We start from the raw sequence: 531,725 nt of genomic DNA on the forward strand, positions 1-531,725 counted from the left end.
TAAATGCATAGTTTTATTTATTCGGGTTTATTACACAGTATACTGTTCGGCTGGAAAACATCAGCATACTGTACAGCACAATATTACTGTATCCATCGAAATCCCCCCATTAGCCGTTTTCTTTTCTGAGGAAAAACAAAATGAAAAGTTTTAATGTACAGTAATGGTCAGCCCCCTAAAGAAGTACCCAGCCTGCCCCACCAAAATAATACGGCAACAATACAGTACTCACCATACTGTATTACTGAATGTCCCATTCAGCTTGCGCCGGCGCCGGGCCACTGCCACTGCCAGTCCAGCTTTCATCATCACCCACGTCGATAGTTTGCAGAGGGACTAGCCCACCTGTAGTCAGCAGCGGGAAATCGCTTAGGTACATGCAAGCTTCATCAAAACTGGCTGCGAAATCCATCTCAGGGTTGTCACCGACGGCGGGACCATGATGATAAGCTGATGCTGGTGCTGGTTCTGGTTCTGGCGCAATGCTTGGCAGGGACTGTCGCTTCTTATTTGGTTTTAACACGACCCTTCGCCTTTTGCCGCCTCCATTATCATAGATACGGGAAAAACCCTGTGGCACACACCAATACCCTCCAACAAATTGGGGCTCAATACGGTGAAAACAGGGGTCACTACATAACCTTTTCCTTATTGCCCGCTTCCACAAATGAGGAGTTGGCGAAAATCTGTAAAAGTCATAGTTTTCGATAAAATACTGATACATTTGAACAACTGTTGCCATCTTATCCTCTGTTGCATTAATAGCGGCCCATATCAAATAAGCATAACTTCTGTCAGGTTTTTGGAACACGGGCTGCATTTGAACACTCATGTCTCTGTAGAATAGTGTAAGCGAAAATGGTCTTTGTCTTTATTTAATACAGTATGTAAAGCCTAAATTGATACATTTTTTGCAACATCTTCCTTCAGTCTCAAGGACAAGTTACAATAGCATACTGTACTGGGATAAAGTATTTTTTTTTAAACGAAACAACTTGCAAAGCCCACACATTACTTAAGTCATGAGTTTATGCCATCTGGTGGACAAGCAAAACATTGCAGCCTAATAAATTCTTCACATTATCATTTAACAGATCAGGCCCCCGTCAGCCAGGCATGAACCGTGGCTGGGAAGGCAAACGCAATGCAGCATGCAAGAGGTGAGCAGCGGCGGATTCCAGGTATCTGCCAGGTACAAACCGGGCATTTGCTCGAATAAAGTGTGTCGGTGCAGTACGTAGACCTTTTCTCTCCGGAGTCCATCCAGCCAGACGCATGCAGGGTCTTATGGGAGGGGCTTCCCATGGTCGGCGAGGGTGGAAGGGAGAGGGTTGAGTTATCTTTGACTCTGGCCGAGCTCTCTGAAGCCCTCAGTCTCATGTCCCGCGGAAAAACGCCAGGGCTAGACGGGCTGACTGTGGAGTTCTTCCGAGTTTTCTGGGAGATGCTTGGACCTAATTTCACGAGGTCCTGGCCGAAGCCCTGGAGACCGGTGAGATGCCCCTTTCGTGTCGGCGGGCAATACTATCTGTGCTGCCGAAGAAGGGGGATCTCCGCCAGATCTCTAACTGGAGACCGGTCTAACTGCTAAGCACGGACTATAAGATCGTAGCCAAAGCGCTCTCGCTGAGGCTCAAGTCAGTGCTGGCAGAGGTGATTCACCCCGACCAGTCCTATACTGTCCCGGGCCGGAGTATTCATGACAACATTTTTCTGGTCCGGGACCTGCTACATCACGCGCAGAGGACTGGTCTGTCACTCGCCCTCCTGTCCCTAGATCAGGAGAAGGCGTTTGACAGGGTGGATCACCGTTACCTCATGCAGACCCTGGGGGAGTTTGGCTTCGGCCCACAGTTTGTGAGCTTTCTCCAGATGCTTTACGCCTCTGCAGAGTGTCTGTTGAAGATCAGTTGGTCCCTGACGGCACCTTTTGTGTTTGGTCGGGGAGTACGTGAAGGGTGCCCCCTGTCTGGGCAACCGTACGCGCTGGCCATTGAGCCCTTCCTCTGCCTACTGAGGAGGAGGCTCACCGGGCTGGTGCTGCGGGAGCCCGACATGCGGGTAGTCCTGTCGGCTTATGCTGATGACGTGCTCCTCGTGGCCCAGGACCTAGATGATCTAGAGCGGGCGCAAGCGTGCCAAGAGGTCTACACCGCGGCCTCTTCTGCTCAGATCAACTGGTCCGGCATTTTGGTGGGTCCCTTACAGGTGGACTCTTTGCCCCCCACATTTCGTAATGTCTCGTGGGAGAGCGATACTCTCAAATATCTGGGAGTCTACCTGTCTGCTGCGGAGAACCCGGCCCCAGAAAACTTCAGTGATCTTGAGGAATGAGTCATTGCTCGTCTGGGGTCTTGGGTGTATCTGTCGAGAATGCTTTCCCTCAGGGGAAGAACCCTGGTGATCAACCAGCTGGTGGCCAGTCAGCTATGGCACCGGCTGATAGCCATGGGTCCGACCCCCGAATTTATCAACAAGATCCAGAGGAGATTGATGGATTTTCTCTGGATGGGGAAGCATTGGGTCTCTGTGGGAGTTGCGTGCCTTCCTTTGGAGGAGGGTGGACAGGGAGTGATGTGTGTCAGCTCCCAGTTACACACTTTCCGCCTCCAATACCTGCAGAGATACCTATTCGCAGATCCGTCTCCGCAGTGGTGCCAGCTGGCAACCAGTTTCTTTCGCCAGCTGCGCAATATGAGGTATGACCGGCAACTGTTTATCATCAGGCCCGAGGGTCTAGGTAGAGACCTCTCGGAACTGCCGGCATACTACCGGGACTTACTTAAGGCCTGGAAACTGGTCTCCGCGACCAGGAAGGAACAGGCGGTGGGGGTTGGTTTCTTCGCCGAGCCCCTGCTGTATAATCCGGCAGTGGGGGCTCGGATGTTGGATTCCCCCTCTGTTTGCCGCCGGCTAATCCTGGCGCAGGTGACCAGAGTCGGGATCTCCTGGACTTTGAGTGGCGAGACTGGGTTAGGGCAGAGGTGCTCACGCCCCGTATGGGTCTGCGTACTGCCCGCGTCCCTCATCGTTTGATCCGGGAGATTAAAGATGCCACCCACCCCGACTCACGCACCTTCATTGAGGGGGTATTGCAACCTATCAACTTCATCTCTCCGGATCTTTGCGTGGAACCAAAGCCACGGCAACCCCCCCGGGCTCCTCTCTCCCCCAACCTCAGCAGGTTGGGGGATATGTCCCCGGCATATTTCCGTGGCATGCCGAGGAAAGTCCTGTATTCTCTAGTGCTCCATATAGTGCACTACCTCGCCCTTGTCACCTGCCCTGATACTATCTGGAGGCGGGTATTTCCTGCGAACGAGGGCGAGAGACCCCGGTGGAAGGAACTCTATTCAGGTTTGGTTCCCCTTCCCGCCGGGGATTTGAGTTGGAGGGTCCTCCACGGTGCACAGAACACAGGAGAGTACTTGGCACACTTCACGGACTCCCCCGCCGCCTCTCCCTTTTGTGGCGAGCGGGAGTCCGTATATCACATTTATTTGAGTTGTGCCAGACTGCAGCCGCTCTTTTCCTTCTTGAAGAGCCTTCTCCTGCAGTTCTGGCTACACTTCTCCTCTCATCTTTTTATTTTTGGGTACCCAGTGTCCCGGAACGATAAGCCTAGGGATCTCCTGGTCAACCTGCTCCTGGCATTGGCTAAGGTAGCCATTTGTAAAACCAGGAAGCAGGTTTTGGAGGGGGGGGGGGTCGCAACAAACATCGTGGCCATGTTCCGGGTGCTGGTGCACTCCCGTATTCGGGCAGAGTACTCGTACGCCGAGTCTACTGGGACAGTTTCAGAGTTTGCCTCCCAGTGAGCGTTAGGCGGGGTGCTCTGCTTTGTATCCCCCATCAAGGGTTCTTTAGAGCTAACCCTTCTGCTTTAAGTGCACTTCAACAGTGCACTTGTTGGTCTTCTTTTGAATATTTGTTTGACTGGTTTTTCTTTGTTCTACTTGGCAACAAGTGGAATTGCTGTTCAACTGAATTGGCCGGCTTTGCCGGCCAATCAGTTTTAAACCAGATCAAAATAGACTTACTTCTCTCTCTACTCCTCCCCTCTCTGTCATTGGTGCACCTTCCTTTATAATCCCCGTCTGTCCACCTCTTCCTTGCTCTGCATAGTTCCTGTTTCCCTGTGTGTACCTGTCCTATGCTGTGCTCCCTCTGTGCTCCTGTGAATACCTGCTCCTGTGTTACTTTGGATTTCCCTGGCTTTGACCCTGCTCTCCCTGGACTACTCTGCTCTCTGGTAACCCCTTGAACCCTGCTACGCATACGACTTCGCTGACCTCTGGCTTCCTAGGACCTGGCTTGCTCTCTGACGACTCTACCCTCTGGACCCCCCGAACATTGGCAAACAGACACGACTATTCTCACGGACACTCCCCAAGCATTGCAAGTATATACTAACAACTCTTCCAACAGGCCCAGCAACGCTATACCACACTCCGGGCTTGCTCCCACTGCTGTGGGTGTGTGGTATCATACCGTTCCAACCTCAGTAGTGGGGTCTAGCTTGGTCTGCGGGCATACAGGCATGACATGTCTCTGCCCAATCATCGGTATCCCACAGTAACTAATTCCCGTGAGGACAAGAGTACAGTGAGAGCTGGGGAAACCACTCACCTTCAAAACAAGATTACGAAGTTTGAGCCACCTCAGAAAGCACTAGCCAAACCTGCAACCACCCAACAGGCAACAAACAGAGGTAGGAGTGCAGAATCAAAGCCAGGAGAATCCTTAGCTGAGGAAGCTGAACTGGTGACTACATTGAATGGGAAAAGTGCAGGAAGACAGCTTCAAGAACTGAGGGCTCTGGTGGCTGTTCTTGGGTTCTCTTGTGATACCATGAAATGGACATTTGGTGGAGTACATGGGAAAGATGGCGAGAGAAAGTGATTTGCATAAACGCTTTGCGACTGTCACCATACAGTCTGCCTACTAAAAGAGGAGCGCCCGAAACAGGGGTAAGCTCATGACCACGTGGTTAGTAGAAATACTGTACTTGGAAAAAGTTCTCCTTAAGTGACTGAGGACTGCTGATCTCAAGCACTTTCTGGAGGAGACACTACTAAACTGGAGGTAGGGCTCCAATCCCAGCGGGACTGAAGATTCTCCTCCTCCATCCACTCTCATTCAAGTCACTGAGATATCTCGAATGAGAGTGGAAGGATGGGCTTTGGCCGTGGCAAGCCCGAGCTTCCCACAAACAGGGGAGGTATGTAACAGGGGACTTATCCCTGTTCAGAAATGTGCCTCTAATCCAGCAGTGTGGTAGTTAACTGCTGGTAGACAATTAACCAAAACCATCTGGCTGATTACAGATGTCAAAAAATCCTGCCTCGAGGCGCATGCGCGACGGCTGGCTGAATGGACGTGTGAGCCGATAGCTGCGTTCACAGCCGGCACTAAAATAAATAAATAAAGCACTAGAAAACTACGGGCGCCCACCGAGCAAGCTCCCACAAGCTGCTAAAATTGCGAGGACGTTGAGGGCAACGCATTCTAAATGAACCTCCACGGTCTTAACTGACTATTTTGCCAAAGGTGATGCAGCGCGCGCCAAAAGCCACGAGGGGCCTATTCAAAGCGGCTCGTACACTCTGAGGTGCCTGGAGGAAGGAGGGAGCTTTCTAACTAAATTAGGGCTCCAAGATAAAGTCCCCAAAGAAGCAGCTGGAGGGAGAACAGCCCTGGACCCAGCCTGGAAGGAGGCTGGGAAAGCAGATAAGAACAGACAGCCCCACAGTCCAAAATGAAGAAAAGCTGCAAAATCTTATCTATTAGCTTACCTTTCAAAGTTTTCGTTATCACCATTGGAGCACTACAGTTGTGAGCCCTGGAAGGGACCGGTTGTTCCATGTTGAAAATTTGCCCCACGCTACCTCTTGAGCCCAGCAGCACTCCTCTATGACTGGCGGCCATCTTGATTCAGCTCCGACTGGACACGAGGCCAGGGAAGGAGCCAGATGACGTCGACGGACCTCGCGAGAGGACCCAGCGGGAAGTGCCCAAGGACCTCCAAGATGGCGGCGGTAATGGCCAGAAGAGGCGGAGCCACACTTGCAATCCAGAAGTGCTGCGAGACGCCGAAACTGAAAAGACTTTAGCGGGCAGCCAGGAAGGCGGGGGGGATGGGGAAGAGAGAGGTAGGAAGCGGGAGGGAGGGTAGATGAAGAGAGGAGGTTTGAGGTCGGGGGAGTATAAGAGGGATGCTGAGAAGGAGGGAAAGAAATAGAGAGGGGGGTGCAGGAGGAGAAGGGGGAGAGAGGAAGGGAGAGGGCAGAGGCGAGACAGGAAGAGGGGGGGAAAGGTTGTCGGAGCTATGATGAGGGGGGGGCTCCTCGCGGGAGCAAGGCTAACAAGGGGCATAGACGAGAGGGAGAGGTGCCGTAGATAGGCACTCTCAGGCAAAATAGTTGAATAAAATATAGGGCTTCAGGGGACGAGACTAGAGGGTAGAAGATATCTGTTAGGGTCCAATGGAGTTTAAAGAGGTTTTCAGGAGAAAAAGAGGTAGGGGGCAGGACTAGTTAATCAGGTTGCTGGGGGTTCTTAATTAGCAGTTGCACTAGTGATATAGGAGTTTACACTGGACTAAAACAAATGTAAACAACATTAATGTTATTCAGATGCCGGCTGGGACTGAGGTCTAGCCGTCGCCGTGTGTCTGTGGACTCGGGCCAGGGCATGTGCCCAGGACCTCAAGAAAGTCCTTGGGAGAGGGTGGAGCAGAGCAGCCCTGATAGAGGGAGGAGGGCTGACGGGGGCTCTGCTTGATTCCACCAACCCAAAGGCAACGGGGGGGCAGTGGTCACGGACCACAGACGCCTCTCCTACTTTGTTTTTTATGTTCTTTTTGTCTTTTTTCCCTTATGTGTCCTATGTTCCTTGTGTATCTTCCCCAACCCATCCCTCATCCTGCCTAGGTGGTGCATCGCTGAAGCTAGGCAAACCGCTGTGCACTGCAGAGGTACAGGGTCTCTCCGGTGAGCGCCGGACATTCAAATTCAAGACACACTGAACGAGAGGTGAGACTACACACACACCATGACTTTAACCTTTATTTCACATAACGCCAAAGGGCTGAACTGTCCCCATAAAAGGAAGGTAGCAATCACTGACTACAAGAGAAAGGGGGCTGACATTGTGCACCACCAGCTTTCCTAAATACTTCGATACACAGTTTAAACAAGTCTATCTAGCTTCTGCAAAGGAGAAAAAACGTGGAGTGGCAATACTGATACACAATAGAGTGGGGCTGGTGGTGGATGAGGTGAAAACAGACAAAGAGGGCAGGTTTCTTTTGCTTACGGGGTCCATCAATCAGCAATCGATAACGATTGTCGCAATATATGCCCCTAATGGACAGGACTCGGCCTTCTTCACAACATCATTCGCTACCATCTGAAAATACACCAAAGGAGCCCTGATAGTAGGAGGTGACTTCAACACAGTGTTGAATGCAACCCTAGACAGATCAGGTTCCCACGAGCCTCGAACGACGCTTTGACCCACGGCTCTGGAACAAGGGCTAAAGGACTTGCAGTTGGTCGAAGTCTGGAGGGAGCTACACCCACTAGACTAAAATTACACCTTTTATTCACACCCACATGACTCATTCAGCAGAATCGATTACTTCTTTGTCTCTAGTAGACTGGTTCCAAAGATCGCCCAATCTGGGATCCACGATATTTCGTGGTCAGATCACGCACCCATTGAGCTAAGGTGCACACAGATAGGATTGGACAGGCCAGGAGAAAATTGGAAACTGAACGAATCCCTCTTAAAGATCCCCGAATTGCAGGAGAAGATTGGGGAGGAAATCAATTTTTTTTTAGAGAGAATAAAGGAAGCGTTCACTCCCACGTAACCCTCTGGGAAGCGCATAAAGCAACACTATGAGGGATATTGATTAGTTTAGCGGCCAAAAAAAAAAAGAGAGAGCAATGCGAAAATCATTAAAGAACAATCAGAACTAAAGAACTTATTGGAGCAACATAAGAGTTCCCCAAACTCAATCACCCGCCAACGAATAGGGGACACCCAGACTAGATTGAACCTACTTCTTTCCTCCCAGGCCGAGAAATCGTTAAGTTGGTCAAAGAGAAGATTCTTTGAAAAAGCAAATAAACCAGATACCCTGCTGGCAACAATGATTAATGCCAAAACAAATAACTATAATATACAGGCCTTGCGTCTGGAATCAGGGGTGACTTCGGCTAACCCTAAAAATATTGTAGGGGAGTTTAAGACCTTTTATGAAAGATTGTACGATGGGGGAAAAGTGACCCGATCTGCAGGAATGGATGAAACGCTAAAAGATTTCTTAAAGGGCTCGAATCTACCGAGTCTGAGCGAGACAGATAGAGAGGTAATGGGCAGTGACTTCACAACGGAGGAAATAACTGAGGTTATCAAAAACCTAAAACCCTCTAACGCCCCAGGTACCGACGGTTACTCGAATCTTTACTATAAGAAATTTAGGAAACAGTTGACCCCATATCTCCTCTGTATATTTAACCAAGTCCTAGGAGGTACCCCCTTCCCCCAACACATGCTCCAAGCGTCCATCTCGGTAATACACAAACAGGGAAAAGACCCCCAGGACTGTAGAAGCTACAGACCAATATCCCAGATTAATTCAGACATAAAAATCTATGCTAAACTTCTGGCCAATAGATTGGGTCTCATCCTACCCAGACTGGTGCACCCAGATCAAGTCGGGTTTATCCTGGGTCGACAGTCATCAGATAACACCCGGCGAATCATTGATCTGATAGAAATAGCCAATTCAAGATCAATACCATTTATGGCGCTCAGTCTGGATGCAGAAAAAGCGTACGATAGGATAGATTAGCCATACCTAGAGGCCACGCTTGGAGCGTTTGGGATGGGAGAAAAACTGACAAAGGCAATATTTGCTCTATATTCGGCTCCGTCGGCTAGGGTTACCCACCAGGAATTCGCTTCAGATACCTTCCAAATTAAGAGCGGAACAAGACAGGGATGCCCGCTCTCCCCCCTCCTCTTTGCACTGTGTATGGAACCATTGGCTGCTCAGATACGCGATAGCAAAGACATCACGGGTATTGACATTGGAAGCCAGTCGTAAAGTGGCACTGTATGCGGATGATGTTTTCCTGACAATATCTAAACCCCTTACCTCTCTACCAAACTTATTGACTTGTTGGGGAGATTCAATAGGATCTCCAGATTCAAAATAAATCAGTCTAAGTCAGACGCTCTAAATATAAATCTTCCCAAACACTTAGAGAAATTGATCGCCATAAATTTCAACTTCAATTGGCAACAGAAACATATTAAATATCTAGGCATCAATGTCGCTAAGTCATACAATACGCTGTATCAGGCAAACTATCCCAAATTGTTGCAAACTCTGAGAGGGGACATTAAGAGATGGGCCAACCTCAAAATTCCGTGGATTGGAAAGATCCATTGTGTTAAAATGAACCTGCTCCCACGCCTACTGTATCTCTACCAAACCCTCCCGGTGCCAATAGGATTGAAGGATTTCCTCTCGCTTCAATCGTTGAGAGATAAATTTATCTGCGGAGGTAAGAAGGCGAGGGTGGGTAAACAGATCATGTGTAAACAGACGGGAGCAGGAGGGCTAGCGGTACCTTGTTTATTGTCTTACTACAAAGTGGTGCAATTATGCCAAATTGTGCAATGGCACACTAACCCAGACTCAAAAAGATGGGCGCCTTAGAAAAGGATCTATGCTCCCCTATGGAACTGGAACATCTGATTTGGCTTCCCAAAAAGGCGTGGTTAGGCGCCAAACTGCCGCTATCCTCAATGACCAACTCGCTCTCAGTATGGGAGGCCACCAGGCTCAAATGCACACTGACCCACAAGTCTTCAGGCATGACCCCACTATGGGACAACCCACTATTTGCTCCGGGCCGGACCAGCGCTGACTTCACTATCTGGAAACATAAAAATATTAATAGGCTAGTAGATCTGGAGGGTAGGCGAGGCATACAAACATTCGATCTACTTAAATCCAGCAAAAACATCCCCAATGCCGAGGTTTTTTAGATACCTCCAGATCAGAGCATTCTATCAGGCATCACAGCCCCATACCCCATTGACGAATTTTGAAAAGCTCTGTCGATCAGGGACATCCACCAAGGGACTTACATCGCAGATGTACAAGGAGGTAACCGGTTCTAGTGCGACAGTGACAGACAAAACAGGATACATGACTAGATGGGAACATGACAGGGGAGATACTAGAATTAGAGGAGTGGACAAAGATTGTGACGGCGACATCTAAAAGCTCCATGTGCACGACCTTAAGGGAGAATGCATATAAAGTTATGATAAGATGGTACCAATCCCCCACGAAATTGGCTACATTTCTGCCCAGTTACTCCCCATTGTGCCCAAGACAATGTGGACAGCAGGCAGAGTTGTTGCACATGCTGTGGTCTTGCCCCAAGATCACCCTGGTCTGGGTTTTAATTAAAGATTGGCTGAATAGGATCCTAGGCAAGCCAATCCCATTGGAGCCATGGCTGTTCCTTTTGAACAGGCCGCATAAAGGTCTCTCCAAGGGAGAAAATAAACTAGTGGCGCACTTTGCGATGGCAGTACGGGGGGAGATCGCAGCACGCTGGAAACAGAATGAAATCCCACTAATTGCTAAGATTCGGAATCGAATTTGGCCGGTTTGCCAGATGGAGAAATTGACAAGTCTGGTCAATGACACTGGCATAAATTTTCTAAAAGTCTGGTTACCATGGTTGGCCCAGACAGACATACCAGGGGTAGAAAGGGCCACGATTTGGTATTAATAGAGGCAAGCGCGTTATCCCGTGAAGACGTTCAACGAGGGCATGTCGGACTGTAGGGACAAACCAGATACACTCAGACAGAGTCAGAGAGACTCGAATATGGGTCACGGATGACGCAAGGCGAGCACTCGGTTTCTTCAGATGCAGAGAGCCAGCGGGCGCAATGTTATATGCGGAACCACGGTAGGAGGACCGCCCCCCATTACACCTCCCCCTACCCCCTCTCTACCCCGGGAGTTGTGTGTTTGTCTGTCTGTTTGTCTGCCCCGTTTGTCTATAGTGTAAAGTACCTACACATGACGGATGTTTCTCAATAAGAGGTGGTTTTTATGTTTCATATGTATACTATGTCTGTAAGCCATGTAAGAAACTAATAAAAAATTTAAGTTGAAAAAAAAAAGCCTGCCTCAGAGACAGGAAGGGAGATTTTCCTCAGTGCACAAGGGTGCTGACAAGAGGAAAGAGGTCTTGACCAGAAAGGCTCTGCTGAAATCAAGACACCTAAAGACCTATAACCCTGGACACAGGGGACCCAGGAACCTACCAAAGACTGACATGAAGGGCTACCTGCTTTAAGGTATCTTTTGAGACTTTGGGGAATACGGTGGTAATGGGATTATCCCTCCAGCCCTGGAGAAAGGGACTGGGGAAGTAGGTTAGCCCTTAAACAGGTCTAGGCATTTGTTGTTTTCATATGTTTTGCTGTGTTAAAAGGGACAGGCGCAATAAAGCCTTATTTTAATTTCACCTTAAAAACGGTCTCCATTGCATAACTCTGCACACATCTCTTACAGGGACAAGCACCCAAATTTTTCTACTTGCAAGTGGAGTGCCAGCTGCTTCTTTGGATTATTGTATATATATACACTGGCGACACACTTTATTCGAGCTCGGCTAGTCCCACGAATTCGGGTATACCCGGGTGTATTGAGGTTTGTGACTGTTTTCTGCCCGAGTGCATTGGGTTATTTTCCAGGCAGGGATTGAAGCATTTTATTCCCGCTGGCTGCAATACTGCACAGTATATATATATATACTGCATTACAATTCATGAATTTATGCCATCTGGTAGACACGCGAAGCATTGCAGCCTATTAAATCCTAATCATTATCATTTAACAGATCAGCCACCCGTCAGCCAGGCATGAACCCAGGCTGGGAAGGCAAATGCAACGGGGCTTGTCAGAGGTGAGGAGCGGCGCATTCCAGGTATCTGCCAGGTACATACTGGGTATTTGCTCGAATAAAGTGTGTTGGTGCAGTATATATATATATATATATATATATATATATATATATATATATATATATATACACAGAGTTAGGTCCGGAAATAATTGGACACTAACACAATTTTCATAATTTTGGCTCTGTACGCCACCACAATGGATTTGAAATGAAATAACGATATTCAATAGAAGCACAGACTTTCTGCTTTAATTCAAGGGGTTGAACAAAAATATAGTATGAAACGTTTAGGAATTGCAACCATTTTCATACACAGTCCCCTTATTTCAGGGGCTCAAATGTAATTGGACAAATTAACACAATCATAAATCAAATGTTTGATGCTTGAAGTCTGGAACGCATGGACATCACCAAACGCTGGGTTTCCTCCTTTGTGATGCTTTGCCAGGCCTTTACTGCAGCTGTCTTCAGTTGTTGTTTGTTCGTGGGTCTTTTTGCCTTAAGTTTTGTCTTCAGCAAGTGAAATGCATGCTCGATCGGGTTGAGATCAGGTGATTGACTCGGTCATTGCAGAATATTCCACTTCTTTGCCTTAAAAAACTCCTGGGTTGCTTTCGCAGTATGTTTTGGGTCATTGTCCATCTGTAAAGTGAAGCGCCGTCAAAACAACTTCGCTGAATTTGGCTGAATATGAGCAGACAATATATCTCTATACACGTCAGAATTCATCCGGCTGCTTCTGTCTTCTGTCACATCATCAATAAACACTAGTGACCCAGTGCCATTGTAAGCCATGCATGCCCATGCCATCACACGGCCTCCACCGTGTTTAACAGATGATGTGGTATGCTTCGGATCATGAGCCGTTCCAAGCCTTCTCCATACTTTTTTCTTCCCATCATTCTGGTACAGGTTGATCTTAGTTTCATCTGTCCAAAAATGCTGTTCCAGAACTGGTCTGGCTTTTTTAGATATTGTTTGGCAAAGTTTAATCTGGCCTTTCTCTGATATATGGGACGTTGGTCTGTACTATTTATTTATGGTGCCGCTGGCATTAGGTACTAGTCCCCTAACCCTATTAGGGCTTCGTTATGCTATATGCTTACATTGAAGGAGTTTATCCTAAACCTCAGTTTATTATGCCAAACAGGACTTGTTTTTTCTGATGCACTGGCTTTCTACACAATCTAGACTGCACTTTAAGCCCATATTCATTATTTAACTGTAATTTTAATTTATTTTGGTACACAGCCGAAATAAATAAACTTGTATCAGTGTCCAATTATTTCCGGATTTAACTGTATATATATATATATATATATATATATATATATATATATATATATATATATATATATATATATATATATATATATATACATATATATATATATATAAATGTAAATACAACTGTATGCTCATCTGCATGTCTTAGGCAGGTCTGCAACCCCGCCTTTCCCCATTATCACCCAGGTTCGGCAGGGAGAGATGGAGCACTACAGGAAAAAACTGCTAGAGAGTGTGTTCCCAATAAAAAGGTTTATTGGATCAGAGCATAGTACACAAAAAATGAGCCCTAGGGCCCCCACCAACGCGTTTCGAGCTTCCGCTCTTTCTCAAGGTGCATACCCTTTGGCGAATCCCCTTACCTGATATAGGTTCATTTTCCCGCCTTTCCTCACCACTAACCCGTCGCTTAGCCGCGTCACGAAGAGTGCGCCATGTTGCCATGACGCCCCACGAGTCGCGCCCGTCGCGCTGGGTAAATTGGTGACGTCAGCGCGTCTACGAACCGAAACAACAACTTTATTAATATCATGTAACAAACAATAATAAAAAAACTTAAAATAACTTTATTGAATACTTCTGATGTGAACAGTATACATTGTCTTCGTTCTCAACGAAGTGTATACCTGGAAAAAATGTTAAAAACAACCATAATGAAAATGTAAAAAAAAAAATTAATATTTAAAAAAAATCCTAATTAGTTAATGATGTTTATTCTTAGGATACCTATATGTGACTCATGAAATTGATTTCAGATAAACACAAACATAGAACTAGACATAGAGCAGGCATGCATGTAACTATGAGATTATCAACTTAGATTGTTTGCAAAGAATTACTAATGAGCTCTTTCCCCCATAACCTGCTTAATCCATCTAGCTGTGAAATAGAAGTCACATATTCAGAATTCCCTGTGATCCATGTATATGTAGAATCACCAGATGTTTGAACCGTAATGTTTTATATTATTATCCAATACTTTATTTGATTACACATTATTTTATGTTTTATATTCATTTTAGTATTGGATAAGATGTTAATTGATGTTGATTAAACAGTGTTTTCTTTGGACTAGATCTACCAACATTACAAAAAGTGCCATGCAATGATTAAATTGAATAATTATGACAATTCATTAAAGAAATGGATTTAGATCCCACTCTGAATTTAAACCAAACGGAATTCTCGTGGCACTCTTTGTAATGTTGGTAGATCTAGTCCAAAGAAAACACTGTTTAATCAACATCAATTAACATCTTATCCAATACTAAAATTAATATAAAACATAAAATAATGTGTAATCAAATAAAGTATTGGATAATAATATAAAACATTACGGTTCAAACATCTGGTGATTCTACATATACATGGATCACAGGGAATTCTGAATATGTGACTTCTATTTCACAGCTAGATGGATTAAGCAGGTTATGGGGGAAAGAGCTCATTAGTAATTCTTTGCAAACAATCTAAGTTGATAATCTCATAGTTACATGCATGCCTGCTCTATGTCTAGTTCTATGTTTGTGTTTATCTGAAATCAATTTCATGAGTCACATATAGGTATCCTAAGAATAAACATCATTAACTAATTAGGATTTTTTTTAAATATTCATTTTTTTTTTTTTTTAATTTTCATTATGGTTGTTTTTAACATTTTTTCCAGGTATACACTTCGTTGAGAACGAAGACAATGTATACTGTTCACATCAGAAGTATTCAATAAAGTTATTTTAAGTTTTTTTATTATTGTTTGTTACATGATATTAATAAAGTTGTTGTTTCGGTTCGTAGACGCGCTGACGTCACCACTTTACCCAGCACGACGGGCGCGACTCGTGGGGCGTCATGGCAACATGGCGCGCTCTTCGTGACGCGGCTAAGCGACGGGTTAGTGGTGAGGAAAGGTGGGAAGATGAACCTATATCAGGTAAGGGGATTCGCCAGAGGGTATGCTCCATGAGAAAGAGCGGAAGCTCGAAACGCGTTGGTGGGGGCCCTAGGGCTCATTTTTTGTGTACTATGCTCTGATCCAATAAACCTTTTTATTGGGAACACACTCTCTAGCAGTTTTTTCCTGTAGTGCTCCATCTCTCCCTGCCGAACCTGTGGATATTCTGGAGAACAGGCCGCACACATCCATGGAAGAAAAGACCCACAGAAGACCCATCCACAAACAGTGAGGGATTTGCTTTTTTTACACCTTAGAAATCCTATTCAATGTATGAGACTGGACACAAGCAAGTGTGAGTATTCATCAATCAAGAGATGTTGCTCTTCCAGTTTATTGATGCAATGGAAATGGTGTGACATGAATAGAGGGTTCATTTAAGCGTGGGACACTTCAAGGATATGGAATTATGTTCTAACATGTAAATTACCCAGCAAGTGGTCAGGTCTGTGCTAGAGCACCATACAGTGTTGTTTACTCCCATTATCACCCAGCATACAGCACTTCCACTGCAGCAAGGGATTCTGGGAAATGACATGCAAATGAGCACACAGTGCCACTTTTTGCTTCAAAAACCATTTTTAACATGGTTCCCTATAGGCTTAAGCTTGCTGCATGGTCACAGCTTTGAGCACAGCCAGGGTTAAGGTGTATACCCAGAAAACCACCCACAGACAGCTGTTTCGACCTTAATGGGTCTCATCAGTGTGGGGTTGATTAATTGGGTATGCAAAGAAGCTAAAGGATAGGCAGTATATATATACATATATATATATATATATATATTTTTTTTTTATTTTTTTTGCATGATGAAGCCACTGCACAAATGAATGGGTGAAGTGTGGGTATCGGGCTAGAGTGGCTTAACCTCTTAATTACCTTTGCGGTTATTAACCGATAAGGTTATTAAGGGGTTAATTGATATCAGAATCTATTTGCAATGTATTGGCTATGTATTTTGTTGGCAACAGAGGAGAGAGGGAATTTGCTGGTGATGGGGCTTAATATTGATGAGGTTAGTAGAACTTTATTTGTTTAATTATGCTAGTTAATGTGTTTAATAATGGACAAATAATCTATTATCCATATCTGGATAATAGTTATTTTGCCCATTACTGTACTGTATGTGTGTTTGGGGGGGGGGGGTGGTATTTATGTATTTAAATGTATAGGACAGGTTTATTTTTTTTACAAACAGGGTTGGTTCCTTAGGTCTGCGGGGACCTCTGGAGACCACTTGAGGTCTCCTCGGACTTCACACGGGTACAAAGCTGACGTGTCCACAGGGGACACCTGTGGGGAAGAACCGGTGGCCCCTCATATGCTGTGGGGGCACTGCGGACCTGTAGGGACCACCCGAGGGCCCTCATACCTCTGTGGGAACCACCCGAGGACCCTCAGACACCTGTGGGCCTACCCATGGAGACCTCATTTGGGGCCCATGGTGACCCACGGAGACCACCTGGAAGACCACGGCACCTGCCAGGGACCACCCGTAGGCCTCCAGACCCTGTTTGAAACCTTTTGCTGGGCCACTGTGAGGCTTATGGACACCCGGCAGGGCCACTGGGGAGTCCCGTGGGCCTGGGGTATTAACCTTGTGTGTAAAATAATAATTCATGTATTTATGGGGGGGCACAGGGGGTGGTTTATTTATTTTTATTCAATATAGTCATGTTTATTGTGGTTAATGGGGGTTGGGGGTGGGGGGGGTATTGTCCCCAAGCCAAGTTGGGTAGGCCTCCCTGTGGGTAGTGAGTGGTTAGGCCTCACAGGTGGGGGTGTAGTGGGGGAGGGTGTATAGGCCTCCCGAGTGGTGGGTGAGGGTGGGTAAACCCCTTAATGACTATAGCGGTTAATGACCGCTAAGGTGATTAAGGGGTTAGGAGACATTACATTGGCTTTTGTTATTCTTGTTTATGTTTTGCAGCATTTGAGGGGGGCATGGATGGTGATGAAGATCAGGATGGCCTTCATCGTGGCAGCCGAACATGGGTGAGTGCTATATGTATGTATTTATTGTATTTATTGTGCTTTATGTATTTTAAATGGGCAAATCCACTATTATCTATATGTGGATAATAGTAATTTTGCACATTACTATACTGTATGTGTTAGGGGGGGGGCGTATTTATGTTAAAGTATTTATGTATTTTAAAATTTTTGGGGGGGCACAGAATTGGTACTGCAGGCCTGCGGGGAACACCCGAGGGCCACCGCCGGCCTATAGTATCATTGCTGTGCATATACTGTATGTATTGTATGTTAGGGGGCTATAGTGGTTATTAGTGTTATATATATATTTTTATTGTGGGGCTGTTGTGTGTGTATTTTTTTATTGTGGGTAGCGGGGGTGGGCTAAGTGGGTATTAGCCCCGACGGTGGGTGTTTAGAGCTTGCGGGTGGGTAGCGAGAGGGCTTAACCCCTTCATGACCGTAGCGGTAATGAAGGGGTTAAGTCCACCCGCAACCCCCCCGCAAGCCCTAAACAGCCACCAAGGGCCAAATACCCCTTCACCCAACCCGCTACCCACAATAAACCTGGCACGGCTGGTTAACCCCTTCATTACCTTAGCGGTTAGCCGCAAAGGTAATGAAGTGGTCTGTAAATGCATTTTTCATGCCTCGGATGCATGCCGGGGGGCTCCGGTGCTGTTATTAATGGGTATCATCTCCGGAGACCCCCGGCATCAATCCCAGGCAGGAAAAAGGCCTGATTTTTTCTAAGTGTCGACCTTGCCGATGCTTCTCCACCACCAACTTGCCAAGTTTAGTTGGCGGGCCGGATTGCCGTGAAAATCTCAATTCTAGAGTGCCGATCAGCAGCGAAAAGCTGATCGGGGCTACTAGATTGAGCGGGTTTCAAAAAGTGCCGATAAGTGCCGAAAAGTGGCTTATCGGCAGCCGGCTGCCGAAAAGTTTTTTTGGCAATAAAAAATGCCGATTTTTGGAGCTTATCGGCACTTGTTGAATCGGAGAGGCAATATTGGTGAGAAAATACGAAAAATGGCTTTTCGGCGCTTAGTGCATGAGACCCAAAGTTCCTTTTCACTAAAACCTTTGTAGCTCCTAGTGTAACCACTCCTGTTTCTCAGACATTTGAAATCCCTGCCTTTGACTCTAGACCTTTTTCTTTAGAGCCCCCCACAGCATTTGGCTCTCCTTTGGCTGTTTCTCAATCTACCACTTCAGAGATCAGCCTTTCTGTCTCTGATTCCTTTCCAAGTTTTCAGTTCCCTGTTACTGCATCCCAGGATTTTCCAGCAGTCCCTGAGTTAATTTGTGAAAATTCCAAAGCCCCTGATGTAAAAGATAGAAATGTCCCAGAGAAACTCCAAGATGAGACCGTTGCTGCCAGAATTGTGCACATATAATGATCTACCATATGGCCATGAAAATAAATCAATAAAAGCACTCCCGTTCAGTCTCCCAATGTGTAGTACATGAAGTGAATAAACTGATAATGCTGTGTACCTGTAACACCCCTCCAGTACGGGGCTAGAGTGTGGTAAGGATGAAGTATGAATTCGGTGCAGCCGTGTCCCAAGCCAGGGAACTATATGCGGTCTTAAGACACCCTGCTCCTCCGCCACTGCCCTCACAAAACCGGCGTCACATACAGCAATAAACCCCACGGCGGGGGTAGAAGGAGTACTCACTATCTTGACACGCCGCGTCTCAGCTCCGGAGCTCCAAAGCTGATCCACCAGCTGACGTCAGGCTCCACTGATCCAGAAATGCTTAAATGCGTGCTCCAGCCGAGGTATATACAACAGGAAAAAAGGGGTTTTCAGGCGGTTCACTGCAAACCGCAGGGGCATAAAAAGTGGATATCCTCACGCAATTGCTAAAAGGTTGTTTATTGAGTGCATTGGCACAGTAAAATACACTGCTACATGGAAACTCTGACGCGTTTCGTCAGCGAGCAGGGACTTTTTCAAAGTCGCGGACGAAACGCGTCAGAGTTTCCATGTAGCAGTGTATTTTACTGTGCCAATGCACTCAATAAACAACCTTTTAGCAATTGCGTGAGGATATCCACTTTTTATGCCCCTGCGGTTTGCAGTGAACCGCCTGAAAACCCCTTTTTTCCCCTGATGTAAAAGCATGTTTTCCTTCCTCTGACTCTCCTGCAGTATGTGATTTGCCTGTTACTAATACTAAAACTCCTGCTGTAAGAGGTCCCCGCATGGTTAAATGCACCTAGCTTTGTTTCTTTCATGACTAGTACCCCTGTTGCTGGGCCCCATGCAGTATTGGATAGATCTTTCTCTGTTTCTAAGGTTCTTGCCATGAAAATCCCCACAGGTTCTGTTATGCCTATTGTTGATCCTCTGACTCCCACTTCAGAGACCAGCGCAACTTTCTTTGATTCTGTTGAAGTACCTAGTCTAGCCTAGTCTAGCCATTGTTGTTTCATAAATACCCACTTCAGAGGCAAGCGTAACTTTCTCTGATTCTAGTGAAGCATCTAGTCTGGTCCCTGTTGTTTCTGAAATACCTACTTCAGAGACATTTATATCTTCCCCAGACCCCTGTGCTGTACCTAATGTGACCACTGCTATTTCTCTGACATCCAGTTTAGGAACAAACATGGCTATTCTGCAGCTCCTGTAGTAACCAAGGATGACTTTAATTCTCTCACTGCAAAGAATAGTTTGTTTCCTATTCCCCACACAGTACAGCATGCAAACTCTGAATCTGGCATTCCCACTCCTCAGACAATACTGTCCCTCACTGACTCTTCCACAGTATTTGAGGTATCCGCTACAGATTGCATGACTGCTGTCGCAAACCCAGGGTTACCTCCCTGGGAGGTTTCTGTACTATCTAAAGTATTTACTGTTTCAAAGGACCCTTTATTCAAAACAGGTATTCTGTACTGTCTCCCCTACAGTATCGCATGAAGCTTCTGAGTCTGGGACTTCCACTCCTAAGTCACGTTCGTGTTGTCCTGATTCTTCCTCAGTGCTAGAAGTACCCAGTTCTAACTCCAAGACTTCTGTTTCTAAGTCAGGTTTACCGCTCACCGTGCCTCCTGCTATACCAGATAAAATATGTTTTGTCACCTTTCAAGCAGATTCTATAACCACAGGTTCCTGATTTGCTCTCTGAACTCCTTGTTGTCATCGTCAAAAACTGAAATACCCCCATGGAACGTCCTTGTCTTGCCTGAAGTGCCTGTCCCTGCTTCTTGTGCTCCCACTGTGGGCAAAGGCATGCTTCTCTCTGCTACATCCGACCAGCAATCAGTGTTTCTTGTCTTGTACTCTGGGACTATTGCTGGAGATTTTGCACCCAGCTTGTGCCCTTCTGACAGTCCTTTTCTGAACTCCCCTGTTTTCCCACAGCTCTGGATTTCCACATTTTTTTGTGAAGTTTTCTGTATCTTGAGATGTACAGTACCACTGTTCTCACTTTCTAATATGGTACTCGCTAATGAATTGCTGGACCACGGATCTACTACCTGCCTAAGACAATTCAGAAATAATTCTATGTCACCCAGGCCTCTGTGGGATCCTATCTCTGCTCGCCCGGAGGTCTCGCGTGAAGGGGGGGGGGGTGTAATGTGAGGAATCCGCTCCTGGGTTTTGCTGGAACCCATCCTTCCGGAGCTTGGCAGGTTCCAGACAAACTTTCCCCTGCTTCTGCAATCACCTGCCTCTTGCTGCTCCTGTGCAACTCTGGTCTGATTGGCCTCCTGTGCTTTTTAGATACTGCCCCGCCCTCAGGAAGTTGCTGGACATAGACTTTGCAATCCTTGTTGCAAGCTACTGTGCTTGTCACAGACTCCCCGTGTTTAGCCTGCTTGGCTTTCTAGCCTGTGTTTCCCCCGTCTGACCTCCTGCTTCCAAGGCCTTCCTGCTCGGTAGACCTGCTGCTACTTCTGGTTCCTGGCCGTCTCGTCTCCGCCGCGCTGAAGCGGTTGCTGATGTCCCCAGTGTTTCCTGTGCGTGTCTGCACCCCTGGTTCCTGTGGCCTTCACCCTTCTCTGTTCCTGTTCCCTCCTTCCAGAAACCCTGCCACGCTGAAGCGGCTTCACTGAACTTTTCCTGCCTTCCCGTGCTGAAGCGTTGGATTCCCAGCACTGTGGCTTCTGGTTCCTGCTTCCTCCAAGTGGATATTGTTCCTGTGCTGAAGTCCCTGTACTGAAGTTTCTTGTTCCTGTGACTCCCGTCTTTTCCCTGTCGCGCTGCAGCACCTTCTCTGAAGCGTGTCAGCTGAAGTGGCTTCACTCCAAGTTCTTGCCTTCGACGCTGAAGCAGCTTCACCCAAGATTGCCTAATGATGACCTCAGCTCGTGACCATCGCTCCTATGCTGCCTGCCCTGACCCTGGCTTGTCTCCTGATTATCCTGCATTCTCCAAACCTGACCTGGCTATGTTTGACAGTATGTCCAGCTGCACAAACACGAGCCCCGCTGAGGTGGGTTTAAGCCAGACCCCTGGCTTTGTTTGACTATGGACTGGGCAACCCTGAACCGGCTTCGTGGTCTGAGGTCGGTGTTTTCATATTCGCACCTCAGCCCCGCAGCCCGGTCCCGGTTTGTGGCGAGCACGATCGTGACACAAAGATAGACAGAATTGTCCTTATAGTCCTGAACAACTTTCTTAAATTTTAGTTTTTTTAAAATGGACTAAGTCACTTTTAAATTTCTGCAATTTCTCTTTTAACTCATCCAGAAGTTTAACAGTTATGTCACTCTGATGGGTTTGCTCAATAATGATCTCTATTTTCAAGATGTCATGTCCAGTCTTAGAAAGTTGAACACCTACTTCCTCAATCACTAGTACAATGAGATCCAATGAGGCTTTGTTGAGAATCCTATACCAATTCTCACAAAATTGACTATTGTCAATCCCAATAGTAGGATGATTTCTAATTCGAAATCCTCTATGGATGAGCCTTTGTTTATAATACTTTGTGAGAGTATTTCCATGTGAGTATAATTCGATTTCTTTTCTTTTTCACTTCTCAAGATCTTTAATATGTTCAGTAGGTCGATCAGGACCAAATGCCTCCTCAGGCGTGGATTTAAACAGAATATGATTTATTTCTTCCTCATTTAAGGTCTTCACTTCTGCTTTATTCAAAAGACCTATAGACAAATTGGCAAGCCCTTCCATATAGGAACAAAAAAAGCCTAATCCCCCGAACCAGTAAAGCAACAAACAACCAAAAAGACCGGAGGATAAAAATACCTCCACAAATGTTTTATAAAAACATAGTTATCCAACAATGTCCTAAAGACAAAAATGTGTAGAGAAAATACAAATATTCTCTACAACTCTAACTGTAAACCCTAAGGTTTTATATAGGGTGCTAGCATAAAGGCAGGAAAGTTACAATGCATAAAGGATATAATGCTGCACACCATGAAAAAGCTAATATACTTGCAGTTACCGGTGCACCTGGTCCAGGGGGTACCTGTCTGAGAAAACTCCAAGAACTATATAAAATAGATGTTCCAGGGCACAACGGTTTTGTCAATAAAGAGAATTTATTCAATCATAAACACAACGTTTCAACCAGCTGTGTGGTCTTTGTCAAGTGAAAATAGAATACTCATGATTACAAAATGTCCACTATATGTAGTCCCAAAACCAGGTGAAAATACTTAAAATCTGTCCTTTCCAAGTTCCTGTCTGTGCGCATGCTTCCATCCGAATGACGTCATCACGTCGCGTTATCGGTCCTAATTGGCCCGTCTGTCCTGGGTACTTGAGGCAATCAGATTGGGGATTTAGTTTCCACGTCCTGATTGGCTCAAGTACCATGTGGCGGCCTTTGGATGACGTCACATCCCTTCTCCCCCAAGCCTCTGTCACATGGTATACTACAGCCAATCAGAGATGGGATTTAGTTTCCACGCTCTGATTGGCTCCAGTACCATTTGACAGTGGCCATCTTGCTTTTGATGACATCATCTTAAAGGGAAATGAAGCACAGCCATTCTGATTGGTTGGCTTCATTTCCTTTACATGAAGTCACCAAAAAAAAAAAAAACACAGCAATCACATTGTTTTCACTGCCCAATCAGGGCACTGGGAACCATTTGATGGAAAGGTGACGTCATAGGTCTATAAAAGTGGGGGTGTGTGAAGGGGATACTGTCCTCAAGGGCGGGTGGGTACGCCTCCCTGGTGGGTAGTGGGTGACGTTATATCCTTTCCCAACCTCAGCACCGTGGTCCCGCCTTGTTTGTGGTGAGCACTACCTGACATTATGCTCAGCCCAACAAACATGGACCCTGCTGAGGTGGAGCGTACTTTGACTTCACACACTAATCTCTTCACCAGGCTAGAAACTTATCTGGAACAAAATGATAGGCGGATGGATTTGCTTCAGCAGAGCCTTCATTCCCTTACCGTTCAAGCCCAGGCTTCCAGTCTAGGACCTTCGCCAATGGCCTCAGATCCCTCCGCAGCTGTCTTCGCATTCCCTCCGTCTGCAATGGAACCCCGAATCCCGACCCCCAAACGCTATGCTGGGGACCCTCAAGGATGTAGGGGCATCCTTAATCAGTGTTTCATTCAATTTCAACTCTCACCCTCTCGTTTTGTCTCCTCAAGCTCTAAGGTCGCTTAAATCGTGGCTCTTCTCTCCAACGAGGCGCTGGCCTGGGCCTCCCCCATTTGGGAACAACAGTCTCCCATCACACAGGACATCGACCTCTTCGCCCGTGAGTTCCGAAGGGTCTCTGACACACCTGGACGGCAATTAATGGCAGCTTCCTCTCTCTTCCACATAACCCAGGCAGATCGTCCAGTCGCCTGGTACGCTGTGGAGTTTCGCACCATTGCAGCTGAGACGGGGTGGAACAATGAAGCACTATCTTCGGCATTTTTGCAGGGTCTGTCGGAGCCCCTAAAGGATGAGCTTGCGGCGCAGGAACGTCCTACAGACCTAGAGGATTTGATCGCCCTATGTATCCGGGTGGACCAGCGTCTGCAGGAGTGGAAGACTGAGCGTTCTCGCCTCCGCCTAACGGGTTTCAAGGTCTCCCGTTCCACTGTTCATTTCCCCAGCACCTCCGTCTTTGGACGTCCTGGAACCAATGCAATTGGGAGGGAATAAGCTCTCCTCTGCCGAAAAACAACGCCCGCGCAGTGCTGGTCTCTGTATGTACTGCGGCAATTCCGGTCACTTGGTGCTCCAGTGCCCCCACAAGCCGGGAAACGCCAAATGCCAATGAGATCCCGGGGAGTCTCGTTGGGAACACTGCTCCTCTCCCCCATCATCAAGGATGTCATTCCCACCAGGATCCTGCTGCCAGTGACGTTGTGTGGAGAGGGGTTCCATACTCAAGCACTGGCATTCGTGGAATCTGGCTCCGCAGGCAATTTCGTTGATCAAGCCTTTGCAGAACAGAACAAGATTCCACTTACTTGCAAGAGGATTCCAGTGGGCCTGGAGGCCATTGATGGTTGACCACTCCAGCCGGCCTTCATCACGCTGCAGACGGTGCCTCATCAACTGCAGTTCGTCGGGGTTCATACGAAGACCATTACCCTCGCTGTCATTCACACTCCTTCCGTCAAGCTGATCCTGGGTCTTCCTTGGCTCCAACTCCATAATCCTCACATCGACTGGACCAACCGGGAACCTATCCAGTGGAGTGCTCAATGTGCCAAGACCTGTACCAGGCTGCCCCAGAGGGTAGGAGGTTTGTGTACCATGCCAGAGGGGGTCAACTCCTTGCCCTTAGTTTATTTGAAATTCCACGATGTCTTCGACAAGGCACGATCCGAGGTCCTACCTCCGCACCAACCCTTTGACTGTCCTATCGACCTGCTGCCCGGCGCAGTCCTTTCCAGGGGTTAATCTTATCCACTTTTTCTTCCAGAGACTAAAGCCATGAACAATTACATTGCGGAGAATTTGGAGAGGGGTTTCATCAGAAAATCTTCTTCCCCAGTCAGAGCGGGCTTCTTTTTTGTAAAGAAGAAGGATGGGTCTCTTCGCCCATGCATCGATTACCGGGCCTTGAATAAAATCATGAGCAAAAAACGCTACCCGCTGCCTTTGATTTCGGAGCTCTTTGACCGCCTTCAAGGAGCAACCATTTTTTCTAAATTGGACTTACGGGGCACTTACAATTTGGTAAGGATACGCAAGGGGGATGAGTGGAAGACTGCGTTTAACACCCATGATGGCCATTACGAATACCTGGTCATGCCGTTTGGCTTGTGCAACGCGCCAACAGTCTTTCAGGACTTCGTCGATAACATTTTCCGGGACATTCTTAACAAATTTCTCATCGTTTACTTAGACAACATCCTAATCTTTTCTAAATCCTCCCAAGAGCACATTAAACACGTTCAGCAGGTACTGTTACGCCTCCAGGAGAACTATCTCTTTGCGAAATTGGAGAAGTGCTAATTCCATCTGACGTCCGTGGCGTTCCTGGGATACATTATCTCTGACTCCGGGTTCACTATGGATCCAGCAAAACTAAAGGCCATTTTTGACTGGCCTTTCCGACCACCCTTAAAGCCGTGCAACGTTTTCTAGGTTTTGCAAACTACTACCGTCGCTTCATTCGCAATTTTTCAACCACGGTATCTTCCATCACTGCTCTAACAAAAAAAGGTGCAGAGCCCTCATCGTGGCCCGGAACCGCCATTCAAGCATTCAATCTTCTCAAGAAGGCTTTTGTGTCCGCCCCTATCCTCACCCACCCAGATCCTAAACTCCCGTTTACCCTGGAAGTGGATGCCTCTGACGTCGGGGCTGGCACAATTTTGTCCCAAAGGACTTCGCCCTTAGCCAGATTACACCCTTGTGCCTTCTTTTCAAAGAAATTCTCTTCCGCAGAACGGAATTATGATGTTGGAAATCGGGAACTCTTGGCAATCAAGTTGGCATTAGAGGAATGGAGACACCTCTTAGAAGGCACGGAATCCCCCATAACCATCCTCACTGACCATAAAAAATCTGCTCTACTTAGAAGGGGCACGTCGACTGAGCGCCCGACATGCCCGCTGGGCGTTATTCTTCTCCCGGTTCAATTATTTCATCTCCATCGTTCCAGGCTCCAAAAACCTGAAGGCAGATGCCCTGTCACGACAGTTCCTTGCAGAGGATAGATCTGAAGAGCGGCTAGAGACGATAATTCCTTCCAAATTTATCGTATCCGCCAACTCCTTTGACGTCATGGATAAGATCCGATCCGAGCAATCACAGACTCCTATGGGTCTCAAGGTCCCGGAGGGAAGACTCTACACCACACCGCAACATCGAAAGAGAGTCCTCGAGTGGTGCCATTCCTCTAAATCGGCAGGACACCCAGGGATGCGGAAAACTAATGACCTCATCCAACGAACCTTCTGGTGGCCAGGGATGTCTAAAGATGTGGAGGAGTTTGTGAAGGCGTGTGGCACATGTGCTCGCAACAAAGTACCCCGGGTCAAACCTGCAAGTCTTCTTCTTCAATTAACCATCCCAGATCGGCCTCGGAACCATATTTCTATGAATTTTATCGTAGATCTTCCAACTTCCAAATGGATGAATACTATTCTTGTTGTCATTGATTGCTTTTCCAAGCAGACACACCTTGTTCCCTTGAGGGGTCTTCCAAATTCCCCAGGTCATTGGCAAGTAGGACCTCAGCATCTAACCCGGGCAATACCCCCACCTCCCTCATGCCATTTCCGTCACCCCAATCCAAAAAGACCCAAGCAACCTGGATGGACTGTGGTCCTCCATCGGGCATGGTCACTTGCATCCCGGTGCCCGGGAGCAAATCCTCTGGCCCCACCATATCAGGGCGTACCAGAGTAACGGTGGCACCGGAGTCCAACAAGCCATTCGCCTGTCGGTCCTTGATGGTCTCCTTCCTCAGATGCTTCTGCCAGACATTGTTGTGTTGCAACCCGAATGGCGCAACCTGATGTCCTCCTATCTCCGCTGCTGGTTCCGAAGTGGCAAGTGCAGGTTCTCCTGTGGACGTCCCTCTGTGGGTTGATTCCACGGCTGTGCTTGGCTGTGCACACGGGCGACCGGCCTCGCAGCTGGTGATCATTACCCCTGATAGATTCCCCCAGACCGGTCCCGGTCCGGACAGTCTGGCCTGAGATGACAGACCTTGTTGCAGGTAAAACACAATCTCTCATGTCTACACTCTGCAGCTTTGGGTGTGTTACCTTTTGCTGCAGGCTTGTGGGTCCACTGAGGGGTGGTTTTGGCTCCCTTGGCTGGGCTGGCCACATCTTTGGGAGCCGCTCTCTTTGTCATCAGAGCCCCGATGGCCACATACTCATCCGCCATCCTCGCAGCATCCACATGGGTTTTTGGTTTGTGTTCAAAGACCCATGCCTTCACATCCGAGGGGAGCTGCTGCAGCAGTTGCTCCTTAAACATCAAGTCCAGTAGTGTATGGAACTTGGTGATCCCGTAACCCTCCACCCACTGGGTCCCATGCAGTGCCATGCAGGCACCATAATCCACATAGGATTCCCAGGGGTATCTTTCCCCAGTCCAGAATTTGCCCCGGTATGCTTCTGGGGTGAGGGCGTACTGGGTGAGCAACATACACTTGATATGACCTTAGTCATCGCCATCCACGCACTGCACAGTCCGCTTGGCTTTACCGGACAACAATGGACGCAGTCGCAGCACCATTCCCATTGTGGGAGCTTGTACCGGAGACACTGCATTTAAAAGTCATTTAGAAAGGCATCTATCTCCTCCATGCCATCCACAAACTTGCTGAAGCTGTGGTGGTCCACCCAGGGAATATCCTGTTGCTCGTTGACAAGGTGAAAGTGGGGGGCTTTTCCATGCACTGTGGCAAGCATCTGGATATGCTCCACTGCTGTAGCCCTTTCTCCCCATGCAGCCAGGAGAACTTTGAACCAAGGGGCGGCACATCTCGCAGCCACTGCGATGACCTCCTCTGCACCAACTGGCGCCAAGGCTTCAATATTCAGGTGGTCACCCACTCCCTCCTCATGTCCTTGCTGCTCCGGACCTGGATTAACCTCCTGCACTCCGGGCTTATTGGTGTCCACTTTAACTGCAGCTAAGGGGCCAGGCCCCTCCATTTGAGCCAGTCTGGCTTCATGACTTTCCAAGTCCTCCTCCAGTTGCACCTTTGACTAACCGTCTGTCGGTAGTCAATAGCCTGCATATCGCTCCACGACTCGAGTGTGGTCCCAGGATCGGAACCGTCCAGATCGGTGACTCATGATTAGACTGCTAGCCCAGGTATATGGGCAAAGGGAAACGTGTTCTATCTCATGCTCTTGTGAAGCGTGTGTAAATTGCTACTTGCCTGGTGAGCTCATAATCTATGGGTTTTCCAACTATGATACAGAATCCCGCAAGAGACTATACCATAGGCTCATTCTGCATCCCACCGCTACCACCAGTAAATATAAGCCTGTCACGGTAGACCAGGTCTTACCAACACATTAATTCCGGGATTCTGGATTAAGCACAACAAGGAGGGCAACATAAATTGTAATTTATTTCCTTTTAAGACAAACACACAATACTTCACAATTACAGTCAATAAACAGTTACTGGGATGGGGAAACTAAATCAAATGTCCAAAGAACGAAACAAAGTCTCTGGACACCCCTGCATGCATGCAAGTGGGTGCGCGATGTGAGCCATGCGACAGTCCTGGGCTAGGGGCGCAACTTGCAACCTCTATATCTCCGCCGACAGGAAAGATTTCGTAGTCCTTACAGGATTAGTTTGGGAATCCTTAGCTCAAACGAATTCTGGAAGAGGGGCACAATCCTTGGTTACGATTTTGTTAACCCCTCACACTCCGGACCCGCTGACGCTAAAACTTGGACGTTTCTTGGTTGATCTTAGATTAATTTTATGTGAATCTGACTGGGATTGCACTGCAGGCATCTTTATAGGGTTAAGGGTCCTATTCCTAACATACACACCCAATCCTCTCGTGGAAACAACTTTTCCCACCTATCCCAGACTTGCCAGGAGTTCATAGAACGGGTAGAAGTTGCTTCCTGGCCTGTTAAGAGCATGTGTTAACCTAACACGTGAGCTACTTAGCATACCGGGCCCAACCTCTTACATGGCAACATTAAGTCTGGGGTTTGGGAATAATCGGGCCACCATAACACCTAGGGTCTCTGAGGCTTTTCCACTCCGGAATTCTCTAGACACTGGGGCACCAACTTAGCAGGGTGCCCTTTGAAGTTCAGTGATGAAAAATCCCTCAGCTCATTCATCCATAACATATAGGCATGTTAATGGATTCATTGCCGGACCGGCAGGAAAGGGGTCCCTGCCTTTGCATTTAAAACACCATTGGAATACAGTTTATTTATAAATGTATGTTCTGTATGTGTAACAATTATAAAACTCATATGTATCTTCGTGGTTTCTTTTTACCTAGCTTCACTCCAAAAATTAGAGTGCTAGCTCTTTCCTAGCTCAAGTTATCCACTTAATTGAAGTGGTCTATGATGTGGGTTGCGGTTTGACCTATAATCGGTCTGGGTATCAAGCCGGCATACAATGTATCCGTGCAGGCTTTGATAGGTAACTGCAGAAGCGCGCCACCAATTCACCTTTAGTGGATAACAAGATGGCAGGATACCATGTATCAAGAAGGCACAAGCTATACCGCAGACCAGTTATTCAATTGACTTTGTGGTTTCAACGTCTGTGGTCTGGAAACTGATACCAATCTTTAATGCAGCTACTTACTCGCAGGCACACTTCTTCAATTTAGCGCTTGGCACAGCACTAGAAGCTCCCCCTTGTGTCACAAATACAGTTAGCACATTTCTCATTAATTTAACTGCAGCTAGCTTCTGAGCTGCAAAACAGGAACAATAAAGTAGTCTAGGGGAAAACCTGGTATTATGGTGAAAATACATTTTAACCCCTTCTGTCCAAACACGGTTTAGGGTTAACCAGCGGGGCATAATACCTTTATTATTGGCCTGGTTAACCCTTTCACTGCCACAGTGATGACGTACTGCTGCGCCAGCCTTTATTTTAAAACTTCTCGGGGGCATAGCAGTTGCATCTTCTGAATTCCACGCGCAATAAATTGGACATCCCCGCATTCATGCCGCATTCTCGTCGCCCAGCACCCGGGGTGATCCGCGGTTGATCTGTTTAATTGTAGTGGTTCAGATTTAATTGGGAGCAATTCTTCGCGTGTCCTCCAGGTGGCAAATATTCATGAATTGTAATGAATTCTAATGTTTATACTACATGAGCTACAGTACAGTAATGTGTCGACTTGAAGGTGTTTTAAAAAAAACCCACAGTGGTCCATTGTGAATTGACCTTGGTACTGAAGAAGTTACTGTATCAATTTAGGCGTTTCATAATAAAAACTCAATGCACAGTGTCTTTTTTACATTACAGTATTGGTTTTATACTGAAGAAAATGCGAGGGTTAGGGAGTGATCACAAAACCACACCAATTGAAAAAAGTAATAAGTGAATAATTATGGTAATCAAAAATGTGGTTGCAAACTGTGAACTGAAAAGTGAATCAGAAAAAAGGGGGGGGAAGGAGAACACAAAATGGATGTGTCTCCTAAAAGAATTCACTATACTGCACTCCTACATTATCTAAAATTTAACTTTTAATAGATTTACATAAAACATATGTTACCAAAACGCCGTGTATTATGAATTAAAAATAAATTAAATTAACAGTACAAAGCATCCGTGTCAATAAATGTACGTTGGAATAGTCTCAAGCAACTTATTGTAGTTGAGATTACAAGACAGAGGATGCTAATAGTCAGGGTATAAACCCCTCTGAGGCACCTATGAGACCGGGCAGATACAGTATATATAAATGTAACCTACTCAGTGAGTGATTGTATAGTAGAGATTCAGCAGTTCTGCTTAAACATGTAAACCACAGGGCACTTAAGGATAATAGTTAATGGTATATTACCATCCAGTGGATATAATAGTGCAGCTGATAGTGTGGTAATGGAGGAGAATGATTCACAGCATAGTGAAGCTAGTGCTCACAGCATTTTGGTCAATGAATCACTGTACAACACACTCCAAATTATCATGTCATATAAAAGCAGGAAAGCTAGCTCACTGACTGTTGGTAAAAATATCCAATATTAGGTCTACATAGATAGAGCCAGGAGACTACAGAGCACTACATAAAAACAGCTCCAAGTAGGAGACTGACAACATTGCGCGTCCAACGCGCGTTTCCCTCCAGCAAAAGAGCTTCCTCAGGGACAAATTACCTGTTTGTCCCTGAGGAAGCTCCTTTGCTGGAGGGAAACGCGCGTTGGACGCGCAATGTTGTCAGTCTCCTACTTGGAGCTGTTTTTATGTAGTGCTCTGTAGTCTCCTGGCTCTATCTATGTAGACCTAATATTGGATATTTTTACCAACAGTCAGTGAGCTAGCTTTCCTGCTTTTATATGACATGATAATTTGGAGTGTGTTGTACAGTGATTCACTGACCAAAATGCTGTGAGCACTAGCTTCACTATGCTGTGAATCATTCTCCTCCATTACCACACTATCAGCTGCACTATTATATCCACTGGATGGTAATATACCATTAACTATTATCCTTAAGTGCCCTGTGGTTTACATGTTTAAGCAGAACTGCTGAATCTCTACTATACAATCACTCACTGAGTAGGTTACATTTATATATATTTACCCGGTCTCATAGGAGCCTCAGAGGGGTTTATACCCTGACTATTAGCATCCTCTGTCTTGTAATCTCAACTACAATAAGTTGCTTGAGACTATTCCAGCGTACATTTATTGACACGGATGCTTGGTACTGTTAATTTAATTTATTTTTAATTCACAATACACGGCGTTTTGGTAACATATGTTTTATGTAAATCTATTAAAAGTTAAATTTTAGATAATGTAGGAGTGCAGTATAGTGAATTCTTTTAGGAGACACATCCATTTTGTGTTCTCCTTCCCCCCCTTTTTTTGGTTTTATACTGTTCTGAAAAGAGTACACCACCGCAGTACGTGTGCAAAAAGCCAGACATAACAAACGCTTATTTAATATGGTCCGCAATTAATGCAGCAGATGATAAGATGGCCACAGTTGGTCAAATTTATCAATATTTTATCGAAAATTATGACTTTTACAAATTTTCACCAGATGCTCGTGTGTGCAAGCGTGCAATAAGGAAAAGTTATGTATCGATCCGTGTTTTTTTCATATTGCTCCTGCACACGGAGTTACAGGAGGGTATTGGTGTGTGGTGCCAGATTTTTCCAGTATCTTTGATCATGGGGACTTCAAAAGGCAAAAGGTCAGGTTAAAACCAACTAAGATTCGTCAGTCCCAGGCCTGCAATGGAACATTGACTGCGCCGGCGCCAGCACCGGCTTACAATAACGGTCTGACCATCAGTGAAAATCTGGTGACCGGCAACCCTTGCTATCTGTACCCGCCAGGATACCTGCAGCCTGAGCAAGATTTCACGTACAGATACCAGCAAGCTTGCATGTACCAAGAAGATTTCCAGCTTCATCAGCTCTCAACTACAGGTGTAGCAGGCCCGATGTCACCTGTCAACTACGTGTATAATGAAGAATACAGGACTGGCAGTGGCTCGGCGCCAAACGATTAACAAAGTCTACAATGAAGGTAAATACAGTATACAGTAATTTACAACAGTAACTGCATGGATTACACTACTGTACCTGTATTACAGTACTGTACGTGTATTACAGTACTTAAAATACAGTACCTGCAGTTCAAGCTGCCGTATTTTATTCTTTTTTTAAAATATCAATACATTATGCACACAGACAAGCGATTAGTTACTGCAGATCGGTTCGTTGTACTGTAATCAATCGCTTTGCTTATGGTTATTTAGTTCTATTATTTTAGTCACAATTCGAGGAAATGTAGTCCAGCAATATCATTGGCTGAGCAGCTTCTATAGTAGATAATGAACAATTGGTGGACAGCTAGGCGCATGCGTGTACTGTACAGTATGTCTCATTGGAACCTTGTTGAAACGCATATGCGTGTCATCACATTTAGGCGCATGTGTGTGTTTGAACAAGAGACTCTGTGGCCTTCCTGAGGTGACTGACTGATTTTAACAAACCATTATGTGAAATGTTATACAGTACTTACTGTATGTTTTTGAAACACTGACATTTTTTTAAAAGGTTGCACAATGAAACAATGAAACAATTGAAAAAAAATATTCAACTTTGGTTTATTTTTTTGGAGTTAAAACATTATGTTATAAATTTTGAACAATAGAATAATCTATCAGCAGCAATAACGGAAAAATATAACATACTGTACCAGTAATCATTTTATTTTTCCTCAGAAAAGAAATTTTGTCATCAAGCAAACGGCAAATGGAGGGATTTCGTTGGATAATATCGCTTTTTGTAACGATGCTTGCGCATTAATGAATCTGATATAAAAATACAAGTAATGGAGGCAACAATTTAGTGACAGTGCCATTTTTGTTGATTAGGATAGAATAACTGTGGGCTTTATAGAAAACCTTAAACAGTATGCTGCTGTTTTCATATACAATACTTTTTTTATATTCTGTATACTGTAAGAACCCCAAAAATAAATATTATAATCTTTTATTCTATACAGCAGGGCTGCACAACATATGGCCCAGGGGCCGCATGCGGCCCGCATGGCCTCTCTGTGTGGCCCGTAGTGACTCCGGCCGGGCGCCAGTTAATTAATTAAATAAATTTTAATTTTTTTTTTTTTTAAAGTTTAAAAAAATGGCGGCGATTCATCCCCCTCCCAACCTCTGTAGCTGACATGTGAGGGGGGGTGGGCTGCTGACATGTGAGGGGGGTGGGCTGCTGACATGTGAGGGGGGTGGGCTGCTTACATGTGAGGGGGGGTGGGCTGCTGACATGTGAGGGGGGTGGGCTGCTGACATGTGAGGGGGGGTGGGCTGCTGACATGTGAGGGGGGGTGGGCTGCTGACATGTGAGGGGGGGTGGGCTGCTGACATGTGAGGGGGGTGGGCTGCTGACATGTGAGGGGGGGGCTGCTGACATGTAAGGTGCAGGGGGGGAGTGAAGTGAGGTGCAGGGGGGGTATGATGTGAGTTGCAGGGGGGGAGAGAGTGTCATATTGAGGAGAGGGGGAAAGAGTGTCATATTGAGAGGAGGGGGAGAGAGTGTCATTTAGGGGAGGGGGAGAGTGCCATATTGAAGAGAGGGAGAGAGAGAGTGTCATATTGAGGAGAGAGAGTGTCATATTGAGGGGAGGGGGAGAGAGTGTTATATTGAGGGGAGGGGGAGAGTGTGTTATATTGAGGGGAGGGGGAGAGTGTGTCATATTGAGGGGAGGGGGAGAGTGTCATATTGAGTGGAGGGGGAGAGAGTGTCATATTGAGGGGAGGGGGAGAGTGTCATTGAGGTGAGGGGGAGAGGGTGTGATTTAGGGGAGGGGGACAGAGTGTTATATTGAGGGAAGAGAGACATGGGGGGGATGCTGACATGGGATGCTGACTTGGGGGGGGCTTCTGACATGGAATGGGCTGGGGGGATGTGGAGGGGGTATTGTGTTTTTGATGTGGAGGGTGGTATTGTGTGGGTGAGGGGGAGAGATGGGGGTATGAGAGATAGATGGGGAGTATCATAAAGGTTGATAGTGAGGGGTTCTGGGGGAGATGAGGATGATGATGATGGAGAGGTGCTGGAGGAGAGATGATGATGATGATGATGATGATGATGATGATGATGATGATGATGATGATGATGATGATTTTTTTTCCTTGGAGCAGTTCGGCCCTTCTCACTTTACGAGTTGGGCAGGCCTGCTATACAGTATGTATTTATTCTACAGTATACAGTATATGTATTCTATATGTATTGTTTTAATAGTTTTGATTTAATGCGCATGCATATATGTCTCATGGAACCTTGTTGAAACGCATATGCGTCATCACATTTATGCGCATGCGTGTATGTGAACAAGAGACACAACACATTTCCCCCCCGAGCTATTCATTAAAATTCTTGAAGGCTGATAAGCCCTTACTGTGTTTACTAACTAATCCTGCACACACTTCGAAAGTAGCAGTTCCCCACCCCCCCACCTGCCTCGCATGCAAAGTCTTACTAACAAGACAACGGAAATGCAACTGCTTATCAACACCCCACCCCGAGAGCCATTCATGAAAATTCTTGAAGCCTTCTTGAGGGACTGACTGATTTTAACCAACCATTACTGACTATATGTTTTAGAAACACTGTATTTTCTTATAAAAGGTGACACAATTAAACAATTTAAAAGAATCAACTTTTTTTTTTTGAGTAAAAACATTTTTTATAACTTTTGAACAGACGAACAATCAAGCAGCGAAGTTAATACCCACCAGTCTGTCCTTTCAGGGACGAGCCCTTGCATGCCTCAAAATGCCATATATGCAGTCTCTCACGATTCTCATTAAATGATCATAAATTTTAAAATAGCGCTGCACTTCCTCCACAATTGTTCTCCTTAAATTTCCAGGCAGAGCCTTTTTTATTCAATTCCTTTCGTAAGTCACGTTGTGGGTCCACCCATAGTACACCTCATAACTGACGTGTTGTTTGAAGATGGACGGGGCATATCTCTGAGCTAGACGAGCACTTGCAACCTTGTATTTCTCCCTGACTTGCTGGGGCAAGTCGCGCAACTGATGTCGGGCACTGTTTCAATGTAAGCGGGTGTGGGTGTGATTCTGAGAGCGGGGGATCTTCTGGGAGCGGGTGTGCTTCTGGCAGCGGGCGAGGGTAGGTGTTCTGGGCGAATGCTTTCCTCCTGTCGTAGTCGCCTTATCATGTATACGTGTTTCACCTTTCCTGGGGTGCTGGGACCGGGAGATTTCTAGGCTGTAAGTTTCAGGGTGGGTTTGCAGATAAAGTCTTTACAGAATGAGTCTATGTATCAGGGTTCCAGAGTTATAGGATACCCCAGGAGTTGGATCCAGGAATCGAGTGAGATTCTTGAATGCAGCCAAGCACATTGCTTCGGGCAAACTCTGACTCTGAAAACGTTCTTACGGTTTACCGCCAGGATTCCTGCGGCAGCATCTTCCAGACATGGTAAACGGACATGAAGGGGTTAATGTATACCTGCAATCATACAGGGGGTCCCTAGTATAAGGAGAGGTGCCCAGATACATGCCTAGGTACCCTGAACCTGTTATAGGGGTTCAGGGGTTTCTCCAGCTATGTGATAAAGCTGAGAGTGAGTTCTTGTGTGAAAAAGTTTAAAAGTTATTTCTAAAGTGTGCCAAGAATGAGGCTAGTGAGTGTAGGCAATATATACTCTCACTCCATCCCTGACACCAGAACAGGGACTTAGATATTTTATCACACAGAAGACAGGACACAGTATATTTTATTAAAGAGTTATATTTAATAGGTATATGTACTTATAACCTGTAAATGAACTGTGGGATTTCCAAGTCATGGCTTCTGAGAGACCAGATGGCTACTAAGCTTGGTGTCTATGGGTCTGTGCGGAGTCTTGACTTGAAAGCCTCAGGGATGCCAAGGTGTTAGAACAGGAGGGGTACTGCAGTTCTGCTTGTGTACCCACATCCTGGGCTAACACATGGCTATCCGGCCACCATTTGCCAGAGCCCAGACTCTGTGGAGCCTGGACAGCGGGTGGGCTCAGTATGCAAAAAGGCAGAGGTGCCAGGTTGGTGCATGCCCCTTTGCAGAATTAGAAACGGTACCCACCCGGCTTTACAAAACCGGAAAATCGATGATTGGATGGCAGGGAAATTCCTACGCTCTGATAGGCTGTTGAGGTTTGTGAATGGGACGCGGAAACCCATAAGATACCTTGCAGCCAATGGGGAGCGCAGATTCCAAGTGCCAAACCAACAGCGGCAAATTCAAAGATGCTCTGTGCTGAATAGACACGAGTCATCTTCACAGATTTTGACTCAAGAATTCTTCTAAGTCCCACTTCTGAAGAAAGTAGCGGTCGCGTCTGGCATTGCATGCCGAAATCAGTTCTAGGACTTCCGTGAGTACCTACCGGTCATTGGAAAGGGCTCCTACAAATGTCATTTTTGTGAATTTCGTTTAAAGGGCAATTTATTCGTTAGCCCCATTCCCAGTAAGTGTGTTACCCGTGCAAATTGTGTTACAATGTGTGTATGTCTTTTCCTGAAATAAATTACAATTTATTTTACTTCCTTGCTTTGCCCAAGCAATGATCCTGGTATAAAAGGTGTTAATAAACCTGGTCTCCCAAATTCACAAATTTCAACCTATGTCTCCTCTCTATATTTCATTAATTGGCATATGACCCTGTAGACGAACGTTCACAGAGGTACACAATTGGAGTCATTATATTGTGAAATTATAATAGGCTTTATTGTGCCTTTTCCTTTTCATCAGGAAATTATCCAAACACAGGGGGGGGGAACAAAGCTTCCATTCACTTGGGAGTATTTCTAGTGAAATCCTTGCAATTAGTTCACATCTCCATTAGTTAAGCATTTCTCCCATCCCAAACACATAGCATGAAAATAAGCAGATATAAGCAGTCTCTTAATAATGAAAGTCTTATCTGTTTATCAGCTGTAGAGTAAGCTTCTCTGCTCTCCTGGAACCGCACCCGTGCGTGCACAGAAAAATATCAGCATCCAGGTTTAGAAGTCTTATTGGGTGTCTTGAAATCAGCTCTGCTGTGTGGCAGGCAGAACTCAAGACATTGTGGTGTCTTCAAAGGTCAGCTCTCAGTCAGAGCTAACGAGTCAGTCACTTCCTGTCTCAAAGGCAGGCTTTTTGTAAACAATCTAATCAGGCAGGTGGTGTTTAGTAATTAACTACCACACTGCTAGATTAAAGGAACATTACTGAACAGGGATAAGTCCCCTGTTACATACCTCCCCTGTTTGTGGGAAGCTCTGGCTTACCACGGCCAAAGCCCATCCTTCCACTCTCATTCTAGATATCTCTGTGACTTGAATGAGAGTGGATGGAGGAAGAGAACCCTCTGTCCCGCTGGGATTGGAGCCCTTTCTCCAGTTTATTTTTGTCTCCTCCCGAAGATGCTTGAGATCAGCACTCCTCAGTCGCTCGAGGAGGACTTTTTCCACGTAAGGTCTTTTTATCGCGTGCGCTGTCTTGAGATTTCTGTTGCCTCGGGCACTCCTCTTTTTGTAGACAAAGTGTATGGCAACAGTTGTAGAGCAGTTAGGACTAGCCCTTAGAGTTTTCTGCTCTTGAAGTGGTCTTTCTGCAGCTTCTCCACACCATGGAGTCGCCAGTTCAGCTTCTTCAGCTAAGGATTCTTCTGGCTTTGATTCTGCACTCCTACCTCTGTTTGTTGCCTGTTGGGCAGCTGTAGGTTTGGCTAGTGCTTTCTTTGGTGGCTCAAACTTCGTAATTTTGTTTTGAAGTTGCGTGGAGTCCCCAACTCTCACTGTACCCTTATCCTTACGGGCATTAGTTACTGTGGGATACTGGTGCTTGGGCAGAGCCAATACCTTTTTCCGTATTGGAGGACTCTGTATCAGAGTCTCCTTCATATTCTGGAGCTCTGTAATTTTTGTCGTCAAGGTTGCCGCTGCGTCTGTTTTCTCCTTGGTGTACTGACTCAAGGGAATGGAACAGTCTCTCTGTCTCTCCAGCTCTTGCTCCAGTTTCTGAACCTTCTCACGCTCCCTCTCATACAGAGTCACCTGGTATCGAAGCTCCGCTTCCAACGATGCTCTGAAGACATGCTGCGAGGCCTTTAGCTCCTCATACTGCTCTGTGGGGACGTACTGGGTATTCAAACGTTCCTGCAGCGTTTGTACCTCTTTAGCAGCCTGCAGTTTTTCTTCCTGTAGCGTTTGCTGCTTCTCCTCAGCATACTGGAGGTGTGTACGCAGACCTTGCAGTTGGTTCTGCAGTCGGTGCTCTGCGTCAAACTTTTCCTTGACTTCTTCTGTTAACTGAAAATTTTCTTCTTTCAGTTTTAAGTTTTCTCTTTTTAATCTTGAACTTTCTCCTTTTTCAGTCTCTGTATTCTTCACGGCTTCTTTGCAGTCCTCCTTCCATTTACGCACATCTGCTTTGAGAATGACAATCTCCTGGCGTGAGACTTCCTTCTCTAGGTTGAGGTTCTGAAGCTCCTTCTGAGAGACTTTGAGAACTGTACCAAGATTACCAATAGTTTCTTTAGCAATATCCAGCTCCTCAGTGAGACTGTGTAGTTCCTTTCTGGAAACTTCCAGGTCTGTGCGGCAGCTGTTGGTCTCATGATGTGAGGCATCAAGCTCTATACGAAGAGTGTGAACCTCTTGCTGGAAGACTGTCATCTGCTTCAGTGCCTCCTCATACTTCCGCTTTAGCGTAGCCACCATTTTATCAGATTGGCTCTGCTTTTCATCCATGGCGGAGATAGTAGCCTTTGCAGTATCTAGCTCAGTCTTGAGATCCTCCAATTCAGTCTTGGCCGCAGAGTAAATTGCGAGCACAGTATTCTGTAGCTCAGCATTATTTTTTCTCTCTCTTCCTAATTCTTCACAGAGCAGATCACAGTCATGCCTGGCAATTTTCTGGGCGTCTTCAGGGCTGGTCAAGGGATCGTCACTCACTGGTTCCGGCTCCGCTTCCCTGGGATGACTAGCTGAGGGTTCCTCACTGTTGGCACCGGACAGACACTTCTTTGGGGTACACGACTTCTGCCTTGGGCCCTCTGGATATTCGGTTAACCGTGGGACGAATTCTCCATTTTCTCTAGGCTGCAGGGCAACTCGGTCCCCCTTTCCCTCCACAGGATCTGCGGACGTGTCTGTTCCTTCCACGGTAAGTGAAGAACTGCTTCTCTTTTTCTTTTTCCGCCTTTTTGATTTGGATGACACCGTCCCTTCAGGGATATTGGGGTCTCCATCTTCATTTGAAATTTTAGCAGCTTCATTATATACGCCAGGCTTTTCTTGCAGTTGCTTTAGCTGACAGAAATATTGGGTGATCTGCTGCTCCTGCTCTGTCTCCTGTTGATCATATTCGTCATCAAAGGGAGCGGTCTTTTCTGTTTGTGCCGAGTTCAGGCACCCCCACCATTCTTGGGGTGTTTTGAGGGTGTGACTCGGTTCGGGTTCCCCGTAAGAGATGTCTTCCTCTTTATTGGACTGGAAGGGCCACTCTTCCGTGGGGTAGGATTCATTACAGGAACGCTGCATCTTGTCCTCCATTTTTAGGCTATCAGGTATAATTTTCTTCCTAACCTCAGGAGGCGCTATTGCAGCTGTTGCCACTGTATTTGCTAGAACCCCCAATTGTGGTAGTCCTACAGATGGGCATATTTTGCTTGTAGAGGTCGTAGCTCTCACAGGCATCTCTGTAGACTTTTCTTTCTTGGATAATTTTTTTCAATATCAGCAGTGCTGTGCATGCATTTTCTTTTATCAGGTATACAAGTTGTGCAGTTGCTAGGTAAAAAAGTCTATTTGCTTTACACCATTTTCTTGCAGGGTGCAATCTCCCCGCTTCAGCAACAGAATTTGGTTTTCAGTAATTTTCAGTCTCATCTTTGGGTATCTGTTTTTGCTCCCAAGATATATATAGGCAGATTTTTTTTTACTTGCAGAAAAAAAAACATTCTTTGCAGTGGACTATTTCTTTCATTCCCGGCAGGGTGACTCAACATTCAGCAATTGGTTTTGAAAAAACCTTTTACACAGTTCAGAAATCACTTTTTCCCCCTATAGGGCAATTTTACACTCAGCATTGGTTTGCTAAAATTTCCCCTGCTTCAGCACAGTCTTGTATCAATTTTCACACTTTTCTGCATATACTCCATTCACAGCTGGTAGTCGTATGCGGTGTGGCAACCTTTATCTGCAAAATCAGTACCACTCGTGGGTCATCATCTGTATTCACTGCTTCAGCGAAACTTTTGAAAACAACAAACACTTATCCCTTTCCAAGGGCTGACTCACTTCTTGAACCCTGACTATAGCTGAAAGGCAAAGACCCCTATTTCAATGACCATATTACACTTTGTGATAGGCAAAATAAGGTTTAGCTACTTCAGCAGTCTCTTCTGGGTTTTTGTAAGTTTTCAGTGGTGTGTATCCCTTTAATTCCGATCTCTGCAGCATGAGGTTTTTTTTTTTTTTCTCAGACTGTTTGTAGGCAAAAAGCATAAAAAAAAATTTCACATAAAAATCTCTGGTCCTTTTTAACTACAAAGACACCTCTTATCCCACTTCTGACACCAAATGTAGACGGACGTTCACAGAGGTACACAATTGGAGTCGTTATAATGTGAAATTATAATAGGCTTTATTGTGCCTTTTCCTTTTCATCAGGAAATTATCCAAACACAGGGGGGGGGAACAAAGCTTCCATTCACTTGGGAGTATTTCTAGTGAAATCCTTGCAATTAGTTCACATCTCCATTAGTTAAGCATTTCTCCCATCCCAAACACATAGCATGAAAATAATAGTAGAGGAGATCCAAGGATTCCAGCGGTGCACAGCTCGTAGAAATGGGAGACCAGCAGGGTGTTGTTTAAAAATACATTTTTATTAGGACAACATGGTATGGGGGACACGCTCTGACGCGTTTCGGACTAGCACAGTCCTTGATCATAGAGCTCTATGATCAAGGACTATGCTAGTCCGAAACGCGTCAGAGCGTGTCCCCCATACCATGTTGTCCTAATAAAAATTTATTTTTAAACAACACCCTGCTGGTCTCCCATTTCTACGAGCTGTGCACCGCTGGAATCCTTGGATCTCCTCTACTACCATTTGTACACTGAGCGTGGATGCACGCACCCAGGGAAGCAGTCCTATGTGAGTATTGCATGTCTCTTTGAGACTTGATGACCAGTAACAGTGCAAGCAGCAAAAGGGTCATGTATGGCGCAATCCTACAAACTAACGGTATGTTAACCCTTACTTATTTGTTCCAATGATAACGTCATTGTGGATGTATTTATCAAGCACTGGGTCCAATATCTTACTATGCAAAAAGGCTGACTTCCCATAAGTTCATGGACTTTATTATATGTTCTAGTTCTGACTTAGATTGAGCACTGTATTTGGGACTCATGCCCCATAACTACATAGCATGAAAATAAGCAGATATAAGCAGTCTCTTAATAATGAAAGTCTTATCTGTTTATCAGCTGTAGAGTAAGCTTCTCTGCTCTCCTGGAACCGCACCCATGCGTGCACAGAAAAATATCAGCATCCAGGTTTAGAAGTCTTATTGGGTGTCTTGCAATCAGCACTGCTGTGTGGCTGGCAGAACTCAAGACATTGTGGTGTCTCCAAAGGTCAGCTCTCAGTCAGAGCTAAGGATTCAGTCACTTCCTGTCTCAAAGGCAGGCTTTTTGTAAACAATCTAATCAGGCATGTGGTGTTAAGTAATTAACTACAACACTGCTAGATTAAAGGAACATTACTGAACAGGGATAAGTCCCCTGTTACAGACCCCCACACAATATAACTTATAAAAATATATCTGTAGCATTGTATATCAGTGTATTGTATTCTCAGGGGATGTCTTGATTAGCACACAATATTTACACAGTCAGTTTTGGTATTAGGGGTTTTCCTCAAACTATTTTTAGTTTTTTTTTGTGTCTTAGATACTGCTTAATAAATGTTATCATTTTGAATACGCTTGAGTGCTTTTTTAGGCATCTGTTTGTTTCTTGTTACCATATATTTTTTGCCTTAAAGCACCATCATAGAATTATTTTTCCTGACTATAGCATCTATTATACTTATCAGTCTGCTTCAGGAATTCTGCTTATGTGCATATATATATATATATATATATATATATATATATATATATATATATATATATATATTTGCCAAGCACTCTTTTTCGATCATGGGTTAGGTGACCTCCTGATTCAAGAGCTTCCTTCTCAAATGCACCAACGTAGGCTCGATTCCATCCTCGCTCACATGTCTTAGAACCACACCGGTGCCTAGGTAAAGGCATCAGTTTGGATTAGTAATCGTTTGTTCTAATCGGTGGCCGCCAGGACAGGACCACTGTCTAGGGAAGCATTTAGAGGCTGGAAAATTGTCTAATATTTGAGAACCAGGTCACAGATAGGGAAGGCCTTTTCTGAGTCATGTGCAACAGGGGTTTGTTGAGGGCTCTATACAAAGGGACAACTCTCAGTTATTAGCCCCAGAGGATAGCCTCTACTTTGGCTGGTTTGAGTTTAAGTTGCCCTATGCCCACCCAGTGCCATAGGTATAGGAACTCGGTCATGCTTAGCTGGCATTTAGTGGGCTTGAGGGTAATACCAGCCTCCATGATCTGGTCTATCACCACAGCCGCATACCCCGCGTACTGTTCCCAGGTCTTGCTAAAGACCCCAGTTAATCCAGATTCTATCTGCATACCCCTGCATTCCTTCCAGTAACTTAATTCCCAGGTGATGGAAAGTGGCCAAGTGGATATTAATCTAGGATGGTAGGAGGTACAGTAGGTGCGATGCTGTTTAATGCTGAACTAAACCCAGAGACATTCAAGCAGTTCTGAAATGAACTGTTTTCCCTGATCAGTTAGGATTTCGCTCGGGAAACCTACCCAAGCAAAGATATTTGTTATGAGCCTCAATCGAAGAGAGGGCTTTGGCCTCGGGGTACCTTGTAGCACTACTGTGAGGATATACATTTTCCTTGAGCGAATAAATATCACAAGGGGCCTCACTATATTCACGGCCACTCTCTGGAATGGTTCTCTGATAATTGGTTGTAGCCTCAGTGGTGCTTAATTGCCATGCCTGCCTTCTCATTGGCAAGTGTAACCGGCATGGTGAAAGGTTTCCACTGCTTGTGCCATTCCATGCCAGTAAAACAATTGTCTCAGATGTGCTTTCATACAAGTCACCCCCTAAAGTCCTGCTAATGGATCTTGTGGGCAACATCTGAAAGCTGAACCGTGTATGCCTCTGGAATAAATAGCCGGTGGGTGCCTGTCAAGGGTCTGTCAGGAGAATTAGGAGTCTGTACCCTCACAGGAGCCAATCAGTCCCAGGCTCATAGGCAGGCTTGGCAATGTGCTAGTCCAGGCCTGCACAACATACAGCCCGCGATGGCCCCCCTTCACCCCCCTTCCCTGGTAAGAAAAGAAGGTGTGCGCGGCCGCAGCTGTGCGCAAACTGGGGGGGCGCAGGCTGCGTGCGGGGAAGCCTGGGGGCGGGAAAAGCTGTGCACGGGCGGCCAGAAGCTCACAAGCTCCCTGCTGCTGTCTCTGTGAGATCTCTGCCTCCAGCGGGGGTATGGCCTTACCTGCACACACACAGCCCCTCCTCCTGTGCCAGTACTCAGCCACACATGGGGGACTGCAGCAGGCTTATAGTGAAAGTAAGTGAGCAGGCTTAAGAGAGTGAGAGAGTGGGGAGGGGAAGAGAGTGTCATATTGAGGGGAGGGGGAGAGTGTCATATGGAGGGGAGGGGAGAGTGTGTCATATTGACGGGAGGGGGAAAGAGTGTCATACTGAGGGGAGGGGAGAGTGTGTCATATTGAGGGGAGGGGGAGAGAGCGTCATATTGAGGGGAGGGGGAGAGAGTGTTATATTGAGGGGAGGGGGAGAGAGTGTCATATTGAGGGGAGGGGGAGAGAGTGTCATATTGAAGGGAGGGGGAGAGAGTGTCATATTGAGGGGAGGGGGAGAGAGTGTCAAATTGAGGGGAGGGGGAGAGAGTGTCATATTGAGGTGAGGGGGAGAGTGTGTCATATTGAGGGGAGGGGGAGAGAGTGTCATATTGAGGGGAGGGGCAGAGAGTGTCATATTGAGGGGAGGGGGAGAGTGTCATATTGAGGGGAGGGGGAGAGAGTGTCATATTGAGGGGAGGGGGAGAGAGTGTCATATTGAGGGGAGGGGGAGAGAGTGTCATATTGAGGGGGGAGAGAGTGTCATATTGAGGGGAGGGTAGGGGGAGAGAGTATCATTTAGGGGAGTGCTAGAGTGTCATATTGAGGGGAGGGGGAGAGAGTGTCATATTGAGGGAAGAGAGACATGGGGGGCTGCTGACATGGGATGCTGACTTTGGGGGGGGGGGTGCTAAAATGGGATTCTGACTTTGGGGGGATGCGAACTTGGGGGGGGTGATGACTTGGGGGGGCTGCTGACATGGGAGGGGCTGGGGGGATGTGGAGGTATTGTGTGTTTGATGTGGAGGGGGGTATTGTGTGTTTGATGTGGAGGGGGGTATTGTGTGGGTGGGGGGAGAGATGGGGGTATGAGAGATAGATGGGGAGTATCGTAAAAGTTGATAGTGAGGGGTTCTGGGGGAGATATGAGGATGATGATGATGATGAGAGGTGCTGGAGGAGAGATGATGATGATGATGATGATGATGATGATGATGATGATGATGATGATGATTTTACCCATGCAGCCCCAAAAAAAATTCCTTGGAGCAGTTCGGCCCTTCTCACTTTACGAGTTGGGCCGGCCTGGATACCCACTAAGTTCTCGTCAAACTGCTGGGCCTCCCTGAAAGCACGACTCTGCTCTACGACTTTGTCCATAGTCACAATGTCAGTGTTGGGGTGGTGGGGGGGTCTGTCAGGTTGAGCTCTCCACTGATTAGCTCTTTGGTCTCCACCACTACGTTGGGCTAGGGTGCATCAGGAACTTGGGGGGGGGGGGCAGTAGAACCTCCTAGCTGGTGACTGCTTGAGTTTGGTTTTGGTAACCAGGGCAGCATTATTACTAATGAGCCCATAGGTCATTGGCCAGGACAACATCTTTAGAGAGGTCCTTCATCACTCCCACGTCCCAGTAGCCTCCGCTGGATCCCCAATCTAGAAAGCCATGGTCCAAAGGGATCTTAATCCAGGCTCTATCCACTAGAACACAACAATGTACTAAGGGTAAAAGGGGACGATAGACAGCACTCTGACAGTGTTAAATTTATGCAATTGCAGGGTGCACGGAACAAAAGGGGACACTTATTCCCCTGTATAGTATTAACAAATCTACGTAAGTACCAGCACTCACTGTCTAATAGCTAAATGATGAAAACAGTTGTAATGCAGAATAAACATTTAATAATAAAACAAACCAGAAATAAATCAAATGTGTTTGCAGAAACCAGTATCACAAATGGACATGTCACAAAGTGAGGGGTGGGGGGGGTGGGGGGGGAAGGAAAAGGGGAAAAAACATGAAACACAAGGAATATACACAAAAAACGGAGAACGGAAAGTATGCTAGGGGGGGGCGACGTTTCGAGGGACTACCTCTTCATCTGGCCCATTCCCCCTGGTCCAAAAGGTCCCAGAGGTACTTCCCTAAGCCTCCCTTCCACTATAACTGGTCAAATCAGACACCCCTGAAAATAGATAGCAAACATACAGTGTAGGCTAAATACAGCTAAACAGCTAATAGCAGGGCGGCAAGAATCCACTAAAGTCAATGCCAGTAGTTCAAGTACCACAAGAAACTGTGGGCAATGTTACAGTAAAGGCTGGACACAGCTTGCAAGAAAGCAGCTTGCAAAGAAGCACCAGGAGTCCACAACAGTCTATGAAAGGTAAATGGGAATAGCAAATGAAGACAGTAATCAAACCCTCTGTGGCTCGGGTCCTTGTGCTCGTGTGCATTTGTGATACTGGTTTATGCAAACACATTTGATTTATTTCTGGTTTGTTTTATTATTAAATGTTTATTCTGCATTAAAACTATTTTCATCATTTAGCTATTAGACTGTGAGTGCTGGTACTTACGTAGATTTGTTACAACAATGTACTGGTTTGGCAAAAGATGATCAAGTTGAACCAAGCCGTGGTGCACAAGGGTTATTGTCCATCAAGCCAGCCACTGGTGGGGTCTCAATGGTCAACATGCTGACCAGGATGATTGGGGTCATCTGGTAACTCTCCTGCCAGATTGATTGCACCTGATTGATTGATGGCATCTCTACCATCACTGGGAGATGAGTCCCCTGACAAATCGGACTGCCTCACTCCACTCCATTCTTGGTGGTCCACTTACACAAATGATTGGTTGGGGTGTTGGAGACTTTGTCCCATACCATGGTTCAGAGGTTGTGTCAGCACCAGGCAGTCAGCATGCATATGCCTATCCAACCACAATGCGCTCTTGCTGCAACTCAGTCGTCGGGGATGGATGAAGCTGGGCACACTGGGGTTCAAACCAGACATTGGGATGGGGTTTCTCTAGTGGGCAGTAGCCATGCATGCTGGAGCTCAGGACACCTGGTAGGTTATTATGGCGGAGACACGGGTGATTCACCACTAAATCATCTATTTCGGCGGCATTCTGCAGGGTCGCAGGCTTGCGATCCAAGGCACTCTCCTGTACCTCAGGGATACATTTAAGCAAGAATTGCTCTTTTAGAATTATTTTTTCAGTTATTTAATGGTAGCTGCCTCGCTGCCAGCTACCCACCGCTTCAGGTAACCCTCAACCTTGAGACAAACTCCACATGTGTATCCTGGGGACACCACTGTTTGCTCCTGGAATGGTAACCAATAGGACTCTAGGGTGATACAGTAACTGGCTGGCCTGTTTCATGACCTCGTAGTCCCCAGCTTATCCATGTCAATTTCTCAGTAGAACTCAGCAGTTTTTCTATAGAACTGCGGGGACAGGAATTTTACCCAGCTTTTGGGAAACTGATGCAGATGACACATTTTCTAAGGTGACGTCAGGTATCCGTGTATGTCCTCCTTGCCCTTATTAAATTTGGGAAAACTGTTGTGGCTTAGTCATTGTCTAACTACAGAATACTGACTTTCCAATGAGGGGTGGCAAAGAGGAAACCATCCCTGGTCGGTAACCATGTTCATGACCATCATCCGCTTTTATGGGGAGGAATTGGGCCTGAACATATGCTGGAAGGAGTATGCAGGCTCACTTTCTGAGCTGGGCGACCTTATTGTGGGCCAAGGGGGCAATGCTAGAGCCAAGAGGCCAATTGATCCTTCCTCCATATGCTCTTTGGCAACTCAATCTTGTCCCACAGTAGATCATAGAAGATGTCACCCTAAATAAACCTTCTATGGGAATGCTGACTACGTGACACCGAGATGCTATCTCTTCCTTGGTCCAGCCTCTATATTGACCAATCATCTTCTGCTGCTACTCTGTCAGCTAAACTAACTTGGCGGGAAAGGATCATTGCCCGTACCAATCACTGTGCCTCTGTAACTCTGAGTTCTTGTAACGAGCGCTCACCACAAACAGGATGGGACCACAAGGCTGAGGTGGGGATGTTTGAATACACCGACCAACAACCATGCAACCCGCGTCCGGATTGCAGAGTCGTAGTCGTGTAGCTGGGTCAGGGTAGAAGAGGTTAGAAAAGTCGTGATTCTCGCCGTGGTCTAGGATAATAGAAATCGGATGGTCATTGTGCATAGCCGGGGGGCAGGAGTAGAGAGGTCAGAATGGTTGTTGTGCGTAGCCGAGGTCCAGGGGTCAGAGAAGTCAGAGGCCGGGATACAAGCTGAGGTCAAAAGGTTTGCGAAGCCTAAGAACCGTTGTACGGCCTTGAGGGTCGTAGGACGAGGCCAATCCAAAACTGCTTTCACTTTGGCTGGATCCATGGCAAGACCAGTATCGGGGATGATGAAACCCTGAAAGGATGTCATAGTCTGATGAAAGTGACACTTCTCCAATTTCGCGAATAAGTGATTCTCCCATAGTCGTTGGAGTACCTGTTTGAAATGACCAGGGTGTCCACGTGCGGTTTTGGAGAAGATTAGAATGTTATCTAGATAGACAATGATGTATTGGTGCAGGAGATCCCTGAAAACCTAATTGACAAAGCCCTGGAATACCGTGGGGGCATTACAAAGATCAAAAGGCATGACTAGGTATTCGTAATGTCCGTCGTGGGTTTTAAACGCTGCTTTCCACTCATCCCCCTTTCGGATTCTTACAAGATTGTAGGCTCCTCGTAAGTTCAGTTTAGTCCAGTTTAGTAAAAATGGTGGAACCCTGTAGTCTGTCAAAGAGTTCGGTGATGAGAGGTAAGGGGAGCGGTTCTTGATTGTGATTTTATTAAGTCCCTGATAATCAATACATGGTCTGAGTGAACCATACTTTTTCTTTACAAAAAAGAAACCCACACCTGTTGGGGGTGAAGTCTTCTTTGATGAAGCTCCTTTGCAGGTTCTCTTGAATGTAGTCTTTCATGGCCTTGCTCTCTGGAGATGACAGTGGGTAAGAACATCCTCGCTGGGGCACTGAACCGGGCAGGTCGATGGGTCAGTCAAATGTCCAGTGGGGTGGAAGCTCCTCGGATTGAGCCTTGTTGAATACGTCCTGAAATGCGGAGTAGATTTGAGGTACTGAAACCCCACATAGGCCTTTGGATGGCACAGAGCAGTTCTGTAGGCAGTATGAACTCCATTGAAAAGGCTGCTCTTCTGTCCAGTCTATCCGAGGGTTATGTAGCTGAAGCCATTAGAGTCCCAGGATGACATTGACGGTAGGAGAGTAAATTACATCAAATTGGATCCTTATGAACCTCTGCTGTCTGCAACTGGAAAGGAACAGTTTGAAGACAAATAAAGGCGGGTTGAAAGGATCAACCGTCGATCGCCTCTAGCCATACCGGGTGACTTTTATGTGTCAAAGAGATTTTGTTTCTTTCTGCGAACCCCTAGTCCAGAGTTGTGGCCTTGAAGGTGAAACTTTTGTCACCGGTTATGGTGTCACCGGTTAGGGTGATAGGTATCAAAAGCATTGTCGGCATCTTGGTAGGAGAAGTAGATAATGTTCCCAGTGTGATCCTCCCAGCTCTTGCTGGGATCTTGGCGTTTCCTGACTTCTGGGGGCAAGCAATTAACTGGTGTCCAACATTACCGCAATAAAGGCAGCGTCCAGCATTACGTCTGTGTTGTTTCTCACCAGCCGATAGCTTGTTGCCTCCGAGCTGCATGGGTTCTTCCAGATCTGGAAGAGGGGAGTCAAGGGCATCTGTGTAGTGGCTGTGGAGGAACTGCATACCTTGCTTGCTTCGATTTCTCTCGCCCTTCTTTCCTGTAATCTTAAGTCCACTTGAATGCATAAGCCAATGAGCTCCTCCAGTTCCGTGTGGCGTTCCTGCGCAGCAAGTTCGTCCTTTAGGCACTCGGACAGACCTTGCCAGAATGCTGCCGCCAATGCCTCATCATTCCAGCTGGTTTCAGTGGCTATGGTCTTAAATTCGACTGCGTACTGGGCCACGGATGTCTGCCTTGGAAAATATGGAAGAGAGATGAGGCAGCGGTTACCTTGCGCCCGGGCATGTCGAAAACTCTGTGGAAATCTTGGTGAAGCAGGCTATGTCGCACGTGAGGTCCGGACTTTGATCCCAGATGGTTGAAGCCCACCCCAAGGCATCATTAACTAGCAGGGCCCCGATATAGGCCACCTTAGATCGCTGGGTTAGAAAACGCGATGGCATCAATTCATACTGAATAGAACACTGGTTAAGAAACACGCAACAACCAAGAGGATCACAGCAATAGTGGTTGGGTTTAGAGACTCGAGGTTTGGAGGCTCCATTCATTGGAATGGTTGTGGAAGCAGACACCGCTGAGGGCAGGGTCCACAGAGGCACGTTTAGCCTGGTCAGTCATAGCTTGTACTGTAAGTAGAAGTTGCTCCATTCGCCGACTATTCTGGTCAAGCTGTTTCTCTATTCGGTATAACATGTCAGAGTGTATGTGCAGAACCCGAGCCACCTCAGCGGGGTCCATGTTTGTGGGGCTGAACATACTGTAACTAGTGCTCACCACAAACAGGACGGACCACAAGGCTGAGGTGGGGATGTTTGAATACACTGACCAACAACCATGCAACCCCGTCCAGATTGCAGAGTCGTAGTCGTGTAGCTGGGTCAGGGTAGGAGAGGTCACAATAGTCATGATCTAGGATAGGAGAAATCGGATGGTCGCTGTGCATAGCCGGTGTCCAGGAGTAGAGAGGTCAGAATGGTCGTTGTGCATAGCCGAGGTCCAGGGGTCAGAGAAGGCAGAGGTCCGGGTACAAGCTGAGGCCAAGGGTACAAGATATGAAGGCAGAATGCACAGAACAACAGCAGGGCAGCAGGACACTTGTGGCAAGCACTTCATAACATAAACACAAGTTTATGCTCAGCCAATTTGCTTAGGGGCTGGCTGAGCATATAAAGAACAGAGAGCCAAAGGAAAGGCTGCAGGCAGTGAGTCATCACACATAGACTGTGTACTGATAGGCAGGAGTGGGGTGTATCCAGCTGTGGAGTAATTAATGTTGTTAGCATTAACCCCTCAAGTGTTTCTGATCATGCGACACTGACGTGTAGTGGAGACAAGAACGTCCACCATTGCGTCACGGGATGCAGCGCGGGGGCGGAGCCTAGGTCTGGTCCCGGCGGGGGTACTGCGGCATACGCATGAGGGACATCACCCAATGCATCATGGGACGCATCATGGGGGCGGGACCGAGGTCCAATCCTCACAGTTCTGATGATGTCTCGAAGTTTCTATATTCTCATTGTTGAAACATTTGCAATTATTTCAGCCCCAAGAATAGCGCTCCTACTACTACAATCAGAAATAAATCTGTCCTGATTGAGTTGACCAGACTGCCTTGGGATTGTAATTACCAGGCATATGACATAAGTTAATAAACGTGAGTTTATTTGGCTGAAGCCAACAGTAGGCTACACGCACAAGAATAGGACAATATCCCACAATATAGTTACTTACGTGGGACTCCTATCTTGCTACAGATGCAGGGGCCTTTATTTCAAGGCATCACAGCACCATTTTCGTGTGCGCTGCTGTACTCCACGTGGCCAATCGCCCCAGGCACGCGTGCTTATCGCGGTTACTTTGTTTGAATTTTATGGATTGTGTGCAATTAAATGCAATGAGTGAATTGTAATGTGTACAGTAGTGAGCTACTGTGTCAATTTCAGGTGTTTAAAAGCCAGAACACTAAAATGCCATTTTATGCACTCACCTGCACTCGCGTCTTAAGGCGGTATGGTTGAAAATAATACCGTGCCATCACATGGGTATTCCATATTAAGTGCAGGGTGCTGCTGAAGCCATCTTAACCTAGATGCCAGCCCCAAAGTCTGTGAATTCATAGTTACCAGTAACAAAGGGAGAGTTCTCTGTGTTCAAAAAGTGCAGAGATGGTGTCTAATCATTGAGACCAGCCTGCAACTACTGTGGAGCTTGGATCAACATAAGCTTGCATACAGTAGTTTCTCAGCCTCTATTCAGACACATTATGACAGGGTGCTGACAAATCAGCGGTGTCACTTTAACTGCTCAGCCAATCCTGAGTGAGGGATCATCTTGAACAGGCCAATACAGAGAAAAGGGTGGAGCTGTGTGCCAAAGTGACACCTGTGCACCGAGTGAGGCGGGGGAGGTCTGGAAATGGTAAGCAGGGTGTCTCTTGAGCTCAATAATATGCATCTCTGTTCTGAGACCCCATGTTTCCCACCTACCATACACTATTAAAAAAAATCAATAAATTAAAGACATGGTAAAACAGAATGTAAGGTAAACCAAACCACACACTGCAATACTGATCCGTCTTCCCCCTCTGTCACGATGGACACCAACTTTACCAACACATTTATATTTCTGGGTACTCGATTGAACAGAACAAGTTACAAAATAAATTGTGATTTATTTCCTTAATAGACAATACACGACATCTGCAGAATACACTTAAAACAACACTTCCTGGGATAAGGGAACTAAATAAATTGTCCTTTGCCTGCAAGCACAAGAAATAAAATCTTGATTTAAAGGTCCCGTGGCCAGATCGCAAGTTGCCGATCTAATAACTCAGCCACTTCAAAATGGCAGATGAGTCTGTGCACAGAAAAAAATGGTACCAGGCGCTTCTAGTACAGTGATAATGACAAGTGTCTACAATTGTGATTCACCCAAACATAAGTGAAATAAATCTAAAAAATTAGTGACAATACCTATCACCAAAATGTGAATAGATTGTGACTATAGTGAACAAATAAAATGTAATGCAGCAGCTCTTCACCCTTGAACTGGACTGTCCAGGTTAGAAATGCAAAGCGTTGTCTTCCAGGTAAGGGGAGCGCTGCACGTCTCAGATGTGATATGTGGAGAAGTGAGAAAAATATAATGGTGCAGATAATAAAGTCAAAGTGTTTCCAAAACAATAATATGTCAGTCTCACTCACATATTTCTTCTGTAAATAGAGGGCATATCAGAAACTCAACTCTCTCTGATAGGAACCCTTTACAAAGAGCCTCAGGCCGATAGCTGTATGTGGATGATGAATCTTGGATGGTAAGCTGTGTATGTGGTAATATCCTATTAAATCCCTCCCAGGGATTGGGATAAGAAAGAAAGAACTTGGGACCAAATTTGACCAAATGTATTCAATGCAGTATAAGGAGAGCAGTTAAACTCACATTTTCAATGAAAAAAACAGGCATTGGAGAGAACCGCCGAACATAGAAGGACCCCGTCGGTACACAGCTTCTTAGCGTCTCACTCGTGTCTCACGCTCTGAGTGCCGCATGCGTCACTTCTGTGGCAGCGTCACAGGTGAGGGTGGAAGTGCAGTCTGCCTCTGGAATCACTTCGGTTTGCCAGTCCTTCAGTCCTCCCATTCTCCAGCAAATCTAAACTCTACGCGTTTCACTGGTGCTTCGTCAGGAGTTGCCATAGAGTGCAAGGGACCACCGGGTTAGATGAGGTATGGAGGGGGAAGAGACAGCTACTGGTACCCCGGGAGTATAGACAGCAGTTGTTGCGGGTATTTCACTAGTGGGGCATCAGGGGGATCAATTACTTGATCCCTTCTTGCCAGCTAACGTGGGAACATTGTTAGATCATGCCCCCCAGTTAGTTGGCATATGCGTACTTCTGACTCTTGGGGTCTCATTTCTTTAGCACCACACAAAAGTCAGGGCGCCTACAAGTCTACCAGACTTGGATCTGGTCAGGAAACCCTTTGTCTGTAAGTGTGAATTACAGCACTTACCGACCACTCAAGCCCTGCGTTTCTCCGCCCTAATGTATACAGCCAGAGTGGCTGAGCCTTTGATTAGGGGGTCTGTTGTAGACAATGGGTCGCCCCCCTGAGCATTTACATTAAACAGAGCCAGTAACTTTCGCGGGCTTTTATCCCCGCTTTGAAATACTGTACAGTTCTTAATACATATATATATTAAACTAATCCGTTCGGCTGGGCCGAGCGAGCCGAAACTTGATAGACCCTCATGCCGGAGGGGACTCTCCATGGTGGCCAAGTTTCAGCTTGCTGCGACCCACCAGACCGGAGATACAAAATTACAGTTTAAAAGCCCTTTTGGAACATGAGGCTTTTTTCCACCAAGCAAGTCAATGGCAGAAACCCAAACTTTGCAATTACCCTGACTCCGTTCTGTTGCCCCGAGAGGGTCGCTATTTGCCATGCAATCCTGCCGGAACTAGGACTATATGGTGGCTGAATCTCAGCCATCTAGGTTGAACAGAACCGGAGTTATGGGTTCTAGGTTTCTGCTCATTCTGACTTAGCCGTTTTCACTCGCGGCTTTTACCTCCGCCATTAGAGTCAATGGTGCGACCCTCGTGGCGAGCGCGACCCTTTACTGGGGTCATTAACTCTCGGACCCGGTGGTGGTCAAATGTGGGGGTTCCTAGGGTCCAGGGGCAAAAATTTTTTTATTCCGGGGTGCCCTAGAACCTAAGTTTCACACGTCAATTGACTTTGAACTTGACCTAGTGTGATCAAAGCTCTTTTTCAGATATTGTATCCGCTTTTGCGGTCTGTGGTTTGGATGGCTGCCAACCCATTCCTGGAGGTCGCTTCGAGGAATCCCCATTGAAAGGAGTGACTCGATTAACTTACAATGGGGAACCGCCGCTCCTCCTCTTGGGCGCCACCTGCAGGTCTTTTCTGAGAACGGGCCCAAATCGCCGGAATCCCCATAGGATCGTATAGAGCTGCAACGGCGGCCTATGGGGAACTGCAAAAAGGCAGGAAAATTGAACAAAGGGCTATAATCACTTCCTAACTATTAACCCTTCTCCTCCTGAACGGATCCCAGTGTGAATGTTGGTGTAGACACTGGAATGGGGAAAATACATTGTTACAGGGGAATACACATTTGGGTGCTGAAGCAGGGTAAAAACACATTACTGGACCACAGTCCAGTTAACCCCTTGCCTCCCAGGTGAGGTCAGGGGGTGGCCATTTGGGTGCAACCCCCTCTCCCTCTACACCCACACGCTGCCACCAGTTATTTAAAAGCCTGTCACGATGGACACCAACTTTACCAACACATTTATATAAAGTGTGATTTATTTCCTTAATAGACAAACACACGACATCTGCAGAATACATTTAAAACAACACTACCTGGGATAAGGGAATGAAATAAATTGTCCTTTGCCTGCAAGCGCAAGAAATAAAATCTTGATTTAAAGGTCCCGTGGCCAGATCGCAAGTTGCCGATCTAATAACTCATCAATAGTAGCTTGTCCGGGATGGGAAGGGAGCGAAGATAGCAGGGATACACCATGAAAAATAAAAAATAAATGCATACAATAGTGTAATAAGTTCTTTTCAATCTGGATAAAACATGTATGTCTTGGCTCTATAGCAATGCCTACTTACAGCAGGTCAAAAGGTAAAAAGCATTGATCTACACAGCAGGTAGAAAGGTGTCAGGATCTTCAGGAACAACAGCCCAGGTTTACAGCATAAGAAATCAGCACCTCAGCTCAGACGTCAGTAGATGTGAGTGGATCAGAGACATGCAAAAGAAAGGCAGACCATAGTGTCGATCGTGCATGAAATTTATATAAACAAACAACAAATTTTAGGAATTGTACTCACATTGTGTACATAATCATAGTTCACATAAGGCTTTACTTGAGGCAAATGGAGTGCTGGTTCAGTGTGGAGCAGCTCACCGGGGATCTTCTCCTTAGACTCACAACAGACCGGGTGGGAGATGGCGTCTGACGTCACATCCGCTGTTGGGGTGATGGCATCCGGTCTTGGAGGCAAACGGTGGGGGAACTCAGCAACTCTGAAGCCTTCAGTAGAAAGAGCAGCTGCAGCAATGAAAGTGGCTCTACGCGTTTCGTCGTACTAGACAACTTCCTCAGGAGCAATGAATAATTCTCAAATGAGTTGTGGGTTTATATATACTAAACAATTGAACAAATAAGCAATTAACCAATTTAATATAACAATTATATAATTGAAAATTTAAAAGATACACTGGTTCTCCAATAAATAGGTACATAACTCAGTGTTCAACAAACGGCGCAGTGTTAATACAAATAGGCATTTAAAACAACATCTAAGTAAATAAAATATCTAAGTAAATAAAATTCAGGATCTAATCATGATAATATTCTAGGTATTTATAGGGAGCCATAACTAATTGGTTCTTATGTACTCACAGAGCAAAAACGAGGGAGAGAGAGGGGAGAAGAATATAAGAGTGAATTAGTAACATATTAGTAACATATTAAGATTGATTAAAATATACACTTATATGTATCAAAAGTAATAAAAATATAAATATACATAAAATATATATAAATATAAACGAAATTCGCCCCCAGCTATGCAAACCTATTCATGGGTTTTTGGGAGGACCAAAACATCTGGCCCAATGGCATGCTGGGGGAGGGTGTTGTCCTATGGCGGCGCTACATTGACGACATTATATTAATTTGGCAGGGTGACCAAACAGACCTAGACGACTATATAGCAGGTCTGAATAACAATACCATGAATTTACAATTCACCTCGACTTCAAGTAAGTCTTCGATCAATTATTTAGATCTGGTGATATATATTGAAGAGGGTCTTCTTAAAACCAAATCGTTTTTTAAAAATGTAGACAGCAACAATTATATTTTGCGTTCAAGTTGCCATCATCACCAGTGGATGGATAATGTCCCCTATAGCCAATTTAGAAGAATGCGTAGGAATTGCACGGAAGAAACTGTATTTGAAGAACAGTGCAAAAATTTGGAGTCACGCTTTAAACAAAAGAACTATAAGAAAGAAATTTTAGACACTGCGTTCAATAAAGCGAAAAACCTGGATAGAAAAGATTTATTGGAACCTAAAAAAGAAATAACACCATTAGTAAAAAACAATGTATTTGACACAGCTTTTCTGACAACTTACAATAAAGATGCCAGCAATATTGGTAAAATTATTCGAAAACATTGGCATGTTTTAAAGAGTGACCCAATTTTAAATAGCACACTCCCAGAGAACCCAAAAATAATTTTTAAAAAAGCACAAAATCTGAAGAGTATTGTCGCTCCAAGTGCCCTAAAAAAGATAGAAACAACAAATAAAGGATGGCTTCAGAATCTGGAGGGCTTCTTTGGTTGCACAATGTGCAAGGCATGTGAACATAAACAGACAGACAAAAAGAACTTTATGTGTAATGTAACCAAAGAACACTTTAAAATAAAGCAATATATGAATTGTTATAGTGACTATGTCATATACCTATTAGAATGCCCCTGTGGACTACAATACGTGGGAAAAACTAAAAGAGCCATCAGAACACGTATTGTAGAACACCTCAGCAATATTAGGAGAAGCATACTAACGCATACAGTAGTGTGTCCAAACATTTTGCTAAGTACCACAATTCCAATACTAAAGGACTAAAATTCACTGCCATTGAGCATGTGCGACAACACTGGAGGGGTCGCAGCAGAGATGTAGATCTGAGCAGACGTGAGATGTATTGGATACACAAATTAAAAACATTAATGCCAAATGGGCTTAATGCAGAATTTGAGATTATCCCATTTCTTATCTAATGCACGGTCTGCTCGGGCCCCTTATCTCTGTATATCCTTTCTGCGACCTCTCCCACTGACATTAGCTATATGTCAGGTGCCTTTTATTATCAATATTGGGTCACTTACTAAATGAACAAAGGTTTTTTTATATTTATATATATTTTATGTATATTTATATTTTTATTACTTTTGATACATATAAGTGTATATTTTAATCAATCTTAATATGTTACTAATATGTTACTAATTCACTCTTATATTCTTCTCCCCTCTCTCTCCCTCGTTTTTGCTCTGTGAGTACATAAGAACCAATTAGTTATGGCTCCCTATAAATACCTAGAATATTATCATGATTAGATCCTGAATTTTATTTACTTAGATATTTTATTTACTTAGATGTTGTTTTAAATGCCTATTTGTATTATCACTGCGCCGTTTTTTGAACACTGAGTTATGTACCTATTTATTGGAGAACCAGTGTATCTTTTAAATTTTCAATTATATAATTGTTATATTAAATTGGTTAATTGCTTATTTGTTCAATTGTTTAGTATATATAAACCCACAACTCATTTGAGAATTATTCATTGCTCCTGAGGAAGTTGTCTAGTACGACGAAACGCGTAGAGCCACTTTCATTGCTGCAGCTGCTCTTTCTACTGAAGGCTTCAGAGTTGCTGAGTTCCCCCACCGTTTGCCTCCAAGACCGGATGCCGTCACCCCAACAGCGGATCTGACGTCAGACGCCATCTCCCACCCGGTCTGTTGTGAGTCTAAGGAGAAGATCCCCGGTGAGCTGCTCCACACTGAACCAGCACTCCATTTGCCTCAAGTAAAGCCTTATGTGAACTATGATTATGTACACAATGTGAGTACAATTCCTAAAATTTGTTGTTTGTTTATATAAATTTCATGCACGATCGACACTATGGTCTGCCTTTCTTTTGCATGTTTCTGATCCACTCACATCTACTGACGTCTGAGCTGAGGTGCTGATTTCTTATGCTGTAAACCTGGGCTGTTGTTCCTGAAGATCCTGACACCTTTCTACCTGCTGTGTAGATCAATGCTTTTTACCTTTTGACCTGCTGTAAGTAGGCATTGCTATAGAGCCAAGACATACATGTTTTATCCAGATTGAAAAGAACTTATTACACTGGCGACACACTTTATTCGAGCTTGGCTAGTCCCACGAATTCGGGTATACCCGGGTGTATTGAGGTTTGTGACTGTTTTCTGCCCGAGTACATTGAGTTATTTTCCAAGCAGGGATTGAAGCATTTTATTCCCGCTGGCTGCAATACTGCACAGTATATATATATAAACTGCATTACAATTCATGAATTTATGCCATCTGGTAGACACGCGAAGCATTGCAGCCTATTAAATCCTAATCATTATCATTTAACAGATCAGCCGCCCATCAGCCAGGCATGAACCCAGGCTGGGAAGGCAAATGCAACGGGGCTTGTCAGAGGTTAGGAGTGGCGCATTCCAGGTATCTGCCAGGTACATACCGGGTATTTGCTCGAATAAAGTGTGTCGGTGCAGTACACTATTGTATGCATTTATTTTTTATTTTTCATGGTGTATCCCTGCTATCTTCGCTCCCTTCCCATCCCGGACAAGCTACTATTGAAAGGAATCTGTACACATTCCTGGAAGGTTGAGAATTTGATCAGTGATCACCTTGACACATTTTATTTAGAATTTTAATTTTGTGCACTATTTTATCACAGATTGGGTGTGGTTAGCGCCGGTAACAAATTACTTTAAGTTCACTTCGATCTAATAACTCAGCCACCTCAAAGAATTTCGTAGAGATTCGTTAAAATTCGTTCAAGAGTCACCAGGGCTAACGAATTCCGAAGTTTGGGGCAAATCCTTAGTTACGTTGTTATTAACCCCTTCTCTCCGGGACAGGTTGCCGCTGTGCTTGAACAAAGTCTTATGCATTCAGATCATGGATCAAGAATCACGATCAAACCTGGGGATACCTCGGGAGCCGCAGTTATAGACTGGCCAAGGCTATCTTTAACATGTGGACCCAATCCCTTCGAGGGAACAATTTAACCCACCAATGGCCGTGTTGCCCACAGTTCATAAGACCGGGCAAAAAGGCTTTCCGGTGTGCAAAGCACATGAGTCATTTTGACCCCCATGACACTCAGCATACCTGGGATACACCCATACCTTGGCGCCTCTGAGTCTGAGATTTGGCCAAAAGGTGTCAATGGCCCGGTATCTGTTATACATCCGAATGCCGGCCTTGTATACATTGTGGATCTCTGGGCCTTTTCATCCCTGACACTTCGTTAGACTGGGGGTTGGCAACTCAGTGAGACCACTTTGAAGTGCAGGCATGAAAATACTCCCAGCTCATTCACCCATATCATATCTGTATGTCCAAGGAATTCTTTCCCGGGCTTACAGAACAGACAATGCCTTTACATTTTAAATCTACAGTTTTTACACACTTTATTAAACATCATATTCTGCTTGTGCTACAACGGTAATTTCTATATGTAGGGGCAAGTAGTGTTTAATCATACTTGCACCCCAAAAATCAGGGTGCGGGGTGCTCTCGTTCCCAGGTTAGCCTTTGTAATTGAAAAGCCCGGCCAGAGGAAGCAAAGTTCCCGCACTTCTCATGTCAATTGACCCGCTTCCCACGGCAATAGACTTTCTGCCTTTCAAGTTACAAAGTTAACGAGGGACGGATACATTTTATCAGTAAAACACTTGAGATTCTAACCGCAACCATTATTCAATTAACTTGTGGTTACGGGTCAAACCGATAGTAATGGATACCCATCTCACAGACGGCCCTTTAAACTTTTGCCAAGCGTCTTCAATCAGCGCTAGCGTTGGGCGCTCACTACGCCCCCTTGTGTCTGTGAAAGGGTATAACAGGCAATGCATTTTTCTTTTAGCACAGCAGGCAGGGAATGGCCTGCAAATGGGGGGTAAAAAAGCTGGGACAGGGCAAACACAGCAATGCATGGCAAATAAGTTTAACCCCTTCATTCCCAATGCGAGGCGGGATGACCAGCGGGGTATAACACCTTTACTCAGACATGATCACCTCCATCCTCGCCCCACCCTCCTACTTCAATAAAGCACTCACTTGCCAGGTGTAGATGTAATTCAAGTAATTCAGAATATATTTTGTCTGTTAGGATCCCTTTTGACTTGTCAGATGATGCAGAATATGCTTTGTAAGGAAATTATGAAATCTGCTGATTTGTAGAAAAGATAGGAACTCGGGAATTATTTAATGGACACGGGATGGTACAAAAAACATATTCAAGGCTAAAGCTCTGTGCCCAGAATTTTGTATAGATAACTGATGAATGACAATATGTTGCTAAAAAATGACAGCCAGCTCCACCAATTGCTGATGTACAAATGTATACTCTGTTCTAACTACTGTAGGTGCAGGAAACAGGGAAGATCCCTGTAAATCCTCTAACAAATACAAAACATATATGTCACCTGCACTCATATGGAAAAAATGTAACAAGACATGATAATGAATTAATATGTTTACTACTCATGAGTAGAAACAATACAAGACTAAACTACATTAAAAACAAAAAATGACATGGAAAACAGGTATCTCCCGGATATTTATTTCCTAACAATAACTAACTGATAAACACAAGGTTGAAAAATCAATTGGCAATATGCCAAAAAATAAGTCCATTATAATGAATTGGTGGGGTACATATCAAAAACGTTTTTTGCATGAAACAATCATATAAGGCATCAAGAAAATAAGCAAAAAAAGACAGTCAGAAAGGGGAGCCTCATAAGTAGAAAAAATACATAAAGATAAAAATGACAATATGTTGTCCTGTGTAAGGATCCGGGAGTCACGCCGCTCTCAGCGTGCTCCCCACTCACCTGCAGCTCCGCCAGGTCCTCCCGCGGCACACAGGCAGCCTTCCTACAAGACGCCGATCGCAGCTCCACGTGGGCGCGCGCGCGCACGCCAATGCTCCTCTTCAAGGGTTGGTCCTGCGGGTATGCCCGGTCACGCGCCCGCAAGCGTTGCTACACGGAGGCACGGCCACACGGAGGCACACCAGCCCCTTAAAGGCACAGTACCTCAAACTATTGCTGCTACTAAATACAACCTTACTACTGGGCTTTATTGCTCCTCCCCTGGGACTCATGCTGGACCTATCCCTGCCGTAGCCTGGCCCTTCCACACACCCCCACCTTGCTGCACTGCCATTGGGTCCTCTCTCCCATATATACCCTACAGTTTCACTAACTCGTCGGCTGAGCATAGAACCAGTTGTTCTCATCACTCTCTGCCTCCCTAGTCCTGTCTTGTCCTGTCTTGTTTTGCAGTCTTCCTCGTGTACCGAATCGGCTTCCTCTACGACTATCCGCACCTCTGGCATCCCGAACTCATATCCTATCCCACCTCAGCACAGCGGTCCCGCCTCGTTTGTGGTGAGCTCGTCCTGACATTATGCTCAGCCCAACAAACATGGACCCCGCTGAGGTGGAGCGTACTTTAAATTCCCACACTAGAGACTTATCTGGAACAACATGATAGGCAGATGGATATGTTTCAGCAGAGCCTTCATTCCCTTACCGTTCAAGCCCGAGCTTCCAGTCGGGGACTTTCACCCATGGCTCCCACAGCCTCCGCAACAGCCTTTCCAGCACCTCCGTTTTCTTTGGAACCCCGTATTCCTGCTCCCAAATGCTATGCTGGGGATCCCCAAGGATGTAGGGGTTTCCTTAATCAATGTTTCATCCAATTCCGACTCTCGCCCTCTCGTTTTGTCTCTTCCAATTCTAAGGTCGGCTATATCGTGGCTCTTCTCACCGACGAGGCGCTGGCCTGGGCTTCTCCCATCTGGGAACAACAAGGGCCCATCACGCAGGACATCGACCTTTTCGCCCATGAGTTCCGAAGAGTCTTCGACACCCCTGCACGGCAATTAACGGCAGCTTCTTCTCTCCACCACATAACCCAGGCAGATCGTTCCGTCGCCCGGTACGCTGTGGAGTTCCGCACCCTTGCTGCTGAGACGGGATGGAACAATGAAGCACTATCTTCGGCCTTTTGGCAAGGCCTGTCAGAACCCCTAAAGGATGAGCTCACGGCGCGGGAACGTCCCACTGACCTAGAGGATTTGATCGGTCTGTGCACTCGGGTGGACCAGCGTCTGCAGGAGCGGAGGACTGAACGTTCTCGCTACCGTCAACGGGTTTCAAGGCCTCTTGCCCCATCGTTCGTGCCTCCAACACCTCCATCCTGGGACGTCCCGGAACCAATGCAGTGTGGAGGTAATAAGCTGTCTTCTGCCGAGAAACAACGCCGGCGCAATGCCGGTCTCTGCATGTACTGTTGCAATTCCGGTCACTTAGAACTCCAGTGTCCTCACAAGCCGGGAAACGCCAACTCCCAATGAGATCCCGGAGTGTCTCGTTGGAAATACTGTCTCTCTCTCCCATCATCAAAGACGTCCTTCCAACCAGGATACTGTTGCCAGTAACCCTGTCTGGAGAGGGGTTTCATACGCAAGCACGGGCATTCATAGACTCCGGTTCCGCAGGCAATTTCATCGATAAAAACTTTACTTGACGGAATAATATTCAACTTATCAGTAAGAGGACGCCAGTGGGTCTGGAGGCCATTGACGGTCGACCCCTACAGCCGGCATTCATCACGCTACAGACGGTGCCTCTCCTACTGCAGTTCGTTGACATTCATACGGAGATCATTACCCTCGATGTTATCCACACTCCCTCCGTTGAGTTGATTTTGGGTCTTCCTTGGCTCCAAGTCCATAATCCTCGCATCGACTGGACAGATCAGGAACCCATCCAGTGGGGGGCTCCATGTGCCAAGACCTGTACTAAGATATTCCAGAGGGTTGGTGGGTTGTGTACCCTGCCAGAGAAGGTCGACTCCTTGCCTTCTGTGTATTTGGAACTCCGCGATGTGTTCGACAAAGCACGGTCCGAGGTTCTACCTCTGCACCGATCTTTCGACTGCCCGATTGACCTGCTGCCCGGTGCAGCTCTTCCCAGGGGACGATCCTACCCCCTCTCTCACCCAGAGACTAAAGCCATGAACACTTACATTGCAGAGAATTTAGAGAGGGGTTTCATCCAAAAATCTTCCTCCCCAGTCGGAGCAGGCTTCTTTTTCGTAAAAAAGGACGGTTCTCTTCGTCCATGCATCGATTACCGGGGTTTGAATAACATCACGCGCAAGAACCGCTACCCGCTGCCCTTGATATCGGAACTCTTAGACCGCCTTCAGGGAGCTGCTATTTTCTCTAAACTGGATCTAAGAGGCGCCTACAATCTAGTAAGGATACGTGAGGGGGACGAGTAGAAGACTGCTTTTAACACCCATGACGGCCACTATGAATACCTGGTCATGCCGTTTGGTCTGTGCAACGCACCAGCAGTCTTTCAGGATTTTGTCAATGAGATTTTCCGGGACATTCTTAACAAATTCCTCATCGTCTACTTAGACGACATCCTAATCTTTTCTAAATCCACCCAAGAACACATCAAACACGTCCAACAGGTGCTGTTACGTCTCCGGGTGAACCATCTCTTTGCGAAATTGGAGAAATGCCAGTTCCATCTGACGTCTGTGGCCTTTCTGGGACACATTATCTCTGATTCCGGCTTCAATATGGAGCCAGAGAAACTTAAGGCCATTTTGGACTGGGCCCGTCCGACCACCCTCAAAGCCGTGCAACGCTTTCTAGGTTTTGCAAACTATTACCGGCGCTTCATTCGCAATTTTTCTTCTACGGTATCGCCCATCATTGCGCTAACCAAGAAAGGTGCAGATACCTCATCATGGTCCTAAACCGCCATACGGGCATTTAATCTTCTAAAAAAGGCTTTTGTGTCTGCCCCTATCCTCACCCACCCAGACCCTAAACTTCCATTTACTCTGGAAGTGGATGCCTCTGACATCGGGGCTGGTGCTGTCCTGTCCCAAAGGACTTCTCCCTTAGCCAGGTTACACCCATGTGCCTTCTTTTCAAATAAATTCTCTTCCGCAGAACGGAATTACGATGTCGGTAACCGGGAGCTCTTGGCAATCAAGTTGGCATTAGAAGAATGGAGACACCTCTTAGAAGGTACGGAGACACCCATAACCATACGCATAGACCATAAGGACCTTCTCTACTTAGAAGGGGCACGTCATTTGAGCGCTCGACAAGCCCACTGGGCACTATTCTTTTCACGATTCAATTACCTCATCTCCTTCATTCCTGGCTCCAAAAACTTGAAGGCGGATGCCCTGTCTCGACAGTTCCTTGCAGAGGATAGGTCTGAAGAGCAGCTAGAGACAATAATTCCCTCTAAACTTATTGTGTCCGATAACTCCTTTGATATCATGGACAAGATTCGATCCGAGCAATCACGGGTTCCGATGGGGTTCAAGGTTCCGGAGGGAAGAATCTACACGGCACCCCAACATCGCAAGAGAGTCCTCAAGTGGTGCCATTCCTCTAAATAGGCAGGACATCCAGGGATACGGAAAACCAACGACCTTGTCCAGCGTACCTTCTGGTGGCCAGAGAGGGCTAAGGATGTGGAGGAGTTTTTAAAAGCGTGTGGCACATGCGCTCGCAACAAAGTACCCCGGGTCAGACCAGCAGGTCTTCTCCTTCCTTTACCCATTCCAGACCGGCCTTGGAACCATATTTCTATGGATTTCATCGTAGAACTCCCAACCTCCAAAGGGATGAATACTATTCTTGTGGTCATTGATCGGTTTTCCAAACAGACGCACCTTGTTCCCTTGAGGGGTCTTCCGAATTCCTCCAGGCTTGCGGATGTTTTCGTCCAGGAAATTTTTCGTCTTCATGGAGTCCCCTCAACCATCGTTTCTGATCGAGGGTCCCAATTCGTGTCAAGATTTTGGCGAGCCTTTTCTCGAAAATTGGGTATTTCACTGCAATTCTCCTCTGGATACCACCCACAGACCAATGGGCAGACGGAGAGGGCCAACCCAAACCTGGAACAATACCTTCGATGTTTTATAACCGATACACAGGATGACTGGGTGGATCTGCTTCCTTGGGCCGAGTTTGCTCTTAAATCCCTTCGCAATGATTCCACTCAAGAATCTCCCTTCTTTATAAATTGTGGCTTTCATTCTTCCCGTTTACCCTTCTCCCCTCTATCCTCAGGAGTACCAGCGGTTGACAAGCGCATCTCCCGGCTGAAAGACTTATGGAGGAGGATTCAGGAGAACTTAAAGGTGGCCACAGGGAGACAGATAAACCTTGTACACCTTGATAAAGAGCGCACGCTCGAAACATGTCGGTGGGGGCCTGAGGGCTCTATTTTTTCTGTCAACCATGCTCTGACCATAATAAACCTCTCATTTTGGGAAACACTCTCTAGCATTTTTTTGTAGCTGTGCTCCAATTCTCCTTCTGGATATCTGCCCTTGCTGTGGAGTACCGGATGCACGCACCTAGGAAGGTTAATCCCTGGAGGACCACCTGCCTTAAGTGAGTTTATTTACTCTATATACACCGTTTTTTTCCCATTCAATGATTTGGCTGGACACTAGCTAGTGTGAGTATTTACCAATTGGGGTTATACTCTTCCGGTTTATTGATACCTGGTGGAAATAGGTGTTTATGCTATAGGTGGTCACCATTTATATGTGGGATACTCCAAGGACAAACACTATGTTATACATTATAATTGAAGTTGCTGAGTCTACGTTTTAAGAGCACCACACAGTCTGGTTTTCCAAAGGGAGACAGAAACTCCAGGCAGACCGCCTTCGACGCCAGGTCCCGGAGTTCGCTCCAGGAGACAGGGTCTGGCTCTGTTCCAGGAATATACGACTAAAGGTTCCTACCATGAAGCTAGCACCCAAGTTCCTCGGTCCCTTTCCCATGGTCAGGAGGATTAATCCTGTGGCTTATCGCCTGCGCCTTCCACCCTCGAGGAAGATTCCTTCAGTCTTCCATGTATCTTTGCTTAAACCAGCATTTCAGAGTCCTCGCTTTTCTAAGACCACTTCTCCTCCACTTCCTCTTCTGATCCAAGTTCAACAGGAGTACGAGGTCCAGTCTATCCTGGATTCTAGGATTTCCAGAGGAGGAGTACAATACCTGGTCCACTGGAGGGGGTTCGGACCAGAGGAACGTTCATGGATTCCCCACCGGGATCCCCATGCACCTCGACTCGTCAGGCTTTCCATCGTAGGAATCCCTCCAAGTCATGTCATGGACGCCCGGAGGTCGCCCCTGAAGGGGGGGGTACTGTAAGGATCTGGGAGTCACGCCGCTCTCGGCGTGCTCCCCACTCACCTGCAGCTCTGCCGGGTCCTCCCGCGGCACACAGGCAGCCTTCCTACAAGACGCCGATCGCAGCTCCCCGTGGGCGCGCGCGCGCACGCCAATGCTCCTCTTCAAGGGTTGGTCCTGCAGGTTTGCCCGGTCACGCGCCCGCAAGCGCTGCTACACGGAGGCGCGGCCACACGGAGGCATACCAGCCCCTTAAAGGCACAGTACCTCAAACTATTGCTGCTACTAAATACAGCCTTACTACTGGGCTTTATTGCTCCTCCCCTGGAACTTATGCTGGACTTATCATTGCCGTAGCCTGGCCCTTCCACACACCCCCACCTTGCTGCACTGCCATTGGGTCCTCTCTCCCATATATACCCTACAGTTTCACTAACTCGTCGGCTGAGCATAGAACCAGTTGTTCTCATCACTCTCTGCCTCCCTAGTCCTGTCTTGTCCTGTCTTGTTTTGCAGTCTTCCTCGTGTACCGAACCGGCTTCCTCTACGACTATCCGCACCTCTGGCATCCCGAACTTGGCACATGGCAATACGACTCTTCGCACCTCTGGCACCCCGAACCCGGCAAACGGTAAACGATTACGTCCCTCTCTCTAACCCCGGACTTGGCGAACAGCACCCTCTACCATCCGTACCTCTCCTGTCCCGACTCGGACTCCCAGACCACTCTACTCTCAAGACGTGCCCTCGTGGCTGTGGGTGGCGTTATATCCTATCCCACCTCAGCACCGCGATCCCGCCTCGTTTGTGGTGAGCTCGTCCTGACATCCTGTTAATATTGCACTTTATGGGGGCTATGCACTAAGCTCAATGGCTTTGCGTTCTGATTTGGCCAAAAAGCAGGTTCGTTAAAAAGTGAAGCCGGGGACGCGATGCACTAAGGCCTTGAGACCATTTTTTAACGTACCTGCTCAAAATAGCTCAAAACAGCCACAACGTACGTGATGCTTTTTTCCCCCCTGCTAGCGTTCTGAACCTTTCCGTTCGCTAGATGATAGAAAAAATAGCTGCATGTAACATTTGCATGGAGATTTGCTATCTCCATGCAAGACTGTTACAGGCGATCGTACACTAAATAAAAACATCCGCTATCCGCTATGGTAATGAAGCTGCATTAATATATTTTTATTAATAGTGTGTGGGAGCAGGGGGTCCCCTGAACTGAACCACATTGATTTCTGCCTCAGAGACCCCCTGCTTCCCGAGTTACAGGCCCCGGTATGGGGCATCGGGTGCCAGTGCAGCCGCCATCTTTATAGCGTCCAAGACGCGACGTGGGCTCTATAAAGATGGCGTATGCAATGGCACCGATGCCCCAAACCTTGGCCTGTAACTGGGGAAGCAGGGGGTCTCTGAGGCAGAAATCAATGCGGTTCAGCTCAGGGGACCCCCTGCTCCCACACACTATTAATAAAAATATATTAATGCAGCTTCATTACCTTAGCGGATAGCCGCTAAGGCAATGAAGGGGTTAAGGCACATTAGCATTTTTATTGGGGACAATTGCCCCAATAAACAACACACATCCCCCCCGCCCCCTAACACATACAGTACTGTAATGGGCAAAATTACTATTATTCACATATGGATAATAATGCATTTGCCCATTTTAAATACATTTAAATTACAATAAATACAGTCAAAACATTTAACACTTACGTTTTACAGGCACCCACGATGAAGGCTGTCTTCATCCTCATCTTCATTCTGCCCATGCCCCTCCGGTGCTGCAAAACATGCACAACAATCACAATAGCCAATGTAATGTCCCCTAACCCCTTAATTAAGGGGTTAACCCACCCTCACCCACCACTCAGGAGGCCTACATACCCTCCCACTCTAACCCCCCACCACGTGAGGCCTAACCACCCTCACCCACTACCCACAAGGGAGGCCTACACACATACCCTTGGGGCCAATACACCCCCCCCCCCAACACATACAGTACAATAATGTGCCAAATAACTATTATCCAGATATGGATAATATATTATTTGCCCATTATGAAACACATAAAACATGCATAAATCAAAAAATTAATTTTTAATCTTAAAATCACCACATTGTATGTTACAATAAATCCAGCATCTATTGCAAATATAAGCCAACAAATCAGCAGCTCCACAAATGTATATGAAATGTCACACAATTGCATAGTGTGTACATGATGCAATGAATCTGTGCATCATGTAACACTATGCAAAATATATGTAACAATAAAATACACTATGAACAATGTCCCCTAACCACCAATGCCATCCTGAAAATCAATTAGAAACTAACCAACAACAATACAATTAGCAACAATCAATTAATCCATTTCCTCAAACAATTAAAATACAACTCAAATCAATTATACAATTCCCTATTCAATTGCTAAAGCCAAACCATTGTCAAAATAATTCTAATTTAAAGTAACCATCATCATTTTAATGTTACTACCATAAAGAAGCCATCACCTAAATACAAATTACATTATTCACAACAATGTCAAAATAAAGATGCTAAATACATTATCCATACATGAAAAGAACCTAAACATGAGCCAAACAATCAATTATTATCCCTGTATGTATATCCATACAGATAGATAAACATAACATACAGGGGCAATAATACAGCATAAAATACAAAGCATTTACATACAATACACCCATTCAGTGTCCGTGAATGTATTTATATACATATGTACATTAACGTGCATTAAATGGGACTGAAAAAATAAAATACATGAATGAAAAATCTTAAAAACCTGTAAAAGTAAAAATAATAAACTTTTCTTTTATTTACTCACCATTAGATGCCCACTCACTGAAATCCAAGCGACCCAGAAGCACAGGAACCAATCCACAGGTAAGCCATAAAATAAAAAACCATAACAAATCCACGTCTGTCTTCTTTCTTCTTTGGGGTCTTCTGGGGTCTTCTTCCGTCTTCTTCCATCTTCTTACGCCACGCCCCTCTTCTCTTCTTAGGAGGGGAGATGTTCCCTCCTCGGCGACTATCTTCAAAATGAGGCGACATAGGCTTTTATAGGCCTACATTTTATAGGGAAACATTTGACCAAAATGTGACGTCATAGGCCTATATACATATTTTATGTATATATGGATAGACATGCAGGGATAATAATTGATTGGTTTGCTAATGTTTATGTTTTTTTCATGTATGGCTAGTTTATTTATCAGCTTTATTTTGTCATTGTTGTGAATAATGTAATTTGTATGTAGTTAAAGGTTAATTGTAATGGCTTCTTTATGGTACTTACATTAGAATGATGGTGGTTACTTGAAATTAGAATTGTTTTGGCAATGGTTTGGCTTTAGGAATTGAATAGGGAATTGTATAATTGATTTGTATTGTATTGTAATTGTTTGAGGAAATTGATTAATTGATTGATGCTAATTGTATTGATGTTGCTTAGTTTATAATTGATTTTCATGATGGCATTGCTGGTTAGGGGACATTGTTAATATTGTATTTTATTGTTACATATATTTTGCATAGTGTTATATGATTCACAGATTAATTGCATCATGTACACACTCAATGCAATTGTGTGACATTTCATAGACATTTGAATAGCTGCAGTTTGGTTTTTTTATATTTGCAATGGCTGCTGGATTTATTTTACATCCACTGTGGTGATTTTTAAGATTAAAAATGCATGTTTTGATTTATGCATGTTTTATGTGTTTAATAATGGGCAAATAATCTATTATCCATATCTGGATAATAGTTATTTGACACATTATTGTACTGTAGGTGTTGGGGGGGGGATGTATTTATAGGTCCGGTTTATTTATTTTACATTCAGGGTTGATTCCTTGGTTCTGCGTGAGACCTCTGGAGACCACCTGCGGTATCCTCGGGTATCTCATGGGTATCAGGCTGGTGGTTCCACGGGTGACACCTGCGGGGAAGAACCGGTGGTCCCACATCCGTGGGGGCACCGCGGACCCGTTGTGAGCACTTGTGAGTTCCCCAGACCCCCGTGAGAACCACCCGAGGCCCCGCAGACACCTTTGGGTCTGACCCAGGGCTCCCAGACATCCGCGGGCCTACCGTGGAGACCCAATTGTGTCCCACGGTGACCAAGGAGACCACCTGGGGGCCATGGCGCTTGGCGGGACCCACCAACAGGCCTCCAGAACCTGTGTGAAACAAGTTGCTGGTACCCTGTAGGTCCGTCAGGTGACCCGCCAGCCTGCCGGGGACTCGTCTGGGGCTGGGGTATGAACCCTGTATGTAAAAGGATAAATCATGTATTTATGGGGGGGCACAGGGGGTGGGTAATGTATTTAATAAATATAATGATGTTTATTGTGGGGCTTTATATTGTTTTTATTGTGGGTACTGGGGGTGGGGGGAGGGGGTATTGGCCCCAAGGGTATGTGGGTTGGCCTCCCTTGTGGTGAGGGTGGTTAGGCCTCACGGGGTGGAGGGTTAGTGTAGGAGGGTATGTAGGCCTCCCGAGTGGTGGGTGAGGGTGGGTTAACCCCTTAATGACTGTAGCGGTTAATAACCGCTATGGTGATTAAGGGGTTAGGGGACATTACATTGGCTATTGTAATGGTTGTGCATGTTTTGCAGCACCGTAGGGGCATGGGAAGAATGAAGATGAGGATGAAGACGGCCTTCATCGTGGGTGCCTGTAAAAGGTAAGTGTAATATGTTTTGACTGTATTTATTGAATGTTATATGTATTTAAAATGGCCAAATGCATTGTTATCCATATGTGGATAATAGTAATTTTGGCCATTACTGTATAGTATGTGTTAGGGGGGTTTATTTAGTTATAATTCTTGTTTATTATTTTTGGAGGTGCAACATTGGTACCGCAGGCCCGCGGGTACCCCGGGACTCCCGCGTGGACCCTGGGACTGCCGCGGGGACCCTCGGATTCCCTCAGGGACCCCCGCACTCCTGCGGGGACACCCGCAGGGTCAGCCGGGGACACCTGCGCGACCCCCGGGCTCCGTCGGGACCCCCGCGGGGTCAGCCGGGGACACCCGCCGGCCTGCTGTATGGGTTTTGCGCATGCAAAAATAAAAAACAAGAATTTTTTCTAAGTCCAGATTTCTTTGCGTCTACTCTGACCTGGCATGTTCTGATCAACGCAACTTTCACGTTTGCTAAGGTTGCGTTGCTTATTGCATCCCGCTTAAGGGCAGAATTTCACGCAAACGGTTGCGATCGAGCAAAGTTCCTGAAAAAAGTCATTTTTAGACCGCAAAGTGCCTGTTTGTGTTGCTTAGTGCATCGGGTTGAGCCAAAAATTACGATCGAAGAGCACTTTGCGGTCTAATAGTGACTTATTGGAGCTTAGTGCATAGCCCCCTATCACTTTTTCTTATTATTTCATACAAACACTGAACATAGAGCTTGGCTGCTAGCAAGGAGGTTTCTTTGTTAGGTTTTGCATAGAACCATTTTGTCAAACTAACGATTTACCATCCAGAAACAAATGCGTATTAGCTTGCATGCCTATATTTGCTGTTACCTGATTATCTGAATGGTTATTACTTTGCCTCTATGAATATAGATAAGTAACTGCTAAGAGCCAGAATGTCTGGTGCTTTATTTCTACTGAAAGGATACACAATGATCTAAATACAAAGAAAAGGATCTTTCTTCTTCAATATTCTTTCCAATGCTGTGGGGCTCCCGGTACTTCCCCACAGTTGTCCCCCGTGGGTCCGCAGCCTGGTACCGTGGGCGTCCGGGGAGTCCTCAGGTGGCCCTCCATAGGTTCCCGCAGACCTAAACCAAACTGTATCTAAAAAAAATAAACCTGTCCTATACATTTAAATAAATACCCCCCCCCCCAACACATACAGTATAGTAATGTGCAAAATAACTATTATCCAGATATGGATAATAGATTATTTGCCCATTATTAAACACATAAAACAGCATCAATAAAGTAAATAAATAGAGTTCAACTTACCCCCTGGCAATGTGATGGCCGTCCGTTCATCAAAAGGCCTCCGTTGGCAAAAAAATGCATTGCAAATACTTTCAAATGCCAGCTAACCCCTTAATCACCTTAGCGGTTAATAACCATGAAAGTAATTAAGGGGTTTACCCACCCTGCACCGATACCAATCCTTCACCCATTCATTTGTACAGTGGGTATTTTATATATATATATATATATATATATATATATATATATATATATATATAAACAAAACACAAAAAGCGCAAGCTCCATAGCGCATAACTGTGTACAAATGAGGATAAATTTATTAAGAGAAGTGTCCCTAGGAGATACACTTACAAAAAGTTAAAATAACATATACATTGGAGAGAATCTGTATGGAGCGTCATCTACAGGAGTGGGGGAGAGGGATTTTCGTCCGTGATACTGAGCACCTGGTTTGGCTGCTTCTGACTCCTTCTGATTCGGTACATAAATTGAAGAGTTCTGTTAACTGTTTATCTACCTACGTTGTATACCTTCTCTCCTGTTCATGTAACATCTAATATGTAGCTCGCACCAAAAGAGCACTGTGTGTCAGATTCCTTGAGCACAGGCGTGCTATTATCAAGGGGGTTCTGGCACACAGTGTTCCTAGGCACTTCTCTCAGATTCATTCTAAAAACCCAAATGAACTTAAAATTATGGGTATTGAGACTATACCTGATACTAAACTAGGTGGTGATAGATTCAAAGCACTTTGTGTCAGGGAATCCTTTTGGATATATTCCCTGTCTACAAGCACTCCTAAATCCTTCTCCATCAAGAATTCCCCCAATATATATCCATTTAATTTGTAAGTCGCCTTTTTATTCTTGCATCCCAAATGCATAACTTTACATTTATCTGTATTAAACCTCATCTGCCATTTACCTGCCCACGTTTCCAGTCTCTCCAAACCCTTCTGAAGAGAAATTACATCCTGCTCTGATTCTATTACCTTACACAATTTAGTATCATCAGCAAAGATGGAGACTTTGCTCTCGATCCCAACCTCAAGGTCATTAATAAACAAGTTAAAAAGCAGGGGTCCCAGTACCGATCCCTGAGGTACTCCACTCACGACTTTAGACTGAAAAAGTTCCATTTATGACAACCCTCTGTTGTCTGTCCTTTAACCAGTTTTTAATCCAGGTGCATATATTATTACTGAGTCCAATTTTATTTATTTTGTACACCAACCTCTTGTATGAAACCGTATCAAAAGCCTTTGCAAAATCTAAGTAGACCACATCAACTGCATTACCCTGGTCTGAATTCCTACTTACCTCCTCAAAGAAACAAATAAGGTTATTTTGGCATGATCTATCCTTCATAAATCCATGCTGACTATTACTAATAATTTGTTTTACATTGGGTATTCCTGAATATTATCCCGTATTAAACCTTCAAGTAGTTTCCCCACTTTTGATGTCAGGCTTACACGTCTATAATTCCCCGGTTGTGATCTAGCTCCCTTTTTAAATATAGGCACCACACATGCTTTATGCCAATCTTGTGTACTGAGCTTGTGGAAATGGAGTCCTTGAATTTTAAATATAATGGTTTGATTATTACTGAGCTTAACTCCTTGAGAATTCTTGGATGTATGCCATCAGGGCCAGGTGCTTTTTTACTTTAACTTTTTCAAGTCGCTTATGAACTTCTCCCTCAGTTAACCAATTGTTCATTAATATGGAGGTTGTGGCTTCCTCCTGCAGCACTACCATTGAACTTGATTCTTCCCTGGTAAACACAGAGGCAAAGAATTTGTTTAATAGATTAGTTAGATTTTGTATGATGGTGCTTACTTTGAGGTAGAATTTTTTTAACAATGGTTTGGTTTTAGGAATTGAATAGTGATTTGTGTTATTGATTTGGATTGGATTGTAATTGATTTTTGATTAGATTAATTGATTGATGGTAAATATTTTTATATTTACTTGCTTAGTTTTTGTATCTTGTTGGTAATTGTTTATTTTATTTTTAACATTGATTTGGCATAGTGTTACATGATGCACAGATTAATTGCATCATGTACACACTAAAATGCAATTGTTTGATTGCCATTTAGTATATATTTATTTGTGTAGGTGCTGTTTTTCTGGTAGATGAGAGATAATTTAATTTGCAATGTGCTGCTGGTTTAATATTCTAATGCAATGTGCTGGTTTGGAGATTGAGATTTCATGTTTTTATTTATGCATGTTTGAGTAATCCTTAACCATTTATTTGTATATTGGTTATATATATATAATTGGTTATATATATATAATACCCACTGTACAAATGAATGGGTGAAAGGTTGGTATCGGGGCAGGGTGGGTTAACCCCTTAATTACGTTCGCGGTTATTAGCCGCTACGGTGATTAAGGGGTTAACTGGCATTTGAAAGTATTTGCAATGTATTTTTTTGCTAATGGAGGCCGTTTGATGACCGGACGGCAATCACATTGCCAGGGGTAAGTTGAACTCTATTTATTTACTTTATTGATGCTGTTTTATGTGTTTAATAATGGGCAAATAATCTATTATTCATATCTGGATAATAGTTATTTTGCACGTTACTGTACTGTATGTGTTTGGGGTTGGTGGTATATATTTAAATGTAAAGGACAGGTTTCTTGTTTTTAAATATAGGGTTGGTTCCTTAGGACCTCTGGAGACCACCTGAGGACTCCCCGGACACCCATAGGTACAAGGCTGCAGACCCATGTGGGACACCTGCGGGGAAGAACCGGGGGCCCCACAGCTGTGGGGCTCCATGGACCCGTAGGGACCACCCGAGGGCCCCAGATCCCCATAGGAACCACCCAAGGATCTCAGACACCTGTGGGGCTGACCCGGGGACACCCAGACACCTGTGGGCACACCCATGGAGACCCCATTTGGGGCCTTCGGTGACCCTCGGGGACCACCTGGATGCCCACGGCGTCTAGCGGGGAGCACCCATAGGCCTCCAGACCCTGGAGTACAGGTCCACTGTGGGGCCTGTGGACACCCGCCAGGACCACTGGGGACTCCCGTGGGCCTGGGTTATTAAGCCAGTATGTAAAATAATAAATCATGTATTTATGGGGGTCACAGGGGTGGGTTATGTATTGTTTATTAAATATAGTCATGTTTGTTGTGGGTAGCGGGGGTGGGGGAACGGGGTATTGTCCCCAAGCCAGGGTGAGTAGGCCTCCCGGTGGGTAGTGGGTGAGGGTGGTTAGGCCTCACGGGGTGGGTAGTGGGGGAGGGTGTTTAGGCTTCCCGAGTGGTGGGTGAAAGTGGGTTAACACCTTAATGACTATAGCGGTTAATGACCGCTAAGTTGATTAAGGGTTAGGGGACATTACATTGGCTCTTTTTATTCTTTTGTATGTTTTGTAGCACCCGAGGGGACATGGGCAGGTTGAGGATGAAGACGGCCTTCATCGTGGGTGCCTGGAAAAGGTAAGTGCACTACGTATTTACTGTATTTATTGTGATTAATGTATTTTAAATGGGCAAATGCATTATTATCATATGTGGATAATAGTAATTTTGCCCATTACTGTATTGTATGTGTTAGGGGGTGGGGGGGGGGGGATGATGTGTGTTGTATATTGCAATGTTTATTGGGGGCAATTGTCCCCAATAAACATGCTATTGTGCCTTAACCCCTTCATTGCCTTAGCGGATAGCCACTACGTTATGAAGCTGCTTTAATGTATTTTTATTAATAGTGTGCAGGGGGTCTCTTGAGCTGAACTGCATCGATTTCTGGCTCAGGGACCCCCTCCTTCATGAGTTACAGGCCCCGGTATGGGGCATCGGTGCCAGTGTCGCCGCCATCTTTATAGCATCCACGTCGCGTCTTGGACGCTATAAAGATGGCGGCGACACTGGCATCCGATGCCCCATAATGGGGCCGGTAACTCTGGAAGCAGGGGGTCTCTGAGCTAGAAATCAATGTGGTTCAGCTCAGGGGACCCCCTGCTCCCGCACACTATTATTAAAATGTACATTAATGCAGCTTCATTACCATAGCGGCAATCCGCTACGGTAATTAACTTGGGTGTCAGTCAGGGTGTCAGTCAGTCACCCACCCAAGTGTCAGTCACCCACCCAAGTCAGTCACACACACAAGAGTCAGTCACCCACCCAAGAGTCAGTCACACACCCACCCCATCACCCACTCTCTATCTGTCACCCACTCTCTCTCTGTCTCTCTCTTTCACCCACACTCTCTCTGTCTAATGTTAACTGCCATATACCTACACCGAAATAACCTATACTGCTTTCTTCCAGATCTGACTCTCAAGTTTCACACAGGAGATATCGGAATCCCCCCTAACCCAGAAAGACAGGTAGGGAACACCCCAGGCCCATACTGAATCTGCCCCAGGCCTTTTGTCACACAGGATGTAGCATTGGGAATCTTTGTATTTTGTTGAAAATATTAAAGTAAACAGATTGCATTGTAATGTTTTTTTTCTGTATTAACAATAGCAAGAAAACAGTTAAGTAAAGTTGCGAGCTTAAATTTTTTTTCATAGTAGGTGCGCTATTGGTTGATGGGGGGGCGGGGAGGGCTGGTCCTTCATTTGTCCTGGGTCATACAAGCAATGGGGGAGCGTGGGATTAGAAAAACATTTAAGAATAAAAAACAATAAAATACAATAAAATTATTGTGGTTATAACAATATTGCTGGGGGTTGGTGAAAATATTAAAAACACTTACACGGCCATGTGCAAGTAAACACGATGGTGTGGTTTCTTTAAGCAATTCCAGTCACTCCCAACAACAGGTAATGGTGGTATAGAGGGTTTAGAAATAAATATATAAATATATCTGTACTCACACGGCCGTGTGTGAGTCTTTGCAGGAAATTGGTAACTTTGGGGTTAAATTAACCCATCTGTATCTCCCCCCAGTGTAGACTTTTCTGTGTTTGTAACCAACGTGAGATTCTAACTTCAGTCTTGGGCATCAGATGGGGACTCTCCCCAGTGGTGATGGTAGGGGGGGGAGTGGGTGGAGAAAGTGAGGCACGTTGTCAGTGGGGTTTAAAACACATTTATTAATTTTAAAAGAAATGGGTACAACAAGGCTCACATACATACATAATGGTTGGACCCCTGGCCTCCTCGTGCAGTCCAGGATACAGTTTCAGCAGCCGTTTTCGCCAATCACGCGTCCGTGATGCAGGAGGAAAAAAAAAAAAAAAAAAAAACTTTTTTCTCCTTGCTGGCAATGGCTGCCTGGTTGATCTGGCTACGGGAGCCACGTTGGGCCAAATTCAGCAGGAACTTTAGAGCTACGCGTTTCGCCGAGTCATCGGCTTCCTCAGGCTCATATCATATGAGCCTGAGGAAGACGATGACTCGGCGAAACGCGTAGCTCTAAAGTTCCTGCTGAATTTGGCCCAACGTGGCTCCCGTAGCCAGATCAACCAGGCAGCCATTGCCAGCAAGGAGAAAAAAGTTTTTTTTCCTCCTGCATCACGGACGCGTGATTGGCGAAAACGGCTGCTGAAACTGTATCCTGGACTGCACGAGGAGGCCAGGGGTCCAACCATTATGTATGTATGTGAGCCTTGTTGTACCCATTTCTTTTACAATTAATAAATGTGTTTTAAACCCCACTGACAACGTGCCTCACTTTCTCCACCCACTCCCCCCCCTACCATCACCACTGGGGAGAGTCCCCATCTGATGCCCAAGACTGAAGTTATAATCTCACGTTGGTTACAAACACAGAAAAGTCTACACTGGGGGGAGATACAGATGGGTTAATTTAACCCCAAAGTTACCAATTTCCTGCAAAGACTCACACACGGCCGTGTGAGTACAGATATATTTATATATTTATTTCTAAACCCTCTATACCACCATTACCTGTTGTTGGGAGTGACTGGAATTGCTTAAAGAAACCACACCATCGTGTTTACTTGCACATGGCCGTGTAAGTGTATTTAATATTTTCACCAACCCCCAGCAATATTGTTATAACCACAATAATTTTATTGTATTTTATTGTTTTTTATTCTTAAATGTTTTTCTAATCCCACGCTCCCCCATTGCTTGTATGTCTCTATATTTTTTAAAGGGTTCCGGATTAACCCTTCCCTGGGGTTGCAGCAGAGGGGAACTCCATGCTGGCTCAAAGCATCTGTCATAGAGCCGTGGTTTAACTTACTGCCACATTGTAAGCACACCTCATATATTAAGCTTAAGGTAAGCGCCAGGTTTTTTTCCTATTTGTCCTGGGTCCCATGATTTCTGTTTGCGGCCCTGAGGACATGTTATATAATAATTCATAATACAACATTAAATTACTAAATTGAATATAGCAAAGCTGGTGAAATAGATTAGAGAAAAATAAGAATACACAGATTAAAATTAGAAAACTACAGCCACGGCCGCTTTTATTTTAACACATCTCGGTTATTTTCCGGTGATTTTTTCAGAATGCCACGCGCTTGACCGCGTTCATCCCACATTCATGCCGTATTCATGCCGCATTCATGTCGGCCGTCATCCGCGCTTGATCTGTTTAATGATAATGGTTCGGATTTAATTGGGTGCAATTCTTCGCGTATCCACCAGGTTTTAGGATAGAGCAATGGTGCTCAAAGTGCTGTGTGTGTGCTTCTGAAGGGAGGGAGAACACTGGGTATTAAGGTATCATTTAGTTATATACTCAGTCCATAATAATGGGGGGGGCACCAGAAAGCCCTGAAGGTTGGGGAAGTTGTTCTAGGACACCCTCCTTCACCTCATTGGGATAGCCCCTTATGAGTACTCACTGTCTTGTTCACCTCCAGAGTCTCCCTTCCAATGCGTGCTGCTGTACATAGTAAATTCCAGAGATGTAGGTGTGTAGCGCACAGCATCCAAACGAGAGCAGGTCTGGCGAAAACTTTCTTTATTGGCAAGGCATAAAATAGAGGGACGCAGCCCTTCAACGCGTTTCGTGCAAAGCACTTTGTCAAGCCAGGTGACAGATATTCATGAATTGTAATGAATTCTAATGTGTACACTACAGTATATGTGCTTCAGTAATGTGTCATCTTGCAGGTGTTTAAAAAATACCACAGTAGTCCATTGTGAATTGACCTTGGTACTGAAGAAGTTACAATACTGTATCAATTTAGGCGTTTCATATTAAAAAATCAATGCACAGTGTCTGATGTTCTATTGTCCAGAGAGTTCCGAGATGAGTGCACTGCCTCAGTACGTTTGGAAAAAGCCTGACATAACTTACGCTTATTTAATATGGTCCGCAATTAATGCAGCAGATGATAAGATGGCCACAGTTGGTCAAATGTATCAATATTTTATCGAAAATTATGACTTTTACAAATTTTCACCAGATGCTCATGTGTGGAAGCGTGCAATAAGGAAAAAGTTATGTATCGATCCATGTATTTTTCGTATTGATCCTGCACCCAGAGTTAGAGCAGGGTATTGGCGTGTTGCCCCAGATTTTTCCAATATCTTTGATCATGGAGACTTCAAAAGGCAAAAGGTCATGGTAAAACCAACTAAGAATCGTCAGTCCCAGGCAAGCAATAAGCCAGCGCCAGCGCCAGCACTGGCTTCTAATAACGGTCCGACCGTCAGTGAAAACCTGATGACCGGCAACCCTTGCTGTCTGTCCGCACCTGGATACCTGCAGCCTGAGCAGGATTTCACATATAGATAACAGCAAGCTTGCATGTACCAAAAAGATTTCCAGCTTCATCAGCTGTTAACTACAGGTGTAGCAGGTTTGTGAGAGGTGTCGATAAGAAGTTGAAATCCTTGAGTCTTGTGTGTGTGCGGGAGGGAGGGGGGGAAAGCTGTATGAAGGATTACCTGTTGTTCAAAGACATATTTTCAACAGGTCAGGATAATGTTTTGATCCCCACAAACCCAAATAAAAATCACAGCACTATGCCACCCACCTCATAAAGAACGTGCATGACTAGTGTAGAATTAAAAAGCAACAGTACAGATTGATTCTCAGAATATCCAGAAGTGTTATGCAATCCCATGTCGATAACCGAAAAAAATAGATATTTGTAAAACGTGATTCTCATAATATCCAGAATTGCTATGAAAGCCCATGTCGATAACTAAAAAAAAATATATATGTAAAACTTGACTCTCAGAATATCAAGAATTGTTATGCAGGCACATGTCGAGAAACGAAAAATAAATGACAATGACTTGAATTTCTGATTGAATGGGAAGTTTTACACGCATGATTAGGAATGTAAGGCCACGCTCAAGAAGATTCAAGCCAGAAAGCCATCCATTACAAATTAATGGTGTGGGAGAGGTGTAGATAAGAAGTTTAAATCCTTGAGCCTTGTGTGTGCGGGGGCAAGGGGGAGAGCGCTGTATGATGGATTATCAGTTCAAATAAATATTTTCAAAACATTATCATAATGTTTAATGCGCCGAAATGTGATACTGTAACACGCCTATGCGTTTCAACAATGTTCAAATGAGACATACAGTACAGTAGTATACAGTACACGCATGAGCATTAAATAAACAGTATGAAAAGCAGTAAAAGTATTGATTACTAAATAATACATATACTGTAGAAATGTGATCATTTTATATTCGAAGAAGACGCAACGTTATATTTTTGTAATACTGTATAAATCTTTACATTTACAATTACTGCGCGCGCACACACAGACTTGCAGAAAATGTACGGCTGTACTGTAGGTTGAATTGCTATTAGACTTTTAAGACAACAGCTCGCGATCGCCCACCTGAGTTTTTAGACGGTATTGCAGTATTGCAGACAGCGCTAAAAAATCAGAGCGCTAACATATCGCAAACCGCTCCGGAAAAAAAGAAAACAGACCGTGTCTGGCCGCGGTTATCAGATCGGCGCGGCTACGGCCGCCTTAGGATAAAGGCGGCCGCAGCTGTATCACCCAAGTAAATAACATACTATCAAATTAATGTTTGTATTTATGTAAATATAAGAGAGAAAGGGAAAAAACGTTAACAATATGCATACTCTATTTGATATGTTCAGAGAGGGTCTGATGTCTAACTTAAGCAGAAAATGCCCCAATATCAATTCCAATATTGAAACCATCTGGATTCAAAGTTTTTTATTTAAATATCCAGAATGTTTCTTTCTGTTCAAGTTTTATTTTTTAAACTCCTCTTCTCCAGTCTAACTCTACTTGTTCTAATACTCTATATATGAGTATCGCAGGATTCCTCTGATTTAACCAATGAAAGTGTTTGGGTACATTGTTAGTCAACAGTTTTTTTAGTATTGCCTACTGTACATGTGTACAGGCCTAGAAGTTCTGCCGACATACTAGAGTCTACACAGACCTTTCAGCACATACTGAACAGTATGTAACTCATTTTATAATTGATCAATTGTTCGGTTTTGACACGTCCACCTGTTTTAATGATTTCAAACTTGTTTTTTCTTTAGAGCCAAATGTATGAACTTTACGTGTTAAACATGTATGAAAACCTTGAGGGTTTTTTAGCCAGTTTTCCCTATTAACCTTTTTTAGTCCCAAATGCCAGTTTTTCCTTGCAGTTAGAGGCTTTTTTTTAATTAATTGACACGTGGATGATCTGGGATAGCCTTATTGAGCATATGCCAATGTCTATTGAGCGTATTGTGTGATTAAAGCAGTTTGGAAATCTTTTCTCATCAGTTGTTTTTGTTTGGGGACTAATAATGTTTCCCTACTTAGGGCCTCATGCAGTAAACAGCGATAAGCCACTTATCGACAGTTTATCGCCAAAAAAGCCTACTGCTACTCAGTAAACCCAGATAAGTCGGCAATAAGAGAGCACGGTGAGAAGCCACTTATCGCCAGCTTGTCAAACTCGTGCTATTCTAGTAGCCCCGATTAGCTTATCATGGCTAAGTGCCGCTCTAGAATTGCTATTTCGCCTCCAAATCATCTCACCAGGAAAAGTTGGCAAGAAGGTGGTGAGAATCTGTCGATAAGCGGCGAGATGGCACTTAGAAAAAAAAATGCCTTTTTCCTGCATTGGATTGATGCCGGGAGACTACGGAGCTGATATCCATTAATATCAGCACCGGGGACCCACGGCATCAATCGGATGCAAAAAAAATGCATTTACAGGCAACTTCATTACCTAGCGGCTAACCGTCACATGGTCAAATGGTCAACTACAACCAATCAGATTGGGAATATAGTTCTCACAATCTGATTGGCTGAAGTACCATGTGACGGAAGGGAAAGGGAAAGGGAAAGGAAGCATAGACATTCTGATTGGCTAGCTTCACTCCCTTTACATGACGTCACATAAAAATAAAAAATAAAAAAAAGCACGTTTTCACAGCCAATCAGATGGCGTGGGAACCATATGTCAATCAAATGTGACGTCATAGGCCTTTAAAAGCCTGTGCAGATTCATTTGATGGCAAGAAGCCAAGGAGGAAGGACCTCCGCCACAATTGGATTACAATGTGTTACTGATGAATATGAAGATGGATGAAGATACAGCTACAGATGAAGAAGAAGAAGATACAGAAGAAGAAGATAGAAGATAGAAGATCCAAAATGGATTAGAATGAACAGATGAAGACAAAGAAAGAAGAAAAACACTTTGTTTTTTTTTGCCTGTGGGCCGTTGCTATTTGGGATTGTGGATTGGCTCGAGAGTTTGCGGAGTCCATGGGAATCAGAGGGTGAAGACATCTAAAGTTAAGGAAAAAAATTGAATGTATGTTATTTTTATTTTACAGGTTTTTTCACTGTATTTTTTTTGGTATTGGATTTTTTTTTTATCACACTCATTGCTAATATATTTATGTATAGCACCTTTAGAGATATACTGTACATACATACAGTAAGAAGCAATGGTTGTTTTGCCAAAAGGTTGCTTTTACTGTATGTGTTTTATATGTATTGTGCCTCGTTTTTTTTCAATTTCGATGTTATGTATTTTGCGTTTTCATGTTGTATTATGGCATTTTTGTGGTGTTTTTAAATGTTTATTTCTGGGTTCCTTAATGTTTGCATTTCAATAGTGGTTTCTTTTTGGTCTTTTGATTTTCAATTATGTTGTTTATTTGGAGATTTATTTTATTTATTGATAGTTTGGTTTGGTGTTGGAATAGTTAATACTGGTGTTAATTTGTTATTTGATTAATTGATTGGTTGTAATTTTGTTGTGTTTATTTGTGTTTATTTGGTGATTGTTTGGAATGCATTGGATATTGTTGGTGATTGATTTTTTGGTAGGTTGATCATTGACTGGCATAGTGTTAAATCATGCCCATATTTGGGTTAGGGGTGGGGGTAGTTGCCTGGGGAGGGTGTTAAGCCTCCTGGGTGTGCAGAGGGGGAGGGTGGGTTAACCCCTTCATTACTATAGTGGTTATTAACCGCTATGGTGATTAAGGGGTTAGGGGCCATTAGATTGTATTTTTGTATGTATTCTTTCTGGCAATGGAGGACATGGCTCTGCAGTATGCTGATGAGGATGTCCTTCATGATGCCAGGGGTAAGTAGAACGGTTTTTATTTACTTTATTTATGCTCCCTGGCTAATGTTTTCTTTAATAATGGGCAACTGAGCTATTATCCACATCTCGATAATAGTTATTTTGCCCATTACTGTACTGTGTGATGTGATTGTGGGGGAGGGGAGGTGTATTTATTGAAATGTATGCCATCTTTATTTTACTAAAGGGTTGGTACTTTACTCCAGTGGGGACACACAGGGACCACCCAAGGACCATCAGACGCCCACAGGGACCACCCAAGGACCCCCAGACACCCATGGGAACCACCCGATGGCCCCCAGAATCCCATGGGAACCAGCCGAGGGCCCCTAGACACATGTGGGGATAACCTGGGGACCCCCAGACACCTACAGGGACCACCTGGACATCCCTTGTGGGGCCCCTGGACACCTGCAGGGACCACCTGGAGGCTATCGGGCACTTATTGGGACCACCAGAGGGCCCTCAGACACCCGTGGGGACCACATAATGACCCCCAGGACCCCAGGGAACCATCTGGGGGCCCACAGACACCCATGGGGCCCACGTGAGGACCCCTGGATACCCGTGGGGACCGTCCGGAACACCCTCCAGCCTATGTTATCAATCCTGTGTTAAAATAAATAAATAATGGTTTTATGTGGGGGCACAGGAGGTAGGTTGTGTATTGGTGGTTATTACATATTTTAATTTTATTACTAGTGTATTGTGGCAGGGAGTATCCGGAGCAGAACCACATTGATTTCAGGTCCGGGGAACCCCTGCTTCCCGAGATACAGGCCCCGTTATGGGGTGCCGATATCTCCTATGTATGTTAATGTCCCACGTCACATGACCAGGACATTTAAATGCATAGCAGATACTGGAACCCCATAACGGGGCCTGTATCTCAGGAAGAAGGGGTCCCCAGACCTGATATCAATGCGATTCTGCTCCGGAGACCCCCTGCTACAATATGCTAGTAATAAAATATTAAAAAATGACGGCAGAGATTTGTGCAGAGAGTGGCATCTCTATCTCTCTGCAGCAGATAGAACTCGCCGGTGAGCCCTTTAAAGAAGGGTGATCTTCACATTGCCATTTTTGCAAATGTTGCTATCACTAGTATTCAGGGATTTCTGCATACCATGATATCAACGCTGTCAAAAATGGCGATTTATAAACCCTGTCAAAAAATTCTATCAGAATTTACTGCATGAGGCCCTTAAAGTCTTAATCTTTGACAATGCTTACCTATAACACCTACCTTGTAATCACACTCTATAAATCTCTTTCTCAGCACTTCTGCTTGTTTTTCATACAGTTTGTCAAGTGGCAGCTTTAGCAGAAATACTGCCCTAGTGGCTAGAACAGCAGAGCAGGTAAAGAAAATGAAGTTGGGGTCACAAGCAGGGATCAAAGTAGTTGGGATCATGAGCATAAATCTGCGGCATGCAGCAAGATGCGTAGTCAGTGTCATGAGTAGAGAGCTTGTAACAGCAGCAGGAGCAAGGAAAGTAACTGGAACTGGAAAAGGAACAGGTAAAAAGCAATATAAATATGTAAGAAAGGGAAGGAAAGTTGAGCTTTATATAGGGCCTGGCTGAAGAATGGACAGGTACGATAAGGAGAAGCTGGCTTCAGACAGTCTAAAGGAACTGGCAGACACGTAGAAGACCAGTCCTGGGGCCAATAGGGAGAACTGCCAGATGGGAGCAGGAACAAGCAGGCCCTGTCAGGCATGTCCATGACATTACTCTCCCCTCTTAGGGGATGTCCTACGGATGATGTTTTGCAGGTTACTTCTTATGGAAAACAGACTTTAAGCGAAACTGTCTCTGACAGGTCGCAGACTTGCAGCGAGAGCATGTCAGACGGGTAGCAGACTTGAAATGACATTGACTTCTAGATAGCAGAATTTGAGCTAAATCATTTCTTTCGGATTGCAGACTTGGATTAAGTCTGTTGGTTACAGGTAGAAGACTTGAAGTGAGACCATTTCTTAGGCCTGGGACCCCCTGCGCCCGGTGGCGCGGGCAGCTGCACGAGCTTTCCCCACCAGCAGGGGAATCCTCCCGAGCCGGTCCCGGTCCCCCCTCATGGCACAGCTCACTACACGCTGTGACGCGTCAGCCGCTAGGGGATTCAAGAGAATTGTAATTCCTAGTGTTGATGCGTCACATGGTGTGGCTGTGAGCCAATGAGGAGGGGAGGCTTCGGGAGGAGGGGAGGCTTCGGGGAGCGGGGAGGAGAGTGTGGAGGGAAAGCAGCGTGAGTGCCTGTCTGTGCCTGTGTGTGTGCCTGTGTGCGTGTGTGTGTGTGTGTGTGTGTGTGTGTGTGTGTGTGTGTGTGTGTGTGTGTGTGTGTGTGTGTGTGTGTGTGTGTGTGTGTGTGCGCCTGTCTGTGTTTGTGTATGTGTGTGCCTGCCTGTGTGTGTGTGTGTGCATGAGTGTGTGTGTGTGAGTGCATGAGTGTCAGCGTGTGAGTTAGTCTCCTGCTGCAGCTGGATACAGTGTCCCTCTCCCAGTGCTGTCTGTACAAGCCCAGCCGATCACACACCTAGGGCAGCCCGCAGCAGCTCCCTGCTGCAGCCCGAGCCCGTGGAGGGGAGGGGGGTAGCGGGTCCCTCCGCTTAAACCACGCCCCCTGCTTAAACCACGCCCCCCTCCCTCCCACTCCAGCCCCGGCTCCCGCTCCCTACAGACCGCATATCGTGGTCTTTGTCTGTCAACGCCCCGCCTGTCTGCAGTGCTGGCGCGCTGATGGAGGGAGCGGGGCCTTAGCCTTACAAGTAGCAGACTTGAAGCAATTTCTGATAAGTTAATTGCTCAATGGAAACTTCTCAGACAAAAGGTAATTGTTCACTAAATCTTAATATGAAGAATGGTTGAGAAGAGTTGAGCTGTTGGTTGTATCCTGATTCTTAGGAGATAAAAGACAGCTGGCCATGAGTAGTGTCCCATTAAGTTTTGAAACTACAGTATTATAGGAAGAATCAGATGACATAACAGGCATTGTTCACTCCGTGGCCAAGACTTGCAGATCAGCCAATTGTAAACACATAGATACTGTACCAGTTCATGATGAGTCTGAATACTTGACATGCATAGAGACAGCAATGATGGAGACGAAGGCACCAGCTTTATAAGCCCGTCGGAAGGCCAATAGCTGGATGCAAATCTCTTCATAGGAGTTTCTGAGAACCATGCGGTCATGATAATATCATGACATATTGTATTTTAATCAATCTGCTTCTTCAGCAGTTAATGTGGTTACCGTTTGTCTTACAATACAATATATTGGGTTTATGACAGGCCAAGACCCTACCTGGGTCGATGCTGATATACAAAGAGGGCTTAAACGGGGGTGGGGCTATTACTAAAAGTGAAATATATGTTGTTTAGAGGGCAATAAATGATAGCCAGAAACAATGCTGCCAGTCTCAAAGGAAATTACAATTCATGAGATACCCCTTGTGCATCACAGAGGGGCGTGACACACAGGTCACGCCTTAGTTTGAGGACGTTATTAAAAAGAGAACATCATGTGACGTCATCTACTTCGCATAATAGGAGGTAATGAGTTATATTTGATTGACATGTATACAGAGTGCATGCAGAATAAAAATTTTGGTGCTTTCCTACATAGTGGTAAATTGAATTAAAGTACAGTAGTGGGTTTCATAGGATAAACTACATGATCCGTTACAAACAAAATCAGACTAGTCCATTTACTTTGCTCCACCTCAATCAGATTTATTTGCACCCGCTTAGAAAAGACAGGGATAACACAGTGAAAAGAGAAGTCCAATCCATTTTAAGCAGGAAAAAAAAGTATCAAGCAACACTGATTGCTGCTTTAAAAAGAATGGGGTGCCAGGTTTACATTTTTTTTTACCATGGAGTCTGTCTTTCAAATTTGAGAACTGTTAAAAAGGTATAAAATATAAAGCAGCATATCTTTTTTTTATGATATGTAATTTGAATCCTCATAGCAAATTCTCATTTCCCACAAGACAAATTAAAAAATATTACATTCTCTATTCTAAAGGACGTTTCCTTAGAACATTAACAATGAGAATATGTGTATTTATATGTATACATATTCTATACAGCAATTACACATATACCTTCTTATGCATCTATAGAATAGCAAGGAACCTCCTAATCAATATGGGGGAAAAAAATCATTGTTAATGTATGGTTAACTTAATTTACTTGAATGGAACATAATGCATTGTTTTCTCTGTGGTAATGGCTCCTTGTCATATTAAATTCTGTATTAAACTTCAGCTTATTGTGGTTTCTATTAAAACAGCTTATTATTCCTTGCATAAAATTATTCTTGGGATGTAAAGAATTCTGATGAACTCTTCATTATGGTAAGGGAATCGTTGTTGGATAGTTCCACTTTATTTTTACTTATTCAGCAAGGGCATTGCATAAAACCTGGCACAGCGCCATAAAACTGGTCATAGTTCATCCAAATAAAGATAAGTCAGATAACTTAACTGTTTCTAAATCAAAAAATTGTGTATAATAAAAAGAAACAGAAACGAAATTTGAGTCTACCACCAGAGTCTGTAAGCATTTCCAACCCCGAGTCTTTTGTATCCAATCTGATGTCATAAGTAAAATGATTCTGGTACTTCAGGAATGAATTGGAATGGAATTTCCTTGCAGCGGTATAGAGCACAGCAACCTTCCACACAAAGATCAAAGCTCTGTGAGAAGGAACCTCTACCAGCAATTACTATTCCAGGGAAGGAATTTCATTTTCTGTAATTAACACAAACAGTACCCTCCTAACATAAATATAACTCACTTGATTCATACAGTTAAATATTGAGCAATAGTTCATCATATTAAAGAGATCATAATATATCTGCTCAAATGAGAATCTCACTACGGGAATGAAAAATATTGATGGTCAGAATTTTGTTGTACATTTAATTTGTTTTAAGGAATAATCTTCAGCCTTCTTTGTTCATTTGTTTCTTGTGGTGTTGCATGTGTGAAGAGAGAGTTAAAAAAAACATATCTAGCCACAAAACAACCACCTCATTAATGCGACAATGATAATAGAAATAAAAACATTTACTATATACTGTACATGTTTTATTCACTTGCGTCAAGTCAACCAATTACAGATGGATGGTTAAGAAAGCAGTTCAATTCAAAGCATGCTTTATCTTTCCCTACATTTAACAAATCATGGATGAATACTGTAGTTAAGGAACCAGTTACATTCAAAACATCCTTTATCTTTCCTATTAAACTGCTAAGGCTCTCTGAATTATTGTTTCCTGAGGTCACTAATTGTCTTTCGCAGGTTATCATAAAGGTTATCACTTTAAATGTACATTCTAAACCCCTTTATTTATAAAGTTGAATGTGTCTTATATTACAGTATGCACATTTCTTTAACATCTAATCGATGCTCTATTACATAACAAAAATATTACACATCTAACTGCATTGCTCAAACAAGCTTTTAAATGAGTTAGCTGTTCTGGCTTAACTATTTTATTACATAATACTGCATTGCCAAGTCCTCTTGGTTAGAAAGGAAGACATGCTACCAAAAGTTAAAATTAAATCTTTTAGTTCTATTTATCTGGATTCAGGATTTTATGAAAAAAACTTATTCTTGCTTCTCGTAAAAAATGCTTAGTGGTTTATATTTGATGTAGATGATGATAATTGCTTCAAGCATGCCTCTTTAAACCTCTCACATTCTGGAGCTACATTGATACCTTCCACGTCTGCTATATTGTTTATTTAAAATCTTAACATATTCCTCCCATTTGAAGAATTTCCTGTTATAGGAACATTCTACATGTAAGAATATTTTCATCTGGTTATGCAGTTGTTTTCATATATGAAAACCACAATATGCAACTTTGTAAACATACTCCACTTTGAAAAGTGCAGTCCCAAGTAGCACCATTCAACATACTGAAATTGTAGTACATTGAAAGCCCTCAGCAATGAAACACATTATTTACTATTGTTTTTGTTTTTTTCATAACTCGATAGTTTTATTAGATGGGCAATTTTAGGAATGGAAGACCTAACAGTGAAAAGAGAACGTCACTTAATTACAAAATATACAAATCCAAACAGCGCATGTTAGCTCTTATTAAAAACTCATACCAACTGAGGACAAAACGCAAATTTTAAAAAAATCAGATTTGCTGTTAAAAAGGCTGAGATGGTACGTTTTTACAAAACCCCTTTTGTGACCACTTATTCAGCAAGTTTACTGTACAGTATATCAACATTTATTTTTAAAAAACAGAAAGTTTAAAATGAAGTACATAACTAGTTTAAAAAACAAACAACATTTTATTTTTGTATTCATTTTTTGATAGTCTACATGGCAATGCATACTACTGTAAATCTTATAACTCAACAGTGATGTGCCAATAATGACCTATAAATGCTTTAGGAATTATTGATGGAACAATTGTCTGTACCATAGCCTCTTTGAATAAAGTTACAGTTACACATTATACAGTATGAATATTTGAAGCCCCTGGTTAACAACTGATACTGAAATAAGTGTAGCCATGGTCACCCTCTGGGCATCCTGCCTTCCCCTGTACCTTCAGGTGCGTGGCGGCGGTAGCGTGGCATCTGCTGGTGGGGGAGAGAGCTGCAGCGGGTGGTGGTGGCGATGGGATCACTGGAGGCTCTGGCGGCTCCCTTTGCAGGGTGCTGCCATGATGGATGTGCGCGTGTATGCGTGAGATGCTGTGCATGCGCGGGATAGGCGCGCAAGGCAGCCAATAGAAGAACAGGGCTGCGGGGACTACAAACCCCATAATGCACAGGGACCAGGCACCAGGTGTTACGCTATAGCCAATAGAGCTGCTCCATTCTCCAGCACAGAATTGGATACATTTTTGCATGCTGGAACCATGAGGCAGTCGGAGCAGGGACACAGAGAGGCGAGGGTGTATGTGAGCAGGAGACTGTGACCCCTGTACTAGGCCAAACTACCCACAGTAGGCCCCAGCTAGGCCCCGACACCCCAGTAAGTTTGTGGCTGGTACAGGGACAGGCCCTTAGACAGGGACAATGCCCCATTAGCTTATCAGTATCATGGAGTATATGAGTAGCACTGTGTCTAATACTATACACGATACATAAAGCTTGGCCCCCTGCAGACACACTTACCAGAATGCCCTCCCACTGTCTCTGTACATCCTCCCTACCAATTAGATTGTAAGCTCTTCGGAGCAGGGACTCCTCTTCCACAATGTTACTTTTATGTCTGATGCACTTATTCCCATGATCTGTTATTTGTATTATTTTTTATTTATGATTGTCAAGTGTATTACTACTGTGAAGCGCTATGTACATTAATGGCGCAATATAAATAAAGACATACAAACATGGACACAGCTGCGACACTAAGCAGCATTGGCAGCCTGTGGTCTGGGACCATACCATCCCTGCATCATAGAAACTATCTTCGTGTGGGACACTCCAGCCGGATACCACCCCACGCAGAGGAAGACTCATCACAGAGGCGGACTCCATTATTGAATTAGCGGATCCTATCTGTTATCTGTCGGCGGGCCTGGGTGCTGGAGCACTCAGCAGGTATCTACTACACTAAGTGCACCAACCATTTGTCAGGACGAGCTCACCACAAACGAGGCGGGACCACGGTGCTGAGGTGGGATAGGATATAACGCCACCCACAGCCACGAGGGCACGTCTTGAGAGTAGAGTGCTCTGGGAGTCCGGGTCGGGGCAGGAGAGGTACGGATGGTAGAGGGTGCTGTTTGCCAAGTCCGGGGTTATAGAGAAGGACGTAATCGTTTACCATTTGCCGGGTTCGGGGTGCCAGAGGTGCGGAGAGTCGTATTGCCGTATGCCAAGTTCGGGATGCCAGAGGTGCGGGTAGTCGTAGAGGAAGCCGGTTCGGTACACGAGGAAGACTGCAAAACAAGACAGGACAAGACAGGACTAGGGAGGCAGAGAGTGACGAGAACAACTGGTTCTATGCTCAGCTGACGAGTTAATGAAGCTGTAGGGTATAAATAGGCCAGAGGTTCCAATGGCAGAGTAGCAAGGTGGGGGTGTGTGAAAGGACCAGGCTGAGACAGGGATAGGTCTAGATGAGTTCCTGGAGGAGGGGCTATAGATCCTAGAAGAACTGGTATATTGGATTGCAGCATTGGAAATAGGTACTGTGCCTTTAAGAGGCTGGTGCGCCTCCGTTTGGCCGCGCCTCCGTGTGGCTGCGCCTGTGGATGCGTGAGCGGGCACATGCCCAGAACCGACGGCAGAAGAAGGGGACTGACGTGCGCGCGCGCACAGGGGAAACGGAGCTCGGCGTCCTGGAGGAGGGATCCGTGCGAGCCGCGGGAAGCCCTGGCAGGGATGCAGGTGAGTGGGGAGCACGCCGAGAGCGGCGTGACTCCCGGGTCCTTACACCATTACACCTATACTAGTGGGCAGCACTGTCTCACACATTGGGTTTGGGTGTGGGACTCTTGGGACATGGTGTTGGGAACACGGTGGGGGGTTACGGCCGTGCGAGGCTTGGTGGGTAGCTGTACCTGATTTGCATTTACTATTACCATTATGATATGTGTCTCCAGTAAAGGTTATTGTTATTTTATACAGTTTGTGTGGTCACTAGTATTATTGGTTCCTGTGAGGGGCTCCTCCCACTACGTTGGATCCCTCTCAGGTGGAGGCACTGCATTGAGGCTATTGTTATATCACCCCAGGCTCCCCGTGGCGGAGGCTTAGGCCCTCTGTGAGCCAACAGGTAGTGGCAGCACCAGTAGCCTTCTTGTTTAAGGGGAAACAGGGCTACATACGTATTTCAATGCTGGCTACATAATTGTTAATGGACTATTGTAAGTTCTAGTTTAATTTCTATTCCAGTTGTACTGAATCTAGAAACCTGGAGACCTCTCAAAAAGTAAACACTAAGAGGGGAATATATGAGGCTCCGATTACAGGTTTTAGAGTTTGATAGGCGTTGACTGCGATTCAAGTCTGGGGAAGTTAACGCAGATCGAGCTCAAAACCCATTTTTAAGCTTCATGAATCCCTTGCCCCCCCTTAAAGGCCATTTTATTTGCAGTACTATGCCATTAGATACCTTACTGCACTGTAAGACACATTGCAGCCAATTTACTTAAATAGGCCCTAAAATGTCATATGGAGTAGCAAAGATTTGTTAATCTGGCCCTAAATGTGTCCAAACTTTTTCTATAATACAGTATTTATATAAAATACTATACACATACAGCTAAATTTAGTAAACCACACAAGTAGTTTTGTTTAGGCTACTAGAAGATACAATGAATCTAATATTCTTGACAAAGTTAGAGTATCAAGGTAGAGGTGGGTAGACTCAAGGAAATGTGAGAAAATACTGCATGTGGAACTGACAAGTTGGGCAAACAGGCATTTTATTGAAGAGAATGGATGGATATGATAACATAATTTACTAGAATTAAGAGAAGGAAGTATGTTTAGGGTATACAGAAGATTTGAAAATGATAGGCATGGACAATGATATGAGATCAAAAAGCTGGATGATTTGCATATATAATTAAATGTATATTTTGCGGATAGTATACAAAGTACTATACAAAAGAGACAATATGATACAGAGAAAAAAAATACAATACAATACAAACCAATAAAGTCCAAATCCGTTTCCTGGACAGTACATGCAAAATAATTATTTGAAATCCCCATTTGTGGCTCAGTTATATGAATTTAAAATAACCAAAGGGTAAGTTTAACAAATCATCCCGCAGAGTGTGTTTATTTCTAATCCGTGCATAAGTGATCCTTCTAATGCACAGCAAAGTGGGTACTATACCTATAGGGTTACCTCCTCATCAGTCTCACTCTTGCATATGCTTAGCGTGCTTCTCTCCCCTCCCCCCGCCCCCCATTCGTGCTATTTTGCAGAAACCTGGTATGAATTAGCTATGTCACTGAACCAGAACCCTGACTGGCAGCACCCATCTGACATTAGCAGAAGCTACCTGCATAAGAGTTTTAGGGGGGGCAGCACCCTATGTCTAGGGCACCTAAAAACTTGGGCAGATCTACCTGCTGCTGTGTCCCCAGTAGCGCTTCTAGGGGTTTACCCCCAATATCAAGAGGAGTCAGATCCCTGGAGTACACACCACCAGACCCTGATGATGCCTCTCTCACCCTTCCCATCTTAGGCTCTGTTACCCCAATCACTTTAGTTTTCTTGTAACCGTTCTTTGGGGTTTTATGTTTTAGGGAACTACCTGCTTTCATATAATAAATGGTATTTTGTACAGTGTTGTATCTCTCCATGTTACTCTCTTGTCTTTTTTCTTTTTCTTTCTCCAACCCTCTCCTCTCTGCCCCCCTTCAAATCCCCTCTCTAACTGTGTGTGTGTCTCTCTCTCTCCAGATCCCCTCTCCATCTACTCTTGGACCTTGTTTTGGCCTGTGGATTATCTCAGTTTAGGGAAGATTTATGAATTGGAAATGGGTTTCCTGCTAACCATTTCTCCCCCCACCTTCCTGCCCTCTTTATATTGTTAAAATCAAAACCAAGATTACTATGATGGGGAGGGGACTAATAAGACAGAATAGAGTATTCTGGGATCTCCCCAGTCACACAACCTTCTCACACTCAGAAGGAACTGGTGCATCAACGCCCTGGAGCAAGGGACACTCTAGGAGACGAGAGCAGAGGTATAACCAGGAAGTCATATATTGGGGGAAATAAATACTGGCTTATATTTAGCCTGTAGCTTCAAACAATACAGCTTTAAAAAAAAGAACAGGCCTATCCCTTTATAAGGCCTAACTCATGCTTCCCAGTCCAGATCTGAAGGGCTGGGAGGCTAGGCCTCTTGCCAACCTCTGACCCCAAAGTCCAAAGAGGTACCTGGTCTCAGGGTGCCCTTTGCCACAGTCCAGGTCGGCGCTCCAAGAGTGATTACTCAGACAGGTTCCTGGGTCCGCTGCATCCTGGATCCTGGAATAGAGGTTCTGTAGCTGTAATTAACTAGCGCCCTGCTGGACTCATCAGCCATATACAGGCTTTCTATTTGGAGCCCTTTTTAGGTAGAGGTTATAGCCCTGTAACAGACACCCACAGCACTTACTCTTTCCCACTACTGTCTTCAAACATACCATTTAGATTGTAAGCTCTAAGTGGACAAAACTACGGCGCTCCCCTTTGACACTTAAAATATATATATATATATATATATATATATATATATATATATATATATATATATATATATATATATATAAACAAATGTAGGAGCCTAAAACAAAAAAAATAGTATACTGGCCCTTCAAATTGCAGCTCAACTTTGATGAGATCCTTCCTTGACCTCCACCAATATGTAATTCTTGTAGAAATGGTGAGCGCATAGAGGAAATAAAAAATAAACACTATGTAAATATTAGCCCACTAAATAAAGCATACATAACAGGGAATGAAAGGTGAAATATAACAAAAAGGCTGATGCCAGATCTTACTCACACGGACAAGTGTGAGCCAATCTTGTCAAGGTTTCTTTGGAGAAATCCACTTCAGGTGGAAGTACCCAGGGGTGATACGGGGGTTCTGGTAAGAGCAATTCACTCCCTCCGGTATGGCTCCAGTTTAAGACGGTGGAGGGCCATCAAGGATGATATAGCGGAGTTGCATTTAGAAACTTTGGTCTTTACAGCAGGTGTTATTCAGGGGTTGAAAAGTATATTTGTGTGTCATCTGCCTAGAGATGATTATTGAACCCAAGAGATGTGATTAGGTCACATAGAGAGTGTGTAAAGAGAAAAGAGAAGAAGTCCCATGACAGAGCCCTGGGGTACGCCCACAGAGAGATCAATAGAGGAGGAGGTGTTAGCAAAAGAGACACTGAAAGTAGGGTGGGAGAGGTAAGAGGAAATCCAGGATAGAGCTTTTTTTTTTTTTTTAACATTTTTATTAGGAAACAAGCAAATTTATAGGCATATATCACGTCACAATATCCTAATACACTTTGATTTTCAAATTTTCCATGGTGGAGGGGGGGGAGTGTACCACCAAGAGTTGCGCAACCTCTGGGTCACCGGGTGACCAGGGGAGCGAGAGGTCTGAAAAAGAAGGGGGGGGGGGATAGAGGGGGGGTGGGTATGGAGATGGGGGGGGTGAGCTTCCCCCGCGCTGCTGACCCTGGCGTCCTTCAGGCTGTGGTCTGGGTGGTCATAATTTCTCCTATCGGATTCTCTTGGGTACACAAACAAAGTAAAAAGTTCCCGGCGCTAATAAGTCCAAGATACCGTGATCTGGAAGGCAGTCTCTGAACTAAGGCTCCTTTTGGACGGATTTATGGGCTTTGTTGAAAATGTTCCAGATGGGAAGGTGTCCTTGTTGTGGAATTCCACTGCTTCTGAAATAACAGATAACAAGGCACACCGATTGCGTAGCGTGTTTCAACAATCAATCCCTATCTTGAGCTACGAAGAATCCTACTCACATAATGAACGCCTGCACATTCAGTGGAGAGAATCTGTAATCACTTCCCTTCTCCTCAGCTCTTCTCACGGACCCCACGTGGAATGGCTTGCTGGAGTGCTTCTCGATCAGCGATGGCGTTGGTAGTAATAACCAATGTGGCACCCCCACGGATAGGGAAATAGGGAATGACACAGATATGGTGCAATACGAAACAGCTATTTAATAAAACATTAAGACATATAAAATACCCACACTCACATAGTCAGGGGGTAAGATGCGACACTCACGAATGACGTCCGCAACTTGGAAGCTCCTTACAGTGCGACGGAGAGGATCACTGCACGGGGATCCCCTGACGAAGTGACCACGAGTCACGAAACACGTAGGGAGGAGGAGCTTAGTTCTGTGAGCCGATCCGGCATCCGTAGTTCCAGACGCATGGAGAGTTCCCTGCATCACTGACGTCACACGCTCTGCCGATAGCGGGTTTGCGTGCAGTGATCCTCTCCGTCGCACAGTAAGGAGCTTCCAAGTTGCGGACGGCATTCGTGAGTGTCGCATCTTACCCCCTGACTATGTGAGTGTGGGTATTTTATATGTCTTAATGTTTTATTAAATAGCTGTTTCGTATTGCACCATATCTGTGTCATTCCCTATTTCCCTATCCAAGCACTCGACAAGGCACCAGGAAGAGGTTTATTATTAGTGTCATTAAATTATTCATATTCCCTACACTGGTATTCGCTTATATCTGTAGCTGTGAGACAGAGAGTGCTGGTACTATTTTTTGGTTTGTTAGCTTTAGGTTGTTGTTCAACAGCGATATGGGGCGGTAACTCCCACATTGCATTGGATCTCTCCCCTCTTTGTGGATTATTGCTAGGTTAGCCAATGACATTGATGCTGGTATGGGGTCACCTTCCATAAAGGAGTTGAACAAGTCCAGCAGGTAAGGAGATAGGGATGGGAGAAACCTCTTGTAGTAGGCGTTTGTGAATCCATCAGGGCCGGGGGCTTTGGATAGTTTTAGAGCTTTTACCGCATCTGCCAATTCCTCTTTTGTAATTTTCCCATTAAGTGTCTCGTTCTCCTTCTCTGTTAAGGATGGGAGGTTGCAGCTATCTAAATAGTTCGAGACTGCCGTAAGCCTTGATGCTCTATTATTTTCCTCTTGAGTTCTGAGGTTGTATAATTTGGTATAAAATTTGGTGAATTCCTCCGCAATGTGGCTGTCATTATATAATATGTGACCTGTTCTTAATCGCAGTTATTTGGGACCTCTTTTGTACCCCTCTTAATTTACTGGCCAATAGTCTGTCAGCTTTGTTGCCCTTATCATAGTATCTCTGGTTAGTCCATCGAAGGGCTTTTTCGACATCCTCGAGTTGGATCTTTTTCAACTCGTTTCTGGCGGTTGTTAAGGTTTTGTATATTTTCCCCGAGGGGTTGGATTTGTGTTGCTGTTCTAGTTTGATTATTTTCTCTGTCAAGTCTTTGAGTAGGTTTGCCTTAGTTTTTTTCCTATGCTATGGAGATAAAAGTACCTCTGATGGTTGCCTTAAGGGCTTCCCATAGTACCGCTGAGGATGGGACTGAACCTGAGTTGTTCCTGAAGTACTCTGATAGGGCTGTCTTGATTTCTCTCTCTATTTCCGGGTGATTCAATAATGAATCGTTTAGTTTCCAGTTAAATGTGCTCGACTTTGTGAACGGAACTGAGAGAGTTAAAGAGATAGGGGCATGATCCGACCATATGATCGGGCCTATATCCGTTTTTTGGGAGGCATCCAAGACGTTCTTGGTTGTAAAGAGGTAATCAATGCGATAATATGTCTGGTGGGGTGCGGAGTAAAAGTTATAGTCCCTTTGGCCCTGATGTTGGGATCTCCAAACGTCCACTAGGGAAAATTCTTTGATAATTGCTCTAAATGCTGTTCCCATCTTTAGGGATAGTACCGTGTGTGGGCGGTTAAGAGGGAGTGTCTTATCCACCAGTGGGTTTAAGGCCATGTTTAGATCGCCCCCCACTATCAGTGAGGGTAGGTAGGTAGGGTCGATTGTGTTTAGGACTGTTTTCAAGAACTCTGCTTGGTTCTCGTTTGGTGCATAGAGGTTGACCAGGGCGATCGCCGTGCCTGCCAGTGAGCCATATACCACAAGAAATCTACCCCCTGGGTCTGAAACTTTTTTGACAAAATTGAATGGAGTTCCCTGGCGGATTAAAAAGGCTACCCCTCGTTTCTTTCTACTGAACAAGGAATAATAGCCCAGTGGGAATGTATTATTAAATATTTTAGGCGGCTCGTGGTCTGTGAAGTGTGTCTCCTGGAGAAAGATGATATCTCCTTGGGATCTTTTCATCTCCTGGAGAGCTAGCTTTCTCTTCCTATGGCTCTGTAGTCCTTTAACGTTAAGGGAGATAACTTTGATTGGGGCCTGGCTAGCCATTTTTGTTATCTCTGAAGGGGTCTTTGCGTATCACCCCTTTCCCAACCGGGGGACCGTGACTGATTACTGTGGCTGTGGGGTAGGAAAGTACAGTACTGTGCCTGTGGGGTAGTAAAGGGGGGGAGGGAGGGGGCAGGGGGAGAGGGAGGGGGGAGGGGGAGGAGGGGAGGGAGGGGGGAGGGAGTGGGAGAGGGAGGGGGAGAGGGAGGGGGAGGGGAGAGGGAGGGGGGAGGGGGAGGGGGGGAGGGAGGGGGGGAGGGAGTGGGAGAGGGAGGGGGAGAGGGAGGGGGAGGGGGGATGGGGGGGGAGAGGGGAGAGGGAGGGACGGAGGGTGGGGAGGGGGGAGGGAGGTGGGAGGGGGGGATGGGGGGGATGGGGGGGAGAGGGGGGAGGGGGGGAAGGGAGGGGGCCAGGAACGCTTCTATGGAAATGGATGATCGACAGTCCTTCTGCGTGGCCCTTGGAGTCAGGCCCCGTCCAGATCCCCCCCACCCCCCCCACAGACCGTCTTCAGGAACAGGAACGGCTCTCTGCAGCTGGCGCCGTGGCATCCTCTCGTCAGTTCTCCGCAAGAGAGGGGGGCCCACACGGCTCCAAGTGAACTCTCCTCCCGGGATCTCCATCCACTGGCTCGGTTCACGCGCCTACACGAGTTACGGAGCACGCTCAGTCTGCACACTCTTCTTCCCGTCCCCCGGACCTCAGGCTCCGCCCCCGCACACTGCACGGGCGGTTACCAACAAGACTCACCTGGCCTGTAATGCCTGCACCAATCTGCAGTGTCTCCCTGTAGCTCTTCCTGTCCCACCTCCATTCCTAATTGGACCTTCCTGCTTTATCTAGCTCCTCTCTGCTCTCAGTCTTTGCTCGACATAGTCTCTGCATGGAAGTACTTCAGGATTCTCTCAGTGTTTTCACAGGTTCTGACGCGGCTTGTACGACTACCCCCTCTGGCTCTCGATCTCGGCACTCCTTGGACAACGCTCACTCTGGTAACCCCTTGAACACGGCTTGGACAACGACCTATCTCCACTCTCCACTCCCTGACTTCGGCGAGGCATCCTTCACTCTATCTCTACAACCGGTACCGGCAAGTATTGTCTAACTTACTACACCTGGCCTGGCAACGCTTCATACCACACTCCGGACACGCTCCCTTTACTGCGGGTGCGTGTATTACCACTTCCCCCTTCAGCTCATGGGATGGGTCTGGTCTGCAGGCAGCACCGGCGTAACATTATGTCGAGCCCACAAGATGCAGACCAGACTGAACTTCAACAGTTTCTCTCCAATCTGCTTCAGCAAAACCAGGCCATGGTGGATCAAATTGTGGCACTTACACACCAGGTCGCAGTACTCTCAGACAGGGTACCGACCGCGACCCCGCCATATGTAAGCCCCCACTCCGCAAGCGCAGTTAGCAGCTCAGATTTAAGGATTCCTCCCCCCAAGCCTTATGCAGGTGAACCGCAAGATTGTAGGGGTTTCCTAAACCAGTGTGAAGTGCAGTTTGAAATGGCCCCCCATCTCTACAATACTGATCGCAAGAAGGTAGCTTACATTTATAACCTCCTCACTGGCAACCTTACCCAAGATTACCCGGCATTTAAAGCCGAGTTTCAACAAGTATTCGATTCTACCGCTCGTCGGGAGATGGCGTCTCTTTCTCTCCTCCAGATCACTCAGGGACGGCGAATGGTGACACAGTATGCTGTGGAATTCCGGACTCTAGTAGCCGAGACTAACTGGGGACAAGAGGCTCTCGTCTCCGTATTCTGGCAAGGCCTGGCAGATCCCATCAAGGACGAACTCTCTCGCCAATCCAGGCCGGATCAATTGGAGGTCCTCATTGATTTGGCTGTCCGAGTGGATCAACGTATCCAGGTACGCCGCTCTGAGCGTCAGCGCACTCGCTTCCATAACTTTCAAGTTCCGTTCTCCAGTACTCCCAGCAACACTCCTGCTCCCCCAAGTGCTACCATACCTCTTCGTCCTGCACTGGAGTTGCCAGAGCCAATGCAATTGGGGGTACAATGCATCCGCACACCGATACGGCAGTTTCGCCACGCCGGGGGATTGTGTTTCTACTGCGGATCCATGGAACATCTGGTTTGGGAGTGTCCACTGCGTCCGGGAAACGGGAACACCCAGTGAGTACAGAGGGGCTCTCTCTGGGTGTAATGTCTCCACGTCCCCTTTCTAAAGGTGAACTCCCTAAGAAACTTACATTTCCAGTCTCCTTTTCAGGCGATAAGTTCAAGACTTCTACCGCCGCTTTCATTGACTCAGGAGCTGGAGGAAACTTCGTGGATCTTGAATTCGCCAGGTTAAACCGCATACCACTCGTGAGAAAGAAGGTTCCCATCGCACTCGTCGGTATCGATGGACGTCCTCTTACCCCGGCCCACATCTCCTTAGAGACGGCTCCCTTGCTTCTGTCCTCACATCTGCACAAGGAGATCTTAGTTCTCGATGCCATTCACGCTCCTGGGATACCCATCACCCTTGGTCTTCCTTGGCTACAGCTTAACAATCCTCTCATTGACTGGACTTCCTCTGCTCCCATTTCCTGGAGGCCGAGGTCAGGCGAGACTCATCAACTGCTAGCCAATACCTCTGTTCCCGAAGTTATTCTACCTTCCGTTTACCATCAATTCCGGGACATTTTCAATAAGGTACAGTCAGACCTCTTGCCACCACACAGGACTTACGATTGTCCGATCGACCTAGTTCCAGGTTACTCCCTACCCAAGGAAAAGGGAGACCAAAAAGCGCACCAGCACAAACGGAGCAGGAAGAAACCAGGACAAAAAAATGATTAAAAGGGCACTTTAATGTGGCAAAAGACCCATCAAATGCATTTCGAACAGCGCAACGTTGAAAAAGAACGCTGCGACGTTCGAAATGCATTGGATGGGTCTTTTGCCACATTAAAGTGCCCTTTTAATCATTTTTTTGTCCTGGTTTCTTCCTGCTCCGTTTGTGCTGGTGCACTTTTTGGTCTCCCTTTTCCCTGTATTGCATTGAGTAGCTGCACAGCCTGCCTGCCTGCCCTACCAGGATGTGAGTATTTGCATATTTTTCAGGGGAACCTGCCAATGAGACTGATGGTGAGTGGGTTGCACCACACACCACCTGTCTTCTGGAGGATAGTACCCATTATATGACACAATAGGTACTATATCAATTGTTAGTACCCTGGTACAGTGGTCTGGCTTATTATCATTTTGAGATATACCTGCATTTGAGCGCTTCAGCTATTTTCCATACTCCCTTCCCAAGTCCAAGACCTACCCCTTGTCGTTACCAGAATCTCACGCTATGGATGAATATATCCAGTAGAATCTCAAGAAAGGCTTTATTCGTCACTCCAATTCCCCAGCAGGGGCTGGGTTTTTCTTCGTCAAGAAAAAGGACAGGTCAGTGAGGCCTTGCATCGACTACAGGGGTTTAAACCACATAACTATTAAAAATCGTTACCCCCTTCCCCTTATTACCGAACTGTTCGATAAATTACAGGGGGCCAAGATTTTTTCCAAGTTGGATCTACGTGGTGCCTATAACCTGGTGCGCATCAGGAAGGGGGATGAATGGAAGACGGCCTTCAACACGCGTAGTGGACACTACGAATATCTGGTAATGCCTTTCGGCTTATGTAATGCTCCCGCTGTCTTCCAGGATTTCATCAACGATGTCTTTCGTAAGGTACTCAATATTTTTGTTATTGTATACTTGGATGATATCCTGATTTTTTCCAAAGATCTCCAGGACCATATACGCCACACGTCCTACGTCCTTTCCCGTCTCCGTGAACACCATTTGTACACCAAACTGGATAAGTGCACCTTTCATCAGACCTCTACTCCGTTCCTCGGGTACATCATTTCCGATGAGGGGTTTATGATGGACTCCGGTAAACTTCAAGCAGTCACTGAATGGCCAAGACCCAACTCTCTCAAGGCCATACAACGTTTTTTAGGGTTCGCTAATTATTATCGTAAGTTTATACAGAGTTTTTCCACCATTGTGGCACCCCTTACTGCGCTCACCAAAAAAGGAGCTGATCCTTCTGCTTGGTCATCCGAGGCCATCTCCGCCTTCGAGACACTCAAGGAAGCCTTTATATCCGCACCTATTCTCCGTCATCCCAACATTGAACTTCCCTTCGTCCTGGAGGTCGACGCTTCTGATTGCGGCGCTGGTGCCGTTCTTTCTCAGAGACCCACGCCCCGAGATAAGTTACATCCCTGTGCATATTTTTCCAAGAAATTCTCGTCTGCCGAGAGGAACTATGACGTGGGTAACAGGGAACTTCTAGCCGTAAAGATGGCTCTTCAAGAGTGGAGACACCTGCAGGAGGGGTCGAAAGAGCCGTTTACTATTCTCACGGACCACAAGAACCTTCTTTACATAGAGAACGCTCGACGCCATGGTCCACAACAGGCTCGTTGGGCCCTTTTTTTTTCTCGATTCGATTTTCACCTTTCCTATATCCCCGGGACCAAGAACGTAAAGGCAGACGCACTCTCCTGTATACATTCTTCTGAAGAGAGGCCAGAGGAATCTTTGGAGACTATCCTTCCACATGAGAGGATTCTCGCCACGTCTTCTTTCAAGAATCTTGACAAGATTTTGCACTCCCAGAGACGCATTCCCAACGACTTGGTCGTTCCCGACAACAAACTCTTTGTACTTTCCAAATTTGTTCCAGAGGTCCTGTCTTGGGGTCACTCCTCTAAATCTGCAGGTCATCCAGGTTTTAAGAAGACTACTGATCTCATTGGTTGGAATTTCTGGTGGCCAAGGATGTCTCAAGATATTCTGGAGTTTACCCGCGCCTGCCCCACGTGCGCTCAAAGCAAGACTCTCCGTCAAAAGCCTCAGGGTTTTCTGTTACCCCTTCCAGTTCCCGACCGACCCTGGTCCCACATTTCAATGGACTTCATCGTGGAGTTGCCCAGGTCCAGAGGAATGAACACTATCTTGGTGGTCATGGGCAGGTTCTCGAAGATGTCCATTTCAATCCATTTAAAGGATTACCCACCTCCTTCGCCCTTGCTGATATCTTTACGGAGCAGATTTTCCGGATTCATGGGATCCCTTCGTCCATTGTTTCTGACAAAGGTTCTCAGTTCGTATCCAAATTTTGGAGAGCTTTCATGAAGAGATTGGGCATCTCTTCTTCTTTCTCTTCCGCCTATCATCCTCAGTCCAATGGACAAACGGAGAGAATCAATCAATCCCTGGTGAAGTACCTGAGATGTTTCATATCCGATTTCCAGGATGATTGGGCTCAATTCCTCTCTTGTGCAGAGTATGCCGTCAATTCTGCCAAAAACGAGTCCACCCGGGAGTCGCCCTTCTTTATAAATTATGGGTTCCATCCTCCCTGTCTTCCCATCCCCAACATCCCTTCTGGAGTACCAGCCGTAGATGAACGCATTTCTTCCCTCCAAACCGCATGGTCCAGGATTCAGTCTACCCTTCTCAACTCCTCCCGCAGATCGAAACTACAGGCCGATCGTCGTCGTCGTTCGGTGCCCAGTTACAAACCAGGGGATTTGGTATGGCTCTCCTCTAAGAATATCCACCTCAAGATACCATCTCCTAAACTGGCACCTAAGTTCCTGGGTCCCTTCCCTATTTGCGAACAAATCAATCCCATGGCATTCCGGCTCCAACTACCACCCAGTATGAAGATTCCCAATGTCTTTCATGTGTCCCTCTTAAAACCATTTATCTCCAGTCACTTCTTTCCGGATCAGACTCGTAAACCGGATCCCATTACTGTACAAAATAACGAGGAATATGAAGTTCACTCTCTTTTGGATTCTCGCCTATCCTGGGGTCAGCTTCAGTTCTTGGTGCAGTGGAAGGGCTTTGGCCCTGAAGAGAGATCCTGGTACCTTCAAAGGACATTCATGCCCTGGCCCTTCTTAAGTCCTTCAGGAAAAAGTTTCCAGAGAAACCGTTCTTGGACCGTCCTGAGGCCGTTCCTGAAGAGGGGGGTACTGTCAGGAATCGGAGTTCTCCACGCTCCCCACACAGAGCATCCCTTCCCGCAGGGAGCCCCTGGACACACAAAGCAAACCTGCCTTTCCGGCCTCCACGGCTCCTCGCCCCTGCCGCCATCGCGGGATCACTCCCCTCGGCGATTCCTCTGCTCAGCGCCGGGTGCGCCCACGCCCTCCTGCACGCACACCTACACGCACACCTGCACCATCCACTGGCTCGGTTCAAGCGCGTACATGAGTTACGGAGCACGCTCAGTCTGCACACTCTTCTTCCCGTCCCCCGGACCTCAGGCTCCGCCCCCGCACACTGAACGGGCATACTCAGGTTACCAACAAGACTCACCTGGCCTGTAATGCCTGCACCAATCTGCAGTGTCTCCCTGTAGCTCTTCCTGTCCCGCCTCCGTTCCTAATTGGACCTTCCTGCTTTATCTAGCTCCTCTCTGCTCTCAGTCTTTGCTCGACATAGTCTCTGCATGGAAGTACTTCAGGATTCTCTCAGTGTTTTCACAGGTTCTGACGCTGCTTGTACGACTACCCCCTCTTGCTCTCGATCTCCGCACTCCTTGGACAACGCTCACTCTGGTAACCCCTTGAACACGGCTTGGACAACGACCTATCTCCACTCTCCACTCCCTGACTTTGGCGAGGCATCCTTCACTCTATCTCTACAACCGGTACCGGCAAGTATTGTCTACCTTACTAAACCTGGCCTGGCAACGCTTCATACCACACTCCGGACACGCTCCCTTTGCTGCGGGTGCGTGTATTACCACTTCCCCCTTCAGCTCAGGGGACGGGTCTGGTCTGCGGGCAGCAATGGCGTAACAGGAATTTTACAATCAGGTCTCTTCTTCTGTTCGGGTCCTCCGACTTGGGGCCAAGGGCTCGGTGGGCCCGGTCTATCTCCATGTCTCTGTGTTCCACATCGCCACACAGGGAGGAGAAAAGTTCCAGGAGGTACGGCCGGATGAAATCAGGGAGAACAGACTCAGGGATGTTGCGGATCCGCAAGTTCTGTCTCCTGTCCCTTTCTCCTGGTCCTCTATCGCGTCTTTTAGGCCCATCACTTCTTCCCCCAGCCGAAATACTTCGTCTTCGGCCTCCATTAGCCGCTGAAGAGTCTCTCCCTGTTTTGTCTCGAGCTCGGTGGTTCTCTCGCTCAGGCCTGAGATCTCCTCCTTGAGCTCCGTGACGGCTGCTTTGAGATCCTGTTGCAGTGAGGAATAGAGTTTGTTGTGGAGGGATGTCATTAAATCCTCAAGGTATGCTTCTGTTATTAACTTTCCACAGTCGTGGCGGTCGCTTGCAGTGGTGGGGGAGCCGTGTGCGTCGGCGCCGTCTTGGTTGTCAGGCGCTGCACCTGGGCTTCTCGGTGCCGGCGGGAAGTATTTAGTTACCGCCAGAGTTGAGGCTTTTTTCTGCCGTGACTGCATTGCCGCGGTGTTCCCCCTTCTGGGGATGTTTGCTTGGGGCCTTAAACGTTAGGGGAAAGGTGGTGGTCCAGGGGGGCGAGGCGTAAGGACGGTGCAGGCACCTGGGGGTCCTTATGGAGGAGCGAGACAGAGTTATTTATTTATTTATTCTGTGGTATTGTGTCTGGGCAGCTGCAGTGATATGGGACTCAGTGCTTCTGTTAACAGTAGAAATTCTTCCCTAGGCAGGGACTCTGCTATTAGTGCACTTTGTGGGATGCTGGTATCTCCGTGTGGGGCCCCCTCAAGATGGCCGCCTCTCCCTCTCAGCCATGCTACCAGGGCTCACCCACTCCCGGCGCTCCCCCCCTCCCACAGTTACTCCGATCCGGGATTTATTTATTTATTTCACCTTGCCGCTCGCGCCTCTCCTCGTGGCCGCGGGAGGCTGCTGCGAGCGTCCCTTTAGCTCCAAAGGCAGGGGGAGCTCCGTCCCCTTCCGCCACCGATTCCCCAGCTCCAGACCCCACGGGACTCACAGTGCCTCGCTGCCCCTTTTCTCAGTTGGGCCCGCGTCTCACAGGGGGGTCTCACACAGCTGATCGGTGGATCGCCCGAATCAGTCTCTCCGGAGCTCTGTAATGTGCAGGAGCTGGGTCCGCAAAGGGTAGGGGAAAAGTGTTTATTTTCTAAGTTATGCGTAGGGGTCCACGGGGCTCTCCTAAAATGCAGCCATGTCTGGTGACATCACCGGAAGCCCCCCAGGATAGAGCTTTTTAACGGATACCAATCATATCTGAAAGTAAAAGATACAGGTATGTTCCAATTCTTTTTTGAAAAGTGCAAAGAATCCAGGCGTATGCTACTCTCCGTTGGAGGTTTTCCACTCCTCGTTCAGTACATAAAAAAAAAAGAGAGAGGAAAGCCCAAAGGATGCCCATTGTGTAACACAATCTATTATTATATATAGAATATAATTATTATAAAAAATCTCATCTAAAAAACAAGTGATAAAACAAAAAGGGGGATTAAATAACAAATAACACAAATATTTTATGTGTGTGTGTGTGTGTCTTCACAAATAAACTGATAAATAGTAAATAAAGGGTGATCAATGTCACCAAAGATACATTTAAGGCTCAATAATAAACATCAAAAACATGTGTACAGTATATGAAATATCAATCAATATTTAAGGAATATAAGGAAATGAATGCGATGAACACTAACTAACAAACAAATCACAGAGTGGGAAGCCAAGATATGAACCAGGGAGAGTAAAAAGCGGGACTGCTGCGATCAGTGCTGCTGTTAATGTCCGGACTGCACCGATCAAACAGCTAATATTCCTCTGTTACATCTCCCCGACACTCCGGCTCCAGCCAATGGAGGGCGCGCTACACAACCTCACGTGACCTCTACGCATTTCACAACCACGTGCTTCATCAGGGAGTCACGTTGGAGGCTGTCAGCATGTCTTTTAAATCCTATGCCATCCAATGATTCTGACCAAAACCCCAAAGGATGTGACATAATTCCTTAAAATGACGTCACAACCTTTTGAACTAAAGTAACCTCTCACATGGTTCAGCAACCAAAGAGATTGTCTTCAATCCCATTGGCTCTAATACCATGTGATATAGCCATGTGGTTTGAAGGACGTGACGTACCTCCCTTGGAGATGACGTCACATCCTTCACAAAAAAAAAAAAAGAGGCGGGCACCAATCAGATTGGAGCTGTACAATCTGACCCAAAAATGGGACATCATAGGCCATATTTAAGGCCATGATGCCTCATTTGAGCTCAAGAAGCCGAAGAGTCAACATCATGTTGTGGATTTACCATTGGCTTCTTGGATTAATAGATGAAGAAGAAGATGAAGAAAATAAAGAAATAATTACAGATCAAGAAAAAGGAAGGTGTTAGAAGAGCAAACAAGGAAAAATCTGGTTACCTGGTCCGTATCATCGAGGTGGATGCCGTCAGATTGAGTTGGATGACGTTACGGTATGAGAGCTTCCTGATACCCGTAGATTCGGAGAGCCAACACTTCTAAAAGTAAGTTAAATATTGAATGTATTTAAATGTATTTTTTTTCCGGTTTTTGGATTGTATATTTTTTTTTTAATGTTTTGCCCATTGTCTGATAATGTATTCATCTGTACCCCTTTAGGGTACAGATCAATACAATAATAGCCAATGCCTTTTTTGGCAAATGTTTGCTTTGTATTGAGTGGTTTTTTTTCTATTTCGATTTCTTCTGTGGATGTCATTGTTTGACATTTTGCTGGCTTGTTTTGTATTTTATTTTTTCGTTAGATTAGCATTTTTAATTAATTATTTATTGGGTTGGCTTCTGTTTTTAAGTGAGGTGTTTCTCTTTTGTTTCCATTGCATACTCTGTATATACTGGAGATCTAGCCTGTCTTGATTAACCTATGACACTCCAGATAGGAAGAGAACTACAGTACAAGTCATACTCAAATTACTCTGTATATACTGGAGATCTAGCCTGTCTTGATTAACCTCTGACATTCCGGATAGGAAGAAAACTACAGTACAAGTCATACTCAAATTGTAAGTGCATGAATATTAATTGCAAGAACTTTCAAAACGGAGTTCATTTTTATTAACACATTGTTATGCTCTTTGATTTTTTTCCTGGACTATCTATAACAAATATGCCTGGGACAACGATCCGGAGGACATTCTTTCTTCTCTGCTACTGCTAAGGCAACTAAAGGGTTAACCCCTCCCGCAACTTTTCTGGTAGGCCTAATGACCCACCCTGGGGCAACTACCCCTTTCACTCACCCCATCTACCCATTATAAACCAGGTACTCTGATTAAACCCCTTCATTATCTTAGTGGCTAGCTGCTAAGCTAATGAAGATGCTTTTATTTTATTTTAATAACACAGTATTGAAGCAGGTGGTCTTCAGGGCTAAACCACAAAAATTTAAAACAGCGATCGCGTGTTAGAGGTTCATAGGGAGAGTGACTGATTCTATCTCACTCTTTCTGTGCATCTCTTACAGACAGGTGCAGATAGTAGGTTTCACACAGCACTAGTCCCATTCAGGTGCAGGGACCCCCGCTGTGTTAATCCCAATGGGACATTATCGCCTGCTATCCACTGTGCCGTGGACGGTCAATGCTTTGCACAAAAGATCCTACATCTGTATACGTCTCCACCATATCCATAGCACTAGTACTATTAGAGGTGACTGCTGCTTCTGTGCTAGTGCAAATCATAACATTTTGATTGAGTGTTTGCTATAGAGCTGGGCCACAACTTCGGCTGCTGTCACTGCTACTGACACCACTACCAAAATTCACTTGACTTGTGGCCTGAGAGGAAGATAGCGGTAATAATGATCACTGTGTTGTGGTAGGTTTCGGTGTGGAATCTATGCCTGCTGAGGCTGCCATCTGAGCACCTTTATTGGTCTCCTCTCTCTGTCTTTCCACCTTTTCCATATCTGACTGGACACAATTAAGTAGAATTTCCTTGCAATGAGCCACATGCGCTTCCACATGGGGCAAAAAGTATTTAATTCTATCATTGAATCTAGGGTCTAAAAGTGTAGCCAGAAGGTATCAATGTCTCTGTTTCAGAATGAAAACAAGGAGGTCATTCATCTGTCATTCAAGCAATTAATCAAGCATTGCCAACATATCAATATTATCATGATTGTCACCATTATTATGCTGCAGATCGATTAATTTTTTGAGGAGAAATTTTAGAGGGTTGATCTGACTTATACCAGCTTCATCACTGCTTACCAAAATACTGGCTTCCTCAAAGAGCCTCAGCAGCCTGCACAGCTCTCCCATCATATTTATTTATTTATACAATGCTTTACCAGGGAGTAATTCACTGAGAGTTAACTATCGTTTTCAAGTATGTCCTGGGCACAGAGTTATGATTACAAATACATGGTTACAAATACATATTTACATTAAGTTAGCAGTGTTATACATTATATACAAGACATTGCATGAACAGTAAGAGATAATATATGTTATAGGCATATGTAACAGTTACAGACCAGAATAAAATGAGAGACAGCTTTAGTTTTGAAATAACTTAGACTTGTGGCGGCTGTGAGATTCTCCATTAGATTGATCCAGTTGTGAGGTGCATGGTAAGAAAAGGAGGAGCGGCCGGATACTTTGTGGAGCCTTGGGACCATGAACAGTCTTTTGGAGTCAGACATAACAGGGGAGTTATCCCTGTTCAGGTAATGTGCCTGTAATCCAGCAGTGTGGTGGTTAACTGCTGGTAGTCAATTAACAAACACCACCTGCCTGATTAGATTGCTTAGAAAAGCTTGTCTTTTGAGACAGGAAGAGAGACTCCTTAGCTCACACCGGAGCTGAACTTGGAGACAGAGCAGGGATTGTCCTTGACTCTCACAACTTGTCTTGAGCCCTGCCAGAAGAAACACCAGAGCTGCTTTCAAGACACAGGGGAAACTTCTAAACCTGAATGCTGACAAAACCTCAGATGGACTCTTTTCCCCAATCCCAAGAGGAGAGAGAGAGAGACTGCTGAAGCAGGTAAACCTTATTTGCCTATCACAATAAAGTGTAATATGGTCATTGAAATAGGGGGTTTGCCTTCCAGCCATAGTCAGGGTTCAAGAAGTGAGTTAGCCCTTAAAGGGATAGGCGTTTGTTGTTTTCAAATGTTTAGCTGAAGCAGTGAATACAAATGGTGACCCATGAGCGGTACTGATTCTGCAAGTAAAGGCTGCCACACCACATAGGACTACCAGTTGTGAATGGAGTATATGCAGAAAAATATAAAAATTGATGCAAGACTGTGCCTAAGCAGGGGAATTTTCAGTAAACAAGTGCTGATGGTAAAATTGCCTACTATAAAAAAGGAATTGCTGAACTGTGTAAAAGGTATCCCAAAGTGTGAAGAGTGAATGTCATAATACCCAAAGTTGAGACTGAACTCAAGCAGAAAATCACATTATTTGGTTGAAGCAGAGAGATTGCACCAAGCAAGTAAATGGTGTAAAGCAAACAGAAGTTTTTACCTAGCAACTGCACATCCTGTATACCTGATGAGAGAAAATGCGTGCACAGTACTGTTGATATTGTAAAACTTATCCAAGAAAGAAAAAGTCTACAGAGATGCCTGTGAGAGCTACGACTTCTACAAGCAAAATATGTACACCTGTAGGACTACCACAATTGGGAGTTCTAGCAAATACGGTGGCAACAGCTGCAATAGCGCCTCCTGAGGTCAGGAAGAAAAAATTACACCTGATAGCCTAAAAGTTGGAGGACAAGATGCAGCGTTCCTGTAATGAACCCTACCCCACGGAAGAGTGGCCCTTCCAGTCCAATAAAGAGGAAGACATCTCTTACGGGGAACCCGAACCGAGTCACACCCACAAAACACCCCAAGAATGGTGGGGGTTGCCTGAACTCGGCACGAACCAAAAAGACCGCTCCCTTTGATGACGAATATGATCAGCAGGAGAAAGAGCGGGAGCAGTGGATCACCGAATATTTCCGTCAGCTGTTACAGTTGCAAGAAAAGCCAGGTGGATCCAGTGACGCTGCTCAAATTTCGAATGAAAATGGATACACCAGTATCCCTGAGGGGACGGTGTCATCCAAAACAAAAAGGCGAAAAAAGAAAAAGAAAAGCGGTTCTTCACTTACCGTGGAAGGAACAGACACGTCCGCAGACCCTGTGGAGAAAAAGGGGGACCGAGATGCCCTGCAGCCTAGAGAAAATGGAGAATTCGTCCCGCGGATAACCGAATATCCAGAGGGCCCAAGGCAGAAGTCGTGTACCCCAAAGAAGTGTCTGTCCGGTGCCAACAGTGAGGAACCCTCAACCAACCATCCCAGGGAAGCGGAGCCGGAACCAGTGAGTGTCGATCCCTTGACAAGCCCTGAGGATGCCCTAAAAAATGCCAGGCGTGACTGTGATATACTCCGTGAGCAATTGAAACAAAAGAAAGATGATTACGCGGAGCTACTGAAAAATAACGTGAAGTTCCAGGAACATGTGCTCGCAATGTACTCTGCAGCCAGGATAGAATTGGACGATCTCAAGACTGAGCTAGATACTGCAAATGCTACTATTTCCGCCATGGATGAAAAGCAGAGCCAATCTGATAAAATATTGGCTAAGCTGAAGCGGAAGTATAAGGAGGCACTGAAGCAGATGACCGTCTTCCAGCAAGAGGTTCACACTCTTCGCATAGAGCTGAATGCCTCACAACAGGAGGTCAACAGTGTCCAGACAGAGGTGGACGTATCTCAGAAAGAGGTTCAGACACTCCGCAGAGCACTGGATGCCTCACATCATGAGGCCAACAGCTGCCGCACAGACCTGGAAGTTTCCAGAAAGGAACTACACAGTCTCACTGAGGAGCTGGACATTTCTTAAGAAACGATTGTCAATCTTAATACAGATCTCCAAGTCTCCCAGAAGGAGCTTCAGACCCCCAACCTAGAGAAGGAAGTCTCACGCCAGGAGACTGTCATTCTCAAAGCAGATGTGCGTAAATGGAAGTAGGTCTGCAAAGAGGCCCTGAATAGTACAGAGACTGAAAAAGGAGAAAATTTAAGATTACAAAGAAAAAACTTAAAACTCAAAGAAGAAAATTTTAATTTGACGAACGACGTCAAGGAAAAAAATGAAAAGCTGCACGAGCTTAAAGAAATAAATAGACTTTTGGAAGGTGAGAAGTTTGAAGCAGAGCACCGACTGCAGAACCAACTGCAAGGTCTGCGTATCACCTCGAGAAGGCCGAGGAGAAGCAGCGAACTCTGCAGGAAGACAATCTGCAGGCTGTTAAAGAAATTCAAGTGCTGCAGGAACGTCTGATTACCCAGTATGCCCCCGCAAAGCAGCATGAGAAACTGAAGGCTACCTGGAGCGTCACCAAAGCAACGCTAAAGGCCAAGCTTAGAACCCAGGTGACGTGGCACAAAAGGGAGCACAAGAAGGTCCAGAAACTGAAACAAGTAACTGTGGCCCAAGCAAAGAAGTTCATAGTGCTTCACAATGCAATAAAAATGTGGAAGCAAGCTCAGAGAAAGCAAAGCATGCAGATAAATTCCCTGAGAAGATACTTGCAAGACGCACTCAAAATACAGGGATCTCTTGCGGAAGAGATGAAAGTTCTACAAGGACAAGTATTGACCCTGACTAAGCGTCAGTATCCCACTGCCACAAAAACCCATGAAGACAAGGGTACAGTGAGAGCTGGGAATACCGCTCGTCTGAAAGACAAGGTTGCAAAATGTGAACCACCTAAACAAGCACTAGAAAAACCTTCAGCAACCCAACAGGCAATAAAAGAAGGTACACGTTCTGAATCAAAACCAGAAGAATCCTTAGCTGATGAAGCTGAAAAGATGGGACATTCTCTGGAGGTGGGTGTGGAGTTGCAACTTAACCCTAAAGAGGCTGAACTAGTAACCCCATTGAGTGGGAAAAGGGCAGAGAGACAGCTTCAAGAGCGGAAAACTCAAAGGGCTGTTTTTAAATGCTCTGCAACTGCTGCCATACAGTATGCCTACAATAAGACGAGCACCTGACGCGAGGGAAATCTCATGACCGCGCACGTAGCAAAAAGACTATATTTAGAAAAAGTCCTCCTCGAGCGACTTAGGAGTGCTGATCTCAAGCACCTTCGGGAGGAGACACGAATAAACTGGAGAAAGGGCTCCAGTCCCAGCAGTACTGAGGGTTCTCTTCCTCCATCCACTCTCATTCAAGTCACAGAGATATCTAGAATGAGAGTGGAAGGATGGGCTTTGGCCGTGGCAAGCCCGAGCTTCCCACAAACAGGGGAGGTATGTAACAGGGGAGTTATCCCTGTTCAGGTAATGTGCCTCTAATCCAGCAGTGTGGTGGTTAACTGCTGGTAGTCAATTAACAAACACCACCTGCCTCATTTGATTGCTTAGAAAAGATTGTCTTTTGAGACAGGAAGAGAGACTCCTTAGCTCACACCTGAGCTGAACTTGGAGACAGAGCAGGGATTGTCCTTGATTCTCACAACTTGTTTTGAGCCCTGCCAGAAGAAACAGCAGAGCTGCTTTCAAGACACAGGGGAAACTTCTAAACCTGAATGCTGACAAAACCTGAGGAAATGTAGCAACGCAGGAACAGAGAAGATTTTCCCTCGAAACCACAAGGAACAGATAACACTTTCATTTATGAGACTTTATATATATGCTTATTTTCATGCTATATGTTTGGGGCTGGGAAACATGGTTATCTAAAGGGAGTGTGGACTGCATACAGTAGTATTTTACTAGAAATACTCCCAAGTGAATGGAAGCTTTGTTTACCCCTTGTTTGGATGGTTTCCTGATGTTAAGGAAACAGGCGCAATAAAAAGCCTTATTTAATTTCACTATAACCAAACTCCCTTGCATACCTCTGTGAGTGTCTCCCTACACAGACCTCAGATGATAAGTGCTGCTTGTGGTAGGGGTGAAGAGCTTGTTCAGATAGACGGGTAGCTTGCCCAGAAAGTTTTTGAAGGAAAGATTAACTTTGAGCCTAGATTTAAGTGATGGCCAATCTAGATTGAGCATTTCGCAGTGAATTGTGTTGTACAGTAGTTGCATTGGAGAACAAAACTGCATATTGAATTGTAGTGGGTGTCAAGTTTGCTACGTTTGGTTCAGGGTGCCGTGCCATATACTATGTCCCCATAGTCTATAAATGGCATTAGCATCTGCTGTGCGATACACTTTCAGACCAGAAGACTTAGGGAGGATTTGTTCCAATAAAGTACACCTAGTTTAGCATAGGTTTTGTATGTCAGGGTATCAATGTGCAACCCAAATGTTAAACAGGAGTAAAACCATATGCCCAAGTATTAAAAACTAGTACCAGGGGCTAGGGTGGAATTAGCATAGGTTCTGATCTAGAGCTCAGTCTTTGGAAGCTTTAAAAATGTAGCCTTGGTCCCAAATACCATTGTTACAGTCTTGTCAGTGGTTAAAAACAGTTTGATTTGGGGAATCCAATTTTCAAGTCTCAAAAAGTCAGATTGAAGTAGGTGTCCAAAGTAGGAGTGGTTAGGGCTATGTGCATATAAGATAGTGTCATCCGCATACATTTGTATTGAAGCTCCCTTACAAGCTGTAGGAAGATCATTGATGATCACTGAGAAGAGTAGGGGCCCCAGAACAGAGCCTTGCGGGACCCCGCAGATGATATCCAAGGGGTTGGAGTTAGAGCCTGAGATAGACACATGTTGGAATATACCTCATAGGTAGGAATGAAACCATTTTAAAGCATGCTTCCCTATTCCAGAGCACTGGAGTTTGTTTAGCAAGATAACATGATCAATAGTATCAAAAGTCTTGATGATGCAAAAGTATGATCAAAAGTATCAAAAATCTAGGAATATTGCACCACTAAGTTGTACCAGTTCCATTCCAAACTGGATCTCATTGCAAACTTTTAGGAGGATAGTTACCGTGCAGTGTTTGGGGCAAAAGCCAGAATAGAATTGGCTAGGGAAATTTGTCTTGGTATAGTAATTGCTTAACTGGGAGTGAACTCATTTTTCCATGACTTTGGATTGAATTGGGAGAAGAGAGATTGGCCTGTAGTTTGAGACAGTGTTTTGGCCCCACTTTTGAAGAGTAGGACAACTCTGGCAGTTTTCCAGGTCTTAGAGATATGGCCTGCAGACAGAATAGAGTTGACTAGGGAAGCAAGCTGTTTAGCTATAGCTGGGGCACCAAGTCATTGGAACTTAGATTGCAGTAAGTTAGGTCCACATTGGCTCCTTAGTTTTAATTTGAGGAGCACGTGTGTAATTTCCTCTTCAGATACTGGGACAAATTGAAATTTGTGGGCAGTGTTGGGAGAGGGTGAGGCAATAGGGGTACTCTCAGAATGAGGTTCATGTTTGTAGTTTGGATTGCGTTTCGCTAATAAGTTAGTAGCACACCCCACAAAGTATTCATTGAATGCATTTGCAATGTCAGTAGGATTTGTCAAAGTAATTTCCTTCTTAATGATATTACATGGTTGTTGATGGCTAGAAGGCTGGAATATATTGTTGATGACTTTGCAGAAGTTAGCTGGAGTTGATGTATTCTGGTGAAGAATGTCAGAGTAATATTGTGCTTTTGTGTGTCTTGTTTGCCTTGTGCACATATTCCGCAAGCATCTGTAGTTACTGCTGCGGCACAGTTTATTCGAGCATTTGCCCGTTCTGTGCCGCAGCAGTAGCCTGGCGCGCGCCCGAGTGTGACGGGCGCGCGCTGAAGCAGCGGAAGAGCGCCCTCCGATCGGGGCGCTCTCCCTACCGCTGCCGGGTTCGTCGGGTCCCCCGGAACCCCCTGCCGCTGTCCCGCGATCGCGGGACACCAGGGCTCCCTCGGGGAGCCCCTGGACACGCGTGCAGGGGGGGCACGCTCCCGATGACGCGTGACCGCGCGTCTATGACGCGCGGCACGCCGAGGGGCGGCCACTAGCAAGCCGGGAGATTTCCCGGCTTGCGGTACCGACCACACTTCAATAAAGTGTGTCGGTAGTGTAGTAAGATCTTTGGTAGTGCCAGTTACTTTGTAACTTTTCCACAAGTAATCTCTGAGATGGTAGAGCAATGTAAGGTTGGTTGTAACCCACAGAAAGTGGGTCACTATACATTTATTCTCATAGAGGAGTATGGTTATCACAGAGTTTTAAGAACTCGGATTGGAAATAGTCGAGTGAGGAATCGGGGTTTGGAATTAAGTTTATTCTGTACCAAAGGCAGCTGGTAAGATCAGCCAGAAACTGCTGTGGGTTAAAGTTTAATAACTAGAGAATAAAAGAACCCCAATATGTAAGCACACAATCACTGAACAAGGGTTATTTATGAAGGAGGCAACTACCTATGAGGCATAAATTACAAAAGGGTATGTATGATCACCATGGATAAAATGCCAAGAGCTAGTCTGGGTATAGCAAAGTCCCTAATAAAGATCTTTGAGTCCCTGTGAATTGGTGAGTATAAGTACAGCCACCCAATCCTGGAACTTTAAAATAAATAGGTAAGTCAAGGTGATGTGAGTTGGTAGTGAATCACTAATATGACAGTACCTACTGTATGTGTACGAATTAACCTGTCAGTTAATAAAGTAGTGACGTGGAGTACCTAATATAGTGTGCAAGCTGAGAACGTGAGATGCTGATCTGTGCTTGCACTAGTATCCCATATGACAGCTGAAAGATAATTGTGACATTGTTGCTGTTCCCAAACACAAAGGGGAAATCACAACACGCCGATACACTGTGTTAGAAAAGTATAAAGGAAGTGTTCAATTGGATAAACAATTAACTAATTAGCATACCGACAGTGTACCCATGGTAATGTAAAAGCACCCAGGGAGTAGTACATAATATAAAAACTCCCCAGAGGGAACTCCTAAATTTAAATGAGCAATCTATACCTAGGTAACGCCAGGGTAGGGTTATTGTACTGTGAATAATTGTTTTGAAGTAGATACTAATACTGACTATGACTAGGAAGGTGGCTAGATATTCTTGTACACGGCGTGGGTTAAAGTTTCTAAATGTTCTAGTGAGGAGAACTTTAGGGCTTTATTGGGGGTAATCTGATTTTCCGTACACAGTACACTGTGTATATGCCATTGTCTACGCTGCAGAAAAGCATCATACAGCTGCCTCCTGCCATGTTCCATGACAAAATCATTGACCATCTTCTGCTGCACATGTAGATGCTCAAGCATACTGTATATAAGGTGGAAATCCAGTGTGTCAGCAACTTCATTTTTAGTGACAAGGCAGGTTGTTTTTCTCCTGCAGCCTAGACAGGGCCTAGACAGGGCATTTTCGGCGGTGTCTTCGATGAGCTAAGGTGAACACACATTTTTCTAGCAATGGACGAAATGCTCTGCACATTCTGACACTGTGCTAGGAAGTTAGTGACTATTAAATTGAGTATGTGCGCAAAACAAGGTATCTGTGTCATGTTGCCATGTTTCAGTGCTGCAACCAAGTTAGAACCGCTATCCCCCACCACAAACCCAATCTCAAGTGTCCTTGGAATTAGCAACCACTCTATGGCATTCTTTATTTTTGCTAACACATCAGAAGCTTTGTGTGCCTTTTCTTCAAAACTCTGCATAGATAAAGTCACATGTCTACGGAATGCCATGCTGCTGCTGATGTTGAGTGTTTTGTTTTTTTCACCTTTTGTGGTTTGAAAATACTAAAACACACCCAATGTGCATGAGGTAGTTACCGCTTCCATGCCCCCTACTCAACTTTTCAGTAGTGAGGTGTACACCAATTCCCTCCGACTGTGCTAGTTCCTCAACCACCACTGCAATAACTTTGCTGTACTGTTCGGGAAGCGCCTTATTAGAGAAATAGGATCTGCTTGCGATGGTCCAACTTGGCTTACCACTTTGAATAAGCTCTATGAAGCACTTGATTAAAAACATTTGAATGGCCCAGAGTCTTAGCTAAATTGACATTAAGCACCAAAGCTATTTCATGGGTGCGGTGGAATTTTATTCCCTTATCAAACGCTGATGGAACTGTGGGCTGCTGTTGTTGCATTGGGGTGCTGCATATCAGGCTGCTGGTACGTACTAATACTAGCTGCATTAGCACTCACATCATCATGTCTGCCTTGCAAAATGATTTTTCGCAGGATATCACATCTAGCACCCACACCGTCGACGCGATTGTCATCATCACTATAATCGCTATTGATTATCATCCTCCCAAAATCATCTAAATCGACATGATCAAATTCATTGCCACCATGAGACAATAGTGATGGTGTTAGGGGGGGTGTTGTGTTAAGTCTACTGACGCTGATAACCTATTGACTCCATCTCCACATCTGTCATTACACTGTGTTGCCTATTTCTGCAACCCCCTTTTGTCTTGTTGGCTTTCTAAGGTGGCCTGCCACTTTGTGTGGTCGTGGCAGTTCATGTGAGCTCTTAATGGAGAGGTTCCAAGATGGGTACCCAGGTTACCCATTTTCATAAGTAACATTTAGCTGTAACACAATTCTTTAAGAGTTTAAAATCACACCTCATGTTGGTATGGGCAAGGGAAGACATAACTGGTGTTTGTGGACAAACTCATGAATGTAATTGTGGTTGTCTATGTTGTGGTACAGGTGGTGTTGGTACTGGAGGGGAGGATATCATCACCTAAACAACCAGACCCATGATTGGTCAATTGTGGTAGGAATGTTGACGTCTGTGTAACAGAGTGTGTTGTTTTTGATGCAGATGAGGAGAAAGGAATGTACATGATGTTGTTGATGATGATAGCTTCTGTTTGTTAAATAATGAATATACAGGGTTGTTATTATTATTATTCCTGCTTGTATTGATCGCTTTATTTGTCATTGAATCTATTTATTTTTTTACAATCGTGGGAAACGATCACAATACCATCACTTTTATCTGAATCCTTGTCATATTCACGATCATTGCTCAGGACACCACCACCAGCGCCACTTAAATAACTGTCTTTAACAGCATGAGTAACATCTTCATCACCAGAATCCTCATTCATAACAAGTGATATTTGAATGGATGAATCATCAAGTGCACCCCTCTGCTGTTCAAAGTCATGATGTCCCTGTGATTTTATTTTTGACTCTCCCTATTCAACATTTCACTATTTAAACCGCTCTTTAGAGTCAAGTAACATCTATGTCAGAACTTGTTCAGCACTAAGGGGCCTATTCAATAAGCCTTGATAAGCCACTTATCGAAGCCTTTTCGGCCAAAATGTCTACTGTTATTCTGTAAGCCTCGATAAACGGGCAATATAGGCATGAAACGCCAATTTTTTCAGCCGTCCAAAACAGACTGCCGAGTGAGCAGCGATAAGCCACTTATTGGCAGGTTTTAAAACTCGTGCAAGTCGTGTAGCCTCGATTAGTTTATCAAGGCTAATCGCGGCTCTAGAATGGCGGGTTTCTCCTAAAATCCTCACGCAAGGAAAAGTTGGCGTGAGGCAAGGGAGAACCTGCTGAGAAGGCGGCGAGAGTCGGACTTAGAAAAAAATGCTTTTTTCCTGCATCGGCTTGATGCCGGGAGTCCCTGGAGCTGATACCCATTAATATTAGCACCGGAGACCCCTGGCATAAATCCCATGCAATAAAAATTCATTTTACAGGCAACTTCATTACCTTAGCAGCTAATCGCTAAGGCAATCAAGTGGTTAACTACTGTGGCATGTTTATTGTGGGTAGCAAGAGTGGGTGAAGGTGGTATTTTGCCCTTGGTAGGCGTTTAAGCCTTGCGGGGGGTTGCGAGTGGAGTTAACTCCTTCAGTACCATTGTGGTTAATACTGCTAAGGTAATGAAGGGGTTAACCCTTCCCGCTACCCCCCGGTAGGCCTAAACATCCATCCTCCATCCACCTCCACAACAACCCTACAACCCACCTCCTCTACCCTCAACTCCCCCCCCCAACACATACAGTACAGTAATGGGCAAAATAACTATTATCCACATATGGCTAATAGTGCATTTGCCCATTATAAAATGAAACATTATCCAGCCAGCATACATAAAGTAAATAAAACTTTCTACTTACCCCTGCCATCATGAAGGGTGTCCTTGTCAGAATACTCCAGGTCCATATCCTACACTGCCAGCAAGAGTACATGAAATAATACAATCTAATGGCCCCTACCCCTTAATCACCTTAGCAATTAATATCCGCTATAGTAGTTAAGGCGTTAACCCGCCCTCCCCCGCTACCCACCCGGGAGGCCTAACCACTCACCCAAGGGCCACTATACCTACCCTCTACCCATTTATTGGCACAATGGTATATCAGAGTTGATCCCAAGAGGATCATAAAGGCTCCCTCACAAAAGACCACTCAATGTTGGAGTACAGTGAGTAGACTAACAATGGTCTAACAGGTAAGTAATGTCGATAGGTCAAAATCAGCCTATCATGACCGGAAAAGCCAGGGAGATAAATAATAAAGTTTTATTCAAATATATAGATTAAAAAAACATAAATCACATTCAAACATTAAAATAACCCCATAATGAAGTGGCAAGATAAGCAATATAATAATAAGTATCCTGATGATTTATCAAGTTAATTGCTTTCAGTGGGTGTCTATTGTCTAAATTCAAATATTTCAGATAAGCAGGTAAGTATCACTCACAGCCTAAATAGATATAATTAAGACAAGAGAGTATCAAATATGTGAGTATCAAAATTCCTGTAACCAACAGGTTTAATATATCCAGCTCTATAGTGATGGAGATATATCACATAACATAGTATAACTAAGCTAGTAATTCAGGATATGTCTGTGTTCCCACCATGGAAAAGGTATGCTTTTTCTAGGCTCCGCTGTATTGCATACACAAGAGAAACATGTTCTATTTACTCAGTATATCTTAGTGTTGCGCAATAGGTATAATGTAACCACCAAGGTAAGGCATGCCCTAGTATATCTTAGTGTTGTGCAATAGATATAATGTAGCCACCACAGTAGGGCATATAACCACAGCAGGTAAACGCAGTAGGCTCCGTCGATAATACAAGCCTGGCTGGAAAGTTCTCTCTCTGCTGTCTCTGTGATCAGACGCTGCCACTTCTGATGACGTCGCCTATGACGTCATCACATCCCGACGATCGTTTCCTAAACACACAAAGCATTAAGGCCAAAAATACACAAGAATAAAAGAAATACACAAGCACCTAAACACCCAAAAATAATAGAACTAAATAGCCTAATAGTACACATTACTAAAATATATCTATCACCAAAACAGCTAAATACTTAAAATTATGTTATTCCAAAACATAACAATACAATTAAATAAACACATAGACAAGCAAACTATTCAAGAAATTAAACCACTAGCCAACCAATTAATTAAATAAATAAAAGCACTAGCAAACAAAGAATTAATTAATTTAAACCACTAGCCAACAAAACAATTAATTAATTTAAAATGCTAACCAATCCTAAAATTTACTAAAAACAATCCATCCAAATTCCAAACAATTTAATCCAAATAATAAACAGAAATAGAAAAAATAACAATCAATTGAAAACAAACATTTGCCAAAAAATGCATTGCCTGTCACTGTATTTATCTGTTCCCTATAGGGGCACAGATTAATACATTAGAAGTCAATGGGCAAGCAAAAACATAAAAAGCAATAAATACCATCTAAAAACCTGAAGAAAGACAATTACATACATTCAATATTTATCTTACCTTTAGAAGTCTTCACACTCTGAATCCCGGCATATCTGCAAGCTCTCGACCCGCGACGTCATCACCCGCAATCCAACTCCATTAACCTTGAAGATCAGCATCAGGTTAAAAAAAATCTTATTTCACCTTCTTCCTTCTTATGTAATTCTTTTCTTTATTTGTTCTATCTTCTTCTTTCAATCCAACCCCATGGTAAATCCAAACGGATGTTGCCTCTTCGGGATCTTCCGCTAAATTGAGACGTGCAGGCCTTACACAGGATATGGCCTGTGATATCACATTTTAGGGTCAGATGGTACAGCTCCAATCCAATTGCACGCTGTATCATGTCCCTGTCTCTCTTTTTTTTTTTTTTAAGGCTGTGACGTAATCCATGAGGGAGGAACATAACTATTATCCAGATATGGTTAATAGCTAATTTGCCCATTATAAAATCAAACATTAGACAGGCAGCATTTATAAAGTAAATTAAGCTTTCTACTTACCCCTGCCATCATGAAGGGCATTCTTGTCAGCATACGTCAGGTCCATGCCCTCTGTTGCCAGCAAGAGTACATGAAAAAATACAATCTAATGGCCCCTAACCCCTTAATCACCTTAGCAATTAATAACCGCTATAGTAATTAAGGGGTTAAACCACCCTCCCCTACTACCCACCCATGAGGCCTAACCACCAACCCTGGGCCCACTATACCCACCCTCAACCCATTGATTGGCACAGTGGTTCATAATACCCATAAAATATGGGCATGATAAGCCACTATAGCACTCAATGGTCAACCTAATAAAAATCATTAGGGCCAAAAATACACAAGAATAAAAGAAATACACAAGTGTGACAGTGCTCATTTCCGATCAGGAAGCGGACCTGCAGGGCTGAGGTAGGGATGAAAATTAACTGACCAGAGCCCAGGGACTGTGAGGATTCGCCATCCTGGCGGCCAAAGACTATCTCCTCACCTCTATGGCCCATCTGCAGCTGACACTCGGGAAGCGCACTCTTCTGGTCCTGTGACGCGCGCGCGGATCCTGCGCTCTCTGGTCATGCTTCTGCGGACCCTGGCCCTGCCCCTCGCACTGTCATACGATGTGGATGCACATCCAGCCTCCCTGCTGACACACGAGTCAGGCCGCGCCCCTCGACCTCCGTAACGCGCGCAGGTTGCCGCGTGACGGGTCCCGTCCCCTCTGCTCCCAGGAATCGGAGTGGGAGTGATGTGCGACTCAAGCCCCGCCTCCTGGCCTCCGTGACACGCGCGGGATGGCTCGCGAGCAGTTCCACACTCAACCCTGATTAGGCTGCTTCCTAGGCACACCTGTGTGCACCCGCTCAATACACTTCCACTTCCTGGATCTGACCTGGCTGGCTATTGGAGGCACCTCATATATATACTCTCAGTCTGCAGTCAGTCATTGCTGAGCATAGTCATTGTGACGCCGTGCCTTGCAACATCCATGTTCCTGAACCTTGCCTTGCCTTACCTTGCTTGCTGATTAACCTCTTGTTGCCTGAACCCTGCATGTACCTTGGACTCCGCTTCTCTCTACTAATGATCCGGCTTGTCTGATGATTCTCCTGGCTCTTGTCCTGACCTTGACTAAGTACTCCGACGATCCAACCATCTCCTATTCTGAACCTGGCTACGTACCACGACAATCCGATATTCTCCAATCCTGAACCTGGCTACACAAATAGACGATCCGCAACTCTCCGCAACTCTCCGCAACTCTCCGCTCTTGAACCTGGCAAGTACCTTACTATTCTACCATCCGTAATCCTGACCTGGCCTGAACGACTTCTCTACACTCTAGGCGCGCCAGCGTGGCTGTGGGTCAGCGAAACTCAATTCCCTGCCTCAGCACCGCGGTCGCGCTTCGTTTGTGGTAAGCTACGCGTTACAGTATGCTCAGCCACACAAACTTCGACCCCACTGAGGTAGGAAGAGTCCTGTGCACGCACGCGAGCTACCTTTCTAGTACTGAGGAAAAAATTGTGGCTAGTGACCAAAACGTGCGCTCCCTGCAGGAGAACTTTAGAATTCTCACTCTAACTTTCCAGGAACCTCACCCTCTCCTTGCTCCTGCAATTACTGAGTCTGCCACCATGTCCTCTTCTCAAGAACCCCGGTTACCCACCCCCAATCGTTATGAAGGTGATTACCTCGGCAGTCATGGTGTTCTCAATCTTTGCTTTATACAATTTGAGATGAACCCTTCACGCTTCACTTCTCCTCGTGCCAAGGTGGCGTATATTATGTCTCTCCTTACAGATGATGCCCTTGCCTGGGCTTCTCCCATCTGGGAGCGAAGACCCAACCTTACCCAGGATATTGCTGCCTTCACCAGGGCGTTCCGGAAGATGTTTGATACACCAGGCCGTAAGGTATCTGCTGCTTCAGAGCTATTTCATGTGTCTCAACGTAACCGTACTGTTGCCAGATATGCACTTGAATTCAGCACTATAGCTACTGAGACTGACTGGAACGATGTAGCCCTGGCCGCGGCCTTCTGGCAGGGTTTATCAGAGACCTTAAAGGATGAACTGGCAATCTATGACCGTCCTTCGGATTTGGAGGAGCTCATCGCCGTCTGCATTAAGGTGGATCATCGTATCCAGGAAAGGAAATCTGAGAAGCTTCATCATCACATTTCTTCAGCCCAGATTAATCCAGGTCAGGTGAGCCAAATTGAAACCTCGATTCAGATATCTCAGAACCTATGCAGTTAGGGGGTATTACTCTTTCCAAATCTGAGAAATTACAACGCAAGAACGCTGGGTTATGCCTGTACTGCGGTACCGCTGGACATTTTGCATATTTTTGTCCCCAGAAGTCGGGAAGCAAGGTTCACCTGAGACCTGGGGGAGTCTCAGTGGGAACGCTTTCTCTTTCCCCCATTTCTACTAATCTTCCCTCTCAGTACCTAGTACCTATCACTATTTCTGGGAAGGGCTTCCAAGTATCTACACTTGCTTTTCTTGAATCTGGTTCTGCAGGAAACTTTATTGATCATGAATTCGCAGAACGCCATTCGGTGCCTATGAAGCATAGAAAGAAGCATATTGCCCTTGAAGCCATAGATGGGAGACTCCTCCAGCCAGCGTTTAATCTCCATGGAAACGGAGCTTCTTCAGCTCACTTTGGAGGATAAACATTTGGAGAAGATCCAATTCAATGTGATTCTTACCCCATCTATAGGAGTGATCCTCGATTTACCCTGGCTACAGATCTATAATCATCAGGTGGATTGTCTTGGCAAGGAACCCATTCGATGGAGTTCCTATTGCGACAACAACTGCATCCTTGAAGCAAGTAGTATCGGGGGTAACACCGTGACCGAGGAGAAGGAAAAGGTACTATTGCCAGAAGAGTATGCCGAATTTCAGCACATCTTTGATAAGGTAAAATCTGAGGTCCTACCTCCCCATTGCCCATTCGACTGTCCTATTGACTTGCTTCCTGGTACTTCTCCGCCCCGAGGGACTTCTTATCTGTTGTCCTTGCCTGAAACCAAGGCAATGAAGGAATATATCGCAGAGAATATACAGAACGGATTCATACATAAGTCTACCTCTCCTGCAGGTGCTGGGTTTTTCTTTTTGAAGAAAAAGGACAAAATCACTGTGAAAAATCATTAGCCTCTGCCTCTCATTTCTGAATTATTCGATTGATTACAAGGAGCTAACATCTTCTCTAAATTAGATTTACGTGGTGCCTACAATATTGTCAGGATTCGTCAAGATGATGAATGGAAGACTGCTTTCAACACCAGGGATGGACAGTATGAGTACTTGGTCATGCCTTTTGGTCTATGCAATGCCCCAGTCATGTTTCAGGACTTTGTAAATGAAGTTTTTAGAGACCTTCTCAACTCCTTTGTAATCATCTACCTCGATGACATTCAATTTTTTTTTAAATCCATTCAAGAACATGTCTCTCACGTAAAACAGGTACTTCTCCGGTTACGTGAAAATAGACTTTTTGCCAAACTTGAAAAAAGTCATTTCCATCAGAGATCTACCAGTTTTTTGGGCTATATCATATCAGACACCGGTCTCACCATTGACCCTGCCAAGGTCAGAGCAGTCCTGGATTGGCCTCAACCTACGACTCTCAAGGCGGTCCAGCACTTTCTTGGATTTTCTAATTATTATCGTCGTTTCATTCAAAAATGTTCTTCTCTAGTAGCTCCTTTGACTGAATTAACCAAGATAGGAGCAGACCCGGCCTCCTGGTCTCCAGCGGCCCTTCAATCTTTTTCTCTTCTTAAAAAGGCTTTTGTATCCACCCCGGTTCTCGTTCACCCTGATCCCCAACTTCCGTTTACGCTTGAGGTTGATGCTTCTGATGTTGGGGTAGGTGCGGTTCTCTCCCAAAGAAAGAATCATTTGTCCAGGTTGCACCCTTGTGCCTTCTTTTCGACAAAACATTCTCTGGCTGAATGGAACTACGATATTGGGAACCGTAAACTTTTGGCCATTAAACTGGCACTCGAAGAATGGAAACATCTTCTGGAGGGTACTGACGACCCCATAACGATCCTCACGGATCATAAGAACTTACTTTACATTGAAGGAGCTCGTCGCCTTGGATCCCGTCAAGCCAGATGGTCACTATTCTTCTCCAGATTCAATTTCATTATCTCTTATCTTCCTGGTTCAAAAAATATCAAGGCTGACGCATTACCCCGTCAATTTTCCATGGACGATAACTCTGAAGATCAGCAGAAACCTATTCTTTCTCCCAAATGTATTCTCTCGGCCTACTCATTTGGAGCTCTTAAGGACATTGTTCGTCAACAGAGTAATATTCCTCCCGGCATCTCGCCTCCTCAAGACCGTCTCTTCACTTCTCCCCAACACAGAAAGAAGGTCCTTGAGTGGAGTCATTCCTCCAGATCTACAGGCCATCCTGGCATCAAGAGGACACTGGATCTTATTTCTCAGACTTTTTGGTGGCTAGAGATGCAAAAGGATGTTAAAAATTTTGTAGCTGCGTGCCCCACATGTGCCAGGAATAAAATGCCCAGGACCTCTCCCTCTGGTCTTCTTCAGCCTCTCCCTGTTCCTGACCGGCCATGGAAACATTTATCCATGGATTTCATTGTCGAGTTACCTATCTCCAAGGGTATGGACACAATTCTTGTGGTAGTAGACCGATTCTCGAAACAGGCTCACTTCATACCTCTCAAGGGTCTTCCTAATTCTCCCAGGATAGCGGATGTCTTTATTAAGGAGATTTTTCGTTTACACGGAGTACCCATGGTAATCGTTTCAGACAGAGGCTCCCAGTTTATTTCCCGGTTCTGGTGATCTTTTTGTCTTCAGCTAGGCATAGCTCTCCACTTCTCTTCTGGATACCATCCACAGACCAATGGTCAAACGGAGAGGACCAACCAGTCACTCGAACAATACTTACAATGTTTTGTGTCAGACTCACAAGATCACTGGGCTGAACTCCTACCCTGGGCAGAGTTCGCTCACAATAACGCATGCACTGATTCCATGTTGAAATCCCCCTTCCATGTCAATTATGGATTTAACACATCTACTCTGCCTATGGTATTGCCTTCCTCAGGGGTCTCAGCGGCAGATGAGAGGATTAAGGAGCTACTGGACCATTGGGAAAGGATCCAGGTCAACATCAAGCAAGCGGTCAGCAAACAAAAAACGCAGGCAGACCGCCATCGCAAGCCTGCTCTGGACTTTAAACCTGGCGACAAGGAAGGTCTGGCTCTCCTCAAAAAACAAACAGGCTCAAGGTTCCATCCATAAAATTCGCACCCAGACTTCTTGGACCTTACTCCATTTCTGAGAAGATCAATCCGGTTGTATACCGTCTAGATCTCCCGCCTGCTATAAGAATCCCCTCAGTATTTCATGTATATCTTCTTAAACCCGTGGTCTCTAATGGTTTCTCAGTTCCAGTTTCTTCTACTTCTCCGCTGATGGTCCAAGGTCAACCTGAAAATGAGATTCAATCCATTCTGGATTCCAAGATCTCCAGAAGATCATTGCACTATCTGGTGCACTGGAGAGGTTTCGGTCCTGAAGAAAGGTCCTGGATTCCGAGCCACCGGGTTCACACAGCTAGATTGGTGCGCAACTTTCATACGAAATTTCCGGATAAGCCTTCGTGGAGTAACCCGGAGGTCGCTCCTAAACGGGGGGCGGGGGGTACTGTGAGGATTTGCCATCCTGGCAGCCAAAAACTGTCTCCTCACCTCTCTGGCCCTTCTGCAGCTGACACTTGGGAAGCGCACTCTTCTGGTACTGTGACGTGTGTGGATCCTGCGCTCTCTGGTCATGCTTCTGCAGACCCTGGCCCTGCTCCTCGCACTGTCATATGACGTGGACGCTCATCCAGCCTCCCTGCTGACACGTGAGTCAGTCTGCACCCCTCGACCTCCGTGACGACGGGTCCCGTCCCCTCTACTCCCAGGAATCGGCGTGGGAGTGATGTGCAACTAAAGCTCCGCCAGCTGGCCTCCGTGACGCGTGCAGGACGGCACGCGAGCAGTTCCACACTCAACCCTGATTAGGCTGCTTCCTAGGGCACATCTGTGTGCACCAGCAGCCAATACACTTCCACTTCCTGGTTCAGCCCTGGCTGGCTATTGGAGGCTCCTCATATATATACTGTCAGTCTACCGTCAGTCATTGCTGAGCATAGTCATTGTGACACCATGCCTTGCAACATCCATGTTCCTGAACCTTGCCTTGCCTTACCTTGTGTTACGCCAGTGCTGCCCGCAGACCAGACTCGTCCCTTATACTGAGGTGGGGACATATATGTGCATGCACCCGCTACAGAAGGAGCGTGTCCGGGGTGTGGTGTTTTGGCGTTGCCAGACCAGGTGTGAATAGGTGTAGCAATACTTGCCGGTACCGGTACAGAAGAGACGAAGTCGTTGCCGTTAGCCAAGGTCAGGGAGGGAGAGATCCGGGAGGTCGAGGTCCAAGCAGTAGTCGAGGGATGAGAGAAGCTGCAAGGTCAAGTGGGAGCAGGGGTCCAGAGCCAGAGAGGAATGTCCGCCAAGCCGGGTCGCAACCTTAATAACGAAGCGCAAAGGGAGAGCCAGAATAGACGTCCGTAAGCAGAGGCTATGTCGAGCGATGTGGGAATGACAAGACAGGCTTTATATAGTGCGACTGGCGAATAGGAAGAGGAGGCAGACCTGGGGGAGTGTATGGAGCTGTCCTGGATAGGCTGCCTAGAGAAGAATGCAGGTTAGCAGTCTTAGGGCATGATTGTAGGCTGTGTGTGTGTTGGGGGCGGGGCCTAACTGCAGGAGCAGTGAATAAATTAACTAGATCCGGCGCGCGCTCCGTAACAAAGGGGAGCGCACGCCCTTGAGTAGCAGCAGCCGTCATAGCCCCAGCCACCTGCGGAGCAGCAGCCGCCCGCCAGGGAAGCGGAGGGGTACTGTAACCACTAGGATCAGACGGGACATACCCATGATCTCTCCTCGGGTCCAAAGCCCTTCCAATGGACAAATAATTGAACCTTGCCTCTCGAGTGGTGGGAATCCAGTATGGTTTGGACCTCATACTCTCCGTTGCCCTTTATAATAACTGGATCTGGTCTCAGAGTGTGGTCCGGAAAGAGAGGACTGGAGATGAATGGCTTGAGAAGAGATGTGTGAAAAACATTAGGAATTCTCATGCTTTGAGGTAATTGAAGACGGAAGGCCACCGGGGTTACCTGCTCCACGATAGAAAATGGCCCCAGAAACCTAGGTGCCAATTTAGAGGAAGGGGTTTTGAGGTGGATATTTTTAGTAGACAACCAAACCTTGTCCCCTGGTTTGTAGTTGGGTGCAGGTCGGTGACGGTGGTCAGCCTCGATTTTAGAAGACAGGGAGGCCTTTTGAAGTGCCGATTGAATTCTAGCCCAAGAGTCCTGTAGGAGGGAGAAGTGTTCATCCACAGCTGGAACTCCAGAGGAGATATTGGAAATAGGAAGGCGAGCCAGGTGAAAGTCGTAATTAATAAAGAAAGGTGTCTCACGAGTGGATTCATTTCTGGAGGAATTAAAGGCATACTCAGCCCAGGAAAGTAATTCCGCCCAGTCATCCTGGGAGTCAGAGACGAAGCACCTTAAATACTTCTCAACAGATTGATTAACCCTCTCGGTCTGTCCATTAGATTGAGGGTGATAGCCCAAAGAGAAGGAGGAAGCAATGCCCAGTCTTCTGGTGAAGGTCCTCCAGAATCTGGAAACAAATCAGAGCCACGATCCGATACGATGGATGTGGGTATGCCATGGATCCGAAAAATTTCTTTGGAGAAAATATCGGCTAGGGCGGGTGAGGAGGGTAATCCTTTGAGAGGAATAAAATGTGCCATCTTGGAAAACCGACCCACCACTACTAGAATGGTATTTATGCCATTTGACCTATGCAATTCGACAATAAAGTCCATGGATATGTGGGGCCAGGGGCGCTCCGGAATGGGTAAAGGCATAAGAAGACCATGTGGTTTTTGATGGGGTATCTTATTGCGTGCATACACCGGACAGGCCCAAGTAAATTCAAGGATGGTTTTGGCCATATTGGGCCACCAGAAGGTGCGACGGATGAGGTCCAGAGTTTTTTTGAATCCCGGATGTCCTGCTGAAGGGGAAGTGTGCCCCCAATCCAGAATCTCAGGAATAAATTTGGAGTCTACGTACAAAGTATCCTTCAAAACTTCGAGATCACTAGGAAGGTGTTTGTGAGACTTGATGATCTTTACCAGATTCTTGAATGCAGTGACCGCGAGGATCTTTTGCATGGGAAGGATGGACTCTGTAGTTTTCTCTAGGCTCTCTTCAGAAGAATACTGTTTGGAGAGGGCATCCGCCTTGACATTCTTGGTGCCGGGAATCTAGGACAAAATAAAATTAAACCTAGAGAAAAATAACGACCAGCGGGCTTGGCGGGAGCCCAAGCGGCGGGCGCTCTCAATATACAAAAGGTTTTTGCTGGTACGTGAGAATCGTGAACGGCTCTTTAGACCCCTCCAGAAGATGCCTCCATTCCTGAAGGGCCAATTTGACGGCCAAAAGTTCCCCGTTGCCCACGTCATAGTTCCTCTCAGCTGGAGAAAACTTCTTAGAGAAAATCCCACAAGGGTGGAGTTTCTCCTGGGGAGAAAATCTTTGGGATAGGACTGCGCCGGCCTCGCTGTCCGAGGCGTCTACCTCCAGGATAAAAGGAAAATTGGTGTCCGGGTGTCGGAGGATGGGAGCAGAGACAAATGCTTGTTTCAAAGTTTTGAAAGCCTTGACTGCCTTAGGTTACCAGGCCGAAGGATCAGCTCCTTTTTGGTTTAGTGCTGTGATCGGAGCGATGATGGTGGAAAAATTGCGAATACAATTCCGGTAATAGTTGGAAAACCCTAGAAACCGCCGAATAGATTTGAGGGAATCGGGTTGTGGCCAGTCCACTACGGCTTTAAGTTTCTCTGTGTCCATGGCAAATCTCTTGTTGCAAATAATATACCACAAACACAGAGTGACTCGTCGCTCTCCTAGTAGTATATGGAGATTAAAACCTCGGTGCTTAGGGAATTATAACAAATAAACACTTGGACAAGTGACTAAGAGAAGTCACTAAAAGCCCTAATAATAGCACTCAGAGTCACCATACATTAATCTGTATGGTGGAGATGGATATACAGTGAAATCACTAGGACCAAAAAGGAGGTATATAACCTCCAGCCAACGGACTACAAACACCAATTAAAACCAAAAATAATAAAATTTTATTAAATAAATGACCGACGCAACTTAACAACTATGGGGAACAAATATAAACACACACAGGATTTAAAATCCTCACGGACCGAACGGTGATGGGCTAGTAAATGGGACAGGTTTATGTGTTAATACACATTTGTATCAGATAACTACATCATACTGCTGAAGGTAGATACTGTATATAGCTTGGTAAAGTCGCAATAGCACTGTTTTGCGTATATGCTGGTGGTAAACAGAAATTCAAAATGTGAGTATACAACGTAGCATGAATCCTTGCTGGAGAATGACTGTTTCTACCCCGTGTGTAGATGTAAATACAGTGTGTAGCGCAATCAACGGGGGTACTGCCCAGCAACAGAAAATAAAACATAAGCACACCAGTAACAGTGATGTAGCGCTACTGGACAAAATAGCTTAGAATCAGCTATAACTTATCTCTAAGTGTCCAGACTGCTACCGCATAACCAAAACAGCGTGTTGCTGTGTATGGAGGAATACTACCTTCGCTGTATGTCCCTGCCCATACAGACCGTTCTTCCTGGTGTGCGTCAAGCGTCTGACGTCACCATACCCCGACTTACGTTTCACGTGCTGGGCACGCTTCTTCAGGGGGAAGCGTGCCCAGCACGTGAAACGTACGTCGGGGTATGGTGACGTCAGACGCTTGACGCACACCAGGAAGAACGGTCTGTATGGGCAGGGACATGCAGCGAAGGTAGTATTCCTCCATACACAGCAACACGCTGTTTTGGTTATGCGGTAGCAGTCTGGACACTTAGAGATAAGTTATAGCTGATTCTAAGCTATTTTGTCCAGTAGCGCTACATCACTGTTACTGGTGTGCTTATGTTTTATTTTCTGTTGCTGGGCAGTACCCCCGTTGATTGCGCTACACACTGTATTTACATCTACACACGGGGTAGTAACAGTCATTCTCCAGCAAGGATTCATGCTACGTTGTATACTCACATTTTGAATTTCTGTTTACCACCAGCATATACGCAAAACAGTGCTATTGCGACTTTACCAAGCTATATATCTACCTTCAGCAGTATGATGTATTTATCTGATACAAATGTGTATTAACACATAAACCTGTCCCATTTACTAGCCCATCACCGTTCGGTCCGTGAGGATTTTAAATCCAGTGTGTGTTTATATTTGTTCCCCATAGTTTTTAAGTTGCGTCGGTCATTTATTTAATAAAATTTTATTATTTTTGGTTTTAATTGGTGTTTGTAGTCCGTTGGCTGGAGGTTATATACCTCCTTTTTGGTCCTAGTAATTTCACTGTATATCCATCTCCACCATACAGATTAATGTATGGTGACTCTGAGTGCTATTATTAGGGCTTTTAGTGACTTCTCTTAGTCACTTGTCCAAGTGTTTATTTGCAAATAATATACCCAAGAAAAGCGGTGGAAGTCTGGTGAAAAAGACATTTCTCCATCTTGGCAAACTAGCGGTTCTCTCGGAGGCGGGAGAGTACGAACTTCGTATGGGAGATATGATCCTGTAGATTCTTAGAAAATATAAGAATGTCGTCCAGATAAACAATAACAAAAAGGTTAAGGACATCTCGAAAAATGTCATTGATAAAGTCCTGGAAGACCGCCGGAGCGTTGCATAGGCCGAAGGGCATCACAAGATATTCGTAGTGGCTGCTACGGGTGTTGAAGGCGGTCTTCCATTCGTCACCTTTCCTGATGCGAAAGAGATTATATGCCCCGCGGAGGTCTAGCTTGGTAAACAGGTTAGCACCTTGAAGTCTGTCGAAGAGTTCAGAGATGAGTGGGAGTGGGTAATGGTTCTTCACCGTGATGCGGTTCAGTCCCCCGTAGTCAATACATGGTCTGAGAGTACCGTCCTTCTTCTTAACGAAGAAGAATCCAGCCCCCGCAGGCGAAGTGGAATGCCGTATGAAGCCCCTCTTCAAGTTCTCGCGAATATATTCGCCCATGTCTTCCGTCTCTGGCAGAGAAAGGGGGTAGGATTTGGATTTGGGCAAAGTGTATCCAGGTACCAAGTCAATCGGACAATCATACGATCTGTGAGGGGGTAGTAGCTCGGATTGAGTCTTGCTGAAAACATCCAGAAAATCAGTATACAGAGTGGGTAAATCTCCCTTAAGGTTGGATGTATTGGCCAGCAGTTGAGGCGGAACTACATCTGGTGAAGATGACTCCTCTGACCTTGACCTCCAGATAATTGGATCTTGGGATGTCCAGTTGATGTGAGGATTGTGCTTCTGCAACCAAGGTAAGCCAAGTGTGACTGGTATTCCGGGAGCATGGATTACATCAAAGGCCAGGGTCTCCTTGTGGGAATAAGAGGAAAGGGTGAGGGGGCAAGTCTCCAAGGAAATGTATGCCGGGGTGAGCGGACGATCGTCGATCCCAACCAAGGCAACGGGAGCTTCTTCCTAATGAGTGGAATCTGTTTCTGTTCAGAGAAGGTTTGGTCCACGAATTTCCTCCTGCGCCGGAATCGATAAATGCTCAGTGGAGGTGCGGAAGGTAGGACCCGAAAGGGATAGGGGAATGGTCAACTTTTTGGGAAGTTCCTTCCTGGAAAGGGGACAAGGAGATTTAGCACCCAGGGAGAGCCCCTTCGTACTCATTGGGTTTGGTCGTTTCCCGGGCGTAGTGGACATTCGCGGATCAGATGCTCGGAGGATCTGCAGTAATAACACAACCCATCAGCATGGCGAGCTTGTCGTATCGGTGCCTGGGGACGCTGCACTCCAAGTTGCATCGGCTCTGGAGCGGGCAGCGGGGAGACGGCAGGTCCAGTGGTTGGAGAGAATCTGAGAAAAGGAGCACGGAAAGGCATAAATCGGGGATGCTAGCGCTGAGCGCGGCGTACTGAGGGCACTGATCCACTCGATTGGTTCAGGAGATGAATTCCTCCAGAAGCCCTGGCCTGGGTTGTGAGGCGAGCTCGTCTTTCACAGAATCCGTTAAGCCCTGCCAGAAGACTAAGACTAAAGCCTCCTGTTCCCATCGTGTCTCAACTGCTATGGTCCTGAACTCCAAGGCGTACTGGGCCACGGAACGACGTCCCTGAGAAAGCTCAAGCAAAGAGTCAGAGGCAGTTTCTTGGCGTGCGGGGGTATCGAAGAACTGTCGAAAGTCTCGTCTGAAGGCCGCGTAATTGCGGGTGATTTCGGGACGTAGTTCCCAAATCGGGGCAGTCCATGCCAGCGCATTCCCTGTGAGCAGGCTGTACACATATGCCACTTTCTTACGACCAGTGGAATACTGCTGCAGGGCCATCTCAAACTGGATCTCGCATTGATTGAGAAAACCGCGACAGGCGTGCGGATCCCCCGCATACGGTTTAGGTGCCGGGATCTTCGGGCCTGAGGTCGCAGCGGATACTGGTTCTGCCGACAGCGGAGGTGTGGCCACAGGTGGTGCCTGAAATGAAAGATCTTGTACCTGCTGAGTGAGGAGAGCCATTTGATCAGTTAGGGCCTGGACTTGTTGATACATGGCCGTCATCATGGAGACCATGTCAGTCTGGTCTGCGTCTTGTGGGCTCGACATAATGTTACGCCGGTGCTGCCCACAGACGAGACTTGTCCCTTATACTGAGGTGAGGATGGATATGTGCACACACCCGCAGCAGAAGGAGCGTGTCCGGGGTGTGGTGTTTTGGCGTTGCCAGACCAGGTGTGAATAGGTGTAGCAATACTTGCCGGTACCGGTACAGAAGAGACTAAGTCGTTGCCGTTAGCCAAGGTCAGGGAGGGAGAGATCCGGGAGGTCGAGGTCCAAGCAGTATTCGAGGGAGGAGAGAAGCTGCAAGGTCAAGTGGGAGCTGGGGTCCACAGCCAGAGAGGAATGTCCGCCAAGCCGGGTCGCAACCTTAATAACGAAGAGCAAAGGGAGAGCCAGAATAGACGTCCGTAAGCAGAGGCTATGTTGAGCGATGTGGGAATGGCAAGACAGGCATTATATAGTGTGACTGGTGAATAGGAAGAGGAGGCAGACCTGGAGGAGTGTATGGAGCTGTCCTGGATAGGCTGCCTAGAGATAAATTCAGGTGAGCAGTCTTAGGGCATGATTGTAGGCTGTGTGTGTGTTGTGGGCGGGGCCTAACTGCAGGAGCAGTGAATAAATTAACTAGATCTGGCACGCGCTCCGAAACAAAGGGGAGCGTGCACCCTTGAGTAGCAGCAGCCGTCATAGCCCCAGCCGCCTGCGGAACAGCGGCCGACCGCCGGGGACGAAGAGGGAGTACCCTAACCACGGGGATCGGATGGGACCGGCGAGGGGGGCGCCCTGCAGCAGCGGGTGCAACATGAGGTGAGGGGAGGTCACGCAGCAGCCATCGTGACCCCTGAATCCTCACACCTTGCTTGCTGATTAACCTCTTGTTTCCTGAACCCTGCATGTACCTTGGACTCCGCTTCTCTCTACTCCTGATCCGGCTTGTCTGATGGTTCTCCTGGCTCCTGTCCTGACCTTGGCTAAGTACTCGGACGATCTGACCATCTCCTATCTTGAACCTGGCTACGTACCCAAACTATCCGATATTCTCCAATCCTGAACCTGGCTACGCACACCGACGATCCGCAACTCTCTGATCCTGAACCTGGAAAGTACCTTACTATTCTACCATCCATAATCCTGACCTGGCCTGAATGACTACTCTACACTCTAGGCGCGCCCGCGTGTCAGCGTTACTCAATTCCCTGCCTCAGCACCGCAGTCGCGCTTCATTTGTGGTGAGCTACGGATTACAGGGACAGAATCCTGCAAGAGTATCCATAGTCGGTAAGCAGACAGGAGGTCAAGGCTTGCTGCAGTGGTGCAAAGTCTAGGCAACAGGCAAAGGGTCAGGGCAGGCACCAGGCAGCGAGGTCGGGGTCACGGTCCGAGGTCAGCAACAGGGATTCCAAATGAACATGCTAGCCACAGCAACAGGCTAGCCTCTGGTACAGTGAAGACACAGGGATGGCTCACAAACAAGGAAGGCTCAGCTAATAGAACCCAAGGTGCCCAGGAACATAGGGAAACATATACAATTCTCAGGCAGGGGCTGGAAGTCACTGGTTGCTATTTAAGCCCTTGAACAGGTGCAGCCAATTAGCAGTCTGCTAGTAATAAAAATGTCCACAGCAGCCAGGTAAGGGTGGGTTCCAACCAAAGCCTGCACTGGAACCCTTACAACAAGCACCTATAAACCCCAACAATAAAAGAATTAAAAAGCCTAATAGTACACATGGAAAAAAATTATCACCAAACCAGCAAAAGAACAAAAATTATATTATTCCAAAACATAAGAATTAAATTAAAAAAAAACTATCCAATCAATTCAAGAAATAAAAGCACTAGCCAACAAATCAATTAACTAAATAAAACCCCTAGCCAACAAAACAATTAATTAATTTAAAACGCTAACCAATCCTAAAATGTACTAAAAACAAGTCATCCATATTCAAAACAATTTAATCCAAACAATAAACAGAAATAAAAAAAATAACAATCAATAGAAAACAAGCATTTGCCAAAAAATGCATTGCCTATCACTGTATTTGTCTGTATCCTGGCACAGATTAATACATTGGCAGTCAATTGGCAATCACAAACATAAAAATAAATAAATACAATTAAAAAAAGACATTTACATACATTCAATATTTTACTTACCTTTAGAAGTCTTCACCCTCCGAATCCCGGCGTATCTGCAAGCTATCATCACCCACAATCCGTCTCCATCCTCCTTGAAGAACAGCATCAGGTAAAAAATAATCTTCTTTCTTTGAATTTATTTGACCATCTTCTATATTCATTTGTCATAATTGTTTTCTTTTCTTTTCTTTAATCTTCTCTTCTTTCTTTCAATCCAAACCCCCTTGTTAAATCCACAACGGATGTTGTCCCGTTGTTTTCTTGAGCTAAAATGAGGCGGAACAAGCCTTATATAGGGTCTGTGACATCACATTTTAGGGTCAGATGGTACAGCTCCAATCTGACTGGACGCTGTATCATGTGCCAGCCTCTTTTTTTTGTTTTTTTAAGGATGTGATGTCATCTCCAAGAGAGGTGCGTCACATCTTTAAAACCACATGGCTATATCACATGGTAAAAAAAAAAAATTTTCACGTGGTTCGCAACCTCAAAAATAACACACATTTTTAGCAATATGTACATATACTGTATACATACATGTTGTCTTCCCCATCTATACACAGGGGTAAAGGTGAAGTTTATTTTGTCTCCAATAATGAATAAGCAAAGTATATGCCGATTAGAGTTCATATGCATGGGTTCTTAGACAGTCAGTGGTGCCAAGAGCATGCTGTACCCGAGGCAGGGGCTACCTTTGCCTTCAGGGCAGATTATCTGGAGAAAGCAGGGTCTGTGTTTCTCACTCCTTACAGCTTTCTCAAACAGAGTACCTCTCAGTGTGTTTTTGTCTCTATACCATGATCCCCTCTCAGACTGTCAGCCCCATGTTTAAAAAGGCTGCAGTCTAATTAACTAGGCTGCCATGCAGCTGTGCTCCGATTTATCATCAGCTCTGGTAAGGGAAAAAAGCTGGACTGGCTTATAGCAACTAGTACAATATGTTGTTAATGTGTCCTCCTGAGCCAGTTGTGACACTGCCCTGTTCTGTCACACCATTCTTAATCTGTTTTTGGCCCAGATCCACAAAGCTCCATTAAGTCAGGGCTCATAACATCATGTTATCAAAATCAGTAATTGAAATTATGTTCTCTAAGAGTAACACCAATCCACATAGCTAATTGTATGTAAAAACAATGGCCGTTAGTTATATCAGTAGAATTGGCTTAACAGCATGTTAAGTTAGCATTGCCTTACGTCAGCTTTACATTACTGGTGTTACACCTGTCTTACCTAAATGTGACGTTAGTTCTGTCTAGACTCTAAAATATGGGATTTACTGGAGTGGAGAGTGACCTATTTTTCTAGCTTCTCAAGTGATATATAAATATCCCCCAATTTTGAAACAACACTTGGAGAGATACCTGTGCTGAAAAAGGAGCACCCCTGAGATACCTGGGAGATATGCAAATTATATTGTAATGACTCTTATGAGCATATCTCCCATGTATCTCCGGTGCTCTCTTTTTTGAGTGCAGGTGCCTCTCCACCTATTGTTTCTAGGTATGTTTTGGAAAATATATATAGTACTTGAGATATTAGTAAAATAGGTCTCTCTCCCTCTCCCTCTCCAATCTTTATTTCAGGGTCGGACAGAGCTAACACTATCTTCAAGAATGACCTAAGTAACATCTTGTTAAATCCCTTCGTTAACTATAATGGAATAGGAGTTCATGAGGAAACCCCTCTTTTGCATATCATTAGCACTAACGTACGTTATATTAATACGAGGGCGTGTTACAGCTGAAACAGCACTTAATATTGCGTTAGCGAACTGTGAAGATACCCTTAAGCACTTAATGAGGCGTTAACTTAAGTTAATGCCTCATTAAGTCAATAACAGAGCTTTTTGGACCTGGGCCTTAGAGACACCAAATAAGTTATGGTAATGAGTGAAAAATAAAATTAATATTTCAGTACTTGCAATATAACATGGTTATTGTGCAGTTAGGTTTCGAGAATTGTGTCTTTCTCATTGATATCTAATTAACTGAAAACCTTACTGACATATAAAAAGGAAAATAATGTCAAAATGTCTTTTGAATAAATTCATATATATAAAATTAATATACAAATGCTTGATTGATGTAGGCATTTTAATTTTTTTTTATTAAATATGTTATAAAATAAGATTTAAAATGTTTTGTTGACAAAGTGTATCAAACCACACTTTCTTTTTGTCATTGTGTGAAGGGATTAACCAAGCTCACTAATAAAGGTTCAGCCCACTTGGTTACCCCTGATCTGTGTGTTGAGGTCCTAGAGTGTCAGCTCTTGGACCCAGATGTCATAAATGCATTATTGTGACTGTGTGCAAATTATGCGACATTAAAGATTTATTTGTTTTGCCTTTCCTGGGGTGCTAGGACCGGGAGATTTCGAGGCTGTATGTTTCAGGGTTTGTTTGCCGGAAAAAGTCTTTACAGAATGTGTCTATGTATTGGAGTTCCAGAGTTCTAGGATACCCCAAAAGATGGATCTAGGAATCGAGTGAGATTCTCGGATGCAGCCAAGCACATTGATCCGTGCAAACTCTGACTCTGAAAACGCTCTTATGACTCACCACCAGGATTCCTGCTGCAGCATCTTCCAGACAAGGTAAACGGGCATGAAGGGGTGGGTTTGCCGGAAAAAGTCTTAACAGAATGTGTCTATGTATTGGGGTTCCAGAGTTCTAGGATACCCCAAAAGATGCATCTAGGAATCGAGTGAGATTCTCGGATGCAGCCAAGCACATTGATCCGTCCAAACTCTGACTCTGAAAACGCTCTTATGACTCACCACCAGGATTCCTGCTGCAGCATCTTCCAGACAAGATAAACGGGCATGAAGGGGTTAATGTATACCTGCAATCACACACGGGGTCCCTACTATAAAGAAGGGTCCCTAGTATAAGGAGAAGTGCCCAGATACATGCCCAGGTATCTTCCAGTTGAGGGGAGCGCAATTGGTCCACAGCATATATGTGAATAAAAAATACAAAAATATATAGTGCAATACTGTATGACTAAATGTCCTGTCTGATGAAAAAGTGCTTACACACTCACAAATTTCTAGATGTCATATGGCATGTTGAAGACACTTCTCTCTCCAACTGGAGTGTTGATGAACAACGTGGAGAAATATCGGAGTCTGTATCTTGTATGTACGCCTCACAGGATTTTTCACTCAGTGTAGCATATACATGAAGAGGAGAGATTGACATAACATAGTGAAGTATGATCTGTCACTAAATAGTAGGCAATTTGAGTTTAACAATTTTCCACTCACATGTGTAAGAATTTTGAACAGCAGTATAGAGACACCTCTCTCTATTGGACACTGAAACCCATAAGGAGCCTTGCAGCAAATCAGGAGCGCAGATTCCAAGCGCCAAACCATCAGCGGCAAATTCAAAGATGCTCTGTGCTGAATAGACGTGAGCCGGCTTCAAAGATTTTGAGAATTCAAAGAATTCTTCTAAGTCCCACTTCTGAAGAACGTAGCGGTCGCGTCTGGCATTGCATGCCGAAATCAGTTCCAGGACTTTCGTGAGTACCTACCGCTCATTGGAAAGGGCTCCTACAGAGGTAATTTTTGTGAATTTTCTTTAAAGGATAGATTTATTTGTTAGCCCCTTTCCCAGTAAGTGTGTTAACCCTGTAAATTGTGTTACATTGTGTGTATGTCTTTTCCTGAAATAAATTACAATTTATTTTACCTCCTTGCTTTACTCAATCAATGATCCCGGAATAAAAAGGTGTTGATAAACCTGGTCTCCCGTGACACATTGCATAGCCTTTTGTATTGAGAAACTTGTAAGAAGTTTCAAAATCTTTCCTTTTGCATGTGTCTCCTATCAGATTTTTTATATTTTTGATGCAAAAATGCCATGATGAATACCATATTATTTTAAACATATTTAAACAGTTTACTCGTTTACTTACTATCATAATCACTGCAATAGAGAATCATAACATTTGTATATGTGATCCCTTTTTGTCTATCCCAAACAGTCTTCAATTCATTTTTTGCAGTAGCATGCATTATCTTTGCTAGTAGTTCACATTAGTCCACTACATTTCAGTGATGAAGGTCAGGTTTGAAACGTAATCTGTTTCAATAACATTTTTCTTTCTCTAATCATTTTAGTAAACTTGGACCTTGATGTATTCAAACATTTTCCACTCCTCCTACTTAGGTTTTCTTATCTAGAACTAGTGTTGCAGTTGATTAATTATGTATAAATAGGGGCTAGAAGAAATCTGGTGATTTACCAATGACTATTCCCCCTCTGAATAATGGAATAGCACATGTCGGCGATATATATTATATAATCTTTAGAGCTAGCGATTGAAGGGAAAAGGTACGCTTCCTTGACTCCACAGTATCGCCTCAGGTGACCACCGGCACTGGTGAGGGCGTAATCAGTAACAAAACCAATATCCTCCAGAAAGAGAAAAGAATTCAAATTTCGAAACAGTCCTCTGGTGTGCCGCTACTTTCCTGTTTCTGGAGTACAGATGCACAGGGCCGTCTTAACATATGGGCACGCTGGGCAGTTGCCCGGGGCCCCACAGCATAGGGGGGACCAACGCGCCCGGCCCATGCATGCCCACCAATGCTCCCCCCCGCCCGGCACCCTGACTTGCTCTTAGGGTTGCCAGGTGTCCGGTATTTGAGAGAATACCGGACATTGGATAGAGCAGGGCTGCTGCTGCTAGGGGGCTGGGCAGCTGCTGATTGGTTGCTGCTGTGTAATTCAGCCAATCAGGAGGTGGCAGGAGCCTGGGGGTGGGGCCAACGACCAGAGGAAAAGCATGCAGCAGAGAGGTGAGGCTGTGTGTGTCTCAGTGTCCTGCCTGTGTGTGTGTGTGGGTGTGTATCTGTGTGTGAGTGTATGTGTGTGTCTCAGTGTGTGTGTGTCTCAGTGTCTGTCTTTCGGTCTGTGTCCTGTGTCCTGCCTATATATGTGTGTGACTCAGTGTGTGTGTGTGTGTGTGTGTGTGTGTGTGTGTGTGTGTGTGTGTGTGTGTGTGTGTGTGTGTGTGTGTGTGTGTGTGTGTGTGTGTGTGTGTGTGTGTGTGTGTGTGTGTGTGAATGTCTCAGTGTGTGTGTGTGTGTGTGTCTCAGTGTGTCTGTTGTTATGTCTGTGTCCTGGCTGTAAATGTGTGTGCTTCAGTGTGTGTGTGTTTGAGTGAGTGTGTGAGTGAGTGAATGCCTCAGTGTGTGTGTGTGTGTGTGTGTGTATGTGTGTGTATATGTCTCAGTGTGTGTTTGTGTGTGTGTGTATATGTCTCAGTGTGTGTATGTGTGTGTATATGTCTCAGTGTGTGTGTGTGTGTGTATATGTCTCAGTGTGTGTATATGTCTCAGTGTGTGTGTGTGTGTGTGTGTGTGTGTGTGTGTGTGTGTGTGTGTGTGTGTGTGTGTGTGTGTGTGTGTGTGTGTGTGTGTGTGTGTGTGTGTGTGTGTACAGACAGTACATACGGTACTGGCAACTTTGTTTAATTGCTCACTCACCCTTACTTTTCTTTTACTATACAGCCGCAGCCCCTTTTATTCTCCAACATCACCGCATTTTCCCGGGATTTTTTTCCGAATGCCACGCACTTCACCACGTTCATGCCGCATTCTGACTGCATTCATACCGCATTCATGTTGCATTCACAGCCGCGGTTGATGTGCGGTTGATGTGTTTATTGATAATGGTTCGGATTTCATTGGTTGCAATTCTTCGCGTATCCGCCAGATGGCAGATATTCATGAGTTGTAATGCGCATGCGCTTCAGTAATGTGTCGACTTGCAGGTGTTTCGTTTAAAAAAGATACCACAGTGGTCTAATGTAAATTGGCCTTGGGACTGAAGGAAGAGGTTACAATAATGTATCAATTTAGATATTAAAGAAAGACAAGTACCAGTTTCTGGTCTGGTTATTGTCCAGAGAGTCCCGCCATGCAGCCCGTGTTCCAAAAACCCGACAGAACGTACACTTATTTAATATGGGCCGCGATTAATGCAACAGATGATAAGATGGCAACAGTTGTTCAAATTTATCAGTATTTTATCGAAAACTATGACTTTTACAAATTTTCACCAGATCCTCATGTGTGGAAGCGTGCAATAAGGAAAAAGTTATGTAGCGATCCATGTTTTTTTTCATATTGATCCCGATTTTATTGGAGGGTTTTGGTGTGTATCACCAGGTTTTTCCCGTATCTATGATCATGCAGACGGCAAAAGGCGAAAGGTCGTGTTAAAACCAAGTAAGAAACGTCAGTTGATGGCAAGCAATGCGCCAGCACCAGCACCGGCTTCCAATAACGGTCCGACCGTCAGTGACAACCCTTGCTGTCTGTCCACGCACGGATACCTGCAGCCTGTGCCGGATTTCGCGTACAGTTTCGAGCAAGCTTGCATGTATGTACCTAAGCGATTTCCAGCCTCATCAGCTGACTACAGGTGTAGTAGTCCCGCTGTCACCTGTCAACGACGTGTATGATCAAGAATACGGGACTGGCAGTGGCCCGGCGCCAGCTGATTGGAAAATTCTATGGTGAGTAATGTTGCCATATTTTATTCTGTTTTTTTAATTTTGAAAATATCAATATCAGGGCGATTCAAAAGTCAAGCGATTCTCCTGTAAGCAATATCATTGGCTGAGCGGCTTCTACAGTAGATAGTGCACAATTGGTGAAAAGCTAGGCACATGTGCATTGGAACCTTCTTGAAACGCATATGCGTGTCATCACATCGACGGTAGGCGCATGCGCATGTGAACAGGGGACTGACCATTACAGTAAAACTTTTACTTTTGTTTTGCCTCAGAAAAGAAAACTTTGTCATCTCATGCGGAAAACGGCAAATGGAGGGATTTTGATGGATAATATCGCTTTGTGCAACAATACACATTGCTGAATCGGATTTAAAAAAACACGTACCGGAGTCTGCAGTTTTGTGGCCGTTGTTATTGATCAGGATAGAATACCTGAAACAGTATGCTGATGTTTTCAGACCGTATACAAAACTTTTTTTTATATATACTGTATAATAAACCCGAGAAAATAAAAAGTATGCATTTATTCTACATGTATTCCAGTACATATGTGTATTCTATACCCGTACCACATGTATTGTTTTAATACTCTTGTGATGTACAGTACTGAGCATGCCTACAGTATACAATACAGTATGCCTCGACAGTACTGTACATTCTAGAAACACTGTATTTTGTTACAGTATAAAAGGAGACAATGGAACAATTTAAAACAAATCAACATTTTCTTTTATTGGTGGAGTAAGTACAAAAACATTTATTTACAAATACTGTACAATGTAAAAACATTTTAAGTGTACAGCAATTCAAAACATCAACAGGTGTATGGTTTACTGCTAGTGAAAACATTTATGTACAGAAAGTCAAAACATTTACAGTCAGTCAGTATGGTTAACAGTCACATGGTGTTATAAAAAAAAATTCTTTAATCATAAAATATACAAAACGCAACATCTCCTTTATTAAAGTACAGAAAATCAAAACATTTACAGTAGGATGGTGTACAGAATATTCAGTCAGGCCTGCACAATTCCAGTCCTCGAGGGCTGCAAACAGGCCCGGTTTTCAGGATAACCTTGAAAACCGGGCCTGTTTGCGGCCCTCTGGGACTGGAATTGTGCAGGTCCTGTGTGTACAGTAAGTAAAAACATTTCTTTATTAATACAAGTTAAAACACGCAACATCTCCTTTATTAAAGTACAGAAAGTCAAAACATGTACAGTACAGGACAACAGTATGGTGTTATTAAAAAAAATTCTTTATTCATAAAATATACAAAACGCAACATCTCCTTTATTAAAGTACAAAAAGTCAAAACATTTACAAAAACATTTACAAAAAATATACAACAGTGGAACAGTCACGCAAATTCGATACCCACCAGATTGTCCTTCCAGGGCCGATGCCTTTCTTAAATTTTCAGGAAGGGCCCTTTTTTCGCGATTTCCTTCATAGTTCACTTTGTAGGCCCACTCGCAGTACACCAAGTAGGACACGTGGTGCTTAAAAATTAACATGGCATACTTGTGGGGTAAACCAGCACTCATCACCCTATACTTCTCCCTGAGTGCCGGTGGCAGCTCGCACAGGATGATGTCGGGCACCGTATCGATGCAAGCGTATGTAGGTTGGGTTCTGGGAGCGGGTGTTCTTCTGGGGGTGGGTGTGCTTGTGGCGGCGGGCGAGGGTAGGTTGTCTGGGAGGAAGCTTTCCTCCTGTCTTGGTCGCCGTGTTGTCTCCTGGCTTGGTCTTGACGGGGTTGTCATGTTATCCTCCTCCTCAACGGCATACATGTACACAAAATCTTCTGGTGGAGGGGGTGCGCTTGGTATTGGAAGGTGGTCGAAGGTCCAATTCATCAGATCCATGCCACCCTCCTGCTCCGGCGTCGGGGATACAGGGGCATGAACACCGAGCAAATTATGTATCCCCGCTATGTCAGTCTCTATCTTCTCCATCCGTCGATCCATCTTCTCCATCCGTTGATCCATCTTCTCCATCCGTTGATCCATCTACTGCATCCGTTGATCCATATTTAGCATGGTCTCCAGAAGCAGATCTATCTTTACCAGCATAGTAGAGTTCCTGGGGATATCCACATTTTACCCATTCAGCATGCGGTCTAAAGAGCTGGTTCTTGTGCATGGCGTGCTGTTGAAATCTGGGTGAATGGGTGCTACGGAGGATGAGATGGGGGTTCCATGAAGAGAAGCGGCAGCATCGCCGAAGAAGGATGGAGGAGGTGACCTGTGGATTTCCAGGAGAGGAGAAGTGGCAGCGTCGTCGAAGACGGATGGAGAAAGCGACCTGTGGATTTCCGGGCGAGAAGCGGCAGAGTCGTCTAAGCGTAATGGAGAAAGTGACCCATGGATTTCAGGGGCACCAGCGGCAGCGTCGTCGAAGAGCAGTGGCGAAGATGGCCTGTGGGTTTCCGGGAGAGCGGCGGCAGCGTCGTGGATGAGTAGTGGAGAAGATCGGCTGTAGATTTCCGGGAGAGCGGCGGCAGAGTCGTTGAAGTGTATTGGAGGAAGTGGTCTGCGGGTTCAATGGGTTGGCTGCCATTTGTTTTGCGTTCAGTGTACATCATCGTATTTCTTCTTGACATAATAAGGCTTGCGTGTTTTAAAACCCTTAACCTTTGGGGTCAGCAGAAGGTTTTCTTTATTGGCCTTAGCCTGTCGCTTTGGCCTTGGCTTGGAAACGGCTTCTGCCTTTCGCTTTTTCTGTGTGACAGGCACGGCAGAGGCGAGTGGCTTCCTGCGTCCGTAGAATCGGGGTTGATCCATGGAAGCAGATGGCACAATGCAGTATCTGGACAAGGGCAAGTTCAAATACAGATAATCGAGTGGGAGGCTATGCAAAGTGTGTAACCTTTTATGCATGGCGACGAGGTACAGGTGTTGAAAGTGGGTGTACTCTAATGTGAGTCATTAACGTATAAATACACCATCCATTTTGTGGATTCACTGCACACTGAATTCACATTGACTAAACATTGAATATACATTCTTGTGTTTGTATTTCTTTCTACTCGCAGCAATGCCTTTTAAAAAGATTTCAAAGGATTTCAGCATGAGAATTAAGGAGATGTACACGAGCGGACACCAAATTGCAGATATCCAACGCTGGTTAGCTGCTTCTGGCCTTGTTGTGCCATCAACCACCGTGTGCTATCATGCACACGGAAAAAACAGACAATGCACGAGGACACCAACGGTAACTAACGCGTAAGTATATTTATATAACTATATAATACAATAATATATCATATATTGCTGCATATTAATAGAACTATATCTTGTGTAGATCTCTCTAATTTTATAGTTATTTCGGTATATTTATATAACTGCAGTATATATATTGCTGCATATTAATAGAACTATATATTGTGCAGATCTCTCTAATTTTATAGTTATTTTGGTATATTTTTTAACAACAGTGTATATATATTGTTTATATTGCTGCATATTAATAGAACTATATATTGTGTAGATCTCTCTAATTTTATAGTTATTTCGGTATATTTATATAACTACAGCATATATATTGCTGCATATTAATAGAACTATATATTGTGTAGATCTCTCTAATTTTATAGTTATTTCAGTATATTTTTATAACAACAGTATATATATTGTTTATATTGCTGCATATTAATAGAACAATATATTGTGTAGATCTATCTCATTGTATACTATTTTTACTGCAAATGATGTGCTGTGCTGTGCTTGTGGCCTACTGCACTGTAACTTACCGGATTGTTGTTTTTCTGTACATTGTAGGGAGACAACTCTTCTGGTCAACAAAATAAGTGAAGAGAATGATGAGAAGAGTGCATTAAGGGTCAAATACACTCTGCAGCAAAATCACAATCTCACTGTATCTGAGACCAGCATAAAGAAGATGAGATGGAGAATTGGATGGAAATATGGACGTGTGAGGTTAGTACTGGACAGTACAGGAGGTAAAAGCGTTGTTTAAGAAACTGTACTGTACCTATAAAATTATTTATTCCTTGTCATTACAGAGCGTACCCTATGATAAGGGACGTTAACAAAATCAAGAGGGTGGTCCAGGCCCAGGCATGGATCGACAGTGGAGAAACTTTCCAGGATTGCATCTTCACTGACGAATCTACTGTTTCGCTAGAGAGATTTGCCACCTTTGCATTCCACAAAAAAGGTCGCATACAGGGTATCTATGAAGCCGCGTCCAAAACACCCAGTGAAGATGCATGTGTCGGGTGCCATCTTTAGGCGTGGACCAGGATGCATTGTCATCTTTGAAGGTACAGTAAAATGTATGTACTAGCACTGTACTGTACTAGTGTGCAGTTTTTTGAGCACTTTTCTTGTTATAGGAATCATGAATAAAGCTTTCTTCCAAGAAAATTGTGACTGAGATAGTGGAATACATCACACGTGAGTTCCCGGATGGTCAATGTTTCTACCAGGACAACGATCCGAAGCACACCGCGTCAACAGCGCATATCCTTGAGCGCGGTATCAACTGGGTGAAGACGCCAGCGGAGTAAGTGCGGTAACCGTGTCTCATTTTTTCCCACTGTTTTTACTGTGTACTGTATCTCTTAAACTAATTGTCCTTTTTTTTCCCCTCCAATGACAGATCGCCAGACTTCAATCCTATCGAAATGGTCTGGCATCAGCTGAAGGACCATATCCGAAAAGTCGTGAAACCCTCCAAAAAGGATGAGTTGGTGCAAGGCATACTGAGTTTTTGGAACGATGTACTCACCGTGGAACGATGCAATACATATATTGACCATATTGTGACTGTGTTGCCCATTGTGTTCGCGCGTAATGGGCAAGCATCAGGAAGGTAGTATGGTATAGTACTGTACTGTAGTATTGTAAGTACAGTATGATACAGGTAAGTATGGCACAGATTTTTTCTTTCCTAGTAGTCAGAGTATATAGTAGTTCCAGTATAGACAGGTTTGACAGTACTAACTGCATACTGTAGTCCAATATGGAGTAGCTATACAGTACACAATGCCATAATACACTATGCACCTACAGTAACTGCTCAATTTTTTTCTTTCCAGAGAGAGCAGCACCAGCCATCTGGTTACAAAGTATTTAACAGTAGTCAAAGAATACAGTAGTTCCAGTATAGACTAGTTTGACAGTACTAACTGCGTACTGTAGTCCAATATGGAGTAGCTACAGTATACAGTACACAATGCCAGAATACAGTATGCATCTAACTGCTCAATGTATTTCTTTCCAGAGAGAGCAGCACCAGCCATCTGGTTCCAAACTATTTAACAGTAGTCACAGTATACAGTAGTTCCAGTATAGACTAGTTTGACAGTACTACACAGCACACAATGCCATAATACAGTATGCACATAACTGCACTCATTTTTTGTTTTCTTGTCTTTTCAGAAAAAAAGGATGGACTGGGGGAGAGGGGGGCTATCGTGTACAGTCTGTGAACTGTTTGTACAGTTAAGTGTACAGTATCTAAACTGCAGTCCTGATGTACACAAAACCTCTCCTCTCTCAATGAACTACTGTACTGTACACAGAATGAGGAAGAAGAAAAAGATGGGAAAAATTATATTACTATATATATTATTATATATTATATATTATTAATTAATATTATTATCAATGTGCATTATTCATGATTATCCACCGGCCCTCAATTTTCATCGGACAGAAGAACTTAATAAAGACTGCATTTTGTATTATTCATGATTATTTTTATATTTGTTTTTTTTGTTCCTGATAAAATAAATATTTATTTACATTCTTGATAATCATAATCATTGACAACAACCCCCCCCCCCCCACCTACACCAAAGAAAAAGAAAGAATGACAAAAAGTGGTAATTTACTGCATCAACATCATGAATCAGATAATGTTTTTTTAACTCTAAATTCTCACAGTGCTGTGCAAATCAGATTTACATATCAAATCAGAGAAGGGATTTTCAAAAGCGTTACCGTAAACAAAGCCTCAAAGGGTTGGGGGGTGGAGGGATGGGTGAGTCATGCGCAGTAATCATCAACTAGCTCCCATCCCAAAGAGGATTACACGCAGGCGTAGTGAGGTGACGCTCGGCTAGGGACGGATTAAAAACACAATGGCAAGCTTCAGAAAAGGAATGACTGTAGAGGTGTCTGTCGATAAGAGTTTCAAATCCTTGAGCGAGCCTTGTGTGTGTGCGTGGGGGAGGGGGGTACAGGGTACAGCAGCATGAAGGATTAGCTGTACTGCAGTTCAAAGAAATTACATAATTTCAAAAGGCAGGTCATCATAATAATTTGATCCCTACACCCCCAAATACAGTACATAAAAAGCTTACAAATCAACCATGTGCAGTCAAACGCACAGTGTCGCAGTCAAAAGCTACAGCACAGATTGAATATCGTAATATCAAGATGTTTTAGGCAGGCTTGTGTGGAGAAAATAAAAATAAAAAATGAGAAGAAAAAAAAAATATATTTTTTTTTTGGTCACTCACTCTTGAACTTCGCAAGCAAGCAGTGGTGAATTTACAGACGCATGCGCAGTAATCATCTGCTATCAAGAAGGAATGTGATTGAAACCAGAAAGACACACATTCAAAGGAATGGTGTGGGAGAGGTGTACTGCACTGTAGATAAGATAAGAAGTTGAAATACTGCAGTGCAGTAAATTACCCTGTGTGTGTGCGGGGGCGAGCGAGGGGAGAGCGCTGTATATGCCTAAATGTGATACTGTTACAGCACACGCCTATGCGTTTCAACAATTTTCAAATGAGACATACAGCACTGCAAATGCATGTATAAATATGCAAATTTACAATTACTGCGCGCGCACACGCAGACTGTGTACTGACGTAGGTTGAACTGCTAAAGTATTAGACTTCCAAGACAACAGATCGCGAACGTCTCCCTGAGTTTTTAGACGGTATTGCAGACAGCAATAATAAAATGCTAATATTACGAACGCTAAAATACCGCAATACACTCCGGACAAAAAATAAAAACGCTTCTGCCCGCAGTTATCAAAGTTGTGCCGATTCGGCCGCATTAGGATAAAGGCGGCCGCCACTGTACTAACAGTCTTCCCATTTTCAAGATCTATTAAAAATAACCACTATTGTAAATTCTCAGAAAGGCTCCATAACTCAGTTCTCATCACAACAGCATTGCAATCTCGGCAGCACTCTTACTTACAGATCATCCCCAAGAAGGCAGAGCAGGTTACTTATTAAATGGCATGATTTAATATGCAATTTAAAGCTGGATTTTGAAGTCTAAATTTGAAAACTACTGTACTGATAATGACAGGGAGGGGGGGTGAGAGGATGAAGCGATGGGGGGTAACAGAGGATGAAGGGAGGGGGGTGAGAGAGGATGAAGGGAGGAGGTGAGGACAAAGGGGGTGAGAGGACAAGGGGGGAGAGAGAGGATGAGGAGGGGGTGCAACAATCTTGGAATTTGTGAGAGGAACAGTAAGATCAGTATTGCTCGCCATGTACAGTATGACTGCAGGTCAGTTATTTATAAATGATCTGACCATTACGTCATTTGTTCTAAATTTCACTCCAAGCATGCACCAATTTGCACTATTTCATATTCTATTTCCTAAAACAATCCTCGGAAGGGCGCTCCCTCCCAAGACTCCTCCCCAGATTTTTTATGAAATAGAATATAAATTGGTGCAAATTGGTGAGTACTTGGAGTGAAATTTAGAACAAATGACATAACAGTCAGGTCATTTATAAATAACATTCTTTCCCACCAACGATTCTTGAGTGCATCGCACCTTTCACCATTGTGTCCAGTATTTTTGGACGTCACCTGGCAACCCTACTCGCTCTCCCCCCGCCCGGCACCATGGCTCTGCTCGCTCTCCGCCCGCCCGGCACCCGCTCGTGTCACAACCGCTTGCAGCCTAGCAGTGCAGCACTTCCGGTGCCTGCTGCTGCTAGTGAGCGTGTGGGAGGCTGGGAGCAACAGTGTAGGCAGGGCCCCGTGCACTGCTTTGCCCGGGGGCCCCTAATGTTGTTAAGATGGCCCTGCAGATGCAGCGGACATTATGCGAACAAATCACGGAGCCGTTTTCGTGTGCTCTGCTGTATTCCATGTGGCATTAATGCTAGGGTGACCAGATTTACAAAAGTAAAAACTGGGACACATAAAACATTTTTTTTATAAAACAAATATCACCAACTGCGCCCCTTCTCCTTTATGTCTCTCGACCCCGCTCTGTCCCCCCTTCTCTCACACACACACACACACACCCCTTTCTCTCTCCCTCCCCCATATCCCTCTAGTCTCATTCTCTCCACCCCTACATTCTCATTCCACCCTTCCCTGTCTCTCTTTCTCCCCCATTCTCTCTCTCCCCTCATTCTCTCTCCCCCCGCCCCCCATTCTCTCTCTCTCCACCCATCTCTCTCTCCCTCCCCTCATTCTCTCTCTCTCCCCCCATTCTCTCTCCCCCCTTCTCTCTCCCCCCATTCTCTCTCTCTCCCCCCATTCTCTCTCCCCCTCTCTCTCCCCTCCTCTCCCTCTCCCCCCTCTCTCTCCCCCCACATTCTCTCGCTCTCTCTCCCCCATTCTCTCCCCCCTCTCCTCTCCTTTCCCTCCCTCTCATTCTGTCTCTCCTCCATTTTCTGTCTCTCTCCCTCCCATTCTCTGTCTCCCTCTCTCTCCCCCATTCTCTGTGCCTTTCCCCCCCATTCTCTGTCTCGCTCTCCCCTCCATTCTCTGTCTCTCTCTCTCCCTATTCTTTGTCTCTCTCTCTCCCCCATTCTTTGTCTCTTTCTCCACTCCCCCATTCTCTGTGTATCTCATCCATTCTCTGTCTCTCTCCCCCATCTCTGTCTCTCTCTCCCCCTCCCACATTCTCTGTGTCTCTCCCCCATTTTCTGTCTCGCTCTCCCCTCCATTCTGTCTCTCTCCCCCCATTCTCTGTGTCTTCCCCCATTCTGTGAAACCCCCCATTCTCTCCTCCCCCATTCTCTCTCTCCCCAATTCTCTCTTCACCCCCCTCCCCCCCATTCTCAGCTCTCTGTCCCCCCCATTCTCTCTCCTCCCCCATTCTCTTTCTCTACCCTCCATGCTCTCCCCCCCATTCTCTGTCTCTCTCCCCCCACCCCCTATTCTCATCTCTCTCTCCCCTCCATTCTCTGTCTGTCTCTCTCTCCCCACCCCATTTTGTGTGTCTCTCTCTCCCCCATTCTCTGTCTCTCTCCCCTCCATTCTCTGTCTCTCTCCCCTCCATTCTGTCTCCCCGCCATTCTGTCTCTCTCCCCCCATTCTTTGTGTATCTCTCTCTCCCCCCCCTCACTCTGTGCCCCTCTTCCCATGCTGTGCCCCTCTCCCCATGCTGTGCCTCTCTCCCCACACTGTTTCTCCCCATGCTGTGCCTGTATATCTCTCTCTCTCTGCCTCTCCTCATGCTGTGCCTGTGTTCTCTCTGTGCCTCTCCCCATGCTGTGCCTGTGTTCTCTCTGTCTCTCCCCATGCTGTGCCTCTCTCTGTGTCTCTCCCCATGCTGTGCCTGTGTCTCTCTCTCTCTCTCTCTCTCTCTGCCTCTCCTCATGCTGTGCCTGTGATCTCTCCCCATGCTGTGCCTCTCTCTGTGTTTCTTCCTCCCCCCCCCATTGTGTGAGTGTATGTCTGTGGCTCCCATTCTGGACCATACCTGCATGGGTGGGGGAAGCCATCTTGAGCCCTGGCAGCAGACACCGGAAGTTCTCACTGACACTTCCGGGTCTCACTGCTGGGGCTCAAACCCAGCCCATGCTCTCCTCCATGCATTGTCTGCTCTCTGCTGCCCCCTCCCTGCTCTGGTGGTCAAAAGCAGAACAGCCACAAAAAAACGGAACATTTTACAGCATGTAGGTCAGCCGGGACAGAGATTAAAAAACCGGGACAGAGGTTAAAAAAACGGGACTGTCACGGCTAAACCGGGATACCTGGTCTCCCTAATTAATGCGGCCAATCACACCAGGCACCTGGGTTTATCGCGGTTGCTTTGTTTGAATTTCATGGATTCTGTTTCTTTGTGTGCAATTAAATGAATGAATTGTAATGTGTACTGTGCTACTATGTCAATTTCAGGTGTTTAAAAACCAAAACACTAAAATGCCATTTTCTGCACTCGTGTCTTAAGGCGGTAAGGTTGGAAGAAATCACGCGCCATAACATGGGTATTCCGAGGTATACAATGCGTGAAGTGTTCTAATAACGGCCGCTGCATCTGTATATTGGTTTTGTTATCTTTAGAGCTAGGACAGTAACTTGATACAATATGAACTTGGACATAGAGTATAAGATCAAGGGTTCTATGTATTTACTTGCGTCTCCTGTTTGCAAAACTGGGGCAAAAAATAGCACAATATTTATCAAAGAACTGAAATCCAATTTAAGGTAATTTGGGGCCTATATACTAAGCATAGCAAAAAGCTTTTTTTTAAAAACACAATTGGTGCATGTCAAACTTAATTTCTATTGTACTTACATAGTTACACAGTAGATGAGGTTGAAAAAAGACATGCATCCATCAAGTTCAACCTATGCTAAATTTAGACAACAGATACTTTATCCTATATCTATACTTACTTATTCATCCAGAGGAAGGCAAACAAAAAGACCCGGTGACATATCATCCAAGTATATCTCATAAGGGGAAAAATAAATTCCTTCCAGACTCCAAGAATTGGCAAATGGATTACTCCCTGGATCAACACCCTTCCCATGTTTACTAATTTGGTATATCCCTGTACAGGCATACCCCACAATAACGTACGCAATGGGACCAGAGCATGTATGTAAAGTGAAAATGTACTTAAAGTGAAGCACTACCTTTTTCCACTTAGCGATGCATCTACTGTACTGCAATCGTCATATACGGGTATAACTGATGTAGATAATGCATTTGTAACAGGCTCTATAGTCTCCCTGCTTGCGCACAGCTTCGGTACAGGTAGGGAGCCGGTATTGCTGTTCAGGACATGCTGACGGGCGCATGCGTGAGCTGCAGTTTGCCTATTGGGCGATATATCCTTACTCGCGAGTGTACTTACAGTGAGTGTCCTTAAACCGGGGTATGCCTGTATACCTTTCCTTTCTAAAAAGATGTGATGGTAGGGGGTAACCAGGCTCCTAAATAAAGCCTGTTTTTGGTTACCCATGATCCAAGTATAAGGGTTCAAGAGAGAGCTCTTGAGCCCAGTAACAATGTATGCTTTACATGTACTGCACCAACACACTTTATTCGAGCAAATACCCAGTATGTACCTGGCAGATACCTGGAATGCGCCGCTCCTCACCTCTGACAAGCCCCGTTGCGTTTGCCTTCCCAGCCTGGGTTCATGCCTGGCTGATGGGCGGCTGATCTGTTAAATGATAATGATTAGGATTTAATAGGCTGAAATGCTTCGCGTGTCTACCAGATGGCATAAATTCATGAATTGTAATGCAGTATATATATATATACTGTGCAGTATTGCAGCCAGGGGGAATAAAATGCTTCAATCCCTGCTTGGAAAATACCTCAATGCACTCGGGCAGAAAACAGTCACAAACCTCAATACACCCGGGTATACCCGAATTCGTGGGACTAGCCGAGCTCGAATAAAGTGTGTCGCCAGTGTACTTTGCGTTAATAAAGTATTTTATGTGTTTTTATCTTTCCGGGCATGTCAGCGAGCAGGGATTGCTAGGGCATGAGGTTCAAGGGTTTTTTTCTCAGAGGAATTGTTGTCAGAATGTGCCTAGGTAGTTGGGGCCTGGAGCTGTCGGGTTCCCCTAAAAATGTACCCGGGAATCAGGCACATTGTCCCGGCAATATCGCCCCTTGCAAATGCTTGTGCGACTCACCGCTTGGGTTCCCTGCTTCAGCACAGCCCAGAAAGGTAAAAGGGGCAAAGGCATGAAAAGTGTCCCTGTAACTAAAAGGAATCCCTAGGTTAAGAGGGATACCCCAGTTACTGCCCAGGTAGCACAGAACCTGTACTGGGTTCATAGGTGCTCCAACCATAGTTAAGGTACCAGCTATTCCCTGGAACCGAAATCGGCATGAAATCCCAGTCGCGATCACTACGTTCGATTATTAGAACTTGGGCGGTAAAAACGGGACTTTGTCTCTTGCAGGCAGAATTTTCAGGCTTGAAATCGAAGCAGGATGCTCTGCTATTAGCGCAAGAGCATCTTTGAAAAGCCTGCCCCGCACTTCTACCGCTAGAAATCTCCAACCTGATTGGCTTGGACGATTCTTATAGTATTTGGAGTTTCACTCATGAAACTCAGCAGCCAATCATCGCGTGGGAACTTTCTCAGTAGCCAATCAGAGCCAAGCCGGTATAGAAAACCGGGTCAGTGGGAAATCTGAAATTGCCAAGGGACATGCACAAGTTTGCCGCCTCCGTCCCTGGCTATCACCTACCACCTACTGGGTCAGGCTCCACCAGGTCTGGCAGAACAAATGGCAGCCAAGACGACAGCCATTGTTCCAAGGACATGGTTACTTGAGCCCTTTCCTGCCACCCAAATGGCTTCCACACCTCTTGCATCTATGAACTCCGATGTCCAGCAGACTTACTGGCACCAAATTAATAGCCCTGACAGCCTGTCTGAACATCGGTTCCGAAAGTCCCAGCTCATTTACAGTGCACAACAGTACATTACAGCACTATCACATTATTAATAAAAATATACTTTAATACCTTCCTACGTCTCTGGGTATGGGGAATAGAATAGAAAGATGTACTTTTATTTCTCAGCCCTTATTCCTCATACTATCTATGGGACTTAGACTGGACTATGAGAGTCGCCTCACAACCTCCTATATGATTGGAGCACCCATGAACCCAATATAGGTGCTGGGCTACCTGGGCATGAACTGGGGTATCCCCCTTAACCTAGGGACCCCTTTTGTTACAGGGACACTTTTCATCCCTTTGCCCAATTTACCTTTCTGAGCTATGCTGAAGCAGGGAACCCTAGCGGTGAGTCGCGCAAACAATTTCAAGGGGTGATATTGCCGGGACAATGTGCCTACATGTATTCGAGAATCAGGCATTATTCCCGGGTACATTTTTAGGGGAACCAACAACTCCGGACGCCGCACATTCTGACAACAATTTCTCAGCAAAACCCCCCTTGTAACTCATGCCCCAGCAATCCCTGCTCGCTGGCCTGCCTGGAAAGGTAAAACACAAAAATTCTTTATTAACGCAAAGTACAGTTTATACATACAGTATTACTGGGCGCAAGAGCTAACTCTCTTGAACCCTTATTTTTGGATCAGTGGCAACCAATAACGGGCTTAACCTTTATTTAGAGCCTGGTTACCCCCTCACCGTCACATCCTTTCCTTTGTTGCTGGTGAAATCTCCTTTCCTCTAACCTTAAGGGATGACCCCAAGTCCTTTGTACTGCCCGTGGGATAAATGGTTCAATTGAAAGCTCCTTGTACTGTCCCCAAATATATTTGTATATAGTTACCATATCTCCTCTTAGACGCCTCTTTTCTAATGTAAATAAATCTAATTTAGCTAGCCTCTCCTCATACGTTAGATTGTCCATCCCATTTATAAATTTTGTGGCTCTTCTCAGCACTCTCTCTAGTTCCATAATGTCTTTTCTAAGTAGTGGTGCCAAAAAATGTCCTCCATATTCAAGGTGTGGTCTTACTAATGCTTCAAAAATGGGCATAATTATGTTTAATTCCCTTCCATCCATTGCCCATGTAATGCAAGATAAAATCTGGTTTGCCTTTGCAGCAATTGCATGACTTTGGGCACTATTGCTAAGCCTGTCTTCTATAAGCAACCCTAAATCCTCTAGTGTGTGCCTATTTATTGATGGTGCAATGAAAGCATGTACTTAAACAGTGACATCACACAAATGGGAGTAGCCAGAGGAAATTAAATCCCTCCCAAGTTTAACGTAAAATAAAGAAAATACTTACAGGTGTCAGATTTGACTAAAAGGGAATCAATTACCCAGATGAGACACCTTAAATAAGTCACTAGCATTATATTTTCACAGTATAACTACTTTAAATAATATTACAGTATTTCCTTCAAATCCTGAAATTCTGTGTTACTAACCTGTATTGAATGTAATCAATGCGACACATGCTTTGGGTTGAAGAAAGTAATACATGGAGGCAAAATTAAATGATAAACAAATATGGTGAATGTTCAGCTTTAACAGCTATTTTTCTAGCTAAAGATGTATCCAACTCTATTTCACCCACTGGCACGCTCCTGTGGGTTGAGTAGCATGGTATCCCTATACCCTTCTAACATGTTGCTGATTAGAAACAATGGCCACTTCTTCTGTTGGTCCATTGCGTATGTCCCTCTATAGTACTCCAGCGGTTGCAATAACGTTGCTTACATCTGTATCTAAATAACAACATTTGGTTGATGACAAGGCCATTTAGTATAAACATTTAAATACATTAATCAGGTCATCTTGATCCATTTTTCAGTATGATTATTTCACAGGATGGACATATTTAAAAAACAAAAAAACAAAACATGGAGTCAATCTAATTTAACATTGTTTATTAGTCCTTAAGACTATAACTTATTTTCTTTAAACTAAATAGGACAGTGCCAAAGTATCATCAGCCAAGGAAGACTGATCTTGTTAGACATAGAAATTTCTTTCAGTCATAATTACTATATTACTTGTATAGGAAAATGATTGTTCCACAGGTAAACATTCCTGATGTCTTTTAACAGACCTATATACAAATATATCCGCTATGAACAATTTTTTTGTCTGATCTCTTTTCGAGTTACAGTATATTACATAAACCTCAACAAACACTTCTTTATATATAAACTATTAAGTTTGAGCCAAACTGACATCATAACAAATATATTTTTGGTCATATCCAAGGTCTAAGATCATAATTCAAATAGATTTTGTTGTCTTAAAAAAAAATTGGAGAATGAATGTACAATCACAAAATATGTCTGCAATATAAATCGTGTTTCCCTTTACTTGGTACATGTTTATGATAATATACAGTAAGCTGCATACTTGAAAGGATTTTCTGATAAAAAAAGAGGTAAATCCAAATCTAGCTTGTACCTTGTATGTTATCCAAGAATTTTCTTTACTCAGAAATGTAAATAAATGAGACTGAAAATAGCAGAATTCTTTACATTTTTGACAACAAGATATCATAAAAAGGTTATGCACAATGTTTATGTAACAACTTCCAACCCTCAATGTGCATACCTCTTTACATAGTTGATGGGAGAGTTAAATTCCGCCTAATAAAGAGGTAGGTGATAAAATGCTTAAAATAGTGAACAGTAGCTGCAGTACCTTGCTATCAGAAAGGAGAAGGTCGGAATCTTATCAGATATTGGGGGGCTATGTCTAGCATTTTAATTCCAAATCACACTGAAATTACCTTTGACTTTTTGCCCAGTATGGTCAAAAGTAATAAACTTGCTTAAAAGGTTGCTTACATTTGATACAGCAGTAACCAGAAAACTGTGCAGTGAATTAAAGCACACTTTTCTTTAAACTGATCTCTGGGGGCTTATTTTATATCCACTGAAGCGGTTGATCGGGTAGTTTTTAGTTCCCATTGAAGTCGTTGGGGAATATCGGACACAGACGGTCTGACTGGCCACCCATGTGGATATAGAATAAGCCCCTTAGAACTCAATGTCTCTACTCTATTTCGCTATGGCTTTTACTATTTTAAACAAAAGGTGGTTTCGCCAGGCAATACAATATTATAATATAATTATTATGGAGGAACATTCTAACAGATATACTGTAGGTGCTGCAACCAAAGATGACTGGTCAATCCTGGCTCAAGTACTTTTACATGAATAAATGAAAGTCAGTCTTATTAAACAATACATACTGTATATTTTTAAAAAAACGTTATGTCAGAGAAAAGAACATTAACCAGCATTCATGGTTTTTAACCTCCCTGTTCCCCATTAGGGCAACATATATATCTGCATTATAATTATTTTTTTTAAACAATGTATGTGTTTGCTGGGGTGCTCTTTTTCCATTTAGCTTATTGATTTAAAAATGTACTCATGAGGAAGTCAATGCATAAACACATGTATGTGAATGAAGTAGAGTATATATTTTTACTGCATAATCTGAAATCCAAAAAAACACATTTTCTAAAAAGAAAAAGAAAAGAAATTAAACGGTTTATTGTACTGCTTTCTTTCAGTTTTAAATAATATTTTTTTTAATTGTTGAGGCAGTAATACTTGATTCACGAAACTGCAATATACAAAGAGGTGAAATAAATAGCTTTTATATATATATAATATATATAATATAGCTGGTTTTAAGATATTCCCTTATCATTGGTGTACTAGATGATGAAGTCATTTGCATGTATTAGCAGCATTCTCCAAAACTGAGCGTAATGCAGGATCACACAACAGTGACACCTTATGTCAAAAACATAAAAAAAGATTGATGTATTGAGAATTCCACGGAAACTCAAGTTATTTTTTTGCTACAGATTGCAGCACGTAATAAATAGATTACTGCAAACTTTCTCAGCTCGTCTCGCATTGGAAATAACTTTTTTTTTCCTTTGGTTTTTCTCTGGGGATCTGCTTAGAAGCTGTCCATTCCAAAGATGAAAGCACCTACGTCAACAGTCAATTTAAATAGAATATTTTTTTTTCTTTTCAAGTCACAGTAAAGTCTTGTCCTCAGCATTCCTAGTTACGTTTTCACAAAGTACAAAAATAAAGCTTTTTCCTTATTTTTAATGTAAAAATATTCCTCTGGTGCAGTATTGTTGGTTGTTGTGAGATTGTTCAAACTGTATTTCTTCTTAACTGGGCTTTGTTGGTCGTATTCTTTTAGTCCTCTTTGTTACTGTGGTGTACTTGAAAGGTTTCTGTAGCTCCACCAAGCCTTTTGGGTACCTTTTCATAAAATGCACATCTTGTTGATTTTCTCTGGTTTTTGGGCCTTTGCGGGGCCTTCCTTTTTTGGTAAAACCAACATACCAGCCGGAGTATTTTGCAGACATCAAAGCTGTATAGTTATTTTCTAGCACTTTTTCAATGAAAACGCACTCCTTGCTGGTGCCATCGGGCTGCAGGATAAAATAAAAAAGAACATATATTAATTAGAAATCAGTCAAAGGTTCACTTTATTTTTAAACATATTATCTGTTTGTTTTGCAATGTAGAGTGTGTTAGGGGAGCCCCTGCGTCAGCCACAAGTGTAGATGCTTGTGAACGGTGCTGGGGTTGTAAACACAGTATTGAAAAGGGAGAGAAGGAACCCGAAATAGCACTCAAGTTCACACTCTGGAGGATAGTGATTGGATTAAAACATAATCTTTATTAATATCAATATATATAAAATAGGGATGATAGAGCAACGTACTAGAGGTAGGTTGATCCTAATAGTTAATAGCCATGTTGGCTCCGGATCAGACTTAGTATGTATATACCAGACAGTTTTAATAAAGCGCTGGTATCAGAACAACACAGAAATCCTGGTGTGGATCTGGGTAATGAGTAAGTACTCTGGGTGTGCCCTGGTAGGTAACGGGGCTACAGGTAACAGGAGTAATTACTGAATAGACCCTGGTGAGACTTAGTCAAAGTGACCAGTGGTAACTGATAACATATACAACAATTCTAGTATGTATATCAGTGATGCAAACAGCTGGGCTCTGCAGTCAAATTCATATGTCCATAACAGTGTCAGAGTGACCTCAGGTGACCCTCTGGGTGCCAGTCTGCAGGAGTGTGTAAACTTGCAGTGACCTGACTTATGGTCGTGGGGCAGACCTAAGTAATAACTGTAGATGAGACACTGATGTGGAAGACATAAGTGTGGCATATAGCAGGAGGCTAGGCTGTTGCGCTGTCAGGAAGGTGGAGCCTCACTGCTGCTGTGACATACTCCTTGTTTTTCCACCCCTATACACCAATAGGGGCCACTAAGTATCCACACACTTTTAGTTGTGCTACAATCTCTCACATTTCCACACCCACCCACACCATTTTTATCCACTCCCACTCCACACACACCTTTTGTAAAGCACTGTATATACTGTGGGCTCTCCATTAATTTTTATTCACACTCATACACACACACACTCTTACATCACTTGCTTTCAGTAACCTTTTGACACCTCTAGCCATAAAACACATCCACACCGGGGGAAGGACCAGCACAGATAACATTCCAATAGACACTGTTGTTAAGTATACCTTTTGCTTGTTTCATTCATTGTAACATCGCCGGAAGAAGAGATCAGTGTATCTCGAAAGCTCGCACAAATAAAAGCATTTCGTTAACCACAGAACGGTATCATCTATTTATTTTTTGATTATTGAAGCTCGGCTAACACGGTACTGATACCTCTACATGTATATATATAACTATATATATATATAAAAGATACGTTACCATCCGGATGAACGATAAAGTAGAGACAGCACTCAGTAGGTAGGTTTTCAAAAAACTATATTAGCATGAACATCACATAGAACCGATGTTTCAAACCCACAGAGGGATCATAATCCCCTTGATATGTGATGTTCATGCTAATATAGTTTTTTGAAAATCTACCTACTGAGTGCTGTCTCTACTTTATCGTTCATCCGGATGGTAATGTATCTTTTACATAACTATAAGGGACTAGCACCAGGCTATTTTGAATTATTCTACAGGAGTGCGTCTCTTTCTTTTACTATACATATAGCTGTATATTTATAAATAGGAATTATATATATAATAATAATATAATATATTTCCCCTGATGAAGTCTTTTCATTAAGACGAAATGCGTAGGGTGGAGGCTTTAAGAACATTTCTATAGGCTTTCCCTACTTTCTGGATTGCCAGTATCCAATATCCAGTATTAGTATTATACTTTATGCTGACAATATCCCCTGCGTCCCCGCTGACGGACATTCACATCATGACGTCACGCTTGCGATCTCTCGAGACTGAGGGTTAGCAGGGAGGAACCTGAAGGCAGCTGTGGACATAGCTGTATAAATGCGCGGAGTCTCAGCGTTCCATGTGGAGCCATGGCAGACCGCCAAACAGAGCAGCTGGAAGGAGAGGATTCTATATATCCTACATGCTTGATGTATCTGAACTTTAGACTTCATTCATGGTTATTAACAATTGTCCCTTGTCTATTTAATTCTGGTAATCTGTGTATCAGTTGTATATCATTGTTTTGTGCCTGTGTTCTCGCTTTTTGTTATTTATATATATAAATATATGTATATATTCTATAAGCCTTCATATAACAAAATCGCTGCACCGTTTTCGCAGGAAGTTTTTGGAGCGTTGCTATGCACGGTATTCAGAAAACCTCGATAACTTGTGATAGCAAAATTCCCAAAACGGGCGAGGAGTCGGTGAAGTAAGGATCGCCTCTTTCGAAAGGCCTTACCGGGCGATTTGTTTTGGACAGCAGAGAGAGCTGCACAGAGAGAGACGCCTCCCCCTGCGCATGTCTCGACAGCGATCAAAAGTTTTTAATATAAATTTTAATATTAGTGTAGATGAACAGGGGGTCTACGGAGCAGAATCGCATTGATTTCAGGTCCAGGGATCCCAGGGATCCCCTGCTTCCCAAGATACAGGTTCTGTTATGAGGTGCAGTACCTCCTTTGCATTTTATTCCCACGGTCATGTGACGGGAGACATTTAAATACATAGGAGATACTCACACCCCATAATGTGGCCTGTATCTCAGGATGCAGGGTGTCCCCGGACCTCAAATCAACGCGGTTCTGCTCCAGAGACCCCCTACTCATCTACACCAATATTAAAATCTTATACTATATTAGTGAATGCACTGTATGCCTGTCTGGATGTTCGGTGTCCCTAAGGGAAATCTCATTGGTCCCTTGGGCCGCCCGCCCACGCACACCTCTCATTGGCCTGAGGCGGAGTGACGGGCCACACACACACACACACACACACTCCCACACACACACTTGATAGGGGGGGGGTGTTACATACATTAGCTTGGGGCGGGCCCCCTTGGGGGGGTGCACGATTATGTAGGGGGGGCGCGAGCAGCTTGCAGGGAAACCTGGGGGCGCTCCGTGCTGCTGCTTCTATGTCTGTGTCTTGCAGAGGGGGCGGGGCCAGAAGATCCATGCTGCTGCTTCTATGTCTGTGTCTTGCAGAGGGGGCGGGGCCAGAAGATCCGTGCTGCTGCTTCTATGTCTGTGTCTTGCAGAGGGGGCGGGGCTTCTCTCTGCACACAGACAAGCCCTCCTTCTCTTCCTGTCTGCTTCCCGTTTTCAGCAGCCGGCCGCTAAGGCAATGAAGGGGTGAAACCTCAATAGCCTGTTTCTTAGGGCAGAGGGGGTGGATGAAAGGGGTAGTAGTCCCAGGGTGGGTGGCTAGGCCTGCCTGGAAGGTTGCGGGAGGAGTTAACCCCTTCACTACCAGTGGCTGGAGCCGCTATGGTAATGAAGGGGTTAACAGCCCCGCTACCCACCCGGAAGGCCTAAAAATCTATCCTTGGGGCTACTACCCTCTTCACCCAATCCCTCTGCCATTAAGAAACAAAAATAAACACAACAACTCTACTACCCACCTCCTCTACCCCCAACAACACCCCCATTATGTTATTCCAAAATATAAGAATACAAATAAACATCTACCCAACCAATCAATAAATAAAACCAGTAGCCAACAAAACAAATAATTAATTTAAAACGCTAACCAATCCTAAAAAGTAATAAAAACAAGCCATCCAAATTCAAAACAATGTAATTCAAACAATAAACAGAAATAGAAAAAATAACAATCAGAAGGAAAAAAGCATTTGCCAAAAAATGCATTGCCTGTCACTGTATTTATCTGCACAGATTAATACATTATCAGTCAATGGGCAAGCAAATGCATAAAAATAAATACAATAAAAAAACCTGGGAATTTTTTTTTTTTTTCATGCATTCAATATTTTACTTACCTTTAGAAGTCTTCGGTCTCCGAATCCCAGTATATCTGCAAGCTCTCGTATTACGATGTCATCACCCGCAATCCAGCGCTTATCCACGTTGAAGACAAGCATCAGGTAAAAAAAATCTTCTTCCGTTCAACTTCTATCACGGTCTTCTATCTTCATCTGTATTATTTTCTTTTTTTCTTTAATGTTCTTTCTTCATCTGTCAATCCAATATGCCCCATGTTAAATCCCCAACGAATGTTGTCTCATCGTCTTCTTGAGGTAAAATGAGACGGAACAGGCCTTATATAGGGCCTGTGATGTCACATTTTAGGGTAAGATGGTACAGCTTCAATCCGATTGGATGCTGTATTATGTGCCTGCCTCTTTTTTATTAAGGATGTGACGTCATCTCCAAGGGAGGTACCTCACATCCTTAAAACCACATGGCTATATCACATGGTATTACAGCCAATGGGATTGAAGACAATCCCACTGGTTGCTGTAGCATGTGATAGGTTACATTAGTTCAAAAGGATGTTGTATCACTTTAAGGAATGATGTCACATCCTTATGAACTAATGTGACCTATTGTCTTCAATCCCTTTGGTTGTTTTAAAGATGTGATGTACCTCCACCTTGGTGATGACGTCAAATCCTTAAAAATAACAACAACAACAAAAGATGCGGGCACATGATACAGCATCCAATAGGATTGGAGCTGGACCATCCGACCCTAAAATGTGACATCACAGTCCCTATATAAGGCTTGTTCCATCTCATTTTACCTCCAGAAGATGACGACACAACATCCGTTGGGGATTTAACATGGGGCACTTTGGATTGACAGATAAAAAAAGAACATTAAAGAAAAGAAGAAAATAATTACAGATTAAGATAGAAGACGGTGAGAAGATAAAAGAAAGAAGATTTTTTTTACCTGATGCTGTTCTTCAAGGTGGATGGCATTGGATTAAGGTTGATGACCTTGCGGTACGAGAGCTTGCAGATACGCCGGGATTCAGAGGGTGAAGACTTCTAAAGGTAAGTAAAATATTGAATGTATGAAATTGTTTTTTTTTCAGCTTTTTTTTATTGTATTTATTTATTTTTATGTATTTGCTTGCCCATTGGCTGACAATGTATTAATCTGTGCAGATAAATACAGTGACAGGCATTGCATTTTTTGGCAAATGCTGTATTCTATTGATTGTTATTTTTTCGATTTCTGTTTATTGTTTGAATTAAATTGTTTTGGATTTGGATGGGTTGTTTTTAGTACTTTTTAGGATTGGTTAGCGTTTTAAATTAAATATTTGTTTGGTTGGCTACTGGTTTAAATTAATTCATTGATTTGTTTTGGAATAACATAATTGTAATTATTTTGCTGTTTTAGTGATGGATTAATGTAATTGATATGTAGTTGAGGCTTTTTAGTTCTTTTATTGTTGGGGTGTTTAGGTGCGTGTGTATTTCTTTGATTATTGTGTATTTTTGGCCTTAATTATTTTTATTAAGTGGACCATTGAGTAATATAGTGGCTTATCATGCCCATATTATATGGGTGTGATATACCACTGTGCCAATGGGATCCGGGGTGGGTGGTTAGGCCTCCTGGGTGGGTAGCAGGTGAGGGTGGGTTAATCCCTTAATTACTATAGCGACTATAACCGCTAAGGTGATCAAGTGGTTAGGGTTTTATTTACTTTATTAATCCTGGCTGGCTAATGTTTGATTTTACTATGGGCAAATGCACTATTATCCATATGTGGATAATAGTAATTTTGCCCATTACTGTACTGTATGTGTTGGGGGTAGAGGAGGTGGGTATTAGGGTTGTTGTGTTTTAAAATATTTTGTGGGGGAAGCGAGGATGGGTGAAGTTGGCATTTGGCCCTTGGTGGGTGTTTATACTACCGGGTGGGTAGCGGGAGGGGTTAACCCCTTCATTACCTTAGCGCTATTAACCACTAAGGTAATGAAGGGGTTACCTCCACCCACAACCCCCTGCAAGGCCTAAACACCCACCAAGGGCAAAATACCATCTTCACCCACCCTTGCTACCCACAATACAGATGGCACTGGTAATTAACTCCTTCATTGCCCTCGCGGTTAGCTGCTAAGGGGATTCATGCCGGGGGTATTTGGTGCTGATATTAATGTGTATCAGCTCTGGAGATCCCCAACATCAATCCGATGCAGGAAAAATTCATTTTTTTTCTAAGTCCTCTCTCGCCGTCTTCACAGCAGGTTCTACCCATCCTCACGCCAACTTTTCCTGGCGGGAGGATTTTGGGAGAAACTCACCATTCTAGAGCTGCGATAGGCCGCGATAAGCTAATCGAGGCTATTAGAATTGCACGAGATTCAGAATCTGCCGATAAGCGGCCTATCACCCAAAAAAATCAGTGATTTATTTTTATTTATAAAATGTTTTACCAGGAAGTAATGCATTGAAAGTTACCTCTCGTTTTCAAGTATGTCCTGGGCATAGTTAAGATGACAAATAATAAATGGTTACAAATACATAGTTACATAAGTGAACAGGGTATACATTATATACAAGACACTGCATGCACAGATAGAGATAATATTATATTATAGACATACTGTATGTAACAGTTACAGACCAGATTAAAATGTGAGATGGCTTTAGTTTTGAAAGATTTATGCCTTTATTGCGACTTAATGAATAGCAGTAGGCATTATGGCCAATAAGTGCTCGATAAGTGGCTTATCAAGGCTTATAGAATAGGCCCCATAAAATATATATATATATATATACACACATATACACACACGCCACTTGTATATTTATAAACCGGAATATTGTAGTATTGGCTACCCTTACTGAATGCTGCAGATATTTATGCCCATATTTACCTATTGTTGCTAAGCCTTAGGACAACTTAAAAAAGTTAGCAAAGTTTTAGAACTGTTCAGATATTTGGGCATTAGTAACAGCATTAAAAACATATATACTGTAACATAGCTCTCTAATACGTAGGTCAAAAAGAACATTTGTTACTTCAGTACAGTATGTGTATGCAGTATGCTTTTAAAGCTGCAGTTCAGTCTTTTTTTTTTTTTTTTACTTCAATAGTTTCATGTGTGCAATCTCTAATTACTTAAAGAACTGTATAGCTGCCAGTCAATTAGTTCTCCATGTATTGATAGGCAAAATTTGGTGACATAATTAGTGAAGGGATCTGTTTTTATTTGCTTCTGTCACTCAGTGGAAGCTCTTGAATATTCATGAGCACTCCTGCACTGACATGTGCTAGAGGGAGGGCAGGGCTGACAAAGGGGTGTGCCAGGGCTTGTGACAGGACATGAAGGGGCAGTGCCTTAGCAAATGCTTGTTAAAATAGAATACAAGAAAATTGGTCTTTCAAAGTTGTTTTTTTAAAAACAGAAAATGCTAAAAGTATTTTTTCTTACTACAGAACTGATTTATTATAAAAAAAAAACCACACATGCAGGATATTGACTGAACTGCAGCTTTAACTACTGATTCAAATGTGAAAAACATGAATCTAAAAAATCCTTTGATTAAGCACTGTGGGCAGCTTAAAATGCGTTGGGCTGGTTTTTCATTCTCTAGATCCATTTGCAGGTCTACTTTTCATATGAAAATAAAGCTTGAATATTTTTTAAGACGTTTTCACTGACTATCTCATTTGAGGAAGTGGACACAAATAGGAGTGCTATGTCATTGTGTTACAGATTGCTACTACAGCTCAGGGAGCCATTGTAACATTAGCTAAGATAATTCCTCAAAGATCATATGCATGCTGGCTCTTGTGCCATTCTTGGTATAATGAAACTGAAAGCACTTAAGAGAACATAAAAAAAACTTCTGATTTTTCTTTATCTTTCTATTTATTACCAAAAACTGTAATGGAGATTCTCATAAGACATAGGGCCCTATTTAAAAAAAAATTATATTGCATAAAACAACTTCCATGCTAGATGGCACCTAAAGGACCCATTCAAGTGAGTTGGCACAAAACACACATACTGTATTTAGTAAGCAGTGTTACTCCACAAGAGACCTTCCATGCAGGAAGTCACCTTACAGCCCATTCCCCAGAATGATGGGTCCTATTTACTATTCACTATAGTATTCACTATGCTAATATATATTTTTGTAGTAAATAAGGTAGTATTATGAATCTGAAAGTTCTACACAGCACTGCAGGGTGTCCTTGTGAGTGTGATGCAGCACTAAGTATTTATGACATTTGAGACTGGAAGATGTCTCTACAGGTGACTGAACATTAAATAAGAGTATAAAAGGTAAGGTGCTACATTGTTCGTTGTCAATTAAAATGTCACCATGATTGGATGTTAAAAGTTAAACAGAGTATTAATGATACCCTTTTGAATTAGAAATCAACAGCCCATGCCTATGCAAGTCTTTCAGCATGGCTCATGGTGAAGAAGAGTAAGGCCACGGGCATGGTCAGCGCTTAGCCGCTGACCCGCGCTGAGGCAGCGGACTAACCCCCGGCACCCTTTATGAGGGTGGCTTTAGGGGGCGCTTCAGCACACTTCCGCAGGCGTGCGGAGGAGACATTTCAAATTAAGTTTTGGCACTGTGGGGAGCGGAGGGCCGGTCATGTGAGCAGTTCGCCCAATGAGGGCGAACCAGCTCCGTGACGTCACTGGCCCGCCCCCAGACATGCCCCTGGACGGCGCACACTCTAAGGCCAGGGAAAGCACCCGCTTTCCGTCAGCCTCCGCACGGCTGCAGTCTCTATTGACTCAGCCTTGGCTCAGGCCCCGCTGGCACTGAGCGCACTCATGATTGGAGAGTGCAGGGTATCCTGTCATTTACGCAAGCGCGCAGGAGGGCATAGCGGGTAGTTGACCACACTAGAAAGTCAGATTTTTTGTTTACATAAGCGCCGAACGCCGGTGAGCGTGTGCCCGCGCACGAGCGTGCACCACGTGAGCAGGGACTTTCATATATCTATATATGTAAGTAACCGCGGCAAGCGCCGACCGCTCAGCGCGCTCAGTGCTAGCGGGGATGCAGCCTAAGGTTGAGTCCATGGTGACTCAGCCCATGCGGAGGCGCGCTGAGGCTGAGGGAAAGCGGGTGCTTTCCCTGGCCTTGGTTAGCATGCCGTCCGGGGGCGTGTCGGGGGGTGGGCCAGTGACATCACGGAGCTGGTTCATCCTCATTGGGCGAACCGCTCATGTGACCGGCCCTGCGCTCCCATGAGCGTGAAAATGGAAAATTTTCATAAGACACACGCTTCCGCACGAGCACACATGCACACACGAGCAGCAGCGCGCCTCAGCACGGGTCAACGCCTAAGCGCTGACCATGCCCGAGGCCTAAAGCTGAAAGTAGCTTGACCTCCAAGCTGCTGTTGATAGCAGTTCGTCCAGGAAGAAATGAGTAATTCATCATTTAAAAAATATATTTAACATTAGCATTAGAGAGAAAATGTCCACTTACACTCTTCAATTCTATAAGTGAAAATTTGAACTGAATATCTTTACCTTAGGCTACCTGGTCTTTCTGCACAAACAATACTTTCTACTATCTCAATAACTGTACGATTGTCTGGATAAGTTGTAAATTTGTAGTTACCTTTAGTTATGCTTCATAATCCTTACCTCCTTGTATTCCTTTAAACCATTTCCCATAACTGTCCCACATGTCATTGTAACGTTTGTATCTTCCCTCCCATTAGATTATATTTAGCCATTTTATGTATTAAGTTTATACAGTAATCATAAGCATTCAAATTAGCACTGTTATGCTTTGTGAAGACATTTGGTTTAACATTTGAGATTGGTGCTCAGCAGCTACAGACGCTAAAACATTTGTCACATTTACAGTTACATTCACAAGTCTTTGGTTCTTTCTGTTATTACAGCAGCCAATGGGTTTATTGTATTATTGTTTTCTACTTAAAGCTTCTGAGGTGAAAGAAGATCAAAGTGTCCTACTTTAACTTGCCGTGTCATAGAAGATATCTTTTTTTCAATTACATATGAGTAAAAGTATGTTTGGAATAGAGGACACATACATTGTTACAGTAATCCGAAATAAATAACAAGTGAAAAAAAAGGAACTGAATAAAAGTTAAAGATGAAAACATTATTTCTCAAGAGGTGTAGAAAATATTGAAATTCCAATCTGCCTTTTATTTGTACCAGTAGCTACATGGCATACTGTACATGTTGGGTGACCATATATCCTGGTTTAGCCGTGACATTCCCGGATTTTCATTAAACATTCTGGTGTCGCGATATATTTCTCAAAATCATTCAAATGTCCCGATTTTTAGATTTTCCCTGTTTGGACTCATGTAAAACTTTTAAAACCATTAAGATAGACACTGCATGTTTTTATGTGAACAATCATATCAAAGCGTAAGCATATTAAATATATTGGAAAACTATCTAGCTAAATGTAATACAGTAATTCGCTGTACTGTGCTGTTGTGAGCCTGTGCGCTGTACGTAGGCTTATGAAATTGAGAACCCTGTTTTCTGAGGGAGGTAGGTGGGTGAAGAATGGTGTGTTGAGAAGATATTAGCATGAATAAAGAGAACAACATGACATAACATTGAGTTTAATACATAACTCTGATATTCATGCCATATTAGTGTTGTGTAAAGGATAAGATGGCAGAGATAAGCAAGTTATATACGTTATAAGCTACACTTTAAAGTTATGTTGGTAAACTGAAATATATCAGTAATGCAGCCTAAATGAGGATGCTCCTAGACAAATACCATTATAATATTTCTTTTTAAGTGATATCATTTGTTTCATAAATAGATTTTAAATGTGTTCCAGTTTCTACTTTTGAAAATCTGGTCACCCTATGTACATGGGAAGTTTGACCATAACATTTTACATATTTGTCGTTATTATTGGGGTCAACCCAAGCATATTAATCCTTGCCCTAACCCAAGCCCAACTGCTACTCAAGGTTTACCATAATACTATGTTAACTCTGAGTATAATCATACTCAATAGGGAATAGATAGTATGGAGTTTGGTCCAGCTGCTATACTAGCCCAAAATAGTATTGGGTGAGGAGGGGGGCGGGGTGTGTATGTTAGGGAGATTGCAGAGAGGCTTCCTAAAAAAAAAGAGGTGAGTTTTCAGGGAGTTTTTAACAGTCTGAAAGATAGGGGAGAGTCTGCTGCTAGGGAATTCCTGACAGAGGGTGCAGCATGGGAAAAGTCTTGAAAGCGGGAAGCGGGAGTCAGAAGAAATAATAAGGTCATGGGCAGACCAGAGGGGGTGTTAAGAAGAGATAGGAGCAGAGGGCAAAGGACACCGCATTGTGGGACCCCAACAGAAAGAGGGTACGAAGAGGAGGAGAGACTAAAGATGGAAAAACTTAAGGAGCAGTTGAATAGGTAGGATGTGATCCAGGAAAAGGCTGCGTCATGGAATGTATGTGTGTTTGGTTTTTGCCAAACGTGGCGCTGTGCATTATGACCACTTTGGTCGTCTGTCCAAAGGACATTGTTCCAGAACTCTTGTGGTTTGTTCAGATGCAACTTTGCAAACATAAGCATTGCTGCCATGTTCTTTTTAGAGAGAAGAGGCTTTCTCCTGGCAACCCTTCCAAACAAACCATACTTGTTCAGTCTTTATCTAATTGTACTGTCATGAACTTTAACATGTAACATGCTAACTGAGGCCTGTAGAGTCTGAGATGTAACTCTTGGTTTTTTTTTGCAATTTCTCTGAGCATTGTACGGTCTGACCTTGGGGTGAATTTGCTGGGACGTCCACTCCTGGAAAGATTGGCAACTGTCTTCAATGTTTTCCACTTTTGAATAATCTTTCTCACTGTAGAATGATGGACTTTAAATTGTTTGGAAATGGCCTTATAACCCTTCACAGATTGATGGGCAGCAACAATTGCTTCTCTAAGATCATTGCTGAAGTCTTCCTCCTTGGCATTGTGTTAACACACACCTGAATGCTCCAGACCAGCAAACTGCTAAAACTTTGGCTTTTATAGAGGTGGTCACACTTGCTGATGATCAATTAATCAAGGGCATTTGATTAGCAGCACCGGTCTGCTACTTAGCATCTTAATTCCTATGGAAGCAGTAAGGGTGTGCTTAGTTTTTCACACATAGCTTCTCCATTTTGGCTTTATTTTTGTTAAATAAATCATGACACAGTGAAATATGTCATGTGTTGTTCATCTGAGGTTGTATTTGCCTAATTTTTAGACCTGCTAAGGAACAAGTGATTGTTATTATGTCCTGATATGTAAAACCATGGAATTCAAAGAGGGTGTACTTTCTTTTTCACATGACTGTATGTATGTATGTCTTTATTTATATAGTGCCATTAATGTACATAGCTCTTTACAGTAGTAATACATGACAATCATATAAATAACAAATAATACAAATAACAGATCATGGGAATAAGTGCTTCAGACATAAATGTAACTTTAGGAAAAGGAGTCCCTGCTCCGAGGAGCTTACAATCTAATTGGTAGGTTGGAAGAACATACAGCGACAGTAAAAGGGCATTCTGATAAGTGTATCTGCAGGGGGCCATTCTTTATGTATCATGTGTATATTATTAGCCAAGGTGCTACTCATATGCTTCTTTAAGCAAAGGTGTCTTAAGGTGGGTCTTTAAGGTGGATAGAGAGGGTGCTAGTCGGGTATTGAGGGGAAGGCATTCCAGAGGTGTGGGGCAGTCAGTGAGAAAGGTTTAAAGAGGGAGAGGGCTTTAGATACAAAGGGGGTAGAGAGAAGGCATCCTTGAGAAGAACGCAAGAGTCGGTATGGTGCATAGCGAGAAATTAGGGCTGAGATGTAGGGAGGGGCAGAAGAGTGTAAAGTTTTAAAAGTGAGGAGGAGAATTGAGTGCGATATGCGGGATTTGATAGGAAGCCAGGAGAGTGATTTGAGCAGGGGAAACGCGGAGACAGATTTAGGAAAGAGCAGAGTGATTCTGGCAGCAGCATTTACGATATATTGTAGGGGATACAGGTGAGATGCAGGACGGCCGGACAGCAGGAGTTTACAGTTATCAAGACGGGAGAGAATGAGGGCCTGAGTCAGAGTTTTAGCAGTCGAGAAACAGAGGAAAGGGCGTATCTTTGTAATATCGCGGAGTCAAAAGTGACAGGTTTTAGATACGTTTTGAATGTGAGAGGAGTCGAGTGTGACCCCTAGGCAGCATGCTTGGGCTACTGGGTGAATGATAGTACTTCCAACAGTAATGTGGTAGGAGGTACTAGGGTCAGGTTTGGGAGGAAGTATGAGGAGCTCTGTTTTTGCCATGTTAAGCTTAAGTCAAAGGAGGGCCATCCAGGATGATATTGTAGAGAGACATTCAGAAACTTTGGTCTGTACAGCAGGTGTAAGGTCAGGGTTTGAAAGGTTAACTTGTGTGTCTTCAACATAGAGGTGATATTCAAACCCAAGAGATGTGATTAGGTCACCTAGAGAAAGTGTGTACCGAGAAAAGAGAAGAGGCCCCAGGACAGAGCCCTGGGTTTTTGAGTAATGGTATAACTGTTGCATGTTTGAAGGAGGAGGGAAAGGTACCAGAGTAGATGGAGGAGTTAAAAATGTGTGTGAGCGTAGGGATTATAGTAGGACCAAGAGGTTTAAGGAGATGGGAGGGAATGGGATCAAGAGAGCAAGTAGTAGAGGGAGAAGAGGAGATAAACAGTGACACATCCTCCTCTGAGACCTTGGAAAAAGAGTCAATGAAGGCAGGAGGAGAGTTAGGAAGAGGTGTAGGATGGGAGGAAGAAACAGACGGGATGTTCTGACGTATGGATACCACCTTTTCCTTAAAATAGTCAGCAAAGTCCTGAGCGGAGATGGAGGAAGGAGAGGCAGCTGAGCGTGGTTTGAGTAGAGCGTCAAAGAAAGAGATGAGTCAGCGTGGGTTAGACTTGTGCGTATTGATTAGTGAAGAAAAGTAGGCTTGTTTAGCTTGCGAGGGGGCAGAGTTGAGACAGGATAGCATAGATTTGTAGTGAAGGAAGTGTGCGAGAGTATGAGAATTCCTCCAGAGGCGTTCAGAGGAACGAGGGGAGGAATGTAGCATGCACGTGTGGGAATTTAGCCAGGGTCTGGGGTTAGAAGGGCGAGGACGGCAAAGAGAACGTGGGGAATGTAGATCAAGAGAGGAGGATAAGGCAGAGTTGTAGTTCCTGAACAGGTTGTCAGGGTCTGTAGCAGAGCTGGGAGAGGAGAGGGAGAAGCGTAAAGTGGACTCAAAGTAAGGTAGGAGAATAGAGCGCAGGTTTCTGCAGAACCGTGGGAGGTAGATGGAGTTGGAGAAGGGGAGAAGCGAGATAGAGAGAATGAGATGAGGTGATGGTCAGAGAGAGGAAAGGGGGAAATGGAGAAATCGGAGAGAGAGAAGTTTTTAGTGAAAACCAGGTCTAAGTAGTGGCCATCCTTGTGGGTGCTGGCTGCAGTCCACTGTTGAAGGCCAAAAGAAGAGGTTAGAGAGAGAAAGTGGAAAGCCCAAGGGAGAGAGGGGTAATCAATGTGGCAATTGAAGTCCCCAAGGAGAAGAACAGGGGTGGCTGAGGAGAGAAAGAAAGAGAGCCAGGATTCAAAGTGAGAGAGAAAGGCAGAAGGGGAATGAGTAGAGGAAGGTGGGCGATAGATGACTGCCATGTGGACAGGGAGAGGAGAGAAGATCTGGACAGTGTGAGCCTCAAAGGAGGGAAAAGCAAGAGAGGGAGGAATAGAAAGGGTTCGGTAACGGCAGAGAGAGGAGAGCAGGAGCCCCACACCTCCACCCCTGCATCAGGGCGTGGAGTGTGGAAGAAAGAAAGGCCACCATAAGAGAGGGCAGCTTCCAGAGCAGAGTCAGACTGTGTGAGCCAGGTCTCAGTTATAGCAAATAGGAGCAGAGAGTGAGAGAGTATAAAGTCATGCACAGAGAGGAATTTGTTAGAAAGGGAGCGTGCATTCCAAAGAGCACAGGAGAAAGGGAGAGAAGAGGGAGGGTGGCAGGGGATGGGTATGAGGTTGGAGGGGTTGACACCAGGAGTAGAGGTTGCATTTGGCAGGCGAGGACGAGAGCATGTAGAAATAAGGCAGGGACCAGGATTGGGAGAGATATCCCCAGAAGTAAGGAGGAGAAGCATGGATAGAAAGAGAATGTGTGAGGATGATTTGTAGGGGTGTGATTTAGTGCAGGCAATATAGCTATGCAGTGTCAGAGGGCGCAGGTAAGAAAGGAGTTCATGTGAACTCAGAAGTGGTGAAGAAAGGAGAGATGGAGATATATGAATAGAGTTAGAGACATAATGAGCCTGGTAGAAGGAAGTGTATAATTTGAGAAGAAGTGAGGCCACTAGTTTCTTTTAAAGTGCTCATCTGCCCAATCTGGTGGTGATTATTTATTTATTTTTTATTTATTTATAAAATATTTTACCAGGAAGTAATACATTGAGAGTTACCTCTCGTTTTCAAGTATGTCCTGGGCACAGAGTTAAGACAAATAATATATGGTTACAAATACATGGTGATGTTTTAAATGTACAAGCTGATACTTTGTTCAGGACATATGAGCAGTTGAAATATTAATGGGTGATTGACTAAAGTGAGTTAGTGCCTATGGGGCACTAAGGCACAGAAACTCCCATTCACTTGATGTCTCCTGAGAGCCCAATGCCTGCTAAAGGTTAGCATGGAAACCTCAAATGCTAGAAATTAAGACATGAATTAAAATACATTACAAAATAAAGAGCAGCAAATGCTCAGGAGCGACCTCATAGGATTATATGAATTAAACTCATATATGCTTCTGGGTACGGGGGAGGGAGGTGGGGAATGGGGTTGCTTTACTTTCTATATATAAACTGAAATTCATGGCTCCGCTGCCATATGTGATTCTACTGAGAATCACCAATTAGACATATTAAGTACACATATTCTGTAACCAATAATAATGAACACCTTTTTTTGCTATGATTACTTCTAATCGATCCTCATTTACATGATTTAACACTGGTATATAGAGCATTGTGAAATCCTGGGAAGTTGCACTTTATTTATTACATGTGGCAATATTATATCAGGTGTTTTAGTTTGAGTATTAACATGTGCTTTACAGATTTTAAATTTTACTCCACAGTAAATAGCTCCTTATTATTTCACAATCCAACCCACTGAATAGTAGCTGTGAAACATCTTAGAATGAGCAAAGGATGATCTAAGTGCTAACTATTTGGCAGTTTTACAGTCAAATCCACAAGTTCTGTTTTAACAGCAGGTCTTGTGGTCATTATGGTATTCCTGCTTATTCACTTGGAGAATCTTTTAACTTTTGCATATGGTTGTGCAGTATATCCCTCTTGCTTTTTTGTGCAACCACCCTTGGTCAAAACTGGTAACAACAAAGGCTGAGATGTCCAGGACTTTAAATGTAAGGAACAAAATAAATATCATTATTTTAATCTGTGAAATCCTTACCATTCCCTTCCTGCACTAGGTACTATTTTAGGCCAATCATCAAGTTATACCCATTAAAGAGATTAACGTCATTGCAATTTCTTTTTCCAACAACAAATACAGAACATAAAATTGCTGGTGCTGTAGAAACACATAAGGTGATGACTAGCAGGGGAGGAAATGTATGATGTGAAAACCAGAGGGGGGAGCTATGTCGGAAGAATTCAGGATACTATCAGTAACATGGATTATAGAAACGTAGTATAAACTACAGCAGTGCTGGACACTTTTAAAACCTCATGTTCATCCCAACAAAAATATGGGTAAATAATTAGTAACAAATCTCTGGGAAGTGGTGGATTGAGTTCAGGAATTTTGTAATTTGAGTTATCTAGGGTTATATCACATTTCCTTATTTTTGCCACATCTTTTATTTAAAATACTGAATGCAACTTTGCTACATAATCTGTTTCTAGAAAGTATGCACATTGTTTTTGCTGTTCTATTCATCACATAATTATTAAATGACCCTTGCCTTGTACAGTAAATAGTACAGCAAACAAGAGTCCTATTCTTGTTGCAATCAAATATTTGCTGGAATATTAAAATATGCCACATTGTGTCATAACAATTACATTATTATTTATAGGAACTTTTTTCCTACAAAAAACATTTAGACATATAGGGGCCTATGCTAGTAGCCTTCATAAAAAAACAATCGCTGGCCCATTTAAAATCGCCATTTTTTTAGCGTTGCTAACATGGTATTCAGAAAGCCTCAATTACCTGTTTAATGCAAAATTCCCAAAACAGGCGAGTAGCCAGTGGTGTGATGATCACCTCTGAAAAGGCCTTAACCAGCGATTTCTTTCAGCTGCAGAGAGAGAACTGCTCAGTGAGAGCCACCTCCCCTGGAGCCACAAATCTCGCCTGTAATGAATGTATTTTAATAAAAAATATAATACTAGTGTAGATGAGCAGGGTGTATCCGGAGCAGAACCGCGTTGATTTCAGGTTCGGGACTCTATGCTTCCTGAGATACAGGCCTCATTATGGGCTTCCGGTATCTCCTATGCATTTTATTCCCACGGTCACGTGACGCGGGACATTTAAATGCATAGGTGTTTATTGTGGGTAGCAGGGGTGGGTGAAGGAGGTATTTGGCCCTTGGTGGGCAGCGGGTGGGGTTAACCCCTTCATTGCCTCAGTGGTTAGCCGCTAAGGTAATGAAGTTGCCTGTAAATGCATTTTTATTGCATGGGAATCATGCCGGGGGGTCTCCGTGCTGATATTAATGGGTATCAGCTCCAGAGACCCCCGGCATCAATCCGATGCAGGAAAAAAGCATTTTTTTTCTAAGTCCTGTCTCGCCGCCTCTCAGCAGCTTCTCACCAGCCTACGCCATCTTTTCCTGGCTTAAGGATTTTGAGAGAAAATCGCCATTCTAGAGCCACGATAGGCCTCGATAACCTAATCGCGGCTATTAGAATTGCATGAGTCTCAGAACCTGCCGATAAGTGGCTTATCGCCGGTCAGTGGGTGATTTTTTTTTTTTGAAGGCTCGAAATTTGGCGATTCATTCTTTTATTGCCCACTTATCAAGGCTTATTGAATAGCTGTAGGCATTTTGGTCGATAAGTGCTCAATAAGTGGCTTATGAACATATAGCATAGGCCCTATAGACTTATATACATACATAAATACATAAATATAACAACAAGAATAAAAAGCACAGCATAGAGTAAGAATGTTAAGATGTGTATTTAGACCCTCCAGGACAGCACTTCAACATGAGCTTCATTTTCGGCACACATCATTTAAAATATTTGACGTCACTGAACTGGATCAATGTCTGATTTGCCCAAATGCTAAATAAATCAAAATGTGTTCAATTAACATTATCATATTCATCTGACCTTAAGATGCTGTTACATAAATAAATACTTAGTAATGGTTATAAAAAATAATTAAATAACAACTTTGACCCACACTGCTGTGGCATAATTGGGCTTAAAGTTTGGCGTATTCCAGATATTCTCACTGCAGATGCACACATGGATTAAAGATGGTCATTTGCACTGATGTTTTTGTTTTACGAGTGTTTCTTAAAAAGTTTTGATTTTGCCAACCAACGGATTCTGGTTTTGAATCTGTAAAAAAACAAAAGTATAAGAAAAATAGAGAAGATTTGTTTTTGTTTTTTTGCTTTGGGTGAACTTTTTTGAAATGCAAACTTTTGTGCATATGTTTTTCAGTTTTTGAGTTGCGAATGCAAAAGTTTTCCAAGTTTATAAAAAAAACAAACGAAAAAAAATAACATTTGAACATGAGTCTTTGTCAGGTTTTTGATAGTAGTTTATATTTCGACCCCCACACATAGCCATGACTAAGAAAATAAAAATATCTTTATGGAGGAAAATATTGTACAATACAACAAAGTAACATTGCAGTATACAATGAAAGCACCAAAATGTGTTCACTGTATAAAAGTAAAAAAAATATTTTTAGCAGTATAGTTAGAGATTAGAGAGAAGGGAGAGAGAGGAGGAGCAAACAAGGTTAAAGGAGAAAGTAGTGCGATTACAATCAGAGAGTTTCTATGTCATATAATGTTATCAATATAGACTAATACGATTGTAGCTCCCCCTAGGGACTACTAGGATAGTGATCCCATAGTAGTGAGGGTAACCTAAGATGGAGCTCTATTGAGTTAAAGAGTTACGGACGATACAGAGAAGATGGCTACTTAAGATGATAGTAACAGAAAAAGCCTAAGCTATTCCTAGCATGAAAGAGTAAGGATTACCCAGGGAAGAATTAAAGAGTACAAATATGGTTGCTCACCAGTTAAAGTGTATATTGTAATGAATGTCTTGATGTGAAGAGCATTATCAATGGCTGCTAAAAAAGCTCCTGTTTGTACTATAAAATTTCCAGACGCCCTTCATTATTCCATCAGTATATCTATACCCAGCCTGCGTGGATTCAGCACCCTGTTAAGGTAGGAGAGACTGAGAAAAACCACTTACATAGTCAACTGATGTAACCTCCTTAAGAGCCGAGCAAAGAGGGTTGCAAAGTCATAGCATGAGAGTTGTATTACGATTTTGTAGATGACTTGATTGTAACAACCTGGGTCTCTATACGCTATTATGTTTATGCATTTTATTATTTAAATAATCTGAGACCATATTCCAAACCAGAGTTCAAGAACTGACTGACCACTGTGTGGAAAGGTAAAACGGTGTACTTCAGGGATTTGTTTACAAATGGAATATTTATGTCAATGCAACAATTAATTGAGAAATTGGAGGTTAGGCCCCATTCTATCAGTACTTTCAGTCAAATAAGGCTGCATTTCTCTCTGACACACAGTCACTAGAGATAATACTGTTTTACAACTCTAACATAAAGCAACTAATTGGTAACATTTACATGGAGCTAAACTTAATATATGGAACTGATGCAAGCTCTTATTGCTCGAAGTGGCATTCCGATCTTGGTAAAGATATAGGGTTTGAAGGCTGGCAGGATATTTGGCTAGACATTAATACAATTTCTGTCTTTTCTAATTTGATTCTGATATCCTATAAAATATTCTATCGTATGAATTATTCTCTGGCCATTCCCTCTAAAATGTACCACGGTATGCCAGACACATGTTGGAAACGCCTCGGCTATAGAGCGTACTTCTTCCACATGTGGTGGACGTGTCCCAAAATGAATAATTTCTGCAAAAGCATAGCAGGAGAAATTAAAAATATTATCCAATTAGAGGTTCTTTTGAATCTTAAGTGTGTGCTCTTGAGATGGTTGCTGGAGGGGAGTCCATTGTCAAAAATGTCTAAATGACTCATCAATCACATGTTTTTAGTGGCTAAAGTATTGATCACTCAGGACTGAAAATCCATTAACCGTCCTATGATCTGTAGCTGGAGAGGGAAACTACAGTATGGGAAGTACGGGAAATTCATTAAAATTTGTGAATCGCTATTACTATATATCTAGAGACTGACCTTCTTGCAACTAACTAGATTGCAAGGCAGACATTTCATTAATCAAGGAATTACATCCTCTCACTCTGCAAATTATATATTTTTATGTTATTGTTTACATTTTCACATTAGTTGAATCAAATATGTTTCAAACAAGAACTCCAGTATATTTATCTTAAAAAACTTGCAGAAAATCTGCACAGGGAAAAACGTAAAAAAGTATTGCGTGTGTATTTGAGAGCTACATACAGTACCAATCAGCACTCAATAGCTAAAAAGAAAAATAAGTACAGTAGGTATGTCTCAATCAGCAAGCATTCCCTTAAAGGACTTCAATCGCTGAGCGACATCAATGTTTAAAAAAACCCATAAAAAAACATATAACGTGTAAAATTTGCCATAAATATATTTTTGTAAAGCAAAAAATGTTTATGTCTCAACAATTGGTGGATGTAAGGATTAAAGAACCTTGAGGGAGACTACAAATATCCTATGAAATATCCAACTCCTTACTTTGATTGTGTTCCTCTGTTTTTCACAGAGATATTGTTTCCTCTGTTCCTTTTTTTTTTTTTTTAAATGACTTTACGCAAATATCTTGGCGAATATTTTTAATTTTTGTGCAACAGTGGTCATATTTTTGTTTTGTTTTCTACTATTTTTGGGTTGAGTATCTGAAAGGTGAGTAAACCAGAAGCACCACTACAGTGGAGATGCTCGAGGGCTGATCCAATAAGTATAAGATTTAATGAGACAGTGCAAGGATAATATATCCTAAGGAATTGCAATACAACGTTATATGCAAAATCCAATTAACTGCATTTCCTGTTGCGTGGAGCACAGACACCATCTTTCTAAAGAGGGACACTGACAAACATGCAGAGGAACAGAGGAGAACATCTTCCTGAAAAAACTTGGAGAAACTAAATCAAAGTAAGGAGTTGGATATTTATTTTATTCACTCTAATACAACATGAAGGTACTGTTTTAAACCCTTATTCCCAATCTTTGTTGAGACAAACATTTCAATAATATATGTGTAGCCAGGTCCCCCTTGACATGCTGGCCCCCTTTCCGCTGCGCAGGGCCGCCGAGGACAAGGGAGTGAGGGGTACTGGTGCGCGAGCCGCGCGTTACATGCAGTGCGGCCGGTTGCTAAGGACGCGAGCGGGCGGTTGCCGGGGACGCGATCGGGCCGTCGATAAGGCCGCGATCGCGTTGCTCCGGTCCCGGCAGCTCGCAGAGCAGGGCGCCGCCATTAATAGACGCGGTGCACATGCGCAAGGGCCAGGAGCACCGGGAGGACTGCAGGGAGCTCGCGCATGCGCAGTGGGGGCACCTAAAAGCCTGCGAAGCCCGAGCCTATGAGAGGAGGGCTCAGTAAGAGGACTTCAAGTCCCATGAACCTCTGGAGCGGTCCCATGACGCCAGGGAGCCAATAGGGCTGCAATAACTGCTTGCAACATAGTGATACATTTGGCGGGCTTAGAGCACACTGGTTAGTTGATGACTGGAGCAGCTAGGGGAAGGAGGTAGGGTGCAAGGGTCTGTGACTCTCTGCACTAGGCCAGCAATCCCCTAGGCCCCAGATAGCCCTGAGTCATCCTAGCTGAGTCTTGTAGGGACAGGCCCTAGGTTAGGGACCCTGCCCCATTATCTATTGGCTAGTAGTGTACCACGAACATTGACCGGTTGCTGGGAGAGAGTTGGACTGTTTCCAGAAGGGGATCGCCCCTACTGGATCCTCCAGTAATGGATCCGGGTATCGTGCTAAAGATCGCCGGGATCCTTTGAGAAGTTGCGGCAGGTCCGAGCACTGGAGTGCTCGGCAGGTAATCCACATCCACACGTGCACGAACAAGGCCTATCACCTGACATAGTGGCTGCGCAGTCACACACACATATTGGTATAGGATTTGGGTGTACGAGACATTGGGTTGGGAGTACTGGACACAATGTGGGATCACTCTGGGGAGGTGGTAGCGTCCGCCGTGACGCCTAGAGGTGGTAGCGTCCGCCGTGGCGCATAGAGGTTAGCGTCCTGCGCGACGCAGGAAGTGGCTCCTTTAGAGAGGGGCACCGGTTATGTAATGTTGTTGTGGTTATAGGTTGTTATGTATGTTAGTAAAGTCGTTAGTAAATATACTTGCTGTCTATGTGGTTATTGTGTATTGTCCTGCGAGGAACCACTCCCCCTCTGGTGGGAGCCATCGCAGGTGGAGGCGCTGCATCATTGTAAGTCATATCCATAGTATAATTGCCCCAGGTTCCCCGTGGCAGAAGCTCAGCCTCCTGTGAGCCAACAGGTTACGCACCACACTGAGTAACAATATATGTTTCCTACACCCCACAGTATAAATATGCGATTGGGGGGGGGGGAAATGTGTTACATATGTTTGAAAGGATTTTGTCATATATATATATATATATATATATATATATATATATATATATATATATATATATATATATATATATATGTGTGTGTGTTAATTTTTGCTTTTTTAACATTGATGTCACTCAGCTATTAAAGTCATTGAGGCATACCTACTTCTTTTTCTTTCTAGCATAAGGATCTAAATTAATAATAGTTGTAACGGATTTTCTGGCCTAGCCTGACCCACCCAATCTCACATTGGCCCCTGTGGTCTAACCAGCCCCCGTTACATGGTCGTGTCTGGTGGTGCATCTGTTGGCAACAGGACTCCTGAGTCTCCCGCATGATGTTGTGTGGGGATTGCCAACCCAGACAGGCAGCTGAGGTAGTGTGCTTGAGTCCTACCTATATCCAGTGCAGCGCCTGCACCTCATCAGGATCTCTGCGTCCGCAGGAAGATGTGACTGATGAGGAACTCCTCTGTGGTGCCTCCTCCTGTGCAAGAACTTCACACCCACACAGCAAGGATTTGTTGAACTTGAGCATCTTTATTGTAGTTGCGGTATGGGCTAGCTGCCCCTCGCAGTGATTGACTCAGCCGCACATCTTGGCGCGTGATCCCTTCAAAGGTACACCCTCCCAATGGAGTGGGATCCCCTCTCCCCTCAGGGAGATCACCCCTGTGCCAGGTCCCTGGACACAGTATGGCGTTAACAACTTGATGCTGATTTATCAGTATAGGGCCACTAGTTACAGCACTAGCGCCCTCTTTTCCCCAGGTCTCAACGCAGACCTGCTCCTTACTTCAACACACTAACTTTGAACAGTGCTGTGCCTTATATCTCCAGGGGGCGGGCACATCTCTGATGTCACTAATGGTGGACTCAGAGTATGTAGCCACTCCCATCCACACATAGGGCACCCCACCAGGGTGTGAGGATAAACCTCCATGATTACTGCTGGCATCCCTGTTACTTACCAGGCCTTACTGCCAGCAGGAGAATAAACTGCAGTCCATTTTACAGCATGGCTACATAGGTTTACCCAATAAAAAAGTATCTGGTTCTCTGGGGAATCTATCAAGCATTTATTTAAACCAAAGACTTTATCCTACATGAGGGTAGCTTTGGGGCATTACCCCCTTACAGATGTTGCACCAATAATTCTTAACATGATTTTTTTTGCATTCAAATCTCAACATTTGTTTATTGGCCATTAGTTTGTAAAAACCCTTTGAGCTAACACAATAAAACTTGTGCTAGTAAGATTGCATGATAATTCATGTGAGTTTAGAATAACACATCTCTGTATAAAATTGTGCCAATTTTTCCCTCAACCTTTCCAACATAGAGGAGAGCAGATAGGATATATCTTATGCTGAATGTGTAGCAGCGGGGTACACAAAAGAAGGAATACCAAAAATGGTGCAATCCCCCAAATTATTATCCAAATTTAATAGGCCAAAGTTCTAAAAATTTCATACTATAAAATAAATACATTGAAGAGATCAAGATAAACTTATACAGTACACACACACTAATATACCATAGTGCTCCTACAGTAGTGAGGTTAAAATGGTGTTAAATTAATTGGGTAAAATAGTTTTGTTGTGCTGGTTGTAATAAGAAACCTACTGTAGTAAAGCGCATGGAGCATTCAGATTGAAACAAAAAGGGTGTAGGGTAGGAAACCTGATGATGCAAAGCTATTCGAGTCAGAAAAATGTATATCAATGTATTTCAAAACCTTGTGGTGTGAGTCACAGCAGAGTAAATGCACGTTTTGGAGGGACCACAAATAAAAAAGAATGTTGTCGTTAGTGAATCAATAAATTAGATTAGGTGGTATTTGGTATCGGAAAGAAACAGACAGTACAGTATCTACCCCAGAGTGAAGTAAGTGAATTGATCACCGTCTGTCACTCATTAGGTAAATTAGTGATCACCTGGCTCTGAGTGAACATCAAATAGAGCTCAGGCATATATGTTCTTACAAAAATTCAGATGAAATAACAAGGATCACCTGATCATATTATGTAATTCCTAGAGTGTTAATAGTCATCAGGCACTGTCTTAATGGGCAGTGTGACAGTTAATTAGTATCAAAGAAATTAACTGCCCAGTGCTTGCTCCACTTTAGAGTGGAGCAGTGAAAACACCACAATAGATATCAAACACTGAAAATGGAGTAATCATAGACAGGTATCTGAGCTCTATTTGATATTCACTCAGAGCCAGGTGATCACTAATTTACCTAATGAGCGACAGACTGATCAATTGATTTACCTCACTCTGGGATAGGTACTATATTGTCTGTTTCTTTCCCATACTAATTACCACCTAATCTAATTTATTGTCTCACTAACCACGACATCCTTTTTTATTTGTGATCCCTCCAAAACGTGATTTTACTCTGCTGTAACTCAGAGCTACTGTAAGCAGAAGATTTGGAAAAAAATTGATATACATTTTTCTGGATCTAATAGCGTTGCATTATCAGGTTGTCTACCCCCCAACCTTTTTCTTTTTATCTGAATGCTCTATGCGCTTTACTAGGTTGCTCATCACAACCAGCGCAACAAAACTCTTTTACCCTCTTGTGTGAATACCTTTTATAACCTCACTCTACAATAGGAGCGTTATAATATATGTGTGTGTGTGTGTGTGTGTGTGTGTGTGTGTGTGTGTGTGTGTGTGTGTGTGTGTGTGTGTGTGTGTGTGTGTGTGTGTGTGTGTGTGTGTGTGTGTGTGTGTGTGTGTGTGTGTGTGTGTGTGTGTCAAGTTGATCTTGATCTCTTCGATGTATTTATTTTATAGTATGCAATTTTTCCAACTTTGGCATATCAAATGTTAAGTTTTATATTCTATTAACCTTTCATTATTTGGATAATAATTTGCTGGAGTGCACCATTTGCAGACTTTTTTTTTTCTGTGCACACTGCTGGCACATTTTCAGCATCCTCTTAACCTTTCAGGTAGCACACACCTACAGTACATCTCTATATTTAAACAAGTTGAGCGAGGTCTCTCTCCATGTTTGTTAGTATATGCCCTACAGTATGTAACATTTCTGGTGTTAAATACAACATGTACAAGATCTTATAAGAATTATATTTAATAGTGATGCACATGGAAGATTAGCATTAGTCTCCCATATATCAGCCTAATCTTCTTGGTCAACTTTATGACCAAGTTCCTGTTTCATTGAATCATGTGACCATATTTAATATCACTGTCTGTGTAATTTAAAAGTTGATATATAGATAAAGTAATAGTTTTACCAATACAGCTATTTTTGCGTAGGTATTCAAAGTGGTTTAGGTGTTTTAAAAGTTAGAATTAATAGAATGTCTAATCTAGAGTTCATTTAATAATCCAGAGAAATAAAAATATTTTAATTTTTTTTTAAATTTGCCCTCTTCTATTTTGTAATTTGTGGTGGCAACAGTACATTGGATTGTTTGTATGAAATGGTGTTGACAGTATTATGCTTCAATAACCTTAGTTTTTCTTATCTAAGAATATAATACCAAACTTTTAAGAAGCACAGTATGGCATTTCTTCTGTTGATTTTTGTAACAAAGTGCTCACCACAAACAAGGCATGACTGACTAAGTACTTCTCAATTTTAAAGAATATGCTAGCGTGCGTGCTCAAGACTCGCCCCACCTCAGCGAGGTCCATGTTTGTGGTGCTGAGCATACTGAAACGGAGTGCTCACCACAAAAAAGGCGTGAACGCGAGGCCGAAGTGGGGATATATAAACACCAATGGAGTGTAGAATGGTCAAGGTAGCTGGGTCGGGGTTGGAGAGGTATGGATAGTCAGAGATACTTGACGAGGTCGAGTTTGGAGAGGTGCGGATCGTTGCAGGTACTTTAGCCGTGGTCTGGATTGGAGATGTGCAAATTGTCGTGGTACTTTGCTGAGGTTGGGATTGGAGAGGTGCGGATTGTCATTAGTAGCCGGGCTCAGGAGTGTAGAAGAGCGGAGTCCAGAGGAATAGCCAGGGTCAGGAACAGAGAACCTAGAAACTGTACAAGAAAAGACTGTGGAGACAAGGGTAGCAGTGAACACTTCACATAGGAAGGTTTATGCTCAGCCGAATTGCCAGTGTGATGGCTGAGCATATAAAGGAGAGAGGTACCAATGAGGAACAAGCTGGAGGAGGCGTCTCAGTAAGGCAGGGCGTGATAGGCTGAAGGGATACAGGAGACAGGTGTGGGAAGTATCCCTGATGACAGCAGATTACGTGACACATGCGCGCCGACCGCGCACTGCGTGTGTGCGCAATGCCCCGATGATGTCGCCGTGTGGGCGGAGTCTGAAGGTGGGACTGGAGGGACACGTATTTACCATTGCGCAGGATGCGCTCACGACCATAGCATGGTGGCTGGTCACAGGAGGAGGAAGAAGAGCGTCACGGTTGACGGGTGGAGCGGGGATCCCGAGCACGGGTTGGGGTAAGCACCGGGTGCGCAGAGTGCCTCGAGAACCACGGATCGTGACACTTTTATTGTGATACAGCTTTGCCTTGATATTATATAGAATCTAAGAAATTAGATTTCCTTATTCAATTCTTCCAAAGAAAATTATACTTTTGATGAAATGTAGTTGCACAAGATTAACATTGGGCAATGCATCTGAGGCAATAACAGTGAGAGCCAACATAAGAGAAGCTCAACTGTTCATTTATTAGTAAGGTGAATAAAATGAAGAGTTGGGGTGGGGATCTTTAAACTGTCAAGTAAATTAGACTGCAACATTTCTCTAAAGTTAGTTGAATAGTAGGAAAATTGCATCATTATAAAAGTGAAATTCTTTACATTTCAAAATTCTTATACTACAGTCACAATTTATACTCTGTGTTTACAAGTTGTATATTCCAGATATAACCTTTTGATTTTATTAACCAGTTAACACATAATTCACATTAATGAATACATATATATAAATATATAAATACAAACATATACATAAAGCACGTGAAACTTTTTCAGAAATTAAGGCAATTTTGTTTTATTTCTTAGTCTTCAGTGGATTGTTCTAGTATTGATTATTTCATCATCTCAGATATTTTAGGTAAAAACTATTTTAATAAAAATATTTTTTATTTAACTTTGTTTTAGAGCAAATATATTTGAATTGTTGTATATGAGTCACTTACTAATTTGGCATCTCTGCAAAATGATAATATATATATTATCAAAAACGAATAGACAATACCGTTATGTAGCTAACGAAATGCTTTTATTTGTGCAAGCTTTCGAGATACACTGATCTCTTCTTCCGGCGATGTTACAATGAATGAAGCCAAAAAAGGGTTTTTACTTTAAAACAGTGCATACTGGAATGTGATCTGTGATTGAAGCTTCCCCCCCTCCCCCCGCAGTATGCGTTTTATGACTTGAGGTGTTAAATGGTCCCTGAATGTAAGTGATGTAAGAGTGTGTGTGTATGTAAAAATACATTTGTAAAGCGCCCACAGAGTATATAGCGCTTTACAAAAGGTGTGTGGAGTGGACGTATATATAGTGGTGTGGGTAGGTGTAGAAATGTAAGAGGGTGTTGCATTTCTATAAGTGTGTGTAGATACTATGTGGTCCCTATTTGTCTATAGGGATTGAATTACATAGTGTATTTGTATGTGCAGGAGACAGCTATTTGTTCATTCATATAGCGCAATATGTATAGACATTGGCTTTAGTACTCATGGGAAGAGAGTTCACTTGTGTCAGTAATGACTCATGAAACGTCGGTCTCAGTTTAGGCCACCACTAAATGGGCCTAACTTCCGCAACCGTGTGTGTGACCGGAGGCCTGAGCTCCACTCCCCACCCCCAAAGTAAGTTTGTAGTGTGTGTATGGGGGGAGTATGTGTGTGTGTGTAAGGGGGTATTTTGTATGTGAGGGAGTATTGGTTATGGGGATGTGGTATCGGTATTGCGGAGGAGGGTGCGGTGCTGGTATTTTGTGTTTGTTGTTGGGTATTGTTTGTGTGTGTAGGGGGGTTTGTGGGGTTATTGTGTATGTGTAGGGTTTGTGTATGTGTGTATGTGTAGGGCCATTTGTGGGGGTATTGTGTGTGTGCGTGTGTGCGCTTACTATTGTGACTATTGTGTGCGGCCAGTGTGCGAAAAGGGGGTGAATTGAGTAGGGGTTTGAGTGTGAGGAGGGGGATCAAGGGACTAAGACTGAGTGAGAGGAGGGGACACTGAGTGATAGTCGATGGCGGCAGAGTGTAAGAGGGAGAGAGGAAGATGGAGAGAGGAAGAGGGCGATAGGAAGAGTGTAAGGAGGGTAAAGTGAGAGAGGTGGGAACAGTGCAAGATGGGGAGAGACTCAGAGAGAGGGGGAAGAGTATAAGAGGGGTAAAGTGAGAGAGATAGGAGGGAAGAGTGAAGGAAGGGGAGAGTGAGAGAGAGGGGTTATGAGTGGGAGACAGAGGTGGGGAGACAAATACATGGGGGATGGAGAGGGGAGTGAGAAAACGAGGGTGTGTAAAAGAGGGAGTGGACTCACAAGGCCACTGACATGGGGGAGGGAGGCCCTAGTGGAAACTGTAGTCCTGGGCCCGGTATATATATATATATAGTGATTCCTCTGTCACATTGTGGGGTCTTTTGTCCCATATTCAAGGCAGGAAACACTATATTTCATATATTTTCATATTTCGTTACATAGGGTTTATTTTCCAAGGGCTAAACAATACAATAATAGGCCCACCATCTATTTAAGAAAACAAATCATGAAATAAAAACCTACTCCTATTAGGATACTGACTCACATCATACACATCTCTACATCACTGGCCAACTAAACTGGTTCCCAGTTCCCTGGTTAGCAATAATATCAAGAGTCCTTAGGCACGCAAATATACATTATTTAGTCCTTATCTGTTGTTGGGACTCAGTCCAACGAGAGTCCAGGAAATCCCTATGGATCCAATGTCCTGGACAGGACAGCCCTGCTTTCAAAGCAAACTAATGTCCCTGCTTCTTTCTGGGTGTGCAACCCAGGCAGTCCAAGCAGGCTCTGCGACCACTGTCCAGCAGACATAGGGGACTGTGCCAGCCAGCTTCCTCCTGCCTAGGGAGAAGTCTCTCTCTCTCTCCCCTCTCTGGGAAAAGCAATCTCAATGTGTGCAGTTCTCTGTCTGCTTTTTATACCTCCTGTTAAATAGGAGTGTTGCTTGTTGATTTGTTGCACCTGCAACAAGCCTTGCCAGGAAAGGTTAGCTCCCTGTGGGCTAGAAAGCACACCAGCTGCACTATTTCAGCACCTAAAGACAGTGACTTTATCACAATATATATACTGTATATATATATAGAGAGAAAGAGAGTTAAAACGAGAGAAAAAACTTGGACCCTAGATTCAAAGAAAATTCAGAGGCTTCAGACAACTAGAAGTAGTATGGAGAGATGTACAGTATGATGCGTATTACCAGAAAAAAAAAGAATGAAAAGTTAGAAAGGACAAAGATATATCTTCACAAGGGTAAAGAAATTAAAATGGAAGTGGGTCTGTCATATCGCAAGAAGAAATGACAGCCATTGGAAAGAGAGGTAGTGAGCGATAAAAGATCCAGAGGGTAACGGAAACGTTGAGCAAATAAAACACATTTTTTGCATATATTTGGTGTGCCTATCCCTTTGTTATTTTTGTACAGTGGCTTATAGATATATATATATATATATATATATACACACAGTGATGTGAAAAAGAAAGTACACCCTCATTGGTTTTACATATCAGGACATAATAACAATCATCTGTTCCTTAGCAGGTCTTAAAATAAGGTAAATACAACCTTAGATGAAAAAAAACACATGACATATTACACCATGTCATGATTTATTTAACAAAAATAAAGCCAAAATGGAGAAGCCATGTGTGAAAAACTAAGTATACCTTATGATTCAATAGCTTGTAGAACCACCTTTAGCAGCAATAACTTGAAGTAATCATTTTCTGTATGACTTTATCAGTCTTTCACATCGTTGTGGAGGAATTTTGTCCCACTCTTCTTTACAACGTTGCTTCAGTGTTACGCCGTTGCTGCCCGCATACCAGACCCGTCACCTATACTGAGGTGGGGACGTACATGTGCACGTACCCACAGCAAAAGGAGCGTGTCCAGAGTGTGGTGTTTTAGGCGTTGCCAGGCCGGGTGGTGTTAGCTTTAGCAATACTTGCCGGTTCCGGTAAAGAAGAGCCGTAGTCATTGCCGTTAGCCAAGGTCAGGGATTGGAGAATTCCGGAAGGTCGGTGTCCAAGCAGGGATCGAGAGCCAGAGGTTGACGTCCGCCAAGCCAAGTCATGACCTGACTAAATGAAGAGAGAAAGTGCCAGAGTAGACATCCGCAAGTGGAGACTATGTTGAGCGATGTGGGAATGGCAGGACAGGCATTATATAGTGCGGCTGGTGAATGGGAAGAGGGGGCAGACCTGGAGGAGTGTATGGAGCTGTAATGGAAAGGCTGCCTAAGAAGAATACAGGTGAGCAGTCTTAGAGCCTGATTGTAGGCTGTGTGTGTGTTTGGGGTGGGGCCTCACTTCTGGAGCAGTGAATAAATTAACAAGATCCAGCGCGCGCTCTGTAACGAGTGAGAGCGCGCGCCCATGTACAGTAGCAGCCGCCATAGCTCGAGCCGTCTGCGGCTCAGCGAGCGCCCGCCGGAGACGAGGAGGGAGTCCCCCAACCTTGGAGACCGGACGGGACCGGAGAGGGGGGCGCCCCGCAGTAGCGAGCACAACATGAGGTGAGGGGAGGACACGCCGCGGCCGTCGTGACCCCCGGATCCTCACATTCAGTTCATTGAGGTTTGTGAGCATTTGTTTATGCACAGCTATATTAAGGTCCCGCCACAGCATTTCAATCGGGTTGAGGTCTGGACTTTGACTGGGCCATTGCAACACCTTGATTCTTTTCTTTTTCAGCCATTCTGTTGTAGATTTGATGGTGTGCTTGGGATCATTGTCCTGTTGCATGACCCAATTTTGGCCAAGCTTAAGCTGTGGGACAGATGGCCTCACATTTGACTCTAGAATACTTTGGTATACAGTGGAGTTGATGGTCGACTCAATTACAAGGTTCCCAGGTCCTGTGGCTGCAAAACAAGCACAAATCATCACCCCTCCACCACCGTGCTTGACAGTTGGTATGAGGTGTTTGTGCTGATATGCTATGTTTGGTTTTCGCCAAACGTGGCGCTGTGCATTATTGCCAAACATCTCCACTTTGGTCTCGTCTGTCCAAAGCACATTGTTCCAGAAGTCTTGTGGTTTGTTCAGATCCAACTTTGCAAACCTAAGCCGTGCTGCCATGTTCTTTTTAGAGAGAAGAGGCTTTCTCCTGGCAACTCTTCACAACAAACCATACTTATTCAGTCTTTTTCTAATTGTACTGTCATGAACATTAACATTTAACATGCTAACTGAGGCCTGTAGAGTCTGAGATGTAACTCTTGTATTTTTTGCAATTTCTCTGAGCATTGCACGGTCTGATCTTGGGGTGAATTTACTGGGATGTCAACTCCTGGGAAGATTGGCAACTGTCTTGAATGTTTTCCACTTTTGAATAATAATCTTTCTCACTGTAGAATGATGGACTTTAAATTGTTTGGAAATTGCCTTATAACCCTTCCCAAATTGAAGGGCAGCAACAATTGCTTCTCTAAGATCATTGCTGATGTCTTTCCTCATTGGCATTGTGTTAACACACACCTGAATGCTCCAGACCAGCAAACTGCTAAAACTTTGGCTTTTATAGAGGTGGTCACACTTGCTGATGATTAATTAATCAAGGGCATTTGATTAGCAGCACCTGTCTGCTACATAGCATCTTAATTCTTATGGAAGCAGTAAGGTTGTAGTTTTCACTCATGGCTTCTCCATTTTGGCTTTATTTTTGTTAAATAAATCATGACACGGTGTAATTTTTTCATGTGTTGTTGTTCATCTGAGGTTGTATTTACCTAATTTTTAGACCTGCTAAGGGACAGATGATTGTTATGTCCTGATATGTAAAACCATAGAATTCAAAGAGGGTGTACTTTCTTTTTCACAACTGTATATATTCTACTACAAAATAGATTCACAAAAAACACCTGCATCTCCAAGTGTTGCAAATGCCCACAATAGAAATTTCAATGTATTTGTATGAGAGAATGATTAGTAAACAAACACACATAATAATGTTTCCCCCTACCCCCTCCCATTTTTTGCCTCTCTTCCTCCCCCCCCCCCCACCCCCACCCCTTCATTTTTTTCTTCCCCACAACATCCAACAGTCCTTATTTACTGATTCATTTATGTATTGGAATTTGTATTAATATATTGGACTGAGGATGCATCTGTTTATTCTTCCTGTGTTACTTTGTATCACTTATTACGGGGTTTATGTTACAGTTATATTTGTGTTATTAGTTATGTTGTCTTTATCACATATATTTTATATATTTTTCTATTCATACATCTTTATATACTTTTATATGTGGTTTATGTTTGTTATATAGTCTTGTCTTTCTACATGTTGCTTGTTTATAGCTACAGATGTAGCGGCCGTTATTCAAACAAATCACGGAGCCATTTTCGTGTGCTCTGCTGTATTCCACGCGGCCAATCACCCCAGGCACTCGTGTTTATTGTGGTTGCTTTGTTTGAATTTCATGGATTCTGTTTCGTATCCGTGGCAGAAATTAATGAATTGAAATCTGTACAGTACTGTGCTACTATGCTACTGTGTCAATTTCAGTGTTTAACTCTGTTTAATACTAAAATGCTATTTTGTGCACTCGCGTCTTAAGGCGGGAAGGGGCAGGAAGGTTTGAAGACATCACGTGCCATGACATGGGTATTCCGAGTGTAACGGGTATTCCACCCCACCCAATCGCATATATAGTGTGGGTGCGTAGAACATGCAGTGTTACCAGGTGTGGCGGGAGATGCCATTTTGCTGGGTCTGCATAGATTAGGGGGTACCCCTCAGACGGGGTCCCGGGCATAAACAATGCAGACGGTGCCTCTGCCAGGCATATATCTGCAGTGTGGGTTACCACAAAAAGTATGGTTTTCCATGTGGACGTGGGATCTTGTTCTTCATCTAAGACACATGAGTACGGCCACCCAGGAATCTTACACATATACTCCCGGACCTTGACCGCGGGTATAATTGCGGGAATGCCTCCTACTGCCACTACCTGGCCAGGTTCTAGATATTGCCTCAAAGCCCAGGCAAGTACCTCGTGTCCGGACTTTACAAACATGGTGACAAAAATAGGAACGGGACAATTTGGAAAAGAAATGGAACAGGGCACCCCAGGTGGTATCTCAGCAGCGCCTCCAAATGTAACGGGTATTCCACCCCACCCGCATATATAGTGTGGGTGCGTAGAATATGCAGTGTTACCAGGTGTGGTGCATATACCTGCAGGCTCACAGGAGGCCTGAGCCTCCGCTAGTGAGAGCCTGGGGTGAATCCTCTGGAACGTTCTCGGTTTCAGCGCCTCCACCTATGTAGGATTCTATGGGAATGTAGAATGACCCTAACATAGGAACCCACCCAGAAACCACATACACCAGTATTATGGATAACAGGTTTACTGAATGAACAAATGATATCTCTTACATAAACTAACAACAGCTGAGTAGTGAAGGCATATTAGTGCCGACGCTTGTCAACTAGAAGCTCATTTGGTAGTGCACTCCTGGGCGATTAAAACTTAACATTTAATTGGTTCATACAATAAAATAAGTTCTTAACACAAAGTAGTTGATAATAACAACATATAATGTACACTGGCGACACACTTTATTCGAGCTCGGCTAGTCCCACGAATTCGGGTATACCCGGGTGTATTGAGGTTTGTGACTGTTTTCTGCCCGAGTGCATTGAGGTATTTTCCAGGCAGGGATTGAAGCATTTTATTCCCGCTGGCTGCAATACTGCACAGTATATATATATATATACTGCATTACAATTCATGAATTTATGCCATCTGGTAGACACGCGAAGCATTGCAGCCTATTAAATCCTAATCATTATCATTTAACAGATCAGCCGCCCGTCTGCCAGGCATGAACCCAGGCTGGGAAGGCAAACGCAACGGGGCTTGTCAGAGGTGAGGAGCGGCGCATTCCAGGTATCTGCCAGGTACATACTGGGTATTTGCTCGAATAAAGTGTGTCGGTGCAGTACTTAAGGGGGAGGGGAGTGGAGAGATAGTAGATGGCTGTGGTGTGTAATATATTAAGCTCTGCCTATAAATACCAAGCAAAGACAATATACACCCAATTAGCCTGTAAAGGTTAGGGTTTACTGCTGTAAGGACTCAAAAGCGCTTAGCCTCTGTAGGTGTGTTGTGCGTCATGTGGCATAGCATACCGATCAAACCAACCTGTATTGATATAAATAGCGCAGATCAGTGTCTAGCTAGTGTATATAAATATATTCTAATCTAATAAGATGTTATTAATCACTGTTAGCGCAATACAATAACAGGTTGGTGATACGTGGATTAATTCTGCGCCCAATGACATTTAACAAACACTACACACAGATGATAATACGGCAAAAGCTATTAAGGATATAAAAACCAGGAAGTAGCTAATACGCAACACTCAGCTAAATTGGAGTAAGCAGAAATCACAATGATGCTGTGGTCAATGGACATGCCGTCCAAATATAATCAATGCTGTGAAAATGATGTTGCCTGTATAACAATAGTAGTTGGAACACAATCTACCCTTTATAAATCACTTGAAATATTTACCAAGCATTTAACACAGGAGATCCAAATAACATTGGTCAGCAGGCTGCCTGCCCTGATGGTAAATATCAGCATAGGCGCAACTAGCTGCAACGTAATGTTTAACAAACACAAGGCTGGCTCGCATAAATAATTCACAGTATAGAGACAGGCTGGACCTTTAACCACCAAGTGGTGAATAGCTACTGAATCCTGGATGCGACCGCAATTAAAATTGAGACAAGAGCAGCAAACACGGATACAATGTAACAATACTACCACTCTCTCACTGATCCCTCCCACTGACGTCACCACGCCAAACGCCCTACGCGTTTCCCTCCTTCACGGAGATTCTTCAGGGGCGAGTGATAACCAGCTGATGTCGGAAGCGTGTCTTATAGCGTCACTGGTTGCCTAGGCAACCGGCGGACCAATAGGATACTCGCGCGACGCTTGTTCCGATCAGATGGATACTGCATGCAAGAACAGCAGTAACTAGAGAGTACACACTAAAGATAAACAATACAGAGAAGGAAATATAATAAAAGGTCCTGGGTCACCAGTCTGTGGGATTAGGCTAATACTTTGAGATTTGTTCGAAGCTGACATGATATTGCTAAACTAACCATGCTAAGTAGCTTCGCTGCGATAGGTGGCAAAATATACAAAGGTTTATAACTTAATCATGTACTAGATGATATGCATATGAACTCACAATGTTCCACAATTTTAAGCTGCCGTTTGCTTACTTGCCAGTAAATATATGTATATATATTAATAACAGTTGTTTTGATAGTTTTATAGGAGGCTTGCTGCAGGTAAATGAACATATTACAAGCAGTAAGATAATCATATAAATGGAGTATAAGTAAAGCCTTCGTTGAGGCCACAAGGGTTCAATGTTCTTAACTTATATATCCATTCTGCCTCACGTTTTAACAATCTGTTATTAATGTCACCACCACGTATGTTGTTTTTAATATGGTCAATGCCAATAAAAGATAGGCATTTGATGTCACCTTGTTGAAAATTATTTACATGGCGAGCCACAGGAGAGTCTAGTTTATTGTGGATAGAGTTTATATGTTCAAGTACTCGTTGTTTAAATTCTCTGATAGTTTTGCCTACGTACCTAAGGCCGCAATCACAACTGATTAGATATATCACGTTGATGGTCTTACAACTAATGTGGTGTCTAATGTCAAATGTCACGCAGTTATCATAGGACATAAAGGACTTAGCAGGAATGATATGCTGACATGCTTTGCAATTCTTGCACTGATATGTGCCTTTTGGTGGTGGTATTAACCAAGTGGGCACAGTGTGATGTCTAAAATGGCTGTGCACAAGACCATCCTGCAAATTGGTTGATCTTCTACTAGTGATACTGGGAGTTCCTTTTAGAACTTTATTCAGATCCTCATCCGATTTTAGGATGTGCCAGTATTTAGAGAAGATCTTTTTGATCTCATGCCACCTATAATTATAGGTGCCAATGCAACGGACTTGCATGTTTGGAGGTTTTATATTAGGGCCCAGCAACTGTACTCTATCACTATCTTTGGCACGATGATAAGCATACTTCAATGTTGCCATTGGGTATCCCCTATCTAAGAACCGTTTTTTAAGGTCTTGGGCCTGAGAATGGAATTCTTTAAATGTAGAACAGTTACGACGTAGTCGTAGGTATTGGCCAATGGGGATACTTTTGACTAGTGATGGAGGGTGGTGGCTCGTGGCTGCCAGAAGGCTATTAGTGGCCGTCTTTTTCCTGAAGACCGTGGTCTGTACATTGCCATCTAGATCCTTGCTAATTTTTAAGTCCAAGAATGTTATTTCTTTAGCGTTGTATTCAGATGTTAATTTTAAATTCAAGTCATTGACATTCAATAGAGACACAAATTCAACAAAAATTGATGCAGGGCCGTGCCAAATCAACAGAATGTCATCTATGAATCGAATCCACAGATCAATGTATTGCGTATATTGTGTGAATCTGTCACTAAACACATATTTATCTTCCCACCAGCCCAGGTACAGATTTCCATATGTAGGTGCACACAAGGTGCCCATAGCTGTTCCCTTGGTCTGGTGGTAAAGAGTTCCATCAAATAGGAAAAAATTGTGACATAGGACAAATTGGAGAAGGTCTAACATAAACTTATTATGTTCAATGTAACCTTGTCCCCTTGAGGAGAGAAAATGACTGCATGCTTTAATACCATTGGTATGGATGATGCTAGAATAAAGAGATTCAACATCAAGTGTGGCAAATAGGGTTTGGCTATCACAACTGATACCGTCAAGTCTCAGTAAGGTATTTTTCGTGTCCCTAACATGGGATGGTAAAGTAGTTACGAAAGGATGCATGACTTGATCCAAATACACACTACAGTGTTCAGTTAGGTTATTATTGCCTGAGACTATAGGCCTACCTGGCGGTCTCTTTTGATCTTTATGAATCTTAGGCAGTATGTAAAATGTGGCCACTGTAGGTGTCTTGGGTAACAAATATTCATGCTCATTTTGATCAATAACATTGTTGGCATGGGCTCTGTTCAAGATAGTTTGAAGTTCTTTGATGAACTTAATGGTTGGATTGGAATCTCAAACAGTATAAGTTGTTTTGTCTTTAAGGATGCATTGGCATTCCTTAACATAAAAATCTGTATCCATGACAACAATGTTACCTCCCTTATCAGAGGGCTTGATTGTGATTTCTTGATTTAACCTTAGTTCCCTTAGTGCCATATTTTCATTTTTAGTGATGTTGTACCGCATGTATCTTTTTGTTTTTGTCATTTTCTCAAGTTCCCTTGTGACTAGATTGGTAAAAACCTCAACCTGGGGACACAATGACATAAAGGGGGTAAACTTGCTTTTAGGTTTACAGTTTGAAAACGGACCTTCTCTATTGACTGGTGGGCAATCATTATCATCCAATAGTGACATAATATTTTGGATGTTGGTCTGGTCAGATGCTGCGAGGCCAGTGTCATCAATTTCTCGTCTAGATTTTTTGGCGTGAAACTTATGTAAGAGTAGTTTGCGGGAAAATAGGTTTAAATCTTTTACCCACTCAAAGAGATTGGAATCCTTGGTGGGTCAAAAGGATAACCCCTTCTCTAATAGTGAGATGTGATCACTACTAAGGTTAGTCTTAGTCTACATAACAATTATACTCATAACATCACAGAGTTATAACATCACACCCAATAACATGTGTCCCTCTCTAGAGGAGACACTACTGCGTCGCACAGGACGCTTTCCCAACACCAGGTGATCCCACCCAGTGTCCATAGAAACCCCACCCAATGTCCCGCACTCTTGCAGAGAGGCAATGGGTGACTGCGCAGTCACTATTATACTGAGGGCCCGTTGGCGCACTTGTATATGTATAGTACCTACCGAGCACTTCGGTGCTCGGAGCAGCAACAGCTTCACAAAGGATCAGTCGTTCTGGATCCCGTCTGATCCAGTCCGGTGAATCCTTGCTTGGGGTCCGCCAGGGGCGATCCCACCCTGGAGATAGTCTCTGATCTCTGGGTATTGACTTGCACCCAGACCTCTTCACTGGAACTGCAGCATCCGCTGATCCCTATCTAACACTGGCACTACATGACACGGTCCCTAACCTAGGGCCTGTCCCTGTAGCACCACAAACTGGGGAGTGAGGACCTACCTGGGACCTAAGGGGTTAACTGGCCTATCTCGCCCCTCTAGCTCTTCCCGGTCCTGACTCTAACCAACTAGTACCTGCAGTAACGCACGGCCACTTACTTGGTACGTGCAGCAACCATGCTGCACAAACACTGTGCCTGCCTGTCAGACCTCACAGCACTGATAGCTGTGACTCTGACAAGACAGCACTCACACTAAGGGCAGAGTCCCTAACTGGGGCCATCCCTTATCAATTACCCACTAACCTGGTGGGGAGTTGGGGCCTACCTGGGAGAGGGGGGACCTTACGTGATGCAGGAGCTTCACTCGCTCCCTGCACCCTTCCTTCCCCTTCTGCTCCGCTGCTCCAAATGACTGCGTAGCTGCAAGCCCAAACAATGTATCTCCATTCTCCCTCTAGAGATCCTTGGCCCTCATTAGCCACACTAAGGCACCTGGTGTGCTTGGCCCTAAGCCTCATGGGAGTTGTAGTCCCGTGGAGGCTGCAATTACATTGGGGCCGCGTGCGCGCCTTCCCTATGCCTGCGCGCATCCCTAATGGCCGCCGCAACCTCTCCTGTACGGTCCCTGCCCTCACGCAACTGTTCCCTGGCTCTAGGGTACCTTCTGCACATGCGCGACTCTGTCGGGCCGCCGGGGGCTTACTGCGCATGCGCGAACTGGCGCAACATGGCGGCGCCCTCACCACCCGGCTCCGGGAGCGCCGGGAGCCCTGTAACGCGCTTGCGGCCTTGGCAACCGGCCGCACGCATCCCCGGCAACCCCCGAGCCGGGGCCTGACCGCCCTCACCCCTGCGATCGCCGCGCGGTGCCGCCATTTGACTCGGCTGCACCCGCGATCATCAGCAAGGTGAGGGGGCTGCTGACAGGCTGGGGAGACCTTGCTACATGAGGTATACAACACGTGAAGTGTTCGAATAACGGCCGCTGCATCTGTATATGGAATGTGGATCTGTTTATGCTTATGTTTAATTTTATGTCTCTTTTTTTGGTACATTAGTGCTTCAGATCCGTCTGGAGTAGTGTGTTTATATTGTTGCTATGGTTTTCTTCTGTGTGTAGAGCCTGGTTCACGCATAAGGAATCTGATGTCAGAGGGGGCGTGGGCATTACGCGCGCATGTACGTGCACACAACGTTATGATATCATGATGCTTTTAGGTGAAAAAACACCACACACAGCTAGATTTAAAGGGGGATATGTGGATTGTGGCCATTACTCCTTGATAAAGTACCCTGTTGGTACAAAACGCGTTGGAGGGTCCCTGTACCTCAATATTTTAGTCATGTTTTTTGAATAAATCATTGTTTACTATTATTACTGACCATGAGTCCCTTTGGCTGAGTGCTACTACCTTTTTCTACTCAACTGGATCTTACAACCAGCAGCTATCACACCACATTAGAGACTCCTGGAGTGTGTGAGGATTACACATAATTCATGAAGGAATTGTGAGTACTTTACTCTGCTGAAGTTATGCTTTTGACACTCCCAACGAGGTCTTAAGGGGTCTGCATTTTTGTCCATTCACCTTGTCCTTCAGGGAATATTTTTCATATATATTCAGGATCACTCAAGTCTCCTCACTCACCTGGGAATACATTTGTGAACGTTGTTACACACTTCTCTAATTTTATTTTCTGAACATTTGTTTCACTCATATCCAGTTTCTTGAGCACCCTGACCCTCTCTTGTGAACATATAGCTTAAGCATGACCCAGTTTACTGGTATGTTACATTGTCTATTATATGCACTCAATTATCCTAAGTAATAATGAAACAATGCTTCCCGGAACTACCTAAAAGCTTAATGCATTACCTTATTGATTTCTGCTGTGATGTCCAGTAGTATAACATTATATTATTCACAAAGCTTTTTTTCTCTCCAATTAACCTTTGTCAGGAAATAACATTGTTATTATTATTCATTGTATTGCTTAAGCTGTCTTAATTCCAAAGATATAACACACAGACTTTATTCTGTACAATAAATACTAGTTAGAATAATGAAAGTAGAAGAAGCTAGATATATTTACAAAATCATATAAATGCTGTAAATTTTACACAATTGGTGCTAGATTTATTAAAAAAAAAAAGAAATTTAAAAAAATTCCATTCGTGCTAGTAATGTGATCACATTATTTTAACTTTCCCCTAGCCATCTTCCCAATTAACAATTCTTGCAATATATTGCATTGTATTACAGATGTAGCAGACATTATTGCACCTGTTACCATGCAGCAATGAGCAATATCATGCAATTAGTTTGTTAACGTGCCCAATGTCGTCACTGCAGTTGCAAATTTCTTTTCAAACAGGACAAGAATAAATGGCACGATAAACATCATAAACAAACATTGAGCAATAACAGGTGCAATACTGTCTGCTACATTTCTATATCGCTGGTACCAAGGATAGAGAAGAAAGCAATATCTATTTTTTTTAAAACCTAATTGATTGTGAAGGTTCACAACTAGCATGGATAGTAATGAATAAATAGTCTAACACTGTAATGCTAACCAAACTACCCTTTTGCATGCCAAAAAGCAAGTACAGTAATATACTGCCTAGGACAGATCAGGAAATGTTGCACACAAATTGGCAACAAAAATGGTTTTGTTTCACATTTGCAAACATAGGCAAACAAAAATGGCCAACATATTGATATACAGTATATTTCTCAAATTAGAAGATTAAAAAATTCAACAATACTGCTATTGATCAACATCATTTGTGTCAGGGGCGTAGCTATTGCCCAGGTAGCACGGGCAAAGCCTTGGGGCCCGTGCTCTTTGGGGGCCCGCTGACACTCTCACCCCCTGTCGGCAGCCCACCTGTCTCTCTTCATGTAGAGACAGGCTTGGGCGTGTAGGAGGAGAGCAGAGGATGCCGGCTGTGGAGTGCGGAGCTGATCACAGAACAGCTGTAGCCAGTAGGAGGGAAGAGGAAGGAGGGAGGAGGAGAGTAAGGCTGTCTGGCTACTTAACCACTTCCGGGCAGTAGGTGGCGCTGCAGAGCTCTCCATAGCTGCTCCTCTCTACATCTCCCGGTTCCGTGTGTCTGTTGATAAGTGTGTGATGGTAAGTGTGTGTCTGTGTTGGTGTTTGTCTCTGTGTGTCTGTGTTGGTAAGTGCGTGTGTATATCTGTGTTGGTATGTGTGTGTCTGTGTTGCTAAGTGTGTCGGTGTGTGTGTATATGTGTCTGTGTTGGTGAGTGTGTGTGTTTATAAGTGTGTGTTGGTAAGTGTGTGTATTTGTAATGCATATGTGTGTGTTTCATGCATTATGTGCATATATATGTTGTATATTTAGTGTTTTTTTATATCTATATATATAAAACTGAAATGTTTGTCTGTCGGGATGTTTGTCTGTGGGTTTGTACTCGCTCTCATTGGCTGTCAAGCTCTCCCATTGGCTGACTGTGGGGCATGCCTTGGCTGTGATTGGCTCTCATTGCCTGACTACGGGGCGGGCCTTGGCTCTCATTGGCTCTCGCGGTCTCTGAGTGCAAGGCTGGGTGACGTCATGATATACACACAGAGAGAGGGGAGATACATATATGCCCAGACCATGCACAAGCAGTGGAAACCTGGCATCACTCCAGCAAGCCTTAAAGGAGAGAACGTGCCTGCTGCTGCTCTGTTTTGTTTCCAACTACCAGGTAAGTGCAGCAGTCCCCCTCCCCCCCCAGCAGACAGGAAACAACACGTAACTTTCAGAACTACCAAATGCACTGCAAGAACTGCGAACATGGGGGGGAGCGCAGCTGTGACGGGGGGCGCAGCTGTGATGGGGGGCGGAGCTGTGAACGGGGGGGGGGAAAGCACCTGTGAAGGGGGGGAGGAACGAACTTGTGAGAGGGGAAAATCACAGATGTGAAGGGGGGAACGGAGCTGTGAAGGCGGGGGAATGGAGCTGTGAATGGGGGGAGGGGGAACGGAGCTGTGAAGGGGTGGGCCGCATTCATGTGCAGGGGGGGGCGGATTGCTGTGAATGGGGGAGAAACTGAGAGGGGGGAGAGAGGGGAATGGGAACAGAGAGAGGGGGGAGTGGAGAGAGAGGGGGAGCAGAGAGAGAAATGGGGGACCGGAGAAAGGGGGAAAGCGGAGAGAGAGGGGGAGCAGGAAAAGTAAATCCCGGGCAATGCCGGGTATATCAGCTAGTGTTATATAAATGTGTATTTGTACATGGTAAGTGTGTGTTACACTAATGTTGCATGTTTGGTATGTGTGTATATGGTGTAGTGTTTGTGTGTATATATGGAAGGGGAGCGAGGGAGGGGAGAGAGGATGGTGAGGGAGGAGAGAGGATAGGAAGGGAGGATGGGGAGCGAGGAGAGAGGATGGGGGAAGGAGGACTAAGAGGATGGGGGAAGGGAGGAGAGAGAGCATGGGGGGAAGGGAGGAGAGAGAGCATGGGAGGAGGGAGAGGATGGGGGAAGGGAGGAGAGAGAATGGGGGAAAGGAGGCGGGAGAGAATGGAGGAGAGAGAAAATGGGGGAAGAGAGGAGTGAGGATGGGGAAGGGAGGAGAGAGGACAGGTAAGAGAGAGGAGGGGGGTGAGGGGGGAGAGGAAGGGGTAGAGAGGAAGGGGGAGGAGGGTGCGAGGGAGGAGAGGGAGGGGGAGAGAGAGGGGGTGGGAGGAGAATGGATGGAGGGGAGAGAGAGGATGGGGGAGAGAGAGGATGGGGTAGAGAGTGAGAGGATGGGGTAGAGAGTGAGAGGATGGGGGAGGGATTGAGGATGGGGGGGAGGGATTAAGGATGGGGGGAGGAAGTGAGAATGGGGTGGGTGAAAATGGGGGGGTGGGTGAAAATGGGGGGAAGGGAGAATGGGGGAGGGAGGATGGGGGGAGGAATGGAGGATGGAGGGAGTGATGAAGTGCGGGAGGAAGGGAGAATGGGGGGGAGGGAGGATGGGGGGAGGAAGGGAGGATGGTGGGGAGGGAATGAGGAGGGTGGGGAGGGAGTGAGGATAGTGGGGAGGGAGTGAGGATAGTGGGGAGGGAGTGAGGATGGTTGGGAGGGAGTGAGGATGGTGGGAGGGAGTGAAAATGGGGGGAGTTAGTGAGGATGGGGGGAGGTAGTGAGGATGGGGGGAGGTAGTGAGGATGGGGGGAGGGAGTGAGGATGGGGCTGAGGGAGTGAAGATGGGGGAAGGGAGTGAGGATGGGGGGGAAGGGAGTGAGGAATGGGGGGAGTGAGTGAGGATGGGAGGAGTGAGGATGGGGTGGAGTGAGGATGGGGGAGAGGGAGGAAAGAAAAAATAAGGGGGGGGGTGCATGTGTCCCAGATTGTTACATTTGAAAATCTGGTCCCCCTAAAGGGGTGATGAGGGGGGATCTGATGATGATGAGGAGGGGGAGATAGCTGATGATGAGGTATATGTGTGTGTTTCATGCATTATGTGCATACTGTTATGTGAAAAATAAATTATACCCTATTTGAATTCTATAGTTTTACATATCAGGACATAATAACAATCATCTGTTCCTTAGCAGGTCTAAAAATTAGGTAAATACAACCTCAGATGAACAAAAACACATGACATATTACACTGTGTCATGATTCATTTAACAAAAATAAAGCCAAAATGGAGAAGCCATGTGTGAAAAACAAAGTACACCTTATGATTCAATAGCTTGTAGAACCACCTTTAGCAGCAATAACTTGAAGTAATCGTTTTCTGTATGACTTTATCAGTCTCTCACATCGTTGTGGAGGAATTTTGTCCCACTCTTCTTTACAATGTTGCTTCAGTTCATTGAGGTTTGCGTGTGGAGGTCTGGACTTTGACTGGGCCATTGCAACACCTTGATTCTCTTCTTTTTCAGCCATTCTGTTATAGATTTGCTGGTGTGCTTGGGATCATTGTCCTGTTGCATGACCCAATTTCGGCCAAGCTTTAGCTGTCGGACAGATGGCCTCACATTTGACTCTAGAATACTTTGGTACACAGACGAGTTCATGGTCGACTCAATGACTGCAAGGTTCCCAGGTCCTGTGGCTGGAAAACAAGCCCAAATCATCACCCCTCCATCACCATGCTTGACAGTTAGTATGAGGTGTTTGTGCTGATATGCTTTGTTTGGTTATCGCCAATTGGCTGTGCATTATGGCCAAACATCTCCCCTTCAGTCTCGTCTGTCATTGTTCCAGAAGTCTTGTGGTTTGTTCAGATGCAACTTTGCAAACCTAAGCTGTGCTGCCATGTTCTTTTTAGAGAGAAGAGGCTTTCTCCTGGCAACCCTTCCAAACAAACCATACTTGTTCAGTCTTTTTCTAATTGTACTGTCATGAACATTAACATTTAACATGCTAACTGAGGCCTATAGAGTCTGAGATGTAACTCTTGGGTTTTTTGTTTTTGATGGATTTTGTCAAAATGATCTGTGGAAATCCAGGAAACAGATTTTGACAGTTTCGCCCATCCCTAATTGTGAGGGGGTGGGTGGTAGGAGGAATTGTGAGTAAGGGAGGGAACAGAATTGTGAGTAAGGGGGGGGAAGGATGAACTATGGGTAGGGGGAAGAGTAATTGTTATTAAGATGGGAAAGAGGAATTCAAAAGGGGTGGAGGAATTGTGAATGAGGTGGAGGAGAATTGTGAGTGAGGGGGGATTGTGAGTGAGTGAGAGTAGGGGGGAGTGAGTGAGAGAAATGGGGGAGAGAGAGGAGGGGGGTAGTCATTGAGAGGGGGAGAGTGAGTAAGGATAGGGGAGATTGCGAGAGAGGAGGTGGAAGAGAGATTGAAAGGGTGGGGGAGTGAGCAAGAGAAGGGGAGTGAGAGACTGCGGGGAGGAGAGGGGGGACAATGTGTGGAAGAAGAGAAATACATGGGGGGAAGAGGAGAGAGAAATTGAGGGGGTGGGAGTGAGCAGGTTGAGAGAGAGAGAGGGGGACTGACAGGGCCACTGACACGGGGGTGGGGTGGGGGGAGGGGCAGTGGAAAATTCTTGACCTGGGCCCTGGGAAAGGCGTTGATGTCCTGGCCTGCTGCACACAAACTGCCGTCGTCCCCACCACTGCACTTCTAGTGCCCACTATTACAGCGACAGGGAGGACAATGACTCTCCAAACAATATTTGCTCATTTATTGGCCCGCATGAGAAAAAGGGCAGATTATGGATCATATTTACTACGCAGTCTAATTTGACCCTTTGTGTTTTTTTACACACAAAATGACAACATATCACACACCAGTAATCTTAGAACTAATACTAAGCCTGGTAATGACCAAAACCCTTATTTCATAAAACCACACTCAATTTCCCCATACAATTGGCTACTTCCCAGAATCTTCAGGAATCAAAGGCAAGGTCACCTTGATTTTTTTTTTCTCAAATTCAAGATTTTGGTCAAAAATAAAATCACAAGAGAAAACCCTTATTTATGCATTTTTTGTTAGGTTGCTGCTCATTACAATATTACACCAAATTATTCCTGCCGTATACTGTTTTTCACTCTGAGGAAATGCTACACTATGTAAAGAAAAGCAGGTGCACATGTTTTCCACATTTTCCTATTAAAGTTCCCAAGGATGGAATGGTAGAATTTATTTCTAACCTTCGTGTGAATATTCAATTTAAATATCACATTTTGACAAAACTATACATATATCAGTGAAATGTGAAACGGTTACATTTGAAACAACATACAGGCATACCCCGCATTAACGTACGCAATGGGACCAGAGCATGTATGTAAAGCGAAAATGTACTTAAAGTGAAGCACTACCTTTTTTCCACTTATTGATGCATGTACTGTACTGCAATCATCATATACGTGCTTAACTGATGTAAATAACACATGTGTAACAGGCTCTATAGTCTCCCGCTTGCGTACAGCTTCAGTAGAGGTAGGGAGCCGGTATTGCTGTTCAGGACGTACTGACAGGCGCATGCGTGAACTGCCGTTTGCCTATTGGGCGACATGTACTTACTCGCGAGTGTACTTAAAGTGAGTGTCCTTAAAGCGGGGTATGCATGTACATATGTTACATCATGCAATATTATGTAGCTTGTGTTGAGCTAAATATTTAAATGGTACCAATCATGCCTTATTATACCTGTTATATGATTTGTACATTAATACACTTGCACTATTATGTGAGAGACTCATAGTTCAGTATTTTAAAATGTTTGCCATCCATAACTCTCCACAGCTATATTTCTTTGTACTTTCTTTTTTTACAAATGATTCCATCATATTAGTTATTGATATATGTATTATGCCTGTTTTGGAGGATTCTTTATGAGGGTTGTTTATCTATATTTATACTCATATACTCTTAGATACCTAGGTTGTTTATAACCCCCTCTTAGGACAATGAGTGTGCAGTTATCATCTATTTTTGACTGCACGTTGGTCTGTAACATAGCACATCATTGTAATATGGCACTGCACATATTCTCTGGCGAACTTTGTTTGCAAATGTATTTCATGAAAAAATTGCAAATTTTACAGAGTTGGCAAATTTTTGCACATCTTATGCACAACATACTAAAATAAATTAATGGTAAATTACATTAAGCTTACAAGACTGATGGTGATAAATACATTTTAGGTCCCTACGTCTACCCTGCTCTCTGTTAGCTGTATGCCATTCCTTGCTCCTAGAGCTGGCTTAACAGTGAGCAGCTAACAGAAGTCTTTTCTCTCAAACATCTAACAGCTAATATAACACGTGACTGACTTATGTCTGACCTGCTGTCTGATTAGTTCACTCTTCCTTTTCTATTTTACAGGAGCTCTGCCTCTGCAAGCAGATGGTTCCGGACATTCTGCTGCTAAGGACTCCTATTACATGAATCTAGTTTCTAACAGATTCTTTCCCAGTTCCATGTTTACTGAATAACCTGTTTGGACCTTGCTCCCATCTGACTATAATTACAGCTTGTTCCATGAACCAAATACTCCTGATTATCAGTCTATACAGGGATCTTACAGTTTTCAGTAGCCTACTTGACTTGTAAGGGGAAAAGGCTTTTCCACCCTGGGAGTTTCCATAATTAGAGTATTTTAGGAAGCAAGTTGTTCTCCGCTAGGAAGAAAATAAGATAACTTAATAATATGCCCATGTAATTAGCTGTAGTTAGACCAAGAATTACCCCCTTGCTCATACACAAACTAATTAAGAAAAAGCTTGTTTTCCACTAATATTTTACACATGGGTTTATAATGTTCTTTCCTGACAACTGTTCACTATCCTGTTCTAAAGAAAATGTTAGTTCCATTCATTTAAATACAGCTAATCTTTTCGCTAGAACTGAGAAGTAGGTTTATAGCTTTATGATTAAGGGCGCTTTTAGTACGCAAAACAGATTAGTGTCACTTGTTTTTTTGTGCTACAGGGAGACATTTTCTACTAAGCAAATCAGGGATGATATTCAATCTTTTGACAAGTATGGTGCTGGATGGGCTTCACCCTGCTTCAACTAAATACTGTAGTCCAGTTCTTTCTAATGTGAACTCATTCCTGATTGCCTTTCACTCCATATTTACGCCAATGTAGCAGAAGAAACGCTTCAAAACCTCTTCCAGGAATCATGCAACAAGAAAATATTTTGTGTTTGCAATTTTTTTTCTGGAGGGACGTGGAACTCCCTCCGTGGACTCTGGCTGTAGGACTTGAGTATAACCCAGTATATTATCTTATATGGGACTTTATCCTACTACAATTGGAACTCTATTTTGTGTTTCACAAATTTGTTTAGAATTCACACTGTCACTGACCTGGTTCCCTACACTTACACTCCTTAATTAAAACACACAGTTTAGTGGCTAGCGCTACTTTCCCTCTCCAATCACTCTCCCAGGAATCAGAAACAACTGCTTATTATTTAACCTGTGTTGGAAGGCTTGTAACCTCCCTCATTTATATAATTTCCTGTGAGTCTCTTAAAGATGTGCATGAACTAACCTGAGTTGGCTCAAAGAACTGCCAATCTTTTAGACTACAAGAATGTGTTGGAATACGTTGGTTCAGAACATGACCCTAATAACTGCATGTACCATGCTGCCTCTGACTCAGATGCCTTCCTAAACCCAGAGAAACACACTCAACTCAAAGATTTCTCATGGTTTGTAACCAAGAAAAACATGTTTTTTTTTTTAAAACCCAGGTTACATTGTATTCATCAGTCCTGCTAAAGATATATAAAATAAAGTTAGCATTTTTTTCCAGGTGTCTTTTGTGTGAGGGGTATAGGACTTATTTTGATGGCGTTATTTGAATCTTCACGCTAAGAAGTTCAAGCAATCAATGCCACTGAAATTATTCCTTTTAACCCAGGAGTCTGTGATAATTAGATTTTTAAAATAAAGTCTCCAAGTACCCAGTGCAAAAGATACTGCATCTGGTACAGACAATACATGGCTTCAAACTGTGCTTAGATCTACACTAGTTACACAGGAGAACCTAATATTGAAGGCTATTAAAGGAACTACAGGAGGAAGGTGTGCATGAATAGTACTTGATCCCTCAGTTTCCAATGATTCCTGGTTGCTGCAATATGACCCTATTTAATTTTTTCTCTGAATACTGTTATAATACCTGTACCTGCTATATTAAGAGTATTTCTACAGGCCTGCAAACAGAGACAATTGCTGTTACAACATCACATCAGGTACCAATATCCTGGACAATGCTAGCAACACTGATCTCACTAGTGGGTATATATAAGCCAAGTCAGGGGTGCACCCTCCGTGCCTACACCCAAACTCCTGTTTCTCCCCCTTGTACCCTGTCCAACCTGCCCTAATTTTGCCAACATAACTTTAAGAACTTAAGGACTCTTCTTCCAATGTTTCCCTTCCCTCTCACCCGAAAGCTAGAGGACATTTTGGCAAAAACAAAATCCAGGCCATGCAAGACTTCCCTGGCCACCACACTGTTTCAGGCAAGCTATTGTGTATCTACAGTAGATCATTTTGGAGATTTAAATTCATACATTATGAATTTCAGTACTTCCCTTTAACGTATTTACTGTAACTTCCTTTAGTGTTTAATTGAAAAAAAAATCAATAATCTCCTCCGCATTCACACACAAAGTTTAGCCGACACAAGAATTAAAAAAGGGAATGCATTTAATAAACAGAACATTTTAAGAAAGAGCACAACGTTTCAGGGGTCACCCTTCGTTATTCCACCAAAATGTCACCCCCAAAAAGTCACCCCCAAAATGTTGTGCTGTGTTTTCTTTTTCTGCTTACTAAATGTGTTGACAAAACTTTGTGTATGAGTGCGGAGGACATTATTGATTTTTTTCCCAATGAGACGTTGAACAGCAGGTCACTGCTTTTCTCCTGACCGGCACCCTTGAAGCAGCTTTAAGAATACTATGGGGGAGGGAGTGAGGTTGGGGTGGGGGAGGGAGTGAGGTTGGGGTGGGGGAGGGAGTGAGGATGGCAGTGAGGGAGTGAGAATGGGGGGGAGGGAGTGAGGATGGGGGGGAGGGAGTGAGGATGGGGGGGAGGGAGTGAGGATGGGGGGGAGGGAGTGAGGATGGGGGGGAGGGAGTGAGGATGGGGGGGAGGGAGTGAGGATGGGGGGGGAGTGAGGATGGGGGGAGGGAGTGAGGATGGGGGGAGGGAGTAAGGATGGGGGGGAGGGAGTAAGGATGGTGGGGAGGGAGTCAGGATGGGGGGAGGGAGTGAGGATGGGGGGGAGGGAGTGAGGATGGGGGGTAGGGAGTGAGGATGGGGGGAGGGAGTGAGGAAGGGGAGGGAGTGAGGAAGGGGAGGGAGAGAGCGAGGATGGGGGAGGGACAGAGTGAGGATGGGGAGAGGGAGTGAGGATGGGTGAGAGGGAGGAAAGCAAAAAAAGGGGGAGGGGTGCATATGTCCTGGTTTTTAACATTTGAAAATCTGGTCACCATAAAGGGTTGAGGGGGGTCTGATGATGATGATGAGGGGGAGAGAGCTGATGAGGAGGGAGAGAGAGCTGGTGATGATGATGATTAGGAGGAGAGAGCTGATGACGGGGAGAGAGCTGATGATGCTGAGGTGGGAGAAATGATGAGGAGGGAGGTAGAGATTATGAGGAGGGAGAGATGATGAGGAGGGAAGGAGAGATGATGTGGAGGGGGAGAGATGAGAGGAGAGATGAGGATGGGGGAGAGATGATGATGAGGAGGGGAGAGATGATGATGAGGAGGGGGAGAGATGACGAGGAGTGGAGGTGAGTAGAGGGAGAAATGATAATGAGGAGGAGGTGGGAGAGGAGGAGGATAGGGAGGGAGGGGATGAGGAGGGGGTAGAGATGAGGAGGGGGGAGATGAGGGGTAGAGATGAGGAGGGGGAGAGATGATGAGGATGATAATGGGAAGGGGGAAAGTTGATGATGAGGGCTGATGACGAGGAAGAATGGGGAGAGATGAGGAGGGATGATGAGATAGAGGATCAGAGAGAGGATGGGGGAGGGATAAAAAAATTGCAGTCAGTATTAATATTAATGGGGCCCTGAAATTGTTTCTGCTTGGGGACCCGCAAATTTCTAGCTACACCACTAGATGAGAATATATTTACCACTTCTAGGTACACCACTCTAAATAGCTAATACAAATATTACAAAATGTTGACAATTTCAATAGAATATTGAGTTATATAGAGAGTGTAACATCTATATTGTTTTGAAACACTTTCTCTTAATCCCTCTCTTTTGCAATAAACCTAAAAAGAAACTTATGATACATCATTGGATAATGTTTCATTGTTTTTTTTTGTTTGTGTTCCTCTGGATCGATATACTGTAAATACAAATATAGCATACGTATCAGTCGTCTACATTTAACATATGTTGAACTCGATTAATATGTCTATTTTCAACCTTATCTACTATGTAACTCTGTAACTCTGTAACTCTAATTAGATTACAGCTACATGATTTTATTATTATAATGCCATTAAAACATAAATGGTGGATCTCAATTACAATTACATGGGGCTTATTCTTCAATGAAAACATAAGATTGTACCAGTAGTATGGTACCCGTAGTATCACAAAAACAGTTAGAACATCTTGACATGAATAGACTCAATTCACATACAGATGTAGCTGTTACTGTCACTGTTATTTTTAACCATGGCGTGCAGTAACATGTTTACTGCAAAGCTATAGTGGTGCATTAGAAATGAAAGCATTTTTTTTTAACTTCTTGCATAACCTCCATTTGGGAAGAGCGACTCCAATTCTCGTAGCCATCAGTGCTTATGGAGTCCATAACATAGCGTTAAGCCAACTTAACGTTGTAAGCTATAATATAGTGTGCAGAATCCCTACTACCCAACAGGAGATATGCACTAATCTATGTAAATACATAACATTTACTGCAAAATTGAAGAAATAAATGGTGTTATTTTTAAAATACTGGAGTAGCTATGCAGTAAACAAATTACTGCATGCCACTGTTTAAAATACCAGGTGAAAAAATGCCTTCGATGCAGTGGGGCAGTTCTGGCACAATTTAATGTCCAGGAAGCCCATATAAAGTCCAAAGTTGAGCGACATGGTTTATAATCAGTTCGGCTACATCTGTATTTAACACCAACTCAAATAATGAGAAACATGTTGAAGAGTGTTAGATAATTCCCGGTGTGGGTTATTTTTCTTTTTCTTTCCCATCAGTCCTGTAGTCAGGATATATAAAAGTAGCACGATTAGATGTTACAAATGAGAACAACAACCATCTCTCATGTGTAGGTGAAATAAAGAAATTCAAAGCAGATTTTCCACTGTGAAGGGAAACCTAACAATTGCAGACAAAAGGAGAACAAAGTCAAAAGTCATATATTGGCAGAATGGCAGAAAAGTTGGGATTAAGCTGTGTAGGGTCATAGGAAATGAGACGACAAAAAAAAAAAGGATTGGCTTTCCTATGGTTCCTTTTTCTGTTAATGAAGAGCCCCCCATGGAGTTGGCATAATATACTGAATTCATCAATAGAAATAGCTTGTAACTCTATGTACTTACCTAAAGTAACCCCAATATATTTCCATTGTAATAACTTACTATTTACAATATTCAATAGAAAATCCATTTCTGGATCAAAACGTTTAGCACCCACCATAACTTAAAATGTGATATATATATCATATACATTTTAAGTGATGGTGGGTGAAAAAGGCAACAAAAAACCTCCACCGTTAGCATATAGCCAATAAAGAATAACACTTGTGAGCACATTCACATGTCTAAGACATGTGTGTGTATATATATATATATATATATATATATATATATATATATATATATATATATATATATATATATACATATATATATATATATATATATATATATATATATATATATATATATATATATATATATATATATATATATATATATGTAGAGGTATCAGTACCGTGTGTTAGCCAAGCTTCAATAATCAAAAAATAAATAGATGATACCGTTCTGTGGCTAACGAAATGCTTTTATTTGTGCGAGCTTTCGAGATAATCTCGAATATCTCGAAAGCTCGCACAAATAAAAGCATTTCGTTAGCCACAGAACGGTATCATCTATTTATTTTTTGATATATATATATATATATATATATATATATATATATATATATATATATATACTCTAAATCATTTTATAGGCTCAAAGATTTAGTGTGCATTTGCATCACTGCAAGGATATTTTTGTTAAGTAAATTAAAGTATAAAGAAACAAATTAAAGGGCCACGCTCTATATAGTTTGAAGCTACAGCTTTAGCTTTGGCAAAAACAAAATCAGGATTCTTTCCCCCAAATAACTTTGAATTATTTTAACCAATTCTATATTAAAACATTTTGGGAAAATATTTCTGAAAGTGTCACATAAATGGCTATTGAAATAAATAAATAATTGATTGATATAACTCCAGGTAAAATGTGCAAGTCAAAAATCTGTTAAAAAAACACCCAAAAAGTCATGACAAAAGGCTAATTTCAAATTCCATACTATAACAGATGGATGTGGATTTGTATTTTTGGAAGGATGATGACCACTTTTCAATGGTTTAAGATCCCCAGCTATCTGCTTCCAGGTGATCTGCTAATGGCAAGTTTTTAAATACAGTTAAAGTAGCAATCAATGCATTATCCTACATGGTTTTTTTTTAAATAAATGAGTTATGTAGTATGAGATAATACTGTATGTACTATATTATTTTATTTTTCAAAATTCAACTCAATTTTTATTGAGGTTTAATATACTGAGCATGCTTTGATTTCTATAGCAGGTTTTAGCACACTTCCCAGCAGTGCCACATCTTTGCAACATTTTCCTGTTTGTGATAATTTGTTGCCAATTTTCTCTGCCGTTTGAGCTGCAAACTGTAATAATAGATAATGTTACCTTTTTAATATAAGAATACATTGTAGCTGCTGAGTTACACTGACAGAAGGATTGATTGAAACTGAAAGGCAGCCATTTAGTGAAGCCTGGGAAGCAGGATCTTTGCTGATCGATCACGTGAGAATGATTTGAATGAACGGCAGCTTAGGTAATGAGTTTTTAATAAAGGTAATCAAAGGCTGCATATATTAAAACAACTATATTTGATTTGGGTTTTTTTTAAGTGCCTCTTGGACTACCTCTTTAAGGTTGCAAGTCAGATAGTCTGCCTCCATGAAAACTTTTGAGAAAAGCAGGAGGATGTCAACAAGCATTTTAGTATCAGTGGCTGATGAGAGGCAGTCCATGCAGTCAGCTTGTTCAGACGCCGCTTTCTAGTGGTCTAGCTCGGCTTTGCCCTTGCGATTACATCAGTTTCAGTCCCAGTCCCAGAATGACTGATTGCTATGAGTTACTCTACGCATTTCGCTTGATCAGCTTCCTCAGTGAAAATCACCCATGAGGAATCTGATTAAGCAAAACGCGCAAGGTGACTCAGTAATCAGTCATTCTGGAACTGGAAGTGATAGTGAGCAGACCTCGATCCAGGTACACACCCACTTTCGGTAACCTGAGACAAGCTATGTCACTATTCAGGCAAAATCTACAAACTCAACTGCCTCAACTGTTGCTGTTGATACTATGTTATTTTGCACATCTCTATTTAAAGCAGCAATTCCCCCTACTCTTTTTTACCCACCAGGGCTCCTTGAAAGCTGCTATTTTAAGCTCCAGTGACCCTCCAATTCTTGAGATACATAACAGTGAATTTAGATATAAAGCAAAGATGTGATCACCGCTCAGCCGTAGTATCTTAATATGTTATATCATCGGTGGTGCATATGTAGTTATACCGGTGACTTTACCTGGTTTTAATCTCCCTCCAGGGGAAACAAAATGTCTGCCAAATATCTGGCAATAGCAAGCCACAACATTATCAGTTGCAGCCTCCTATTGGATTGCCATTTAAATCCCCTTTAAAAAAAAGGAAGAAATACTGGTAACATTCACTGGTAAGTATCTCGGGAACCAGGGGGTCACTAGAGCTGAAAATAGCATAGTTTAGCTCTGGAGGACAACCACCCCTGGTGCCAATTCTGTTAAAAAAAATTAGGGGTCAGTTATGAGGGATTGCTGCTTTAAGATCAATAGGCCCAAGTGGACTTAGTCTGTAATGCAGCTACAGTACTATAAAACTCACTACACAACATTATTCCCATACTTGACCACTTTCTAATACTGTAATCTACACAATCTAGCTACGTAAAGTATATGTTTAAAGCGCTAAAATAAATTGTTACTCTGTTCAGGACCATTTGCAGAATGTAACGATGCTCGTCTCAAGAAGGAAACGGAGCCACAGGGCTGAGGTAGGAATATGAAAGGACCGACAGAGTCCTCATAGAGTAGTGAGTCATAAGCCGAAGGTCAGGGCTGGTAGCAGAGTTGCATAATTAGTGAGAAAGCAGAGGTCGAGGCAGGAGAAATACAGGGGTAGTCGAGGTATGTAGTCGGGTCTGGCAACGAGGAAGACAAAAGGTAAGTGCGTTGCATGTACTCAGCATGAACTGAAACTATGCTTGGCAACTTCCTGCTTACAGGGCTGTCCTTTTAAAGGAAGCTGCCAGGAGCAAAAATGGAGGATCCTGTTACAGAGGACGAGCTAGAGCAAAATCCTGGTCCGCACTGAGAAAACCCAGGATGGATTTTGCAAAACCTCATAGTACTCCCCCCACCCCTCCTCCAGAATTGATCTCCGGACGATTTAATCCAGGCTTCTCAGGGAACCTCCGGTGGAAACCTAGGTTCAAGGAGGAAGCGTGGACATCACTAGCCTTCCCCCAAGAATTCTACCCTGGACCGTATCCCCTCCAAGATACAAGGTACTGGAGACTGCCTCGAGACCTATGGGAATAAAGGATCTGACGAGTTACATACTCCACTTGGCCATCTACAGGAACTGGGCCTGGGAGTCGAAGAGGAGCTGTTGCAGGCCATCGCCTTTAGGAGAGACACATGAAAGACCAGAGGAATCTTTAGGGTAGGTGGTAACTCCAATTTAAACATGACTGGGTTTGCTTGTTTCGCAATCTTGTAGGCACCTATGAACCTGGGCCCGAGCTTCAGGGAAGGACTCTTCAGACGGAAGTTCCTGGTAGATAACCAAACTACTCTGCTAAAAGTTTGCAATGAAATCCAGAGTGGAATGGAACGGGGACAACTCACTGGTGCAATATTCCTAGACTTTGCAAAGGTTTTTGATACTGTTGATCATGTTATCTTGCTTAACAAACTCCAGTGCTCTGGAATAGGGAAGCATGTTTTAAACTGGTTTAATTTCTACCTATCAGGTAGATCCCAACATGTATCCATCTCAGGCTCTAACTCCAACCCCTTGGATATCACCTGTGGTGTCCCGCAAGGCTCTGTTCTGCGGCCCAATCTCTTCTCCGTGTTCATCAATGATCTTCATACAGCTTGCAAGGGAGCTTCAATACACATGTCACAATCTTATATGCACACAGCTCTAGCCTCTCCGACCTTGAACACATAATTCAATGTGACTTTTTGAGACTTGAAAATTGGATTTCCCAAAACAAACGGTTTTTAAACACTGACAAGATTGTAACACTGGTATTTGTGACGAAGGCTAAATTGTTAAAGCTTCCAATGACTGAGCTCCAGATCAGAACCAACGCTAAAACCACACTAACTCCTGTTACTAGTTTCAAATACTTGGGTATATGGTTTGACTCCCATTTAACATTTAGGATGCACATTGATACCCTGACATCCAAAACCTATGCCAAACTAGGTGTACTTTAGAAGAACAAATCCTCCCTAAGTCTGCTAGTCAGAAAGCGTATCACACAGCAGATGCTAATGCCAGTAATTGACTATGGGGACATAGTATACGATTCGGCACCCCAAACCCATCTTAGCAAACTTGATACCCTCTACAATTCAATGTACAGTGTTATTCTCCAATGCAACTACACACATCACTGCGAAATGCTTAAAAAACTAGATTGGTCATCACTTGAGTGTAGGCGCAAAGTTCATCTTCCCTGTCTTGTCTTCAAATACTTTCTGGGCAAGCTACCCGTCTATCTGAACACGTTCCTCACCCCCACCACATGCAACACTTATCATCTGAGATCTGACTCCAAAAGACTGTTCATGGTCCCAAGGTTCAGCAAAGTATCCGGCCACTCCTTCTCTTACCGTGCACCCCAAAACTGGAACAATCTACCGGAGACTTTCACAGCCTCACAGCCTCCACCAGTCTAAGTTCTTTCAGAACTAAAGCTGTCTCACATTTTAATCTGGTCTGTAACCGCTACATACGTCTATAATATATTATCTCTAACTGTGCATGCTATGTCTTGTATATAATGTATACCCTGTTCACTTATGTAACTGTATTTGTAACCATGTATTATTTGTCATCTTAACTACGTCCAGGATATACCTGAAAACGAGAGGTAACTCTCAATGTATTACTTCCTGGCAAAACATTTTATATATAAATAAAATAAATAAATAATACGAGATCTCCAACCTGAAACTGCGTGGCTGGCCGCCGACGCTTATCCGCGCGATCCTTCTGCTGAAGGGAGGCTTAAGTTACGTTGGCATGAATCCTCCTGCAGAGAAACTTTAGCTGCTGGTCGCGGGACTTCCAGATATGGAGGTGGACGATGGAAGAGTAGAAGAAACTGCCAAAATAGTCTGAGACGGTGGAATGGCTCCTGGAAACAAGTAGATTGGGTCATTGAATGCCTGACGCGGTGGTATCCCCTTGGTTTACTTCTTATTGAAAACTTCCCCAAAATCCTGGTGTGCTGGGTAAGGCCCTCGGAGAGAGATACAGATGACAGCAGTAAGTCAGATCTGGGATGAGGTACAGAAAAGCAAGTCCCATGACTTCGCTGGCCTCAGGTGGTCACTTGCCCCATTAAACAGTCAACAGTAGGATTTTGGGCACGCAACCAAGGGAGACCTAATACTATAGGTGATGAGGGTGTGTTGATTACCATGAAAGGGAGTAGCTCCTTATGTTGAACTCCGATGTTCACTACCATGGGAAGGGACTCCTGGATGATGGTACCGGGTCCTAGGGGTCTTACGTCATTCGCCGCAATCTCTAACTGAATCTCCAAAGAGTGAAGGGGAATTGCGTGCTGTTTGGCGAACGAAAGTTTGAGGAAGTTACCGGCTGCTTCGGTATCCAGGAAGGCCTGAGTAGAGACTGAGGCTGAACCCCATGAGAGGGAAACCAGTAGAAGAATCCGCAAAGGCAAAGAGGGAGGAAGGATGGTAGCGATGTCCAGTGAATTATCTTAAAACTTCACTGGACACAGGCATTTTCTAAGCCCCGTGATGATTGGGCAGTCATGGATCCAGTGGTCCTGGGACCCACAATACACAATCTCCTGTTCTGACAGTCTGGCAGTACCCAGCTGCATAGGATCGTCATCTGGAGGAGACAGAGAAACTAAATTTGGAGCCAACCGAGTCGTCGGGCTCCTAACAGCACGGCACTTCACAGACAGGCATTCATGTATTCTGCGATCAATCCGTATGCCAAAAGAAATTAACTCCTGAAGGTCCTTAGTTAGGTCCCGGATGGTTTGCTCATCTTTTAAGTGCTCTGAGAGTCCCTGCCAAAAGGTCGCTACTGGAGCTTCATTATTCAAACCGGTCTCAGCCGCAAGGGTGTGAAACTCAATGGTGTATTGGCCTACCATGCAAGTTCCCTGGCGAATCTGCAGGAGTGAAGCTGAAGCAGAAGATACACGTCCAGGAGCATCAAACACCAATTTGAACGTATGGATGAAAGCAGGGGAGTCGCTGATCAGGGCGATTCCACCTCAGAGAGTGGGGAGGCCAAAGCCAGTGCCTTTGTCAGTGAGAAGAGAAATGATGTAGGCCACCCGGGCTCGGTGCGTGGTGAACATGGACGGTTGTAATTCAAATTGGATACAGCATTAATAATAATAATAGTATGTTCTTGTATAGCACTGCTAGTTTTACGTAGCGCTTTACAGAGACATTTTGCAGGCACAGGTCCCTGCCCCGTGGAGCTTACAATCTATGTTTTTGGTGCCTGGGGCACAAGGTAATAAAGTGACTTGCCCAAGGTCACAAGGAGCCGACATTGGGAATTGAACCAGGCTCCCCTGCTTCAAACTCAGTGCAAGTCAGTCTTTACTCACTGAGCCACTCCTTCTCCCAAGGAGTCATTGATTAAGGAAACCCCTGCATGCCATAGGGTCCCCCCATACCATAGAGGAGTCAGGATCCGAGGTTCTCTGATCGCAGGAGATAACGGAAGCGGTATTGGAATCGCACCTGCAGCCTTCAAGTCCGGCTGATGGGTGCCAAAGTGGGTAACTAAGTCCTGCACCGCTTCACACATCTGTGCCAGCTGTTGATTGTGTAGGGCGAGGCATTGCTCAAGATCCCCTAAGTATTGTCCTTGCAGGGTAACGGCTACCTCAGCGGGTAATGATGAAAGCAAAAGGTAAGTGCTTTGCAAGCTGCCAGGAGCAAAAATGGAGGAGCAAAAATGGAGGAGCAAAAATGGAGGATCCTGCCACAGAGGGCAATCTAGGGCAAAATCCCGGTCCGGACACAGAAAACCCGGGACGGATTTTGCAAATGCTCATACAGTAACAGTACAATTCTGATACCATACTAAAAAAGAATGGCACATGTTAAAGTTGTTTTCTGACACCTTTACTATTTACCATGGTAGAGTATAATTGTACTATACTTATCAGGTAAAATCAGAACATAACTGAAGTCAAAATAGGATCGAATTAATATAAAATTACCATGTTTGCAGATTCTTTAATTTGAACAATTACACCCTGATGTTAAATGGAAGTCTGTAAATACATTGTTATACATATCAGTAATGTATAAGAATCTCTTCCGAAACTAAAATTACCCCAACTTCTATAAAGAAGTAACATAATACATCCAAATATGTAATTAATAAAATGTTTGCTAGACAGGTGAAGTGGTTAAAATTGGATGGACTATACTACAGTACTCAGAAACCTGAACTTCTAACACACTTATCCTTTTGGAGATGTGCTAAATTTTCACTGGGATTCACAGACCATTGGTGACATTTTCACGCAATTTTAAAAACACATGACCCCAAATTTAGGTCACATGACCCTTTATATACTGTAGTTTTAACAAAGTCAGGTCATATGATCCTTATATACTGTAATTTACACAATTCTGGCAACATTTCAAGCAATACAAAAGTTCACTAAAATGTAACAAAAATGCCAAATTTTCAAAAAATGTGCAAAAATGTTCATGGACCCTATTCAACGACATTCGAACATCTCTGCTTCCTATAAAAGTACCAACTAAAGATATATCTCTTATGGTAACATTACACAGGAAACAGACATTAGTTCATTTTTGTTCTGGCATATTTAAGGAAGTGATTTACAGCTACCACTATCAATTCTAACAAATATATAAAAAACACTGCTTAACTATAAAATTAAAAGATAGGTTAACTTAAAACATATGTGGAATTAGATTAAACTGTTGCAGGAATTGGTGAAATTCTATCAAATTTGGAAATGAGGTGAGAAATACTTAGGAAATAATCCAATCTGCATATTTAAATGAGCTCATTTGCATTACATTGCACATATCATTTTTTGCAGGGACAAAGCTTTTAATAATTTTTTTTTAATTAAGTGACTTACCAAAGGCCACAAAGAGCTGACACAGGGATTTGAACCAAGTCCTATTTCACTGTTTTTGTTGTCACAGTCAGTATGTTTAGTCACTGAGCCACTCCTTCAGAGCACATGTCTCTTTAAATGGGATATGTGTGACTACTGTATATTACAGTAGGTATTTCTATCTATTATATAATAGGAATGCTATCTAGGAAATCTAGACCTCAAATGTAAGATTTAGACAAAACTATATTCCATTTAAGAACATACAGTATGTACAGTACCTTTCACAGCTAACTCTTTAATATACTGTAATAATCCTGATTTCACCACTGGTACAACCGAGGAGTCATTTATGCATGTACTGTACATTTATTTCTGCAGCTTTGTTGGAGAGAAAATATTACAAACCCTTTCTTGCCGTTGTAAGCAAATGATCAATCACTCAGCACTTAATTCTATCACTAATGCAGCACTTTGATGTGCTTTGTTTATCATAGGCAACATCTAAATATTTTGAAATATTTGTTTACATAATTCAGGATCTAGAGGCATCATGTCCAAAATCTATCAGTTTTTCTTTCCCAAAAACACAGTTAGCAACAATGATCACAAAGCACAAAGAAAATATTGTATAGCAATCTTGTATAACATATCACCTGCTTATAACATATGTGAAGATAGTATTGGCTGTACTTGATTAAATGTGGAGAAAATGGCACCGTTTTAGAGATGATGATATTGCCTGGAATTTGCTACCATTTGGAGGAAAGTTTTTGGGTCATATTTATTAAGCATTCTTCTGCCATAAGACTACTTCCAGTGCTGCAAGACACCGTGCAGCCCACTAGTGTCAATATATAGTCGTTAACAGAAAATGTCTTATGGGGTATCATGGTTTAATAAAAATGGCCCTTTATATATTTTTTTAAAAGTTTGACTAACCGACAAATATTCTGGATGCCATGGGAAACTGTTCCAGTGCTGCAAGATGCTGGATTTTAAGCAAAGTGAAACCTAAAACATTTTTTTTCTTTACAATTGTAGATCATGTTACGATCTCATTGCAATGGCACAAAGCACAAACTTTAAAAGGTTTATTCCTTTTGGTTACTATATCACCACCCAAATCCTTTGACTGGTTTTTAACATATGACAAGCTACTGTAACACACCTAACACATTCAAGGCCCCCAAATAAAGGATACTTCAATACACCAGTGTGAAAGTATCATTAAATATTTTATCCCTCCATCTTTTTATAACTTGAAATTAAAAACTACAGTTTATAATTTTATTTGTACCAATGTATGTTATCTTCAAAATGAATTTCAAATGTGCCTACCAAGACATTAATAACTTTTTTCCCCTGTTTTTTATTGGAATTTGACAGCAAAGTTCTTTGATCACTTTGTTCGAGTGACTGCAAAATGTAATGTTTACACATGTAAATGTATTCACAGAAAACACTTACCTTTCCAACTAGTTTGCCTTTCCTATTCATGCAAAGGTAAAATTCAGTCTCTTTCCCTTTGATCCGGACTTGACTGCCAAAAGTGTCTGTTTCCACTAGAAGCTGGGCTTGTAAAGGAAGAAGAAAATTGATTTACTAAAGCTGCAACATCATACAAGGAATAAGACAAAGAATCATAACTTTTGAATCATCCACATACAATTTCTATTAAGCTGAAAAAATGGTATCATTAACTAAATTACAATCATGCTTGAGTTAAGATTCACTAACACCACAGAATTAAATGCTATCAACATGTGGACAACTGCTAGCATGATTAAGTGCATGGGCACTTTACGTCTAACATTTCGCTTTATTCACGACATGTATTATATTTCACTGACATAATTTAGTTAATCATTCCTTAGTACACATTTCCCAATGAAGGCTAAAGAAACCCCTACCTGTCCTTTACTATGTTGAAAGTAACTGCCTGGGGAAGTAGTACAGCATGAGCAAAAAGTGTAAAATTGGACAGGATATACAAAAAGCTAAACGTATTGCCTTGGTAAAAATAAAGATCCTGAGAGAATGTGATTTGTCTGCCATCTTTTATTGCCCAGCTCGTGTCTAGGTTCACATATTCCATGTCAGAGTTGTGGTTATAACCAGTATAATGAAATTTGCTTTAGTTTAAACACAGATAGCTTAAATGATGCTATAGACAAAGACAAACACAAACAAACCTCATTATGTAATTTTTTTAATGTAATGGAATGGCATTTAGGTATGTATCTGAATTAATGCAGGTCTCGCTGTGGCCATCCCAGAACCTCTGTTTACAGTCTTCAGAACTTAGGCTCTTTAGTTAGTATTCAATTCCAATCTCCTGCACTTCAAGCTCAAAGGAGGGAGCAAAGATGAACTTTGATGTCATCAGAACGCATAACACAACTTTTAAATGCAGAATGTCTAGCCAGGGAAAGAATCATTCAGCCTTTGAAACAATCTTACACATTTTGTGGAGCAGCGTCCACTTCATAAGTGGATGTGTGTCCGTTCATGAATGCATCCTTTAAATACTTGCATGCTCCCTTGGATTGGTTGTATTATCCATTGTTAAAGAACGACATTATTAATATTTCAAAAATATAAAATATCCATGTAGAAAAATATACCTTTATAGAGTAATACAGATGTAGCCAATGTTATTGCAGCGTTTGGTGTGCTCCCGCAGGTGAAATGGCATGATAGCCCTGTCCCCTTCTCACACGTGGCTGATTTAAAACAATGGCCACTTCTCATGTCGCGTTGTGTATGTCCTGTTGCAGGGCCAAATGTTGCAATAAAATGAGGTACATCTATATTCTATAAAGAATAATAGTGTCCAACTGTACTCTACCAATAGTCTGCCAATATCTTCATGATAAAGCGCTCAAAGTCGAGATTCTAAATATGCTTTTTTTACTACCTAGCTAAGATTACATAATCCTCCAGGAAGATCAATTATTTTTCAAATTCATTCTTTAACTGTCACATTATGTGGATCTCCACTTATAAAAAATACGTTTTACTTTTAAGATATTTTGTGAGAGATTCAACTCATGTTGCAAACTTGGTAAAAAATATTTCCTGGAAAGAAAATTACAGACGGGCTACGATGTACAGTATGTGCTATCCCACTATACATGCATTGAGTATGAAAAGGGTAACACATCAGTATATAAATTTTTAAGCAGATATGAATCTTTGTCCACATTACATAGGGTATTTCTTTTGGATGTCTAACACCTTTCCCCCCCCCCTATCGCAGATGGGGACCATGTGGGGAAATCTATACTTATGTTACCTGGTGTGGTGCGTTACCTGATAGGCTCACAGAAGACCTGAACCTCCGCCACTGGGAGCCTGGGGTTACCTGATTCGTCGTACACAGCGCCTCCACCTGTAAGGGTTCCCACCCGAGTGGGATGGTCCTCTTACAGGAACCACAATAATAAGACACGCACACAGTGTATGCTAATAACTGTTTACTATTGCTAATATTAATAATAACTTCGGTACCTGTACCACACAGAATAATGCATATATCCGTACACATAGAAGTGCACCGGGTGCACACATCAACATAAGTATTCCCCAGAGTACCTTATGTCCAAACCCACCCACGTGTGATGGAGATAGCGCTATCCCTGGACGTGTTGGTGCACTATTTATAGATACCTGCCCGGGGCTCCAGCCCGCGGGTACCGCTATACAACAGGTATGGATCCGTCTGATCCGACGTGATGTCCTCCTACGCGTGGGGTGACTTCCAGCGTGGATAATATCACCACAGCTCCACACCGTCTGTACCTTGACAGGGATCCGCCTGTAGCCGGCAGGCCACAGTCACTGCTTGGCTTGGCCTCCACGAAGATAGTCTCTATGTAACTGAGTGGTCTGAGCCCAGACCCAGCAATCAGGCTGCTCGACACTGAGGGTGTCCTAACTTAACCAAATAGCTAAAGGGGCAGATCTCCTTACGTAGGGTCTGTCCCTGAAGCAACCACAAACTGGGGAATGGTAAATTATCTGGGACCTCTGGGGGTAACTAGGCCTAGTGCTAGGGGCTATTGCTCCCTGCACACACACCCTAACTCCCCCAGCTCCCAGCTCTCACTCCCAACTCTTTTTTTAAAAACCTGTCTAAACTGTCATCTCTCACAGCTTCACTGGTTGCCTAGCAACATGTAACTGCAGACTCTCTTACTTGTCCCTATTCAGAACTGCCAGCGCAGGCTCCCTTGCACTTAGAAGGCCTTAATTGCAAATACAGCCACCCTATTGACTAAGCCGCAGCATGTGACAATCCCCTGAGGGATACGGGGGTTATACACTCCCCCTGGTAAAATCCCAATGGCCTCGCTTGGGTAGCAGACATATAACAGAGTTATATAACTGAGTGGTCTGAGCCCAGACCCAGCAATCAGGCTGCTCGACACTGAGGGTGTCCTAACTTAACCAAATAGCTAAAGGGGCAGATCTCCTTACGTAGGGTCTGTCCCTGAAGCAACCACAAACTGGGGAATGGTAAATTATCTGGGACCTCTGGGGGTAACTAGGCCTAGTGCTAGGGGCTATTGCTCCCTGCACACACACCCTAACTCCCCCAGCTCCCAGCTCTCACTCCCAACTCTTTTTTTAAAAGCTGTGTAAACGGTCATCTCTCACAGCTTCACTGGTTGCCTAGCAACATGTAACTGCAGCCTCTCTTACTTGTCCCTATTCAGAACTGCCAGCGCAGGCTCCCTTGCACTGAAAAGGCCTTAATTGCAAATGCAGCCGCCCTATTGACTAAGCCGCAGCATGTGACAATCCCCTGAGGGATACGGGGGCTATAGATGTCATCCATTCAAATTTGTATCACACATTTTTCATGTTTCTAGATCAGTTTTGTCTACAAATCTAGGGAACTGCTATGGGAATGAGTTTGCCCCACAGCTTCTCAAATTTATTAATGAGGAGCTGGGAAAATCTGTTTACTTGAGACAATATTTGCTGAGCCCATCGTCTTATGGTAAAGGTATATTGACCCAATATGCTGGTTGTTTGGCATGGAAATTAAGCTGTTTTATCCCAATTGTTAGAATACGTTGGTAACAATCATTTAAACTAAGCATTTACTTATAAGACAAACACCACTAAAAAAATATTTTTAAAGATGTAGATTGTAACAATTATCTGATGGTCGGCAGTCACCACCATAATGGCTAGACAAATAATACTGTATACCTCTCAGTCAATTTCAACATTTAAGGAGAAATTACAGTCATGTTTATGACCTTAGAGAACAAGCTAATGAACTTAAAATATGTTTTTGAATGAGCTATGAATGGGCTATGACTTTAATATAAAACTCTAAACTTGTATAGGGAATTATTAATGAATGCTGCAAATATAAAGAAAAAGAAGAGTAGTTATAATAGCGATCTTAGGATTCTGTTTATCACAAATCTTAATGCTTCAGCTACCAAAATAATACCAAATAGTAATACATATTTTGACATTCTATTATGTTCAAATATTCATCAAAAACGCCAAATAATCTTTAAAAGGGCTACGCATTTAAAAGAAAATTGTCCCCAAGTGAAATGAAAATGACCAAAGAGCCCTCTAATTTAGATGGCCTTTGGCTCACAGATAAACATAAAGGTTTATTTCATTGTAACAGATGCTCAATCTGCCCCGTAGCAGATCCCAATAATGAGATATTATCTAATGAACTCTTTCCCTAAATTGCTTTACTACACACATTATCTATCTTTTAGAGAGCCCTTGTGGATGTCAGTACATAGGTAGAACTAAAAGAAATAATACAGGAATATACTGTATCATAAAAAGAAAGGATACATTCAAAATACAGTAGTGTCTCTATATTCTACAAACTTATATTCTATAAACAAGATCCCAGTAGTCTTGTCTACTAGGAATAGCTGTATTAAAATACTGATGAAGCAGATGTTATTGCTACTGTTAACGTGATGTGACTATTGGACACTTTTATTCTATATAGATATTTTACTCTATATATGTATGTTTCTACGTGTATATTTTTAATTTGTGAAATATTAATAAAGTTTTTTTTTTTTTACAATTAATATAACAACTAAGTGTCTAAGTGGACATTATAGTACTTAAAGGACAGACTCATTACCTAACACATCCACTGTTGAAGTGGTTGCTGCTCAACGAAACATGTAGGGTTGTTTCAATTACTGGATTATCCTTTGCCTGGATAAACCCTCTACATTCATCAACTGTGCTGTGTGTGCTGATGGAATCTAGCATTAGTTTTCCTCTCTCATTTGGGCCCGACTCTGGGGACATTGGAATTGAACAGGAACTACAGAGCTTTCTGAAGACGGTGAACAGAGTGGTACTGAGACAGCAGCAGTGAGATCAGGATTCATTCATTCCTTCAGGATTCAGGATTCACATTATGACACTCTTTTTGCACCTCTTTTTCTTTGTCTTTTACATATCCTTTTGAAGAGCACTTTTCCGTAAGAAAATGCAGAAGCCAAGAAAGAGAACCTGCTCTATCTTTGGTTTCTGCGGAATATTCTTTGGTGACTTTTGATCCACATTTTATTCACGTTATATACAGTTGTGTGAAAAAGAAAGTACACCCTCTTTGAATTCTATGGTTTTATATATCAGGACATAATAACAATCATCTGTTCCTTAGCAGGTTTTAAAATTGGGTAAATACAACATCAGATGAACAACAACACCTGACATATTACACCGTGTCATGATTTATTTAACAACAATAAAGCCAAAATGGAGAAGCTGTGTGTGAAAAACTAAGCACACCCTTATTGCTTCCATAGGAATTAAGATGCTAAGTAGAAGACAGGTGCTGCTAATCAAATGTCATTGATTAATTGAGTTTTCAGCAAGTATGACCACCTCTATAAAAGCCTAAGTTTTAGCAGTTTGCTGGTCTGGAGCATTCAGGTGTGTGTTAACACAATGCCTAGGAGGAAAGACATCAGAAGTTATCTTAGAGAAGCAATTGTTGCTGCCCATCAATATGGGAAGGGTTATAAGGCCATTTCCAAACAATTTAAAGTCCATCATTCTACAGTGAGAAAGATTATTCAAAAGGGAAAACATTCAAGACAGTAGCCAATCTTCCCAAGAGTGGAGATCCCAGTAAATTCACCCCAAGGTCAGACCATGCAATGCTCAGAGAAATTGCAAAAAATACAAGAGTTACATCTCAGACTCTACAGGCCTCAGTTATCATGTTAAATGTTAAAGTTCATGACAGTACAATTAGAAAAAGACTGAACAAGTATGGTTTGTTTGGAAGGTTTGCCAGGAGAAAGCCTCTTCTCTCTAAAAAGAACATGGCAGCACGGCTAAGATTTGCAATGTTGCATCTGAACAAACAACAAGACTTCTGGAACAATGTCCTTTGGACAGACGAGACTAAAGTGGAGATGTTTGGCCATAATGCACAGCACCACGTTTGGCAAAAACCAAACACAGCATATCACCACAAACACCTCATACCAACTGTCAAGAACGGTGGTGGAGGGGTGATGATTTGGGCTTGTTTTGCAGCCACGGGACCTGGGAACCTTGCAGTCATTGAGTCGACCATGAACTCCTCTGTATACCAAAGTATTCTAGAGTCAAATGTGAGGCCATCTGTCCGACAGCTAATGCTTGGCCAAAATTGGGTCATGCAACAGGACAATGATCCCAAGCACACCAGCAAATATACAACAGAATGGCTGAAAAAGAAAAGAATCAAGTTGTTGCAATGGCCCTGTCAAAGTCCAGACCTCAACCCGATTGAAATGCTGTGGCTGGACCTTAAGAGAACTGTGCATAAATAAATGTCCGCAAACTTCAATGAACTGAAGCAACGTTGTAAAGAAGAGTGGGCCATAATTCCTCCACAACGATGTGAGAGACTGATAAAGTCATACAGAAAATGGTTACTGCTGCTTATGTGGTTCTACAAGCTATTGAATCATAAGGTATACTTAGTTTTTCACACATGGCTTCTCCATTTTGGCTTTAATTTTGTTAAATAAATCCTGACACGGTGTAATATGTCATGTGTTGTTGTTCATCTGAGGTTGTATTTACCTTATTTTAAGACCTGCTAAGGAACAGATGATTGTTATTATGTCCTGATATGTAAAACCATGGAATTCAAAGAGGGTGTAATTTCTTTTTTTCACCACTATACATTTTATCCACTTTGAATCATCTAGGGCTTTTGTGCTCTTATAAGTGCATATTTATATATACACACTGTATATATAGTTTTGATAATATTTATAGCACATGTTAGTTTTTCGATAGATGTTGTGATCTATTAATCTCACTCTTTATTTTTTAATACCAATAGAAGTGTGTGATTTAATTTCACTGCATATAGTTGGATCTTATTTTTACACTATTAAGGATGCATTTCACCATCAGCACGTATTTATATACTGGGCCTGTATCTCAGGAAGCATCAGTTCTCCGGGGATGAAATGAATACAGTTCAGTTCCAGAGACCCTTTGCTTGAATCTTACGTTATTAAAATAAAAGCAGCACTTTAGACGTGCACAGAGAGAGGGACTGATTCTGTCTACTCTCAATGCGCATTTCTTCCAGACGAATGCAGCCCGGTAGTATTAACACAGTGGGATTCCCAATCAGAAGCCGAGACCCCTGCTGTGTTAATCCTGATGGGCAATTAGTCTAGCCGTGGACAATCGGCAAGTAGGCAGTAGTCTGGCAGTTGCCATTTGCTGTTTCCTGGAGGAATATTTGACAATATATCTGTCTACATCTGTATGGTGACACATACTGTATGGTGAGTTACACTAACTCTATTATGCATATGTGCCTTTATTTTCTTGGCCTGGCACTGGTAACATATGAAAAAAGTGCCAGGTAGTAAGCAAGATGGCTAGATGCAACTAGAGACCATGCAAAATGTGGAAAAATAACCCGACTAGGTCGTAGTTTGCAAGTAATTCCCCAAGCATTGAGTCAATGTGCACTGCAATTTATTTTGACAAATATGCTACTTTGCTACATTTTCTAAAATCTCAAAAAAAAAAATTAAAATCCTCGAAGCTTGTTAGGTTTGCTTATTGCTGAGACAAGAGACACAAAGAACATAAAGTCCATCCAAGGTGCAGCAGAAACAAATCACAGTCACATAGTAATTCATCAAATAGATCCCATATAGACTGGATAATAACAATCTTGATCCTGGGTATATAAATCCTTATATAGCTGCTCCAATATACATAATAGGAATACTGATATGAAGTGTAATTGGATCCTATAGCTCATGAATAAGTGGCTGCCATCTTAACCGGCTTAAATCATAAAGTGGGATTTATAGGGTACTAGGGAGACACAATTACCAAAGGTAGAGTGTCACCTTTTAACCAACCACGCTCAAATAAAGCCACAGAGCATATAGGTAACACTAACAGTATGCAGCAGGACAATACCAGAGTACACTCACTGTTGTAGGAAGTGAAAGTGAACAACAGGAACTCCGTCAAAGCATGCATCCAACTTGATAGAAGATCAACAGCAGAAAAAAACCTATAGTGAGGAAAGTGGAGCACTGCACAGGGACAAAATGCAGGAACCGGCACACCAATACTTAAAAACTGGTTTATTGAGCGACTAGGTGAGACACCAACAACATAGCAACCACCCACTCTGACGCGTTTCGGGCTAAACCCTTTGTCAAAGAGTATAACCCCCATGATAAAACACACAACTTAAATACACATCTTACCTAATTAATTGGATCCATAACCGGAAGTGACGTATGGGAAACAGACCGGGAGTCTCACGAGATTCACCAGTAAAAAAGGAGTATCAAGGAGACAAACCGCCTCACAGCGCCACCTAGCTTGGAGGACCCGCCAATGAGGTACCAACTATACAACAAGACAGAAGTCATAGCCTCACTGATTGCGTTCTCGGCCGGAAGTGATGAAAGCAGAACCAATCGAGAATCCAGTGTAACATTGTAACATTCAAACAGATCTATACCGCAAGATTAACTCTCGCAATTCCTTTCTCCAGGCCAGCAGTGCACATCCAGTGTCATTAATTAAGGGAATACCAAAGGCGCAGTTTTTGCGTTTACGCAGGGTATGATCAACTGAAAAAGCCTTCAGTGATAGAGCTAGTGAACTTAGGAACAGATTTCTGTCTAGGGGCTATAATAAATTGAACATAGACTCTGCCTACTTTCATGCCTTACACGCTAACCGTGAGGAGTTGTTAAAACCTAAAAAGAAAGTAAGAGATGAATTCTCTAAGGATACAACACCATTATTCATATCTACTTATAGTAGACAATCTAAACAAATTCGCAACATCATTTTAAAGCACTGGAATGTACTCAAACTTGATGAAGAACTTAAGAAGTGTATTCAAACACCTCCTAAATTTGTGTTCCCAAGGGCAAAAACCCTGGGACACTATTTATCACCCAGTTTGGTACAGACCTGTTGTAAGACCAATATTACTACCAGAAGTAGAGGCTTCCAGAAGTGTGGTAATTGCAATATGTGCAGATATGCAACTCCACTTAAACATACTAAAAATGTGTTTACCAAAGTAAATCTAAGAATTGGATCTTTGATTACATGCAATTCTAATTATGTTGTTTATATGCTTAGGTGCGGCTGTGGCAGCAGATATATAGGAAGAACAATACGTCCCCTAAAGCAAAGGATATCTGAGCATCTGAGATCCATAAGACAGAAGGATTGCAGGTACCCTGTTTCCAGACATTTCTCTGCGTGTCCCTCTGGCAGTTTAAATATTTTTTCTTTTTGTGCTCTTGAACATATCAGGGCACCTGTCAGAGGTGGGAATAGAGAGAATATTCTTAATCGCAGAGAAATGTTCTGGATACACTCTTTGGGATCACTTTCTCCGCGAGGGATGAACACCGATTGGGAACTGAAACATTTTTTGTCTCAGTGACAATGGTGTTCATCCCTCGCTGATTATATTAATATCTTCCCCTACTCCTTGATGCCATATGCTGATTGTTTGTTTATTCATTACTGTCACCATTTATATACTATTTGTACAATGTTTTATATCTCTAGGTCATTATAGGCTTCTGTTGTGTTGCTATGATTAATCTTTACTAAGTCTGTAGTGTATAATACATTCATGTAATTATACTGAGTATGTTTTCATCATATAATATTGAGTACTGATCTCAGAACTGTATTTTTGGGGTTTCTTACTCCTATGTTGGGTATATAGAGAGATATTTGTATATCTTATTGATGTTTATGAAGTTAATAGTTAATACATCTGTTGGATTAATTCTTTATTTATATATCTATATCACTTTATCAACCATTATGTTCCCCGTTTTTCTTAATTTTTACTATGATATAAGATTATGTTTATGGTTTTTGTGTATTTATTCAGTTATGGTTTGTTTCCCCCATTTTGTTTTGCATATTAAGTGAGTTATTGATACCTTTATTTATATGATTAGACAGGTTTTTTTCTCTCTATGTTATCCTTGGGGACTGCCAAGTTGCTGAATATGTATACAGTATATGTCATGTTATGTGTGACCTCACTGATGCGTCCTCCAAGCCAGGTGGCGCTATAGGGTCTACTCAATTTGTCTCCTTGGACTCCAGTCTCACTGGAAGTCTCGCGAGATTCTCGATTGGTTCCGCTTTCGTCACTTCCGGCCGAGAACACAATCAGTGAGGCTATGACTTCTGTCTTGTTGTATAGTTGGTACCTCATTGGCGGGTCCTCCAAGATAGGTGGCGCTGTGAGGCCCTCTCAGTTTGTCTCCTTGATACTTTAGTTTTACTGGTTAATCTCGTGAGACTCCCGGTCTGTTCCGCATACGTCATTTCCGGTTATGGATCCGATCAATTAGGTAAGATGTGTATTTAAGTTGTGTGTTTTATCATGGGGGTTATACTCTTTGACAAAGGGCTTAGCCCGAAACGCATCAGAGTGGGTGGTTGCTATGTTGTTGGTGTCTCACCTAGTCACTCAATAAACCAGTTTTTAAGTATTGGTGTGCCGGTTCCTGCATATTGTCCCTGTGCAGTGCTCCACTTTCCTCCCTAGAGGTTTTTTTCTGCTATTGCTGAGACTATTCATAGGGCCCAAAGATCATGTTTTGCTCACTGTATCAATATTTGGCTGAAAGAAAGCAAAATTTCAAAATCCATGACTAATTTCACATCTTTAGCCCATTGAGGCTTGGCAACAAGTTTTGCAAGGAAACTAATTTTTTGAGGGAAAATTGTTTCCAATTTTACGACTTACTTTTGCGCATGTGCCTTTTTGTCTGGACTGGCACTGGCCGCAGATGATAAAAAAAAAAAATTACCAGGTGACAATTTAGTATGATTTCGAGAACCATGTAAATGTGCCCATTTTGAGTCTTGGGAAAAAAAATTACAGTTAATTCAGAGTCTACAAGAGCTTCACCAAGTATTATGTCAATGTGCTTTGCAATTTTCATTTAATATGCGAATTAGAAATATTCTCTAAAATCGTTAGATTCGCTTGCAAAATTCTCATATTGCTAGATTCTCTTAATGCCGAGACTAAAAATAGGGCACACACGCAATAATTCGCCCACTGTCTAGGGATATTTTGTTGAAAGCTTACTAATTTGGCGACAATACACACAGGGGAATGGGGGAAAAAAAGGGAAACCTCGCTACAGCCTGATTGTAGGTGCTACGATCAGAGGTAATGGCTAAACAGTCAAAGAGAAAAGAAACCCCTATATTGAGAGCACTCTGAATGGCTATGATAGGATAACACCGAAAGAGAGACCTAAATTAACAAGTAAATAGACAGATCTAGTTGCAATGGTGGATTAATTAAAATAAACTTTAATGAGAAAATCAGATAAAATAAGGTCAGTGATTAAGTATGCCTAGTGGGGAGGCATAACTATGACAAAAAATGGTGAATTAAAATAAATGAGGTGGGTAAGCTCCAGGGTAGGAAGCCCCACTCTGTGTAAAACAGTTGGACTCGCGATCACACAGGGATATGGTGTATACCACTTGGAGACGGAACTTGAAGGTAAGTATCGGTCCAAAACTGTATGTGTCCACAAAGGGCTGAAGGTGGGTATGTGGTATCTAAGGGAGAGCTATGCACTAAAGTGGTGCTACACCCAGTGGGTGGAACTGGTGGGTGTCAGTATGACAGAGTGGCTAACTCATAGGTTGGTACCCTCCCCACATAAACCCTACACATCGCAGTGAGGACATAAGATCCTTAGGATAAGTGCAGACAGAATGACTCTATAGCCTCAATAAGAGAGTGTTTGTATTATTACGTCATAATATGCCTAGTTAAGTGATGCTATTTCATGTGCCCTATGCCTGGACAGAATGATAGACTGTGTACGTCTGTTGTAATGTCTCTATAGGCACTCTAGGGAAGATCAACACGTTCTGCTGCATAAGTAGCGATTGAACATTAGGTACACAGAGTGTAGTGTGTCCGGCCGAGTTTCCAGTGAACGCATATCACGCCCGTGTTTGTATGTAGGGCGTTTCCGTGCTCATTCAGCCATATTACAAGTGCGATTACAGCACAACTAAGGGGTTAATGATTATACACAGGACCGCGAATCTGGACAGGTTGGCAGGCTGGTAATGTCTGACAGAGTGTCTCTAATGACAGCGTCTTATGTCCAATGAACTAACAGGTTTGTGGTACTAATATAAACCCCATGGCTGTATGTGAGAACTACCTATATACATAAGGCAGATGTGTACCCGTTGCTGATCTAAGAATTCTTATCCAAGAGGATCCGTTCCGTCACCCTGGGGATCGCAGTCCTGAGTTCTTTAAAAGAATACAATAAACCCGAGGTATTGCGTGACTGGACAAAGTAACAGGCTTAAAAACTTCTGATACAATGTCTCCAATGCCACTCCTACAAACATCCGGTATTTAAAGGTATTCTGAGGTATTCCGGTATTTAAAGGTATTCTCAGAATACCTTTAAATACCGGATGTTTGTAGGAGCGTCTTCCAGCCTTGACAAAGCCAGTAGCGAAACGTACATCGGCATTGGATGTACTGACGTCAGTGGGAGTGGTCACAGAGACTACCTGTCCGCTACCCACAGCTAAGACTGTGCACACTTTGAATTCTCCCTCCATGTCTGGAGTGCAGACGCTGTTAAGACCGAAGAAGTCTGCACACCTCGGAGGGAGTGAACGGTGCTCTAAGCACCTTGGGTAATTACCCCAAAAGATTAAGTTGGGCATTATAAGTCGTGACATTGGAGACATTGTATCAGATGCTTTTAAGCCTGTTACTTTGTCCGATCACGCAATACCTAGGGTTTATTGTATTCTTTTAAAGAACTCAGGACTGCGATCCCCAGGGTGACGGAACGGATACTCTTGGATAAGTATTCTTAGATCAGCAACAGGTACACATCCGCCTTATGTATATAGGTGGTTCCCACATACAGCCATGGGGTTAATATTAGGACCACAAACCTGTTAGTTCATTGGACATAAGACGCTGTCATTAGAGAAACTCTGTCAGACATTACCAGCCTGCCAATCTGTCCAGACTCGCAGTCCTGTGTATAATCATTTAACCCCTTAGTTGTGCTGTAATCACACTTGTAATATGGCTGAATGAGCACGGAAACGCCCTAGATACAAACACTGGTGTGATATGCGTTCACTGGAAACTCGGCTGGACACACTACACTCTGTGTACCTAATGTTCAATCGCTACTTATGCAGCAGAACGTGTTGATCTTCCCTAGAGTGCCTATAGAGACATTACAACAGACGTACACAGTCTGTCATTCTGTCCAGGCACAGGGCACACGAAATAGCATCACTTAACTAGGCATATTATGACGTCATAATACAAACACTCTCTTACTGAGGCTATAGAGTCATTCTGTCTGCACTTATCCTAAGGATCTTATGTCCTCACTGCGATGTGTAGGGTTTATGTGGGGAGGGTACCAACCTATGAGTTAGCCACTCTGTCATACTGACACCCACCAGTTCCACCCACTGGGTGTAGCACCACTTTAGTGCATAGCTCTCCCTTAGATACCACATACCCACCTTCAGCCCTTTGTGGACACATACAGTTTTGGACCGATACTTACCTTCAAGTTCCGTCTCCAAGTGGTATACACCATATCCCTGTGTGATCGCGAGTCCCACTGTTTTACACAGAGTGGGGCTTCCTACCCTGGAGTTTACCCACCTCATTTATTTTAATTCACCATTTTTGTCATAGTTATGCCTCCCCACTAGGCATACTTAATCACTGACATTATTTTATCTGATTTTCTCATTAAAGTTTATTTTAATTAATCTACAATTGCAACTAGATCTGTCTATTTACTTGTTAATTTGGGTCTCTCTTTCGGTGTTATCCTATCATAGCCATTCAGAGTGCTCTCAATTTAGGGGTTTCTTTTCTCTTTGTTCGACTAATTTGGCGACAATATTGTCAAATATTTCACAGGGAATCCAATTTAGGCTGAAAAGTGCTTAAAAAACATTTTGGACATTTTAACAGTCATCTCTTGTCTTCTGAAGCTGGCAAGTGGCTTATGGAATAGCATCACTTTTTAAATATGGGCCTTTATGCCTTCACAAGGCACAAAGGGTAATTCAGGTATTTACTAAGCCTTTTGGCCTATTTACTTAAATTGGGCAGTATGATACCTTATGGCTTAGTGTATACGGCACCTTATTTATACAAACTGGAGAAAGTGCCATGATAACATTTTCTGTGAAAACATACATGGGCCCATTTATCAAAATCTGCACAACAGGTACCAAATTTAAACAATTTCTTAAATAAAATCCCAGTAATATTAATTATGTTTCCCTATAATAAATCTGATGTTGGGTTTTTGCACTAGTTTTCCCTCAGTTTAACAGATAGGAGAGTTTGACACATGGGGGGTTATTTACTAAAGTCTCCAAGCTGCCAAACTGGGGTAAGGTCTGAGAAAAAGAATAGACCCAGATTTATCAAAGGAAAAAAATGTTTGAAACAAACAAACAAAAAAAGGCATCCCATAGGAAGGATTCCTTTTTTTTGTTTGTTTCAAACATTTTTTATTGGAACAGCATATAATAAACATAATTAATAACAGAAACATACAAGAATACTTTCCAATTACATACTGAGTTTGAAAAACAGTGCTTTACTTTTAAACACACCTTGTTCAAGCCTAGTTATTTCCGTACATTTTGAGGTGTGTGCATGAATTCCAGCTAGTTGGTTGGATGGGGGTAGTCTACTAGCACTTTTGAGTTAGTGCCCTTATAGGAAGGGCATGAAAAGAGGGAAGAAAGAGAGGGGGAATGGGACTGGCAGCATGGAAGGGGGGGCAGTGTGGGGGGAGGTGCGGTGGCCCCCCCATCCTCCTACTGACGCCTTAGCCAACCCATTTATTGTCAGATAAGATCCTCTTGTTAGTTAAAGTATCCCATTAATCTTCGTGGAGGCTGTGTTCAAGGTCTTCCTTTGCGAAAGTTCGGTTCAGTTTAGCCTTCAGGTAGCTAACCCGATCAGTTTTTATCCTATTAGTACTGTAATCCTAAACTGTCTTGACTACGGAATTCAGTTCACCGTTCAACCAGCGAAGGCTCCAAAGTTCTATAAAATTCAGTCGACTGCTTTAAAAAAGCCATAATTTTTCCCATTAGCATCACCTCGTTTATTCTTTTTTTAACAGTTTGTCTAGATGGGGGGCTATCTTCTTCCAAGAGGCTGCAACGGCACATCTAGCCGCTGTCAGTATAAATTATATTAGCCGTCTCATAGGACGATCCACATCCTCAACTGGTTTTGCCAGTAGGAAAGTCAGAGGGTCCATAGGGATGGACAGATCTGTTGTATACTTAATAATTATTTGGACCATGGACCAAAATGTCTAGATCGCTGGATATGTCCACCATATCACCTCTTTGTCCACAGCCCCTCCAGCACAGATCAGACACCAGAGGGTAGATTTGCTTAAGTCGGCTTGGGGTGAGGTACCAATCGTAAAGAATCTTATATATATATATTTTCTTTTATAGTGGTACATATAAAGGTCTTTGCGGCAAACTACCAAATATCCTCCCAATCCTCTCAATCAATTTCCAGATTTAAATCGGCCGCCCATTTGAGCATGTAGTCATGGTCAAGGGTGTTTACCGAAGCCTCAAGGCCAGCATATATTCTTGTGATGAGGCCTTTTTGGTACACGCCTCTTTTACACAGTTGCTCAAAGCTTGAGAGAGGGGACAATTTTAGCTTTGGTGAGATTTTTTGTAGGAAATGTCTAATTTGAAGATATTTAAACATATGGAAGTCTGGCTCTTCATACTTAATTTGAAGCTCTTGGAAGCTGAGAAATTTCCCATTGTGTAATAGATCGGCAATTGCCCTAATATTCTTTGCCTTAAATTGGTCAAATTGTTTGGAGTCACATCCTGGGGGGAAACTGGGGTTGTTGAAAAGTGGGATGAGTTGTGAGGTGGGAGACATGAGATTAAATTTGACCTTGGACTTAGTCCAAGTCTCCCAGGTGCATCTCATTGGACCTAGCTCAAACGCCTTTGCCTGCAGATCTTCTTATCAGGGGACCACATGGGACATTAACAGAGAAGGCGTTCAGGCGTACTGGAATTCTATGGACACCCAGCAATTTTGGGCTGGGTCAGCATTCCAAACCACCACTTGCCAAAGTTGGGCGACTTGGTAATATTTTGAGATATCTGGGACTCCCATGCCCTCTCTTAATTTTGATGTCAGCATAACTGACCTAGCGGTCCTGGTCTTCTGCCCTGCCAGATAAAGTGAAATATTAAATTTTGTATATTTTTTAGTTCAGATCCAGGTCTCCGGACCGGGAGGGTCTGAAAGTGATATAATAACCGAGGGAGTATATTCATTTTGACTGAGACTAATCTCCCTATCCACGACAGCTGGTATCCTTGCCACTTCGCCAAATCGCTTTTGATTCCGTCAAACAGGGGTGCTCTGGTATAGTGAATGGTAGTGCCTGGTCACATTTACTTCCAAATATTTAATGTGAGAGGAACTCCATGTGTAGTTAAAATTCAATTTTAGTAATTTTATCTCCGGGTCTGGTAGATTCAAATTTAGGGCCTTTGACTTATCATTGTTAATTTTATACCCTGAGATTTTACCAAAGTCTGATAGGGCTCTTTGGAGGTTAGGTAGAGTAATTTGGGGGCTTGCTAATGTTAAAATGATATCATCTGCAAATAGGGAGATTTAATCATTTATTTTTCCAATCACTTTACCTTGGATACTATCCTTTGCTCATATATTTGCGGCTAGGGATTCAATCGTTAGTGCGAAAAGAAGATGGGACAATGGAAAACCCGGTCTTGTTCCATTCTTGATTCTAATTGGGTTTGGTCTGTTCCCTGGCAGCTTAACCACGGCCATCGGGTTTTGGTATAATGCATGAACTCATTCTAGAAAGGATTCTTTGAATCCAAATTTCTGTAGCATTTTGTCTAAAAATACCCAGTCTATTCTATCGAACGCCTTTTCTGCGTCAAGGCTTAGAAGCATGGCTCTGGTTCTAATGAGATGAACATGGTCCACTATATTTATTATCTTCCGGGTGTTGTCCAAGGCTTGTCTACCGGACACAAATCCCACTTGATCGATATGAATCAGTCTCAGCAATATAGGGTTTAATCTATTTGCCAGAATTTTACTATATATTTTCAGGTCATTATTCAATAAGGAGATTGGACGGTAAATACCGCATTGCATGGGTTCTCGACCCTCTTTGTGGATTATGGACAAATGTGCGGTTGACATAGCTGGCGGGATTGGTTTACCATCCATAAATGAATTGTACATCTCTAGTTGATGTGGTGAGAGTATAGCTACTGTAGGACCTTTTTGTAGTAGACACCTGTGAATCCATCAGGGCCATGGGACTTCGATATTTTTAGTGCCCTAATTGCCTCCATTAGTTCGATTTGGGTGATCTTACCATTTAGCGTCTTAACTTCATTTTCGGTGAGCTGGGGCAGATTACAGTTTTCTAAATAATTTGTGATGGCCTCTGAGTTTAGAAGCTGGGAAGTTCCTTTAGAGGAATTTAGATTATATAATTTTGCATAAAATTTGGTGAATTCTTGTGCAATTTTTTTATCGTCATAGATAATATTGCCATTTTTATCTTTGATCAACGTTATTTGTGACTTCATCCACACCCCACTAAGTTTATTGGCTAAGAGTTTATCTGCTTTATTCCCTTTGTCATAGTATCATTGATTGGTCCATTTCAGGGCCTTCTCAACATCTTTTAGTTGTATCTGTCTCAGCTCTGTTCTGGTTGCGACTAGGGATTTGTATATATTTTTTGAAGGGTTGGCTTTGTGTGATTGTTCTAATATTGTAATTTTGTCTGTTGGATCTTTATATATTTTGAGTTTAGCTTTTTCCTGTTGGATGCAATAGAGATAAAATCTCCTCTGATCGTGGCCTTATGGGCTTCCCAGAGCATTGCCGGGGATAAGACTGAGCCTTTGTTGTGAGTAAAGTACTCTTTTCGTTTAATTTGTTCTCTATTTCAGGGTCGTTCAGGGGTGAATCGTTTAATCTCCACTTAAAATAATTATTTTTGACAAAGGGCAGGGTGAGAGTCAGGTCAATTGGTGCATGAAAAAAGAAAAAGAAAACAGCGCAAAAAAACCTCATGGTGTAGTATTAAAGTATATTTTATAAAGTAAAAGGGTGATTATTGCACGTACATCAATAAAAGCATATATCAGCAAGACATGTTTTGGACATGTTACCACTCGCAGGAACAGCTATGTGCAGGCTGGTGTGTATCTGGATCGTCCTCCGGTCCTCAGTATACAGCTCAGCAAGGGGTTGCACGTCTCTTTGGAAATCCACCCCGTATGATGTTCTCCGGTCTCCGGCGGGCCGCTTGGCGGGAAGTTCAAACCTCCTTTAGGGATCTCCCTGCAGCAGCCGTCAGCTCAGACGCGGTGTTCTCTCAGGCAGTTCCGGATAGATCGCAATAGCTCTGACGTCATCAGACGGCGCCCGTCTGTCACTCGCGTCTCTCCGCATATAGTGTTAGATAGAGTGGAAGTCCCATAGACCGTATGCAAGATATATGCAATATGATAAGGCCGCAATGGGGTTCAGATAAGGAAGGTATTGGAACGCGCGTTCCAATACCTTCCTTATCTGAACCCCATTGCGGCCTTATCATATTGCATATATCTTTCATACGGTCTATGGGACTTCCACTCTATCTAACACTATATGCGGAGAGACACGAGTGACAGACGGGCGCCGTCTGATGACATCAGAGCTATTGCGATCTATCCGGAACTGCCTGAGAGAACACCGCATCTGAGCTGATGGCTGCTGCAGGGAGATCCCTAAAGGAGGTTTGAACTTCCCGCCAAGCGGCCCGCCGGAGACCGGAGAACATCATACGGGGTGGATTTCCAAAGAGACGTGCAACCCCTTGCTGAGCTGTATACTGAGGACCGGAGGACGATCCAGATACACACCAGCCTGGACATAGCTGTTCCCGCGAGTGGTAACATGTCCAAAACATGTCTTGCTGATATATGCTTTTATTGATGTACGTGCAATAATCACCCTTTTACTTTATAAAATATACTTTAATACTACACCATGAGGTTTTTTTGCGCTGTTTTCTTTTTCTTTTATCTGTATTAGCTGGATAGCTGAGCCATCCCCTAAGAGCAGCAGCACAAAACCTCCCTATACCAAGGTTGTATTTATCTTGATCACAATATCACTTAATCCTTATATACCACTAATGAGCGCAATATCTGTTTGTTTCAATTGGTGCATGGTCTGACAAGTAATGGGTCTGATATCGAATGAGAAGAGGCTTGGAGAATATTTTTAGTGACAAATAAATAATCTATTCTTGAGTAAGTTTGATGAGGGGGTGAATAGAATGTGTAGTCCCTCTGGTCCTGATGTTGTGCCATCCAGATGTCCGTCAGAGAAAATTCCTTTACTACAGTATATCCCTAAATTGTTTTGCTATTTTTTGGATATAGAGTGTGGAGCAAAGCTTTTGAAAATGAATGGTTTTCGAGAGGTGTCGATAGGAAGTTGAAATCCTTGAGCGTGTCTGCGGGGGGAGGAGGGTAAAGCTGCATGAGGATTAGCAGTACTGTACTGTAGTTCAAAGACATATTTTCAACAGGCCATCATAATGTTTTGATCCCCAGACCCCCAAATCAATAAAAATTACATAAAGCATGTGATTGACCAGTGTAACATTAAAAAGCTACAGTACCGATAGAATATCAGAATAACAAGAATTTTTATGCAGGCACACATGTCTGGAAACGAAACATAAAAAAAAAAATATTTTTTTTTTAGACTTGAACTTCCACATGATTGTGAAGTTATACCCGCATGCACATTAATCATCAACCTGGTCCTTTCCCAAAGAGGATTACACGCAGGCGCTGAAATGTGACACCAGGCTCTGTACGTTATACACGCAGGAATGTGATGACAGGTTCAGGATGATTGAAGCCAGAAAGCCATCTGGCTGGGAGAGGTGTACTGAACTGTAGATAAGAAGTTGAAATAGTACTTTAGCCATGTGTGCGCGGGAGCGAGAGCGCTGTGCGCCAAAATGTGATACTGTAACACGCCTATGCGTTTCAACAATGTTCAAATGAGACATATAGTACAGTACTGTAGGGTACACTCATAATACTGTATAAAAAGAGTATGAAAACAAGTAAAAGTAAAAGTACTGATTACAAAATAATACAGTACATACAGTACTGTATAGAAATGTGATAATTTTATATTCGAAGAAGACGCAACGCTATATTTTTGTAATACTGTATACTGTAAATGCTCCATTTTACAAATACTGCGTGCGCACACACAGACATAATGCATTAGACATGCATTAGACTTATTAGACTTTTAAGACAACAGCTCACGAACGCCCACCTGTGGTTTTAGACGTTATTGCAGTATAGCGGACAGCGCTAAAAATCAGAGCGCTAACATACCGGAAAGCGCTACGGAAAAATAGAAAATGTACCGCATCTGGCCGCGGTTAGCAGAGCGCCGCGGATCCAGCCGCATTAGGATAAAGGCGGCCGTAGCTGTATATCCCTCAATTGTTTTGCTACTTTTTGGATATGGAGTGTGTGAGTCTGTCCCGGGACAGAGGACCTGTCCAACTCAGGGTTGGAGACCATATTTAGATCTCCCCCCACTATGAGAGAGGGTAGGAACTTTGGTTCTATAATTTCTAGGACTGATTTCAAAAATTCTGTTTGGTGAGTATGTTGAGTAGGGCAATGGCCGATCCTGAAAGTGTACCATAGATTATAAGAAATCTACCCTCTGGGTCAGTGATTATCTTTTCTGCGCTGGGGATTTCTTTTCTTTGAAAAATATTGCTCTGGTTTTTTTTACTTGTTTTGCCCCACTTTTGCAGCCAGGAGACTTTAGTAAATAGATCCTGTAGACCCCAAAAAGTTGCAAAAATATTATGAGATAGACTAGATCCACATAATGGTTGAGAAGATGATATAATATACCTCTCCACTTGTGACATATGAACATTAGTAGATGTTGCTAATTTATCTATTAGTTTAGGATGAGGGAAGTTGATTGCTGTCAGTAACACAGTATGACCTGTCCAAATTATAATGCACAATGCAATTAAAAAAGTCTTGAATATTAAACTGTAATTGAACAGTAGTAATCAGATATCCTTTATCTGGTGTATAGTCACAAAGCCAAGCTACAGTATGTTCTTCCAGCACATTTACCAAAATTGGCTTAAAGTGCAGGTCCCGACTCCCTATAAGGACCAAAAAATGAATTTATGACAGTGGTATATTGAATATCAGAAATGTATCTGTAGCAAATTGACACCTTTAAAAAATAAAACCATTAAATATTTATAAATAATTTTTGTAAACTTTTAAACAAATGCTCTAGAGAGATTTTTACAACTATGTTGTCGCACCAAAATATAGTTTTTAAATCCTGGGAGCACAAATTTAGGGAATGTGAAGTAAAGGAAAATATATTGCATTTTTTTACAATACACAAAATAATTAAATTTGTTAGTTTAGGGATGACTGAATCTTTCTTATAAAACCAATTACGTCATAGCATGTTCAATTTTTGTTTTGACCAATAACGTGGGACTTCCCCTTTGAAATTATTACCTTGCCACTAAATTAAACACTCAAACTTGACACATTCTATCCTAGACCTCTCGATCATGTGCTGCCACAATAATATATTCTACAGCCCAAAAGAGTAAAAAATATGTTTCACCATTTCTATTCAAATAATTATTACAATTTTACAAATGTTTACATTTTATTCACAGTCTTTATTTGTTTTAAAGGTGATTGAGAATATGTCATTAACTCATGGTCAGGGTGCTCTGAAAGAATAATTCAATTTAGCAAGTGTGATAGGCAAATCCTTTCCATTCGTTTTTATTTTTTTAGTGAGCTAAGTCATGCTTCTGTTCCTTTTTCCTTTTAAAATGAAATTGTTTAAGGGAAGGGAAACCACTCAGAAGCTTTATTATTATGGACATACCATGTTGTCCAACATCTCCAAAACTTATGAGGAGTATTTGCATAATCTTAGTTTAAAAAAAATAACAATAACAATAATTGCTGGAACTCTTCTGTGAAAATTGAAACCATCTGCTGTGAAAAATATCAACTAATTAATCACATTTTGGCTTTAAAACACCTATTAATTGAAATATTAATACCCTTTTCACAAATAAAGAATAGGAATAAAGTTTAAAGATCTATTAAAAATGTAATAATTTTAGAAATAAGTGGAACTTACCTTTAATATATTCCCCTTGGGCTATAGAAAGAGCATTCCATGCACTGACCTCATCAGTCAAGGGTACCAAGACAGAAACTGAACAGCTGCCTTGATGGAAAAACACCAGGTAACATTTAACTAGCAATAAATGAAGGTATGCCACAAAAGCAATGATTAAAGTGGTTAGTTGTTTGGAATAAAGGCCCTTAAAATAAATCATACGCTTGGTAAGAACATGTAGCAATATGTAACATGTAAGTAGTTGGGGTAATAGCTTTAATACGCATCATATGCATCATATTCTTATTATCTTATAAAATCCCTTGAACACAAATGTTTATGTTCATATATATTTATTAAACATATATTTTACAGATTGGAATTTAACACTAGTGCCTATGCACCATAAGGTAAATCTAAAACAATATATTAGCACAGTAGACACAGAATGAAAGAATTACAGACAAATGTAACATTTCTAAAGGGGTACATATATTACAAGATTGGGGTTGCAGACCTGTCTGAGACATGTGAATATGCTCACAAGTGATATTTTTATTTGCAAGGTTTAAATACAAAATATACTTTTTCTTAAATGTGTACACATCAAATACAGTACAACAATGCAATTTATTGGAGCAAGGGACCTTTTGTTGTTGTACACTAGGTCAATGTATATATAAAACAGACAGGACCCCTATAAGCTTATATTGAACCCCCAAATTAACCACATCATTCATATATATATATTATATATCATTCATATATATATATATATATATATATATATATATATATATATATACGTATAAGTGTCAAAGAGGAGTGCTACTGAGCATGGCAATATATATTTAAAACCAGAGACAGAACATGAAACACAGACAGATATATATTGCCATGCTCAGTAGCACTCCTCTTTGACACTTATACGCATATATATACATATAATATATATATATATATATATATATATATATATATATATAATATATATATATATATATATATATATTGTGGTTATTTTGGGGGTTCAATATGAGCTTATAGGGGTCCTGTATGTTTTGCAATTCTTGTTCAGCTTGTCCTAGCTGATTTGGAGCGTGGCTCCTCCTTCCCTAGTTTGAAGCTCACCCCCTCCCACTTTTAAATGGTTAAAGCTCACTCCTTTGCACCTTCCACACCCATGGGAACCTGCATCCAGTTTGATTGCGATAAATATAATACAGAGTGCTTTTCCTGGTATTATACAGGTTAATAAGAGCTTCAATCAGACTTAGAACTATGCAACTAATTTTGACAGATTTATTATAAATCATTCTTCCTGGTAATGTACAGGTTATTAAGAATCTATTTTAGTGTTAGGACCCTTGAGACGTGATCTGCCTTGGAGGGGCTCAAGGGCTTACAACACTTTGGCCAAAGAGTTAAACTAAAAGACCATTTTATTCAAAAGATATATATATATATATATATATATACTAGCTGAGAGACCCGGCGTTGTCCGGGATGTAATGTTTGCACTCCTCTCTCTTCCCGTCTCCCCCCTCTCTGTTTGTCCCCCGTTCACATCAATCCAGTCCCCCTCCCTCCTTTACAGCTCCGTTCTCCCCCTTTACATCTTCATTCAGTGTGTGTGTGCGTCAGTCATTGTGTGTGCGTCAGTCAGTCAGTCACTGTGTGTGTAAAAGATATATATATATATATATATATATATATATATATATATATATATATATATATATATATATATATATATATATATATATATATATAGGCACTGTACCGTGTATTAGTGTTTGGATGTAGCACTGAGCTCTATCTGTGTTTCATGTTCTGTCTCTGGTTTTTAATGTATATATAAAAAAGCTAATTTGCAATGGACTAATCTATAGGAAAAGGTCAATATGTAGCAATGGACTGTAAAGTTTTAAGGGTCAGTATTTGCTCTAATTTTGTTTTTGCTTGTTTTAGTAACACCCAGTAGCACTATAGTATTAAAGCATTTTAAAATATTTTAAACATCTGGTGAGTTTGTCATTAAGTATGGACTGTAGTCAGGTATTGACACATTGGGGTACATTAACTAAAGTACCATTGCCATTATAATACATTAATGACCAGTCATTTGAATGTCTATCAATGTGTGATTGCGCTGTTTAAAACCTAAGAGCTCAGTGATTGTTCTTTCAGGAATGTTATTTCTTTTAATATAATTTATCAAGTTTTCTACTTTTCAACATTTCTGTTACAAATAATACTCCATGTTTTACTACTGGTCCTTTTTAGGTTACTTTTTTTGTTCATAGTAATGGTACTTCATTTATGCTAAAATAAAAGAAAAAAACAACACAAATATAACAAAATGCAATTACAATAACTACCTGTTTAATCCTTAACACAATCCCTTTAGAATGTAATGGTTGCTTCCAAAGGGAAGTCAATGGAATAGAATGTGAAATGCTTCAGTACTGGCATTAGGCAAAAGTCATGGTGCCAAGCACTGAAGGTGAATTCTTCAACTGCACATTTTCTGCCCAAAAAAAAATCTAAACCTGTTAAATGTTTCTTGTTAAATATATGTAAACCTTCTCATCTTCATAGTTGATCAAACATATAACTTTTGGATTCTTTTTTTGTTGTTGTTCCAGTTTTTCACTTTATTCAAAACCATGGATGAATCTTCTTACTTTTCTGTAGAATCAGAAAAGTCACTTTTTCCACTTACACACACACACACACACACTACAATTAAAGTACTGTAAAAATGAAGTCAGTATTAGGAAATATTGATACAAAGCAAATATATTTTCTACCCAAAGTGCAGTTTTACTTATAAAGGTTCAGGACAACTCATAGTTGCTGTATACTTATATCTTGGTTGTCAGTCTCATTCTACAGTATGTAATATCAATGTACAGTAATTCTATCTGTTAGAACGAGTGGTGTAAATCCAGAAGTAGCTACACTGGCGACACACTTTATTCGAGCTCGGCTAGTCCCACGAATTCGGGTATACCCGGGTGTATTGAGGTTTGTGACTGTTTTCTGCCCGAGTGCATTGAGTTATTTTCCAGGCAGGGATTGAAGCATTTTATTCCCGCTGGCTGCAATACTGCACAGTATATATATATATACTGCATTACAATTCATGAATTTATGCCATCTGGTAAACACGCGAAGCATTGCAGCCTATTAAATCCTAATCATTATCATTTAACAGATCAGCCGCCCATCAGCCAGGCATGAACCCAGGCTGGGAAGGCAAATGCAACGGGGCTTGTCAGAGGTGAGGAGCGGCGCATTCCAGGTATCTGCCAGGTACATACTGGGTATTTGCTCGAATAAAGTGTGTCGCAGCAGTATGATTGTCCCAAACAATCAGAATCAGGTAGTCACTGTGAGCAGTCATAAACTGGAGTTCACTCACAAACCGTGTCAGGGATTTACTCTGATCAGTGTAATCTGCTTCTGAAATCTCTCAATATATAGCTGTTCTATATCCAGCTAAAGCATAATTTCACCTACAGTATGTAAAACAGTTTTTAAATCACATTCATGTTTTAACTAACAAACGCTCTAGGTTACAGTATTGTATAAGACTGCGATTAAAAAGGTTGAAAATCAAATATTTAATACAAAATAATAGTGGAACTTTTCTTTAAAATAGAATATCTTTTTTAAAATACCCATAACGGTTGCATTACATTCCTGCATTATAACATTTAGTATAACTTTTAAAACAAGCAGTACTGTATATAATTTCTAGATTAATAGGTGTGCTATTGGGCAACTTCTGTATTTATTTTATTCATCCACAATAGTCTAGACTTAAACAGCTAGTATTGCACAAATTCCTTGACAGCTAGATATTTTAACCTTTTTTTCCCTAAGAAAAGGATTTCTTTTAGAAGAGAAAATCTTCCATTGCACACTTTACCCTTATTGGCCCATTTAACCTAAACCTTCCTGAGAACTCCCACTGGAAGAAGGGGAAATTCCTTAAATGTCTAGGTAAAAAGGATTATGTATATGCTGAAAAGCTATCTTCCAGCTAACAAAACATTTAAAACTTGTGAGAAATTTGGAATAAGTAGAAAGTATTTCAAATTATCTTTAAAACATTTTCCTAAAGGGAGAGGATGGGAACTAGAAAGGTGTATTGTTTTTTCTGTGTAAACAGACTGTGAGAGGTTAAACAACACAACATTAAAAAGTAAGACTTTGTTTTTTTTCTGTTGCATGGATAGGCTAAATACTTTGCATTAAATCACTTTCTGATTTGGATCTCATATATATGTTTCAAAGACATTCCAAAATCATAAAACTTCACTAGTTGGCCACAGCTTGCATGAACCACTTCACATTCTTCACAGCAGAACAGTTTCCTAGTACATTTAACTAAACATTAAGAGTTGAAAACCTGGGAAAGAATTTTTCATCATCAGACATAACGTACAGAGTCTAGCCTCTGTTTGTGCCAAATGCAGAGGTCATTTTCTAGTGAGTCCATATCTTGCACCGAAAGCTTCAGCATTGTAAAGGAAGAATTCGTGCTCTGTCCATGTTTTGAATATTTGAAATCTGTTCAAATGTTGCGTGCCAAAAAGATTTCCATTTTTTCACATGAAAATAATATGACACAATAAAAGGGTCATAAAAATTAAAAATATATATCTACAGCCAGCTATTAACATATTTGGTGTAGGAAGAACCTGCAAAGCAATGTAACAATTATTTTAACTCTTTCGTTGCTGGAAGTTCAGCGGCACCCGAGTTCCAAAAACTTACATGATTGCAACCACGTAATTGCTGATTAGCAGTCAGATGGTCATGGGCATGCCTCAGATGACATGAACGGAAGTGGAGCCCCCAAAGAAAATGAGCAAAAAAGTCATATGATGTTCCCTGTACATCATAAGTGCCCTTAGTGCGCTGGCCTTTGTGACATTCAGGGAATGCCATAATGGCCTAAGAATAGAGAGGTAGAAATGTGGACCACTAATAACGCGTAAAAAAAAAGAGAGATGACCAAGAGGGGACTCCAAAAAAAATATATTGATTAGATACGAGATCAAAATGAAGAGGTAATAAATTCACCCACGTGTTTAGGCCACACTGTGTTTTATCAAGGTGTAGAAACAAAGTAAAATGTTAAATTTTTAAATCCTCCATGGGTATGATGTCACGCGCTGGCGACCCTATGTCCACTGGCCAAGCGTGAGCAGCATCAAACCCCATTGGTTGAAAACCGTTCAATGGGAATAAACTTTATTAACACAGATAAACAACAATAAAACGAAAAAAAAAATGTGATGACATATAATGGAATAAATAAAAAGTTCTAAAGAAAACTGGAAACTGCTATAACATGTGACATAAAAAAATACAAATGTATAAAGAAAAAATATATACCAAACCAAAAGAGTGCACACAAATGTATAAATGCCAACCATAAAGAAGGAAAAAAATGAAAAAAAATCAATCAAAAAAACCTTCTTGTACTAAAAAAATAAAATTAATATATATATATATATATATACAGGCATACCCCGCTTTAAGTACACTCACTTTAAGTACACTCGCGAGAAAGTACATATCGCCCAATAGGCAAACGGCAGCTCGCTCATGCGCCTGTCATCACGTCCTGAACAGCAATAGCGGCTCCCTACCTGCACCGAAGCTGTGCGCAAGCGGGGAGACTACAGAGCCTGTTACAAATGCGTTATTTACATCAGTTATGCACGTATATAACGATTGCAGTATAGTACATGCATCGATAAGTGGGAAAAGGCTGTGCTTCACTTTAAGTACATTTTCGCTTTACATACATGCTCTGGTCCCATTGCGTACGTTAATGCGGGGTATGCCTGTATATATGTATATATATATATATAGATATATATATATATATATCTATATATATATATATAGAGAGAGAGAGAGAGAGAGCTCGACAAATCCGGTTGCCCGCTCGCCAGGAGCGATTGGATTTGGCCCGGTGGTGACCCATAATGGCCGCCCTTGCAACGCATGCGATTCTCTTTCAATTTTCCCCTGCTTGCGCAGAGAAAAAAAATCCCCTTCTCTGATTGGCCTGACGCGAGTTGGCCCGCTGCCAATACTTTTTTTTTATTTGGGGGGGGGGATGGGGAGGGGCTTGCTCTATATGAGCAGGAGCAGTGACATCCGCCATCCTTTCCAGGGCTGTTTATAGAGGAAGTAAGTGCTACCCCTGCCTCATGCATTACCATCCCCACAGCCAGCCCGCCCGCCCCTCCCTCTTTGTGTCCAACGGATGCTGTGTCTGTCCTTGTGTGTGTGTGTGCTATGCTTGGTCTGTGTGACATGCTGGGTGTGTGTGACATGCTGGGTCTGTGTGTGCTATGGTGTGTGTGTGTGTGTGTGCTATGCTGTGTGTGTGTGTGGCGCGCCTGGGCTGGCTGGTTTGCTCTATATGAGCAGGAGCATTGACGTCCGCCATTCTTTCCAGGGCTGTTTATAGAGGAAGTCTTTGTGTGCTATGCTGGGTCTGTGTGTGTGCGCGTGTGTGTGTGTGTGTGTGTGTGTGTGTGTGTGTGTGTGTGACATGCTGTGTGTGTGTGTGTGACATGCTGGGTGTGTGTGTGTGACATGCTGTGTGTGTGTGTGCTATGCTGGGTCTGTATGTGGAGCGCCTGGGCTAGCTGGTTTGCTTTATATGAGCAGGAGCAGTGACGTCCGCAATTCTTTCCAGGACTGTTTATAGAGGAAGTGCTCCCCCTGTCTCACGCTGGGTGTGTGTGACATGCTGGTTGTGTGTTTGACATGGTGTGTGTGTGTGTGTGTGTGTGTGTGTGTGTGTGACATGCTGTGTGTGTGTGTGCTATGCTGGGTCTGTGTGACATGCTGGGTCTGTGTGACATGCTGGGTGTGTGTGTGTGTATGTGTGTGACATGCTGGTTGTGTGTTTGACATGGTGTGTGTGTGTGTGTGTGTGTGTGTGTGTGTGTGTGTGTGTGTGTGTGTGTGTGTGTGTGTGTGTGTGTGTGTGTGTGTGTGTGTGTGTGTGTGTGACATGCTGTGTGTGTGTGACATGCTGGGTGTGTGTGTGTGACATGCTGTGTGTGTGTGTGCTATGCTGGGTCTGTATGTGGAGCGCCTGGGCTAGCTGGTTTGCTTTATATGAGCAGGAGCAGTGACGTCCGCAATTCTTTCCAGGACTGTTTATAGAGGAAGTGCTCCCCCTGTCTCACGCTGGGTGTGTGTGACATGCTGGTTGTGTGTTTGACATGGTGTGTGTGTGTGTGTGTGTGTGTGTGTGTGTGTGTGTGTGTGTGTGTGTGTGTGTGACATGCTGTGTGTGTGTGTGTGTGTGCTATGCTGGGTCTGTGTGACATGCTGGGTCTGTGTGACATGCTGGGTGTGTGTGTGTGTATGTGTGTGACATGCTGGTTGTGTGTTTGACATGGTGTGTGTGTGTGTGTGTGTGTGTGTGTGTGTGTGTGTGTGTGTGTGTGTGTGTGTGTGTGTGTGTGTGTGTGTTAGTGTGTGTGTGTGTGTGTGTGTGTGTGTGTGTGTGTGTGTGTGTGTGTGTGTGTGTGTGTGAGAGAGAGAGAGAGACATGCTGTGTGTGTGTGTGTGTGTGTGTGTGTGTGTCTGTGTGTGTGTGTGTGTGTGTGTGTGTGTGTGTGTGTGTGTGTGTGTGTGTGTGTGTGTGTGTGTGTGTGTGACATGCTGGGTGTGTGTGTGTGTGTGTGACATGCTGGGTGTGTGTGTGTGACATGCTGGGTGTGTGTGTGTGTTACATGCTGGGTGTGTGTGTGACATGCTGGGTGTGTGTGTGTGTGTGTGTGTGCGTGTGTGTGTGTGTGTGTGTGTGTGTGTGTGTGTGTGTGTGTGTGTGTGTGTGTGTGTGTGTGTGTGTGTGTGTGTGTGTGTGTGTGTGTGACATGCTGGGGGTGTGTGTGACATGCTGGGTGTTTGGGTGTGACATGCTGGGTCTATTTGTCTTACCCGCCCAGTGTCTCACCCGCCCAGTGTCTCACCCGCCTGTGTCACCCAGTGTCTTACCCGCCCGGTGTCACCCAGTGTCTCACCCGCCCGGTGTCACCCAGTGTCGCCCGGTGTCTCCCTCCCTCCCCCTGTGTCTCCCTCCCTCACCCTGTGTCTCCCTCCCTCTCCCTCTCTCTGTCACCCGCTCTCTCTCTCTGTCACCCACTCTCTCTCTCTCTGTCACCTACACTATCTCACACTCTGGATCTTGATATCTTATTTACCCTATATATCTTAATTGCCCTATACCTACACCAAAATAACCTATACTACTTTCTTCCAGATCTGACTCTCAAGCTTCACACGGGAGACATCAAAATCCCCCCCTAACCCAGAAGACAGGTAGGGAACACCTCCCCTCCAATGTATAACATTGCGGGAATGATGTTACCTGGACATTGAGGGACTGCGGATCAGGTAAGATCCCAGGCGGGATTGCAGCTTTAGATAGTGTGAAGCAGGGGCATCCAGACACTGGTTAAGTGGTTCAGGAAATTAGTCACACACACACACAAACATAAAAAGGACTAATTGTAGTAAAGTATAAATGTAATATAATAAATAAACTTATGTCAAAAACGAATGTAGTTCTTACTAGGAATTTATTCAATGTCTTTTTTTTTATTTTTAAGTGGGGCTGGGGGCGGGGCTATGGGCGGGGCTAGGTTGCGAGTAGATTTTTTTGGTTCGGCGAGTAGATTTTTGGGTGATTTGTCAAGCACTGTATATATATATATATATATATATATATATATATATATATATATATATATATAGTATCAGTACAAGACCTCATTAAGAAAAACCCTTAAAATAAATAATTAAATAATTCTTTATAGATAAATATAACTTTCATACTATAATATAATATCAAAAAATGGTTAAAGAAACCCATAGAAATAAATCCCATAGAAATATCCCCATGGACTCCATCTTTAATGTCATAAGGGAAGCCTAATGGTTAATACATGACAAGCTTGGAAAAGTGCAGGGCCTGTCGCAAACTGTTAGTGCGGGGCCTCTTACGCTCCCCAGAGCCCAACATGGGGGGCGGTTGCAGCAGCATTGCTGGAGGGAGCCCCAATGGGAGGTCCTCACACAGAAGTTGGGCCCCACCGGAAGTAGGGCCTGGGTTCTGTGATCACCACCTGGGTGGGCTGCAACCGTTGCCTCCGCTGCTCCAGAGGTGGGGTCCCTCTGCAAGTTCTGGGCCCGGTACAGTTGCACTGATTGCACCATCATCAATACTCCCCTGGATTAATACTACTGTAGGTTTAGAGCTATAAAATGTGGAGCACTGCTATATATTGCGTGTGGAGTCAAATAATATAGTAGCTACAGTGATCTGATAAAATGTATACATTGATATGTATAAACACATATTTTATTTGAGATACCTTTTAAATGGACTGACAAAAGATTACATTTAAAAGTTTCAGGGAGTTAACCTTTTCCATCAATCAGATCAAAGATAATGAGCTGGTACTAAAAGTAGGATAAACGTCAAGTTGCCTTATCCGAATTATAAATCAAATGTTATCAAAACCAGGGTAAACGTAAAAATATATCACAAAGAACAGATGTGTTGATACACTTCCTTATTTTGTATATAACATGTTTCATTTATAGATAGATATGTTTAATACTAGCATTATTTAATAGGATTTGCTAGATAATGCCAATTCCATTATCCACAAACTCTACACATTTTAATGAGGGAGTACTACTAAACTGTAGCCAGATATGAAAATAATCTTAAAGAAAGTTTACAGACTTCTACAGTAAGTCAAAAGAGACCACAGGTGATACCCAGCACTTTAAATCCATGAGATATGTATAATGTCTATCCAGATATCAATCATTTGCAGAAATGTACATTCTGACTTACTTGAATAATGACAGTTTACAACGTCTGCCAACAAATATTGGTGCCTATTCAGAGACACTATTCAGTGTTACCAACAAAATACACAAACACAGTATATCCCTCATTATTAAACTGGAAAGAATTCCCAGTGGGTGTTACTTTATAGCCCATTTAATTACAGAAATGGAGCCTACATCTGGAGGTATATAACAGAAGTCAACACAGGTTAAAGCAGAAAAATATTAAAAGGAGTATGTAAATACGTAGAAAATGTTGCTCAAAATCAGATAAATCAAGCACATCTTTAAGTAACTGAAATGAGTCCATCAATTACAAAATGTTTCTTTACTCACATTTCTATACTTGATGATTAGGGCACGTATAAAATCTCCACTGAAATTTTGGGGGAATAAGTGTCACACTCTCACGCACAGTCCTTATGTAAAATGTGAAGAAGCTTCCCTGTGATGCAGAGGATTTTAGAGTATAGTTGAATTCTTCTCCGGGACTGGGATTCTGGTCCTAACATAAAAAGCTCTCCACAATGGTGCCCGTCCATCTGAAAACTCATCCTCAATTAATCCCTTACATCCAATCTTTGTTCCGCTTATTATTTCCTCCATGTCTCCTTCCTCATGTCCTTTCTACTGTCGCCTCCAAAACTTATCCCAGCCTTTGTATACTTATGAAAATCAATTCCATTCAATATTTCTCGCCCTTACCCTTCACTGAAAAATCAATTTTTCAAAGAAGTTTTTGCAAAATCCTCCCAAACATCTCACTCCTGCCATGACCACATTACATACCTTTTCTTACGAAGAAAAGTGCATAACAGTTGCTAGCGTCACAGTATGTAGCTTTTAAAAACACTAATCTCCGTCTTCCAATCTCCCTTCAATTTAGATTGTAAGCCCTTTTACCTACTTTACTAGCGAAAAATATGCAAAATATGTTAGTGCATTGTAGATAAATCCAAATAACATAATCTTAAGATTGATTGTGGGCACCGTTTCTGCACACACATACATTTCTTGAAAATATATCTAAAAACATTTCTACGTATATTGAAAGCCCTAGCATTGTCAATTTATTACAAAAACAATCCGTTTTTGCCTTTTCTTCCTTTTTTTGCATCATCTAAAGTTCTTTTCACCAGGTAGCCTGCATACAGAAATCTATATTTGGAATCCATATTTCAAACAAAAATGCTTTGATACAAAAAACAACCAAGGAATCCGTAGCACTCTCCGTTTTGATGCAATACGAATACATTTATTCAAACCATGAGGGAGACCATAAAAAATAGAGCAACATTTCGGACAACACTCATCCTTTCTCAATCTCCGAGTGTGGTCCGAAACTTTGCTCTATTTTTTTATGGTCTGCCTCATGGTTTTAATAAATGTATTCTTATTGCATCATAACGGAGAGTGCTGTGGATTCCTTGTGCCCTATTAAAATGACAACTCTCTATTTCTCTATCTCTATGACATAGTAGTAAATGCAAAATAGTAGTATATCTGTGATACAAATAAACTAATCACAATTGATATAAAATGCCAATATCAGTGTAAGTATAAGATATATTGTAATAAGTGAACCAAATATGTACTAAATATATTAACACCATAAAGATGATAAAGTGACAACATAAAAAAATGAACCAAGAAAGAAAATGGAGGGGAGTGGGAAGTGGGAATGTGAGAGAATATTTAAGTCCAATAGTCCCCCAAAATATATACTGTATGTAATACAAATGTATGGATAATGGAGTATTCTGGCAGCTTTTTGGGGGATGCAGCATATCCAAGAACAAATCTATATGAGAAAGATAGAAAGCACATGTTCCATGGTGTATTAACACAATAAAAATGTTTAGATCAATTTAAAATGTGGTTCAATATGCACTCACATCAAATAAAAGAATAAAAGACATTGGAGAGGTCAATATTCACCACCCTAGAGTCAGGATCACAAAGTACGGAAACAAAGTCCCAAATGAATGATAGCTGTATATAGCATATTGATTGGGTCTGCGAGAGCCTGCCAATGGGCTTGCAAGCAACCAGACAGCAAGTTCTTTTTATTCACCTTTTGCAACAATTATTGTTATGAGAATAGTGGGAAGAATGGATGATGCAAAGTACATGCTATTTGCTATAACGGTGGAGGGTTTTCATTCACCTTTTAACCCACAATAATCTAAATAATGTGTGGTGATAACCTACCCAAGTCTTAAATTGCAAAGCTAGTACAACCAACCTCATACTGATGAGACCCAAAAGGTCGAAAAAGCTGTCTGTGAGAGGGTTTACTGGCTTTGCATCTGATCCCAGGCTGTGTTTAAAAGCTGTCTTTAAAACAGTGAGCATTGGCTTAAGGTTTCCATGTAATAATGGATTTGAGGCAACATGTGCCACTGTGTGCTCATTTGAATGTCATTTCCCAGAATCCCTTACTGCAGTGGAAACATGGTATGCTAGGTAATAATGGTGAAAAGCAGGGTACAGACCTGTCTAAGACATGTGAATGTGCTCACAAGTAATATTTTTTATTTGCTATAAGCTATACGGTGGAGGGTTTTCAGAGCATCTCCAGATCATCGCTTGAGGCAAAGCTTAGAGACCAGGTGACTCGGTACAAGAGGGAGCAGAAGAAGGTCCAGAAACTGAGGCAAGCAGCTGCGGTCCAAGCGAAGAAATCCGCAGAGCTCAAAAATTTAATGAAGAATGCGTTGATGCACACTCAGAGCAAGCTCCAGAAACAGGATTCTCTCGCTGATGAGCTAAACTTCTTAAAAAAGAGAAAAGCAGCAGAGTAATTCAGAAGTACTACAAAGCTCTTGTACAAGCAAGGTTGGAAAGAGAAATGTATCTGCGCAAACGCTCTGCAATGCTCACCATACAAGCTGCCTACAAAGGAATGAAAACTCGTCAGCTAAATAGCAATAATAAAGCAGCCAGCCTTCTCCAATCCATATGGAGAATGCAATGTCAAAGAAAGAATTATGAACATTTGAAGCAGTGTGCAATCTTACTCCAGTCAAATATTAGGAAATGTCTGCAGCAAAGAAACAACAAAAAAATGAAGAAAGCTGCTGGTGTGGTTCAATCCAGATATAGGTTCTATATCATAACCAATCAAGCTGTGCATTGCTGTAAGCGCAGCCACAATGCCATCTCAGTACTACGATCGGCTTTCCACACAAGTCAGGAAAGAATTACGACTAAGAAGCGCAATACCAATACAGTCATGCTACTGTGGCCCCATGGTCCAAGCCATATTCCTCACAATGAAGATAGTCACTAGAAAGATACAGTCTTTGGCTAGATTGAGGCAGATCTGTTTCGTTGTTCACATCTCTACAGGTACAACACTAGGTAACTACCAAACTGAGATGTCATGGGAGTCAATCAGTATGGATACAAATTCCACCCAGCTTGAACCACCTGGCTACAGAACCCAATGCAGGTGGTCACCCTAAACTCAGGGGAAAAGGATCGCCCATCGCAGGGTAAAATATGTGACCAAGCAGTCAGAAGAAAGACTGTGCTTGGGAAAAGTCCTCCTCAAGTGACTGAAGAGTGCTAAGCTGAAGCACCTTCTTGAGGGGACATTACTGACCTGGAGAAATGGCTCCAATCCAGTTGGACTAAGGGTTCTTTTCCTCCATCCACTCATTCGAGCTGCAGAGATATCTCGAGTGAGTGGAAGAATAGGATTTAGCCGTGGCACCCAAGCTTCCACAAAAAGGGGAGGTATGTAACAGGGACATATACATGTTTAAATAAAGCAGCCTCAGAGCTCTAGTTTTGCTGACAGCTGTGTTTTGCAAGGAGAATATTGCATCGCCTCGCAACGTGGGACACCTTCTTGCTCTTTGCTCTGACTGGCCGGGCTGCGCATACGCTCCAAATGACGCTGTGAAGTATCCTCCAAAGCACTTTGGTGCCATGATTCACGCAGCGCATTGCCAAGGCAACACAGGACGTGACCCAACGGCACTCCAAGTGACCACCAGCAGCAAGAGCATGTACACTGTTTGATGCTTCCTTCCACACAGCTGATCTTATGACGGCGTAATGCGACTACTGACACTATGGGATTGATCATGGGACTAATTAGCTATCCAGATTGCTTTCACTTGGTGTGGGTTTAGGTATATAAGGTATCCACTGGCCAGTGTTCTCTAGCACTACCCTGAGGAAGGTCCTACAAGGACCGAAACGTTGGTCTTGTTTGTGCTGTACCATCTGAAAACAGGTTTTTTGGTTGCCATTTATCCTTGAGTGATGCCCTTTGTCATCCCTTGCTAGGGATGACTGCTTTCTCTGTTTATTTCTATAGGACAGGCACCATACAATTTCACTTTGATGGGAGTGCCAGCTGTCCCTCTGTTTTATTATATATATATATATATATATATATATATAGTTTTTATAAATTCTTTTACTTTTATATCTGTGAGGTAATCCTGGAGGACAGCGTCAATCATATGTATCCTGAAACAAAGTATTATCTTTTAAAAGTCTTAAAATACTTTACAATTTTAAGTCCACCAGCCTTTTTTTTCATTGGAAACTTCCAATTTGTTAAACATATTGCACTATTTGTATTATTTTTGTTTTATCTTTTATATTTCCCGGGAGGATTTGTGCCCTGGTACAATTTTAGAATAAAAATGCTTGAAATATTGCTTATGATAGTCAGGTGCAATGAACTAATGCTATTCCCATAAAGGGTTGTGTATCAAGTCCTCATCTCCAAAATAGGGACATAAAGTGCACAAGTTATATCAAATCAAAATAAAAATCAATTTGAAATCATTGGGGTATATTTATTTAATACAATTGGTTCATATTGTTTTTTTTTATCTGGGAGACTTTAATTAATAATCCTTATAATATTTGATATGTGCACAGAATCTGTTCTAAACTGGCAAGACAGATCTTTTACATTAAATTGTTCTGCGTAAGAGGCTGTTTAATTGTATGAAAGTGATCAAAATGGATATGTCCTATGGAAATACGGTAATCGTCTACATTTATAATAAATATAGGTCAATATGGAAAGCTTTTAACGGCCAGGTATTAGGTGGTCTTCAAAGCAGCCCCAACTCCTCACGTTGCTTAATTCACCGAATTCAGAATTCGGATGCTAAAACTAGGACAAATGTAAAAAAATTAGAAAAGATTGTCAGTTTTGTTAACTATAACATTAGTAAATGAATCCCACTGACACAAAAGAGTCTATGAAAGCTCTTAAGGGCAAACTAATAAAAAAGACTACCGGTATTTAAAAAATTCACAAAATCTTCAGACTACTAATAAGGTCTGATCATCTGGACTAGGGAGGCTTCTTCAATCCGGAGTCCCCCTTATCCTCAATGTTAATTGAAGAGCTGGTCCTCAGTTGCTTGTAGATTCTTATTCTGTCTTAATTTCCTATTTTTTCTCTCAAGAATCATCTTTTTCCTTCTGTTCAAAGAAGCAGTTGTTCTTTTGATTACTGCCATTGACTGACTCCTGTGCAATGGAGAATAACCTTTAATGTGACTTTTGTGCCCCATCACCCAGCACTGGATGGTGTCACAGGTGCTTAAACAAGCAATCACAGCTGATCTTGATATACATAGCAATATCAATATGTATACCATGTGACTTAACAACCAGCCACACAAAATTATATGTTCAAGAAAGTGTCCAATCACATTGACAGTGGAAATGAGAACAGATGAATCTCCCAGCAGGATTGCTGGTGTTGTGTCAAGGGAAGGGATGGCTGCAGACTGAAAGCCCCAGAGGCAATTAGCAATAAGCCAACATGGGACTTGGGATGACCCCTTAGGCCTCGTCCATGTTGCCAGCGTGCTTGCGGAAGCGTGCTGACGCGCGCTCCCGCTCAGCACTGAGCCCCTACAGTCGCAATTAGAGCGGCTTTAGTAGGGGCTCACCTGCACTTCCGCGCGCTTGCGGAAGCGCAGGTCTTGGGCGAATTTAAAATTCCCCCGCTTGCCGGCGAGACAGGCCGGTCACGTGAGCGGTTCGCCCAATGAGGGCGAACCAGCTCCGTGACGCGCCCGCCCCCGGACCGCCCCCTGACGGCTGCTGAGAGCGCTTGCGTTAAGCAACTGCAAGGCCAGGGAAAGCACTCGCTTTCCCTGAGCCTCAGCACGCCTCAGCACGCCTCAGCACGCCAGCGGTAAGCGTGTCCGAGGCCTTATTCACCTTGGTCAAAGGGGCCAAAAAGAGATTGGTTAATGGGAAGCTGGTGATTTAGGTGGGTAGGTTGTTACCAGTTTGAGATAAAGCAGGTGTTTAGGCAGTGGGAGGCAGGGAGGAGTTGTCAAGTTTGGGCAGGAATTTGGGGATAGAAATAAAGGGCAGAGGCAGCAAGATATTATCATGCACCTGGGAAGAAGAATGGATCCAGATTTCCACCCTTCCCTCCCCGCTGTTAATGTGTATGTTTATATGTTATATTTCTATATTAAAAAATGGTTTATTTGTCAAAGCAACATGTTTGAAAGGGGTTAATTCTGAGCATGTCTCAGGAATGGTTAAATTGTTGGTGGGTTATTTCTGAGCAGGGTCACACTCAGGAATGGTTACATTGTTGGTTTGGTTGTGATGGTAGTTTAGGTTCCTGGCTTGGCGGCGGAGCCATTGTTATTAATAAAATGTTTTCCTGGCTGGGAGGTGAGATGATAACTTTAGTATGTAATGGTGTGAGTTATGTATTGTTATGATGGTTTAATAAATTGTGCTGCGGCCATATCACCACCTTATGTGTTTGTCTGTGTATGTGTTTGTTTTGTAAGTGATTTACTGTAGTTTAAAGCGTAATGCAGTATACAAAAATGGTACCCCATAAAAAGGGTATCCCTGACCAGTACATTAAACTTTATTTGTAGTTTAAAGATGGAGGAGGGGTTAATACATCTTCATGAGCCACAGATAAAAAGACATCTTTGGTTAGGCTTTATTATTAAAACAAAAGACAAAAAGCCCCAGCACTACATTCAACATGACCAGCCATATAGTTAAATACTTATGAAGAAAAACAGATGTGAGGGTCATTTAGTGACCCTCACTTATGAAAAAAACAGATAACTATTTAACTATATGATTTGTCATATTGGATGTAGAACGGGGGCTTTTTGTCTTTTATTATGTTATATGAGGTCGCAATCTCAGTTGCACTCCTTTTTGACATAAATATGTATAGTTGCACTCCTTTTTGACATAAATATGTATGGTGTGGTGGGTACAGGGGCTGTGTGTGTTTGTAGGCTTTATTATTGCACTGAAGAAAAATAAATATATAAGAAAATTAAGCCTTTGACTTATAGTAAGCATTGCATGGGCTTTCCACAGTTGTTTAAATCTAAGCTCAGAAAAAGTGAAAACAAGTTTAAAGAAATGCATTGCATCAGGTGTACATCTAAAAGACAATTCCCCCCATTACAGTGTTGAAAGAAGCATTGTAAAATTCTTTCAAGTGAGATTTATGGTCTTGTTGTATGTTTGCGACATCGGATTATGTTGTGACAGATGCAGTGGGTTGAACTGCTCCCTGATAAAACATAAGAATCTACATTATGAAAGGCTCTGTTGCAATCACTGTTGAAATATAGTGTAACACATGCTGTTAGATTTGTGAAGTTTGCTTAAAAAGTCATGTTAAAGGATAGTTTAGGCACAATATTGAAAATTAACACTAATGATATTCTCAACAGTCCATTTTCAATTGTAAAAAGTGAGGAAATTAAAAAGAAAAGTACATGGCTAGCAGCCTTTGCCCAACACAATTCACTGATCCTATCTATCCCTGTCCTAATTTTAAACCATAATCTGAGGTTTGCCCCTTTTTGCATCAACAGCCTCTTAATTGTATGCAAATTATCAAAAGGGGGTAAAGGGTCATTTATCAGTCTCCTGGCTGCAAAATTGGTGCAAAAATACTGCACCAGATTTATCAAAGGAAAAACTCCCATTGATGTTAATGGGAAACGTTTTTATCAATACATTTGATGCCATTTTTTTGGCTCAGTTTTGCATCCGGAGCATTGATAAATTATCCCAGCAGTGTTGTATGCAGATTTAGAAATGTGCAACAGTTAAGAACAATTTATAGTAACTAAAGAGCAAGTAATATTTTTGTTTGCTGGTTTTGTTTGCCCTGTTTTATACTGCTAGGTAAGAGTCAATCCTAAAGATAGGACAGACATAAATTTACCATGCGAATGATGAATAAAAGCAGTAACAAAATTTACTACTGCCTTAGGCTGAGTCTATGGTCAGCGCTTATCCGCTGACCCGCGCTGACGCTTGTCAGTGAGCCCCTGCAGCCACAATGAGAGCGGTTTAGCAGAGGCTCGTGCACACTTCCGCAGGCGTAGCCGACAATTTTTTTTTAGTTTGAGCGCTCGCGGGACTGCAGGGCCGGTCACGTGAGCGGTTCGCCCAATGACATCACTGGCCCGCCCCCGGACGGCAGGCGAACTAAGGCCAGGGAAAGCACCCGCTTTCCCTCAGCTTCTGTGCGGCTGAAGTCTGTATGCCCTCAGACTAAAGCTGTGATTATAGTCCATGCTCTGGCGCTCGCAGGCACGCTACAAGAACTTATAACAGAATACCTATAAGCAGTGCTTGACAAATCACCCAAAAATCTACTCGCCGAACCAAAAAATCTACTCGCCACCTAGTCCCGCCCCCAACCCTGCCCCTAGTCCCGCCCCCGCTTTTAAAAAATACATAAATAAAATAAATTGAATAAATTCCTAGTAAGAACATTCATTTTTGACATAAGTTTATTTATTGTATTACATTATACTACAATTAGTCCTTGTTACGTGTGTGTGTGTGTGTGTGTGTGTGTGTGTGTGTGTGTGTGTGTGTGTGTGTGTGTGTGTGTGTGTGTGTGTGTGTGTGTGTGGGAGAGAGAGATTGAGTGTGTGTGTGTGTGTGTATGTGTGTATGTGTGTATAAATGTCGGATCTAGAAAAAAAAGCCAGATGTGAATGACTAGTTTCCTGCAACCCTTAACCAGTGTCTGGATGCCCCTGCTTCACAATATTAAAAGCAGCAATCCCGCCTGGGATCTTACCTGATCCGCAGTCCCTCAATGTCCAGGTACCCTCATTCCCGCAATGTTATACATTGGAGGGGAGATGTTCCATACCTGTCTTCTGGGTTAGGGGGGATTCCGATGTCTCCCGTGTGAAGCTTGAGTCAGATCTGGAAGAAAGCAGTATAGGTTATTTCGGTGTAGAATAGGGCAGTTAAGATATACAGGGTAAATAAGATATCCAGATCGAGAGTGTGAGGCAGAGAGTGAGAGAGAGACAGAGAGAGAGAGACAGAGAGGGGAGAGAGACAGAGAGGGGAGAGAGACAGAGAGGGGAGAGAGACAGAGAGGGGAGAGAGACAGAGAGGGGAGAGAGACAGAGAGGGGAGAGAGAGAGAAGAGACAGAGAGGGGAGAGAGACAGAGAGGGGAGAGAGACAGAGAGGGGAGAGAGACAGAGAGGGGAGAGAGACAGAGAGGGGAGAGAGACAGAGAGAGGAGAGAGACAGAGAGGGGAGAGAGAAGAGACAGAGAGGGGAGAGACAGAGAGGGGAGACACAGAGAGACAGAGACGGGAGAGAGACAGAGAGAGAGAGGGGAGAGAGACAGAGAGGGGAGAGAGACAGAGAGGGGAGAGAGACAGAGAGGGGAGAGAGACGGAGAGGGGAGAGAGACAGAGAGGGGAGAGACAGAGAGGGGATAGAGATGGAGAGACAGAGAGGGGAGAGACAGAGAGGGGAGAGACAGAGAGGGGAGAGAGACGGAGAGACAGAGAGGGGAGAGAGACAGAGAGACAGAAAGGGGAGAGAGACAGAGAGGGGAGAGAGACAGAGAGGGGAGAGAGAAGAGACAGAGAGGGGAGAGACAGAGAAGGGAGAGAGACAGAGAAGGGTGAGAGACAGAGAGGAGAGACAGAGAGGGGAGAGAGACAGAGAGGGGAGAGAGACAGAGAGGGGATAGAGACAGAGAGGTGAGAGAGACAGAGAGGTGAGAGAGACAGAGAGGGGAGAGAGACAGAGAGACAGAGAGGGGAGAGAGAAGAGACAGAGAGGGGAGAGAGAGAGAGAGAGAGAGAGAGAGAGAGAGAGAGAGAGAGAGAGAGAGAGAGAGAGAGAGAGAGAGGAGAGAGAGAGAGAGAGGGGAGAGAGAGAGAGAGAGGGGAGAGACAGAGAGGGGAGAGACAGAGAGGGGGTGGAGACAGAGAGGGGGGAGAGACAGAGAGGGGGAGAGAAAGAGAGGGGGAGAGACAGAGAGGGGGGAGAGCCAGAGAGGGGGGAGAGACAGAGAAGGGGGGGAGAGACAGAGAGAGGGGGAGAGACAGAGAGAGGGGTAGAGACAGAGAGGGGGAAGAGACAGAGAGAGGAGGAGAGACAGAGAGGGGGGGGAGAGACAGAGAGAGGAGAGAGACAGGGGGGTAACTGACTGACGGGGGGGGGGGGGTAATTGACTGACGGGGGAGAGGCAACTGACTGACCTGGGGGGGTAACTGACTGGGGGGGGGGGGTAACTGACTGACTGGGGGGGGTGGGATGACTGACTGGGTGGGGGGGTGGGATGACTGACTGGGTGACTTTGACTGACTGGGTGACTGACTGGGTGGGTGACTGGGTCGGTGACTGGGTGGGTGACTGGGTGGGGTGACTGACTTATGACTGACTTGGTGACTGGGGGGGGGGTGGGATTACTGACTTGGTGACTGAGGGGGGGGTGGGATAACTGACTTGGTGACTGGGTGGGGGGGTGGGCTTAACTGACTTGGTGACTGGGTGGGGGGGTGGGATAACTGACTTGGTGACTGGGTGGGGGGGTGGGATAACTGACTTGGTGACTGGGTGGGGGGGTGGGATAACTGACTTGGTGACTGGGTGGGGGGGTGGGATAACTGACTTGGTGACTGGGTGGGGGGGTGGGATAACTGACTTTGTGACTTTAACTGACTGGGGGGGGGGTAACTGACTGACTGGGGGGGGGTGGGATGACTGACTGGGTGGGGGGGTGGGATGACTGACTGGGTGACTTTGACTGTCTGGGTGACTGACTGGGTGGGTGACTGGGTCGGTGACTGGGTGGGTGACTGGGTGGGGTGACTGACTTATGACTGACTTGGTGACTGGGGGGGGGATTACTGACTTGGTGACTGAGGGGGGGGGGGTGGGATAACTGACTTGGTGACTGGGTGGGGGGGTGGGATAACTGACTTGGTGACTGGGTGGGGGGGTGGGATAACTGACTTGGTGACTGGGTGGGGTGGTGGGATAACTGACTTTGTGACTTTAACTGACTTGGTGACTGCGTGGGGGGGTGGGATAACTGACTTGGTGACTGGGTGGGGGGGTGGGATAACTGACTTGGTGACTGGGTGGGGGGGTGGGATAACTGACTTGGTGACTGGGTGGGGGGGTGGGATAACTGACTTGGTGACTGGGTGGGGGGGTGGGATAACTGACTTGGTGACTGGGTGGGGGGGTGGGATAACTGACTTGGTGACTGGGTGGGGGGGTGGGATAACTGACTTGGTGACTGGGTGGGGGGGTGGGATAACTGACTTGGTGACTGGGTGGGGGGGTGGGATAACTGACTTGGTGACTGGGTGGGGGGGTGGGATAACTGACTTGGTGACTGGGTGGGGGGGTGGGATAACTGACTTGGTGACTGGGTGGGGGGGTGGGATAACTGACTTGGTGACTGGGTGGGGGGGTGGGATAACTGACTTGGTGACTGGGTGGGGGGGTGGGATAACTGACTTGGTGACTGGGTGGGGGGGTGGGATAACTGACTTGGTGACTGGGTGGGGGGGTGGGATAACTGACTTGGTGACTGGGTGGGGGGATGGGATAACTGACTTGGTGACTGGGTGGGGGGTGGGGTGACTGACTTGGTGACTGGGGGGTGGGATGACTGACTTGGTGACTGGGGGGGGGGTGGGATGACTGACTTGGTGACTGGGGGGGTGGGATGACTGACTTGGTGACTGGGTGGGGGGTTGAGATGACTGACTTGGTGACTTAGGACTGACGTGGTGACTGGTTGGGAGGGTGGGAGGACTGACTTGGTGACTGGGTGGGGGGTGGGGGGACTGACTTGGTGACTGGGTGGAGGGTGGGAGGACTGACTGGGTGACTGGGTGGGATGACTGACTGGGTGGGGGGTGGTATGACTGACACTATGACTGACTGGGTGACTTTTGACTGACTGGGTGGGGGGTGGGGTGACTGACTGGGTGACTGGGTGGTGGGGTGACTGACTGGTGGAGGGGGGGTGAATGACTAGGTGGGGGGGTGACTGACTGAGGGGTTACCTCTGGTGTTCTGCACACACATTCTCTCTCTCCCATACACACACACACACACACACACACACACTCAATCTCTCTCTCATACCCATACACACACACACACACACGGGAAGGGACGTGCGCCGGAGGGGAGAGAGGGGGGGGAGAAACACCCCGCTACTTACTCCCGCCCCGCACGAGCAGCGGGAGCACCGGGAGCACCGAGGGGAGAGAATCACTGGCAACTGCAATATCTGCAGCGGGAACACAGGAGGGGGGGGGGGGGAAGAAACACCCCGGCTACTACAACATGTTCCAACCCGCGTGGGCAGCGGGAACACCGGAGGTGGGGGGGGGTGAGAAACACCCCGGCTACTACAGTATGTGACCCGCGCGGGCAGCAGGAGCACTGGAGGTTGGGGGAGGGAAACACCCCGGCTACTACAGTATGTTCCGGCCCATGCGGGCAGCGGGAGCACCGGAGAGAGGGGGAAGGATGTATCAGTGTATACAGTATATAAATATTTAAAGTGCATTAAATTCCCCCCACCTGAAGCATCTGTCCAAACTCCTCCATGATCGGATCAGTAAATTGTAAATTATAAAAGCTGACACAATTATACAGGAGGATATGAGGAGGAGGAGGAGCAGCACGCACTCAACCCTCCTCCCTCCCCTCCATTACTTACCCATGCAGAAAGGGTGGTTTGAAGTCCTGGCAACTCCATCCCGCGTCACAGCCAATCAGCCACAAATTTTTTTTTTTCGTTTTTTTTTTTTCCGAACAGGGGATTTTTTTTTGCAGAGCAGGGGAAAAGTTACTGGCCACGAGCCAATATCCGATCGCAGCTGGCGAGTTGGCGACCGGGTTTGTCGAGCACTGCCTATAAGGCTGCCCCTAGTGCGCGTGTACGATGGAGCACGATGGTGTGACTGCATTTTTAAAAGACAAAAACGGATCATGTAAGCGGTTCAGCTCCATGATTTTATAGCCACGCCTCCCCATTGCCTGAATCCCTATGTGCAGATATTGCTTGAGCGACGGGCGCGTGTGACGCCATGCGCTTGCGCTCAAGCGCGCACAATAATCTCAGCCTTAGAGGTCTTTTTTTTTACCAGTGGCTCAAATGTTAGAAATCTTAAATCAAGTACCCTACATCTGACACAGATTGTTAACCAGGAAGATTTATGTGGCCAACAACTTGTAAAAAAAAATTTTGCCATACTGCTGCGGCCAAGTTTATTCGAGCATTTGCCCGTTCTTGGCCGCAGCAGTATCCTGGCGCGCGCCGGAGGGTGACGGGCGCGCGCCGAAGCAGCGGAAGAGCGCCCTCCGATCGGGGCGCTCTCCCTACCGCTGCCGGGTCTGCCGGGTCCCCCGGAACCCCCTGCCGCCGTCCCGAGGGGCGGCCACTAGCAAGCCGGGAAATCTCCCGGCTTGCGGTACCGGCCACACTTTAATAAAGTGTGTCGGTAGTGTAAAACAAAAGTGAAATATGACACAGGATGTAATACATTGCTTCATAATATTTACATAATTCAATCCCACCCATTGCCATTCTTTAAAATCACAAGGTGGAGCACAATCGGAAAATATTCTGATATATTGTAGAGCATGTACAAATATTAACAAGTGGTACAAATTCGAAAACATTCAGCAATGTGCTTAAAAAATAGAGACACAATTAGGTCATGTTGGGTAATGAAGTGAAAAAAGAACAAACTGCTCAACATTTTGCAGGCATTTTCACAGTGCTTTTAGGTGCATGCAAATTATTATTAATCTTACTATATATTTCTGAAAGCATTGTATGTATGTATGTTTCCCTAGTGTGTTCCCTGTCCCTAGCGGCAATCTCATTAGTCCCTTGGCCCGCCCGCCCCCGCACACCTCTCATTGGCCTCACACACTCACACACAGGCCCCCTTGGCCCACCCCCGCACACTTCTCATTGGCCTCACACACTCACACCACTGCTTCAGGCCCCCTTGCACCTCACCTTCCCCCCTCCTGGTAGCCGTCACTCTCCCCCGTCACCCGGACCGCAGCTCACCTTCCCCTCCCCCCCCCCGGACAGGTCCCGCACCTTCCCCCCTCCCGGTGGCCGTCACTCTCCCCCGTCACATGGACAGGCCCTGCACCTTCCCTGCTGCACGTTTCCTGGCGGCTCGCGCTCACAGGTGCAGAGAGGGGGCGCGTGCGCAGCCCTCCCCGGACGGGAGGAGGGAGAGCAGAGAAGGGCCAGGCGCGCGACAATCGGAGGAGCGCGGGAGAGAGGAGTGGTGCTGTGAGTCCTGGCAGAGGTGAGGGGGGGGACAGTGTGTGTGGGACACCATGTGTGTGTGGGGGGGAGGGACAGTGTGTGTGTGGGGGAGGGGGGGCAGTGTGTGTGTGGGGGAGGAGGGGACAGTGTGTGTGTGGGGGAGGGGGGGACAGTGTGTGTGTGTGAGGGGGGGCAGTGTGTGGGGGAGGGGGGACAGTGTGTTTATGTGAGGGGGGGAACAGTGTGTGTGTGGGGGGGACAGTGTGTGGTTGGGAGAGGGGGGGACAGTGTGTGTGGGACACCGTGTGTGTGTGTGTGGGGGGGAGGGACAGTGTGTGTGGGGGGGAGGGACAGTGTGTGTGTGGAGGAGGGGGGGAAAGTGTGTGTGTTGGGGTGGACAGTGTGTGTGGGAGGGGGACAGTGTGTGTGTGGGGGAGGGGGGGCAGTGTGTGTGTGTGGGGGAGGGGGGAAGTGTGTGTGGGGGAGGGGGGGACAGTGTGTGTGTGTGTGAGGGGGGGGGACAGTGTGTGGGGGAGGGGGGACAGTGTGTGGGGGGGGGGGAGACAGTGTGACTCCCGGGCAACGCCGGGTCTCTCAGCTAGTGCAGATATACAAAAGTGGTGTGTTTTATGCAACTTTGCTGATCGTCCTCCCCCAACTAAACAGCTAGGAACAATTTATAGTGAGAGCATTGCATTTTACCGCCGGCTATTTGGTGTTCCAAAGTTGAAATATTATAGCAACGATTATGACTGGACAGTTTGATATAGCTTTATGAGATTAATTGAGATATTAGGTGATCTACAAAGCAGCGCAAACTTTTCAAATTGCTTCCTTTCCAATCAGTATGCTAAAACAAGAGAGAAAAATTAGGTGTTTCTTAAACTATAGTATTAATTAATAACCTTCACTGAAAAAATAATCCCATTGATTTCAATGGAACTCCATTTCTTTAATAAATACAGTGTTATCTTTGTCCTGTTTTTCCCTCAGTTTTGCAGCCAGTCGGCTTTAGTAAAAGGACCACTATATATCTAAGACTACTGCTGCATAAATGGGACCAAACTAACACAACAAAATTACACAATATTTACTAATGCAAAAAAAAATGGGGTTCTCTCTCTGGAACAATTATTTGCCCAGTGTAGCAGTAGGGAGACTTTGAAAGATAGCAGTCCATTATTTCACTCAAGGTAGCAACATGCCCAACTGCTCAATTTGATCATTATTATGACAAATTAAGTCACTAAAATGATCTTGTAAAAATAGGGGAAAATACAAAATGTGGTATTTTGAGAAAACTTTTTTATTTCAAACGACTTTTATTTTTCTGCAAAATAGTCCAAACTATATACACTGTAAATAACAATTACAAAGGCAAATGCTATATCTGCCTTCTTTTGAGGCACACATGTGTATATACAGGTAACTGGAACCAACTGAAGGACAAACTGACCAATTACAAAGTACAATAATACTTAAAAAATATACTTGACTATCCCTTTGTAGCTGAGGGCAAATGAGAAAGAGTTGAAAGAGTTAACTACATACGCCAACAATCTGGTACTCCCTATGCTAAGTAGTAATACATTAGCACTTAAGAGGCAGGAAATGCTTGCCCTATGGAGTTAATTGGATGATTAGGTTGGCCAGCTGCAGCTTATTCTGCAGTCAGAACCCTTTAAATAGATGAGTTAGAAAGAGGAAAGCATCAGGCTTTCATAAAGATCAGTTTGTTAAAATGCAATGGCTGCATCCTTGTACTTCTGTTTAAAACTGATAATGCGTGTTCATTTGATACAATATTATACATGTATCTTTTGTTTATATTAACATTTTCATTGCCATTCTGAGCCTTAGCAATTTTTATGTAATTCTCCTTTTTGAGAAAATCAAGTTGAATTATGTTTTATCAAAGGCTGCGATTTTCAAAAAGCTGCAATCATCGCTGACTATATCACAGCAATCACAGATGCATGAAACATTTCAGCTCATTTAGAAATATAGCTGGCAACCAATATCAAATCAACATTGTGCATTAATGGTATGGCTATTGGGCCTGAGTTTATCAAACTTCTAAACATGTTAGGTTCAAATAAATATTGAACACTGCAAAGAAGTTGTTAAATATGAATATATCTATGTTTTACAGTATATAGCAATGAACAACTATGGTTTGTTACCTAGTTTCAACTTATTTTGACCATGACCAAAACTGCCAAATGGCTACAAAATAGAATGTGTCAAGCACATTCACCGCATTGTATCCACTACCTATACACTATAAGACAAAATACTAAATATTTTACTATTGTGTGTCATATCTTACATTGAGGGTGTGGTGCCTTTTTCAGCTCGAGGAGAGTGCTTACATAAAGTAGAAGAGTAGTTATATGGTAAGGCACTGGTTTGTGAAGTGGTAGTTATATCTGAGACTGGGAGTGTCCCATGCAAATTTAAATAACATGCTCCTTAGGAAGATACTGTATTGAGGGTTATTTATCATGGTCTCATGGTTGCAGAACCAGGGTAAAAGTAGCGCAAAAAGAATGAACCACATTTCTCAATCAAGAAATCCTATTGGTTGCAATGCGAATGTTTTTCCTTAATAAATATGGTGCTCTTGCAAAAACAGTTGCACCTGTTTTGTCGTGGGTTTTATCCAGTTTATTAGAAAGCAAACTTTGATACATAACCCCCAAAACTATCTGTAAGGCGAATGGCAATTGAAAGAATTGCACAGATAAAATACCCCACCATCATCAATCCTCTTATGTTTCAAAGCTTATACTATTGATAACATTCATATACATACACCTCTATGAAGATATATCATGACAGAATTTGTGTTTTAGCAAAAATAGATAAAAGCATTTAAACATTTTGTTTGCAGCAATCTATACAGCTTTCAATGTATTTTTTGTTTGATAAATGAAATATTGTTTTTTGCAACAGTTCCACATTTTGGAGACTTTCATAAGGTAGTAGTGTTACTGTATTAGTCCTGATAGAAAAATGTATCAACACTCCTGTTATATACAGTATAATTCTTTCTTTACAAATTTACCAATCCAACCAACCAACGAATGAACTAATCCAAAATGTGTCACGCACTGCCGAATTCTTGAAATATTCGGTTTAATACATATTGAGAAGTTATGCACAGATAAACTTTTAAAAGTGTCTGTTTTATAAGCATGCCACTCACACACCAAGAAAAAAAAAAGAAAAAAATTTAAAGGAATTTACAGCAATGTAAAATCATGATGATCTGAAGAACAATGTTGGTAACTCAGCCAGTTCTATTACATAAATTGGCAATCTAATTCCCTGAATAATTGCATGTTAGCGTACTCTTACTAGAGTTAATTAGCAATGACCATACCATTTACACTATTATCATTAAATGAGAGTGGAATCTAGCACCATGCAGTAGCTTTGTTTTTATAAGTAGGGACATTAAATTGAATTATCATTGATGTATTGACTGCACTGTGTTTGCTTGATTGCCTAGTGCTTACTTTTTTGCAGTCAAGATGCATTTCAAAGACCTATCACAATTTGAACGCTAAAGGACAACATACCATATTTATATTTTTATATATATATATATATATATATATAACAAAAAGCAGCAGCCAGCACTCCAAGCAACAAATGTAAAGTCAAGGTGCATGCTCCATAGAAATCAATATAGAAACCCTGTCTTCCCATAAGAAAAGGCACAAAAGCAGCAACACTCAGATAAAGCAAAAAGACATGTATTAGCATGCTAATACATGTCTTTTTGCTTTATCTGAGTGTTGCTGCTTTTGTGCCTTTTCTTATGGGAAGACAGGGTTTCTATATATATATATATATATATATATATATATATATATATATATATATATATATATATATATATATATAATCTTGTATAGTTACCAGAGTAGCCAGAACTGGTCCGGTGGTCCCGTGATAGAGAGACAGCACACAGTGGTATAGAAAAAAACTGTATTAAAGATAACGCAGGACACCAAAACCAACGTTTCGGTCCTCAACAGGCACAACCCTGAGGAAGGTCCCTGTGCTGTCTCTCTGTCACCGGACCACCGGCCCAGTTCTGGCTACTCTGGTAACTATACAAGTTTATTATCTGCTTTATGGGACAAGCATCAGCATTTTGAGAAGGCTAGTGTGCAACAGTGTTATGCTATGGACTATATATATATATATATATATATATATATATATATATATATATATATACATATATATTCAAACTGAATGAGATTGCCAGGGACCCCCGCTGTGTTAATCCGATGGGCCATTAATCTGTTTGCAGAAATGTGACAGCAGTACTCTCAGATTGCCCCAGATTTTCAAAAGCAAGTGTTCAGATACTCGTTGCTGCATATGTTGCGCCCTTTAGGGGCATAGTGCTTCACAGCAGTACTACACGTGACATAATAATATAACACATGGGAATAAGCGCTTCAGACATGACAGTAACAATAGGAAAGGGAGTCCCTGTCCTGAAGAGCTTACATATACTAATGGTGACCTGTATGATACATATTTATATAGTAGATGAGGTTGAAAAATGACATATAGTTCAACCTATGTTAAATTTAGACAACAGATACAGCTCAACCCCGTTATAGCGCAGTCCTCGGGGGCTACCATATCCGACCGCGCTATAACCGGGGTCGCGCTAATTTTAAAAAAAATGGCAGTCACACGCCTGATCGGGAGGAGGGGGGAGGAGGTGGAGTGAGGCGCCGGCAGCCATACATGGTCCCCCAGCAGCCACCGTACTTCCCCCAGCAGCTCTGCACCAATCCCCCCCCAGCAGCCCCGCACTGATCCCCCCACAGCTCAACACCAATCCCCCCCCCCAGACCTGCACCAATTGCCCCCCCCCAGATCCCCACCAGCAGTCCCCCTGCAATCCCCCCCAGGCCCGCACCAGGCCCACCCAGCTGCCCCACGATGCCCCCAGCAGCATTGACACCAGAGGTAGGGGTTGGGTCTGAGGGGGGGGGGGCTGAGTGTGTGCTGTGAGTGTGTGCTGTGTGTGCTGTGTCTGCTGTGTGCAGTGAGTGTGCTGTGAGAGTGCTGCATGTGCTGTGCCGGTGCTGAGTGTGCAGTGTGCTGTGAGTGTGCGCGCTGTGTGTGCTGGTGCTGTGTGTGCAGTGTGCGCAGTGCGTGCTGTGTGTGCAGTGAGTGCAGTGAGTGTCTGCATTGTGCTGTTTGCGTGCTGCGTGCTGCGTGCAGTGAGTGTGTGCAGTGTGTGTGTGCAAAAAAACCCCCAACATTTTTAATATTCGGGGTCCACGCTCAAACCACGTTATATGCGGATCCGCGTTATAGCAGATCGCGCTATAACGGGGTTGAGCTGTACTTATCCTATATTTGTGTTTACAGTATATTGATCCATAGGAAGGCAAAAAAAAACCAGGCGAAACATTTTACAATTATGTCCCATAAGGGGAAAAATACATTTCTTACTGACTCCAATAATGGAAATCGAATTTCTCTCTGGATCAAAATCCTTCCATGTTTACTTATTTGGTATATCCCTGTATACCTTTCCTTTCTAAAAAGGTGTTTTGTTTTTTTAAAGATATCTATTATATCTGCCATCACAGTCTCCATGGGTAATTAATTCCACATTTTAACTGCCCTTACTATATAGAAACCTTTCCTTTGTTGCTATTGAAATCTCCTTTCCTTCAATCTTAAGATGAAATTGTGATAAGTGCTTCTGCTCAGGGCAGAAAATAACATATTACAAGACGTTACCTGGGAGAAGAGGGTGTGGCCTGACCCATGATATTTGGCACCCCACGTTGGGCTCCAAATATTGTGGGTCAGGAAATGCCACACCCTCTTCTCCCAAGTAACGTCTTGTAATATGTTATTTTCTGCCCTGAGCAGAAGCACTTATCACAATTTCATACCTTGTAGAAAATGGTCCCACACCCTTATGTTAGGGTATTGTGAGAATATTATAAAGAGAGGTTACTCAGAGTTTGTATAAGACAAGATTCATGTTTATTGAGATACAACACAATAATGAGAAACAACTAAGCAAATGCTAACAATCCGATATTTGTATATATATCTATCTATGCAGAGATTTGTTACAATAGTATGCTGTCATACTCACGACCACTTGGGTATTATGATATATCATGTCAGTCTCTGTAGGTCTCGTCTCATGTGGGCCTCCCCTCGGTTCTGACCTAACCTGGCATTATGCTAACCTTTTATTGCCCTTGTCATACGTCATTATTATCTGTGTGGAGACAAGGGAAATAACCCAAAATCTTGCAGAGTTTTCTAACTTTTTCTATCTGCATAGCAAATTAATCACAGGATGTCTGCGGTCTAACATCCTTGCCATTTACCGTAAGCTCATGCTTTTCGACAAAAGGTGTTATAAAAAAATGCCCTGCTAATAAATTCTATTTGCAAACTTCTGATAACTTGTCTACCTTTTCCAAAGCAAAAAGATAGTTAATATGCGACAGTATGCTCAAAGCTGTACTAAGACATATTTATGCTATATATGTACCTGTGCTACCAGTAATCCATAACAGGATAACCGCGTGTCATTTGTACTGCTCTTAGAATTCATTGTTATTTTCAAAAGCTTTTTTTATTGACCCTGAATATATATGTATATATATATACATACATATATATACACATACATACATACATACATACATACCATGTGCCCTCTTAGGTGCCTTTTTTCTAATGTAAACAAATATAATTTAGTTAGTCTCTCCTCATAATTTGGTGGCTCTTCTTTGCACTTTTTCTAGTTCCATAATGGATAGTTTTTTATGGAGCTTATCTGCCTTTGAAGCTGGATACTACTGCAAAGCCTGTGATTTACCAGCACTCCTAAATTTTTCTCCATCAAGGATTGACCAAATCTTGCCCCATTTAATTTGTACTGTTGTATATTGCAACTTGCAACATATTTTTCATAGTATGCCATTACAATACACAGTAATATATTACAAAACGGCTAATGGCATAGCCCAAGTATACAATCATGCGAAATTGGTCAATTTTGTTTTGCAAAAAAATAGCAAAGATTTTTTTGTTTTGCGAAAATTTCACAAGACTGAGAACTATCTAGGCAAAACGCTGAAAAATACTAGTGCTCCTACACATACAAATAGTGACGTCTTATTTTCAAGTGACAAAATTATACACACTATTTTAAGTGGTAAATATGTGACTTTTTATAATAAATAATGTGACAGTGAAAAATAAAATGAATATTTGCAACTCCTTGCTCCCTGAATGAGTCTTTCTGGACACTCTCTCAGCAGCAGTACAACGCGTTGTTCAGCCACAAGTCCGTAACCAGATGTGACATTGTACCTGGCAGTGACGTATCTGGACCCAGGGAGACGCCGGTGCAGCTGGATACCATCCGCAGCAGGCAGAGAGGAGACACCTGGAGAGGCACCTGGGAGCCCAGGAGACTGGTCGGTACAGTTGGGGATCCAGCACCGGTACAGACAACACAAAAGGGAGCGATGGTGGTGAAATGATCGTGACGCTAAGCTATTTGTACACTAATTGTGTCATATGCTTTTAAATTTTGCACACATTATAAGTGGATTTCTTACATTTTTTTTATACATAAAGAAATTTTATATAGGAGCTGCGCAATGGTCCCTGTTCTTCTTTTTTTCCTGAGGTACCAACTTCATGATACTACAGAAAGATTGCCATGTTTGTGATATGCACAAATTTACCTACTACATTGTACGTAGGCAAACATAAGAGTCAAGATTTGCATCCAGTCACTGAATTGAAAACACCTGCACTTAGTTGTGTTTTTTTTCATTCTTTTTTATGCATTTAGTCCATGCTCCCCCTGGATTATTGCAGAAACACAAGACTGAGAACGCCAGACTCTGAGGGAGAGAAGAGTAACCAATTACCTATTTACCTTGCACTAGAGTCACTTATATTCCATTTGGACAGATTACTGTGAACACATCTAAGATACCTGGGAAACGAACCTGTTTGCATATTTAAGTTTGCCTCTTTCCCAGGTATATCAGGTGTGTTCACGGATATCACTCCATTTGGAGTATAAGTAAATATGCTGGGAGGTATATACATCAGTGGGATCTCTAGAGTGCGGATCTCTCAGTCTTGTGACATTTCCCCAATTCCTGCAACATCTAAGACTAATTTAGCAAAATGTTAAGCCCTTTGAGGCTTGGCAAAAATATTTAGCACAAATGCAAAAATAAAACAAAATATAAACAAGATTTGTGAGCACTTATGGGACAATTTTGCACATCTCTAATCTGTACTATACCACTGCTACAGCAATGTATTTGTGATATCACAAGCCATAGAATCAGGAAGAAGAATAAGAGATAAGCAAATTTTAACATTAGGCTTCTATCATTTAAAATAGTTAAATTAATTAGTGGGGGGAGCATGCACAGGTTCTAGAGCTGATGGTCGTATAAAGGCTGTGCTCTGCTCCAACAGGGACTTAAAAGCGTTTTTAAGCAAGAACTGTATAACATAAACTGAGCCAAACCACTCAGTACTCTACCCATAACAATCTAGGATGGCCCCAAAATAACCACCTCACGAAAAAAGCCCCATGTGTTCTGGGTACCTATTTCCAGAGGCAGGGGGACTTCCGCGTGGTATGGGTCACAGAGCATACCCCCCACGGTGACTCGGACATGGAGCAGAAGTCCCAGGGAATGCCGAAGCTCCCAAACTACACCCAAGTCACCAAGTGTAAGAGATGTGTGCAGAAGTATATTTAATGGAGACCGATTAGGGTGAAATGAAATCCTGGCTTTATTGCGCCTGTTCCTTTGATAAGGCAAAACATTAAAAATTAAACAAAATAAAGGCCTACTCTGCTTTGGAGAATATCTAAACCTTTACTCCAGCCCTCTCTGACTGGGTGGGTAGCTAAGTTGATTACCACCCCAAACATATACATATACCATACATTTTAAGTTATGGTGGGTGAAAAAGTCGACAGAAATCCTCCACCGTTAGCATATAGCCAATAAAGAATATCACTTTCTGTCGCCTTTTACACACACACACACACACACACACACACACACACACACACACACACACACACACACACACACACACACACACACACACACACACACACACACACACACACGTCCAACAAGAAAGTCTCTTATCTGTTTCTGTTGTTGCAGCTGTAGGGGAAGGCCTCTCTGCTCTCCTGGGTCAGCACCCTTGTGTGCTATGGAAATTTCCTTGTCCAGGTATGCAGGTATTGTCCTCTTGTCTTGCTGTCAGCATACAGTCCTTCTGTGTGCATCAAGACATCATATTTTCCTCAGGCCAGCCCAGTTGTGGGCTAAGGAAAATTTCTGCAGTCCTCCTCCTTATGTCAGCCCAAATGTGAGCTAAGCAATCTCTCTCCTGTGGCTCACATGAGGCTTTTTACAGAGCTCGCATTAGTCCAAGTGGAGACTAGATAATTGAGTGGCTTCAATTAACTATCTCTCTGCTGGATTCTCAGAGCTCTGATGCTGTTTTGTTTAACCAGAGAGTGCTCCTAAAGAACGAGACCGGTGAGGTGAAGAAGGAAGTGTCCTCACTTGGGGAGAAAACAGACACGATCGGAAAAAAAACTATATGAAATGATTAGGGACCAAGAGGACTGGGTCAAAGAATGAAGAATTAAGAGACCATATGGATGACCTGCCCCACAAGCCTGGGAACATGGAGAATCGCGAGCAGTGGAACAACTTAAGAGCGAGGGGCTAATGGTGTCAGAGTTGGAGCCGGAGGCCTTCATCTCAAGATGGATGACGACCATGCTGCTGGAAAGGCTCTAAGGCTCCGCCCTGGTCCTTCGCAGCTCCCGTGGGATGAAATCATTTTTCGCTTCTATTTTTTCAAAGTGAAAGAAGCCTTCCACTCAGCAGCAAGAGGAACCGGGAACCTTACCTTTGAGGACATCCAGCTCCAGGTCTACCAGGACCTGTCCCCGACCACCCTCACAAGGAGAAGAGCCCTAAGACCGGTGATGGCGGTGCTGACAGACTGAGGGGTCAGATACAGATGGGCCTTCCCCTTTCGCCTCCTGGTGATCAGTGGTGGGCAAGGCTCATACGCTGAAAGACCCGGCGGGAGGCCCTGTGATCCTGGAGGGCCTGGTCATGGATCCAGGGGCTGCGGTGGAGGAGGGGAGCACACCCAGATGCACGTGCCCAACCTGGGAGATCATGGGCTCCACGAGAGCCCAATAGAAGAAGGCACGAATCGCGCAGGAGGAGGAAGCGGCCTAGCAATCTGGGCCCGCGTGAGTACCTTGAGTCCCCTGGAGCCAGCCCAATCTGGCCTAACTCTTGACTTTTCTCCCCATGGGGTTGGTGACCCCAGACTCTTTCTCCTGGCTTCCCCTGATGCCCGTCGGCCCGGTTGACCTCTCCTCGGGTCCCCGCCAGATCACACCGTGTCCCTCTGCAGAGACTGGTTGAGTAAGCGGCCTCTCGTCGCGTTCCTCTCGGGATGTTGGGGAGGGGGTGTGGAGAAGGCCAGAGGAACTTTAGCCCCCTCTCCTAACTAGAGACCTTAACTTTGATGTTTTTTCTCAATATATTGCATACGCTGTGGGGGGTGGTGAACCCAGGGGGGGGGGGGAGAATATATATTTGCAGGGGGCAGGAGGAGCGAGGCCTGGGCTAAGAGTGCATAAACCCCTAGGGAAATACCACCGGGATCCGCATGTTGACATAATAAGTGGAATAAGAAGACCTAACAGCCACAGGTTTTTGCTCAGTGGAGGGTTGGCAGCAGATTATAGCTACTTACATTTAGGAGGACCCCCCCTAAGACACATGCTGCCAGCCTTCCCCCCTGCAGATGGCAAGTCAAGTCACCGGCCCAAGACCCCAGTGCAGGTAATGTCATACCCTTCCCTCTCCACCTGAACCACCTTATTGAGTCACTTATACGAAACACGTCCCCAGATGTAGATGGGCACAAAACCTTGGATGGCGGTGAGAGGTGAGAAATGGAGGTGGCTCACGTGGGCTCTTCATATTTATCTTTATCCCTACCCTTATGGTTATACTAGTTTCTACAGGCTTCTTTCCCACAAAACACTCATCAGAGGGTCACTACTATGGGAATAAAACAAGTTCTAAGTTTGGATATGTTCTATACAGGCATACCCCGCATTAACATACGCAATGGGACCGGAGCATGTATGTAAAGCGAAAATGTACTTAAAGTGAAGCACTACCTCTTTTCCTCTTATCGATGCATGTACTGTACGGAAATCGCCATATACGTGCATAACTGATGTAAATAAGGCATTTGTAACATGCTCTATAGGCTCCCCGCTTGCGCACAGCTTCGGTACAGGTAGGGAGCCGGTATTGCTGTTCAGGACGTGCTGACAGGCGCATGCGTGAGCTGCCGTTTGCCTATTGGGCGACATGTACTTACTCGCGAGTGTACTTAAAGTGAGTGTCCATAAAGCGGGGTATGCCTGTACTCTGCTAAGTTTGGCAATGTCTATACTCTGCTAAGTCCCTTGGGCAGCTGAATGTTTGTGTCCAGCCCTTTTCCCCCCGAGATGCGACTCCAGTTGAGAGACACGTTTTCTGTGTGCACCTCGAATCCTGCCTTGGTACCCCATTATCCCAAGTTCCCAAGGGACCTCAGGCCTCGGACAATGTCCGCCTAAGGCATCACATATGGCCTTTTTTCCAACCCCACCCACCCTAACTCCCATTACAGTCCTCCTGTTACTCACTGAAAGGAGATAAACTAGTCCAGTTTCAGCACCCTCAACACACTCACATCAAACTAACCTTTAGACCTGCATCTGCGTACAGGGGTCTTGATGAGATGGTCCTATTTCCTTACCAATGTCATTGAACATCATAGTGTGAAAAGGCTTTAAAAACCCGTGTAAGAGACGCATGACTCTATAAGACTATAAGAGACTAAATGCAGACATAATTCTACTCCAGGAGACACATTTCAAACAAGGTAGGTAGAGTGCCCTCCTAATTCGATAGATAGTTCAGACAGACATTCCACGCCACAGCTCAAGCGAAAAAAAGAGGTGTCTCCATACTGATAAAGAACTCCATCTCCTTTAAGGCCACTATGGTGAGAGCAGACAAGGAAGGCAGATCTCATTGTGGCAGGTTCCCTCCACGGTCAGGACCTAATGCTAGCGAACATATATGCACCCAATGAGGTCAGCGCAACATTTCTGTCCAGATTTTTCAATATCCTGGAAAAGGTAGCAGTGGGACTGGTGTTTCTGGGAGGAGACTTCAACCTGACAATATGCCCTGAGATAGACAGAACAGGTCCCCAAACAAGCCGCAGAAAGGAGGACACTAGAGTCCAACTCAAAGGGCTCAAGAATCTGCAGTTATGTGATATATGGAGGTGTCAGGAGCCAGGTGCCACGCACCTTCACACGCAGGCACACTACTCCCCTACCTGCCCTGAGGGCCGCTGATGGAGCCCAGCATTCGCGCGCTCCCAGGCGCACTCCCGCTTCTTCCGCGCATGCGCGCGGCTCCTCCTCGCGCCGGACGGCGTCCTGGTGCAGGCGCATGCGGGCTGGGGTCACAGCGGGAGTTTCCGCCTCCGGATCACGGCGCACACTCCCTGTGCATGGCGCACGCGCGTGATGCGCGCGCCACGCACCCAAGCTCCGTGGCAACAGGCACTGATTGCCTCTGAACTCTCACCTGGCTTATTTACCATAGCCTATCACAGGTTCTGCACGAACACGTCCCGGTTCCGCCTCTTGCTCCTATTGGGCTGTCTCACATATTTAGGCTCAGCAGTGCCACTGGCACATTGGCTGAGCATAAGCTTCCTGTTCCTGTGCTTACCTCTCTTGACTCCTAGATATCATGCCTTGTCTTGTTTGATCTCCCGTGCACCGACCTTGGCTTGCTTTTGGACCACCGCCTCTCTGGAACCCCGACCTTGGCTATCCTCGACCCTCCGCAACTCTCCAACCTGAACTCGGCTCTCAGACCTCGACTATTCTAACTTCTCCAGCACCGAACCCAGCGACTAGTACCTCCAACGTTCCGTACTTCTATTACCCTCAACTCGGCAAATATTCACTACTTCTCTACCCTCCCTGCTCCTGACCTGGCACGAGCAACTATGCACACTCCAGATCAGATTCCCGTGCCTGTCGGTGGTGTTTACTCTATTCCCACCTCAGAACCGAGGGTCTCGTCTAGTTTGTGGTGGGCACAGTGTGACAGGAGGGAACTGTTCCCTTTGGCCAAAGAGTTCACATTCTTTTCTCTGCCACACGGCTCTTATTCTCAAATCGACTGTATCTTTGCCCGAACAAGACTAATCCCCAGAATCTCGCAGGCCAAGATACACGTGTTCTCCTGGTTGGACCATGCCCCAGTAAAAGTCCGGTGCTCAGGCTTAATTACCCGCCCGCTAAATTCTCAATGGAGACTGAATGAGTCCCTCTTTAAAGTACCCGATCTAAGGGATCTGGTGGGAAAGATTTAGCTTCTTACTTCAAGACCAATGTGGGCAGCATGTCCTCCCCATTTACCCTGTGGGAGGCCCATAAAGTCACCATGAGAGGAAGGCTTATTAGCCTTGCCTCAAGTAGGAAAAGAGAGAGGGAAGATAATATATGGGCAGCTAAATATTGGATAGCGGATCTCACTAGGGCCTACCAGAGACTGCAATAGTCTAACATTGGTGAGCCTTAACGAGGCAAAACTGGAGTTGAACCTGTACAGTACATCTCAAGCAGAGAACTCTCTTAACTGAACTAATAGCAGCTTCTACGAGAAGTCCAACAAATCTGGAACAATGTTGGCAGCAAAATTAAGGAAAAAACAGGCAAGCCAATCTATCCAAGCTACTGTATTAGACAAAGATCTAGCCACCTCACATCTAACCCCCTACTAATAAGTAAATAATTTATGTCACACTACTCCTCCCTCTACGACAGGAACAAAACACTCCACAATGCGAAAACCTCTAAAAAAAAATAGAAGACTTCCTCAATGAAGCTGACCTCCCCTCCATCTCCAGTATGGACAACACCAATTTAGGCCAAAAAATAGATATGGAAGAATTATTATTTGTGAGCAAGAATCTGAAACCCTCGAAAGCCCCAGGCCCAGACGGCTTCTCTAACATCTATTACAAAAAATTCGCCCATATCCTAGCCCCCCACATGCAAGCTCTTTTTAACTCAATATTCACTAATTCTCAGTTCCCCACCAATATGCTGCAGGCGTCCATCACTCTAATACACAAAGAAGGAAAGAACCCGACCAACAGCGCGAGCTACAGACCCATCTCCCTAATCAATACCAACCTTAAAATTTACTCCAAGATTCTTGCAAATAGACTAAACAAATTATTACTTTCCCTGGTTCACCCTGATCCGGTGGGCTTTATTCCAGGAAGGCAGGTCTCAGACAACACGAGAAGAATTATAGATTTGATAGCCTTCTCCTCCAAAAACCAAATCCCCTCTATGGTTCTGAGCCTAGACACAGAAAAGGCGTCCGATCGCATAGACTGGGTATATCTGGAGAGGACTTTACATGCCTTCAGATTTAACGGCCCTTTCCTTTAAGCAGTCTTGGCGCTGTACATGAAGCTAACAGCAAGGGTGATTAGCCAGGAATTCCCATCGGATCTCTTCCCCATAAGAATGGTACGAGGCAAGGTTGCCCTCTTTCACCCTTGCTGTTTGCCTTGTGTATAGAACCGCTTGCAGCATGTATTAAAAAACAAACAAATATATCGTGGATCCAGGTGAAGAACCAATCCTACAAGATAGCGCTCTTTGTGGACGATATCTTTCTCACAATCTCTAGCCGTCTGACCTCTCTTCCTAATCTATTTTCTACCATGGAAATGTTCAATTCAATCTCAGGGTTTAAAATAAACAACAGAAAATCTGAGGCCCTCAACATCAATATCCCACATGGCACAGTTAAACTGCAGTAACTAAACTTTGATTTCAAGTGGCAATCGTCATCCATAAAAAAACATGGGCATAAACATTACAAACAATTATAATACTCTACATAGGAAAAACTACCCCAGATTGCCCAAGACCCCCCTTGGGGACGAATCAGGGACATCGTCCAACTACAATGTGTCTTGGATAGGGCGAAAGCAATGCATAAAGATGAATATCCTCCCGCGCATATTGTACCTGTTCCAGACGTTACCGATTCCAGTGATACACAAGGAAGTGTCTGACCTGCAGTCCCTTATTACAAAGTTCATTTGGGGGGAAAAAAGGCCCAGAATCAGGAGACAGATACTTATGATCCCTAATAAGGCAGGAGGCTTTCCATGCCTCATCTCATATTATAGGGCCGCCAAGCTGAGCCAGCTGACCACCTGCCACTCTGACAATCCACCAGGAGATGGACCGAGCTGGAGAGCTCGCTATCCCATCCATAAAAACTCTAAAACCTATTATGGATCCTAATATCCAAAAAGTTCAGAGATGGCTTAGAACTACCAACAATGGCACACTCCATCAAACTTTGGGCATCACTGAAAAATAAACACCATCTGACAACTACCAAATCCGTGATGACTCCCATATTCGGGAATCCACTCATTAGCACGGGACTGTCTAAGACGAGTTTCCCATTGTGGAGGGATGCAGGGTTTCCTAGACTAAGAGACTTAGGTCCCGATCTGAAAATCAAACCATTTGCAGACATACAGAAGGAAATATTCAGGTATCTGCAACTTAAGACTCTCTGTCAAAATCAGGGCCCCAGGAACCCCCTCCCAAAATTTGAAACCCAATGTCTAAAAGACGATGGATCATCAGGGCTTATCTCCCATATCTACGGAGCAGTGGTTAGTTCTCCCATCTTTGCCCATAAAAAAATCAAATATATGACCCAATGGGAAAATGATCTGGGGGAAGAAATTGACGAGGACGCATGGGACGATATTCTCTTAGCAGTAGCTAAGTGCTCGATCTCCACGGAAATCAGGGAAAATGCCCCTGATGTTATCCAGGTGTATCCCGGACTACCCCCCAGACTGCCCAAAGGGCTATGGAGGCCAGGCCTCATTTATCCCTTTGTGGTGGGCCTGCCCGAAGGTATCTGCTCTAAGGCATAATGTTAGACTATGGATCCAAAGGAAACCTGCAAGTAGACTTAGATCTGGACACCTGGCTCTTTCTACTAAACAGACCATCTAACAATTTATCTAGACAGGAGAATAGTCATGTGTCCCACATCTCTACGGCGACCAGATGCGAATTGGCTGCAATATGGAAGCAGTCAAGAATCCCCCCCTATCTAAAATTAAAAGCAGTCTGGGCTTTATATGAAACATGGAGAAACTCCTGAGCTTGACAAATGATTCTTGCAGTGAATTCCTTAAGGTCTGGGAGCCCTGGATCTTCTCAGCGGGTATACAGGATGTAGATGCTAGTTCAATCTTGCTATAATTATCCTAGAAGGCGGGGATATAGAGAGCCTGATATGTACAGACCGGCGTAGGGTAATCTCCAGGGTGTTCAGGGTAATCTCCAGGATGTCCCAGGACCACTGGGCAGTCGGACAATTACGTGCTGCCCCACTAGATGGTGTTAAGAGACAACCTTGATCTACTGAGAGATGTCCATATATCTAGCGCTCTAGGGAAAAGTTCAGACATGTAACATATGTAATCCATGCTGTGTGACATGTGTAATATGAACAGACTCCCCCTCTCCCCTGACCCATCTTTATGTTTTCTGTACCCCCTCCCTTTCTATCCCATCCCATTTTTCTTTCTGTACCCCCCCCCGAATAACTTCAATAAAAAAATAAGTTTAAAAAATAAATAAATAGCATATTAGCTTTATCCTTAAAATAAATCACCTTTTACTCTAGTACGCATTTGTTGTGCAGTAAAAATGAATATATATTAATTAATAAATGGTCAAGGACTGCACTGTCACAAATGCAATTATTTTCTGATGGGTATCTATGTATATAAACGGATACAACTGTGATGCAAGAAATTTTTCAATGAAGCAGAGGGGACAATTTTTCTCTCTTCAATGCATCATGTTCAAGGCCCTATACCTGCACCACTTTTGCCTTTATATGCGCTGTACACCAGGCCTGCACAACACGCGGCCCACGGGCCGCATGCACTCAACTGTGCGGCCCGCCACGGCTTTCTGCTCTCCCCTGCCCTCCCGAGTCCGCTCTCCCACACCACCCCCGTGAGCCCGCGCCCCCCCACGAGCCCGCTGTCACCCTCCCCCGCGAGTCCGCTGTCACTCGCTCTCCCCCTCGCAGGGTAGCAGCGCGCTCTAGCATTGAGGCACTTGCTGCTTGCTAGAGCGTGCAGTCCTGCTTGATCTGCCGCCTCCTACTCCACCGCAAACCAAGGTAAAGTAGGGAAGGGAAGTGCATGGGGGGGGGGCGAGATGATGCGATTTGAAGTGCAGGGGGGGCACGAGTTGAAGTGCAGGGGGGCGCGATTTGAAGTGCAGGGGGGGCGCGATTTGAAGTGCAGGGGGGGCGCGATTTGAAGTGTAGGGGGAGCACGATTTGAAGTGCAGGGGGGATGATTTGAAGTATAGAGGAGGGTGATTGGAGGTGTAGGGGTGTGATTTGAAGTGCAGGGGGGGTGATTTGAGGTGCAGGGGAGGGTGATTTGAGGTGCAGAGGAGGGTAATTGGAGGTGCAGGGGGGTAATTGGAGGTGCAGGGGATGATTGGAGGTGCAGGGGGGGTGATTGGAGGTGCAGGGGGGGTCATTGTGGGTGCAGGGGAGACATTGGAGGTGCAGGGGGGTCATTGGAGGTGCAGGGGGGGTGATTGGAGGTTCAGGGGGGGTGATTGGAGGTCTGGGGGGGTCATTGAAGGTGCAGGGGGGTGATTTGAAGTGCAGGTGGGGTGATTTGAAGTGCAGGGGGGGTGATTTGAAGTGCAGAGGAGGTGATTGGAGGTGCAGGGAGGGTGATTGGAGGTGCGGGGGGTTGATTGGAGGTCTGGGGGGGTCATTGAAGGTGCAGGGGGGTGATTGGAGGTGTAGGGGGTGATTGGAGAAGCAGAGGGGGTGATTGGAAGTCTAGGGGGGTCATTTAGGTGTACGGGGGTGATTGAAGGTGCAGGTGGGTCATTGGAGGTGCAGGGGGGGTGATTGGAGGTGCAGGGGGGTGATTGGAGGTGCAGGGGGGTGATTGGAGGTGCAGGGGAGGGTCATTGGAGGTGTAGGGGTGATTAGAGGTGCAGGGGGGTCATTGGAGGTGCAGGGGAGGGTGATTGGAGGTGCAAGGGGGAGAATGATGTGAGGTGCAGGGGGGGAGAGTGATGTGAGGTGCAGGGGGGAGAATGATGTGAGGTGCACGGGGGAGAATGATGTGAGGTGCAGGGGGGGAGAGTGATGTGAGGTGCAGGGGGGAGAATGATGTGAGGTGCACGGGGGGAGAATGATGTGAGGTGCAGGGAGAGAAGGATGTGAGATGCAGGGGGGGTGGGATGTGTGTGGTGTGCAGGGGGGTATTGTGTGTTTGATGTGGAGGGGGATTATTATGTGTGTGGGTGAGGGGGAGAGATGGGGGTTTGAGAGATAGATGGGGAGTATCGCAAAGGTTGATAGTGAGGGGTTCTGGGGGAGATATGAGGATGATGATGAAGGGTGCTGGGGGAGATATGAGGATGATGATGAGGGGTGCTGGGGGAGATATATGAGGATGATGATGATGAGAGGTTCTGGAGGAGAGATGATGATGATGATGATGATGATGATGATGATGATGATGATGATGATGATGATGATGATGATGATGATGATTTTACCCGTGCGGCCCAAATTGTTTTTCCTTGGAGCAGTTCGGCCCTTCTCGCTTTATGAGTTGTGCAGGCCTGCTGTACACTATAATATATGTGTGTGTATTCTACATACATGTGTTCTATACAAGTTTATCGGTAGTACGTGTAATTCATGCATCTATTTCTTCGTCTCGATTCTTAATAAAAAAACAATCACATAATTATTTTACATGTGAAACTGCCAAAGAGCAGTCCTGAAGAAGATGTTGCTTGAAGAAGATTGTATATTTGGACCAAGACTGAAGAAGTCTTTGTTTTATTATCTTTAAACTGCAATTTACTGTAATCTAATAAAAACATGTCATATTTTAAATATACTCTTTAGTCATCTGAAGTATTTAGTCGAATAAATGGAGGGTTACATTTAAATAAATGAGATATCATATGAAATTAATGAGAATAAGGGATTGGTTACATCGCATTTACATGTAGATTAAAGACACACTAGCACACGGGCGCCACCTATTATTACTGCAGAGTACTATATCTCATACTAAAACGATTTTTTTTGCGGTCGTAGCACAATCACGAGTCAGTTGCGTCCACCCTGCAAAACGTAAATAATTCTTGCGGACTTAGAAGCACCTCGCGGCACCCACAACAGCAGTAAACCTTGCTACATCTGTAATAAAACGAACATCTGTAATAATTTAGCAAGATATTAAGTTGTTTTTTGTTTTACTAAGTTTATAGCAGGTACAATGAAAATTATGTATTTTGCGAAATAATAACTTTAAATTACAGGGGGAACTACATAGTAAGCACAGGTTATACTGTAGTAACATCCTTTTACATACTGCTATTACATACAATTTATTATTAACGTTTATTATGAAGCCCTCATTTCAAGATTAGTAGAAAGGTCTACAGTTTTAAATATTCTTAAATTGAGAGAAACATAGAAGAATATTCAGGGTTATGTAAATCTACTTCATGGCACATTTTCACTTACTTCAATAGAATGACAGTATAGTTAACCCTGAGACTTGGGGAAAGCGTGCCGAGCGCCCCTAGATGTAAAGCTGGGGTAGGGCTATGTGCGGTTAAAAAGTTGGTGATGATATCTGTTTGGAGTGTAAGATAATAGGGCGGTTTTGTGATATAATATTAGAGCAGATTTGTAATATTACCAAGATTAGAATCCCAAATAATCAGAGTATTATACTGCTAAACAGAGAAGGGGTCAAGGGGCACAGAATAAGGAAATCTCTACTAATACACATGCTAAACGCAGCAGATGTGCCCTCGGAAAAACTGGAAAAAGTTGGAGGCACCCACTATGGTACAATGGGAGTTGAGAGTATGGGAGGTCATGAAAATGGAACTATCAAATATAACCACTGACACTAGGTCAATATTTGAACACCTTTGGCTGCCATGGTCATTTGATGCCACGTTGCCATGGCGACGCATCACCAGGAGCAAGGTAAGTGCAGTTTACAGAGGCCTTCTCCACTTCCCTGGCACTTAATTTAAGTGCCTTCAGGAAGCACGCGTGGCGACTGTAAACCCCACGCCCCCCCGCAGACAATCTCATGCCCCCAGTTTGTGCACCACTGTTGTAGGGGGTTTTAAGGGTGAACAGCCTGCTGGTATGGTTTGCTGAGCTTTATATATTTTAAACCAAATTTTACTGGTACAGATGTAGCAGAAGGTATTGCACTTAGCTGAATAAGAATAGAATAGAATAAATTATCAAGCAGCCTCCTAGCCTTAGGCGGGGGAGCCACCATGACCGGGGGGCAAGGCTCCACCTTTCCTTTGTCTCCCCGGCTGGTTTCCTTCCCGCCGGCGCGAACAGGGAGTGACGCAGGAAGGGGAGGAGCTGCGGGGGTATTTAAAGCCCAGCTGTTGGGGAGCACATTCAGTTCGCTACCCACCAGCAAATTTGTTTAAATCTAATTCCCAACATCTTGTTTGTCAGGATATTGGGTGCAATATCATCTGCTACATGTGTATGTTTTTTTGTGTTTTGTTTTTTTTTAAAGAAGGGGAAAGTAAATGATTTAAAAAAATAATTAAATGAAAAGTGGAAGCAATAAAAAAATAAAGAATGTGAAAAAAAGAAATGGGTTTGGTATATAGAAAAGTCTGGTTAATGTATATTACTGTATGTTGGTAGGTTGTCGGTTATTGTTGTCACAGCGGGTGGGGTGCAGACTGGTCAAATTTGCCTAGGTAGTGATCTTGACTAGTTTTTAATAGAGGTTTGGGTTTGTCTCAAGTTTGGGCAAGGTGTATCAGGCCTGGGGGTGTCCTCCTAGGAAAGTTCTGTTTTGACCGTACGGTGCTAACTGGGCCAGGGGGTCAGGTAAAAATAACAGGTTGAATGGTAATAAATGGCTGAGGGAACTGTGATCTAACCAAGACCAGATAATACTACAGTATGCAATTTGAACCCAGTTCAATTATGTTATTTGAGAGGTGGATGCTTGGGGAAGGGATGGGCCAAAATTGAGGTCCATGGGTCATGCAAACTTTCAACTTTTTTTGCACCTGATTTCCTTTTTATCGACATTATTTAAAGAAAACGATCTAAAATGATATTACCTTGCAAACAAAGAAACATGCATCAAATATATGAAATGAAAAAAATAACATGCATTTATTAGAAGAATGTGTTTTGAATACTTGTCATGCTGTATGTAAATGCTGTTTCTACAATTTGAAAACTTCCAGCAAACTAGCGTGACTTTGGTATTTTGGTGTAGCATTGTTATTTGTAAAAAGGGCTCCAGAGTATTTCCTTGCTAATTGATTAGATTGTCTAGCCTTTATTATGGTAATTCTAGTAATAAAGGTCTTTTTGTATAAATCTTACCATCATGTTGCCCATGTATTTCTGGTCAAATAATACAGCACAGTTTTAAATTACTCAGTAAATTGATTTGAAAATGTCATTAGCATCTCAGCCTGTGTCATTTCTGGAACAGGTGTAACCATACAGAATGATCTACTTTGTGATGTTGGTTGGCCACCTCTTTGATGACAGCTCAGAAAATAACAAAATCAGGACTTCATATTAAATTAAATGTTAACTTAAGTGGACATGACCTGGAAATCACTGAAATGTCACACAAAACACACAGATCCTATTTTTACATACTGTAATAACTAATTGTAAGTCATGCTATACTAAATTTACCATAAAACTGTTATTGCCTCATGCACTAAAGTTTGATAAAAAAAAATCACCGGACCATTTAAATCACCGTTTTTATGAGCGTTGCTATCACGGTATTAAGAAAGCCTTCATTATCTGTCATAGCAAAATTCACAAAACGGGTGATAAGCCGGTGATCTGATGAACGACCCTCTGAAAAGGCCTAACTCGGCGAGTTGTATTTGCTGCAGAGAGAGCTGCTCTGAGAGAGCCATCTCTCCCTGTGCAAATATCGCCCGAAATGTATGTGTATAAATTTTAATAATAATAATTTGTTAATAGTTTAGATGAGCAGGGGGTTTCCTGAGCTGAACCGCATTGGTTTCAGCCTCAGGGACCCCCTACTTCCCGAAATACAGGCCCCGTTATGGGGTGCCGGTATCTCCTATGCATTTTATTCTCATGGTCACGTGACGCGGACATTTAAATCCATAGGAGATACCGGCACCCCATAACGGGGCCTGTATCTCGGGAAGTAGGGGGTCCCTGAGGCTATCCGCTATGGTAATGAAGTTTACTGTAAATGCATTTTTATTGCATTGGATTCATGCCAGGAGTCTCTGGTGCTGATATCAATGGATATCGGCTCGAGGGATTCCCGACATCAATCCTATGCAGGAAAAATGCATTTTTTTTCTAAGTCCCATCTCGCCGCTTCTCTGCAGCTTTCCAACACCTTTAAGCCAACTTTTTCTGGCGTGAGGATTTTTTGATAAAATCACATTCTAGAGCGATGATAGGCATTCATAGCCAAATCACTGCTACTAGAATTGCACGAGTTTATGAACATGCCGAAAAGCGGTGATAAGTGGCTTATCACTGCTGCCTCTGTGATTTTTTTATGAGCAATTTTTTTTGAGCGATTCAGTCTTTTATCACCCACTTATCACTGCTTACTGAATAGCAGTAGGCATTTTGGGTGATAAGTGCTTCAAAAGTGGCTTATGAACGCTTACTGCATAGGCCCCTTAGTGATTGTTTTCATTAAACAAAAACTGTGTTGTGTAAACATGGGAAAGTTGATATGGATAATGTTCTGTATTCTGTTATCTGAACCAAATTTACTAAAACCCTATTTCACATCCTATTAAATCATTATACACCTGGCAGTCAACAATGAAAACGTATGCTTTCTATCATAATTTATGTGGAAGCCTTCATAATTTGGCAAATACTTATTTTCTATATAGATAATATCCCTATAAGTAGCTCCAACCAGTTCAAGCACTTACATACATTATGCAAACTACTCATACTATGGGTACTGTAAAATTAAAACGTTTACTATCAGTAAATTGATTTTCTCCCTTAAAAAAGAACAGCTAGAGAGACAAGGGTTAAATATTTTATGTGGTTGAACTCAGTCATTTTTTTAAACTCCTAATCACATTTTGTACGCTAACAAGCAAAACTAGGACTGTATCTACTTAATTCACATATATTTCTAGGGACTATTTAAATGAAAAACAGATTTGTTGCTCACTTAAAATCGGCAACCCTTTCATTATCCACTGCTTAGTTCTTCAAATTATGACAGCATTAATTATGTATCTTTGCAGCAAACATTTGTTCCATAATGTGTTGTCTGAGCCTAAATCATGCAATTTTGTTTGCAAACCGCAAGATGTTGTAACCCGCGGCTCTACGGCTCTAGTGACATATAGGGGGACTTTTAATTAACATCAATGGAAGTGGCTGTGTGAAATCTCATGAGAGCAATCATGTGATCACTATTCCCAGAGAGTCAATGGTCACAGAGGTAGTAGAACCATTTAGCACTGAAAAATTGCCCAATTCTGTTTGTTTTAGTACAAGTTTAACACGGTTTCCACCCCTCCAATCCCATATAGGGACTAGTGCTGAGGAGACAGGCGTACTACCAGGTGTGTGGTGCTATACCTGTAGGCTGCAGGAGTATTGAGTCGTCTGCTAGTTGGTAATGAGACAGGAGCAGGACAGGCTTAGACAGATCTCTGGGTTCTTCTTACTGATTGGTTTCAGCGCCTCCAGCTGTGATGGAACCCACGGTGTGTGGGTGTCAGCCCCCATCACTGCACTCCTTACCCCTCCTGCCCAGGAACTGACACCAGGCAGAGGTATATTTGAACCGGATTTATTGTGGTGATTGCTGCAGCAGCTCTTCATGGCAGCACAGAATCTTTGATATCTCAGGACCTCTAGATGGTGCTGCCCCGATAGTGTGGGGCTCTGGTCTTGATGGTCTCTAGGCCGTCCGGCCTAGAGTGGGCCTGCTTTCCCCGATGGGGAAGACTGACAGCCTCCCTCTCTCCTTGGGGACCAGAGTCAGACTCTCTAACTTTTAGCTACTCCCCTTGTAAAACTCTGGAAGGGACGGGCTCATGGTCTGTACCCACCTCCAAGGGGCTGTACACAGACCATGAGTCACCACCTTCCTTCCTTCACTTTCAAGGGAAGCAGAAGAGGGGTCACTGGCCCATAGATTAACCCACTACTGCCTGGAACTTTACAGGACTTACATAGCAGATATACTATGTGGGGAAAGATAGGTGCTATGGAACATGCCATGTTATACAAGAATAGTTTAAATGTGTGTGATTTTTTTACTCACATTAATAATCTGCCAATCTGATTGTGGTGCTCCATGTGCTCACCCACCATTCTCTCACTAACTACCTGGCTCCTCACAGATCCTTACTGCTTGTGATTGCTGGTGCATGATGCTTGCTCACTCAACCACTTGGCCCTATCCCCTCTCCAGCTCGCACTCAACAAGATGGCCTTTGCTGCAGCTCTGATTGGAAAGGTACCAATAACTGCAGGACATTACTGACTATTAATGGCATACATTTTGACCTATCACAGTTACATTTCCTTAACGCCCACCTTTGTAGCACATCATATAGCACATCATATTTGTTAAAAAATATAACTGTACAATACATTAAGGAAAAAGTTTCTTATATAGTGCTGATAGTGTACCCAGCACTGAACATACATCTTTCCTAGAGTCCCTGCTCTATAGAGATTAGTCCGCATATGAGTGTGCGTATGTATGTGTGCGTGCAGTATACTATATACAGTATGCACAGTGGTGAGAAACAGTTTGTGAGCCGCAATGATAATTACGGAAATTCCATAGGTTTTCCATGACAACCTTCTTGAATCAAAACCAGTCTTTTCTTAAATATCCAATAAGGTTTATATTAACCAATTCAATGTCTTTTGAAAGAAAATGATGTATGAATTAGACAAACAATGAGTAATTAAGAATCATGGTATATGAAAAAGTAAGTGAAACCCTGGTTTTATCCGCTAAATTAAAGGGCATAATTAAAATCAGTTGTTTAAATAATTAGGTGAACTATACAAACAAAAAAGTTATCTATTGGCTCTTAAATCTATTACTAAATAGTGAATAAGTAACTTATAATAAGTGCTTAAATAATAGTGACAATTCAAACTCTTAAAGTGAATACAGGTATAACCCGGTTTAAGGACACTCACTTTAAGGACACTCACGAGTAAGTACATCTCGCTCAATAGGCAAACGGCAGCTCGCGCATGCGCCAGTCAGCACGTCCTGAACAGCAATACCGGCTCCCTACCTGTACCGAAGCTGTGCGCAAGCGGGGAGACTATAGATCCTGTTACACATGCGTTATTTACATCGGTTATGCACGTATATGACGTTTGCAGTACAGTACATGCATCGATAAGTGGAAAAAGGTAGTGCTTCACTTTAAGTACATTTTCGCTTTACATACATGCTCCGGTCCCATTGCGTACGCTAATGTGGGGTATGCCTGTATGTGATAAAGTGAATTAATGTAATAAAATAAAATGCAGCTTCAACCCTTCATGTAGATTGCTTTTCCTCAATCCAAAAGTGTCAGGTATCCAGGATGTTTGTGGGGAGCGCAGATATATATGTGGAAAGAAAAACACAAGCAAAATAGTGCAAATATGCTTTTCAAAAAACTGGATATTCAGTGAGTTCTTAGTAGAATCCAGAGAAATGTGTACTTACAAATTTCCCAAAGTACACATGTACATAAAGGTATCTTTTATCCAGAAACAGCAGCTTTCACCGAGATGTATGTATGTATATATATATATATGTATATATATATATATATATATATATACTGGAACCTTATCGGCATATAACAAAAATACAGGACATAGCGCAGACTGTTCAAATTTTATCTTCTTAAAATACAAAGTATAAAAATGCACTCACATTTTACAAAATATAATCACGCATTTAGGATATAATATCCGCACCAACAGAACTCTGCTTCTACAATCTGTATGGCGTGTGACGCCTGCTCTCACGGGTCTGGAAGGGAATCCCTCAGGTTGACTGGAGATCGAGCTGCAAGCAGATAGATGTCTTTGGATACGCCCACCTCTGACGTCACTCCGATCGTCACGTCTCCAGGAGGCGCCTTCTGACAGCGTAGAGTCAGGAAAGGTAGTGCAGACCGGTCTCAGCTAATGTGTCCCTCTGCTAACCAATGCTGGATCACACTCTACGCTTTTCACCTATGCAGGTTTCATCAGGAGACTTAACAGAACAGGTAAAGGCACGGCGGCCTGGTTTCTGACAGGCCGCTGTTGTGTGTGACGTGGCCCTACAGTCTTGCACGGGCCCTCCCCTAGGGGTGGAGACTCCCTCCTCCTACCTTCCAGCCGTCACCATGGCATCCGTGCCGGTGTGCTGGGCGCGGTCTGACGTTCGTGAGGAGGTGTGGCCTTAGGGTGCGCGATCCAGTATATTATGGGACGTGACACCCAGGGCTGACACGCATGACGTCACACCGGCGCGCACCCAGTTTTGGTGCCAATTTTAGAATTTCGGATTGGTGATTTGTTAATGACATGGTATATATAAAGGGGCCCAGTTCCTCCAGTCCCCCATACTCCTTGATAAAGGACCCCTACGGTCCGAAACGCATAGGAGCTTTTGTCTCACCCTTTGGGGTCATGTTTTTGAGTGTCACTGAATAAATAGACTTTATATTTTTACACCACCTGGCTCCCTGGCAGTGTACTGTTTTTGCTCTCTTCTTCTCTTGCTGGACTACTACTTACAGATTTTCACACCATTTGGATGGACCATGCAGTACTGTGAAAGACAGATGGAGTGGGTAAGATTTATTTATGAATTATTTGTGATTTCTATGGATGAGTACCGTTATTAGCACTGTGTTGTCTCCAATGAGGTGTCACTAGAGTGCCCTAGGACATCATAGTTTGTCACCTTCAGGAGACGGATGTGTTGGTGACTCACATATCACATCTCTCTAGTATACCCACTCCATTATTCACTCTGTCCATCAGTCCTGATTTATTATTATGGACATAAATGTTGGAAGTTCCACCAACTTTGGAGCACCCACTACACCCTATACGATGATCCACAAGACTTCTGGAACAATGTTCTCTGGACAGATGAGTCAAAGATAGAACTTTTTGGCCTCAATGACAAATGTTATGTTTGGCGAAAATCAAAACTGTGTTCGAACAGAAGAACCTCATCCCAACTGTCAAGCATGGTGGTGGGAATATGATTGTTTGGGGCTGCTTTGCTGCCTCAGGACCTAGACGGCTTGCCATCATTGACACAAGCATGAATTCTGCATTATGTCAGAAGATTTGAGAGGAGAGTGTCAGGCCTTCTGTCCGTGGGCTGAAGCTGAAGCAAAAGTGGGTCATGCAGCAAGACAATGATCCTAAACATACAAGCAGATCTACAAAAGAATGGCTGCAGAAGAAGAAATTCCGCATTTTAGAATGGCCAAGTCAAAGTCCAAGACTTAAACCTATTGAAATGTTGTGGCAGGACCTGAAACGAGCTGTCCATGCAAGGAAGCCCTCAAATGTCACTAAGCTGAAGCAGTTCTGTAAGGAGGGAAGGGCCATAATTCTTTAAAACCGATGTGAGAGACTGACCAGCAGTTCCAGAAAATGCGTAGTTGAAGTCATTGCTGCTCAAGGTGGTGTCACCACGTACTGAATCTAAAGTTCCACATAGTTTTTCACACGTGGATATTGAATGTTGAATAATTTGTGGATGGATAAATAAATATTGAAAAAGTATCATGTTTTTGTGTCATTTGTTTGATAAAGTTATCTTCATCTATAATTAGGACTTACATTACATTAAGATCTAATAAGTTTTTAGATTTGAAATATGTGATAATCCTGAGTGGTTCACAAGCTTTTTCTCACCACTATATGTGTGTGTGTGTGTGTGTGTGTGTGTGTGTGTACATATACACATGTCCAATAAGGCTCATTTAGGTAGGTGCATGTCCCATAATGAGTAGATAAACATACGATACCGTTCGCACGGGAATCAGCAGACAGCACCACTCTGAGGAAGGGCCCGTTTATGGGTTCGAAACATTGGTGATTTGTGTAATTTTTTCTACAATATTTTTTATAAACCTGAGTGCTGTCTGCTGATTCCTGTGCGAACGGTATCGTATGTTTATATATATATATATATATATATATATATATTTATTGTGGCAGAGTCCCAGTGGAAAGGACACCATCTGGTGCTGACAATAAGAGAAACGGATTTTGGAATCCAGGCCAGATTCACGCAGCACAAGTATGCATGTCAGGTGCTGTAATCAGGCACCTTTAAGAAACAAGATGGAGCAGAGCTTCAAGGATACTGGTGTGGGAAGAAGGTGTTCCCTGCAGATCCCTGGGTCAGGAAATACAAACCCTGTTTGGAAGAATTCCTGTGCTTAGAGAAGCAACCTCGGCACAGACACTGCAGCAGTAAGCTGGGATAGACTGTTGGGGAGGTTTCCATGAACTGATTTAGTTGGGTCTAGCAGCTGACTTCCAACTAGTGCGATAGGTGAAGAAATTCAATGAAGCATGGGTAAATGGTGGGAGTAACTATGACTCTCTGAAAATAGCCAAATACTTCATCATCTAATTAGTAACGCGCATGAATGAATAAGATTCCTACTGTCCCTACTATCTAGCAAAACCACGGCTTCACAGAATCAGCAGGGAAAAGACCCTGTTGAGCTTGACTCTAGTCTGCAACTGTGAAAAGAAATGAGAGGTGACAGAGGGGACCCCGAGAGTTTGCCTGGTCACATGTGGTGGCAGACATGGAATCTAGAGGCATGAATTGGCGAGGCAACTGAAGGCAGATCCTGCGACAGTGCAAGAGATGACAAGGCAAGAGACGGATACAGAGAGGTCTGAAAGAGAGGCAGAACCTATATAGGCACCAAAATTGTGAAGGAACATGGGTGATGTGTACCCCACAGAGTGCCACTGGTGAAGAGATTGCCAGAGAGAGTAAAGCATGTTGCACACATTACAAGAGCAAGAATATTTTTCTGTTTCCTGGATAAAATGAATAAGAAGAAGGGCCAAAAAACTACCAGACCACTTGACCCTCACCAGGAAACACATGGTGACAGCTAAATGGCAGAAGAGAAGCTTCATGGACTCTATATTTGGCAGCCGGTAGGCAGCTAAACCCACCATTCTACAACAGTGGGGATGGGAGATCCAGAAACTCCAAGAGTAGATTAAACGATTAACGTATTATTACAAAGGTGAAGTATGGGATTTTAACTGGCAATGTGAATGTGCAGAGGAAGAACTGCAGGAGAGCAATAGAAAAGAAGAGTGATTGTTGGAAACACTTTAAAAACAGTGAAACTGAGTATGCATGTACCCTTAGCAAAGGAGGATCAACAGGCAGCGGAGGTAAGACAATGCCTGTTTGACAAAATCATCCTTCTAACGCAGGAGAAATATGCTTTACAGAAAGAGTTGCATGTAAAAAAGTAAAAACATACATTCAACTTTGATCGCTCAGAAATGAGTTGAACTTCAAACTCTCTGAAGCTTTCGTTATACAACTTCAGACAAACCCTAAAGTGCAACCAGAAATCCAAGCTGCAAAAAGGGACGAAAATGCCAAATTCTCTAAAGGTAAAGCAAGAGGTATTGCACCAGATGTTTGAACAGCTGTTGACCATGTTGCAAGCTTAAAAGGTAATATGGTAAGCCCTGCAAGGAAATACAGCTGAAAGTCTTATGCTACAGCTCCAATGAACAGATGAGTAAGCTTGGATATCAGCTCAAGACAAAGAGCATCTTAAGCAAGAAATCAGAAATCTTAAAGAGCAACTGGAGGAGGACAGAACATGCTTGTCATCTGTAGGACGAACCGTTATGAATGAAAGAGCAGCACCAGAGAACTCTGCAGGAGCTGCAAGATCTGCATAGGGCAGAAGTCAATAAGCATTAACAGAATTAAGTGCTGTGTAGCAGAAAAGCAGAAGCAGCATGAGGGCGAGTTGACATTACAAGTTCTTAAGAGCCAAAAACGACAGCCAAGCTGAAATGAGCTAAAAGGACAGCTACAGTGTCAGAGAACAGTGCAAATAATGATACTTCAGACCCAGCACACAATCTGACATACTGTACCACAGCACTGAGAGTAAGGAGAATATTCTCTCAGAGAACAAAGTCCTGCATGCCAGACTGGTAGCAATAGAACCGGAATCAGGAAACAGCCTATTGTGAAATAATTAAATGTTGACTGTGGAACTGTAGCAAAAACAGAATGAGAGGGAGGATCTGCCAGAATGAGAGGGAAGACGATAACAATAAAGTTAAGGGTACGCATCCTGCTGGAACTAGGCAAGACTCATGAGAGTGCAGATAAGACATTTATGCTTAATGAGAAGGCCATTGACATGCAGAGGTGAAAAAGCTGAAAGAGTAGCTACAGACACATGTTCCTGACTTAAAGGCTGAATGGTCAGTGTTAGCCCTGACTGTAGAGTTACAGGAAACGTCTAAACATCAGCTGTAATTCCAGGAGGAGAGCAAGATTCTGTGGGACATGTTATTGGAGCAGCAGATCACTCAGTTCAAGTATGAGCCTTGAGTAAAGCTTGAGCAGAGGGTATCTACTCTGACCAAAGTGTATGTGATGACACTGGCAAAGTACCAGTACAGTAGGAAGAGGCTACAGGAAGAACAGAGAATATGCTACACAAAAAATGTGCTTCCCAGGAGCAAAACACAAAGGCAGAGCACACACTACAAAATCAGATGGAAGAGCTGCTAGTATATGCTCATGCAGGCAGAAAGTCTCCAGGCTGCAAATGATGTGCAGGAGCATTTGAGCAGCCAGTGTATCCCCCAGACCAGCACAAGAAGCTGAAGACTGAATGCTGTGTGAGAGGGAGCAGGAGAATGAAGAGAAAATCCTGAGAATGTCTGTGCACAGCTTTAGACAGAATCTTATATCTGGTTACAAAATCTCCCAAGAAATTTAGGCATACAGACATGATGCAGCAATGCTTACTGGTAGAATTTATCTACAGGAACCTGGAGACAGCTCAAAAGATTATTCAGCACCAAGACCTGCTGAAACAGTTTTCACAGGAGTTCACGTGGAACCGCACAATATACAAAGTTTCATTGATTTCAACCTCGCTGAGGAAGTTGCCTTGGAAGAGGCGTTATTAGTAATGGGGCATCGCCATGAGCTATTGCCTCTTGGCGATGGTTGCTCAACCCCAGGTTGCTGAGGTGGTGGGAGGATATGTGGCAAAGTGCCAGTTGGAAGGACACAAGCTGGGGCTAATAATTAACAATCCAGGCGGCCAGATTTCCATGCAGACTATGTATGCAAGCCAGGTGCAGCAATCAGGTACCTTTAAGAAACCAGATGTTAAGAAACAGATGGAGCAGAGCTTTGGGAAGACTGGTGTGAGGAGGAGGTGTTACCTGCAACTCTCTGGCTCAGGAAAGAAAAGTCCTGTTTGGAAGAATGCCCGTGCTTGGAAAAACAACCTACTCACAGGCATTGCAGCTGTAACCTGGGAGATACTGTGAGGGAGGTTTCTAGGAACTGACTTAGTTGGGTCTGGCAGGGGAATTAAATAGGGCTGGTAAGGCAAACCATCAGTAAAAGTTCAGTCAGTGCTCCAACGTGGAGCTGGGCTTTTATTGTATAGTTTGTTTCGTCTCTTAAAGGGCTAGGTATCAATTTATTTTGCCTGCTAATAAAACAGTAAACGTGATACCTTTATCCTGTTTACTCACAACACCTGCATTCCTGAGAGTCTGCCTCGATATAAAAATATACTGTTCCTGCTGTTTACTGGTATCCAAGGCAAGATACAGCTATGTGTGGGCTACAGACCAACCTCACATGTATTCTATATATCTTCCCACAAATCTTTATCTACCTTTCCCTCAGTGGTGGGAAGGTGGCAACAGGTGTTCAGGAAGATGTCTAGTGGCACTTTTGTTGGTAGGTGAAACCATACAATGAAAGTTTGCACAATATACCTCTAATGTGGGAAAGGTGCTTCGCAACATGGCAAATAAGGCCTCATCCAAAATATGGAACACACGAAAAAGCAATGCCCATCATTCTCTAGACTGGAATGTCCCTGGGCTTGACAACATTCAGGAAGAAGTCTTGAGACAGAGGGTGCTAAGAATCCCCGGAGATGAAACAGAATCTGTCATTCAATCCTAAACCTGACTCTCTCCATTGAAGCAGCATTGCAAGAACTAGAAGATGAACTTCAAAAGATTAAAAGAAATATTGTTGGCCTTAGTGAAGTTAGAAGAAAAGATCAAGGCGTTATTGAGCTCAAAAGTCGACACCCATTCTATTACAGAGGTACAGGTAATCGAGGAATCAGTGGAATAGGCTTCATAATTAACAGGACATGGAGAAACAACATAGTGGAGTATGAAAGCTCATCAGAAAGAGGAGCCAGAATCATCATTAAATTACCAAAGAGATACAGGCTTCAAATAATCCAAGGGTACGCTCCAATATCAAGTCACGCAGACAATGCAATGGAAGATTTCTACCATGAAATCAATCATCTTAACAACAAAGGAAATGGTCACCACAAGATCGTTATGGGAGATTCAATGCAAAGATTGATGCCCAACAGAAAGATGAAGAATTAATTGGTATGAAGTATTGTTATGTTAACAGGAATGAACGTTGGGACAGATTGGTACAATTTGCAGAATGTGAAAACCTTTACAGCATGAATTCATTCTTCAAGAAGAATCTAAATAGAAAATGGACATGGAATGGACCAAACAGAATGAAGACAATATTCTAACTAACAAGGAACACATGTTTGAAAACTGCACGGTCTTCAACCGTTTTGACACAAGGCATGATTACTGATTGGCTTGCTGCAGATTACATCTGAATGAGAAGTTGAAAAGAAAATTGGTTAAAAATAAGACAAAAATAATCAACATCAGTAACCTAAAGAATAACAGCAGAGAATTGAAACTAGAACTGAAAGATCGCTTTAGCTAGCTCAAAATGCATCGGGACAATTTAACAACCGATTATGAAGAACTTATGAAGATTGCAATTGAAAGCATAGACAAAAGTTGAGGTATCACTAACAAAAAACACAGTAAGAAAATATCTGATGTGAGATAACTATTAATGAGGAAATGACACGAAACAAAGCAATCCCAAGACTCAAAAATAACAATTGAATATGCAGATCTGTGCAACACGATACGCAAGCATATAACTGAAGATGTAAGAAATTGTAATTGTGATATGGTGAAAGACTATTGAAGTTAACAAAAGCTTAAAAAAGACAAGGGGCCTATGCAGTAAACGGCAATAACCTCCTTCTGAACAGCTTCTCGCCAAAAAAGCCTACTGCTATTCAGTAAGCCCCAAGAAGCTGGCGAGAATAGTAAAACTCGCCGTTTTTTTTGGGCGGAAATTTTTTTTTGCAGACCGCTTGGTGATAGGCCCCTTCTTGCCAGCTTTTCAAACTCGCTGTATTCTAGTAGCCCCGATCAGCATCTCGCAGCTGATCGCCGCTCTAGAATGGCGAATTGCTCTCTAAATGGCCTCGGCAAAAAAGTTGTCAAGAAGCTGGGGAAGAGCAGCAAGACGGGACTTAGATAAAATCAGGCCCTTTTCCTGCCTCGGATTGATGCCGGGATCTCCGGAGCTGATATCCATTAATACCAGAACCGGAGAACCCGGCGTGAATCCGATGCAGGAAAAATGCATTTACAGCCCACTTCATAAACATAGCGGCTAACCGCTAAGGTAATGAAGTGGTTAACTACCAGTGCCCTGCTTATTGTGTGTAGCGGGGGTGGGTGAAGGGGTTATATGGCCCTTGGTGGGTTTTTAGCCTTGTGGGGGGGTTGCGGGTGGACTTAAACCCTTCATTACATTAGCAGTTAATACCGCTACGGTAATGAAGGGGTTAACCCCTCCCGCTACCCACCCGCAAGGCCTAAACACCCACAAAGGGCCAAATACCACCTTCACCCCCCCCCCCCGCTACCCACAATAAGCAATAATACACACAACAGCCCCACTACCCACCTCCTAGGCCCCACAATAAACATTACAATATTTAATAAACATTAATACATAACCCACCCACCCTGTCCCCCCCAAAAAACATGATTTATTATTTTATATACAGGCTTAATACCCCAGACCGACGGGGGTCCCTGGTGGCCCCACAGTGCACCCTGGGGGGTGCCCACGGGTGTCTGGGGGCCTCCGGGTGGTCCCTGCTAGATTCCGTGTAACCATTGCAACATTTGGGACGAGTGAAGACTATCCCTTCAAGTGGGTCTGAGCAGTGGGTAAAATCTTATACATTTTTATTTCTGTGTCACATTTGATCACTTTACACTGTTTTGTGTGTGTTATCGGACACTTAAAAATATTTACACTTATAAGAAGGTTTACATATTTCTATATGTAAACCTATATGTATATATATCTATATGTATTTATAGTGATCACCCTTTAATTGTTTTTGCGCCTATTTTTTCACCTTACTACCAATACAATTGCACTAGTCTTCGGGTGATTGGGCTGCACATTAGAGGTTGTATTATTATGGAGATTACTCCAAATATCACAAATGTTTTTTTTCAAAAAGACTATTGAGAAATGTCATATTTGATTCTGTACCAGATGAGGCAATAACAATAGATGATAATGATGTGGGAAATATGGTCACCAATGAATTTCTGAAACTAGAAAGGTTTATGGTAAAAGACACCAAGAAATGGTTGGATGTGACATTTTTGGAGCAATATAAGAACTGTGGTAGGGTACCAAGGGGGTTGAGAATCCTAAAGAAACCCTCTTTTGATTTAGAAGATGCTGATTTTTTTAGTCAGTTGGAATAGTATATTGGACAAATGTTCTGAAGGATTAATTGATCTAATAATCCAACAACAAAAAGCTAATTTGAAAAAATTAGATGAGGACATTAATGAAATTCAAGAAAAACTGACTATAGTAGAACACAACAATAGAAAAATGAAACCCCTATAATGAGAGCACTCTAAACAGAAATGTACACTGATGACAAAATAGGCTGAATTTTGTCAGACATATTGAGCCTGTCATTTTGTCCATGTTACCCAGCTTTGAAACTGATAAAAACTGAGCTAATTGGTTACATGGAATATACTGCTATGTACCTGTGAGGTTTATTGTATCATACCTCCCAATTTTAATTGGTTTGATTGTTACACCACTGTTACACCACAGTTACTATTGTGACAAGGAGACATTGTGTCAGACACTACAAGTCTGTCACTCTGTCCAGTCATATATTCTCTGTTAACTACCAAGTTTATGCAGCAGTCAAAAGCTTTTATCTGGATATATTTACTATATTGGCTAACTAAGAGGCATTTTGGCAGACATATTGAGCCTGTCATTCTGTCCAGCTATATAGCTCTGAGACTGAAATATGTGCTTACATGAGGTTTAAATTGCACAGGATCTACAATGTTCCATCATCTGTGTGATACTATATGAGGTTAACTACAACAAATGTTTACACTATGAGTGATATTAACGCTCCAACATATATGTTCATTTAACAAGGATCTAGGTGTTTATTGAAATGTGCACTAAAGTGTTCACACTACACTGCACTACCTGCTAGGTGGAAGGCCAGAGCTGATATAAGTGTTATATATTGATATTCATTTACATATTTGGCCACAGGCATTGCACCCCCACAGTGCAGCAATCACTGAGACTCTCTATGACAGTAGATCCTTTTAGTTCTCTGTATAGGTTACTCATTAACCATTCAGAGTCTGGTGTTTAGCTACACTTATTTAGATGTGATTTTGCATCAAAACGTGTTGGCTTTATAGTCCTATTTATACGTTATATTGGGACTTTAAACCCCAGTCTATACCCACTCCATTTTAAATTCACACTTTACTGTTTATTAGGCAAGCCTCAGAGGAGGCATAGGTTCACTTACCTGCAATATTTTAATTTTGAGGTATCACCTAATAAAGATTATTTTAAATAATTCATCAAGTCATTACATCATTAGATTCCTCTGGTGTCATCAGTGTACATATCTGTTTAGAGTGCTCTCAATATAGGGGTTTCATTTTTCTATTGTTGCTATTCCACATCGCCCCTGATTGTAGCACCTCCAGCCAGGCTGTAGCGAGGGTGTTCTTTCCCTCCCCCCATTTCCCCCCCTTCCACTGAAGTGTTTGTAATAGTAGAACACACTAATCAATTTAAAGAAAAAGACAAATTATTACAAACTAAATTAGATTCTATTCAAAAAGAAATCAAGACAAAATTAGGAAAAAAGGTCATTATCATAATAGAGAAAAAGAACAGGAGAAAGATAGAGATAATCTACCCCATAAAGAGAGGAAAGATTCTTATGAATCACGAGAACGGGGTGCAGCTAATTTTACTCCCATTAATCAACAAAAGAAAGAAAAAAGAGAAGAGAGATATCAGAAAAAAGAAAAGTCACTTAAGAGTAGGAGAGAGGATGAGAAAGAGAAAAGAGAGATTAAGAGAGATGATCAACAGGGAAGATCAGAAGTTATTTTAGGGGCAGAGGGTCCATCAACCTCATGGGAGATGAAAAACTGTTATCTCCCTTTGGTGGAGCAAGAGCCCAAAACCCAAAAAAGAGGAAGACCTTTAGAGGAAGTAGAGGCAGAAGGAAAAGAACGAGAACACAAAAAAAGCGCGAGATAAATGATAACAATATCTTTAATCTAAGTTCCACTGTATTGTCAGAATCCCAGAAGGAAGTTATATCAAAGGGACTATCTTTTGCACCGGTGAGGGGTCATAACAATTTCGACCTCTACATCGATGCAAATAAGTACCTAAGAAAGTTAACTCTCGGACGGTACTTTCTAGGAAGAAACGTAGAACCAAAGATTGATACAGGGACCCCACTAGTGGTACAAGAAGAGAGAAATTATTTACACACAGACTTGAAACCCAGATCATCATTTTACCCCCAGTTCGCCAGGGGTAACCATTTGGAGGTATTCTTCAAAATGATCACAGGTGATTTTGAGGATCTGATGAAGAATCAAACCAAAACTAAAGATAATTTAACCCAAAAAGAAAAAGATGCCCTCAGAGAGCTGGTAGAGAATGATGACCTGGTTATCAAGCAGGCCGATAAGGGGGGAGGGGGGCGTTGTCCTTATGGACAGGGGGGATTACGATAAGGAATCCCTACGCCTCCTCGAGGATAGAACTACTTATACGAAACTCAGGTCTAACCCATTAAAAGAATATACAGAACAATTAAAATGTCTCTTAGATAAAGGAAAAGAAATAGGCATTGTTAATGATAAAGAATACAACTTCTTATATGAAGACAAGGCAAAAATGCCAATTTTTTATCACCTTCCTAAGGTCCACAAAAGTGTAGTCAATCTCCCGGGCAGACCTATTGTCTCGGGGATTGGCTCACTTACAGTGAATCTGTCTATGTATATAGACAGGTTCCTACAAAAATATGTGACCAAAAAAAATCATATCTAAGAGACACAATGGACATTTTAAACACATTAAATGATTTGAAATGGGAAGACCACTATATAATGGCAACCTGTGATGTAACATCGCTCTATACGTCCATACATCATGAGAAAGGGTTTTCTGCTATTAAACATATATTAAGACAAGACAGCGAATTACCAGAACGTCAGGCAGATTTTATCATAGAAAGTATATATTTTATTTTAAACCATAATTATTTCTGGTATGGTAGAGAATTTTACTTACAAAATAGTGGAACGGCGATGGAGACCAGGTTCGCCCCCAGCTATGCCAACCTCTTCATGGCGGTTTGGGAGGAGGAGTCCATCTGGCCTGGAGGGGGGCTCGGGGTGGACCTGGTTCTCTGGCGCCGTTTCATTGACGACGTGTTTTTAATATGGAGGCGGAGTGAAGAGGATCTTGAAAAAATTTTTAATGACATTAATACCAACACATGTAATTTGAAATTTACGAGTCTAAATAGTAGGGAAAAGATTAATTTTTTAGATTTAGTAGTTTATATAGAAGGAAATGAAATCAAGACCAAGACATTTTTTAAAGAAATTGACAAAAATAATAATATTTTAAGGTCAAGTAGTCACCTACCCAGGTGGATGGACAATGTGCCATCAGGGCAATTTAATAGATTAAAAAGGAACTGCACAGACAGAGACCAATTCTTACAGCAAGCAGATTTAATTAGGAATAGATTTTTGGAGAAAGATTATGGTGAGGAGATGTTGGATAAAGCACTGTTAAAAGCGGATTCTAGAAATAGGAGTGATTTGTTGAAACCAAGAGCAAAGAAAATGAAGAACAACACATTGGATTTTGCATTTCTTACGGGTTTCAACAAAGAATCGAAAAAGATTATCAAAATCATGAATAAACATTGGGATATTCTAAAAAAATGACTGTGACGATGGGGAGGATTTGGCCCGTGATTAAAGGGCTTACACCCCAATTGGCCACCCTCTAACCTCACCAGGGAGACAAGGGGTTAACTGGGCTGAGGCCCAGAAATGTGATTTAACCCTTGTTATAACCTGAAAATGTGTATTCCACTGTTCCCCTGTTTTATTGTTATATCAGTGTCTGCATCATACACACACTAGGATCCATCCGGGCCCACAAGGGTTAATAGTTGTTTAGTGATTATAGCCCTTTGTGTAATTTTACCACCTTTTCAGGCACCATTTTGCAGGCTCCCATAGGCCGCCATTGAGGCTCCATGTGTTTCAATAGCGAATCTTGCTGTTTGGGTCCTGTTTCCTGAGAAGACCAGCAGATGGCGTCCGAGAGGAGGAGCGGCGGTTTCCCATTGTAAGTCAATGGGCTCATTGACTTCAATGGAGAATCCTCGAAAGAGCTTTCCAGGAACGAGTTGGCTGCCGTCCAAACCGCTTAACTGCAAAGCGGATACATTTTCAATAGGAGAGCTTTGATCACTTAACAAGTCAAGTTCAACGACAAGTGGCGTGGGAATAAACAGTTCTAGAGCACCTAGAAATAAAATTCTTTCTGCCTCTAGTTCCTAGACCTCCCCCCACTCGACCACAACCGGGTCCCCGTATCCTGGACCCCCGATAAGGGTCAAACCGAGAAGAGCGGGTCGCGCCATAGGTTCCAATGGCGACGGCAGAAACCGCTCCAGAAATCGACTAGGTGTGAAAAGCTGAAATTTGGGAATCCATAGCTCCGGTTCCGGAGGGTCCAGATGATCAGGGTTTGGGGTATCTGTAGTCACTGCTCCGGCATCGCTGCACAACCATCCTTGACCCTCTTGGACCAACCCGACGGAGTATGGACCCCCTTGAAAGTTCGGGACTTTTCCCATAGACTCCAATGGCAGCCAATCTTCATTGACCGGCTATGGCGGAAAACCCCCATTGACTTCAACGGCGGCGTCGCCCCGTTGAAAGTCTATGGCGGCGGATTCCCATAGCCGCCAACGGCGGCGGTTTGCCATTGAAAGTCTATGGCGGCGGAGCCCGTTGTTTTCAATGGGGATTTAGTGAAAAACCGTGATTTAATTTACAGTGGAGATTTTTGTATTAAAATGAGAAACGGTTTTAAGTGTATTTGTGTATCTCTGGTTCCGAAGGTCGTAGCAAGTCCCAGTTCCGGCATTGAGAACTGGGAAGTTTGGACCTGCTGGACCCAATGGAACCGGATATTTTAATATGTTTATGTTTTATCTTTCATACTGTGTTCCAAGGTATAGGTAAAACCCAGAGGAAATTCCTTTGCATACCAGGGTAGCACATGGCCAGAAAGGCGACCCAATGTCTAGGACTTAAGTATGGTTCAAAAGATTTTGTCACTTCCACTGTGTGCATGAGGGCGGAGATTATTCAAACCAGAGCAGTCTTCAAGTGTCCCATTTCACACCTCACAACAAAGCATATCCTGCCAGGAATCCAATCTGGTAGACTAGCTGGCATTCCTGATGCAGAGGAGGGGTTACAGAAATGAGACCCCAGAGCTCTACTGTGCATGTACCAGCTAGCAGGGGGGCATGTATCAAATTGTGTTCCTACGTTAATGAGTGGCTAGAGTTAATTGAAGACCAATCCACTGTACTTAATGTTTAGGATAGGGTACAAAAGGTTTATAAACTGTTGTCCACCCTTTATCCTTTGTCTGTTCTATACCATCTTGATTGGTGAGAGAAACGCTATGCAATGTCTTCATGCCAGAGGTCTTTCATGTCTTTGGTGTCTTGATGACTATGAAGAGTGCTGTATGAACTGCCAGTCCAGATATGACTGCTTCATCATTTCCATTTTAAGTAAGTGTCCATATTTTGCCTGTTATTTGTATATCTGATGTGTTCACCTTTATCAAGGAATAAATTATATTTTATCATATCTAAGTCTCGTCCCAGTTCAGACCCAGTTATATATATATATATATATATATATATATATATATATATATATATATATATATATTATATTATATATATATTTTGGTGTACATTACAGCCTGTCACAAAGCTCCCGTCACAATGACCCCATATTAGGGAAAGAAATCCCGGACAGACCCAATGTGTTGTTCAGGAAAGCAAGTAATTTGAAAAAAAAATTGGCACCAAGTGCACTCAGACAAAAAGAACCCAGCCAAAAGAACTGGCTGAATCACAGTAAAGGATTGTTTGGGTGCAAGACTTGTAGGGCATGCCAATTCAAGTCTCCTATCACTACTAGTTTTAACTCTAATGTTACAGGTGAGAGTTTTAACATCAAAACCTGTTTCACCTGTAGAACAGATCACGTTATATATCTACTTAAATGCCCATGTAAACTTCAATATGTGGGCAAAACCTTAGGACCCATTAGAATAATAATTGTTGAACATTTAAGTAGCATTAAAAGACAATTAATTACCCACAGTGTATCCAACCATTTCTCACTTTTCCATAAAGGCGATCCAACAGGTCTAACATATACAGTTATTGAACAAGTTCAACAACACTGGAGAGGGGGAGACAGAGAGCTAGAATTATTGAAGAGGGAATCACTTTGGATTCATCGATTGGGTAGCCTTACACCCAGAGGACTCAATATGGAGTTAGACATTGTCCCCTTTCTCAAATGATATGTTCAAACTGTGGTTTAATGTTTCCCCTCCAGGCCTTTATCTCCATCATTTAGATCGTTCATATTGTTTTCATCGTGTTTAGTTATATAGCTTTAGGGATTGAATGTCTCCTGATTAACTGATGTGTTTAGTCCAGTTTTGATAGACTGTAGGATATTTACTTACTCTGGAAATATGATCCCGATGTATTTAATTTAATAAATGGACTCGTATTTTGAGTCTATATTTCACCCCCTTCCATTAATATTTTATATTCTATATATTATTATTATATTAGTTTTATATTACCACCATATCAGCTTCTATATTATAATTCTATCAATGATATGTCTAAACCATGTTTTCTGTATATTATAAATAACATGTATAAAATATGTATAAAATATGTTCTATTTGCTTCAGATTAGAAGTATAAAGTTCTGATCCTTCTGAATTAGAGTGTATTGTATTAGGATTTTATATTAGTATGTGTATAGCTATTATTATTCTTTGAGATCTTTTAGTATATTTGAATATAAATATGTTCAACCTCTCTTACTATTAATATGTTTATGTACCATGTCCTCTATATATTGACTTATAATCGAGCAATCAATGCTATCCCCTTATGATGTAGCGTGTAAATCCAGCAATGAATATTAACCCCCATAGCGTAGTATGAACATGTGTTATGCATGAATCAATTAATACCCAAGCTATTTATAGATTCAATGTAACATTGGACTTCACACTCCTGACGAAGCCGACGTGATTACGTAGCGAAATGCGTAGAGTGGGAGTCTTCTTTCACAAGGAGCAGTCTCGAGAGGAACAACAGAAAGCTTAGCCACCACCGGAGAGCAAACCGGATCTGACGTCAGACGCCCAGCCGTGCGGTGACGTGACGGAGCAGGGGCAGAGACAGAGGTGAACTGGGAGCCGCGGGATGGTGAGCATGCTGGCTGATGATCTCTCCCTACACTATTATAGTGTGACATGCCCGATTTTATTTGTAACATTGTGAGTGCATTTTTTACTTAGATTAAATTCTGTTATATCTTGGTTGATCTGCGCTATGCAAGTTTTTTCCTCTCTCTATCCAAACCTGGGATATACCGTCCTGAGTACTGGAGCCACCTTGATGACTACTAACTGACGCCCACCACCGATTGATTGCCTGTACTGCTGTTTTAATTCTTACATCTTGTAAGTAGACACTCTACAGGAGCCAAGATTTTGGAAGCTCATTGCTTATTGTTCATTCACACTGCACTTAGATTTTTGCTTCTGTTTCCTCCTTTATGCTCCCCCTGGATTCCGTGTAACCAAGAAGCTGGGGAAGAGCAGCAAGACGGGACTTAGATAAAATTAGACCCTTTTCTTGCCTCGGATTGATGCCGGGATCTCCGTTGCTGATATCCATTAATACCAGAACCGGAGACCCCCGGCGTGAATCCGATGCAGGAAAAATGCATTTACAGCCCACTTCATAAAAACTTAGCGGCTAACCGCTAAGGTAATGAAGGGGTCAACTACCTGTGCCCTGCTTATTGTGGGTAGCGGGGGTGGGTGAAGGGGTTATATGGCCCTTGGTGGGTTTTTAGGCCTTTTTGGGGTGTTGCGGGTGGACTTAAACCCTTCATTACATTAGCAGTTAATACCGCTACGGTAAAAGGGGGTAACCCCTCCTGCTACCCACCCGCAAGGCCTAAATACCCACAAAGGGCCAAATACCACCTTCACCCCCCCCCCCGCTACCCACAATAAGCAATAATACACACAACAGCCCCACTACCCACCTCCTAGGCCCCACAATAAACATTACAATATTTAATAAACATTAATAAATAACCCACCCACCCTGTCCCCCCCAAAAAACATGATTTAATATTTTATATACAGGCTTAATACCCCAGGCTGACGGAGGTCCCTGGTGGCCCCACAGTGCACCCCGGGGGGTGTCCACGGGTGTCTGGGGTCCTCCTGGTGGTCCCTGCTAGTTGCTGTGGGCCTCCAGGTGGTCTCCGCGGGTCACTGTGGGCCCCAATGGGGTCCACAGGTGGTCCTGTGGGTTTCTGGGTGTCCCTTGGTCATCCCCACAGGTGTCTGATTGGGCAGTGAAAGCCATGTGATTTTGTGGGGGGGTTTTTTGGACGTCATTTAAAGGGAATAATGCCAGCCAATCAGAATGGCTGTGCTTCATTTCCCTTTAAGATGATGTCATCAAAATCAATATGGCCACCGTCACATGGTACTTGAGCCAATTAGATCGTGGGAACTAAATCTGATTGGCTGTAGTAGACCATGTGCCTCCCTTTGGATGATGTCACATCCTTTTTCCCAAAAACTCTGTCACATTATCTACTACAGCCAATCAGATAGGAGATTTAGTTCCCACGATTTGATTGGCTCAAGTACCATGTGACGGCAGCCATATTGATTTTGATGACGTCATCTTAAAGGGAAATGAAGCTCAGCCATTCTGATTGGCTGGCATCATTCCCTTTAAATGACATCACCAAAAAAAAAACCAAACCATCACATGGTTTTCACTGCCCAATCAGGGCCGTGGGAACCATTTGATGGAAATGTGACGTCATAGGCCTATAAAAGCCTATGACGCCTCATTTTAGAGCAAGAAGCCGAGGAGGAAGGACCTCCTGAAGCAAGAAGAAGACATGGGCGTGCCGGATGAATATACAGATGAAGAGGAAGAGACAGATGAAGACCCCGAATACCCCAGAAGACTGACGATATGGATTACAAATGTACAGAAAAAGAAAGAAGATAAAGACTTTTTTTTTTTTTTTAACCTGGTTCCTGTGCGTAGATTGGTTTGTGAGTATACGGTGTCCCCGGAATTTGGAGGGTGAGGTCATCAAAAGTTAAGTAAAAATATTAAATATATGTTATTTTTATTTTACAGGTTTTTGTTTTTATTTCTAATGTGATTGTTTTTTTTTAATGCCCATTTATTGCCCCTGTGTTTATGTATGTCCCTATGGATATGCATACATACAGGGAAAATTAATAGTTATTTTTGCAAATGCTTGTTTAGCTTGTTTTGATGTATTTTGCTTGTTTGTTTAGAAATGTTTGTTCAATGTAATTTGTATTTTTATTTAGTAATTTTGAGTGGTGTTTTAAATAGTTTATTTCAGTGGGGGTTGCCTTTTAATAGTGGCTTCTTTTTGGTAGTTAGATTTTGGGTGATGGTGGTTACTTTGAACTTTCATTTATTTCATAATGGTTTGGTTTTGGTGTTTTAATAGTGAATTGCGTAATTTATTTTGGGTTGGATTAATTGATTGTTGTTCATTTATGTCTGTTTACTTCTTGCTTTGTTTTTATTTTATCATTGTTTGTGTGGTATTGGATATTGGTTGTAATTGTTTTTTTTAGTTTGATCATTGAGTGGCATATTGTTACATGATGCACATATTATTTGCATCATGTACCCACTGTACCATTCAATTGTTTGATTGGCATTTGTTATATATTTAATTGGCTATGTGCTGTGTTTTATTTTGAGATGTGCTGTGTTTGATGTTGCTATGTGGTGTTTTTATTTGGGCATGTTTTGTAATCCTTAACAATTTCTTTGTATATTGGTTAATCATGCCCATATTATATAAATTATATATAGGCATGATGAAGCCACTGTACAAATGAATGTGTGAAAGGTGGGGGTAGTTGCCTGGGGAGGGTGGTTAGGCCTCCTGGGTGGGTATCAGGGCAGGGTGGGTTAACCCCTTAATTACTTTCGCGATTATTAACCGCAAAGGTAATTAAGGGGTTAGGGGACATTAGAATGTGTTTGCAATGTATTTTGCTGGCAACGGAGGACAGGGACCTTGCAGTATCCTGACGAGGATGCCCATCATATTGCAGGGGTAAGTAGAACTGTATGTATTTACTTTATTTATGCTGGTTAATGTTTTTAATAATGGGCAAATAATCTATTATCCATATCTGGATAATAGTTATTTTGCCCATTATTGTACTGTATGTATGTGGTGGTGGTGGTGTGGGGGGTGTATTTATTTAAATGTATGACATGTATTATTTTTTTGTATACAGGGTTGGTACCGCAGGGCTGCAGGGACCTATGGAGACCACCTGAGTACCCCCGGATGCCCAAAGGTTCAACCCAAGGACCCCCGGACACCCACGGGTACCACTTGCAGACCCACGCGGGACACCTGCGGGGAAGAACCGGGGGCCCACAGACATGAGGGCCCGGCGGACCCACAGGGACCACCCAAGGGCCCCAGACACCTGTGGGGATGACCCGGGGACCCCCAGACACCCGCGGGACCACCCGTGGACCCCATTGGGGCCCGCAGTGACTCACTGGGACCACCTGGAGGCCCACAGCACCTAGTGGGGACCACCCGGAGGCCCCCAGACACCCATGGGCACCCCCCGGGGTGCACTGTGGGGCCTGCAGGCACCCGCCGGGCCCACCAGGGACACCCGTCCGCCTGGGGTATTAAGCCTGTATGTAAAATAATAAATTATGTTTTTATGGGGGGGCACAGGGTGGGTTATGTATTAATGTTTATTAAAAATGGTAATGTTTATTGTGGGGTGTAGGAGGTGGGTAGTGGGGCTGTTCTGTGTAGTGTTTTATTGTGGGAAGTTGGGGTGGGTGAAGGGGGTATTGTCCCCAAGGGAGGGTGGTTAGGCCTCCGGGGTGGGTAGTGGGGGGTGTGGTTAGGCCTCGCGGGTGGGTTAACCCCTTAATTACTCTAGCGGTTAATAACTGCAAAGGTGATAAAGGTGTTAGGGGACATTAGATTGTCGCTTTTTATTCTTCTGTATTTTTTGCAGAACCAGAGGGCATGTACGGGGTGAGGCCTTTATCGTGGCAGCCTGGCAGGGGTGAGTGCAAGATGTATTTATTTTATTTCTGTTGCTTATTGTATTTTAAATTGGCAAATGCATTATTATCCATATGTGGATAATAGTAATTTTGCCCATTACTGTGCTGTATGTGTTAGGGTGTGGGGGGGGGTTGTATTCATTTTAAAGTATTTATGTATTTTTTTTTTTTTTGTGGCACAGAATTGGTATTGCAGGCAAGCGGGGAACCCCGGACACCTGCAGGGACCACCCGAGGGCCACCGCCGGTCTGTAGTATCATTCCTGTGCATCCCCAAAAAATTAAGATATGTTATGTATGTTAGGGGGGCATAGGGGTTGTTGGGGGAACAGGGGTTGGGTGTGTTGTATATTGCAATGTTTATTGGGGGCAATAGTCCCCAATAAACATGCTATTGTGCCTTAACCCCTTTATTGCCTTAGCGAATAGCCGCTAAGGTAATGAAGCTGCTTTAATGTAATTTTTTTTAATAGTGTGTTGGAGCAGGGGGTCTCCAGAGCTGAACCGCTTTGATTTCTGGCCCAGTGACCCCCTGCTCAAACCTTAATTAACTGAAGCAATGTTGTAAAGAAGAGTGGGCCAAAATTCCTCCACAACGATGTGAGAGACTGATAAAGTCATACAGAAAACGATTACTTCAAGTTATTGCTGCTAAAGGTGGTTCTACAAGCTATTGAATCATAAGGTATACTTAGTTTTTCACAAATGGCTTCTCCATTTTGGCTTTATTTTTGTTAAATAAATCATGACACGGTGTAATATGTCATGTGTTGTTGTTCATCTGAGGTTGTATTTACCTTATTTTAATACCAGCTAAGGAACAGATGATTGTTATTATGTCTTGATATGTAAAACCATGGCATTCAAAGAGGGTGTACTTTCTTTTTCATATGACTGTATTTAGACAAATGAAATAAGACACATCTTATTTGCATGCACTTTTCACCCGGTATAGTGCTGGTTTATTACAATATCGCCAAGAAAGTCACAGGGAGAAGTCTTGCCTCCCCAAGATTGATTAATTTGGGGGGTTTCTGGAGAAGACAGAGAGATTTCTGTCTGTGACTATTCATGTAATATGCAATCGCACACCTTAATGAATAGGCAGTCAATATGTAATTTAGCTCATTTAATTTATATTTGTACAGACAATTTGCATATAGCACAAAATAGCATACTAAGAAACAAAACCAGTTTTAAAAAAAGCTATTTTTGCGATGTTTGGACATGCAATAATTGCTTAATGAATACTGTGATATGCATTTCTATGGAATATAGTAGTGATATACTGGGTACACGGAAATTACCCAGTACCCACCATACTTGGTCATATTTAAAGTACCCAGAAATTACCCAGAACCTGCCCAGGGCGCTGGGACCTGGTGCCGGGTATTTCCATCCTGCTCTGCTCCCTCGGTCCTCCTCTTGGAGAACGGCAGGAGCAGAGCAGCAGAAGAGACTTACCTGCAGTCGGCAGCAGAGGGTGAGAAGGATTGGTGAGAAGGATGACGGTGACATCCTGGTGGAGCTGGGAGCAGAGGAAGACATCAGCCGGTGGCGGTGAGAGCAGAGGAAGGCATCCTTCAGACGGTGGCGGTAGGAGCAAAGAAACACGTGACCGGAGCGGGAGCATTACTAGAGGACAGACGGGGAGGAGGAGCGCTGTAGCAGCGGTAGACACTAGAAGTCAAAAGACTTCTGGGTCGGACCGCTGCGGCACGCTCCTCACCTTCTGTCCTTTAGTAATGCTCCTGCATGTCACATGTTCCCCTGCTCCTACCGCCACCAGGATGTTGCCATGGTCCTCCTCACCCAAAGCTGCAGGACATCATCGTTGTCATCCTCACCCTCCCCCACCGACTGCAGGTAGGTCAAACCTTTTTTCCCTGGGTACAGTACCAGGTACTGGTTACCCAGTCATTTTTTGGACCCAGTACATCCCTAGAATATAGTAGTTCTGCTATAAATGTTATTTTCTTAGTTTAATGAATAGGCCTTATAAACTACGATATGTTATGATTGGTATTGAACCAGCGTTGTTAATCTGGTATGAATTAATTGATCTTGCATTGCAAGATTGTCAAAACTTTCGTTCTAATTACAATATATTGTGTGTTTGGAGCCAAAAATATATATCTTGATGTGGTGATTCTTTTTTTTTTTTTAACGATTTGGATTCCATTTAAATTTGTGGTACCAATGATAATGCAAAGTACTAGAGTGCCACTTATTCCAAATGACTAAAACATCACAGAACTGTTAGGCATAAAGATTAAATAAGTTTTATTTGAAACTGTGTATAAAGGAGTAAACTGTGGCCTCCTCAATCAAAGATCCAAGCTACCCTATCATCTGTCAACATTTAGAATTATTTTGTATACCGTAACTATGCTTTTCATCTTCTTCCAACCTTGTAAATCATCATATGAAATGATGAAGTATATATATATATATTATATATATACACATATACATAGAACGAAAAGAAGACAGCGCGGCTCCCATAGCATAATACTGTATTTAAATAATAATAATAATGATATGTGCAGATAGATCACGGACACTTACAATGTGCAAGGTAAATAAAAGCAGTGGCTAAAATGTCTTTAACATCACCCGTCGGAGCCTCCGTTGGTAGAAATCGTGTGCTAGGTCCAACACACTCCTGCTTCAGATACCAGGAAGGTGCGCGTGCACTCAGTCTCCTCCTCGTAGTCAAATCCCGCGAGAGTTGGCAACCATTGATACCACTGGTTGCGGACACAGCTCCCTGCACCGATCCTCCAGAATAGAATAAACAGGACAGGCTCCAAAGTGGTGGATGAATGAATAAAGTACATATATTTAAAAGTCCAATGCCAGCTCCTTCCCTACGCGTTTCGTCGCTGCATGCGACTTCCTCAGGGGTTGGAGCTTTACTGATATATATATATTGCACTGCAGCAAGGGATTCTGGGAAATGACATGAAAATGAGTACACAGTGCAACCTTGTGCTTTGCTTCAAAACCATTATATATAATGTGTTCGACAAACCTATACATCTGCACGACCCGGGCGAGTGGATTTAACACCGTGGCAAGCTCATATTGGCCCAAGCAGCACACGTGTTTTTTTTTTTTAAATTTTTCCCTGCTCGCACTGCTGTTTAATTTCCCCCGTTCGCGCTGAAGGAAAAAAAAAAAAGCTCGAGGCGGGTTCATATTGTTGAGGAAAAAAAAAAAAGCTCGAGGCGGGTTCATATTGTTGAGGGAGATTACCTCGCCTCCGGCTCTCTGAGCAGTGCCATCCCTCCTCCCCTGCCTCTCAGCAATACTTTCCCTCATCTCATCAGCGCTTTCACTCCACCAGCCCCTTCCGCGCCTCTGTCTGCCACAGGCCCCTCCAGGGCCCTCTGTCGCCCCCCCCTCCCATCGGGCCATCCGCCACCCACCCTCCCCCCCACCATCGGGCCATCTGCCCCCCCCTCAAATCGGGCCATCCGCCCCCCGCCCACCTCAATCGGGCCATCCGCTGCCCCCACCCCCCCACCTCAATTGGGCCATCCGCCGCCGGCCCCATCATGCTGGGTCAGAGCGTCTGCAGGTTCACCACCTCTGTCATCCGCAGGTCCCACTACGGGGAGGGCTCAGGCCAGGTAACGGGTGTGCCCTGGAGGGGAGGCGGGACATCGCCACAGCTCGTGCTCTTCCCATGTTCCGGGTGCAGTGAGGCCCACGACGGCCCTGTCTCATGTGTGGGGGCTGGGAGGCCTCACGATGTCCCTGGTGCGGCCGCGGCCTTGTCTCTGTGTGGGGGTTGGGAGGCCTCGCTGGGGTGTCCAGGGGGGCTGTGCTGATGTAACGCCGAGAAAACACGCTGCAGTTATCCACCCGCAACTCACCCACTCACCCCCCCACCCACAACTCACCCACTCACCCCCCACCCACAACTCACCCACAACTCAGCCCCCACCCACAACTCACCCCCCCACCCTCGCACCTACTCAACCTACTCGCCCTCCCACCTACTCACCCTCCCACCTACTCACCCTCAAACCCACTCACCATCCCACCTACTCACCCTCCCACCTACTCACCCTCCCACCCACTCACCCTCCCACCTACTCACCCTCCCACCCACTCACCCTCCCACCTACTCACCCTCCCACCCAACTCACCCTACTCACCCTTCCACCCTACTCACCTCCCACCCTACTCACCCTCCCACCCCCTACTCACACTCTCACCCCCTACTCACACACTCACCCACCCTACTCACACACTAACCCACCCGACTAGACACACACTCACACACTCAATTCTTAGTAGCAATTTACACCTTTTTTTTTAAGTGGGGGCGGGGCTAGGGACGGGACTAATGGCAGGCTGGGGGCGGGGCTAGGTGGCGAGTAGATTTTTTTGTTCGGCGAGTAGATTTTTGGGTGATTTGTCGACCACTGTGTATATATATATATATATATATATATATATATGGATAGAAAAAAAAATATATATATATATATTTGAGGAGAGGCTAGCTAAATTAAATTTATTTACATTAGAAAAGAGGCGTCTAAGAGGGTATATGATAACTATATACAAATATATTCAGGGACAATACAAGGAGCTTTCAAAAGAACTATTCATCCCAAGGGCAGTACAAAGGACTCTGGGCCATCCCTTTAGGTTGGAGGAAAGGAAATTTGACCAGCAACAAAGGAAAGGGTTCTTTACAGTTAGGGCAGTTAAAATGTGGAATTCATTACCCATGGAGACTGTGATGGCAGATACAATAGATTTGTTCAAAAAAAGGTTGGACATCTTTTTAGATGGGAAAGGTATACAGGGATATATCAAATAAGTATACATGGGAAGGATGTTGATCCAGGGATTAATCCGATTGCCAATTCTTGGAGTCAGGAAGGAATTAATTTTTCCCCTTAATGGGGTTTTTTGTTTGCCTTCCTCTGGATCAATAAGTATAGATATAGGATAAAGTATCTGTTGTCTAAATTTAGCATAGGTTGAACTTGATGGACGGAAGTCTTTTTTCAACCTCATCTACTATGTAACTATGTACTATGTAACTGTATAGCAAATATTCCTGTATGCCCATTTGCATGTCTTAGGCAGGTCTGCAACCCCACCTTTCACCATTATCACCCAGCACACAGCACTTCCACTGCAGCAAGGGATTCTGGGAAATTACTTGCAAATGGGCACACAGTGTCACCTAACTTAACTATATATATATTTATATATACATTTATATATATATATATATATATATATATATATATATATATATGAGAGAAGGTAAAGCCCCAAACAAAAGCACTCTAGTATACTAATTCAAAGTACAAATTCACAAAATCTTTATTAAATAACTGTTACAGAACAAAAAATAAAAGAAAGCAGAGAATGATTAAAACAAGGCATGGATCCCCTGTACGTCAAAAACTTGACATAAATCCTCCAACAATTAATTCCAAATAGGAAAAAAACATGTCAAATCTGACAGAAAATGCACTCTAATGTACCTGACAAGGTGAACAAAAGTAATACAGACAAGAAGCCGAGATTGAGGTGGCTATGGCCAAAGGGTCAAATCGCATAATATCAAAGCATGCTCATCCCCACATAGTCTCTGGGAATGTCTAAAGTGACACAGTGTAGCAGTATATGATAGGACCAAAGGATATACAGCCTAAAGAAGCACACCTCAAAAGCCTATGTGCTAGTTGTCATACATCACCAAATGTCAGGTACACAGCAAGATCATGGAGGAGGCAAGGAGCAAAAGCTCAGGACATGATTACGTGTCCCTAGAGGGGGACAGACCAGGGGGTCCTGCCTACTGCACCTGCTCCTACGCGTTTCGGCAAAGAGCCTTCTACTGTAGCCTTCTACTTGTCAGGTACATTAGAGTGCATTTTCTGTCAGATTTGACATGGTTTTTTCCTATTTGGAATTAATTGTTGGAGGATTTATGTCAAGTTTTTTACGTACAGGGGATATTTATTTATATTTGCTATAACACAACTCACTATTTTATGTCTCTGGCGCAGATCATTCTTTCTTTTATATATTAAAGTCTCCATCATATTGCCGCTCTCCCTTCTTTCCTCCAAGCTCTTTCTTGATATGTTTTATGATGTAGAACATGCACAATTCTAGTAGACCTTCTTTGCACTGTAATTTATTTATAGAATTCTGGCTCCAGAACTGAACACCGTACTCTATGTGAAGTCTTACAAATGATCTATAAAGCATCATCAATGCCTCTCCCTTTCTGCTGCTTATACTGTACCTCTCCCTGTACAACCTATCTTCTTTCTGGCTTTCCCCAATGTTTGTTACATTGTGTGCCTATTTTTAAGTCACGTGAAAACATGACTCACAGGTCTCTTTTCTCTATGGCTGACATGATAGTGCTATTAATCCTGTATTATGCCTTTGGATTTTTGTTGCCCAAGTGCACGATTTTTCACTTTTTGAGATTAAATTGTAGTTGACACTCTTGACCATTCCTGATTTACCAAATTCATAATCATTTTGTGTACTTCCACCCCCCTGGAGTGAAAATCCTCTAGCATTTCTTTGTTTCCTCTGCAAAAAGCCATACTTTCCCTTCAAGACCATCTGTAATGTCATTAATAATTATATTAGAGCACCTTGTGCAGATCCCTAGGTACCCCACTCGTTTCTTATCCTTCCTCTGAATACACCCAATTTATTATAATTGTGTCATCTATCCTTGTACCAATGTCATATTTTTTCAATCACCTCAGAATCCAATTCCAAGCATTGCACCTTGGTTATCAATTTTCTATATGGGACAGTGCAAAAGGCCTTACTGAATGCTTGGTAGGCTTCACCCTGATCTATGTATTTAGTCACACAGACAAGAAAAATCACTCAGATTTAGTTGACATGACCTTCTCCCAGTAAATCCATAAAGCCTGGGATTTTGTAAGTTGCTGAATTTTAGATTTTTTTCTATTCCTTCTTTCAGCGGTATTTCCATTAATTTCCATACTACTGACGTCTGTCTCGCTGTCCTGTAGTTACCAGCCTCATCCCTACTTCCACTTTTGAGAACTGGTTAAACAGTTACATATTTAAAGTTCTATTAGGCCCTTCTCATTTTCAAATGGATTTGTGTCCACCTCCTTTCCATTTATATTTTTGTTTCTTGTCTGTTGTCCCACCCCTTCTGCATAAATAATTAAGGTTGCCTGCTATACAGTACCTTTGTCTCCCTCTATTGTTTTGTATTTTGGTCTTTGCACTGATCTGATTATTTGCTTAGCCGTTTTTCCCACTTTTTACTGATGCAGCCAGACTTACTTTCCCTGTGGTTGTGGCAGAAAAAGCAAAATGCAGTGGCTACAGGTAAAGTAAACGCTGTGGTCTGTGTCCATGCTTCCGAATCGGACCCCCATACAGAGTTGATTCCCAGATGCCGGGGCAAGCCACGGTGGCATTTCTCTGGTGGTGGTGACGTTTCCCTGGCTACATCTGTAAGGCTTGTAATATAGTAATCTCTGGCGCGCGTGTGGCTGCGTGCGCAGCAATGATAAATACCTGTCTCCCTAAGACAGTTAATCAAGTGCCGACACACGTGCGTACGGCAGACAGCATTGGCACGGTAGCTGTGTGGAAATACAGTTTTCTAAGTTAACATTTGTTTTAATGGCGCCATGTCAAATTTCACATTAAATGACATGCCAGCTTTGTATATCTGTAAATCCTACAAGCGGTCTGATTTGCCTTTACAATACAATGCTTTTAGTGTTGCAGCATTCCGTTTTTCCCACTGCTCCTGTACTCTACTCAAATACCTCCACCCTGCCAAAGAATCCCATCTCTGAAAAATCAGTCCTTAGTTTTTGTGTGGTATGATTCAGCCAGCCTCTGTGTTTACACGAAACCACTCTGAATAATTATCACTGAAACCCCAAATTTTAACACTTTGTCCTCATTTGTAAATCTTATATTAAGTCTTTTGTCGTGCAAAGTGTATTCAAACATTTGTATTTTTGGAGGAATGTTTTTTTCATATGTAAGTCTTAATGAATGCGGAGAGAACACCATGGGGCCTATGCTATAAGCGTCGATAATCCACTTATCGAGCACTTATCGGCCAAAAAGCCTACTGCTATTCAGTAAGCCTCGATAAGTGGGCGATAAAGTCGAGTATCGTCAAAAATTTCAGCCGTCCTAAAAAAAACGCGGGGTGAGCAGCGATAAGCCACTGTAACGTAGTTGCAGGATAATGGGCAGCTTTCTGTCTAATTTATAGAATAAAGTGCAGACTTAGTATGGAAGTGATCCATTCCACAGTTTCACAGTTGCTGAGACTGTGGGATAGAAACTCTAGGCCAGAGATAAGTGGTTTTGGTTTTTCCCTCACCTTCTCTCCTAATTACTAGAACAGGTATTTAGAGCAGAGAGGGTTGCTTTTTCAGTCTCTCACCTAGAGCCTGGAGGCTGGGGGTATCGCAGCTCCCCTGCATCCAGTTCGGGGAGGATGCTCCTTTCACATACTGCAGCATCTGAGGATCTAATGGGACGCTGTCCCCATCTCACAGTTTAGGACTCAATGTTATTCTATCTGTGTGTTATTTTTAAGTTGGTAACTGGCTTAGCCAGCCAATATTGTAGAAAGGGATATGCATGTGAGTTAGACTCCTGACAGGAGTAGATATTATTTTTATGAGTTTGTTTTCACTTGAAGTGACAGTGTTTAAAAATGTGTAGTGTCACTAATGGAGAAATAAACAGATGAAGGTTGAGGGCTCAGTGCCCCTTGTGTGTATACACGTGTTGGTCCCCTTTTATACAAAACAAACCCTAGAAGACTGTGTCATGAAGAGCCTGGGCAAGCGGCAGTGCTACATAAAGGGAGCAGTTTGCCACACCACTTATCGCCAGGTTCTGAAACTCGTGCAATCCTAGCAGCCACAATTAGGTTATAGAGGCACATCGAGGCTAATTGTGACTCTAAAATAGCGAGTTTCTCCCAAAATCCTAACGCCAAGAAAAGTTACTGAGGCGGAAATACAGAACTTCGGAAAAAAAATGCAAAGGCAATGAAGGGGTTAACCCCTCCCGCTACCCACAATAAACACTAATACCCACCTCATCTACCCCCACATGATTGATACCAGAGGCTGCAGTGGTCCTCAGTTGGTCCCCGTGGGTGTCTGGGGGCCCTCAGGTGGTCCCCACGTTTGTCCAGGGGTTATCAGGTGATCCCTGCAGGTATCTGGGGGTCCTTGGGTGGTCCCCATGGGTCTTTGGGGGTCCCTGCAGGTGTCTTTGGGCCCTTGGGTGGTCCCTGGTGTCCTCAGTTTATCCCGACGGGTGCTGTGGGCCCTCAGGTGGTTCCCACGGGTGTTCGGGGGTCCTAAGGTGGTAGCCGCAGGTGTCTGTGGGTTCTCAGGTGGTCCCCGCAGGCCTGCAGTACCAATCCTGTGGCCAAATTTTTTTTGCAATACAATTAAATAAATACACCCCCTCCCCCCCCTCCAACACATACAGTACAATAACTATTATCCAGATATGGATAATACGCCATTTGCCCATTATAAAATCAAACATTAGCCAGCCAGCATAAATAAAGTAAATAAAACTTTCGACTTACCCCTGCCATCATGAATGGTGTCCTCATCTGCATACTCCAGGTCCATGTCCTCCATTGCCAGAAACAATACAAGAAAAAATTCAATGTAATGGCCCCTAACACCTTAATTACCTTAGCGATTAATAACCACTATAGTAAATAAGGGGTTAACCCAACCTCCCCCACTATCCACCAACCCCGGGACCATTATATCCACCCTCTACCCATTGATTGGCATAATGGTACATCATACCCATATAATATGGGCATGATAAGCCACTATAGCAGTCAATGGTCACCCTAATAAAAAAGCGTGAAGGCCAAAAATACACAATAATAAAAGATATACACAAGCACCTAAACACACCAATTCAGGAAATAAAATCACTAGCCAACCAATTAAATAAATAAAAGCACTAGCCAACCAATTAAATAAATAAAAGCACTAGCCAACAAAACAATGAATTAATTAATGTTAAACACTAGCCAACAAAACAATAATAAATTTAAACCAGTAGCCAACAAAACAAATAATTAATTTTAAACACTAATCAATTCTAAAATGTACTAAAAACAAGCCATCCAAAATCCAAACAATTGAATCCAAACAATAAAAACAAATATAAAAAATTACAATCAATTCAAAACAAGCATTTGCCAAAAAATGCATTGGCTGTTACTTTATTTATCTGTACCTTAAAGGGGCACAGATTAATACATTATCAGTCAATGGGCAATCACAAACATAAAAAGAAATAAATACAATAAAAACCCTGAAAAAAAGAAATTTACATAAATTCAATATTTTACTTACCTTTGGAAGTCTTCACCCTCCGAATCCCGTTGTATCTGTAATCTCTCGTACCGCGACGTCATCACCCGCAATCCAACGCCATCCACCTTGAAGACCAGCATAGGTTAAAAAATATCTTCTTTCTTTTATCTTCTAACACCGTCTTCTTTCTTTATCTGTCATTATTTTAATCTTTTCTTTAATAGTCTATCTTCATCTGTCAATCCAAAACCCAATGGTAAATCCAGAACAGGATGTTCTCTCGTCGGCTTCTGGAGGTAAACCCTTACATAGGGCCTGTGACATCACGTTTTATGGTCAGATGGTTCAGCTCCAATCTGATTGGACGCTGTATCATGTGCCCGCCTCTTTTTTTTAAGGATGTGGCGTCATCTCCAAGGGAGGTACGTCACATCCTTAAAATAATATGGCTATATCACATGGTATTACAGCCAATGGGATTGAAGACAATCCCATTGGTTGCTGTACAATGTGATGGGGTACATAAGTTCAAAAGGATGTGACATCACTTTAAGGGATGATAGACCTGCAGTATGCTGACGAGGATGCCCTTCGTGATGGCAGGGGTAAGTAGAAAGGTTTATTTATTTTATTTATGCTGGTTGGCTAATGTTTTATTTTATAATGGACAAATGCACTATTATCCATATCTGGATTGTACTGTATGTGTTGGGGGGGGGGGGGGAAGGTGTATTTATTTATATGTATTACAAAACAAAATTTGCCACAGAATTGGTACCGCAGGCCAGGGGGAACCACCGAGGGCCCCCAGACACCCGCGGGCACCACCTGAGGACCCCCAGACACCCACAGGGACCACCCAAGGGCACACAGACACCCACAGGGACCATTTGAGGACCCCCAGAGACCCACGGGGACCACCTGAGGACTCCCAGAAACACCCACGGCATCTGATATCAATCATGTGGGTTTTTAATGTTTATTGTGGGTAGCAGCTGTTTTTATATAAATGTTAATACCTTTATGAAGTGCCGGTAGCTCCAATGCATTTTATTCCCTTGGTCACGTGACGCGGGACATTTAAATGCATAGGAGATACCGGCACCCCATACCAGGGCCTGTATCTCGGGAAGCAGGTTGTATCCCCGGACCTGAAATCAATGCGGTTCTGCTCCGGAGACCCCCTGCTCATCTATACCAGTATTTATATTTTGAATAAAATACATTAATTTTGGGCAAGACTTGCACAGGGAGAGGCAGCTCTCTCTCTGAGCATCTCTCTCTGCAGCTGAAAGAAATCGCTGGCTAAGGCCTTTTCAGGGAGGCGATCATCACGTCACTGGCTACTCGCCCGTTTTGGGAATTTTGCTATCACAGGTAATCGAGGCTTTCTGAATACCATGATAGCAACGCTCAAAAAACAGGTGATTTAAATGGCCCGGAGATTTTTTTCATTATCGCTTATAGCATAGGCCCTCATATGTTATCGCTATTAACACTTTTCCTTATTAGACCATACTTGCCCTAATTAGTAAAGCAAAAGAATTTCTGGTACTAAGTACTGTAGTAAAACATGTTTTGAAGAAAACCATCACTATAAGTACAAGGTAGGAAAATAGTTTAATTAATCTAGAACAGAGATAAGATATAAAGAAAATAGATGTTTCAGATAAAATGGAAACAACAATGTAAGGAGAATAACTCTTAATTTTAAATTAATACATTAGTACTCATTTTACTTATGTTTCTTATGCCCACTAATCCTAATATTATCTAAATTCAAACAAAATACTAAAGTGCAAGTGGGTATACTGCTCTTTTAAGACAACGCGTTGTGTTCTTCACCGTTAGAAACAGAAAAAGAAGAACACATGACCCCTCAAAGTATAATATTCTAAGCTAAACTTTATGTAAGGTACAGTAGTAATAAATTTACAGAAAAAATATTAAATCAGAGCTTATCGTAGTGATCAAAGTGTCTCCAATGGCAAGCAGTGAATTTTTATAGCATTCTAAACCATCATTAGGAGCGCACAGTACCTACAGCTGGCAGTTGATGACATCAATGGTCTGTTGACATATACTCTGCCCTGCCACTTAGGCTAAGACCCCGCTGCATGCGCCCGCACGGCCGCCTTGCTTGCCGGCGGCGTGTGCAAGTCACTGCACTGCGATCAACTTTTTCGGCAGGGGAGGGGGGGCCTAAAATGGTTTGAGTGGGCGTGGCCATGAAATGGGGGGCGGAGCCATCAAAATTTGTGCTCCCATTGGTTCACACTACCTGTCTTCAGATTGGCTGCTGGCATCCAATTTGTGATTGGTTCCCTTGTGTACCACGTGACACGTCACCGCTCCGGATCACCAGAGGCTTGTAGCTCCGGCCGGCTGACGCGTCAAAGCACGTAGTCAGACACGGAGGGAGGAGGCAGCGGGGACCACCAGAGTGCAGGTAAGGGGCTGGTGGCCCGCGCCGCCGAACGCAGTGGGTCCTCAGTCTTACAAACTGGGAACAGGATTTTGTGTTGTGTGGTGCGAGATTGCAAATTGCAATACTTGATCTGATCTTATTGTCGTTTATTCAATAAGACACATAGAAGCGGCTAAAGAAAGATCCATCCTCAAGTGAAATTCTTGCCGCTACCGGATCCCTTTGTAGCCCTGGCTGGTTTTGGGCTACCAGTCTGCCCTCCTCCTGGCAGTAAGCCCTAGTAGAGCAGGCCTGCCAGGAGTAATCATGAGGTTTCCCCACTCCTATGCAGCTTCAATGAGTCACAGAGGATGCGATGCAACCAGGCCTTGTGTCCAATCGGGGACGCACGCTTGCTTCCAGCTTTCTCTGTACTTAAGGGGCTGTACTTCCTAAAGTTAATCAGTTTGCCTCTACCTTTGATAGAGGTCAGTCTACCCAAACCAGTTGGCAGGGCTCTGTCAATCTGTGGGCCCTCCCTTAGGGGAGCGGCGAGAGACTATTCCTCTTACTCCACCAGAGAGTAAGGGAAGAGCTAGGACTGCTCCTGGTGCCCTAGGCTGGGAGTGTAGGTCCATTTATATCCTGAGGGTGAAGGCCCTAAGCTCTACTGATGGTTGCTGTGATGCTGTGTGAAGCCTGCAGTGTACAATAAAATGTTCCTGTTTCACTATACCTTCCGCCTGAGACTGCAATCTATCAGGGGAATGGAAGAGAACTCTCCTGCAGGAGATTGCTCCCCTCATTCCAGGGGCCTGCAAGAGATGGAGGCGCTGTCACCGTGAGAACACTATCAGTCTATACCCCAGAAGCCTGTTCTGATATCCCCTACCACCATGCGGGAGGCTCAGATATACTGTAAGCCAGCAGGTATGCACCACCACACTCCATGTAGTAGCAACATTTCCCAGGGGGGAGGGGGGGATATAGGCTACACCTTCTTAGTGTATTTTTCCAAAATGCAGTATTCTGCTCCATGAAAGAATATATCTTTAAAAATCTCCTTGATAATCTTTTGTCAGGGTGCTGTCGTGCTGAATTAATCACCTGATGGTAAGGAAATGATATGGTCCTTCGTTGTAGACCTTGAAAGACACTGCATATAATCGTTATCTGATGGCAAGGTCTCTAATACCAAGGCTATTATCCAAGAAAACAATTAATTACTTTGCAAAACATCCTCCTCTCTAGAAATGCATGTAATGCTTTCAGGACAAATCTTCTTATGGTATCCTGATGGGAGGTTTTCCCTCACGCAATACATTGGAAACAGCAGTCAAATGTTTGGTTTAATCTACAGTCTTCATAGGTTTACCACTCCGTAGGTTCGGCACTTCAATCTCCATGTCAGTTAAACGGTTACAGAGCAGGACTCTTCAACTGGCGGTCCACAGACTAAATGTGACCTGCGAAGGGCCTTGATGTGGCCCTTGGACTCTTTGCTTTGGTTGAAATCTGGCCAAGTGACAACTAGAGATGTGCAAAACTCACATAAGGTCACAAGCCATGCAAATTTTTCCCTTTTTGATTCGCGAAAGGAGCCGTGGCTAAGTATTTGCAAGTGATTCGCTAAGCATTAATGTTCATGGCAATTTTGTTAAATATGATCATCTGTTAAAAAAAATATGAAACTGCTACATTGGCTTGTGCAATTCTGTAAAATTAATACATTTGCTTAATGCTGAAACCATCATTAGAGCACACACCATATTTTGATTACTGTCTGTCGATACTTTGCTGAAAGCTTCCAAATGGACATCTAAGACTAATTTTGCAACATTTTTTGCCCTTTGATGTTCAGCAAAATTTTCCCAAGGAATCAAATTTGGGGGGAGGAAAAGCTTAACATTTTTCAAATGCATTTTCGACACTTTCATACATCTATAGGGACAACCCTACATGTAACATGAAAAAAATATTTTAGTTAGAATATGAAAATGCACTCATACATTGAGTGATAGTATGCACGAGGCTGTATGTTTCATTGTTTAGTAACTGCAGTTATGCAAGAAAATAGTATGCAGAAAGACAAGAACATACGATTTGCACTAATTTGATTGGATACAGTGGCCAGGACAATTTTATTAAGAAGCCATGAGAAAATTCCTAATCATATCCTTCTTGAACAGGCCCTGAAAATAAGAAACATGTATTATTCCCTGATTCCCTCTCTCTGTCGGATTTTATAAAAAAAAAACATATGATCAGGTTAAAATGGAGTGCAAATGGAATTTTGTAATGCAGTAGGGAAAATACATATATTCAGGAAAAGACTGTAACCTATTTTTAGAATTAAAAGCTGAGTTTTTATTTATATAAGATTAATAAGCTATTATACAATTACAGTTTACTATATAACCTCTTTCACAGCAATATATAAATAATTAATAATAAATGTGACAAAAGTTTTTCCATTCTAGTATTGTCCTAGCATTAGGATAGTAGGCCAACATATTATTTAAAGGGCTCCTTTTCTGCATCATTCTCCAGCATAACACTGACTATTGTTTGTTTAGAGGTCAAACAAATCAATAGATATTCTCTCTGCCGTCTAAGAGGGAGATTCACTCAGTTCCCTTGCGGGGTTATGTACCTGATCTGGCGTTAACTGCCATTTACTTGAATGAATGGCAGTTAATGCCAGATTGGGTGCGGTAAACTACAACAGACCTTAGTAAATCTCCCCCCAAAACTGGACCGTACATCTACTTAGAACAAACATGCATCTTAAAAAAATACATATAACACACAGGCGTACTGTTTTATTGTATGAGACCACCCTGCCAATAATGGATTCCTGCTAAGGTATCCTATCATTTTTCACATGCAATTAATTTTCATAGCAATCCATAAGAAAGATAAAAAAAAACCAGCCTGGAAGCAGCTCAGCACATTGGGAAGCAATCAATAGATAAGATTGATTAGGGGTTATATTTAAAGCCAGTCTTCAATTAGTTTTCAGCACAGCATTTTAACCCTAGGAGTCCAAATTGTTCTCTCTTCAGTCACTCCTTGGTGACAGACAGATATTGAATTTAGCTGGGTCAAACAAGAATGGCCCCATACAGATGAATGTCATATTTATAATGTTCAACTATAAAGCACAATTGAAGTACATATGCATCCACATTTCCATGAGTATATTATGAAATATCACTGTGAACCAAATTATATGTATGTAACGGATTTTCTGGCCTAGCCAGACCCACCCAATCTCTCATTGGCCCCTGTGGTCTAACCAGTCCCCATTACAGTGTAGTGTCTGGTGGTGCACCTGTTGGCAACAGGACTCCTGAGTCTCCCGCATGATGTTGTGTGGGGATTGCCAACCCAGACAGGCAGCTGGGGTAGTGTGCATGAGTCCTACCTATATCCAGTGCAGCGCCTCCACCTCATCAGGATCCCAGCGTCCGCTTGTGGGTGGTCCTGGTGAGGAACTCCGCTGTGGTGCACTCCTCTGTGTAATCACTCCACACTTACACACGAGGGTATGATTGAACAAGATCATCTTTATTGAAGTGAGGTGGGCCAGTCTGTACTCAGACTTGCTCCTTCCTCCAATAACTACAACCAACTCTAACTTTTGATCAGTGCTGTGCCTTATGTATCCTCTGGGGGCCGGCACAACTCTGACATCACTAATTATGGATTCAGAGTATGTGGCCACTACCATCCATACATAGAGCACCTCACCAGAGTATGAGGGCAAACCTCCATAATTACTGCTGGCATTCCCATAACTTACCCGGCCTTACTGCCAGCAGGAGAGATGACTGTAGTCCATTTTACAGCATGGCTACATGTATAATACAGAAAAAAAGGTACATTTGATGATTTACATCTTTTGTATGCAATCAGAAAAATCACTGACCCAGAATATATAATAAATACAATTTGGCAAAAATTGAAGCAATGTCTTGATCCCCCTGTTCTGTGCATGGCTTTATCAAATTAACACACAACAATCTGTGGGTCTACGAGAGAGAGAAAAGGTAAGATTTTCTTTTTAAACTAGACAAAAGCTGAACTCATGCAAAGTTCTAACATCTCTACTAGTGAAGGAGAAAAACAGTAATATTATAAAAATATATATCACAAATGATTAAATTGCATCAGAAAGTGCACCAACATGCAGAGTAACTGTCTCAGCAAGGTGTCTGTAAAAAAAGAAAAGAATATATATATGTAGCCAGGCCCCCCCTGTCATGGCTGACCCCCTCCTCCCTTCTCGCCAGACGCTGTGTGCGAGGGAGTGAGGGGGGGCCGGTGCGCAGAGAGATCGATCCCTGGTAGCTAGGGACGCGAGCGGCGAGCAGGCCGGTTGCCGGGGACGCGATCGGGCCGTCGCTAAGGCCGCGATCGCTTTGCCAACGGCCCGGCGGCTCGGGAAGCAGGGCGCCGCCATGTTAGGGCTGTTGCGCATGCGCAGTGGTAGAACACAGCGCGGGAGGCCCCAGGATAGCTCGCGCATGCGCGAGATGAGTCTGACAGCCCCCAGGGTGCACAGGGGCAGAGACACATGACGCCAGGGAGCCAATCGGAAGGCCGGATTCCCCTGCTCCCAGTTAGATACATTTCGCGGGGTTTTGGCAGCACGCAGGCAGTCAGGATCCGGACCAACTAGGGGTAAGAGGTGGATGCAGGGGTCAGTGACCCTCTGCATAGGCCAGCAGCCCCCAAGGTCCCAGTTAGGTCCTGAGCCACCTAATAGCTTGTAGAGCTTAGGGACAGGCCCTAGATAGGGACACTGCCCCATTATTTGGTCAAGTAGTCAGGGACACAGTGCTGACGCCGTGCGGCCCTGCGAGGTGGGTTCTGGGCTCAGAACACCACCAAAGACCCTAAGACTAGGAGAGACATTGTTCGCGCTGGACTTTCAACCCACGCGGTGTGGAGGACAACGTCGGATCGTGCGGATTGATATCGCGGTACCCGTGGCTGGAGCCCGGGCAGGTAACCTGCAACTCACGTGCACCAACCAGGCCTATCACCAAACATAGTGGCTGCGCAGTCACACACACATATGCACAGTGGTATTTGACTCTGGGAGTACGAGACATTTGGGTGGGGGTTACTGGACACAGGGTGGGGTCACGTTGTGGGAGGTTAGCGTCCGCCGTGACGCCTAGAGGTGTTAGCGTCCGCCGTGACGCCTAGAGGTGGTAGCGTCCGCCGTGACGCCTAGAGGTGGTAGCGTCCGCCGTGACGCCTAGTGTGGTTAGTGTCCGCCGTGACACCCAGTGTGGTTAGCGTCCGCCGTGATGCCCAGTGTGGTTAGCGTCCGCCGTGGCGCATGTTGATTTGTGTTGATATATGTTGCTATGTAGTAAAGCCAGTCCTGTTTTACATTTACTCGCTTTGTGTGGTTGTTTCCTGTGAGGGCCTCCACCCACTCCGTTGGGATCCCTCCCAGGTGGAGACGTTGCACCAAGAGATGTATAATATGTATGTACCCCAGGTTCCCCTAGCGGAGGCTTAGGCTCCTGAGAGCCACACAGGTTGCACAGCAGGTAGTAGCGGCTGTATTCATAGGGAATACCCGTTACATATATATATATATATATATAAATATATATATATATATATATATATATATATATATATATATATATATATATATATATCATACAATACCATCAATAGGTGATCTCTTCTTCGGACGATGTTACAATGTAATATATATATATTAATTAAAATAAAAGGAGACATGCTTACATCTCAATGTTCTATTAAATGTTTAAATGATCACACCTATTTATCCCCTGTAGCAGCTACTAGCCATTAAAAGCATTATGCCAATAATTTCTGATATGTAAAACATCTTAATAGTGAGCTTTAAATGCTAAAATCCTTAAAGGAGTTGTTAGTGCAGTAGCTCATTAATGTGAATATTTTTTAAATAATGTTATTTTTTTTGTAAGTTATCTAACAAGAATCTACTTTTGAAATGCTGAACATATTGTATTACTGTCATTAGTTTACTTAGTGCATGGTGGGACTAAATTTGACTTAAAACCTCATTCGAAACACTTGCTAACACAAGTGGTTTTTCAAAATCAACATTTGCAAAAAATACAGTGGATGTGCAAAAAAAGCATACTAAGCATGTTACCATCTGCTTCATCTTATTGTGGAGCAAAAACGTATCTAGGGATAATTCAATAAACTCTGAAGCAGCCGTTATCGGCCGAAAACTCAGATTGAAGTAAAGTAGAATACTGTATATTAAATTACCCACTTAGACTCCATTATGCAGACTTTACAGTCAACCATGATTTAGTGTCTGAGTAGTTTTGTTTAACAAGGATTTGGGGAGCACTATAGTAAAAGGCTTTTCCTAATTGGAAAACACATTTTTAATTAACATGTCTAGATAAAGCACTAATACGGTATGTTAAAGTGATTCGCAATGTTTGTCAGTACTCACATCTGTAACTTTCAACAATAAGAAAGCTTAAGGACAGTTCAACATATCAGGTCAAAACATCTGTGTAATTGGCAATCCTTTGAAAAATTCAACTACCCTTAAAGAAATAACTCAGGCTTTCTTGTGTGGTGTCAAAAATGAATGTCTTGCCTTTCCCTGGGAATACTGAATCCAACTATGTTTATCTGTTTGACTAACTGTGGCATTATAATTACTTTGCAAACAAAGAACAAATTACCTCTGCCTTTGAGAACTGACAAACAGATCTTATCCCTAAAAGACATTTGATAAAGATTGCAAAAACCCTTCAAAACATAAACTTACCATGGAAATGTTAAACTTTTAGAACATAATTTAAAAATACTTATTTACGTAATATGTAATACTTAGCAGCTATATTTAACCTATCAAACTTGCCACATGTCTTTACTTCACATTCATCTTAGGAGGGACTGCCACTTTAAGTGATATAAAACGTTACGGGTGTTCTGTGACATTTTTATGAATAGCATACTTAAGTTACTGTAATAGATATCCCATTCTAAACTATGTTCTATCTCTGACAATGAAAATAACTATTACTTGTAAGGATTTTCAAATTCAATATTGAAATGTTACTACACTTATTAATTTCTAATACAATATAATAAAAAATGAATGTGCAGGCATCCATTACGTCATGTAAAAACAAAACAGAATACCAAGGAAAGGGTAGTTTAATATTAATGTATTGAGCCAGCATACTGTATAGTTTACAGTAGACAGATGTACTGTATGTTGCAATTCTTTTTAGGTTGTAATACCTGTCATTAGATTGACATGCAGTGAAGAGCTGTAGCAACTGTGGTAGTGGTGGAAAAGCTGAGATTACTTTGTAGATGCAGTAGCAATGTTCTTAAATAGTAAAAGATGAAAGAGGGAATACAGTGCATACTCAAGTGGATGTACTTCAGTTGAATGTTGATTAACACTACAGGTGTCAATTGATGAAAAGTAGATGGGCATCATAAATTAGCCAGTGCTCAGTTGTGGAGGTGCCAGAAGATTAGTCAGACAGGGAAGGTGAGACAAGAAAGGGTGTAAAGTAACACATGTTCAGGAAAGGAAGCAGAATATGCATTTTAAGGTGCTATAAGGTATGTAGGCCCATTGACGGTTGTGATACCAAAATGAAAATACCAGATGTAGTTGTACCCAAGCTTTTGAAGCTATAATGCGTCTCTTTTTTATATAAACTGAATGGCAATAACATAGTATACAATATGTAACTCCATTAAAAGGCATCATTACCTGCAACAAACCTATATTCCTCCAGCGACTACAAAGCATTAGATGCTTACACATGTACCCTGCTTGAGTATATTATGAATTCATCATTCGAGATCTATCATTTATAATTGTTTTATTCCTCTGTGTTTTTAAAGAAACAGTCTAGCGTGATGGGTCCAAAAAATGTGTGTGATTGACAGGATTAAATTGTCCACAAAGCAAGTATTTATCTTGTAAAAAATGAATATATTTTCAATTTCAGGTGGACCACTGAATTTAAGCATATCAGCAACTTACATTTATCTGTTTGAATAATGATTGCATCATAATTCCTTTGCAAACATAGAAGTAAAAAGAACAATTTAACTCTGACTGTAAATACTGCCGAAGCCGAAGTGGAGAAACGCGTAGGGCAAGCGTTACTGGTGCAGTGAGAGACACGCCGAGAGACTGTTCTGAGACTGATTTGAACTGAGCCACGGCAGTGAACTTCTGAAACAACCGAGACCAAATCCCGCGAGAGCTGAGTCAGGCCAGACCACGTGATGCGGAAGTTGCCGCCGGTGTGAGGAGGACTGGTAATCGGCGTTTCCAACCACGAGTGTGAGAGACTCGCTAAACACTCTCTACTTCCCATATTTAACTCACAGAATGTGAGTTGATTACCTCTTTTTTATTTTAAGTCACATTTTTATTAAAAGGTTTTACACATTTTTTTTCTCCTTTTATTCCCTTCCTATCCTCTTTTGTGAGATCTGTCTACAAGGGATAGTCTGTTTAACAGACATAACGTGATTGCTGTTGCTGATCCATAAGGATAACCACTCCAAAGACGCAGAGGCCAAGAAAAAGACAAGCTTCTGGAGCTGAGTTCGTGAGTCCCTAAGTGGATTAAAGGCCTTTATTCGTTTTATTAGTGTAAGTGCATATCTTACCATTTTATTATCTGACTCTATTTGATATACTGCCCCATGATGTTCCTCTCTTTTTCTCTTCCCCTGCGTATGTGCGCCTAGGTCATTCTTTTCCATATATATATATATATATATATATATATATATATATATATATATATATATATATATATATATATATATATATATATATATATATATATAAATATATATATATATATATATATATATATATATATATATATATATATATATATATATATATATATATATACCCTGTTTCCTCAATTCTAAGATGCACCTTTTTTTCGATTTTCATATGTCTGAAATCGGGGTGCGTCTTAGAATCGATGTATTAAAAAAAGTGTCTACAGTACTAACCCCTTCTTTTCACTTAACATGTTTCAGGAGAGGTCCCATGTCAGCGGAGGACGAAGTGTGCGGCGGCGGCAGGAGAGGTCCCACGTCTGCAGATGGTTGAAGATGGCAGCGGGCGGGAGTGCGGTGGCGGCAGGACAAGTCACAAGTCTGCAGGTGAATGAAGATAAGAAGACAGCGGGCGTGCGGTGGCGGAGGCGGCTAATTGATCATAATAGCAGGAGCAGAGCGGCGTAGGGGAATGGCTTGGGAGGTGCACACTGTAACACCGGAAGTTGACCGGTGTCTGACTTCCGGTTACAGTGTGCACCTCTGAAGCCGTTCCCCTATGCCGCTCTGCTCCTGCTCAGCTCTCCTGCAATTATGATCTCCTGCCGCCGCACCCCACCGCACGCTCGCTGTCTTCATATCTTCATTCACCTGCAGATTTTGGACCTGTCCTGCTGCCGCACACCCACCCGCTGTCCATCTTCAACCATCTGCAGACGTGGGACCTCTCCTGCCTCCGCCGCCCGCTTCATGGTAAGTGAAAATGTAATTTTCCTCGATTGTAAGGGCCAAATCGATGGTGCGTCTTACAATCGAAGGCGTCTTACAATCGAGGAAATACGGTATATATTGTCAGTATTTACAGTCAGAGTGCAATATATATATATATATATATATATTTATATATATATATATATATATTGTTTTTTACCCTCCATAACTTAACTGTGTGGTGAAACCTATCCCTGATTCATTTTGCAAAGTCAGTATAACCAACCCCACACTGATGAGACCCATTAAGGTCGAAATGGCTGTCTGTGTGTGGATTTACTGGCTATGCATCTTAACCCAGGCTGTGCTCAAAAGCTGTGAGATGCAGCAAGCATAAGCTTATAGGGGACCATGTTATATGGTTTTGAAGCAAAAGGTTGCACTGTGTGCTCAGTTGCATGTCATTTCACAGAATCCCTTGCTGCAGTGGAAGCACTGAGTGCTGGGTGATAATGGTGAAAGGCAGGGTTGCAGACCTGTCGGTAAGACATGCACATGAGCATACAGTAATATTTCTATTTGCTATATATATATATATATATTAAAAAAAAAATATATATATATTTTAATTATTTGGCCATTACTGATCGTGTGGTGCATGACACCTGCTGGTAAAAGGAGGGCTTAGTCGTCCGCCAGTGGTAGTGGGGACACAGGACTAGGCTTCTGGGGTTCATACCCTACATATTCTTTAGCACGGCAGTGCCTCCATCTACCATAGGCTCAAGGGAACTGAAGATGATCTTCCACTTACCTCTCCCCCTAGTAAAATGACGCACCAGGCCAAAGGTATATGCAAACAGGAACGGTTTATTATCTTCACAGTACAGCACAGTAACAAGGCAGGTTTCTGCCTGATGCAGTCTCGAACATTATTGAACAAAATGTCAGCACACACTTGGTTGAACACCACAGCAGAGGGGTGGGTGGTGACCAGTATAGGTAAATAATAAAAGTCAGTGAAGATCACAAAAAGGGATCAAAATAGCATCACAGCACTAGAAGAAAAAAGGGTTTATTCAGCCACTATGTAGACATATTCCGACGTTTCGGTCCCTCAGGGTTCTTGAGGGAAGAAAGTCCCCCTGGGGAATTAAACGTTTGGATATGTCTACATGGTGGTGTGCTGTACTGGTATTTTGATCACTTTTTATGATTTTCAGTGACATATATATGTAGCCAGGTCTCCCTCTTACCTTCAGGCTGCAGAGCAAATGTTGCCAGGCAACCAAAGGGCTACAGTCAGGTGGAACACAAGCAGCCAATAGGGCTACTGCCTTTGTGGTAAGGGGAGCTCGCGATGACAGTTAGGGCAGTGAGACAGTTAAGGCAGTTAGTCAAGTAGTCAGTTAGTGAGGAAGTGAGTGAGTTTAAGGAGTTGGAGCGTGGGCAGACAAGGGGAAGGGATGGTCTAAGTGTCAGTGGCACTCAGACTAGGCCAGGGAATCCCCATAGGTCCCAGATAGATCCCACTCATGTGTAGCTTGTGGCTGCTGCAGGGAAAGCCCCTTAATTAGGGATGCTTCCCTATTTTACTGTAGTGTCAGGGACACAGTGAAGACGCCGTGCGGTGATCGCGTTCTGTGGTCTGGGACCAAACCACCGTGGTGCTTTCAAAGACTCTTAAAGGTGAGACCCTCCTACCGGAGTCCACCCAACGCAGAGGCGGACACCATCACGGAGGGCCACGTCGCTGGATCAGATGGATCCTCATTTCTAAGTCGGCAGGTACCTCAACAAGTGCACCAACAGTTCACGGGATAGCGCTACTCCCTACATTTTTGGGTGGGCTGGACACTGGGAAAGGGACATCAGGGTATAGGTGCCTAGCACCCGATGTACTTTGGGACACTCACTGGTGGTACTGGGCGGGGTGTTCATTATACTTGGAGGTGTTGTTATGCTATATGTGCTGTCAGTAAAGGTTGTTATTATATACTGTGTGTGTTTACTATTACTATTGGTTCCTGTGAGGGGCTTCTCCCTCTATGCCGGGATCCCTCGCAGGTGGAGGCACTGCACCGAGACGATAATTATACCACCCCAGGCTCCCTGTGGCAGAGGTTTGGGTCCTCTGTGAGCCAACAGGTAACAGCAGTACCGGTAGTCTCTTTATTTAGGGAGAAATAGGGCTACATATAAGTATCACCCTTACACACACACTGACCACAGGAGATATAAGAAAACAAAGTGTGGAGACAAAATGTGAGTTACAAATATTTGATTATCATTCCTGCCTAGGGTTGCCAGGTGGCTTCTCCAAAAATACTGGACACCATGGTGAAAGGTGTGATGCACTCGAGACACACACACACACCCCTCTCCCCTTTCTCCATTCCATGCTGTTTCTGGCTTTCCTTGGCCCCACCCCCAGGCTCCTGACACCTCCTACTGATGGGCTGCTGCTGGGTAATGCATCCAATCAGGATGAAGGAAGCTGACCAGCCCCCTAGCAACAGCCCTGCTCTCTCCCTGCTAGGAGAAATCTCCCAGTCCCCCAGGCCAGTCAGGTCACTATGTCCAGAGAGGTAATACCGGACACATTCATGTCCAGTATTACCTCTAATTTTTCACTGGACAGTGTCCAAATACAGGACAGTCCAGGTCAATACTGGACACCTGGCAACCCTACTCCTGCCACAATGGCGAGGCAGATCCCTTAAGGATTTAAGGGTGCTAGCTATCCAGAGGATATTCAACGTTTTAAAGGTAAAGTCCCTAATAATTAACCAGTCCCTGTCACATACTGTATTTATTAAATTAAATCTGATTGTTGCCTTAAAACCTGTGTATTAGTTTGTAAATATGGCAAGCTGTAAATAATATTATATTTATAACTACAAAATGAATTTGGTTTACTTTTGTGCATATAAAATTGATAGTCCATTTTGTAAACAATTACAGATTAAGTTCTATAAAAACCCCACAAAATATATTACATGTAACATACAAATGTAACAGAAGTTTTTGCATGGTAATGCGTTATTGTTGTCGCAATCTTTGGCGACTCCCTTGAAACAAACTGGGAAACTAGTAACAACATGATTTTGTCTAAAAATTGCGCAATGTGATGTGTTACTGCGTGGTAACGAGTGCAATAACATCTGCAACATCTGTATTAGTGTCAGTTCATTTAGGGATACTTGCAGGCAGTTACATTTAAAAAAAAAAAAAAAGACCATTAACCAATATGAAGACATGAGAATCGTTTGGCTGCTAGAAAAAGATTTCTGTTCCATATGGAGCAATTTATCAGTATACCACTGTAAAAGACTACAGATAAATATTTTACCAACAGGTTTTAAGTATTTTTCTCTATGGAGGCTTATAACTGCTCGTGTTAGTTTATTGCTGACAGGTAATGGTGAGCCTTTAGTATTTTAGGATGACAAAAATAAGGTTATAGTCAGGCAGCTAGAGAAATACGAGAAATTACCTCATGGTCACCTAGTGCCATGTTGAGCTATATTCAGGGTTTACTTTCTCCCAATGGCTACAAGTCTTCTAAATTTAGTTGTCAGTATCCACAAATGAAATACTTACATGCAAAGTCAGTGTGCCTTGGACACTTGCCTAATGATGTGTTATACTTGAAAATGTAGATTCTAAAATCAGAAATGATCAATAAGATAACCTATGCAGGATGAATGGAAAATGCATTGACTTTTCTCAAATTTCCCATTACCTCAAAAGTAGATTAAAAATATAGGAATATATTTTGTGTCTTAAATTAAAAAATAGCTGACACTCATTGCTCTTTATGCACTGTATAGTTTACTGATTAGTATAGCAAGAAATGTTCCATGAAAATAGTAAGACGAGGCTAGAAACTAATCTTAACATAACATGTATTATTAAAAAGCAATAAAGTGAGCATGTAAATATATTTTTTTAGATGTCTATCATAATTTCCATATTTACCGTTGTCTTTTTTACATGAATGTTGGCTGTTGGTTGGACGATCATGCACAAGGTGTAGACAGAGCCGAAAACTCACCAAATAGGATATTAATCATACATTTAGCCCATGAGAATAAGCTACATATGTTTTCAATTTTAACATACATTTGGTATATTAGTCAATGGTACTGTATGTTCTGAGAAATGTAATGTTTTGCTAATTTCTTAGCTTGTTATCTTCAAAGGACCTTAGGTAATTGAAGATAGATATGAGTCAGAGACAAAATGAGAGATTAATAACAAAGTATACTAGGTACAATCAAAGAGATACACTATGCTCTAATATGAAGCATTGCAGCTTGGTCTGGTTTCAATGGCAGTTCACCTCGGAGGTTACTGACTCAGCCAACATGTCTATTATCTCCAATAAATATTATTAATATTTTTATACATAACGCCCAGCATTTGCTATTTTTATTTATAATCAAGCATCTGCATCATCTCAGTGTAATGTGAAATAGGAAAGTATTCTATTTGCTAAACCTGTGCAAATATATTTAACATATATGTTTTAAAGAAAATAACACTTTGTCTACATTTGGCTCTCATTTTAACATAATTGGAACGAGGAGCAGTACATCATCCCAGTACTATGGTGCACTGATATGCTTGCACCGTGGTCCTACCAAATAAACCTTCCATACGTGTAGCACAAATATTTCTCAGACAGGAAGTAAACCCTTTCCTCATTAATGCATAATGACTCATTGCACGATATATACATCATCTCGCCTCTTCAAGTGTGTTGAATAGCATGAAAACAAACTTTTATTCATGCATCATTAAAAAGGATCAGGACACCTTCCCAACTGGTTTTGACTTATACCAGTTATCGTCAGGGACAAAGGTTGCCAGGCGGCTTCTCCAAAAATACTGAACACAATGGTGAATGGTGCAAGACACACACACACGCCGAGACACACACATGCTCGAGACACATACCTTTCGCTGCTCTCCGCTCCATGCTGTTTCCACCTCTGCTTGGCCCCACCCTCAGGCTCCTAAAACCTCCTCCTCATTGGCTGCTGTTGGGTAATGCAGCCAATCAGGATGGAAGAAGCTGCCCAGCCCCCTAGCAATAGCTCTGCTCTCTCCCTGCTCAGGTGAAATCCCTGGGCCCTCCAAGCCGGTCAGGTCACTATGTCCAGAGAGGTAATACCAGTATACACATACTGTACATGTCCAGTATTACCTCTAATATTTTACTGGACAGTGTCCAAATACAGGACAGTCACGTTCAATACGGGACACCTGGCAACCCTATCCCTGACAGGGACTATCCGGTTACTACATCACATGATGTAGTCAAAATGTAAAAAGACAAGCCCAAATAATGTATATAAAAATTACCAAATAGAATCTAATTTTAAAATAAAGGAATTATTGAATAAAATCATTTTTTACAAAAAGATACAATAGTACAATTAAATTAATTATTCAAGTCACCCAATTCTTGTATACAATATAATATTGTAATAAAGGCCTATGAATATCACCTCTATGACTGTTTAATTACTTTCTCAATACCAATAAACGTTAACTGTGCTAGGTGGAAAATTTTACTAATACAAAAATGTTTGACCTTGCATTGTTCTTATATTTAGTACGAATAGCTGATTTATGTTGAGAGATTCTATCTCTCAGAGATTTTATGGTATACCGAACATAAAAACAAGAGCAAGGACACATGAGTTAATACACCACTACTTATGTAGAACAAGTAACAAAGCTTTTTTTTTTTTTTATAGAAATACGTTTTCCAGTTTTCTGATGACCAAAAGTGTTGGTATTGTAAGTATAGAACATTGGGTACAATGCCCACATCTAAAATTCCCAAGTGATTTATCTGGTAACTAAGGTAAAGATTTAGGGGTTCATAATTCACTGTTATTGGATAAGAGGTCAGCAATCTCTGTTTAGTTTATACTAGCCTGCATGCTTTATTTCTAAGACAACTCATTCTAGATATGGTGGTTGGTGAAAATATTTGGGTTAATTATAGGTATTTTTTAAGTGACTAATGTGGCCGGTAGGTAAATTATGTTAAAAAATCTTTTGGATTAAATCAATCACATTTTACAAGAATAAGATTTTCTGTAAGTAGTATTATGTAATGCCCCATTACATTATTTAGCCAAAAATGCAAAAGTGAAGGAGGAGCTCCGCTGACAACCATGCGACCCAGAACCCGGGAACAACATCAAAGCTCCCTAAAAGGGGAAGAAATAAAGTTGGCAGCCACTCAAACCGCCGCTCGTTAGATAGCTGCGAAGCGTGCCGCGCGGCCACCCAGGACATCTCCAGCTTCTTCAAGAAACAGGCGCCGGTGGCCGCTTCCCAAGATAGCGGCTTCCCACGAGGACAGCGTGATCCTGAAGCAGAAGGGGGAGAACAGCACATACCCCTGACAAGGCAAGATATGCTTAGCTTAATGCAGGACCTTAAAACAGAATTAAAAGGGACTTTTCATACTGAGATGGACAGATCTATGAACAAATTTAAAACAGAACCAATAGCACTTGGGGAAAGGACTGATGCTGTGGAACTCAGCCTAGAAAAAATACACTAATTTCAGACTGAGGCTGATCAAGAAAATACTGCATCTGCGTAGACAAGTAGACATCCTACTTGAAAAGGCTGAAGATAGTGAATACAGATCTCGCCGCAATAATGTGCGCATTAAAAATATACCGGAAGAAATAGATGCATTTAGATTGGAGCCATATTTAACCAGCCTATTTCAGATGATTCTACCAGAGATGGACAATGACAATTTGGCTATGGACAGGGCACACAGGGCGTTAAAGTCAAGATATGCTGACCCATCCAAACCAAGAGATGTAGTAGTCAGACTCCATTACTACAAAACTAATGAAGCCATCTTAAGAGCTGCAGGAGAGGCTTCACCAGTAACAATGCAGGACGACATCCTACAGATCTTCTCTGACCTAGCACCAGCTACCCTCCAGAAAAGGTGAAACCTCACCAAAACTACCTCCATCTTGAGAATACATCAAATAAGATATAGATTGGGTTTCCCTTGTCAGTGATAATCACACGAAATGGACAAACTAAATCTGCAGCAACTAGTGAAGAAGTAAAGCTCTACTACAACAATTGGGAATAAAAGGCCCGGAATCCAGCGGACAGATATCGCCAATATATCTACAATGGTCTCAAATTAACCTGCTAATGGCTGCCAGCTGATTAAGTTTTATGAGTTAAAGGCGGCGTCCATAGTTCGCGTCATACTCACACGGTGCAAACAAAAGGTTGTACCTCACAGAGGACGGCAATAGAGCGCACGTGCACAAGACCAATGGCACGGCCGATTTTGCACGAGACAATTTATTTACATTTTGTCAGGCGACGGCCGGGTCACGTGTGTGATTCAGCCAATGAGGACGAACCGGTCAAGTGACGTCACAGGCACGCCACCGACACGACTCCCCATCGCGTCTCATCCTCCGCATCCCACAGGCCACGTATCGCTTCTGCAACAGGCGCGCGCGATGCCATGCATTCCGTCGTGCGCACACCTACTATATCCGAGGCCTAAGGGTCTTTGACTCTTAGGGCATCATGCAGTAAGCAGCGAAAAAATGCATTAGCCAGTTTAGCAATTAGCCATGTTTTTGGCGTGTTAAACTCGCTGTATGCTGTAAGGGGCGAATCCCTGGCGAATGAATTAGCCACCACCATTTGATAAAATGGTTAGTAACCGGTGGCGAGACGGCTGCCTGGCGAGAAGCTGCCGAGAAGCCGTCCCCTGCCGAGATGTGTTTGCAGCAGAGAGAGATCCGCAAACATCGGCACATTAAAAATTATTGTTAAAACCATTTTTATTCATAGTGTACATGTGCAGGGGGTCTCCGGAGCTGAACCGCATTGGTTTCAGGTCCGGAGACCCCCTGCTTCCCGAGATACAGGCCCCTTTATGAGATGCCGGTATCCCTCTGCATTTAAAGGTCCCGATCACGTGACCGCAGAATGTAAACAAAGCAGAGGGATACCGGCACCCCCTAAAGGACCCTTTATCTCTGGAAGCAGGGGCCCCCGGACCTAAAACCAAAGCGGTTCAGCTCCAGAGACCCTCTGCACATCTATACTATGAGTAAAACACACATATCAATAAAGACTCGTTCCTTACCTTTGCGGCTATGTGCTATGGTAGCGAAGCAGCATGAATATTTTTTTAATAATACTGTACAGTGAGCAGGGGGTCCCCCGAGCTGAACCGCATTGCTTTGTGGACCAGGGACCCCCTGCTTCCTGAGTTACAGGCCCCGGTATGTGTGATCGGGTGGGCAGTGTCGCCGCCATGTTTATAGCGTCCCATACGCTACGTGCCCGCAATAAACATGGCGTCGACACTGTAACCGATGCCCCAAACTGGGGCCTATAACTTGGGAAGCAGGGCACAATATTATTAAAATACATTAATGCTGCTTCATTACCATAGCGGATAGCCGCTAAGGCAATGAAGGCGTTAACGCATAATAGCATTTTTATTGGGGACAAATGCCCCCAATAAACATTGCAATACACAACATACAATACAGTAATGGGCAAATTTACTATGATCCACAAATGGATAATAGTACAGTTGTTCATTTAAAATACATACAGAACAATAAATACATTAAATACATATAGCACTCACCCATGTCTGGCTGCCACGATGAAGGCCATCCTCATCTTCATCCTGCCCATGCCCCATCTGCAAAACAGACACAAGAATTAAAACATCCAATGTAATGTCCCCTAACCCCTTAATCACCATAGCGATTATTAACCGCTACAGTCATTAAGGGGTTAACCCACCCTCACCCACATACCCTACCCCACTACCCCCCCACCCCATGAGGCCTAACCACCCTCACCCACTACCCACAAGAGAGGCCTACCCACATACCCTTGGGGCCAATACCCCCTCCCCCCACCCCAAAACATACAGTACAATAATGTGCCAAATAACTATTATCCACATAGGGATAATACATTATTTGGCCATTATTAAACACACTAAATACCATAGTAAAATAAAGAAAATTCTACTAACCTCATCAATAAGAAGGCCCCGTCGCCAGCATCATCCTTGTGGTCCGTTGCCAAAATAATACATAGCCAATACATTGCAATGCCATTCACATATCAATGAACCCCTTAATCACCTGATCGGGTACTAACCGCAAACGTCATTAAGGGGTTAAGCCATACTGGCAATACCACTTATCCATAACATCCTCAATGAAATAAAATGAAATTTCCTAAACAAATCTAATGTAATCATCCAATCTAAAGCATCAAATGCCAATCCAAAGTCTCAAATGCCACTTAAAACATTGCATTTACATTGTATACATGCTGCATAAAATGTAAGCTACATGTAGACGCTGCAAATCAATGTTAACAATACAAAATTCCAAATAAAATAGCATTACATCAAAATAACTTTATAATGTAATCCAATAAAGTCACCATCAATCAATTAACATACATGAATTACATCCCAAAACAATTAAAATAGCATCCATACCAATTACACAATTAACTATAGCAACCGTTACAGAGAACAAGTTACCATCATACAAAATAGGACACCAAAAATTACAATATACTAAATCAAGCCTCACCATGACCTAAAGTACAGGCATACCTCGCATTAACGTACACAATGGGACCGGAGCATGTATGTAAAGCGAAAATGTACTTAAAGTGAAGCACTACCTTTTCCCCACTTATCGATGCATGTACTGTACTGCAATCGTCATATACATGCATAACCGATGTAAATAACACATTTGTAACAGGCTCTATAGTCTCCCCGCTTGCGCACAGCTTCGGTACAGGTAGGGAGCCGGTACTGCTGTTCAGGACGTGCTGACAGGCGCATGCGCGAGCTGCCGTTTGCCTATTGAGCGATATGTACTTACTCGCGAGTGTACTTAAAGCGAGTGTCCTTAAACCGGGGTATGCCTGTACAGCATAGAAGCCCAAAAATTACATCTATCTAATTATAAAATACATTTAACACACATCTATGCATAGCAGCATAGCCAAAATCATTTACAATAGTGCAAAGAAAGCTTTTACAACACTATCATTTCTTACACTGTATGTATATATCTCTCTAGACATGCATACATACATACATACAGTGGCAAGAAATGATGTACACTAAAAAAAAATAAACACATGAAAAAAGCTAAAAAAAAACACAGTTACATTAAATACATTTCTTTATTAAACTTACCATAACTTGACCCACTCACCAACTCCCGTTGATCAGCTTACTCACGAACCAACCCATAAAATAATAAACCAGAAAATAATAAACATTAAAATAATAAAACACGACAATCCAGGGGTCTTCTACTTGTAATCCATCTTCATCTGTATTCTTCTATCTTCTTCCAGGGTCTTCTTCCCATCTGCTGCCATGCCCTGGTCTTCTTTCTTCTCCGGAGGTCCTTTCTCCTCGGCGTCTTGCTTCAAAATGAGACGACATAGGCTTTTAAAGGCCTATGATGTCACATTTTCATCATGGTTCCCACGGCCCTGATTGGGCCGTGAAAACCATGTGTTTTGGCCGATGCAAAAAAAAAAATGATGACGTCACTTAAAGGCAATGAAAGCACAGCCAATCAGAATGGCTGTGCTTCAATTGCCTTTAAGATGACGTCATTAAAAGAAACATGGCCGCCCTCACATGGTACGGTAGCCAATCAGAGCGTGGGAAGTCTATCCCTACTCTGATTGGTTCTAGTACCATGTGACAGGCTTTCAATTATGTCATATCCGTTATTCCCCAAGCCTCTGTCACATGGTCTACTAGAGCCAATCAGAGATGGGATTGGATGTTTTAATTCTTCTGTCTGTTTTGCAGAAGCGGATGGGGCATGGGCAGGATGAAGATGAGGATGGCCTTCATCGTGGCAGCCGGACATGGGTGAGTGCTACATGTATTTAATGTCTTTATTGTTCTGTATATATTTTAAATGGACACATGCACTATTATCCATTTGTGGATAATAGTCATTGTGCCCATTACTATACTGTATGTTAGGGGGGTATAGGTGTTGTTGGTGTAATATATATATATTTATTTATATATATATATATATATATATATATATATATATATATATATATATATATATATACAGTGGTCGACAAATCACCAAAAAATCTACTCGCCGAACAAAAAAATCTACTCGCCACCTAGTACCACACGTGTGCTGCTTGGGCCAATAGGAGCTCGGCACGATGTTAAATCCACTCGCCCGGGGCGTGCAAATGTATAGGTTTGTCGAACACTGTATATATATATATTTCTTTAGTTAGTGTGGGGCTGTTGTGTGTGCTTTCTTTTTATTGTGGGTGGCGGGGGTGGGTGAAGGGGTTATTAGCCCCAACGGGGGTTTGTTTAGGGCTTGCGGGTGGGTAGTGGGGGGCCTTAACCCCTTCATGACCGTAGCGGTATTAACTGCTACGGTCGTGAAGGGGTTAAGCGCACCCGCAACCCCCCCGCAAGCCCTAAACAAACAACAAGGGCCAAATACCCACCCCCGCTACCCACAATAAACATGGCACGGCTGTTTAACCCCTTCATTGTCTTAGCGGTTAGCCGCTAGGGTAATGAAGTGGCCTTTAAATGCATTTTTCCTGCCTCGGATGCATGCCGGGGGGCTCCGGTGCTGGTATTAATGGTATCAGCTCAAGAGACCCCCGGCATCAATCCCAGCCAGGAAAAAGGCAAGAAATTTTTCTAAGTGCCGATCCGCCACTCATCAGCAGCCTCTCACCATCAACTTGCCAACTGTTTCTTGTGTTGCTGATTCGCCAAATAAACGCCATTCTAGAGTGGCGAATAGCTCCGCTAAGCTACTCGCCGCTACTAGAATACAGCGTGGCGGAAAATGTTTCAATTTTAGGCGGAAAGTGCCTTCTCGCCTCGCCACCGGGGGGGAAAAAAAAACCGCCAACCAAACTGGAGTTTTTTTTTGATTCTCGCAACTTTCTCCCCCCTTACTGAATAGGGGTAGCCATTTTTGGCGGGAAAGTGGCGAGAATTGCCTTTCCGCTGCTTACTGCATGAACCCCTTAGATGGTTAAAATGTTTGAAAATGTTAATGTTAAGTTAAAATGTTACCAAGTTTGAAATGTTATTTAACATAACATTGATGTGTTCCCTATCACAGTTGCTGGATGAGCTGCAGGTTTTAGAGCACTGAGTATAGCCCTTTGGCCAAAAAGAGGTCTGCGTTACTGCTCTAAAGACCAAGTATAGTGCGCTAAGGGGGGGGGGGAACAGCTAATCCAGAACACATACAAATCTGTCTGGAAGGTCGGGGCCTAAGACAGATCTGGGTCTGTGCAGAAGCCATAGTCTCCAGACACAAGGTGGTGAGTAGAATGAAGAGGCTGACCTATCTGCCGCAACTGAATTCATGTCCCCTAAAATTAGCCTCATACCCTATTTCCCATTCCCTTCATGAGGTTACTAATCCTGGACAAGTTCTTCTAACTGTGGGTCTAGAAATCCCTCCACTCCCACACCTCTTGCAACTTGGTCACTGTTGCAGGGTACATGCAACCACACACGTGGGTTCTTTGGATAAGGCTTATTTATTTGAGCCTTAAAACATACAGCACACCAAAAACAAATAGCTTCTCATCAGCAAACAAAAGAAAATAGCTTCTTCTTCACCAGACAAAACAAAATAGCTTATTTTTAGCAGACAGAACAAAATAGCTTCTCTTTAGTATGCAGGAGACAGACAGTTCATCACACATGTACTTTGCACCACAGACCTTACAGCAGTAATCTCTTCAGCACTTTCAGTCCTGTCTCCTCACCAGCTCTCCTGCATGTGTGTACAGCCTGGGGTTTTAACACCTTGATTATGCAGCTGGGTCAGACTAATTAAGCAGCCCTTCTCAACTTAACCTCATCACTGCTGCACTGCAAGCCTAAAGATAGGTTTTCCAGGCATATGGCTGGTGACGTTCATTCACCCTGTCACAGTCCTCCCCTGTTAGTGTGTGGCTGGGGCCACGCACGGCTGAAGCCCGATTCTCCACACCTTCTCTAGAAAATAAGTCAGCATTCGCATTTTCTTTTCCAGGCCTGTGCTGAATCTCAAATGAGAAGTGTTGGAGGGCCATATACCACCTGGTCAATCTAGCATTGGAGTCCTTCATGCTATTTAACCACTTTAATGGAGCATGGTCTGTCACTAGAGTAAAATGGATTCATGCCAGGTAATGCCTCAAAGCCTCGATTGCCCACATTACTGCGAGGCACTCCTTCTCAATCACTGAGTAGTTTTTTTTTCCCTCGGGAACAATTTCCTACTCAGAAAAAGGATCGGATGTTCCACTCCCTCAAACTGTTGTGACAACACTGCCCCTAGCCCTATCTCTGATGCATCGGTTTGCACTACAAAAGGCCTGTTGAAGTCTGGGCTTCTAAGGATGGGTCCCTCTGATAGACACCTTTTTATGTCCTCGAAGGCTCTCTGACACTCCCTTGACCATACCACATGTGTAGGGGGCGGACTTTTTTGTGAGGTCCGTTAATGGGGCTGCAACTTCCGAGTAGTTGGGGATGAACCGCCGGTAGTACCCTGCTAAACCCAGCAGAGACCGTACCTGCGTTTTTGTTTGGGGGGTCGGAACTTCTTTCAGGGCAACTACCTTGTTGGCTAGTGGCCTTACTTTTCCACCTCCCACTGCATACCCTAAGTATTTGGTTTCCGCCTTACCTAAGGCACATTTCTTAGGGTTGGCTGTGAGCCCTGCCTCTTTTAGAGATTTGAGGACCGCTTTCAGCCTATTTAGATGAGCCCGCCAGTGTTTACTATAAATGACAATGCCATCTAGGTAGGCTGCGGCATAAGCCCTATGGGGTCTCAGCACCTTATCCATGAGTCTCTGAAATGTGGCTGGGGCTCCATGCAGTCCAAATGGCATTGTCACAAACTGGTATAAACCCATGGGAGTGGCAAAGGCTGTTTTGCACTTGGACTTTTCCTCTAAGGGTATTTGCCAGTATCCTTTTGTTAAGTCCAGCATGGATATATATTCCGCGTTACCAAGGGCGTCAATTAACTCGTCCACCCTTGGCATCGGATATGCGTCAAACTTGGATACCGCATTGACCTTATGGAGGTCCACACAAAATCGTACCTTCCCATCGGGTTTAGGAACCATAACTAGTGGACTACACCACTCACTGCATGATTCCTCAATCACTCCTAAGTGTAACATTTCTTGTACCACCTTCTCTACAGGGCCCTACGACTCTCAGGCAACCTATAAGGACGGGAACGTACTTTTACCCCAGGTGCTGTCTCGATCACATGTGAAATTAAATTAGTTTGCCCTGGCAAATCAGAAAAAACATCATGGAATTGTAATTATTTCTAACAAGTCCCCTTTTTGTTCAGAGGACAACTGTCTACCCATTGGGATTTTATCATCACCCACGATGTTCTCCCGTGGGGGCTGAGGACCCAAATCCATTTCCTCCTCCACCGGGTGAATGAATAGAGACCGCTGCATCTTCCAGGGTTTCAGCAAGTTCACATGGTAAATTTGTTTACCCTTCCTGGACCCTGGTTGAGCGATCTTGTAATCCACATCACCCGTGTGGTGGAGTACTTCGAATGGACCCTGCCATTTGGCTAGGAGTTTGCTCTCACAACTGGGTAACAATAACATCACCTGGTCTCCTGGGTGAAACACTCTCATGCGAGCATTCTGATTGTAATGTCTCTCCTGGCTGTCCTGGGCTGATCTAAGATTCTCCCTAGCAAAATGGCCAAACACATCAAGGCGCTTCCTAAGGTCTAGTACATATTGCAGGGTATTTTTAGAAGGGGACCGCTGTTCCTCCCAGGACTCCTTTAGGAGGTCTAGGATATCCCGGGGTTGGCGGCCATACAGCAGTTCAAATGGAGAGAATCCCGTGGAGGCCTGGGGAACTTCCCGCACTGCAAACAGCAGAAAAGGGAGAAGTTCATCCAAGGCTCTCTTCTCTGAATCTACAAATTTCCTCAGCATCCCTTTTAGAGTTCGGTTAAATCTTTCCACCAATCCGTCAGTCTGTGGATGGTAGACCGATGTCCAAACCGACTTGACCGCTAGTAATTTTAAGACATCCTGCATCAGTTTAGCCATAAAATTTGTACCTTGGTCTGTCAACATAACCTGGGGAAGTCCAACCCATGAGAACAGCTCCAACAACTTGTTGGCTACTTGCTTCACCGTTGCTGTTCTCAGGGGGAACGCCTCAGGATACCTTGTTGCATAGTAAACTATTACAAGAATAAACCTGTGTCCTTTCGCAGAAGTTTCTAGAGGTCCTACCTAGTCTACCCCAATCCTCTCAAAGGGAACTGACACCAAGGGTAGAGGAAACAAAGGGGATGGTTTTTGTCCCTTCGGACTAGTTAGCTGGCACTCCGGACATGCCGCACATAACTTAGCAATATCACTATGCATCCCTGGCCAATAGAATCGGGACGAAATACGGTCCAATGTTTTATCCCTGCCCAGGTGACCACCCCAAGGGACAGTATGGGCTAGAGTGAACACAGATTTAACAAACGCCTTGGGAACTGGTGACCTCCCCTGTTTGTGTCTGCCTATTCACCCTATACAGGATATCATTTGATAATTCAAAATGGGGGAATACTATCACCCCCTGTGCATTTAAAATCTGCTCATCAATTTTTACCACCTTGTCATACTGTCTAGCAAGGACTGGGTCTTCCCTTTGCCTCTGGCGAAAGTCAGGGAGGTATTGGTCTGGTAAATCTCCAGGGCCCATATCCCCCTCCCTCTGGCCATCCCCAGCAATCACTTGTAACCTCTGGCTACTAGAATGGTCACCTTGAGACCCAGATGTCTGCAACCAGTTCTGTTTGTCGGAGCGTCTTTGCTTCCGAGTCTTTGGAACCCGGTGTCGGCTGGGGAAAAGGTCTGCAGAGAAGGGGAACAGTTTGCCAGGGTTCTCTTGAGCCACCGAATAAGGCTCCTCGTGAGAGACTGGGGCCATTAGGTCCGAAAAGAAAGGCCAGTCCCGGCCAAGCACAATGGGGCAGAGAGCCAAGGAGCGACTCCTACTTCGAGGTAGGCCTCCTGACCCTTTACCTGTAGCCGGATTTTGGCCGTCGGATACCATCTTACATCGCCGTGTATACATTCTATGCTCCATGGAGAGTCAAAAGAACACACGTTAGGCGGTAACAGTCCCTGGAAGACCAGAGTTTTCCCAGAGCCCGAATCTACAAGGGCCTGGACGGTTTTTCCCCCAACCTGGGCTGGAAGTAGCCAAGACTTGTAGTTTTCTCCCGTGAAGGCCGAGGCGACGTTCCTGCCGAATGAACAATCCATCCGTGGACAGTCCACATGCCAGTGGCCTTGTTCTCCGCAGGCGGAACATGGAGAGGGTTCCCTCGTAGGAGGGGGCCGTGGATAGCGCTCTGCTGGACCGGATACTGGAGACCAGGCATCTGGTGGGTCCTGTGGGCAACGTCCTCAGAAGCTCCTCTCATTTTGCGATGAGCCGACATCAGGAAGTAGATGAGGGTCTTGGTGGGGACCAGCATTTGGACTCCGCCCTTGCTGGAACGACTGCTCCTTCCGTTTGACTTGGCGGTAGCGCGTGGACGGGCCGTAGGTTCCCCGTTGATCCGACCTCCCTCTTTGGGCATCCGCAAGTGCTGGTGGAGTCGGATCCGTTGGGTCCAGGACACTCCCCTGCTCCTCAGCTCCAAGGAAGTTCTCCACGAGACGGACTGCCAAAGCTAGGGTTTCAGCAGTGTGGCGTTTTACCCACGAGCGTGCGGAAGGGGATATTATCTGTAGGAATTGTTCCAAAACCACCTGCTCAAGAATTGCCTCCTTAGTGCACTCCTCGGGTTGTATCCAGCACGTACACAAGTCCAATAACCGCTGAGCGAGGATCCGGGGTCTCATCTTAGCGATGTAATTCATGTTCCGGAACTGCTGCCGGTAGGTCTCTGGGGTCAGACCTAAGCGATCCAGTATGGCGGCTTTTACTTGTCGGTAGTCCATTGCCTGATCTGCAGGGAGGCCCTCATATGAGCCCCATTTCCAAGTGACAAAGGCGCTTCAGCATTGCATCCATTAGACGTATATATTCATATATTCATAACACAGGACTGGATAAGGATATAGATAACTGCTTGAAGGTAGTAAAGTCCCCAGATGGGACAAAATACCCTGAAAGGCAAGGTGTAGGGCTAGAAAATCCCATCAAACCCTCATTGGGATGGTCCCTGGACTCACATTAAGCAATCATGAATAAGAAAGTACTCACTAAAATCTCTCAATCCTGATGTCCTAGTAGGCGTGCAGCCTGGAGTGAAGAGGTAAACATGAAGAACAAGATGATTTTGGTGCAGCAGCCAAAGGGTGGGTCCCAAACAAAGGTGTTAAAAATAATTGTTTATTGATCCATCTAAAAAAGTGGAGGCACTAACCCTCCTACGCGTTTCGTGTTCCAAAAACCACTTTATCAAGGTCCTAATATGGGCTTCTCCTATGAGGAACGGGGCCAAAGCAGTGGCCCAGTGATCTGCCGCCCAGCCCTGAGCATCGGCAACCCTTTCAAATGTCAGTAAAAAAGCTTCTGGATCCTCGTTCGGAGCCATTTTCCTCAGGATTACCGGGGGTTTGTTTGCAAGTTCTGGACTGGCAGACCCCTGGAATTGGGTCAGCAGCTTGGCCATCCGCTCCTCCTGTGCTGCCTGCTGCTGGGTTAGGAGCTGGGCTGCAGAGTAGGGATTTGTGTGTGGGGCCCAAGTTTTTAAAGGTTACTAAAATTGATCTGTGGTCTGACCAAGCAGTGGGGCATATCTTTGCCACAGCAAGACGGGTACAAAGTGAGGACTCAACCATGATGTAGTCTATTCTGGTGAATGTACCAGGGACATTAGAAAAAAAAGAATAACCCTTTAGCTCTGGATTGAGGATTCTCCAGGAGTCCAAGAGGGAAATGTCTTTAAATAGCTTCCTGAGATTTTTATTTGTTGAGGAGTGTGATATTAGGCCTGTTTTGTCTATTTTGGGGTTTGGAGTTATATTAAAGTCTCCTCCTAATATTAACGTACCTTTTTTTAATTTGTCAATTTTGCCCATTACCTCTTTGAAAAACAAAGATTGATCTGTATTAGGGACGTAAACATTGACTAGAGTGGCCTGTACAAGGTTGAGGAGGCCAATAACAATTAGAAAATAACCTTTCTATCTACTTTAATCATGTCAAGTGGGAAATTAAGGTTTTTTTATGGAGTAGTATTGCTACAACACTTTTTTTGTGGGCTTGGAATATTCACGGGAAATATTTACTAGCTAACAGTTTTTGATCCTTGGGTAGCAGGTAGGTCTCTTGTAGCCTGGCCACACAAACATCAAGTATCATCCTTCAGTTTTGGGGGGTATTTAAAACCCTGACATTTTGAGATATTATTTTCAGCCCCATTTAATAGGGTGGTTCAGAAATGTTGATGTATTATTTCATTTTCGAGTAAATGAACGATATTGCAAAGGATGACTGTGACAGGGTGAATGAACTTCACCAGCCATATGCTTGGAAAACCTATGTTTAGGCTTGCAGTGCAGCAGTGATGAGGTTAAGTTGAGAAGGGCTGCTTAATTAGTCTGACCCCAGCTGCATAATCAAGGTGTTAAAACCCCAGGCTGTACACACATGCAGGAGAGCTGGTGAGGAGACAGGACTGAAAGTGCTGAAGAGATTACTGCTGTACTACTCTGTGGGATGCCCATAAAGCGGTTATTAGGGTAAGCTAACTGCAATCGGAGCTGGGAAAATGAAGCAAAAGTTATAGGCTATAGATAGACTAACCCAAGAACTAGAAAAGACTGAGAGATCACATTAAACAAACCCCTCATATATACACTTTAAACATATGACCAAAATTAAAGAACAACTAAATTCCTTACTCTAATGGAATTCCTACTCTAAAATTTCCTTACTAAAAATATTATTAAAAAGGAAACAAGGCAGACCGGCTATTAGCAAATAAATTAAACCAGAAAAAGAAAAGGTCAAATATTCTCAATTCGTAATAATACTGGGCAAAAAAATTATGATCCAAACCAGAGATCGGAACTGATTTAAAAAAATACTATCAATAATGATATAATCTGTCAAAATGTCATAAAAAAGAACAACAAGATCGAGGTCTGCCCTCTTCTTTTCTACATAGGTGTGCCTTACAGAAAATATCTACGATAGATAAAAACAAACTCGAAACCCAATTACAGGACTAGAAGTTGAAGTTATCAAATCACTGAAAAATGAGAAAACGCCTGGGCCAGATGGCTTTTAAAATAAATATTATAAAAAAAAAATTGTGCAATACTGGTCCCTCACCTAACAAAATTATTTAATACATTTCTAAAAGGACTAAGCCCCTCAAAAGAAATGTCCCAAGTTACTATAGTAGTAATACCCAAATAAGGAAGATATCCTCTAATTTGTGGCAGTTACCGCCCCATCTCTCTGCTCAACTCGGAGATAAAAATATATGCCAAGGTCTTGGCCAACGTTAAAATCAATCATGCCTACAATAATTCATCCCAATCAAGTGGGCTTTATTACTGGTAGGCAAACCTCTAATAACACCAGGGGACTAGCTAATATTATGCATAGAGCTCAATCAAGAATGTCGCTGTTGGTGGTCCTAAACCTAGACGCAGAAAAGGCCTCTGATAGGCTGGATTGGGAATTTATGTTTAATACATTAGAGGCATTTGGATTTGGCTTATTCTTTATGAATGGGGTAAGCCCTGTATGAATCTCCGACAGCAACTACAACAATCAATGGGCAACTCTCAAATCAGTTCCCAATAACAAATGGGACCAGACAGGGTTGTCCCCTCTCACCCCTGCTATTTGCTCTTTCTATAGAGCCACTTAGTTGTTTCATAAGAAACTCTATAGATATATCCGGGTTCAAGGTAGCGAAAGAAGAATTTAAAAGAGCTTTATTCGCCAATGATATATGTGATGGTAGGGCTAGCTGGCATCACAAAACTGGGATGAAGCCCAGCTAGCTACCCCTAAATCTATGTAACTTGGCCATCTTTGTAAGGCTTATTTTGGCCAAATGTATTTAACAACTGGGGAAGAACAGGGAATGTGTAAATGTATTTCTATGTCTGTAACAATGTATTTCAAAGTCTGTATTTGTTATTTCCTGTAAATGCAATCCCATAGTTTAGTGAATCAACATTGTCCCCTGTTAATTCAATTCCCAAGTCTAGTTAAGCAAACAATATGAGATGAAGTGTTTGTGATCTATGTGTAAGCACTGTGATGTGATTTGGGAGTCAGCCCTGTAAAGTGTTAATTGGATTAAGTGAACAATCAGGGATGGGGGTGGGTTCTTAGCACGCCCTCTGGCTGTTGTGGTACTAGCTTAATTTGTGCTCTGATTGTCCAGTAGCCCCCTCCCATGCAATAGATAGCCATAGAGGGCTATATAAGGGGTGCTGCTGATCAGAGAATCAGTTCTACCTTCAGAGAGCATCTGAGAGCAAGAGAGGCTAACAGACTGAGAGACATTCTGGGAATGTGTGTGGAGATCTACCCTCAGAGGACTATCTGAGAGACAGAGAGCCTGAGAGACATTCTGTAAAGGAGCTTGATTTTTTACAGTGACCAGCTGGAGAGATATCTCAGAGGGGCTGCTGTGGGATCAGCCCTCTGAGATCCTGGACGAGAAGCAGACAGGACAAGCCTTCTTGAAGCAGGCCCCTGCACCTAGCGAGGCTAGAGTCTACTCCCCGGGCCCCCAGTTGGTATTGTATCATGTTTTGTACATTTTTGTTGGTCTGCTGGTGTGCCAGAATAAACCCCATTTTATTCAATAACTTTGTCTTGTCTGGTGCTAGTAATCCCTGTGGTTTCGGTTGAAAAGTACTGGTCTCCCGTGACAATATAATATTAACATTCTCTAAACGCTTGACGTCCCTTCCCAACCTCTTCAGTATATTGTCCAAATTTGGTAGTCACTCAGGATTTAAAATGAACAATTCAAAATCAGAGGCCTACAGTATTAATCTCCCCATCAATTGACAAAACTATTGCAGATTAATTTTGATTTTAAATGGGACCCAATATCATTAAAATATCTGGGCATCCAATCCCCAAAAGATATCAACTCATTATATAAAGCAAACTTTACCCCTCTTCTTAAAAAACTAGAGAGAGAAATAGCACACGTTATTTACAAGTTAGACATTTTGTCGAGGAAAATTTTTACCGGGATAACATCCTAGACCTCACATACTATGAGAAGATGTGTAGACAAGCTTTTGAAAAAAAAACTAAATGACATCATCTTTATATTATTATCTTACTACATTGGGTCGCCAAGAAAAATATAGATATATGTTGGCCTGGGAGACGGAATTTGGTGAGGAACTTGAATGGGAGGCTTTGGCAAGACATCTGGGAAGCAGAGGCTAAAGGCTTCCCTGTACTTTAATAAAAGAGAATTCCTATAAATTGCTCTATTCTAAATGTATTTGATCCAAATATTTCCCCATTATGTTGGAGAGGTGTGGACAGAGAGGATCCTTGTCCAATATCTAGCTGAACTGCCCTAAGATTCAGCCCCTATGGGAGATGTTTAAGTTTATTCTTGATACCACCGGGGTTAAGGTACTAATGTCCATGGTTCCTACTCGTAAACAAACCATTAGAAGGTATGAATAAAAATGACAACTAATAGTACATATCCTCAATGCTAACAGATGTTTAGTCGTTAGATGTTGAAAACAGACCAGCCCTCCCACATATAGAAAGGTCAGTGAAAAAATATCCCATGTTATGCTTATGGAAAATCTAATGAGCTATCTTGAAGACTATGACTAGATTCCAGAAAGTATGGGATACATATATGCAACCCTGCCTTTCACCATTATGACCAAGCATACAGTGATTCAACTGCGGCAAGGGATTCTGGGAAATGACATGCAAATGAGCACACTGTGTCACCTATTATCTGAAATCCATTTTTACATGGAACCCTTAAAAGCGAATGCTCACTGTTCACACAGGTTTTAAGCACAGCATGGGATTAGATGCAAAGCCAGTGAACACACTCACAGACAGCTGTTTTGACCTTTTGGGTCTCATCAGTGTGAGGCTGGTTGGACTGGCCCTGCAATTTTCAAGGCTGGGTAGGTTTACCATACTTTATATAAGTTATGGTGGGTGAAAAAGGCAACACAAAACCTCCATCGTGTAGCATATAGCAGTGGTTTCACTGGCTTTGCATCTAATCCTATGCTGTGCTTAAAAGCTGTGTGAACAGCGAGCATTCAAAGTCAACAACAAAAAAGTTGGCAAGATTTGGAGAACACAGCAAGCCCACATAGCCAATCCTTTTCTTTGTAAATAAAATGTTCATATTTAAAAAATATATATGTATTATTATATAAAACAAGATGTAACATTTCTATCAAAATAGCAGTAGGAGGATTGCTTTTTTGGTGGACACATTTGGTCAATGATGTGTAAACGCTGCTGTTGTTGTTGAATATTAGTATAAAGTACATCAAATGAATGATTGGTAAGAGACGATAAAATTGAGTTAAATTCTTTAACATTGGTAATGGAGAACCTGTTGGTAACAGAAAATGAAAATGACCTAATTCTGGACATAATGCAGCATCCAAGGAGCCAGGGGAAAAAAACATTATGCACCTTAAGCATGGTGTAAAAAAGGGCATTGCTGAACCCTTTACTCCCGGATATTATAATCCGTTATTAGTCAATCAATGTTACATAGTTACATAGTTACATAGTAGATGAGGTTGAAAAAAGATGTAGGTCCATCAAGTTCAACCTATGCTAAATTTAGACAACAGATACTTTATCCTATATCTATACTTATTTATTGATCCAGAGGAAGGCAAACAAAAAAACCCATTAAGGGGGAAAATTAATTCCTTCCTGACTCCAAGAATTGGCAATCGGATTAATCCCTGGATCAACATCCTTCCCATGTATACTTATTTGGTATATCCCTGTATACCTTTCCCATCTAAAAAGATGTCCAACCTTTTTTTTGAACAAATCTATTGTATCTGCCATCACAGTCTCCATGGGTAATGAATTCCACATTTTAACAGCCCTTACTGTAAAGAACCCTTTCCTTAGTTGCTGGTGAAATTTCCTTTCCTCCAACCTTAAGGGATGGCCCGAGTCCTTTGTACTGCCCGTGGGATGAATAGTTCTTTTGAAAGCTCCTTGTATTGTCCCTGAATATATTTGTATATAGTTATCATATCCCCTCTTAGACGCCTCTTTTCTAATGTAGATAAATCTAATTTAGCTAGCCTCTCCTCATAAGTTAGATTGTCCATCACCTTTATGAATTTGGTGGCTCTTCTCTGCACTCTCTCTAGTTCCATAATGTCTTTTCTTAGGATTGGTGCCCAAAATTGTACTCCATATTCAAGGTGTGGTCTTACTAATGCTTTGTAAAGGGGCATAATTATGTATACTTCCTTCCATTACCCGTTTGATGCAAGATAAGATCTTGTTTGCCTTTGCAGCTAATGCATGACATTGTGCACTATTGCTAAGCCTGCTGTCTACAAGCACTCCTAAATCCTTCTCCATCAAGGATTCCCCCAATATATCTCATTTAATTTGTAAGTCGCCTTTTTATTCTTGCATCCCAAGTGCATAACCTTACATTTATCTGTACTAAACCGCATCTGCCATTTACCTGCCCACGTTTCCAGTCTCTCCAAGTCCTTCTGAAGAGAAATTACATCCTGCTCTGATTCTATTAACTTATACAATTTAGTATCATCAGTAAAGATGGAGACTTTGCTCTCGATCCCAACCTCAAGGTCATTAATAAACAAGTTAAAAAGCAGGGTCCCAGTACCGATCCCTGTGGTACTCCACTCACGACTTTAGCCCAACCTGAAAAAGTTCCATTTATGACAACCTTCTGTTGTCTGTCCTTTAACCAGTTTTCAATCCAGGTGCATATATTATTAATGAGTCCAATTTTCTTTATTTTGTACACCAACCTCTTGTGTGAAACCGTATCAAAAGCCTTTGCAAAATCAAAAGCCTTTGCAAAACCACATCAACTGCATTACCCTGGTCGCAATTCCTACTTACCTCCTCAAAAAAACAAATAAGGTTAGTTTGGCAAGATCTATCCTTCATAAATCCATGCTGACTATTACTAATAATTTTGTTTTCCATTAGGTATTCCTGAATATTATCCCGTATTAAACCTTCAAGTAGTTTCCCTACTATTGAAGTCAGGTCTGTAATTTCCCAGTTGTGATCTAGCTCCCTTTTTAAATATAGGCACCACATCTGCTTTACGCCAATCTTGTGGTACTGAGCCTGTGGAAATGGAGTCCTTGAATATTAAATATAATGGTTTGGCTATTACTGAACTTAACTCCTTGAGAACTCTTGGATGTATGCCATCGGGGCCAGGTGCCTTATTTACTTTAATTTTTTCAAGTCGCTTATGAACTTCTTCCTCAGTTAACCAATTGTTCATTAATATTGAGGTTGTGGCTTCCTCCTGCGGCACAACTATTGAACTTGATTCTTCCCTGGTAAACACAGAGGCAAAGAATTTGTTTAATACCTCAGCTTTTTCCTTATCTCCAATAATCTGCCTACCCATCTCACACTGAAAGGGTCCTATATTTTCTTTTCTCATTTTTTTGTTATTAAGGTACTTAAAGAACTTTTCAGGGTTGAATGTTGGAGTTCAACAATTTGTTAAAAAATAATTTGAAGCAAACAACTACACTTGCCTAGACAAGTAAAAGAACCCCTATAGAACAAGCACTCATAAAGTGGTGTATGCAATGTACTAAGATAAAATTTAACCTTTATTGGTATATAATGTATGGGTATAAAAAATGAAAAGGCTTAACACACAACAATATTAATAAAATGAGTATTAAACAAGCTACCTCCCAGTCAGAGAATAAACTGGTGGGGGTGGTAGACGGAATGACTAAAGAAAACTGGCACCTAAAGAAAATATATTCAAATCATAATGTAAACGGTGCCTCAGTGTGGTAAGTATATGTGGAAAGGTGTGGTATCTGTCTGTAATATGTCAGACAGTCACACATCTTTCAAACCACTCCTGATAAAGTTGTCACTCATAAAAGAGTACAGAGATAGGCTGTAGTTGAAAGCAGCGAAGGGTGTATAAATAAAATACACCCTGCTGATGAATAATAAATTGTGCACCAAACTGATGTACTGCATACAGCCTAGTAAGGTAGATACTTGAGGCAAATAGTTGCCAGATACAAGGTCTGAATACTCTCAATATATGAAGTAACAAAGCAAAAAATGAAATAGTCCTTCAAGGCAACGCAAGATAAAAGTAAATAGTTACCAAAAAGTAGGCTACAGTGTAGCTAGGATAGTGAGACTGCTAAGTGGAAACCTTGGATACATTGTATAAATACATTTCATACAAGGTCTCCATTTAGGCAGACTGACAATGGTATATGTACATGTCAGAATACCAAAGCCTAATTTGAGAGCAGGTAAAAGGTAAAGATAAGCAATAAACTGCTGCTCGGCTCCTCTATGAGGGCAGCGGTGGCATGATAGGGAAGATATCTGATCCGTTAATGTAACAGGTTGTAATATAAAAACCTCACGAATAGTGTACAGATACCAGGTTCAGGTCAGTGGGTATAAATGACCTGTGTAAGCAGTCTGGAGTCAGTGATTGTGCCCTGCAGCTACTCAGTGATATTACTGTCAAAATAAAATGATACCTAGGTAGCTGCTATATAGGGTAAACCAATTACGACTCCGATGGTAAAACGACTGCAAAGCTCCACCCGGCGTGGTGTTTTCATGAACACCACAGAACATTAAACTGCTGGGTGGGTTGAGCTAAATCCCTATCTTGTAGAGCGGCAGACCTCCTCACTGAAAACACAGAGGGAGGCTGCCTGGAGATTAAGCTAGACGCCGCCGCGCCGTCACATGGGATGACGTCACAGAGGAGCGCCCACCGACGATCGTTTCGCGTCACACTGACGCTTTCTCAAGGACCTTAACCAAATTAACCAGAAAAATGTCGATTGACCAGATACTCAATCCTATTTATTATTCTTTTCTCAAAAGTTACAATAACTACCGGTATATAAGCCCTGCAAATACAGGTGGTATTTTTATTTACTGTACACTGTACGGTGGAGGTTTTTTCACTTTTTTACCCACTCTAACTTTTTAATGGCTGGTTAAAACCACGTACCAGCTTCACATGGCATAGCCAGCAACCAACCTTGCACCGATAAGATCTAAAAGGTCGAAACAACTGTCTTTGAGTAGGTTTACTAACTAGGTACTTCTTTAATAAGGCGTGCTGTGTTACACGGCAGGCATAAAATTATGGGGTTCCATGTTAAAATGGATACGAAGTAAAGAGTGATGCATTATGCTCATTTTCATGTTATTTCCCAGAATCCCTGGCTGCAGTGGAAGCACTGTTGCTAAGTGATAATGGGGAAAGATCTGTCTGAGACATGTGAATGGTATTTTAATTTACTACATAAGCCCTCAAATTTGTTAATGGAACAAAAGTACTGTAGATTTAACTGAAACATTTGTATCAATTCTATCAGATGGAACGTTATCCAACATTGTTTCAGGAGTCATGATATCAGTGCCTCTCCTTTTAATATGTGTGACTAATGCAATAATTAAATGATGCCGTCAGGAATGTCAATATTAGTTAAGAAAAACACTCTTGTATCCACTTATCTGACTTAAGGACCAATTGCTGTTGGGAAGGTTAACTTCTTTAAACTTCTACTGTAGATGCTTACGACTGTTTTTGAATGTAGTTATTAGACATACAATTGAGTTGAAATTAGCTTTTGATACATAGCAGCAGAGTCCAATCAATGCATCTACCATATTTTGTGAATATCTCCAAAATAAATTAAAGAAATCCCTCAGAAACCAAGTAGTTGTTCATGTTTTTGTTATATACTGCACATTTAGAAATGTGCAAATGTCACCCTTTTTGCTTCAATCCAACATTTCAACAAGTGTGCTAAAAACTAAACGTCAACACAACACAACTTCCATCCTGTATATGGACCATAAAAGGCCATGTTTAATAATTTATGTTTCTCTCTAAACACCTTCCATACCAGATACAATCCACTCACCTGAATCGGACATGAAGGACCATATTTAATAAGCTGTGCTGGAAGGTGTTTTGTGGAGTAGCACTGCCTAATAAATATGCCCTTTTATGATAGACGGAAAAGTGTTGATGTGTTTTTGTGTCTGGGACTACACATCTATTAAGCACTGTATGGAGGATTTTATTACACCTGACAATTGTGCATGAATTTTGTGATTCTGATTAACAAAAGAACCATGCATACTGTAGATACCTCAAACCATCTAAACTCTATAACATGGTTACAACAGACTGTCTGGCAACCCATGGGTCAGATCCAGCCACCAAGGAGCAATAATCCATCATGGAACTTCCAGTCAGTTAATATCTCTACTTTTGAATGTGTCATACCCCAAAGTCTTATCTGACTTAAACCTGTCTCTCTATTTTGGCTGCAGTAATTGACCAAATGGTGTCAAATTGGTATACAGTCCTTCAAGAGAGCTCTGAAGACTCCAGTGCTCTTATTAGGAAGGGGTATACACACACATCCTTTCTTTCAGTCTGCCCAGCCCATTTGTTTTAAAACAATAGATTATACATTTTACTGTGATAGCAATCTGAAAAATTATAAAATAGAAAAAAATCAAGGTAATATACACTAGAAATCTTCATCCAGTCCTTTGCTATGCTCAAAAAGAAATTATTATTGAACATAAACATAAATGTTGAACAAATATTTTCTACTAATCTGCTTCAACCAGTTATGTAAAATCTTCTGTGTAGGTCACAATGTTCATTTACAGCAAAGCATTTTCTTTCATATTTACACTGCGACTGTAAAATAAAAGATCTTACCATATTTATCTCCATCTTCACCTTTTGCACTTATACGTCTTCCAAGGACCTGGATGTGTTTTCCGCTTGTTCTACTATAAAGCTGATAGAGTCGAAGCTGCTTTCTGCTCACATCATCTCTCCCTCTTGTTTGATTTTCCACATGTATCCGAAAGTCCACATTTTCCTCAGCAGCAAACATCTGTTGAATAAGAAATCCCTCATAAGTAGTCTATTACAGTGAACAAGGTCTGGACAGTTTTATTAATAGTCTAAAGCAAGCCTAGCAGCTAATGGTAAGTCTGTGTAAATATTATATATATATATATATATATATATATATATATATATATATATATATATATATATATATATATATATATATATATATAGCACTCCAGAATTGAACAAACAAGTGTATTGAAAAAATAAACAAAATCAACGTTTCGGTCCACGAATGGGACCTTTGTCAAGGTGGTGTGACCAAAGGTCCCATTCGTGGACCAAAACGTTGGTTTTGTGTTTATTTTTTCAATACACTTGTTTGTTCAATTCTGGAGTGCTGCCTGCTGATTTCGTTTCCAAACGGTATCGTATTGCTTATTCTTCATTATAGGATCTGCACCCACACCAGTGACTATTATTACAGAGTGCTTTTTGTTCTTTTGAAGTGAAACTTCCTTAGTGGCACCTCATTCGTGATGGGGCAAAAAAGAATTGTGGAGACAGAAATGAAACGGATGTGACGTCAGTGCTGGCAGTTGAGGCCGGGCTGTGTTCTGGCTCAGCCCGACCCCAACACTGACATCACACCCGCTCCACAAATCAGATGCGGCGGCGGCGGCGATAGCCGCCGGCGCCGCTCCTAATCACCCCCCACACCCCACCCAGCCCCACACCCCCCACACACCATGACATATGCGCCGCCGCTCCTAACGGCCGCTGACATGCTGCGCAGCCTCTCTCCTCCCTACCTCCGCTTTCCTGCGTCCCGCTGACTCAGCGCCGCCTGGGTCGAGGAGAGGAGCCCAGGGATCATGGAGGGTATCCGCCGCCGCAGCTCATAACGAGCTCTGGTCCCCCCACCCGCTGACATGCGGCGGCGGCAGCCCTCAAAATTTAATTGCCGCCACTCCTGCTGACCTCCCTCGGCCGAGGCATGGAACGGGGGGGGGGGGGGGGGTAGGTAGAGTGAGCTGCGTTCCCCACAGCACCAAGCCAGCTCCCGCTGACGATGACACGCTGCCCCCCTTCCCCGCCGACACTGCCTCTGCCCACGCAGCACTTCCGGAGGGGGGGGGCCTTTATTAGGTATCTGCCCGGTGCCCGGTGCGGCCGCGTCTCGCCGGGGGGTGGGGGGGGGGGGGCGAGGAGAGACTCAGGCAGAGCCGCCGCGGGTCCGCAGCTCTGCCTGTCTGTGAGGGGAGTAGGAGTCTCAGGCAGAGCCGCCGCGGGTCCGCAGCTCTGCCTGTCTGTGAGGGGGGGGGGGGGAGGAGAGTCTCAGGCAGAGCCGCCGCGGGTCCGCAGCTCTGCCTGTCTGTGAGGGGGGAGGGGGGGAGGGAGGAGAGTCTCAGGCAGAGCCGCCGCGGGTCCGCAGCTCTGCCTGTCTGTGAGGGGGGGGGGGGGAGGGAGGAGAGTCTCAGGCAGAGCCGCCGCGGGTCCGCAGCTCTGCCTGTCTGTGAGGGGGGAGGGGGGGAGGGAGGAGAGTCTCAGGCAGAGCCGCCGCGGGTCCGCAGCTCTGCCTGTCTGTGAGGGGGGGGGGGGGAGGGAGGAGAGTCTCAGGCAGAGCCGCCGCGAGTCCGCAGCTCTGCCTGTCTGTGAGGGGGGGGGGGGAGGAGTCAGGAGAGAGGGGGCAGGACACAGAAAGAGAGACACACATACAGTGACAGACACACACACATACATATATACACACACAGACACACACACTGACTGACACACATACACACACACACACTGATTGACACACATACACACACACTGACTGACACACATGCACACACACTGACACATACACACACACTGACTGACACACATGCACACACACTGACACATACACACACACTGACTGACATACACACACACTGACTGACATACACACACTGACTGTGAATAGGTTAGGGGGATGTGTGAGGTGCAGGGGGGCTGCGCATACGTCACACGGTCACACGCACGCACACGGTCACACACACACGCACATGGTCACGCACACACACACAGTCACACGCACACACACACAGTCACACGCACAGTCAGTCGCGCGCACAGTCAGTCGCGTGCACACGCACTGTCACGTGCACTGTCACGCGTACACGCACTGTCACGCGCACAGTCACACACAGTCACACAGTAACACGCACAGTCACACGCACAGTCGCACAGTCACACGCACAGTCGCACAGTCACACGCACAGTCGCACAGTCACACGCACAGTCACACAGTCACACGCACACACACAGTCACACGCACACACACACAGTCACGCACACACACACAGTCACGCACACACGAGGAATTCACGCTTAGTGCAAATACAAGGGATGTGTACGCATGTTCTAAGTCAAATTTATTTGCGTTTTGTCAATGAAATTTTTTTTTGATTTTTAATTAAAACATCACCAATACAAATACAATTTCTGTGACAAAAGTCAAAGAAGTTTCACTTACTATGCGCGTGCACAGCACACACAGCTTTTTTTTCTATGTTATATACATATATATATATTAATATATATATATATATATATATATATATATATATATATATATATATATATATATATATATATATAATAATCAAAAAATAAATAGATGATACCGTTCTGTGGCTAACGAAATGCTTTTATTTGTGCGAGCTTTCGAGATACACTGATCTCTTCTTCCGGCGATGTTACAATGAATGAAACAAGCTAAAGGTATACTTAAAAACAGTGTCTCTTGGAATGTTATCTGTGCTAGTCCTTCCCCCGGTGTGGATGTGTTTTATGGCTAGAGGTGTGAAAAGGTTCCTGAAAGCAAGTGATGTAAGAGTGTGTGTGTGTATCTGTGTGAATATAAATGAATGGAGAGCCCACAGTATATACAGTGCTTTACAAAAGGTGTGTGTGGAGTGGGAGTGGATATAAATGGTGTGGGTAGGTGTGGAAATGTGAGAGATTGTAGCACAACTAAAAGTGTGTGTGGATACTATGTTGTCCCTATTGGTGTATAGGGATGGAAAAACAAGGAGTATTAGTATGTGTAAGAGACAGCTGTGTGTGCATACATATAGCACAGTATGTACAGACATGGCCTTTAGCGCTCATGGGAAGAGAGTCCACTTGTGTCAGTAATGACTCATAAAATTTCGATTTCTTTTGACACCTCTAGCCATAAAACACATCCACACCGGGGGAAGGACTAGCACAGGTAACATTCCAAGAGACACTGTTTTTAAGTATACCTTTTGCTTGCTTCATTCATTGTAACATCGCCGGAAGAAGAAATCAGTGTATCTCGAAAGCTCGCACAAATAAAAGCATTTCGTTAGCAACAGAACGGTATCATCTATCTATTTTTTGATTATTGAAGCTCGGCTAACACGGTAATGATACCTCTACATATATATATTATATATATATATATATATATATATATATATATATATATATATATATATATATATATATATATATATATATATATATATATATATATATATATAAATTAAACCCAGTTGGGAATGTGCAATATCACAGATTTCCACCAGCTACACCCAAGCAAAAATTGTTCCAATTGTTGATTGTAAAATAATGTCCTTGATAAACCCACATCATGTAAATCTTGAATGCATCTTTCACCACATTGCATGCAAACAAACAAAAAAAGAGTATAAAGAGTTTTTTATTTACTGGCTAACTGATTTAGGAAATGCTACAGCATACAGTATGCATCGCCTAGAGCATACACATGGCATCATTTAGAGATCAATACAGTTGATAATACAGTTGATTATAGGATCATTAACAATATGACTAGTCCTGGGAAACTCAAGCACAGTATTGTTGCAAGAGTAAACAAAACCTCAAAAAAAAAATCTCTAGTCTCAGTCTAGTGCATCTCAGTTTTGCATAGGGGAATGTCCTGACAAGCAGCCTCATATTGTAATCTTTCCGTTAACCTTTTTCCAGGTCTTCAGGTTTTTGCTCCAGCTATTAAATGCCCTTCCCTAGACTGATCCACCTGGTATCCAAAAAGAAACCCCACAAAACAAAAGTATTTAATGAGTTGGTTTTGAAGTGAAACAAAACAAATATATTTGTCCAAAATTCCATCAGAATGTAGATATTCATCATAACCAAGAGGTTACCAGAATCCATGTAATTCTGATCTGTATTATGACTTCTAGGATACAACAGAACAGTGAGAGTTTTTTTGGAGAAAGTTCAAAATTTTAATACAATAATTTCTGCTAACATTTAGTTTCTCTGATTCTCTGCACCTAGTGTGCCAGCCAGTGTGCAGCCTAAGGCCAGGTCCCCGCTGCCTGCTGCAGCGCCCGCTATGGTGGGCGCTGCAGGGACAAGCACCGCCCCTCAATGGGGCCGGCCCGCTTGCAGCCTTGCCCACTGCGTTGTGCGAACAGATTTTCCTGAAGACAGGAAATCTGTGCTCACAACTCGCGATGGAGCGCTGACCACGCCCCATGGTGGATCAGCCAATGAGGGCAAACCTTCCAGGTGATGTTGTGGCCACTCCCCCCGCCTCACCCCCATCACACACCCCCGTCGTTCCCCCTGCAGCTCACTGCAGACTGGGGATCTTGGCTGCACTCGCGCCAGCCTGGCAGGCGCGCGTGCAGTGACGACACCGGGGTCTCAGCCCAAGCCACTGCGGTCAGCAGCCACTTTAATTCCATTACTAGAGTTGCCACATTGGAACCAGTACAAGTTCCACAGCAATAACTGCGGCAGCAGCAGTATCACCCAGCCAGGCAAATCAAGAACATTGTGCAAAGCATAAAAGCCACACTGAGAGTAGATCAAGATCACTCAGTATCCATTTTTCTCTATTTTATCTCTCTTCCCCTCTTTCCCGCTCCCTCTCCCCCTTCCCCCCTCTCCCTTTCTCTCTTCCCCTCTCCCTCTCCACTGTCTATATCTCTCTCCCTGTCCCATATATATATATATATATATATATATATATATATATATATATATTATGTGACAAACGGCTTACTCCGGGGCTCCGCCGTCTGTCCGGGACTGTTAGAACACGGTCTTTTAGGGTAGGTTAAATGATGAGACGTCACGTACTGTTCCTTTAAACAGGCTATGCCTGGTTTATTCAGTCCCAGGCACTGAGACTGCCACAGTTTAAACAGAAAACAAAGCCAAACAAAAAGCTGCTCGTCTGAGCGATAACTTAAACTTAGATGTCCCTGACTCAGAGTTGGAAGTGGCTTGTCCACTTCCACCAACAAAATAAGTACCTTTGCAGTCTTTAGACAAACTAACAGAATGAATGAAGCGATTTGGGAAAGAGGCTTTCTCACCCCTCTGCAGTTCAGCAGCCTTCCAGGCTCTTGGGCGGGGCCCAGAGGAAACAGGAAACAGGTCTTATATACCTGAACTCTAATCAGCATGACAGGTGACAGAAAACAGGCAGCAGACAAACTGTGGAATGGAGTGCCTGTACCACGAGGCTGCCCTGTTCAGCTTAGACAGGACAGAAACTGTTCAGTATCCTGGGAGCCCTGTATATGGAGTTTATTACCAACCCCTGGTTTCTGTCACATATCCTCCCCCCCAGCTCAGACCTCGAGGGGTGAGCGACCATGGATATTAGGGAGTGCATCCTTGACAACCCGTCGGCATTGCCATGTTTGTGCCCCGACCTCTGTTCCACAGAAAATTTAAAGGGCTGTAGGCTTAGGAACCACCTGGTCACCCTAGCGTTCTTCTCCCTATTTTGACACATCCAGGTAAGGGGTGCATGATCTGTGACCAATCGGAACTTTCTCCCCAACAGATAATACTTGAGTGTCTCTACAGCCCACTTTATTGCGAGACACTCTTTCTCGACTATGGAGTAATTTTTCTCCTGGGGATTTAGTTTCCTACTTAAATAAAGGATGGGGTGCTCCTCCCCTTGAGACTCCTGGGAGAGTACCGCCCCCAGCCCTACCTCAGATGCGTCGGTTTGGACTACGAACTCTTTGGAGAAGTCAGGTGTGACCAACACTGGTTGGGCACAGAGAGCTTCTTTCAGGCTTCTAAAGGCCTGTTCGGCTTCGGGGGACCACTTTACCATTAGCGGTCCTCTTGCTTTTGTGAGGTCGGTTAGTGGGGTTGCCTTAGTTGCAAAATTGGGAATAAACCTCCTATAGTAGCCAATTAACCCCAAAAAGGTCCTTACTTGTTTTTTTGTGACTGGCCTTGGCCAATTTTGTATCGCCTCTACTTTGAGTGTTTGTGGTTTGAGTAACCCTCTACCAATAGAATACCCCAGATACTTGGCCTCCTCCAGACCAATAGTGCATTTAGCGGGGTTAGCAGTTAGTCCAGCAGACCGAACTGCGTCGAGCACAGCTTGGACCTTTGGAAGGTGGGACTGCCAATCTTCACTATGGATTACCACATCATCCAGGTAGGCGGCAGCGTACCGAACATGTGGTTTTAAAATTTTATCCATCATTCTTTGGAATGTGGCGGGAGCTCCATGTAAGCCAAAAGGCAGCACCTTATATTGAAAGAGGCCGTCTGGGGTTGAGAAGGCTGTTTTTTCTTTTGCCCTTTCTGTGAGGGGAACCTGCCAGTACCCTTTTGTTAGGTCTAGGGTTGTGAGATATCGGGCTTTGCCCAGTCTCTCTACAAGTTCATCCACCCTGGGCATAGGATAAGTATCAAATTTTGACACCGCGTTTAGTTTCCGGTAGTCATTACAAAACCTTGTTGTACCGTCTGGCTTTGGGACTAAAACTATAGGGCTGTTCCACCCACTTTGGGATTCCTCAATTACGCCTAGTTTTAGCATTTTTTTAACCTCTAAACTTATAGCCTCTCTCTTGGCCTCTGGGATTCGGTACGGTTTAAGGTTAACTCGGACCCCCGGTTCAGAGACTATGTCATGTTTAATTACGTTAGTTTTACCTGGCTGTGTAGAGAAGATTTCTTTGTTCCTTCTCACTAAACTCTGGACCTCTCGTTTCTGATGCACGGACAGTGTTTCAGCTATGCTAACCTCTGGGTCAGTTTCTTGATTCTCTGACGGACCTGGGGGTACTAGGGTTAACAAGACCTCTCTATCTTTCCAGGGCTTGAGTAGGTTTATATGGTAAATTTGCTCAGGTTTCCTCCTACCTGGCTGCCTTACCCTATAATTTACTTCTCCCACTCTTTCCAAGACCTCATATGGCCCATGCCATTTAGCAAGGAATTTACTCTCCACGGTGGGAACCAGAACTAGTACCCTATCACCTGGAAAAAAAATTCTGACCCTAGCACCCTTATTATACGTATTCCTTTGTGCTTCTTGAGCTTTCTCCATGTGTTCCCTCACTATGGGTAGGACTGCAGCAATGCGGTCCTGCATTTGGGCAACATGCTCTATTACACTTCTGTAAGGGGTAACCTCGTGTTCCCAAGTTTCTTTGGCTATATCCAGTAAGCCCCTTGGATGTCGGCCATACAATAGTTCAAACGGGGAGAAGCCTGTGGATGACTGGGGAACTTCCCTAATGGCAAATAACAGGTATGGTAACAAACAGTCCCAGTTTTTCCCATCCTTATCGACCGCCCGGCGTAACATGCTCTTTAAGGTTTTATTGAACCTTTCCACTAAACCATCTGTTTGTGGATGATAGACTGAGGTTCTGAGATGCTTGATTTTTAGGAGTTTACATAGCTCTTTTGTTACTTGGGACATAAATGGTGTTCCCTGGTCAGATAAGATCTCTTTAGGAATTCCGACCCGGGAAAACAGAAGTACTAACTCTTTTGCTATGTTTTTAGCAGAGGTGCTACGTAGGGGAACTGCCTCCGGATATCGGGTAGCATAATCTAATATTACCAATATATGCTGATGTCCCCTAGCAGACTTTATTAGGGGTCCTACTAGATCCATAGCAATCCGGTCAAATGGTACCTCTATTATGGGAAGGGGTACCAATGGGCTGCGGTATGCTTTGAACGGGGCGGTGATCTGACATTCTGGGCATGAGGAACAATAATTCGTAATTTCTGCCAGAACCCCAGGCCAATAAAAGCTTCGGAGAACCTTTTCTTTTGTCTTTTCCACCCCTAGGTGTCCCCCCAATGGATGACTATGTGCGAGGTGTAATACTACGTTACGGAATGTCCGTGGTACCAACAATTGTTTAGTTGTAACTGATTTTCTTTTATCAACCCGATATACTAGGTCGTTCTCTACCTCGAAGTAGGGGTAAGCAAGTGACCTATCTGGTTGGCCATGAGTACTATTCTGGTCCCGTATATTTCCCCTTGCTACCGCTAATGTGGGGTCCTCCCACTGGGCCTTCTTAAAACTCCCAGGACTGACCTCTAGGTCAGCGAGGGTCTTATCCTGTACTGGGGTGGTAAGTGCCTGATCAACATCTTGATTTGGGGTATTCCCTACCAAAGTAGTGATGGGGAAGGGAATTTCACAGCACTCCTCCTTTTCCCCTTTCTTATTTGGGCCCTCGTCAACCTCCATTTCTGAAAAAGGGAAAGGATTTGTTTCTTCTAACACTTCGTTATGGTCTGCTATTGAACTCTGGGCGCTATTCTGAGCTGGGGACCACATTTTTAGAAAATGGGGAAAGTCGGTCCCTATTAACACATCATGTGCCAGTTTGGGTACAACACCCACCTTGAAATCTAAAGAACCAAATTCTGTTTCAAAAAAAACATCAACAGTGGAATATTCATGATTATCCCCATGTATACAACAAATTGCCACTCTTTGTGAACTGTTTACCTGTTTCTTCTTAATGGGCAATAGGTATTCGGACACTAGTGTGACCATACTCCCAGAGTCAAGAAGTGCCCGAACCCTCTTACCATTAACCTTTACAAATGCCCACAGATGGTTATTCAAGGGGTCCTCTGGGCTAGGGCCCATACATTGGGACAACAGCGAATAAGGTTCCACGCTGTTGCATTGCATGGGCTCATCATTTAGTGGGCAGATTTTTGCTGTGTGGCCCCTCTCATGACAATTTACACATTTAGGTACATAGTCTGTGTCCCACTTAGAGCCTTTTCCCGGCTCCCCATGTTGGCTATTGCCCTTAGTGTGCGAACCACTGTTGCTGGTGCTGCGTGAAGGTGGTCGCCGCTCTTCAGCTCCCCTTAACCCCGGTACCCTTTTACCGTCTCTGGAAGAGTCCTGGAACATCGGGTAGTGGGGTTGCTCCACGACTGTGGGTTGCGGGTGCTCTCCTGCTGCATTGTACCTTTCTACGAGGGCCACAAGCTCATCCGCATTGTGGGGGTCACTCCGACTGACCCAATGGCGTAAGGCAGAGGGAAGTTTCCTCAAGAACTGGTCCATGACCAACCGTTCCACGATGTGGCTTGCTGAGTTGATCTCGGGTTGTAGCCACTTCCGGGCGAGGTGGATGAGGTCATACATCTGGCTTCGGGTGGCTTTATCCATCGTGAAGGACCATGCGTGAAACCTTTGGGCGCGAACAGCCGTGGTTACGCCGAGGCGGGCGAGGATCTCGAACTTCAATTTTGCATAGACGTTAGCTTCGGCTGGCTCTAGATCAAAGTAAGCCTTCTGGGGTTCGCCGCTTAGGAAGGGTGCGATTAGACCAGCCCACTCAGCTTCTGGCCATCCCTCTCTCTGTGCCGTGCGTTCAAACGTGAGAAGATAGGCTTCCACATCATCCGAGGGTCCCATCTTCTGAAGGTAGTGGCTTGCCCTGGTCATTTTCGGAACTGGGGCTGCCGCTGCCAGTGGAAGGTTACTGATAGTCTCCCTCAGGATCTCGAGTTCCTGCTGTAAGCCCTGAGCGAACCGCTGTTGCTCCTCTTTCAGCAAGCGGTTTGTCTCTTGCTGGTTTGCATTCGCCTGTTGCAGGGCTTCATTCGCGTCTCTCTGGACAGCGACATTGCGTACCAGCGCACTCACCACGTCTTCCATCTTGTTTGGAGAGAGAGAAAAAAAACCTTTTTTTTTTTTTTTTTTCTTTAAAGTTCTTTAACCCCCAGACCTTTTAGTGTTCTGCCCGCATTCTCCACCATATGTGACAAACGGCTTACTCCGGGGCTCCGCCGTCTGTCCGGGACTGTTAGAACACGGTCTTTTAGGGTAGGTTAAATGATGAGACGTCACATACTGTTCCTTGAAACAGGCTATGCCTGGTTTATTCAGTCCCAGGCACTGAGACTGCCACAGTTTAAACAGAAAACAAAGCCAAACAAAAAGCTGCTCGTCTGAGCGATAACTTAAACTTAGATGTCCCTGACTCAGAGTTGGAAGTGGCTTGTCCACTTCCACCAACAAAATAAGTACCTTTGCAGTCTTTAGACAAACTAACAGAATGAATGAAGCGATTTGGGAAAGAGGCTTTCTCACCCCTCTGCAGTTCAGCAGCCTTCCAGGCTCTTGGGCGGGGCCCAGAGGAAACAGGAAACAGGTCTTATATACCTGAACTCTAATCAGCATGACAGGTGACAGAAAACAGGCAGCAGACAAACTGTGGAATGGAGTGCCTGTACCACGAGGCTGCCCTGTTCAGCTTAGACAGGACAGAAACTGTTCAGTATCCTGGGAGCCCTGTATATGGAGTTTATTACCAACCCCTGGTTTCTGTCACAATATATATATATATATATATATATATAACACAACAGAAAGAAAAAATGGCGCCAACCTAAACCACTATATAAATACACATAAAATGATGGAAAAAAAAACCATACTATACAAAGTGGGGAAAATTGATAATACATAAACAATGCAATAAAAAAAATGAATAAAAATAACAGATGAAAAGTCCAGAAAAAAATTAAAAATATACAAATCCTAAAAAATGCTCCAATTGCTATTCAAAAGAGTCTCTGCAGCCCGAATGAAGGGAACACCACTTCCTTGGAGATATCTATAGAAACACAGAAAAAACAGGCGCACTCATAGCATAAAAAGGTATAACAATATATTTACGGAGTCAAGGATTTAAAAATGCACACTCACAAACACAGCTTAATAAAAAGCATTTTTGAGTAAAACTCAGCCAGCCAGACGCAGGAACCCGGTAACGGATAACTTCAGTGTAGTGTCCGGTATAGATACACTGCAGCAGCCTCTGTGAACACCTCCGGAGCCCGGGGAGCACGAGGGACGCCGCCTTCCTCTCAATCCGGCATCACACAGTGAGTTCTCAGCTCTAGGTACCGCGTAGAGAGTGTTTTGTGTAGGTGTACTGCCCAGTTTTATTATATTTCCACTCACTGGCTTGCTACAGCATTTTATTGCTTCTTTGGAAGCATTTATCTCAGCCGTCCACCCGTTGTTTTCATGGGAACTTTCTCCGGTCGAATCCACTGACGTCACTGAGTTCTCGCGGTACCTGGAGCTGAGAACTCACTGTGTGACGCCGGATTGAGAGGAAGGCGGCGCCCCTCGTGCTCCCCGGGCTCCGGAGGCGTTCACAGAGGCTGCTGCAGTGTATCTACACCGGACACTACACTGAAGTTATCTGTTACCGGGTTCCTGCGTCTGGCTGGCTGAGTTTTACTCAAAAATGCTTTTTATTAAGCTGTGTTTGTGAGTGTGCATTTTTAAATCCTTGACTCCATAAATATATTGTTATACCTTTTTACGCTATGAGTGCGCCTGTTTTTTCTGTGTTTCTATAGATATATATAGATATATAGATATATAGATATATATATATATATATATATATATATATATTATATATCCATATATATATATATATATATATCCATATATATATATAGAACCCACAAAAAAGGATGTTGCTCAACACCTAATATTTAAGGTTAACTCAAGCCTTTAAATTAATACTGACTATAGGGGTAAAATAAAATATAAACCCCAAATAAAATCAGTATGAAGAAAATATGGAACCTGATGGTGCTAGGGGATAATGAAAACTATATAAAACACACAGATGAAAGAGACAAAGACAATCCCCTTAATAGCACTCTAAATTACACCTCAATTTTTTTTATTAATTAAGATTGTATTGAAAGAAACAGATGCTCTGCCGAGTCAGAAAAATGAACAAGATTTTATTAGGATAACAGCAAGACACACTAACTTAAAAACATAAATATACTAAAGACAGCCTGAAAAAATATATATATCCAAAAATATATAAAAAAAAAGACTTTTAATCAAATGAATATGCTATATGTGAAACAAAAAGACTAAAATGTGTCTAAATCAAATATAAATAATGACACCAAAATAGCTTAATGTAACCAAAATTGGCAATACAAAATACTATAAATCCCTATTGGCACAAATGCCTGATAGAGAGATGTATATAATAGATCATGGCATTGGGAAAAGTATATAATCAATTACCCAGTATATAGCCAGAAAAAATAGTATATTACCAAAAAAAAAAGGGGAAAAAAACATACAGGAAAAAATGATATAGAAATAATAATCATACCCTGACCAGCAATTCCCAAAAATGAAAACAATGAGAACTGATGCAGCAAACAAAATATATAGCTGTTAAGGACATATTAGCAAACAGAGTCATACATATTGAAAACACCGCAGTGCACAGCACTGCAAGGACAAATAATGCCCAAACAGCAAAGAGAGGTAATACTCAGCTGCAGCTGGATTGTGTGAGGCATGTGTCCATATAGAGAAAATACTGTGCGCTACTATCTAACCCAGAATATGGAATATAAATAAAGTGCAGTGACTAAACCACATAGATAAGTGAACAAGAAATAAATCACAATAACCACAGTGAGGGTGTATATAAGAAGAAATTATATCACATAACCATGTATTGGTAGAGGCGTCTGCTGCTATAAACACAGGGGGTGGCTCAGCACCCCCCACACTCTAAGAAATGGAAACAAAAGAAACAGCGCACAACGCCAAATAGTGAAGCAAGTATTGCTATATATTAGTAATTACAGGGTAATAAATCTGCGTACATCAAAACAGTGGAATAGGTGCATTTAGTGTTTTTCACACAAGTTACCACTCAGCAACTGTTGTCAGAAGAGTCTGGAGCTTGCTTCTCTCAGCGGGGGCACTACGTTGGTTCAGGAGCAGGATTAATGTCCAAAACCTCTCATCCAGCAGTACATCGCTCCCAAGGGGATTTCCCTTTACTGCAAGCAGGCTCCGTTGCAGGTATTGGTGCTTGGTGGGACCGCTCACGCTTCCAAGCCATCTGGTGCAGATCACCTGTGCAGGGGTGAGACCTCAGCTCTGCAAGGGTACACTCGGCGTGCCACGTTATCGCTCCGTCGCGGGATACTGCGTGATGACGTCACAGTCTCCGCAGCAGCGAGGGAACCGGCAGGGAGGCAGTCAAAGTCTCTCAGAGTCTCTCATAAGCCCAAAATTACCACCGGGAGTGATACTAGCAGGGTGAAGCCAATGGAGGCAATGGCAATATTAAAGCACTAGATAAAAATCATCCAACATGTTTCGTAGAATAAACTACTTCTTCAGGGAATAATAAAATAATAATAAAAATTATTCCCTGAAGAAGTAGTTTATTCTACGAAACATGTTGGATGATTTTTATCTAGTGCTTTAATATTGCCATTGCCTCCATTGGCTTCACCCTGCTAGTATCACTCCCGGTGGTAATTTTGGGCTTATGAGAGACTTTGAGAGACTTTGACTGCCTCCCTGCCGGTTCCCTCGCTGCTGCGGAGACTGTGACGTCATCACGCAGTATCCCGTGACGGAGCGACAACGTGGCACGCCGAGTGTACCCTTGCAGAGCTGAGGTCTCACCCCCGCACAGTGGATCTGCTCGCTGAGCTACATGAGCTGCACCAGACAGCTTGGAAGCGCGAGCGGTCCCACCAAGCACCAATACCTGCAACGGAGCCTGGTTGCTGTAAAGGGAAATCCCCTTGGGAGCGATGTACTGCTGGATGAGGGGTTTTGGACATTAATCCTGCTCCTGAACCAACGTAGCGCCCCCGCTGAGAGAAGCAAGCTCCAGACTCTTCTGACAACAGTTTCTGAGTGGTAACTTGTGTGAAAAACACTAAATGCACCTATTCCACTGTTTTGATGTACGCAGATTTATTACCCTGTAATTACTAATATATAGCAATACTTGCTTCACTATTTGGCGTTGTGCGCTGTTTCTTTTGTTTCCATGTGTCCATATAGTTGTAAAGGATGTGTTCCAATGCTTGCTCATAACAGAAATAAAGAAAGTCCAAAATGCTGCAACAGATCCATAACGAGTCCTTATCCCAATAAGGATTACATGTGGGCTGTCAAATAGTAAACACTCAACGCGTTTCACCCATCAGTGGGCTTCTTCCCGGAGTGGTAAAATTAAAAGTGAAGGCGAGCAGTGTTTTATAGGAGGTGAAGTAATCAGTTGCAGCATTGTTGGTGTTTCCCCGTCCAATATTCCCCGTCCAATATTGGATTGGGTGACTTATCTTTTTTATTCAGATGCCCAATACAGTTTTTCATGATTACTGAACCGAGTGCAGTCTTTCTTTACCGGACGAGAGAATGGTAATGTTGTTTTTATATATATATATATATATATATATATATATATATATATATATATATATATATATATATATATATATATATATACACAGTTGTGTGAAAAAGAAGGTACACCATCTTTGAATTCTATGATTTTACATATCAGGACTTAATAACTATCATCTGTTCCTTAGCAGGTCTAAAAATTAGGTAAATACAACCTCAGATGAACAACACATGACATATTACACCGTGTCATGATTTATTTAACAAAAATAAAGCCAACATGGAGAAGCTATGTGTGAAAAACGAAGTACACCCTTACTGCTTCCATAGGAATTAAGATGCTAAGCAGCAGACAGGTGCTGCTAATCAAATGCCCTTGATTAATTGATCATCAGCAAGTGTGACCACCTCTATAAAAGCCGAAATTTTAGCAGTTTGCTGGTCTGGAGCATTCAGGTGTGTGTTCACACAATGCTAAGAAGGAAAGACATCAGCAATGATCTATGCTCTATGACAACAGATTTTTATGACAACAGATTTTTATGGGTGATATTCTGACACAAAAATTCCTTGAAAAGGGATTTGATAGTGGTGTAGTTAGAAGAGCATTCGACGATGCCAGTCTTATTGAGTGTGGGGATCTGTTGGAGAAGTCCAAGGCCAAGTCTAAATTCAACAGATACAATTCCCATGGTGCTAGGTATGGTGATAAAAAAGTACAGTCTACTCCGAAATTCATCACACAGTTTCATCAATTGGCCCACCAAATTAAAAATGTTTTCAATAGACATTGGAGCATTATTCGGTGATCCGATTATAGGTTCCATGTTACTTATACGAGCTCCAATTGTCTCTAGGAAAGCTAGATGCCTTAAAACCATTTTAGCTCCTAGCAAATTGAAGACCTTCCACAATATGGGTGTGGTGAAAACAAAAAATACATTGAAGGGCAATTTTTCTTGTGGAAGGAGTAGGTGCATTATGTGCAGGCATATTAATAAGACAAAATCATTCACATCCTTTGCAAATGGCACAACATATGAGCTAAATGACTATATTGATTGTCTAAGCACATATGTTGTGTATCTCATATCGTGCCAGTGCGGCCAAAATATATAGGCCGCACTTCAAGAGCATTGAGCACGAGGTTCCTCGAACATCGGAGAAATGTGTTACATGGGTTCCATTTGCATAGTTTGTCACGCCATTTTAGTACTGTACATGATAAAAATCCTTGCACCATATCTATCATGGGAATTGAGTCTATTTCACCCTCCCTTATGGCTGGTGATAGGTTTAAGAAGCTCTGTATCAGAGAGACTTACTGGGTGTATGTTTTAGGTACATTGCATCCCAGTGGTCTCAACAACTGTATTGATATTAGTACTGTGGTTTAGACATCTGCATCTGGGTTTCATATGATGGGTCACTCTGGAAGTGTGGTTTGAACGAGGTCAACCTCATTCTTATTTGAGTTGTGCCCGTCATTATCTTTTAGTACATCTAGTACAATAGTACAATATATCACTAGAATAAAAGCACTTCAAGGTGTGAGATATAGTGGTTTAGATATCTATCTCTGGTTGTGGTATGATGGGGCATTCTGAAGGTCTAGTTTGAATGAGTCTAACCTAATTTCCTTCAGAGTGGTGCCCGTCATTCTTCATCACATCCAGCACAATAGTATATTTTACTATAAGACAAAAAGCACATTTATTTATGAGGTATAGTTATACTGGTAAAAATGTTGACAATACAGTATAATATATAACAAGAACACATATTATATTAGTAAATGAATACAAAACACATTGAATAAATGTATTTAATAGATAGTTGAATTTCACGTTTAATGTTCATTATTAACTATTCCAAGTTTGTTGTACTTTGGCAGGTAGTGGCCACCGTCAGTCTTGATCATCATCTTCTTCCTCTAGTCTTTGCAAAACTTTACTTGTTTATGATTGTCATTGGTAATTTCCATTGACACATTCTGTTACTCATTTAGGAATTTGTATCATTTTTATTTATTGTTGCATAAACATGCATACAGTTTCAATATTCAATTCCTTTATCAAACCCTGGTTTTTCTCAACCCCCCTTTTTTTTCCTTTATATCTCTTTCATCTTATTTTGACAAACCATTTGTGTAGTGCATATGTTTTCATATGCATAATATATATTTTTTTTACATTTGTCTATATTCATGTACTTTATTTTATATATTTTAATTCATTTATTTGCATTAGACTGGTTCTCATGTATGTTATATCAAGAGTTCTTTGCATGGTCCTGTTTATCAAAGATATATCATTCTCCAGCAATGATAGGTGTTAAATTAGGTCACATTTTTTGTCCTTACCTGTTTGCAATCAGCAATCTAGTTTAGACCTTGTGCAATTGGTTACTCAATCTATAAAATTATGTGTGCTGACCAATGAAAGTGTTCCCTGACGAAGTCATCCCAGACGAAACTAGTAGGGTGTGTTTGGAGTGCCAAGTGCTACAACTCTTATTTTTACTGCACACACATACGGAGGGACTAGAATTGAACTTAAAGCCTGCTGATTGGAAGGCAGCCCAAGCAGATGATCCACACCGCAAGACATTGCGAGTGAGCTGTGAGCTGAGCTAACCGGAGGAGGAGCGCCTGTGAACGGAGGGGCCAGAGTGGGAGAGGCACTAAATCCACACCAGAAGCTCCACTGGATTCTTGCTGTAAGTGTTGGGGTTTGAGATTTTATCTCATAGATGCTTTTGTTCTAGATCTGTTTTTGAGTGCACATTTTATATAATTTTTCAGTCCTACATAAATTGTGAAACTTTAATACACTAGGAGTGCGCCTGTTTTCTTTTTTTTTTTTTTTTTTTCCCAGATATCCTTGAGGGATTGGTGATCCCTATAATCAGGCTGCAAAGACTCTGAAGGACAGTGTACTGGGACTGGATGTTTATTTGTATTTTATTTTTGTATTTTTATCATCATTTATATACTTTCAATTGTTGTTATATATTTTTTATGTTTAATTAGTATTTACTTTTTCATTAGATAGTTTTTTATATATAAGTACATAATAGTCTGCACACACTCCATATCTTAATTGGTCAGCACTGGTATACAGCCTTTGTGTTATTACACATGAATAGATTAGGAATTCAGTAGGCGCTACTTAATTTTCTTTCCCACTCCTTTAATATATATATATATATATATATATATATATATATATATATATATATATATATATATATATATATATATATATATATATATATATATATATATATCACACAGAGATGATGCCGCAGTCAAAACCACTCCCAAAAAGTCAAAATAAATCACAAAGCCAGATGTAAGGGTTAAAATTACCTTCTGGCGGTACTAACAACCCAAATCACAGTATGAACACAACAAAGAAAAAAGGGGTCTAATGAAAGCACTCAAAAATGATGTGAGAATAATAAAATGGATTTTATTAGCAACACATAATTATTAAAAAATTTAAACATACCTAACCACATACCAAAAAGAAACTGCTGATCAGAAAAAAATAATAAACATAAACATACACATAAGTTAACCCAAAGTATATTGCATGGAAAGTCTGAGAATATAACAATACAAATCCAGGGGAAATAAAAGTGCAATGAGGATCGGTCGATCATAAAAAGAATTTAGCTCAAACAGAAAAAAGATAACCAAAATAAACACATAACCCAGATATAAGCAGAGGAAAAAACTGAATTAAATAATATTGTGAACCAACTACCTAAATGCTATACATCTTGATGGAGACAGCTACTTCCTAGCAGAAAAAAGAAGCCAGGGTAAACTCATATAAAGTCCAGGAAATCAAAAAAACAGAATAAACAAATGTGAAAAAATATGTAACAAAAAAACTGCAGAATAAGAAAGGGAGAATAATATGAAGAAATAACTCCCAGGATGCCAAAGATAGATGTAGCAAATATAAGCAAAGGCAAACGTTATGTAGTGGCCATGAAATTCTGTGATATATAGTATTGTCCTGATACTTGCTGTATAATTGCACGTAGCATGTAGGGGAGGGGGGTGGTCCAGAGTGAATGTAGACGTGAGGCAATACAGACCCCGGCACCCCGATCCCAAGGTAAGGCAGACAGCAGTGGTGGAGACAGGACAGGGCAGCGCCAATAATCAGAATGCAGCTGGGGCTCCAGTCAGCACTGAATGACAGCGGGCCACAAGGATGCGGATGGTATGGATGCTCCGACGGCCGTTTCACGGACTATGTATATATATATATATATTTATTTATTTATCTTACTGGGTCTACATAGAGAAGAGACCGAGGCTCTGACTGAGATAGGACAATAGGAGATTTTTCTGACTTATTGTACAGTAATAAATACTATACTGTTATTATACCACAGTTTAGTATTATATTACTAGTTGTCTAGTTTGTTATCATTTGTTAATTAACATTACATGGTACACCACTGTCCAGTGTGTCCAGTCCACCATCCAGTTTGTCCAGTTCACACACACACACACACACACACACACACACACACACACACACACACACACACGCACACACACACACACACACACACCAGTTCACTGACCAGTGATCACACTACGCTAGTAAGTAGTGTAGAGTCTACACTAGTCTACACACTACCCTCTACCAAATGTAACTACTAGTTTAATTGGGTTGCTAGATTTGAGGGCTGGCTGCTGGCTGTGTAGCTGTGTTGTTGTTATAGCCATTAGCCAGGTGCCTGTGTCCACTCGCCTTGTCTCAGTGGCCTTTTGTTTGCTTACTCTATTGTATATCTAACTATATATGTTTATATTTTTACTACAGCTAGTAGTATCATTTTAAAGAGCATTTATTTGAAACTAACTAGTGGAGTGCCTGGTGATGATGGGTTGCTGGCTGGGGATTCTGGAGGAGTGTTGGTGAGAGCGGGATGGAAGGAGAACTGCATGCTGCTTTCGCCACCAGTGCTAGGCAGGCAAGTAGGGCTAGTAAATAGTAGCAGATCATCTGAGTCTGCCTGACTCTGCTATTTCAAAGAAGCATGGAGGAGAAGGAGGCACGAGGTAAGTGCCTAGAGGCGGTGGATCTGGAAATCCGCTGTTGGTCGAAAGGAAATAAGGTACACCTCTCTACTGACATGTGGAGTAGTGGTCATGGAGGTAGTGTATTCCAGACCGTTACTGCACTTTGGGTGTGTTTCAGTATTGTTAAACAACAAAAGGCAGGGAAAAAAAGTCAGTCCACGTCTGAAGCAGCAAGACATACTAGACAAACTACTTTACTGTATGTATGCAGAGTTTTGAAGGAGAGGCAAACACAGCTTCTACAGAACATGATAGAGCAATTTCTAACTGCCACGGCTCTTGGGCTAGGGTTTGTGGTGGGGGATAACAGTTCCAACTTGGTTGCAGCACTGAAACAAGACAATATGACTCATATTTCTTGTTTTACACACTTACTAAATTTAATAGTCACTTGTTTTCTAGCGCAGTGTACTGTATGAATGTGCTGAGAATTTTGTCAGGTTCCAGAAAAATATGTGCTCACTTTAGCTGACCGTATACAGCTCGCAATAACCTGTATAGGCTGCATGGGAAACACAACCTGCCTTGTCACCAGCTAAAAATGGAGATATGTACACGCTGTTATTCCACATTATACATGCTTGAGTGTCTCCATGAGAAGCAGAAGGCGGTCAACAATTATGTAATGGAGCATGCCAGGTAGCTGAATGAGATCTTTCTGCAGCCAAGACTGTGGCTTCTGATGGGAGAGCTGTGTAGGCTGCTGAGGCGCTTTGAGGAAGCCATCTCTCTTGTGAGCAGTAATGAAGCTGGCATAACTCAGATCATCCCTCTGATTTTCCTCCTAGAGAAAATATTAATTGATATGCAGCATAACATGTAAGATGATGATGATGATAATTATGATGATTATGTATTTATGTACTTACATAGTTTCATAGTAGATGAGGTTGAAAAAGGACATACGTCCATCAAGTTTAACCTACAGTATGCAAAATTTAGACGCAGATACTTTATCCTATATTTTTACTTACAGCATATTGATCCAGATGAAGGCAAACAAAAAACCCCAGTGAAATATCATCTAAAGAAATCTCATAAGGGCAAAAATATAGTATTTCCTGACTCCAAATAATGTCAATTAGATTGCTCCCTGGCTCAATATCCTTCCCATGTTTACTTATTTGGTATATCCCTGTATACCTTTCCTTTCTAAAAAGATGATACACACAGAAAAAACCCGCACAGCTTATGCTAACCACAGTGAGGTGCTGACTGGATGGAGACTGATTATATCATATGAGAGAAAAAAGGACCCAGTCTTCCAGCACTCTGTCACAACAAATGTAGAATTGTAAAATTAAAATACTTTATTAATAACCAAGAATAAAAATTAGGGTGTTGAAACGTAATTAAACGGTGTGTTATAACAGCACTTGACTGTATCCTTCATAACCCATCCGAGGTAAGGTGGGTAGATATAGTAATAAGATCCCTTATAGATATTCGGGATCAAGGCGCTATATGTTATAGCTTCCTAAAAGATATAGGAGATGGGTCTATTGGAGCTCACTTAGAGGTTGATCTCAGTATTAGTGTATCAGTGCATGTGTTACGCATGATATACCAATAATGTAAGCGTTCTATGGCATAGTAAGCGACAGGTTAGACCATATCTGCCCCTGCTTGAAATAGCGCTGCTCGCTTGATAATCTCGCTAACATTAAAGGTGCTAGGTCTATGGTGGAATCATGTTGTGCCCACAAATGAATTAAAGCGCAGGCTAATAAGCAAACAAAAGGTAAGGTATAATTCCGTTGGCATTGATCAGGTGTGTATTTGATATACCATGGACACCTATACTGCAGAAAAGTAATTGATGCAGACCACCATATGTGCTGCTGATATGTCGTAGGATTTATGGGTGTGCTCTTAATCCACAGGGCTCACCTATATTATCAGTTGAGTATGGCTGCATCAATATTGAGCTTGATGGTGCAATGTGGTTACCAGTCATACATTAGCCATTCTGTTTGAATCCACATAAATACACCTAGTGCACATTCATAGTCACTGATCCCAGGGCTGGGTGATATGGTGCATAAAGGAGGCGGCTAATGTTAAAGCAACCTTCACTATAATTGTGGTGGCTAGAGCTGGTATCAACGCTGTTAACTGCTCAAAAGTAAGTCTGCCAGTATCTGGTGAGTACACTGACAAAATGCCAACAGTGTCAACCGGTAGGTAAAGCGGGTGTATGTGGGGTTGCTGATGGGATGAAAAACACACTGTAAGATCACCCCACCCCCCTTATTTACCCTTGATGACAGATAAATACCTAATACCAGTTTGTGGGGGGGGCGGTCTATCTGTGAATCGCATGGTCCCCTATATCAGCGCTGATCTTGGTTATATCAGCGCTGATATGCTCGAGGACCTGCCTGTCTGTGAGTAAATAGACCCTGTGAGGTAGTAGGATCCCGCGGTACAGTGACACAGCGCGATCTTAGGTAAACATACACGCCGGGGGAAACCGCAAGTCTAACAACGCGGATCAATATCCATCAGCTGTTGTGTTCAAATCAACCGGTTTCCCGCGTGTGCAGGAGAGAAAATGCCGACGCGCGCGTTTCAAGTAGTGAACGCTTCTTCAGGGCACGTAAGGGGAGGTCCCTGCGTGTAGAGGTATGTTTATATAGCCAAGATGGAATTGCCTGTTTCCTCACTTAACCCCTTCATTACTGCTGCATGGCGGATATGATATCCCACTACCATTAGTGCACTGTGTGTGGCCTGCATACTCGTAACTGCCTTGATGCCAGATTCAGGGTGCCCACTAATTTGTTGCAATAGTGTCAAATCAATTGCAACATCACATTGGGCTGAATAGCTGTGGCTGCAATACTGTTTATATATGTGATGTGTTGCTGTTGTAACTACTCACATAGGGTAGGGGATTAGTGTTGTAAGCTTTAATATTCATGGTTGAAAGTGATGATTGGTCACTAATAGTAAGGGTATATCTATGAATCTAGATAGTACCAAATGCTAATACACTATATTCCATTGATTGAATAAAACGAAAAATAAAGTAATTTAAGCACACTTTGTCGTTGTTTCATTGAATGTATGAGGTTTATTCTGATGTTTGATGGCTGATATAAGGGGGGGGGAAACATAGGGCATGTGGGGATTATATGAAGGGGCTAAACACAAACCCCTCATTGAGTCCAAGTGGGCTTAGTGTTCCCAAGGTATAAATCCACCTGGACTCGATCTTTAATAGTTCGTTGTCCCAATCCCCGCGTCTAATTCCTGGAGAAAATTGGTCTATCCCCATGAAACTCATGGCTTTGAGATCCCCAGGTTGACACCTGTTGGCATGATTGGCCACTGGAGTGTCTAGTTTGTTCCGGATAGAGCCTACGTGTTCAAGTATCCGTGTTTTTAGGGGACGGCGGGTTTTGCCCACGTACTTTTTCCCACATTTGCATGTTCCCATGTAAATCACTCCCAATGTATTGCAATTAATGAATTTGCGTATGTCAAAATGCTTCCTGTTGTTATAGTTACTGAAGGTTTTAGAAACTGTCATATACTGACAGGCCTTACACCTTTGGCAGTGGTAATTGCCGTTTATACGAGGTGGTATCCAGGTGGCCCTTGGGGTTGCCACATTGTAGTGGCTATGGACCAGATGGTCTCTCAGATTTTTGGCACGTCTGCTGACCATTGCTGGAAAAGTTGGTATGGAGTCGCATAGGTCTTCATCCGCCCTGAGTATATGCCAGTGTTTTTGTAAGATTTCCCTAGCCACCCTCCATTGTTTGTTGAAGGTGCCTATGAATCTAACTGTTCTTTGTTCTGGCTGCGTTCTTTTGTCCATAACCAGTTCTGATCTGGCTTTGTGCCTTGCCCATTTGTATGCTCTTTTAATTGTTGTCTGACTGTATCCCCTTTCAGTGAACCTCTCGCCTTTTCCTCGAAGTCTTCATCCTTGCTGCAGTTTCTTCTTAGGCGAAGAAACTGCCCCACCGGTATCCCCCTAATGAGTGATTTGGGGTGATGACTACTGGCTAAGAGTATGCTGTTTGTGGCTGTTTGTTTACGATATATACTCGTTTCAAGATTGCCGTTGTCATCCTTTGTGATCAGTAGGTCAAGGAAGCAAATATGTTTAGGGCTATATTCAAGAGTCAGGCGGAGGTTGAGATCATTTTTGTTGAGAATTTCAATGAAGCGTTTCAACAAGGCCTCAGTCCCGCGCCACAGTATCAGCACGTCATCAATAAAGCGCAGCCAAATTTCCACAAAGATGGTTAGGTGTTCTAGTTCCTCAGAGAAAACCACCTCTGATTCCCACCATCCCAGATACAGGTTAGCATATGTTGGGGCACATTTGGTGCCCATAGCTGTGCCCTGTATCTGGTGGTAAATGGTTTTGTTGAACCAGAAGTAGTTTCTCCTCAGAACAAACTGTAGTAGTTCCACTGTGAAACTACTGTGTTTGTGGTGGTATTGGCTGCGTGTGCTGAGGAAGTGGTTGACTGCCTGTATTCCCTGATCGTGCCTGATACTAGAGTACAATCCCTCCACGTCCAAGGTGACCAGAATACAGTCATTAGCCACTGATATGCCATCCAACTTGTTGAGGACATCTTTAGTGTCCCTAATAAATGACGGCAAAGTGGTAACAAAAGGCCTAAGGATCTTGTCTACATAAGCACTCGCTTTCTCTGTAAGATTTCCAATTCCAGAGACTATGGGTCTGCCTGGGGGTGGTTGTTTATTCTTATGCACCTTGGGAAGGCTATAAAATGTAGCGATTTTTGGTGTGCGGACCAGTATATAGTTGTATTCTTTCTCTGAGATGAGCTTTGAAGACAGACCCCCATTCAGGATACTGATCAATTCTTTGGTGAATCTCTGAGTAGGGTCTGTCTCGAGAATCTCATAGCAGGTCCGATCAGACAAAATTCTGATGTTTTCTTTCTCATAGTCTTCAGATCTTAGTATGACAAGTTTCCACCCTTGTCAGATGGTTTAATCACAATGTCTTTAGCATTGGCCAGTTCTTCAAGGGCTAGAGTCTCACCTGCACTCATATTGTCAAGTTGTTTTGTTCTTGGGAGAGATTCAAGATCTTTAGTGACTAAATTTACAAAGGTGTCAATATGGGCATATTGTTCCCCATGAGGCATGAATTTAGATTTAGGTCTAAAGTCAGTAAAGGGCCCTTCACCAGGAATTCTATCTGATTCTGCCTGTAAAGACAAAAGGTCCTCAATGGCCTCTGTTTCCCTTACGTCTGGTATTGAGGCCCCCTCACGGTTCGCCAGTCTCCTATCTCTTGATCTGTACATTTTTTGTAGTTTAAGTTTTCGTGCAAAGAGGTTCACGTCTTTAACCCACTCAAATGTATTCAGATTGTTGGAAGGTGAAAAGGATAGGCCACGTTTCAATACTCGTATGTGATTGTCATTGAGGATTTTGTCTGTAAGGTTTATAATTTGAAGTTCATCCCTTCCTAATATCCCTGGTAACCTCTCCCTTTCTTGTTTCTGGGTTTGTTTCTGGAGGTACTCATATTCCCGCTTCTTAGAGCCCATACCTTTCCCTCTCCTGGTTTTTCTTTTTCCCTCTCTGTTTCTTTCGGTCGTACTTCTCCCGACGGTCTCTGCTCTAAAAAAGAAACCTGGGGTAGGTAATGTGCAATTGAGGACCTGCGTCCTGGTGTATTGCTTTCTGAGGTTGTTGGTCTCTCCTCCTCACTTTCTGATATCTCCCACTCTGTGGAGGACTCCTGGGTATTAGGCTTGGGTTTAGTTTGTTTACGACCTTTAGATGTGAATTTGTACCTATAAATCTTCCCTGTTTGGTAGTCTTCAGTGTCTCTCATGAATTTCTTGTGTTTTCGGTCCTTTAGGTCACTTGTGAACTTGTCTATGTTATTCTTTAGACGGCCCTCTAGATCAATGAACTTGTCATTGGTTTTCCATACCTCTACTTTAGCCAGTAAGGTGTCAAGTTCAGAATTGATCTGTGTGAGTTTGTCCTTTTGATAAGTGACCAGTAGTTCCATCAACATAATAGAGCATTGATTGAGTACTAACTCCCAGGATCTGGTGAAGTCTTCATCTATTATATCATATGCAGGTGCAATGTTTGCCCTTAGACCCCTAGGGATAAATTCTGCCTTGAGATACTTCTCAAAACTAAATATCTCCCACCATGTTTTTCTCTGGGATTTATAGACTTTGTCCAATTCTCTAAAGAAGTCACTAATATTTGGTGTAGTTGAGGACTCTGGAGCTACATAATCTGTTGAAAACATTCGTTCCGCCTCTACCTGCCATTCATTGAAATCAGTTTTGTTTGATAAGAAACCAGACATAGTGTGCTAGACAATGGATGGTATTATAGCGTTCTAAAAAGATGTCTAACCTTTTTTTTTTAAGATCTATTGTATCTGCCATCACTGTCTCCATGGGTAATGAATTCCATATTTTAACTGCCCTTACTGTATGTATTTATATAGCGCCATAGGATAAGGGGAGCTGCACACCACATAGAATAAAGTAAAGATACTTGCAATTCACCGGTGCTCCTGGTTCAGGGATATCTGCCTAAAAAAAAACAGTGTATGGAGAGAAGATGAATGATCCAGGGCAACTTCGGATTTTTCTAAAGAAATTTAATCAGTACAAAACACAACGTTTCATCCTTCAAGAGGACTTTTTCAAGTGACTGGCTTGGTAAATAGTGTTTCACAGCAGTAATACACGTGTCATTATAGTATAACACATAATGGGAATAAGCACTTCAAATGACAGTAACAATAGGAAAGGGAGCCCCTGCCCTGAAGAGCTTACAATATAAATGGTATTAGGGAGAACTTACAGAGACAGTAGGAAGGTCTTATCATAAATGTGTCTACAAGGGGTCAAGGTCAGCGCATCTGAGATGTGTAGTATCAGCCAGCGGACCTATCCCTATGCTTCGTTAATTAAAGAGATGTGTTTTTATATAGGTCTTAAAGGTGGAGAGAGAGGCCCAGTCGGATATTGAGGAGAAGGACATGCCAGAGGGGTGGGGTAGAGAGTTAGAAAGGTTTTACGCTAGGGGCTTTACATACAAATGAGGTAGACAGAATACATCCTTGAGCAGAATGTTGAACAGCGTTTAGGATCGCTAATAATACCAGTGCTATGGAAATGGTGAAGTATATATATGCCTCTGACCCTGATCCTCTTGAATACTGGGCTGATAAAGCAGAAACAGGGCCTGCTCTTACAAAGTTGGTAGTAGAGTGGCTGAGTTGTCTTCCTACAAGTGTGTGTCAGAGAGAGTGTTTAGGGCAGCTGGTGCAATCCTAACTGATCGCTTTACACAACTGTCCAATGATAGCGTTGAAAGGCTCCCTTTTATGAAGATGAATCAACATCTGATTCCTCAGAAACATACTGCATGGCACCCAGCATTAAAGAGGCTCAGAAGGAGCGGGCTCATTACTAAGATTATTGCAACACTACCAGTGCCACCCTCAACTATAACATTACTAGCACTACAAAAAGACAATGCAACAATAGCTTTCTGCTCATCTATACGGATAGTATACCATCTCCTACACTCTCCAACCCAGACCCGGCAACGCTAGACTTTCTGCCTTCCAGGCACGCCACTGCTGCTGCGGGTGTGAGGTGTTATACCTTCTCACCTCAGTGCCGGGGTCTTGTCTTGTTTGTGGGCAGCATGAGTGTTACAAAAGGCCATTAACATGACCTGTGACTAGAAAAACCTGATTAATATAATAATGACGAATCATAATTAGTAAATATGTCTATGATAGATTAATGAAACTACATGCAATTTGGCATATTGCATATTCATTGGGAAAAAAATGAATTAACATTTCTCTCTCTTGTCCGGCAATGGATTTCGGATTCTTAAAAATCCGACAGGATTGTATTTAATGATGGATTTGAATTAATCCAATCAATTTGTTTAGAACCCATCTGTAGTTGTATTTTGGGAGACAGGACGGATTTGGTCTAAACAATCTGTGGATTCCAGGAAACGGATTAGGACTGGTTCACCCATCTCCAGTCCTAAAAGAGATAAGTGTCAATTCTTTCAATCTACTAAAGGCTCACCCTAGTTCAAGCTATGGTGGAAGATTCCTCTTGGGTGCTTAAGCTAATACTCCCAACATGTAGGAGCCGGAAACCAACAACCTTCAGGTAGGTGCCGGGGAACTCTTCTGTTGAGTGAAGTTTATTGTTTGCTGTGAGACTACTGGTTGCTGTGAAAATGCTGTTTATTCATGTTATTTTTGGGGTGTCTGCAATGAAACATACTTTTTAAAATAAATATTTATTTATGTACCGCCCTGCCCCAAAAACTCAGTGTTCCCAACTACCTACAACATCTCCAGAGCACATTTCTGGTCTCTTTACCGCTCTGAATGTTTAGAGGTGATCTGGTGGGCGCAGTGATGTCAATGGAATGCAAAAGTAGAAGGAAATGTCCATTCCCTCTGTACTGGGGAGAGACGGAGAATGGGCTGCTGGGGTGGTCAGCAGTTGGGAGCTACATGTGCCCAGATGGCCGGTTGCCCACCAATGATGTACTGGATGGAGGTAACTCAGTATTCACATAATTATTTGGCTTATTAGAGAAATCACAAGAATTACCAATGAGGGCGTCTAATGTGTTAATAAAACAGTTATACTCATTGTTTAAGTTTTAAGGACTAGTTTGCCATCTATTTGAAGATACTATATACATTCGATAACTTAAGTCAACATCTGAAGTTTTAAAGATGATTTAAGGTTGCTGTTTCTCTAAAACAATTACCTACTATATCTTGAAAGTGAGCACAACCCTCATTTTTATTTTTTCCTAGCTGTTTTTTCTATATATTTTTTTATTTTAAAAGGGCAATAAACTGTAATTAAGTGTTCATATAGCACTCTATGCTGTTTATTCTAATATGCTCCAGGCATTACAGAGCTGTTTTCCATGTAGACTTTAAATCTACATATTAGAAAAATGGTCTTATCCTGCGCTTCCTGAAAAAGCTCTTTGAACTCCAGTGAAGTCACTAAGTGGTGAAGTCACAAAGTAGAAGAGGCTAAGTTGATATGTGCACGTAAGTTCTAGAAATAAAACACAGAGTTCCAAATATGCAAGCTGTGAAAAAAAGATGTGAAACCAGGCAACTATTTTATAGTATGTGCAGGAGTCTTTTAAAAATGTAACAAATAAAAGTTTGCAAACTGCCCTTTTTAATTTGATCAGAATATTAGACTCTTCAGTGCTTCCTTTAAGTATTGATGCACAATTTATACATATCCCAAATTCCTAGGACCATACTGTTATCATAGCACCTGTATATAACAATAGCTACTAAAGATATGGTGCGGAAAGAAGCAATTCTCCTTGAAATTACTTAAGGAAATCATATCATGGCCATGACAATGTATATTAATTTACATTAACTGTTTATAGATTATTATTTGAAACAAAAAAACAACACTGCAGAAAACTAAAATTTCTCACCAATATTCTATTTGTCTATCCTGTTTTGAAAACCGTCAATTCCCCCTGCTTGTGATCTTTTTTTTCTTCTAATTTAAGTGAACTAGGAGATAATCCGTGGTCCCCTGACCATGGGATTTCCAATCTCCAAGTAGGTTTGTCAACTGGCAAGAATACTTTCCCGGTAAGACACAAAATGGTCAGGGCTTGCTCTTACAGCCAATAGAAAGTTCAACATCATCGGAGGGTGGCGTTGTGACTTTCTGTTAGTAACCCCACAATCATATTTCTAGTTAAACCTAGAAAAACCTTGAGAGCCCTAAAAGTCAGGGAACCACAGCTCCACTCTGAGAGATCCCAGGTTCAGGTCAACTTAGAAGAACAAAAAAATGTTGTGGATGTTGCTTGAACTATATTTACATATATAATGAGATGCATCACATTCTGCATCTTTCTGCCCCAGCTTGCACCTTGGGGACAGTCAGTAGGAGGCATTGGGTAGGAGTTACTTGGTGCACAGAATATAATGAGATGTGTCACAGTTACATAGTAGATGAGGTTGAAAAAAGAAAGACGTCAATCAAGTTCAACCTATGCTAAATTTAGACAACAGATACTTTATCCTATATCTATACTTACTGATTGATCCAGAGGAAGGCAAACAAAAAACCCCAGTGTCATATCATCCAATGATATCTCATAAGAGGAAAAATAAATTCCTTCCCGACTCCAAGAATTGGCAATCGGATTAATCCCTGGATCAACATCCTTCCCATGCATACTTATTTGTTATATCCCCGTATACTTGTCCTTTCTAAAAAAAGATGTCCAACCATTTCTTGAACAAATTTATTGTACTGCTATCACAGACTCCATGGGTAATGAATTCCAAAATTTAACTGCCCTTGCTGTAAAGAACCCTTTCCTTTGTTGCTGGTGAAATCTCATTTCCTCCAACCTAAAGGGATGCCCCTGAGTCCTTTGTACTTCCCTTGGGATGAATAATTCATTTGAAAGTTTCTTGTACTGTCCCCGAATATATTTGCATATAGTTATCATATCCCCTCTTAGACGCCTCTTTTCTAATGTAGATAAATCTAATTTAGCTAGCCTCTCCTCATAAGTTAGATTGTCCATCCCCTTTATTAATTTGGTGGCTCTTCTCTGCACTCTCTCTAGTTCCAGAATGTCTTTTCTAAGGTGTGGTGCCCAAAATTGTACTCCATATTCAAGGTGTGGTCTTACTAATGCTTTGTAAAGGGGAATAATTATGTTTACCTCCCTTCCATCCATTGCCTGTTTAATGCAAGATAAGATCTTGTTTGCCTTTGCAGCTACTGCATGACTTTGGGCACTATTGCTAAGCCTGCTGTTTATAAGCACTCCTAAATCCTTCTCCATCAAGGATTCGCCTAATTTATCCCCATTTAATTTGTAAATTGCCTGTTTATTCTTGCATCCCAAATACATAACCTTCCATGTATCTGTATTAAACCTCATCTGCCATTTACCTGCCCACGTTTCCAGTCTCTCCAAGCCCTTCTGGAGGGAAATTACAGCCTGCTCTTATTCTACTACCTTACATAATTTAGTATCATCAGCAAAGATGGAGACTTTGCTCTCGATGACAACCTCAAGGTCATTAATAAACAGGTTAAAAAGCAGGGCTCCCAGTACCGATCCCTGAGGTACTCCACTCATGACTTTAGCCCAACCTGAAAAAGTTCCATTTATGACAACCCGCTGTTTTCTGTCCTTCAACCAGTTTTCAATTCAGGTGCATATATTATTAATGAGTCCTATTTGCTTTATTTTGTACACCAACCTCGTGTGGACCCATATCAAAAGCCTTTGCAAAATCTAAGTAGACCACATCAACTGCATTACCCTGGTTTAAATTCCTACTTACCTCCTCAAAGAAACAAATAAGGTTAGTTTGCATGATCTATCCTTCATAAATCCATGCTGACTATTACTAATAATTTTGTTTTCCATTAGGTATTCCTGAATATTATCCCGTATTAAACCTTCAAGTAATTTCCCCACTATTGAAGTCAGGCTTACAAGTCTAACAATAAAAACAAACAGCAGGCGCCTCCAAGATAATAACAGTAAGTGAATTCTGTCCAAATAGAGAGTCCAATCAGGGGTAGCAAGCAGTCCTGAGGGGGATCTTGAATGAAGTCTCACAAAGGTGACCAACAAACATATACAACAAAAAAGACAAAAAGAAAAATCATAGTGTAACTCTAAAAAACCAAACACATGAGAAGAATAACTAAATGATGATTACAATTTTAATAAAATACAATTAATAGATATTATAACAACAGACCATTTGCCGTTGGGCTAAGGACCAATAAATACCATCCAGTAGGAGTAAAATTGAAGTTCTACTACAGCACAGCACACTTAGGGTTTCGTTGTTTCAAATTAATAAATCATTTTTATTGATCCTTTTGAATATTGTTCCTTTAAGATGGGCCTTCAAGCCCTGATGGGTTCTATGAGGTCTCTGTTATATTGCTTGTTATGTTTGTTTATTTATTGTTTCTTATGTGTTTAATATACATTTCCTTTTCTGTTTATTTATAGTCTATTCATTCACTGATAAGAATAACCTGTATTGATTTTTTATTTTTTTGACATTATGCTATTATTTCATTATTGGTTTCAAATTAGTGCTGAGAGTATATATATGTCAGCATGTTTCATTTCCCATCATGCCCCTGACGAAGTGACTTCCATCATGAAACGCGTAGGGTGGTTTTATTGGCTTAGGACACGCATCATCCCTCTCCCTTGGAGCTGTGACCTGCCCAGATCTCGTCCCTCTGAGCCCCAAGAGCTTTACAGCCTTTCAGGACTTCACCGTGTGCCAGCGCTGCTTTGTGACATCATTGGCGCACCGCGCGTCCAGCGGGCCTGTGTGCGCGGCAGTGAAGTTGGTCCTAGCAGCGTGGGGCTCCGGCTTACCCGTATGGTACCCCCTGTGGTCTGTGCGGGCCCGTGAGTGTGGCGGCGGCTGTTCTGATGGCGTGGATCTCCAGAGGACTCCTGTAACATCCCCTGCAGAGGATCTTGTGTCTGGGGAGGGAGGACATCTGCTCTATGGGTCCTTAATTTTCAGCCTTGCTGTACGTAGGATTTCAATTTTACTCCTACTGGATGGTATTTCTTGGTCCTTAGCCCAACGGCAAATTGTCTGTTGTTATAATATCTATTAATTGTATTTTATTAAAATTGTAATCATCATTTAGTTATTCTTCTCATGTGTTTGGTTTTTTAGAGTTACACTATGATTTTTCATTTTGTCTTTTTTGTTGTATATGTCTGTTTGTCACCTTTGTGAGACTTCGTTAAAGATCCCCCTCGGGACTGCTTGCTACCCCTGATTGGACTCTCTATTTGGTCAGAATTAACTTGCTGTTATTATCTTGGAGGCGCCGGCTGTTTGTTTTTATTGTTAGGTTTTTGTTGATTTGTGTTGATCACTTTTTGCCCAGGCAGCCTCACTTTCTCGGTAAAGCTTTTTTTGTAATCACTGTAATAATAACATTATTACTATTTTATTTTTAGCATAGCGCTGGTAACACTTTTCCTCTTTTTTTTCCAGGCTTACAAGTCTGTAATTCCCCAGTTGTGATCAAGCTCCCTTTTTACATATAAGCACCACATCTACTTTACGCCAATCTTGTGGTACTGAGCCTGTGGAAATTGAGTCCTTGAATATTAAATATAATGGTTTGGCTATTACTTAGCTTAACTCCTTGAAAACACTTGGATGTATGCCATCGGGGCCAGGTGCCTTATTTACTTAAATTTTTTCAAGCCGTTTATGAACTTCATCCTAAGTTAACCAATTGTTCATTGATATGGAGGTTGTGGCTTCCTCCTGCAGCACTACTATTGAAATTGATTCTTCCCTGGTAAACGCAAACGCAAAGAATGTGTTTAATACCTCTGCTTTTTCCTTATCTCCAATAATCTGTCTGCCCATCTCACACTGAAAGGGTCCTATATTTCCTTTTCTCATTTTTTTGTTATTAAGGTACTTAAAGAACTTTTTAGGGTTGATCTTATTTTCTATTGCAATCCTTTTTTCATTATCCATTTTTGCTAATTTGATTGCCCTTCTGCAATTTTTGTTACATTCCTTATAATTCTGATACGATGTCTTCTTGTCCATTTCCTCCCCTACCTGTTTACTTAGCCACATTGGTTTTGACTTATTTGTTTTATAGTTTTTACCCAAGGGTATACCTTGATGAGTGTGCTTTTCTAACAATGTTTTATAGACTGCCCATTTATCTTCTACATTTTTCCATGCAAAAACATCACCCCAATGTATTACTTGTAGATTAGTGTAAGGAATCGGGGAGCACGTCCCCTATGACGAATTCCCTCCTTACCTGATGTCTCGCACAACCCCGCTGTCCTTACAGGAGCTTTTCTGACATCGCGAGTCTGGCTCAGCCCTCGCTTGCGACGCACATCAACGTCGCGCGGCACGTACACGTGACGCGTGTGCACCACTCCCAAGCTGCGTGTCAACTCTTTTTATTATGCCCACCTGTCTCCTGTGTCTCTCCTCCTATCCGTGCCTCCACGGAGGCAGCGCCTCCACTCCGCCCCCTCTCTCATTGGTCATGCTCTCCCATATATGCTCAGCTGTGCCACTTGCACTTTGGCTGAGCATAGTCCCAATTAGCGCTGTTCCCCCACTTCCTGGTTCCTTGTCCTGCCTTGTCTCCTAGCTCCTTGTTTCCGATTGACTTCCTTTGTACAGACCTGGCTTTAACTTTGGACTCCGCACTTCTGGCTTACCGACCTGGCTTACCTCTGACCTTCCACATTTCTCAAATCCTTACGGACCTCTATGCTCCTACTGGCTCCAACCCCTGACCACAGCTAAACAGACACTGACCATTCTACCGGCGCCTATCTCAGACATGCCTGACTATGTGCACTCCAGACGTGCCCCCGTGGCTGTGGGTGGCGTTAATACCCATTCCTTCCTCGGTACCGGGATCCCACCTTGTTTGTGGTGAGCACATTGTTACAGTATGCTCAGCCCCACAAACGTGGACTCCACTGAGGTGGGTCGGGCCCTGTCCTCAGTTGTGGACAGATGCTCCCAACTAGAGATTTGTGTTGCTTCCCATGCGCAATCCTTTAGGGCTCTTACTTTGGAACACCAGCAGGCTAGTCCTCAGAGACCTGCGACCCCTTTTTTGTCGTCACCAGACACCCATCCTTCTGGTGAACCCCGTCTGCCTATTCCTAATCGCTACTCTGGTGATCCTCATGGGTATCGGGGTTTCCTTAACCAATGTGCTATTCAATTCAAGTTAACCCCTTCTCGCTTCCTCTCTGTAAGATCCAACGTGGCATACATAATCGCTCTACTTTCCAGAGACTGTCTGGCATGGGCTTCCCCCATCTGGGAAAGGAGACCGGAGCTGACACAGAATCTCGACCACTTCACTATGGAATTCAGACGTGTCTTTGACACTCCAGGCCGTAAAGTGACTGCTGCATCTTCTCTATTTCACCTTTCCAAGCGTTCACGCCCAGTCACTCGTTAAGCTCTGGAATTTCGTACCATACCAGCTGAAAGAGGCTGGAACAATTAGGCTCTGTCGGCCGCCTTTTGGGAAGGTTTATCTGACTCTCTTAAGGATGAACTAGCTGCTCAAGAACGCCCTGCGGACCTGGAGGAACTTATTGCTGTCTGCATTAGAGTGGACCAGCATCTTCAGGAGAGGAAGGCCGAACGTTCTTGCCCTTGGCCGCTTCCGGCCAGATCACTGGCGTTTCATTTTTTCCCTACAGATCCACCACCTCTATATGATCTGGAACCCATGCAGTTCGGAAGCCACCGGTTATCCTTCTCGGAGAGGCAGCGCAGACATACCAATGGACTTTGTCACTACTGTGGTCACTCCGACTATCAAGTCCTTTCCTGCCCGTTCAAATTGGGAAACGCCAGCGCTCAATGAGGTATCGGGGAATCTCGTTGGGCACTATCTCTCCTTCCCCGACTCCCCCAAAAATCCGTCATTCTTGGATCATGCTTCCCATTTTACTGGCTCCTACCTCAGACCTCACCAAGTATCTAATCACTCTACTCTCTCCAATGCTGAACCAGCTGCATAACCATCCGCACTCTAGACGTGACCCCGTGGCTGTGGGTGGCATTTATACCAATTCCCACCTCAGTACCGGGGTCCCGCCTTGTTTGTGGTGAGCACAGCGCTACAGTTAGACCTCAGTTTATTAAAATCTGCCTTCCTAAAGTTTAAGGTCTTTGTTGAACCCAAGTAATCTGTTTTTGATCATTTATTTCCAATAAGACCATGTTCCAGGACTTGAATATTTGTTAAGACTTCTACATTGTTTGATATTACCAAATCCAGTATTGCCCCTCTCCTGGTTGGTTCCTCAATAATTTGGGTCATAGAATTGTCTTTAAACACCCCCAAAAAAACTGTTTCCTTTTGTTGTAATGCTAATCTCATTGTCCCAGTCTATGTCTGGATAATTAATATCACCCATTATGCAAACATGACCTAGTTTTGATGCCTTCTCCATTTGCAAAAGTATTTTAGCTTCCTTAATATCACAGATATTTGGTGGTTTATAGCATATCCCTACAAACATTTTCTTTATACTTTTACCTCCACTGCTAATTTCTATCCATAAAGTCTCTACATTTTCATCATTCCCTTCATAAACGTCTTCCCTTGTAATAGGTTTTAGATCCGGTTTAACATACAAATATACTCCACCTCCTCTTCCGTTTGCTCGATCCTTCCGAAAAAGGGAATAACCATCTAAATTAACTGCCCAGTCATGAGTTTCATCCCACCATGTTTTAGTAATGCCTATGATATCATACTGCTCCCTTGCAGCTATTAATTCAATCTCCCCCATTTTACGTGTCAGGCTTCTTGCATTAGCAAGCATGCATTTAAGTTTTTTTTCAGCCGGTACTATTATCTTATCTGCTCCTTCCTTTCTGCGCCAACTTTGTTTAGTCTTAGAAGTTTTCTAGTATTATTTGTATTTACTATGGGTGTCCCACTGCTTGTCAAACTCGCAATTGCCCCCATTCTACCTCCATAACCCCTTGTTTCCTCTTCTATTCTATTTAGTTTATCTGTTTCCTACCCTTCCCCCCTCCATCCTAGTTTAAAATCTCCTCCAACCTTTTTAACATTCTCCCCCTAGCACAGAAGACCCTTCTTCATTGAGGTGCAATCCGTCCCTAGAATATAGATGGCACCTCAGAAAAGGAGTCCCAGTGCCCTCCGAAACACAAAACCCTCCTTCCTACACCACTTTCTTAGCCATGCCTAATCTCTAACTGTTTTCCTGCGGTAGCGCATGGCACTGGTAGTATTTCAGAAAATACTACCTTGGAGGTCCTTGCCTTAAGCTTTTTGGCCTAAATCCCTGAAATCATTTTTTAGGACCCTCAATCTTTCTCTAACTTTGTCATTGGTGCCAACATGTACCAACACCGCCGGGTCAAAACAGCCCCCCCCCCTTCCCCAACAATCTGTCTACCCGATCCGCAATGTGCCGAACCCGAGCACCCGGGAGACAACAAACTGTTCGGTTCATGCGGTCATGGCAACAGACTGCCCTATCTACCTTCCTAATAATGGAGTCCCCTACCTCCACAATATTTCTTGGTATCTGAGCATCCTGAGTCCCCTCTGTGCTGGAGGAACTATTACCCTGGCTGCTAGAGGAATCAATCTCCCCAGCCTTGCCATTTCTGCCCTGACACTCCCAATATCTTCACTCAATATGGCAAATCTATTGGGATGGGTCAGCTCAGAAATTACCTGCCTCTCCCTATTGCCCCTGCTTCCCCTTCTAACTGTTACCCAGCTACCTACCTGCTCCTCACTAACAGCAACCAAGCTACCTACCTGCTCCTCACTAACAGCACCACCATCTGCACCACTAGTCAAAGCAAGGGCTTGCTCAGTGAGCTCTAAACCCCTTTCAAGATTGCCAATGTCCCACAATATTGCAAGTTGCCTCTTCAGATCAGCAACCTGTGACTCTAAAGAGACCACCGCTCACACTTCCCACAGTGGTATGCTCCTTGGAACAGCTGCTCCAAGTGCACATTCATGTGGCAAGATGTGCATTGAGGGGCATTTTCAATTCTGCTCATTGGAGCAACTATGAAGTTTATAAGTACTAACAATAAACTGTACTTCAATATGCTACACCTTATTTAACCGTTTTCTTGTTCAAACTGCTTCTGGGTCTAACTGCACACTTATTACAACCAGCACTTGAAATCAACCACACAGATCAGTATACGCAAGCCACAAATTTATTTGTCTTGTCTCCGTTATTTTTGTGTCCCGTTTCTCTTCTCTAACTTTTCCTTACTACATGGTCTTAATCTTGAGTTTCATAGAAACTCTTCTGCCCAGACTTTCCAGTAATGTTAAAATATGTTTTTCCATAATTTACTGGTTTCCTGAAAAGCACTTAGAATAGTAAATGAGAAATATACACAGATATTACATCTAAAACACATTGTGTATTTTTCTTGTTATGACAATATTTTAACAACATTTAGTTGGATGATGTACCTATTACAGGAGCGTTCGTATTCCTGTCATGTACTAATGTAAAATTTTCCCATGCAATGCTTTGGAATCATTTAAATTTAATCTAGACTACACCTGTGTTTTTTCAACTGCCAAATCTATTCTACTTTGCTCAGTATCTACTCTAGTTACTGAACAGCTACACGATTATAGGAAGATCAAAAAAGCTTTTGAGAGAAACAAAACTAACTTGGGTTGACACAACTTACAGCAGCCTATTATAAAAAATTATTTCATGACTTGCTCCTAAAATCCACAAATCTAATATCCAGTTAACTTGACACCATTTCCCTCTCAATATTCCCTGGAAGCAATTTTGACTGAAAGAAAAACACAAGTTCAGCTTGCTATTCTTTAATTGAGGATTTTTACCACTGCATAGTTTCTCTTTTTTATTCCACACCCTAGTAATATAAGATCCTATTATGATTGTATATAAAAACGATTTCTCTCCAACCATATCTTTAAAACAATAATGGTAAGCATGTTTCTCTGTGTGACTATAACTATCAGAAATGCGAGTCAAGATGTGTTTTAAATGTGGAAATGGAGTATAGATTGGCAAACTTTGTTTCACATAGAGATAACTGCAGTAAATTTAGCACAACATATAGGGATATTTTTACTAAGTGTTCCTGCTTACTGCCCATCTATTTGAATGGGTTATAAGGTGCCTTACAGTTTAGTAAATCTGGGCCGTAGTGTTTTATTCTTAAGTAGTGCTAATACAGTACATGCAGCACTGAATATACATGAAGTTTAACACAGGAATAATATGTCCATTCTCAAAGACCATATTTCACACTTAGTTTTTTAATTTGGCATTATGTACTCTTCTTTAGAGATGGAAGAAACTGTTGAAATCCATTCCGCAGATTTTTGGCACTGGTTTAAAAAAAAAAATGATCCGCAAGCTAGAATCCGAAGGGGGAGAGAGAGGGGGACTCAAGATCTCTATATATCCAAAAGATCATGTCTGAGGTACCTGAGAGATATGTAAAGTATATTTAAATTATTCCCATCCCACACTTCATAAAATGATTTCTTTAAGAACTATATTGAGTTCATATCTTGTCAGAATTTAACAGAATTAGAATCCACAAAACCTTTGCTATTCTGGGCAGCAGCTCTAGCAGTGTGAGCTAAACCAGCTTCGGGGTAGCATCCCTGTCACAGCATACTTTTGAGCTCTACTGCTCATACCTGCATCTAACCCAGCTATTAGCATCTCACAGGTATCACAGGTGTGCTCCTTTATATGCACAAGGAACACTGAACTGGCAGTGGAAACTAGGAAGTGGTCTTCTTTTATAGGAAGCCAGGGGGAGGGGGCTACAGGTGTGAGCAGTTAGCAGCTCAAAAGTATGCTGTGGCAGATCAACTCAATATAGTTCTTATGGAAATCCTTTCAAGAATTATGGGATGTGAGTCATTTAAATATACTTTGCGTGTCTCATTAGCATATCTCCAAGGTAAGCTCCTTTACTACTACAGGGGTCTCTCCCTATGTTATATGGAGGGCGGTTTGAGGGGAGATATATAGATATAGAAAATATATATCTCCAAGGTATGGTCCTTCACTAGCACAGGGGTCTCTCCCTATGTTATATGATAGATAGATAGATAGATAGATAGATAGATAGATAGATAGATAGATAGATAGATAGATAGATCTTGTGACTTGTAAGAATCCAGAATCAGTTGGGTGAATTTTCAGTGATAGAAAAGAAATACAAATTAGCTATTTTGAGACTGATCAGCAGAATTCAATCGAACATTTTGCTCATCTCTACCAGTCTTTCTTCTGGCTTACTTTTTTTTTATACAAGCACATGGTTTAAATGTGTGATGTTCTTCTTAAGGGATGCATAAATGTGCTAGGCCTCTATAGCAACAATAATTCAAGGATACATTTTGTAAGTTTATATGCAACCACATATTCTCTAGTTTTTTAGTAACCAACTAATACTCGCAAAACAAGTACTGCACACAACAAAGAGTAGGTAGTCATGTCCTCAACTAAACTACAGTCAATATAACCAATATATGTATGAAACTCATTAGAAGTGAACTGTAGATTAATGATGTACAGATTTAGCAGACTTGATGCATCTCATTAAAGCTGGTGCGTTATATAATAGTAACACTATTGAAAACAATAGTTACAGTGATAAAACACACACATTATTTCAAGCGTTATTTTGTTTTAACGGTCTAATAAAGTCTGCTACTGTACATCTGTGTATGGAATTAGGTCCAGAAAGACCTACTTAGCTATACATACCTATCCCTTTAACCATATCAATTACTTTACTGTTCCTACAGTACTTCCAATTGGAGAAATGCCGTAAAAATGTTTTTTTTTTTTTTTACTTGGAAATAACAATCATCTCACCACATATGTAAATGCAACAAGTATCTGGAGCAATCAGCAAGGGGTTGAAATGTATTTCAGGGAGATTTACATGAAATACCCAATCATTGAATACTAATACTTATCCATATTGTAAATTTATCATATTCTCGCAATAAGGCAATTGACCATTTCAGTACCACTATATAAAGGATTTTCATTAGTATAGTGGTTAACTTAAAGTGACAGTTTCAATACAGCAATGTCAAAACTGCCTACTAGATAAGATGGGAAATACCCAGTGGGCCTTGACATCGTCCCTAAACTTCAAATTGGCCAAGCCAGAAACACTTGGAGATTTAGGAACCTGTCCAAATCTCACATGACAGCGAGTGTGAATTAAAAGAGAATTCATTTGCCCTGGGGTCCCATCTGGGCCCCTTATACTCCAGTCAAACACTTCTTCATGCCCAAGATAATTATTTAGTAACATCTGTACTTACCTGCCAAATCCCACTCATAGTAAACTGTTGTATGGTCTCACAATGACTGGAAATACCTTCATGCTGAGTGAAAGTCTAGGATCCGGTCTCAATGCAGAGTTTCAGATAATTAACTGAAAACGGGGAAGAAGCAACTATCTACTTTGGCAGGAGCAATAATCTCCAGATGTACAGTTCAAATTTGAGCTTCCAAATCCCAATCTATGTCTCCAACTCTCCCATTATGGCTGTAATTCCCCAGCATTCCCTCCTAGATCTGCAATTGACTTCCCAGGAACATTGACTATAACTGCACTTTCAAACCTGGCCAGGAAATCTACACTATGCTTCTGGAGGGAATTTGAGTTCCTTGGTCACTTTGAAGTCATACTGTACAAGCAATAACGATTTAAGGTCTCTCCGTTTTTTTACTATTTCCCTTTGCATTATACATAAACTATCACTCAATGTAATCATGTTCACATATCTGTAGCGATTTGCAGACCTTGCAAGCCTTTTTTCAGTTGTACACTACATCTGAAGAAGAATATGGTATGATCTCAAACAGTAACAATTATAGTACAACAAAAGAAGACGCTTGCAAAGGTTGACTACATCAATTAAATACTTTCATTTAACCTGTGAAAATTGACATACTCTGCTCTGTCACAAACACAAAAGGGAATATATATCAAGGCAAACGTTGTGCAATTATAGGTTAAAAAATCTGCACCATGTATATTAAAGAAAATATCCCACTGGTGGAATTGTTTGCCCCAATATTGCTCCAATTTGCCTTGATATTTAGCTCATACATCTTTTTTTAATTTTTATCTGATGCTTACAATGCAGCTTTCTTTCACATAGAATTCTCTTTCATGTACAGGTAGTCCTCGTTACCCAACGTGTCATTTTACAACGAATGGCATATCCAACTCTTTACAATGAAACCTTAAGGGCCATTTTTCGACGCCGGAATGCGTTATTCAATGCCTGAATGCGTTATCCAACACTCACCGCCACTGATTAACATGGGACTCACTTTACAACGGTTTCACTATCCAACGCTACTTCCAGAACGAATTATGTTGGATAACCAAGGACTGCCTGTATGCGCATCTGTAATACTAATCTTGCTTCTAGGTTTGAGAAACTGCGTGCCTATGTTTGTTTTCAATGCATGATGAAACTACCAACTTAGTAAAAGGGAGAATATCTGACTGTAAAATATTTATTATTAAGAGAGATATTTAAATACCAGCATAATAAGCCAGTTTTCCATGTAAATGTATATTATAAAGCATGTTGATTAATGTTCAATGAAAATAAAAAAACGTGGTTGCTTCACGATTCATCTGTCCACATTTGCCTGACATAAGTGCATAAGAGCAGCATACGGTTGTGGTGATGCCAAACCTAAACTGACATTATGGTTGGCTCAGTCTTTAAACCTGCATTACCCATGACAAGTCAATATTTCAGTAATCTAGGGATGAGTAGGACAGTTCAATTGTCCTAACGATTTATTTTTGGTACATCCCAACCGAAGACACAGTAGTTTATGTAATAAAACAAATAGAAAATTAAACGGTACTTTGGAAAAATAGTAAGTTCAACAAAAATGACCAATCAATGGAATGAAGAAGTAGGCCAAATTCAAACATATACAACAGACATTAAACATTGTTTTTCATTTTTCCACTGCAGCTGTATCAAATAAAAGATACTTGTTAGATGTTATTGTATGTATGTCTTTATTTATATAGCGCCATTAATGTACAAAGCGCTTCACAGCAGAAATATACATGACAATCATATAGATCAACGATGCGCAAACTGGGGGGCGGGAGAATTTCTAGGGAGCACGCAGCAGTTACAGAGGCCCCGCGCTCTTCCCCACGCATTATAATTAAATGCCGGGGGAGGCGTGAGGACTCTATAACTCACGTACCTGCTGTCAGGCAGGTCTTCGGTGACGTGCCGCCATGGCAACGCAATGTCAAATGACGTGATGGGGTCACGTGACGTGATGTCACATGACCCGCAACATTATTTTATGCCGAGCCATTGGGAGAGGGGGCCGTGAACGCTGCGGCTCCCGGGAAGGGGGCCGCAGCTCAAGAAGTTTGCACGCCCCTGATATAGATAACAAATAATATAATTAACACATAAAGGGGAGAAATGCTTCAGACATAAAAATAACATTTAGGAAAAGGAGTCCCTGCTCCGAAGAGCTTACAATCTAATTGTTTGGTAGGAATGATGTGCAGAGACATTAGTGGGGGGGGGGCATTCTGGTAAGCGCGTCTGCAAGGGGCCAAGGTTTAGGTATGCGGTGTAAAACTATCACTCATAGAGCTACCATATCCTTCCTTAAGCAGGTGTGTTTTGAGTTGGGTCTTAAAAGTTGATAGAGAGTGTGTTTGTCGGATATTGACAGGAATGGCATTCCAGATGTGTGGGGCAGTCAGTGAGAAAGCTTTCAAGGTGGGAGAGGGCTTTAGATGCAAAGGGGGTAGAGAGAAGACATCATTGAGCAGAATGCAAGAGTCGGGATGGTGTATAGCGAGAAATTAAGGCTGAGATGTAAAGAGGAGCAGAAGTTCTGATCTGTTTTGTGTTAACAGAACAGTTCACACTTGGGGGGTTATTATGCTGTAGAAAATTAGAAAAAAACACGTCCCAAAGCACAAAATGTGTAAACGTATTGTAAAATGTGAATTTAACTCCCTTCTATCTCCTACTATTGCTCTCCTCAATCCCTTCCCTACACCCACCGCCAAATCACAAGGTGGTACACAGAGGCTATATGTAACAGGGGAACAAAAGCTTGATACATTGATGCTGTCAAAATTGTGCTTGATGCAAAGTTTAGCAACTCAATATTCTTAAACTTAAACTGATGTAGATTTAATATTCAAAATGTATAATATGGGGGAGTTCCCAGCACTGGGAACTTCCCCCATGTTATGTATTTTAACTTTGGAGGAGATTAGGGTTCCTCTCTGTTCTCGTGCACCATTTCATTTTCATCTTTCAGTATGTTTCATTTTTAGTTTCTGTTAAAAACTATATACAGTACACTGTGTAATATTCAAAATGTATTCCAAAGAGGAATAGTGACAAACTATTTGCATATACCTAAATATCTAAAATTCGCCATAGAGAAAGGAGACCCAGAAGTGTGACTACTGTAACCCAGCAAACTCCAATAGAGACAACATTACTGTTAAAGAACTGTCTAATCTACTGGAAATGTATGTGATACATAAAATATAAGGTATAATTATTTGCAAACAATCTATCTATAGTTCCAACACTTATATGCTTTTAATGTCTGACATATACATTTGGTGTGATGCCCGCCTTTGATGATTTCAAACCTTAAAAAAAAATTTAAAAAAAGAAACAAATGTATGCTAAGATGTTGTTTTAATATGTGCACTTTAACAAATATTCTTAAATTCCCTATTAAATACATCTTTATGTTGCTGTGTCCATAACAGAGATGCGTTAATGTCTTTAAATATGCTTCTCAAAATGATTCACAAATTTCTTTCAAATGTCGTGTTTTTGTGACATTTCTCCGAAAGTTCACAGTTGCTAAAGAATTTGCAGAAATACACAAAAGTGGCGATATAAAGGGTATATAACCAAAGGTCACATGACCAGTTGTGCGAATGTGTTCTTTGATGTTCTGCTCAATTCCTGTCTACCATTTTTCCTTCAAACCTATTCTGTTCTATACATTGGAATAGAAAAAACAAGGCATGTAACCCTGGTAAAACGCTGCACCACAAATTTCAAAGAAGCAAAAGGGAGAGAATAAAAACGATTTAATGTGCAAAAAAAGGAGGACTACACTGACATGTTTGCACTGTGATAAAGCCAATTATTGGCGAAACATGTCAGTGTAATCCTCCTTTTTTTGCACATTAAATTGTTTTTATTCTCTCCCTTTTGCTTCTTTGAAATTTTTGGTGCAGTGTTTTACCAGGGTTATATGCCTTGTTTTTTCTATTAGTATCTCTCCTAAACGTTTTGTGCACGCAGAGGCTTCCAGAGAATTCTAACTTCAAGGATATTTTACCCTGTAAGTGAAGAGTGACCCTGCAAACAGAAAAGAAAACTCCTATGGTTGTGCCTCTCACTAGGGAGTGACAAAGAACATTTACTTCGTCAACAGTGAGTATTACTCCAATTATTGCTGGACTTATAATTTGTACCGGAGGTGTGACGTCTATGCATTTGAATATACATATGGTCATCTGACCGCAGTTCAATGCTAAATCCTCAGTGTACATTTATCCAGTTAAGTCTTGCATAAAGGGTTTCCACAGTCTCTTTTTTCTATTGCATTGCATTATTGAATGGATTCAGGATTCAGGATTTTCTACGGTGAATTGCTTTCTTTTTTAGAGCATCCCACCTATTAGAGCCCCAGCCACCTTCCCTATTCAGGGTAATCTTATACATTGGAATGCATGCTTAATTATTATCCTTCACCATTTTTGTGTATTTTCTCTATTTCTAGATGCAATTTCCTTCAATCAATTCACCTTGGTAGATTAGTGAAAGACCCTCTTCAGCAAATTTTTTATCATCTAATTCATTTTGCTTCTTACTATGGCTCATCAATACCGGTGATCTGTTGCCTTTCTTTGATCTCTTTCATGTCAGAATATTATTAACTTGTATTTTAAGATGCATGGTATAGAAAAGAGGCACTTTTTAGTTAATTATAATGTGTCCCATTTGTAGGGGTTCCCAATCTGCTTTCTGTGGGACACCAATAGTCGTCAATGATTTCAGTGCCTCTCAATCAAACCTAAGGGTCCATTATGTCAGTGAACATATTAGTGCTAACGGTTTGTCATTGATATACAGTACTGTAGATATTTTCTATTTATGTGAAGCTGCTGCATTGCAAAAGGTAACTTCTGCCAAGATACAGAGCTGAGTGGAACATCTGTTCAGCAGCCTGACGTGTGCAAACTGAATAAGTTGGGAGAGTATGTCCAACGTATTAATACACAGAATGTAATACTTTTGCATATGTCCTCTATATGATTAATCAAATGTAAGGATATTCCAAACCGAGAAAAAATTGATATGAATAATATTACACCATAACTTTTGGTGTAACCATAATCTAGTCAGATAAATGTCAAAATAAATTATAGTATGGTTATTACACTCTGTAGTGTCAGAGGAGCCAGCAACACAATGCAACACAGTAGCTGAATAGATATTTCATAAAAAAATAGATGATGTTGTCTACAAAATAAGCTCTATTCATTGCTATGCCTCAATAGTTTCTGGTGTTTAGCTTAAACAAATGAACACTTGAATTTATCCAAGAGTCCTTCCACAAATAAATAAATATATATATATTTATATATATATATATGTTAGTTTCATATGATGGATTTAATAAATGTTCCCTCCAAAAGGAGAGATTATTGTGAAATCATATTTTTCATATTTCTCAATACAGTTCAAGTCTGTTTAGACAGAGGAATCCATTTGCCTTACACATCAAGCTGTCTGTTGTACAAGAAAAAAATTGCATTGATTGCACAGACTTGAGATGCAAGTTTCATTACAGTGAACTGTCGGTGCACTTTATCTATAAGCAGTAACAAAACAAAAGTTACGCCAAGTGGTTTTATCACTGAACTTTTTAATACATTGTAATTATGTTGTTAGTATTCTGGGAAGAGGTCTACTTGCTTGGTCTATGTTTCCTTTATTACATTATTTATGTTGAGAACAAAAACCAGCAACATCCCCTATTCATTTTTCTTTTATTTCATTTCCACGAGTGGTTTTCTTCAAGTCAAAAAAGTAATCAAATCCCTAAGGTACAGTACATTAGATACATGAATAAATATTATGAGCCAGATCTTTTACTTGAGTATAATTATTTAAAGATGGTATTTTTTGGTATGTCCTTGATTTTCCGACGTTTTCCTTTCACACCCTGCCTTTCCAACTGGGTGGTCCTATTGACATTCACTGATACTGGCAAAAACTTCCTTGCAGTGGATTGCTGCCAATACTGGCAACTGATCCAGAACCATGAATTAGCTCCATGGTGTAAGGTCACCTATAACTGCTTGCTGATGCTTGACAAATTTGCATCAGCTTTGGCATGGGGGTTAATCTCCGGAGTTCAAAGGCCAGCAGTTGATTAGCTGTTTCTATGATAACATTGGTTCAGATTGTTTCTTGGTCACTGGCTGCTGCCGACATCTAAACAGGCTCTAAAGTCTTTGGCAATTCAATTGCTAGTAAGAATACTCAGAGCACACTTCAAAACTATTCCTAAATAAACACAGAGTTCCTTTCAATTTTCTGTCTTTATAAGTGAGTGGCTTGCATTCATGGCACATATTTTAGTTCCTGTTTTACTTGCTGTCTGTGCTGTACTGGTGAGCATAGTAGACATTGGAATATTAATTTACATTTGTCTTTCCAGCTGCACTGTCAAGAAAAATGGTTTAGTTGCCACTTAACTGTGACAATGAAGTTTTGCCATTTGCATGTAGATATGCAATATGAAATAGTACGTAATGGTAAAAACAATGCATGGGCATTTCTGACTGTGTGGTTATCCTTTGAAACTGTTAGTACATTACATGAGTCGTGTTACCTTCTAATATTTAATCATCTTGATCAAAACACTCCCAGTGGGAGTACTTTCTACTGTATTACCACACTCATTTCTATTTGTGCAGAATCTATACAATATATTAGATATTTGCTTATAACATTTTTATGTTATGTACTAATAATTCTTGTCTAGAGAATGTGGTACCATGGCCTGATATGCTGGCAATGCACAAAGTAGGTCACAAATAATTCTTGCAATAATAAAACTGGGTAAATATTATTCTAAACACATCGTTTTTTAATGATACATCCATGTTTCCAGACATATAATAGTGATGAAGTTAAAAAATGCAGACTAGAGTTGAGGAAAAGATGAAAATATAAACAGATGACATTCTTTATGGTTGTACACACCCAACAAATAGGTAATTAAGAATTATTTCACACCAGTAAACTTTAAATAAATCACCTTTGTTTGTGTATTACATTAAACATGTCACAGAACCATTGGAAAAGGTGTTAGCTTCCTTTTCCTCTAATATAAAGAATCAGAATAATTTTAAATAGCATTAGATTTGTTATGATACAGTGACATTCAAGAACAGAATGTTAACTTCAGAGAAATAATGCAAAACTTTGGGGAATAATTCCACATGAGATATACTTCATCATTCAGGAGTTTCATATATATATAGTTATGTGGGTAAAAAAAAGTGACAAAAACCCTCCACTGCAAAGCATATAGCAAATGGAAATATTACTGTATGCTCATTTTCATGTCTTAGACAGGTCCGCAACCCCGCCTTTCACCATTATCACCCAGCACACAGCACTTCCACTGCAGCAAGGGATTCTGGGAAATGACATGCAAATGAGCACACAGTGCCACCTTTTGCTTCAAAACCATTTTTAACATGGTTCCCTATAGGCTTAAGCTTGCTGCATGGTCACAGCTTTGAGCACAGCCAGGGTTAAGATGCATAGCCAGTAAACCCACCTACAGACAGCCATTTCGACCTTGATGGGTCTCATTAGTGTGGGGTTTGTTATACCGGCTATGCAAAAATGAAGCAATGAGGATGGGGTTCATTGCTTCATTTTTGCATAGCCGGTATAACCAACCCCACACTGATGAGACCCATTAAAGTCGACCTACTGTCTGTGGGTGGGTATTACTGGCTATGGATCTTAACCCTGGCTGTGCTCAAAGATATATAAGATATCAAAAATATATACACACACACACACACACACACACACACACACACACACACACACACACACACACACACACACACACACACACACACACACACACACACACACACACACACACACACAGTAGAGGACACATTTTAGACTTACAGTATGCAATCATTAAGTAAAGATATAATATGTATGAATCGTTATAAGAACCTGTATTTCTGAGATATGACTTAATTAAAATAAATGTACAGTACAGTATGCTACACCACATGATGACATGGTCAATTAAGATACTGCATACTAAGAAACTAGAGGTTTGTGCATTTTTCCTTTCAATAACAGCAATCTGTCAGTTTGTGTTTATGAGAACATAAAAATAGTTACATTTACACATTTATTTAGAAAAGATACATTTTAAAGAAGAGACCAATGTAATACATTTCAGTATATTTAAAGATGTAAACCCTGAATACCAGAACTCAAGATCATTAATAGACAACTTAATCTAAGATCTTTTAACAGAATGCCTTCTTTTTGCTGCCTGGAACACACAGCACCTGTAGCATCATTGTTCAGTTGCTTCAGCTAACTAATTTGATCCACACACTTAAATTTATTTTCTCTATACCTCTTTGGCACAGATGACACATTATAGATGTTCTAAGAGAAGAATTCAGTGTATGTCAAAAAATGCTAACACAACTTTTTTCTTAAAGTTTAATGAAGCCCCAACATTAAAAACAGCACTTTCTATTATTTTACATAAATGGAACCAGTGGTCCTCCAGGGCTGAACCATGCTATTTCCCGAGATACATACCAGTGTACTCACCGGTGCTGGTGCTCCCTCCAGCGGAAACAATATGGCCACCAATAAGTCCCGCGGGCCAATAGGAAGAAGCAATGTCATCAGTTGTGGTTTCCTATTGTATGATACCCGGGGCAATATTGAATTCTACATGGGAAACAACGGAACCAAAAATGGTAATTATCTCAGGAACCAGGTGGTCGGTCCCCAGAGCTTAAAATAGAGATGTTCAGCTCAGAAGGAACATTCGGTTCCAAATATGTTCATCAATTTACAAATATTCTGCTGGGATTGCTATTTTAATCCAGAGTTGATGGAAATACAAAGAATACAAATCACATAGCACACAATTAGATTGTTTGAACTTTATTAATAATTAAGCTTCTTTTATAGAAATAATTTGCATTCTAGTGCTTTTTGTCCCACAATTAAAGCAATGAAAACCTTAATAGACAACATACTGTATAAGCTTAAAATTAACACGTTTCTTACATTTGGCATAGTTATGAAAAAAACTATTTGATGAGAATCTAGATGTACCTTTAAGGAGTTTCATATTAAGGTGCAGCCAAGGTTATTGCACCTGCTGGTTTATTGTGATGGGATATTTTGCGTTATAACTGCAATAGTATCCTATGGAAAACCTGTGATATTCTGCATTATAACGTAATATTCTGCTTTATGAGTGGGTGCAATAACCTTGGCCATATCTGTAAAGTCTCTAAAGTTTAAAGCTAAAAAGTAGCAATGCCTTGAGTGAGTAAGAAATGTGCTGGGCTATGTTGATCTTTTAGTTTTTTTTTTTACTCCTTACTCACAATATGACATCGGAAAAAAAAGCAAAAAAATGCATGATTTAGTAAGAAAGAACATTTTAGCCACTGTTGCCAAGTGATCTCCATGTCAAAATGAGAGTACAGTCTGGGGTTTCTTAAATTTGAGTTCTGTCTGTGTTTCCTTAAAGTTGAGTGCGGTCTGCTCTGTTAAATATCTTTTCTGCAGGGTTATACAGATCAGTCATAACTCATGTCTCCATAATACTTATAAGAAGTAATTTCCTTTTTTTTTGTCTTGGTATTTAAAGTAGCAGTACTAAGAAGAAAGACAACATTTGTACTTCATGATAATTCAGTTATGTAAAAATCCTTTAGTCTTATAAACTCAGCAGTAAACAGGTATCGTAAAATTGTATTCTTTCCGATAACAATAAATAGCTTTAATAAAAATTAAAAAAAAACATCAACTAGATGAATTTAGAAACATACTACATTTCACAAATTACTACAAAAGCATTGCAAAAAAAAGGTTAAACATTTGACATTACTGGTTACAATATATAGAAAACCTGAAATTAGTCCCCCATTCCCTGTCATCCACAAAGCTAAGAGACAAAGATATAACAGAATATGAAAACCCTCACATTAGTGCACCATTAAACACAGAATAAGCAGTAATGTCTCATTTTAATTCATTATCAACAATGATATACACCAAGAGCATAGTCAATGTAGAGCCTTAGTGGGCAAGGCGCAATGTAAAATATAAAACTGCTCGAGTTAAAAAATCCCCCTTCCCCAGCACACAGCGCCTCTTAGTGTGGTGCTTCCAGTTCTGCTCTTAGTGCCATGTAAATGTAACTTTGCGGAACTGACAGCAAGCACACAACGAGCTAGCAACTGTAGGAGCAGGATATGATGACCCCTCAACCACCCTCTGTGTGATCGTTTAGCTGAAGACCACACCACTGAGGACTGCACTGATGGGCAGGAGTCCAGCCCCCAATGTATGTATGTATGTCTATCTTCATTTATAGAGCACCCACAGTGTATGCAGCACATTATAAAAGTGGCAATACGGTATGTGGAATTATAATACAATAAATGCAACAAACAAAATCAGAGAATAGGAAAGGAAATCCCTGCCACTGAGAGCAAACCATCTAAGTGGTATGTTGGGCGACCTACAAAGACAGCAGGTGAGGGAATAAGTGCAGTAAATGGCAGTGCTTGGCCCCAATGGTTGGTAGGATTTACTGTGGATGTGAGACAGAAGTTATGAGTATGAGCTATTGAAATGCTTAATTTAAGAGATGAGTTGTAATATTTGACATAAAGGTGGGGAGAGAAGGTGCTAGCTGTATACCAAGTGTGAGGGCATTTCACAGGAAAGGTGCAGCGAGAGAAAAAAAATTAAGGTGAAAGAGAGCAGTAGAGGTGAAAATGGTGGAAAGGAGATAGATATGAATAGAGTGCTTGAGATGAGCAGGGGCATAATGAGAGATCCACACCAATATGTAGTGAGGAGCATATGACTGGAGAGTCTTGAAAGTAAGGAGGAGAACTTTGAGGTGATCTGAAATTTGATGGGAAGCCAGGAGAGGGTTTGAAGGAGGAGATGAAAAGAGACTGTTTTAGTAGAAAGTGAAATTATTCTAGCAGTAGAATTTTGGATAGATTGCAAAAGACAAATTTGTGAGGCAGGTTAGTCTGTAAACAGTAAATTACAATAATCCAGACAGTAGGACATAAGGTCATGCATTAGAGTTTTGGCAGTGGATTGAAAGAGGAAAGGACAGATCTTGGCAATATTGCGGAGGAAGAAGCGACAAATTTTAGCCAAGCCCTGAATGTGAATGGACAAGGTATAGCAGGAGTTAAATGTCACTCTTAGGCAACGTGCTTTGGCGACAGGATGGAAAAAGGGAATATTAAGCCAGGGTTAGGGAGAAATATGAGGAGATCAGTTTTAGACATATTAAGTTTAAGGTGGCTGAGCGCCATCAACGAGAATATATCAAGGAGACAATAAAAACACCTGGGACTGGATTGCAGGAGTGAGGGTAGGGATGCATAAATACCTATGTATCATCTGCATCGAGATGATACCTAAGGCCAAAATAGTTAATGAGATCACCCAGTGATAATGTGTAGAGGGAGAAAAGGAGAGGTCCCAGAACAGAGCCCTGAGGTACACCAACAGACAGATCAGCAGGAGACAAAGACATGTTAGCAAATGAGACCGAAAACGTGCAATGGGAGAGGTATAATGAGAACCAGGATAAAGCTTTGGGGGGGGGGGGGAGAAGAAGAAAGAAGAAGGTGATTGACAGCATTAAAGGAAGCAGGGATATTGAGTAGGATAAGTAGGGCATAAATGACCATGGGATTTTTCTTTATGTGGATCATTGGCTACTTTAGTGAGCACAGTCTCTGTTGAGTAAGCTGTACTGTATGAAAGCCAGAATGTAAAAGGCCCAGGAGGGCATGGGGGTTAAGAAAGTTGATCATAAGGGAGAACACAAGCCATTCTGGGTGAGGGTTGGGACAAGACAGAAGCAAGGGTTCAGGTAAGGTGTGAGGGAATGAGATTAAGAGGGCATGTGGTAGAGGGAGAAGAGAAAATCAGCTAAGAAGCTTCAAACTCTGTAACATGAGTATAAAGAGTGCAGGAAGGAGGTTTAGGAACAAGCAAAGAGGGTGGGAAAGGGACAGAAGTAAACTCATTGGGGATAGCATCCACCTTGCCTTTAAAGTGGTTGGCAAAGGCTTGAGGAGAAGTGAAGGAAGGATGGGAAGTGGAAGAAGGTCTGAGGAAGGAGTCAGGTACGGAGAAAAGATGTAATGGATTGGATTGGTGAGTGATGATGAGTGAGGAAGAGTAGTTTTGTTTGGCCTTAGAGAAAGCCGAGTTAAAACAGGAGAGAGGAGAAATTTATAGTGCAGAAAATGTGTGACATTTCCTCCACAGTTGTTAAAAGGAGCAAATGCCAGTGAAAAGGAAGCATGTTTGGGAATTAAGCAAAGGCTGTGTGTTAGAGGGATGGGTGTGCCAGAGCTGATATGGGTGAATGATAAGAGGTGATTGTCACGGGGGACCAGGAACTTTTAACACCATTTTTATATTACCGGGATCATACATTAGGCAAAACAAGGTAAGAAAAAAAATGTTGTTTATTTTGGTAAACCCACATACAAAAAAAGAATTACACAAGAAACAGTTAGAAATACACTTATTGGGGGACTGGGGGGGGGAAATCTAGGCTTTCCTAGGTGCAGGACGCCCGCTTGTATGAGCTTACCCTGACCGGGATATACACCCGGTCCTCCTGGTCCTCTTTTCGGCTTCAGTTCCCAGCCGCGACCACTATGTTCAATTCTCAGAACTTGGTCCTTGCGTCTGACTTAGTCTCTGCGAGGCAGACTTTCCTAGCTTCAAAACGAAGCCGGTTGCTCTGTAATTCGCAATAGAGCAACTTTGAAGAGCCCGCCTTAGCTTCATCGACACAAGTCACTAGATGGTCTGGTTCTCTGCCTCGGCCATCTCCTTACATACACTGCGCTAAGCTATCCTTATCATAGAGGTAGGAGGAGCGACCATTCAGAGCATGGGAAACCTATCCCACTAGCCAATAGAAACAGGGGCTCATCTCTTGGCTGACGTCAGATGGGTGGGCCAAGTAGGTAAGGATGCCCCATGGGCGGGACATACAGTATGAACTGACCAATGTAAAACTAGCCAACATTCTGCTGCTTCCCTTAGTCAATCCATTGCCACCTACTTGGCAGGCTCCACTAAGCTTGGCAGACCAGAGGATCCTCCCCACAAGGGGTCTCTTTTCTCCGGACTCAGTACTCCGCCCTGCCCCATACACTTAGCTCCCCAACACCTCTCAACATCCCGTCTCCTCTTTGAACTACGAACTCTATGCAGACTTGCTGGCACCTTAAGCAGATGCCCTGGCTGACTGCATAGAGTCTAATAAGAAATATATAAAACACAATAAAACATTTTAATACATGGGGGACCTTGGGAAGACTCATGACTGTAAGGGATGTAGGACTGAGATATCGGGGCTGAAAACCAGGAGTCTGGGGCAGCCCTGGTGTAATTCCATCTGCGGACTGGCAAATCATGTCTGCTCGCCGGGTACAATTAAGGTACTACTGGTCCCCCAAACTCCTGCAATCAAAATAATTGCATTCTTACCCAAATATCCCACCTAAAACTTACACACACATTCCCAGCTAGCTTAAACTCCCACACCCAAAACATCAAGAATATATATTTATGTCAACAAGAGAGCTACTGAGCGTGGCAATTCTATATAACAAGAGACAGGGGTGCCCAATGCTACATCCCATTGACAAAACATATATGGTAAAAAGTATAAAGTAAAATACTTCAATACTGTAATAATATTAAATACTTGGTTATTTAGTTAACCCTTTGGCCAAAGCGTCATAAGCCTGCATACCAACGCCAAGGTATAACCAAATTAATGCAGGTCCTACACTACACTGTGAACCCTTCCTTTTACCTCTGTAAGAGGGGAAGAACCATTATAGGTCTTGTTCCTGCAGCAAATGAAAAGACCTCCCAAGTTAAAAAGATGAAGGAGAAGGAGTGAGCTCTGGGGGGAGATAGCCTGGTTACCCTTGCCCGTGACAGTGATGGTCAGAGAGTGGAAAAGGGGAGATAGAGAAATCAGAAAGGGAACACTTTATAGTAAAGACCAGGTCTAAATAGTGACCCACTATCCTTGTGGGTACTTGAATTGGTCTAGGCCAAAGAAGGAGGTAAAAGAGAGAAGGTGAGATGCGAAAAGTCAGATACAGTAAGTAGGAGGTAGAGGATGTAGAGGTAGATAATCTGAAGAGAACTGCCATGTGCAGAGAGAGAGGGTAGAAAAGCTGGATAGCAGGAACCTCAAAGGAAGAGAAAGAAACAGATGGAACTTTCTGTGGCACTGATATTGGCAATGCGAGGAAAGGAGACCTATCCCTCCACCCTGCCCATTGGGGCATGGAGTGTGAGAGAAAGAGACTACGATAGGAGACAGCAGCCACCATAACAGAGTCATGTTGTGAGAGCCAAGTTTATGTTAGAGCAGAGAGATGAAGAGAGTGATAGCAAAAGAGATCATATGAGATATGAGAAGGGATGAGAGAAGGAAGGGAGACAAAGAATAGGTATTAGGTTAGATTGGTCAACACCCTTAGAAGGGAGGAAGGGGGAGGCAGGGAGGCATGGTTGAGAGCCAGGATTGTGCACATGGCCAGGTCCAGGATTAGTAGAGATATGCCCAGCAGCAAGACGGAGCGAAAAAACATAATCTGTAATCTGTGGATGAGGAGGAAGTCGAAGAGGAGTATAAATAGAGGTGTAGTCCCAATCTGAAGCCATTTGTTGCAGGGTTTAGCTGTGGGTTGGTTGTATGTTGCTGCTGTACTATTATAGCTTAAAAATAAATTTATGATTTTTGAATTATTAACCTGAGATTGAATGGACTTTCTGTGAAGTGGGCTCTGAGTTCTAGCCCTGTTACTGTGATTGTAGTATACTAACTGGAATGTATAGCAGCATTTACTATTAGTATTGATATTACTGGGAAAAATAATCCCAAGAATAATTATTAAGTTTACAGAACAGTTTAATTGTAACTCTGACAATTTTTGTCAAGGACAGTCAAGGATATATATAAAGTGCTGTACTCCAATGGCAGAAGGACAAACAACAATAGTGTGAGGATCAGCGCAAGGCTCCGCCCCATCACACATCTCATGACATCACCAATGACACGCACCTGCCACAAACTACGCCCAGGCACTGCGCTGCTGGAAGAGCAGACACCGCAGGGACCGTTCCCTGGCTCCGCCCCCATGACGCACATCAGCCACAGCCTGCGCGCAGGTGCCGCCCTGCTAGGAAGACTGACACTGAGGGAACCACCTCCAGGTCCTGCCTTCGTGACGACAAGGGCAGTGTACAGCACATGCGGAATACATGCAGGTGCCACGCAGACACAGGTACTCAAGGGGTTAACGGGATCACTTATTCCACAGCTGCTACGGCTCTGCCCCTGCCTATCTCTATACAGTATACTGATGATGCTCACTCCCTGCAGCCTTCCCATTGGCTCTCTCTCCTTTATATGCTCTGCCAGCCCCTTGGCAAATTGGCTGACAAACTCTTGTGTGCTTACCTCCTTGTTTCCTGTTGTCTTGCCTTGTTGTTCCTTGTATTTTTGACCACAGCTTGCACCCGGACTCATGACTTCTCTTACCCCTGGACCATAGCTACGGACTTGACTACTCTTCTCTCTCTACCCCTGGACTCTGGCACCACATCAACGACTATCCAATCTTTCCTCTCCTTGACCACGGCAAGTACCTAGACCACTCTGATCTCTCCTACCCTGACCCGGGTACACGACAACCACTCTGCACTCCAGATTTGCCTGCTCGGTTGTAGGTCGGTGGCTATCAATATCCCCACCTTGGCCTCGCGATCCCGCCTTGTTTGTGGTGAGCATTTGTGACAAACAGAAGCTGCAGTCACTTACTTGCTGCCATTGTATAATAATATAGCTCAATATATAACAAAAGTTAAGTTAAATAATGACATCAACTTGCTTAATAATAGATATACCAGTTACAGTATTTGAAATAAATATTTGGAAATTTAACGTAGAGGTGGATAAAGAAAAGGTGGACATAGTTTTTGTGATAGTGGTGGCCGCAATGGTGGTGATGAATCTGATACAGTTAAATCAACTAAAAGTGATGCTTTTGGTACTGGTGATGGTCCAGCTACAACTAGTACTCAAAATCCTAACCATAACAGCCACAGCATGTATAAGCGGAAGGACAATAAGGGCCCTATGCAGAGAGCAGCGCTAAAATAAATTGGAGATGTTAATCAATTTTACCTGTAATGGCGTGATTTTATGTCCATATGCAGAAAGGCCCGAAAACTGCATTTAAAATCATGTGTGATTATGGAGAGTTTCAACCGGCGAGATGCGCGCTGGTGAAACATGTTTGAAAAAAAACGCTTTTTTTTTTCTTCTTTTCCCTCTCGCCGGTGAGCTCCAGCTTCCTGCCAACTTTTTTTGGCGGAGCAAATTGTACAATTTCTCTCCATTTTAATGGCGCGAACAGCCACTAGATGGCGATCGTGTCTTTCTGCATACTGCGGTTTAAAAGACTGAAGAAATATAGGTTCTCGCCAGCCGCGCGGCGAGATTTACAAATAGAAAAAAAAATGGCGCGTTTTTCGTAACCCGCCATTTTCTGCTGTTTTCAACGCAAATTTCTCCAAAAAATGGCGATATTTACTATAGCGCTGCTCTCTGCATAGGGCCCTAAATCCCAATCACAACAATACTACTGCAGAAGGCGAACTTCCCATGCCCCCCCCCCCCACAATTCCCCATCTAAGTAGACGACAATGACATCTACAAACACCAGTTACTTCTACTGTTGCCCATACTTATGCAAATATCACAACAAGGGCCATTATGTGGTATTATTTCACACTCTCAAAGGATTGTGTTACAGCTGATACACAGCACCCCAATTCAAAAGCAGCAGCCCAAAGGTCAGGAAGTGTTTGATAAGGGGACAAAATTTCACCTTAGTTGAGGGTGACAAAAGGAAATAGAATAGTTCAAAATAAAAGGGAATAAACAAATACTAGGAAGACAGTACAACCCAAAACAACAAAAAATACCTTGTTAGGATGTTAGAAATTACATACTGCTGCGGCACAGTTTATTCGAGCATTTGCCCGTTCTGTGCCGCAGCAGTAGCCTGGCGCGCGCCCGAGAGTGACGGGCGCGCGCCGAAGCAGCGGAAGAGCGCCCTCCGATCGGGGCGCTCTCCCTACCGCTGCCGGGTCCGCCGGGTCCCCCGGAACCCCCTGCCGCTGTCCCGCGATTGCGGGACACCAGGGCTCCCTCGGGGAGCCCCTGGACGCGCGTGCAGGGGGCGCACGCTCCCGAAGACGCGTGACCGCGCGTCTATGACGCGCGGCACGCCGAGGGGCGGCCACTAGCAAGCCGGGAAATCTCCCGGCTTGCGGATCTGGCCGCAGTGTGATAAACTGTGTCGCCAGTGTATGGCTGAATTTACTATATTGTATACAGTGGTAAATAAAGTTTCTGAATCAACTAATTTGCGTCACTGATTTTTGTTGTGGGATGGAAATGTACACGAATCTTAGCAGTAGATACTAAGAAGTGCACTAATTCAGTGCAAATAATGTAACGATCCCGAAATTTGTAATGGACCTTAATTTCCTACTTATTAACGGGTATCCTCAAAGCTAATGATATGCAAAATTAAGGTCCTTTGGCAAAACAACCAACGTAATATTACCTGGATGGATGGGGATTACGACAACCTAAATATATACAGCAGGGCCCCGCTTCTTGGCGCTCTGCTTTTCGTCGATCCGTCGGCACCGAGAAGGGGGCCGCCATGTTGGAGCCTAAGTTGCACATGTGCAGAACGGGCAGTTGCGCCCGGCGCGCATGTTCAGACTATAGTTTGCACGCGCATATCGTAGTTTGCGCGCGCAGGCAATAGGTTGCGCATGCACAGAACGGAAAATTCCAGTTTGCGCATGCGCAGAACGGAAAATCGCCGTATCCGCTTTCCGGCGATTTTCACTATACGGCGGGCCCCTGGAACGGAACCTGCTGTATACCCGGGGCCCTCCTAAAACTGTATTGGGAAAAATAATTCTTAGGGCATGTTAGTTGGTGATGCGTTACATATTAGCGTGAATATAAATAAAATAAAGTGTAAATAAAAACACTTGCCTAAAAGGAAAACTCAACCATTTACATCTGCCAAACAGTAGGGATGGCTGCCCAGGCTTCTAACTCCTCTCCTGGGACTACTATTACTACTGCTGCTGGGGAAGGTAGAATCCAGAGCCAAACATGTTATGACAAGAAGCTGGAGATCCTCATTGAAGGACTTGTGGCTAACCACTCCAAATTATTGGGGGCTATGTGCCAGAAGGTTATGTCTGCAGAAAAACTGTATATTTGGGGGTGTAGTTTGGGGGGTGTATATTTGGGGGTGCATTAACGCTCTGATGCTGAAAAAGCGATGGCCGGACAGTATTGCCAAAGTTAAAAAGAAATTGGCTCAGCCAAGAGGACAGGAGGACATGCATATGATGCTATTGTCTTCCTTATACAAGCAGACTTAAATACAGCATAGCAATAACAGGAATATTTCCATAGGAACTGTAATGGTGTCAATGGCGCTAACAGATAATATATAAATATAAGAAAGTGAATATACAACCAGATGGCGTATGGCAGATTCAATGATGATCTCAGCAGACGGTGATCAAACATGAAATATAAAAAAGGAAAACATAGTATAATACTGTAAACACAAACAAACAATGACTAACAATGTTGCTGAACCACACAGATGACTAAATAAAAAACATTTAATATATCATAAAAACATATGAGACAAATTTGACAATATTATAGGTCCCAACGATATCCTGTAACTGGCCGAAATGCCCGCTTACCGGAGCCTAGATGGTAATAAGCAGTGGATAATCAGAGAGTATCCCCTCTCATACACCGCTGGCACAGCTCCTGCACGTCTCTCCAGCGTCTGCCACGTGTAGCTGTATGCCGTCAGTGGAGTGAGCGTCCGTCCACGCTGTCACAGGGGCAGGGGAAGCAGGCAGAATGCCCTGCCTCTGTCCTCCGTGGTTTGGACATGCGCAGAAGCGCCCGGCGTCAGAGGAATTAAGCCGCAGAATCACCAGCTCCTCGCGGTCGTGTGTGGGGCTAGGGCGGCAAATTCAAAAGATGCTTCAGTGGAGAAGCAGCACAGCATGGCTTGCGGGGATCAGGACAGTTGATGGAACGCTCAGTGATACCAGGGACCACCCAACGCGTTTCGGAAGCCTCTGCCTCCTTCCTCAGGGGTAAAATTGAATGAATAAAGTCCCTGTGTGTCTGTGTATTTATGGAAAAAGATTTAAAGGTACATAGTACCATTATAAAGTCCGGGACATGCGCAGTAAAGCATTTCTTAGACTGCGTCATGTATTAGCAACATGAACATAACAACAAGACAAAACAAAACATAATAATTAGCATAAGATAAATTGCATCTATGAAACATTCAACAAACATGTGATTATAAGCTGGAAGATATCAGCTTATAATAGGAAAAAAACACAGGTCATGGATATAACAATCTAATTCATTAATGTCAGGGATAGACAGCATGCAATCTATAATGATAGAGTGGCTAGTTACAGTGACCCAACTCATACCTAATATAAATAATATCTAGTGATATGTGAAAATGAATTATTAGTATAATCTATGTATATAATCAATTGACAAGTGTCAAACTACATATGTAACTGTGCACTACAGTGAATAATATAATTAATAACAAAGTGCATCTATATAATACCTAATAATATAGTGTGTGAAATATATAAATATAAATATATACATATTACAAACATATATATACATATATTGGTAACAATGTGCATCTATATAATACCTAATAATATAGTGTGTAAAATATATATAAATAAATATATATTGGAAACATATATATACATATATATAATATGTGTAATTCTAATAAGAAATAACATTTATTTATCTAACAAAAGGATTTAAGATCGAATTCGACGTTAAGGCCCTGTGGAACCAATGTGCAGAGTTCGTAAATCCAAAAGGATTCACGTCTCCCTAATTGCATTGTGATATTACCTCCACGCCAATTTGGGGTAATCGCTTCAATAGCCATACATTTGAGACCAACGGGACTTCCGCCATTCACTTGGAGAAAATGATTGGAAACGTTATGTGTGACCAAACCTTTTTTGATATTGTAAATGTGTTCATACAGACGGCGTTTGATAGGCCAAGTTGTCATACCCACATACTGCAGACCACAAGGACACTCAAGGAGATATATAACGTTAACACTGTTACAATTAATAAGCTGTTTAATATTGTATATTTTTGTAGTGTTTGTGGATTTGAAAGAAACACTTTTTGAACTATACAGTATTTACAAGCTGTGCAAGAATTGCATGGAAAATACCCTTTTATCGTATTATTAATATGAAGTTTTTTACGTGTCAGAGGACAACTGGGAGCTAGTTTTTGGCCAATATTCTGAGCTTTGGTGAAAATTATCTTAGGATTTAGAGGTAATAAATCCATTAAATCTTTGTCCTTTCTCAGAATAGGCCAATATTTGCGTAAAGTTTGTTTAATGGCCGGAGCCATCTGATTGTACTGGGTAATGAACGGTGTGTTCATGTAAATATTGTTTTTTTTGTTTATTTTGGAGAAAGGTACTTCTATCAATTTGATCAACTTCAGAAATGACTCAATCTAATTCTATAGATGAATATTTTCTATCGATGAATTGCTACCTATTGTGTTTTACTAAGGAATATTTCCATAACAATACCAACAAAACAAAAATTAGCACCACATATGATCATAGCGGAACCTCACTATTCAGCCGCCATTTCCACAGAGATCACTTCCACAAGGCTCAATTAAGGTCTGCAATGTATCTTTATGCAGACCAGCATATGGTCTCAGTTGAAAAGATAAACATTTATTAAGATAGATCACTAGAGAGTGGATGTCCTGCACAAAATATTTTTTAACAAGCTATGTGGACAAGTAGAGGGTCTGTAACTCCTACTCGGAAGCGAGTTTCGCTGTCAGCTTGAAATATAGAAGTGCCTCAATTTGTTTGACTTTGTAAACTGGTCTCCTGCTTTTTGGCATATCTAATTGTCTATCAATCTTGCCATTTAGTAACAAATTTCTTTCTGACTACAGGTCAACAGGTCAAAATGAAACCCAAGGATATTTATTACAGTCTTTAGTACTACTAATTTGTAAAAGCAGACAGAAGTTATAAAGCCTTTTCATATTCAAAGAAAAGGCTGTAATTTAGTTAGCAACATGTTTATTTTTTAACATAAATGATTTTTTTCACAACACTGTACATTGGGGTGTCTTTTTCAATTCTTTAGTTCTCTGCTCACTGATTTTCATAAAGCAACAGTCTCTCAACCTCTTTTTGATAGCATGAGAACCTATGGGTCCTCTGGAGCTGAACCAGTTCATTCCAGCTCAGTGGACTACCTGGTTGCCGAAATACCTACTGGTGAAGTTACCAGTGTTTCCTCATGGTGATGTAAAGTACTGGTGATGTTGCTGTCCAACAGGAAGTCGCAACCCATGACATTGCAGCTTGGAAATAGCCTGTGGGGCCCATGACCCATGACCATGGGCCATTTGGTGGCCACTTTGTTTCCCCTGGCGGAACAGTTAACACAGTTAACTACACCAGTACATATCTCAGAAACCGAGTGGTCCATGGTTCCAATGCTGTAAAAATACTTTTTGGAAAATAAATATGGCCAACTGTGATTGCTGCTTTATATTGTTTGATGTATTCCTAAAAACAGACAAATATTTATATGCTAAGCCCTTGCAACTGAGTAACATTAGTTGACCTTCTAAAATCTTATCTGAGAAGATTAAGAAAAGCATTTTTTCTCATACAGTAAGACCATTTGTAGTATACATGGAAAACAGTTATGTGGTTCCTGATGGAGTGGATAAATGTCAGAATAAATCACAGAAGTTGCCATGTGAAAACTTCCGTGAAGGTTTTGGGTCTTTCAATACAAATTAAAATCAAATCAAAAACAGCTAGAGGCAAAAAGTTAAAATAAGGTTGGTAATATCCCTTAAAGAGAATCGCATGAAACTAACTTTCAAAACAAGTCATATTAAGGGGGAAATGCACCATAAACTTCTAGTCACTTTTTTAGTGTGTCCATAGTCTTGTTAGCACAAGAACTAGCATCTCCCAGTGACCTCCAGTATGGATTAATGCACAATAATCCTACATTAACCGCCATTAATTGAAATGGCTGTTAATGCTGTTTGCAACGTTACCCTATGTCATAAATTAATGAATCTCCCCCTAGTAAGCAATTTTCCTTTTCATGAAAAATTGACTACTTGATGGTAACAACAAAAATATGTTTATAGTATACATTCACATTTTGACTTGTTTTCCCACTGTAATAAATGACCAAAATTATTTATAGGTTCATATAATTTAGTTGGTATTCTTTGTGTGATAATTCTACTGTAGTAAAATCTTACAGCATATACTGTACTTGCGCAGACTAAGTTTTCGTTGTTAAAAATTTCCAATACGTCGTGGTTCACTGGACTACATCATGTAATGTCTGGTTAGGTCATACCTTGAGAATGTAACTGACTGATTTTGTCTAATATGAGCTCTCTAAAGTTCAATGTCCCTGCAATAAAAAACAGATGATTCAGTATCATTGTTTCCAGTAGCAATTTAAATATTCAACGTACTGTACTTTGGAGTCAGAATGAATGTAATCAACAAAAATTTATTCTTTGAACAGTCTTAATAAAGTTCCTCTCTACAATTACAAAAATATAAAGCTGTAACGGTGCCTTGTAAAAAAAATAAAAAAAAATATATGTATATATATATATATATATATATATATATATATATATATATATATATATATATATATATATATATATAGCGATTTTATTGGGTCCAAAATTCACATATATGCCCAACGGTTCAGTCCGCAGGAGGACCTTCTTCAGGGGTAAGATGGATACAACCATGTATTGTCCTGGATGAATAGTCCTGGCCACTTCACAGAAGATTAAGCAGATGGTGGTCACAACATGTAAAAAAAGAAACACAACATTATGTAATTCTGTATGATTGTCAGACTGACTAGTCATATGCTATACAGTAGGTGACATGAATGACTCAGAGGTCAAAGAGACTAGAAAAGTGAAGTGAAAAAAGGTACATTTAATAAAATAAATCATTTAAACAACGAGAGTAACACGGTGGATGATCAGCTGGTCGTCCAATTGGCAAAATTGGAATCCAATTTACAAGATGAAGCTAGGACATGCACATTTAGATAAAATATCTTATCGGAGGGTGACCTCTGAGGCATTTATTTCACGATAGCATATGACTTTTCAGTCTGACAATCATACAGTATTACACTATATTGTATTTCTTTTCCTACATGTTGTGACCACCATCTGCTTAATCCTCTGTGGAGTGACCACGACAATGCATGCTTATGTCCATCCTATCATAGAGCAGTCCATATTCTATTCTATTAGTGGTAACTTTTCACGTCTTGTTTTCACCGGTTTCTCTCTACAATGTTACTTAGAAAAAAAATTCAACATACTCAAACTTCATTGTACAGCTAAACCCCGTTATAACGCGCCTCGCTATACCGCGATTCGGTTATAACGCGGTTTTCCTGTGGCTCCCGTTTTAAAAAAAAAAAAAAAAAAAAAAAAAAAATTTTTATTTAAAAAATTTTTTTTAATTTTTTTTTTGCACACTGCACACACTCCCAGCACACACTCTACACTGCACACACTCACACTGCACACACCACACACTCCCAGCACACACCACACACTCCCAGCACACACACTCACTGCACACACACTCACAGCTCTCACAATACAAGTCATGCAATAGCAGTTCTCTTGATGAAATACAGCTGAACGACATGTATGTTTTTTTTTTAAATAAAGAAACAATCCAAAACTGAAAGTATTGCATGTAAAAAAAAGTGTTTACAAATAATTACAATGGTGTGTTTCTATAGCACAAATAGATTACAAATGACACGCTTACTATGAAATTGAATTATGCATACAAACTGGTGCCACACACCACTCTCCCACTATACACATTTTGCTTGCACAGCCTTATACTGGCATTTTGTTTGCATTTTGCCAAAGACTTTAGAAAAGGTCTACGTGCACAGCATTGATGTGACATTAGCCTAAATTCCTATATCACGGAGCAACACAAGTGCAAAGACAGATCTTGTCCTTTTGTGTCATACAGCTAAGAACGGTTATACATGAACAAACTGACAGATATCCAACTCCTCCTATCGGAGGGGCCCAGTCGGTCAAACTCTTCCCCCCCTTCTAATAAATAATGGCAGCTGTCTGAAAAACATTATAACAGCTGGGCAAAACAGTCAACTCGAACATGAATAGGTTTACTAAATGAAATCTCGGAAAGCAGATAAAAACAGCAGCTCACGGCAGTCCACTGCGTGGCTTTCTACGCAGTTGCATAAACTGACGCTCGTAATCTGCAGGACTAGAAAATTCATTGCAAAAGGAGGGGGAAAAAAAATGGCTGCAGCCGTGAGCTCAGCTAGCTGCTCTGAAAAATATCTACACTGTATGTCAAGCTATTAACTCCCTGAAGCCTGCGCTAGCTACACTGCCTGTCTACACAGGAATTGATCGCATCCTCAGTTTTTTCCCCTGCATTCTTCTACAGACTACAAAGGGTCCTTAACTCCTCTCTAGGCTTTAAACAAAAATGCAGGAACAGTGGTTGAGTGGTAAACAAAACAGGCTGAAGGGTTGGAGCAGTAAGCGACACTTGATTAACTCTTGCAATGCCTTGTTGCATGTGGGATTTCAAAATGCATAGACCACCAAGTAACACAGACAAACCTATTTACAACAGAAATGCACAAAGAAGGCACTAAAGATCACATGTAAACCATTCTACTCTCATAAATTCACTACAAAGGAAACTGCATTGTCAGTTCACCTTATGGAGTAAAACTGCCTTGAAATAGAAGAAAACATTTCTGTTTATTTTTTATTGAACAGCACAAAAAGCAGACAAAGGTTTAATGTTAAACTGCTCATCACTTGACCTAGTCAAGAGATAGAGATATACACACACATAGAGAGCAAGAGATATACACACACAGAGAGACAGAGATACACACACACACACACACATAGAGAGAGACAGAGATATACACACACAGAGAGACAGAGATATACACACACACAGAGAGAGACAGAGATATACACACATATAGAGAGACAGAGATATACACACAGAGAGAGACAGAGATATACACACACATAGAGAGACAGAGATATACACACATAGAGAGATAGAGATACACACACATAGAGAGACAGAGATACACACACACATGCTCTGACCTCCCCGGCAGGCTGCCATTGAAGAAAAAAAACCACGGGGCTGGGAGGGAGAGGGGAGGGGCTGGGAGGGAGGGAGAGGGGAGGGGCTGGGAGGGAGAGGGAGGGAGGAGAGATGAATCGTCGCCATTTGTAGGGCTTCCGGCCACCTCTTCCTTCCTTCCCTCCTCACTCCCTCCCGATCAGGTGCGCGGCGGCCTTTTTTTTTTTTTTTAATTAGCGCGACCCCGTTACTAACGCGGTGGTCTCGGGGTGGACCCCGAGGACCGCGTTATAACGGGGTTTAGCTGTATTTGGTTTTGGAAAAAGTTTAAAATAAAATAACCAGGGTTTTTTTTTTTTACATTTTAAAACTCTATGGCTGGCTAATAGGCCTCTAGGTAAATACAAAGGGGTGATAGATCTTGAGGTAGAATTCAGGGCTAAATCCACAAAGCTCTATTAAATCAGGGCTCATAACGTGGTGGTACCTACTGTATAGCAGTAATAAATGTTATTTTCTCTGTTGTTATTGTATATTCTCAAAGCTAATTGTATGCAAAAACAACAGCTGTTCTACATTTCACTAGCATAGACTTTATGTCACGTTAATGTAGCATAACATAACATGAAATTCAGTGTAAATGTCTTGGTATTAGTCCTATCAAGGACCATGAAAAAGGGTATTTGGGGGAGAGCAAGATAGGGAATAATTTTGTAGAGTTTCCATTGACTTATATAAATCCCAAAACACTCCTGTATGCAACACGTGGAGACACAACTATGAGATACATTGGGAAAAAAGGTTGTTTCATTAAGCAACATATATATTTAAATTATTTAATGCATTAAACTTAACAAATGTTGGTAGATATGCGATGTTAAAGTAACATCTTAATTGCATATCTTGTGTATCTGAATATCACAAATGACCATTGTAGTTAACGCTATGCTCTCTACTGGAGAAAGCATGACTTATCGTTACGCTATTGGCCTTTGAAGATATAGGCGAGGCTTAAAGTGTGCGTAAAGTTAGGTTAACATCATGTTAAATCACTTACTAGAGCTTTGTATATCTGGGCCTAAGTCGGTTTGCTCAGAATGTAAGAAGCTTAGATAACATGTTACACGCATGTATGCCTCACTCCATCACCCCAATAAATATCACCGTTGTATTTAGCACAAAAGTTTTAAGGGCAGCTGTAAAGACTTTCAGAACCACAAAGTTCTATTTCTTGTAAAAATTGAAGATTTTATTAATATGTTTCATTTTGGAAAATACATTAAATTGTTTGCAAAGGAAAATAAGCCTGATATACCATAGATATTACAGGCTTACCATTTTAAATATGATCTACTGCTTTATTACCTATTTTCCTGGAAACAGCACTGTTTATAAATATAAACGCTAAAAATGGGGATGCTTGTTTTAGCAATTTTGCAGATAAAAAAGGCCTAATTATTTTTTTTTAAATTGGAAAATTTGGCTAGAAATTTTCGGTTTAAACGTTTGAACAAACATTTCATGATTTTTCAAATGTTTTGGGTTTAAAAAAACAATAATAATATTAACTGGAGTTGGTATGTTGCTTACATCACTATAATTTCACTACTAAATCTCATACATTTTATACACTCAGGGCCGATGACAGGGGGGAACTTGCAGGGCTGCCAACAGGGAAGGAAGAGAAATCCACACCCCGCTCAACAACCCAGGGCCTGGGTGGACAATATAGTCCTGAGCCCTGGGAAAGCTGTTGGTGGCCATGTATATAAAGCTGTATATAATGCTTCCAACAAATAATAAAATTCATCTTCTTTACCAATATAAGATTTTTTTTGCACAAGCATTAAAGTAGAGCCCACCAAATGACCAAAGAAAATGAATGGCTAACTCATAAAGTATTTTTAAATACTTTATTTTAACGTTGAACATTTCTATTGTAGCTAAATGCTCTTGAGGGCTTTTATGATCTTAGATAAATCTCATGCATGTTAGCACTGCCTGAACTGTTATATGTACAAGTAAATTAATACACTCGTTTTTTCTTTTTTGTATTGTGTAAAATAATTATGAGAATAATTATATAATAATAATCATAACTAGCAAACAGATCAAAGTGAAGGACATGAGCCAATTACATTAATGCAAAATACATTAATGCAAAATGCAATTTTTTTTTTTTCACCCTACATAGGCAACCTTTAAATGACCCCTATGGCAACTACAGCTATTACAGCTACATCCTATTTGTTCTAGTTGATAACTGTTTGACTGGAACTGGATCATTAAGTGTTAATGTGCATAATATCAAGAGCTACAGAAGATGAGCAACGAGAAATAGAAGCTAAGACCCGGATTGCCAATTGTTTGTTATAAAAACGATATGATATGTAATCTTTAAATTACAGCTATTAATGAAAAAGATGAATGCTATAGTTACATAGTAGATGACGTTGAACATAGACATATGTCCATCAAATTCACCCTACGTTAGATTTAGATGACAGATACTTATCCTATATATGTGTTTACAGTATATTGATACAGAGGAAAGCAAACAAAAAAACCCCAGTGAAACATTATCCATCATTATAGACTAAAGCTGTAATTCCAGGCATTATTGAAATCCCTGCTCTCTGATTGGTTAGAATTCCGGACATTATTCATTCAGTAGTGCCCGGAATTTCTGACAACTTGCCAATTCACCTTTCAGAGATGCCGGTGGAGCGCACTGAGAATTTAAAATAAATGAACTGCCAAATTTAAAACTGCTAACAGTAAATACCTCTCCCGGTCCAAGCTAGAGCTGCATCTCAGTTCCTCTCTCTCTCACACAGCTCAGAAGCATATACAGGCTCTCTCACAGCTGCTAGTTCTGTCACACACTGTTGGGTCCTAACTAGTAACTTTGTTACTTGCAACAAAGTAATTTCTTCCACAACTTGTGAAACCACAACCTTCTGCTAAGGTAATTTGTATCTGATTTGTTGTTAAAATCACTGCCCCCCAACTTCTCTTCCCCATCTCCCCTTCACCCACCTCTCCCCCTCCACTCCCCCCTCACCTCTCTCTTTTCTCGCTCCCTCACCTCCCTCTTTTCTCCCCCACCTCTTTTCACCCCCTTTACCTCTCTTTTCTCCCCCCTCACTCTCTCTTTCATCCCCCCTCACCTCTCTCTTCCTCCCCCTCATCTCTCTTTCCCCCCGCCTTAACTCTCTCTCCTCCCACCCCCACGCATTTCATGCATGTTACCACTGTCTGAACTGTTATATGTACAAGTAAATTAATCAGTTTGAATGGGACTGCCAGGGACCCCCGCTGTGTTAGACCGTTGGGCCATTAGTCTGTCTACATAAATGTCACAGAAATGTTGCAGCATTACTGGGAGATTGCCCCAGATTTTCCAAGGCAAGTGTTCGGCTACTCATGGCTGCATCTGTAGTTCTGTCAGAAGGTTGTGGGTCCTAACTAGTAACTTTGTTACTTGCAACAAAGTAATTTCTTCCACAACTTGTGAAACCACAACCTTCTGCTAAGGTAATTTGTTCTGGTTTGTTGTTAAAATCACTGCCCCCCAACTTTTCTTCCCCATCTCCCCTTCACCCACCTCTCCCCCTCCACTCCCCCCTCACCTCTCTCTTTTCTCCCTCCCTTACCTCACTCTTTTCTCCCCCCACCTCTTTTCACCCCCTTTACCTCTCTTTTCTCCCCCCTCACTCTCTCTCTTTCATCCCCCCTCACCTCTCTCTTCCTCCCCCTCATCTCTCTTTCCCCCCGCCTTCTCTCTCTCCTCCCACCCCCACGCATTTCATGCATGTTACCACTGTCTGAACTGTTATATGTACAAGTAAATTAATCAGTTTGAATGGGACAGCCAGGGACCCCCGCTGTGTTAGACCGTTGGGCCATTAGTCTGTCTACATAAATGTCGCAGAAATGTTGCAGCATTACTGGGAGATTGCCCCAGATTTTCCAAGGCAAGTGTTCGGCTACTCGTGGCTGCATCTGTAGTTCTGTCAGAAGCTTGTGGGTCCTAACTAGTAACTTTGTTATTTGCAACAAATTAATTTCCTCCACAACGTGTGAAACCACAACCTTCTGCTAAGGTAATTTGTATCTGGTTTGTAGGTAAAATCACTGTCCCCCAACTTCTCTTCCCCATCTCCCCTACACCCACCTATCACCCTTCACTCCCCCATACACCTACTTCTCCCCCCATTCCTTCCCCTCACCTCCTAGCCCCTCTACCCCCACCCCTCACATCCTCCCCAATACCCAAACCCCTCTCTCCCCCCTCACCTCTCTTTGCTCCCTCCCTCACCTCTCTTTTCTCCCCCCCACCTTAACTCTATCTCCTCTCACTCTCTCACCTCTCTCTCCCCCCACCCTCTCACCTCGCACGCTCCCCCTACCCCCTCACCCCTCTCCCCCCACCTCTCTCCCCCCCACTTCTCCCCTCCTCTGCCTCTCTCCCCCTCTCTCAATTTCCCCTTTACCAATCTCTTCTCCTCCACCCTCACCTCTCTCCTCTCACCCCCTCATCGCTCTCTCCTCTCACCCCCTCACCTCACTCTCTCCTCCACCCCTCACCTCTCTTCTCCCCCCGGCACTCACCTCTCTCTTCTCCTCCCGCCATCACCCCACTCTCTCTCTTCCCCCCTCCGCCTCACCTCTCTCATTTGCTGCTTTACTTCTTTTTCCTACACAGGTGCATCAGCGTAGTTCCGATTTAAATATCTATACAAAAGTGTCTATTATTTTATGAAAAATCCTAAATTTAGCCTGTAATAGTAATACGCCCCCCAGAACGGGGCTGTATGGATTGGGCTTCGGTCTTTCCCCCATGAGGTGTCCCGTGACGAGAAAGGTGACGCGCCTTGCACGGAGGTTGTGCATAGGCACCGCATGCCCAGGCATGTATTCACCACATGGATCGGGCTTAGGCCCCGCCCCATGATGCCACGGAGAAGCTCCGTCGCATACCTACGCGCCAGTGCCTTGTTGCCAGGGACACGCACGGGGTTAACACGATCACCTCTAATTACTCCACACCTGTGGTACACTCCGTCCCTGCTTAGCAGTAGACAGAATATGTAAGATTATTCATCCTTGAGAAAGGCAGTACTATACTGCTGAAATGTTGGTCTTTATGGCACATTAAACCTCCTTGATGATTTAGACCGTGTGCCTGTTTCTTCATTGTATACTATATCATATTGGGACTTCAGGAGCTCCCCAGAACCAGCGCACCGGCAACTAAGTACCCCACCCCTGTTAACTATGTGACTGAGTGCGTGTCTCATCCTCTATCTGATTATTCATCCTTCATAGCCTGGTACAGCCCTGCTACTTGCTGTCACTCCCTTATATGCTCAGCCAGCCCTCCTCCAAGTTGGCTGAGCATAACCATAGTTTGAGACTCGTGCTTGCCTCAAGCAACCTGCTGTTTACCTTGCCTTGTTTCCTGTCTGCTGCTTTTCATTGTACCTGACCCTTGCTTGTTCCTGGACCTCTGCCTTCTCTGACCTTTGACCCCGGTTTGTATTTGGACTCCGACCTTCTATATTTCTGGACCCCGGCTACACACTACGACTATCTAACTTCTCCAACCCCAGACCACGGCAAGTATCACGACCATCTTAACCTCTCCTACCCTGACACGGCTTCACGACTACGACTCTGCAATCCGGACACGGTTGCACGGTTTTTGGTCAGTGTATTCAAACAACCCACCTCAGCCTTGCGGTCCTCTCCTGTTTGTGGTGAGCACTCATTACAGTATGTTCAGCCCCACAAACATGGACCCCGCTGAGGTGGGTCGAGTCTTGAATCTGCACTCTGACATGTTTGCCAAACTGGGAAAGTATCTTGACCAGAATAGTCAGCGTATGGACCAACTCCAACTGACAGTGCAAACTTTTACAGACCAGGCAAAACATACCCCTGTTGATTCTGTTCCCTCAGCGGTGCCTGCTCCCACAGCCTTTCCCATGAACGCAGCTTCTGAACCCCAACTTCCTACACCCAAATGCTATGGTGGTGAACCACTTGGTTGCCGCGGATTTCTCAATCAATGTTTAATACAGTTCGAATTGATGCCCTCCCGTTTTTTTGTCCCAGCGATCCAAGGTGGCCTATATCATCTCCCTGCTCATTGATGATGCCTTGGCATGGGCTTCACCAATCTGGGAACAAAGGCCGGACCTCACCTGCGACATAGCCCGCTTCACCAAAGAATTCTGCAGAGTATTCGACACACCCAGGCGCAAGTTATAGCTGCTTCACCTCTCTTCCATATATCCCAAGGCAGTCGTCCTGGGGCCCGGTATGCAGTAGAATTTTGGACCATAGCCGCAGAGACCGGCTGGAACGATGAGGCTTTAGCGGCGGCATTCACGCAAGGCCTGTCCGAGAACCTTAAGGATGAACTTGCCGCATTGGAATGCCCCACAGAACTAGAGGAACTCATCGGCCTATGCATCCGAGTGGATTTGAGGTTACAGGAGAGAAAGGCCGAAAGAGATCGCTGTAATACAATCTCTCTGCGACCTTTTCACAGGGCCCTTTAACCCTCCTTTCATGGACCTGGAAGAACCCAGGCAGCTTGGAGGCAACAAACTTTTCCAAGGTGAAAAACAACGCAGACATAATGCTGGACTCTGACTCTATTGCGGTAATGTCAGACACCCGGTAACCTCCTGTCCCCATGAGTCGGGAAATGCCAAAGTTCCAGTGACAGCCGGGAGGATCACACTGGGAACTCTATCTGCCTCCACTCCCAAGATGCCAACCAGGCTTCTGTTACCCGTGACGCTTACCGGCGATACCTTCAAGGTCTCCACTTGGGCCTTTCTGGACGGGTCAGGTGGGAATTTCATTGACCAGGGATTTGCAGAGAAAAATAAAATCCCTTTGGTATGCAAAAGTCACCCAAAAGGTCTGGAAGCTATTGACGGCCATCCCTTACAACCCATCTTTATCTCTCTTCAAACTGTTCCTTTTCAGTTGCACATAGGAGAACTTAATTCAAAAAGGATTTCATTGGACGTCATCCATACTTCTACCATCTGAGTTGTTTGAGGAAGGAAGTTCCAAATGCGCACAATCTCATCAAAATGGGAAATGCATAGAGAAAAAGGGAAAAAAACACAATAGTATAATACTGTATAAAACAGTCAAGGTAAGAAAGTAATGCACTCACATTGGGCGAGGTTAAGCGAGCATTTTGGTTGCCAAGTATAACCATACTGATGTTCAGGAATCTCTGCTGGCAGGATATATCTGACGGTATGGACCTTCTCCAAGAGCAGGACTGTCCCATCGATCTACTGCCTGGCTCAACACCACCGCGAGGATGTTCCTACCCATTGTCACAATAGTCCAGAGACCAAAGCCATGAAAGAATACATCCAAGAAAATCTACAAAGAGGTTTTATCTGGAAGTCCTCATCCCTTGCAGGTACAGGTTTTTTCTTTGTTAAGAAAAATTATGGATCTCTCAGACCGTGCATTGATTATCGGGGTCTTAATAAGATCACAAATCAAGAACCGGTACCCTTTACCCCTTATTACCGAACTTTTTGACAGACTCCAGGGTTCCACCATTTTCACCAAACTAGACTTATGAGGAGCTTAAAACCTAGTAAGAATTTGACAGGGTGATGAGGGGAAAACAGTGTTTAAAACCCAGGACGGACATTACGAATACCTTGTCATGCCGTTCGGACTTTGTAACGCCCCTGCGATATTCCAGGATTTTGTCAACAAAGTTTTCAGGGATCTTCTTGATCAATACGTCATTGTCTATTTAGATGATATACTTATCTTCTCCAAGACCGCACATGAGCATCCCGGCCATGTCAAACAGGTACTCCAACGTCTGCGGGAGAATCACCTATTCACAAAATTGGAGAAGTGTCAGTTTCACCAGACCACAACGTCCTTTCTAGACTACATCATCTCCAAACAAGGCCTGGCCATGGACCCAGCCAAAGTGAAAGCGGTTGTAGATTGGCATCTTGCCACAACCCTGAAAGCCATATAACGGTTCCTAGGCTTTGCCAATTACTACCGGAGGTTCATACAGAACTTTTCAGCGGTAGTAGCGCCCATTACGGCATTGACGCAGAAGGAGCCAACCCAGCACTGTGGCCTCCGGCACCACCGACACTTTCGAGAAGCTGAAAACAGCCTTTGTATCAGCCCCTGTTCTTGAGCATCCTGATCTGGGGTTACCCTTTACCTTTGAGGTGGATGCTTCTGATTTCGGAGCCGGAGCAGTGTTGTCCCAAAGGAAGACTCTACAAGCCAAACTACACCCTTGTGCCTTCTTTTCCAAGAAGTTCTCACCCGCCGAACAGAACTATGATGTTGGCAACCAGGAACTATTGGCCATCAAAATGGCCTTGGAGAAATAGAGACATTTGCTTGAGGGCACTGAAAATCCTGTTACTATTCTGACGGACCATAAGAATCTTCTCTACATTGAAGGTGCATGTCGCCTAGGTTCGCGACAAGCCCGATGGTCACTTTTTTCCCCTCGCTTCAATTTCATTCTTTTGTATTTACCGGGTCAAAAAACATGAAGGCAAACGCTCTCTCTCTCGCCAGTTTCTCGTGGAAGACAAGGCTGAGGTCCAAGAAGAAACCATACTTCCCCATCTTGTATAATCTCCGCCAACACTTTTGACGCTTTAGAAGACATCACGCAAGGCAAGTTTGATATTCCGGAGGGTCTCTAGGTTCCAGATGGACGCCTCTACACCGCACCAGCGTATAGCAGAAAGGTGCTGGAATGGGGTCTCTCATCTAACAGCTCTGGACACCCAGGTACAAGGAGAACTATCGACCTCCTGGAACGGACCTTTTGGTGGCCCAGGATAGGCAAGGACATAAAGGAATTTGTCACTGCATGTCCTACATGTGCCCAAAACAAGACTCTCTGTAACCCATCCCGATTCCGGATCGCTCATGGACGCACCTTTCCATGGATTTCATCGTGGAATTTCCCGTATCAAACGGCAGGAATACCATTCTGGTGGTGGTCAACTGGTTTTCCAAGCAGGCCCATATCATTCCCCTCAAGGGTCAGCCCAATGCCCTTAAATTTTCAGAAATTTTCATCAAGGAGGTCTTCCGCCTTCATGGGGTTCCCCAAGTTATTGTGTCAGATCGAGGATCTCAATTTATATCTAAATATTGGCGGCCCTTCTGTAAATAACTAGGGATTTATCTTAATTTTCTTCTGGTTCTCATCCTCAGACTAATGGTCAAATGGAGCGGACCAACCAATCACTTGAACAGTTCATCCGCTGCTTTACTTCGGATACCCAGGACAACTGGACTGATCTCTTGCCTTGGACAGAATTATCCCACAACAATCTCCGTAATGAGTCGACCCAAGACTCACCGTTCTTTACCAACTTTGGCTTCCATCCCTCATCTCTCCCTGCCGCAGTACCTAGATCCGGGGTACCAGCAGCAGATAATAGGATTCTGCATCTGCAAGCCTCTTGGGAAAGGATTCAACAAAATCTCAGAAAGGCAGTCTTGTTGCAGAAGAAATAGGCTGACCTACATCGTCGTGAGACACCAATCTACATTCCAGGGCAAAAGGTATGGCTGTCCACGAAAAATATTCAGCTGAAGGTTCCTTCTGAAAAATAGGCTACCAGGTTTATTGACCCATTTCCCGTTATCGAGAAGGTCAATCCGGTGGCCTACCGGCTGTGGTTGCCAGCATCGATAAAGATTCCTTCGGTCTTCCATACTTCCCTTCTCAAGCCCTTCATACCCAGTTCCCTTCTTCAACATCTCCTCCCGAGCATCTCCTGGTTGAAGGCCAACTGGAATGTGACATCCAGACCATCCTGGACTCCAGGTTAACCAGAAGAAAACTCAGTTTCCTGGTCCATTGGAGGGGCTTCAGTCCTGAGGAGCACTCCTGGATGCCCTGGGACAAACTTCATGCCCCAAGTCTCATTCAGGCCCTCCACCACAGGTTTCCCTCCAAGCCATCCCTGGGATGCCCAAAGGTTGCCCTGTAGGGGGGGGGGGGACTGTAAGGATTGGCTTTGGTCCCACCCCCATGGTGCATCCCATGACGAGACCAGTGACGCGCCTCACACTGAAAGTTGCGCACAGGCGCCGCGCACCCAGGCGTCAAGTCAACACATGGATCCGGCTTAGACCCTGCCCCATGATGCCATGGAGAAGCTCCCTCGCACATCTATGAGCCAGCCGTAGTTTTGTCAGGGACACACATGGGGTTAACATGATTACCTCCAATTACTCCACACATGTGCTACACTCTGTCCCTGCTTACCAGTGAACAGAATATGTATGATTATACATCCCTCACAGCCTGGTGCAGCCCTGCTATTGGCTGTCACTCCCTTATATGCTCACCCAGCCCTCCTCCAAATTGGCTGAGCATAACCATAGTTAGTGACTCGTGTTTGCCTCAAACAACCTATTGTTTACCTTGCCTTTTTTCCTGCCTGTTGCTTTTCGTTATACCTGACCCTTGCTTGTTCCTGGACCTCTGCCTTTTCTGACCCTAGACCTTGGCTTGTATTTGGACTCCAACCTTCTATACTTCTGGACCCCGGCTACGCACTACGAGCATTTGACTTCTCCAACCCAAGATCACGGCGAGTACCACGACCATCCAGACTTCTCCAATCCCAGACCACAGTGAGTATCATGACCATCCTAACCTCTTTTACCCTGACCCGACTACAGGACTACGACTCTGCAATCCGGATGCGGTTGCACAGTTTTTGGTTGGTGTATTCAAACATCCCTACCTCAGCCTTGCAGTCCCATCCTGTTTGTGGTGAGCATCCATTACGGGGCGTTACTGGCCAATAATGCCCTTGCTGGGTTAAAATCCCTCGGCTTCGCCTCGGGCCTTCAACTCTTCCAGGCAAGGATTACTACTTTAAAATCTCATAAGTGGAAAAAAATGTATTCCTTCCCGACTCCAATAATGGCAATCAAATATCTCCCTGGATCAACATCTTTCCCATGTTTACTTATTTGGTATATCCCTGTATACCTTACATTTTAAAAAAGATTTCCAACCTTTTTTTTAAGGTATCTATTGTATCTGCCATCACAGTCTCTATGGGAATTCCACATTTTAACTGCCCTTACTGTAAAGAACCCTTTCTGTGGTTGCTTGTGAAATCTCCTTTCCTCCAACCTAAAGGGGTGACCCTGTGTCATTTGTACTGCCCTAGGGTTGAATAGTTCATTTGAAAGTTCCTTGTATTGACCTCAAATACATTTGTATATAGTTATCATATCCCCTTTATTAATTTTGCAGAAACACAAGACCAAATTATTATTTTTTAATTGTACAATTTTGCTAGAATTTTTTGGTTTAAAAGTTGGAACAAACATTTCACGATTTTTCAAACTTTTTGGAAGGTTAAAAAAAAATATTTATTAGTTTGTTGGCTCTTCTCTGCACTTTTTCTAGTTCCATAATGTCTTTTTTATTGAGTGGGGTCCAAAACTATACTCCATATTCATAATGTGGTCTTACTCATGCTCTATACAGTGGGATAATTATGCTTACTGCTCTTCCTTCAATAGCCAGTTTAATGCAAGATTAGATCTTATTTGTATTTGCAGCTACTGACTGACATTGGGCACTATTGCTAAGCTCGCTGTCTACAATACTCCTAAATCCTTCTCCATCAAGGATTCACCTAATTTTTCCCCACTTCATTTGTTCATGTGTAAGTCACCTGATTTTTTCTTGTTACCAAAATGCATAATCTTACATTTACCTGTATTAAACCTCAACTGCCATTTACCTGTCCAAGTTTCCAGTCTATCCAAGTTCTTCTGGAGAGAAATTACATCCTACTCTAATTTTACTACCTTACACAATTTTGTGTCATCAGCAAAGGTAGAGACTTGACTCTTTATACCAATTTCAAGGTCATTATTAAAGCAGTTAAAAAGCAGGGGTCCCAGTTCCAATCCTTGAGGTACTCCACTTACAACTTTAACTCAACCTGAAAAGGTTCTATTTATGGCAACTCTCTGTTGTCTATTCTTCAACCAATTTTCAATCCAGGTGCAAATTTCTGGACTGAGATCAATTTCCTTTATTTCGTACTCTACCCTCTTGTGTGGCACCATGTCAAAATCCTTTGCAAAATCTAAGTAGACCACAACAACTGTATTACCCATGTTTAAATTCCTATTTACCTCCTCCAAAAAAACTAATACTGCAAGTATAGTTTTGCACAACCTATCCTTAATAAATCCATGCTGACAATTGCTAATAATTTTGCTATCCATTTGGTATTCTTGAATATTAGCCCATTCTAAACCTTTAAGTAACTTCCCCACTAGTAATGTCAGGTTTACAGGTCGGTAATTCCCAGTTGTAATCTAGCTCCCTTTTTAAATATAGGCACCAAGTCTGCTTTATGCAAATCTTGTTGTACTGAGCCTGTAGAAATTGTCCTTTAATGTCCTTTAATTGTCCTGTCTTTTAATATTAAATGTAATGGTTTGGTTATTACTGAATTTAGCACCGTAAGAACCTGATCTGCATGTTTGCATTTTATTTTTAAACATAAGATTAAAGAAGAGTTGTTGGTACAGATACAGCAAGAGAGACCATCATGTGACCACAGTCAGTGCTACCGAATTCCCTGGGCCCAGGACTAGAGTTTTTACCCCCCCATGTTGGCGGCATTGCAAGACCCCCTTTTGACACCCACTGTCCCCCTCCTCCCCATGTATTTCTCTCCCCCTCTGTCTCTCACTCTTCCCAATCTCTATCTTCCTCATTCCCTCTCTTACACCCCCTCTCTCTCCCCCCCCACCCCTGCTATCACTCAGTCTCATTCCGTCAATCCCCCCGCTTCACACTCATTCCCTTCTCCCCCCCTGGCAATACACACACACACAATTCCCCTTGGCCCCACACAATCTTCCCCACAATAATTGCCCTCCCCACAAAATACATACAACATCCCCCATCCCCAAATGCATATAACACCGTCCCCACATCCCCAAATGCATACACCCCCCATTCCCAAATACATACACCCCCCATCCCCAAATACAAACACCCCCCCATCCCCAAATGCATATACCCCCTATGGCAGGACGGCCTGTAGCCGAGGTCAGGGAACAGTCCACACGTGTAGTTTCAGGATAAATGAAAACGTTCAGTGGCTTTATTTCTCCACAGCAACATAACATGCGGATACACTGTCCCTTTAAGCAAATAAATCCTGCTCCACGTTGGGAGAAAACTGACTAACACAGCAGTCCTAGCTAGCAGGCTGGCTGGCTAAACCATACCCAAACCGTAAGAGTCTTTTTAAGCAGTCATGCAAACAAATGAAAGAAATCTTACTTTGGCTGCAGTAAGTAGTGTGCTGTATCCTTCTGGCTAGCAGCACATCTATCCATGTGTTCTCATCTCAGACAGGCAGCTACTGCTGGTAACAAGATCCTTATCTACCTTGCTGGCTCTCAGGTGTCAGCTTACATCCTGATTAGCTAGCTTCCACCTGAGTTAACCCTTATGAGTGCTGGATGAAGCACTCAGACATATGTTTCCCAGGCATAACTGATAGGGGTTGACTTCACCCTGTCACATACCTCCCCTGTTTGTGTGTGGCTAGTGTCCCACACGGCTGAAGCCCGACCCTCCACTCCTTCCCTTGACAAAAAATCAGCATTTCCATGGTCCTTTCCAGGTCTATGTTGAATATCAAAAGAGAAGGGTTGGAGGGCAATATACCACCTGGTCAACCTTGGATTTGTGTCCTTCATGTTGTTTAACCACTTCAAGGGCGCATGGTCAGTGACCAGGGTGAAGTGTACTCCGGCGACATAATGTCTCACGGCCTCAATTGCCCATTTTACAGCGAGGCACTCCTTCTCAATAACGGAATACCTCACTTCCCTTGGGAACAGCTTCCGGCTGATGAACAGTATGGGGTGTTCAACACCATCAAATTGCTGAGACAGCACTGCTCCCAGTCCTACCTCTGAGGCATCCATCTGGATGATGAAGGGCTCTTTAAAATCTGGGCTCCGAAGAGCAGGGCCCTCTGACAGGCACTTTTTTAGCATGTCAAAGGCGTCTTGGCACTCCCAAGACCATTTAACTTGGGCCGGGGCACTCTTTTTTGTCAGATCTGTTAGGGGTGCAGATATTTCTGAAAAATTGGGGATAAACCGCCGGTAATACCCTGCTAACCCCAAAAGGGAGCGGACCTGTGTCTTTGTCTGTGGGGTGGGGACTTCCTTTATGGCGGCCACCTTGCTAGCTAGTGGCCTTACAATCCCTCCCCCAACGTCATAGCCCAAGTACTTTGTAGTGGATTTACCCAGGGCACATTTTTTTGGATTTGCAGTGAGCCCTGCTTCTCTTAAGGACGTTAGGACTGCCATTAACCTTTTTAAATGAGACTGCCAGTGTCTGCTATAGATGACAATGTCATCCAAGTAGGCCGCGGCATATGCCCTATGGGGTCGTAGTACCTTGTCCATTAACCTTTGGAACGTGGCTGGAGCCCCATGTAAAAACAGAAAAGAAATCTGCATGCAGTTGGAAGCTGCAGATTGTGAACTCTGCTCAAGCTGAGGAGGGAATCTAATCCAAACAATTGCTAGGGGAGGGTGGTGCTCACAGGGAGTGTACACATAGTGAATATAAAGAAAGAAAGAATCCCTTTAATGTGGCACTAGAGAGGTTCACCCTAATTAAAACTTAAATTTTATTATACCTGATTAAAATAAATTGTTTGGAATAACCACATACAAAAAACAAACATACAATGATATTAAAAGACGGGGAGGTGTGATAGGGTGTTTAGTGGAGGTATGATTATATATAAATACCTCTCTAATTAATACTTAGTAGACCCTATAATAAGGGTGATCGCTATACTGGATATGTATAGGTATATATCAGACCCCTAAACCAAAGCAATGGAAGGAGGTAAAGGCAGGTGAATATGCTTAACTGTTGGATGTGAGGCTGAGTATATTGCTGGCAGAGTTGAAGCAGCCACTACTCACTGCACATGGTGTCACTAAATATACTGTTGTAAGCTCTATTGTGACAGGTCTAGTGTGAGGCCAGCCACATTCCCTGCAGATATATAATAGATCAACCCTAGGGTCTGAGTGCTCTTGCTGCCCACGAACGCAGTCTACGAAGCATTCAGACAGTATATAACACACACCTCACCGATGAGTCGACGTCACGTGACGGTGACGTCAGACGTACCCTACGTACGTTTCACCGTAACTGGCTTCATCGGGGGCCCCATGTAACCCAAATGGCATAGTGACGAATTGGTATAAACCGAGAGGGGTGGCGAAGGCAGTTTTGCATTTGGATTCTTCCGCTAGAGGTATCTGCCAATATCCTTTCGTGAGATCTAGGGTGGAGATATACTCTGCTTTACCAAGCGAATCAAGCAATTCATCCACACTAGGCATTGGATATGCATCAAATCTGGATACAGCATTTTCCTTTCGCAGATCCACGCAAAACCTCACCTTCCCATCTGGTTTAGGGACCAACACGATAGGGCTACACCATTCGCTGTGGGACTCCTCGATCACGCCCAATTCCAACATGTCTATTATCTCCCTATCTACCAGGTCTTTTCGGCCCTCTGGCAATCTATAGGGACGGGACCGTACTTTTACGCCAGGTTCTGTCTCAATCCTATGGGACACTAAATCAGTCTGCCCTGGCAGCTCAGAAAAAACATCTGGGAACTGGTCACATACATCAAGTAGGTCTGACCTTTGTTCCGTTGTTAACTGCTCTCCCATGGGAACCTGATGGTCAGTGTACGTACTACCCTTTGGAAGCTTTGGACCCAAATCGTTTCTCCTTCCCGAGGGTGAATGAACAGCGATCTCATCGTTTTCCAGGGTTTCAGGAGGTTCACGTGGTAGATTTGTTCCTGGACCCTGGTTGAGAGATCTCATAGTTCACCTCCTCTGTGCGGCGGAGAACTTGGAAAGGACCCTGCCACTTCGCAGGGAGTTTACTCTCTGATGTCGGTAGTAGTAGCATCACTTGGTCCCCAGGTTGGAAGACCCTCAAGCAAGCATTTTGGTTGTACTGCCTCTCTTGACGTTCTTGAGCAGATTTTAGGTTTTCCTTCGCAAACCGACCTATCATGTCTAGGCGGTTTCTAAGGTCTATGACATACTGAAGGGTATTCTTGGAGGGGGAGGGCTCCCAGGATTCCTTCAGTAGGTCGAGAATACCCCGAGGTTGGCGTCCATATAGGAGCTCAAACGGGGAGAAGCCTGTGGATGATTGGGGAACTTCTCGTACCGCAAACAACAGGAAAGGGAGAAGTTCATCCCAAGCTCGCTTTTCAGTGTCCACAAACTTCCTAAGCATAGTTTTTAAAGTACGGTTAAACCTCTCTACCAATCCATCAGTCTGAGGATGGTAGACCGAGGTCCGGACGGATTTTACCTCCAATAACTTCAGGATATTCTGCATTAACTTTGCCATGAAATTTGTTCCCTGGTCAGTTAACATTACTTGGGGAAGTCCTACCCTAGAAAACAGTTCTAACAGCCTGTGAGCAACCTGTGTAGATGTGGCTGATCTCAGAGGGAAGGCCTCAGGATATCTGGTGGCATAATCAACAACAACGAGTATAAATTTATGTCACTTCGCAGAGGGGTCTAAAGGTCCGACCAGATCTACCCCAATTCTCTCGAATGGGACGGCTACCAAGGGCAGAGGAACCAAAGGAGCCGGCTTCTGTCATTTTTGGCTAGTTAACTGGCATTCAGGACATGTCTCACATAGTTTCATGATGTCACCATGTATGCCTGGCCAGTAAAACCGGGACGAGATGCGGTCCGTGGTCTTATCTCTGCCCAAATGACCACCCGATGGGAGATTATGGGCTAGGGTAAACACTGTTTTAATCAACCCTTTAGGGACTAGCATCTGTCGAATGACCTCCCCTGTTTGTGTAACCTTATTCACACGATATAGTATGTCATTCAACAGTTCAAAATGTGGAAACACTTTTACACCTTGTTCATCTATTATCTTGTTGTTGACCTGTACCACCTTCTCATATTGTCTAGCCAGAGCTGGGTCCTCCCTCTGCCTCTGACGGAAGTCAGGAAGATCCAGGTCTGGCAACACTCCCGTATCTATCTGTTCCCCACCCTGGTCATCCCGGCCATGACCTGCAGTCCTTTTGGCTGACTAATGTTACCAAAAGTCCCAGCCTTTCTTAACCAGTCCTCTTTTTCCGCACGTCTCTGTTTACTTGTCTTTGGGACATGGTGTCTATGGGGGAAAATCTCTGGGGAAAAAGGGAACAAGTCTCCGTGCTTCTCCGGTACCAGAGAAGTAGGCTCCGTAGGAGTAGGGGCCAACAATGTTTCGAGGTAGGGCCAACCTCGGCCAAGTAGAACAGGAGCAGGTAGCCAGGGAGCAACTCCCACTAGTAGGCTAGCCTCTTGATCCTGGATTCGCAGTGTAACGTTCGCCTTTGGGTATCTCTTTGTATCCCCATGGATACACTCGATATTCCAAGGAGAGTCATAAGATAGTCTATTGCTTGGAATTAGGCCCTCCAGGATCAGGGTTTTTCCAGAGCCCGAGTCCAGCATGGCGTTTACTTTTGTCCCCTCCAGAGATACTGGGACTAACCACGGATTTTGGTCCCCTCGGAGACAAGCTGTGGCAGTGGTTCTGCCATATGAACAGTCCATTTCCTCATCTCCTGAATCCGCAACCTCGGTCATCAGCGGAAGCTCTCGACAGGGCTCGGTGTTTGGATCTCTCCGCTGTTGGATGGGGTCCTCCCTTCTGGTTGGTGGGGTTATCCTCTCCACCGGGTGGGTGATAGGAGTCCAGGTTCTCGGGGAATGCTGTGGGTGGCGGCCTCCCTTGAGTGATCCAGTGGCCTCGGACCCAGGATGGGCGTCTCTGCGGGAGTTTGTACCAGGAACCCTCCGAGATGGGAAAGGGTCTTCCGATCGGGTTGACTGGATCTCCCGAGCTGGTGGGTTGTAGACCCCTCGATTGTCTGCTCTCCTGCCTCTAGTATCACCGGAAGCAACTGGTGTTTGCACCGGCCGTTCCCAGCTATCCTGTTGGGTGTCGTTGCCCAGGACGTTTTCCACCAAGCGGACCGCTGAATCCAGGGAAAATGCAGCGTGTCTTTTTACCCAGGAGCGGGAGGAGGGGGGCAGTATCTGTATGAACTGCTCGAGCACAAACTGTTCAAGGATCTCTGCCTTGTCATGTTTTTCCGGTTGTATCCACCTTGCACATAAGTCTACTAAGCGGTGGGCTACGACCCGGGGTCTGTCTCGGTTTGTATATTTGACTGTCCGGAACCGCTGTCAGTAGGTCTCTGGCGTGAGGCCTAGGCGATCCAGAATAGCAGCCTTTAGTTTCTGATAGTCCATGGCCTCGTCCGCTGGAAGAGCCTGGTAGGCTGCCTGAGCTTCCCCTATGAGGAGTGGAGCCAGAGTCGTTACCCAGCGATCAACTGTCCAGCCGTGGGCCGTGGCTACCCTTTCAAAAGTGAGGAGAAATGCCTCTGGGTCCTCATTTGGCTTCATTTTAGGCAGCATCACCGGTGGGTTATTTGGAATCCCTGGTCTGCCTGGGGTTGCGCCTTCGACCAGCAGTTGGAGTAGCTTTTTCTCTCGCCAGGCCTGTTGCTCATCTTGCTGGGATTGTCGCTCTGCTTGCTTCTCTGCTAGCTTGAGCTGTTGCTCAAGGAACTGAGAAAAAAAATTCCCCATTTTTTTTTTTGTGTGGCCCTTCAGATACAGGGGCCGTCCGACATCCCACTTCTGACACCACCTGTGGCAGGACGGCCTGTAGCCGAGGTCAGGGAACAGTCCACACGTGTAGTTTCAGGATAAATGAAAACATTCAGTGGCTTTATTTCTCCACAGCAACATAACATGCGGGTACACTGTCCCTTTAAGCAAATAAATCCTGCTCCACGTTGGGAGAAAACTGACTAACACAGCAGTCCTAGCTAGCAGGCTGGCTGGCTAAACCATACCCAAACCGTAAGAGTCTTTTTGAGCAGTCATGCAAACAAATGAAAGAAATCTTACTTTGGCTGCAGTAAGTAGTGTGCTGTATCCTTCTGGCTAGCAGCACATCTATCCATGTGCTCTCATCTCAGACAGGCAGCTACTGCTGGTAACAAGATCCTTATCTATCTTGCTGGCTCTCAGGTGTCAGCTTACATCCTGATTAGCTAGCTTCCTACTGAGTTAACCCTTATGAGTGCTGGATGAAGCACTCAGACATATGTTTCCCAGGCATAACTGATAGGGGTTGACTTCACCCTGTCACACCCCCCCAACCCATCCCCAAATACAAATACCACCCACTTACCTTGGGGATAGTCTCAGTACTCTGTGCTCCCCACTCTCCTCAGCTGCTGCAAGCCTCTCTCCCACACTGTGCCTGCCTCTCTTCCTTACACCAAGCCTCTCCTGTGGCTGTGCACCAGAAGCTGGGCCCGACCAGAAGTCTGCCTCGGCACGCACTGGTGGGAGAGACGCGGCATGGTGGAGAGAGCCTGGCCTGCAAGGATGCCCGCAGCACCTGGGGAGTGCCAGGTGCCCGGCACCCGTATGCAGGAGTTCGGCCTGACCTCTGCCTGGGCTCAACTTTCAGTGCCAGCCGGCAGGGCCCTCTGTAGCCACAGAGCCCGGGACTTGTCCTAGTTCTACCCTCAAGTCGGCAGCCCTTACCACGGCTGCCCTGGTGCCAGAGGATTGACACTGTGGGAGTTCAGATCTGGGAAGAGGGGATCTCCTGCATGACCACAGCAGACATGGTCTATAGAGCCACAGCTTTTTGCTTTTCCAGGAGCAGCTCCAGAGACCGTAAATCTCGCTACATTTGGATATTACTCTGCAGCTTTGAAAGCTGAGGGCATGCTCATTTTAATATAAAATGAAGGCTTTGGCATCTGTGTCAATGTGACAAAAGTAATGCTTTGATGCACTGCTCCATTTTTTTGGCGCATAGTTGTGGCATATGTAAGAAAGGTTTCTTACACCTACTGAATCCTTTTAGACGTATGCCACTTCAGAAATGGCACATTTTCTGTGACAAATAAAAGGAAAAAGAATAGTTCACAGAGACGCAGAATGTGATCAATCTCATTATAATATGTGTACCATGTAACTTCTCCCAAACTCCTCCTCCTCATTCCCCAAGTTGTAAGCTGGGGCAGATGGGGCAAAATTAGAGCAAAATACTTTGATACATACGTGCAGAATGAAAATACCCAGGTTTTGCAGCAAATTTGCCTTTATAGATAGACCTATTTTTATGGAATATCAACTCTGTTGTCAATGGCAATATTAAAGTGCTTAACTAACCAGAACATTTTACAATATGTTGCAGGCCTTTCAGGTAACTCAAGTGTTAAAGCAGATCTCCATCCTACTCAGTTTTGAAATATGCACCAGTATGTGGATTTAACCTTTCAAAAAGCTTTTTTTTTTTTTTATACATTATATATTTTTTACCTTTTATCCTTTATGGCTGTCTCTTACTACTGTATAAATATAAAAGTAACACAATAGCCCAGCACACACTGTCTATAGATAATAGAACACATGAAAGGGATAATGCCAAGAAGAAATGAAATGACATGTAATATATAACACAAACCACCAAAAGAAGAACCACATACCCTACATCAAACAATGATAACACGTGTAGCCAGGTCTCCCCTGCACAGCAGCACCCCCCCTAACCTCGTGTCCGATCGCGGGTGCCGCCGAGTCCAATGGCGGCCCCGCCCGGCGATCGCAGAGGTGAGGGCGGTCAGGTCCCGGATCAGTGGTTGCCGGGGACGCGTGCGGCCGGTTGCCAAGGCCGCACGCGCATCACGGGACTCCCAGCGATCCCGGAGCCGGGCGGTGAGGGCGCCGCCATTGCAGTGGTCGCGCATGCGCAGGTAGACCCCCAGAGTTAGGTAAGCATCGCGCGAGTGTAGGGCCAGAACAGGGAGTAGCGCGCTGCCCCCTAGTGCAGGCCGGTTGCCGGGGACGCGATCGGGCCGTCGCTAAGGCCGCGATCGCGTTACCACGGTCCCGGCGGCTCACAGAGCAGGGCGCCGCCAGTGAGAGGTGTGTTGCGCATGCGCAAGGGCTTGGAGCGCCGGGAGGACTCCAGGGAGCACGCGCTTGCGCAGAAGAGCGTAGGAAAAGCCCGCGAAGCCCTAGCCTATTATGGGAGGCACTAAGCAGGGACTACAGATCCCAGGAGCCTCTGCGCGCCCCACGTGATGCCAGGGAGCCAATAGGGCTTAGGATCTCCAGGCAGGCAAGTGGATACAATTTGCGCGCTGTGCCCACGTTAGGCAGTTAGAGCCAGGAGCAGCCCAGGGAAGGAGGTAGGGTACAGGATTCAGGGACTCCCTGTACTAGGCCAGCACCCCCAGGGCCCGAGATAGCTCTGAGTTACCCCATTAGAGTGAGTGTTGCCAGGGACTGCCCTAGGTTAGGGACCCTGTCACTCAGGTTTGTCAATTGGAGTCAGGGAGCTGTGAGGGAAGGAAGGGTGCGGGGAGCGAGCGCAGCTCCTGCACCCACATAGGTACCCACACCCCAGGTAGGCCCCAACTCCCCACTAGGTTAGTGGGTAAGTGCTGAGGGAGGCCCAAGATAGGGACGCTGCCCTTACTGCGAGAGTGTGCTGTCTTATCAGGATCACGGCTGATAGTGCTGTGAGGCCTGACAAGAAGGCATAGGGTTAGCGTGCAGCTAAGTCGTTGTACACACCCAGTAGATTGCAACGCGTTACGGCTAGTGCTGCGAGTGCTAGTGATTAGTTATTCAGGACTGCGAAGGTTAGTTGCAGAGGTAGAGTAGAACCGGGAAGAGTAGGGGGAAAGGAGTAGGTTATTACCCCCTTAGGTCCCAGGTAGGTTCTCACCCCCAGTTTGTAGTGTTACAGGGACAGGCCCTATGTTAGGGATCCTGTCACAGTAGGGTAGATTAGATAGGGACACAGCGGACGCTGCGGTTCCTGCTAAGAGGTTCGGACCAAAGTTGGGGTCCACAGAGACTATTTCCGGGGTGGGATCGCCCTCGGCGGTCCGCGTGCAAAGAGTCCGGTTGGGGATCAGATGACGTCATCCTACGACTGATCCTTTGTGAAGTTGTTGCTGATCCGAGAACCGGAGTGCTCGGCAGGTACTATACGGTCATAAGTGCACCAACGGGCCCTTAGTGTAATAGTGACTGCGCAGTCACCCATTGCCTCTCTCTGCAAGAGTGAGGGACATTGGGTGGGGTTCTTTGGACACTGGGTGGGATCACCTGGTGTTGGGGAAGCGTCTTGCGCAACGTCGCAGTAAGTGTCTCCTCGAGAGAGGGACACCTGTCAGGATATGTTGCATGGTATTGTGTTATATGCTGTTCCCAGTAAATGGTCTTAGTTAATATATATATCACTGTGTGTGAGTATTGGTTATTTGTATGTGTCCTGCGAGGAACCACTCCCCCTATGGTGGGAGCCATCGCAGGTGGAGGCGCTGTATCGAGTAAGTGGTTACCCCTAGTATAATTGCCCCAGGTTCCCCGTGGCGGAAGCTCAGCCCTCCTGTGAGCCAACAGGTAACGCACCACACACCTGGTAACACGTATGTTCCTTGCACCCACACCAGATCTGCGATTGGGGGGGGGAGAACCCGTTACACACGCAATAATAAAAACATATAACAGGCAAAAACAAATGGAGTAATGGAGGGGGGAGGGGGGCGGAGAATAGGGTACGTGAGCACAAATACAATATAGGATAAAGACAACACATAGGTGGGTACAAAAAATGGGGAAGCAGCAGGGGGGCAACGTTTCAGGGAACACCCCTTCGTCAGGCCCGTTCCCCCTCTCTCCAATGGAACAGAGGGGTACTTCCCTGTCCCCCAGACCCACAATAATAACATCAGGTCCCAAAAAGAGACTAAACAACCCCCACACAAATAGTTCAATAAAGTGCAAATGAATAACCAATATGGTAAGTGAAATGGCAAAATCAAACGGAGCAGGATAAATGGTGTGAGGCAAAAATGCAAACCACAGTCAGTCTAATGGAACTCAGCAGTCCTGCTCCTGTCAAAAGCTGGGGGCGTCTGTGTAGAACTGTCCCTGCCAGGGTGGTGATAAAGGAAGGATGACGTCATCTGGCAGGGCAGGGCAGTGGTTTGCATTTTTGTCTCACACCATGTATCCTGCTCGGTTTGATTTTGCCATTTCACTTACCATATTAGTTATTCCTTTGCACTTTATTGAACTATTTGTGTGGGGGTTGTTTAGTCTCTTTTTGGGACCTGACGTTATTATTGTGGGTCTGGGGGACAGGGAAGTACCCTTCTGTTCCATTGGAGAGAGGGGGAACGGGCCTGACGAAGGGGTGTTCCCCGAAAGTTGCCCCCCTGCTGCTTCCCCATTTTTTGTACCCACTTATGTGTTGTCTTAACCCTATATTGTATTTGTGCTCACGTACCCTATTCTCCGCCCCCCTCCCCCCTCCATTACTCCATTTGTTTTTGCCTGTTATATGTTTTTATTATTGCGTGTTATCATTGTTTGATGTAGGGTATGTGGTTCTGCTTTTGGTTGTTTGTGTTATATATTAAATGTCATTTCATTTCTTCTTGGCATTATCCCTTTCATTTGTTCTATTATCTATAGACAGAGTGTGCTGGGCTATTGTGTTACTTTTATACTTATATTGGAGGTATTGGGTCCTCCTTAGTCCGTTGCACCCTGCAAAAATATTCTCTTGCTATCCAGTGTGTGCTGTGTATCACTGTCCTGTTCTCTTACTATAAATATGTTTACTATCACTTCTCATATAACTAATAGATTTGCACAACGATTCAATGTTTTAAGATTTCCAAAGATTATTGAGAAAAAAAAAAAAAATTACTTAATACTTTGTGTTCTCACATTTCCTGCCTTTTTTCCAATTTTTTTTGTTTATACAAGCACTGGCGTATTAAGAATTGTGAGCCAAATTTGGATGATGGTTCTTTTTCATGTTAAGTACTAAATAACACAGTCAACTATAGAATGCAAGAACTAAACATATTTTATGATGTTTCAGTCATCTAAACGTGCTCACTTTAATAAAAATGCAATGAAATCTGAACTGAAGACAGCTGTCAGGGCAGAATACCTGCTAAGAAAGCCACCTGTTGGATGCATTTCACCAAAAGAAAATACTTTGTACCTAACGTCTATATAATAAGAACACCTGTCCATAAACTCTACAGAGTTATGACCCAGTGCTGGTCTTATTTGACAAGTTTCACTGTTGCCTAGAATTTAGCTTCTCACTTCATCTTACATGCATAATTCAGGACACAGGTTCTGTTCACAATGAAAATATTTTTATGTGGCTGTATTTTCAGCCTCAGGTGGAGTTTAATTCTGTAGAGAATTACAAGTTGATTTCAGATGCAGACAATTCCTTTATTTGGACCACATGAAGATTGGTGATACTAGTTATTTTTGCAGCAGTCTTGCACAATGTTCTGTCTGCGCATTAGCTGACACATGACTACCAGTCTAGCATTCTCTTGCCAATTTCATATACCAACAATGCTAGTATAAGATTTAGGTCTAAAGGTGCCATTCGCAATCTGTTTTAAATTTTCATTATGCAGTTAGAAATGTTATATATCTTATACATACAGGGCCATAGTTACAAAGCAGTGTTGAGCCAGAAAACACCTTACGGCACATCAATATATACAAAGTTCCATAAAACACATTACAGTCAATGTAAGTTAATGGGCCACAAGGTGTCTTATGGTTTAGCACTGCTTAGTAAATATGAGCAGTTATGTTTTACTGAGTCTCTATTATTGATTGAGCTATTTTTGTTGTATCTTGTTCTAGTGATATGCTACAAATATTTGTCTGCATTATTTTTTCAAAATGATGAATACTAATATGTGAGTACAGGAAAGTAAAAATGGAGAAGCATTACTTTGAAAGTGGATTAGTGGCATTAATTGGTTCTATACATGGCCCCTCAGAGCCTCCCCTTGAGGTACCACAAGGGAAGAGGAAAAGATCAGGTTACTTGCCATGAATTAAGGCAAACATGCAAAAAATAAGCAAACTAAAGCAATTCCACTGCTTAGTTTATATTTACAAACTTTTCATATATAACTTTCAAAATAATTTCCAAATATTTATACTTGTTTGATACAAAGGGTTTTTAACATTGTTATTGTATTGTGTGTACTCTTATTGTGTTACATAATATAGCTGAGAATTTGTGGGCCTTTAGTAACACTGGTCATTAAGAAATACCATAGTCAAGCTTTTAGTAACTAACCTGCATAGGTGCATAGGAGCTAATGATCCTAGAGGCTAAGTTGTTTCACTTGTCTAGATTAACTGTTGGAAATACTCAGTACAGGGGGCAAAAAGTGGTCAAGATTCTGAAAAAAAAAATCCATTCTTAAAAAGTCCCCAGGAAGGTCAAGTAGCCATAAAAGGTCATTACACTTGATTCTATTCCTGGTTTGTGAGATACAAAGAAAACAATAAAGGGGGAGTGAACCATGTAATTCAGACGTTCTTTTAGTATTTAACATTTAATCTAGAGATCAGGTAAACTGTCTTTACCTCCACTTCAAATGTTTTTATATAATCACCACTTCTATTTATTAATAAAACTGTTTGACAATTCAACTTTCTATCTGCTGTAGAGAGTACATTAAAATAAAATGATATCACACTCAATATGGGTGTAAATTACACTTTAGTTTCATAACAAATACTAATTTTTTTTATTCATAAAGGCAATTCGCAAAAACATTGCTTATAAGATGACACTGTTCAATGCACAGGTTATTCATAAACTTCAGCAAGGGAATGACCAATGACAATCTCATAGTTTAAATAATCTGAGTTTTCAAATCAATGGATATGTTGAGATAAAGTATTGTCCAGCTATTGGTTTCTATAGGATTTGTTTTTTTTGACAAGTATGGTTATTTGAATTGCTTACATTGTGGCTGAGCAAGATTCTGTATCAGCCTAGCATGTCATTCACATCTCAATTTTCAGCAGCTCATAACTGATTCAACTGATAGGAATGGGATGATTTATAGAACTCCTAATTTTTGAGAGGTTAGTAAATGCAGGAAATGAAGTGGAAATTGCTGTGGTAAATTGTATGTACTGATACTCTATGGGGAAGTCAGTAAACCACAATTGATGCAAAAATGGGGTACCATTTACTCTTGCAAAAATGTGTAACACAAACAATTTAAAGGTGTGGAACCTAAACAAATTTAAATATACAAATACCATTTCACTTTGGAAGCTCTTACCTTATATCCCATAAGCACAACTAAAACATAATGGGAATGATTTATCATTTAAATAGGTTTCTGAATATATAGTGGTATATATCCAGATAAGTCTTTAAAATGATTATTAATCCAGAGAAAGGGAGGGGTGGAAAACATGTATCGGCTAAATAACATTGTTTGGATGAAAAAAGATTCCAAAGAAAATAAAGTTTGTAACAAAATATCTTTTAAAATAAAAAAAGACAAACTTCATAAAGAAATACTCGCAATATTGTTAACAACATATTTTTCGGTGGCAATTACAGAATGGTACTGTATGTTTTCAAGCATGTAGACTAGAAAGGCCACATTTAATAAGCAGTTATCTGCCATAAGACAACTTCTGCACAACAGGTAAGGCACCGGGGGGAGAGGGGAGCCTGGGGGGGAGAGAAGGGATGGGGGGGGGGTGAGGGAAAAGGGGAGAATAGTGAGAAAGGGTGTGAGAAAGGGTGTGAAAAGGAGTGAGCGAGTTGGTGGGAGTAGAGTGACAGAAAAGGTGGGCGAATGAGAGAGAAGTGGGAAGAGTGAAAAGAGGGAATGAAAAGAGAGGGGTAGTTAGAGAAAGAGTGTGAGTGAGTGGGTGAAAAAAATGGAGGGAGAGAGTGTGGGGGGTAAGAGAGAGTAACATGACTGAGAGAGAGAGAGAGAGAAAGGGGGGGGCATGTAGGGGAGATACAGGTGATAAGAAGAGTATGTAGAGGAGAAACTGATGAGTAGGGGAGCATGTGGGGCAGAAACTGGTGAAGATCTACATTAAGTGTTTGGCCCACTAAATTTACCAAAGCTCTTGACGTGGCCCATCAGCCAAAATAATTGCCCACCCCTGCTTTAGTGCATATGGACCTTAGGTGCATTGGCCTCAATGTGTGTTAATTATCCTTTAAAATATAATGCAATTCTTCTACTTTGTCTTTTTTGACTTGCATTTCTGGCAGAGCTACATTATTACTGCACTAAACAGACTGTTTGAGTTTAGATTGTATGATATCATTTTAAAATAGTTTTGCCAATAAAGATGCTGCCAAATAGAAGAGAATCTGAATGAATAATAATAAAACTTCTAACATTATGAGCTGGAAAGAAAAATGCTGAAACATTATCTCAAAATGTTTGAACCCTATGTATCTTGGGTTTTTCAAAACACATTTTCCTTTGACTGCTTGTCATTAATACAAAGAGAGTCAATAAGGTCCATATTTGAGATGGGTGAATGCGTAAAAAAATTGTGCCTTGAATCCTTCATGGTATTTTGAACAAAATGAAATTCATGGCCGAATCTTTGAAGGCGGATTGGACAGTAAAAAAGTGGATGGATGCTCCTAAAACTGCAATTGTTTTCGCTTCACCCTGTCTTTCTGCAAATTGCACAACATCCGCTAATAAATGTTTAACTTGTTTTAAAGATTAAAAAAAAAAAAGAGAAGCCAATGCATTTATTGGAGACAAAGCCAAGAATTAGAATGTCTGCGAAAAATGTGCCCATCTCACATTTTTGCAGACAAAATAAATCTCTATTCTAAACAGGACCGCTGACACAGGGTCAAGTTCTCCGAACCCGGTGACTCTGAAATTTTGCAGGATGATGCATGTCAATCAAGAAGGATCATTTAAAATAATAGGTAAGAGAGGGGGAGCACTTTACAGTTAAAACCTGTTCAAATTTATATACTTAGGGCCACAATTAGTGAGCGGGGCTAAGTCACATGGCCAATTCATTAGCACTGTTTAGTAACTTTGACCATTAGACCCTTAAACATATCAGTATGTTTGAAAAATGTTAATACTGAACCTTTAAGCTGTAATAAAAGAAAGAGCAACATAATTTTCAAAATAAATCCTTTGTCTAAACAAAAAAACAAGATGTAAATGTAATTAAAGGTGTAGCTCATCATCATCAACCCAGTATTCATAAAAGTACAGTACAGTGGAAACAAATGAATCTATAAAGCATTAAATGACATACCCACAAATGATATACATGTGCTACTGAAAAAAATGGAACATTGGTTATCAGAACCAAAACAAAAATCACGCAATTTAAAAACAACTACAACATGGCAAAGTTTTACTAATTGCTGCACTGTTGTTTGCCCAGGATTTATCGAAGAAAAAACTGCTTCCAATTGGAATCCTTTCATAAATATTGGCTTATTTGTTTTTGCACTGGTTTTGCAGGAGTTTTTCAGCTGGGAATTGTAAATGCACCCCAAAATCTCCTTCTGCAAACATAGGACAGATCATGGAGAAACAGATCACACTAGATTTGGCAAGAGAAAAATTGCTTTATATGGGATTTTAGTTGGCATATCAGGGTCAGATTATTTGTGCTGGTACGGCTACGTTTACATCTTTAAGACTTTAAGAACATTTCTGTAGCTTTTCTTCATTAAAATGTCAATATTTCAATTTCTACATACAGTATATACAAGGGGAGATTTGCCTAGATGTTCAAATTCTGGTTATTTGCAAGAAGCAAATAACCATTCAAGTGTCTCTTCTAATGGTAATAATTCAAAAGTGATAAAGAACACTTATGAGCATATTCACATGACTCAGACACGTATAGTATAATTTACATCTAGTGTTATACCTACAACTACCAAATCTGGCACATGGAAATCTAATTTGAAATTGCACTTGTGTGCCTACGTACTATATAGTGAAGAAAAAAACAAATGTTCAACCTTAGTAGATGATTTATACCAATAGTAAGTAATGAAGGGTATATAAATATATATATATATATATATATATATATATATATATATATATATATATATATATATATATATATATATATATATATATATATATATATACAGCAAAATGATCCAAGGGGAACAAAAATAAATTTCCCACAGTTTGCACTCATCCACGGATAATCTTCTAATAATGTTCAGTAAGGGACCACGTATCCTGTATCAGGGCTAGTCCAATTCAAAATTGGTAACAAAATGTATAGCCATAATACAAGTGATCATGCCAGAATATTCAAAAAAACAAAAAAACTTTATTTGATCATTAAACTCACTAAGTGTAAATATATACAGTGTAGATAAGGTAGTTAAAAATCCCAAAATGGTGGGTAACGGATGCGTTAGATGAAGTACCTAGGTAGTAAAATTAAAGTTAATGCAATTCTAAAGAGTTTCATCTAAATAAGCCACATTAAATATGGCTAGATAGGCTATTAGCCAGATGGATGGATCCTGTTCACATACAAAATATCAGAAACAGGTATATCTAACTGTAATATACCATCTTGAGATCATGAATAGTGACCATTGGTAAGGTCAGTAATACACTTACAGTACCCAGCCTGCACACTCAGGAATCTGGGGTTAGTTGGTTCCACGTGGAGGCTGAGGACAAAGGAAAGTGGGGATTGACAGTACTCTTATATGGGAGGAGTTGACCTGAAGAACAGAGCCATTGTCAGCCTAAATAGAGAGACGCCTATCTCATCGAGAGATAGCGAGCTGGCACTGAATCAGTGGGAGGTAGGTGCTGTTCTCATTGGCTGGTTCATAATTCACACCACCTGTGACGGAGGGCTAGCTGACATCACAAAATTGGGCTGAAGCCCAGCTAGCTACCCCTAAATCTATGTAACTTGGCGACCTTTGTAAGGCTTATTTTGGCCAAATGTAGTTTAAATATCTGGGGAAGAACAGGGAATGTGTAAATGTATTTCCATGTCTGTAAGAATGTATTTCAAAGTCTGTATTTGTTATTCCCTGTAAATATAATCCCACAGTTTAGTTAATCAACATTGTTCTGTGATGTGAATTGGGAGTCAGCCCTGTAAAGTGTTAATTGGATTATGTGTACATTTGTATGGAGGGGACTCTGATTTACTCAGCTGAGGTTCCTGAAGAGACAATGGTTGGAAGCGTGGCAGGTGTTACAAACATTTGGTGAGAAAGAGTGAATAATCAGTGATGGGGATAGGCTCTTAGCATGCCCTCTAGCTGTTGTGGCACCAACCTAATCCATGCTCTGATTGTTCAGCAGCCCTCCCATGTAAAGGAAACCACAGAGGGCTATATAAGGGGTGCTGCTGATCAGAGAATGAGATCTACCTTCAGAGAGCATATGAGAGCAAGAGAGGCTAACAGAGACTGAGAGACTCTGGGAAGGAGTGTGGAGGTTCCCTCAGAGGACTATCTGAGAGACAGAGAGACTGAGAGACATTCTGTAAAGGAGTTTGGATTTTGACAGTGAGCAGCTGGAGAGATATCTCAGAGGGGCTGCTGCGTGATCAGGACTCTGAGACCCTGGACGAGAAGCAGACAGGGCAAGCCTTCTTGAAGCCGGCCCCTGCACCTAGCGAGGCTAGAGTCTACTCCCCAGGCCCCCAGTTGGTATTTTATCTTGTTTTATACATCTTTGTTTTGTCTGCTGGCTTGCCAGAATAAACCCCATTTTATTCAACAACTTTGTCCTGTCTGGTGCAAGTGATCCTGGTGGTTTCGGTGTAAACGTACTGGTCTCCCGTGACATGATTTTTATGGTGTCGTAGCGGTGGGATCGCTAGGCTTTGTGTTGGGATTTCTTGCGGGAAATCACAGCTCAAAGACGGTCTTGAATTTTCAAGACTGCAGGACAAGTTCCAGACAAACGTTGTACAACCTGATATTTTACTATGCAATTACATTTATATTAGTTTGAGTAAATCTGAAGATGGCTGGTCCAGGAGGACGTTATTCTTTCTGGGACAGAGAATCATTACTTGCCCGGTGCACAAGATATGGGCTGCCGAGTGACAGCCGAGGTACGATGGGCCTTGCAGTGGACTTGAGTGGTATGAGGCCGGCTTGGCTGAGTACATTGCTATGGAGAGTGTTTGTGCAGATTTCCTTGCAGCATATGGTCCAAACATAACCGAGGACTTTCGCAGGCACATTGTCCACCTAGTGAGAGATCCTGCAGGACCTGTGCCAGTTGAATTACTGCTGGCGCAGCCCATGAAGCTGGTCCTAACCCCGGCAAGAGTGCCTGGGAGCCGAGTCCTCCTGGTAGCTGACTCCCACTGTGCCAAGGTGCAGGTCCCAAACTTCGCTAAGTTGGTGGACGGCACCGATGCAACTGAGTATTTCCTCTGGGCATTTGAGAGCCAATGCTCGACGCTCCAGGTGCCTGAGTCAGAGTGGCTGACATACCTCATCCCCACACTGAGCGAGAGAGGGCAGGCGGTCTACCGAAGGATCGACCGAGAGTTTGCAGACGATTACGAGTTTGTGAAGGCTACCTTGCTGGCCAAGTATGACCCCAAGCCTGTGCCTTGCCTCATTGCTGCCAAGATGGCAGAGGATACTCACGAAGGCTGGTGCTCCTGGAGAGACTGGACAGACCATCCGCAGATGGAGTGTCCCAAAGTATCCTGCTCGAGTAATCCGAATCCGGGGCAACGTTCCACAGCTACAGGGCTGACAGACTACGAGAGGCTAGCCCCAGCAAAGGAACAGGCAGCAGCTGTGTAGCCACAGAAGCAGAGGACCCTGCCAGCAGTCCCTCCAGCAGCTACTAGCGGCACAGAGATGCAGCAGAGTGGAGGACCAAGCGGTCCATAGAAGCTTTTTGCATACAGGTGTCCCCGGCAATCAGCAGGAAGTCGCCTGGGGGACCCCAGCGCTATGGTACCTCTGGAGCAGCTTGAAATGGTCTGCCCAGAACAACAGCTCCCATGGACAAGGATGCTGGCAAAGCTACCAGGAGAGGATGCTCCTGTGACCCCAGTCACAGGGAGCCAAAGTTGGGCAGTTGCCCCTGCGGTGGTGCCTTTGGCGCCGCCGTCCGTCACAGTGGTTTATGCCCCCCAGCTTTTGGAGCTAACAGTCGTGATCACCGCTCCCCTGCATTTGGGGCCATCATGTTCCAGGGTCACAGAGGAGATCAGGCCGATAAGCCAGACCCAGTCTAACCTCTGTCCTGACATCCCTGCTGACCATTCCCCTGACAAACTGACTGAGGGTGAATGGCCAGAGCTCAGTGAGTGGTTCCGGGACAGGGTGCGAGCAGACACTGATCTGGAGGGCATGAGACCTTGGACAGCCGAGTCTGCCTCCAAGATCATGCCCGATCGGTTCCCCAGACACTGTGCTTATATACCGGGAACCAGCCCTGGTTGCTCCGGTCAGACAGGGAACAGAGAGGGGCCAGTTAGTGAGTTCCAGGGTGAGTGGGGAACAGAGCTTGCAGGGGACTAAGGAGAACCTGCTGACAGGGCATCAGGAGGTCGCTCGCACCAGAGCCCAGCTAGTGCAAACATTCTGTGGGCTGGAGGCATCCCATGAGGTATTGGCGTTCGGCCACACCTGGGATGTCTGCCAGCAAGTAGGCAGGCTGAGGAACAGTGCGAGGGCTCCCCGGAGACTGTCACCAGGGGTACTTAAGCCCCTACAGCACAAGGCTGTGAGTGGGTCAGCGGTGTTAGCTGAATGCAGCTCGCCACTGGGAAATTGGGACAGCCAGGCTCTCCCCGATGTCCTAGGAGAGGCTAGGCAGGTAGGCTCAGTGGAGAAGGAGGAGGCATGTCCCAAGCTTGCAGCTCCCCAGTGGGAGCAAAGGCGAGAGGTAGTGGAGAGAGCGGGTCCTGGTTCTGGAGAAGCCGGGCAGGACTCATCCATCTGATCACCCGGTCAACACCTGGGGATCACAGACCCCTCCACCGGACAGCATGCCAGATCTCGGCGGAGGGGGAACGGAACATGGGGAAGGAGATAGAGGGGACATAGAGCAACCGTATGAGAGGGGAGAGCCAGGGAAGCATCCCAGACAGACTCCTGACTGAGGTGACAAGAGGCAGCTCGAGGTACTGGCAGCCTGGTCCCCCAAGTGTGGGGCAGTGTTACAGGATCTGCCAGTGTGCTTGGCCACTGCTTGTGCTCAGGAGCGCTGGCAGCCCTATGTATGTGGGAAGCCTTATGCGGGGATCGTGAAGCACGACACCCTAAATTGGTTGTGGAGGATGCCCGGGGAGACAGAGACCTGGTTAACCTGAGCCCTGCCCTTCAAGACATGTACTTTGCTAAGGGTAGCGGGAATGGCAACGCAGATGGGCTCTCCCGGCTGGACCTATCCAGCGACTAACACATCTCAAGGACTTCCAGGCTTGTGGAGCCACATGATGGGGTGACTACCCCAGAGCCTTCATCTTGAGGGGGGAGATGTGACATAGGGCTAGCTGGCATCACAAAACTGGGATGAAGTCGAGCTAGCTACCCCTAAATCTATGTAACTTGGCCACCTTTGTAAGGCTTATTTTGGCCAAATGTACTTTAAATATCTGGGGAAGAACAAGGAATTTGTAAATGTATTTCCATGTCTGTAAGAATGTATTTCAAAGTCTGTATTTGTTATTCCCTGTAAATGCAATCCCACAGTTTAGTGAATCAACATTGTTCTGTGATGTGATTTGGGAGTCAGCCCTGTCAAGTGTTAATTGGATTATGTGTACATTTGTATGGAGGGGACTCTGATTTAATCAACCGAGGTTCCTGCAGAGACAATGGTTGGAAGCGTGGAGGTGTTACATACATTTGGTGAGAAAGAGTGATCAGGGATGGGGGTGGGCTCTTAGCACGCCCTCTGGCTGTTGTGGCACCAACCTAATCCATGCTCTGATTGTTCAGCAGCCCCCTCCCATGTAAAGGATAGCCATAGAGGACTATATAAGGGGTGCTGCTGATCAGTGAATGAGATCTACCTTCAGAGAGCATCTGAGAGCAAGAGAGGCTAACAGAGACTGAGAGACTCTCTGGGAAGGAGTGTGGAGATTCCCTCAGAGGACTATCTGAGAGACAGAGAGACTGAGAGACATTCTGTAAAGGAGTTTGGATTTTGACAGTGAGCAGCTGGAGAGATATCTCAGTGGGGCTGCTGCATGATCAGCACTCTGAGATCCTGGATGAGAAGCAGACAGGGCAAGCCCTCTTGAAGCAGGCCCCTGCACCTAGCGAGGCTAGAGTCTACTCCCCAGGCCCCCAGTTGGTATTGTATCTTGTTTTGTACATCTTTGTTTTGTCTGCTGGCGTGCCAGAATAAACCCCATTTTATTCAACAACTTTGTCCTGTCTGGTGCAAGTGATCCCAGTGGTTTCGGTGTAAAAGTACTGGTCTCCCTTGACACCCCCTTCTTGCCTCAGCCTCCTTGTCACAACCCAGCCCGGATTGACCAACATAGACAAGCCCTTGCGCTGTGATTGGCTCTTCACACAGAATCTGTGCTGTGATTGGTCGCTGACCCATTCTCCATGTTTATCTATGGAGAGGGGGACACTAGAAAAGTAGTGGCCCATCTGAGTACCAGAGATCTTTCTTGGGCTGGTGTGTAGGTGGACAAAGTTGTGGGCTCTGAGGGGCCAGGGACACTCGAGCCTGCCTGCTACGTCGAGCGGGACATTTGAAGTTGCTCTGCCACGACTTGCATCAAGTGCTGTCTGGAGACTGGACCCCTACAGGAGTGGAAGCTGTGTCGGGGGCCATTTCGGTGGTGACGGACACCAAGCCGACTAGGATTCCTTCTGTATTGCTCTGAAGGTTGTGTCTGTTGGCTCAAGCTGAAATAAACCTCTGTTTATTTGATTTCTGTGTTCTGTCTGGTGCTTGATCCCGTGAATAAGTCCTGGTCTCCCCTGACATACATATGTTCATGGTATGTACAAAAAAAGAATATTTCTGTGCATTCTCAAAAAGAAGTGAAAGTGCGTCAAAATCATCCACCAAGTTCAACTTGGCGTAAAACTTAAAAAGACTGTTAATGGTGCAGAATGAAGTTGATACAATATTAAATGTAAATATTTATTTGATGCACCATGAATATTTTATTATATATGTGATGGTAGGGGTTGGTGGCATCACAAAACTGTTATAAAGCCCAGCTAGCTACCCCTAAATCTATGTAACTTGGCCACCTTTGTAAGGGGATTTTGGCCAAATGTATTTAACAACTGGGGAAGAACAGGGAATGTGTAAATGTATTTCCATGTCTGTAAGAATGTATTTCATTGTCTGTATTTGTTATTTCCTGTAAATGCAATCCCACAGTTTAGTGAATCAACATTCTTCTGTAAATGTGCTTCGAGTGTCAGCCCTGCCAGAAAGCAAATGAGATATTCCATTCTTACTATCATTTTTATGGAGAATGCAATCCATTTAGTTGAAGCCTTCTATAGAATTGATAGGATAAGGGACAGCTAGGTGTCGGGACTCCTGGGGGAGGTGAAAGGCTGCTGATCAGATCTGGAAGGAAGAGCATTGTATTGCACAGACTCTGATTTAATCAGGGATGGGTTTTAGCATGCCCTCTGGCTGTTGTGGCACTAACTTAATTTGTGCTTGAATTGTCCAGTAGAATCTCCCATGTAAAGGATAGCCACAGAGGGCTGTATAAGGGGTGCTGCTGATCAGAGAATCAGTTCTACTTTCAGAGAGCCTCTGAGAGCAAGAGACGCTAACAGACATAGACACTCTGGGAAGGAGTGAGGAGATCTACTTTCAGAGAGACACTCTGGGAAGGAGTGTGGAGATTCCCTCAGAGAACCATCTGAGAGGCACACTCTGGGAAGGAGTGTGGAGATCTACCCTCAGAAGACTATCTGAGAGACTGAGAGACATTCTTTGAAGGAGTTTGATCTTTACAGTGACCAGCTGGAGAGATATCTCAGAGGGGCTGCTGTGTGTGATCAGCACTCTGAGATCCTGGACGAGAAGCGGACGGGGCAAGCCTTCTTAAAGCAGGCCCCTGCACCTAGCAAGGCTAGAGTCTACTCCCCATGCGGTATTGTATCGTATTTTGTACATCTTTGTTTTGTCTGCTGGCGTGCCAGAATAAACCCCATTTTATTCAATAACTTTGTCCTGTCTGGTGCTAATGATCCCGGTGGTTTTGGTGTTAAAGTACTGGTCTCCCGTGACAATATACATTAACAAAATATATTATTTTTACTGTATGACTTGTATAAATAATATTAGACTAATAATTTAAATTTACCAACATTAGTTACTAATAAAAAACCCACTAGTTTTCTAAAAACTGGAGAGGAGGGGAGCAGCCCAGGAAATTTGCAGCATACTTTCCTCAGTTACTAATGAGCCCTTAACGAAAGCAATATGCATTGTATATTCTGTGATAATGTGTTATTTTGTGCTTTTCATAGTTGCGTTTCTGAGCTTAAATGTATATAAAACATTATGTATTATCTATATTACTTTTACCTCTATTAGCTCTTTTCATTACTATTAGTATATACTGTATGTATTTAATTTATACAGCTTAGAAATATTGGATCAACAGCTGCCTCTATTAGCAACTTTCAGGATTGATTACCTGGCAATGATAAAATGAGATACACCAATGTCTTTAGTCACCAACAGTGATCTATGGACCATAGTTTAAAAATCCTTGTACAAATCTATTAGGCATGTCTTAAGCATAAAACTACTGTTAAATTATTAGGCTGCAGAACTGTTATGTGGCTGTTTTGTTCCAGATGTAGCAAGACTTACAGTGTTCGGCACCAGGGCATGCTGCGTGACCATGACCATGACCACGGCTGCCCTGTTGCCAGAGTATCATCACTGTGGGGGGTCCAATTCGGAAGCATGGACTCTGGCAGCGATTTTGCAGCAAACACGGCTTTTTTCTGGTGACAGTTCCAAGGGACAGTGAGATGTATTTATGTATGTATGTATGTATGTATGTATGTATGTATGTATGTATGTATGCATTTATTTATATAACACCATTAATGTACATAGCGCTTCACAGCAGTAATGCACGTGACAATCATATAAATAACAAATAATATAAATAACACATAAAGGGGAGAAGTGCTTCAGACATGAAAGTAACATTTAGGAAAAGGAGCCCCTGCTCAGAAGAGCTTACAATCTAATTTGTTGGTAGGAAGAACGTAGAGAGACAGTAGGAGGGCGATCTGATAAGTGCGTCTGCAAGGGGCCAAAGTAAATGTATGAGGTGCAAATTATCAGCCATGGAGCTACTCATATGCTTCCTTAAGCAGGTGTGTTTTGAGGTGGGTCTTAAATGTGGATAGAGAGGGTGCTAGTCGGATATTGAAGGGAAGGGCATTCCAGAGGTATGGGGCAGTCATTGAGAAGGGTTTAAGGCTGGAGAGGGCTTTAAATACAGAAGGGGTAAAGACAAGAAATCCTTGAGCAGAACGCAAGAGTTGGGATGGTGTAAAGCTTTAAAAGTGAGGAGGAGAATTGAGTGTGTGATACGGAATTTGATAGGAAGCCATGAGAGGGATTTCAGCAGGGGAGACGCTAAGACAGATTTAGGAAAGAGTAGAGTGATTCTGGCAGCAGCGTTAAGGATAGATTGTAGGGGAGACAGGTGAGAGGCAGGAAGGCCAGACAGCAGGAGGTATCAGTAGTCGAGACGGGAGAGAATGAGGGTCTTTGTCGGAGTTTTTGCAGTCGAGCAACAGAGGAAAGGCGTATCTTGGTGATATAGATGTGATACATCTGTATGTGAGCGTACATCTTTATGAAAAGAATCACTTCAAAGTAGGTAGGTTGGTAACCAGTATTACTATTTTCCAGTTTAGGGTGTTTGGTGTTCTTTTTAATTTTCAAAGCATTTGTGATTAAGCACTACTACTACTACTACTACTACTACGAACACCAACACGTGACTGGTTCACATATGTTAGATGGTTTTATGCATATTGTTAAATATAGGAAAATTAAACAAAAAGTGAGTATTAAAACTGCTTGTCTCAGTTAGACCTTCAAAGCGTTACTTTAAAAAAAAGTCTCAGTTAGACCTTCAAAGCGTTACTTTAAAAAAAAATTGATTAAAAATATTAAAGGGCTTATTCTATATCAGCTGCAGCAGCCGACCCAGCCATTTTCGACCCAAATTCCCAAATGAATTAAATGTGGATTTCGACTGAAAATGGTCGAATCGGCCGCTTCGGTTAATATAGAATAAGCTCATAAAACCCTTATTCAATATGATGTGTATCTGCATAGCACAGCATACTAAGTGCGAGTCATAATCTTCAATCACATAATTGTTTATGCTTTGCATTCAAATGAAGCTGTAATCTCTGCAAGCAATGTTAACACGGCATGTTAAATCGGTGCCTCACGGATTGTAAGGTTCAGAAAAATAACTGGTCAAGAAGGAAAATATTGAATCCCTGTATTCAATGAGCTTGATAAAAGCCCCAGGGTAGTAATTACATTTTTATGGCAACTGTTAAGCAAAATTGGCGCAAATTGCATACTTTTTATGTTGTGACTCTTTGCGTTAACGTCTCAAGGTCTATGATCCAGTTTTTGACAAATGTGCATCAGCTTATTTTTTGGGGAGTGTCAAAACTAGGTGTTATAGTTACATAGTACACACATGATAATGATATTTTTTCCCCTATCAATCAAACAATCTGACAGATCAGAGGTGACATTAACTTTTTGATGTGAAAATTCTTTAATAGCACCCAGTAAATTTTGATGGGACAAAACTCCTTCATGGAGATGAAAATGTGAAACGGAAGTGACGTAATTGGCTGGTGCTGGCCGCGCATTCACAGATGCGATCATTGCAGTAGGACAAACCTCCTTCATGGACATGAAAATGTGGAACGTATTTTACTGATGCTGGCCGTTGAATCGCACGCATGCGCAGAAACGAGCATGTGCAGACGTGGCCGGCGCCGACAGCGCGTGCTCAAAAGCATGTGTAGAAGCGGCCGCTGCCAGTGCATGTGCAGAAGCAGCAGGCGCCACCAGCACATGCGCAGAGGCGCCCGGCACCACCAACATATGCGCAAAAGTGGCAGGTGCCACCAGCACATGGACACACACGCACACACTTCTGCTCAAGTGGCTGTAGTGTGTGTGTGTGTCCACATACACAAACAAACCAAAGTAACAGTGATATTAGAGGAATTCCCAGTGAGTAGAAATATAGAAGTGCAAATACCAAAATGTACCATTTCTATATAAAACTGTAGAAGTGCAAACGTTGAGTTTTAGCATTGAAATAGCATTTTGATTTATAAGTTACTCCATATGGTACATATGACATCATTTGGAGCAAAATTGGTGCAGTGCATCCGAACAAGTTTTTCTGTGTGTTGATACATAGGTCTCATTATCTGCACAATATTCCAATATAAAAAGTTGTACTGTATATGATCCAAAACATTGGTTTTGTTTATGTTTATTACAGTGACTAAGGGTACTAATATACCTACCCTCAACGACTACCAATCCTTTATTAAAAGTATAAATTATGTATGCCTACTTCAACAGGCTTTTGAAAGGAGTTTAAAAAATCCCAGACCATAAAAAGAATGTGATGCTTTTTATAAAAGTGTAAAATATCCCTAGATATTTCCAGTTCCTCACATTTGCTTAATCTTGGAGAAAATAGCATCCCCATTAGGCCCTTTCTTAGTTTGCCAAATTTGTTTTATGTGGTGACTATCCCTTCTGAGCCCCTAGTAATTTACAAGAGTGACTTTTTGCCATGTTATAGTTGTGGTTACTCCAAAAGTGTTAGGAGGATGTTAGATGGCATTACTTTCAGGTTATGATGTCTGAATTAATTACTGATACTGTAGGCTCCAATAATATGTTTTGTATTTGAGTTTCCATTCTCTAAATAGAGCACTTTGTGCCCTTTGGGCAGGGATTCCACACAACCACCTCCACAAGTTGAAGTATAAACAAAAAATAGTATCACCACTATGCTCTGGATAAAAAATGATATCCCCATCATATCTTCTTTGTCATAATTTATTTCAGTGACTTTGTTTGCATAATTTTTCGGATGCAAATCCCCTTTCATCAGGTGCAATCAATAGCTAGCATTCTTGTTTAAATATGTTTCAGATTAAAGGAAATCTCATCATACTGTAGCTTAATCTTCTCCCCTAATACATGTTATAACCACTCTTTAAAATGTTTAATTGGGCAAGACCAGCAACATTTGAGCAAAGCACCTTGATACATTGATGCAAAGTGACAGTCAAAATGACACAATTTCTCCTAGTATTGGAGCAATGCTACAGTTTGTGCTATTTCCATTTTTTGTTCATTACAGTTTGTAAAACTTGATAGATGTCCTACAGAAAGGCATACAGGGTACTTGTATCAAGGCAGGAATCGTGCAGTTCTGGGGCAAAACAATGGCACCATGTGTATAACAAAAAACACTACTGATTTTTTTTTCTTATACAACTCTGATACACCTGAGTTTTTTCGCCTCACCACTTTGACTTGAATGCCAGTTAACACCGGAATGGGTGCGTTCGCTCACAACAGACCTTAGTGATTCTCCACCAAAAGACCCCTATGTATTAATATTACTAATTAAGCCGTAATGGGTACCCTGCCAATGACAGTTTCAAATGAGGTGAAGAACGTAATACATTTCATTAATACAAATCATTTCTACTCCCCTTACGCACATATATGCCAGGATTCACTAGTTGTCAATGAGGGGTATTGCCCCCCAATCGGGCGTTAACTGCGATTGACCTAAAGTAACGTAAACGATGAACCAGTGTGCAATACCCTGCATCGGCACTTTGTGAATCTCCCCCCTAGTTCCGTATAAACACACTACCTATTTATTTTCCTGACACAATTGGAAAAGACCAAAGTGCATTCATGCAGAAATGGATACATCCTGTCTTCATATATGTGTCAATTATTCCCTCCTCAAACTCCACCTGGTCTATTTACTAAAGTCTTTTGGCTGTGAAACTGAGTCAATACCAGTGCAAAAAAAGCACATTTCCTATTTTTTTTAAAGAAAATAATTCCCATTGAAATCAATAAGATTTTTTCAGTTTTGCCACCTAAAGACTTTACTGAATAATCCCCCATATGTTGCTACACAAACATACTCACAATTACTTTTTCTGATACAAATAGAAGCACAGGAGCATACAGTATCATGAAGTATGGATGAGTGTTGTACCTTATTACATTCACTCACTCTTTAAATGCTGAGAAAATAGTCAACATTAAGCATAATGTACACAATTAAGGCTATGTTGTATTATGGGAATTATGGTCAGCAAGCAGTGTTTTGCCCACCTGTCTTTTATCTAAGCTGAATAGGTAATGTCAAATATTTTGTTATATTCTTCAAGTTAAAGATTATTTGCAGAATATCTGTATATTGTATGAACAAATTGACAAGAAAGCCCCAATGCTGCATTAAATATGACAAATTATTTAATACTTGACAAAAATTTTTTCTATATTTCTTCTTCATAAGTATGTGTCATTTAGTTAAATACTTGGCCAAAACATTTTAAGCTTGCTACCAAATCAAGGTGAACCCATTTCAGCAGGTCCTACACTACTGTGCCTAGTCATACTTTCTTATGTATTTCTTCCACTGCATAGAGAGATGAGGAAACAAAACAATACTGCAGCCAACAGTCACGCATCCAATGCTGAAATGGTTCCACCTTGACAGTGTAGCTAGATGGTTGTATAACCGCTCGTCCTTCTTATAGAAGACTTTCCTTTAAGTAAGGTAATAAGGAGGATAAAGGATGAGGAGGATAAACAATGGGAGCACAGAAAATATCCAAGGGGATAAAAAGATTACTCCTATTTGCACTTTATATTCTATTTGTATTTTTACAGATATAGGACAAAATTGTCCTAGCACGACAAATGTGCTAATTCAGCCTATTGTAGGCCTATGGATCAGTAGACTCAGTTAAAAACAAATGCTGAAATGGTTCCACCTTGACATGGTAGCAAGCTTAAAATGTTTTTGCCAAAGGATTGAACTAAATGACCCATACTTGTGAATATAGAAAAAACATACAATGTACTAAATACTTTTTTATATTGGAGATCGCATTTCGGGCTTTCTTGTCTATCATTGTATATATTAGGTCACTAACCCAGTAGCTCCCCAATTGGCACAAATAAATATGTGTACAACATAGTACGTACTGGGTTTTGAGCTTGCTGGGACTGTATATGTTAATTGTATGAACAAAACCTTCAAGAACCAGTACTGTAGTACAATGCCCCACAACTGCCCCTACTGCTTTTTTTCCAAAGCAGAATTAAAGACATGAATTATTTGCAGAACATTTTTGGCCAATATAGTTGAATGGTAAACATACTGTAGATAGATTAAACTAATTTGTCATCACTTTGCCTATTGGCAGGATTGATCCCATATTTTAGTCGTATTGATTCAACTGGCTTGTGACCTTTGGTGAAGTACTCAGTGCCAACAGCACACAAACATTACTGTTATTCATAATCTAATATTCATTAACTTCATGCTATAATTTATGAAGATTCTATTAACTGTTTATGAAACAAGGGTTACCTAGTCTAGTTACAAAATACCAGTTATATAGCTAAAAGAGAAAGTACAGTGTTAATGTTACATGTTTAGAAGTGTGTGTCAGTATTAGATAAACTACGTATACCTGTCAACTATGTGCCATTAAAACAAACCGTACATCACAATTTTTTTAATACAAGCTTTTAAGAGCAACTTGCTGATATGGGCTGTAAATTAGACCCAAAGAGGTCTATGTTCTGGCCCAAGCACACCCTGATAGATGCGTAGGGACAGGCAGGTTAACTGAATCCCATATATCAAGCAAGGGAACATTCTTACTTGCTGAATTGTTTATTTGGGGCAACAACATACAAATAAAAAGGGGGGAAAAGTACTGAGGGAACACTGGGACATGAGAGCAATAGAGGGGAGGAGGAGCTGTGAGGGAAGTGGGCTAAATGCAAGATATAGGGATAGGTAAAAAATCAGTAACTTTTCCAGGATAGGAGAGATGACTGTTCAAGATGGCTGCTGGTCTGGGCTGATGGGAAATTAACTGGGACAATACCACCTGGCAAGGGGAGGGGGAGCAGCCCATCCTGGTAAAAAGGCAGGGGGGGGTTCCAAGGCAACTGACTGAAGCCAAGAAACCCACAAGGGGTCGCAACATAGTTGCAACAGCTAAACTGAGCGCTGGCAGCTTGAAGACAGAGAATAACACAATCCTGTTCCAGAACAGTCTAGTAGCCCTGGGTATTTGTTAAAAAAAAAAAAAAAAAACACTAGATAACAAGGACCCAAGTGATTTTGTTTAGCATGCAATTTCTGGGTTTTAATAGAATGCAAACACGGGTGGTTTAATTTTCTCCTATGTACCATTTACCTACAAACTAAACAAGAAAAAGCACTGTTCCACACCAAAAAATTACAGAATAATATGAGTCTAAATTAGTAAGCATAGAGTACTTATACCTAACAATGTGTCACAGTGGTGCTTGGGAATATACAGTACTAGCAAATGCCATAGAAAAAAAGAAAGAATCCTTATAACAGCACACATCGGATAAGTGTAAAAATGGTAGAAAATGTAATAATCCAGTATCAAAAATAGACCAAAAAAATATACACATGAATAACAACAAAACAAACACGGGTAAAAAGATGCTAATTACAGCCTCTCAAAATCATCCAAAAGCTACATAACAACCAGTAACAACTCCTACAATAAAAGCCTGAACTGTCATAGTCTAGTCAGGTGTGTATACAGTAGCAGAAACTTCCTATTGGATAAGTCGGCCAGTTCTAAACTTGTATATATTTGTTGAGTAATAGGTCAAGACATACGTAACTGCACACCATAACTATTTAGTGAAATAAGACATGTTCAGGTATGACCTAATCCCAGCTACAGGGCAAATGTGGGGCAACAGCCTCCAGAAGAAGCTATGGTATAACAAAACGTGTATCTAGGTGTCCATGGCAATTCCTGTCCTCCCGATCGCCAGAATCTAGAGGGAGCGGCTGCCGATTTGGAGCTGATGCAACTGTCATTATGGGAACACGTTTGTAACGCAAGTTTGCCCTGTAGTTAGGATTAGGTCATGCCTGGGACATGTCTTATTTCACTAAAGAATTATGGTGTGCTGTTATGTCTTCACCTATTACTCCACAAATATATACCGGTTTAGAACTGACCAGCTGGTCCAATAAGCAGTTCTTGCTATACACATCTGACTAGACTATGACGGTTCAGGCTTGGATTTTATGAGGTGTTACAGGGGTTTATGAATCTTTTTTATGATGTTGAAAAGCTGAAACTAGCATGTTTTTAAATTGCATTTGTTTTGTTGTTATTGATGTGTCATTTTTTTGTCTATTTTTGTGAATTTTTTTATATATACATTATATTGTTCTTAAACAGTGTTGGTGATTTTTGACAGTGCACACAAGGTAAAACAGGACCTAATCAATAAAACAAAGTCATAGCTTTATCAGTTATATTATTTACTAGTGATAATTCCTGAGCAAATAATTTGCAAAGAAAAGCATATACAGTAGAAATAAATATTACATATAAAAACAATTGTATTGGGTGTGAAGCTTTATTGAACTTTTGTTCCTAAACAATATACAGAGCAATTGAGCATATGTCACAATAGCACCTTAACTCTGTAGGTAATTTAACATGGATCCATAAGGTTCCATGGCCAGTGTTTATACTGTAGTTGTTATAAATGCATTCATATTAATATATTATTTGTTATGTGCAATTAACTCTTAACTGTTCATCTGAAAATGATCATTCAAATTAAAGAACAACGAAGAAAACAATGATTGTTTAAATGGGATTTTCTTTTTTTCTTGTCGGCTGTTTTTGTTTTAGGAAATATTGTTTTTAGGATAAAAAAATTTGTTTCAATATCCAAGGGATTCCTTTGTAGAAGTATAAGGATTACAAGTGTGTTTAAAGTAAAGCCTCCAAATTTACAGTAGCCTCAGGAAGTGAGTGTAAGAAATCAGAAAATTAACAAATATCATATTTTTTTAAGGAGGTTATGCATCACGCTGTCTGAAAAATACACGTTTTGCTATTTAATTGATTCCCAGAAAGTTATTTTGAAGAGTCAATTAAGATCAATGTATTAAGGTACATATATTGATCTGCTGAGGCAGTCAATAGCTGGGGGATTGGGTTTATGGTGGTGCATTATAGGACTCATAAAGCAGTCAATTTAATGAATATATAGTATTTAATAAGAAAGTTACAAGGTTGTTCATCTCAGACTGTCATTTGTTTCCATTGTGGTGTTTTTGAAAACTGCCAGGTCTAAGGTGAGGTGAACCTCTGTGGAAATCCGTCCAATTAAATAACCCAACAGAAATGCAAAGAACTTTTAAATATTTATCATCTGTTATATATATATATATATATATATATATATATATATATATATATATATATATATATATATATATATATATATATATATATATATATATATACACATACATATACATATACATACTCATAGAACCAATGTTTTAAGCATTAAATCAATAAACCATTATTTCCTATGGAAAACATATCTATGGTCTTGCTCTACTCTATCTCCAAAAACTAAACACAATTCAAAGTGGAGCTCACAAAACTTTTGTGAAATGTGATATTAACAACTATTATTAGAGGAGCTTGATACATAGATAATCACAAGTCTTTATAGTACAAGAAAGATGTTTTTACTAAGAATCCTAATGTCAACTTAAACACACAATTTGTTCACTATTATGGAGAAATGTAATACAGGGGACACTCTGCCTTGCACGTAAATGCTAATCTCAGATCTTCTTGCAACTGCTGCAAAATCAGCACTAAATCTTAAAAGTATGGTTCTAATAGTAACAGAGCACAGGACTTTTTTTCATTATTTTATTGCTTTGGAAGTCTGCAAGTTCCAACTGTATAAATGCCAATAACTTCCAAAGTTTTAAAGCTGCTGAAGTAAGAGATCAGATTTTAGCAAGTGCTTTCCAGGCAGTGTGCCAATTTTGGCCTGATTCACTAAAAGCAACAAGAAAAAATAAAGCCTTGATTAACTTTAGTTTCCACGTGATTAAAATGGTATCTATTGGCAATAGGTACTTACCAGCACCTGATCCACATTTACCATATGATTCTTCAGTTTGCATTTTTATACAAGGAAACAACAAAGAACATACATTCCCCAAACCACATTGCAATTTGCAACCATAGTTTTTTGTAGGCTTGAAATTAAAATTGTAATTATATTTTCAGCTTTCTGACAATTATTTAAAGTATATTTACAATATCCTATACATCCCAAATGTTTATGTGCACACTTTTCCTGTAATATCTGTATCTACCATCATAACCAAGTCTGTCAAGTATCATTTATTTTGACTCAAGAACTAGATTTGTCTCACAGTGATTTTGTACATTTTACACCAAGTCTTATTCATACATGTTCCGCCTAATACATGTTCCACCTAAGTGCCATATTTTAGTATAGAACTCTCAAATCTCAAACAATGCATTAGACCTTAAAAACTCTGCAGTTTTACTTTAAAGCTCTCCTTGCATAACACAACACCAAATAACTGGAGGTGACAGGAAAAGGTGTTTGATTCCGAATAACAGGTGCATGCTGTCACCCCTGGTTTCTGCTTGGTGGGAGAGAGGCACCAACTATCCACTATTTATTATTCAATCACATAGAATGGCCAGCTTTAATTCAAGGAAAATATTTAATGACTTCTACCTGACTTGCCAACATCCAGCAGTTCAGATCGAGGGCGTGTCATGTTAAAGCTGCACGTGTAGCACTAGCAGCAAAGAAGCAAGGAGGAGGGGGGAAAAATCTCAACTAATGCCAACAATATCTTTAAAACATTTGGGTACTTTTTTTTTGCTGGAATGCTGCTACACTATAAATAAGTTGAAATTTTTTAGACTTCCTTCTGATCGTGCTAACTTTTTTTCCTCTCGATTTACAGTTGGCTTTTTCTGCGGTCACATAATTAAGATCAATTTAGGGAAAACCTCGTCTCCCTTGGAAAAAAAAAAAGAAAAAAAAAGAGGAAAGGGAGTAGTCTTTTTTTCTGGCTAGGAAAACGTGAGTTTTAAGCAAGTTCTGCTCGAAGCAGAAAAGAGGGGCAGCTCTTTAAAAGCAAGTGTATCAATCAACATTATCAAAGCAGTAGTCTAATAGTAGCTGTTATCAAGACACATGCTAATGTACTCCTGAAAATCCCCCCTAATGCAAACGATTGGCAGAGATAAGCCGTATCCGGACACTTTGTAGCCAATTAAGACAAATGAAGGCATAATAAACTAGTGTGCTCAGATGTTCTTCAATAATGCTGCCCCATCCAATAAACGCGTTTACAGCAAAAGGACCTACAGCTAGTTAAAGCTAATGCATAGCAATGTTATTTCCTCTTTGAAACGTAGTAGCCAAATTAAATAACTGACAGCTTTTTGTGAACTGAAGGACAAAGATCAACATACCTGTACCCGAAAGCAGAGCAGCATGAAGTGTAAACATCTGGAGAGGGGAGAAAAAGCAATACAAGATCAAATTATATTTCAATGTAGTTGCAATGATCTTAATTACGAGTGGCTACTAATATTAAACTGATGCATCAAATGTAAGTTAAAAATGTCATAGTCCTTACAGGCAAGTGCAGGCTGAGAGCACTGAATACATTTCTGGGGCAATCAGTGGCTGCAATCAAATCAAGTTATTTGGTATTTCCAGGTTTCAACCAAACACGTGAGAGATCCAGTTAACAGCAAAATAATCCAGTAGATTCCCAGCGATCTTTGGTTGCTCTGATAAAAAGAAATGATAAGTTCAGATGCTTGGTTTGCTTCAGAGTGACTCTCTCAGGCATCAGCTCTTCTCTTCCCCTGCTCCCTCTGTCTCTCCTCCTCTCTCGCTCACTCCCCGCCTTTGGAGAGATGAAGGTGCTTTAGCTTGTTATTGACAGTAACTTCCGATCATCAGTAAATACAATCCACCAGACCCAGCCCTGTGAGGAGAAGGAATTCCCTGAAAGAGCTTGGCAAGTGCTTTCAATGCAGGGGCGCAGCGGTAGAACTAATATTTACTTAAGGTTATGATGGCGTTTGCCCTCTGATCTGGTTTTGTGATGCCCTCCCCATTCTATTATGTATCCTCTTCCCTAGTGTTTGAAAGGTTATTTCGGTAGGAGCATGACAGGATGTGGCTCACAGGTCCCTCGATCGACGCAGGTCCTTTAGAGGTCACAGAGTTTACCTTACACCCTGCGCTAGTCAATTACAAAGAGAGTGTGGATTGGAAACTGACACGCAAAAAAAGCTGGTAGCACTGTCTCTTCCAAGCTTGGGTCAGCCTGTCTCCTTCCGTTAGCATCCCCACCTACAGTGAGCTTCAACCAGTATTGCAATCTGTGGTGTTTCACAAAAAAGAAATACATCATCCAAAAACTAAATGTAATTTAAAAATAAACACTATGCCCCCTCCCTTCTTTAAAATAAAAAAAAGGAATCCAGCGATTAGCTTCATGAGAAGTTCAGGACAGAAAGAAAATGCCAGCAACTAGTTTCATTGTTAGATATCCAACACACAAAAAAAAAAGTACTAAGTTGGCACTTAAAAATAAAGTGCCTTTTTTTTTATGAAGGATGGGAGTTGGAGCTTATTAAAAATGAATGTTCTCCATTTGAAAGGAGAAAATGCGCTTAGTTAATACAGAGCAGAAATCACTTCAAAAATATCTTGAATCTGTTGAAGGCAGTTCGTCATTCCTGGTCCAGACCAGTGAAATAAAAACAAAAGTTCAAATTTCTAACATAAGGGATGAATCATCTTTAAAAAAAAAAAAAAAAAAAAAGTACATGACTTTGACAAGGGGTGGGAAGTGGTTATGCCAAGAAGCAAAAATAAAATAAAAAAATACATTGGAAAATGGACTTTATAATCTATGGCTAACAAAATACAGCCAGAAAAACAACATTATAATTTGTAGACAGGTCGATCATCATTATCACACAGGATCGAAACAATGCAGCAGAAAAAGAATTCTCTAAAGGCTTTTCCATTACAGAGCTAGTCTGATTAATACGGTTTGCAGTGATCAGGCAACCAGTCACAGATTGAAGCTTGGCTAGTGAACAGGTTATTGAAGCTGCTGCTCCATGCATAAAAAAGCAGCTTGATGGATTCTTCAGGGGTGAGCAATGATGCAGTCCAAACCCGAGTCTTGAAAGGGGGCTATTACAAAATGTGTTAAAAGTCTATCCACCACAACTCGGATTTCCCCAGTCCTGCAGTGAGCATGACATCAGTGTGGTGACCATTATGGAGCTTTCACAACAGTATCACATATCATTTCTTCTTATAGGCTCTTTTCAGCAGACACCTGGAAGGTTGAACAATTCCCATTTTTTTGTTGCCATAACAAAACTATAGTCATGTCTTACAGTGTTTCTTTGGCTTTGGGAATAGGGGATAAATAATGGTAATGGTAGAAACTCAGTAATAACTGTACCTTGGAATGTCTAGAGGGAAGCACACTGAGCTACAATGCAGAAATAACAGAGCAATGTTATGTTGGGCTAAGCATTACCTTGCTTCACTTGATACTTTTGTTGACTTGCAAATATGTATGCAGACAGCAGACTTGGGAGCAGCATAGGTTACTCAGACACTGCCAAATTACAGATCCAGTAAATTCCAGGTCTAATTTATTTAGTTCTGTATATCAGACGTTTGCATATATTTAAAGTGTTAGACAGAAACACTTATCGGCTAATTCTTTATGAATCACCCGCACCACAAACTGCAGGGAATACTTAACACAACCAGAAAGACTGCACCACTAGCTATAGGACATTAGTTTGCTTAATAATCATTGGTAAGGAACTTTTTCTAAACCTGTTTTACTCTAAAATCATTACCATTTGTAAACCCTACAATCATTTATGAAGTCTTCAAAGATACATCTTTGTATTACTACAGAAAATAATGATCGGTTAATAGCAAGCATGCTTAAAGGTGCATACTACTGTACAGTATATCAATTTGTTTCCACTTCTTAAAATATAGTGTACATAAGCAACGGTACATGCAATTATTATTATAATACACAAAATGCAACATTACACAGATCATCAATTAACACTTTATTTTATGCTTTTAAAAATTTACTTTTTAGCATTTGGAAAAGGTTGGATTTCTTGGATTCCTCAGTAAGAATTTCCCAGCAGTTTCTCAGATGAGTGAACGTTCTTGTTTCTAAGCGCGTTGCCTGCCATCTAGTGTTACATTATTGTTATTGCGTTTGTTGCTTTCTACAATGCGAATGCCAATAAAGCCAAAAAAGCCTGCTCTCGTTTTTTTTTTTCATTTTGTCCAAGCCCATCTGAAACGTCAGTCAAAAAGCTGCTTTTACCTATGGGAATACGAGTAAGAACACGAGTGTCGTAAAATACACTACTATTACCTTAGCCAGAGCAGCTGCTGTCTTCCATATTCCCCTTGCTGAGTTAAAGATCACCAATTCTGGCTTGGTAATCAGTCTTTAAATACACAGATACACTCGTTGAATGCAGAACCCTTGTATTAGGTCATGCACTGGGGGACTTATGAGGAAAATCTAAGGTATTTTAATGCCAACAACTGGGTGTATGTGCTTTCCAACCATCTCCTCTAAATGCTCATTCTGCTCAGTGGGGAGCTGAGCAAGCCTGTTTCAGCTCAAATTAAAATCAAACTTTAAAAAAAGAAACATAATTGCATGCAAATATGTTGAGAAAGCACAGTAACTAGTTGCCTTCGATTTAAAAAAAAATATTTATAGTGGGCAGCAATCCAGAAACTATTAACCCACATAAATATTGTAATTCTCAAAAGAGAACATACGTCAGTTAACACCCTATTAAGTGCGAATACAGCCATTGCTCATAACCTTAGGCTTTTTAAAATCTCATCTCAAATAACTGTAATTTATTTTCTAACATTTCTTCTCTTGCTCTTCTGTACAGAAATATGTTGTTTTATTTGATCTCATTCCACTATAATTTGCACATTGTTAGCAAAGGGGTAGTATTTTAATGAGTTCTTTGCTGTGTTGAGATTTACATGAGTCTTTATTTCACTCCTTATAGCAAAACAGAATGAACAGTGCCAATAAATAATGATCTTTTTGGTACAGAGAGATATTTTCCAGATTGTAGGCTTAAACAAATAATAGCCTAGGCCACATTAAAAGTAAAATGATACCCTCAAATGTAAATACTTATACACATAACCTTAAGCCTATTGAAGTGAATGAATGTATTTAATGCAACAGCTACTGTAGTGCAGCTTTGTAAATAAGGTTTTGTTGCATTATTATGCTGACCCTCCACTCCAGCCTGGTAGCTCTCATAGAACCCAGTTCAATGTGCTCTGAAGCCACTTCCTTGGAGAACATTTTAGAATGCATAATATCAGTATTCATTCAATGGAAAAAAATAGTTTGTATCAACAAAACTGTCAAGTCTGAATTTGCTTACACATTTGGGTCACATTTACCAAGCATTGCTACTCCATATGACACCTTGCAGCATGGTTTAGTATGTATGTCCCTTTATGACCATTTCAAGTGGAGGTTGTAAGGAATCGGGGAACACGTCCCTTGCTGCGTGTTTCCTCCTTACCTCCTGCTGCACAGCTTTCCGCTGCAGGTGACTTGAGAGTACGTCCCCCGTGCCGTGCTTCTTCCTTGCCTCCTGCTGCACATGCTCCCATGCACCTGACAGAGCGTGTGCGCCCGTGCAGGGCTTTCACAGTTCCTACAGAGCTTGGCTCTGCCCCTCCGCTTGTACCGTGCGGCTGCCCCGCGTGGCGCGCACATGTGACGCACGTGCACCGCTCCCCAGCTGTGCGTCAACTCTGATATCGCCCTCACCTGTCTCCTGCCTCTCACAGCCTATCCCTGCCTCTGCAGAGGTGGCTCCTCCGCTCCACCCCGTTCTCTCATTGGACTCCTGCCTCCATATATGCTCAGCTCTGTCACTTCCTCTTTCGCTGAGCATAGTTATTGGTAGCCTTGTGTTCCCACGTCTCTGTCTCTGCCTTGTGCCTTCAGTGTTTGTTTACCTGTTGCTGCTTGGATCCCTGTGTACCGACCCGGCTACACTTTGGACCCTGCTTTGGATTATCGACCCAGGCTTGCCTCAGACCATCCAACCTTCTCCATTCCTGACCACGGTAAACGGATCACTTACAACTCTACTGGCTCCAACCCTTTACCACGGCACAACGGACTCTGACTATCCTCCTGGCACCTACCCACGACCTTGGCAAGTATCATGACTAACCCACTCTCTCCAACCCAGACCCGGCGATCTTGACTCTCCACCCTCCAGGCATGCCTTCCGCTGCTGTGGGTGCGCAGTTCTATACTTTCCCACCTCAGTACCGGGGTCCCGCCTTGTTCGTGGTGAGCGCAAGCGTTACAGTATGCTCAGCCCAACGAACGTGGACCCCACTGAGGTGGGCCAAGCAAGCCCTCTTGAATGTCTCTATCGGTTAGAGATGCAGTTTAACTCTTTAAACCAGGAGGTAGCTAACCTTTCTCAGCAGCAGCAGCAGCAGCAGCAGCAGCAGCAGCAGCAGCTGCAGCAGCAAAATAAACCTATGAGACTGGCAGCGACTTTCTCCCCCTCTTCGGATCTTACTATGTCTGCTGAACCACGTCTCCCTACTCCTAACCGCTACACTGGTAACCCTCACGAATGTTTTCTAAACCAATGTGGGATTCAATTCGAATTAACCCCTTCTCGTTTTCCCTTTGCAAGGTCGAAAGTAGCCTATATCATCGCCCTGCTGACTGGTGACGCCCTGGCCTGGGCATCCCCCATTTGGGAACAAAAACCAGAGATTACCTAGGACTACTCTCGCTTTATAAAGGAATTTAAGCAGGTTTTTGACACCCTGGGTCGCAAGATCACGGCAGCATCCTCTCTCTTTCATATCTCTTAAGGTCTTCGGCCAGTCGCTAAGTACGCTCTTGAATTCTGGACCATTGCAGCCGAGACAGCCTGGAATGATAAAGCACTGTCTGCGGCCTTATTACAGGAGTTAGCCGAACCCCTCAAGGATCAACTGGCTGCTCAGGAAAGACCTACTAATTTAGAGGATCTCATTGCGGTGTGTATCCGTGTCGACCAATGTATCCAGGAGAGGAAGGTCGAACGCTCTTGGCCTCTCCCGGCCAGACCCCCTATCCACGCTCTTATTCCTTTAAATTCTTTACTCTCTGACGATCCTGAACCTATGCAACTGGGAAGCTACCGATTATCTTTCACTGAGAAACAATGCCGGTGGGACAGCGGACTTTGTCACTATTGCGGTCATCCTGGTCATCAACTATCTCGCTGCCCACTCAAACCGGGAAACACCAAAGCTCAATGAGGTATAAGAGGATCACACTGGGCACTATTTCTTCTTCCCCTTCTTCCCAGGAAACTTTGCCGAGCCTGATCATGCTGCTGATTCTCCTCAAGGGTGATAACTTCCAGGTCTCTACATCCGCCTTCATTGACTGGTTCAGGAGGTAATTTTATTGATCAAGACTTTGCTTTAAGAAACAGGATCCCACTTCTTCCTAAATCTGTGCCTATTGGGTTGGAAGCCACAGACGGACGTCTCCTCCATCCAGCCTTAATCTCTCTGAAGACTTGTGAACTTTCTCTCATCACTAAAGACGGCCATAAGGAGGAGATGGTGCTGGACGTTATTCATACACCATCCGTTGAGGTAATCTTAGGCCTTCCCTGGCTTCAACGACACAACCCACAGTTGGATTGGACCAACAAAGGACCCATATTGTGGAGTCCTAAATGTACCAAGTCTTGTTTTTCTCCGAGACGACAAATCTCAGGATTTAAGCATCCCAAATGAAGACAAACCTACTTTTCCTGAAGTTTATGCTGAGTTTAAAGATGTCTTCGACAAGGTACGCTCCAAGGTCCTTCCCCCACATCGACCCTTTGATTGCCCGATTTGATCTTTTGCCAAGCTCTGTTCTTCCGAAAGCCAGATCTTACCCTATTTCTCTTCCTGAGACCAAAGCTATGTCTGAATATATTCAAGAGAACCTGAAGAAGGGATTTATTCGGAATTCTTCATCCCCAGCTGGGGCTGGCTTTTTCTTTGTTAAAAAGAGAGATGAGATTCTCCGCCCTTGTATCGACTACAGAGGGCTCAATAAGATCACAGTGAAGAACCACTACCCCCTACCACTCATTTCTGAGCTTTTTGATTGCTTACAAGGGTCCACTATCTTCTCCAAATTGAACCTTTGAGGAGCATATCATCTTGTCCTTATACGCCAAGGCGATGAATGGAAGACGGACTTCAATACTCGTGATGGACATTACGAGTATCTAGTCATGCCCTTTGGCCTTTCTAATGCTCCGTCAGTATGCCAAGAATTCGTAAATGAGATTTTTCGAGATCTTCTCAATCTTTTTGTCATAGTCTATCTTGACAACATCCTCATCATTTCTATATCTCTCTCAGAACACATCCATCACACTAAGCTGGTCTTGTCCCGCCTTCGGGAGAATCTTTTGTACACCAAACTAGAGAAGTGCCTATTTCACCAGAAATCCATTTCTTTCCTGGGCTAAATTATTTCAGATTCCGGATTCTCCATGGACCAAACTCAAGGCAGTGCTAGAATGGCCACAGCCGACCTCCTTGAAAGCAATTCAACGATACCTAGGATTTGCCAATTATTATCACAAATTCATCAAGAATTTTTCCTCTACAGTAGCTCCTATCACGGTCTTGACTAAGAAAGGAGCTAACACCTCTTCTTGGCCACCTGTGGCACTTCAAGCCTTCAAGTCTCTCAAAGAAGCTTTTGGTTCTGCTCCCATCCTGTTTCATCCAGATCGTAAACTACCTTTTTTTCTTTCTCATTAGGCAATCCCCTCAGGCCAAGCTTCACCCCTGCGGTTTCTTTTCTAAGAAGTTTTCCTCGGCAGAACAGAATTATGACGTTGGCAACAGGGAGCTCCTCGCTATCAAACTCGCACTACAAGAATGGAGACACCTCTTGGAATGTATTGAAAATCCCATTTGAATTCTCACAGATCATAAAAACTTGCTGTACATAGAAACGCCCGTCATCTTGGAGCTCGTCAGGCCCGTTGGTCTCTCTTCTTCCTCAGATTCAATTATCTGATTTCTTATATTCCTGGGTCAAAAAAACTGAAAGCTGATGCACTGTCCCGCCAGTTTGTGGTTGAAGACAAGTCTGAAGAATTATCAGAGACTATTCTCCCTTTCAAATACGTTATTTCTGCCAAATTTTCGACGTCCTGGATGACATTTTGGCTACTCAAACACGCATTCCCGATGGTCTCAAGGTGCCGGGTGGTTGGCTATATGCTGCTCCTCAATTTCATAAAAAGATTATAGACTGGGGTCATTCATCTAAGTATGCCGGTCACCCTTGTTTCAGAAGAACTTCTGACCTCATCAGATGAACCTTCTGGTGGCCTTCTATGCTTAAAGACATTGAGGAGTTTGTTAAGTCCTGCTCTATCTGCGCTCAGGTTAAGGCTTCACCCAGCAAACCACCGGGTCTCCTACGCCCATTGCCAGTTCCTGAACGCCCCTGGAGTCATCTCTCTATGGATTTTATTGTCGAGCTTCCTATTTCCAAAGGAATGAATATTATTTTGGTCATCGTCGACAGATTTTCTAAACAGTCACACTTCATTCCCCCTCAAGGGGCTACCTAATTCTGCTTCTTTTGCAGATATCTTTATCAAAGAAATTTTTCATGTCCATGGGGTATCTCTGACCATAGTATCCGACCGTGGTTCTCAATTTGTCTCTAAATGTTGGCGTGCATTCGGCCAAAGAATGGATATTGCTCTCATTTTTCTTCAGGGTATCATCCCCAGATCAACGGAAAGACTGAAAGAACTATCCAATCTTTGGAACAATATTTATGGTGCTTCATTTCTGACGCCCAAGATGACTGGGTGGATCTTCTCCCATGGGCAGAGTTTGCTCAAAATTCTTTAAGGAACGAATCTACACAGGAATCACCATTCTTTATTAATTATGGTTTTCACCTGGCACGGCTTCCCATTTCTTGTTCTCCCTCCGGGGTTCCAGCAGTGGACAACAGAATCAATTTTTACAAGAATCTTGGAAAAGGATTCAGGGGACTCTTGTGGAGGCAACTCGCGGAGTGCTTCTTCCTTGCCTCTTGCTGCACAGCCTCCTACACACCGTACAGAGCGCGCGTGTCCACGCAGGGCTTTCACAGTTCCTGTGGAACATATCTCCTTAGCAGTGCAGCGCCTCCATCTGCCGTAGGCTCCAGGACCTGAAGGTGATCTCCCACGGCAGCTTATTACCTCTCTCCCCAGTAAGGTCACACACCAGGCAGGAGGTATATTGCTAAACAGGAATGGGTTTATTACTACACTCATCAGTAACAGTTACTCAGCATTCTTCTGCCAGATACAGTCTGTCAGTATTCACTGAATGATGGTCCCTGGACTGCCAATATAGGCCAACGGCACCCGCAGCCATCCTAGCTCTTCCCCACCTCCCTAGCAGAGGTGGAGGTAAGGTACACACTCACTCCCCCCCAAGGGGAAGAGAAATAGAGTAGGCCCAATATGCAGCCTCTCCAATGTGTGACTTGCCTTCCTCAAGTGGGGAAAGGCACTACTTAATTTGGGCTGTGTCTGCCTTTAAGTAAAGCCAGGAGAGGCACCAGGTCTGTCCCAGGATTGGGCAATCTCAAACCTGCTGTACCCACCTCCACTGACACTCAGGGACAGCACCAGTGAAGCGGGGAAACCCCATGATGACTACTGGCAGGCCTACTGTACCAGGGCTTACGGCCAGGAGAAGGGCAGAATAGTAGTCAGGGGTGACCCTGCTATATAGTATTTCAGAGTTAATTCAAGAAATACTACAGCCAGTAGCAAGCATGGATTCAGAATCTGACAAGGGCATGCGCCAACTTGGCACCTCCGCCACTTGTCATGCAGAAGCCACCCGCTGAGTTAGGCTCCTCAAAGTCTGGGCTGGGGCAAATGGTGGTCCGAGGACTCCCATTCATCCCAGGACGTGAGTACTTGAGGCTAACTCCAGTACACAAATGGCTTTCACACCTCTGAGGCTTTCAACCTCTGAGGCTTTCATGTCGGGACCCAAGCAGACTTGGTGGCACCACGCTTGGTAGCCAAATGGTCTCTCGGAACCCGGGACCTGGAAGTCCAGGCTCATATACCATGCACAAGCATATACACACTTTAAACATACTGTTTAATAAAATATATACTTTATACCTTTCTAAGGCTTATGGTTATGGGGAATAGAATAAGAATCCTGCACTTTTATTCCTACTAGGCATATTCCCCACACACTATACCGGACTTGGATTTTAAAACTCCTTGCAATCTTATGTATGGTTGGAGTACCCCCAGAACCCCTATACCGGATTCTGGGTGACCTGGGCATTACCTGGCAAACCCTTCTTATACTATGGACCCCTTTACTATTCTAGTACCACCACACATCCCTATGCTCCATTAATCTTTCTGGTCTATGCTGAAGCAGGGAATCCTAGCAGTGAGTCACGCAAGCGTTTCCAAGGGGAGATGTTGCTGGAGCAATGTGTCTCAATGTATCCGATAATCCCTACTGATTCCCGGGCACATTTTTGGGGTATCCAGCAACTCTGAAACCCTGCTAGCTAGACACATTCTGACAAGACTTTCTCCATAGAACCCCCCTTGAAACTCATAGCCTAGCAATGTCTGCTTGCTGGCACACCTGGAAAGGTAAAAACACAAAAAATTATTTATTGTCGCACATTTTTACAGAATGCATTAACAATCACTGGGCTCAAGAGCTGACACTCCCGAACCCCAATACATGGATCAGAGGTAACCAGACGGGCTTAACCTTTATTGTTGAGCCTGGTTACCGCCTCACCGTCACAATATCTACTTCTGACTTTAAAAGTAAGAGACCCTGCCTATGTTAGCAGAAGATATGAGTGTGCGCTGTTCCCAGCATGCGGTTAACTTTTCTGGCAACAGCCTGCAGCTGTAATCAGTTAGCCTGTGTGGACAAAATAAACCACAGTGAATTACACTCCTGCTGCAAACTGTGTATGTTTCTCACTGATCAACAGTCATACTGCCACAGACCTAAAATCTCTCTGGCTTCCTGTTACTCTTTGTATAAACTAAAAAATGCTACTCCTTCCCTTTAAAGCTCTATACTCCTCATTATATATCAACTCAGATCTCCTGTTACACCCCTACTCACATCAGGCTCTACCCAAGCATGCCTCATCTTTGCATCGTTTACCTCTAGAGCCCTCTCTAATCTTAAATCTTTTTATCTCATTTATCCCTACTCATGGTAGTTTCTTAGACTCATCCACCATCACCTTCTCCTTCCATTTTTAAAGCCCAGCTGAAAACTGACATCTAAAAAGAAGCATCTCATTATTGTATCTACGCTTACACTACTGACTCCAGATGCACTTAACCTCCCTGACTCGCACTTTGAAAAAATAAATCAATTTTACTCCTCTCTGCAAGTGTTCTAATATGCCACTGAGATTGTAAGCTCTTTGTGACGGGATCTCCCTTCGCTCAATGTTTTTATTCATTTACTGCTATAATCCCCATCGTACTTTATTTTCTGTGTATTGCAATTTTGTAAAGCGATGCGCACACTGTCAGCACTGTATAAATAAATAATACATACATAAATATATTCCCTTGAATAGAAAGGTTAAGTTGTGGAAAGCACTCTTTTCTATATATATTAGCATGACCTTGAAGGAAACTTACAGGGTGCAAGCGAGAAAGCTGATAATCGCCAGGAACAGCTGCATAAACAGGACCAAATAACAGAAGTCCCACCACTCCTTCCATTAAAAGTTTATTTTTGTTTATCAAAAAACCTTTTAAAAAAAAGCACTCTGAGACCAGGGGGCAATGTTTCGGACTAAGCGCTCTTTGTCAAACCCTGAAAGACTGTGCTTCATACAGCCTTAAGTGAAGCCGCACTATGTAAGCACCTAATGCCGGTGTACATGGTGACATCATCTGTAACGCATCACCATGGTAACGTTAATGGAAGGCATAGTCCTAATGCTCTCAGAGTGAGTGACATCATGGCTAATGCATGAACCTGGCAATGTCGCTGGGCAACCAGACACTAGACGTGAATGACGCTAGGGCTTGTAGAACTACTACAATGTGAAATAGAGTAAACTAAAATACAGACATGAAGTACATGAACCCATAAATTATAATAATAGTATAAAACATATCCACTGGTATTTTATTGGAGAGACATATATAAAATGAAAAAAATGAATAAAGAAAAAATAAAGTATGAACCAGATATACAGCTAAGGGAGAGTATAAATGGGAATACTGATAAGCAGTATCCTGATGAATATTAAGATACATATGACTAAACTTAGTCAAATATAAGGTGAACCCCAGATACATTTAAATTCACTCTTTATCTAAGCAATTGGACATAAAGCCACCTTATATATTATACATAGTAAAGGAATATATACAATTAGAAAATGAACTGAATAGATGTGAAAATAAACAAGTACAGTATAAAGGGGCAAATAAAAAAACAAAAGGAGAGTTAGAGGAGATAAAGGGGGTTGCGCTCTTATTTTACAATCAAAATGTAACCTGAGAAAATAAAGCCCTGAGTTAGTATAAAAAGGGTCATGGAAACCGAAATAAAAAGAGCAGAGGGTTTCCTAGCTGTATTAGCCAGTCAACCTTTCATTGTTTAAGTATTACAGAAATGGGAAAAGTCTCAGAATAATCTTCAGAAAAGTGGCTCAAGGAAGCCTATATGCGGAAGGGGAAGGTTTCATATTTGTAAGTCAACCTCTCATAGTGTAAGTAATGAGCTTGAACAGAGACATAATAAATAAAGAATATGAATGGATATTGTGTGGCTCATTGCTGTTAGCACATGATTGAGTACATACAAATAGTTTAGGATAATGAGTCTGTTGGACGGCAGAGATCCCAATTACAATAAATAAATCCAATCAGCTGAAAAAATATACATTACTGTAGAAAAATAAGAGTTAAGGAAAATACCTGCAATTACGTTGATAGCTAAATCAATGGATATACCGAAGCACCCAGTTTGTTTTTATTGACTTTTAGAATGGACCTCCTTGCTCAAAATTAAGAGACACATGAAACAAATGTATCCCGTTTGTAGTACTTCATATACTTCCCATTTCAAAGGTCAGTAAAAATGTAAAGGTGCAATCCATGCAATATTCTACATGTGTTTTTATGTATTTTTTTTTAGATAATCAGTACTGTAGTATTAGATAATACTACATTTGTTTTATTATTCAACTCTTAATGCCATTTTTTATGGGTTTTGTTATACTGAGCATCCTTTGATTTCTATAGCAGGTTTTAGCCAACCTCACCAGCAGTGCAAGATCTTTGCAACACTTACCTGTTTGTGGTAATTTGTTGCCAATATTCTAAGCAGTTTGAGCTGCAAACTCTAACAATAGTTAATATTATTACATAGTAATATAAGAATACATTGTAGCTGCTGAGAAGGATAGATTGAAACTGAAAGGCAGCCATTTAGCTAACACTGGAAGCATCATTGCTGATTAATCATGAGAGAATGAATATATCAGCAGCTCAGGTAATTCGTTTTCAATAAAGGTAATCAAAGGCTGCATATGTTAAAACAATATATATATATATTTTTTTTTAAGTGCCCCTTGGATTGACTCTTTAAGGAGGCATTGGAGAGTATTATAACATAACTACACACTGGATGTAAACATCATTCAATTCTCCTTCCCTCCCCCCCACCCACTAATTATATAAACATTTACGTGATTATTATGCTAAGACAAACCTGGTGCATTTTTAGCCTCACCTATAGTTGTAAATTTCCCCTGCATAGTGTGTATCCAATGTAACAATGCACCAAAAAGAGTATTCTTTAGACATCCCCTTACAGGCAAAAAATACAAAATTAATGGTTAATATACTGTACATGTACATCTGATTTTGTAGTTTATATGATTAAATGCCCAATGTGGCTTGGCCTATGTAGGAGAAAAAAAAGAAGTTAAATAGAGAATAAGACCGCACAAGTCCTGCATCACACATTGTGTCAGTGAAGCACCTGTAACTACACCACACAGAATGGGCATGGAGTATCTCAGCGCTGTTTCCAGATCATTGAGGCTATGCCCAAAACTTGTTGTGGTGACAACCGCACTAGACAGCTTAAAATGAGAGAAAAGCCCCTTTAAACCAGGAATTGGTGAGGAATATAACCTTGCTTTCTGTTTTGACACTATTGATGTTGTTATGGCAATTCAGATTGCTTAATAAGACAGTGGGTTTAAATTGAGTAGGGGTACACCTTACTGTATATTATACTAAGTTTAGTAATCTGTATCCTATTATACACCAGGATACTTATTAACATAATTATTATAATTTTGTTCTTTTTCCTTCACTTTTAACTTTTATTCATACCGTACTTGTCAAGTCGCTTTCAGGGTGTGACAAAAGGCTCTAAGCTCAAAATACTGTCCACTTGTTTCAGAGTGATTTTTTATGAGTTTTTTTTATTTTTTATTGAATACATAGAAACTTATATTTGAAGGAGTGTGGTGGGTGTTCCTTTGTTTCTGTACATTAATTTTAATGGGATCGTATAGTGTCTTCCAGCAGTGAAGGTGTCCTATGGAGTAGAACTTCTAAATACATATAGTGTAGCACATATACAGGGAGAAAAAGAAAGGAAGTATTTCCCTATAGCTGCATTCCCTCCACCTCCCCTCCCCCCAAAAAAGAAACCGTTTAAACATTAACTTTAATAAACATGAACATAAACATACAATTCTGGGTAATGTGCCAGAGGCTAGAGTCACAAACCAAACTTAAAAACATTTCAAAATAAAGTAGCTGGGTGTGAGCTTCTAAGTAATTCTCACTGCAGAATGTCTCAAAAAAAATTGTCAGAAAAAGCCTGTCCTGATTATAATATAAATGTCCAGCTATAGATAATTACAGACTAAATTATAGTCTAATACAGTAGGTCTAGTAATGGAGGTGCTGGTATTACCTCTCGAAAACTTTCAATGGTGTTGTGTTAAAATCAAAACATTTAAAGTCTTAAATGCCAGCTGTTGGTGAATGAGCTGAGGATCATGGCATGTAGGTGAAGAATATAGTGTGTGGTAAATACTCTCCTCTTGGTGACATTAGAGGGAGTGTACAGATAGCCCCAGGTAACTAGCTTGTTAATATAGTAGGTGCAAAATCAACAGAGAGCTGATCGTTACTGGCTATCTCTGAGCATGGAGAAAATGTCATGCAGCTGTACTGTAGGCCCTAGAAAGTAGAAACTGATAGCAATGTACCAGTCTTAGGCTAAGGTCCCACTGCCTCAGACCATGCGCCCGCACTGCAGACAGGCGGCGCGTGGAGAGGCACTTGACCGCGATATGCGGTCTGTAGGGAGCTGGAGCGGGAGGGGTCGGGAGGGTGGGGCTTGGTAAAACTTTGCCAGGTCTGAGATCGTGGTGCCGTGGTCCAGTGGTGCTGCGGTGCAGTCCACCCCCACCACCCCACACACAACACACACAACACACACAACACACACACATACACACACACATACATATACACTCACACACTTTTCCCCAGCAGCTCCTTCCCTGCTCCCCTCCCAAGCCGCCTCCCATCCGTAGCTCCTTCCCTCCCCTCCTTCCCTCATTGGCTGACTGCCGCACCACGTGACGCGTCAGAGCTGCAAATCACTAGGAGCTTGCAGCATCGGCCGGCTGACGCGTCACAGCATGCAGTCAGACAAGTACTGCACCGACACACTTTATTCGAGCAAATACCCGGCATGTACCTGGCAGATACCTGGAATGCGCCGCTCCTCACCTTTGACAAGCCCCGTTGCATTTGCCTTCCCAGCCTGGGTTCATGCCTGGCTGATGGGCGGCTGATCTGTTAAATGATAATGATTAGGATTTAATAGGCTGCTATGCTTCGCGTGTCTACCAGATGGCATAAATTCATGAATTGTAATGCAGTATATACATATATATATATACTGTGCAGTATTGCAGCCAGCTGGAATAAAATGCTTCAATCCCTGCCTGGAAAATAACTCAATGCACTCGGGCAGAAAACAGTCACAAACCTCAATACACCCGGGTATACCCGAATTCGTGGGACTAGCCGAGCTCGAATAAAGTGTGTCGCCAGTGTAGTAAGGAGCCAGCGGGGACCTCCACACTGGAGGAAAGGGGCTGGTGGTTCGCTGCCGCGCGCACTACCGGACGCAGTTTTATAGTTGTCTTGCATGTGCGAATGCTCGAGCACGTGATGCACACTTTTTGTGTGTAAGGGTCCGTGCTGTGTGCGACGCGCTTATGTGTGTATATATGTGAGTATATACAGTTAGGTCCAGAAATAATTGGACACTGACACAATTTTCATAATTTTGGCTCTGTACGCCACCACAATGGATTTGAAATTAAACAACCGAGATGCAATAGAAGTGCAGACTTTCAGCTTTAATTCAAGGGGTTCAACAAAAATATCGTATGAAACGTTTAGGAATTGCAACCATTTTCATACACAGTCCCCTTATTTCAGGGGCTCAAATGTAATTGGACAAATGAACACAATCATAAATGAAATGTTCATTTTTAATACTTTGTTGAGAATCCTTTGCAGGCAATGACTGCTTGAAGTGTGGAACGCATGGACATCACCAAACGCTGGGTTTCCTCCTTTGTGATGCTTTGCAGGCCTTTACTGCAGCTCTCTTCAGTTGTTGTTTGTTCGTTGGTTTTTCTGCCTTAAGTTTTGTCTTTGGCAAGTGAAATGCATGCTCGATCGGGTTGAGATCAGGTGATTGAGTCGGCCATTGCAGAATATTCCACTTCTTTGCCTTTAAAAACTCCTGGGCTGCATTCACAATATGTTTTGGGGCATTGTCTATCTGTAAAGTGAAGCGCCGTCCAATCAACTTCGCTGAATTTGTCTGAATCTGAGCAGACAATATATCCCTGTACACTTCAGAATTCCTCCGGCTGCTCCTGTCTTCTGTCACATCATCAATAAACACTAGTGACCCAGTGCCATTGTAAGCCATGCATGCCCATGCAATCACACTGCCTCCACTGTGTTTTACAGATGATGTGGTATGCTTCAGATCATGAGCCGTTCCAAGCCTTCTCCATACTTTTTTCTTCCCATCATTCTGGTACAGGTTGATCTTAGTTTCATCTGTCCAAAGAATGCTATTTCAGAACTGGGCCTGCTTTTTTAGATATTGTTTGGCAAAGTCTAATCCGGCAATTCTATTCTTGAGGCTTATGAATGGTTTGCACCTTGTGGTGAACCCTCTGTATTTGCTCTTGTGAAGTCTTCTCTTTATGGTAGACTTGGATAATGATATGCCAACCTCCTGGAGAGTGTTCTTCACTTGGCTGAATGTTGTGAAGGGGTTTTTTTTTTTACCATGGAAAGGATCCTACGATCATCCACCACTGTTGTCTTCCGTGGACGTCCAGACCTTTTTGTGTTGCAGAGCTCACCAGTGCGTTCTTTTTTTCTCAGAATGTACCAAACTGCTGATTTGGCCACTCCTAATGTTCCTGCTATCTCTCTGATGGATTTTCTTTTTTTTCAGCCTAAGGATGCCCTATTTCACTTGCATTGAGTGCTCCTTTGACCGCATGTTGTGGGTTCACAGCAACAGCTTACAAATGCGAATGCCACACCTGGAATCAATTCCAGGCCTTTTACCTGCTTAATTGATGATGAAATAATGAAGGAATAGCCCACACCTTTCCATGAAACAGCTTTTGAGTCAATTGTCCAATTACTTTTGGTCCCTTGAAAAAGAGGGGGCTACATATTAAAGAGATGTAATTCCTAAACCCTTCCTCCAATTTGGATGTGAATACCCTCAAATTAAAGCTGATAGACTGCACTCTATCCCATATTCATTATTTAACTGTAACTTTAATTTATTTTGGTACACAGCCGAAATAACAAAACTTGTATCAATGTCGAAAACGCTTGTTCCGGTGGGGAGAAGCAGATCAGCGGGCACCACGATGCAGAAAGAATTGAAGCTGGACTGTGCTGTATACGATTCCTTTAATGTAGCATAGATAAAAAGAGGAGGGGAAGCATACCCCTGCACCTCTTTTATCTATGCTACATTAAAGGAATCATATACAGCACAGTCCAGCTTCAATTCTTTCTGCATCGTGGTGCCCGCTGATCTGCTTCTCCCCACCGGAACAAGCGTTTTCCACATTGTCTACTATTCCAGCAAAGGAGCACACAGAACCGGTCGTTATATGTGAGTACAATCGCTGCCCCATGAGAGCTGCCCCAGGCACATAGGCTAATTTAGTTCAGAGATTTTGGAGAGGTCTTGGGGGGGTTCTAGGACTTCCCCCTTACAACTCTGCATATCTCTGCTAGACCTTATGCCATCTAGGGGTTAAATGCCTACAGCCTCAAGCATGCATTATTACACCCTGTGATCCGGTTCAAGTGCAGGAAGACAATTCAATTAAATAGTGGGTCATTACTATGCTCTGCAGCACTGGTTGATTGGGGGCCTCTACCCCAATATTTTTGTTCACTTGTATCAATGTCCAATTATTTCCGGACCTAACTGTATGTGTGTATATATATATATATGTGTGTTTGTGTGTGTATATGTATATGTATATGTGTGTGTATAGATTGTTTGAAAGTTAATAATTTATTATATAATTAAAAAACAGACATGTTGTGAGAATAAATAATTTATCAACATAACATGTGCAACTTTGATAAATATATATACACACACATACATACATACATACACACATACATACATACACACATACATACATACACACATACATATATTGCAGTCTCACTCTGAGCGGTAGCGGCGTGTGAAAAGATTCTTTTCTGAGTCTTCCCCCTGATTGTCCGGTTTCATGCTCACTGCCATGCGCCTGCAAAATCCAAAGTGTCACCAAACCTGACTCTCTTATAACCCCAGTCTCTTACTTGCTAATTTTGGGCAAAGAACCTCCATCCCACCAAAAACAGAACATACGCCGTGCTGTCTGTAATTCGGATCAGTCAACTATGGCATGCAGCGAGCTCCTTCGGTGCACACCTGCTATGGAGCCGATGTCACGTAAATATAGTGCCATATATCCAAGCTCCACCTATGTGAAGGTATGTAAAGTGTTCATAAATATCTCTTTGATAATACACTTATTAGTAATAGAAAGGATGGCTTCATGAGGGATATGTCATACAATATTAATCTTCTTCATTTCTTTGCTCAAGAAAGTAGATCTCAGTAATGCAAATGTGATCTATTTGTATTTTGCTTTGATACAATGCCACACAAGGTTAATACTGTATGTGTAATGGATAAATTCAGTAAAATGTTTGCAAAAGGCAGAATGCCACAGACAGCAAGTACAAGAAGCACAACTGCTAAAAGTCTACAATATTTACTGACGTGATAAAGCAGGCAACAACAGTGACTTGAGCAATGACTTCTCTGTGACTGATATTGTTTACAAACTAGTTGGAACAATGAATCACCAAGTATAAGCTAATCATAATTTCATCAAAAGGGCTCAGCCACAGCATACAGTATCTATTGGGAGATCTCTCTCTTTTTTTTTTATTAAATGCCACATACATACAGTATAATACAACAAATATCTATCATAACTAAGCTCTGTCCTTAGACTTGTGTCTAACAAGTGAGTGAGCTGCATTAGTGAGCTTTGAAGATTCCTGTTAGCACTCAATGAGACGTTAACATCTCGTTAAGTCACTAATGGAGCTAATTGGATTTGTCCATGAGATTGTAAACTTTTCAGGACAGGGATTCCCTATCCAAATATTGACTTTTTTACTACTCAAAATATTATCAGAAGTGCTCAACCACAGATTATCCTTGGGGAAATCTCTTGATATGATTTGTTTGGAGACTTATACTTGGAAATTGGAGACTTATACTTTGGAGTATAGCATCTTTAAAGCTACAAATTTGTGGCAAGATGGGGAAAAGGAGGAGACTGACTCTAGTGTTACCCGGATCAGCAACACATGATCACTGAGCAGCGTTTTGGCGAGGTGCAGCTGACGGAAGGACGTGTGGACCCTTTGGGGTTTTCGGTGTACATACAATCTGGTCAGATCGTTCCTCTATCCCCAGTCCCTGCTAGTGCTTGTCTCCTATCATCAGCATACCTTACCATCATGGATGATATGTTTTGGCTACTACTGGATACATAATAGAACATTGTATCACCTTCTATCAAGTATTATCTATCTTCATGGCTGCACTACATCTCCATACACTAGCCTATTATAAATCCCATTCACGTGGTTATAGGAATACGTGACTTTTCATCAGCACAATTCTTTCACTCCTCCACAACAGATCTACTGGACTATTTTTTTGGATATATATATTTATTTTGTACACCTTTTTATATGTGTGTTTTTTGAATAATGCATTGTATTTGTCACTGTCTAAGTCCAGGGACCCAGATTTTCTTGCTTTAAATTAAATTGCCTAGCTATATATTATTTGCTACTTGGTTTGAGCTTTTTTTCTTTTTTTGGTTCATATTTATGGATAGCTATATCTTCATTAGAGCTGCATCCGATTAGCTACACTCTCCTTATCACTACATGTTTTAAATTATTGATATAATTATCCTTAGTGTTTTCACTTATACACACTTATTATCATTATAAATATTTAGTGCATGTCCAAGCGCTGATATATTTTTTCCATATATATTATATATATAAATATATATATTTATATATACTGTATATATATATATATATATATGAAAAAAAGAAAAACGAAAACTGCTGCGCTAACTAGGAAACCGGACAGACAAGTTTATACACATAAAAATTGTTGTTAATCAAATAAAAGAATGAATAATTGGTAGAATATTAGTATGCCTCAATAGACAAACAAACAAAACAACAAAAAACACACAACAGGGAAGAAGGGGAAAGGAGAAGGGGAAAAGGGAGAAAAAAAGCCCCAAAAAGAAAAACGAAAAATGACTGCAATCAGCTGCTGGGTGTCGCTGCCAGTCCTCAGGATCAACCAGCTTCCTCTTAATCTATAAAACAAAAAGAAGACAGTGCGGCTCCCATAGCATAATACTGTATTTTAATAATGGTACATGCTGATAGAATGCGGACACTTACAATAAACAAAGTGAATAAAAGCAGTGGTTAAAAGGTCTTTACACATCACCCGCAGGACCCTCCGTTTGTCGATCCACGTGTAGTAGGTCCAACCAGCTCCTGCTGCGGATGCCAGGTAGGTGCGCACGCACTCAGTCTCCTCCTGGTACTCAAATCCCGCGAGAGTTGGCGACCGGGGATATCACTGGATACAAGCACAGCAGACTCTGCTCCATGCACTGATCAAATAAGTTAGATGGAACGGACGGGCTCCAAATTGTGATGGATGATTGGTAAAAGTACTTGGAATAAAAATATATAGTTTAATGTCCAATATGACTCCTTCCCTATGCGTTTCGTCGCTGCATGCGACTTCCTCAGGGGTAGCACTTTACTGCTACAAAACCACATTTATAGGCCATTGCTAATAAAAGAATTTAAAACACACGAGTGATAATTAAATACTTAAATGATTAACTTTTGGGGCTGGATAAAGGGAAAACATGGAGAAAAACAACATGGAAAAGAACATGAGGTTAATAAATGGAACACAAAAAACATAACATGAAGAATCAAAGAAAATCCCTAGAAAATTAAAATGAATATAAAACCATTATAATAATAATGATAATGAATATATATTTTAAAAAACATACTGATATATATATATATATATATATATATATATATATATATATATATATATATATATATATATATATACACACACACACAGACCCCTCAAACCTCCATATAAATATTTTAGGAAGGCATGCCTATGGTGAAAAAGAAGCACTCCTGAGGTACCCTGGGAGATATGTTAATGGCTATGCAAAGTATATTTAAATGAATACCATCACACACGTATCCCCAAGAAATATCTATTTTGTTCATTGTAAACTTGAAAGAACTTCAAGCACAAAGTAATATGTATTGAGGGCTATGAGTTACATGCCAAGTAAGATTTAAAAAAAAAAAAAATTGGCACACACAAGTAAAAACAGGGAGAAGCACTGCAAATAATGCAGATGCAAAGAGAAAGTAATATAACAAATTGACTTGGTGACTTGAGTCACTAAAGATAGTGGGTCATATATACTAAGCAGATATACTATGCAGTGTTCGGCCATAAGGCACCTTCAGTGTGGGAAAACATTACAGCCTACTCCAATAATGGACTTCAAGGTGTCTTCCCACACCAGAACGTGTCTCATGGCAGAAGATTGCTTTTAGATATGGTTCTCTATCCCAGATGAGGTTAACGTGCTTTGTACAGGTATGAGCGCTCAATGAGAAGTAGAGCTCAAAAGTATGCTTTGACAATGGTACTAGCCATTAGCTAGGTTTAGAGAATATGGAATTACCCAGTATACCGAGGTTGCTAACAGGTAGTGCACACACTTTATGGCAACTTGATTGAAGAGAGACCCAGCAATGATTAATGAAACAATAAGCCTCCGGTATTGAAAACAGGGAGTTGGGTAATAGTAAGCCGGATAGAGGTACAGGGGGACACCTCCCTAAGGGGCGCCCCCAAGTAAATTACAGCCCGGCACTAACCGCCTCAATAATCTCCCTGAAATACCGCGTGGAGGTTAGGAGTACTCACGAAAAAGCCGTCCCTGTTGGTGCAGGGAATTCTGCAGCGGCTTCCTCCTCTGGTGTAGCTGGCGTCAGCGTGCTCCTCCGGAAATGATGACACAGGAAGAAGGGGGTAAGATGGTCCGTGGTTCACAGCAACTTCAGCAGCCAACGCATGGATGTCTAAAAAAACTTTATTGATCGCTAGCAGCAAACATCAGGCAACCACTCTAACATCTCTATAGCCTGGACGAAACATGTTAGAGTGGTTGCCTGATGTTTGCTGCTAGCGATCAATAAAGTTTTTTTAGACATCCATGCGTTGGCTGCTGAAGTTGCTGTGAACCACGGACCATCTTACCCCCTTCTTCCATTAGCTAGGTTTAGCTCACACTGCTAGAGCTGTTTTCCTGAATTACAGAGTGGTGTCAGTTCATCTTCTGCATCTCTTTCACAAGGCAGCTGCACCGCCTCATCCACCCACGTTCTGCCATCTTCTGATCCTGTTGGGTCTGACACAATATCACATTCCTCATAAAGTGCCTTAGACTTGTCAACCAAATAATACTTTATATGCTGAGGGAAGTCAGTGGAATCACGTCCTGCATTTTTGCTCGGAGGGTCTGTTTGCTTCCAGCTGCTATCACTTCACCTCAGGACTTCTTTGATTTGAGACCACGAGTCTCCCAAAAGGCGGCTCCCAAAAGAGCATTTCATAACGATACTTCTCTTTCACTGCTCCTGTCCATTGAGCCAGCGTGGACTGGATTAATTTCATCAAGAAAAGACAGGCACAGCTTGAAAAGCCTGGAGATTGTTACCTTCTATCCCCCCCCCCCCCCCCATCACCTCCCAGAATTTTTGCTGGGAGGGCCTGTTTGCTTCCAGCTGCTATCACCAGCTCAGGACTTCTTTGATATGAGACCACCGGAGTCTCCCCATTTTTGGCTACCCACCATACTTCCCCTTCACTACTCCTGTCCACTAAGCCATCATGATCATCAAGAAATGACAGACACAGCTGGAAAAGCCTGGAGATCAATAGTACAATATCGTTTTAGAAGCAGTTCAGAGTGTGTGTTTGACCACAGATAAAGTTTAATGTGTGTGAACTATGAGTTATAAAATGTATCTGTGGTCAAACACACACTCTGAATTGCTGCTAAAACGATATTGTACTATTGCACATTTTTAGCAAGCAGTAAGTGTGTGCGGATATACCCTGCTAAAGAGGGAATTAACCCCTTATGCGAATACTGTAACTACTTGCTGGATTGAGTTATACACCAGCATTTGCTCACAACAGCTATATTTAAATAGCAAAAACAGTGTTACTGGTTGGGGTAAATGTGTATGATCAGTTACTTGTGGAGTGTCCATTTGGAGTTATAGATACTTTGAACTGCTACAAAATATTTTACCAAGCAGTGAAGATATAAGTAACAAACAACCTGATCATACCTACTCTCCCATGTATAGCCTAGCTGTGGGTATTCCCCTTTGACCTCCAGTTTCAGCATATACATTCCCCCCTGTTTCATGTAAAAGATTGTAACTTGATATCAGTAACAGATTATAATACAGGTGATATCTAACCACAATTTGGGGTTTGTATACATGATTTGATATATACTGTGTAAATAATAGGCATACCACGGTTTTAAAAATAATTTTATTATAGTATAGAAGAGAGAAAAAACAGGATATTCAGCGCTCGTGCTGTGTGATGGTGTGGATGATCCCTTTGCAGCATGTACATAAAGTGTCTCCCCAGAAACTCTCAAATCTAGGTGAACCCCCCTTAAAAAGGGGGGAGGGCACCCTGAAATACAAGATAATAAAAAATGCACAAATGCGCACCAGGGATTAGTGGAAGGTAATTTATTAAAAATACACACAAACTCTGAGGGGATCCAACCCCACCTCAGAACAGCTGTGCAGCTGGACGGCTAAGTACTACCCAGGAGAATACCTGATGGTGACTAAACCCTAAGCTGCACAGTATACAAATACAGTAAAATTTATATAAAAACACATGAAAGAAAAAAACAAACATGAAAACAACCTATCAACAGATTTGTATAGAAACCGCCATATGGTTGGGCACTGGCAAGGGGAAACGGACACTCACACTGAGACAGTCAGCAGACTCGCGGTGGCTGCACAGGATCCGGATCTCAGCACCGCGGAGATGGAAAAAACCGCTGCTGTCTCCTGCAGGCTCCGTCTCAGCTTACCAGCATACACGCGCAGGATGACCTGTCGTGACCTCTACGCGTTTCGTACCAAGTACTTCGTCAGGAGACCTGTGCAGCCACCGCGAGTCTGCTGACTGTCTCAGTGTGAGTGTCCGTTTCCCCTTGCCAGTGCCCAACCTTATGGCGGTTTCTATACAAATCTGTTGATAGGTTGTTTTCATGTTTGTTTTTTTCTTTCATGTGTTTTTATATAAATTTTACTGTATTTGTATACTGTGCAGCTTAGGGTTTAGTCACCATCAGGTATTCTCCTGGGTAGTACTTAGCCGTCCAGCTGCACAGCTGTTCTGAGGTGGGGTTGGATCCCCTCAGAGTTTGTGTGTATTTTAATAAATTACCTTCCACTAATCCCTGGTGCGCATTTGTGCATTTTTTATTATATAGTATTGAAGAGTTTAAATAAAATTTTATTATTTTGTAATTACCCTCCCTGGTGTTTGCATTACATATGCATAGTGGTTGACGCATATTGCTGTGTCCTGAAAACCATGACAATTAGGCAGAGTGCAAATAAATGGGCATCTTTTTCGTGATCCCCTCTTTATCACTTTGTAAGAATAAACAGGTAAGTAAGAACCATGGCAAGGACACTGTTTCATCAATTCACAAATCTGTGACACACAACACGTAGATACCGCTCTCGTAGGAGTCACGTTATGATGTCCGGTCGTCCTTCTTGGTTAGTCGCTGTTATTTTATTGTTTTCGTCCTTCAACCCTATTGTACAGCGCTACAGAATATGTTGGAGCATCATAAAGAAAAAATAATAATAATAAGGATGATTTATTTTAAAATATAGTATTTCAATTCAGTATGTGTCTGGCAGATGGCGCAGTGACTATCTTTGTCCCTTTTCTGTTATACCATAGCCACCTTTGTGCATATCCATCATGTAGCAGCAAAATTAGTGCTCATACCTGTAGTAGGTCCCTCCCCATGGCTTTCTTTGAAAGCAAATGTGCAAAATGGTGTGAATAAAGGCGCTAAACACCCTACACGTGCTTACTCAATCAAATAAATATCAAGTGACTTAATGTGATTATATAGTGCATAAATCGTGATATTACAAGTGCAATATAAATAAATACAAAGTGTTAACCCCCTGCTTCTACCCTCTGGTTGGGTTGTCTTCACTCTTCGACAAATTGTAGAACTTGTTTCTTTGAAAGCATACACTTTCACTTCCTGATTGAAAGTTTAATGTTCATTGTGGAGCACACCTGTGATAGCATATCACACAGCTAATAGCTGAATTAGCTACCCGTGTGAGCAGCTCAATAGTATGATGTTACAGTAATGCTACCCATCAGCTCATTTATCTCACACTGCTAGAGCTTCTGCTTAGGAAAGCAGTGGTTGTGTGTTCTAGTCCTGTTGGATCTGACATCAGTATGCCATTCCAGTCATTAGGTGCCTTAGGCTTATCAATTCTATATAGTTGGTATGGAAAACATTTTTAGAAGTGGGATGGGACTCATTTAAATATACTTTGGATAACATTAGCATATCTCCTAGGGTACCTCAGGTGTTCTCTTTTTTTGAGAAAAATGGTCTCTCCCTAAATTATTTGGAGGGAGGTTTAAAGGGATATTTATACAACTGGGGATAATATTAAATTTGAATATCTCTCACACTCACACTCTCTCGTCACATGGAGTCACATGGAAATAGACAATATATTTAGAGCTTTCTTGTATATCCAACAATGTGACTGTTTGGTTTGTTTTCGGATTTAAATCCCATGGAAATTTCCAGGGCTTTTCATCTGAAAACTGTCCAAATAGCCATATGGTAATCAGGGCTGCCAACAGCGGGGGAAAAAGAGTACTGGCGTCCCAGGCCCCGTGAGTCAGGGTGGCCTGGCCGTCCGGGCTCCCTGCGCGGCCGGGCGCCAGTTAATTAAATTTAAAAAAAAAAAAAGCTGTGCCGGGTCTCCCTATCGGCAGCACCGGAAGTCAGCAGCTGGGCTATGCTTCCGGCGTGCCGGCATGAGAGGGAGGCCCGGCGCGTGCGGGAGCAGCATGGTGGGGCAGGTGCCTGCAGCGGGGCCGGAGGCAACTGCTGTGACGAGCCGTCGGGACTCCGCAGCACCCGGCAACCCCTCCCCCGCACCTGGCAATCCCCCCCGCACCTGGCCCTCCCCAGCCTCATGCAGCCGGCTCCTCACTCCCTCCCCTACCGGCATCCACCTTCCCCCCCACCTCTACCGGCATCCACCTTCCCCCCCCACCCCTTCTGGCATCCACCTTCTCCCCCACCCACCCCCGCTGGCATCCACCTTCCCCCCAAACCCCCCACCCCTACCGGCATCCACTGGACCCGGCCTGATCATCCAAAAGGTAAGTCTTTTTTTAAAATGTTTTGGGGGGCTTTGGGGGAATTTGTATATGTATTGGGGGGCTTGGGGGACTTTGTATATGTATTGGGGGCATTTTTATATGTATTGGGGGGCTTGGGGGTATTTTTATATGTATTGGGGGGCTTGGGGGTATTTTTATATGTATTGGGGGGCTTGTTTTTTTTTATATGTATTGGGGGCTTGGGGGTATTTTTAAATGTATTGGGGGGCTTGGGGGTATTTTTATATATATTGAGGGGCTTGGGGGGGATTTTTATATGTATTGGGGGGCTTGGGGGAATTTTTATATGTATTGGGGTCTTGGGGGTATTTTTATATGTATTGGTGGTCTTGGGGCTATTTGTATATGTATTGGGGGGCTTGGGGCTATTTTTATATGTATTGCGGGGCTTGGGGGTATTTCTATATGTATTCAGGGGCTTGGGGGTATTTTTATATGTTTTGGGGGGCTTGGGGGTATTTTTATATGTATTGGGGGGCTTGGGGGTATTTTTATATGTATTGGGGGGCTTGGGGGTATTTTTATATGTATTGGGGGGCTTGGGGGGAATTTTTATATGTATTGGGGTCTTGGGGGTATTTTTATATGTATTGGGGGTCTTGGGGCTATTTGTATATGTATTGGGGGCTTGGGGCTATTTTTGTATGTATTGGGGGGCTTGGGGGTATTTTTATATGTATTGGGGGGCTTGGGGTTATTTTTATATGTATTGGGGGGCTTGGGGATATTTTTTATATGTTTTGGAGGTATTTTTATATGTTTTCGGGGGCTTGGGGAAATTTTTATATGTATTCGGGGGCTTGGGGGAATTTTTATATGTATTGGGGAGGGTTGTTTTTTTTATGTGATGTGTGTGTGTGTGTATATACACACATATATATATATTTATATGTATTGGAGGTATTTTTATATGTATTGGGTGGCTTGGGGATATTTTTTATATGTATTGGAGGTATTTTTATATGTTTTCGGGGGCTTGGGGGAATTTTTATATGTATTGGGGGGCTTGGGGGGAATTTTTATATGTATTGGGGGGCTTGGGGGAATTTTTATATGTATTGGGGTCTTGGGGGTATTTTTATATGTATTGGGGGTCTTGGGGCTATTTTTATATGTATTGGGTGGCTTGGGGGTATTTTTATATGTATTGGGGGGCTTGGGGATATTTTTTATATGTATTGGAGGTATTTTTATATGTATTGGGGGGCTTGGGGATATTTTTTATATGTATTGGATGTATTTTTATATGTTTTCGGGGGCTTGGGGGAATTTTTATATGTATTCGGGGGCTTGGGGGAATTTTTATATGTATTGGGGAGGGTTGTTTTTTTTATGTGATGTGTGTGTGTGTGTGTGTGTGTGTGTATATACACATATATATATATATATATATATATATATATATATATATATATATATATATATATATATATATATATACATATATATATATATATATATATATATACATGCATATATATATGTAAAAATCAAAATCCTCAATGGAATGTTTAAACGCACCCAAAAACGGAAAACATTTGAACTCAGAATGATAAGACTCTTTGACACCAAAACCAAAGGACTTAATGCGAACATGGGTTTTCTCACACCCTATCAAAATTGTTTGTAATTATCCTGCTTGCCTCTATACTTATCCACATTTTCTCCCCCCCCCCCCCCAGCATCCCTCTGTCATGGTAGAGGGGTTTGGCCTTGGAGTAAAGGGGTTACACCCCATTTGGCCACCCCCTAATCTCACCTGGGAAGCAAGGGGTTAACTGGACTGTGGTCCAGTAATGTGTTTTTATCTTGCTTCAGCATCCTAATGTATATTCCCCTGTAAAAATGTATTGTTTCTGTTCCAGTATTTGCACCAACACATACACTGGGATTGATGCGGGAGGCTTAAGGGGTTAATGAGCTGCAGTTTAGGAAAATACAAATATGTGTGGTGTCTTTTCAGAAATATCTGGGCTTCAGCAGGCTTGATTGAAGTTGGGTGTGAAAAGTACAGAGGGGGTTTAGTATACAGTATGTTAATACCTAATTGGCAGGCCAAGGGTATATTGCTGGTAGAGACAGCTAGGACCCAGGCCTGGGGCATTGGGTGTGAAATATAGCACCTGTGACAGATGTTCGCTACACACAGGCCCAGCTTCAAAGGATTTCTTGACAGGGGGTTATGGGGGCCAGGGGTGCGGTTACCCAAGGAGATATCAGAATGAGTGACCTTATTAAATATAAGAATACCATGAGATGTCCTCGGCTGAACATGCTAAAAATGACATATGTGTAACTGGGGGACCGAGCCGCAAATAACGATTACAGACACATGATGTCTAGCAGGTCCTAAGAGACAGATATTAATATCTCTCTTAATTTTAGTATTACATGGTAATATTTAGTCTCATTGGGAGCGTCATGCGTGCCGGAATGTATTAATATTTCTCGCGTGCCAGTAAGTATTACTGAACTGAAGGTATGAAGTTATTTAGATAGGAAAAGCAGTTTTTAAACGTCCTTGGGTGGGAGGAGTTTTACTCTGGGGAAAACTGTCAACCTCATCACTGATTTATGAGAGGGGCTGGGTTCCCCTTGTGTCCCAATGGGTCCCATTGTGTTCAATGGGAAATAATTGTATAAGAACCAGGCTCAGCCTATGGCTATTGTCTTTCGTGTCTGCTGTGATTTTCAAGATTGCTGTATGAACTGCTTGTCACGATTTCTGACTATTTCATCATTCCCATCTTAAGTAAGTGTCATATTTTGTTTGTTATTTGTACTATCTTGTTGTGTTCACCTTCTTCAAGGAATAAATTATATTTTATCATATCTAAGCCTCGTTCAGTTCAACCCAGTTATATTTTTGGTGTATATTATTAATAGCCTGTCACAAAGTTACCGTCACACCCTCCCCCTCCCCACCTTTCTTTGTCACTGTCCCCTGGCTTCAAAGACTTAACACCCTACCTTATCTACAGTATATATGTTTTTTTTTTTCTCTCTACACTGTTTTAGCCATTGAATCCTTTGTATATAAGTATTGCTTGACCTGAAGAAGAGAGGATAACTCTCGAAAGCTTGTCCTATGACATAAATTGTTAGTCCAATAAAAAAGGTATCACCTAATACTGAAGAACTCATTTATTTTGCACTATCGCAACTGGACTAACACGGCTATTTTCTGCTTTATATATATATATATATATATATATATATATATATATATATATATATACATATAATATATATATATATATATATATATATATATATATATAATCAAAAAATAAATAGATGATACCGTTCTGTGGCTAACGAAATGCTTTTATTTGTGCGAGCTTTCGAGATACACTGATCTCTTCTTCCGGCGATGTTACAATGAATGAAGCAAGGATAACTTAAAAACAGTGTCTCTTGGAATGTTATCTGTGCTGTTCCTTCCCCCGTGTGGATGTGTTTTATGGCTAGAGGTGTCAAAGGGTAACTGAAAGCAAGTGAAGAAAGAGTGTGTATGTGTATCAGTGTGAATAAAAATGAATGGAGAGCCCACAGTATAAACAGTGCTCTACACAAGGTGTGTGTGGAGTGAGAGGGATATAAATGGTGTGGGTGGGTGTGGAAATGTGAGAGTTTGTAGCACAACTAAAAGTGTGTGTGGATACTATGTGGTCCCTATTTGTGTATATGGATGGAAAAATAAGGAGTATTAGTATGTGTGAGAGACAGCTGTGTGTGCATACATATAGCACAGTATGTACAGACATGGCCTTTAGCGCTCATGGGAAGAGAGTTCGCTAGTGTCAGTAATGACTCATAAAATTTCGATCTCTGTTTAGGCCACTGCTAAGTGTCCCGAACAGTTGCATAAATTTGTATTCATGCAACCGGTTGCATGAATACAAATTTATGCAACTGTTCGGGACACTTAGCAGTGGCCTAAACAGAGATCGAAATTTTATGAGTCATTACTGACACTAGCGAACTCTCTTCCCATGAGCGCTAAAGGCCATGTCTGTACATACTGTGCTATATGTATGCACACACAGCTGTCTCTCACACATACTAATACTCCTTATTTTTCCATCCATATACACAAATAGGGACCACATAGTATCCACACACACTTTTAGTTGTGCTACAAACTCTCACATTTCCACACCCACCCACACCATTTATATCCCTCTCACTCCACACACACCTTGTGTAGAGCACTGTTTATACTGTGGGCTCTCCATTCATTTTTATTCACACTGATACACATACACACTCTTTCTTCACTTGCTTTCAGTTACCCTTTGACACCTCTAGCCATAAAACACATCCACACGGGGGAAGGAACAGCACAGATAACATTCCAAGAGACACTGTTTTTAAGTTATCCTTGCTTCATTCATTGTAACATCGCCGGAAGAAGAGATCAGTGTATCTCGAAAGCTCGCACAAATAAAAGCATTTCGTTAGCCACAGAACGGTATCATCTATTTATTTTTTGATTATTGAAGCTCGGCTAACACGGTACTGATACCTCTACATATATATATATATATATATATATATATATATATATATATATATATATATGAACAACAAGAAAAGAAAGCGCCCGATCCTAGTGCAACATGAAAAATACACTTTTAATAAAAATAGATTAGGTCCAACATAAATGCACTCACAAACAAAAAATCAATAAAAGCATGTAATGAGTATACTCATTCGCCTCCGTGTGCTGCTATGGCTCCGTTGGTGTATGCTCTCTCTCAAGTAGGATGTCAGCTGCTTCTGCCGTCTTTACTGAGTGCAGGAACTGTGCATGCCTCTGGAGCCGTGACCCGGAAGTGTAACAGTCTCTTTGGTAAACCGGATGCCAGGATCGTGGATATTTGTCCCCGTGCAATGTAATAACGGGCGAGGTACTAAGTCCTTTTAAAGTCCACATCAGGAGATTATCCTGTACCTGTACCTTCGCTGGCTAGCCGCTCTCGTAGAGAATAGGGCCCCGGTCTTCCCGCAACCATCCAGTGGAGATCGCTACTGGGGCGATTCTATACTGGTATTTAGAACAGATTTTATTATAGTATTCATTCGCAGCCTTTATACTTTGTCTGCTGTGCCTGGACACGGCCAGGACATTTGGAACGTGCCGGTCTCTGTAGGTAACAGCGGGGCTATACATTCGCTAAAACACATCCGGTTTGTTTAGAGGGCACGCTATCACTTCCGGGTTAGAGCCCCAGTAGCGATCTAAATTGTCTAAATTGCCTGATTAAATTGTTTTGAGTGGTGCGTGGAGCTGATTTTTGAACGGTGTCTTATCTGATGTGACGAGTAAGAATCCCTAGCAGTTTCACGTGAATGTATTATTCTCTGTTCCTGTATTTATTTTAAAGTGTAAGAGTTGTTAAGAGTTGTTAGGGGCTAAGGTAAGAGTTCCGTTAAAGTTTTTGGTGTTTTGGTGATGAAGGTGAGTGTTTGTGTGCTTAAAGGGATTGTTTTCAGACCGTCCTGGGTTGTGATAAATATTTTTGTTGTCTGAGCAGGACGGGTCCCTGATTGTACATTTGCTCTGTTTTGTCATTTACATACCAAGTGAGTTATTCATGGAGATCTGGTTAGAAAGTCTTATCTGTATCCATGTTATAAAAGTATAAGGTTTATCAGGACTGGATTGGACCCGCTGAAGTGATTCAAGTTTTTCTTTGGTATAGTTATGGTGAGAAAATGTGATTGGGGAACAGTCTTGTGACATTTCCTTATTTGCATATTTACACTATTCAGAACAATAACATGCCAAAAGAGTTGTACGTAATCAGCTTGCGTTGATTATTGTAACGCTAAATTGTACAGGTCAATTAACAGTTGATTGCTGTAGAAGAAGTATTGTACAGGTCAATTAAATTTGATTTCTGTAACCGAAGAAGTATTGTACAGGTCAATTAAATTTGATTTCTGTAACAGGGGAATAATGGGAAACCAAAAATTCTCAAAGGATTGTGTGTCTGCAGACAAAAATAATAAAGAATGAATACAGAGAACGAAAAGAGACAATATAAATATATTTTGTTGGCCAGTGAATGGCACTGTTTGTACTATTATCAACTAATTGCGCAGATGTTTAAATGAAAGAGGGATCTTTTTCTGTGGGATTGATAAGCTCAGGGAGCGCCGTCTCGTGTGTTTTTGAATCCCACAGGGAAACATACCTTACGTTAATATGGGTCAAAAGAATTATGTTGAGGGACAGAAGGGTCCCGCTGCATTAATTTTTACCATTGCCAGGACAGAAGTTAATATAATAACAAGTGAAAAAGAAAGTGAATAGGAAAGAAATAGCAAGTGAATTTGCCGATAGATAATCAAGGCATACAATGGTGTTGAGGAAGTAGGTATTGAGGGTTATTTTTATGAAAGGTTTATATGCAGAAATTGGGATACAATTAGAGACTGTGTGTATATTGTTTGGAAGGGACGGAAAGTGTTTGGAAGGGACAGAAAGTGTTATAAGTGTAAAAAGGTAGGACATGTTGCCAGTAATTGCAGAGCAGCCCTAAGAGAGAGAGTAGAAGAAAAAGAATGGAATTTAAAAGGTTTGTTCGTACTGGCCACACGAATGGGTCTTTTTAAACCAGAAAATATTATTTTTCCTTCTGTTCTAATGGCAAATGGAAAGAGAATCAGAATAACAGCAGCACAGACCATGCCAAAAAAAACCTTTTTCCCCAAAGGAATGTGCAAAAGAAACGAAAAGTTAACTCAAAACTCAAAAGCTCCGGAGCATTAAAAAAAAAAAAATTAGTTTTAAAAGCAGGTTATTTATATGAGAAGCTGATTCGCTGTGTAGGAGAGAAGTTTGTGTCTATGTTCTTTGTGTGTCTGTATTGTGGTTTCTGTATTGTGTGTAAACCAGTAAAAACATGTCAATTGCATTTCTATAGGATTAGGATATGTTGGAGAGATTTTAAGCTCGCACGTATTGTTTAAATTATATAGGGTGTGTTCATAAGTTGATCTAACCTCAGTTTAGTTAATTGTCCTATTTTTATTTTTGAAAGGTCATATTTTTATTTTTAGAGAAGCCATAAATTTTTTCGGTTTTATTGCTGTGGAGAGAGCTCCATTTTTAACTTTGAGCTGAAGTTTCAATCCAGTAATTAATATTTAGAAGACGGAGAAACTGTTTTGTTATCTGCTTTGCACTCAAGGTCTTTTTTTTGGCGAAACGCCCGGGCTGGCAAATTGCCCAAGATAAACAAGCTCTGAATTTTTTCTCTGAGTGTCTTTAAAAAATAACTCTGTCAGTGTGTTCGGCACTGTGCAAAGAGATTATATTACAAGAAATTTAGTGTGAAGTCCTATACAAAAGCATTTGACTATTATCTGAATATGTGATATATTTTATAACTTTTAACCATTTATTATTTTCATAGGTGTTCTATTTTATTATAAGCAGTAGTTATTGTTAAAATATTTGTAGAATGTTTTGCCAAAGTGGTGCATTGGGAGTCACCTCTCGTTTTTGGATATGATCTAGGTATAGAGTTAAAGGACAGGTGATACCTAGTTGCAAATACAGGGTAAGTGAACAAAGTTCAATGATAGTGCACTAAAGACCTAGGTAGTTGCACATGTGATAATGCAATAGATTCTTGATTGAAGAATAGTAATAGGCTGGGTAAAGGTATATAAGTGAGCAGCGAGGTATATATGGGTGAGCGTATGTGTCTATGACCAAAATAAAATGTCCTGGTGAGTGTGGGTAATGGAGATATATGAGCCTCACCCCCTCACTGCCAATGTGGACTGGGTCTGACAGACCGACTAATAACACCGATAAAATACCTCAAAGTACAAATAAAGTACCAACTCACGTGACCATGCCCATAATGCCTTCCAAGATGCGTGCTTCTGCAGGTAGGTAGAAGATATGATAGCCACTAATGCAGGTGATGCAGCGCACAGCAAAGAAACAAGATTCCACGGAACAGCAGCAGTAAAATAAAAGTCCTTTATTATAACTTCATGGTGCAGACAGGAATGGGTGCAAAAAAACCTCCGTCTCTAACGCGTTTCACACCTGTGTGGTGCTTCGTCAGAGAGTACAGGTAGGTGTGCCCTGTTCGCCCTCTTATAGTAATGCCAATTTTCTAAATTTGCAAACAGCCGTGGGAATCGAAAACCGGAAGTGACGCGGTTTTCACACTAACCGGAAGTGACGTTGCGCGATGCGCGAGTCTGGGTTGTTTACAATATGTCTTGGTGGTAATGTATATGTGATCTCCCCTATGTGGTTTAGCAATAGGGAGACCATCTCACAAGTCTGCAATGTATCATTGCCAACGAGTCACCGGAAGTAATGTGGCCGTCAATGTCAACCGGAAGTGACGTATTGCATTAATGCGCGAGGCAGTCTGTATTTACAAACTATCTGGGTTGTCATAACAACCAATACGTCAATATAACCCCGAGTTAAACATGGGGAAAGGGAAAAAACAAATACATTGAGGGGGAATATGGCACAAATATCTTGCTGAATAGTCAACTGACTTAAATAAAGCAAGGTATATTAAAAACAGTTTCACAAATGCATAAACATATCGGAGGACATAGCGACATATCAGTTCATAGAAGTACTTAATATATCTATGTTAAAATATTTGTTGGAGCAAGAATAGGATTGTTTCAGAATAAGGAACATATAAACAGAGCAACTGAGCTATGAATATCATAGTTTGGAGAGAGAATATTACTTTTAAATCCCAACCAGACAATTGTAACAGACGATACACAATTCTTGTATTCTATACATAAGTATTATCATTTTTATAGGAAATGTTTCAACTCCCAATCTGTATATATACCCCCGGGTGATAATGACCCGAGGGTATAAATCCAGAACATTTCTCTTTGGTTGAGTATCCCTTCTCTATTACCTCAACTGGTGTGTTTGGGGATGTACTCCAGGGCATTGAATGTAAATGTTTCCATAGAGCCATATGGGCAATCATGGAAATGTTTGGCTACAGGTAAATTTAGATCGTTCTTTTTGATAGAATGTAAATGTTCTGAAATTCTAATTTTTAACGGACGAATTGTCCTTCCAATGTATATTTTGCCGCAGGCACAGTTTAGTTTGTACACTACATAATTTGTGTTACACGTCATGAAATGAGTGATCTTATATTTCTGACCTGTATGTTTATTAACAACTTCTGACAGTGGGGTGGCATATTTACAATAAGAACAATTCCCACATTTATGGAATCCTTTAGGAAGTGTTTTGTTTTTAGATTCTGAGACAAATAGGCTTGGTGATAAATGGTACCCAATAGTTTTGGCTTTTTTATAGACAAATTTGGGAGTATTTGATACAACGGTTGTAAGATCTTTGTCTAATTGTACAATTCTCCAATGTTTTTCAACAATTTGTTTAATACGCTTTGCCTGATTGCTATAAGTCGTAATGAAAAGTGGTGTTTCAGAGACTTGTTGCTTTGAATACCTATTTTTAGATTTGTATTTAACTACAGGAATGGTTAATAATTCTTCTCGTTCTGTGTTCAAGGCCTTTTCAAAAGCAGATTGAATATCTAACTCAGAATACCCTCTATTCCTGAATCTCTCATTTAATATCTCAGATTCTTCCAAGAAGGATTCTTGAGTAGAACATACCCTTCTTAATCTAAGATATTGTCCAATTGGGATGCCACGTAGTAATGGCCTCGGATGACTACTATTGGCCCTAAGGAGGGAGTTGCGGGCATTGGGTTTCCAAAACAAGTTTGTCTGAATTTTATAGTCAGTATCTACATATAAGTTGATATCCAAGTAGTTAATATGATTAATGTGTACTGATGAGGTAAATTTTAGATTAAATGTGTTGTTATTGAGATAGTCAATGAAATCCCCTAGTGTAGAGTAATCTCCCCTCCATATCAGAATGAAGTCGTCAATGTACCGACGGTAGAAAATTATATTATTACGGAATGGATTAGTGACACCAAAAATGTGAATGTTTTCCCAAAATCCCATAAATAAATTCGCATAAGAAGGTGCAAAAGAAGTCCCCATTGCCGTGCCTTGTTTTTGAAGATAAAAGTGGTGATCAAATAAAAAATAATTGTGTTGTAAAAGAAAAATGATACAATCCAACAAAAATGTGATTTGAGGGGTATGTAAATTAGAAGTGTTAAGAAAGTGAGTGACTGCTTGAATGCCTAATTCGTGACTAATAATGGTGTATAAGGATGTCACGTCTAGTGTTACCCAGAAATAATTGTGACACCAAGTGATTTTATTTAACATAGTAAGTAAGTGTCTGGAATCTCTGAGATAGGAGGGGACAGCTCTCACCAGGGGTTGTAAATAGACATCCACATATCTGGATACTCCATCCCCCAAAGATCCAATACTAGAGATGATAGGTCTCCCTGGTGGATTGACTAGGGATTTGTGGATCTTCGGGAGATGGTGAAATACAGGTATAGTTGGAAAACGATTAGTTAGATACTGACATTCCTGAGTAGATAGTACCCGCAACTCTCTACCTAGATCAATGAGGGTGTTGAGGTCAGAAAGGTATATAGAAGTCGGGTCCTTCTCCAGTCTAAGGTAGCAAACCCTATCATTAAGTTGCCTCATGGCTTCATTAAGGTATTGTTCTTTTAACATAACCACGATAGCTCCGCCTTTATCGGCATTTTTTATCATTATTGTGTCATTTGTTTTTAAATGATAAAGTGTGTTTCGTTCTTCTTTGGTAAGGTTGTCAGGTCTTATACTGGAGAAAGTAAATCCCTTTGCTAATATTTGTAAGTCTCTTTCAACTAACTTTTCAAATGTTTCTAAAAAGGGTCCTTCATTGTATGTGGGACAAAAAAGTGATTTGTTCTTTGGCTTAAAGAACAAATCACTTTTTTGTCCCACATACAATAAAGGACCCTTTTTAGAAACATTTGAAAAGTTAGTTGAAAGAGACTTACAAATATTAGCAAAGGGATTTACCTTCTCCAGTATAAGACCTGACAACCTTACCAAAGAAGAACGAAACACACTTTATCATTTAAAAACAAATGACACAATAATGATAAAAAACGCTGATAAAGGCGGAGCTATCGTGGTTATGTTAAAAGAACAATACCTTAATCTAACTAATCGTTTTCCAACTATACCTGTATTTCACCATCTCCCGAAGATCCACAAATCCCTGGTCAATCCACCAGGGAGACCTATCATCTCTAGTATTGGATCTTTGGGGGATGGTGTATCCAGATATGTGGATGTCTATTTACAACCCCTGGTGAGAGCTCTCCCCTCCTATCTCAGAGATTCCACACACTTACTTACTATGTTAAATAAAATCACTTGGTGTCACAATTATTTCTGGGTAACACTAGATGTGACATCCTTATACACTATTATTAATCACGAATTAGGCATTCAAGCAGTCACTCACTTTCTTAACACTTCTAATTTACATACCCCTCAAATCACATTTTTGTTGGATTGTATCATTTTTCTTTTACAACACAATTATTTTTTATTTGATCACCACTTTTATCTTCAATAACAAGGCACGGCAATGGGGACTTCTTTTGCACCTTCTTATGCGAATTTATTTATGGGATTTTGGGAAAACATTCACATTTTTGGTGTCACTAATCCATTCCGAAATAATATAATTTCCTACCGTCGGTACATTGACGACCTCATTCTGATATGGAGGGGAGATTACTCTACACTAGGGGATTTCATTGATTATCTCAATAACAACACATTTAATCTAAAATTTACCTCATCAGTACACATTAATCATATTAACTACTTGGATATCAACTTATATGTAGATACTGACTATAAAATTCAGACAAACTTGTTTTGGAAACCCAATGCCCGCAACTCCCTCCTTAGGGCCAATAGTAGTCATCCGAGGCCATTACTACGTGGCATCCCAATTGGACAATATCTTAGATTAAGAAGGGTATGTTCTACTCAAGAATCCTTCTTGGAAGAATCTGAGATATTAAATGAGAGATTCAGGAATAGAGGGTATTCTGAGTTAGATATTCAATCTGCTTTTGAAAAGGCCTTGAACACAGAACGAGAAGAATTATTAACCATTCCTGTAGTTAAATACAAATCTAAAAATAGGTATTCAAAGCAACAAGTCTCTGAAACACCACTTTTCATTACGACTTATAGCAATCAGGCAAAGCGTATTAAACAAATTGTTGAAAAACATTGGAGAATTGTACAATTAGACAAAGATCTTACCACTGTTGTATCAAATACTCCCAAATTTGTCTATAAAAAAGCCAAAACTATTGGGTACCATTTATCACCAAGCCTATTTGTCTCAGAATCTAAAAACAAAACACTTCCTAAAGGGTTCCATAAATGTGGGAATTGTTCTTATTGTAAATATGCCACCCCACTGTCAGAAGTTGTTAATAAACATACAGGTCAGAAATATAAGATCACTCATTTCATGACGTGTAACACAAATTATGTAGTGTACAAACTAAACTGTGCCTGCGGCAAAATATTCATTGGAAGGACAATTCGTCCGTTAAAAATTAGAATTTCAGAACATTTACGTTCTATCAAAAAGAATGATCTAAATGTACCTGTAGCCAAACATTTCCATGATTGCCCATATGGCTCTATGGAAACATTTACATTCAATGCCCTGGAGTACATCCCCAAACACACCAGGGGAGGTAATAGAGAAGGGATACTCAACCAAAGAGAAATGTTCTGGATTTATACCCTCGGGTCATTATCACCCGGGGGTATAAATACAGATTGGGAGTTGAAACATTTCCTATAAAAATGATAATAATTATGTATAGAATACAAGAATTGTGTATCGTCTGTTACAATTGTCTGGTTGGGATTTAAAAGTAATATTCTCTCTCCAAACTATGATATTCATAGCTCAGTTGCTCTGTTTATATGTTCCTTATTCTGAAACAATCCTATTCTTGCTCCAACAAATATTTTAACATAGATATATTAAGTACTTCTATGAACTGATATGTCGCTATGTCCTCCGATATGTTTATGTATTTGTGAAACTGTTTTTAATATACCTTGCTTTATTTAAGTCAGTTGACTATTCAGCAAGATATTTGTGCCATATTCCCCCTCAATGTATTTGTTTTTTCCCTTTCCCCATGTTTAACTCAGGGTTATATTGATGTATTGGTTGTTTTGACAACCCAGACAGTTTATAAATACAGACTTCCTCGCGCATTAATGCGATACGTCACTTCCGGTTGACATTGACGGCCACATTACTTCCGGTGACTCGTTGGCAATGATACATTGCAGCCTGGTGAGATGGTCTCCCTATTGCTAAACCACATAGGGGAGATCACATATACATTACCACCAAGACATATTGTAAACAACCCAGACTTGCGCATCGCGCAACGTCACTTCCGGTTAGTGTGAAAACCGCGTCACTTCCGGTTTTCGATTCCCACGGCTGTTTGCAAATTTAGCAAATTGGCATTACTATAAGAGGGCGAACATGGCTCACCTACCTGTACTCTCTGACGAAGCACCACACAGGTGTCAAACGCGTTAGAGACGGAGGTTTTTTTGCACCCATTCCTGTCTGCACCATGAAGTTATAATAAAGGACTTTTATTTTACTGCTGCTGTTCTGTGGAATCCTGTTTCTTTGCTGTGCGCTGCATCACCTGCATTCGTGGCTACCATATCTTCTAGTTGCAAATACAGTTACATAAGTGAGCAGGGTATACATTGTATGCAAGGCATTTCATATTTTTAGCAGAATAGTTACAATGGAGTGTTTGGGGTGGAGGCCTGACTGAAATTTGCTAGGGGCATTTGTCTTAGTATAGTAATTGTTTAATTGGGAGTGAACACATTTTTGTCCATGACTTTGGATAGTAGTGTATTGCAGTGTATGACTTTATATATAGCGTCAAAAATTTTCTCAGCACTTCATAAAGAATACAGTAGAGGGAATTATAATAGAATAATAAGTGCAGCAAAATCAGACAATAGGAAAGGAAATCCCTGCCCTTAAGAGCTTACAATCTAAGGTGTATGGGAAATTTTCAGAGATAGCAGGTGAGGGAATAAGTGCTGTAGATGGCAGTGCTTGGCCACAATGGGTGTGGTAGGAGTGACTGTGTGTGAAATAATAGCCATGAGTGCAGGCTATTGGGATGTTTAATTTGTGGGGCAAGGTTTAAGGTTAGTTAGTATTTTATGAAAAGGTTGATACCATTTGCATCGGAGGAGATGATAGTGTGGCATGAATGAGAGCAAGTGTGTATTGGGAGAAGAGATATTGGTCTGTAGTTTGAGGCAGTGTTTTTGTCCCCACTTTTGAAGATCGGGGCAGCTCTGGTAGTTTTCCAGGTCTTAGGGATATGGCCTGTAGACAGGATAGAGTTGATTATGGAAGCAATTGGTTTGACAATGGATGAGGCCCAAAGCCTTAGGAACTTAGATTGTAGTACAGTCTAGTCCACATTAGCTGCTTAGTTTTAAATATGAGGAGCATTAATAGGAGATACCTCTGTCTATATGCGGATGTTAAGACAGTAGTAAACACATTGATACAAGAATTTGTTCCTAGGTATAAATTATCTCCCTATGGGACACTTATGGGATGACTTATGACTATCAGTAGTTCAAAGGAACAAATTAAGGACCATCTATTGGTAATAAAACAAGTATTGTATGCCACTCATACATTTTTTTTTTTATATATATTTTTCCTTTATTGGTGTCAGACAGCATATTGGTACATGTTATAGACATTGAAGAGCGAACCAACACAGGAATACGGCGCGGTACATGTACGAAGTATGGGGAGAAGTTGATGACACACAATAGTCCATTTTCCTATTTTCAGTGGTGAAAAAGAGGGGGGATGACGAAGGAGGGGTGGATAGTTGGGAACGACTTGGGCAAAGAGAGGAGAGGGGGGGGAGGGCGGTGATGGGGAGCTTTGGGATTCGGGGGTCGGGGGGGTTAGTCCTATGGTAGAGTATATGTGATAGTCAGGGAGTCTGATCCTGGCCAAGGTTCCCATGTTGAGTAGAATTGCGGCATTTTTTGCTTCAGCATTGCCGTTAGTCTTTCCATACCCATAATTCCATTTACCCTAGTGATTACCGTTCTTCTAGAAGGGGCTTTGATTTTCTTCCAAGCTGCTGCTATGCAGCATCTGGCAGCCGTTAGGATCGCTGTCGTGAGCCTAGCTATAGGAGTGGGGAGGTCATCGACTGGTTTTCCCAGCACGTAGGTCAGGGGGTCCAGGGGTATCTCTACATCCAGGGTCTTGGTCAGAAGGCCCTGGATCCGGGTCCAGAATTTTTGGATCTCCGGGCATGTCCACCATATGTGGGACATGTCCCCCCTTTGACCACATCTCCTCCAGCATTCGTCGGGGGTGGCTGGGTAGATTTGGCTCAGTCTACTCGGGGTCAGGTACCAGTGGAATAATATTTTGTAAATATTTTCTTTTGTGACGGAACAAATTGAAGTTTTGGTGGCTGCCTCCCAGATATCCTCCCAGTCCTCAATATCTATGTTGGTGTTCAGGTCCTCGCTCCACCTTTGCATATATGAATGATTAGGGGTGGGTTGGGCCGCCTCTAGTGTTTTGTATATCTCAGAGATGAGGCCCCTTTGGTACTCGCCTCTGAGGCAGAGGGTCTCAAATCTGGAGCGCGGCGGGAATTTTAGGCTAGGGGATTGGGTTCTCAGGAAGTGGCGAATCTGTAGGTATTGGAATATAGGGAGATCAGGGGACGTTAATTTGATTCGTAGTTCCCGGAGGGGCATGACCTCGTCGTTTTCCAGTAAGTCCGCAACCACTCTGATGTTTAGGCCTTGAAATTGGCTGAATTGGGGTCGGGAGCAACCGGGCGGGAAATCCGGGTTCCCGAATAGGTGGGTCAATTGAGAGGGGGTTGAAGCTAGGCCATATTTCCCTTTGGTTTTCAACCATGTCGACCACATGCATCTCATTGCTCCAAGGCTGAGTCTCATGGGCTTCCTACCTTTGTGGACGTGGGTCCATAGTAGGGCTGAGAGGGGAGTCGGGGACGCGTTGTGCGTCTCTATCTCTAACCAGCAATTAGAGGTCGGGAGGTTGTTCCAAACCACCGCCTGCCTCAGCTGGGCTGCCTGATAGTATCGGACTACATCCGGCGCCCCCAGACCCCCTCTCATCCTCGATGCTAAGAGTACTGACCGTGGGACCCTGGCTCTTCGTTGTTGCCAGATGAAACGCAGAATATGGGACTGGATATTCCTCAGATCTGCTAGTGGAACGGGGACAGGGAGGGTCTGAAAATAGTAAAGCAAGCGGGGGAGGATATTCATTTTGGTGGATATTATTCTGGCGAACCAGGATATTTGGTGGGACTGCCAGGTCTCGAGATCTCTTATGATCTGACGGAAAAGGGGAGGGTAGTTGGTTTGGTATAGTGAGCCATATGAGCTCGCTATTTTAATCCCTAAATTCTTAATATGGGAGCTATTCCATTTATACTTAAATTTCTTTTGTAGGGATGTCCATATGGGATTCGGTAGTGAGATATTGAGGGCCTCTGACTTGTCTGTGTTGACTTTGTAGTCTGAGAGGCGGCCAAATTGGTCTAATAGTTTTTCTAGGTTGGGGAGGGAAGTGAGGGGATCTGATAGGGTAAGGATAATATCATCGGCGAACAGTGAGATTTTATACTCCCTGTCTCCGACTAGGATTCCTTTTACGGTGGGATCAGTTCTGATTCTGGCGGCTAGGGGCTCTATGGACAGGGCGAAGAGTAAAGGGGAAAGGGGGCAGCCTTGCCTGGTACCGTTTTGGATTTTTATTGGGTTGGATCGGCCACCCGGGAGTTTTAATAAGGCCGTGGGGTTAGTATAGAGGGCTCGGACTCCATCAAGGAATGGGCCGGAAAAGCCGAATTGGCGCATCGTCTGGTCAAGGAAGGACCATTTGATCCGGTCAAAGGCCTTCTCCGCGTCGAGGCTGAGTATCAAGGCCTGGGACTGTTTGAGGTGCACGTGGTCTATAATATCAATAATTTTGCGGGTGTTGTCAGAGGCCTGTCTTCCTGACACAAATCCCACCTGGTCTATATGAATTAGTCTTGGGAGAATAGGGTTCAGTCTGTTTGCTAGAATTTTACTGAAAAGCTTGAGGTCAGTGTTTAGCAGGGATATTGGGCAGTAGCTGCCGCATTGAAGTGGGTCTCTGCCCTCTTTATGTATGATGGCCAAATTGGCTGCTGACATAGTGCCTGGGATCTGTTCTCCTTGGAGAAAGGAGTTAAACATTTCTAGTAGGTAGGGGGACAGGGATTCTGCTAGTTTTTTATAGTAACCGTTGGAGAATCCATCCGGTCCGGGTGTCTTGGCTATTTTGAGTGAGGATATTGCATTATCTAGCTCTTCTTGGGTTATTCTCTGGTTTAAAAACTCAAGTTCTTCTTGTGAGAGGGACGGGAGGTTGCATTGGGTTAGATAGTCGGAGGTGCTCTTATCATTAGCGTTTGATTGGCTGATGGAGTGGAGGTTGTAGAGGTCCGTATAGAACTCCGCAAACTCGCGCGCGATATCTTTCTCATTGTATGAGATTTGGCCGTTTTTGGTTCTGATCTTTGTAATCTGGGCCTTTGTCCTAATGCCTCTTAATTTTGAGGCCAAAAGTTTGTCCGCTTTGTTACCCCTATTATAGAACCGCTGTTTGGTCCATTTCAGGGCTCTCTCTACCTCGTCGAGCTGGAGTATTTTTAAATCGGATCTCGCTTTCTCAAGGGTCCTAAACACCTTTTTTGATAGGGATGGTTTATGCAGTTGCTCTAGCGTTAAGATTTTTTCGGTAAGTTCTTTCTGGGCTTTTTGTTTTATTTTTTTCTTAGGGGTCCCCCTCCCTCCACAGAAGAACAACCGCCCCCGCACGGATGCGACGTCGGAGACAGCCCCCCAAGAAACCCCCCGAGCATTGGAGAGACTGGCTGGTCAACGACTCCGGTGAATCCAGATGTCCCCGCTGCCTGCTGGGACCCAAAAAATCGCAAGACACCCTTGCAGACATCCTACGCAGACCCAGAGGCCCTAAAAGACCGAAGCAGATGACTGCCACCAAAATCCCTCAACAAGCGAGAGGCCCCTTAGGCCCTGCAAGCCCCAACACAAGCTGTCCGCAAGCCCTCGCCTCCCCTCCCCCCCCAAAAAAATACCTGCAACCCCCCTCCTTCCTCTCTCCCCCCCCCTCCCCTCCTCTCCTCCCTCCCCCCTCCACCACTGCTCCCCCCCACTCTCTCCCCTCACCCCCACCCCCTACCCCCCCTTTTAAACATAGACATACTATCTACTTACCTTCCCGCTCCTCCCTGATGTCAAGAGAACCGAAGCTACACCCGCAGAGTTCCAGGCACCAGCTTAAGGCAACAGCACCCGCGCCACTCCTCAAGCTCCTCAGAAGACGCCCTCTCGCGATCTCTGCGGACGAGACTACCACACGGGACCCAACACGAGGAGACCCGACTCCGTGACCGGAGAACCAGGGACTCTCCTAATAGACCCCTCCCTCCAGGGACACCTGCCGGACCCCCTCCCCACTCCGGTCCCTCTCCTCCCCCCCCCCCCACCGCCATCCCCTCCCCAACCCCCCCTACTCCACCCCCCCTCCCCAAACCAGAGTACTCAGCTTACTTACCCCCATGTTTCCCCCCGATGCCACGGGAACCAAAAAGCTGCACCCGCGGAGACCCAGGCTCCAGAGAAGAGGACCAGCATCCGCGCTGCTCCACAAGCCCTTTCTCCGCGTTCCCGCGGAACAAGAACCCCCCCTGACCCCCAACCCGGGGAGGACCAACTCCGAGACCGGAGATCCAGGGACTCTCCTAACAGACTCAACCACTCAAAGACTGCTGCTGGAGGCCCCCTCCCCCCCCCACCCACAACAGTCAGGTTGTATGAACGAACATTGGCAACCCCCCCCCCCTTACCCCCTGATAACAAAATGAGATGTACCCCATTATCCCCTAAGGAAAGCCTCGTTAGCAATGTACAAATCGCACATGTCTAATCAAGGTACAATTACACACTTTAAGCATGATCCAGGGTTAAGAAGGAGCTCTCCTCAGGAGTATCTCCCAAATATTAAAGGATGTTATAAATAAAATGCACCCCTCCCCCCCTTCCCCCCCTCCCCCCTCCTTCCCCGCCCATCCCCCCCCTCCCCCCCCCTCTCCTTCCCCTCCCCCTACCTCTCCCCCCCTCCCCCCCCCTCCCCCCACCGAGCAGATCAAAGAAACTTTTAGCTGTCTCCCCATAAGAACCCGCCCCCCCCATCTTGCCCCAAGGTGTCCCCCCCCTTCCTCCTCCCCCCCCCAGGGTAGATCAGCTATGTATAACCAACCTGTTTCGCTCTATATTAATGTATGCACCAATACTGATTGTATAAAAGACACCCACAATGTTTAAGCGATACCCCGGCCTAGGAAAAGAACTCCTCCCGAGAGCAATGTTTTAACCACCTGCTGATGATGTAAATACTGTGTCCCCCCCCTTTCCCCCCCTCTTCCCCCCTCCTCTCCCCCCCTTCCCCCCTTTCCCCCCCTTTCCCCCCCTTTCCCCCCCTCCTCCTCCCCCTCCCCCCCTCCCCACCCAACTTCTTCCCCCCCATCCCCCACCTACCCCCCCTTCCCCCCCCTCCCCTTCCCCCCCCCTCCTCCCCCCCCTCTCCCCCCCCCCCTTTTCCAACCAGACCATAGATCTCGTTAGATGACTCACCATAAGAACTCCCCCCCCCCCATCTCGCTCCAAGGTGTCCCCCCCTCCCCCTCCCCCAGGGCAAAGCCACTATGTATAACCAACCTGTTTCGCTCTATACCAATGTATGCACCAATATTGATTGTATAGAAAACAACCACAATGTTTAGGCGATACCTTAGCCTAGGAAAAGTACCCCTCTCGAGAGTAATGTGTAAACCTCATACTGACGATGTAAATATTATGTGCCCCCCCTCTTCCCCCCCCTCTTCCCCCCCTCCCCCCTCCCTCCTATCTTCCCCCCCCCCCTCCCTCCCCCCCTCCCTTCCTCCCCCCTCCCCCCCCCCCTCTCCCCTCCCTTCCCCTCCCCCTCTCCCTCCCCCTCTCCCCCCCCCTCCCCCCTCCCTCCCCCTCTCCATCCCCCTCCCCCCTCCTCCCTCCCCCTCTCCATCCCCCTCCCCCCTCCTCCCTCCCCCTCTCCCTCCCCTCTCCCCCCCTTCCCCTCCCCTTCTCCCCCCCTCCCTCCCCCCCTCCCCCCTCCCCCCCTCTCCCCTCCCTTCCCCTTCCCCTCTCCCTCCCCCTCTCCCCCCCCTCCCCCCTCCCTCCCCCTCTCCATCCCCCTGCCCCCTCCTCCCTCCCCCTCTCCCTCCCCTCTCCCCCCCTTCCCCCCCATTCCCCCCCTCTCCCCCCTCCCCATCCCCCCTCTCCCTCTCCTCCCCCCTCCCCCCTCTTTCCCCTCTTTCCCCTCTCCTCCTCCCCCCTCCCCCTCCCCATCCCTGCCTCCCCTCCCCCCTACCCCCCTCCCCTCCCCTCTCCACCCTACCCCCTCTCCCCCCTCCTCTCCTCCCCCCCTCTCCTCCCCCCCTCTCCCCCCTCTCTCTCTCCCCCCTGAAACCATAAAGAGTACTCAAATAAAGCATTATCGTAAGGGGGAAAAATATCGAGTGTAAGGGAAGTATAGTTAAAAAATGGAAGACAGCGAAGGAGAGTAAGCCTCCCAAAGGCCCTAGACGAACCCTCCCACTCAGAACCCCCCCCCTCTCTGCCTGCAACTTAGTGGGGGCACCGGACCTTGCTTACTGGCTGCATTCTGTGAGTGACACCCCGAAAGTTCTCCCAGGGGTCTTTTGTACCCCACCCCCTTGACACCAGAATGTCAAGAGGAATCTTTTTCGGGCTCCAGGGCAGCCCACCTTCTTTCTTGTCCTTTTGTGTCCTCCCCCCCTTCCCACCCTCCTGTTCCTCCACCCTTCCCCCCCCCTCCCCGACCATTCCCAGCGCCTACCTCTGGCACAACAGAAACTCCCCCCGCATACTAACAGTAAGGCCCAAGCCGACCCTGACATGGGAATATCTCAGGGACAGGGGTCTACCCCCGAGACCCCCCCCCCATTAATGGCGTCAATAAAGATCATTTCCCTAAATGTTAAGGGCCTTAATTCAACCCGCAAACGCAAACTAGCCCTCCAAGAATTTAAAAAAACTAAAGGAGACATAATATGCATCCAAGAAACCCACTTTAACACCACAGACCCGCCCAACACATTTAAACACACATATCCCCAAGCGTTTTTTGCATCCTCCCCCAACAAAAAAAGAGGGGTGGCTATACTGATTAAAAACAATACCCCATTTGCCCCAACACAAGTAACTAGAGATCCGGAGGGACGATATATACTCCTCAAAGGCACACTATCAGGCTCCCCCATAGCCATCCTCAACATCTACGCCCCAAACGCAAACCAAACCCAATACCTTCAGAATCTTCTTAGTACCCTTGACCAACCGACGCTCTCCTCCCTCCTCCTCGTCGGTGACGCAAATATGGTCCTTAACCCAGACCAAGATAGATCAGGACAGACTGCGGCCCCATACTCTATCCAACTACAGAAAAAAGCCCAAAAGTTCCAGAATATTCTTAGAGAGTATTCGCTGACAGATATCTGGCGGACCCAGCATGTAGGCCAGAGAGACTACTCTTTCTATTCAGCCCCCCATCAGTCTTACTCGCGGATCGATTATTTTCTAGGCACCAACAATGTACTCCAGGCATCCTCCCACTCCGACATAGGCCCAATAACCTGGTCTGACCATGCCCCTATCATACTCACCCTCTCTCTACCTTTCGT

General features: G+C 43.0%; 1 protein-coding gene across 2 annotated transcripts; it reads right to left on the reverse strand.

The window, feature by feature from the left end:
• Window positions 1-159,812: 159,812 nt before the first annotated feature.
• Window positions 159,813-483,760, reverse strand: FGF18 (fibroblast growth factor 18). 2 transcript variants are annotated; one of them, XM_075601656.1, is made up of 6 exons: window positions 482,954-483,760; window positions 482,787-482,823; window positions 418,146-418,280; window positions 368,768-368,948; window positions 225,034-225,140; window positions 159,813-162,370 (listed from the first exon to the last, which is right to left on the reverse strand). In XM_075601656.1, exons 1-6 carry the CDS (start codon window positions 482,983-482,985, stop codon window positions 162,104-162,106), a joined length of 759 nt encoding a protein of 252 aa, XP_075457771.1. In that variant the 5' UTR covers window positions 482,986-483,760; the 3' UTR covers window positions 159,813-162,103. The 2 variants fall into 2 exon arrangements, with proteins under 2 accessions (XP_075457771.1, XP_075457772.1); XM_075601657.1 differs by lacking the exon at window positions 418,146-418,280.
• Between the last annotated feature and the right edge of the window lie 47,965 nt (window positions 483,761-531,725).

The sequence above is a fragment of the Ascaphus truei genome, chromosome 5 (assembly GCF_040206685.1).
Source record: "Ascaphus truei isolate aAscTru1 chromosome 5, aAscTru1.hap1, whole genome shotgun sequence".
NCBI classification, from domain to species: domain Eukaryota; kingdom Metazoa; phylum Chordata; class Amphibia; order Anura; family Ascaphidae; genus Ascaphus; species Ascaphus truei.

Excerpts from the sequence above, each read along its gene's own strand:
- FGF18 (XM_075601656.1), bottom strand. The coding sequence starts at position 482,985 with ATGTATTCAGTGCTCTCAGCCTGCACTTGCCT. Across the intron at positions 418,281-482,786 it reads TGCTCTGCTTTCGGGTACAG|AATTCAATATTGCCCCGGGT; the intron begins GTATGTTGATCT and ends TTTCCCATGTAG. Across the intron at positions 162,371-225,033 it reads AAGGCAAACTAGTTGGAAAG|CCCGATGGCACCAGCAAGGA; the intron begins GTAAGTGTTTTC and ends TTTATCCTGCAG.